We start from the raw sequence: 449,786 nt of genomic DNA, 5'->3' as shown, positions 1-449,786 counted from the left end.
CTATATATTACCTGGATTTCAAATGCACTTTTGGCTCAGACTGATTTAACTAAGTTGTTCTTTTACATATCCCATGGTGGGGAGGTAGGAATGGTCTGGGGGAGAGCAAAGGAGAGCTGTTTCAGGTCACAGTCGTCTCTAATTAATAACTCCCTATAAAAGTCAAAATAACCATGTAGTACTGGAGCTTCACCATATTTCTTTTATTTTGTAAGGTTAAGGCATAACTACCAGCATGGGGCACGCAGAACTGGCTGACTTCACCTCAGGCAGAGAAGGAATTTCTAGTAAGGTGAACGATGTTTCAGAGAATCTGGCATTCACAAGAGAGCAGGTCATGTGCTCACACACCCAAATGTGTTTTCTTTCTAAGGAAAAATCTCCAAAAGAGAGGGCAGATTCTGATAATATCTGGGGGACTTTTTGCCTTTTCTTGGTCTTCTTTTATTTTTTTCTCCCATAGAAATCTTCTGGTCTTGGTGCTTAAAACTATCTGGCAGTAATGTTTATGAGTTTCCTCACCCATGTCATTTTTACTGACTACAGAAAAAGAGTCCTTTCCAAGGTGCATGCCTATACACATGTAGCAGACACCTCTCATCCCCACTCTTCTCTGCTGTGCTGCCCAGGAATGCAGGCAGATTGGGTAGTAGCACTCAGACGTGAACAGCGAGCACTGCAAAAAGCATGTCAGCCTATATGGGCTGTCTGTTCTGATTTGAAAAAATCTGTTGAAGGATGCAGCGGAGGAGACAGGCTGTGGAGAGCAGCTTGGGAGACCAACATCTGAAAAGGGAAGCCTCTCGAAAAAGCCAGGAGTTGTGTTTAAGGAAGGCAGATTGATCTCCTTGATGTCAGGCAATGAGACCTGACAGATGAGCAAAGTTTAAAAAAAAAAGTTTATATCTACCCCAGAGATAATGTTAAGGCTACTGAGAGTAGAGAACAAACAGAAAATACATACTTCATGTCTTGCCGCTGTGTGTTGCAGGGTATGAGTACCTTGGATTTCGATTTCTGGGAGGAAACTACAAAATTGAAGGACACTGCCTGCCCTGGGGACTGAGCAGCAGTCAGCATGTATCACCCCAGCCAGATATTTGCACTGAACCTTCTGGCTGTGCTGAGGGTTAACATCCATTTCATGTGAATGGGCTCACAAGACCTGCAAGCTACAGGGAGGCTTTTTGTGGTTGCCCCTCAGCGTGCTGCCTGAGCCTGGGATAAATAAAAGCAAAACTAGCGGGGACTCTGAGGGGCTTAGTGACTTTTAGCTGCTGCTGGCAGAGAAATTTTATTTTGCTCGCAAAGTGTAACTAAGGAGTGACTTGAGAGATGCTGGGGGAGGTACTGTGAGGGCTTGGAGAAACATAGTGAGTGAGATGTTCCCAGTGCTCCCAGCTGCCATGCTCTGACCACCCTTGGACCAGAACTGTGCCTCAGTGGCTAGTGCTCTCCTGTGGGGCCTCTCTCTAGCTCTGCTCCCAACCCTGCCTTTGACTTTGGCTAACTTTCTAGATCTCGTTGTGTGCATGTGTTTCCTTCTCTGTGAAATATCTCCTTGTCCTTGAGATATTGGAAAGAGGGATCACAGACAATGGTGAGGGCTTTATGACTGTCTTCCCGCATCTCTATAGGTCACATATGTTACCATTATGTCAAAATATTGCAAGGACTTGCCCGCAAGACACATCAGGGTTCCCTGGATGAACAGAGTCTACAGTTCTCTCTGCCTACTCCACTGCTTGCTTCCGGACATTTCTCTTCTGAGCTAAATTGAAATCCCTGGGTCATAGTCTGATCAAGCTTATCTGGAAAACATTTTTTTTGTATAGTTACAAAATGAGAAAACTTGTTCATCCAAAACCTCTTATTAGAAATGGCTTTAAACCAAAGATAACACATTCTTCAAATGATTTTTAACAAGGCACAGGTATCAAAATCCACATCACACTGCGAAGTAACAGCCTTGTATGGATGTACAGGCACATGGCATTAAATTGCTGTACCTACTGATGAAACAAATAAATTTTGAAACTTGGTGTTTTCTTTGTTATTTCTTCCCTCCTTACTAGACAGATTTTTATTATAGCTATAATTTTTTTATGTTAGACACTTTAGTGAAAGTAATATCTCACCAAGGTCTTTTTATTGGAGAAATCTACCACTTAAAATTCTCAATTAGCAAGTTTTAAAGTGTAAAATTGCAAATTAAAGTGGTTTTTGTTTTTGTCACTCTCTGAAGTCCTGAGTCTTGTTCTCACTGAGTAGCAGATAATATTTGAAAGACCGAGCACATTTAAATGAATGGGGACATTTTTACCAAGAGCTCTTGGAAGGGAGAGGTACTGAGTGGGTTATTTGTGTGGGTGATGAATCGATTAGATAAAGCTTTAGGTTTTGTTTATGGAGTTGCCTAAAAGCATAGCCAAAGAATACAGCAGTTGATTTCTCTCTTTCTTATTCCTTATCCTTTAGTCATATGCTTGCCAGATCACATACAATTGGTATCCATGGAAATTATATCATAGCAGGAGCAGCTGATGAACTCCCGGGAAATAAAGATCCCATTTTCATGCAAATATTCTAAATAGCAGAGGTGAGGAAGAAAAATGATTGATAAATAGAATTATTTCTGTCTTAGAATATATTTCAGTATTTTCCTTGAGGCAGCAGTAGCTTTTTGAAATTGTGTTCTTACTGAACACAAACTTCCCTAGATCCGTGTTTGTATATGGAAGTTACAATGAAGAAAGCAAAGTGTAAAATAATGCACATTGATTTTGTGATGAAATATGCTGGATACTTCTTGTGTAATTTAACTTTATTATCAGAATACAATCTTATAACCTCAGAAAGAGCAGGCACCTTTCTTTTAAATCTAGATTGAAAGAGAGATTAATTGCTTGCTAGGAGCTGGACACTGGTGATTGGTGTAGTCACATGCAAGCTGTCTCTCTGTGCCCCCTCAATAATGTACTAAAATCCTATCTTTCTCTCTGCTCTTAAATGAGAGCAGCATAGTATTCAAAACACTGCTCTTTCTGTGGTATTTGCATTCCCAGTTTTAGAATTTACTTGCACTGATATGAACACTTGCTTTCTGCCCTGCTGCCAGCACATTTTAATGGAAGTTCCTGAAGTGGGGTGGTGCTTCAGTCTGTGTTTCTGTACAGGCAAATGTGTAGATTAATTTCCTAAATTGGGCTTCCTGGCTCCTATTGCTCTTGAAAACTATGGACGGAAGCTTCAGTGAAGTAGAGAAGTAGAGGTTATTATAACACCTCAGATAGATGGCAATAGCGGGAAACTTGCCACAAAGAAATGCAGTCTTTTGAAAAAAATTCCCTCCAATACTCTTTTGACATACACATAGAGCACCCTTCCTTCTTTGTTGTTGTTGTTGTTTTGGTCATCAAGACCCTCAAATCCCTTCCTGTGCCACTTTCTGAGAATGCTTATAGGACAGAAACACAGGTACCTGTTGTGTGAGCTGGCTCTCCTCCTAGGTCTCTTAAGCAAGACCTTAATAAATGTGTTGCGATACTCACATACATTAACCATCTCTAAATTAAAAAAAAATATTTCTATGTTGCTGTACGCTTCTACGGGAGAACTTATCTTGGGCCGCATACCTCCGGGACACAGGGCTCTACCCACCCTGGGGACAGCGATGCACAGACATCAATATGATGGATATAAAATGTCCGTTTATTTAACTGCGTCACACGCTTATATAGCTCTTGCGCTTCCTGTTCCTGCCACTCCTATGGGAGGAGTCTATCTTTCCGTCACATCCCGTGATCTTCCGGTCGCCGATCCCTGTCTATTCCCCTACATTTCTAGAACAAAATTGTTGCCTCATACATAAATCTGTGATTACCTCTGTACTGTGGTCATTAGATCCTCAGTTACTAATATGGAAAGCACCATGACACTGCTGCTAAAAACAAAGGTAGTGCAGGAACACAGAGGGATTGATGCCAGTCACTAGAGTTGATGGGGTTTTGATCCTTTTGGTAGGCAAGACCTTCATTAGGAGAGTTGTCTGGAACACTGGAACTGTCTACAATTTAATCAAATACACGTATCGTCCATTTAGCTGTGTACTCTACTAGGGATCAGCATTGTATTCTTCAAATCAGTGCTAAAAATCCTGATTTGATTAACAAATACATAACAGCATATTATGAGGACTGTCTTCCTGTAAACTCATGCAGTTCCTGTTTGGTTTATATTCTGCATCACAGTTGGTTGTCTCTAGATTATGGTTTGGTGTCATCTATTTAGGCTGTACCCTAGTCGCCTGAAGGTAAAGATATTCACAGCTGATCCTTAGCAGAATGCCTTAGACTGTGGGCAAATCAAGGTCAAATATTTACTAACCAAGGTGGTACATGAAACTGATGTGGCTGAAGCGTGATAGTTGCCCTCATCAGTTGTGCCTGAGGAATGTATCACATTCAACAGAATTATACTTCCCAGGATGAATGAGGAGTTTGCTGTGCTGATTGGGTCTTGCTCCAGGCTCTCAAGACTGGGGCCATTGGAAGACTCCTTAACCACTTTTCTGCCATTCTCCACCTGGACACAAGAGAAAAGAAAGTTACTGCATCTGGAGAAAAATAATCTGAAACACAGAACGTCCCTGAGAGGGAGAAAAACTTATTAAGTTGTGTAAGAGTGAGTCAGTAGTACACAACAGATGAGTTTGCAATGGGATACAGTAGCTCAAAAAACAAGTGTGACTTTTGGACTATGTCATGGAGAAGAGAGAAGTTATCCTTCCTCACAGGAAGAAATGCTTCCTAATGTCCAATCTAGACCTCCCCTGGCACAGGTTTGAATCATTCCCATGCATCCTATCACTGGATACCAGGGAGAAGAAATCAGACCTCCCTCTCCGCTTCCCCTCCTCAGGAAGCTGTAGAGAGCACTTATACGCTCGTATATATCAGGGATAAGCTGACATAACAGAAAATGTTGGCATGAGTATTTGCTTAGGAGGGATTATGTTTCACACCATATTGACTTGTCCCTGCTACAGTGAACATGCTATCAAGGTTTCCACTGCAATCCACATCTTCAAGAGTCTGTAATTTGTTGCAATAAAAACTTCCAGTCTGAAATTTCCCTCCTGTCGTGTGAGCCCCGTGCAGAGCAGTTGTACATTTAAAATACTTATTTTAAATGCTTTCTAAACTAGACTACCAGGACAACTGCTGATGTTTGCACCTGCAAGTATTTTTCCTGGAGAAGAGTTTGACAGCGTGGTGCTTGTGACTCATGGTGGGAAGAGGCAGCATCATGACACAGGGATGCCAAATGTCACCTGTGTGATACGGGTCAGAACTATTGAGTATTTAATAAAACAGCTAAATTGCCCCAATTGCTTTGATAATAAAGTGACTGCTGAGCCTGCCAAGTAAATAATTAATTTCCAGTACATGCTCAGCTCATGTGGCTGGCAGCCACCTTTGTTTCACGGACCATAACTGGTTGGCACTATTAGGCTAAGGCAGAAGCCTTTAAATAGAGATTAACAGGCACATTAACTTTTAGCACGTAAATAATCTGCATTCTTTAAAAGGTTGCGTGTGTGTTTACAGAACAAAATGCCATAGTATGCCCTTCTAGCCCTGCCTCGCTAGTCTTTTGTGTTCCAAGATCACCCAGACCTCTCTGTGAGAGTGTCTGTAGTTGTGACAAATCTCCCTATCATGTTTAAGAGTTGGTATGACAGCTTTCTGTTGCTTCCAGAGAACAACCTCACTCAGTTGTTGGGCAATACTCAGTGCACCCCAACAGGGATATTTTTCTTTTTTTAAAGAAGAGAGGTAGGAGTGAAAGGGTGGCATTGAGGTGCTTTGGGGCTGTCACCTCTACAGCTTCAACCATGAAGAGGGAAGGGCCAGCACAGCCGACATAGGCAAGGAAGGAAATGTGTGCATGTGTGGCGTTTGGGTTTTAGTCCCTTACCTGTGAATTGAAATAGTACCAATTCTACTCACTTGTGTAAAGAGCTATTTTGTTCAGACCTACCCTCCTTTTAATTTCAGAATGCCTACAAACAGGTGCTTTTGTGTCTAGGGTCCCTGCCACCATTGCCAAATATGTCACTAATCAAAAAAAAAAAAAAATCCAAAAGCAAAACCACCTCTGCTTCCTGAACTCTGGGATCTGATGCTCTGTCTTTTCTTTACTCTACTCCACCTGTCATGTGCCTGCAGATTCACAGTGCAAAGTCAAAGGGGAAGAAACAAAATGATACCGAAGACTCAATAATATCTACCTTGCCTTTTACTCTCTTCATGCTCTGTCACAATCCTAATGTAATTTAAGACACCTAAAAGATATTCATGGATGCGCTGGCTAGTGTTCAGAATCTTAGCAAGCCCTTTTAAAAAATTTATGACTTTGTAATATAAAACAGGTAGTTGTGTGAGCCAGCTAAAGCCATGCTTACTTTATAATGGAGAAGTGGCAGCGAATGCAGTATTGCTTGCAATATCCAAGAGGGATATGCACTCACCTGTGATTAACCTTCCTTGGCCATTAAATGTCACAGTTGGTGCGTACACATGGAGCAGAAAGAATATATATTTGCCAGTAAAAAGGTGACTGAATGAAAGAAGTCATGAAATGACATTTTTCAGTAGGTTTGTCATAGCTGGAGTGTGGAGGAAAATTGCTTTCTGTAAATCTTGGCCCAACAGAACAAAACGCACATTTCTTTCCAGTTGGGAAGCCATACTCATAGACATAATGAAAGCATTGTGAGCTCTGACTTTTGCAAACTCTGATAGAAACCAATCTGCAATCTCGACAGACATGATCTTTTGCAGGATGCACTGTTCATTTACAGCAGCTACAGACCTCAATTAATTTATGAACAAGGACAGCAGGCTGTGAACTCCCCAGCTCAGCCTAGGTGGAGATGTCCCTGTCTGAATTTATGTTCTGGTAATTTAAAAAGATTTATACAAAGCTTTTCTTTCATTTTGAGAGTAGATTAAGATTGTAATGGAAACCATTTGTATGCATTTGTTGAATTGAATAATATTTATTGCTGTATGAAAAGAGGAGAGAAAAAAAAGAGAAAGAAATGCTGAAAAACTTTGTCAGCAATAAAGTTAGTGAGGCAGGAATAAATAGGTACAGAGGCAGAAAGTGCCCAAACCAGAAAGTAATACTTAATAGAGCCTGTAGAAAACCCACTGTTTTACAAAAGCATAATGAAAGCAATTTACACCTGTTTCTGAACAAATAGAAAATAGGCTGCTACCCACTGTGCATGGTCTCTCAGTTCTTTAACTCATCTGGTGAGATACTTCTTAATGCTTGATAAAAACAGCTTCATTGTGGACGTTGTTTGCAGCTTAGAACAGGTACTCTCACTCTGGTAGGGCTGTGATTTTTCAGAGGGGCTGTGACGGTCACGAAACCTATTCTTTTACATCTGGAAAGGCTTTTTGAAAGCTTGTGGATGACTTTAGAGGAGATATCCTGTTGAAGAGGAAGATGTTATTAGGACTTACACTTCTGGACCTAGTTAACTCATAACCTTTGCTCCAATATGACTGTTTTGTTTGGGGTCAAGCTTTTGGATTTTCTTTTGATGAAATAGTTGCAAGGCCCACACATTACACAGGGGCTTGTGCCAATATGATGACTAGATACAGGAGGAAGGATAAACTAGAGGAATACTTACCTAAGAATTACTATAATTTTACTTCACAGTTGTCTTGTCTGAGCTGTGATCAACAGAGTTAACTTGTGAGCTTTTTGTATGAAAAGGAGTATGTAAATATTTGCACTTTTCCTGAAAGACACCTCTGTGAGAGAAATTTACTTTTATTAGCTGACTTGGTAAAGAGAATGCATGCACTCCTAAAGCTATTGACAGTGCACACAGATGCAAAAGTATTCTCCCTGAATACCTCAGAGCTGGGATCCTGTTTCCATGACTGAATGTAGAAGTCCAGGCAAACTGTTGGCATTGCACAGATACAACTATGTAGATAAGCTAAAGTAAGCGTTGGTAAGGACTGCAACAAGTTCAGCTAATGTGCTGTACAGCCATGTGCACCAGAATAAAGGAAGGGGTGTCAGAAGGGATGGTAATACTGAGGAAAGGGCCAGCTCTCAGCAGGTTGGGCTGTGGTGGGCAAGAACACACCGATAAACTAGTAAGATTTGAAAACATTAATTCTGTATGGTCTTAAGCTAGTCTTTTTGATGCATATTCTCCTGAAATGCTCAAACATATCTGGGGAAACCAATATAAACTAATAAATTATTGCACTTCTCTGGGCATTCCTCATGCCAAAACGGTGAATTTAATTCCATCAGTCTCAAGATAAAGTGACCCTTGATGATAAATATCTAGAAGATAAATGAAGAACTAATGCAGGTTATAGACATCTTAAAATGATCAGGGTTAGTTGTGATAATATTAATGTGTTTTGGAGGCTGGCCAAATTAAACTCAGGACCATTTTCTGAAATTTTTATTCACATTAAATAGTATCTTGTTTTATTCATAATTCCACTGATGATCTGTTAATTTCTAGTAAGAATTTCACCCGTGAAAAACAGGGGTCACAGAGCATAAAAGAATAGGAATCTCATTAAAATCATTAATCTTTTCATTAATTTCTAAAGACATCAGATAAAGCACTACCCTTTAAAGTGTATCCATATTTTGATAGACTTCAAAAAAGGTAAAAACTTGGCTTATTTTTGCAAGTAGGTTAGCATCTAGGCCAGGTTTTTCAGAGGAGCAAAGTGGCTCGGGCACAGACTCAGTTTGATTCCTGTGCCCTAACTCAGTACATCTTAATGGCATTACTTGAGCAGCTGCTAATTTTGAACAGGATAGAAGAACTGAGTCCTTGATAAATTACCAGACAGCCAAGCTATCTAAAAGCATTTCTTTTCTGGGCTATCCTGTGGCAAAAGCACACATAAATCACTATCCCTTTATTGTACGGCCCCCCAGAATGTAAATAATTTTCTTCTGCCTTTTATCTTAAGTTACATTTCATTGAACTATACAGTGAAAATTTTGGGCGTGGTGGTAGATTAATACACTGCATTTTCCTGCCACACACATTCTTCATTGCCTTTAGGGATTTCATTTGACAAAGGCCTCACTAATGGAAATGCAAATTTTCTACCTGCCACAGAGTACTTTTGACTCTGCTGTTTGTCAGAGCAACACATTCCTCAAAAGTGTCATTCCTTTGACTTCTCAGAAGCCAGGGGAATTGTGTCTCTACCTACCAGGGCTCTGTTTGACCTAGCAGAGAGTAAAGAACATATTTATGTAAATTTGAATGAGAAATATTAGCCTATTCAGTTCTTTGCTATAAATAAGGCCCCACAAAGATTGAAAGCCTTATTAGGCTTTGATTTATTGTAGCCAGTCATCCATTTCCTGTTTAGTAGTTTTGTGGCACTTTAATAGACAGCAACTTCGTTCATTTTCTAGTGATATATTAGTGATTCTAGTACTGATAATATTCCATCTAATCTAATCTTATCTTTTGAGGGCTGTAGAAAACCTTGTGCATAACAGTGGAGAGATCCTTGGGCTACATGGTTTAGCAGATTAGAAAATGTCCGTTGTCTTTCCCATTCCACTCTAAATAGAGCAGACAGCCGCAACAAACTTTTAATAGCAGAATTCTCCAACATAAATATACAAACTTTTAAGGCAGGGATTAGCGAAATGAGCCTCCATGTTGTCATATTCATACAAGAACTGAAAAGAATAAAAAGCTTCATATCCTCAGCAAGAGAAAACCTTTTCATTCACTTTTCGAGAATTTGCACTTTTGTTACTATCTCAATCTCAGTGGCCAACAAATAAGTTGTGTTTAGGGCAAAACAGTAAGTGAAATCCTCATGCCTTTAAAGTAGTCTGTAAAACTCCCAGTTGCTAGGGGAGATCCAGGAATTTGTGTGCCATGTTAGTCCAGCCGAACAACACTAACAGTATATTTTTACATGGCTGATATCCATGTTTGACAGCACCTTCTAGCCTAAGCAATATATTTTCTACCTCTTCTTCCTCTGAAACCAATGGGCTCTATTCATTCCTGTGAAATTGTAGCATTTTTTCACCTCCACTGTCTTTCAGTCTTCTCTTCTTGATCCACTCATCCTTCACTACTGCCCTTTACAAAGCCACACTTACCATCTGTGCTTCATCTCAATGAGGTCCTTTCCTTCTCTTCCACAGTTAGGCTTTTGGATTAAAGTAAAACTAGGGAAACTCACGGCTAGTGCTAGTACCTCACACCAGCAACTTCTGCAGTCCATATTTTCTGTGTTCAAAGCAGGTTCCTTCATTTAGAAAATGAAATGCCACGGTGTCACTCCTGCCTGAACAGGCAGGTGTTTCTTGTTGTCATTGACTAAGTTCCAGTTCCAAATTTTAATGACTGAGGAAATAAGGAAAGAAGCTGAATGCCTGACACATATGAGCACAGGTCTTATGGTACAACAGACAGCAAAAGATCACTGAAGTATGGTTTTTGCATCATGATGGTGTTCACAAACATAGATTCTTCCCTCTGCACAGACCAGAGGAGACCAGCAGCAGCCAGGGCTGCTCTTTGTGAAGGCAGGCAGTGGTTTCAAAATGCTCCTTTCTGCAAAGAGACAATTCTATTGAAATGGAGGATCTTTTCCAAAGCTGGAGTTGCAACAAAGTATTTACTTAGCCATAGAGATCATAATGTTCCATGGTTTATTTGAATTATTAAACTGCAATACTGCACAATAATCATCACTGCAGAGCTTCAAAACACTTACTGACAATGCAGTCTTGGCAAAGTAAGTATTAGTCTTTTTAATGGATAGTTCTTGCAACAGGGAAGAAGAAACCTGTGTTTCAGACTAAGCTGTGCTTTCTAAAGGGGCAGAAGGTATTGACTGAAATATTGATTCTATACAGATTTTTGTTGTTGCTTATATTTTAAAAATACCCCCCAACCTCTCTCAACAGATCAGATGTCACTTCACTTTGCTTTCCTTGAAATAACACTGGAAGCAGATTGTTGACAGCTTCAGGCTTCTGCACAGTCAGCATTATAAGAGAACAGTATAGACATGAGCAAAAGTCAAATGGTCTCCTAGGAGCTCCAACCCATTAAAACAATTGCTAAGGGCGCAAGAGCACAATAAACATCTGCGGTTTGTCTCCCCAGCATACCACATGCCTTTCAGTTTGCCTCTGCTTGGAAATGGGCTTGAGCTGTCTGATTAGACCCAGATGTGAACTTGCAGAGTTCAAGGCTTTTCAGAGCTTGGATTTTGGTTCCAGGCTGAGGCTGGGAGTCACCATAAGGTTAGGTTCCAGATCAGCACTCCCTCAGATTTGACAATGCTTCAAGAGTACTTTTTATTTTTGGCTCTGCTCTGTTAGGAATTGCCTCTCTGCAAGCATCCTGATCTACTGGACAGTCCTCATTTGAACTAAATATTGCAATAAAGAAAGCAAGCACCTTCATAAGGCTCCCTGTGCTGGCTGTCTTCCTCATTAGTCACTACCAGACACTGTTTTTAGCTAAATCAATACTAAAAACATATGCCTTGCCACATGAGCATCAAGTTGCTGCTGCAGAACATTGTATTACCTTGATTTTGTGACAAAATACAGATTCAGATTTTATTTTAAAGCCAGATTTTAGCAATCTAAATTATACCAACTTTGACATACTAATTAGAAAACAACAATTTTATATGGAAAAGTTTATTACAGCCCTATGCTTAAATGAGAACCACCTTTCACTTACAGAACTATAATGTCTCCAATATGGCCAGCCAGCTATCATAAATAGGTTCAACAACAACAACAACAACAACAACAAAGTGAACCAAAACTCTGGAAAACTGTTTTCGTCGTAAACTGTTTTGGTAATAAATGCCACTCATTGGTAATTCAGCCTCAGGGATGAAATATTATTTAGAGGATTATGCAGAAAGGAAACAATTGATGTGTTACTTTAAGCTAACTAACACTATTTGATCAGAATAGATGAGAATTAAGACGTTGCAATAACTTAATAGTATGGTAAAGGTAAATGAGGCAGCGCTCAATTTATCTGTAACTGTGTGCTTGTGCATTGTAATGGAGAATAAACATGATCTTGTTAGCAATAATGATATTACTCTTAAGTCTTTGCTTAAATACTTAATGGAGGAGGAAATGAGAGACAAATAACACCCTACATAGGTTGGAATAGGAAGCAACAGTTGTAATTCCAAGTGCCTCACTCTGCACACACTTCCATTCAGAAAGCTCAAAGCAGAAATCACAGAAGTGATCACAACCCCTTCCAAGTTGGAGCTGCGTTTCTTTATTAATTAAAAGATTGTTTCAGTGCATCACAATCACCAGCCTTCCTTCCATTGCCGCAGTAGCATAATTTGCCAGACAGTCTCTCTGGTGTGCGATGTAATGGTGGCTGAGAATACAAAGTGCTGATCAAAGCAACAGTGCAGATGGCAGATTATTTGCATTTAACAAAAGAAGGCACAATTCCTGTAGTTGAGGAAAGCTCATCTAAATGCACCTATGCATATCTGTATGCCTGGGAGAATGGTGGAGGGAAGGGATGGCACCACGCAGGATTTCTTATACGCAGAGTAGGTAAGGCAAAGATATTAGGGACAGAACCAAGCTCTGTCCTGGAGATGTTACAAGACAGTGTGGGTGGAAGCTGGATGGCTGTGCTGGATGAACAATGTCACAAGAGGTATCACCCACTGGTGGCTTAAATAAATTGAATGAAGATTGGTGTTGGCCTGTTTTGAAGTTGCATGCTCAGTGCTGCAGTTCTGCCAGGCAGAGCCAGTATATCTTTCTGGCTAGTGACTGGAGACGGTGCTGGCCGGTACTGGAAATGAAATATCAAATAAACCCAGAAGCAGGCAGAGTATGGCTAGAGGGAGTAAAGCCAATGAACATTATCTTTTATTCTGCAAAGTTCTCAGTATAGGTATTCACAGAATCACAGAGCTGATGCCTGATAAACTGTCATCAGAAGAGGACTAGAAATAAAGAAAAGAGATCTTAGGGTTGCTTCAAGAAGCCCAGTGCAGAAAGGAGATGGGGCCTGTTCCTAACTCTGCAATGAGAGGGAAGGGGGGTTGGTGTCTTGTCAGCACTGCTGGGACAAGTTTAAGAGGATGTGAGCAGGGAGGATAATCACAGCACTCTGGCAGGTGGGAAGGCATTGCAATAGAAAGGATGACCTGCACAGAGTGAGTTACTGCCAGATGGCTCCCAGCTGGGGGACTTAAGGAGACTGTGATCTGGCCTAATCAATGCCTGGCACCTTCTCTCCCTGCAGTGTCCAGAAAGACAACCCTCACTGCCAGCGACACAGAGGACTGGGAGTGATGAGACTGCCTTTTACAAATACAGTCTGGGCAGCGCATGTAATTCTTTTTGTTTTCTTTCTCTCAGTGGCATTACCTTGAATATGAGGAAATTAAGGAGAAAAATTGTTACGAGGTTTGTAGGCCCTTTATCGCTTTAATCTCCTCTCCTCTCTGCTTTCTATTTTCCTGTCTCTTGACATCTATCTTTGCAGAGACAGTGACCAAATTAAGCTAAAAAACAATTTAGACTTGTTTGTGACTGAATTGATTTCTGCTTTCAGCAACTGTTTGAAAGGTGTTATTTTAACTAGGCCTAAATTTTCAATGCAAATTCTGGGATCGCCAGAGCAAGAATTCAACACAGGTCTACTGGACTTAGGGAAGGGAAAAAATATTTGGCATGTGGAAAAGTAGACTATACGATTTCTGGGATTCCCTTTAGAAAGACGCAAGGGTAGGGCAAGAAAGACTTCATTCTGGGTATGTGCCCTTACAGAAACCTGGCATGGCAGTTGTTAAGGTTTGGTGTTGCATGGGGCTCTAAAGTTAGTGGTTGAGCCTTCTGTATGGTTAATACAAAGCCTGCAAGGGCTGCTTGTGTTAAGTTGTATTGATTGCCTTGTATATAATTTAATAAAGCTGAAGCCTGCTTTCTTTCCTCGCAGCTATACACTGCATCTGTCTTTGTTGGAGTGTTCCCATGGCAATCGTGGGCTGGATTTTTATTAGTTTGATTTACTCGATAAATAAATAGAAAAATAAAACAGGATAATTACCCAACAATGAATAGCTACCATATGACCACAGTGAAAACTACACCAAAGGCCACTGGCAACAGGCAACACTTCCAGTTCAGAAGTAGTGCAGAGATTCTCAATGTAATCTTTTTTGACCTTCATTGGCCCTTCCTCCATTAGATGTCAGGCTCTGTTGCTTATATGAGTTTCACTGCATACAAAATGTCTCTCCTGGCTTCTCATGTTCATACTATTGTTATTCTTGTTTAAGCAGTGGCAGCAGCTTTTATGCACTCTTACTACTTAGTCTGAATAGTTACATTTGCTGGGAAGAAAATTCTCTCTTTTCTACCCAGAGAAGTGGTAGAAAAACCTGTGCTAATAAAACAAACATCTGTGCTTCAGCTGAGGCTTGCTCTCCTAACAGACTATTACATGAACCTGTAGGCAGGCTGCTAACAGGCCCCCAAATTACTCAGAAAGCCAGCATTGCCGGGAGATGTGGGAATCTGGCTCAACTCCTGATAACCTTGGGGCAGATGGAGGCACGACACAGGCACCTTTTGCAAGGGGTATTGCAGTGTAGCTTCTTTTATGGCAGAACAAGAGAGGACTAGTCTGCAGGTTACTTAGAGGACAGGAAGACTTTGGTAGTAAGCTCATAAGGCAATCACATCTGATGCTTAAAATATAAAAGCATATGTCACTTCTTTTACAGTGTGGTTCGAGTCAATTTTCAACTCACTGTTCATAAATATTAGGAGCTAGGCTCCTGCTATAGCAGCACAGCATTTGGTGCAGCACAGAATAGGAGACTTGTAAATGCGGTGGTGCATTCAATACTGACAATAAAATTTGACGTGGGCTTTCCCAAGTTCTTGCTGTAAACTCTGGGAGATGCTGATAGCTAACCATTGCCTGGCCATGCCAACAACCAGTGCCAGTGGAAAACTAGAGGATCTTTGCCGTTACTCCTTCTACCCTTGGGACAGGAGGCATAGTGACTGTTTCTGAATAGAGTCAGTCCAGCGGTGTCTCTGCTAACTGCAGGGTACTTGTGTTTCAGTCAAAAACCATTTAAAATCCTAAACTTCATATAAACTAACAGCAAACAAAAATATTTCTTCTGAATGTTCATCGCACTGCTGATCAGAATGTGCTATGCAGGATGCACCCGGTGGTGTTCAAGCAGCATATTAAGCTAGGCTTTTAATCAGAAGTAGATATTGTTAGCCCTTTGAAGATCTCCTTTTTCTCTAGAGGATCTCACACAAGTGCAAAACTTCCTAAAAGCATCTGCCGAATGGCTTAAGACATGCCTGAGTATGAAAAGCTTCTAAACTTATGTTTGGAAACTGGCTTGAATGCTCATTGAAAGGCAGCTGTAATACAAGCTAACATTTAAGGCTCTTACAGGGAACTGTAGATCCTGTTTCAAATCTCATTTCCATGAGAATTATGTCAGCACTTAAGTCTTCCGCCGCTGCTGGTGGAAATGTTTTTAAAATTAGTGCTAAAATGTCAGTGCCTTTGTGGAGAAACTGTCATTACAAGAGGATTCCCATGATGGAAGCCTGTTCCCACCATTAGACCTGTAGAAACTGGGAGACCTGGGGTCTGTTTCATAAAATCATAGAATGGTTTAGGTTGGAAGGGACCTTTAGATGTCATCTAGTCCAACGCCTGTGCACCGAGCAGGGACATCTTCAACTAGATCAGGTTGCTCAGAGCCCTGTTCAACCTGACCTTGAATGTTTCCAGGGATGGGGCCTCCACTACCTCTCTGGGCAACATTCCAGTGTTTCACCACCCTCATTGTAATTTTTTTTTTCCTTATATCCAGCCTAAATCTACTTTCCTTTAGTTTAAACCCAGTTTCTTGACTCTGCTCCTGGCCTGCTGTTGCCTGCAACTCTTATAATCTCTCTCTAAAATGGGAATAAAGCTTAGCTTCTTTTGAACAATGTTATGAGCACTTCAACGTGTGATGTTTCAAAAGAACTAAGTTTTATTAAGAACCTCCATTGTTCTCACCTCCTCCTCTCCCCTGCGGTATGAAATATTGTAAGACCTGTGGCCTTCGAAGGTGTGTAGGCTCTCTCACTGCTGTTACTGAGGCCAGCTTGCCTAGTGGGAGCGCTGAGCAGTGGGCCAGTAATTGTATAATTTCACCCTTGGAAACTTTGCACTTCTGCCTAGGGTAATACCATAGACACATACTGCTTCAGAGTTATTACAGCCTGGATCAGAACTTTGGGAGGGGGGAGCATGAACAGTTTCACCTTGGCTTTCCCCAGCAGAGCAGTGAGAGAATATGTCCTAAAATAAATGGGAAGAAAGCTCTTAAATGATGTTTCTCAGTCCGAGGAATTAATATGTGCTCTCTCCCGACACATATATTATCAAGAGAGCATTAACAAGGTTTATTTGCTGGTCTTGTGAGCATGTGGTGGTGGGTCTTCTCAGGCATTTGCAAAGCACTTGGAAAAGTGCAGTGGCTTGGAGATGGGAGAAAGGTCACAGAATCACAGAATGGCAGGAGTTGGAAGGGACTTCTGGAAACCATCTTGTCCAACCCCCCCTGCTTGAGCAGGCACACCTAGAGCAGGGGGCACAGGAACGCGTCCAGGAGGGTTTTGAATGTCTCCAGGGAAGGAAACTCCACAACCTCTCTCGGCAGCCTGTTCCACTGCTAGGTCACCCTCACAGTAAAAAGTTTTTTCTCATATTGAGGTGGAACTTTGTGTGTTCCAACTTGTGCCCATCGCCCCTTGTCCTGTCATTGGATATTGCTGAAAAGAGTCTGGCCCCATCCTCTTGACACCCACCCTTTAGATATTTATAGGTATTGATGAAATCCCCCCATAGTCTTCTCTTCTCCAGGATAAACAAACCCAGGTCTCTCAGCCTTTCCTCATAAGGCAGATGCTCCGGTCCCCTGATCATCTTCGTAGCTCTCTGCTGGACTTGCTCAAGCTGTTCCGCATCCTTCTTAAACTGGGGGGGCCCAAAACTGGACACAGTACTCCAAATGTGGCCTCACTAGGGCAGAGTAGAGGGGGAGGATAACCTCTCTCGCCCTGCTTGCCACGCTCCTTTTAATGCAGCCCAGAATATTGTTGGCCTTCTTGGCCACAAGGGCACATTGTTGGCTCATGGTCAGCTTGCTGTCCACCAGCACTCCCAGGTCTTTCTCAGCAGAGCCGCTTTCCAAGTAGTTCAGCCCCCAGCCTGTACTGGTGCGTGGGGTTGTTCTTCCCCAGGTGCAGGACCTTGCACTTGCTCCTGTTGAATTTCATGGGGTTCCCCTCGGCCCAGCTCTCCAGCCTGTCCAGGTCTCCTCCCTGCCCCTCTGCCACTCTGACCGAGGCTTGGAGTGGCTTGGAAATGACAAGCAGAAGTTTGTAACCCTGGTTAGCTGGTGGGACAGCTCCTCCCACTTGAGAGATCCCTGACCTTCAGCCCATGCCTATTCTGACTTGTGGAGACATATTGGGGAGCGAAGACAGTGTCTGAGGAGCAGGTGTAGAGGAGGTCCTGTACAGTACATGCCTGCATGTTCAATCTGGGCCTCGAGCCTTCTCCTCAGCTCCAGCCCTTGCGATGTTGCCGCCTCTTGTGCTACACGGAGGTACAGAGGCTTTCTTCCTGCTCCTTTACTTGCTACTGGTGTTTTATTTAATCAGTGTTCTCTTCTTTAGCTAGTATTTCCTTTTCTTTTTTATCTGTTTTCCACTTTGCTTCCCCTCTCCTATTCAGGACCTGATCTTGCTTCACCCTGTAAAGGCTGTGAGTGTCACTGGTGCTGGGACACTGGCTGTTTTTGCACCATACCTGTGCTCTGACATAGGCTTGGTATGTATGCCACAGCATGAGCTTGAGCAATGATATTTGTTCTTGCCAAACAAGTCCCTGAGGCAAATTCACAGGGCAAGGTCTTTTGAGGTCCCAAGCCTGCAATGTGGTGTAGAGAAACTTCTGCCCCAGGCAGCGATGTTAAGAGTCATTCTGGGCAGGGAGCAAACTGGGTGGCTTTCTGCCTCCTCCAGCTTTCTTTATGAGCAAGGGGCTTCTGGTCTGGAAGACAGTATGAAGCCAAGGTTATGCTGTTTGGGCCATCCTTTCTACAGCCTCCACCTTTCCTTCCTGTTAAAAAGTTGCTCACACTACATATTGCCCAAGCACTTTTGTGGTGGGGGTACTGAGTTGGGATATGCCTGACCATTAACCACTGTACTGTTCATGTTAACTGGCAAGTAATGGGAGTGTTTTACTATAATGTGCAGTTGTTTTGTTTTTCTTTTTTAAACTCCTGACCCTGCAACACGATCCAGGAATTTCAGTGGAAGGCTTGTCATATCCTAATTGGTCTTACAAATTTTGTACAGTACAAATGTTTTGGCAATGGAACTGTTTTGATTAAAGGTTGTATAAATTCCATTTCTCACAGCAGCTAAACCTGTGTGAACCCTCTGAAGGGGCTCGTATCACCTGAATTCCTATGGTACTGGTACAGCTTGCACCTTCTATGTATAGCTACGCTTTTATTTGAGCTCCTCTGGCTGCATGTTTTGGTGGGCTAAGGCATGGTGTGCTCTGATGCAATGTGTGGGCTGCAAGATCCGGGCTCACCAGCCTTTCTTAGCTATGGGTTGTCAGCTCCACATCTCCCTTTGTCAGCTAGCGTCACATCCATAGCATTTTGGTTGAATGTTTCTTGTCTGCTCTGACTGAGAGAAGAAATAGGACTCTGGAAAAAAAACAGTACTTCTTTACTGAGTCGCAATGATTTATGCACACGCCAACTGGAATGACAAAATGAAATCCCTCTACTTCCAGATATTTCAGGTTTCTGTTTAACAACACCCCAGGCCAGTCACTTTGAGGGCTCTATTCTATTTCTTGGGTTGTTGAACTCATTTGGCCTTGTGCCTCACAGCACCACATGGGGTATGTCTTAACAGACCTGAAAGGTATGGCATGCTGTGACTTGATTTTATTTACATTTTTGTAAATATCAGCATGTTTATTTTAAAATTACTGAACTTCTGTAGTCACAGCTCTGGGGTGGTAAAGGTCACAGAGAGGGCAGGTTCCTATCATCTAAAGCTGGAAGACCTCACTTAAAATCATGCTCACTGTTTGCCATTTTGTACTTTGCTGAGCTTATCCAGTGAAACTGTACTTGTCTGTTGTCTGGTCTCTACTGGTCTGCCTTTTCTTTTTTACTAGCCCAGTGACTCTAGTTGGATTTCCAATGACAAAAGTGATAGCTATAATTTCTCTATAGTATGAAAAAAAATAATTCCAACAAAAAAAATTAAAAAAATATTTAAAAATTAAAATTTAATTAATTAAAATTTTTTTTAAAATTAAAAATTCAAAAAAGAAGTATATTTTCTTTCATTTAATTGAAACTCCTCAAGCTCATAACTGACTGTCCCGGATCCCTGTGTCTCTAACATCAGAGCTCAATCTCAAAAGGACAACTTGACTAGCCAGAAAAGGGAGCTCTAAGTCACTACAGGTGTAATAAGGTAAGTCAGTTTCTGGCTTATTGTGTGGTGCTGGTCAGGAATCTTCTGTCAAAATGTTTTTATTTTCTCTAGTCAGGAGCCACTGATTTGACAGCTGTTAGTGGAAATGTACCTATCAGTTTTGGCAGGCAAGTCTTCTCACGCAGGAGAAGGAATCACTGGAGCAGGGCAGATGCCTGTCTGCAGAGCATCCCACTCGCCCTGGTGTGGCCAGCAGCCCTCCCTGGGTCCTTGGAGACTGACTCCTTCCAGTGCTCTGCTGGCCTGGAGACTTAAAATCTGGAGACTTAAATTTCCATCTCTAATAGCCCAGATGGGCAGAGCTCCAGGCTGCTACTGCTGATATGAGGTATGGCTTTCTCAATCTCAAGTTAGTTCTATTTTGTGTTTAACTAAGTAATTAAATATTTATTGGACCAGAGATGGATCAGGTGACTGAAACTGTTATGGGACAGATGCTGAAACAGATGCTGGTCAGTGAGGTCCTGCCCCTGTCTTCCCTTCACACCGAGCCTGGCTGCATGTTCCTATCCTCTCACTTGGGTCCACAGTCACACTCATCTCATGCTGCCTGCAGGCACGCCATGGAGCTAAGATTTCTGGAGAATGAATCTCAAGGGAAGAGGGCATTTAGATCCTCAGAGTGGCTCACAACAGGATCAGATGTACATAAGTGCTGGCACAAGTGGTGGGAAGTTTTGGCTGGGAAGAGGTGAGAGAAAGGCATATAACTGTCCCTTTGGACAGCAGCAGGCCATTAGAATGGTTTAGCTATAGTCTCACTTGGTACACTGATTTCTGAGCCTTACGTGGGATGTACACAGCCCTATACCAATGTTTTCATTCAGTCTTGGGGGAATGAATACATATACCAGTGCTGCCAGTAACCAGCTGGATAGCATGTGAGCTGAAAACACTCAGGCTCAGATTCCTGGTTGTGAACTCATATGTACCAGCAACATACTACTTTGGGATATCTTGCCTTCTTCCAGGGATTTTGCCCAGTGGAAGAACATAGAGATCTCTAGGTTTCATCCAGGTGTAGAATCAGGAGGTCCATCTTCAACACGGCCCATGGCTACCTCGCTGCTTTCTGCAGCCCTCTTCCTCTCTCTCTTATTGCTGTCCTGCTGCTCTCTCAAACTAAGCTAAAAAGCTTTTCAGGGCCAGGATACTTGCAGACCCTGCAAATGGCTTTGCACACCCAGAGGTTTCAGTCCCAGGAGTGGGGTGCAGCTGGCCTTGCCTGGAGCCAGCAGACCCCATTCAGGAGCACTGTGCCTAACACCTTATTTGCAGCAACGTCTTGACCCCCACCAGCTGAAAACTACTGTATTAGGGACATCTGGTATGAACTGAAGTCTGTGCCTCCCAGCTCACAATGAGTTCCGTGGGATTACTTGCATTCATAAGGCTGGTGACGCTGCCATTTTAAATGTATCCTTTTTTAAAGTTAGTTAAGTGAGATTTTTATGAAGTATAGTCTACATGTGAAGCTGAGAGCCTGTCTGCTTCCAGGCACAGGGTGCAAGTGACCGCTGAGCTGCTGTGGAAGGTAGCAGGTATTTTGACTGGTTCATTGCTAATTATTGCTTCAGTAAACAACAGCTGTTCAGCTTCTTGCTTTGAAAAGATTACAGTACCCGAACTGTAGTCTGCTATTATTGAAAAAAGAAAAAAAATGTTATAATCATTTCACTCCCCTACTGCTACAGATTTTATGGGCCTTGTAGTGTGCTGTTATGTCAGGCATATTAATTGCTAGTGAGTCGATGTTAAGCAAATGAAACAGCTTTGTGCAGTGTTTGGACACTTGGTTATAGACAGTTTAACAGCAGTCTTCTGGAGAGACTGTGCATTAGTCTTAGATTATTTTTCAGTACTAGAGGAATGGCTCTTTCAAAGTAACTATAAAATGAACCATTGCTGCCATGCAATAGCAGTAATAAGCTGTTAAGGTACACTGCAAAGCATGAGGTCAGAGGCAGTATGTTCTTCCAGCCACCCAAGAAGCGTAATAGCAACTAATTAGTGCAGCTCCTTCAGAGGCTATTGCTATTGCAACAGGAGGAAAGAAAGGCAAAAAAGTGCAAGGGGGCCCCAACTGTTACTATCTGCCCTTTAGATGAAGGAGTTGTTGGTATTAACTTAGCAGAAGGTGAAGGCCTGACCCAGCACAGCACTGAGTGTCACTGATGTGCTCTTGGCACTGAAAAGAAAAATAGCCCTGTTCTCTACTCCATGCAGTTCCTGGCCTTCTGGTTTCTTCCTGAGGAGCGGGATTTATAGGGGCATCTGCCTTGATTTACTAAGGATCAAAAATTACAAATTAACTTTCAAGGCACATGCACACACATGCCTTGCTGCACACTACCAGATCCACCTCCCAGGCGAGGTGGCTGTTGCCCTGTAGTAGCTGGCTGAGCTATCGGCCCAGTGTTGTTGGTATTAGGCTGTGACAGTGCCCATGGCCACGGCCAGCCACCAGCTACCGTGGGGCTGCCACCAGCCGGAGCATGTCTCCTCCAGCTAAGCTGAGAAACAGGCTGCTCTTTGTTTGAAGCAGTTGATCTCTACACTGTTGCATTCACTGGCTGCAGATGAAAGCCATCTGTAAATGTCTTCTGTGCAGTTAAAACCAAAAAACCCCCATGTATTTAACTAAATGAATACACCAGCAGTCAAGCTGGCACCCTTTGATTGCATTTAAAAAGGAACGAGGTGGTATTAGTGCAGCTACCAATCATTGGGTGCCACGAGTTGGGCTGAATCGCCAACGACAGGACCCCGCTTTAGGATGGCAGACAGGGCCTTGCCATTGCAGCTGGGCAAAGCAGCGGGGGCCGAGGCAAGCACGGGGCAGCGCTGCTGGCCCACAGGCAGCCGCGCAGGGTCCCACACTCAGAGCTGCCCTTCTGGAGCACCTACCACCTTCTCTGCAGGGCTGCGGGTGTGGTGCGATAGAGGGAGATGGAGAGGAAGATGTGCCAGGCTGCCCACCCAGCTTGGGTCAGCCAGGCGCCATGCATGGGGGTCAGCCAGGCGCCATGCCGCAGGCCGACATGAGGTGCTGTTCTAGGGGACACGGCATCTTAAGGATGTGAATTTTATTCGTCTTATTTATTTAATCATTTATTGTTGCTAGAACGCGGCCTCAGCGAGCCGCACCGCGGAGCAGCAGTAACACCCGACGCCCCAGCGCCCCAGCGACCCGTTAAAATGGCGGCCAAGCCCCCACACACGCTAGGGCCGGTCGCTGCCGCCCCTCCCCTGCCCGCCAGGGGGCGCGCGAGCCAAGGCCGAGAGGCGCTGAGGGGGCCGCCCGCTGCTGCTGCCGCCGCCGGCCCGGGGTCGGAGTAGGGGACAGCAGGTGCCGCAGGGGCGAGGTGATCGGCCCCGGGCCCCTGCCTGAGGCCGTGCTGCCGCGTCTGAGGCCTGGCGCGTGTGTGTGTGCGCGCGCGCGGCCTCGCTGCGGCACCGCTGGCTGATGGCGCGGGGTGAAGCGGTGACGGGGGCCGGCGTTCGTCCCAGGCCGGGCAGCGCGTCGGGCTGCCGTGCCCAGGCGGGTGGCGGCACGCCTGCGGCTGGGAGCGCCATCTAACCTCTTCCCTTCAGTCTGAGCTTAGCTGCGAGGTGGGGCAGGACCGGGAGGGAGCAGCTTCCCGCCGCCGCCCGGGGCGAGGCGGGGCGGCCCCTTGGCCCCCCCCGCGCCCCCGGGCGCCAGCGCAGCGAGCCCGGCCCGGCGGCGCTGCAGGCAGCGCTCCCCGCTCTGCACCGAGTGATGACTAGACGCTGTCCCGCCTTCACCGGAGCTGGCAGGGCGTGAAACACCTGGCAAGGAGCGGGGAGAGTCGGTAATTGAGGGCAATGTACGCTCAGGGCAAAGTGCAGTCACTGTTAGCGCGGACAAGGTTTTATTTTTCATTATTATTTTTTTTTAACCTAAATACTTGCCTGTGGATACCTTGGAGACATAAACACAGAGGCAGATTGGCTCCTACTATGCTCGTGAAAAGATTTTAATAGAGAGGGATGAGGTTTATTTTAGTTAGCTTTAATAATCAGCCATATGAAAAGTAATAGAACAGCGCATCTTTGCTGTGGAAACCAAGGGATGTTTTTAAAATGCCTCAACCTTGCACTGCCCATTTAAAAACTCGGGGCTTTTAGATTAATCTTTGTTAGCTTCAGTGTGTATCAAATTAATTTGGGTACTACAGGGGTGGATAAGGGGGGGGATAAGGGGAAGACAAACCCAAACCCTCAGCCTGGCATGTGCAAGAGGTACAAAGGTTTCACTTTGACGTCTTCTGTGAGGCTAAATGGAGGGTGCAAGCATCTGGGCTAAACTCCCAACTCTAGCAGCCGTTATATGTAATGCCAATAGCCACCTATTTTGCCGAAAGCTTCTGGAAGCTGCTTCTCGTGTGGTTTGTTCTAGCGATCATGAAGCAGAGCTTCTGTGGCCCCCCCCCTTTTTAGTACGTGATTCCTAACGTGAATTTTGTCAGAATTGCATTCCTACCCACTGCCTCTTCCCTCCTCCCCCATTTAGGAGTGCTTTACTACAATGTGGGTTATTTTTCTGCAGAGGCACTTAGAGCCTATTGTTAAGGCACCCTTTGGCACCTTTTTTTTTTTTTTTTGTGAGCTGTTTAACGCTCTCCCTGCAAGATGGTTTTTTTTTTTTTTTTTCCGAGCTTCAGATTGATGCATGATGTCCCCTTATGCACTCTCTCTCCAGGGTTTTAACAATGTCTTCATGATGCATTCACCAGGACTGTATGCAAGAACAGTGTTGCTGGTGCCATGTGCAGAGATAACATTGCCTTCCTATTCCCCTTGGTTAACAAGGCCAGTAATCTCATTAAGCGTCTCCACCCCATGCACTCTTCACTGCCACTACAATTGTACTGGAATCTTGCAATGAGTTATTTATCGCTTATGTGCTCCTCATTCTTTCCAGTCATTGCTTTCTTGTAGGTGGCTACATACCTTTCATAGCAAGATTTGCATTTCTTATTCTGAGATATTTTACTTCTGGAGTTGCCTGTATTAAAATGCATTTTGTTTGAATGGGCTCACTTCAGCGAGTGATCCATGTTGTTCTGTATGACTGCTCTGTCCTAGCCATTGTTTGCCACTCCATCAATTTTTGTCATCTGCAGATGTTGGCGTCGCTAATTTTTTTTTATACGCGCTTCCCCATCATTGTGGAAAATGGTGATAAGCGCCTGGTCCTAGTGTTATGGTCTTATACCCCTCCCAGCACCCCCACACTGTTTTTTTCCCTATTAGTTCTTGTCAGCAAACACTGGATGTACTTCTCTACACTGTTGCAAGCCTATAGTTACTCTCAGCTTTGCATTCTTAACTGATGCCTCCATTAGCTTTCCCTATACTGTCGGGTTTTTTTGATTGATGTAAGGTTAATTGGTTCATTAGATAGCCATTCCTGTAATTTCAGTTTTGAAATGATTCCTGGACTTGGAATGTAGAAATACTTCATTGCATTGGGATAACAATTTCCCGTGTGCCTCTGTAATGCATGGCACTCTCCCTGCTGTCTCAGACAGCTTAAGTGTGATTGAGTAACTAGAGCCAGTTGAAACATGTTGTCACCTTCCAGCCCTGTTCTTAGTTTCTGTATTTCCTCCTTTTCCTCCTGAATCCCAAAAGGCTTTATTAAGACAGGTTTGTGAGAACCATTAACTCGAAGCTGCATAATTACGTTACTGTGAGCTTTGACTTAGTTTATAGTAGGGGAAAAAAATGCACGTCTCTAGAAATTTATATTCCTCAATGACAGAATTTTAACTTAGTAAATTAAAAGGATTACTCAATTTACCTAGGACGTTATAGTAATTAACAGTAAGAGAGTCTACCTGCAGAATTACTAAACACAATAGACTAGGTTCTGTGAAATCATGACACTCTGAGCTGCCATGTTATTTTGCTTGTTCTTCGCCTTCCAAATTGCACCTAAGACTCTTATGTACTTATGTCCTTAAAGAAAGATGGTGTTACTGTTTAGCTTGCCTTGTTTAGAAGCAGCAACAATGCTTAGCATATTTATTTAGGGATGCATTTTATGTCATCCTTGCATAGCTCAGAACTGCATGCATTTGTGATGTTAGAAATCAGGCCAGGGTATTTTTTTTCTAATTCTTTTTTTTTTTTTTTTAAGGCCTGTGTATAACGAACAGTGCAGTAATCCTCATGCTAGTATTTGTGCAATATGGTATGGCTTCACTCTCATTATTGTATTTTAGACCACCTAATGACAGCCCACCTCCCTTCCTTCTCCCTCCCCTGCCATCCCTAGCACATCCCCTTACCAAAGTGGGGCAGGCTGTGCCCCGGTGTCAGACAGCATGTTCTTGTTCCTGTCACCCTCACCGTCCCAGCTGCAATAGTCTGTATGATGTCTTGTGATTTGGAGGTGGCATGAGAAACAAACCTTTCCACCATCTTTTCACCCTAAAAGGCCTAAGACATTTTTAGTGATCTGCAACAAATACTCATGTTTCTGGGAGGGCTGAACAGACAAGCTGTATTCTTTTTCAGATTTTGGTGGTGCACTTAATTAAGCCTGGCATCCTTATTTATGTTACTCCTGTTGAAAAATGGGCTGAGGGGAAGGAGTGGGGCTTTATCTAGTATTAGCGTGCTTTGACGTTTTTATAGGTCTAGCCTAGGCACTCACACAGTTAAATTTGCTCATACAGTTACTCTGCCACAAAAGCTAAAAACTTCAGAGGAAAAATTGAAGTCTTAAGCTCTGTCCATCAGCATAACAGCTAGAGACCATGTGTTCCTTTCTTCCCAGGGGGAAAAATTGGCACTTACCCATCAATTAACTGGTTTTCATTTTGGCTTTTTTTTTTTTTTTTTAAGCTCACTGAGCCCCAGCAACTTGTGAGTGCAGTCAGAGATCAATTTGATTTTATAAGCTTTGCATATTTGGTCCTTACCACTAATTGGCTGTAGACAAGAAGCTGATCGGTCTGGTCGATTTGGATGTGGCTTTGCAGTTAGGGCTATGATTTCACTGTGCCTGTGCTGTTCAGTTTATGCTGTGTGATGCTCTCTGCTTTGGCTTATTTTTAACCCTAGCAGCTTCTAATAAGTGTCAAATAAGCAGCTTCTAATAAGCTGCTTAGAAGCTGTGTCTAATGAGAGTCTTTGCTTTGCATTTCCCATCCCCAAAGAATTACACACTAGTCTCTTCCTCTTTTCTCAAGCTGGCCATATCTATAGCTGTGGCTTGCCATTCTCGAGTTAGCAGTAAACCAAGGTATTAACACTTTTAGAAGATTTGGGTTGTTTGTTTTTTTTTTCTGAAAACAAAGTTCAAACCTTTTATCGTCTCAGATTCTCTGTGAATGCAGCCTATTCTCTCATAGACAATAATTTTAAACTGTTATTTTATGCAGCGTTTTTTCTTTTAGTCTTTCAGCCATCACTTTAAAAGTGCCTCTGAAGAGTGGCAGTGGTAATGGGCATTTTTCTTCGTCAAATGCAAATCTCTCACCTACCAAGTGTGAACATACAAAGATCTCTTACTGGCACGACTTTATTTTTTTTTTTAATAACAAAATTAGGCTACAGTTAGCTAAGCAGTGTGACCTGATTCGTGCTGGATCAACATGTTATCAGCTCAAGGTTGTCACTACAAAGTAAGTGTGGTGAAGCCTGCCTGTTCCAACTAAAATCAAAGCAGCCTCTTGACATATAGCAGTGCTGAAGTCAGCAGTTTCTGCAAAGTGGGTCTAAACGGAGACTGAAGGATCTTTTCTGTGTATATATGTAACTACCAGTGCCAACCTAATCATTTATAATCAAATACTTCTTTGTCATATTCTTACTCAGGAGGACATGGGAGGAAATGGTTCTAAGAGATGTTTTTGTTCTTTGGCTTTTCCTTATCTATGAAAGATTTGGCTTTGTGACATATATTTAATGTTGTCTCTAAAGTAGGCCACCTGAGAGATCCCATGGAGTAATTCACTTTGCTGAGTTAGCAGACAAGGCCATTGGACAGAGTCAAGAAAGACACTGCCAACTGTGACGCAAATGAATCAATACCAGTGCAAGTAGATCAGTTTGCTTCTTCCGATACAATGAGAAAAGCAGTAGCACAGATGCAATATCTGACAGATTTAAAAAACCCGATATAAACACACACACACACACACACATTGGGTTGGCTTTTATTGGAAAGCCTAGATGCAATCTATAGTTATCAATTTGTGGAAAATTCAGGACACATATAAAGTTAAGAAGGCAAATTAAAAGAACAATACAAATCAGACGAAATATACATCTCAAAATATCAGGATAGCATTTTGACTGGCATTGCCTAAAATATTTAGAATCTCCTTTTTTTTTTTTTGTAATATGCTGCTTTTATTTATACAGATTTTTTTTCTTTAAAAAGATCTTTTGTTTATATATTCCCCAAGGTCACTATTTCCTGCAGGAGCATGTCCAGATCACAAGTCTTTTTTAGCAAGAAATAGGCTCATTATACCTACTAACAAGACCACTAATTGGCTTGATTTGACTTCATCTAAAATGATCACCAACAGATACTATAATTTGTTGTTTATTGGTGCCAGAACAAAGGAGAAGGAACTGGTATGCGTCAAGTAGAAGATATATTTCATTGTTGACATGTTATACAAGCTTTTCATATTCAAACAGAACAGAAACATTTGACATAATTTAGAATATGAGCCTATTTCAACAGAGAGCACTTACAGCATGCTAAATACAGTGCTGTGGAAGAGCCACCCAACAGAACTGCAAACACCTAGCATTTTACATCTTTAAAAAGAATACGTAGATCAATGACACGCCTCTGGGGTCTGACATATCCTCTCTAAATTTAGGGCCCTCAAGACTTCAAGGGTAAAAATACTAACAACTAATCTGTGCTTTCATTCTAATAGATGATTAGCATTCATTATATGTGTAATTAGTTCTGTATGCTCTACCAAATACATACATACAGTAATAGCACTGATACTGTAGATTCGGTAGCGACTTGGCTGGGAGAAAGTCAAATCTGTTTATCAAACAATCCTAATGTGCAATTTAGAGTATGTAATACCATAGACTCTCAGAATACAAAGCAGTTAGAAAACTATTTTTATTACATCCACTTGAACCATTCATAGTTAAGACACGTTCACTTACTATGTTTCGTCATTATAATACATGGATAGAAATACTGTGTATATTTCAATGAACATCAAAAAACCCCAATTTTTTCTCATCTTAAAAATATTTATTTTTGTGGCTGAATTTAGTGCTCATGAGAGTAAAGCTCTAAGAATGGTTTCAGCCAAGATGCAGAACAGATGCCATAGATGCCACCACAGGCTTCCTGTAAGGAACCAGCTGCACACTTCGGTTCTGTCCTGCAGCAAATATACTGGGCCTTGGAGCAGAGCATGCCAAATCTATGCAGTAGTGTGGAGATGCAGACTAGGCACTACATCTGGACCTTCATCACCATCCCCAGGTTCAGCGTTCACAGTAATGGGATTTGATCTGCCAGCTGAAGGCCAGGAGATGAACCTACTGAAGAGCCTGCCTGCCTAAAGAGCAATTCTGTAGCATCAGGTCAGAGGTACGCTTCTTCTATCCGGAGTTACAACATCTAAAAGAGCTGTACTATACAGAAGACAAAGTTGACATAACTGGATGAAACTACATCATTTCTTCTTCTTCTTCTACATACAATTGCCAAGCACCTGAGACACTATTCTCTCCATTGTGAAACAAAGCTTCTAAAAAAACAACAGAAACCCCACCTGGTATGAATAAATGTCCATTTATTACGTTAGGGCTGGAAAAAGACAAGGAAAACCCAACCTATTAAAGTCTTCCATCATAATAAACGAGACTGATTTGGTTACTGTGCCTTCTAAGAATGACTGATGAAGTGGCACTGGCCTGGGTGACAGGAGAGGTACGGGAGGGGAAGGAGCTGCGGTCTGATTCAGGCAGCCACTTCGGAGTGTCCCATCCTATCAGCAGAGTGATAGATGCACAGCTTTAGACCTAATACAAAAATATTAACACTTTTGGACATTAGTCATCACTGTTATATCTCTACAATATAATCCTTTATACTGTACAGCTATAACATAAAAGGTGCAATTCCTTTTTCTTTAAAAAAATCACACACAGCACATGTTTTTATCATTTTATTTTTTAAGTATAAACTTTTTTAAACACTTTACATAAATTAACTCCTCTGAGACTAATATTTGATGTACAGTAAATTGTAATTCATATAAAAATCCATAAACAACTTGTCTCACATAATTTACAAAAAAATCAGGGTTTCCTTTGCTTATCTGCAACAAGGATTTTACTTGCCATTTCCCCCCCAAGGCAAACCATGTCAGCATTGTAAAATCCATTATTAAATTCCCATGGTAGCATAAGTCACTTGTGCCAATGTCCTTTTAGAAAGCAGCACAGTTTAAAGCAGTTGGGTTGTCTATAAACAGTAATTTTTGCCCCACGTTTTAAAATTAACAGATACATACCACATCCTATGCAGTGAGAAAGAGAGAGAGAGAAAGACAGAGAGAGAGAGAGACAGAGAAAGAGAGAGACTACTTCTTGTAAGCAAAGGTCAACAATTCAGTAATATTTGGAAACACTGTATGGGTCTGTATCGTAATTAAATACAGTGCCTCAAAGGAACAGCCAGCCTGTTGCAAAATTTGTAGGCCTTTTTCTTTTCGTTTTTCTTCTTTTAATACTTTTCAGTCCAACTTGAGTGCAGCGATATGCATATGTAAACATATTCTTTAAAGCAGATCACCTTTAAGGTCATTGAGAAAAAAAAAGTTTTGTCATTAGCAGTATCATTCTTCTGGAAGGCGCTCTTCGTTACAGAGTCTGTTCTGATTGTGCTACAGAAAAAATCTGAGCAAAGATGTAAGCTTAGGCTCAAGTAGTAATGCAGCAAAACAGTTTGGTCTCCTTTTTAGAAGACACTGGTACACAGTCTCTTTGGCAGCCTGAGCTAAGCCAGTGTGTTACCTCTTTCCTATCTCACTTTGTCTGAGGAACTGTATGTTGTTAGCGCTGTCTGCTAATTCTGGATATTGCTCCACAGAGAGTACATAGTACCCATCGTATCCTTGTACCTTTCCAGCACTTAGCAACTGCCTCTTTTCTCCTTCTGTCCACAACCTGGCGCCTTCCTCTCCATCTCTTACTCTCTGTTGTTCTCTGGCCCAGGCACTGGAAAGAGCTCTTTGCCTGGCTTGCTCCAGTATTCGGGCCTTTTCCTCATCAAGTGTCATGCCGTAGCGGACATGAAGTGCTAAAGCACCATATTGCATTTCCACATCAGCAAACCTGCGAGTCCTGCCATTTACCACAGTGGTGGACTGGGAAACAGTGACGTTGATGCCGTTCTCCAGGGCCTTCCGCCCACTTGTCAGCCTAAGCGTCCCAAGGTCACTCTCGGGGGAGGTGGTCTTGATAAAATAGTGTGTGTCCTTTCCCTCAACGGTGAAATGCAAGTTTTCTAGGTAGTAGGCATTGTTCAGAACCGCTGCCACTTTTATGCAGTCCTCATTCGCAATGTTGAGCACGTTTGTTTGCACTTTGCCTTGATTGACAGCAAGCATCACTCCTTTCCCAATCAGAGACTTCACAGTAGCAAACCACAGCCATGACTTCTCTCCACTGGATTTCCGTCTGCTGACCTGCACCTCTGCCATCTTTCCCAGGGAAAGGAAAGCCTTTGCTTGTCTCGCCACTTGTTGTTGCACTCCAGAAATTGGCTGTAAACAAGAACAGACAGAAGTTTTACCAGCCATCTGTAGCCTTCTAGATGCCAAACAGCCAGGCTTTCTTGGTGTGCTGCCCATGGACGACAACAGGATATGCCACAACTGACAGTGCCAAGGAGTTAATTAAATCTACATACTGCTTGTTCTGCTGAGTTACAAGACTATTTTGTTTGATAATGTTCAGTTCTTTTTTCTCTTTGTCTCCCTGAGAACCTGCACAAAAGTAAGATTTAACTTCAGAGGCTACTTACTGGGCTGCACAGGACAGACCTTTGCAACGCTAATACTTAATATGGGGTAAGCGCTATCTTACTGCACTGTCATCTCATCCTCTGAGCTTGTTTAACTATGATTCCTCTCTACCATGGCTCCATCCAAATTGAGGACATTTTTACAGGTCACGAAGCTGTGCACTTTAGAACAGGAACAAGCCTTCCTTTATGCTGAGTCAGGAGGCTGCAGTCTGAGACCAAACTGCAGGGAGGCTCTGGTAACCCCTCAAGCTGCTAAGGAAGGGGGGGAGGAAATCAAACTGTAATGACAGTCTTGACATTGAAAGAGAAGGAAGCAAATGGTACAGAGCAAAGGGGTGGAATCTTGGGGACTGAGGCCTTGCAAATAATTGCAGAAACTGATAAAAAGGGGTGTGTGAAAAAGCTGCAGCCAATTCAGTTGTGTGAGCTTCCATTTCCCTCCAAGTATCAGCATGCTGCCCAAAAGAGACAAACAGCTTCTCTCCCCAGAATCTCAGAGGGGGGCAGTCCTGAATACAGCAGAGTGCTTTGTTGACAGCTAGCAAAGAGAAGGGGCAAGGAATGAAAAGAACAAATGGGCAGGTCTAAAATATGCCTACTTGGTTGTTCATGTTTTACCGTACCTGGGGCGCTCTCAGTGAAAAGGTAGACGTGCTATAAAGGGGAGAAAATAAGAGGGGCAATTGTGAGGCGCAAAAGCACAAGATGGAAAAGCTACGATAGGAGAACCTGTTTAAAAAGTTGGCTTAACTGTGAAGAGCTATGTGTGGCCCAGTATGCCTGATGGACTCTTGGTGAAGAAAGAGCATAGCTGGGGAACGGGACCTGACAGCATAACTGCCGTGGTTAGCCAGAACAGCTAGAAGGGCGGGAGCAGCTAGCAGGAATGGTTAGCTAGCGCAGGTAGGAAGTGGGGCAGCTAACATGGGGTCAACTGTGGATGGGGTAAGACCTGACAACTGCGCAGAATAGGCACATCTTATCTGTCTAACCCTGGGTCTTAGCAGCTACAAGCTGTGAATGAGCTAGTATTGATGGGGGTGGGGAACAGACAGCTGCCCTAGCAGTTGTATCAGCAGGAAACAGAGAGAAAGACTTAAATAGCTTTGGCTGCACTTTTGAAAAGGAGCACTTAGCTTCTGTAGATGATCCAGTTTATCTTCCAATTGACCCCTTCTCCCTTCAGTAAAATACTGTTTAACCCACTTGATTCATTGCTGACAAACGAGGCAAACGCCTGTTTAGTTTTCCCGAATTTCTGGATGGGAGACCAAGCAAGAGTCATTAACAGAATTCTCCAACCTTAATTCAGCCTTGCTGCTAATCAAAGCCTGGCAAAAGGTTTGCAAAGGCTTCTCTGCTCTGCCATGAGGACGGCTTTCTGGAGGGGACAGTTCCCAAGGGAATTACGAATTGACTGGGACTCTCAACTCCTCTTGAATGTGGCAGATTCCTGTCTGCACTTGCTAACAAGTATGGATTTCAGCTGTTGTAAATCCTACATGAAAGCTATTGAGCACAAAATATATTCTAGACAGCATGCCCATCAGAGAGAGCAGCAAAATGCTACAGCAACTTCATAATGACAAAGTTTGTTTATTTTTAACATGTATCCTCAGAGCACTGAAGCAAAACCTCAGAGCTCAGTAAAGCTCACTCACTCCAGAATGTTTCAAAATACTAAGTGGTTTGTGTGTTTACTTCCGGCTACTTGTTCACCAGTGAATATCATAGTCACAGCCTCTTCCTGCCTGAGAATTTTGAATCTTTGTGTTCCTCCCACTTCTCTCTGTCATGTCACATGCCCCTGGCACTCCTCACGTTGCTGAGCTCTTTCGTGAAGATTTATGACAACTAGCTGTCTGCTCTCATCTCTTTGACCACCTTTGACCAAAAGACTGGTTCTTTTCCTGGTGCACCTTTGCTGGTGTTAGTGGATAATTGCATTCTTGAGCCTCTGAGATCTAAATTAACAACCTCTGATAGTTCTTCACAGCCATGCCGTATGACAGGTCTCTTAGCTCCTGATACAACAACCTTGCCTGGAGTACTTGCAATGCTCCTCCTTCACTGCTTCTGCTGTTCATGGGAAACACTAATCTCATGCTGTGCTCTAAGGTCTTCCCCCATTACGCAATCCCTGGCTATTAAAAAATATATATATACAGTGGGTCTCTCTTCATGCATGCAAAATTAGCTTGCATATGCTCCCCTCTCCTGGGCCACCCTTCTAATGATTTTTTGTCTAAATTAAGTTATACGGTTCTTCAAGATCACATCCTCTTTTAATCTCGTAAAGTTCTCTATCACAATTCTTGTAAAAAGAGATCTGGTTTTGACTGCTCACTAAGGGATTACCTATTTTACTGTCTCTTAACACTTCCTTCTTAACTGAGAATTGTAGGATTTTTCAAGGGCATAGGTCTTCAATTGTTGACTAAGTTTGATTTGTAAATATAATTTTCTTAAATAGCAGATTTAGATTTTAACTTCACATTTATTTCTTCCACAATTTAAAACTGTAGCAGGTTTTCAGGACTGAAGTTCATTTTTTTCCTCCCAAAGAACTTCATAAGCACATGGAATTTTGGTTTTATGTAATGTAATGGGTTTTACCTCAGGTAATTTCATTTTCAATATTTTATCTTTACATATAAAACATGGTTAATATTAAAGAGAAGTAAAATTGTAGTGGTGCCTGGTATGCATAATTTATATCACCTGTTCTTCTGTTTATTTCACAGTCTAATTTTTACTACAGTGTTCAGTTTCTGCCTTCAGGCAGAGTGTTAAGTACAAATCTAATCTCTGTAGTTTCTACTATGAAACTTAGACATCTTTAAAGGGTCTCAAACTCCTTCTCATTGATTGTTGTCTTTCTGCGTTATTATTGCTGAAAGCAAACAAAAGCTTATTTAAAATGGTACCTAAATTAGCAAATCTGTCAGAAAACCCACCATCTATGATTTCTCAAATTCTTTTGAAGCTAGATAAAAATTAGAGGTTTGAAAAGCACTGTTCAGATTTAACTTAGCAAGTAACCCTGTCAGGATTATCCATGCCTAAATAAGACCTGAATAGAAGGGAGCATTCTGTCTTGTCCCATTTATATGTTTGGTTTTGTTTCTTACTGGTATGTCCTCCCATTGCTGGCTCTTGACGAGTTCATAAGAAGGTTCTGTTAAATCAAATTTCGGAACAGGGAAACCAGGAATGGCGTTGTGCAGATGGAAGCCGAATGTCACCAGCCAGCTGTTAACATCTGAAAGAGAATGATTAAAAAAAAAGTATTAGAATTGTTCTATGTTTTGCAATCATACATTTTTACATGGAATAGTTTTTGGCATAGTTGATTTCCTTCTGTAACATGAAAATTACTCAACAGTCTTCGTTTTGATATGGATGAATTTTGTACTACACCTGGAACAGCAAGCCTGTGCCATAAACTTGAAGTTATAAACTTACAAGAAGACTTCTGTTCTGTGTAAGAATTGCACTATGCTAATTTGAAAGGCATGGCAGGTTTCAGCAATTCTGAAGGCCTTGGTGACTTCCAGAACAACTGTAGGAGCACAACTACAGTGAGATTTCCTTCTAATATAACCTAAACTAATTGGGATTTCGTGGTCAGGCTGCACAGCGTCTATGTCGCACCTTCATCATCAATAGTTTAAAACAAAGCAAGAAAGAAAAAGTACTGCAGAGAACATCCTGCCCTTTTATTACGTATGTGTTATTGTACTGTCTCCCAACTACTCCTGAAATAACACCTATGCAGTCAATTACCTTTTACATGATTTGGCAGATATTTTATATTGATTCAAGAGAAATCTCACCATCTTCGAGATGAAGTCGGACTGATGAAATTAAAAGCTAATGAAATATATTACAGTTGCATCAGTAAGCAGACAGAATACTAAGTTAGCATTAGATAACATTATTTATGATACATTTTATGTTCTGTTAAAAATAAATAAATTAGGGATGCCAACAATTAATTAGTTCACAACTCCTGGGCAAGAATGGGCGCTCTACCTTGCTTCTGTCTTTCTACCCTATCTTTCACAAATACTAAGCTCAGCAGAAGTTGGCAGAGTGCTCCTTACCAAGTCTAGTAGTCTTCATTTAAGAAAACCCCAAATAAATGGAACACGGAATCAGATTTTTCCAAATGTGAAAAGAATAAAATAATATTTACCTTAAAATAATATCTAACCTTTCCAGATAAATGATGTGCCTCATGAGGCTCTGCATCTAAAACTACCAGTCAGCCAAATTACTCATTGTAATAACCTTACATGAGCAGCGTGTCTATGTATTCCATACATCAAAGATGTTAAGAAAATAACTAAAACTGTATTTTGAGGGCCATTTTTGAACAAAGTGCATCATCTTCACTGCCACATAGAATCTGATTGCAACTGCATCCCCTACAGCACATGCTGCTAAAAGAGGATGGATTTAAAGGTCTGTTATTATCCTTGCTCCCAGGCAGCCTGTTAGCGACCCTGTTAATAGCTGCTGTTTGTTAAATTAATGCAAACCCACTTGATTCCCAGGATGTTTTTCTGAGTGGTAGTTTCACAACTCGTAAGTAAGTGGGGCTGAGCCCCTCCTGTAGTCTGGCACTGTGTAAAATATTTCAATTATTTACATCTATTCAAATATAAAAATTCAAATGTATCTGAGCAATGCATTTTTCAGAAACTTGTGGTGATGTGCAATCAGATTTTTTTGTATGTAGAATAATGGAAAACACTACACATCACCAACTCTAGACCCCCCCAAAAGCATGTAGGTTCCCTAAGAATTCAGTTATACAAGAAGTGGCATGTTAGCAGCTCTTTGTTGCCGGAAGAAAAATTCATGCTCCTTTTTCTATATCCTACTCCTGCCGTGCCCCTGGCTGTGTACTCATTACTTTGTGCTGGCCCTGGAGCTTATTGGACTTGTCTTTCTTAGCCAAATTACATTAGTAGCCTTGCAAAAACCTACCCTGGAAAATATCAGCCAACTTCCAGTTAATATTTGCTGCCATGTTAATGACTTAAATTGTTCACAGAAAGACCCCTTGCTACCTTACAGTCTCACTCCCTCTTGTCTTTGGTCTTTCTGGTCCATCAATATGCGCTTTTTACTGCTCAGTAGCCCAGGGCCATGAAGAAGCCTGACTCTAATGCACATGTAAGGAGATTCTCATGAACGGTCTTGAGGCATTCTTAATCTTGTACTGGCTCAAGGACTCTATTTTTTCATTATAAGAGCACTGGATAATGTGTAACAGTATTGGAAGGAGAACCTAGGTCTCCTCTTTCCTTTCCACTGAGATCTCTACCTGAGGTATCTTCAGTCAGTGGGAGAGGAAGAGTCAGTTTCCACTGGTACTCCAAAATGTACTTTGCAAAACCCAACCCCTCTGTATACTGAGATGCTCTGAATTATCTTTTTGGGTCAACAGTCCAATAATACAGTTCCATAAGGACACTGTAGGGCACGAGGTTTAGGTTTAGCTACCTAAACCCAAAAGCTAATAATGGCCTCTGGATCTTAATGTCTTACGCAGGTACCTAAATCAATGTCTTAAGCTAGATGAGATATTTTCAAGACCTCCCATTTGCTATCTCCCTATTCCTGATAAGTGTGTTTGTTATAATTATTGTCATTGCTAAGTGCTTAATGCTTCCTCATAAAGAACTTTTCCAAATAGGACATACTTCACCAAAATTGTGAATTCCAGTGTAAATTGGATGTCCGTAGGTCCAGCACCCCCGAGTTAAAATCACTTGTTGATCTGGTTCTGAATGCCAAGTACTTTCCTGAACAATTATCTTCCCTGAGAGTTTCTTTACTAACCTTCCCCAGACAATATCCTCAGCATATAACACAGATAATCAGGTTCCAGGTCATGAGACCACAGAAATGTAAATTTTTGAGGAAGTGGGAGACAGTCTTGCAATTAAGTACCCTTCTTTTACCTGTGATATAATCCTTCACATCGTGTATTTTACTGGCTGGGTTGTTATTTCTAAACATGTACAAATTAAAAGGAGCTGGATCCTTCCCAATTCTCTTCCAGATTTCGATATCAGGTGTTGTCCAGCGGCCTGCCAGGATGTCATAATCTCTTTCTCCGAAGTGGACTAGCTTGGTCAGTGGGTCGTATAAGCCTCCGTGGAATCCTATTACCAGCTGGAAGTCAAGGTTAGAGTCGAAATAGATCTCTCCGTAAGCAGTGTATTGAATTTGTTTAAGCATGAGACCATTGCTACTGAAAACAGCCAGTGGTGTCCCCGTATTGTCTGATGCAATGTAAAACTCATCTCCACTGCTAATTTCCATGGCAAAAAGGTGTCCTTGTAGATCATAGTAAAGAGATGTGATCTCAGAACTTGAATGGTTGTATACATGAGTTATCCTGGTTGGGTAAGTAAGGTCTGCGTAAAAAAACTGGAGATGCTGTCCAAGGCTAGTTTTACTGGAAACTCGTCGTCCAAGTCCATCATAACGGTAAATCACTGTCCACCCGCTGCCTTTGCTATAAACTCGAGTAAGAAGGCCCTTTGAACTGTATTCAAAGATTTCAGTACCCCTCTGGCGCAGAAATCCATCTTCATCTAATCGGTACTGAACATCACCTAGTCGAGTTATTCTGTCCCTCAGGTCATAGCGAAGTGGTGTCAAACGGGCACTGCTACTGGGGTTGAGCAAGTGGAGGTTGCCATTCAGGTCATAGTTGTATCGCCACATTATTTTTTCATTCAGATAAACTGTCTGGAGCTGGCCATCTACATCATATTCGTAAGCATATTTCGTGGTGTTGGCAAACGGCCCGATCTTAATTTCTCTTTTTGTCACTCGTCCCATGTTATCATACTGAATTGTAATCCAATACATTAATGACCGAAATATTTCATATTGAATTTCCTTGATGCGGCCGTGTGCATCAAAGTGTTTTGTGTAGGTCATTACAGCTGTCGAAATGATCTGGTTAATATCATAATATATAACTCCAAATTTTCCAAATTGTTCAACTTTGCCAGAGATATCATCAAACTGGTAGAGATCAATAGGCAATGGGGTTTCATTGATGACACCCTGCATGCTAGTCACTCGGAAGCTATTGTCGTAGCTGTAGTCAAATCGGGCATTTACCATTCCGTCTTCGCTAAAGCGGAAAATCTGTCTGTCAATCAATGGGCCAATTTGCCTGTATCTAATGGTGCAGATAAAACCATCACTTTGGAGGTTTACTGTTTTCAGCACTCCTGCTGTCTCATCATAAGTAAAACTAACTCTTGTACTATCATATAAAATTTCTGAGAGCTTGGTCTGCCGTCTGTACTTGAATAATACTCTTCGGCTTGTCCCCAGGAAAGCAGTTTGAAGGAGCTGCCCTTCTTCATTGTAGTCCATTATAACAGAAGCATTACTTTCCGGGGGGTTGTATATATTCCGGAAATAGCCAATGGAGCGGATAGTCTGCATGGTATGACGAGCAACACTGGGCATGGTGACAGCAGAAAGCCGATCCAACAAATCATATTCAAAGATATACTGCCGTTGGCTATGAAGCAGAAGAACCATTGACTGAAAATTAAGAACAGATTTTTACCATGTGACAAATGGTGGAGTACCCCCCCCGTATACTGATGCTATTTCTTCACAAAAATGTGACATTCCCACTTGCGAAAATTATCTCCTCTTTAATTGAGTTATCCTTGACCTTACATGTTGTTAACATCTCCCTGCCTAATTTACTTGGATGCTTAATTGTAAGGGGTTCTGTAATTAGTAGTTCCACATTCATAATTTGCTACTTGTTATGACTGTATCACTCTTTTATCAAGCACTCACAGCTAAACAGCAGATTGTCAATGGATTCAGATAAGTCATGTTTAATATGGGAAGAAGTAAAACTGTCTTAGAGCCATTAACTCACGAGGAGAACAACATATGGGAGATACAATTTCTTCCCTACAATTAGAGATGATTTTGGAGAATTTGAAGAGCTTGAGATCCCTTAATACTGTGTTCTTGTTCTGTAAGGTTTTAAGACATAGGCAAGACAATTGTTTGATTATTCATATCAAAAGGAGCTACCTGGAATTATTCTGACATTTTTCTGGTGTGTGGCTATTATGTATCATAGGTCTTAATTAAATTACATCTGCAGTGACTAGTAAGCAGTACTTGCTGAGCCACAGCTTCAACAGAAATGTATTTAAACCCAAGAGAGAAATGGATTCTCGTTTTGCATAGCAGGTGTGAGATCTCACAAGCAGGATTTTCACAGGTATTTCTAGAGGGAGAGCTATCATTCACCAATTGTTGTATATAATGAAGATTCCTAATCTTTTGCCTATCATTTATTTTGATGCTGCAACATATAGCAAATACAAGTTGACAACTGTAACTATTTAGAAACAAGAGCTTTTCTTGGTAGTGAAAAAAACAACAGTGATGAAGTTAGAAACAAATTATTTTCAACTGAATCACACTGCAGAGATCTAGTCCCAGTACCTTATTTTAAGTGTTAAGATAAAAGGTAAATACTGATGCTTCTCGTTAGTCAGTGGCCTAAATAAAAGACATCAATTCCTAGCAATTAGCTACAGCGTGATTACATATCTATTGTATAAAATATTCCCCTAGGAATCACATGTTGATACTTAGAATAATTGGAATGCGCTTCTACTACCTGTTTCTGCTTTGTATGCAGCAGTGGGATGCTGCAGAACTTCAGCATATTCAAAGCATTTTTTAAAACCTGAGTGTTCTTTACCTTTTCCAAATACGTGTAACTCCAAGTCTTCCCATCAGCAAACACTCTAGACACTATCCTTCCCTGTCCATCATACTCTATTTTTTCACTAGTCGTCCCTCGCTGTATGCTGCCTATTTGACCTGTGGATGAATAGGTAACATTGACAGCCATCAGCTTGCTGCTCGGTAGCCACAGGGTGGGGTGCCCTGACGTATCGTAGGCAATCCTCAGCAGAAATTTACGGTGGTCATCGTAGATCTTTTCTGTCTTTGTGGTTCGATCAAAGTCAACTGAAAGGAGGTTTCTGCCATTAACCTTTTTAAAGCAAACAAAACGACACAATAAATCATGCTGTTCAAACCCTAGCCTCTTATTATTTCCACAAAGCTAGCTGTTCTTTAAATACCATTCACAGTGATTGATTTGCTGTGTGCGTATATTATTTTAGCAAATTCTTGATACAATGTAAGGCACTACATTAGCATCTACTTTAGAAGGTCTCATTATATGAAGAGATGGCCCAGAATTTGTTGCAATGTGTTTTTTCTTGATGCTTAGTCAACTGTTAAGAAAATACTGAAAGATGTGCACTCAAAACTTCTGTAATAAATAGGGCCATTTCAGCTAACAAACTACTTCTTTTGTAGGCAGACCAGTGTGTATCTGCATATTATTGTCAAAACATATTCCTAGCAACCGCTTGTCCAGTTCATAACAATCACGCTAAGAAAGAACTGAATCCTAATCCTCTGCAGCAAGTATTTTTCAAAATGCTCAATACAAAATTAAGGTCTTCAAAAGCATGTTAAATCTTCAAATTAAGATTAAACAGTTTTTAGAACATAGGCCTTCCCCTTCTGGATCAAATGGAACTTCAACTCAGTATCCCATCCACAGCTGCAATATGTTTATGAGGCTGAAATCCTTAGTAAAGGATTATGTCTTTTGCCTAGTTAACTGACCACTTAAAGCCATAAATGCCTGGAAGACTACTGAAGCACTGAAAACCAGTTATAAATGCTTTGAAGTTTGTAACTGTTTTAATTTGAAATTAAAGCCTTAGCCTAGATACATTTATGTTGAAAACTCTATTATTTATATATGTAAACTAAGGTGGTGAATAGTGATTTCTATACTTTTACATTGAAGTTGTCATCCCCGTCCCCATCCCTCTTCAGCGTTCTAAATCCCCTAACTTTCAGTTTCATTGAATCAGCTCTCATTTTTGTATTTATGAAAGGAAAATGCCAGGTTTTCTTTTCCCACATTGGTATTTTCGCACTTCTCTGTTCCCCCTCTGCACTGAACTGTTTTTTAGTGTTCTCAAACAGGCCTCTAGGATTTCTTTGTTCATCTGTAAACCATTTCTGTATCTGCTGTGCCCTTTTAGAGTTATTCCAGGTGAGGGTAAAACACTGATAACTAAGATTTTTCATCACTGTATTTTGCTTACAAATGGGAAGTAGGGGACAAATGGACGTATATTTTGTGTATTAACATTTCTTCTTAAAGTTCCTTTTCAAGTTCTTGATGCATGTATTACAGAGGGGAAGAAAGATGGCTAAATAACAGTCAGAAGAGAACAAGAAAATAGATATCCTGACCAAAGAAATGACTGGAGGATCTTTGCATTTTTCAGGGCTGCATGTTCAAAAATCCATATGTCATGGATGTTGGTACTTATACCCTGGGGCTGATAAGCTTCTAAAAGATCAATATAACTTAGATCCTTTATTATTGGCATAAAAAGTATTAAAGTCCTGGTGATGGGTCATAGGCAAATATAAAAAAAAATTTCCCACAAATGCTCAGTTTTGCTTATATCAGTCTGTCTGTCTGCCTATCCATCTACATTACCTTTTTTTTTTCAATATGAAATCACTGGCATGAGAACAATCTGCGCTACCAATTTCAGAACAAAAATAATGTTTTCATGTAAATTCTCTAAATAAGGAACACAAAGTCTAGCAGATGCAGAATAGGTACTTTATATATTTAATGAGCCATCAAATGTTATTTAAATATACTTTGAAAATTAACGCTACAAGACTGATTCTGGAAGTAGGTTTAACTTAACTATGAAGCATTCCCATTCACTTCCATTTTGTCTTTTTTTTTCACTTTTTCGTTTTCAGGTAGCTTTTGTTTAAATTGTCCAACATTTAATATTCAATCATTTGCCTAAATTAACTCTTAAATCTTGTTTATCTCTGGCTTTTACTTCCCATCCTCTCCCACACATGCCTGCACTCACCTCTGCATCCCCCTGCCTGTTTGGCTTCTCCGATTTTTTCCCCCTCCCTTTCTCTCCATCTTCCCTTCCTTATTTTACATTTAATTACGATTTTTATTAATTTTCATGTCTACCTCTTGGGCTTAGACACTGAACTGAGAATGGGCACTTCTGATTTCTGAATTGGCAAGGAGGGAAGGGTAGTTTTATGGTTAAGGCAGATGTCCAAGTAATTGTGGTTAATTTCTTGGCTAAGCACATCCTTCCGGTGTAAATTGCAACAAAGTACTTAATCTGGCTGTCTCACTGCCTTATCTGCTAAATAGGATAATAACATTCCTTGCCTTCTCACTTTCCATCTGTCTGGGCTGTGTAAGGGTAGGATGCAGGGGGAAAGAAAGGAAATGCCTCTTTCTCCCACCAGATTCTGCTGACATAGCTCTTGCTTTCAGACGTGAGCTTTTGGTGAAATTTTGGCTGTGATTGCATAATCTCACAATACAGACGGCAATTATAATAACAAGTTTTGGTGATGTAGCTTCTTTCACTGGAGAGTGTAGGGCTGGAATAACATATGTCAGCTAAATTACTGTCTTTGACTGAAGTGTTTCTTAACTACTCTGCTACCAAAATGCTTTTACAGCAAAACTTGATCGTTTTTATTGTGCCTAAGACAGTCACACTCCAAGTTTATTTGAAACCTCTGGGTTTCATTATGACAAAAATATGTGGTGGGTTGACCCTGGCTGGACGCCAGGTGCCCACCAAGGCTGCTCTATCACTCCCCCTACTCAGCTGGGCAGGGGAGAGAAAATATAACGAAAGGCTCATGGGTCAAGATAAGGACAGGGAGAGGGTACTTGCCAATTACTGTCATGGGCAAAACAGACTCGACTTGGGGAAATTAGTTTAATTTATTACCAATCAAATCAGAGCAGGGTAATGAGAAACAAACTCAAACCTTAAAAACACCTTCTGCCCATGCCTCCCTTCTTCCTGGGCTTGACTTCACTCCTGATTTTCTCTACCTCTTCCCCACCAGCGGCGCAGGGGGATGGGGACTGGGGGTTGTGGTCAGTTCATCACACATTGTCTCTGTTGCTCCTTCCCCCTCAGGGGGAGGACTCCTCACACTCTTCCCCTGCTCCAGTGTGGGGCCTCCCATGGGAGACAGTCCTCCACAAACTTCTCCAACATGGGTTCTTCCCACGGGCTGCAGCTCTTCACAAACTGCTCCAGCGTGGGTCCCTTCCACGGGGTGCAGTCCTTCAGGAACAGGCTGCTCCAGCATGGGTCCCCCATGGGGTCACAAATCTTGCCAGCAAACCTGCTCCAGCGTGGGCTCCTCTCTCCATGGGGCCACAGGTCCTGCCAGGAGCCTGCTCCAGCGTGGGCTTCCCATGCAATCACAGCCTCCTTTGGACATCCACCTGCTCCGGCGCAGGGTCCTCCATGGGCTGCAGGGGGACAGCCTGCCTCACCATAGTCTTCACCACGGGCTGCAGAGGATTCTCTGCTCTGGTGTTTGGAGCACCTCCTACCCCCTTTTCTTCACTGACCTTCATGTCTGCATGTTTCTCTCACATATTCCCACTCCTCTCTTTGGCTGCTGTTGCGCAGGCCTTTTTTTCCCCTTCTTAACTATGCTACCACCATTGTTGATAGGCTCAGCCTTGGCCAGTGGCAGGTCCATCTTGGAGCCAGCTGGCACTTCTCACCCCTGCAGTCCCCTCTCTACCAAAACCTTGCCATGCAAACCCTATTGGGTTCAGGAAATTTTCAGTGAAGAAACACTTAATGACCAAAACTGAGTCTCCTGACAGTCCCTACCTACTGTCCTGCTACGTTTCAGTAATTTAGGTGTCCATCTATCCTGCTCTGCTTTAACTCTTGTTTTTCTTTCCAGTCAGAAACATGAAATCTGACTGTGATTACCCCATTAGGAGTAGAAGTATATTGCTGTGCTTTACAGAGAGATTCAAGAGGTAATGAGAAAACTGGGGACCTCTGCAGAGCTTGGAGCACGTTAGGTCTCAGGAGGAGGCAGAGCAAACTTTTCCTGTGAGCTCCCTTGTCTGTGTTACCCGTCTACTCTGGGTGCACCCCTTGAGATGGAGGCCATACCAGTTCCTTGTGAGTGAGAGTCTCTCTGGCCTCAATACAAATGCCCTAAAAAGGCTCTTTCATGTAGAAGACTGTCAGGACCTCTGCCCAAGGCCACCCTACAGACCAAACGTACAGATCCAGGGACAAAACCAGCTTACTGAACAAATACTAAACAAGTCTGAACCAAAGTAACATTGACAGAGGATTGTTTGTTTAAGGGATGGTGACATAATTCCTAATTAATTTCTTTATAAAGACTCCTAGTGGTGGGTAGAACGAATACAAGATAGAAAACCAAGACAGTAGCTGAGAGTGCACTTTGTAATGTTAAAGACTGCATATACATAACTCAGTGAAAGTGTCATATATATGAGTACATTTACTGGCAATACGTTTTGTCACTGCTTTTTTATCTACGTTTGTCTTCTTTGCAGCAGAAGTTTACTGACATATCTGTAGATGGAAATGATGAGCTCCCTAAGTCATTCCTGTTGTTTTCTTTCTCTACTTTCCTACATCCCCCCCCGAGCGATGTTTCTGTAACATCTTCCCATGTAAATAAATTTCAAAAAACCTTCCTTTTCTTTTGTTGCTGACAAGTTTCTTTACTTTATTTTGAGGCATTTTTCTCTTATTAGCCCATACTCCCCATCTGCCCTTACTTCTCCCATTTGTATATACACTTTTAATTACTACTCTTTTATCTTAATCTATGATGTCTCACTTTCCCCTCCACCTTGTTAGATCTTTCCCTCTTCTCTGCTGTTCCTTTTTCCTGTTAACTCTTCCAAGTTAAAGTTGCCCATGGTATTTCTTTTACCTTCTCTACACTTGAATGCCAACATTTTGTGTCACTTTTGAGAACTGGACTCATGGTGATTTGTTTCACTGCCAAAACCAAATGCCATTGGTAAGCTTATTTTATTTTCTTTATTTTCTTTATTTCTTTTATTTTTATTTTCTTTATTTTATTTTCTTTTGGGCTTCTTTCACAAATGAACTGGCAGGTGTATTATCCCACTGTGCTGTGTAATGACATGTCTGTGAACCAGAACTACAAGGATGAGCTCCAGAAGCATGGCTTCCTTTCCCTCTTCCTTATGCATTAAGACAGCTGCTGTAGCTAGGTACAAGTATGTTGCTCTTAAGCAGCAGTTATTGTGAATAATCATTCCCTTCCCCCTTTTTGGAAAAAATCCATTCTTCTTGCAGAGCAAGTGGTAGAGAGGAATATAAGGTGCATGACAGCTTTCCCTCCTTTCTCGTCCCGAAGGAAGATATAAAATATTTTAAGATTTAAAATGACATTTACCTCTTAGAAGTCAAGTGGTCTGAAATTATTTACCTTAATTTGATATACTGCCTAGGCCTTATTTTGAAGAACTGATTTCAGTTCTAATAGTAAGTCAGACCTCTGATGTGGTCTTGAAATGGTCTCCTGGCAACCCATTTTTAAATGCTTAATATATGTTGTCTTTAGCAAATGGCTGTCATAAATCATAGTTTGCTTCCTACTTATATTTCACTCACTATATAGGAAGAAGAAATGCCAACAAAATGGTAAAGACATATGTTAGAGGAATATGCCATATACAAGCACACACAGTAAAACCCTTTCTACCAGAAATAAGTATTAGTACAATTTTTATTTAAAATAAAAAAGAAAGAAAATCCTAGGACTGTACTAACTTATGGTAGAATAATTTAAAACAAGATTCAAAACCAGGTGTGTGAATTCAGTACCAGAAACAAAAAAAAGGGAAGGAAAGCAGAAAATTATTCATTCATCCCAATTCATTCCAATGCATTCCAGGTTAAAAACAACAGTTTAAAGTCCACAGAAAAGAGCAATTAGTAAGGAAAAGCAGCCAATAAATGAAGTAATACAAGCAAGTACTTCCAGCTCTACAGTAAGCTTGTCTACAGTAAATATTCTGTGGTTGTTGGATGGCAATACCTACAGGCATGTATTTACATTTCCTCTCACTATATGAGAACATAGTAGATACCACGCATGCTTGCATGCTTACCCGAAGCTTTCGGCCAAACACGTTGACTTTTCCCTGGGCTTGCTCTTTCCGGAATCGCCACTCCACCAGGTTCTGCCCGTTCTCCCCTGGGAGGGTCATGTTTCGCTTTGCCACTGTTGGATTGGCAGTGCCAGCCAACACGTGCGGCTCTGTCTGATAGTGTGAGTCCAGGCCGCTGGCATACAGGATTCTCAGTGAGCCATCATAACCAATCTGGTAGCTATTTCTTAACTGATCTGAAAAGGCAAAAAAGAGAAGCACAGGTTACCTACATGGGTTAAGAGTCTGCATTGTCCTGCACACTTTATGCAATATGTACAAGTAGCATCTTCACTTCACGTTAACTGACCCAATCGTAATAAACACCCACAGTGAGATTGGTAAGAATATCTGTATCACATGAGAGCACAAATGCTGTCGGGACCCATCTTCAAAGTCTCTTAAACACTTAAGAAAATCACACCCTCAGAGTATAGTCTTTGGACTGGCACAAAACAAATTTCCTGCTGTTTCATTAGGCATTTTTGGCCTAATCTGAAGCATACTGTGACTACTAACATTTGCAAGGATGTGGCTGCTAGGACGTCACATGCTATTTTAAAGCTAAAAATCTTACTTCATGCTATTTCTGCAGCTATTTTCCTTTCAATCCATTTCTCTCTCCTTCCCAAGATTCCCTCTTAATGCAAAGCAGGTATTTTGACTACTTCCCATAGCTGTTTACAAAAGCTATCTGGTTAGAAAACATAGTTAATTCTTTCATTTCAACTCCTTCTTTCCGAATAGTTCTCTCTATATATGTATAAAACCATGTATGTATCACCCCTTCTTCCAAACACTATGCCTCTAAAGTTTCCTCCTAATGCATCTGATTGGAGCTGCTTGTACCATAAGAAAACAGTTTTCAGGTCAGTATCTGCTGAGAAATCTTTTGTTTACAGTACCTTGAACCATGGTATAGAAAGAATCAATTGACGATAAGTTGGAAGTGATGCTGACATCTTCCTCTCTGCTGGATGACTCAATGTCCACTGTAATGGCCCTTTCCATTTCCCCGTGAAGGTTGGTGACAACTCCAGTTGGGAACGTAACATTTGTTAGACGGCCCTCGCTATCATAGCTAAAAAAAAAAGCCAAGAAAAAGAGTCCAGAAATGATAAACAGCAGGAACAAATTGTTTTCATTTACAAGTAAAATGAATAAAAATACCAGCTACTCATTTTGTTAAGGCACGTTTGCTTTTTGTGCATGGGGTTGGCACAGCAAAGACTTCAAACGTGCTTTGAAGTAGTCAAAAGACTGCTTAACATACAGGAGCCTCAATGGTGATAGCAAGAGCAAACAGATGGATCTTCAGCTCTGCATATTATTCTTTGAAGTGTGACCAGATCCTGCTGCACATCTAATTCACCATTTCAAAGGGAGCATATTTATCGGTGCTAAATTCTGTAGCACTCTGTACTCACTCCCTATTATTGGAATAGATTTTGCTGTTATTGTAGGAATCCTCAAAATTTTTCATAAAAGGATATCTCAATAACAGTGTCTCTTGGGCCCTTCCTATTCAATGGTTATGCAGACCACCTGCCCTCCTGTTCCTGAGTGCTTAACATCCCTTGTATTATTAAGAGAAAGAATCTGGGGTAACATTTAATCTACTTAAGCTGTTTGTAGCTGGAGACCAGAACAGCTAGCATATATAACTCGTTAACTGTCTGTGGAACATAGTTTGAGAACTGTGGCATAAGCCATGCAGGAGATGCCTTTTTTTTTCCCTCCCTGGCTCCACTGACATTTCATTAAGCCAAGGGCTATATATCCATTTAATATCAATAGGTAGATATAATTTCTGTAATCGAAGTAGACCTATGACTTTTAAACCATGTATTTTCCTATGCTGTGTGTTAGGTATACTCCAGCTATTAATGCCATTGGTACAAGACCTGAGACCCATGCGTGTATCCAAACACATTGTGGCCACAGGATAGAGAGCTAAAGCATTATGTGAGCTTCAGGTCATAAAACTGCCTTTAAGGTAGCTCTTCCAGTACTAGAGCCTGGATTCACCAGCCTAGCTGTTCAGCTGAGGCTCCTCGGTTAGAAGCGTAGTCTGCCTGTACCTGCAATGGAGAGAAACACGCATCCAAAGGATGATTCAGCCCACCTATTGACATGTTTGCTCTCAGGGGTTTTCCATCCCTCTCCCGTGACCGTGTAGCGGGAAGCTGAAGGAAGCTTTAGTCTCTTAAAGTAACTAGAACTTGACCCTGCAGGTCCACACAGTGAGCTAGACACTTCATCACTTCATGCTTACAATTATCATCAAAATTTCTCCTTCTGGGAAAGAAACGCAAAAAACAAACAAACAAAAAACCACAAAAAAGCCCCAAGCATATCACTGAGGCTACAGAAAATTGAGAGAATTAATACCAAACAGTTTTAACCCACAACACACTGACTTCCTCTGAACAGCGCGAGTACTGCACAGCATTGCTGTAACAGAAAGGATTAGGTTAAGAAATGTTTTTTTTCCAGTTTGCTTACTCTGTAGATTTGACAGCTTTTTGCATACAGTCATTTCCATCCTTTTAACACAGTTGATTTCCTTTGTTTATATGAGAATTTCACTTAGCAACAGGAAAAAGAAAAGAATGATTAAAAATCAGATACCATACTGCAAGCCAGGGAAATCAAGTGGGGAAACTTATTTCTTAAAGTTAAGTATATTTCAAGATAATGGGGTTTCTTCCAGTGTGTTTCTAGCCATAATTTTGGCTCTTTTCCACATACTGGACTTGGCAAGCCAAGATACTGCATTTACACGGGAAACCAAAACAAACGTTGCTTGTGCATGAATGTGTCTGCTAGCCTATTCATGATCCTCCTCATTCCTCTGTTCCATAAACTTATTTTCTTTTCATGCACAACCTCCCTTTTCAACTCCAGGGGAACGTGTACGGTCCAATTAGTGTCCTTCTCTATTTTCTGCTGTATGTTTGAAAATGGTATCAAATTATTTTGTTGGGAATTACTTGTGTCCTTTGATTCCAGTAGTCAAGTACTGGTGTTTATTTCAAACAATCTTTACTAAAGCCAGAGAAGGTAAGATTTCCCCATAAGAACTTTTCACCCTTTGAATCACAATATTTGTGAAAAACTAATTATCATATTTCTGAGTATACCACTTGAGTTGGAAAACACTATGCATCGGTAGTGCTCAGTACACTGTGTGGCTTCACTGCAGTATGAAGAGCTGAACGTTTGCTATTCTTGTTTTATGCATCCTTGCTTCCACATTATTATTTTTTGACTCCGTGCCTATAGTTCCTGAACTGGTCTCTTCTTTCACAAATACATGAAAGCACACCATGAGCCTGAGATAAGCAGCTAATATTATTACAGTGGAGGAGAGTTCAAAGATCAGCAAAAAATCATGCTACACATTCATGTTCTTAAAAACATGGCTTTAAAGCTGAAATAACATTAAAAGCCCTGATTGCTTGGTTCAGTCATCCTAGTGCAAGAAGAAAATGTGACTGAGATGTGAAAGGTAAGAATACCATTTCTTGTACTTTTATAGCCAGGAACAAAAAGAAAGAAGGGAAATCGGTCTTTCTACAATTTACTACATATTCCATTTTATGATGGATTGTAATGTGTGTCCTTTGCTTTGTTCACGGCACATCGAATACTAAGCTTGCTTTATACTTGATATCTCTTTGTCCACAGTGAAAGCCTTATCAATGCTCAGCATAGCAACATCACTCATACCTCTGGGCATTCCTCTGCCATTTTTCTTATTATATCCAAATATCCTTGCATTCTGCTGCCAAGGTGACTTTATTCACCCAAGATTGTCAGTTTTAGACTGAGAGATTTCTTTTATCTGCCTAGTGTTCTAATATTGAAATTGCCCTAAAAGGAGTGAAATCTGAAGTCTAGAGGCAAGCACCTATATTTGGCACTTCACAGCCTCTTTGATCTTTTCAAACAAACACAAGCTCAGGCACACGTGTTACCACGGAGCCCTCTGATCTTTCTCCTATGTCAGGCTCCACAGCAAAGCCATTCAACCAACCTATTCAATTCCTCGGAAGTGGGCTGCACATAAACTTTTCAAGAATCTAAAACGGAAATTTGCTCACTGGGTGTGACCTCGTGCATTAATCCCATCAACTCATTTCCATTCGCATTCATGTAGCGATCTTCGTATTTGGTCAATAGCAGGAAGTCTTGGTCAAGACAGCAGCAGGGGAAGCTGCCACCACTGCTGGCTGAAGTTCCCCTTAGACCAAATTCTTTTTCTTCTTTAGGATGATCTGCCACTGCCAGGTAGCCTTCCCCTTCTGCAGTGAGAATTTCTCAGCGATAATGGTTATCGGCTGCCCAGATTCTTGACCTTTTGCTCTTCACCTGCTGGAAGTCTCTCTTCCATTGTTCATCTCCTTTAGTTTTAATTACATTCCTTCCCAGACCATTTTCTGTTCTAGTCTATGTAGGACACCCCACTTTGTAGTGGTAACTTCCTGGTAAGCCTTGTCGCAGATGGAAATGCCCTACTTTATTTCTGACTTGTTTCTCACGTACATTGTATCTTTGGAGTACACTTAGCTCGGCACCAACTTGCAAAGAGTTATTAATGTTTTATATTGGAACTTATTTCAACATAAACTAGGGAGCTGTAGAAGTGAAGTGTATAGTAAAGTTTGCTGCTAAAGCCAATTGCTAAGTTATGACTGATACTGTTTTTCCACAGACCTCTATACAGCACATTCCCTTAATAAAATAAATTCTGTAATTTTTTTTTTTTTTTTTTGCTATTGTAAACACGTCAGGTTGAAGAGCAAGGCACGCCGGTTCCTGCACATTTCAGATAACAAGACATACAGTGCAAATGTGTGTTATTTATTTCTTTAAAGACTGGTTACAGATGATACTATTAGTTGGGATACTGTAATAGAGAAATGAGGCATGAATGCATTTTCCAATATGTATGTATAATTTTGACAGTAAAACGAAAAGTACTGTTACATTCTCACTCAACACACACCAGGCATTTCCTCTATGCATCTCGAATTATCAAGAGTGGATAAAAAATGTATGGAACATTACCCTATTTGTTTCTAACTATTCAGGGAAAGCCTTACATACCAAGGTGCTGCTTCTTGGCAGGTTCAAAGTTGACTTTGAGAAGTGCAGCACGCTATTGTGTTAGGTGTGTTCTCACTATGCTGACACATAATGAAAAATCTGTCCTAACCTGGCAATGAAATGTCTCCTTCAGCTTGGTAGGACCATTAAGTTCACATTTACATAGAGGACCCTTGTCTTTAACATTAAAGAGTGTCAGTTTGCAAGTACAGTCTTTCACTGGTATTCAGCCTCCCATAGCATACTGCAAGTTTAGTCCCTCCCAAATAGTGAATTCACAGTTGGAAAACTACAGTAAAGAGAAGCCACCTTAAGTCACCGTGAGAGGGAATCACTGCATTGCTGAACCAGTACCAGAATAGTTACCTTGCTGATCAAAAGCAAACAAAACCACAGTTTATGTACCATCACTTTTATTATCATTTCATCACCTGCATGGTGCTCTCCTGTCCTCCACTGGTTTAAAGTAGGGCACAGCAACTGACTGGGAGATCTCGTTCTGACCATCTTTAACCACCATGTGGGTTGTTGAAAGAGAGGAAAAGACTCTTAACTTCAGCACAATGAAACTTCTTCCCCCCCCTTTAATCCATTTCTGAGTTGCCTTCCCCATTCTGATATGCATTTTTGCGTTTTATTTGTCTGAAGAATGACTGAATGTCCCTGTTAAGAATGAACTCTCCTTTTCTCCCTCTCCTTTTCTCTTTCCCTTTTCCCTTTCCTTTTTGCTGTGCCTAGCTCTGAGAAAACTGTGGATGAACAGGAATTACAGAAAATAGGTCCAGGAGCAATTCTAGGAAGGAGCTAAAGTAAAATGCAGCCCAAAGACCAGTTCTGGACAGGAATTTATCTCCGTACTTGGTTTTTGAATGGAATTTGGGCAGAAAATGCAAACTCACAAACCCATAGAGGCTAGAAGGGCATTGAAAGTATTAGTATCAGCTTAATTTCTCTGTCCTGCTCAACCAAGTGTCAGACAACTCAAGCTTAAATTCAAGCAGCTGGTCTGCTATTCCTGTCCCTTTATCTGATGGCTGCCTTCCATGGAGAAAGGGTCTTTATCCCATTCTCATCTGGGAAGGTCTTATGCAACTGTTTGCACAGCTGGTTAAATAATTCAGGTAATGGTCTTTTATCTTAGCAACGTGGTCAGGACGAATTTTCCAGCCCGGGTTTAATGAAGAAATTTCCTCAGCTGGAAAGTGATTGACAATTTATCTTTTCACCTTCTCCTGTTGTAACTGCAGCTTTTTAGGCTTTTTTTTGTGTGTGTGTCTATTTTGTGGTAATGTTAAAAAGATAGTTTTTGGTCTTTTTTTGTAAACTGACATTCAGCACACCAGACGTGAACAATTCACCTAAATAGGCCATTCTTGACAGCCATAACTCATCTGCAAAACAACAGGCACACTCTAACCGAAAATCACTGTGGGAAATGTGTCTTTTGGAAAGGGAGCTCAAAGAAATGAATTGACCAACAACACCTTCACTCACGATAGCTCACTTACTTCCATACGGAGGGGTTTTTGATGCTCATTTCCCACTTCATTGCACAACCAGGCAAACAAGCACGAGTTCAGAGTTCTTACCACGCTGCAGTAAGACTGACCACCTTCACGGCCTAATCCATAATGACTCCCTGAGACAGGTATCTGGGGGGAGCGGTGCTTTGCAGTGAAAGAAGCAATACAAGAATTTATCATGCTGGGGCTGCTGCTTTATGTTTTGCTAGAAGACTGCCAAACTTTTCACTCATTGCTGTACGGTGTTGCAATCCTCCCACACTGTGCTGTTTGCTGCAATAAGCACCTGCTGTGTATATTCTCGTAAGGATTCACAAAACCAAGAATTCTTTCATAACTTGTATGTCTGACACACACCTTACATGCACAAGAACCTGCACAAATAAATAGCGTTAATGATGATGGTGCTTTCTGAAAAGCTGGAGGAACAACTCTGGTGTTTGTGCAAGGGGAAAGGGGTGCATGGGGAGCAGTGGAATGGAAGTGGTGTGGCTGAAATGGCAGCCATTAACTGGGGATGGAGCAGCTTCCTAGGGCTGGGGGTGCTCCTCAGCAGCGCATACCCTTTTGAACTGAGTGCAGCCAATTCCAGCCCAATTGAAGGGGGCTTGTCCTTACGAAGATGAGACTAAATTACAGTAGCCAGGCTTTTATCTACAAGACCTCAGCACTCATCCCCCGCTTTTCAACTTCCCTCTAATGGGAGTTCACTGCCCCTGAGCCCCGTGGGGTCCGCAGGGGCCACGCTCTGGGTTTTGTCAGGGTGTGCAGAGCCAGCTCCTGCCCTGTGGCAGCTTCCCGCGCAGTGTCTTTAATCTCAGGGCTCCCTGAGGCTGCTGGCTTGTTTCTGTGTCACCCCCCCCACCCCTCCTTAGCTCATCTATTACTGTACAAATAAACTGTGTGCCTTGTCAATATAAATACCAGAGTATGGCCTTTCAAATAACAGAAACGTTGGTGTATATATACTTTGTATGACAGATTGTCCCTTGCTGTAAGGTCTGCTTACACTGTCAGAGCTGAACGCGTATGCCTTTAGTGAAAAAAGGATGTAAGGCTGGTCTGGTTGGCCAGACTTTTTTTTCACAGAATAAGCTGTAATGTTGCTTTCCCCCCCTTAATTCTTCTTTGGTTTTTTTTTTTTTTCATTTCGAAAGGTAAAAACTCTATGAGGGTGCTTTTACGGGGTCACAAAAAGTGGACATAATGAACTGAATAAATTGCATTATGTTTGAAAAGCTAATTTAGCAAAAGGAAAGCAAAATTACATGCGTGTATTTTTTTTTTCTTTTAGGACAGCCAAATACCAATATGGTAAACAAATATTGCTAGATTCAGGTTCTATGGTTAATTTAGAATGACATCATTATTCCTTCAGAGCACAAGTCACACCCAACCAATGCAGGCTTCAGAAGTGACAGACTCTCCCCTCTTTGGAGGGAATTAGGGAGGACTTTCAACTGCACATGCCTTGTAGGCTCCCTAAAGAGCTGATCACTCTGGCCTCAGTGGGGACATCAAGGAAGATGCATCGAAAGCTCTTGATGAGGCTTGAAAGTAAGGACTGCGTGTTTGAATATAGCATGACTGAAACCAGGGAGCTGCCTTTTTGCGTGCAGTCCAGAGCTGCCCTTCCACCCTCACCACAACCAGTCCCCCTTGAAGTGAGTGTAAAGGAGTGCAAGCTAGCTTGGCTATAGCCTCCCTGACTTCTGTTTGACAAAGAAGATTAACATGGGACAAGAATATTAACATGTCAATAACTCAACAAATGGTATTATTAAGACCTTGATAAAGCCAGAAGTGAAACTGATACTTCTGGGAACCTGATCAGAGCTGACTGGATTGACAATGCAGGACAATTATGTCATTAATAGGAATAATACTATTTTTTTGTGGAACTCTTCTTACTTCTAAGTGCTTTCCAAAATCACAGAGACATGATACGCTGATTTTCTTGACAGAAATCAAAGCACTTCTTCCTTTCCCATACATGTAAGATGTAATAATGTTGGTACCTGCCTCCAGTGTTGCTGTTTTCATATTATTACCTATCCAATAGTTTCTCAGTTCTGCTTTTATTACTTAGCCTAGTTCTAAGGACAAGGAACAGTTAACATTCAAGTATGAAGAAATGGGTAAATGTCTATTAGATGAGATATACTACTGATCTCAGAGCAATTAGGGGACACACCACAGTTCTCTAAAAAATTTCACACTGATATCTAATGGTATCTATTAATGGATTATTTTTAACATGGCTGCTTTGTTATTAAGCAGGATGAGGCTGAAACTCCTTACAAGACTAAAGTATATAACAGCATGTTGTATTATAGTGATAAAAATTACTGTAAAGTCGAGTTACAGTTCCAGTGTACAAAAATTGTGGGATCACAACCTCTGTTCTTAGCAAAAGGAAGTTAAAGTTAGAAATTTGAAAAATGTATTTAACAATTTATCTGAAGAAGAAACATGGTAAGTATGGTCAGCAAGCACAACTGTCACTAAGCTCCTCTCAGAAATTGCATATTGCATGAAGCATGGCTACACATTTGTGTAGTATTGCTGCATCTCAGGGAAGGTTTAAAAAACCCTGCCATTCTTCAGCTTGTGGCCATGCACAAATTGAACATGTCAGCTTGATATTTTCCTCTACTAGTTCTCTTTGGGTAGGGGGAATAGTTATCTTGTTTGAATAGAGGGAGGTGTTTTAATTGCCTTTTGGCCAGACTTGCCTCCACAGGTCTACAGGAAATGGTGAGAGAGGATTATGCTTCCTAGAGTTTCAACTTGTGCAATGTTGAGAGGAGGAGAAGCACCAAATCTTGACTAAGAGAGAACGAGCTAGTCCCTGAAATGTGCTTTAAGAGAGAAATATACGTATTGTATGCTGGATTTAGACAGGCAGCGTGGATAAAGAGGCACTTATGAAAGGACTGGATATCTCAAAAATATTCCCCAAAAGACAGTTCAGAGACAGTTAAGAATGAAGAGAACGTGTCTTTGCTGCTTGAATAAATATAATATGGGAAGATTAAAGACACTGCACTTTTAAGTCATGGTTTGCAATCAAGGGCTCATGTGATGCCACAAAAGTCAATGCAAGAATATGAAAATTGGCTGAACAAAGCTGTTTTAATGAGTATGGTTAACTACTTTATAGCCATTATGGTTTAGACTGATGAAGCAAGAAGCAGCAGCAGTAAAAGCAGAAGGTATAGAAGGTTGTTGATGGTAAAAGGATAAAAATATCCAAAAAGCCCTATGATACCAAGGACATTCAGAGAATGCAGCTTAGAGGTGATAAAAAAAATCCAGATTACGATTTTGTACAAAGTTCTGTTATTTGTAAGGAAACAGAATCAAATTAGAATGAAAGCCCCAAAATGGCAAGAAAAATGAAGACAAGCTGTTTTGAGATATTCATATTACTGAAACATAAATGTGATAGAAAAATGAACACAAATAGAAACACAAATGTTATAGGAAAAGCAAACCCCACAAACGTTACAAGAAACGGTACAGAAATATTAATTATGACATCTGAATTGTGAACGTCTTCCTACACAGTTAAAAGTGCAAGTGAATTGACACTACTGTTGGGGGCTAATTTTTATCTGATCAAAATTCAATACTTGCTTTTATCAAAATGAAATCTTTCAGTAGAAGTTCCAGAGACTTTTTACAAGCCAAATCTCAGTATTTCCAAGTCAGACTCCATAAGCAATGCATTAAGATGAAGCAAGAGGAAAACTGCAAAATGTCATCTGTTCCCTGTTGCCAAATGCCGACAGTTACAAATGATGTGCCCGGTACGTGGGCAAACTAAACAAGTCCAAGCCAGGGGCAGTATCTTACTCTGTATCACAGAGTTTTAAGGAAACCACAGCACTGAATTTAATGTTAATAAAGGCGTAATATGCAAAGGGTGATACTCTGCAGCATGCAATGAAAATAGCTTTTTACCTGTGATTCTCTCTAGTCTATAAAATTATCGTAAGGATTTCACATTCTGAGTGATTTCACCCCCTTTCCAGAATGGCCGGAAAGCTCGTTAATTTAACTGTGGGAGTAAAGTAAACTTGTAAGGGCTCTGCTTGCTAATGTCACTCTCTGATTTCTCTTGCATTCCCTTGGAGACGAGAATTGAGTGGGAGAGGGAGGAGGGGAAAGAGAAGACAAATGAGCTCAGGGCATGAAGTGCCCGGGAAAACACTGAATGAACTGTCAAGAGATACAACAGGGGATTAAGAAATGCACCGCTGGGAGAGGAAAAGGCAGGGAAGCCAAACACGCCTTAGAGAAATGACGGGTGACATGGGAAGGAGCAAGATCCAAGGTAAGAAAGTTAAACATAGTAGCATGGCAAGGTCTGGAGAGCAAAAAAGAGACATGGAAGAAAGGCCGTGAATTTGCAGGGAGGAGGAGGAGGAGGCATCTTAGTCTGGATCAGATCTCTGCCTGCTGATGTTGCTCTTAAAAGGAGAGGAAGGCAAGAGGAGATTAGGCAGGAAGGAGGTAAGAAACAGTGGCTATTGGAATTAATTCATGCCTAAGGGAGGCAAGTTACCCAGGTTTAACCAAAGGGGTTAGAGGAAGCCAAAGGAGAGTCCATGCAGCCTGCACCTTGCGGGGCATGTGAGATAAAGGAACAGCTGTCTTTTTACAGCGGAGCCTGCAGGCGCACCTGGGGTGGGACCACAGAGGGATGGTCCCAGATGCCTGACACTGGGCTGGCCACGATTTGTTCTAAACCACGTCTAAGGACTATGTAGCTGCCAGAGATCACCTGAGTGCCAAGCACACCATCATGCACATAGACTGCAGCCTTAGCAGTACAGCCCAGCCTCAGCACGTGGTGCCCAGACAGCTAAGGCTGTCTTCTTGCCCTGGAGGGATCCTCTGTCGCAGAGCGGCCTCTACCAGTTCCTCCAGCAATCCGAGGAGCACAAAGCAGCTGGAGACTGGCAGGGCAGCAGGCCAACGATTCAACCAAAGGACTTCCCTGTAACGTTGAGGCTGAAGTTACACAAAGTAGTTGTGGAGCATGCGGAATGAAAGCAGTGGGGTCATGACAGCTGCTCAAGCATGTGCTGAGCTCCCGGTGGCTCCCAGGGAATGACTTGGGATAGTGAGATGATTCAGAAGAAGCAGGGCTGAACAAGACACTTGGGACCTTCTCAGAGGGCTGCCGTATGCTTCTGGTCAGATTAAGTATCATGAGCAATAGCAGCTTTTTCTCTGGAATAATTTGCCCTCTTGAGCATTGTCATACATTCAATTAATAGTGAGGTTTTTACCCATTTTCAGCTGATCTTAAAGGCTGGCTGGCAAGTGCTGGCATGCCAGGGCTTTGACGGAGACCTGACGTTGCAGGCTGGGGAGGCAGGCCTCTGGCCTCCTGCATGACTGAGTGATTGCACAGGGGCACTTCAAGGTTTTTTAGGAGTTTACTTCTGATACTTCAAAAACTTAGGTCCAGAGAAAATGCTCCTTCTGTGCACCTGGCTTAGCTCTGTGTGTGTGTGAAGGTGGAATAGAAACTGCTGCAAAAAAATAATGGAATACAGGCTAGCTACGAAGTCACTTCCAAAATGCAAATATGCATATAATTAGTTCAACTTTTAAGATTTATCTGTTCCAATGTTCATAATATGTATGCATAATATGCAGTTATAGTTAATGGTTTCCAGCTCAGATATTTCACAATTTTAGAACAACAGAATTTGATTAGGCTGATTACAGTTATACCTTGTTTAATATTATAATTTCATTATAAAACCTAATGTGGAGGACTTTTAGCTTCATATGGCTCCATTGGTTTTTTAGCGTGTGTATATCTTCAATCCTTTTTGTTAATATCTTTTTTATTCAGCAAGTTTTTAGAGCTTCAATAGCAGATAACACTACCAGTTTTTGTAACAGTACTTTAGAAAGGTATGCATTCTTGAAATATGAAGGGTCAATTCTGATCAGCAGACTAAACCCTTAAAAAAAAAGGAATTCAGAAATCCATTTTGCCACAGATATAAAAAAATCAAAGTCTGTAAACATACAGAAAAGAGATTATATGATATCCTAAATAATTCACATTAGTACTTAAAATTTGCACGGTAAAAAACACAAGGAGTATAAAAAAATATTTCCTGTATGTCATTCCTTCCTTTCTTCAGGCAAAGTGGAGACTAAATAAAATAAACTCTAGATTAATTAGCATCAAGACTAAGTGAAATAAAGAAAAGTAGATTTCTTCTGGATCTGATATTAGCATGCCATGAAAAGAAACAAGTCCAAATGCTTTAATAAGTGCCAGAGCAGTGATTGCCAGTGTTTGGGATGCAATGTTTTTTCAAAGATTTCCTCTTTTCACTATAAAGTTGTTCTAAAAAAGGAAATAAAATATTAAATAGTTTTCTGAAATCTGCTCTCAAATTACTGAGAACTCAACTGAAATGATCTAAGTTCTTTGGATTCACACTCCGATTATACAAACAGATTTGCACAAGAGAATAGTTAACAAAGCTATTACTGAATTGGCTCCAAAGACTGATCTTTTTATTACTAAACACACAGTACCTTTTACTCCAATGTAACTTCTGCCATTTAAACAGATGTGTGACAACCAAAGGGTGAAACAACCCAGTCATGCTCAGAGTTAGTTGAAAAATGACATTTCTAGTCCACTGGAAATTCTAACAGTTGAAAAGTTTTAACTCTGAGTGTGAAGGAAGTCTAAATTCAGTGTGGAATATAAATTCTATCCCCTTCCCAAAATATTTTGAGAATTGGAATAACGCAGTAGAGTAAATAAAATAAATAAATAAATGCGGAGATTAAAAAAGAACGTATCCAGCAATGAAATGGAAATATTTTGCTATTTCTAAAATAGAACAAGGAAGTCAGAACAATTTATTCTCCTAATTTCTTATTCCTCGCCTGACAGTCGAGGGAAACCTTTCCATTTTAATGACTTCATTTTTTGCAAAAGAAAACTCTTCAGCTGAAAATTTTTTAGCCCACGCTACCTACAAACTTGAATATGCAAAAGCTGGGAGAGAGAGACACACAGGTATACCACGTCACTCCCACACAAGACCTTATACAGCACACATGGTTTCCATCTCTTTTGGCAATACTAGCAGAAGCCTCTGGAAACCCAGCCCAGTCAGATTTAATGTTACAAATCATCAGCACTGAAAAGCAAAGTCACAAAAATCTCTGCTGGTCCTAGAACAAAAAATGGCAAAATAGTTGTGTTGTTATCTACATTTTCTTCAAAAGGGAAACATACTTACACAAATTTGGTGCATGGGGATTTTATGTTAAAAAGTAAGCAGCTATGATGCCCGATGGATGTTTCTAAGAATGCTGTTTTGGCAAGAAAAGTAACACAGTGCTTTTTTTCCTCCACTTATTCCCTGTAGCTTTACATAATCAGTGCAATTTTTTATTTTTGGTATTAACTTGTACAGAGCATCATAGAAAACATGGCTGGAAGGGTCCTTGAGAGGTCATGTGGTCCAACCCCTACCCCGAGGCAGGATCTGCTCTTCCTCTGTTAGTCCTGAAAGATGTCTAATCTGTTCTTAAAGACAGCCTGTGAAGGGCAAGGGGTCACTGTCATTGTCCGTTTGCTCCAGGGCTCCAAAATCTTCATAGTGAAGTTTTTCCAAATGTCTAATCCGAATCTTCCTTGTTGCGATTAAACAGATTACTTCGTCACCATGGCTACAGGAAGGCGATTAATATCTTTGCTTCACCAAAAGCCTCATACACTTGCAAATTTGGGGTGAGTGAAATTGCCTAGCTTTCTCTGTCATTATTTCAGCTTGGGAATTCTAACGAGACATTGGTTGGAGGTAATTGTTTAAGAAGTGCATAAACAGCAGCTTGGAAATACTACTACTACTACTGAGGGGAATAGGGCTCTCCCTAAGCCAGCTGAACATAACCTAACTCAGACCAGAAAGTCTGCATGAAAGCAGATCTGGTGTGAAAGATGGCTATTTACAGACTCAGTAAATAACAGTGTACTTCATGACACACAGTACCCTAAATTCTCCCTATGATGAAAAATACAGACCCATCAACCACTTAATAGTGAATATAATAAGTGCTTTTCTGCGATCATACAGATGCCATTAAGATGCATTCAGGAGCCATCAGCTACTTCTACAGTGTACCACAGTAGGCTACAAAAAACTACAGGCAACATGGTGAGAAATTACTGCCCTGATTAAAACTCTAGGCCTTCAATTAGCCAGTATGAATGCCGGCATGACTAAAAGTGCCTGCTGTACCCAGCAGATGCCTTAATTTCAGTAAGGGACTTCACTATCCACCAAATTGACTGCCTTGCCCAGCTTGCCTGCTGGAAACAAGTGGTTGTGTGTGTCACAGTTAAACATCGAATTTACTCTTTGTGGAAATGGATGACTATTCCCAGCCCATCCGAAGCTGTGCTTTGGTCTCTCAGCATATAGGACAGGACTAACTCATGGGAAGGAGAACACGTTCCCTCCCAAACGAACAGCTTCTCACTCCTCTGTGTATCCGCGCTGTGCTTCTCTGTCCTCTTGGCAGGACCTAAAAAGATATGCAGCGGATGCACCAATGCACAATTAAATATTACAGACGTTCGCTAATGCTTTGGGAATGTGCCCGCTACCGAAGCCTTGCCAATTTACGGATTACTGTAAGAATACCTTAAAACTGGCAGCAGTGCTGTTCCACCTGCTGTCTTTGTTAGGGATCAGCATTTCTAGCCCTGTCTCCATTTCAGGACACAATATGCAGTGAAGCAGCACCTGCTGCTCTCATGTCTCTGAAGGGCAAATGTAAAAGCTGGAGAGTAGATACAGGTGCTCAGAGTCCTCTTGCACACTGCCTCAGCCAAATGTACGCTGACAGAAATGTGAAGTTATCTCAGAACACAGATGTTTGGCTTTGCTGCCACTGCCTGACACCCGCACTTTATTTTCTTTATCTTGTGTTGAATTGAAAGCTTTTTTTTCGGCCCTGACCTTGGCAGCAGTTGCTACTGCATTTCATCATAAAGATAGGAGAAAAGAAGATGAAAAAAAAAAAAGAAAAAGAAGAGGGACTTACTGGATTTTCATGATGCCCTTTGTAATCCTGAATACTTCAGCGGCGGGCCCTCTAACACTTCTACTTATCATACTAACTCTACGTCTTCCGATCCTTCATGGACACATTTTCACCCAACAGATTTTCACCTTACCATGTCTTTCATGTGATTTAAAAATACACCTATTTTTCCAGTTGACCGAGATGACTGAAAAATATGTGTTAATTCTACGATGACCTTTTTTGAAATAAATTGTTTGTGTTTTAAGTCGCATTTTTGTTATGTTTTGTTTGGCATATCAGTTTGTAGTTCAGCTCATTGGGGGATGAAGTTGCCTATAAAACCCGAACATGAACTCTCAGGTTCTACTTTATCTACTTTATCTATAAATTGCCATGACCTTTCTTAGTCAATATAACTGAGGATTCTGTAAAACGTTTTGCTAATGGTGGTTATGAACAGGTATTGATGACTTAATGACTGTAACGCAGGGTAAAGCAATTCACTGAAAAGATTTGTTCTGAGGCTGGTAAAATTACAAGTCCTACTGTTCCACTCATACCCCTCACTGTTGCGCTCACACCTGCGCACCACATGTTGCTGGTGGTCTCTGTGTTTTCAGTTTATTCCTCCAGGAATGACATTGCCCCCCACCGCCCACATTTCTTTTCTCAGCTTCCTCTGCCCAGGCCAGCCTGTGTGAAAGCTGGCTGTGCCATCCAGGAGATCCTCCCTGCGTATTTCCCGCTCAGTGAAACACCACCTTTTACAACTTCAAAAAAGTACCTATCCAGCCTTTTCTGGGGTAAAAGACTATGCAGACATGTTTTCACTTAGAAGAAAGAAAGAAAAAATATTGAGCAGTGAAGACAAATTTCTTGTCAGTATTTGCTGCAGAACAATGTCAATCTAATGTGTAAATGGGATGAAAATCTAGTTATTGATGCAAATCTACAAAACCATAGTTATCTGAGTTACAGCTTTCTTGACAAGAGTGAGATGTCTCACTATTATTTCAATATATACGAAATAGAAATTCAAAATACTGAACTGAAAATTATTCAGACCCAATGTTCAGAAGTCAGACAGGAAGACAGCATGGGAAACAAAAAGCATCTTTATGTGCTTTTTGTTATCAAGGGCCATCTTTACAGTTACTTCATCAGTTTCCAGAAATATTTCAGATGGTACTGCATAACTCAATAAAACAATAAGGCATCTGACTTTATTTTATTACTTACTCAAAAAACGTGGTCCATCCAGTCTCATCACTTTTAGTTGCCAGAAGTCCACTGTTGCCATGGTAGGTAAATAAGACAAGCTCCTGCCCTTGTGCAGTCATGCTTTTCAAACATCCATTAGTGCCTATCGTCAACCAGATGACTTGGTTATCAGGAGAGACCACTCTTACTGGCATCCGGTTGGGATCCCGTCTGATACGAAGAGTGTTCCCATTGCTATCCGTTACCGCAGTAATATCATTATCATTACTGTAGCTAAAATTGTACAGATAGTCTCCGGTGACTAGACTCACAGTGTACTGGTGAGTACCGTTAACATCAAAAATATAAAGCTCTTGGTCAGTTGGAGAAGCAACTTCATAAAAGTTCATGGAATTCAATAAGGGTTTGTTCTTTGACACAGCCCGTATCCTAATATTTCCCAGATCAGCAATATAGAGTGTGCCATCGGGAGACACAGCTAAGGAAGAAGGGGCATTAAGTTTAGCATCTTTAGCATAGCCATCTCCATTTTGGTAACAGTCACAGTTGACATCATTTTTGCAGTCGCACTCTGACGGTATTCCAGCAACTAATGAGATCTCTCCATCAGTTGTGACCTGTCTTATCCTATTAATCTTTTTTTCATCAGTTTCTGTAATGTAGAGTACCCCACTGTAGGACACGGCAATGGCAGTTGCTGACTCTAGCGTGGTCTGTACAGCGTGCTTTCCCACCGTGTACTCCACTCCAGGCACCTGGCAATGCATTGGCCTCCCCGCAGCAATGCGAACTTGACGGTTTTCAGTGATCTGCAGAACTACGTTGTTATCCAAAACGTAAATGGAGTTATCCATTGGGTTGATAGCTAAATCCGTAGGCCATTCTAGACGAACCTTAACAAAGAGAAGCATTTTATTAAACAGTTAATCAGTGCAGATTAAATTAATTAATTCGCCTTTGGTTATAGACACTGCTGTAGGATATTTTTCATTTGCTGTAACCAATCATGACAAAAAGACTGGTAGGAAAATCCATGCAGCAAACTAAAGCTTTTCAAGGAGGCAAGGGGAACAATGCTTAGACATCTACCTTATTGTAAAGAAGCCAGCTGCAATGGAACTAAAATACAGGTTTAATTTCCTCTGCAATAAATGCTACTCTCTTCTGTATCACAAATGCATAAATAAAAATAGAGAGAGATATCAAAGTCTACATACGTCCTTTAAGGACAGTACTCACCTTTTGTTTTTTTAACAGGAAAAACAGCTTACTACCTTCCAGATTATGAAACACCGTACTGTACTCCACCTTTAAACATACCACTAGTGACGTCCCTTCTTACCTACACAAGCTTCTTGAGACAAATAGAAAAATATGTTCTTTTCTATATATCCTCTCATTCACTCTAGTAGGCTAAGGATGTAGTGATTCGGCAGACATCAACATGCCAGGACAGTTATAACAGATCCGCCATTCTCCCAGTATTTGCTATCAGACTTAATGTTTCCTGCTGATAGTTTCGCTGTTCTAAACTAAACTGAACTTTATGGGCAGAAAAATTGAATACAGCAGCATTTATATCTAAGAGAATACACTACGATTCATGCTCTTGGAATACGGTTCTTTCTCTCCAAATTCTGCTGTTAAATATCCATTACACACTCCACCCAGTTTTATTTTAAGTGGCAAAAAAGCTGCATTTGCATTTCTGGCCCCAGCTCAGCTCTCCAAATTAGCAAGAGATAAATTGTACCTGGCTGATGTGCATGCTGGTATCACAGGTTAGAGGTCGTGCTGAGGTGAGGTCATTGGAGCCAAGCAAAGTGGATATTATTCCGTTCTGATCCACTTTTCTGATCATGGTTCCATCAACAAAGTAGATTAACCCGTTCTTGTCAATTGCTATTCCTTTAGTGAAGAGAATGAAAATTAGTTTCTTGTACTAACAATGAATATATTATCCATAACTAAGGGCGTCAGTGGTACGTTTCTAGTGGAAATTACAGGCAGAAAATACGGTCTTAGGCAGTAGATAGTAAACCAGCTTGTAAACATATCTTGCATAATAAACCAATGTTCCGTATAAAATCTACTACTGTCAATCACATTCTTTTGCTGTTGTGTGTTGAGAAGGGCCTAGATTTTAAGTTAACCTGAAAAATGGGATAAGTGGGACCAAAAGCAACACTGATTTTAAATCTTCACCGTTGCCTGCCAAACACATAATCTAAATTAGCATTTAAAAATGCTCAATAATCATGAAAGCCAAATATTTCCTAAAAAATCAACCTAGGTCCCCTGTAGCTCTCTTCCTCCATGGTCTTTCCACTTCAAAAAAATTACTCAAAACCACATTTTGGAGCCAACTACTGGGCTCAGTAATTAAACAAGATCATGTCCTCAGCTCTGAACTTTCGAATTATTTTGAAAATTATGGAGGGTTAATTCTTTTTACCTTTAGGGCTCATGAGAGTTGCCTCCACCGCCTTGCCTCCATCACCACACCTTGCCTCATCAAATGGTAGGCACTGCTCTCCTGTTCCTCCTATTACCTCAGCATTTTTGGTCAGGTCTTTCGCACCCGTGAGTGACTTGGGCCGATAAATCCTGCGTGTGTTTGTGTCAGAAACATACAAATCTCCCGTCACAGGATCAGTTGCGAGGTAGTATCTGTGAGCTGGGTTGTTGCTGTAAAACGGAATGATACATCGCATATGCTGTAATTAATTGCACCTAACATTGGATCAAGAAGAAAAGGCTTCAGTTCACACAGAGTGCGATTAAAAGTAAGGCATGAATAGTTAAAACCAGGGTGATGCTCTAGGCATATGCAGCACAGGTCATGTGGCCCCAAAACCTTCACTGGTTCTCATTTCTTGCCTGCGTCACAGGCAGTCCAGTCTAGGCTACTCATCCTTTTGGGACAGAAGATCCATTTTGTCTGTGGTGCTCACAGGCCTGGTCTATGCTCTGTAAATAGAGACAGCTCCTGTCTCTACAATAGGCCAAATCAAATACTGGAGTCTGAAAACTCCCAGGCTTTCTGGGAACCTTGATCCAGTTCCAAACTTTGCAGCAAGACCCCAGCCCTCGCTTACACTTTGTTGCTGTTACCATCCTATTGGTTTTGATTTCTATAAGGCTCCTGAGGTGCATGGTTTATATAATTCATGAACAGATAAGGCAGAGTTCGTATTATTAGTTCACAGGCAAGAGATAAGACATCCTTCGTAAGTATTTGTTTAATCCACTGCTTTCAAAGACGTGATACGCATGATTTAACACATTAGGAAATGTCATCTTTTCCACCAGAGCATGGAGCGGAGCTTTTCTGTTCTTCTTAACTCAGAATCATATTTCAAATAACTGTACACATTGGCACAAAACCGCTAACTATGCCAACACAGTCTTTATTACAGTGAAAATATATATTGCTAACCATTTTCCCAGAAACGTACATTTTGCCTCTCCACTGGTGCCACATAATTGAGAATTACTGTCTTTTCTCCCCTGCTGGTGAAAAAAACAGCCCTGGAGAGTACCTTTTGGACTGATATATTATGATGTAGAAACTTAACCCACTGCAGTTGGGATTCCTGACCTAATTTATGGCACAAAGAGCTGAAATAAGGTCATGTAAATACAGGAGGTAATTTCAGATGCTCTCCTAATGGATTGAAGCAGAGTGTCAGAACAGTCAGTCCCACTTCTGATGTTTGCAAAAGCACTGCTTAAACAGATCTACCAGTCTTGGTGATAGCCAAACATCTGTTCACACAATGCTACACTTCACGTTTTGTAAATACATAACTGTGCTAATGTAACACGTTTTTATGTACTGCCACTTGGAAAACGCAACAAGAGACCAACAGGAACAACTTGTGAACAAATTATGTCTTTTAGCAGGGACAGATTTTTATAGCTATCCAATTACAAAAAACACAGAAAAAATGTGTTGCATAAATAGGATTTTCTTTGGTTTTAAGACTTTTAACATGTTGGTTCAGAATGAAGAAACCAAGTGAGGCAGACTAATGAAATCAAATACACAGTGATTAGCACCTCTTAAAAAGCTCTGCTATAGAGCTGAGTGTTGTACAGCATGTCTGAAAACAATTACATGTAGGCTTACTTGAAATTTCTGTGTTAGAAATCTATAACTGCCAATGTGCTAGAGAGTTGAAAGGCATTTCTGAAACCTTAATTTATGCAGAGATCATTTAATATGATCACTATGTAGTGTACGAATTATTTATACCTCTATAGACTGCAAATTAAATTATACCCATTTACATGATTACTTTGGTCTTTAAGAAGCTTTGCAGACACTTCAAATATAAACACATTGCAAAATGTGGAATGTGCAATTAAATTTTATTTCATCGTAATTTAAAATAAAGTCCTTCCTTATACTACTAAAATCTAAATTAAAGTACTTCAACTCATCTAACATTGCCTCAATCATAATTTTGAATTGTTGGAATAATGAGTTGTCAAATCAATAACTAAGTAATTTATGCCTAACAGAATTACCTCTTTCTAAAAAGAATTTTTAAAGTTGCTTTCTTCATAAATATGAAAACATTTCTATGTTTTAATTAATTCCAACAAAAAATGACAGAGCTCTTCTTATTTGGGATGAGTTCTCATAGTGAGCAGTGTATCCTTATCAAAACAAAAAAATTCAGCTGATAATTTATGGATATTTTCTCGTTTAAATAAAAAAACCCCAAGGTTTGGGAGTGCAGAGGACATCACTGTTGAATCAACATAAACCCTCCACTCTGTCATACATAGACATATGACGGCTCCTTTCTAAGATAATACAACAGGCTTAACTTCAGCGTTTCCTTTCAAGTGAAGGTTAAAAGGCTCAGGTAGCTTTAGCTGATAGAAAAACCTCATTAATTCACAGCAGCAAGGCACAATTTGAGGGACTGAGTAATGGTCCCGTGAAAACCACATTTGTTTTCTAGCCAGAAAACATCTATGCGCACTACGCATATCTCAGAAATAGTACAGGGGTAAGCAGCCAGCAGCTGGAAAGCTGCACAGAGTTTATTCTATTTCATTGTAGCTTGAAATAATATTAAGCTTCTGCCTTCTACCAGTAACGAAAAACGCAAGGAAGTAAACTCCGCACTCAGTGACTTCTTGACTCATTCAGTCTCGCCTAACCGCTGTCAGTAGCTCTGAAAAATATGCAGTTACATACCAACATGGGCTCCTATAAAGACAGATGACAACAAATTCTTGCTCTGGCTATGCCACATAATAGTAACAGTACTTCAAATCTGAAGTGCACACACACGTGTGCAAATACACACACAGGCACAGAGCTGTAATGATCTATTTCCCCTTGCATAATTTTATCTTGTTTACACCGATCTTTTAATTCTTCAACTGTCAGATCACCTGCAATACTCTCCATGTATGAATTTTTAAAACATACTCTTCCTGCTTCAGTCCCCCCATCTCTCCCATTCACTCTGTGCCTTCTAAACCGTATACCCTCAAAGCTGTTCTCAGGTTTTGCTAAACTTTTCTCTGGCTCTCTACAGACTTGGGATACCGCCATAGCCTACAGATGACCTCTCTGTCTTCAAAGTCCTTCTAAAAATTACTTCTTCCATGAATGCCTATCAGCATTCATCACCCACAGGCAGCAGTGTGTATAAAGACATCAGTTCAGCTTTGAGATTGAAAAAATGTTAGGTCACTGGAACATTAAAGGATAAATTTGATCTGCATTGTCTCTCTAATTTAGAGTATAGGCTCCTTGAGGTGCGAGGCACATCATTCTCTGTGCTGAAGCACTGTGTTTATAGGCGAGGAAAGTTCAATGCTTGAATAGATAACAGATCTGAACTAGTAGTTAGCCTTGTTCATTAGTTTTACTTGGGGAATGCATATTTTTGTGCATTTTCTTAGTTTTGATACCTAGTAATTATATATTGCAAAGTGGTCTATTGAGGGCTGTTTTCCAAACTGCAATTTAAATAGAAATCTCCTCAGTGTTTCACAGGGCTCTGCACGACTTCACACAGGCAAAAGAAGCTATGTGGTCTCATGGTGTGTCCGTAAGCTGGGGAACCCATGGCCACAGGATTTGGTGGATCCTAAAAGTTTACATGTGTTAAATAAAAATCAGCTAAATTAACAGAATAAAAAAGCTATCAGGGGATATTAAGCATAAAGGTGCCACTCTTGGTGTAGGAAGCTTCTGAGCAGCAAACCCCTTAGGCTAAGACTGGACAGTGGGAAAATGTTGTATGAGGGGAGATAAAACGCAAACTCATAGTAGACTGTGCCAGGCTGCTCACTGGGCTCCACACCTCCTGCCCAGTGGCTCCGCAGCTGCTCCTGCAGCGCCACTTCTCCACGGTCCTCTACGCCTCCTTCTGCCTCAGGAGGACCCGCTACTTCATAGCCAAAATATGAGGCCATGAAAATGACGTTACACTAATTTGTGCAATATGATTGCAATTTCTCTACCTGGAGCTTCCACTTGTGTGGGCATGAATAAGGGAGAAAAGCTTCAATGTTATCCCTCACCAACTTTTCTTACATGCCGGGATCTAGTTTCTGAAACGCTGTGGTTGAGCCTGTGACCACAGTTCTGCCAGAGGTAGAAGAGGGTGTCGCTACTAAATCACAGCAAAAGAAGCCTCACTACGCATCCGTTCCTTAATCCCTTTTGTCCATTTCAAATTCCCATTTTGAGTATTACTCCATATTCCATACATGTGCCAAGACAATGTCTTATGCAGCTGCAATCACAACTTCACGACACCACAAGGGATATTATTATTTTAAAAGTAGTGGAACAAATGCAAATTGAATGTAATAGTGAAAACCTAAACCCACCAAATAGAAGAGATTGCCTCGGAGTCACACCTGGAAAATAACATAAAGCCAGCAAGACCGTGCGTCAACTCCCAATTCTGATCATTAGTGCCAATGCAAACACTTCAATTTAGTAATGGATTTTTCTGCCTAACATGTTTGAAACATACTTTTTTAAACATAAAACCCTTCCTCATAAAGAAGCATGTCCAAAGTAAAGTGAATTAAAAAAAAAGAGAACTGAGATATGACTCTCTGGGATTTTTTTTTCTTAAAAAAAAAAAAAAAAAGGAAGGAAAAGGATTAGCAGCAAGAAACAGAGAGAACGACACTGGCGGGGCTGCTAAGCCCCGTACTTAGCAGTTCCACCACAAAGTCTTGCAGGGTTTCATGTATCCAACAAGATTTTAGAGTAACTCTCTTTTTGTCTCCTTATCAGCACCAGCTGCTGTAGCACAGCAATTCTAAGCATCCACCTTCTTCTCTGTTCTTGCCACTACTGTAGCGATGCCAGGACAAACGAATGCTGTACTCCAGTCCTTCTGATTACTACTGATTTTATGACCCATCTTACAAATCTCAGTGTACTTTAAAACCTTAACTCCTGGAGTTGTGTTATTATGGGACAATTTAAACTTCCCTTTAAAGAAACGAATGTCTTAAAGGTGAGCCTGAAAGCACTCAACATCAAAAGGGTAATGAAAGGAACTTGGTTGACACTTTCATATTTTTATTACTTATATGCCATTCTCATCGTATTTGGGGTATCTGATAAATGAGTGAGTTTTGACAGGATCAGCACAAGTGCTGCCAGCAAGGAATAGGAGAGAGCAGAGATGAGGGGACAGCAGAGGAGGGCATACACAAGCATAAAAAGAAGCCTGACTGTGGACAGAGAGTGATGAGAAAAGAGGAACTCGTATCCAAAAGGATGATACAGCCTGACAGCTGACATAACTAAAACATATGAACTCATTATCTTTGAAAAATACTCCTCTTTTCTAATAATACATCTCAGAAATGACTTCTCCATTGTAAGTATTCATTTGTTAAAAAAGAAAAAAGAACAGTTAGAAAAATATAAATCTTCTTTAAGGAATGCTTACCTATGTCTAAAATCTTTATTTCTTGGTGGGAGCAAGTAAAAAAGAACAGAAGAACATTATTAGAAAAACATTCAGAAAGGATGTTAAAAGATGAAAAGAAGGCAACATTTATACCTATCATTAGTGAAGTGGTGAATGATGGTCTTTTGTCCACTCACGTCGACTATGTAGCTTAACTCTTAAAATCCACAGAATAATTACTTTGGGTAGATTAAATTCTCACAGTTTACATAAGCATAGTTAAAATATTTTACCAGGGTAGAATTTTTTCAATTTAAATACTTTTTCAAATGCATTAAAATCTTTTGACTCAAACTTTTTTTTGTTCCCAAAAGCATCTGGCAACTCTAACTTACAAAATGTCAGAAATCTACTCCATACTTCAGTTTGCAACAGTAATTCACAAGTCCAAAAGTCTGAGATGAGAAAAAACCATACCTTAGCTCCAGAACGCTAGTTACATTTCCAGATGGGAATATCCGCCGAACATAGTTGAAATCCCCCACGTAAAGACTGCCATCTATCCCACAAGCTAAGGCAACCGGAGCCAATAATTTATTACCATCAGCTTGACCATTACAACTTGGACAGGAGATGCTCCGTCGTCTTCCATTGCCCATAATGCTACTAACAACTGGGGGTTGCTGAGATATAAATTGATTTTCACCATTTCCTTTGTAGAGGATTCCTGGCAGGTAATATAAAACCCACAAAATAACGAATAGTTTATAAAAACTTTGAATGATGCATAAGTTTTCTAAATGTTCTTTTAGTTGATTAATATAATTTAATGGACTTTCACCACCATATTTTTCCCACTACAAGTAACAGAACTTTATTAAAACATTTATAGTTATATTTAAGTCACAGACACACCAAAATACACACAAAGCATTGAATTATCTTGTCCACACAATGTACTAGAAGCACTAACTATCCTAGCGTTTAAAACCCAAACAAGTTTTCAGTCATTCTTATTTTTAAATGTTAATAATTTCAACTGTTGTAATTCAGAGTAGAAACTGACATGCTGAAGGAACTACAAGGTGTACTGAATGAAATCAAGGTCTGTGCTCCTAAATCCTTGCAGTTTTGAAATTCCCCAGAAATGACTGAAATTCTAAATGGGCATATATTGTAAAAAAAGAAAAAAATTATATTTGCAAAATTTATTCCTAAAGTCCTACTATAACTAACATGAATATGATGTCAAATGTAATCGAAAGTGGATTACTGCTGCAAATTGTAAATATTAATTAAAGAGCTACTTCAAAAAGTTGGAGATTGCCTCAATTTTACATTATAAAAGACTCTACTCAGCTCACAATAAAAATGTACCTCTGGCAACAAAGTCTGCCTCAATACCATGTCTGCAGTTATAGGCAGTTATTAAAAATGTCAAAACAACAAAAAAAATGTGGTGCCAGGCCAACCTGCCTCTTAAACTTAATTCTGCTTTGAGGCATGAAAGGACCAATAATTTTGTGAAGACAAAGCAATGTGCCAGCAGTATTTTTCTTACTTATAGCCTCCATAGGAAATCTGAGAAGAAAAATGCATGCTTTATGTTAAATCTTCAATCTCAGGAAAAAAAGTGTGAATTTACAGTGTGTTAAAATGTTGCCAGGGCCCTCATTATTATACCTCTCAATGAATCCATTGAGATGTACTCTACAAATGGCCAGCTATTATGGTTTTACCTGTAAGTTACAATATGTCTTTCCACGGTGTAATCCATGTAAACCACATGTCACTTTGTACTTCAAGAGCGATACGTGCTTTATTGATTGTGTGCCGAGTTTCAGAAGCAGTTTGGGGCTGAGGGATACATTTCTCTTTTCAGATGCTTAGAAGATATTTCAGATGTATTCCTCTTTCTCTCCCCACCCCCAAAATGCACTATTTATACTGAAAAGTATGAAAAAAATACTTTGTTTTCCACTTTAAATGTTTTAGGTGTCTTCACTAATTTTTAATGTTATAAAATTTAGGAGATTATAAACGTAAAATCAATATACATGATAAAATCGGGAAGAGTGAAATCCGTTTATGGAAACCTAATGGCAAGTAATCTAAATAAGTAATCTAAGTCAAAAGAGGGAAAATGTATTTTTCATGAATAGTTAAAGCCAGAATGCATTAACAGTACATGAAATCCCCTCTCCTATGATTACATCATTTATGACAATCATAGCACCATAATTTTGGCTGAAATAGCCGAGTTCTATAATTTTCATCAGAGGAATTCTACAAGTCAGCACAGTGCACTATTGCACCTGATTTATTCTGTCATTACCTTGAAAAATTGGTCCTTCACATTTCTCCTCTATTATCACAGACTAAAAGATGTACATTAGACTATTTACTGCAGCAGTTCAGGATGTCCGTACAAACACTGCCTGCACTCTCCTCTGAATAAATTTCTCCAGCTCATCCACCTTGTCATTACAACTCTCCACTTCGTTTATTCAATTAGACACACGTCGCTTTGAAAAGTCATTACTTGTCAAATGTACTCTTGAACTTAATTTAAAGCCACCATCAATTTTCCTTGTGAACAGAATCAATCTTATATATACATTTATAATTATAGCTCTTTACATTTTTAGATGGATTACCTTACAATAATTTGCACGGGATTTTTTTGACATTTTAAATTAGGTACAATGACACCTTTTCCCTTGATTTGGTTACCTTGTTTTTCTAGCAGTCAGAAGCAATGCTTTAGGTGGTGATTAGCATAGCACACAAAACAAGCTCATGTACTAGTGGGAGACCTCCAAAGGACACCAGAAGTCACATTCTTCCCGCTGAATTACTCCTGGGCTCCTCCTTTGCATAAAAATCCAGTGCAACCAACTCCCATCTTGAGCCTTATGACTCTGCTTATTTTACCTTTCTTACATGCTTCCAGTCAAATTTTTCCAAATTTCCCACTGTTCACTGTTGAGCTGGGGTTGCCTTAGCATGGCACCCTCCAGACAGTTGGCAAGCAGCTCACTGGACAAATTTACCTTGGTGGCAAGGCACAATTCTTATAAATGTATATTGCTCCTCACCTTTCCACTGAAACTAAGACTCGCTCACTAGCAACTGGACTCTGTCCTGAAACAAGGGGCACAAGTGCCCTCACTGACTCAAGGCAGCATCATTCGTCACCTGCTGTGTGCTGAGCTGACCACAGCATTCTGGGGAGGATTCACCTCAGCGAAGGATTTAAACAGGAGGAGAGTGTAAACGAAGAGATGGTACTCATGTGCTAAGTGCTCCCGCGAGCAGCCATGCTGGGGCTGGGGGTATCATGACATGAGGAGGAACGCCTCCTGTGTAAATGAGGGGTTTAATACTGGGAGTGACAAGCTCTCAGTTTGGCAGGAATGTCTTGTATTGCTGTTTAATTTTCACTCATTTTGAAAATTGGAAGTGAAAACATTGTTCAAGATACTGTTAACATACAAACAGTTAAACCCAATAACAATGTTGATGCATACAATTGCTTCAGAAATAGTGTTTCCTTAGCATCACTTAATTTTTAAAAACAATTTCAATGTTTTTGGTTGGGTTTTTTTTTGGTAAGAATATCTAACACTGGCTAATACTGTTAGATGAAATTATTAACGCATATGTATTTATAGGATGAAGAAACATCACATACACTGTAAAGCTCAATGCATTTATGGTATGCAAAACATTCCATAAGTTCCTTTTTCAAAATAACAAAGCAAACATCTGAAAAGTTAGAAAAGCACCTGAAGCGCAGGACAGTTGAATATTAATATTAGCAAGAAGAAAATTAACTCCTTACCATTCTGAACATCCAATACATGATGTTTATCCAATGTCCAGCCACCCATGTTGGAGGCATCCAGTTCATAACCCTGCAAGATGGCAGTCCGCTTTTCCCATAGAGTTAGATCCAAGCAAGACTCATATTCATAACCTACAGACACTGAAATAACAGTGGATTTCCTCATTAAGTATAGGATCTTGTTCAGAAGAAGAGTTTAGACTGTAATTTCCTTAAACCACATATACTCTTCTGCCCTCCCAGGCTACCTGAAAATCCCTATGGCTTCCTTAGATGTACCAAAAAACCTAAACAGAATTCCAAGATCCTTTAAAAAGCCATCTTGGGTTATTAAAATAATTTTAGTTATTAAAAGTAAATGAATTAGGACAGGTACAGAGGAAAGCCATTTTGTGAAGTACGTCAGAATGCTATTGTGCTCCGAAGTCCAAGGAATGTACAGACTAAATACCATACTGTATTATTAGGCTGAGGGCTACTTCCTGGGGGAGAACTAGAAGTGAAAAATGACAGTGGTCTCTTTTTCCTTTTGAAGGTAATTTTTTCTTATAATTCAAAGTTTAGTATTTTCCAATATATTTTAATATCCATTGTTATTTCTCATCTTATTCTGCTAAGCATTTTCTACTTAATGGATACAGGTATTTGAGATGTGCTTCCCTATTTTCAAGACAACAGTAAAAATGCAAAAAACCCCATAACGCACATACCAACAGCTTCAGATAATCCATAGACTCTCTGGTTGTATGCATCGGTTTTATCCCATATGAAAGTGTAAGCTAGATTTGGGGATGCAGGGAACCATTTTTGGAAAAGTCTTCCCACCACTGCCACCATAAGATGAACCTTCATTAAATTAAATGGTATAACAGATTGGGTCATAGTAATCTTCAGAACAGATTTATATCCTGCAGCCCTGGAGCTTAAGTATGATAACTTCAAATCGGTTCCTGGTATTGTTGTTTCTTCGTGAAGTACCTATGCATTGGTAAGAAAAAAATACAGTATTTGAATGATTTGGAAATTAAACAGAACAACGCAGCTATCCTAAAAGGAGGCCTGACGTGATGCTACATGACAGTCTATTAGCAAGTATCACCTAAATCTGGCCTTCATTTAATAATGTAAAAAAATACATAAATAAATAAAAACATTTCACCTTTATTTCTGAAAAGCGAAGTCTAAATTCTTCGTTACACTGAAGCTGCTTAGCTGATAATTTCTGCTGAAGGATTTTAAAGACCTCACCTTTATTTTTATGGGGGGAAAGGAAGCATGCAGGAGAGGGAAAACATTCCCAACCGCTTTTTCCAAAAAAGCATCTATGTGAGAACAGCCCCTTCTTATGCTGCCACCCATGTCCCAACTATGGATATGTAATAAAGGCAGTAGAGCCTCTAAGCACAACACAGTTTCAGATTTGGGTTGGGATGTCTAATTGCTCTTGAGGAGCAGGAAGGACTTTTAGGTGGTTTATTATTTGCATTATGTGTGGACTGTAAATACTTTGAACTAGAGTATTTTTCCATTTATTTCGAAGACAGATAAGTAGAATGCCTCAGGGAAAGCTTTTCCATATTTCCTGATCAATATTCACTACTCAGACATCAGCTCACCACTTTCTCATCTCAGAGAGGTGCAATGATTCAATTTCATTTTTAAAAGGTTCCTCCCCCCTCTACCTTGTCTTTTCCTCTGAGCTGAGGAGCTTTTGTGGGTGATGGATGGATGCATGTGAAAGGTTTCTGTGCAACGTGGATGAAGACAGCCTATACTGTCCTATACCTCAGTCAGGACCGAGAACACTGAGAGCCAGCACTTCAGGTGAACAGCTACCAAGGATTGCAGCTTATTGGGAAAAAAAAAAAAAAAAACAAAACCAAGAAAAAAGAAAAAAGTATCCAGACACATTTATAAAGGTAATGTTTCTCTGGCCGGAAGAGAGGGCAAAGGACACTGAAGCACAAGCCCAGAGCCTTGGTGGTGTCAAAGGAGCACTCCTGGGGAAGTAAATTTGGAAAGCTTTATTTTACTTCCCCACCTGCTAGTCCTAAAGTCTGAAGACCAAACACTAATTAATATTAGTGGGAAGCAGACTTCAGGGAGAGCTGAAGTCACAAATATTAGGCTTGAGACTTCAGTGAGATCAAAAACTGGCTACTCCGTAAATGCTAAGCTAGCTGTCTATGCTGGAGAAATCCCTGGACCCTGCTTTTAAACAACTAACTGGCTGTGTTGAATAGGGTAAAATAATGTGCTTTAGGCTTTTGAGGAGGGTAACAGGTGCTACACCATCCTCTATGTTAGCACTTTTGCTGGGATACAAAGAATTATTTATATGGCATTAATTGTATCTATCTCCTTCCCAATAACAGTAACAAAAAAATCAGAAATAGTCTTTTGACTCGTTATCTGGCACAAACGGTTATTTACATCTCATATATGTAGGCATGCAATTCATCTTCTCCAGTAATACTATAATAAAGCTGTAGGAAGTAAAGGAGGACTCGGAAGATACTAGACAAAATTTATTCAGATTTTAAAATTCTTAATTCTTAATCTTCGAATGTTTCTTTTTTCCCCACCAGGAACCTGCCATCGCTGAGAAGAAATGACAAGCAATACCATCACTTGGAAGGAGGTGAGAGTGGCATAATTTCTATTTATAAATCTAGTCTGCTCTCCCTCAGTCCAATATACGCACAGTATCTAAGCCAGAGAACAAGCAAATCTTTTCTACACAAACAAAACCCCCTCTCTCTAGAGAGATAAGTGATTGTGAACATATTCCTTTTCCAAGACTCTGAAAGAAAAACACAAACCACCTAGGAACAAAAGACAAATTCCTCCTCAAGGCATCAGCAGGACTCTCATATCCTGCACATTAAAACTAGTGTAACAGATGGAGGTCTCTGTAAGCAAGAGGAGAAAAAGAAATAATATGCTTGTAATAGGACACAATTTAATGGACTTCACTGGTCTCCTGTTACAACCATTGCTTCTTTTACAACTGCAACTGTGGAAGAGCAGCGTTAAACACTTAGCTGATCTTCCAGTACTCTTGGCTGAGATAACAGGCAATAAAGAGGACACCTTGAAGTTTCAATTTCCAAGAAGTTCCACTGTGTATTTGGATTACTATCAAATTAGAAACTAGGACACTCACGCAGTTCTCAGTGAGGTTTAAAACAAAACCCGAACCCCTATTATTAGTTTCTGCAGAAGCCTCAAATATCTGCTGGAAATCTGACTTACAGCTTCCTTCTTCCCACAAAGTATCCCCTGTAGTAACTTATTTTCTTGAGAACTTTAGAAATGTAGAGGTAAGGTTATGCAACTCAATCCCTCTCCCAGAATCAAGCATTACAAAGAGAATTAAACAGTTTAATGTTAATCCGAAAAGTTAAATCATCATGTGTCCTATGGAAACCATGACAACACATCAATTGTAAAGTAATCAGGAGTGTCACTGGGTATAAAAGTCACATCAGGAATCGCCAACACAACCAAGCTGCCTGTACTTTACCTTTTCCACATAGAGGATCAAACTACCTTCAGAAAGGCTGATACCCTAAGGAGACTGAGTTATAGCCCAACCACCAAATTCTAATGGTTGACATTTTATTTATGGATGATCAAGCTTCTTGGAAGGACAGCTATGAAATATCTAACCTACAGGACTGAGATAAGGGTCATCTCAATTTTCACAAAGACAGAGTTTACTGTCCTGAGAGTTCAAGCTGGCGACTGAGTCACATAAATTGTGCAGGGCTCCTTGTCTCTCCTGGACAGCAGGACTACAGTTGTCCAGGCCCTGGAATGCTTTCCTGCTCCAAAATATAATATGATCCAGGTGACATGCTCTGATGGTATTAAGAACCCTGAATAGGAATTTGATTCAATTAGGGGGAAAAATATGCCTGCTGTATTGCTGTGATTTTTTTTGGCAAAATGAGCAATTTCAATAGGGGATTTGAGAACAAATTTCACAAATGAGTGCAAACATCAGTCCTAACGTCAGAAAAAGGTTCTTTGCTGAGAAGTAACAGCCCAACTTCTGCATTAAAATGTACCACCATCTTGGCTCGAGAGGGATAAAGATGGCATTTTTAGAAATAGGTAGATATTGGCAACTACTGTTATTACACGAAGACTGAGACCAAGGAGTACTAAAATTATACTGTAGTAGAAGCTGAAGCTGCCACATTTCAAGATGGAAAAATCTTTTCCTTTTAATAGAATATTCCCCTAGAACTGAGGCTCTTAAATGAACTTATAAAGAAATAACCTTGAGCTAACAATATAAAGTAAGGAGAAATGGAAAGGGGAAAAATACTTGGTTTTTTCTAGTCTTAAAACACTGCTGAGATACCACCGAGAAGAGGGAGAGAAAAAAGCCATACACATGTAGAAACCCAAAGATGTGTCCATAGAAGAATAAATCAAGAGGTGTATATAAAGTTCAAACAGAAAGCAAAGAGAAGAAAAGCAGAAAACAGAAAACGTGTTGGCAAACAAGGACACAAAAAAGGAGATATTTGGCTCTAAGAGTCATCTCCATTTTTTTTCTCAGTCTAAACTTGAAGTTCTGGAGATTTTAGCTAAATGAAACTAGGATGCAGCATCCATCTAATACTGGACTATCTAGAGATCCTATTATACTGCCCTTTCAAATGATAACATAGGTTAATTTCTTTGCTGAAAATCTGGCCACCCTGAAGTTAATAAACAATCATTTTTATTAGATCACTGAGGCCCGTATTTTACCCTGAATTCTTCTTGGTAAATAAATTTTGCCAACTTCTGCTGTATAGTATTGCCAGTAGTGAGACAGTCAGGGGAGAGGGAAAAAAAAGCGGGCAACCTTGAATATATAATTTGAAGGAAAACTTTTCAGCCTTCATTCTCCCACACACTTGAGGTGATGGAAACAAGCTGCTCGGGACCTGCAGAAGGCATCTTGCAAGCGTATGTAACAGCAGATAATAGAAGTTTAGGAGAAGGAAAGCCTCAAAAACTCAATTTCATAACTGCTCATTGTGACTCACATGTGGGTTTCTGCCAGACCACAACGCAATATGTGGCAAACAGACATATATTAGGAAAAAGACAGCAACAATATTGCCTAACACATATAAGCAACTCCAGCTTAACCTGATCTCCCTCATCTCCATGCAGTTTACTGTCTTGTTCCACACTGATTAATCTCAGCTAGTCAAGTCTAGGCAAAGCATGCTAACTTGCAATTAGAAGTAGATAAAGACATGCCTAAGTAGTCCAAATTTAGTTAACATGTTATTTACTATCATCCCTCCTGAGTAATGATCTGCTGATTCTATGACCACTCCTTTATCCACTGCATTTGTTCTTTCCCCATGCTCACCTTCTTTTTTCACTTTTCTTTTGTGCTGCTTCTTTGGTACAGACTTTAATTCCCCCTCTGATCAATTTGGGATTCATAGGCCACTAAGTACACTCTTTTGGAAACATTATCTCCAAGGGACGATGAAGCACTTCAAGGGATGGTGATTACAGCAGCACATCATTTTCTCCTATAGTACGTGACAGTGAGTGCTGCTACACCACATGAACAGGATGACTAACACTGACTGAAGGAACATGGGAAGCAGTTTCTTTCTTTGTGCCTTCCTCCAGTCTTCCAGACTTCAAACTGGCATTGTCCCTTTTTTATGAAAAGATCTACAGCAGTTCCTCCAGAGCTGAACAGTTTTGAATGAAATCTGATTCTGCCCATCTTTTATCAGAGTAGTGAATTTTTTGGGAGACAGACTGTCGAGCATTATGCATTTCTGAGGGGAAGCTGACCCTAAAGAGGTATGTCCCAGGCATGGCTGTGCAGCTCCCACCTGCTGAAGCACAGGATTGCATGTGTGATGAGCAAAGAATATAGAAGACTCCTTGATATTTTTTTTTACACAGTCCCAGAACCAGATTTTTGCATATATAACAACAGTACTATTTTTACCTTGTCATGAATGACCCAACGCCAACTGCCTAGGATCTACTCAGAATACCATCTTTCCTTCCAGCTGATTTTATAAGGACAGTCCTGCCTGTCAGACCTCCCATCTCACTGCTTTTGAACCTGACAGCCAATTTCAAGCACATTTGAAATAACAGTAGGAATCTCTAAAGATAATTCAGTTCCTTTAGGGTTTATTAAAAAAAGGGTTCAGGTAGGGAAGAAGTATCCAAGTTGGTACTCCCATGAGAAAAATGCTGAATGCAGTCCATGGGGGAAGGACTGGATGTGGCAGATAGCGGGAATTATAGCAGTGGGTGGCAATTAGTAGGAATCCAGACTTCATTAGTCCCATTGCTCATGAAATGACTTGTTTACCTAGGCATTACAAGTGTGTTTTGAAAATAAGTATTTTCTGACATTCTTCTATTATTACTTTTTTCTTGATTTATACCCCATCTATCTAAGCCATTTTCCATCACTTCAGGAATGGAATCTATCATCTGTTGCCAAAACAAGTAAATCAGAGCTGTTTTTCAGTGGACTGTGTTTTGCAAATACTTTCTTTTAATTGACTTGCAACTATCAAAGGCATGGAAATGATAGTGAGGATAAAAGCAACAATTTTCTAGCACAGTCTACATTTGTACAAGCATTTAGCTGTAATTTCCTTGCATCTTTATTTTAAACCTGCTCCTACCATGAATTGCTTAATGATTTTGCTCTTTCCTTAAGAGCTCTGCATGAAAACATTTGAATACATTTTCTATGTTTCCCTTGAAGAGACAAGGACATTTCTTGGTGAATGGGAAAAAGAGTACCCTATGTAATTATGACATTGTGAAGGTGGGGGAGAGAAAAAGAGAGAGGAGGGAGAGACAAAAAGGAGAGGGAGAGGAGGGAGAGAGGGAGAGAAAGAGGGAGGCAGAAAGAGTGCTGTTTCACTAGGGGAAGTTTTAACAGAAATCAATAATGAGATAAATATTATTTCTTGAAATGCAACTCTGCTTTAAGAGTTGAGGAAGATTATATTATGATCAGTTATTTGAGATGGAGGAATTTGATACAAATATGTTAGAGAAAAAACTATTCCAGCCACAGCTTTTTCCATTTAAAGCAAGGTTTAGATGTTAGGTCTTACTTTTGGTATTACAAGTTCTGAAGAAGTACATTAGCACACGTACTCATTGGCTTTTAAGCCTGTCCTCACTGTTACAGAGAGACCTAGTTCATAAAAATCTGAGTGAGTGTCATGCTATTTATTAGGACTGAACAGATAAATTGAACTGTATGGGTCTTTCACACATAGTGGAAAAACACCTTTCATTTTCAGTTTCTGAGGTGCATTTCTAACAAGAGGGCAGTCAAAAAAGTCATATGTACTGTAGTGTGTCCATTTTGATGGGCCAGTGCCTGATTGCTGAAGACATTCTGTAAATTAAATGATGTAAAGAAATATAAAACCAGACACTGGTGTACACCAAGCTTGCTTACCTTACACCAAGCTTTCTTACCTTTTTTTTTCCCCCAGATGAAATTTTAAAAATCATCCTATAGAACAAACAAATTGTTCTGAAAATAATCACATGTTGCAAATTCTTAGCACTTAGTCAGAATTATTTATTTTTCAACAGTAGTTTGCACTCTTTTCATTATGGTTGCTTAATACTAGCCTGTGACAAAATGCTATTTATTTGAAGCCCACTTTACCTGTGTTTCTGGGATGATAGGACTATCTTCAGGAGAAATTCTAAAAAAGGTGGATAAAGGTGATGACACGATAATGGGGTTTGGCCTTACAAATCCACTCAAATCACAACTAGGAATGTCATTCTCTTCCTTCTTCATGACAAGGGTATCCATGACATAGAACACATTCCAGGGAATCCATACTGTGTGATACTGTGTCAGGAATGGTGATCGCTCAAACACCAGTGTCAGAGAGGCACCACCATTCGCTACCAAGTCAAACCTAGGTAAAAAAAAAAAACAACAGGGCTAGCTAGTCAGCAAATCCTCAAAGCCATCCACACCCTCCATTTTACACATTGATTCTTCATTCCATTGTACTGCTTTGAAGGCAGAATGGCCCTACTGGGAACAACGCAGAAATCAATTAAATTATATTACATAATACTTCACTGAGAGAATGGAGAGTTTGGGAATCTGTGTTTAAATTAAGCAAGCCCTTCTACTTCTAAAGTATATAATCAGCATGTTTTGCATTTGAAGAATGTACAAAGTACAACTTTGGTCAATCACTTTTTTCATGTCTTCGGTTTCCATTATTTCATTATTATCTTATTTTTACAAGCAGCTCTTTAGTAATGCCTTTGCCGTCTTTAGGAGTCAGAAGTGCTTCAAAGGGAACTTACATTCCATCTTGGCGAGTGATTGTATATCCATAGTCTGGATAGTGTAGAAAGGAGACATTAACTCCAATGAGTGGCGTTCCATCAGCAGTTAATACTTGGCCCCTTATGACAGATGCAAGACTGTGAAAAAGATGCAGGATCAAATTAGAAATCTGTTTTTTTCATTCTCTTTTGAATGAATAAAAGCTAGCAGAGCAAACACCCCCACCCCCCCTGCATCTCTACATGGTATCAACTACTATTAAAGAAACATTCCTGAGACTCTAACCCTTTTACAAGTTCACATAACTTATACCGTATAAACAAACGCCTCGAAATCTACAGATAATAATTTTGTTTCAATATTGTTGATTTTACTTTGGTTCATTTTGTCCGTACTGAGTTACTAAGACCAGAAATTCACTGAAGAATTTTAAGAACTTATAAACTCTGAATGTTCCCACTGTAAGTCATACCTCTGGCAGGCTCTTAAAGAACAACATACTTTTCAATTAGTATCAAAGCAATCTGTAAAACTGCAGGGACTATGAAGTACAAAATTTAAAAGAGCAATAAGGAACATTTGTGCAACAACTTTTAATCAACTGCTGTGCCCAAACACATTAATGCTGTTAAATTACTGCAAACACAGTAGTTCTAGTGTAAATCATCTTCCTTCACTCAGTGAGATCCCAGACACCTGCTTCCTGTTACTGGTTTATTTTCAGGTCATTACTGCTTCGTAGAGCACCAGTCAAATAGTTTATGCAATTATACTGTCGTGCACTTAACAGTTCTATTACATTAATTCATAATTTATATTATTTAGTGAGCTCAGTTTAAAAAGTGCAGCTTTGCTTTTCCTTCTGAAGTGTTTTCATTGCTTTGATGTATTTCCAACTGTGCTAGCCCAAATCAACTGGTTAAATAAAGATTTATTTAATCATTAATGAAGTGCCCTGTTAGAATACAGGTACTATGCATGGCAAGTACCTCCTGTAACCAACTGGCACTGGCAATTTGAATTTTGCAGGAAATTAGACAAAATAAGCAATTTGATACATTAAGAGAAAAGGTCTCTGCTCAAAGTCCATGCCATGAAATTTGCAGTCACAGTGGATCTTCCCCTAAAAGTGGATCTCACACAATCTTCAATTTCTTTTGTACTCATAAGTAAATGATGAGTCATGCTCACCTCTTATTAAAAGGACTTTCCCCAGGTATGACATGAGTGCTGTCTGCTCCAATAAGAAAACTGATCCGATCATAAAATGCTTTGGCAGCTTGCTGAGATGGTGACTGTTGGCTTTGGCTGATAATATCTTGGGGATCAGGTAGTCCACGACAATAAGGCTGGTTTTGGCAAGAACTCTGCAAACAGCAGTCAGGATCCATACAGTCAACTAGCCCATCTGTTGGCAGAAAGTCACACAAATGAACAAACTCTTCCTCCTGCCCCTTTGCATGCGAATGAGCCAGCCAGCAGAGATTAAAAAATATTATGTAGTATGAAAGAATACTAATAATTAAGATTTTAATGAATTCACTTTCAATTAAGGAAAGAAAGTGTGTTATAACTGAGTTCTTGAACTCCCATGGAAATCCATGCAAGCTGAACACACTCAGTATCGTGTATAAATTAAACCTATTTATTCAACACTTTTCTAAAAACGCGTTGAACAAACCGGATAATGAAGGCACTCAGGCTCTGCATACACTGTTAACTTATAAATATTAAACATTTTAGGTGGGTCTAAATAGCTTTTATCTGAGGGTATTTGGCTTGCTAGAGACAAGAAATAAGTAACTCCCACTCTGCTGTTTTTCTGAAGTTTTTTAGAATCTATGCTGCAAGTAGCTTTAAATATTTCAAAACATTTATCAAGGTGGATTCCTTTATACCTTCGCAGAAAGATTTTGTTGCTAGTGGCAAAGGCAATTTCCACAACTGTTTTGCATGAAAGTGTATGACAGAACAAAAGCTGTATTTAACATTTAGAATTTTTCTCCCAAGTTACAAGCGATAGGACAAGAGGAAATGGCCTCAAGCTGCGCCAGGGAAGGCTTAGATTGGATATTGGGAAAAATTTCTTCACTGAAAGGGGTTGTAAAGCATTGGAACAGGCTGCCCAGTGAAGTGGCTGAGTCACCAGCCCTGGAGGTATTTAGAAGATGTGTAGATGTGGCATTAGGGACACAGTTTAGTGGTGGACTTGGCAGTGCTAGGTTAGTGGTTGGACTCAGTGATCTTAAAGGTCTTTTCCAACTGAAACGTTTCTATGATTCTATTTTATTCTGAATAAACTGATGAGGAATGCTGGCCAGTATAGACAAGATTTAAACACATGGGTGCTTTTATGCTTATGTGCTGAAATATTCACATATAATGAGCATTAGATCTGTCACATCACTGGAAATCTAATTTGGTGAAAGATTAAAATCAAGATCAAATTGATAACTACTAATTTGCTGTAAGTAAAGTCATAAGGAAAATGAGCCTGGAAATGTCAGCTACAGAAGATTTCTAGATGAATGTAATATGGTATCACATAGCTGATAATTGTTTCCCCAAAAGAACAGCAAGACTGAAATAGCTCAAACATTTTATTATTCCATTTAGATTAGAGAGGGAGCTTGCTTGCTGCACTAAACTGAAAAATATACCAATGCAGCACATGGAGGAAGTCCACGACTGCTTCTCTCACAAAATAATCTAGCTTTAGAGTAAAACTGCTTTCTGAAGGGAAAAATATAATCTATTTTTGTTCAATCATATTTTGAAAGACTGTAAGTAAACAGAGATCTTCTAAAGGTATTCCTCTAAGGATTGCTGTGCTATGTGGATCAGTTAGAGGATTGGCAAAATAGTAAAGGGCTGGGATTTTTATTCTTTTGCACATCTAAAATTCTTATTTAACTCAGCTGACATTGAAGTTAGTTCAGGGAAAATAAAGGGATGAAAAAGTCATCGTTAAGTATATCAAAGTTTAAACTTTTTTAAGAGAAAAGAACATTGATTTTTCCTGGTAGGAGGATACGCCAGAGGGTCGTGTTGCCATTCAAGCAGACCTTGACAGACTGGAGAAATGAGCTGACAGGAACCTCATATAGCTCAGCAAAGTGAAGTGCAAAGTCTGCACCTCGGGAAGAACAACCCCATTCACCAGTACATGCTGGGGGACATTTGGCTGCAAGGCAGCTTTGTGGAGCAGACCTTGGGAGTCCTGGAGGACACCAAATTGAACATGGGCCAGCAACATGCCCTTGCGGCAAAGACTGTGCCAATGACATCCTGGGCTGCATTAGGAGGAGTTTTGCCAGCAGGTCAACAGAGGTGACCCTTCCCCTCCTCTCAGCACTGGTGAGGCCCCACCTGGAGTCCTGTGTGCGCGTTGGGCTTTTCAGTACAAGAGAGACATGGGCATACTAGAGAAAGCTCAGTGAAGGGCTGTGAAGATGGTTAAGGGCTTCTTCACACACCTCTCTTTCACATACCTCTCCTATGAGGAAAGGCTGCGAGAGCTGAGACTGCTTAACCTGGAGAAGAGAAGGCTGAGGGGGGGTAATCTCATCAATGTGTACAGATGCCTAATGGCAGGGTGTAAAAAAAAAAGACTACCTTTCATTGGCACCCAGAGAAAGCACAAGAGACAATGGGCACAGACTGAAACACAGGAAATTCTGTCTAAACATCAGAAGAACTTTTCCTAGTGTGAAAATGGCCAGACGCTGCAACAGGTTGCCCGGGGAAGCTGTAGAATCTCCATCCTTGGAGAAATCCAAAACCCAACTGCACACAGCCCTGAGCAACCTGCTCTAGTTGACCCTGCTTTGAGCAGGGGGTGGGACTAGATGATTTCCAGAGGCCCTTCCAGCCTCAAATAGTCTGTGACTCTTGTGATTTTCTGGTTTCATTCTTGTACAATATGACACCCTTTCCTAGCTGAAGTACTGACCTCCCTTGCCGGTTTTAATTCTAGAAGCCTGGATCAGTGTCAAAGCTGGGGGTACTGATGGTTAAAAGCACAGTTTTGGGGTTTTATATCTCTGTATGGTCTCCCAGGCAATATCTGGTGCAGTTGCCAAAGAAATGCTCACATTTCGTCATTCATCTTCGTTAGTTTATAAAAAGCAAATGTACATCTGGAGTATAGTCTGCAGGTCATAAAACTGCATGAGATTGACACCTTCTGAACTAATCAGCTGGAAATGCATTTTTACAAGCCTCTCCGCTAACATCAATCAGAGAAAGAATCTCATTTTCACCAGCCATGATACAGGGATATGCTGTTTGTTATTTTTCTGTGGAGTTTATCAGCAACTTGCCCAGGCGAGTGACGGATGGTTATGAATCTGGCTCCTTATAACTTGAGAAAACATTTTTCATTCTTTCTCTGTACTTATGTGGCTAGAGCTATCTAGTACCACTATGCTGAGTGCTCTATTGCACTGTGTGAAGCAGAGTAAAATTTCCTTTCTGAAATGGCTCTGCAAAATTATTGATGAATTTTGTTTAGCCTGAAAAATATGAGCCTTAGCTCAACACTGGCTTATCAGTTATATCACTCAACTATGATAGTGCAATTATAAAGAAAATAGAAACTCCTACAGCCAGCTGGACAGTCATTATCAGTCTCAGAACGCTATTTTGTATTTTTTTTTTTGTTCTAGATGTAAGTGGTTCTTCTATATACAGAAGAAGTGATGACTACATTATTGTTTTCTTCCTCAAAAGCTGAAGTCTAGCTGTAAAAATCTTGACTAATGCTACTTTTCCCTCTGCTGCAAAATGCACAGAATTGCAGTGGAGCATGGTCTGTTGATAAGATTGCTTATTTGGAGAGACTAATAAAAGCACCAAAACATTAAATGAGAGGAGTCAAGACAGAGGATTTCCACACTTACGGATGGTGGGCATGTTTGCTTTTGAATGGAATTTAAAGGGTATGTATAAAACTGCTGGAAGGTACAAAATTAGGGGGACAAAATAAGTCCCAGGCACAAGTTCCGCCAGTATCAAGGGTAGATCATGGCCAAGAACCTACATAAATCACATTTTTGGTAAATAAGTTGATTATCTATTTAGGCAGCAAATAATCTCCATGAAGTGAAATGCAGTGTCTACATAGGAAGAATACAGTTTTGAAGCTATGATCCTGGCCACCCCACCAGGATGGTTTTGCTGACTGTGGCACACTAGGGCAAGAGGCTGGAAAGGACAGAAAACTGTATTAACAAACCTCAGTTATTGTCACATAGCTCAATTTTACAACAGGCTATAATGAATGGCCTCAATTATAGACACCAAAAATGTCTGCCTGTAGGAGCAGCTGGTCGGAAAAGCCACAAAAGCAGAAATAGCCCTTGATTTATTCCTAAGCAGTGCACAAGGACCTTGTTCAATGTACTATTGCAGTATCTCTATAAGCATACCTATAGTGTACTTAAATTCAACATTCCTTTTAGAGTGAAGAAGCCTAAAATATAAAGTGTTTGGCTCCAAATGAGCTGTCACTCCAGAAAGAAATCTTGGAGTCACCACGGAAAAGTGTTATGGATATATCAACCCAGGACTCCTCAGCAACCACTAATGCAAACAAAAAGCTGAAGAATAATGGGAACTGTTGGAGTACAAACCAGAGAGCATGAACATGCCACTGCATCAGTCCCAATTCAAGTACAAACTTCCCGAAATTTCCTAAGCTTGGGTTATCTTTGTACTTAGTAACCCTTTCAATATTCAAAACATTCTGTGGCAGTAATTTCCTACTTTAATTAGCAGCCTGTTGGTATACCGAAGAAAATATAAGTTCACATTTGTCCTATTAAATTATTTTGCTAAGCATTTCCTATTTGGCACTATCAGAGAAGAGGCCTTGGTTTAGGTAATCTTTAGACTGAATTTGTACTACCCTGTGACAATGCTTATCAGGAGCAGGCTATCCTAGCCTATGCAATTACAAAGATACAGTAGCGCTAAGTAAGCTTTACTTCATTATAGTATTTATTTTCATTTTAGTAATAAAAGAATATTAATAATCCCTTAAATCCTGCTGGTGTAAACTTGCAACTACTCTTAATGATTGGATAGGAGCTAATAAAAAGCAAACTTAACAAAGGAATATGTTCAATAAAGACCTACCTAAACTAAAAAGTAAACAGCTCATTCTTCCTACAGCGATGACAAAACATGGCCTACTTTGTTAAAGTATAATAATGACACATTTTTTCCCCAGTAAAGAAGTTAGGCTTATTCCACCCACGGACAACTCTGACTTCTCTCCCCACAAAGTCATTAGGAGTTTAATTCAGCCTAAGGTCTGCTTGTTTCACACGCATTCCTTGTGGGCTGCTAAAATCTAAAATCTATTATCCAAATCAAACACATGGAAACATAAATAGTGATTCTTAAAGAGAAAGGAAATGATCTGCAAGACTTTCAGAAATATCTATTAAAAGGAAGATGAGTAATAATCATCCCATCATATGTCAATAGTATCTAGATGGGAAAATGATCAAGTATGCCTTGATGTCATTAGCATTTCCTATGGAGAATATTCCCACTGAGGTCCTTGGGATGCTCATGTTCACAGAATTTGAATGATTAGTCCCAGAAAGAGCTAAGAATCAAAGGAACAGCAGACACTGTTATTAATGAATTATCCTCATATTAATATATGAAGTATATTTTATCCAGTGTAGGATGAAACATAAACATTAACCACAGCATATCATTTAGCTAACAACCAAGATAACTTTCATTATGTAATCGTTGTGCTTAGTGCAATGTAAATCACACTACCTGCAGTCATTGGTATAAATTCAGCGTAAGTGCTCAGATAACCTGATCTCCCACAATAAACAAGTACAGCAGAGGCATCCATGTGCCATTCCCTGTAGCTGCGTGGAATCTGAACGGCTTGCTCGAGAGATTAGTGGGCTGACTGCAGGTGCTCTTGGAAAGGGAAGAAACGCTGCTTCTCTTTCCAGGTGGGTTTCTGGCAAACACCACTTTCTTTTCCCAGTTTTGTTTGGTATGTTTCCCATTTTTAATTTAATTTAATGGCTGTATTTTAACCCTTTGCCTCAGCCACTAGTCAAAGACTGAAGTGAATATGCTCTGTACTGAAGCATATAAATGAAAATAAGGTACACTTGAAGAGAAACGCCAGTGACTAATTGCATTATATAGGTCAATCATGGCAAAACAACTGTTTGGCCAATCTCTTCCTCATACATAGCTGCATAATGTCTGTAAAGGAAATAATGAAAAAAATTGAGAGACAAAAAGCAACAAAATACCAGCATTAGACTTTTTTTTTCCAATATGCTTCTTTCTTCTTGAACTTGAAGTCATTCTGTTAGATCCTTCTGCTCCAATTCCTTGTTCCTTTTCCCCTTTTCCTCACAAACAGCTATTATTGTTTTTAGTCTGAAGAAGCATCTTCTTTTCTCTTGTTCTGTTTACTTGCATTCCTGTTCACCTTGCTCCTCTTCCTCCCACTGCTCAGTTACCTGCTCTTGACTCTTCCTCTGATATGTCATGTCCTTTTATTATCTTTAACGTTTACTGAATCTGTTTTAGTCTATCACTGGCCTTTCAACTTTTTTTTCCCTTTTTTCCCCTACATGATCTATTTTTCTCCTCTAAGCTGTTTATGCTCTAACCTAGTTTCTCCTCCTCCTTGTGTTGTCTCCTTTCATGCTTGCAGGTTTCTCTTTCTTCCTTCTGTTCATAATCCTCCGGTCCACCTGAACGTAATTCCCAAACAGCACATCTCTGCGTGGATATGCTATGGCTAATTGTACTTGCTCCCTTCCTGCAAACAGAAATTCAGCTTCATACTAGCTCAGATTGTGTATACCAGATTGTGTCAGATTCTTTAGGCCCCTAAATGTGCAAAACTGACTCAAAATATACAATATGTAACGGAGAAGGATGACAAATCAAATGACATGTAAAGCAATAAACAGCAGTACTGTTTTAACTGCATTATTTATTTTTTCTCAGGAAGTAAATGCTGCTGGTATTTATAGTTTGTGATGTCTAAGATCCCAGCTGCAGTTGGGGTATGAGAGCAAACAGCCAACCAGCAATGGCAAATGCATACGCAGTCTAAAGCTGAAAAATAAAGTCACAGCCCTAATGGAGTTTTTTATCTCTGCTCTGAATCTGAAGGTGTTAAACAAAAAAAGTGTTGATGAAAAAAGGGGAAGACAGACAGACAATAAAAGCATTATGTTGATCTAATATTTGACTGCATTCACATTTAATCCTGTTTTTGTGTGGGTTTTTGTGAGATTCTGGAGTCATGCCAAAGTCACGGCCCCTCTACCTTCCCCACCCTACAATGACGACTGCAGATTGATTCCTTAAGTCAACAGTCCTGCCTGCATCTCGCTGAAGATTTACCTGTCACCTGAATGACAGACTGTGGAAAAGCAAGCCAAAAAACCCAAAGACTTCTGGGAGCATCCTGTCAGTCATCTGAGCATTCACAGACTATGAGGGATAAGACCTCTGTAGACTGGGCAACAGTTGTTTTTAGCACTAGTATCATAGGTCAAAATGTAAAGTCCCTGTTTGGCCTTTTCTCTTGGGATAATTTCCTTGTGAGGTCACTGAAAATTTGAATTCCTTCCCCCGCCCCACTACAGTTCACTTTGTTGAGACTGTTTTATTCCCATATAAGAGAACATTGCAGGGAAACTAAGGTGACACCCATCATTTTCTGAGTACACGTCTCACCTGTCATAAGCACCCTGTAAGGCTTTGCTGATACATCATATAAAAGCACTGAATATCGCAGCTTATTCTTACAGGCATAAGAGCTGGTAAAATGTGTGCATGGTTCTCATGGCAGCATTGCGTCACCTGACTCTAAAATCTCTGTTCCTCAACAGGTTCTCCCCACTGCTAAAGATCCAATTGCCACATCTTACCTCCTTCGTTGTCCTTACTGTCAGTGCAGAGAGTTTCCATGGCTACGTCACAGCCCGCTCCCCTCCATCCTGGCTGGCAGACGCAGTGCCAGCCATTTTGGTCCAGCGTGCACCTGCCATTACTGTTGCACAAGCCGGGGCAGCCCTCTGTTGAAACAGAGAAAGAAGAAAAATCACAGGTGATTTAAATATTGCAATTATATAAAAAGAAAAAAAAATACAAACAAGGGACACTTACTGGGAACAGGCCTTAGGAACAGCACAAATACTGTAATTGCACATGGAGTGGAACAGCAACATTACCTGCGGAACGTAATTCTTAACAAAGTGGCATCTTTGATTGGCCTGACACTTGAGACACCACTTACCTGTACAGGCAGGAAATAAATGCACCAATCCTCTAAATACCTGCAGGCCAGACAAAATTAAGTTTGTTTTTAAAAATTTTTTTTTTCTTTTTGGCAAAGTAACAAGAGATGAGTGCATAGTGCAAACACAGCTGTGTAAAATGATATAGTTTTCTGTGCTCATAGAATAGATCATTATTTGCTCTATGCAGTATTGGTTACTTACTGGCACAAATGTTTAAGCTCCCTGTTACTATGAACAAATCCCTCCAAATTCTTAAGTAGGAAAATGGATATGATTTTAGGCACGTAGTAAAAGAGACTGTTAACTTTATCTGGTCTCAGAGTTGCCGTATATTCATGTGAAATTACAGTGCGTTAAATAATTGCACAAAGTATAGGCCAGTTTTAATGACTATACTTTATGCCAAAAATACATTCCTTTTCACAGAATAAGCAAAGCCCAGGAAATAGTGAAGCAGCTTAGCATCTATTCTAACAAACATTAGGATTCAGGCTGCATACGGATGGGACAGGACCAACAGGATTTCCAACTAAATGTAATAGCTGTGCGTATTTGATTACTTAGGACGGACAAAATGAAATACCATAAGGACCACAATAAAACATTGATAGACTGAACAAAAACACGGTAGTGACGTGCTTCAAGACAGATAGCAGAGAGTGATTTTTTGTGACAATCTCCCTAAGGCTTTTGTGCTGTTACCTTTATATCCTATCTTGTCTGCTTTTATGGCCAAGGAGGGAAAATTTGGGAAACAATTAAAATAATTTAATATATCCAAAATCGATAATTGTTTTCAGTCTAACATTGCATTAATAAAAAAACCAGTATCTGTCACTTCCTAGTGATGAAATCTGGCATGCAGCCAACATGATCTGTATGAGGATGACAACGTTATAAATAATGTAGATTTTGGTGTTCCTGATCTATGACTATGATAAGACACTGACAGAAGCAAGTACAGATATGGCACTAAGTATCTTATGAGAAGGTGGGTACAAATCAGATACTTTTGGACACAACAATTTTCTGCAAACTTTTATCCAAAAAACCTAAGGAATTGGCTAAACACTTCTTCACTTTGTAGAACTACTATCTTTGTGAAGTAATCTACTGACCCAATTTGGCTAAGCTTCGCTGAGTTTAGAACAGCCTTTCAGAATTAATAGTTTATTTTTTTCTTCTAAAGACTTTTGAATTTACTGACTCCTTTCAACCACGTATCTCCAAATTACAAACATACCCAGAAAAAATTTATAAAGGGTGCTTAACTCCTGTCAAATTACTCTTAGAAGGCAGAGAATCGGGAAAAGCTCTTGTGAGGAAGTATGGTGATGCTACACTTATGGATATTGTGCCATCATGGCAGGCTGAGATTAGTCTTGCTACTCTTATTCTTTCAGACTGTAGCTGCTAATAGTATTTGTCGACGTACTGAGAGCTATTTTCTTCTTAATCTTTCTTCTGTTTAATTTACGGAGGACTTACATATTTAATTGCAATACTGACAGAGCATATTAGGAGTCAGCTGGGTACACTCAAGACTTATTGTGTGAAAGCCTGGATATTGCCATGAATATTGCCATATTCTAATGAAAAAAAAAACACAAATAAGGAATAGAGAAAAATACTCAGGGAAAGAGGGGTAGGAATATTTTAAACATTTTTCTAAATCAATTTTTCACCATAACTGAAGATACAAGAATCTTTGCTGTTTCATGTTAGACTTTTGCATCCTTGAACCTTTTAACTGAAAATGTTACATAGAGTATACAAGGTTTTTCTAGTTTTGTACAAAATATGACTCATAATTTCCTATAGATTTCCTATATTCAGATAAACAAAAGCTTAAAAGCCTGGGGTATTTTATTGATCTGGATATATAAAACCACACATATATCTATAATTAATCTGTTCTTTAGAACTAATGACACTTGTTCTGTGACAAGAGTATCCCTTTGCTTTGTTTCCTAAATATTTTCAGTTTTGTAGGTAGAAGTCCAATGACAAAACTAACAAAGAAAATGCACCAAACAGCAAATGAATACTATCTTCAGTTTTTGGTTCAAACAAAATCTAATCATGTATACAGTTTGCGTATAAATGTGTAATTACTGACAAAATGGTATTATATAACATAAGCAAGATTTCATTTTTAATTTGAGATGAGTTGAAAGTCAAATGAGTTAAATCTATAATCCATGGAATGTATGTAAGAGAAGGTTCTTTTGCCCAGACTAGTACGTTTGTTACTATATATTCATATTAAAAAGTACATGTAGGTATAGGCATGTCATCAAAGAGCAAATGTACAGTACCTTTCACTATCTTATCCAAATAGTGAGCTTGAGAATTAAAAAGAAAAAAAAAACAGACAGACATTTCAGAAGTGTCACATAAAACAAGAATTGTTCAGAATTCACATGCAAATCAAGCAGATGCACCTGACACGAGAGCTCTTACATTACAAAATGAAAATGTATTTCAAAGCTTTTAAAAATCCAAGAAATTCTCTTTTCAGCAAACATCATAATGATTCAATGAAACTATTTCAGAAAGGACTGTGGAAGAAAGAGATGCTACTTTTCTGAGACTACGTACTTCTTCTGACTTCTCTTCACAGGCTTTGATTTTTACAAAATATATTAAAATAAAAATATAATCAAAGCTAGCTAAAAATTCAGTTGTCAACACAACATAAGAGTAATTACTTAGCTTATGAGCTTTAAAACACTGACCATACTGGAAGGTCTTTGATTTGCAGGTCACATATGACTCTGACACCATAACCAGCACACTATCTTAACTCCGACTGGATTAACAGGATTTTTAGGAGGAATAGTTTTCTTCTGGTTCAGTTCAGCCACAGTTATTCTTCTGAGCAAACACACCAATTACGTAACATAAATTAGACTGTATATATGGGGTGGAAGAGGGCGTAGTGGGGTTAGTAGCGTGGTGATCTGTTTCACTTGGGAAAACAGGTGAAAATTAAACTTAGGCTTTAGATTTATAAAAATAAATAACATGGTATACCCAGGAATAGCAAGACTTTTTTTTTTGTAAGTTATAGCACTTCAGTTTCACAAAAGATTTTAGGAGGCAGATGGATGTGTGGCAGACAGCACACAAGACATTCAAAGCAGCAGACCTCACTTTTAATACACAAAACAGCAGAGATGGGTTGTATGTTCCCTCCTTACTTTCAGGAAACAGACATCAACCGCAGTTGTGTTAAATGGGTTAATGTCATAGAGCAAAGCTACATCAGACAGGTCCATCACAGGCTGCCAAACCCAACCACCTGCACATAAGGTGATGGGATATTATAGACTATTGCAGTGGGAACACGCCAAGCTGAGTCAACAATGTTGGATTCAATCCCCTGGTCTTGCTGTGGACAAGGTCTCTCAACAGAGCTCTCACAGGCTCTTTACTTTCAGAATTTGATATTTTTTTAAATCCCTGTTGGATGATGGCCCCTGTCTGGCAAGTATTCTGCCACTTGCTACTAACCCTCAACTTTGTGTGTTGGATGGGTAAGAAAGGCATTTCCAACCATTGCATCTCCTCCAGTTTGGACAAACGGGAAAAAGCTCTTCCCAAGCCCAAGGAGGAAGATGATGAGATACATAATCTCACAGAAGCCACAGTCACTGCTACAACTAAGAAGTGGAAACTTTCTAGTCCCTTTCTCTTGAAAAAAGTGTCAGGTGTCCCCTGCACAGTTTTTTTTTCTTCTTTTTTTTTTTTTTTCTATAAAGGTAAGGTTAAAGGGAGACAAAGTAAGAAGATGAAAACAGCAACTACAGAACATGTAGAACAGCAGCAACAAACTAAGTAGCTTTTCACATTGACCACAAACAAAAAGAAAAATGATACAGCTGCATTTCAGGGTGGATCGAATTCTTCTCTTATTCATCCAGTATAATTCCCCTTGCTCCTACACAGCTGCTCTTAGAAGACGGTGTAGTATGCATGGAGGACAAATCAAGCTTTATTCCATAAAATAGAGGCAGTTAGGTGTGTCTGGGGAATGGATCTGTCCACCAGTGAAACATTAAATGCCTCTACAGATGTAGGGATAGGTAACAAAACAGAACATTACAAAAACCTCCTAGGCAACTAAAACCAGTCCCTGCAATCCCAGGCCCCCACATGCTATTTGCTTTCAGAAATCCAATTGGCATTTAAAAAAAAAAACCAAAAGAATTAAAAAAATGCTTTTTAAGGTTTTTTGTATCCAGTAGTTTTATAAGAAGTCAGTTCCAGACCATAAACCTATAAAGCTCAGAAAACAAGTTCTACCTTCCAGCATCCTTTTATTGATGGTCAGCTGACATCAAGGACAACATTAGAAACTCTTTTTGTTAACATACAGCATCTTAGAAGAATCAAAAAGCACAAAATGAGTGACCAAAAATAGTGTAACTTTGCAGTGAAGTTTAACTAGCCAAGCTGTCTTCCTTATCTTCATGGCACTGCAACTGAAACAGGAATGAATCCAGCTCTGTGTGGAAGTAAAAAATACAAGACTTTTTCCCTCTGCACAGCAAATTCTAGGTGGGATTTGAAGCACTTCAGTAGGATGGAGCATCTCAGCAGGTGCTCCTTGGCAAGATATTTACACATCTGGCACATGTGGGTTATGTTACGCCCTTAAAAAGTCTAATTATAGACCAGACAATATACCTAGAAGGGTTTTCTTGCAGGGTTTAGGACTGTGAAATCTAATATCCTGCTATTATTTCCAGGAGTAGAGGGACTTCATATCGCTCTAAATGGAATGAAGAAAAAGCAAATATGAAGATAAAAAATGTGTACATTTTCTAGGATGGTCAAAATCCAAGAAGATGTAAGTGGCATTCAAAATTCATACAATGTAAAATATAAATGGTGTTATCAATGTACGTAGATATTTATATAAATATGCAGCAGGCAAATGTATTATATGAAGAACAGATAACAGTCAGGCAAATTCACATTTAACATGGCATATTTCATAACCAGTCAGAACCCAGACTTTTTTTTAATTGAATGTCTCCCATTAGTGTCTTATCAGAGATGTAAGTCAGTGTCTTCCTCCGGTTATTCATATGCTACTTCCTCCAGGTATGACAAAATAGCCACAAAATAAAAGTACGTGTTAAATCCATTTATCTCAATCAGCTCCTTTTTAAATCAGCATGAGTCACATACCCATTGATTTGATGTTCCTTAATTGGTACTTAGAACACTGCTTTATTCTGATTATTCTGTCATAAAGGATTATAACAGTGACATGCTTCTAAATACTGTATAGCAAATTTACATTTCTATTAGTTTACATCATTATCCTCCACCAGACATCGTCACCCATCACAATCTTTGTAACCTGTACACTAGACTAAAACATGCCATATTTTTGTAGCGTATATATAGTCCCATTACAGTGTCAACTCACAACAGCTCCACTGGAGTCATGAGTTACTTTGCTGTAAGAGCAGAATTTGATCTCATAGCACCACCAGACATAAAGCAAAAATTCAAATGAATGTGACCAAAGCCATGTCGACCATGGTCTGTCTAATTTAAAAACTACTTTTAAGGTTTTTCTGCTCCCTCTACCTTCAAAGTATGAGCTGAACCCCTGCCTCCTCTCCACTAATACTATCTGTTTTCTCCCCTCCTTACTGTGTTACAGCCTCTCCCTCTAAAACAGGAGAAATTAGGAGGAAAAGAGTGCCAAAGGGGGGAAGGAAAAAAAAATGATGATGAAGAAATAATTTTAGTATGCAGCAACAATGAAGAACGCTGTCCCACTCCCGTCCTAGCACCCTCAGCTTTGCACACTCTCCTCATCTCCCACAGCTCTGTACAGCAATCCCCATTCACTGGGGAATGACTGCATACATCTCTATGCTGCTAATACAAACTTCATGCTCCCAGACACAGACCTACAGGAAAACGTGAATAACGTATCTTGCATCAGTCATGTTCACACTTCGGCATAACTTTGCACTGCGTCATATAAAGAGATAAAAGGTCAAAATGCAATCTTAATTTCTTGGTAGAAAAACTGACTGCAAGCAAACTATGGTATGTTGATATTATACTGTTTACCTTGAGCTTTCTATATATTTGTCTATTTCTTTGCAGTTAGAAAGTCTTAATATCTTCATTTAATGTTTTCATTTATTTTTAATATTTGTATGAAACTTTGTTTACGATCCATAGGACAAACACCCCACCCCATCCCCCCTTACAAGACTATCACGAGAGTGGCCAAGCCAAACGCCCAGAATTTAGGCTATGCTGGGTTTATGGCTACTTGTGCAATTTTTATACCCTTCTTCGTCAATGTACAGAGCTGACAGTCCTCATTCAGCACTCATTCTCTCATGAACAACAAATGACTGATGCCCTAGTAGCAGGCACACCATGATAACCATAAACAAAGAAGTAACTTTTCTTATAGACTTTTCTATTATCTTCCTCCTGAAATGAAAATTATTTAGTATAGCATCTTCACACTATTGGTGTGAGCAGAGACTGTATTCTTATCTCATTTTCCAGGTGGGTAACTAAGGTATAGAAAGACTAAAGTAAAAAGTCTCCAGGCATTTGGCTGCAAACACTTATGATGTGATCTTCCAGTATATTTATAATTATATAGGATTTCATACACAAATCAGCATTTTACAAATTCACACGCAAGGAAGTTAGGTCCCCAGAAAATGAAGAATGGTCAGAGAACACTCTTTTAAACTTTGCCTTTGTGAACAACTAACAGAAAATACGTGGTAGTAGCAAGGGTGGAATCCAGTTCTTCAGAATTGTTCTTAACAAGGAGATTATGTTGCGCACCAGTCACTGGCACAGATTTAGTGGAGTTTCTGCATGAGACAGCCCTTCACAGCCTTGAAACGTTCTTAAATTAGGTCTATTAGGTGCAGAGGGAAAAGTAACTAAAGATAGCATTATATTTTTATTTACAATTGATTTATTTATGACACATAAAATTGTCTGCATGTGCTATACTATGTACCTTCTGTTATACGATATAATGATAATGACACACAACAGCGTTGTCTTGTGGCTTCCTAACTTTATGTTCTTGATTTTCCAACTTCACTAATGTTCTTTTAACACATTTTTTTGTGCACTTGAAAGTTCCCAAGTCCTACGCACATAAAGTAAAGTGAAAAAAAAGGAAGGGGAAAAAAGAGATTCCATTCTGTGACATCATGTTTTTTTCTTGGTGAGCAACAGGGAAGCTTATATGAACCACCTACGTTTCTGCCATTTGTGCTAACAAAGTGTTATGAACATTATTTCTTAATCCCTGCACAGCCAAGTAGTAGCAGGGGATGAGGCACACACTTTATCAGTGGTTTCACAGACACTTGCCAACAGAAGAGAAACTCTGAGAGTTTCATCGCAAGCTTTAGGGAAAATGGAGTTTTTGTAAACAGGTTTTTGTGCTTGTTCTGCAGGAACTGGTACAAAACCCAGAGTTGATGGCTCTGGCCTGACCCCTCTAACCTGTTCAAGACTCAGCCCGTGGTAGTTTACTTATCCTGACCTGGCTAGCAGATCACCCTTAAATTCCTCTCATTTCCACCCACCCAAAGTTTAAGTATCCTGACAATTAAAGCACGTTTTGAACATAAAAACCCAAATATCCCTTGTCCCAGTATTTCTTATCTTACCCGCAACAGACTTAGAGAATAGTGTATTGATTCCTTTAGCAACTGCTTTTACTCCCAGGGTGACAAAAAAAGCGCCATGAATCCATATGCAATTTCTGAGGAGCTCCATACCTCTACCAGAAAACTTACAGGAGTCCAGAATTAATACAGTTTTAAAGCCACTGTTCTAGCCTGTCTTCAGAACGGTTCACTCATGTCAAATTAATCATCCACTACAGACTTTTCTGAGACTCTTCTGCCTGGCAAGCTGCTTCCTAACTTGAATTTGTGCAGTTGATTATTCTTAAGCACAAAACCCAGCATTTGTTAAGCTGCACCTATTTTTCTGCAGAGTCTGTGTTATTTGTTAAAGTAATTTTAAATTCTTGTCCTGTCTTCCAAAGTGCTTGGGGGCAGTGGGCTTTGGTATCATTTGCAAATGTAATTCTCTCTGTTCGTCACTGAACAGCACTGAAAGCACATGTTCCTCCACTGTAAGCAGCTCATGGTCGTCATCCTTTCTCTGAGTTTATAAGAACCTTGTCTTAGACACACCATATGTTCAGAGCATTGCTGCCAATAGAAGAGGATTACAAACACTCTTTCCTTTTGATACTTTTTTTACTCCTAAATTCCCATCTTGCATGGATGGAATAATAGTTTCAGGTGATTTTCTTTGCATTCTTCCGTACATAGGCCAAAACATAATCCTCACCCTGAAATCATACCTTCTTCATCATTTCTGCGCTCTTCTCCAACGTCTACATAGAGTTGCAGCAGATACCTCTGCTGCATACATTTCTGCAGAGGCCTGAATTCACTGCAATTTATCCCTTCGCAAAACTGTAGCCGTTCTTTGCAGCAACCATTTATGGGTTTTTATGTACAAGGGCACATAAGCCCACTACCCTTTATAGTTTTTGTTCTAGAGTCCACCCCAATTTTACTATAAAGTAAGATTTCTCATCATTATTACTGGAAAGCCACATGTATCTAAGAATAAAAGGTTCAGTTGCTTTTAAAGATATAATAGACATCGGAAGTTTGGGAATGCTGGTAAGTTCATGAGCAGTGTTGTTTCCTATTTAACATCTATTTAGCTGGGAAAGGATTTAGAAGAAAGGATATACACCATTAACAATTTAAAACTGTCCCACATGTACAGGCTGAAAAAGTTCAAATACCTGTTTGAGATCTCTGACAAACTCACAAAGACCTGTCTCAGACAGATGCAGGTAAAACCTGATGCTTACATTAAGAACTGCATTAAAGATAAATTTGGCTTGAAAATGTATTACAGGATGGAATCGGATGGGAAGCATTATCGTTTCCATCTTTCCTCCTGACTGGAAGTGCTTTCAGAATGTGTCTAAGCAGCATGCAACTACATAATATACAAAAGCACTCACTTCCTGGCCACTTCAGCTCAAGTAAGCTTTGCAAAATGCTTTAAAATTCTTAAAATCTCAGAGAATTTTGCTGTTTTCTGAAAATGTGCCTAACTTCAACTTCACATGTCCTCATGTAAATGCAAATAAACCAATTAGCCATTTAAAGTATGGCAACAAATAATTTATATTTGAGATACTTGGTCCTGAAATGTGTTAAGGCCTGACCAATAATTCACTTTTTTTTTCACGGCTTCAGCTAGGCATGCACTATCTTAAATTTACCTGGTAATTGAATATCTTTATAGTTACCAAACATACAAGTATTTTTCATATTCAAGGCTTGGCCTGGCAAATTAATAACGTGCTTTTCAGGCACAGGAAAGATCAAAACCATAATTGTACTAAATTTCATGAAATCTTGTTAAACTCTGGTTATCAGTCCTCTGGGTGCCAAGAAGGTAATCTTCTGTTTTCAATGAAGATTTTGCATTGAGGGTACAGGTATAAATATTATGGTGAAATCCTGACTCCAACTAGTCAGGTGTTTTGAAAGTAGGATTATACTCACAATATTGTGGTAAACTAACTGATATTTAATGTAATTAATTTTCAAACTTTGGTTAATTTTATCTGAGAATAAACTGTTGGGATGTCAAAGGTCATACCTTCATTCAGATACAATCTTACTTTTAAGATGAAATTTGTACTCATGTATAATCCCATGAACTCAAAACTAAGGAAAAACAGAAATTTAGGAATTTTGATAATTACAGAATATATTAATGCAGTAGTAATTATTCTAATTTGAAGGACAAAAATTTCCTTCTGATCAAAATTCTAAAATCTCCAAAGAATCTTATGAGTAATTCTTGGCATGTATGCATTAAGGTACGTTAAATACCAGGCACATAAAGCCACTATGAAATGTGAATATTCACAGTAATTTGAACTTTGGAGAAAAGTAAACTATGCTTGGTAACTTAGCACCAGTACTAAAATAATGGTGGTTGTCATACCAGTTACCCATGCTGCTCTCCTTGTTACCTGCAAATGCACAGAAGATCAATCAAGCACTCAAATTGGTCCTTGACTTACTTTGTCAAGCCTATACTTCAAAAATATATAGTGTAACGACAGACAGCCGTACCAAGTTTTCTGTAAGCACTTCCTTTAATTAACAGGAGGAACATATTTGTCTTGACTTGCTCTCTGATGTTATGAAAAGCTAAAGTGTCATTTCCCTGTAGTCATATTTGAAATCTGTAATATAAGGAGCCCTAAGCTAAACACATGTTGAAGAGAGTAGGCACAGACCATATAACTTAGTGGAGGAGATTACTTCTTAGCAGTCCTCAACACTAGCTGTGATTCTGACCTTACACTGCTCATGGTCACGTAGAAAACCAGCCCACAAATGTCTTCATGTTTGTCCCTAGTCAGAAAACCATTTTAACCAGCAACCAGGACAGAGTCTGTCCTCACTTATGGGAGTGTGGTTTAGATGTTATTTATTTTTTTCATAATTCTGAAAATCTAAACCAGATGACTTTCCTGTTCTTCTAGCTAGAATAGCTGAAACTAGTAATCTCTTGCTGAAGATAATTTATTTTTGGTTTGATTGGTTTTAATGTCATGTTAATGTCATTTCATGAAGAGAAAAATAAATACTTTGCTGTCCCTTGTTATTTTTTTCTCAACTAAATTCCAGGGGAAATTCTTAGAAGGTAAACCATTTCTCACTGGAATAAAAACATATAACAAGCTGCACACTTCTACAGTGGACCACCACTGATTTCAATTTCAGTTCTGTGTACCAGGTAAAGTAGCCTCACATAGCACTCGAAAGTAGCATGAACACCGTAATGCTAACTTCAGTCCTCCTGAGGGATTAATATGAATGCTTAATGGCATTAATCCACATTTAGATCATTTATGTTTCATGACATGCTTTCCATGCATACTTATATAAATATTAATTTTGGACTGAAAGATAATCGTTCAACACTATAACAATTAAACAGCTGTAACCTGTCTTGTGTGTTAAGTAATAGAGCTGCAGGCAAGCTCCATAAACAGATGGTCTTACCCACCCATGCTTAATGTTAAAGACTTTTTTAAAAAGAGGTGTTGACAAATCTGAACAAGAAGGCGTAGTTTTAATGCAAATTGGCCAATTTGCAATTTAGATTACTTTAAAACTAATTTGGTCTATAGAAAAAATTAAGCTGCATTGTAAAACTGAGATGTTACATAGCACATCGATATAGCAGATTCCCCACCAACATAATTATTTACTAATTTCATTCAGCTAACAGAGTTTAGTGGAAAAGCAGCTGGAAAAGTATTCGTATTTATGGGCCTCCTATGACAGTTACTTAATTTACTCATGGTACATGCCAGTTATATGACAAAAAATAATAGATTTTCTGAAATAATATCTGTTCCAATCTCACAAAACAACTACTCAGGCAGGAGAGGGTCACTGAACTCATTGTAAGCCAGGACAGAAAAAAACCAAAAACATATTTTAGCACAACTGTGTTATGAAAACTTAATTACAGAGCAAATTTTCATCCAGGCTATCACCTGGGCACCAGCTGTGCGTGTGCGGTCTTGTATGACAATGAGATGCAGGTTGAGCTTCACAAAGTAACATACGGATGTTCACCTCAGACTCGTTGAGTGTTACTCCCAGACCAAATAAACAATTGAGAGATGACTTTCCATAGCTTTGCAGTAAACTGTTGATTTAACCTGTTCTCACATGGCTACAGTGGTATCACACGGATTACCATGGAAATGGGAAATACGTCAGTTCCAGGAGGGAAAAGACAGTAAGCAATTTAGATGTCTTAAATTGCTAAGTATTTGGAATATATATTGCCAGTGTTTAGTTCAATCCTGTAAGATGCTGAACAATAGCAATAAATCTTGAATTTTGTTAATTGTCATTAGATTCATTTCACCAAAATACCGAGCATATAGTTATCTGCTGAACAGCTTTGATATAAATCTTTGGAAGTATGTGTTCAGAGCAAAGGCAATGACTCACAAGCGTGGCCCCTATCAGGTGTGGTACTGAAGTCAGAGCTACCCTGTGCCAGAGATGCACAATGGAACAGTGGATATCAGCAACACACATCAGATTTACCACATTAGCCAAAACAATCTTGCCCACCTTACTACAGACATTGCTTCAACAAAGAAAAAAATTCTGCTTTATTTAGTCTACTCTGTTCTCTCTCACAAATCAAATGTATATAAAATATATATGTATTATTCCCCAATTTGCCTTGTGATCTGCAGTCTCAGGGCTTTGTTAAGCTGATGATTAACAAAGGTATGCAAAGAAGCAGATGTCTAAATTTTGTCTGAACAAAAAAGCAAATATTTGCAATTGTCCATGATCTTGCTTCCCAATGTCCTGAAGAATAAACAAATGGTCTCTGCGAGTTTAGAGCAATTAGGATTTCCTTCTGTCAAATTTCCACTTGAAAATCTTGAAGCATATATAAAAATCAGCGTAACTCAAGAAGCAAGCCAGGGTTTAAAAGATACTGGAGAGGAATAAAACTAAGGATTACCATGTTTTAATTAAGGAGATAGGTTTGGTTTTTCCTTCTTTCTACCCTTTTAACACGTCAACTAACAATACAGACAGTGGGCTAACTGAAAATGAGACTGGACAGATAGCCAGCATTTAGAAATACATAAAAATCATTAGTTGAGGTGCAAAAACATTTTTACTATTTTCAACAGCATTCATGCTTCACAAAGAAGCCAAAATCTCTTTGATCAAATGAGTTATGGATTTAGATGATTCAGTACACCTTCCAGTTTGTGCCTCTGTCATTAATGCATATATACATATCTACTCCATTTGATGCATCCAGGAGGAGATCTGGTGGGATATTCCTTTCCCAAAAAATGATTAAATACATTGCCCTTAAAATCTACAACTTCTCTGCAATATTCCTTTCCCAAAGAAGTTGTAAATTTAGGCTGTTGCACTTCATGTGACTTTCAGCTAATAGCTGCACCAAACAAATGTATCAGCATTTCTACAATGCTTCAACACTATTGCAGCTCAATGGTTAATGACTTTTAGAAATAAAAATGATGCAATTGTTTCTTTTTAGACACATAGAGGGAGAGTGGGAGTCTTTCATACACACAACACAAGTTATGTAAATATTCTGCTACCAATTTGAAAGTTGTGTGTAGGATAAAAATGTCTGGGTTACAAATAGAGGGTGACAAAACCCAAAGGTTTTCATGGAGAGACATTCTGATGTCCCCCGTGTTTTGATACTTATTACTCAGAAAGAGCTACTATCTACTCTAGGGCACGTGAGAGAAAGGCAAGTTGACTCTTCATTTATCAAGCGGAGGAAGCTGCAATTTTTACTCTGCTAAGTGGAAATACTCTTGGAAATGAGCAATAAAATGACCTGGTTTCTCCATAACGACAGCCTCTTGAAGAAAATAGGTCTAAGAAAAATAAATGTAACAGCAGGCTAGAGCCTGTGCCTCATTACTTGTTTTGGAGGCTATAAGGGCAATATAAACAAATCAAACTATCTTTACAGCAGCAGCTGCAAAGTAAACACCCATTTAAAGAATAAACAGGTGGGAAGACAGACCTGTTTGCCCAGTGCTGAGGAAAAACTTGTTTGTGCTTAATATGTTGGAAAAATTGTTCAGGAACAGTTCATCCGTGTATAACTACAACCCTTGAAATGCTGCCAAGGTCAGTGAGACCAAGAGCAGAGTGATCTTGACAAGTTAATGCAGTCAAGGGAAAGGCTTTATCCTACTTCTAAAGATTTACTTTATTTTATTGTTCAGAAAGCAGTTCTCTCCCCACTTCTCTTTGTCAGCATGTTTCCTGGAAGATCCTCAAAAATGTTAGCCCTACCGATTCTGCAGATGCACCTTGGTTCCCTCTCCCTCATATGTCTGCGCGATCTCATTAGTAAACAAGAAAAAAAAATCAATTGTGATTTCTGTAAAAAACAATTCACAAATCAATCTTACTACTTCACACCTGACTCCCTTCTACAAAATAAAACCTTGCCTCATCTTCCCGGTGCAGTGATGTGGGTACCAGTTAATACAGCTGTATCAGGCCCTCATTTTCCCTGCCCTCAGAGCTTGCACCATTGTTTCCCATGACCACCCAGCGCAGCATCACCACCCACCTCTCAGTCAGGGCTGTAAGCTACCTGGGAACGCAGCTTGGGTTTTACTGTTTTCTAGATACTCATGCCCCAGTGATGGCTTAGCTATGCTAACACATTCGGAGTTACAGCCCTTCCAAAACATCCATGAAAGTTAAAATTCTCCAGCCACTTTTTAGCTTGTGGCAAAAGCAAATCATGCTATAGTCACATCTGTCAGCTTTACCACTATTAGACTTACTGTCCTACTCTATTGCTTTGGCTACACCACTTCTTTTAACTGACTCTCCTCCATCTATCCACACATAAAACTATGGGGTTTTTTTACTTATTGGAATTTTTCTGGACTATTTGGATTATCTGTGTTTTCCCCATCACTCAATCCTCTCTTGCCTTTGTCTGACCTGTGGCTACCTCTTCCACCGCCTGTTCAATCCACCCCTAAGTGCTTAGCCATGATGCTTCTCACACCTGGGAGATGTGCCCCGTAAATACCTGCAGAGCCACGTTGCTACTCTTCTCACAGCCTTTACTGAGCTTTGTGCAATGCTTCCCACACACCTAAGTACAACCTAGTCATCTCTTACAGTTAGAACACTGCCAGTTCCTTTGTGCTTCCTACCTGTTGTAACACTAGTTTCTCTGTGTGGTTATGCTGAGACAGAAATTGTTTGGATAGGACCCTCCTCCTCTGTTATAGACCTGCAGTGTCTTGCACAAAGGGGCATTACTTTGGAAGGGAATTTCTGAGCACTACATCTATTCAAAATCAATATAAAAATGATAAACCTTACGGCAACTCCCCCTCCACTTTTTCTTAGTCCCCTTATTTCCTTGCATAATTTCTCATGCTAGCTCACTGTCAAACCCTGTGCAGTGTACAGTGTGTCCCACTGTATATGGGACATATGGACTGTAAATAAATGAGTAAGAAAAGCTCCATTGATAAGGGCACAGTAATTCCCAAAGGTTTCCAGGAGCTAGAACTAACTTGATTACAGAAACAATGAAGCTGTAAAGATAATGGCTTCTTCTCAATCAGCAGTATTAAACTGCTGTTACATTATTTACATGTAAGAAATTTGATGTAGTTCTAAAACAGAGCGTTATGTTGACAAGAAGATAATTTTGGACAGCTAGATCACATTTATTACAAGGTGGAAGTGACATTTTTGTGTAGGCAAGTCACTTTTTAGAGCTTCTACTCCATAAAAGAAAAAAAAAAAGGAAAAACAATAGGAAACTTCATTTCTGAAAGACATAAAGCTATCACATAAAAATAGAAAAGCACAAATCAAATAGTATATTTACAGTTTAAAATAAAAGTAACATCCCCCTCAGCAAAAGGCAGTTAAAGGGAAAAGATTGAAAAGGAAATTCTTCCACCTCCTTTTCATGGCAAACTAGGTATGAAGAACTGATAAGCCATTATAAAACCATTTCCTTTCTTAAAATATCAACTCCTTTTCACAGACTGACACGTGCAAATATTCTGTTTGAAGAAACAAGCTTCAAAATAATACATTTCTTATTCAGATGCAGCCAGCAGCACCGGCTGTTTGAATTTTGCAGCAAAGACAGGGTAAAGCATAGCCAGCCTACCAATGGTACAGTGCTCTCCATTCCATCCCTGGCTACATTCACACTTCCCATCTTTACAGGTGCCATGCTCCGCGCAGCGGGGATGGCAGGCTCTCTGGTTGCAGGCTGCACCCGTCCAGCCTTCCTCGCAGCGACACGTGCCACCCATGCACACACCATGTGTGCCGCAGTCCACTGAACAGATTTCTGGATTTGAGAGGAGAGAGGGGGAGAAAAGAAGGCAGAGTGCACACAAAAGAGAGAGAGGGTATGCATTAATTAGCAGCGCTACATTTTAATTCAACATGTGAATAAGAAAGGCAAAATCAAAGGAATTTACTGTGAAAGGCATTTTCAGGTAGGACCCAACAGAATACGGAGTACAGAGTTTTATCTCTATGCTAAGGCTCACTTAGTCACCCAGATGACATAGCAGTGTTTAAGTGTCCACAGCTCTTCCGTTAGCTCTGAGTAACCTTCAATCATATTTTTTGTGATCACGTATGTCTTAAGAGTAACCTTTTGTAATTTACATTGTATGGCACTTAGACCTACTAGAACTTACAGTGTATGCCTGGTGACTGTATGTACCATATACCTGGGTCACTGTGTGAAAATGTAGTATTAACGAAAGTTCATTTTAACAAGGTTTCCCCTCCCTACCCTGCTCCCTGTTTTCTTTCAAAGTAAAAATGTGCCATTTCTGACACATTTTTTCATTATAAAGAATCAGCCTTAGTGAGACAAATTAGTACTATGCTGACGTACTGACATATCTGTTAAATATAAAAGATGATTCTCTTTTACTTTCAGTAAATTTGTATCAGTGACAGCTATGAACAGTCTGGTTTAAATAATAGATTGCTAAAAAAAATAAATCAACATACAGCAATTTAACTTGTCATTTACATATAGTAACAGGATCTTGTAACTGATAGAATAATTGAAAAATATGTTAACAGCCAAAGGTAGTCAGAGGCCAAACAAGGCATGTTAAGTCTCAGCTAATACAAGATGATAATTCAGACTGCCAGATTTCACATTTACAGTTATGGTTCATTTAGTCAGACTCCAGCAAACTTTACCTCTGCTAAGCAGACAACAGAGAAACAAGAGCAGATACAATACAGCCTGAGGGACTTCTTTAGTTCCTTGGCATACAGCTGGCTGTCACCACATACTGGTTCATAGAAGTACTGTATTTAGTTTTTGTTTTCTTGCTAAAGACAACAAACAGTTTAGTAATAAAAGACTGAAATTATTTTCAACAGAAAAGAAAGAAGCACTCAGTGCAAGAAAGGTTTCCAGTTTCCCACTCAACGGTGTTTTTCTTCCCCCATAGTGTATAACCCTCTGTCTCAAAATGCTGTGGAACATTAAACATGGTATCAAGGAGCTGTGGTATTTCCCAGAAGAAACAGCCCAAAACCTTTACGGAGAAAGACAGCTGTAATTTTGCCCTCCTTTTTTTTTCCCCTATATAGCATTTTGTATCTACTTTGAATTAAATTTTTGGTTAAGAGATGCAAGGTGGTCTGATTAACTTTAGAGTCACAAAACGTCAACGCAGCTCCAAGAAAGAAAGGTTTATTTCTCTTCAATCTAATCAATTTTTCATTAGGGTGAAGGTGTTTATCAGCTTTTAGCACACTAGCTTTGAGCAAGGTGCGTCAATCTTTGTAATGAACTTATTAATTAGAGTTAATTTAATTGAAGAGGAATTGAAGGGCTAATTAACGGACAAACTGCTGATGAAGATAGAGGAAAGCTCTTTGATTTCAAATCTATAAACCCCTCTGACAGAAATAACTCATTCTTTTTTTTCTTCTAGCAGCTTAACAAAATGTTTATGGATAAGATTTACCTTTTTTGTGTACCACTCTGAAGGTCATTTTGCACGATTTCAGCAAATAGTCCGTGTGTATTTTTACAAAGCTCTTTTCTGAGTTTGACAACTTGAAATATTTGAGATCAGAAATATTTTGTTATTTTAATGACCAATCATTCCTTAAAATGTAAGTAAAAGATGGAGCATAACTGAATCATCAAAAATAGCGTAGAGGACACTGTCAAGAAATAGAGGATGTGTGTTTTGCCTGAGAACTAGAAAGGGTGTCTCACAAACAGACATTTTTAGTGCTAGAAATGTTCAAAGAGTAATTTTTTTCTTCTAAACAAATTTAACAGAAGACAACGTTTTCTTCTCTGTCACTTTTTCTTGAATGTTTGGAAGTCTGTCCTATCACTGTCGTATGCAGAAACCATTATAGAGTATCACAGATCCTGGTCAGGAAGTACATTTGTTTTAAAAAGATGGTTCCTCATGAAAAAGCTATATTTATTCATAAGCTGGCATAAACCCAGCTAGCCCATGTGTTCAGTTTTCATTAACAAAATTATCTGAGTTGTTAGATGAACTGTTTTAGACAACTATATGTCTCACAGCTTGACATGGTTTCTCTTTTGATAAGTGGCTACCAAACAATATTCTAAAAAATCGTATTTGTCAAAAGGCTACTGTCATACTTATAAATACTTAGATTCTGCTTTCTGTGATAGCACCTCCATTTATTTTCTCCTTTTGTTTCTGAGCTCAGACTAGGGTTTTAATAAGCTTAGTTTCAGACTTCAAGAAATACTGCTTCTTCTTCATTCCTACCAACTCCTTCCACCCTGGCAGCCTGTGCCCTTTCTTGAAAGATGTTTAGGATTCATTCTTGCATTCCCTTTGTCTTCAAACTGGAATGCTCTCTGTTTTTCAAGAAAAATACCTCCAATTAGCTGGAGGGATATTTAAAATGTGACTGCCTCTAGTTTCACTAGTGTAGTTTCTAAATAGACGTATTAGGTAAGATGATACTTAGATCCATATATCGTACAAAGAACATTCTGTACTTGCATGTGAAGTATCTGAAGTTACCAGGTGAAGGCAACTAAAAGATACCAACAAATACATTGATTTTCAAATACTTCAAATTTATCAATTATTTTGAACCTTTGAATCGATTCACGTTTCATGCTGAAGTCAACTCAAAGACTTCCATCAGCTCAGCAGGTCAGGTCGTCACATAATGTCATTAAAATGCTGCTATTCAAGACATCATCATTTTACAAAATGTGAGTGCTTATAACCCTTACCATTGGAGCAATCTGGACCTGTCCAGTTGGGGTCACAGGTGCAGGTACCAGTCTCTTGAAGGTAGGTGCCGTGGCCAGAGCACTGGTCAGGGCACATCGTCTTCAAGATTTCACAGTTGTTGCCACCCCAGCCCGGGTTGCAGTGGCACTCGCCATGGATGCACACACCGTGGCTGGAGCAGGCTGGGTCCAAGCAATCCGCTGTGGGGAGATGAGAAAGATCAGTTTAAACTTGTCATTCCTAACAACAGCAATTAAACCCTAGATGCTCATGGCACTTTTGGCCTTAATCCATATTTTAAGATCTCCTGAAATAGGCAGCATTGTACTTATCTTAAAAGTAAACACTAGTAGACTGAAGCTGAGAAGTTCACTTTTGATTCATTGCAATGAGTGAGAAAAAGGGAGTGGACCAAGGTATTCCTTGCAAGCCTCCCTTCTCTGGCTACAAGGTAAATCATTCTTTGTCATCACTAAGTGCATAGCAGCAATTTACTTTGTAAAAACACCTCACTTCCACATCACTTTCTGGTGTTGTGAAATTCATGTGTGCATATAACCAGCATCAAGCATTTGCAGTCTACCACTGAGTTAATGGAGACCCTTTCAAGGTTTGCTAATTTTTCTGAATTACATGAAGACTGGCTTTGCGTCTTGGGCAACTGATCTCTGTTCTGCCTATTCACAGTGTAACAAGCGTTAGATTCTCTGCAGCACTTGGTATCAACTGACCTGATCCACCGCTATAGAGTTTTCACAGCTGTATAGGACCTACAACTTTCAGAAATAAATGAGTTGCATGCTGTCTATCTGTCTTAATTCACTTTAATGTGCTTTAGATGACGAGATTTAATTTAGCAATTTGACTCAATAAAATGTTACACTTGTAGGGTCAATGGTCTGAGAATTTAATTCCAGAGACTTAATTGCATTACTTTGTACGTGAAGATCAATAAAATCAATTTGATTGAGGAAGAAAACGGTGCTTTTTACTCCCTAAAAAAACAGAATGGAAAATGAACTGCATTTCGCAGCACACCAGAACGAATATTATTATGCACATCTCTAGAACACAAAAATGACGTATCATTTTTCACTCTGATGCATTTGAATCAGCACTTCCCACAATGAGGCTGGTGGAAAATATCACTAACAAATGCAATATATTAATGATTTATTCTAGACTCTGAAAATTCAGTAAGTCTTCCTGTATTCCAACATCTATTTTTGTGTGCTTTCTTCTTAGCTGACCTCAGCCAGAAAAAATAAATAAAAATATCCTGGCAAGCAAAAAGATATCACACATTATTAAGAATTTTCCCACCAATTATTTGAGAATACATAAAGTATAATCATTCTGTAGAATTCAGTGATACTAGTGATTCCCAAACTCTATTTTTAGTATTCTAAAATGGCTTTTGAAGAAACACCATTAGTGCTTATGATCCAGATCTAGCAAAATCGATAGGGCTCAATGTACCAGCTGGAAACCTGACCAACAACAGCAGGTGCTGGGGCAAATATTTACTCATTTACCTTCTTCACAGTTTTCTCCTTTGTATCCAGAGTTGCAGGCACAAGAGCCCATGATGCAAATGCCCCGGCCCCCGCACTGGGGATCGATGCACTGAGTTGTAGGCACATCGCACTCGGTGCCCTTCCAGCCACTGTAACACAGGCAGCGTCCTTTAGAGTACTGCCCGTTGCCACTACACAGCACTGGGCAGGCTGCTGTGAAATAAAACACAGCAGAAAAATTAAACTAAGTCCTTCACCAAAGCCTTATAAAGAAGAACATCTAGGAAGCAAGTCACATGTCAGTTGCTTTCCTGATGTATTTGTCTTTGTGCTCGCCTAAACTGACTCGAGAAAAGCATTGGGTTGATTTACCTCTTGAACAATCGGGGCCCAGAAACCCAGGAAAACAATGGCAGGATCCAGAAACACATTCACCGTTACCATGGCAATTTCGGGGGCATTCCACCACAGACTCTAAAGGGGAAAAAAAAGGAGATAATTCACAGACACCCACCACATGAAGTACCTATCATCTGAACCACTACTAACTGACAGCATGCTCTCGCTCCAAGAGAAGTGTTTACGTTTGGTTTGTTTGAAGAGCACAAATAGCTGTGATTTTCTATTGCTGATGCCTCTAGTATCTCAGGACATTACATTCCAACAAAAAGGCTCAAATTATAATGGTAAAGCCATATGAGCTCCGTACTTAAAATCCAGCCCTGTGCCATTTAACAAATACTTTGAAATGGTGTCCTCCTTTCAAGCACTTTTTTACAAGAAGGTACACTCCTTATGCCTTAGACCAAGTAATTAAAATACATATTCTGCATTTTATTCTGAGCAGCAAAAGAAACACTATGAATGAAAAACCTGTGAAAAGAAGTCAGATCATTTAACTATGAAAACCTATCTCTGTATTCCTAAAAAACCTAACCGGAGCCTTGTGTTTGGTAAAAGCTTTGAAGACTATGCTTACCTATAATTATGGTATTAAAAGACACCTGCTCCGCATTTTTCCCATCATTATAAAAGGCCAGGTGCCAGATGCCAGAATCCAAATACTGGATAAAACCTGCCTCGTGGAGACTGACAGACCTCGCCTGCCGTCCTGCTCGCTCTGACTCCAGCAGGTTGTGTTGCTCCCTTGCAATCAGCCGGCTGCCATCCAGGAGCTCCACAAAGTCATACTGCAGGGAGGAACAAACAGAAGTTTGACAAGTCACACCATGACCCACAGCACCACCAGCTTCCCCACAACATCCTGACAAAATCCTTATATTCTGACCATGAGTTCCAGTTTGGAACAGGGAAGCAGGAGTTGAAACCAACCCTTGCTTATTTCTTTGCTCCTTGCTAAGACTTCAAACAAAAATACCAACTAGGTCTCATGCTTATTAGAGTGGCTTTTTTGGCGACAAGTGGCCAATGAGCCTGTTACATATATTGGGAGGAAGAAAACCTCAGTTGAAATGAGTCTGCAGTCATGACTGGCACCTGAATTACAGATGAGAGCTAACTTTCAAAGCGTGTTGTATGCATATGGGTTAATGGTAATACCCAACACCAATAATCTACTTTGCTTTTCATTTAGTTTCAGATGAAGGACTAAATTGCTCGATCCTACTGTCTGGAGTTCTGAAGGAAGGAGAGCAAGAGCTTTACTTTCTATCACAGAAGTCCAAAAGAGGAAAAGGAAAGCATAAAATATTGGAACTGTTGAAAATTATAAACTGACAAAAAATATGGTACCTCATGCCAATGGGCAGCATATATTGTTAACAACCACCAGCGGGACTTGGAAATACGTAGCAGCATCTCAGTTGATACAACAAGCAAACTCACAACCCAAGATGTTATGCATGTTAATCTTAACTGGTGCTAACAGCACCTGCAGCGCTAAATCTGCTCTGGGCCCTGCACTGATTTACACTGTCTAGCAGTCTACTCTCATGGCTTGAAAGATGTCTTCTGCACGTTTATCATGTAAAGATCAGTGTTCATATAGCAAAATTAAACAGGTAGGAAAATTAAAGGGCATTCTTGCTTGTGGTAGAGAGTCTCTGCTTTTCCTGCCGTGTCTGTTCAGAGATTCACTCTGACACATTTATTGTGAACTGTAACACATAAACCTTCAATCTTCCCACATGTTTGAGACTTCTCTCAAACGGAATTAAATCCAGGGCCTGTTAAAGTAAACGCCAGTACGTGAAACGGCTGATTTAACCGAGCTAGGATAACATCGGTTACCAGGACCTGAGAATCAGTAGTTTTACACCCTGGCTTATGACCTTCAGAAACTGCTCCTGGGACAGAAGAAAACATGATAGCCTTTGTCTTGGAACAAGGGCTTAAGTACATATGTACTCTTCTTGAAATTGCAGGCCAAAATTCACTGCTATTGTAAGAATGTTCCTCTCCAGTAATTAGAATTATCTTCCTACCATTCAGGATGTGAAGGAAATGCATGGTTAATATGCCTCTATCAACACCTGACACACTTTTCCAGCTATGTCTGAACCAGCGGAATAGAACATAATGTGATTAGGATGTGCAGAAGCCAGTACCTCGGTATGCTGTCACTTTGAATGTATGTGCTGCACCACATGAAAACAAATGCAACCGTTTTGGGATAGCACCAATTACTCAAAACCATTCAACATTCTCATTTGTCAGAGAATTAAATATTTATCTTATTTTATGTGAGAGAGAAAAACGATTTTAGTTGCAGCTTTTTTTCCTCCTGCCTGACTCAAGAACACTTCTTTCTGGTTGTGTTTTTCACTAATATTTTAAAAACAAGAAAGCTCAGGGAGTTTTAACAAGTAACTTATGGACATTAGGAGCAAACCTGTAATTTGTATACTGCAGAGGATCATTTTTTGTATGAGGACAATTTCAGATTGAACCTGTATTTTTGATACAGGAACAAGTGGTTACACTGCTTGATTGATCACAAAGAGTATACTAATGGCTGACAAGCATGGTACAATTAATGATTTTGTATTTGTAATGTAATAAGGACATATGCCGTTACCAGAACACCATTTCAGACTACATTTTAAAAGCCACACAGAGAGGGATTTACTATTCATTCTGTCCCCCAGCAAAACCCAATAATTGATCTTAACCCTTTTAAAAGCTGTTTTTTTATATTTAGGACATGATAACAGAAAGAGACTGGAAAAACAAATCTCTTCACAAGCAAAAAACATACCAATTTTATTTTCCTCTTATGAGGATAAATTAATTACCTTTATATTGAGTCTAAATGCACTGATTTGCCTTACCATTCCATTCAGTTTTGATTCAAACCAAAGCCCTTTTTTTATTCTTAAAGTCTCTTTAAATAAACATATTGATTCTCCGGCTGCAATGGAACTGACATTTTTAGAAAGTGTCACAAAGACTTTCAGGCTCACATTGATTGGGTTTTCAATGGACAGCCACCGTCAATTATTTCTGGTTGATTTATTTATGATTTCCCTGAAAGAGAGAACTATGCATCTCTCATCGGTCTGTGACACACACATAGTGGCTGTGCTTGAGACTGATTTTAGTACCTAAAGAGAATACAGAAACACAACCAAAAATTCTGTCCCAATTACCATCAATGCATTTCCTACTTGTCGTATCCCTATTATTTTGGATTACAGGACAGAAGGAGAATTAAATTTGCTGCATTCTGTTATTATTTTATTATGAAATGCTAAGCAACTGATAGGAATGGTTTACATACAGTCAATCATGTTCCAAGATGAGGGTGTAATCTGAAAGACTTCTTGAGACATCTCCCAAGCTCATTTCTATTGTACTTTCATTATGTCCCTTTCAGTGTTAGGATAATTGACATCAGAGGTTGTTCAGCTATGGAAAGATGGACTCCAGTTTCCTCTTACTCACTGTCTGGCTTTAACTGGATACAAAAAAGAGGTGGATAAAAAGGCAAAGGGTCTGGGAGAGAAGTGGAGAACAAGGCAGCAAATGTAATATGCAAGTTCTGCGTTACAGTCAAAGGTGACATGGAGAGAAGGCAGATATTCATAGAAACACTGAAGCTGTAAGGAAGGAGCTAAAGAAGATGGTGCTATGTGGTGACACATGTAGAGGGTATCACAGGCATATGAGCAAAGATATTGGAGGGGGACAGCTGGTAAGGAAACTTTACAAATGCTGGCAGAGTGCAGGTAGTAATCAGCTCTCTATTATTTAACATAAGATCTGAAAATTCAAATACTGACGTTTGAGGAACAGGCAGCAGTTGCTCATTTGCATAAGTTTTGTTAATAGCACTTGTCACTCTGTGACTAGGAGATAAGGGCAGATAGCATTCAAGCGACGCAGACAGGAATATATATGGGTGAGATCCTACTTTTCAAAGTCCTCGTGAAACAACCCTAGCTTTACACATCCAGAAATGTGCTCTGAGCCAACTTTTATAATTCTGGGATGAGATTGTGGAGCTATGGAGAGATCTACAGAAATATCAGTTCTATGATTCAAAAAAAAAAGCAGACATCATTAAAGCATTGTATGAAACCATCATAGTTAAAGGTCTGCTACATCTATGCTGTTCTGTTCTCCCCATCTCGAAAAGGCTGCAGTAAAACTTGAGAACATTCAGAAAAGGGCAAGGGTGATCAAAGGATTGAATCAACTTTCATCCAAAGAACGACAAAACAGACCGGAAAAAAAAAAACCAACTCATTGAGGACACTAGAAATCTATAAATCAAGGGTGGCATGGATAAGAAATTGGTGAGAAACTCTCCATTGCCTCTTCCAAAACACTACCAACAGAGTGTCAAACTAAAACTACCAGAATGCTGCCTTAAAACCCACTGAGGAATATAGTGTGAGATGGGTATTTAAGCCGTGAAACTCCTTGCTGCAAATGTCATGGATGCTAAAAGCTTCCATAGGTTCAAAGGTGACTATGCAAATTCACAGGAAAAATGAATCTATCAAAGGTTGTAAAAGTCAAGGACAGCACCTTCGACTCAGGAAGTCCTTCAGCCTTAAAACGCTGGAAGCCAAGAATGTATTGTAAGAAGAATCACTACAAATCTGTCATGATGCTATATTAATATCTATGTATCTGTTAATAGTCACCATCACAGACAGAATGTTGGGCTAGATGGGCCTTTGATGAGACCCAATGTGGACATTCACATGTTTTTCTAATATGTTCCTGTGACACTTGGAGCTATACAAGTAAGATGCCTCGTCCGATGCAAGGGTATGCAGTGAAGCCCAGAATTAGCTGTTAGCCTGTCCCCGCCAGCTACGCCTGGCTTGCAGTTAAGAACTTTTGTCAGTACGAGCCATAAGGGTTAGGGGAAATAAGAAAACAATAAATAGATTTACGCTTGAAACCCCCTCAGTTTTCTATTTCATTAGACGTCCTTTTGCCTAAGTACCTTATTTTGTTTATATAAGCTACTTTGGTAAAACACATATTTTACCAACACAAGTTGTGTCTTCATCAAAGTCCTGTGTTAGGACTTTGTGGCAGAAAGGCCTGAACTATTGAAAACTATTTTACTCCACTTTTTTCCCCCATGTGCAGGAGCAGTCACAAAAAAAGCCCAACCGCTCATTGTAACTGCATTTTAAGGAGATTACATACATGCTTTATCTCAGGCACCTAAACCCAGATATTACTGGGTTCAAGGCCGTATAAACATCCTGATAACCCCACACCCTCGGGAATCTTCAGCAGCATTGATAAGTAAGCATGCCTAATTTTTCAAGGTATCAAGTGTCAGTCAAATGGTTTGTAAAAACTAGTCTAATTATATACCAGGCAAAAATAGGACAAGAGAGCTTGACCTATATCCTGGGAACAATCTATCCAAAATGTCACAGAAACTACAGAAGATATAGTAGCAGGATTCACGTATGATTCTTTCTGTTTTATCATACTTAACTATGAATATGCATTTGGGCAGTAGAAATCCAAAGGGAAAGGAGCCTGTGTAACACAGATGATGGGAAACAGATTTAGCTATCTTCTTTTCCCCAGTTCTTGGATAAAGGGCACCCCTATTTCTGTCTTTTGCCAGAATAAGGATTCAAGGAAGGATCACTTTTGATAGACTATCTACTTGCGTAACTTCTCATATAAATGCACAGTCCAGATCAGCTTCTTCAGTTTTATTCATTCTTGCCACACATGTATTCCCCTAGCTCCTGTTATTATTGTTATCATTGAGATTGCATTTGTATTCCAAACCCCTATTTCCAACGGCTGATAACTTTCTGAATCAATTTTCTTTGAGCCAGAATTTCTCATGCTTGTTGTCAGCCTGAGGGTGGGTGTTCACATGTGAAGGTCTGAACAAAATCCATTTAATCATTTTTATGAGGATAAAATTTTTAAATAAACATAAGTGCATTTTCTGTGTTCACTAGACTGTTTGTAGTTTAATGGAAACTCAACTAACAAATAAAGCTCATGTAACATTCTGTGATTTTAGCTGCATGAAGCTTCTTTGCTGACTCCAATTCTTCTTCTGTGGTTTGCGACTGCTAAATAGGTGATATAATTAGCAATATTTCTATGTTCTAGGTCTTTTAAAAGTTATGCCCGAAGAAAAAACTAAATAAATTTAAATAGTGCAGTAGCATGCAAATCAAAAGAAAAAAAATGCGGGATTAAAAAAAAGATTTGAATTTTGCAGTTACGGATTTAATGTTGAGACTGTATATCAGGCATAATCAGTCAAGCTTCATTCCAATTATACCATTAGGCTGATATACTTAGGGTTGTGGACAAATATTGAGCTGCAAGGAATATAAACTAGGAGGGTCTTAAATTTTAAAAATAAAATCTGAATAAAACTGATTCTAAAAGACCGCCTCAGACAATGATTCTCTTTGTCCTGCCAATCCAGAAGATTATTCAATTCTTTTAGTCTTCAACTTTTCAGTAACTATGGGTAAAAAGTGTTTCTTTGTTACTAGGCAAATGCATGACCATATGCAACAGAAAGTCTTACTAGAAACCTTCTGAGGGGTGGAGCAGAATAAATCCTCTGGGTTACTTATGAACAAAGTTTCAAGACACTATATGTTTAATGAAGACCGACACTTTTACCACTCCAGTTCATTGTATCTTTGTAGACACATATAACTTTTTTTTTTTTGTTTTATGTATTTATTTAGTCAAACACCAGGCTGTAAATACCGTAGCATTTGCTTACAGAACAAACTGAAAAATCCTTAAAAAACTATTCTCTTCTTGCTTGGAAATTTGGCAAATGCAGTCTTTGCCAGGCACTCTCAACCACATGTGTGGCCATAAGGCACTGTATTACGTTGCTTAGGTTTTTAAAGGTATGTCTATAAACCATAGAAGCAAAAAAGTACCTGCATGAAAAAGATTCTGCATGAAACAACTCCATATCTAACGCAACAACATTGCTTGTGGCATTCAGAACAGCTCATAAATAAGAATTTCTCCCCGCATTTAAAATCCCATCACTTACAGTATTATAAACGTTTTGGACATCACATGAGATCAATAAAGTATAAAAAGTAAAAATGAAAATCAGCAAAATGGAAAAGGATGTAATCCTGAGATAGAAAAAAGATGCAAAAGATACAAGCTCACAGTTTTCAATAACGTGTCCTACTTTTAACGCAAGCAGTTCTCACCTGAGTATGTGAAGGTGGTAAGCCTTTTCGGCCATATACTCCAATCAGTGCATCTTTCTGAAGGGATATATTGAATTTTAGAAATTGTGGCTGATCAATGAAGAGTTGTGATCTCCAAAAAATCCCAGGAGGAACTTCTTGTATCGCTCTTCGGCCTATATCAAGTTCTCCAGAATCTATAGTGTTGTTTTCTTGTGCAAATCCCCCTAGTTTTCCTGACAGGTTAGAATAATAAGAGATCAAAAATTAGTATTCCTTTCTTGCTTTCAATCATCCTTCATATAAACTGTCAAATATTTAGAATCACCTCAGATAAAATGTTACCTGACAATCTTTCTGAATATAAGATCCCAGGGAATTCACTGATTTGGAAAGGCAAAGATACCACAAATACCTAGCAAGTAAAAATATGGTAACTTCCCTAAGAGCTAGCATTACAGAAACTGTTTTAGGGGCTACATTAAACTATTAAGTTTCCCCTAAGTATTTTAACAGGGTTTTCCAGCATAAAGTCTCACACTAAAAAAATTTAAGGTGAAGGGAAATGCACCATGCAGATTCTAAGAATAAGAGATACATAAACATAAGCAGTCAAGAGAACTAATATACAGTCGTTTCTGCATTAAATATTAGAGCATTTATACAATACTAACAACGTCTAGAGCTCTGGTTTCCTATTCTTTGTTTTTGCATTCCCCAAAAAGAAAGGCAATGTTTCTTGCTCCATTGTGCCTATGTCCTTATGCCTTTGCTCCCCATAATGCTTACATCCGCTGCGCTCCCTAGCCTAAGCCCCAAGCTTGTTATCACCTTGTCCACACTGTCTCCTGCATAAAACACATAATAGCAGGTCAAAGTCTGGTACTTTCACTGTTTTCTGTATCATGAATATTTATTTATCCTGCAGGCCAATTACTAGGAATAAGAACATAGCACTGAAGGGCATTAATGATTTTTCTCTATGGAGCGTTTGTGCAACTATCAGTTAGCCTTAGGAGGCCAGTGATGATGGCTTGGAAACGCCCAGAAGAAGCACAGAAGATGTTAACAGGCAAAAGACACATGATGTCAAATGCTAATACCAAAAAACTGGACTACAGGTTGTAGCATTAAGAAAGAAGAAAATAAGTCATAAACTTTAGATGCTCCCAACAAACTTTTTCTTCAAGTGGGTAAGTCCAGGCAACAGAAACTGAATCTACACTGCAGCTAGAGTACAAAAGAGTATCATCCTATCTGCCAGGCTCTGTGTCACCCCAGTGAAGCACTGTCGAATAAATGAAAGGGGTAAAATTGTTCCAGCCCAAGCTCATGACCCTGCAAGGCACTGCGCTGGATGCTATGGACAGCACAGGTCTGTGATAGCTTTGAGGTCTCCACATTGCCCCTGGCTGTACTGCACAGGCAAAGATTACAGACCTTTCTCAAAGCTCATCAGCAAACAAATTGTGGCTTAGCTGTGGTAGTGTCTTCTACCTGCCAGATTGGTAGGAAACAGACCTACTAAGACTCATGCACTAAAGAAATGGTTTGCACAAACCGTCACCACCCAGCTTTAAAATCTGGGATGGGTTAGATCAGTTTGCATCAAGTCTGTTTGAGGCCAAACACTCAGGTCTGATGTTCAGGCACTAACTCCATGCTGCGTGGCTGGACATGGGCACTCTTGGAAGTTGGTGCCAGGGTGAAAGCCTTCTTCGATCTGATGGAATCGGCACTGTCAAATCTAGACTAAGATGTAAAGACATGTGTAACAACTTGCTTACCAACAGATGTCAACTCTGGAGTAAGCAAGTAATGTAGCAGCATTTAAGCAGCTGGCACATCAAGGTGAGCCCTGAGTGAAGCAATGTAAGAAAAAATGGAACTAAAGTTACAATTTTATAGTCTGCTATGTTTTTCCCAATTTATACTCTTTTTTTTTCAGCAGCTAGTCTGTCATACAGATTGAACTAAACCCATCTGAATGTGGTAAGCATGTTCAAGTGATGCTAACTTGTTTGTGTACAAGTGTTCTGAAGAACTGACAATGCTCTGTTGCTAACCTGTCTTTTACGTTCAAATTCTACATTATTCATCATTTGATGGAACAAACTGACACAACCTTTTTGCAAACATTTAGACTTTAAAAAACTAGATTAAAATCTGAAATGCCAGGTGAGGTCACAGATTGATCCTCACCACTTTTTGTGCATCCAAGATGAAGAGAGACTGCTGCTCTGCTGAATTAAACAGGTACAGAAGCACTACTGAGAGGCCTTGAGTGGGGGCTTGCACCATCATGAGAGCTGTGCCACAACAGCGTTGCAGCCACTGAAAATGTCTCACATACTGAATCATCATATTGATCAGTCTTCTGCTGAGCAGGAACAGTGAAATATCTCATCTTGGAGAAACCATTTTTTTACACTTCTCAGGATGAGACTGGTGCTTTTCTAACTTTGGACTCAACCTTTCACAACAGTCATATGTTATTCTAGAAGATGGATCTCTTTTCACAGTTTCGGTTCATTTAGGCATTTGTTTCTTACCACTTCCTTCAAATTTAAACATGTTGTGTTGTATAGCTTCACACACTGATGACTGGTAATCACTAAACAATAAACACTTGTTTGCAGTATTGATCTGCAGCTTCCCTTATTTCTACATTTGAAATGAAAAACAACTACCTCTTACTACTGAAAAGATGAAGCAGACAGCTTGAGCAGGTGCACTTTATCAACATTTTGACCAGCTTGCCAGGAATGCCTATTACTGGGCTTCAACACGTATCCTTAGCAGATAGTGATCCTACGGACTCCCATTTTCTTCACCAAAAAAAAAGGTATTTTTACCCTGTAGCTACATATCCCTTTAACGCCACACCACCTCTCTCAAAATCATCACTAGTTGTTTGCCCTCCTAAGAATAGGGCATTAATTGTTCTTTGTTTCCTGTTGTATCTAAATGGTATAAAATCTTAGTAGTGTCATTTCCTTTTCACTTTCTAAACAATAACAGTTCTTATACATAGCTTTAAATCAAAATACGAAATGTCACGTTCATTCACACAATTCCATAATGACATAACAGTCCAAATAAGAAACCAAATTTTAAAATACCTAGCCTCCTGAATATATTTCTCTCAGCATGCTTCTCTACCACCAAAATTTCTTCTTTCAGAAGCCCTCCCCAAAAGACAATACAAATATACATCAATATTTATAGAAAAATATTTATATCATGATTTGTACTTACATTGCTAAATAGACTATTATTTAATTTACAAAATATATTAATTTGCTGTATCACATACTATCTAATATATACAATTGTTATATGATGCATTTGTGATACTGGTAATCCAATGCATTATGGCTAATCAATAGGTAAAATACTTGTTGTATTTGTAAATTGTATTTTGACTGTCTGAGGTTAGGATGGACAAAATCCTGAGCTAAGCAAGTATTTAAAGCAATAAATAATATGTAACTATTATACAAGAAAAATAGTTCACAAATATCACTAAAATGACATGAAGCCAAACTCCCTCTCCTTATTTGCAAACCTTCTATAGATTAAAACACAAGATACACTGTGAATAACTGAGTATACATAACACGTAATAAAAATGAAAGCACCACCAAAACACAAAAATGCTCAACAATAATTGCTGTATAGTGTCATACATAATATAATTTTCCACCCTTCAAAGGCAGTACTAATTAGAATATCAGGTTGCAAGGCTAGATTTACAGTCAATAGCATGTTCTCCCATTCCATTCAATACCCTTGTATTCAGATCTTTGTCTGAGACATCTGCTATATATGCTTCTGCAACAACCATTTCAAGAAATGAAACCAAAATCCTCCTTAAAAACGTACCTTTTTAGAAAAAAACCCCAACATAACATCTAATTAAGAAGTTATTATACCTTTAACATGAGATACAGTAAATAAAAAAGATCAATACATATCAGTTAAAGCAAGTATAATGTATTTTAATGAGTATAATCTCAAAAAGTGCATTTAAGTAAGCCAAAAGAAATGCCCGTTTCCCATACACTTTTTCCTCTTTTGCATTTTTTAAAAATCTGCAGCTGAGCATATATTATTATAAGGAATTTCTGAATTGCACATAGATTTTATATTACATAAAATAATGCCAGCAACATGTGAGATGTGACCAACTGCTAGAACACAACGGTTAAACAAGCTGGTTTTTAACCTTTCTTTTCCATTGCCTAGTTAAAAACAGATAAAGCACTGATGCGCCTCAAGTAATGTTTGTATTTGATTAAGCATGGCTTGCAAATTACTTTGGAGAACCTAAACTGAAATGGCCTATAAAATTCATCATATCCATAGAAAACACACATGCTTATGCCACCTGATGCAGCCAGCCCTGAATCATGCCTATCTGCATAAGCAGGTGATACGTTGCCAGCAGTTTACTGTTCATATAGAGAGAAGCACTGGGAGAGGAAAAAAAAAAGTCCACAATAGAAACGAACAAAAAACCTTTGAAAAAGGCTTGTTCAGAGATTCAAGCTTCACTTAAGAAATGTTTTGCATTTAAGGATGATTTAACGTGCTTTTACTGCCAATTTATGACTAGGTATTTCTAGGTAAATCACAGCTGAATTTTCTTCAGAGGTCATAAGGATGCATTCTGAAGTTTAAATTTTGCTAATTCATCACACAAAGTACCTGTACTTCTGAATGGCAAATGAATACCTGGGATCTACGACACAGTGGGCTATGATTTTCTGACCGAAGCAGGCTCAGGATTATCCAAAGTTTAGACGAGGGAGAGTCAAGGAAAATGCCTGGACCATAAAACCCTGAATTTCTCCAATCCAAATCAGAGTATCAGGACATTACCAGGGGGCTAAATAGAGGCAGTACTGAAAGTTGTACAGTTGTCCAAGTATCTAAACCAAGGCTTTACTGATTCTTCCTTACAGTTTTCAGTAACTAGTATGATAGTGCAGGAGCCCCCTCCTTAAATTTCACATCTAGTCATCACACTTTCTCTTCTGCCTAACTTTCCTTTTGTGGTTTAGAATGTGTGTTCTCTGGTCTGTCTGTTGTTTAGTGTTGATGTATGCTGATAAATGACCACTCCCCATATTCTGCAGAGGACAGCATTTTAACAGTGGGTGGAATTAACCCTGTTCTCTTGTACAGTATTTAGCGATATAAAGAAGGAAAAATGGGATTTGATGTATTTGTTATTTCCTTTTATTCTTGAGGCAATGTATAACAGACTTTAATTTGTAAAGCATTTAAAAATTATCAAGGGAAAAATAACAATTTATAAAATATTTACAAAAATACGGATATACTTTATACAAGAAAGTATATTGGCTACTCAGGGCAGAAGGCAGTGGGATGATGAGCTGTCACTGCAGCATCAATATTCATTAACCATACAGCAGCTTTTTGCTATTCATTCAAAACAAGTAAGAACACAGAAAGAGATAATGAACATCTAAGTGCATGAAAAAGGCAGTAGGGTAAAGGAAATGAAAAAGTAAAAAGTCCTATTGGAGAAGTTTCATATGCTTACAAAGATGACAAAAAAGAATGAACTGAGCTGTATCTTTTTTATAACGTGGAGCTGTGATAACTTGAAAAATTTTCAGGATGTCAACTGCTGGCAAAGGCTTCCTCCTCCTCAGTTCTAAGGAGGTCAGCCCTACCTTGTGAAAGGAAAAATGGATTTTTGTGTAATGAAGCAAACACCGCATTCATCAACCATTTAAATCAAGTCTTCCATTCAAAAACTATTGATTTTAAAGCCTCTGTTAGCCAAAAGTGCACAGACTCCTGAATGTTTTGAGAATCTTAAAGGGCAACATGGGAAAAGGTCGATAAAAAATAATCCCTTTATGTGGTTTGTATTTTAAAAGTTCCTACAACAAAATTAATAAAGTTTTGTTGTTTTTATTTTTTATTTAATATGTTGGTTGGATGATTCAGTCTCAATATTACATGCTAGAGACTTTGTGAAAACAAATGAACACATTATACATGACCTATTAAATTTCAGAGAGAAATTAAAAGAAGTCGAAAACAACATCATCTGTAGAAGAAAACACAAGCCATTCCACAGCGAGGTCATCACGCCATAGGAAGCTCCTTGATGATAAGTTGCCTTCTAAACACAGCAAAGAGAAAAGCTTCAAAAATACGCAAAACCTCCCTGAAGTGCCTTTTCTGGTGCCAGCTCTTCAGAAAAAGTGATTATGTCCCCCTTGTCACAGACAAAGCTTTTGTCTGAGAACTATCCAGAGCTTGTTGGGACACCCAAAGATTGAATCATGGTATCAGGTCCCCCTTATGAAAAAACTTTTCCTGTCACCTTGAGCTCCCTGGCTTTGTTGTGGCGCTCTCTGCAGCACAAGACTCCACAGCCACCCCAGCCCCTCAGGCATGATGGTCCGAGCTAGCCCCAGCACCATCCTGCTACCTCTGAGGACCTCCATAACAACCATTATGTTATCAAAGATTTTAGAGAAAACAGAGTTTCTACTCCTCTTGATGTCATGAGAGCTTTTCTACCCTCATCAAATATTACATGTAAATTGCCATGAGGAATTTTGTTTGACAGTCAGCTTTCCTAGTAAGACCAACATTATTGCCCAGGATTCATCACTCCCTTCACATGCTAAGTAGGAGGAACAGCATGCTTTTTTCACTCGAAACAGAACTCCTGTTTAATATCTACATGTCTGTTTAGAATCACTATTACTTACAAATGATCTGTACTTCCGTTAAATATACAGGAAAAGTGTTGAACTCTGGCAACATAAGTAAGACACAAAGAAAGGAAACGCTCTGAAAGGAGGAGAGAAATTGGTGCCTGTCTCACTTACCATTTTCTCCAGCAGGTACTGTTACAGGATGTGTTGGCACAGTATCAGAATTCACTTTTCCATTCTCAAATGTATCATTTTCAGTTTGCTGCAACTGCCAGTTGAGGCCAAACAGATGCATTGCTGGTGGTAAAGGATACAGGTTATTTGATGCTCTTAGCCACAATGACAAATTGCACAAATAATGGCTTTCCACGCTTCGCAGCAGAATAGCAACTCATACATTAAAAAATTAAATTACAGGAACAAGCGTTCACAGACTAATAGTTCAACTTAGCAATGACACTAAGGAATTACTACCACTGTCCTTTAATGATACAGTGCTTTTGGTGAACGCAGTTGACAGAAAGCTCACCAGTCTCATTTTGAGTCTTTTACCGGTCCCAAATCAATGTTCAAAAGGATAGGCAGTAATTACGTCCTTTTCTCTTTTTCCATTTTTGATCCTTTTTAAGAGATGAATCATTTAAGTGAGCTCCTAAATGACCTACTAAAACAAATGATTTCAGCCGCAGAAGGATCTGTTCTGGTTAGCCAGAAAGGGAAAAGAAACAACACGAGGAGAAGAAGGAGGGTGCTGTGGGTGTTGCCAGGCTAACCTAAGACATGAACACTCCTCTACATGCAGTCACCAACATCCTGTGCAACCTCCAGTTATGTGCCCATTCCCCATGCTAATCTACAGAATGAGGCCAAGACCATTAGCAGAGCTGGAGACATTGGGGCACTTTGCTCTGATGATGGCGCATAAGTTAGGTTTGTGAGCTACTTAACTCCCCACAACCACGTTTATTAGAAAGGTGATACCATGTTAAAAAGTTTAGCTGAACTAATTATGAAAGGCAGAGTCAACCTTCCATGGTGTTAGGGAGAACTACTTAAGGAACCTTGATATCACCAGGGATTAATGAATGGACCCCCCATCTATACTTATACCGCAAAAACATGGGGAAAAACCCACCTTAACGCTATACTGTGATACACATAACATATGCAATTTCTTGCTCTCTGTGGTATATTCCCTTCTCTTCCAATGACTCTATGATACCACCAAAATTAATTCTATTGTAATTACTAATTTGCATTTGGTATAACATAGCTTCCTCATTCTATGACAGCAGTCACCTCCCAGGCTAAAATAGTCTTTCAGCGCTACTGGGGAATAAAAATACATTGGAAAAAATTTCTGTAATAACATTTTAACTATTAGTGCAAAATGTAAGGAAGATAATTCACTGTATCTTGTTGCTTCTGGTCCTTCTGTCTCTGAAGCAGACCACTGCTATAGTTGATATTATTAATTTATTCATTCCTTCTATTCAAATAACAAACAATTCTTCAACCCCTTTGGTTTCATCTCTGATCTTTCAATCTCTCTCTATTGGCCATGGCAACCCTACTTAAGATGAACAGGCATCAATGGCACTTTAGTCAGGGAGACAGTGAACACTACAGAATTAAGACCCTCCCTGCCAGGTCTTTGCCTTAAAACCTCCCCCTTACCCTCAACAACACAAAAAACCAGGATGCAACCAAAGATCTGCTACTGAATGTTTCAAAGACTGAAATCCTCATTATAGATGACATATTCTCTTTGTTCCAAGTCTCTGACTCTACTATTACTTTTCTTTCTCAGACCTTAAATTGCCTGTCGAAGCCTGATAATATAGAATGTTCCTTGACCCTAAAACCCTTTTTTCCCCTCTCATCTCTTGTTAAACCATAAATCCAACCACCACCATTTTTGGCACATCACAAGAATTAGCCATTATTATTTTGGCCCTACCTCAGCTGAAATTCTTATTTTTGTATTAATCATCTGATGATTGTATCTGTTTTAATATATTTCATCAAAATCCCTAGGGTCAAACTCTACTATCTGTTATACTAGTTCACTTCACTGGCAGCAATGAAAGACTGCAAATAGCTAAATATTTCATGATTCAAACCCGGTACATTTCTTGTCTTCAGTCTGGAGGTCTAAATTACTGCTCCTAACTTTGCTGGCTTCTTATCACTTTTAATAGTTTTCATGAATTAAAAAAAGAAAGAGATATTCATCTGGTAACTCCAGAAATGCATCCCTTCCAAACACATGAGCTTAAAACATTATTAACAGCTCTGTCTGGTGGTACTATGTAGACGCCCTGTACCTCTTCATGCTCCACTGGGAGATCAGAGGAGGAAGCTCCGACATGACCTTTTAGCTATTCCCTCATAATTCAAACCAGCTGGAATTTGAAGTCTTCAAAGGCAAGGACTGTGGGATCTATATTGATTACATCTCAAAGAACCATAGTTACTACAAGATTAAGTGACAATTACCTTTTCTTTGTGTTTTTACTGATTTGAGTCCTACTGTAGTTCGCTGTCAAAGACGGTGAGTAATAATTGTATCCCATCAAAAATGCTATTGCTCTCTCAACTTTGACACTGAACTAGCACCAATTTCAATAAGCAATGTTTAATAAAATTGAACAGATGAATACATGCAGCTGTTTCTCGTATTGTGAATACCAGAATATTTTTGAAGCAGACCAAAAATGTTGATTGACAACTCCAATGACAACCCAAAACTTAAAGTGTGTACTGATGCACTAAATAATTCAACTACATAATCTCTTTGAGACAGCACTGTGGAATTTAAGGAATTCTCCTTTCACTACAAACATATGAGAACAACATGAAAGAATTAGGCTTGTTGATACAGGATCAAAATACAAGGCACAATTTCTTTAGAGATGGGGAACTTCAAGAACACGGATAGATGGACTGATTAAGACAAATTCAGGAGCTATAAAGATTGGTCTCATTTCAGCCAGCCACCTATATAAAAGCAAACTTTAAGCCCTTATCAGTGTTATAAGGACAGCAAGCCACCTGTTAAAAATTCTCAATGCCCCCATGAGTCTGACAAGCAGCACCTGGTACTGGTAAAGGCACAGTGACAGCACACCTCATCCAGGGTCTAAGACCTTCAAGTCAAATGCTATGAACTAGTTCTGAATATCCAGAGGGGGAATGATGCAGGCAGACTGCAGTGGTGTACGTATTTGTTTGAATTCCTCAGTTCTAGAAAAGGATGATGACTTTCTTCCACATTTGGGATGGGGATCATGGAAGAGTTCAATCCCCTCTGTGTTTCTGTTATGTTCAGAGAAATGGCAGGTTTACTTCTTTCTATTTTGATAATTTGATATATGAAGCAAAATTAAAGCAAAAACATATAAAGCAAAACATTCTCGGCTGCTATTTTAGTCCCAAATAAAGTAAAGCTGTTTCTTGATTTTTGGGTTGGATATTGCCTATCAGATCTGTTTTATTCCCATTCAACTTGGCATTTACTTGGTGTTAGACAATGACAATGAAGACAAGAGACCCTCCTAGAGTAACTAGTTCTGAGTCTGCCAAATCTATGAGGGTACTAACACTGGAACAGCTTTCCGTACTGGCATATCGTTGATGGCAGCAAGGACTCATCTGTGAATGCCTGATGCCTCTAACCAGAAGGCATGCAGCTTCTGATGGTTGTGGTCAAGGACCACAAGAACTCAATCCAAATAACCCACAGCTGCAAGCATGGATGAACCCTCAGGGGATGGGAGAAAAGGTGGGTTGTCACAATTCCAAGTGTGCCCACAAACCCTAAAAGCCTCCTTTTACTCGTATCAAGACTGGGGTGATTGCTTCCATTGTGGAACAGGATGACTTTTTAAGCAGAGAAACAGATGATGATATCTTCTGCCTATTCTGCTGTTTCAGTCCCTATCTCTATTATGCAAATTAATCTCTAGCTACCAACAGATCTTCTTCACTTGCTGGAGTTATGACAGCATTTTACCTTGGGACTGACAGAATTGTTTAAGGTGGTATTTGTATTGCTACTGGCCAAATGATTTGCATTAGGGCCAGCCTTTAGGGTGTGGTGATAATTTGAATGATGAGGACTCCATTCCCTCTAACAGAGTGGGAAAGAGAGGCATCAGAGAGGAAAAAGCACTCTAGGATCCATGCTGCTCTTGGCATGAACACAGCACCAGTATCTGGGTGGTGCTGTGGATATGACTCAATTATCCAGAGCAAATGTCAAACATACAAGCAGCAACCAAACTCACAGTTGGGTTTTTGCCCCCTCCCTTTATATTTCTGCAAAGCAGAATATGCCAAATGGACTGGGATATTAAAAAGATTCAGAGTTCAGATGAAAGGAGTGCATTTATACCTACAGTAGCATTGATGTTAACACAAAAATGCTATCATTTGTTGCAGGCTATCAGGTAATCTTACCATCTGTCACCACACAGTTCACTTCCTAAACTGCTTAAACTGCTTCTTCAAGCTTGGTTGATCTTACATTTCACTCTGTAATTGAGGACTAGTTATTTTGGTTTGTAATCAGTCTACAAGGCCTTCATTTCCACTGAGGAGTTAAAAGAGCAACTAAGTACATTTCACAGCAAATACTTGAAAAAATATTGTCACTAGGTTACACTGTTTAAAACATTTTACAACAATCTGCTTCAGGAAGAGGTTGCTATCAGACCCTTTCATTCTTTTAACGTTGCCAGCCCATTTGCCTTGCATGCTCCTTTCTCGAGCTAGTAGTACTGCTGTGCTTTATGCTTTCTCCTCTGCATTTCCTCTGCTTCCTTTACAAGGAACTTGTTCTTGAGCAAACACACTGTATTATCACTTCAAAACCCTCTTCGAGACTTTCTTCAGCAAATCAAAAAGAAATCAGTTCCTTTATTAGTGGGTGGTAAGAGAGAGACAGATAATTTATGTAACTACGTGGCAGAACCAGAACCGTGAGACCTGACAACTACCTGCTGCATTTGACTGGGGAGTGCTTTCCCTTCATTGACTTGCTCACTGGTTCAAAGCTCTCTTCTGCCAAAGTTATGAGCACATAAAAAAGATTTGTAACAGAAAACCAATTTGCGTAGCTGTTTCTCCAGTTATCAAAAACTGGTCTTGTCTGGATTTTTTTTTCCTCCTCATACACTTGAATGGTAAGAAGATAGGGACAGCTAGTTGATAAAAAAATTAGATAGGTGTTAGTATCCTCCAGTATCCAGGATGTAGCTCTGACAGAAAGCAAAGTTTGGATACAGATGTGAGTATACGTACAATGCTGGGGTTTATGATTGCTATCAGAAAGAAAGAACATTCTTTTTTCCTTTGTAGGAAAGAGTAGCAATATGCAGTAAAAAACAGAGACATTTCTTATTCTGGTCAAAATTCAAAGGCGTCTATATTGTAACTCACCAGGATCAACCACACCTTTTTTAAAAGTACTGTAAGCGACAAATAGGCTCATATGAAAAACAAAGGGCATAGCAAACACCCTATGAACTGTGCAAGTGAGATTACAGATACAGGTGATAAGAATGAACCAGCAAAACTATATGCATATAAGCAGAGGCTTTATTCACAGAAGTAGCCCTACAGTAGCTACAGATGTAACTGAAGTTTGAGTCTGAAGTCTCTGAAGTACTGGTCAGAAGTGCCAACAATTCCAACAGCTTCAATTCTGAATTTGGTAAAGTTGTTTTCTGCAGTGAAAGAATTCTAAAGTTTACACTGCATTTCAGGGGAACACGAATTCACAGATAGGAGGGTTCTTTTAAGTAGAAAGAAGCAGAAACAGAGTTGCCTGAATTGGGAAATGGACTTCCGATGTTCTTCCAGCTCTTCTTAGAATAACGACAGATGAAAAATTTACACTAGACAGCAGAAAGAAAAAATACCAGCTACCTCTAAGTAGCAAGCATCTCCCCAAGACCTCTAGAGATAAAGCCTATGGCATACGTTCCATAAGCATAAAGAACTTGACACTGTGGGGAAAGTTGGCAAGAACTGAATGATGTTGGCGACCCTCCTTCCCTTCTCCCACGTGTTTTACAAGGTATGGTAATCAAGTCTTATTATTCATGAAGCTGTGCTTGAAGATGAACTTCTTGCTAAGATATTGAACTCATCTTCCAGGACTGCCACTGCTACATATTTCTGGATGCTGGTGCTTTCAAACCATGATTTACAAAATTGCTTCCCTAGAATTAACAGAATAATATATATGCATACTTGCACATAAGGAAAAGTGAATATCATTTATATTTAAAGCAATGCAAAAAGATTATAATTTAAACTAAGCAAATTGCAATTATTGCTCAATCTTGTTGAAGGATTATCTTCTAGTTCATCTCCCTGTTGGCAATACATTTTCAAATGAAATATTTGAACATTGAAGTGGTTTTTAAAATTATCTCCCATATATTTTTCTTGCAGCTATAATTAGAATCTAAACCTATTTTATTCTGAAGGACCTGGGGTGGACCAGAAGATGTGCAAATCAACTGTCAGTGATTTGCATTCGTTTTTTTCTAAGATAATAGAATGCCTTGGATGTTGCTGCAGATCAAATAGTGAATTAAAAATAGTTAATTAAAATTTTAAATAAAGCGAATTAAAAGTTACAAAGACAAGTTCTTTATTTATTACTGTTTTTCTCAAATCAACAAAAAGCCTGTTATTTCTAAATGCAAAATAACTTAAAAGAACATGCTTTTGAGCATCTTCAAAAGGTAAGACACCAGGAACATCATATAAAAGTTTCTGAACATACAATCTGAATGCAAAACATTTCAGTATAGCATTATATGAAAAACTTAGCGAGACCTATCAGGATCAATATAGTAACTAAAAATTTGTGGTCTCTTTCCTTTTAGCCTGAACTGTTGAATGGGTTCATTGCTTTTACTGTTTTACCTGCAAAAAAATCCAACCTTAATATTCTATTCCTCATTTTCTCTTAGAACCTTTTCACATAAAAATTTGCAAAACATTTCACAGAAGATTGCCTAAAAAACCCATAGCAACAAAGATGTATCAGCTACCTGCTATCGATAAACTTGCTTTCTTTGATCACTAACCAAAGATGATTCAATGCCATTTTAAAGCATTGCTGCATTTGAACTGTTAAGAAAGATGTGTGGTAGTCTCTGTGTACGTGTTTTTACTACATTCACCCAAAAATGGAACACTTATCTCTCTGAAAACTTGTATGGCTCCATGTCTCATTTTAGTTGTCAAGCCAGGAACTTTTGTATAACAATGGTCTAATTCTGTCAACAGAATGTGAAGCACATACAAAGCTTAAGGGAGAATCCAGATTTCTTAAAACAGAAACAAAGATCATTATTCAGTAGCCTCTTGTTTAAATAAGATGTATCTGTTATCTTGTTTCAGATTTAGTATTATCCTGGGCTTTCTCCTGAACATAGCGGTTTTTTTCAGATAATGTTGTTCACAGTTAACAAGATCGTGAAAAATCGTTACAGGTACAGAAATGATGGGGAAGTGCATATTAGACTGCTGACTCCTTTGAGACGAGGGTTGTTTTGTCTCTTTTAGTTCATACAAAGGCATGAAAAACATCCAATAAATTTTGGGTTTCTATCTAATAAAGTCATAATCAATGATTTTGTTGTCAAGTATTGTGAGGGAGAAAAAAAAATTTCCCGATTTACGCTTTTCAAGACTGGGTTAAAACTGCAGGATAATTACTTCTCTATATTCCTTCAGGCATTTCTTTACTCTCTTCCTTCTCCATCTTTAACTCCTTCCCTCTCCTGCCTTAAACTTGCTTTCCGGAAAACAGCTGAGGCTCAGGTTTATGCTTATCTATTTTAGTTTTTTTCTACAGCTCCAACAGAAGTCTTGCTCTGGGCAACATCCTTTAGATCACAGCCCTCATAAAACAGAAGTGTTAAGAAAAGGGACGCTGATGTAATGTCTCAAAATTCACTGGAAATATCTTTCTGAGGCAAGAGCATCAATGAATGGGTCCAACCATTTTGATAGTTCAAAAGCCTTATTTATTAAAAGAAAAACCCCCAAACCCAAACTCAACCACAAATCTCTTGAGGGATGTAATAATAATGAAATGGCACTATGTGATCATGCATAACCTATTTGCATGTTGATGGCATAAAGAAGTGCAGCCTGATGAAAAGATTTAAGAACCAAAGGAAAAAGAAACCGGGGCCAATTAATGTGATGTTCAAAGGACACACCGAGCCGGGATTTTATAGTATATAGTGAAATACTTGTGTTGCATATTTCTGTCTCATGACTGGCTAAAAAAGATCAAAGCTTTTTTATTCCATATTAAGAATGACAGAATATTACAGCAAACATGCAATAAGGAGAAATGTAATAACCTTTAATAAAAGATGATAATAAGGTTTGATAAGAACTTTTGGAATGTCACCAAATCTGGGATGTAAGATGAAAGCATCTGCATGTAGAGATTATAGTGTGTTATTTGGAACCCCATGGAGCTAAACTGTGATTAGAACTACATGCTTTTCCATAAATTAGCTTTTGTTTTGAATTTCCTGCTGAGATCACATGCAAGTTGATTGAATGCGTAAGACAATATATAGGTTTTCTAATCCTTTGCTGTTTGTTAGGCTTCATGATATCATGGTTACAGTGGTCCACTTTTACATCAAAGGTAGGTGATTGAGGCCAAAACAAAATAACCTGTAACTGCTTTACAAAATTTCTTCATGGTGATTTAGATCTATCCATTATAATTACCACTCACCTACGTGAACCTCACCTATTATGTAGATGCATAAACTAACCACTACATGCAGATCATCTTGCAAACCCACAGAATTTCCACTTAAAACCATATTTAAACACAGAATGGACATGCTGAGTTCACCATCAAAGAGGCTTTCTTACATTACTCTATCTTTCTTCAACACCTCCAATATAAACTTGTAAGCCATGAGCTATCTGCATAAGCAATCTTGTGCAAATCCTTAGTTCAAAAACCAAGGTTTAAGCCAGCTCAGTGACTGCGGTCAACCCTCTAATGAAACCTCTCCGCCACCCCGTTTTATCCCGGTTCCTCACAGGGACATAGTTCTTCACCACATGACCGGGACTCTGACTGCCTAAGCAGCTGTGCATCTGCACCAGAGACACACAGGAGGAATTGGCTACTAGATGGAGCATCTTTTATTATATAGTCTTTAATGCATTTTATGTGCATTGGAATAACACACCATGTTCCTCCAGAGGCCTCACTAAAGTGAAATGTGGCTTTTATGAAACTGTTCCTGTGAGCAAAGACATGCTGTAGGTATGTGAAAAATACTAATAAAAAGCGAACAGAAAAAAATACTTTATCATACATGATTTATGAAAGGAATCTGTGACATAAAAACCACCTTACTGTCAATTGTTTTCAAGGCCAGTGATTGTTGCTTGCAAGCCAGTTTGTAAGCCACTTTGTATTTTTTGTGTTATGTAAGCCTTGGGAAAAACAAGTTAGGATAACAGTTTCACATTGATTTTTTTCCCCCCCTTAAAATAAAATCAGCCACGACACTGAATTATAAAATCTTACAAGTGATATTAAGAATAGTCAGTCTTAGATCTAAAGTAGCAGTCACTTATAAAATTGATGGGAAAATCAACCACTCCTTTTACTGTGTGAAAAAATATTTTATCAGTAATAAGGATTTGTTTTAAAATTATCATCTAGTTTTGGCTCCAGCTGAACTGAAATAACAAGAAGGTTGTATCTTTCCTTTTCAAACGTGGATACCCGTATATCATTACCTCTGCTTGAGATTACTAACAGGAAAGAGACAGAAAAGAAGCTGCTGGAGACCAAAAACCTGGCAAATAAGTTGAAAACATAAAGAACCATTCCTTGGCAGTGTGTAAGATTTGGAGTGAGTCAAACGAGGATCCAGCAAAAATGCCTCAATGAAAACTGGTGTGAAACTTGGCATTTGAAAGATGAAAGAGAATATCAAACAACAAATGAGTTTGGAGCTTTCACAAGTGAAGATGAATTTATTGTACCCAGTTATTTTGTTAAACCTTGTGAAACTCATGTAAATCAGTGGTTAGCAAAAGGTGGTAACTCTATGCAGCTGGCTGTTCTTCTAGAGATTTTAATGAGTATTACTGAAATAAAAATACTACTCTTCCTGTACCATAGTAATGGTGACTTAGAAGTATTTTTCAATAAAATCACAGGAAACATATCTGGTTTCTTCACTTAAAGGTTTGTGGAGCTAGCTAATTTTCCAAAGGGATAATATTAATTTACAATACCTAACCCTTCCCCCTATATTACTCATTCTGAAGAGTTATTAAAAGAGATGCTTTTGTGTGATCCTATTTCACTCTGGTTTTGTTTGGTTGATTTTATTGTTGAGGAAAATTCAACATTTCAAATGCAAACATCCACATCATCTAAACAGTTGTAGCACATTTGTTTTGCCTGGATTATAAAACTACAAATGCTGTTGTAGGTAAAGATTCCCAAGAGGCAGCATTTTTTTTGTTGTTTTTGTGAATGAAGTTGTCTGAAACAGCATCCAAGTGAAAATGAAGCATCTCATATTTAAAGATTCCTGTCTACTTCAGAGGACACCTAACTTTCATCCATAATTAATCACTACAGTGGGGTAATTACACCTATATAAAACCCATGTGTTCTTGCGATCTCAGTCATAAATGTAACATCAAATGATATTGCTCACAGCGAGTTTGGACATGTGTACTTGACCTTTTTATCCTAAAGTGTTCGTATATGGAGAGGTTTACAAAAATCTCATCTAAATCAGACATCTTTAACAGCATGAATTTTTTAAGGCATTCAAAAAGAGACCAAGCAGTTCTTTTCATAGAAAAGAGTCGAGAAGATATTGCAATTTACAGAAAAGATGCAATTTATAGAAGATGCCATTTATACACAAAACTACCAGTTTTAATATAGGTATTATAATTCACATAGCACAGCAGACAGCACATCTCAAAGGGCTGGCTTCTTTCTTTACAGACATGAGTTAGAAATGAAACTACCAGCAATAAAGAGAAGACTGTAATCCTACGTCCACAGTAACTTGAGTAATCACCCGAGTAACTTCATCTCTGCTTTGCAAAATCCTTCAACATAAGCATACATATGAAGTGTTAACATATGCTTATATACTACTAAAATATACTACACATTTACCTCCATTGATAAAATAGGAATGGCATCTCTAAATTACTCTAAGCTTGCTATTTATCCCCAAAAAGTAGCTGGTGTAATTTAACTTCATTTCTAATTAGACTAAAAAATCGCTACTATTTGGGGGTCTGCCGTAAGCTTATAGGAGGAGCGCAGAAGGGCCCACATCTCTACAGAACATGCTTGCAAGAGATTTCAGTATTCCTGGAACACTATCCAGATTTTGAAAAACCATCATATTGCATCAAAGTATGATGGCAGAATGACACAGTGTGAGACCTACGGACAATGACATCATGTCAGCTTGCAGTTTATTATTACACCTGTTACATTGCCAGGATTACTGAGTTTCAATTTGCTCCACTGGGCAAAAGTGGAAGGGTGACAGGACTACTACCAAAAACCTTGTGATAAATCTTAATTAGAATACAAGCCTTTTTCGGAGCAGAGGTGGGTATGCTCCTTGACGGATTAACTTTTTTAATCCCTTGAAATCCTGTCAAGTCTCTTTTAACCTCCTGACTGCCAATTACATGTTCCTACATCCTTCTGTGTGAGGATTATCTTTCTCAATGAATGTTTTACTCTCAGTGCCACTAACAATAATAGCATGTGACATCCACAACACCAATCAAATATTAATACTGTGCACTCCTGAAATAGTAAATATTATATTACACTTTGCACTTAGTCTGAAACACAGCAACAAGTTCTTTGCTTAAAAAACATCAGCTAAAGGCATTATCCATAATGGTATTCCTGCAAGGGACAAGAAAGTATATGTAATGTTCATGCTTAAAGACATAGATATTAAACATGTTTAGACTTTGTACCGCTTCAATGAAAGACATTAAATACATTTTCAGTACAATTCAGCCCAATACGGTGGTGAAGCATAACTACTTCATTTCCTGACTAGTCATTCTCTCTCTGTCTCCCAGTGTTGAAACAAAGAATGTGGTAAAAATAAGAAATTACATTACTGTTTACAAAATATTTCCACACTAAGGAGGCACAATGCGTTTATCAGCAATGCTGTAAACATTGTATGAAACTCATAGAGATACCTGAAAGTCATGGCTATGGGATAAGGAAAACAAATTTATCTCGTGTTAGATGTAGCTGAAAATCTCTGCAATGAAGAAAGTCATGGAATTGCTAGCTGTAATGTTAAGCTTCATGTTAAAGCAGAAAAATAGTGTGGACAGACACATGTGTATCTGAATACTGCCATTTACAAAGAACACGTCAGAAATGACTGAAAGGAGCTGCCTGAACCGATGTTAGTAAGGCACGGCCTACAAATATCAATTATCTGGCCTTTATAGTTCTGGTTTTAAAGATTATGAAGTACTGCAATGGAGCTAGGAGACTGGTACTTCAGACTTCAAGGACTTTCCTAAGGTCCATTCGGGATGCTAAAATCCTTTAGAAATTTCAGGAGGTGGTTTCTACCTGCTAATTAATTGTGCTGTACTGCATTCACCAGGTATATGACCACATACTGAAGGCCCAGCTGAACAGACTACACACCCTTTGGTTCTGCCTTGTAGTCAGAGCATATACATGTGGCACTGACATCTAAAACAATGGGCAAGTAGATTTTGACAGGCGCAGAGCAGAGCCATGCGTGCAGAACGCTACATATGGTGTTGTCGTCAGAGGCATCCAGCTTCTGGCTGCCCATGACATTTGGAGCTGAGCAAAACCTGCAAATGTCCATTCTGGACAGAAGCAAGACATCACAATGTACCTAAGTCACAGCTGCTTACTTTGAGAGGCTGCTGCCTCCAAATGCACTAGAGACACGTGGAGCCTTCCCTAAAAGCCCCATGGATTGTTAAAATGAGAAGCTACCTATGACTTTGGAAGGAGTGATGTACTCTCTACAGTGCTGGAGAGACTGGCTGCCTTCACAGCTCCAGATATAAGAGCACATTGAGCAAGAACACGAGACATTGATGTGGTTCTCTTAAGTGCTAAGACAACACTTAGAAACCATGCTTAGAGAGCTGATATGCTTTCTCAGGTTCATAGAGGAGAAATTTCTCTGCTGTAGATTTTTGGATGATATGTGAATTTGGTGAACTGTAAAATCTCAGAGTGCTTCTTCAAAAGATGACAACACACCGAGAGGAAAGGCAAGATATTTCTGATTTTTTTTAGAATCAGGTATTTAAATGTATTAGTCTACCTCGATGCCTCTAATTTGATGGAAAGAGAAATGGGGCGAGAGCATAAACCTGGAAAACTGTATAAATCTGCCACGTATCTGCAGACAGGGAATGTATTTCCAACCGTCACACCTCAGTGAAGCTCCGCTCCAGTCATAGGTAAGGTCCCAGCACAACCTGGGGAAGCAGACAGGAGCGGGGAGAGAACGCGGAAAACTAAAATTTCTTGATGAAGCTCAGTGACAACAGCGTTACAATACTCAAAATTAAATGCAGGTCAAAGAGAAGAAGAGTTTCTATAAACACATAATGGAAGTAAAGGTGATTAATGGAACTGAACTATATTCTCCCTCATGCCTGTTAATTACAATACCTATGCTGGGTATTGTAATAAAAAATTCGTTTAAATGGCATTATTAATTAAGTTGTTTTCCTCCTTCATGGCAGTAATTGAGTTTTACAAACAGCAGAATAATATTAACTTGGCATTGCAATCAAAAAGAAATATTATATTGTTCTTTACTGATAGAATAGATTCCTTTTGATTACAGGTATGTTCAGTCATTGCTTTAGTCACAAAAATTCAGTTTTGTAATTGTCAAAGCTTTAAGTCCATTAGTTTTGGGTAGGGTGGTTCTGCCTTACTATGACTTCTGCCACTGAGCCCAACAGGAAAGGCATCTGGTCCTCCAGAATCTGGGAATAGATGTGAATGCCAGCAGCTGTCACACTAAATCCTGAGTAATATGGGAGAACCACAGACAACAAACTCTGAAACAGCACTGGACACATGGAAAGTTAACCTCAGCCTGCAGAAACAGTTTTCTAAATTTAAGGATTACTTAAAACTCACCTGCAGAATAGTTAATTGCCCCTCAGCTGTAATTTTCACACCCTGCATCCTTCTATGTCAGTCTCCTCTAACGATGAAACTTGTTTGCTGTTTTTCCTGGCCACCTCCTTCTTCTCTTTCTACCTTAAAACCTCTTAAGTTGCTCTGCTATTATTCTCAATAAGTTTTCGAGACAACTCTGTGGATAGTTGTCCATTATTAGATATCTATTAGCATATAAATTTTCAGCCTAAAGTATCTTGAGATGATGATAAAACTGTAACATTTTCTGATGGACAAAAAGCATGAATGCACAATATAATAACCTCAGAATAAGCACAATGTATCTTTTTATACAGATGTGGAAAATATGATTTATCTGTAATTATCAAACACAGCTTTCAAGTCTGGTATCTCTTTTCCATTCACATTTCATTTGCAGGTTGCATTCTAACTGTATGGTCATCTCTGTGTCATAGCAGAACAGCAGTTTTTCTACTGTTTCTCACAGAGTGAAATATAAACTACATATGTTTTCACAGAAGATGTTTCAGTTTTTAAGTCTAAGTGTCAGCTTTCTTTTCTGTCCCAAATGGATTTGCTTAACTGTTCACAGCAAGCAGTAGTGATAAAAATAGTGCTGTGGCCTTTTTAATGAAATGAAATTCTTCTTTTCCTTTTTTTTTTCTTTTTCCCTACAGAAGAGATGTCCTTCTGTTATCACTGATATTTAAATATTTGCTTTATCAGAAAGAATAGCTGGCTGGTATATATTTCTGTCCTGACCATTGGCTGCAGAGCTATGGCTAAAAAAATCATCAATCCCAAGGTACACAGAGGGTAAAACACTCAACAGATTTAGAAGTACGACAGATTGTTGTGAAGTCAGGACAGCAGAGGCCTGACTAAACAGGTCAGATCTCCCTGTGTATTCAAAGAATATTTTATGCTAATAGAAGCCTATTTAGCAGACATAAGACAACGTTCATTATAGATGCATGTAATCTTTCAGTGGACAACTCTTGAAGCTTAGTTGACTGAACTGTGTAATTCCAGCCCTGACTGAGGAAAACTGCTTACCTCTTTGGTTCTGCTCACAGTGAAAATGGCACTAACTTCTTACATTGACTTAGACAATGTCAAGATAGTGCCATTGGCAATGGAGAATCAATTGCCAAAGCAATTCCTGGGGAAGAAAGAGGGGCCCTGATGTCCCCAGATTCCCATTAATTTCATCCAGTTGTTGAATCCACACTAAAGAAGAAACAATTAGTACAGTACCAATCAGTCTGTTAATATGGCTGGTCAGAGTCTGTGCTATGCAACAACATATCGGAAACAATTCCCCAACTGATGTAGTTCTCTACAACTGAGCAGTGGATTTTTCTGTTAGTAAAAAAAACCACACCCAAGAATAACAAACTCCTGCCTGTAATAAAAACACGAGTGGGACAGAGATGATCGCAAAAGGTAGAACTGAAGGATGGAGGTTGCACACGAAACGTTGATTTGATACCCATGTTTGACCTAGGAGTTTATATTCTTTATTCCTCATCTTTTTAACCCATTATTTCAGGAACCTTTTCTGTGAATCCCCTACTCTAAACTAGACCTATTTTTGAATTCCACTCTTCTATATGCTGCTGCACTATCTTTTGGTTCAGCACTTGCATGTTTCTGTTGCTTAATTCCTTGTTTCTCAACCATTTAACAGTATATGAAGCCTCTAAACAACTGATGAACATTTTCCACAATTCACTTCTATTTTCTCTAAAGATTAGCAGGTCTCATTGACAAGAATGGTGAACTTAAACATTCTGTACATTGCAAAATGGCTGAGAGAGACAACGAGGGCTAGAAAAGCAGGAATACGCAGGGACGTTAGAAGCAAGGCTTTCTTTCCTTTAGACTGAAATAACATTTTAAATTCCTGTGACCCCCAAGACTGCATTAAGTGGACTTACAATGCAGTGTTTGCTCTGGTCTCTCCCCGTGCTGACATCCTCTGCTCTCACCTCCTCTTTGTAGACTTTGTAAATGTAGGAGTCTTTCCTGTCAGAGTGATGGAAGAAGTGCAAGACAGACCAGACTCTTGATGCAGCTCCTTCCTCTGGCTGGGCTAATTGACAGAGCAGCAATTGACTCTGCAATTCTGCAAAGGCAGACATGAAGTCTAGCAAACTGTCTCTTCTGCCTTATGTTGCCTGAGCAGAAGCAGTGGGATCTGAACTCAGTTTCTCTACCCCATATCCACTGCAACTAAAATAAGCCTGGGCATGACACGTTCATCTCTCTGCCTTTCTGAGAAAGGCCTGGTTACACCACCATTCACCAGGTGAGCACAGTCTATTAGTTCTTCAGTCTGCAGCTGCCACAGTCACACAGTGGCCGCAGTCACACGGTGGCCACGGTCACAGTATGTTCCTTATCAATGTGTACTGGCATATTTTGCAGCAAGGGCTGTAGCATTTTCACACTTGTGGCGATGTCTCTCTATGAAGTTCAAAACATGTCTCAAACTGGCTTTACAAATGTGACATGCCACCTCAGCTACTGTAAACCTCAGCAGACAAGCCAGACCACTCTGTTAGAGGCATGTCATGGGATGCTAGAGGTCACACAATACTGCAGCCCTTCCCATCTTTTTATGTTATGACCAATTTCCTACTCAGTCATTTTCCTTTCACACCTATGCTATGAAACGGTTAACCAAATGAAGGACCGTTTCCATCTTACATTAATGATTTCTACGATTTATACTTGGATGGCCTACTAAATGGAGAGTATTTCTGATATTACATCTGTAGAGATGAGAAAACCACATGTATGAATGAGTGTAATCCATTCATGGTTTTATGGACCCAAAGTTCTCTAGAGAGCATCCCCGAGTGCTGGATTTTACATTTAGATTGCTGAGTTAGCTGAAATATGTGTAATATCACCACTAGGCAAAGAGCTCCCTATTGACTATGGGCAGAGGAAAGCCCTTGTGCATTGTTTATTTCAGCGAGGACGTGAGCTGGCATGTGCCCATGAAATGTTGTACAACTATATTTGATTTTTTTTTTTTACAGGGTATGTGAATAAATGATGTGTGGAGCTGAAAGCTCTCACTCACTGGAAAGCTCGGCTCTTTTTCCCCGAATACAGGAATAGAGGCACATTAGACATGCTTATATTTCTTAATGTGCCTGTGGGAGAAATAATCCAGTCCAGCTATCTTCTTGTGTCCCTCAGATTCATAAGTAATCTGGCTCTTTGGGGCTAGCAAAGTGTAGAGCTCAGCTCAGAATCAGGGCTTCAATATTTTACTATCTGTAAGGCTTTTTTTCCCAGTTCTTGACAGTGATACTTCATACTGATTTCCTTCTTTTGTATTTACATATTTATTTAGTAGCGGAAGTTTGCTTCTGATGACTTATGAGGCAATATTATGGAGACTGAGCAAAATTAATGTGTTTTATAAATGGGATTATTTCAATTCCACTTTAAAAAGATGTACTGTCAAAGCATAACTCTAAACCACACCTTTACACTCCTGTGTACAATCACACAAAATAACTACAAATCCAGTGACTGAAAGGGGCTGGACAGCAGTGGCAAGCCCTACATTTGCATTTGCCATTTTGTCTTTCAGGCTGGCAGCTCAGGTGGAAACAGTGCTCAGGGAGCTCTGCTTTGCCAGGGCAGAGAGGAATTTCTCCAGCTACCCAGTTTCTTGCATTGCTCACAGGAGTTTCATCCCAGTAAGAACTACTTGAAAAGCTTTACAGAACTTACGCTGTGCCTTGGATTGAAATGTAGCAAGCCTGTTTCAACAAAGGCAATGAAGATTTAAGGATCGTAAGGCCTTCTAGGCTTTATTATCAATTTACACTGATTTTAAGAAAGGGAGGGAAGGAGAGACTGACTCTCCTTTTTGGATTTTCTTTCCTTGACTTCTGAAGACTCTGTATCTGAGTATAATCAATACCAAAACCCAGACCCTTACACTTACATTTCCGTAACTGTGGTGACTTAAACTTCTAATTAACAAATCAGTTAAAAGGAAGTCTTTGAAAAGCATTTATGGACTCAGGGGTAAAAAAATCTGTGATCTAGACAAAGCTGCAGAAGAAGTTACAGGTACAAAAAGAGCCTGTTCTGTTCCATTATTAAACTCAATGACACTTTTCTCACAGACAAGCACTGCCTCCATTAACTGTCTAAAATTCAAATTATATAATATTTATAGCAAACATTTAAGAAATTAAATAATTAAAGAGATGAAGAAGTAAAGGAAACCCTCTGAAATAAAAATTGGGAAATGGAATTTAACAAACAGACAAAAGAGAGAATAATTAAAAATAAACAACCCACAAGAGAGGAAGAAGTCTCCATCTTCTCTGTGTGTTGTCATTTTGGACAATTATTTTCCCTACCTTGCAATCAAAAGTCTGTATTAGACTTTTGCTCTAGCTCTATACACAAACATACGCATATGTAATGATGAAATAAGTGATAGTTAGCGTTCCTAAATGCTGTATTAGTTATATTTCATGCAGAATGAGAGGAAAAAAGTTCCACACATATGCTGCAAGTTATATTCATATTACAGAATTTTTACAACCTATATTTTACACATACTTTTATAAGAACTAGACACCACATAGCTTAATTGCAGTTCAAATTACTTCTTTGAAGTTAATTCACCCACTATCATGCTGCACAATGCTTCCAAGATATTCAAATTTTCTATTTCCTTTAAACAATCGGCAGTTTTCATTCAATCATTGCTGTGGTTTTTAATGTTACCAAAAACTTCGCTAGTTAACGGTTAGTATGTCACAGTCCATTTACAGTCCATCAGACATCTCTATTTATGGTGACAATTATAAAAAATGGGACTCACCTATAAAGTAGGACAGCAGTATTGCCAGCAGCACTGAGACCCCTACAGCACAGAGTGCAGTACATTTCCAGCTACAGTACTTCGAAGACTTCTTGAATTTAAAAGCACTTCTGGATAGAGTGTTCCTAGGTAGTGGCCGAGTAGGAGGGGAATAAACAGAGCCGGATGCCATTGTGTACCCTGGCGTTGCAGTACTGAACAGTGGTGTGGTCCCTGTTCCTGTTTTGAATAGGAAATGCCTGTGGAAGAAAGAGTATATGGTAAAGTACAAAAGTAAATAAAGCTGGAGCACAGGCAGTCATACCTCTTTTGTTTAATGTTGCCTATGTTTCAAATAGCTAACAATATCCAATCTACAAAGGGTCACAGGAGCAATACTTGTCATGACACTCACACATAAAAAAGGCACTCTCCCTTTAAGAAAGGACCGAACCCCTCCAAACATTAGTGATGCCCTGGTATCCAGACAGGAAACAGAACTACCCAAAATACTGTATGGTAGGGAGGAGGTCTCTCAGAGTTTATCTGACAAGTAGGGACAGGCATTCTGCTGCTGTTTATTTTTGTTGGCTTCTGCTACAGACTACAGGGAACTCCATTAAAAAGTCAATAATGAGCAATCTGACTATAGCCCACACTACTTATGACAGCTTTCCTGGGTTAAGTACAAAGAAAACAGCAATCTCTCAGTCACAAATTTTTGGCAACTTTGCCAAAATTAGTCAGTTAGAAGGTTTTTTTGCATCCTAAGTACTCAGTTCACTAATTCATACCTCCTCACACATAATCTTACCATAACAAGATCTGATTATGGATACAGCAACTAGTTACAGCCCGGGATGTACTCTAAAGAAATATATTTAGTAAGTGCTCAAAAAAAACCACAGCCAGCAACGGAAATGAAAAACAAAATCAAAGTTAAGACACACTCTGTGAGTTACCAGTCAACCTAATTTTGCTCAGTTAAGATTTCCGAAAGAAGTACTACTCCCTGAGCCTATCTACAGCAGAATCCTTTAATTTTAGTTTATGCAAGCATATTTATTTTAGAAGAGCCTCTAAGCATGGCATATACTACCCGGAGTTTTTCTCCTGACGCACATATACAAACAACTCTACAAACAACAAAACCTCAGCTAAACAAAGGTTGCGCCAGGGTTTTTTCCACCACTTTGTTATGTTAGCAACTCTGTAGTGTAAGGGTTGGCCTTACCTAATGAGGCTTTGCAAAATGAATACATTATAACTAAAAATGGTAAGAAAGAACACCGTGGAGAATTTTGAACTTACCAAGCGCACGAACAGCTAAACAGAACTAGGGAGGTGTTTGCATTTTTTAAAAGGTAAGAGACAACTCATGAATTGCTGATACTCAGGTCCTCCTGAAGCCAAGTGCGTGCCTACACTGTGTTTGCCTACTGCATGCCACCCATACAGTATGGGGCACAGGATCTAGCACCAAATGAGCTAGCTGCGGAGGGGAAAGCCCTCTAGTTACACCACGTGGCAATGCGGACTGTTTCTCAGCTGATGAGACTTCCATCCTCCAGGACTCAGGCTTGGATCCTTGCATAGTAATGGACCAACCTATACAGGTATAGCGGCTTCGTCAGAAATGCGCTGTAGAGACACTAGGAATTAATTTGCCCCACTGCAGCCTGAGAAAAATACCAGCAGTTGATAAACAAGGTTTGTTATTTGCAGGTGATTTTGCTACAGGAGGTTAACAGATGAACTAGAGCATCTTGGCATAAGCCCTCTCCTTGAAAATATTTGCATTACAAACATGATCCCATGAAATATGCCACATAGGTTACTTCATTTTGAGCAACATTGAACTTGCTGGCAGTAACAACAGAAGCATACACACTAGATCTACTGATGCACAACAGCACATGCCAATTTTCCTTGGGTTTTGAGCTCAGAGGATTACCAATGATTTCGGAAAACAAAGCCTTTGTGGTTTAAATCCTTTCTAAGAAGGTACTTCATTAAAAGTTGTGACATTTTCTACGCAGCAAACACCAAAATAATAACTAGCCCTACGCAAAAAATGTTTTACACCTTACAACACCATTACTTTGGCTTTACAGACACACAGAGGCATGTAGATTCATTAAGTCCTGATAAAATTTCCTACCCACTTGACCTTTACTGCCCTTTCATTTCTGGCTACATATGGTAAACGTTATGTCCAGGTATACTGCACAAACAATATCTACATAGATCTCAAGAAAATGCCAAACAAAAAGGTGGCTGTTGACCTCTCTATGTGCAATGTATACTGTTTTGGGGGACTGATGGAAAGCCACACAGTAGATATAATAATACTCCTCCTGAACATCAGCTTCCATGTTAAAAATAAGCAGCTCCTGACCAATCTGCAATTTTCATATCCTCCTGCTCTCGCTGTTATGCTCAACAGACTAAAAATGGAAACTGGCATTATACAAGCACTTGAATGGAACTCGATATACTCTAAGCTTGACCAAAATAATCATAGAATGGTTTGGGTTGGAAGGGACCTTTAAAGGCCTTCTAGTCCAAGCCCCAACGCAACAAAACAGTCAGCCTCTGATCTTTTCCTGTTTTCTCTCTTTGAAAGTGAGAGCTGAGACATTGGCTTTGGTACAGCACAGCCTAGTAGAGACTGTAATCCATATTCTCAAAGGCTTTGAGGAGTTAATCCCATAGATAAACTGGGGAGATGGCCGAGTATCTGTGACGGTGCGAGCTGTCATAGCTCTGACAGTCCACCTCAGGCATCAAGGCAATAAAAGAAAATTGTAACTTTTATATGTGAATTCATCAATTCACATGTAGTCCTAGGCAGCCACAGCACGACTCCTAACTTTAAGCTATTCCTCCTTTGCTTCAAATCCTATGAATACAATGCCAAAGTGGTCACGCTGGCTGGCTGGAGAGTGCTGAGGGAAAAATAATGACACAAAACCCAGCCTGGCACCTTCCTCTGGGTTAAGAAAATTTGTTTGGATCTCTCTATTCCTAATGAGTGGAGTTACTACCAAAGTTGTCAGAGACTCTCCTGCTACATTAACTCCGAGTGGTAAGTATTTAAAGTGTAATGCTATCAGACTTGCACATCTTGTCTGCCTCACTGAGCCATGCCAAACAGTGTTCCTATGAGACGCTCGGAAGGATATGGTATCTGACAACAAATCCAGGCTGCCTCCAGATAATGCCGAAATTCTTATGCTCTTGAAATATAATCTATCCACAAATGATTTTAATTATCTATATATCCATCTACCTTGTCTTTTCAAACCATGGAACTCGAACAGCTAATTTCTAAAGCCTAAACTGTTTGCACTACTTGACCAGGAACTGACTTACCAGCAATTACACTGTTTCATCTCATAGGGAGCTTACAGCATCTGCAATAGTCTATCTTCCATTCAAAATTGATCATCTAACCAGCACTTGCCTGATCTTCATGTAAGCAGCACTTTAAATATTTTATTAAGCTTTAGAGTACAGAAATCCAGCAAATCATGCTGATATTTTATGAGACAAGCTAACTCTGTTTTTATTAAATAACTCAATTCACTTTTTAAAGCAAATAATCTTCTATTTTTACTTTATTCAATATATCTTTCTGTCTGCTTATTCAATATATGTTTCTATTAAAAAGTGCTGCTAATCCTAACATTTTAGGGGGGAAGAATTCAGCACCTAACAAACCTAAACTACAGGCCAGTAGCAAAATACAAAGTCATGTCATAAACTAGTCCTTGGATGCAAAAACAGCTGGGAAGTCCCCTCATTTCACAAATGGTGGCCATTTTACTTAAGCTTCCACACTTAAAAGATAAGACAAATACAGCATCAAAAACCTCAAAGATGTCAGCTCAGAAAACAGAAGCATATGAATACAAGTAAAATAATAATACTTTTAATTTAACTCTGTACTCTCTGAGCACCAAGTGCTGTTGTACACCTCCTGACATGCAAACAATTTTCCTCATCATCAAGCTGGGAGGGGGAGGATTCATACCAAATAAGATTTTCTCTGTGCTGCCACTTCCTCTGTGGAAAGTAAAATTGAAGCACCCTGTACTAAATTCAGTAAATGGGAAAGCAGGAGGGGAGAAAAAAAGTGCTAAAGAACCCCCATGAGTTGGGCAGAAAGATTAAGTTAAGTGAAAACTGTGTTTTTAGAGAAAATGCAAAATATTCAAGGACAGTAAGGCTCAGACCATAAGCCCAAATACTTATGATATAAGATAGCCAGGTGTCCAGCAACAGAAATGTAATCTGAATATCTTACTTTATGAAAGGATCTGTGACAAAAACTTTTGACCCCAGTTCAGAAGAAAATGGATACTATGCATCAATGAATGCAGTATTACATAAACATGTCTGGAAGGCCCTAAATTCCAGAAGCAAAGATATTATACAAATAAACTATCACCAAGCCAAAAGGAGTATTCCACAATACTTTTAAACAGACTGGCCTCAAATTTTTATAGAATTATTGCAGAATTTTAGCATTCCTTACATAATTTTTACATTACATACACAACTTCTTTTTTTTTTAGCTTATGCTGAAATTGCTTCACCTTGCAGAAGATCCACTGCGATCTGTAGCTATAATTTCTCTGGTTTTGGTCATCATATAAAGGAATTTTTGCATATACTTGGCAGACATGTGAAAGAACCTACCTTATAATTTCCAACAACTTTCTTGGCAGCATTTTAGTTCTGTATTAAAGTATTTCATACAGCACAACCACACCAGTAGAGTGCTGGCAAATATGTTGCCATGCATTAAAAGTCACACAGGACTTTTACAAAATTCCTACTAAATAAGGGATTGTAAGGCCCAGCAAAATTCTGTTGAACTTCTCTAAGCATGTCAGAATATACATCATAGTTTATCACCTTGTCAGTGAGATTTAAAGGCAGATATTGTTATTTTGTGCAACATTATTATTTAGATGATGACTGCTGTTGCAGAATAAAAGTCAATATTGCTAGGCCTTATGCATGTACAACAAGAAAACACTCCTCACCTTAAGAGCTACGCCACCATTGACCCAGAATAAAATTGTATTTAGAATATACGTGCTTAAAAAACCTAAATCCCTCCCTCCAAAATATCTGAATCTTATGTATCGCTGTATACTACCAGCACCTCAAGAATTTGGAACAGAATAAATCTATTAGTTTGGTAATGTTTCTAAATAGTGAGATTCCACCATGACCCGAAACAAATGTCATAGTGCCATAGCAGTATAGGTTTTCTTGCAGTACTGCCTCCTATACTGTCCTACACCCTGTCTGTTTGGTCAGTTCCATGATGGTGTTAATGCTGTGTGGCTCTTCAGATCATAACAGACCAGTACCAGAAGACCAGTGAGGAAGAACAGCCATGACATCCAGAAGACTGTACTACAAAAGGTATTCAATGTTAGAAATTCTCTCTGACCTGGGCTTTTGAAGGAGGTCTCTGTTTAAAAAACAGCGTAAGGGGTAGGATTCCCGCAAGCATAAGTGGTACAATGAGCAAGTTAGCTCATTCCAAAAACTGTGGAAAAGGAGAATAATCTTATTTGATAGAGAACATTACATGTGCAAAAGCTGTGTGTAGCTGTAACCAAATAAGCAGAAACAGGAATTACCGCAGTAGGGCAGATCACCAGGAACAAAAAATAGCCTGTCTGAAAGTTGCCAGTACAAAGGGAGGGGATGAACGCCTTCCAGACTACTTATTCACTAACAGCTCACTCTTTCTCTAAAGAGTCAAAAAACTCTGGCTCTCACTGATGTCTTGTGGCGTTTTGTTCTGTAGGCTAAACACACATCGAGTCAAAATGTATTTTTTTCTATCAATTTCAATTTAAATTCAACTGATTGTTCCCTTGTTCTTGTATAATGAGTATGTGCTGTTTGCCCCGCGGTACATAAAGACAAAATTTTTATAATATTACTGTTTGATTCACTTTATTTTTAGGGTAAAACATACAAAAGCATTAAAAAGTAATTGCCTACAGCAAAAAAGCAAAATTTAGGCTCGTTATGGGTGAGGCAAAGGCAACTGTGGAGTTGAGGAAAGCTATTTTCAGATACCTGTTGTTTCAGTGTAGAATATAACAAAACTGACATCTGGAAGATGACAGAATAGAAAGTAACTTGAGGAGAGGTGGAAGAGGAAAGAAAAACTATCCCTAACATTTTCTGCATTTGTTTCTTTTAGTCTTCAGTACCCAAAGACCCCCCATTGCCATTACTGCTATCAAAGTGTTCCCAGGCACAGCACAGTCAGATGATCAGCAGTAAAGCAAGAAGCGAGAGCAAAAAGTGGCCGCTAACGAGCACTAGACTCTATTATACATTAAGGCAAGCAAGCCCCATGGAAGCACAGGAGCTTGTCAATTAATAGCTAAACATCAATAAAAGCTATATATTCGATCCAGCACATTCCAATCAAATCTGTCATTATCTCGAACCCTTCAAGCCCCACGTTGGGCACCAAAAAGGACTGTTTTGGTTTAACCCCAGGCAGTAACCAAGCCCCACACAGCCACTCGCTCACTCCCTCCTGGTGGGATGGGGGAGAGAATCACAAGAGTAAAAGAGAGAAAACTCTCATGGGTTGAGATAAAGACAGTTTAATCGGGAAAGCAAAAGCCATACACACAAGCAAAGCAAACCAAGGAATTAATTCACTACTTCCCACCAACAGGCAGGTGTTCAACCATCTCCTGGAAAGCAGGGCTCCATCATGCGTAATGCTTACTTGGGAAGACAAAATGCCATCACTCCAAATGTGTCCCCCCCCTTCTTTTTTCTTCCCCCAGCTTTATATGCTGAGCATGATGTCATACGGTCAGTTGGGGTCAGCTGTCCCAAATGTGTCCCCTCCCAGCTTCTTGTGCACCCCCAGCTCACTCACTGGTGGGGTGGGGTGAGGAGCAGAAAAGGCCCTGACTCTGTGTGAGCGTTGCTCAGCAGTAACGAAAACACCTCTGTGTTATCAACACTGTTTCCAGCCCAGATCCAAAACACAGCCCCATAGCAGCTACTGTGAGGAAAATTAACTCTATCTCAGCCAAAACCAGAACACTGACTCATCTGTTCTCCTTGCAATTTGAGAAAAACCCTGGACATACTAGAAATTACCAGTACAGGGGACCACTGTTGGCTCAAAAGATCATTGTACTTGATTTTTTCAGCCAAGGTAATACCATTCTGCCTTCTGTAATCACAGGTTAAGTGCTTTATGAAATGAACGCACAAATTTTTACATTGTGGAACATAGGTTAATCTTCCCCTCAAAACCAATGTAAACCTGTCAGTATCTAACTCTATTAAAAATTATCTATTTGCTTCTAAGGAGCGTTGGATCTGTGGACATTAGTATATGAATTAAGACATTTGTAAGCAAGCCCAAGTAAATGTTCTTATCCATTCTGCTAAGGTCCTCAAACCGCTACCCTGGATTCACTCCAAGGAACGAAGAAGTAATATCTACACCTTAGACATCGAGAATTAGGAACACATCAATCACGCTCTCCTAAGCGTCAAGACGCAGAAAAAACTTCAATTGAATCCACTTTGAGTGAATGCAGGTTGAAAGAAATGCAAATTTTAGTGAATTTATGTTTTGGTGACATATTTACCTCTCAGGACCAATACTTCAGGAGACTTCTGTGCTCAGAATTCAGTAATACTCCTAATGACTTGGTTTTGATGTTTAATATAATGGTATTACTGAATTTCTGGGAATAAAAAGTGTAATTATTATGTTTTTTTGATTAATACAGCTCTGATGATTGCTCATCTGAACTAAAAATGAAGTACCAGATTTTTTCCAAAAATGCACCTATTTCGAGACAACAGCAATTAGTAATTCTGTGTTTCAAAGTGTAATGGCACCTTCTACAAGAGTTGGGCAGCACCATGAGGCCTATGTAAAGCAAGCAAGACATCAGGGTAGCTGCAGCTTTATCTTCTTATTTCTCTGATGGTCCAAAGAGGCATAGGAAATTCAGACAGAAAAGACGTCCGAGGTTTGGGAGCTCTCATTCTCTACCTCAAACATGTCGTTACTGACACATGCAGAGATAGTGTGTGAAGACATAGCATTTTATTTGCAATTTCCATACAAAGAAATCAGTTAATCTTAAGAAAGTAACTTCAAGTTAGGATGGATATATCCAGCTGCAGCTATTTTAGTTTGCTCCCACTTCTCTCATGTACGTTTTTGTATTTATTTCTCCCTGACTTTCCTTAATGCAAACTGGCTGAATTTTGACCTCCTGGGAATGGGTTATCAGGCTTTTTGTTTGTTTACAAAAACCCTACCAGATACATTAACTGTCAGAACCAGAACAAAACTATTAACTGTGGAAAAAAATGTTGGTCCAAGATCACAACCAATCACTGCATTGTATCTACCGACTGATGTGTTCTCTCTCTGCTGACAGACCCTATTCATGCTGGATTGAACTGGGTTCTCTGAGTGAGACCATGACCCTCACCTGCCACTTGACATTAGAGAGCTCTGCCTGGTTCACTAATGGATAGATCACATCAATAATTGTGATTCCTTGCATTGAGTTGAGGAAACAGAGGGAAAGAGAAGATTAATCTCTGCCAACTGACGTTATAGGGAAGATGTAAAAGAGAACAGAAATTACTGGCTAGGTCTTATATGAACTCTGGTTCACTGATGCATGAGATCAGCTTTCCCAGTAGGCTCCAGAAGGAATTGCATTTTTGTTTCTCCGTGAACGCTTTATGCCTGTCTTCATCTTCTGTTAACATTCTTCTGAGATGAAACCTTGTAGCTGGTGGTGTTTGCCCTTAGTACAGGCTTATGACTGACTTCCACAGAACCATATGGCTGCATTTAACATAAATCCAAGCCAGCACAGAAACTACATTATGCTGTGAATTTGCCTCAGTTTATTTTCTGTGCAGAACGCAATCAAAAAATTGCTTAGGAAGAGATAAAAGTGAATTTCTGCTTTTTTGGAGCTAATATTAATACTACCATAATCCTGGAAAAAGCTCCAAGATCACATCAGATCAAATGATGATCAAAGTTTGGGGGAAAGAAAGAGAGCTATTATCCATATGCAAAAACAGAGGAAACATCTGTGGGAACTGGAGATAAGCTTCTCCTAACAGCTTATTCAAATGTTTCAGAAAAACACTTTACATATGGTAACACTTGCTTGAATTTGGGTGGGTTTACACTGAGGACCCACTTTAACTGCAAACTGAAGATTGAAAGCCAAGAATGAAAAGAAATAGTACTAGGGCTGCAAGTGCCTTCCTTATTGCTTGTTTGTTCTTTCACATCTGGCCCTTGGCAGGTTACCACTCCACTGCTGGCTGCTGCTGGAGAAAGACTGGAGAAGTCAGGCATGGCAACCTGCAGCTGAAGCTTCAAGCAGCAATTCAGACATGACAGTATCCCAGTCTGCTGTGAAAGCCACCAGGACAGGGTGACTTGAAGGACTGGATACTGCAAAAGCCCCAAACTTCCTCTCCTTGGGTGTGCAAAATGAATCTCTTCCTCTGCAATGCACCTACCTTCTTGGTGGTGTAAGAAAGAATATAGTGCGACAGCATGCAGAGAGCACCTGTAAATATCCTATTATATGTTCCTCCAAATTCAGATTCGGGCTACTAGCTCTCTGCCCCAGAGAAGAAGTATTTCACCTCTGTGATATGTCTACACATGTCTAGGATCAAAAGAACTAGTATAATCAGCTGGCTCTGCCGAGCCTGCTCTTTCGTGCCCCTCTCTGCTATGCTGCACTCTGTGAAGACGAGCAAGGGAAACAAACAACGGTAAGCCACACTTTGCAGAAGTGAGCAGGAGAGCCAGATGCAAAGAATGACTCATGGTGCTGCGTGGGCAAGCAAAGAAACCTGCCGCAATTTTAGTTACTCCTACTCTTTGTTGCAGGATTGTTCCATTACCTACCTTCTAGCGGAAAGTGGAACTAGACTTATGTATTGCTCAAAAAATATCAAGTGGCTCTGTTCTCCCTAGAGGTTTCTTCTGGATCTCTCAGAGGACTAGTAATTATACAGACTTCCATCTAGATTACAGTAAGTGACTTGGCTCTGGATATTGTTGGTGATATTAACTTCTGAAGGAGGCAGCAGCTGGAGTGAACCTGACAGTGCCTTGGTGCACTTTCTGATACTGACAGTGTTCATGCTATTCCAGTTCTCCTCTCTCCAAAGGATGAGAGTGTGGAGGAAAGCGTCTGAATTTTGCAGTGAGGACTGGAAATGCTCATGCGAGCAATAAGAATTTATATTACAATTACTTACCTTGTTCTCTGCTCTTCCGGAATCATATCCCTTTCAAGACAGAGAGAGAAAGAGAGAAAATTGTCTCTGAGATTATGTATTCTAATCTTGGCCAGTTCTTGTCCTGAATATTGAGTAAGTTAAGCTTTCCAGGGAGAAAATCAAATTAGAAAGGTAGGGCACAAGTACTCCTCCAATTTCTTTTACTACCCTTGCTGTCTCCATAAAGCTGAAAGAGAACAATTGCTCTAAATGTCTCAAAAGGCACATAGAGACAATTTCAAAAAGCAAATGTGGTTTGAGAGAGACTCAGAGCTGCATTATTTACCCAAAGATTAGTTCAGAAGTTGGAACAAAGTTTGAAATTTTGTCTGTAGCTGAAAGACCTGACTGAGCCACTGCACATTTTAAAAGGAGATAAAACCAGAGGGAAGTTAAGAAAGTGAAGTATTATTCTGCCAGTGACTGATAGGATCTGATTCTGCCTCAAGCTGCAAGCAGGCTGAAGTTTCCATCATAATGGATCTGTGAACCTTAACTCACTTATTGATGTCCATAGCTGTGGTTTGCTTGCAATTGTGAGTCCGTGATAACCCATGATGAACTCTGTGCTGCCACTACTACACTACCAGCAGTTGCTCCAACAGCCAGATTCATGTCACTGCTGTGACAGCACTGTCATAACCTCTGAGTTACAGCCACTACCACCAACTTGGCGACTCTGCACGTACATGTGATGCAAGTGGCACTCTTGTTTTCCAGTCCTTATTGCTCCTTGGTGGAAACTTGTATACTATGCTTGCATATTCTCTAATATGCAACATGCCAAGATACATAGACGTGAGCAACCACCAATTGGGGATTCAACAAGGCAGAAGGTGACACCTTGTGCCCAGAAGAGGGTGACACTTTATCTTTAATGGTACTAATTTCCACAGATGCGTTTTGGAGCTGGACTTCTCTTTGTGCAACCAACATTATCAGAGATGCTGGATGCTGGCACTATACAGTCATCCAGGTCTTTGCTTTGCCATGAGTTGTGGTATTGTTTTCTCACCTGTTGGAATGTGACAGAAAGAGCCTCCAGAATCTGTTAAAATTCCTCTCTGGTTCAATTTGAGCTGCACTTACTTGGATGGCTGGCTTGACTGCAGCCATGAAATTGTAGAAAGAGTTTAGCTTTTAACTTCATAAATTTTGTGTGCTTAACTTTATGGTGTTGATGACATTTTGTTTCAAGTGGTGTTTTTTTATGTTTGTTTAATTTGTGATTTTCTTAAGCAAGTTTGAAGAAACTTCAGAGATTGTACTGAAAGGCTTATCAGCATAGCCCATATCACAGATACAAAAACTTTGGTTTGAGTATTTCTACCTTCTGTCACTAGTAGAGCATATGCCAGCAGCCAAGGTTCCTCATCATCTTGAGTCAGTCCTATAGGTGATGTGGTGCATGTTATTCAAAGGGTCTTCACAAGTAATCATAAGCAGTAAAGGACAAGGAATAACCTTGGTTTTCATCCTAGATATTCAGTTTCTCTAACCCACTAGCATTTTATCTAAGTCCTACCTCTCAGCTTCTCCTTCTGGACTACTACATCCACCCATTTGCACACCCGCTCCCACCTCTTTTGTGCCCAGGCATTTCCAGTTTTCTCCTCTCCGCTCTGCACTCCTGACAACCTGGCCTCTTTTAAACTCAGCTCTCCTGAACTTTTTCCCCAACAGATGACAAAAATCCCCAGCCAACCTCCCTGCAAAGAATTCTTAAATACAACATGAAGTTTTCAAACCCCAACCCTGCCAAAATATGACATTTTCAGAAAATGAGGATATTCTGTAAAAATAGAAAATGCTAGGAAGCTTTATCTATAAGAAATATAAAGACAGTTATTTGCTAACAGTGAATCTTACTTCTTTTTCAGATTTTGACATCTAAGTAACTTGGGCAGCGGACTATCAGGTTAGGTAAAAGAAAAACAGACTTTTTACTTCAAACTAAGCTGATCTGTCAAAATGTATACCAACATACATTTACATATTAGAGAAAAGAATAGTGGTACCAAGTAAAGCCAACAATGCATATCATTAAAATACTTTGAGATTTCCAGCTGTCTTATGATAATTAATGCACTATGCACCAATCTCTCAAAGCTATAAACAATGATTCTTTAGTTCTTTTCAACCTATTCTTTAGGTTTACGCCTATGAATCATTAGAATTTCTATGCATAATGTCTATTTCTATTATTATTATTACCACTAAAATGTCAAATTCATTAGATTAATATTCTCTCCATAAGCCATACAAACTAAGAAATAGTATATCATAATGTAACACATGCATGACATGAAAACAAAGAAACAAATATATAATGATTCTAGCTGTGACACAGTATGTTAGTGAGGTTGGTAAACTGAATCTTCATGCTGATAGCATGTTGTAGTCTCAAATCTATTATGCTTTGGAAGCTATGTGTTATTATCTCTGGACAACTTTCACACCAGGAGATGATGCCTGCTAGCATAATTTTAAAAATGAAGGGATTGCAATCAATATAAATGTCATTGTATAGTTACCTGAATTAGTACCAACTAACAGGAATTTCATATAACATAGTCCATTCGCCAAAATACTTGCATTTGGTGGTCCCGTTACAAACATATAAAGCATAAGTCAGGCATGGTTCTATTAACTTTACTTCAGCAATTATGTGTCTGAATCAGTATTGTATGGTAATTGGTCTACAGGGAACAATAATATTTGGTTTTGTTCTTTTTTCATACAGTGTGCTTATATTTTTACTTTAAAGAAAATATATTAGGGTATTCTGGTAAATATCTGCAGTGTCTTTGAGTTTGTTGATAATGATTAACTAATTGAATTTAACATAACATTCTCTTCCTGCTGTTGATTTTAATTTGTGGCTAAGTTTAAGAGTTTTTGGAACACGAAGCAGATCAATGTACATTGTCAATATATTTTACAGATTAATTAATAACGGGAAGATGCAGATCTCATTTAATCAAATAGCACCTTATCTCTTTTATAATGTGAAGAGGTACAATTAGCAAACAGATTTTGGGCATAAAGCTCTGGTTTTTACCAGAATATAAAAAAAAAAAAAGAAAAGATAAATTTATGATTAATAATTCTTTACTAAAATTTCGCATACTGTGCTGATTAACAGGCTGGAACTCATTAGAAAGGGTATTGCTTTGTCAGGTTTTTTTTTTGTGTGTGTGGATCAGAAACCAAGTATACTGATTTGGCATAAGAATACCAAAACACAGTTCAAATATAATACTGATATTAATGACAGAGTTAAGTAAATATGGAACAGTAGTATAATAGAAATTTTATTTAAATGAATTGAAATATTCACTTATATAGAATTCTTTATTTACAGTTATATATTTATCAGCAGTTCCTATTTCAAACTAGCTGGTAAAAAGTATTACAGATTAGATATATAATTCTTCTTAACTTCTTTGATTGGTCATTCCTTATGCTACATTAATATGTCATAATATTTCTAAAACAAACATTTGCTAAGCAGTAAATGTATTACAAACTAAGGATCAGATCTGGCAAACATGTAAGCATGCAAATAGTTTGCAACAGCTTGCAGAATTAGGCCATAGAGAATTAATACAACCTCAGTTGCACTCTTATTTTCTTAAGTGAAAGCAAACAAGATTTGGCAGTCAAAGTTCACCATTTTGCATTTACCATGAGTCAGTACGAATTATTTAAAGTATAATTTAAAAAAAATCAGACATAAAGATAAGAAAGTCTGTCCCAGATGTTTTTGACTATTGTAACCAACAGGTTTTTTAAATCACATTTTGTCTTCTGTGTCAACACTTAGCATCATGCAAACACTTAAGAGTCACATACCCATAACTGCTATCCTGATATGTTGGAGAAAACACATCCATCTCTATAAGGTTGTCATGACCATTTGCAAGGACTGCTTGATTTCCTAATTCTCTACACGCAAAGATACAAAAGGTGAAATTAGAGTGGCAATTTCAAATTAAAGAATGGGATGATCCCACCAAAAGAATATTCTAATTCTGTTGCATAACTTTCTTTTTTTCACAGATGTGCAAAACTGCAACTGCATTTTGAATGCGGGATTTATCTGCCTTCCATGATGTTCTCTGAACTACATGCTGCATTGTAACTCGAAAACACAGTCTTACAAGGCTACCATTAGGTGGTCACTACCCTTTGATGACCCCTTATTTATGTGCAAGTCCTTGAATAAAATTCCTGGCTGCTGCCCATGGCAAGACAGGCTTGAGTACTAAACAGCACGTAGTGGGGGACCTTGTTTACTTAATGAGGCTGGACCAGAGATGAAATAAAAGTTGATTGAGACTATTAAAAGACAGTCTCTTGCTGGCTATCTGGCACAGCCAGTCAGCCAGTAAATATACAGAGGGCTGGCTACCAGAGTGAGTGAAGATCTCATGTTCTGCAAAGGACACTGCACAGCAGCAGGGGAGGGAAAGGAAGGACCACAGACTATGGCTTCCTCAGGGAATGACAAGAAAATGAAGAGGTGAAACAAAGCAAGGCACTATTATTTTATTTAGATCTGCATATTTCTTTAGTCCTATCTAAGACAGGGGAAGATTAGTTCTGGAAAAAAAATGTGGGTCCATGCTTGCTTCAATGACTGCATATCTTTGAAGAGAGGCATGATAAACCCGAGGAATAATGTGCAAGTAGTACTGACTTCTAGACTATCTGCGCTTGCCTAAGAAACACAGCATGGTCAAATTCCAAATATTCATGGTGTCAGCAAGTGATTTTTTGAGCAGGAAGGATGCCAGAAAGATCAAGAAAAAATCTAAAGTAAGACACTATTTACACCAAAGGAAGCTTCTAAGCATATGGGCCCAGTGTGCTAGGATTATAGCACAGATGCTTGGTAAGCACCTGACTGCATGAGAATGTCAAAATAAACAGAACTTTTTCATTCAGCTTTATTAGTCTTTGAAAACAATCCTACTCATTTGACTTAATGAACATGTCTAACGTGTGTATATACTGACCCCATAATTATGGCATTTCAATCTTTAAAAATACATTCATGCTCTCAGCAGTCTAAGTAGAGTTCTGTTTCCTCCACCTGCAGACCAGCAATGTGGCATGCCCACAATGATACATAGGGTCTTCAGATGAGCAGGACAAACTCCATCCCCAGTTTCTACCTTTATTTTGTATCATGCTGTCTCAATATAAGTAACATGTCTAACCAAGTCCATGTGTGAAAACCTGGAAGACTTACAGAATGGAACAATTTTGAATTTGATTAAACCAGGCACTGCTTTAGTGGGTGGAATGCGTAAAATAGCTGCTTTGAGCAGACTCTAACCTCCAGCAACACTGTGCTTTTGCAGACAATCAATCAGCTTCTACACAAATTGATTTAAGACCTCCCTGGAAACTATCAACACCCTTTCCACACCTTAATCAATACTGAAGGCGCTAGCTTCATGGGCAATCCACCCCAATAAAGACATATGGGTATGTTCATCACACTTCAGGAGTTTCTAAAGTCTTTGCATTCTAAAATGAAGTTTGGAACAAGCTTGCAGAATGGTTTTGAAGTAACACATTCTAGAAATTGTTTTGTCTGTACCACTCCTGAGGTATTCTAGTACTTCAATTAAATCCTTCAAAATGCTGAAACATTTTCCAGCCATCAAGTTCCCAGTTCCCCCTTTCTTCTGGATAAAATTAGTAGATAAGTAACTGAAGATAGTAATGTTTCTACCCACCGTATTGTTAAGTATGTTAGGAGTAAGAGAAGACTAAACAATATCAGTATAAACTATGAAAAACATGTTAGTTTCTTGGTTAGTTTCTATAAAAAATTCACAGTCCATCATACAAAATACAGCCCTATTTAAAAAAAAATGATGTATTACAAATATACACTATATATTGTATATATACAGCAAATCAAGTAAGAAAAAGCAAAGCTGTTCCTTTGATTCACAGACACGTTAGCACAGATTCTGAATAAAGTTATACAATATTCTCAGAGATTTATTCCTTGACTGGAGTATGTAAATTTCCCCTTGCTGATAAATATATCTTAGACATTCAGTGCCTAAAATTAATGAAATACTGCATGAGAAATGCATGAAGAGATGCTACCAGCTTATTTTATCAACAAATTTACGAATTCTACCATACTTTTCCTCTGCACATCTCCAACATACGTAATTGACTGTGCATCAGAAAAACTCTGCACATTCAAATATTTAACAGAGAAAGCATTTAAAGAAGTGATTTACTAAGTATTTTTAAATATCAGTGATTTAGATCCTACTAGAACACAAAGCTATCAGAATGTAACTAATGATCCTGGTGCTCAAGAACTCATTATTAAAACCAGTAGATGAATAAAAACCTGAAGACCAATGATAATAAAAAACCTACTAATATTTAGTACTTAATCATCATTTATAATATTCAGACACCTGACATGTAGTCATGTATTTGCATGATTTTTGGCTGTCCAACCAGCACTTCAAAGAACAAAATGGAAAGTTATTCAATACAGTCCTGCTTTTTTATTTCTTCAAAAGTTAATATTGTTCTATGGTGCTGGCTTCTACAGCTGAACCTAACTAGCAGCAGGTTGGGGAAGAGTCCAATAGCAGAGATCATTAGATGGCCAACGAAAAGGTCCTGTAGTCTGCAGGAAATCAGAAGAAATCTGCAGGAAATATTTTCTTACTGTCTTGTGTGGTTTTTTTTCTTTCTTTTTTTTTTTTTTTTTAATGTAATTTTACTGAGCCCAAATAGAGTGAAGGCAATTTCTGCCACTGCTCAGTAACCTCATTGTCATTTCAAGATGGCATCAAAGATGAAATAAGCACTTATTCCAAGTTAGAGTTTTAGGCCCTCATAAAATTTTAAGCAAAGGGTCTTTTTGTATTTAAAAAAACATACATTGGAATTTCTGTTGGATGTTATTGATCTGTCACGTCACAGTTCATCCATTTAACCACTAACAGCAACGCTTTACACAAAAGTGTTAACTCTACACAGAGCCAAATTGCAGAATATTCCATCAAATATGCAACTGAATTCAGTATTATGAAATACATATTTCAAAGTCACTTCCATTACTACTGCAAAATGATAGGGACTAAAACCTCCCTCAGGCTGTGCAAATACATTCCTCTCACCTACATGCATATACACAAAACCAGCCTATTCACTATCCAGCTACACATGACAGCAAGTTGTATGTTATTTTTATGCCACCCATAACCAATATGAGCCTACAGAGATAGAAAGATTGTTATGTGTATCTGCTGACATTCACATTCTGTACCTCTAAATGGTGACCATCTAAGTCAGATCAAAAAAACAGAGGTTAAAAAAACACCCTAGCTGACTATGGGCATAAGCTAAAGTATTGCCAAAGATTAACTAAACCTTCTTTTAGGCTGAGAAAAGGATGAAGGAAAAGACCTACCACAAAGTTTTTAATAAGGTTGAAACTAAGAATCACACTCAGTAGGGAACCTTAACCAAAAAGGGAAAAATCAATGACAAATAAGATGGGTTCTTCACCTCTGGATTTCCAACCAAGTGAGACTATTAGAGAAACTACAGTAGGGCTCTGTCACTTTTCACGTGAAATTTTCACATTTCAGCCCATTCACAAGTGTTGAAAACTCGAACACCCCAATGCCCTTAGCTTTTCAACAAAAACATTTAAAAGATGAAAAGACTACTTGGCAAAAACCATTTACTCCAGATTGGAAGTGGTATTCTCATTCAAGTCCTTATGTCTTCTTCTTTATAAACATAATGAAAACATATATGGCAATAGAAGCAAACATCAAAGACCCTACCTGTCTACTGAAGCTTAACCAGCGTCTGGAAAACGTCTAACATCTTATTCCCACTACAAACTTATTTGTTCTATAAGAAAACTCTTTCTTAATCTACTAAATTGTCTAAGTATGATGATGAAATCCCTTCAGTGGAATCCTATTCTACAGTGTCTGTGTCTCACAAGCAATACAGGAGGTTCCAAGAAAACTAAGAAAAGGAATAGCCACTCCCAATAGCCTGACAGAAGAGTTGCCTGAAGCATCTATGGGGAAGAAACTACCTAACAGAGAATCTTAAGGTTATGTATGTTTTAAATTAGTCATAATCAGCTGGACTATGTTTACTTCACTACAAAACAGAATTTAAAGAGATTCAAAGAATGAACTGTAGGCATTTCATGAACATTTTCAAAAATTACTGTCAGCTTCAATGCAGTTATAAATGCTCAGTTTGATGGCTAAACTGGAATATTATGGCTTTCATTAACCAAAAATTAGTGCTGATTGAGTGTTACATGAGTATGAATTAATCACTGTAGGTAAGTTCAGCTCTGGGCCAGTAATTCCTACAAAATTTTTTTATAGATCATTCTACATCATATGTCATCCTGCATCTAAAGAAGCTGGTGTCACCCTTTATATTAGCTGCTTCTCTCCTAAAGCCAGTTATCAATTCTAAAAGACAAAAAAGAATGAGGACAAATTTATCATTATACCAGAACTAAGTAAGTTCTCACCAAATCCTAGACAAGTTTAATAAACACCTAGCCTCACATGGGTATTTCTTTAAAGGGAGCAAGTAGAAGAGTTAAAAAGTACTGCTGAAAGTCCCTTTACATTCAATCTGTATGGCAGTATATATTGGACACATAACATATCTGGCAAGCAAGGCAAGAAATTTCTTCAGTCAAAAGTCACAGATTATGATAAGGAAGGAAAAGGTTTGTCTGGAAAAATGAATATACTCTCTGAGTCCAATTACTCTGCAATAGGCATTATAAGGGAAAAGAGTTTTGGGGATTTTAAGAGAAAGGACAGATTTTTTAGTACTCAGAAGTTTCAGTTTTGTTTGCTGAATGAGGGGAAGTATTAGCTGTTGGTCAACTTTCATCAAGTTAAATGTTTTCTTTAGAAGTGCCACATTCTGTAGTAGTACCTAGGTAATTACCTGCTTTCCAGTGGCGCATTACTGCCAAGGACCCAGCTGTCCTGCAGCTGGACTGACTCAGGTGTGGTTTGCAGCTCGGCGGGCAAAGCAGCCGGCGGGGCCGGACTCTGATTCCTCCTATTTGTCAGTGAGTTTCTGTTTAGTGAGGTGATGGATGGGTGATGCTGTGCTGAATGTTGCTTGTGAGAAGGTGGCAAAGGCTGCAGGGTCGGCTGGCCTTGGTTATTTGGAGGTTGTTCTAAGAAGAAAGAAAATTAAAGTTTGTTATACATCATCTTAGCATTTGCTGCAACCAAAGCAGAATGAGAAATTCAACATAATCCTATCATCTAATATATTTGCATATTATTCTATTAGCAGACATTCAGTGACATTCTCTAAGAGCAAGTTTACCCTTGATACACCAAGTTCTAATTAATATACAACAGATGGCAAAATTGCTTTTGGTTTTAATTTGTTTCTTTTTTTTTTATTCTGGTTTTATTAACACCTACAGAAAATAGCATCTGACAGATCCCCTAACGTGCCTTTAGATTTCAGCTTTTTTTAACAAACCAACCCTGAAATTAAATGGGTAATTTCAGCAGAACACAAAGGTTTTCGAAATGCATATAATCCCTATAATTATTTAATGGACTTTTTAAAGCTTTATTTAACTGCAATAAATTATTACAAGCTAGTTGCTAAACAGCAGTAGACTACTCTAGTTTAGTGCATTTCAAATAAGGCAGGTCTGCACTATGATCTGCTAATAGATGCTAAGTATTCTTTAGCAGAAGGTCACTCTGTGAAACAGATGTTGCTTCATGGATATTTAACAGACTGAATCACATCTGATTACAACGTCAGAAGACTCATATACTTAATGACCGTCACATCCATTAGAACACACACAGAACAGATTTTCCAATTTCACACCATGCAATATAACTACAGTTTGGAGTAAGTCACAGGTGATCAGAGAGTCAGGCCATCAAAACAGAAGGAAATATTTTTTGACTTAACCAAAGCACATAATACCCATAAAGCTTAAAACCTCAAAACAGCACAACCCACAATTGAATACCCCCATCAATGTTAGGTTTTAACAATCTGTTCTGTAAAATTCCCTGTTTGGAACTCGTTAGAACTGCAAATTGTTACAAACACAATAATAATACCTTGGTACAGAGAACGCAGGAAAAGTATTTCTGTTGAAACAGATGTTTCCAGTAACTTACAGGTGACTACTATAAAAATAACTTATCGGTGAGTAATTTCTCATGTCATGAACCTAAGAAAATTTGAGAATGTTAAGGAATAGACGGTAAGCTTAAACAGAAAATCTAGCCTTTGGAACAATTTCCTTTCCAAGAACCCCATTCTCCTTTTGTTTCCTGTGCGGTCAATACAACTTTTGTCACAAACAGCAATAATGCTGAATCTGTCATTAAAATAATGACAGCATTTACATTGCCAATAAGGCTTTCAATACCAAATCCCTAATACATTAATGAAAAATTACCTTTCAGGAAGGATACAACTGATCAGCTTTGTCTTTACCAACACTGGCACAAAGGATGTCACTGCATGTTATTACAATCCCTATCAAGGGCTTCAAGCCACATTTGAACAAGCCAGCTAAAGGAAAGCTAATAGCTTAACACTAGCAAAGACTTTTTTCCCACGTCTACTTAAAATGTTATCTGATTTAGATTACAAGCTATTTATTAGCTAGTGCAGAACTGACTATGGCCCTATATTTTATAATATATAGGTGTATGTGTATATATAAATATATATATCTGCACATGTGTCTGTGTAAATATTTACACATACGCGTGTGTAAATATATGTATATATAAATGATTAATTACATGACAGAAAAAATTACAAGTGAAATTAAATAATTTTCATTAACTTATTTTTCATCAGATAAACTGCTTAATCAAAATTCTCCTAAGGACCTGACTTTTTGTCTTTGTTATTCCCTTTTTTGACTCTCCTACCTGCCTATCCTTGTTGAACAGTACTGCCATGATCAGTGCAACACTGTCCTCCTCTGCAGCTCCTCCTAGATGAAACATTATTCTGACATCCCTCTTTATTAATTTATCTTCTCATTTAAAACCTCAGCTGAAAATAATTTTTTTAATTTATTGGTTTTAGTACTAAAGATCTTGCATCAGCCTCTGCTAAAGACAAAGCACAGGATAAAATAATGTTGTTCTCTTGCACAAAGGACGGTGTGAGTAAGGGAACCATGCCAGGCCTGCAGGCTTGCCTCAGGTACATGTCAGACCTTCTCACACACTCTACCAGCGAGGAAGAGGGATAGTAAAGGTTCTGCAGAGGATATTTATGTGCTCCCCAAATAAATGCATATATATAATAAATATACCGATAACGTGCTAGAGGAGTGAAACTGTATTCTTTGGCCCATAGGCCAGCTACTCAGGCCACTGTTTGGAATTTACATTATTCCTCCAGAAATTTACTGTGAACCTACAAAACCCTTCTGCTCTATAACATATAAACACTACTGACACTGAAACTACAGAGTAACATATAAAATAAATTAAGAGTTGCAGGATGAGCTTGTAAGCAGGATGAGCATAAGGTGCAGGCTAGAAAGGACCTAGAAGAGCACAGCAAGTTCAACTTTGCAAAGATCACAGGCCCTAGAAGCCCACTGTCTCTCCATAGCATGCTGCCAGGTGACATTTTCTAGTGTCTGAGAGCAACTTCAATTAGCAGGGAATCTACAGCCTCCACAGAATCAGAAATGCTTGAAAAATCTGGAATGATTTATTTATCTTCTAATTGTGCAAGAGCTACAGGTAGAATTGAGCCTAACAAGATTAGATTTTCCATAAATCAACAAAGCTAAAATCTATATTTCTCTAAATTTTCTCAGTCCTATATTGTCATTCTGAATGAGAGATCACCGAGGACTGCTCTTTCGATCTTCTCTTCAACCTGCTGGATTTCCTGAATCCACAGTTCTGACTGCCATGCAATTTGTAACAGAAACTTCAACCTTGCACCACTGATTTGTGAGGAAAATATAATAATCAGAACTGTCATCTTTTGAATGCTGTTCTTAAGCTGGAGCCAGATTCCCGTTTTCTACTCCTCTTTTAAGGAGTTAATAGCTGAAGGACAGCTTTCAGTATTACTGTGACTTTCACACAAAGCTATCAGTTTTACATAGTAAAAAAGCCTCTCAACATCCCCGTGACACTATGAAAATATTCTCATTGCACATGCAGGGAAACTGAGGCATATATGTTAAGTGATTCACACCGGTCTCCTGAGAAATCAGCATCACAGCCAGAAAAGTACTGGCTTTTGCTTTTCATAATTAAGGAATTGATAAAGACAGTGGGAGCTTCTTATAGACTATCAGGAAGAAGAAAGAGCATTCAAATCTTATAAAGCACAATTGTATTGAAATACTTAAACACTGTTGCAGAAAGCTACAGTTGCTTTAAATGGGATTTAAAATACTATCCTAATTGATTTAATCTAAATGACAATGTTGCGTTTACACTAAAAATAAGCAGGTATGGGTACAGGTGGGCTTATGTCCAAAAATGGTGAGTTTTAATTAAAACTTTCTTGTTTGGTCTAGACCTTAATGACTGCAGACCAATCCCATTCATCCTAAAGAGACGATTTCTGCAGCAAGAAGCAAAAGTAAATCGGCCCAGCAATCAGTCTGTGCATTCAAGTTGTTCAGGTGCAACAAAAAGCTGCATATTTTTAAGGCTTTGCTGTGTTAGTCAGCATCAGATAATTATGCATGCGAACATATGTACAGAACTCAGAAAAGTCACAAGGAATTGGGTAGAAAGCTGTGTAACTACAGTTATATGAATTTTTCAAAACATATTTAAATTGTTACTTACCCTAGGGAACCACAGTGAAGCAAAGCAGCCATTTCAATTTTAGAGCTAAAATACACGTACTCTGTAGCCTTTCACAAAACCTTTTTCTCTTTTTCGAAAGTAATTTACATTTAATTAATTTTATCATTTAATTGTTACAGAATTTGAACAGCATATGAAAGAATACAGAAAAACGCATATGTGAAAGTAAAAAGTAAGGAAAGAGAAAGACATTTATGATAACTACTGCCATATAGGGGTAAAGGGTTAATTTAGAAGGACAAAAGAGGATCAAGTACCCCTGAAAAAAAGTAATTGGTTGCACATTTTGTGTGATAGCCTTTCTATAACAGACAGATCACTGAGACCTGTCAGCTAGCTACTCATCTAGGAAAAAGAGATGATTTCCATTTGATAAGGATTAGGCTTTATAATAGCATACAATTAATGTTAACTTTGAGTTACCATGACAAACAGAAGTGAAGACTTCCATTATGATATAAACATTTCAAATGGGAACACAATGTAATTCAATATCTCCATCTATGAGAGTCTTAACTCTTTCTAGTCAGGTTACTCCTTTTTCCAGACAGAGTTTAGAAGAGTCTCTGCCATGGTAAAGCAAATATCCACAATATATACCAGAACTAAGCAGCTGGACTGGACTAAATGTTTTAGAAAACTGGTAACAGAAAAGACAACCTTTCATTTCCAGGTCACTTGGTCTGCCAGCCCGATTGTTAGCACTCAGAAGTAATTTCCATAAGAACTGGTCTGATTTCATCAATAAAACACTTCAATGGACTTTTACATAATTGACAAACAGAAATATCTCCAAAAGTACTGTAAGCAGAAGTGGGATTTACCTTGGAAATCCCTGCAAGTTGAAGAGAGTGGGTATTATGGCCTAATTATTCATAGAGCTCCCAAAGGAACAATTTTTTTAAAAGTAAGTCCCTGCTTACAGAAGGGTAAAACAGGCTACCAGCACCGCTATGGCCAGGGCTTTAGTGATTCTGCAGGCAAGTAAAACCATTCATTCCAGAAGTCTCTGGTCTGGGAGTACCTTTCATGAGAAGCTGTATTTAATTAATGAAAACCAAAAGAAGGTTATAGCTTTAGAGAAAAATTGCCTATTTAAGTGTTAATCTGTAATTAGGTAGATCTGCCTTTTGAATGACCCACTGCTTCAGTGTACTTCTTCTGCCAAGGCGTGCAAGACTCAAAGTTTCCTCTCTGATTGTTTACTACAAGCTATAGTGGCAATCCAAAATAACCTACTGTATCTGCTCATTTTGTGGTTAATCCAAAGTATTTGTTTAATCTTACCCATGTCCAAAATGGCTCTGCCCTGCCAACTGCTTTAAGGTTCCAAACCAGGCACTAAGCCCAAGGAACGAGGTGACACAGTGCCTACCACCAGAGGAGAGCCCTTTCACTTTGATTTGTTGTCAGCCTGCACTATCCCTTTCTGCTTGCTTTACAAATAAGGGACATACAGATGGAAACAGCATTAGCCCACAGCTGCTGCTGCTGACTTCCTCTTGTGCTTCTGTGCTAGCTGTGTGGTGACAAGAACGTGGAGAAGTGACAAGGACACTTTGATCAAGATATGCACTTTGTGTGTGTGTATATACTATTATAATATAAAATGGGAAAAAGTCATACAAGTAGCTTGATCAAAGTGGGCCAATGTTTCTCTCCTCATCAGTATACTGCCTGTAGGGTCTGACAACCTGTCAAATGACCTGGGAGTGAGAAACTACTAGAGAACTTAACTGCAGGATATGTTCTGAAAGATTCCATTGCCTTGCTTACGCATCCTAAGTTTGGAAGAAATGATGTCTTGGTTTCAGCTGTGATAGAGCTAATATTCTTCACAGCAGCTGATATTGTGCTGTCCTTTGGATTTAGGATGAGAATAACGTTGGTAACACACTCATGTTTTAATTGTTGCTGAGCAATGCTTACACAGAGTCAAGGCCTTTTCTGCTCCTCACCCCACCCCACCAGTGAGTGAGCTGGGGGTGCACAAGAAGCTGGGAGGGGACACATTTGGGACAGCTGACCCCAACTGACCGTATGACGTCATGCTCAGCATATAAAGCTGGGGGAAGAAAAAAGAAGGGGGGGGACACATTTGGAGTGATGGCATTTTGTCTTCCCAAGTAAGCATTACGCATGATGGAGCCCTGCTTTCCAGGAGATGGTTGAACACCTGCCTGTTGGTGGGAAGTAGTGAATTAATTCCTTGGTTTGCTTTGCTTGTGTGTATGGCTTTTGCTTTCCCGATTAAACTGTCTTTATCTCAACCCATGAGAGTTTTCTCTCTTTTACTCTTGTGATTCTCTCCCCCATCCCACCAGGAGGGAGTGAGCGAGTGGCTGTGTGGGGCTTGGTTACTGCCTGGGGTTAAACCATGACAAATGATGAAGAAAACACAAATGTTGTTATTTACATTACACATTTTTCTTTAAATCTCAACATTATTTTACTTCTTAAAGAAAAATAAAGACTTCTGCTGTGAAAGGGAAGAAAGACTCGTTTGACTGTGGAGAAACTCAAAACAAGTCTCATGGTATACACATGGTAAATGTCTAAGTTCTACTAGATGGCATGAGGAGAGAAGTAGCAGGAGCTCCCCAGAGGGCAGTAGGATAGTCCCTAACACGTAACACTGGCATTTTAAACTACAAAGTATATGTTGATTATTTCATATATCCTACTATATAAGGATACTGTTCTTTACCAGTTAATTATACCCAGGAAGACAAAGATATGAGTAATGCACAAAAAATGCAGTCTTTAGGAACTGAAGAAAAACTATTTTTACCAATATCTTTCAGCTGTGTCTTTCAGATGTACTATCTGCAGGAGTGTTACTTCATGTTAAAGGTACACCCATAACTTTGTCTTTCCATTTCGCATTCGTTTAGCAAAGTATTTCCCATCAACAACTTCATACTGATAATATCTGTGCATGCCCAGCTATGTTTTAGAATTCAGTTCTCCATAATGTTCTAGAAATCTTACTGCAGCAAACAGAAACCATCAGTTACTAACAATCTTTTCACAAAAACTTTCTGAAGTATATGAACTGAACTGTAAACTTACTTGAAAGGCAGAATTTTTTGTCCCTGGTATTTTTAGCATAAACAAGCTAAAACGCTATACACCCTATATGATATGTGACCCCGTGAAGATAGATAAAATAACTTTCTATTTTATGGCATTTACTTTGAAAATCTGATTAAGATAAATGTCTCTAGTTCGTAATTCTTCAGTGTCATGTTGTCATAGTTCCCATCAGCAAGATGCTTTAAAGGCTTTCGATTAATATTGCATGCCAGAACTGAAATTACATCCTTTGTCGTTTAGTTCTTAATGGTGCAAGTGATATCTATCAAGTAGTGTTTTATGAAGCATGTGTGATTTTTATTACAGGCTGTTTTCACAAATCTTCTTCAGGTTTCATAAAGACTGTTCATGGTTCACAACAAATATGCCCTGCATTTAAAATCATGCCAATTCTCAAATGCGAAGTAAAACCTGAATTTTTCAGTGAGGTTTATAGACAGAACAAAACCTCTTCCTTAATTTAAATCTGTATAAAATCATCTTAATTAGCAATGCAAAAATATTACTGTAAGCCTCTCAACTCTGCATGAGAACTATATAGTAAAAAAAACCAACCCAAACAACAACAACAACAAATGTAATCACATATTATTTCCACAAGTAACAGGTCAAGTTTGCCAAATCTTTTAAGTGTCTTAATTTTTAAAATGGAAGTGACACACAGATAAATCAGGAGATGCAACATTCCCCTGTAATCCAAGTACAACAGAGATTTTCATTTGCAGCACCCATCTGCGTAAAACAAGATGCATACAGTTGAAACTTCTACAATTTACTGGAAACCAGATAGTTGGGGCATTTGAGAAGGAACATTTGGGTTCGTTATTTTTGGTCAACCTGTCCTTTAAACAAAAGTTTTATTGATTTTTCACATTTAAGTCTTAGAGGATGTATGAACAGAACATATTTTTCAAATATTTTTTTGTCCAAAGACATAAAGAGCTTTCTCTTGATACCTAACAGAGTAAGGCAAATACACTGCAGGAAGAAATACTGCCCATTGAGAAGAAAGCAGGCATTTCTTCCACAGATGGTGGTGAAAGGAAAAATCGGAGGATTTACTTCTGAAAGGTTTATTAAATGTTGTTTCCACTCTGTTGTTCACTGTGGGAACTGAACCAGCTCACTTTTAAAGCATTTTTTCCATTAGCTGGAATCGATTCTCAAGGCATTCCAACATATACACCTCCAGCATGCAACTGCTCCATTAACCCCTTCAATACATGTGCAACACATGGTCAATATTACGGCAGGCAAAATCTGTTTAATTTAAATGCCACATAGTGATACATGCCTTCTTGTCCATGGTACCACATGAGAGACTGGCTAATGGAAGGTAGCTCCAAAAGCATATGGGGTGAAAGAGCTCAGACTGGGGGAAAAAATTCACCTGGATCAAGGAAAACCGATGATGATGATGCTGTCATTCACAAGGCAGACATTTTAAGTAACAAAGTAAACTGAAACTTTGCAGGTTTTTGACTGAGTTGAGTATGGCTTAATCATCTTACAAAAGCTGAAATAGAGATAAATATTTCAGCTTCAGTGGAAAAAGCTATAGTAGAACTAGTTCAGCAAACAACCTTTCTAATAGTGGCCTCTTCTTCCTCTGAGGGATTTAAGAAGAATGATGAAAAAAGTACAGAAACACTGTTAAAGTAAATTGAAATTTAACCTGCTGAGGTAACATACTTATGATCTTGCTTTACAAGAAAGAAATAAAAAAGATTACATAAAACACATGATGGCAACTATGCACACAGAATGAACTAGAAGCAACAGTGTACTTACAATCCTGCTGTCATATTATGCAAACACCATCTCCTTCCACCCCAGGCTAACCCACACAGTAGTTAGCAGGGATACTAACAGACATTATATCTATTCTCCTTTTAGGTCCTAAGGTGTATGAAACCAAACAGAACCTTCCAATGGTAAAATGTCATTGACTTCTTTTCAACAATTTACCTGTAGATCAAATTGGGGAAAAATGCTATCACATGGTGAGAAACTACAAAAGCTTGCTCAGTTGAGACACAAAAATGACATTCAGCTTACATTATGCAGAGATTCAAAATATAAGAATGCAACCCTATTGGTATGCTCCTGGCCTGGCTTCCCAGCAGTGGGATTCAGATGTTTTGTAGGACTGTAGGCTCAGGTTTTTTTCACTAGGGGACAGCAGTCTCCCAGAGCAATACTCCCTGGGGCTGGGGACCACCAAGCCCATAGGCTTTAAGTTAAAGTTGCACTTGTTTCTATTCAGAATAGACTTTTCTGCATCTTCACAAATTAGATTATCCTTCTTCCTTGTTTAGAGTCAGAAGTGAGAAAGTTATGCAATTATTGCTAGCTTCAGATAATCTTCTCTGCTGATAACTCATGGAAATCAGTGAAGAAGTAAGTTTTGAGTTCACAAATTGAAGGCTAGCTTTTTAACCAGAGAATTCAGATTTTCAGCTGAAGAAAACAAAACATGAAACAACAATGGAGAAGTCCGGCTGAAAGACTTTGTAGGGGGAGGAAAAATTCAGCTTTCCAAAATGCTTACAGGGGACTAGAACGAATCTCAAAAATCTTTACGAATGTAGCCAAAACCTGCCTGTAAAACACAGGTAAAATGATGTGGAGTATCCCATTTCCTGCTTTGCTCATCTGGCACCTTATGTTTATAGCAAATACAGACAACCACTTAAACTTGACTGCAAAAATTGTGATTTATAAGTAAATGATATAAAAAAAGAACCATGCTTCAGCTGGAAGCTGAGTAAGTCCTATAATCCTGATTCAGGCAAAATGACAAGTGTGTTAATATAGGTACTCGTTTCATAGCACATGTTTAACTGGAGCGCGGTATGCATTGTGAAGTTTGATGTACGACTTCTTAATAGATTTCCCAGCATTTTCAAGTGTTAGATAATTTTGGTTCCTATCCAAAATCATTAATCCAAAGTGAGCTACAACTGTATGTTTTTCTTTGTCTTCTGAGTTTTTTTTCTTAACACTTCCAAGAAAAACAATTTGCCAAAGCTATTTACTTCAAAAGCACAGTTCCTACTGTACAGGTTAAAAACTTCAAACTTTCAAAACCTTTAGCCTGAAAAATACACTCGCAAGTTGCGATTATGTAATGCTTACAGCTGACACAACCAGTGCTGCAAAAAACTGCCTTTCTTCCCCATAAAGAAATTGCATCTAAAGGCTCTTTTACTACTTACTAAACCTGACTTTTACTGACATATGGCTGACATTCATGAAGGGAGCAAACTACTAGATTTCCTCAGTTCCAAGAGCCAGGGGGAAAATTCTTCACTAATTAAGTCAACTGAATTTTTGTCATGGACTTAAGGTTAATGGTGCCTTTTGAACACTTTGTAAATGTGTAGATCTAAAAGCAGTTTGAAAGGCCCCCAAATTTGTATATTATAAGCTATGAAATTCTTGACCAATTTCTGCATGCTCAGCCTTGTCTGGGAACACAAGGCCACACTAATAAAATCTGAGAAAGATAAGCTAGGAATGGGAAAACACAATATAAAACTCCTAAGCACAAACAGGTGAGTTTGTTTCATCAGATTTGAAAGAACTCAGATAAGAGAGATTCATGTTTTGCTTTGGAGGAAATGAAAAAGGAACAGGGGCAGTATGATGAAAAGAAAACCATGGGGGAAAAAATGGTAGAATTGCCCAGAAAAGAGGTTGAATGAATAATACACGGAGGAGACACAAAAGTGAACAGCTAAGAGAAAAACTTTAAGAAAAATGAGAAAGCATATACAATTTTATTAGAAAATCATAATAAACAAACATTTATGTAAAACACAGAAGTGAGAAACTTACTCTACAGCCTTGAATTTTACAAAAAGAGTTTAATCCTGGCCTCTAGAGTTAAAGGTGAAAATTCTTATAAATGGCGGCTTGGGCCTTAGAGCAAAAGAGAAATAAAGCAGTAGGTCACCAGATGACTTTTTGTCTCCAGATCAACTAACTAATCTATCTGTCATCAGGTATAAGGAATATGCAGATCATGAAAGACAGCAAAAGAATAGGGAACCAAGCTTCCAAAATAGCTTTTAAATACTTTTCTCTGCTAACTGTGCAAGGGAAGAGAAACGCCTAAGAGAGTGAGGCCTGCACAAGAGCAAACTGAGGAACTATTGTTCTCTAATGACTTAAATAAGCTCTTTAGGCTTACATGTGAATTAGGATTTTGCTCTTCCTCATGGTTAAAAAAACCCCAAACAAACAACCAAAAAACCCCCCCAAACTCCCTCGATGTTAGTAAGATATTATTCTATTCTAATGACAACCAATTCTAGTTATGTATCAGTCAAAAGATGCTCTGGGTTTCCAGTACAGCTGCTTCCCTTTTCGGAAAGAAGACAGAGTCATTAACCCTCATTTCAAACATAAACTTTGAATTGCTAAGAATTGAAACAAAAACTACCTTTCAGTCTGACTCTCTCAGCTCATGTAACTTACCAAGTTTTAAAGTAAATCTATGATAATTTCAGAGGTAACAGTGGACACAGAGAGTGATTTAGTTACACATTTGTATGTGTTCACTTTTTATTCTGCAAATGCTGTAAAGGACAGCATTATGCTGAGCAGCTTAGACTGCACTACAATTAACGACAATAAACAATTATGTCCAATAATAAACAAAAAAAAGTTGTGGGCGAAATTCCAGAAATATTTTAAATGTATAAAACACAGCAAGTTGTAAAAATCAGTCCTTCTTACATTTAAATTCCATATATATTTTAATAAATGACTGTAGGCTTTGCCTTTTCCTATACATATTTTCATTATGTCCTAGTTGTGCTGCTCCTCCAAAGCTGTTTCCAGCAAGTGATCTTTTGTATCAGTTTCTAGCTAAACTTTACAGCTTCTTGCCTGAACCAAGCTCCTTAAAAAAACATGGCTGATTCATGTCCTAGTAAGCTCTTCCTTTTAATAACACTGCTGTAGTTCTAAGACGGACACTGACAGGACAGAGAAAAGGTAGAGAAATCACAGTTCACAACTACTCCCTTTGATTTAAGTAGCCAACTAGATAGTATACATATAACGACCCCAAAAGAGCAGAGCAAAAATACATGGTTTTGAAACAGTGGCAAAAATACACAGATAAGCAAGAAGTAAATCACCACCACGGTGCAGGGAAAAGTGTTGAAATCTCCCGTACAGTGTTAGGAAATGCAAGTTGAATTCCATGATGCTTCTGCCTTCCAGGCCGTTGCAGCAGCAAGAGACGGTGCTGCTTGTTCTGGGGTAAGCAAATGCTAAATAAAACGATTCATTACAATTCTATGCCCTTCTGGCAGAATTACAAATTCTGCTTATTATTTAGTTCTTAAAAAAGGATTCATTGGAAACCTCCTAATAGTAATCTAATTTCTACATAAACAGAATTTGAGTTTCAAATGATTTAATGTGCAGAAAGTGTGTAAACTCCCTTTAAACCTAACAGCTGTCATTTCACCAGTAACAAATTTGGCAAAAGAATTTCTTTGTATGCTGGGAGAGCACTTTACAAAGACAGCCTACTCACCACATAACGCTGCCGATTTATAAAGCAAGCTATGCCACAGTCAAGGGGAACAAGATCTTACACACAGAGCCAGAGGAGATCTGAATCACTGCAGTCCCTGGAAGCCTGCTGCCTTCTACTCATGGGGAAACACCCCTTTATTTCTAGCATAATCACGCCCCCTCCGCCCAAACACATTTTCCTGCTCCATCTTCTGGTTAGACTATCATATGGGAAAATGCCTTTCTTTTCATCTTCTGCTGTAACCCCAATGCTGGTAAAGCAACCCGTGTGTGTGGGTGGTATGTGATTGCGAGGGAAACAGATGGTCTCAGGCTGAGAAGTCTGATATTTAACAGGCTTTTATAACTACTACCGGGGGCTAAAAACAAACATTTCAGGAGGGAGAATTGCCTTGTGGTAAGGCCACAGCCGAGTTAAGTCAGGAAATCTCTTTTTTTGTTCCTGGCACAGCCAGTGGCTTATGGCATGATCACAAGCAAGCAAGAACATTTGTACATCCAACAGCCTCACCGCTGAAGGTGGTTAATGATATCTGCCAGGGCACAGGAGGCTGCAGAAATCAATCAGGTGCCCAACAGCTCTGTGCTGCTCTTGAAATGAAAGATGTTCTATGGGTGAAACTTGAACAGATACGGCAGAGGTGAGTAAAGGTCCTCTGCCCTCAGACTGAATTCACAATGAAAAGCACACCGACCAATGAATGTGTTTGCCGAAAGGAGGAGGAAGGGTACGCTTTGCCTTCTGCCAAGGGGCGACCCCACACCACTGCCAAAGCGGGGAATGGGAGGGGATATTCAGAATATATATTTTTTTCTGATATGGGTCAAGTTTCCGTCACTTTTCCACAGAGAGAGCCTGTAGGTGGGGAAGTGCATGCAATCCATCCCACCTGCTCCCTGCAGAACTCCCAGCAGCCCAATTTCCCTGGCTCTGTGCAGGTCTAAGTGCAAAAATCTCACGTGTGCACCCTTCCCCAAGGTGCGAAGTTTCACAGGTTACGTGTGGCATTACAGGAGACTGTTCTGTCTTCCACAAAGGAAAACCAATGTCACAAACAAGGTAACATTTTCAGCGAAAGCTACTTGGTCACTTTATAGTCTCAGGTGAATTAAATCTATTACAGAGATTCACACTTTGGAAATACACATCTAAGAAAAACAAATACAAACAAACGTGAAGACTTTGAGGTACATTAGCTGAAAAAATTACTTCAGAAGCAAATGTTTTTAGAAGCTGCAAACATGGACACCTAGTAGCATTTCTGAAAGCTTGAAGTCCAAATAGCTGTCAGTAACTCCACCAGCAAGTTATTTACAACAGCAAGTGGACAGATTATCAAGATAACAGAAGCACTGATTAACTGCGTAGCCTAAAGTGGCACTAAAACCAGCGTAAAGCCCTGCATGTGTCAATACTTACTTTAAATAGGTATGTTTTGGTTCCAGGTTTTCCTCTTTTAGTTGTTACCATTTAATAATAATTTAATCAAATTGCTCTCTTAGTTTTTTAGAACCTTTAAAAGTATAAACCTGACTTTGTAGATAGCCTCAAAAAGACTTCAAATTTCTAAATTCCAATGAGATAATTAACAGAGACTAAGAGCTGTTTTAGAGTTTGCTGCAACAGTTACAAAAGAAGATGCTTGCATCGCAATATTCTTCCATAACAGCACAAACTTCCAGCCTAGATTCCCAAATATTTTATAGATCACAGTAAAGTTTGGGTGAAGACTTTCTAATGAATTTTGGTAAGTACAGACTTTTTCATGGCATGTTACTTGTATTATAGGCTCTTCTTTAGAGACAATTGGAAAATCTAAAAAATTTTCACATTCAGCAATTTATATTCAGCACCTTTTCCAACTGTACAGGACTTCTTGAAAAGGCAAGGAATAATTTGTCTTCAAAATACCTACCCAGCACCAGCCAGACCTCAATATGCTGGAAGAAGAAGAAACTTAAGCCCGCATCCCATGAAAGACAACGGATACACTTCTTCTGGAACTCAGCTGGCTGTGGTTGCTGGCATGCAAAAGGTCTACCCTTGGCCAACAGTCAGCTACATGGAGGAGCATGTCCTGGTTTTGACTAGCTCTGACAATAACCAGGGGGATCAGTCAGACTGGTAGGAAAGTATACAAAAGGCAGGCACTTGCAATGTTTCTGAGCTCCATGCTTCATTCTTCTTCATTGTTTCTTTCCAGTAGGACCCTTGTAGCTCCTTTAAGTAAATGTTGGTTGATTGTTGTTGATCATGTCTCCAAAACATGAAGTTGCTGAAAAACATCACATCTGCCAGAGGCATGATTCCTGCTTTACGGCTGTTTATATTCAATCCTCACCTGATTGTAGGTTGTAGGGACACTACTGAATATTCCTCGTGTTGTGAGAATACAGATGAAAACTGTTTGCTTGGGCCATCAAAATATGCGACTCATACTGAAGGGAGAGATGATGGTAGCTCTTCTCTACCAAATTCCCAGAAAGAAATTTGATGACTGGTGTGCTGTTGCTCATGCCGGTGTGGTTTTCTGTTATGTGTACAACTAATCTCATGTCGGTTTTTGTAGTCCCAGCTGGTCAACTCATCAGGTTTGTGTACAATGGGATGTATGAACCCCTGCTACGTAATAAACTCCCCAGATATTCCAAGTTGCAATTGTACTTGGTACAGATCTTTGCTGAACATAGGCAAAGATGATAGATTTACTCCCCCCCTTGAGTCAGTGCTCAAGTGTTTAATGGCCAGGTCTTTCACTAATACCAGTAGTCTCAATGAACTTTTTAATAGCTTCCTCTTCATGAGAAAACCAGAGGAATTCTGGTTACTGGTGTACATGCCATAAAAGCCAACCCCAGTTGATATGGGTCTCTTCTAGATCAGGAACAACTTTCACTGAACAGAGATATGAATTTTGAGTCCTCTTTTGATTTCTGCACACAGAACAAATGGCAGACTAGTTTCTATGCAGATGGGTTTCTCCCACTTACAAAAAGTATCCTCAGTGTCTATCAATTAGTTGCTTAAGGCCATTTCATTAAGGACTGAGCTTAACCACATCCACCATTCTTCTACTGTATCTCTTTTGGCAGGAACAGGGGAACACACACGCATAAAAATCATTACCAAGCAAACAAAAACTTATGTGAAAAGCAAACCTCAAGAATGCATATTCCTGAAAGCTGCTAGGTTCAGTCTCACTGCTGTGACGGTAAGAAGGTCCCTCTTGACCCACAATTTCTTTTGCCCTCACATAGGAACACACTGAGGAGCATGTTGCTCTAGGAAAAGCACCTACTCTTACAGAATAAGAGTAGTTCATGTTGCCTTTGATATTTGCAGCACTGTTACAGCTCTTCGAATATTAATACTTTGCACTATACTCTAGGTATTTGTGCATATGCATACAAAATTACTGTTAAAAAAATATAAGTATGTGTCAGAAGTATATTTTAATATTACTTTATGAATATCTATTATAGTTGTGACATGTCCTTGCTGTTTACTAGAACTCAAATGAGAAGTTGCCTGTAATAATTTACATCTCCCTAGGGATAAGGGTGCTAAGCTTTCTTCAAACCACTTGTTCTTGGCACCAAAACTGAGCCATTACAGCTATGTCTCACACTTTGTCTTTTAAGGATGTGGCATGTTTATTACTTGCAATAGGAAAATGACTCCTGCAATGATGTTTTAAAATCACTGGGTTCAGACAAAAATCAAAGCGCTGGCTATAAATGACAAACTTAAATTTGTATACAGCTCCTATCTCCATGGCATGTAAGCACAAAAGCCCCAGGCAGAAAAGTATTCTATTCTTGCTCTTTCTTTTAGCAGGACAGAGGCACTACAGAATTTTCAATCAACAGTTTGGAAAAGTTTCCACAAACATTTTCCTTCTATAAAACAACTACTGGGTATTGACCTAGAAGTTACTATTTAAAATTCAATTGCAGATATAAGGTGCAACGATAAGTTGCAATCTTCAGAGCTACAGGAGTAGCTAACAGAGCTTGTTTCAGACTTGCATCTTGTAAAATCATAGACTTAGTTCTGCGTTGCACATGCCCAACATGTAACTGCAAAATTCACAGCAGCTTAGAAAAAGACCTCAAAACACTAAGAACAAGACCAAAACTTTAATAACCGACTATGTGTATAAATGTAATTAGGAAATTGTTCTTCAGCTGCAAAATGAAAATGTAACACTGAAAGCATAAAGCTGTCCAGTAAAATATATTCATTGCATTAAATGAAGGATATGATAATTACAAGTACTTTCCATAAATCTGAAAAGTAATGTAATAGAAAATAAACAGTCAATAAAATATGAACAATTTGGAAAAAATAATTCAAGCTATTACTTCTGAAATACAAAATTATATTGGTCTCATTAATCAGTTCAGAGTGTTGTATTAATGAATGGAAATTGCTTCCTTGTAAGGTGTTTCTTTTACAAGGCAGTTCCTTCTACATAGTCAATGTGTCTCCTTTCTATGTACTGAGTAAGAAAACAACAATAGAAAATAGCTGTAATTAAAAAAAAAAGGGGTAAACAGATTTGTGGGATTATAATACTAAACGTGAAACCCACTCTTTTTTTACTTTTATTTTTTTTAAACTTCTTTATGTCATTGACTGTAAATCTTGATATACCTTCGGTAATTCGCATTGTTCTGTTACACAGTATCTTATTGCACACCATATGTGTAATAATGACATACAGAACATATGGTTGAGAAATGATTTAGAAATTCCTAGACTGATAAACTGCAAAATTCTCATGAGTTTCTAAAATGACAGGAGATGAAAAAAAAATTACAAGTTATTTTCGTTGTGCTTTAAGAAAAGCAACTTAAATATTCCCCCCTTTTTTTTTAAATTGAGAAGTAATCGGCTTTAGGCAATGAAAACCTTCAAAAATGCAAACATCTGGGAAAGGAAAATACAAAGCACAATGGCAAATGTGTAGAGACAATCACTCAGATACGTCAAAGATGTTTCTACTACCATACAATAGAATTAAAAACATTGAAGAATGAATGGTGAAGGATGTTAAAAAAAAAAAAAAAAAAAAAAGATAAAGACTGACAAGGGAAGGATGAAGGCACCCAAGAAGAACTTCTGCCCTAGGACATAAATGCTGCAGCTATCCTGGCCTGGTTTTGCAATCTGCTTCAAAGAGCGATTCCGGTTTTTTTTCTGACCATGTCCCAGGGTGCCTCAGAACTATACTACCCATATTTTCTGTCCTTTAATGTAGACTGGTCCCAACCACACTACTAGAGCTTTGGAAGAGATCCTGGGCTCAGTTATGTACGCCACAGACATTCATCTGTTCTGCGTTACAATGCCAGCTAATTCCCTCTGACCGCTCAAGCCCTTTGGAAACCACCAGCGCAACCAGAGCGCTGCTTTGCAGGGCTGCCATACTCTTGCTTGGAGGGTATGCGGCTAAGGGCACTGTGGGCCTTGGAGCAGATGGGAAGGCACGTCAGGCCCACTCAAATGCTGCTGGATGACTACTCAGGGTGCTGGGAGCACAACTGTTGAGTTAAGGTGCTACGCAAAATTAACTGCTGAGCTTTCTGTGAGGGGATACATAGCTCTCTCACTCCGCAAAGACTCTCAGGTGTCATTTTGCATGCAACGTGGGAGTCACCATGGCAGCGGTGTGCAGCTACACGCGGTAATTTTTTGTAAAAGCTTCCATGCACTAGGTAAATGCTGACTGTTTTTCCCAGCACATCTACACTCTTCTCATCCACGGTCCATCTATTAATCATTCATCTCACGTCTAGGCACAAACGTGTCACCACCATTGCAATCATATCCTGATGCCACTCCAATGTTATGATCCTTCCACTTATGCAAAAAGCAGTCTTTCATATACAGCGATGCTGCTGAAGTCCTACTTGCTGACTGCCTGTCACCTCTTGAACAAGAATACTTTATCTAATGGGACTACCTGAGCATGAAACACTACAGAGAACACAGTTCCTGAAACAGCTTTCAATAATTCCTTTATGTCATCAATCTCTTCAGAGAAATCTGCAATTCCAAACCTGACTTCTGTCTGTTAAAAATCTAACTTTTACAATGTCATTTAATAACATGAACAAAATTCTGGGGGGAAAAAAGTAAGATCCTTGTTTATAAATATTGATTTCTATACCAATTGTTAGCTTCAGCCACTTAAAATCTAGCTGTTTGCACAATACTATGCATTACGAGCAGCGACACAAAACTAAAAGGTATAGTATAAAGTTTAGAATATAAAGTGGAAATGAAAGAGGTGGAGAAAATGGGTGGGGAAAAGCATAAATCCAGATGTTAACTTTTGCCCAGTGAGCATAAAGAGCCACTTGATAACAAATTCACATGTTAAAGACTCTGGCATTCCAGGTTATGTGGGAGCATCTCACTGAGAAGTCTGAAATCGGCTACTTTCTATAGCAAAAGTAGTCACATTTCTGGAAATTAGCACCACTACCACTACCAACATCTCCTTCATTTCTGCTTTTAATCCTCTTATATGGATATTAAGGTATTCAGGAATATCAGAGTTCCCTGGAGCAGGACAAGCAGCCCAGAATCCAAAAGATTAAGATTATCCTGCACTGTTAAAACCAACTGAGACTGATACTTTTCTGTATCTTTGTCTCCCACTGTCCTCTCTGCTACTGCAAATTCCCCCAATAACTACACCATCAAGAGAAAAGTCTGCTGGGGTTTTTTGATCAATTTTCATCCCTTCTAACAGCTTTACTACTACAAGAGTGTAAGAGGGATCAGAAGCAGGCAGGATGTTAATTTTCATCCCCATTATAAAGCAACTAGACTTCTTGTAAGTGTTCTTGTTTGTGTTTTTTTCTGACCCTTCTACAGATGGCTGGAATATTCTCAGAACAGAACAGAAAAGAAGGGTTAAAGAAAATTCTGGATAATAAGGATGTAATATGGATTAGAAACATACTTATTTTTTGTTTTGAAAAACACACAGAGCATAGCATTCTATTCCTTTAATGTGAAGACACTAGTATTAAAAAAGAAATATGACATGGTTATTTTAATTATGTAAAACTGTAATTGGCATTTATTGCACAGGGCTTCAGAGGGATAGCAGCATGGGATGGAAAGCTGATTTTTTCATTAAATAGCTGCCCCAAGGCAGATGCGTTGTGAACAAAGCACCTTTTCATGAGATATACCTGTCCCATGGAGAGAACAACAAAGGGAATGAGGAAGGGGAGGTAGGAAGCCTGAACAAGGACAGAATGATATGAAAAGAGTCCATTAGAAAGGAAATAAAAGGATAAAGGAGAAAGTAGGAAGTGGGATGGAGCGGCATGGTATGGTCTAATAAAGGTTAAATGACTTAATCAATAAGAAAAAGAAGGCTTCAAAGGAGAAAGGGCAAAAAGACAGAAAGGAGGAAATTAAAAGAGTGCACTTAAAGGATGAGAAGGATTAAAACTAAGACGGAACAACGGGGGGGGGGGGAACCCCACCTCTCCAAAGAATGGGAAGGAAAAGACAAAAAAAAAAAATCACATACATACATACAGATCACTTCAGGGAGCAAAAGGCCCATGCCTCTTTGCATCTGTTGTATCATACATTTGACTAGATGGCATTCCTCAGCAGTTCTGACTGTTTAAGGAGCATTAAAAAGATGAGTCATCAGGGGTGGAAGTAAGGCCAGATGAGCCCAGGACAATCTCTACTTTCCCATCTACTCTTACCTCTTCCCTGCTTTGCCTCAAGGTGACTACCAGCAGTTAGAAAGCTCATAAAGAGCCTGGAAAGAACAGCTCCAGGCCTATTTTTCCAGGATGAGGAGGGGTGATATCAGAAAAAAAAACTGTCCCCTAATCAGTTGCATATGCTCCTAAGGGAACAGGGGATTCATGCCTGCCTCTCCGTAAGAGATCTGAACATTTGACAACACTAGAAATTGAATGGGGTGGTGAATGAGCAGTCTCCGTTATTCATTCATTTACTTTTCTGCACAGGGGAACTGCGCTTATGATGCCTGCTGACACTCTACAGCAGTAATGTAGCAATGGAAACCATCATTCATACTATGGTAAACAATGAATACACCAAGAAAAAGGGATCTAATTTACTAGTGCCCTCTGTGTATTCAAAATTAGAGGCTTTCATGCATCATCACTTGGCTTTGCTCATATCTCATAGTCACTATTAACAGACAGATATGGCAAGAGGCAACTTCTTTCCCTCCAGAGGTTCAGATAGTGTAGTGGAAACACCACACCATTTTAGGATTATTAAGCTACAAAGCAGCAGCAGAGCTTTGCTCTTGGAGGCAGAAATCACAGCAAAGAAGCTGCCTGATACTTACGTCAGCAGAGCATGTTTTTGAGTGGTGGAAATACTGGACGTGGAACTACTTTTTCCCCTTGCTACTCAACATCTCCCAAGGAACCAAACAGAACTAGAGCAGCACTGATGAGGCAGAGAGAGCACAGAATCCTGAGGTTCGCATACTTCATAACTCTTAAAGAGTTTTTCCCAAAGGCCTTCTGCAGATGCCATTGAATTGTTCAACTCTTTGTAACCACGGGAGTATACTTTTCACATTTCTTTAAGCATATTTTAAGTTCTGTTGTAATTATGGGAGTACAGTAATTGGAACCAGAAACATAAGCATACAGTAACTACCACTTAATTTTGCCAATATTTAAGCCTTTATTTGCACTAGTGTAAATTAAGAGTCCCTAACCATCATCGCTAAGATGAAAGTTTAGTGCATTGATTATAGACCAATAGTCACATTTTATTATTTCTGGATCAATGTCAGAGAAAAATTCTATATTTCTAACCATACACAAAAATGCTAAACATCATCTAATCATTCTCTTGATTTTCTTTCTGCCTTTAAATTTCTTGAACCTTCAGTGCAAGCAGCTTCCTACCCATCACTCCAAAATATATACATAGATACCTTCTAGTAGAAAATTCCAGGTGCAAAATTCATAGTCACTGTCTGCTCCTTTAAGGTGTCACAGAACAGATTAAAACTGGGGCAGAACACTATACAAGAACATCAACATTCTAAAGCATGCATGGAGGATATGGAAGCTTCCCCAACTTCCCTAGCACAGAACTAATACTACAGGGTGGGTATTTCTAGAGATGTGTGGTTAAACTGCTTAAGCTTAAGCATTTTATTCTTTACTAGCTCTTGAATTTTAACTCTCTTAAGGACTTTTCCACACACAAAAAGGCGAAAAAGATCTGATCTGTTGTGGCCATGATCATAAAAAATTATTATAAAGTAATGACGCAAAGCTGCATCCAAAGGTCAAGATTGAATCAAAAGAACTTCCAGATAAATTTGTTTAACAGAAATTCTGATCTGAGTATTACTAATGATAAAGCAACTGGATAAACCTGAGCAGGCTGTACTGTTTTACTCGGCTATTATTCTGCTGGTCTTTTTCTACAACACTAACCATTTTAATGTCTAGCTAACAGTATAAATAACTGTAATGGGGGGGGGAAGAATCTCCCTTTTAGGCTCAAAACAATGCAAGTACACTGGCTGATTCCTCCGCCCTGCCCAGGAATGTCCCTCAGGGGCTCCTGTCCCAGAAGGCTTGCAAAGCAGTTTATTCTAGAGGCCTTTTTGGAAGCTAGAAAGGAGTTTCAAAAATATCTAAGCCATCCTCCCTCTCTGCCTTCGGCTTTACTGGCTTAGGCACGCAGTAGCCAGAATTCACTACAATTAGGGGAGACAACAAAGACTTTTAAATGGAAGACTAGTTTAAAATAAGAAATAATCCAATTTGAGTGAGGAAGAGATCCATACGTGATGCTGTGGTGCATTCTGATGCCAATTATTTTGAGTTATTCATACAAAACTGTAAACAAACAGAAAAGTATTCCATATTACAAGCCACTGATTAAAGGCCTTGAGGAAACAGATCAGGAAGGGCATCTGAAGAAAAATACTGCAGTGAATTTTCAGAACCATACATTACAGGGCCTAAGTAACAACTTCATATTGTATCTCTCGAAAAATACATCATAAAGTCTGAAGAAAGAAGTATTATCTTTGAATTAGCCAGGTAAATATGCCAAAAAAGATGCATACCTGGAGATGTCTAAGATCTAAAGGACTTGGAAATTGAGTTTACAAGGGACCAATTATTGTTTCTGTCAGTGGATACTTTTTATTTGAGCATTATTTTATATTCTGATGTCAAGAAGATTCAAATGACGAAGTGCTTCTTTCTAATTTTTCAGTACTAGTAAAAATTACTTTTAAGTTAATTAATAAAAAACTAGATCTTTGGATACTTATCATGTGTTCGCAAGCAACTTCTTTATTAATACACCGCTGCTTTCAGAAACTGCATCTTTCAGCTTTTCCATTTTTATCACCCCCATCTAGAGTGCCTGCTGGCAAATCAGCAGCATGTCGGAAATGGTGAAGAACATGAAGATATAAAAGTGTGAATTTCATGAAGCCTGTTTCTCCCACTATGCTACATACTTTTGGCCAGTAAAACAATGTAAGTACTTAGCTCCAAAACCCCATGTTGCGCATCTCCTCCCAGCAGCAATTACAGCTAGAGTCCAGCTGTAAAAACCTTATGGAGTTGCTGTGCAGATTCAAAGAATCAAAAGAGCAATTCATTAGAAGTGCTTCAGTTGCTTTTTGAATCATTTTCGATGCTGGTGTACACAGAGAGAAGGATGCAAGGTCACCCCATCCTTGCCTTTTCACCGCTCAACAGAGGACAAGCTACCAGAAAGTAACCCAGAGACTTAAGAAATGCCAGAGACAGCGTTTTAAACCCTTCCTGAACACACTGCAGGCCACCACTGAGGAGAAAGAAGGGAACATATGACAAAAAAGCCTTGCGATCTTTGGATTTAAGAATGAAAAGAACATATCAACCCCTTACACCAACTACTAGCAACAAAATCAAGGGAAAGCCTTTCCCTTCTTTGAAGCTTTCTGAATGAAGCAAAAGATACAAACAGCAGCAGCTAGTATTTTGTACTCAGTGATAGCCAAGTCAGCCTTCTGTATATTCAGCTATCATAACTTACGTTTTTGTACAAATAAATTCCATTATACGTTGTTTGAAAGGTACTGCAGTATTAAAGCTTTAAGAAATGCACATAAAATAATATTTAAAAGAATATTGCATGTGGAGTCTCCAGGTTATGGCAATGATGGGATAAGTTTACTGCTGATTGCTGCAAAACAAAGTGTTTATCAGCACAAAGCTGAGTGGGACTGATGGCAGAATTTACAGTAACTGACTCCCTTTCAACTTGGAAGTACCCTGCACTTCCAGTATTTCCAAACTGAGGTTATTTTTTTTTATTGACAACAAAGTATCCCATTACATACACAGAATTGTTCTTTTACACTGTAACTTGCTGCTAACTGTTATGGGATTTATCTTCAAGAGAAGAACAGCAATAAAGAGGCAAATTAATTCAGTTTTCTGTAACTGTGGCAGGGATACTAGTATAAACATACAGAATTCCCATGGAGAGAATATTTTTAGTCCTTTGTAATAGATGATCAGTAACTTAGCAGACAAACATCCTTACATTTTTTTTTCCTCCTGGCCCAGAGAACATCTCTCATACCTATGAAACCCAACGATTAAAATAATTTTACCAATTACTTTGCTACATTCCAGTATGCATAGTCAAGTATGTAATGCAATAAACTATGCCTGAATGGTCTGCTTACCCCATAGCAAGTTACAAGGAAAACTCTTTCCCCTTAAAGGACTTGTCTCTTTGGAGCATGCAGGCTGGCAAAAAGCCAAGGGAAGCTGGTGCTTAAGCAACCAAGACTGAGCAGTGCCTGTGTGCATTGCAATCTCAGCCAACCGCAGTAAATGTTATTGGAGTTTTTGTGCTGTAAAATTGCTGCTTTCATGCCCACTGCATCTGACAATAGCAATCCTTGGCCTTGAATGAGAGAGGAAGGCTGATGTGCCTTCTAGTCAGATCTCTGCGTCCTTAAAAAGTAGGGTTACTACTCCTGTGTACTCCTAATGGGTTAGTGACAAAAGAAATTCATGTCAATGTTACATCCAGACACAGAAAGATGCTAAATAGAGAAGCCTTTTGTGTATAAGGTATAAGAGCAGAGAAATTACACTTTAAGTGTAGTGCTTAAGTTTTTAAAATAATTTATATTTGAAAAGATAAGGCATGTGAAATTAAAGGTGGCAAGTGTTTAGCCTTTTACTTTTCAAAGCAACTTTGAGATAAGTTCTGCTTTCACAACCATCCAATGCACATCTATATTTTTTTTGCTTAGTGACTCAAGCACAAAATCCTCAGTGTTTTTCCTATGAAGACTGCAAGAAGCATCTGCCAGCAGAATTTGCGTGAGTCCTGTTTATTTCCAGTGAGCTGCATGTTTGAAGCACTAAAACATCATCTTCCAACTTACGGCTAGCCAGAAGTGGAAGCCAAAAGCCAACAAGGACACAAATTAGATTTGTTATTTTTGTCAAAGGCTCTTTTTTTTTTTTATAGTGACTTTTTCAACATTATAGAATAAAGCGTGTTTGCAGTTCCATTACAATGACTTAACTCCTGTATCAACCTCCCACTGGCAGCTTCCACTTAATGCAACAGCAACCTGGCTTTTCTCAGAAGTGCAGAATCAGGCCCTAGCAATCATCGGCATTCTAACTAAGGAATAAACTAGGTATTTTATGTATTTGCACATCTTTTTTTCTTCAACAGTAACTAAAGACCCAGTCCCAGCTGAAGGAAGAAACTTTTCCACAATCAATAGGACAGGACAGTGTATGTTATCCTTATTAAATTTATACATTTAGTACCAAGCTGGTAGACATTTGGTGGTCTCCAAGCACCAGCTCCTTACAATGAGCATGACTACATAGCTAATTCAGCTAAAACAAATGAAAAATGAAATGATGGGCCAAGCTTTCACAGCTGGGAAAAAAACATGGCTTTTTTTTAGAAAAACAACCCCCAGTGAGAAAAGCCTAAAGACTAAGAAACCAGAGGATAAAAAAAAAAGAAATATTAAAAAAAAATAAAGATTTTATCAAAACCTCACAACCTTCAACTCATTCTATGTTTCTGGAAGAACTTTTGTGTTCTCAAAGCTATCAAGGCTCGGTGAGCCTTAGAGCTGATAAGTAGGGCTTGTAAAACTGTAAGTACAGGCTGCTGCCACTGAGCAACGAACAAAAGGGAGCATATGCAAGATCTTCAGTGCTCTATTCCTAAATAACTTTTTTAAAAGAAGCTTTTGTATTACGGTACAGAGTTAAAAATATTAGACCTTTCCCTGAAATAAAATAATGAAAAATCATAAGTAACAGAGTTTAATGTGATGATGTAAGACACTTGTGTCTGATCCTGACCCCACACAAGTTATTTGCCGTGCGTTTGCACACCATTTGTATTTCTGGAAGTGAGCCTAAGCAGTAGCTGGCTAAAGTCTTCAGCTGTGTAATTTATAATGAAAATAAACTCTTTATGTGACTGCCTCCTTCTCCTTTTACCTTCTGTATTATAAATTAACTTCTCCCATAAATTTGTTAGAGCCTACTTTTCCCCACAAGAGCAGTACATCCTCATTCCTATCGTGACTTCAGGGATCTTCTGTTAACAAACTGCAACAGAATTTAAATTCGAGCTCCTTATCTTGCAATTAGGAATGTCTGTTCTGTAATCAAGCTAGTCAAAGGCAACGATGTGTGTGCAAGCACTGGCAAGCAAGGAAGCGATGCATTTTTGACTCTCATGTTCATCCATACTGCCAGGTACATGTTTGTTCAGTTGAAGTGATCTGACATTTGGATGGAGCTTTCTTCCTTCGATAAAGCCAGATCTTGCTTTCATATTTCACTGTATTTCAGAATCAATTTATCTTCACAGATTTTTCTTAACTTGCATGTTTTTTGTAATATGATTTTTGATGGAGAAGGGAGGAGGGGAGGAAATGTCTCTACATCAGATCATATCCGCAGTATGATACACAGTTGGCAGGTTGTCCCATCTGGCATGCAGTTGAGTATAAGACGGATAATTTGTCACTCTGAATCCTTTGATTTGTGAAGAGGCCGAAATCATCTTTGTAAAGATATTTTGCTAATGATACAGGAGGTGTGGGGGAGACTGTTCTTTGAAGGCTACAAAGGCCACAATCTGAGTAGAAATAATTGGTCTTGGCTCTTCTATTAAGTAACAGAGATCGAAAACTACAAAAATCTTTAAGTGAAAAACATGACTTACAACAATCAGATATGAGAACTAATTGCCCACCACTTTGCAAAATTTGATTTTGGAGGGGTGAGGGTGACATTGGGGAACTGTAATTTGCTCTTGGCAAACAGACTGAATGCTTAATTAAACTTAACAAATGTACATTTTTGTACATTAAGGGAACAATGTTGACAGAAGTTTGGCTTCAGAACCGAAGAAAGAGGATAAAAAGATGGATTCATGAAACTGAAATCAAATATCAAAAAGGGATCAAAAATAAATTGGCTAGCATTCAAGAGACAATTTTTAAGTTTCTAAAGGAACTATATTTGCCCCAAGCACATGGAACAGATAAATTTGTCGATCTGTACCTAAAGGATATTGGCCTTCCTGTATTGTCTGATTTTTGACTGTAAAAGATTAAGTGCTTCTGTAGCTACCGAGAAAGCCTGCAAGCGCTGCTACACGGTGGCTGAAATGTAAGTCTCTGGCCTCAGAAAAAAGTCAGCATGTATTTTTATAGCACAAACTTACTCTGTATTTACAGAAAGCTTGTCAAATACCTCTATTCAGCATCATGGGCATTTTGAATGTATGGGTATCAAACATTTTCGCTTACAAAATATTTCCATGGGTATGCACATGCCCAGAAGACACTGGCAGTAAATGTGCCTAATCTTTCCTTATTTTCATCCTATTGCTTTTAGTTGTATCTCTACACGGTATACCACATGCTCTCTTCCGTCTTGGGTTATTAGTTTCCTTTTGTCAGCACTTAATTAGTGTTCAGGCTATGTACTGAGTCAAAGGTTTATTCTCATGTATTAATACCTCTAACCTCCTAATTGTTTTCATCCAAATACACCTGACAGAAGAATAAATAGTAGTAATTCTAGAAGTAATAAGGGAACTTGACAGGAACCTTAGAAAAGCAAGAGGCCCAAATTAAAAACTTATATTCCATTGATGCTATGTCTGTGATTCCCTCTTTGCTGATGTATTTGTATACCCAGCTCAAACTGTACTTGTAAGTTGGACCATGTTGCACATTTATGTCCGAATAAAATTCTCCCTCACCGTTTCTCCTCAGATTTTTCCTCAATCTTCTGCATCTCACACCAGCTTACATTTTCAGTTCTAATTTCACTTTATCAGGTTCTGGCCATACAATTAATGATCTTTCCTTGTTCTTTTCTATTAACATTTTGTCCCCAGTTGGCACTCAGAACTCTCACTATTTAGTATCATTAAGAAATTTTATTAGTGCCATTTTTACTCCTTCAACCATGTAACTAATGACAATGTTAAATAAAACCAAGATTATAGCATATCCCTATGATGTTCTTCAACATAACTTGTCCTAGCTTGATCTATTATTCTTGATTTATTATTACAGACTATTTCAAACCAAACAGGTCTGAATTCATTTTTCAAGCAACACATCTTAGGGCCACTGTCAGACCTGAAGACAAATTGTATATACTGATAAAACAATGACAAACTGAATTTATCATGAATTATGAGATAAGAGATAAAAAAAATCTCGTTAGATAATGTGTAAGACGACAATGAAAATAAGGCGTGTGGATACCCAGTTTCCAGGGAATTCACATAGATGCCAGTTCTCAGAATGATGGAGAGAAAAAAAAAGCAAATTTACACTTCACCAAAAAGGCCCAAACAGCTTTTAAGCATTCAATCTTACACCATCATGTGTGCATTTCCTTCTCCCCTAGCACCTTTCTCCCCCTCCGTTAGTTCCCCAATAATCACAACTAAATGGCTGTTGACTACATGGCAGATGACAGCCTGGCTGCTAAGTTCTCGTTCAGCAGCACATGTATTTTCCCTTGTGGAATACCTATGGCGAAGCAGGGGTGGAATAAGGGCTGGGAAATGTTTTGTAGGCACTACAGCAGGACTGCCAGGAAGTTACATGGGGTACTTCCAAGATGTTGGCTAGGGCTGACAATTTGCCATGGGGCTTTTCAATATGCACAGAGTATTTCCAACCTTTTCACAAGCCAGTGGGGTATGAATGGGGAAAACACATTGTCTACCTCCTACTCCCACCGGAGCAAGTGCAAGAGCTGCAAAGGAGGAAAAGATACCTTAAAGTCACTTGCCTCTTCCACTAACTTTTAACACAAATCCCCATGTACACTTCCATTCACACTTCAATTTCATGCTTCTGGTGAGAAGGAAAAGGCAGAAATGGGGAGAAAAGGAAATGGCAGACTGCTTAGTTATGGTGGTTATACATTAATTCAGATATGTGGGCAGAATAAAACATGATAGTTGGAGGGAAAGCCTGAGTTTTAACAAAAAACTCTAATAAAATTCACACCTATGCTTTGCATGTGTGTGGCATCTGGTCATTACTGCTGCTACTCTTGAGCACTTGGCCTGTATTCTCTCAGGTGCTTGTACAAAAGCAGAAGGTTCTGTGTTTGGCTTCTTGACACTGTGGTATGATAAAATACTAATAATTTCCGTATGATAGATACTTCTGTATAACCTCTCCCATCAAATTCTAGTAAGTCATCATGAACTGAAGTCCTCAAATTATGTTTATAAGACAATTATGCCACAGAACATTTGGTGTCTGTAGTGTGAGATGCCCTACAATGAACCTCTGAATATGAAGCATTGTTGTTTGTTATCATTCAACCAGCCTTATTATTTTTACTCCTTCACAGATTAAAATTCAGAGTTGTGCTCTGGACTTCCAAAGTTTTTTCTCTTTGCAGGAAAGCTTAGCCATCTTCTTGAACTGAAAAGCCCATCAATCTGCAACTCACATGTGGCTGGAAGAAAATCTTGTTTATTGTGCATCACCTGGCAGATCCTTCATTGAGGACAACTAAAAACCATTTTATATTATATTGATTTTTTTTTTTTCAGATCTTCCCATCAGATGAACTATCATCATAAACTGTTATTAAGAAACACGAGAACCTTGCACAACTTAAATGTTCAAAAACAGTGTACAAATGCTGCTGTGAAATACATCTTTCTCTGTTATGCATTTGATGGTTCTGCCGTAATGTTTCCCGTTTAGGGGGTAAAAATCCTCAAATCTGAATTTCTAATTCAGACTCTTCATCTCCATTGTCAGTAGTAATCATTAACAATTAACTATATATTTTCTTCATATTCTGTGCTTAACCTAAGAATTGAGCTCTGTATTACTCATTATAATACATGTCTGTGCTGAAAGATAAGCTACTACTAATTTCAATAAATTCCCTTCCAAATTCTGACTAATCTATAATTTTTGGTGGAAAAAGATAAAGTCTGCTTATAAATAATAAATTCATGTATTTAAACATCTTGATGAGCTTAATTACATAAAGAAACCCTTTCCACCTCAGCCATATTCAAGAACCCTCTCCTCCCAGCTCCTGGTGCACTCTCCCTCTTGTTTAAACAACTGTTCCTCTTCCCTGCAGACATATTCAGATACCCCTGTTCCTTATAAATCAGTTTGGTCTTCTTTCTAAAAACAGTAACACTAGTAAATTTTTCTGAAATCAGCAGATAGGCTGACTGCCGGAACAGAGTCAGTACACTGAGCTGCACCGTGGAAAAGAGGAATAAGAAGCAGAATAAATTGGGGGTACTATGTAAAGGAACACGTTACGACTGATGGTCTGAAAATTTATCTCCTCCTGAATTTTACAACCTATTAACACACTGCTTTTAGAGAAAGGAAATTATTCCTAGCAAACTGTCCACAACAGTCCTCACTTGGTCTGAATTTTTAAAGCTACTAGCAACACCTCCATGAAGACTTTTTCTTCTCGTGTGGTCAGCATTTGATAATTGACTTCAGTAATTCTCATTTCTCTTTCAGCTAATTCCTCAAATGAAAGCTAACTCCCATTGGTCAACAAAGCAAAGTAACCAAACCCAAAGGCTTAGATTAATATAAATCTAAACACATGATCAGATCCTTTAAATTTTGAGGGAGTTGACCAAATAAACTACATTGATCAAATGAACTCAGACTAAAGGAAAACAAACGGATGTTTGCATAGACTGAAGAGAGGGTAATTTAAATTGCTATTCACATAAAGTCAATATAAATGAAAACAGTTCAATAATATAATTATTTTTGGTCAGTACCTTTTTTATGCTAAATGCTTCAAAAGTGATTCCCCCACCCCTTACTAATACAAACATCAAAGTCATCCAGAAAATGGCACTGGAGTTATTTTGTACCCATTAACATTACATAGCATGGAAAGCTTTTTTGTATCTGGATGAATTAAAAGACAACTGGTAAAAAAAACCCTTCCTCCTGTGGAAGTGCTACACAAGGTGTATTACTTACCATTTTAGCTAAAGGAAATGCAATACTCAAATAAGACTGTACCAAAGGCCATGATTAAATGGTATTTACTTTCCAGGGTAGATTTGGAGAGAACCACATACTAGTACACTTGGACACTTTTAAGGTTTGGCTGGACAGGGTGCTGGGCCATCTTGTCTAGACTGTGCTCTTCCTAGAAAGGTTGGACTAGATGATCCCTGAGGTCCCTTCCAACCTGGGATTGTTGGCTGTAAAAAGGCTACACAACAATGCAAATCATTGAAGAGAAGAAAGTTGTAGCTAACTTAGAAATTATTAGCTTAATTAGTAAATTCCACTCTTGCCTGTTTTACAAAGAACATGTTTTTTCCCCCATTAGTAGGCCAACAGTATAAGATCTGAGAAACCAACCATAAACAAGTCAAGTAGATAATTCTAAGCAATATGCATATGTACTGGATGAAAGCATCCTTTCTCCGAGCAATGCAAACCCTGATCCTGCAGCGGACTGCAGGGACGGAAGCCTGCTACCACACCTATGGTGGTCTTCTTGTCCAGCAGAAAAGCAAACAAAACCCACTTAAATTATGAATATCACAGATACTAATATCTGTGGTTCGCAAGTTGAGGCACTTCTAAAAACAAGTCTAATCTTGTGGAGAGAGAGAAAGATCATTAGTTGTATTATATGACCACCAGCCCTACTAGATTATGAGTGTACAAGTATCATTGATTTAATCCTTTGACAGTGGGAAGCAGAAACTGCAAGCACTTCTATTGCACATATACACTGAAGGGGCGAATCACAGATGTTTGCAGATAGAGGAGACAGGGGAGCGTAGTGAGAAGAGAGAGGGGAGGCGAAAATGAACACGGACTTACAGGGTGTGCTGTGTTTCCCTTCTGCTTAGCAAAAGTCTTACCAAGAACAACTCTCTCAACATACACCATGGTGTTAACTTCTGTCCTGCTTGTTATCAAAACCGCCCTTATTTTGTCCTGCTGAAAGGCCAAGACTTGACTTGCCACGGGACCAGCTGAAATTATTTCAGCTCATCTGGGGTGAAAGGAGTTAAGGAACATTCAAAAAGGTTGGCAAACTCATCCTGGCAAGCAACTGCTGAAAATTTCAGAAGCAGCAAAATGCTAAAACCTAAAGGAACGATGAACACTTATTAGCTTCCTACAAGGCTAGGTGGTGTAAGGAGTTCATCCCAACTATTCAAAAGTTTTAGTGGCTTTCTCTTGCTTTTACGTTTTTCATTTGTAGAGGAAGGGCTGATGGATACAGTAATCTAAATGTATTGACTTACTGACCTAAACCAGGCTAACTTTTGATAACGCATACATTTTCTACACAGATCTTTATTCCTAGACATAAAGGAGACATCTTCATAACATACCCTGAATATGATAATGTACTACCATTTTTTTGGTGTTCGTCACAGATTAAGTATTGAGCAATTTGAACATCCAAAAGTAAAGTTATCATTGCTAATTTTAAAGATATTAATCCAAGCCCCTAACATGGAAAAAAAATTGTCAAATTCACGTACATAAGTGCTCTTAGCGGGTTGGCCCTTCAGACACAACACCGAAATTACACTCAAAGCTAGGAAAAGAAGCCCAAAGACTTTTTGTTCTGCAAAATAACTCTGTCCAACCAACTGATAAGCAATCTGTAGGAAAATACTTCTCCCAACCCCCTCTAGTGGTTCATTTGTAGGAGAGTTCTTTACAATCAAAAGACGGAAATGGGTCTTAGAAAATGAAGAGGCTTGTTCCAAGCTTTGCTGATCTACTGGGGAAGGGCTGTGAATTAACAATTATTCTTCAAGTGTGCCTACTGCAAGAAAAGCTGTTCAATCATACAACAAGAATGGAACCCTGTAGCTATTATTTTTTATGTTTAAAAAAAAAAAGTAAAAATGGGGTTTCTTACAGCATGATGTATAAGTGGGCACTGGTGTTTCAAGTATTGGTCACTCCTGTTGATTACTTATACTGTTTGGGAGGATGAGAAACATGGAAACATACATCTCAGGAGCCACCGTTGCCTGCTTTCACCACACAGCTCTCTTCTTCTAGATCTGCTTCTTCAACCTAGAGTGCCCTATCCAGTAACATATAAATCCCATTCTCCTGCCCCAGGGAAACTAAAAGAACAGCTGGAACCTGCTGAACTTGAGGTAGTAGAAGATAACTTTTACATTATTCTGAAGCTAAACATCATTACAGTTTAACCGACTTCAGTTTACCCTTTAAAAAGTACAACTAAAGGCTAGTCACTTGCTACAGATTACATTATGTAATAAATCATTAATGGCTATTGCTTCATATAAGTATTGCATTTAAAAAAAAAAACTTAAATGAACTTTTATATACTAGAAGTTACTTTCTACTCTTGCTTATCCTACAATAAACTATAAACATCATGGTCAACATTTAAAGGAAAATAAATTTAAAATACAAAGTCATTTTGATATCTTTAATCTTTATAAGGCAGTTTTAAAGGGATGGAAAATAAAAGGGTATTCAAACTATGGACAAAGTGTCCTCTTCTTACCATGACCTGGGACAGACACTGAAACAGTACCGGTCTGTACTAGATATGAGCTGGCAGTATAGTCCTCATCTGTATCAGAGTCCTGAACTGGCTGGCTGGCATTATTACTTAATAACCACCTCTGGTTGTCATGGAGATTGGGTGATGGAGGAGGGGAGTGTAAATGTTCAGTAACTGATGGACTAGATGAGGAGGATGGCATGGGAGGACCTATGGAAAAAAATAAAAAAAAATTTAAAATATGGGTCAAGGTTATCACATGAACAACACATCGTTTATTTTTTGCATCACTGAAAGGATAATAGTCTACTTCAAACAACAAAAAGAGATGGACAAAGAAAATATGACAATAGCATATAATAAACTGCTTTAAGTGCTTTAGAAAACATAACACAATGTATTTCAATGGATGGTGCCTATCACTACCTGGGATTCCAATGTCTCTGCAACACAGAATGACAGAGGAACGGGTGCCAACTGAAACGAAATATTTGTTGTACAGCCATTTGAAAAATACAGTATTTTATATTTTTCAAGTCTTTAAGCAGAACAAAAGTACTGAAATATATGGCCAAATCAAGGGCTGCTTCTTTCAGTGGGACACTCCTGTCTAAAATCTACCTATGGAAGAAAGTAATACAGATAAGCGGAAAAACAGGAACAATTTTCCAAGCTCACACATGTAGGGAAACACAGAGACTTAAATTTCTACCATTTGAGTTATTCTGACAGGAATCTAAGTTTTAGCAGCATTTCTCAGATACATATACTATTTAATACCTATTAAAATGTTTCATCTGTCAAACTGCATTTGTTTCACCTGTCCATCTGCACAAGATGTTTTAAAAAATGCATACACAATGACTACATCCCATTTCTACATCTTGAAAGTATCATAAAGGCATCATGGAGGAAGACAGCTTTAAATAAAGCTTTAGAATATCGTAACAATGCATTTAGTCCTTCAATGAAACAATAAACCCAGTAAGCAGAAGAGAGTTACCTAATTTACCCCGTGAATATATTGGTTCTTTCTCACTCTGAGAGACTAAGACTGCAGGACTACTTTTGAATAAAGTATTACGTTGCCTGTAGGTGGGGAATTGTACCAGAAAATGAAGCAGCTTTATTACACACTTTATGTTAAAAAAATGAGATTAACCTGCATGGATACCATTCATAACTGTGACTCTAAATCTAAATTAAAGGAAAAGAAAGGGTTTTTTCATCATATAATGACTTGTTTTTATGGTACTCAGTAGTACAGTTATGCTGCAGAGGTACAGCACCTCTCAATGTTACATTTAAGTTTAATACAATAGATCATATTGACACCAATAGCTTGAATAACCTTCCCTCCATCTCCCTTGTACACTGCTAGAATCACACTGATGTTTGAATTTTTTTCTTCTTTCATATTCAGTTTATCCCATCACATAGTATCTTATAGATCTCTAAAACAGGTTACTAAGTCCTAACCAATTGGTTTCCTTGGAAAGGAACTCGTGACAGTCTTATCACAAACTGTTCACCTAATTTTTTCACGTCTTTTCTCAAATTTGTAGTGAACAGCACAATATATATTATTACCAACTTTAAGACTCAGGTTTGGTTCTGGAAGGAAAGTGAACAGTTGCTATGACTCAGGTAACTCCTATGTGAAACCCAAGGTTTATAGGCAGGGAAATAATAAGGATGGAGGAATGGCATTTTACATGGCTCAAGTTGGAAACTTGGAAGTACAGAGTGGGCACATTTTCAAGTTCAAGATAAAGCGCCACCAGATTTTCTAGCTACACCTTGATTCTTTACATTGCTTACTTCAGTAACCTGGTTTTGTGGTTATTTCTTGATAGAGTATTTAATGCATTATTTATGATGTATCCAATCCGATTTAAATAGTCATTCTGTTTAATTTTTTGAATAATTCCAATAATAGTTAACAGTGTTTGCATTTTGTATTTTTTCTAATACAAATTAGCTCCATGATATTTTTTTTTTTAAACTTGGAACAATCTCCTTCACTTGCTTTGGACTTCCCTGACTAGAGAGTAGAGTTACAGTAATACGTTCCAGATGTATACTGTCTGAAGCAAATCAGCATCTCAGTAATACCTATGGAGCTCATGCACAACACTCTTCTCAATATGCTTCCTCTCTCCTTCTCAATTTATGCTCATGAACTTTTATACACAACAGAGGCTGGATTACACAAACCGTACTCATACAAAATATCCTGTTGCCTGAGAATGTCATAACCAAGGTCCCTTAATTAGTTTGTAAATTCCCTCATTTATCCAAATTTATTAATTGTCTCAGTGCTATGTGGCTAGCTGACACTGTACTGATGAGTAGCCACCTGGAAAGAGCATTGCTTGGGTGCTCCAGCTTACCGAGTTTCTCAGTTCAGGAAACACTGTGTCAGGTGCGGGCTGGAAGCGTGGGGCTATTAGCAAAGCTCCCACTACTACGTTCAGTGGGGTCAGATCTCTACTACTGCAAAAATCAGTCGGTTTTTTAGGGCTGTACCACCAACAGGAAATTGTGCAACTTTGGTGATTTGATTTTTATAAATAAACCTAATTCTGGCAGGCAGGTCTTTCTTGTCACAAAGTTACACGGTCTGCAGAGGAAAGGGAGATGGTTGTAATAGGAGCCAGTTCTTCACAAGAAGCTTAGGCCAACCAGCTGGGATGTATATTTCTGTACAACTCCATCCTGCACTAGCGGATTTCTGCAGTGAGTTCCTCTTTGATTCCAAGTGAAAAGACAGATAGCTAGCTATACTGCCATTTACAGGATAAGCTACATGCTAAGGAAAAAAAAAACCCCAAACAAAAACTTAACACACTAGAAAGAGCCATTGTAAATGATCTGCATATTCCACTCCAATTTTTTTTTTACATAGAATGAAAGGCATTTAAAAATATTTAGTAATATCTCTTATTGAACTCTTCACACACACACACACTTATAAATCACAAAAATCATTAAGTATGTGAAAAACCAATTATATTGATTATAACACTTTTACCATATAGCTTGGAGGCATACGAGGATGCAAAGAATATTTCATTCGAAGGAAAACCACAAAAATACAAATATTGATTCTTTTCCCCCCGTTCTGCTTCTTTCGGTATACATCTAGCAATAATTTCTGTTGCTCTTCTTTGACTTTCTTGCCCATGCTTTAAAATAGCAGATGTTCTTGTTTTTACTATGTGACTTTGATATAAGATCATAAGGTATTTTCCATAAGAAAGTATACTGGGCTTAAGAGTACTTAAATCTCATCTTTTAGGTTAATTGTGTGTTTACCCTCGTTTTAATTTGTTGGCATTTTCATAATCGAAAATACAGGACTTTCAATTATCTTTATGTACTTCCAAAAGAGTTATCTCACAGGAAAATGCAAAAAACAGATTTCCTGCAAATACAGGCAAACTCCAGCAGGAACAGGCTCAATATGGCAATATGTAAGATGTGAATAAATTTGCTAAGGAAATGAGTCTCCAAAGAAAGTAAAACCCGAAGAAAATGGATTGTGAGAAGAACATCAACGAAGAAATACACCTGAGCTAATAATAATGGATACATTACATACATATGTACAAGGTAATTCTTTGAAAAAATTGTACTGTTCTGTGCAAAGATCAGTGCTGATCTAAAAGACAGCATAAAATAGAAGTTGGAAGCAGAACTGATGTCACATATGGAAAAGCTGAAAGGGACAAGTATGATAAGTGCAACCCATAAAAAGATAGCAAATAAACAATGGGGAAGACTGCCATCAATGGACTGGTAGTAACGTGAGGCATAGGGATGCGTGGGACTTTCGATATTAAGTATATTAAGGCTTAAGTAAGCCTAAGGCTGAGCCTCTGGCAATTGCTGCTGCCTAACACCATGGCTATGAGAGCAGAGAAGCAAGGGGGGCTACTGCAGTGTGTGGGAAGGGCCGGGGGGAACAGGGGGCAGAGCTGTCTGTGCCTTCAACCCCAGAGCCTTGGGGACACTTCCACCTGGCCACAACCCACAGCTTACAGTCGTGTTCAGGTCACCTGTTTAGGCTTATTTGTATCATATTATGAAAAATGAATTCAACAACTGCTCAGCTTTCATCTTCTATTTGTCATCACATGCTAAAAAAGCACTTTGCTTCAACACCAGTGGATGCATAGATGAGTTACACACTGCATCTTCACTAGATGTATTTTAGAGAAAATAGTATTGGACACTTTTGGAACATGGCATTTAAGAGAAAAGTAGGATGGAAGAGAAGCAGTAGTAATGATCTCCTGCTGTTGCAGGGTGAGTGGGCTGGAATAGATGACCCAGAAAGTCTCTGCAGAGCCCTAAAATACATGCACTTATGAAAATCTCCCAAAAGATTCAAACTCTTAAAACAGAGACATTTTGCTGGCAATATGATACCAACAGGAAACAAAAAAAACCTTGTTTATTTTGTTTTGTAGTTGTAAATCTACACATTCTTAAGATCATGTTTTAGTTTGGGAAAGCGTTATTTCATGAATTTCTTTAACGCTGAACTTTTGTTCATATATCTAGATTAGTTCTTAAAACCTGGCATCATCAATTCACTTTGTGTAAGATGCATTGCAAGTTACACACTTTGCAAAAGTAATTTCACTGCAAAAATTTGAAGGGCCATTATTTTAATCTCAATCAGGACGCATAAATTCTACACCTAACTCTTCCATACAGCTTCTGATGGCTGCTTAAGGCAATACAAGAGTAGACAGTTCTGTTTAGGCTGTTTAGCTATGGCAGGCAGTGCATTTTTCCTTTCACAGTCTTGGCAGCCCCTGTCACTGAAACTGAAGAAAAAAATTCCTCTATCTGCATCTCAAAGACAGAGGGGGAGAGTCTTATTTTGAAGTTATTGGTGAAGAGTACTTACTGACTTCATTGTCAGTAAGAAAATTCTGTTAAATTACAAATTGCAAGGAAGATATCTCCTTTAGTTACTTAAATTAATGGGATTTTTGCTGGCAACTGCATGGAAATGAAGACTTCATGTTATTATAAATGGCACTATTATGTCATATAAACCCCAAAACATACCACATACTGTGGAAAAATATGTTATACATATAATGGCTCAGTAACAGTAGCTATATATATCCATTTTGTACTTTGGTCCTCACAACATGAAAAGACAGGTTGCTGCTTTTTTTTTTTTTCCTCTTTTTTTATTTTTAATAAAACAGTGGGATCTTTTAAAACTGGGATCTGACAGGCAGTGGTTTGTGAAGGTCAGAAATAACATGTCTTCTGGCTAAATTAATTAGAAACCAAAAGAACTTTCAAACAGGCAGAAGGACACTTATAGACCTTCTGAATCAAGCTGAGATGAATCTTTGCAATCTGCTCTAGGACTTCCCAGCATGCTGAAAGCTGTAATACACTCTTGTTAAATAGTGCACCTATACCCTCCTAACAAGTTTACTGATCGTACCCCAAAGTTTCAGTTTTCAATGTATCAAATGTAGACTGGCCAAAAAAAGTCCCCGTAAAGACCCCAAAACCCCCACACCTGGTACCTACAACCCTAAGCAACCAGATTTTGGACGTCTTCATCTTTGCATATAACAGTAAGTTACAGGTAAGTGAGTTTTAATTGTAAACCCATTTTTTATTATAGACTCCCTGTATGTTCTCCAACCTGTATGACTTGGCATTGGCATTCATCTCTCTGCTGGATACTGCAGCCTTCTGCAGTCAACCTGCAGTGACAGTTATCTCTTAATTAAAACTCTACATGCAAACAGAACTGCTGAAAAGTGTTGTGACATAGCACACAATGACGATTATTTATGACCAAAACAGGTTTTTTTTATCTACTTATACCAGAGTCGACCATTGTAGCTACTGTGAAGATCTCCCCAAGGAAATGCAGACGTTCTTTCAGATATATATGCATGCACATATACACATATATAAATAAGACTCTGTAAATCCATCTATAGTGAAAAACACTGCAGTGAGAAGAACTACGTGCCAAGGATTCTTTTAAAAATAAATGCTTTCAAATGCATAAAAACAATGCTTGCAATCTACCCTGGGTCTTCCATTTAATTGTTTTTATTTTGCTTTGTTTGCACACATAACAGATAATGACCCTTTTACCCCTGAATTGGGAAGTGCATTTTCCAGGTTTCAAATCCCTCTGAGAGCTGATGAACTGTGACTAAATCTCAGCTGCAAATCTTAAATAGAAATGACACCTACCTTTCCTAGATTTCCTTGAAAAGTTATTACTTCTAAACAAAACAGGTGCATTATCTTGACACGTATTTCAACTCTCAGTTGCAACTGCTTCTATAGACTGTGAAAGCTGAAACTTTACAAGACTATAATCAGAGGGCATTGATTTGAAAACAGAAGTAATCCATTAGAAAGCAAGAGAAATGCTGGCCTGAAATATATTTTTCCTTCTTGAAAGTGTAGTATAATAATCACAGTCTGTAATATAAAGCTTGTAATTGTCTTCCGAAAAAGGAAGATTTCTTAAGAAAAATGGCTACCCATTAGAACTGACACTCATTTCGGAGGCAAACACTTTGTGTTTCGAGGCATTTTGGTGGTGTCGGAAATTTAACAGCTGCTGCTCAGCAGATTGCTAAATGAAAAGGAGTGCCCTGTTCCTACAGGGGTCAGACTGCACAGTCACAATGGCTCCTTCTTCAATGCTGAGTTCAGACAGCGCTTATCTTTGCTTTAAATGGGAGTTTTGTCTGTAAAGAAATTGCAGAATCTGAGCCTTAACTGACAGATCATCCTAACCAAAGTGCATTGGTCTCACTACCTTTTTTAATTTTATTATTATTTCCAAAAGAAATTACCTTATAATATAAAAGCTAGATGCAGAGCAAAAGTCCACTCAGCTAGGCAGAAAGTTCATGAGCTTAACTAAAAACTCAAGCATCTTTAGCATGCAGGTTTTATTTTTAGGCGCTATTCTTCTCAACTCAACTGAACTTTCCACTTTATTCCCCGCAATATTAATCAAAAGTGGGCACACAAAATGTTGGAAGAGGAACAGAGCTATTTCCAGAAGAGTAAAATGCCTCATTCCACTCAGAAAATAATTTTAAGTGATAGGTCTCTGTATTTTTAGAAAGATCCCTAATAATTCTTTTCTTTTCTTTTTTTTTTTTTTTGGGGGGGGGGCGGGGCTGGGAGGGGGGGTTTTGGACAGAAGCAGGCTGCTGAAATCAACACCAGATTGCAGTGTTTTGATTAACTCGTATCTCCACTTGAGATGCAGAAGCTCTCACACAAAAATGTCACCTCTCCATTTAGAGCATCTGCTGGGATTCAAGATCCTCCGCCTTGTGATGAGTGCCTCATCCTGCACAGCCAGACACCAGCTCAGCCACCGTCTCAGCTGTACAAGTTGCGTACTCACAGTTGTGGCCAAGCCACTACCGCTTGCAACCAACTCGTAAGCCCCAGCAGCATGCACATATGGCAGCTAGAACATCATGGCCAGGAGGTCTCCAAGGGCACACAGCGCTCAGACTATGCAGGCAAGGGGAGCTCCTGGGGTCCCCATCTGGACCCTGCGTGGCTTTGCCACAGACCTGGCCCCTTCCTACCACAGCCACTGAGCCGGCATCTGCTCAAATCCAGGTGCGTGCAGAGGCATACGATCTCTCTACACACAGGCATGTATATACAGCTGCATACTGATGCAATACAAAAGGCAGCCGTTTGTGGCTAACTTCTGCCTCAGTCACAGCCCTGCACTGCTGCGCTCATCTTCCTGGCCTTACTGCTTCACCCACCACTACATAGGGGTGGGAGAGGGCAGGAGAGGTCTCATGAGTGGAGGCGATGTGCAGCCGCCCATTCTCTCTACTCCCTATTCACCAATTCGTGTGCAAAACGACTAAGTCAGCATCACACAGTGCTGTAGGCAGAGCACAGCCCTTCTCAAAAACCTGCCAGGATTTTCAGATTTAAAAAAAAATCCAAACTACAAACCCACCACAGCAAAAGCCAGAAAAAAACCCACCGATGGTGTGGTTTTGGGTTTGTTTTTCTTTTTTAACATTTCCAGAAATGGAACCAAGCATCAAAAATGGATCTGGTGGCATATACTATAATTGGTGCATGGAGGATAGCCACTCTCAGCCTCTGTGTCTTACTCACTCACTCAGCAATGAGGCTGAAGAGTTTACTAAGTTTCCTCTCTCAGTCCTGACCTTTGTAAAAGACTAATTTATTCAGATTCTGATATTCTTTTAGATGGCAATTCATAAAGACTAATTGCCTAAAAAAGTAACCTTTGAAGAAATGCTTCTTTGTTCTTCCTATCTGTGACTTTTTATTATTATTAAGAGTGAAATAGATTGACCCATGCCACATTTGGTTTACCATTCTTGCAGCATGGCTATGTGGTAGCCTATGTACTTTGTATTCTCCATATTGATTTGGGTTAAATTAGGGGGGGCGGAAAAAGTCTTTTTGGAGTAGGACAGGAAATGCATCTTGATAAGCAAAAGAGGACTAGGGGATTTTTATTTTTTTTTTTTTGGAAGGGAGTGGGGGAAGAGGCTTGTTAAAGAGAAAATAAATCTTCTGAGAATGACTCACAAATCACCCAGTTTTCAGAATCAGGTAGTTTCCCACCCTCATTCCTCCCACCCCAGTACGAAGTAATCGAAAGAGGAATCAAAAATAAATAAATACTAATTAACTGAATTTGGTTTTCTTAATTCTACTGGGCCCTACATGAGAAAAGCAGTCAAAGCAATGGTAGGGATACCAGTTTTGCCTGCTTTTGCTACCAGTGTGGCTACTGCCCTGCAGTCCATTATAAAGGGAACTGTATCTTTGAAGCAAAGCATCCAGAGAAGCTCTTGATGACATTGGATTGATTATGCTTGCAGACCACAGAATGTGGTCTTGTTTTTTATATCCTTGTTAGCTGTATTTTGTGGGCCATTAGCTATTTCAAAAGATCAGGGCTTTGGCATAGCAGAGGAGGAGGATGGATGACTGTTGCCTTCTTTACCAGGTCCTGATGGAAAGCTGCCCCAGGGATTGGCACATGCCCTGCTGTGAGCTCCACATGTCTCCTGGCACAGGCCCACGAGGACCAGCACGCCGTTGGGCAGCCATGAGCAATGCTGCTGCCAGAGCCTTCCATATGAATGAAAACGTCATGCTGCTACACCCTGTGTTTTCCCAATAAAATAAACCAATAAAACTGCCCATAAAACTAAGGAACCACACGACGCTTACAAAAGCCTAAGTTTAGCGACGAGAAAGGAGACCACAGCCCTGCTAACAAAACATCAAACCTGCCTAACCAGCAACGATGTCTTGAAATTCATAGGGATTGTATGCCCGAAGGTAACACAAATGAGTAGGTATTTTTGTTAGCTCTTCATCACTCCATTTTCAAAAGCCCTTCCCTTCTTGCTGCACTTTCAAGTTTCATTCCTTTTTGGGGCTTTTTCCTCCGCTATATTAAACATATCTCCTTAACAAAGGAATTTTGCGGTGGGGAGGAATTAGAGAATTACCAGAAAATTACTGACTGTTGTCTCACGCAGTACCACTCTCACAAGCAACAGGACATTTACTGGACATTGATGTCTCATTACATCTAGTATGTAATTTATTTCTCTGCTGGAACAGAACTTATCAGCTTTGCCCATGTGGAGAAAATGTTTCTACCTTAGAAACAAATAGACCACCACAGGCAGGAAGCTGGAAAGCTTAAATGAAAACCCGCTGCACGGTCACCAAAGTTAGCTCGCTACCAAAGCCGCTAAGATAGTGGTGCTGAAATGGGCCAGAGGTGGCATTTTAGGGCCAGATTTTTGACAAAGCCTAGTCTCATTGAGGGATGATTTAAAAAACTGAGAACAATAAAAACTGTTGGATACTGAGAACTCAGAGGAAGCTGGACTCTTTATTTAGGTGTCTCTGGAAATTCAGCATTAAACAAAAATCCCACATCGAAGTCCCTTATTTTTGCCTGAGTGTATAAACAACCATGTTTTAACTGGTGAGAAAATTTATACAGTATTTGTAAAGCACTATAGTGTTGCACATTTTTAGTCACTCTCTTCCACTGTAAGAAATTACTGCAGTCTAAAATATAGTATATTTTGACTAGTTAGATAAACCCCCTATTTGAAAGCTTTTAATTTTGTAACATTTTATCTGTGTTTATACTTGGCAGGACTGCATTGTGCTCTAGCTATATGTAGAATTTAAAACCATAAATTTCAAATATGGGTTAGTTATCCATTCAAGTTCAGAAGAACACAGACTTAACATTTCTTAAAAAAATATATACAAACCCCTCACATTAGCTTAGGTAGGTCAGAAGAAAACGCTGAATGGAGGTAAAAAGAATCCATTTGGCCTTAGACTAAACAGGGAAAATTTCAGTCCAAAAGTGCTTTAAATAAAGGTACAAGTAATGAACAAAAGGGGGTTCTAATAAAGCTTCTTGAAATGTTAGCTATAAAATCCAGCAGTAATAATGTAATCTTTATTGCTTTGCCAATTTGACCACTTCAGAATAGTAAAAAACAAAGTAAAGTAAACCACGCCAGTTATTTCTAAGAGGTTTTATCTCAATGAAAATAGAAAATGCCCAAAAGGCTGGGCCAAAATACATATAAGGAAAATTCCAAAATAGAGAAAATACTTGTTTACGCCTGACTGGAGCCAAGGGTAACAAGCCCTCTTTACCAAGTTTCTTCCAGAATCCTTGGGCCTTTGTCCAAGGACAAGGGAAATGCCAGCTGGGTCATCCAAATCTGCAGACAGACAGAGGTTATCCATCTCTCTGAAAAGAGATGAAAGGAAATTCTCATCTGAGTGCTTTTGCAAACTCTGAAACAACTGCTCTTCATCTAAACAGTAGGATTGCCAGCAGAAGCTGTATAAGCCTCTGAGTTCCTTAAAAATTATTCATGTTGAAGCATTATACTTTCAAGGTGCACCTCTTAGTACCTGTAAAACCTGCTAGATAAAAGCCAAGTACTACACAGAAAGCATTTAGAGGCATCGGCCTGGAAGCCCTGCCCTGTAAAACTAAAATTCCCCATATACTTTATTGCACATGCTTTCCAAGATTATCTACTCCCTCACATCAACCTTTCACAAATCTCTACTGCCAAAACATCTACCAAAGCACTTACTGATAAGAAAAGACATGAACAAATTTCTTATTCTACTGCTTTTTTCCCCTCTGAAAAAGACACTTTTTAACAGGTTCTTGGCCAAGATTACATTTGTATTCACACAATGCTCCTTTTATAGAACGAAGTAATGCAACCAATTATGAGAGCAGCCCCTGAAAAAGCCAACTAATGGCTTGACTTTGTCCACGTTCATATCAGCACAAAGTAACTAATTTTACATGATGCTTGATAATGCAGCACTCTGTAACAAAAAGATTACGTGTGAACGCTTACAAGCTAAACATATTCATTCTGAAAGGATCGGACCACATGCGATTTATAAGCACAGATAAAAAGAGAAACACAGAACTGAAACCAGGTTTACCCACATTTCATACCTTTTGTACTCTGGCATGTTTATACCTAACATACATACAGTTTTCTGATGCAGTTGCTGCTACTGCGTGCGCTGCTACTACGTGGTACTTGATTTAGTCTCCTACACTCTAAATGCCATGGTAAACTACATGAAGAGATAAAGACAAAGGAATAGTCTTAGCTCTCTTGCTCAGTTATCTGAAGCTTTCTTTTTTGTGGTGTTTGCATTTGTTATTTATCTTTGAGGTACCCTAATAGCCCAAATAATAATTCATTACATGTTTTCAGAAGCAGTTACCATTCATTATGTGTTTTCTGAAGCAGCCACAGCCTGCAAAGTCAATTCTTGGTCAGAATTTTTACATCCGCAAGTAGAAAACAAATCACAGGATACTTCAAAGTCAGATCCTGTCAAATAGAGGAGGATGTTAATGCAATTTAATACAAACCCCTCTGTCACACTGCTGTTAAGATTATCTGTGCTGAGGTGAGCAGGCAGCAATATTAAGAACCATGCACAAACTTCTTTTGAATAAAAATGATACGTCAGCCCGTAACATTCATCAGCCCATGCAAACTCTCAGGAATCCAACTTTCACCGGAAGTGTCTTTCTGGATCTGTTTATTTCAGAATTTGTGGTATGAATGAGAGTATAATAAGTTTTACAATGTTTTAGGCATAAATGACTCATACATCATTCCGTCTGAAAGAAAAAAATCCTAACATGCAAGTACAATATGTTACTGCAGCTGCTCCATGGGAACAACAACATATCCATTTGGAAGGAAAATACATTTGTGAAAATGCCTGATTAGCAGAAAAAGCAGAAAACTATTCATTATAAACAATAATATACAACACAACTGCTTTATTTGACATTTTTATGGTTACAGTCTGTTTTCAGGGAGTCTATTGGATTCAAATGCATCCAGCTTTTCCCCTCCCACCCCCAGCTCAGATTAGTCTTCACTGATAAAAAAAGCCCCCCAACCCCTTTCTAGTTTTCTATAAACCAGGAGGGGTTCCCATGCTAGTTGGATGTAAAGTTGCTGGACAGTGCACCAAATTATCTTCTTGCTTCGGGCATCTTCTACCATCTGCTTGGGGGCAGAAATGCATGTTCCCTCTCCTTTTTGCTTTGCAAAATACTATATTTTTATCTTGCATGCCTCCTATCCCCTGCAAAGGTTATGTATTGAACATTGCAAAGCCAGCAGGCAACATGCCCCTGAAAACTGTACTATGTATATAAAGTCAAGGCAGTGCCACCTACATCAGGGCATCTATGACCTCCTAGAGACCAGGCTTCCAGATGTCCCTGACTTCCCTTTTACAACCAAGGAAACCTCTACCTCTCTACCTTCTTCCACCTTACTTCTCCTTGCCCTTTTATTTCCATATACCCTTCTTACTAATGAACACGTTTTTTATTTTCCTTCACACTGCAATTAAAAAGTTTCATGTGCTTCTTCCATTACAAATTAATTAATTTATTGTAGAAAAGGAATGGAACTTCCACTAAAAAATAATCAAGACAAGAACATTTGGGAGTGCCGTATGTAGCACTAGTTAAATATCTATGCCATTTAATGTAAACCACTGGCATACCAAAATATACTTAGAAATTATTTACAGTATTTTGTGACATGTACATGGACTAACATAAATACACAGGTAATATTGGTAATGCCATTGTTTCTTTGGATGAAAGCAAACTCAGACATGTTTAAAAAAAAATATGCTAAGTGGATACAGTTGGGCACTTCTTTATGGAGTATCCCCCAACCGTTTACCAAAAGGAACTGCAAACTCCAACATGAGAAGAGACTCGTAACTGCCTTTATAACCACCTGCTACCAGAGAGGCACCTCAGATGGTTAACCCAATTTTTGGTCAGCCTAAGAGAAACAAACAGGCAGAGACAGCGGCTAACCAGAGAAAAAAAACACACTTGAATGTTTTGCTTGATTCAGGCCAGAGGATTAAGTCCTGTCTCCCACCTTCCAGGTGAGTGCCCCAGCTAATGAGCCCTCAGCTAACAGCAGAGCAACTTGTTTGCCCTCTCTTTTTTTCATTAAATCTCTAAAGAACTGTGTTTAGTTCCTCATCAAGATGAATGCCAAGCCTGCTACATTTTTCATGACACTGAATTCTTGTTCTCCTGCCAGCCCTAGTTATGTGTGAACATTTTAGGCTCCCTCAGGCATTTATTTTACTACAGAGTCCTGAAATACTTAAGTCTATTAAGACCTAAAATAAACATGAAAAAAGGAGGAATCTGCTAGTTGTTCTCCCAGTCTACGTTTTAAGGAGGCAGTGCCTACACCAGTGAAGTCTAGAAATTATTCTCAGTGCTGCCAGTGAAGTGATGGTACATTCGGCAACAAACCCATCAAGCCGCGTCAGCTACCGCAGCAGGGTTCAGCTCTGCACCACGACTGGAGCAGCACCGTCTGCAGGATGGGAAAAACCAGCCAAATGGGGCTGAGCCTGGGAGAATAAGCTGGACTGCAAGTGCACAGCCGGAGCGGACGGTGTAACGCTTTCCAGAAAAGGTGGATTTACTAAACTCACCCACAATGACTACTCTGCACGCACGTTACCCCTAGGTTTGTGCCCAACTGAGTCCCTGCCTGCTCCCTTGCTGCCAGGAAAGAGGGCAGCTGGGAGCAGACTGTGACTGAAGAATAACTCACACAGCTTGGCCTTGGTTACCCCTCTTGCCAAACCCCTTTCTGGAGCAGCAAGCGTGCTGGCTGCAAGCTAGGTTGGCCTGCTGTGTGTCAAAGAAGTGGGAGCTTGAGAAAAGGCAGCCAAACACCAAAAGATTTCAGCCAAGCCTTGAAAGGCAGCAGACAACTGACTGAATTAACCACTGGGCTGCAAATCTAGCATGTAGGCTATGAGCTGGGCATCCCTGACCTACAGAAAGGAGCTGAAAGAACGCTCATAACGAATTCCCTACATAAAATACCTGGACCACAAAGCCCATTTCCTTAAGATAAAACCACAAGAACAGACAATCCTTTGCTCTGCCTCCACTCTGAGTGGGAGCGAGCTTTCTTCAGCTGAGCTTTGCAGTAAAATTGTGGCTACACTTCTGGAGACACCTGAGCAGCCTTATTACTTTTTGCTTTCAAGCAGCAAAAGGACCTGCTGTCAAGCATTTCACCCACAATGTTCTGCCTTGTGGGGTGGGAACCCCACTTCGGGGAGTTAAAAGAGCTTAAAAACCTGATGGATTCAAAATTTAAGCCCAGTGTGACTAAAAACCAGTTCTGAATTCATAAAATTGGAATACGTAATACATTGACACAGGTTTGTCTAAAGAAACGGTAGATTGTGGCCCCAAACTTCTCCTTCATTTTGTTTTTGTTTTTTTTTTAAAACAACTTGTAACTTTGCTCAGCTTTGAATGAGAGCTGTGTAATGAGGAATGCCAAAGCAACATTCCACAAAATTGAAACATCGCAAAATCGTCACTCAGAAACCAGGTATGGCACTGGTGCACATTTATTATCCACAAGCTAAAATTTGACTAATGTAATTTAAGATTGATAATTGCTGACAGAGCCCATATGCGTTTTTATTAAAAGGAAACCGTCAAATTAAAAATACTGCTTCCATCTGACTTTTTCTAGAGTACCATGGTTTCAAATAACATCTCAGATTTATAACTGAAATAGCCACTCAGGATTTTTGAAGTCTCATTCTCTGTAAATGCAACCTTGCCCTTTCTTCAGCCGTTTGCATTACTCAGACACCAGGTAAAAGAGACGAAAACATACAAAAATCAGACAAAACAGAACAGTGTATTACTAAAACTTGTAAATAACAGTAGAAGCAAGAGTTGCATTTTTTAACCCAGTTTTTAACAACTGATCTGATTTTAAGTTATCATTATTATTTTGTTGGTGGGTATAAGGAACTCTGTTGTGCTGGGTGTTACAGAAGTGTGTAACAAAAAATCCCCAGTCTTTTCTCTGTATGAAGTAACAAATGGCTGGCACCAGACAATATTCATCTGAGAGTGAAAATTCAAAGGTAGAATAGTTGAATTACTAATGACAATGTGTCATCCCTCTCCCCAGTGCCTTACTACTCGAGGTCTCCAATGTGGCTAATGTGCTGCCAACTTCTAATAAAGGTTCCAGAAAAGCTCCAGGGAGCAGCAATCTGCAAGCCCGATGTCTTTATGCTAGTTAAGTTAACAGAAACTATATTAACAAACAGACTAAGTGGGCACATGTCTGAGAAGAGTCAAATTTCAGTTTTCATAAAGTGAAGTCCTGTCTTACAAAATTAACCCAATTCTTTGAGTAGCTCAAACAAATGTGCAACCAGTGGTCCAGCCAACACAGCCTATGTGATTTCCAAAAGGCTTTTAACAAGTACTTCACCAGTGGCTTTTAAACAAACTAGGTACCCATGACCGAACAGAGGTCCCTGCATGGCAACATAACTGATTAAAAGACATAACCAGAAATTAGTGCTAAATGGTCAAGCCTGCCCAGTAGACGAAATAGAACTAGTAGAAGTAGTAGAAGAAGTAGAGACATGCTCCTCTTTCCATACCTGTCACTGACCTGGAAAAGTAGCTGAGCACTGAAGCAACCAAGTTTGCAGATGATAGAAACTTATCTAGGGCAGTAAGGATGAGTGCAAGTGGTGAAGAATCACAGGACCTTATGAAATTGAGTGACTAGACAATGAAATGGTAAATTAAATTCAGTGTGGAATAAGTGTAGAGTGATACACATGGGAAAATATAACCTTAACTTCAACATGTACAGTGATGGGCTCTGACCTGAACATTACCGCTCAGGAACGTGACCTTGGGGTTACAATAAATAGTGCCATCAAAATGTCAGCTCAGTGCTCAGCTGCCAAAAGAAAGCAGCCCAAATATTAGGCATTGTTAGGAACTGAACAGGAAGCAAAACAGAGGACACAATTATGCCACTTTGTAATGCCACTCAGTCCAGGCACTGTCCCTGCCTCCAGCAGAGGGGAGTTTAGCGGACATGCTTCATCACTGAGTATTTTGTGTTTATGTTTACAAAGGTAGCAGCAGCAAAACAGAAAGAAGCTTAATGCAGAAGACTGACCTATAATTAGGGGGACAAAGACAATTTTAACACCCTCTGTACCTCAGTTTCATGAGAGCTTTTTCTGAGACCGTATCCAAAATTCAAGGAGACTGCACCTTCTAGATACTTGCTGACAAACCATTCAGAAGAGGTTGACAAATTACACACATACAATCGGTGAGCTCTATTAAAAAGCAGGACCGTGTATCAAAATTTTAGCTATTGCTAAATGCATAGGCTTTACTAATATTTGAAATAGCTGGAAAAAGACAAGTTTGAAGATTTGGCTTCACTCTAGCTGCACACAGCCAGCTAAAAATCACTTTGCTGTGCCATTTTGAAGCTACTATAAAAATTTTAAGCCTTAAGGGTAAGCACAAGTGCCTGCAAAAGGGTTAGTAGAAACAAATGCATCTAAAAATCTTTAAAGTCTTGCTTTTCTCACTGCTCTCTCTTCCTCATTGTCTTTCCTATCAGCTAGCCTGTTCAAGGTGCCGCTGGTATCAGACTCTTCAGTGCCTGAACAACACACTAATGTTTTTACCCACTGAGGTTCTGTGACAGGGAACAACTAAATTAAGTCGAAGCCTTCAGATTTCTAGCTAACCTCTACACATCTCTATTAAAACATGTACTACTTGCTTTTATGAGAAAGGATTTGCCTGTCTGCTAATAGACTGATACTACTCGTATCTTTGTCTAATTGCATGAGCCGTGAGACTGTTCTGGTTTTCATTTGGATTGTTAAATATCAGACAGAGAATTTGTCAATACTGGCTATGCATAGTGTACTCTCTACTTATTTACTTGCATAAAATACTGTCTATTTGCTTCACATATGCACACACGTGTATAAGAAACACACTACCACCACAACCTATAAACAATCTATACAGTAGCTTTGCCTATGATGTAACAGAACAAATATAGAAAGGTAAAAAATATGTTGGAAGAAAAACAGAATTATGATGAAGATTTATTCTTTAATTTTAAACTCATAACCATCAAATATGAACACAAATATTTTTCAACAAGAAATAAAACTATGCAAGGTATTTAATTCGTTTAAACTGTTAGCTAAGAGCTGCTACAGGAGAGTGCAGATGGACTAGTAACACATGTTCTAAAATAGACCAAGTTAGTTCAACTCAAATGGTATAGTATTCCATTACGCAATACGGATTTTTTTTCCTATTCTTTTCCTATAGTTGTAATTCTCTACCATTGAACTGTAATTGAAGTTTCTTTCTTTTTCGAAGGCACACTTTTCAATTTGTCCCGTGCAAGCATATTTTTATGACAGGTCATGAAGGACACTCACAGCAGGAAGCACTCTGGGAAAAGAAGTAGTCCAGACTAACAAAAAAGCTTCTACAGGGAATAAACGGCATGATTTTAATTAAAGTAGAATGAAGAAAGCAAAGTAAATATTAGCTGGTATCAGTGCACTAACATTTTCAGTCACCACAAGTGGAAGTCAACCAAACTTCTCAGAGAAATGCCTTCAGTGTTCTTTAAAGCAATGCACAGAACTGGTGAAGCTGTGACAGGGAGCAGACTGAACCTAAGGCAAGCACATCAACTCACTAACTAAAGCTCTGCCTCCTTCTGTCAGATGAGATGACTTGTGTTTCAGCGTGACTACAGTAACTTGTGTTAACTGGAGAAAACCAACAAAAATCAGATGACCACTTCTCCCCTCTCTCTATTCTGCTGTTCTCTACAAATTAAGTCATTATCTGTCTCCTGAAGTGAGAGAAGAAACCTTAATTAATCACAGAAACCCTTGAACCGCTAGATAAATCATTCCCTTGACCCCGTGCTGTTTTCAAAGGGCAGGGCTAAGTCGCTGCAGCTACAGCAGCTGCCTTCAAGCACTGGCAGTAGCACTGGGCAGCTACAAATCACCGGTGCAGAGCATGTGAAGTGCGAAATGGCAGCCAGCCCCTTTAAAAGTCCTGACGCACCCTGAAACTTTAATTCTGTCACGCAGTTAGAAAACACTGAATAAATTAAGTTTTTCAGAAAGCCATTCTGAGCTCCTCATTACAGATCTAATTACAAGCTATCTTTACAATGTACACCTGACGACATTGTGTAAAGCACTTTGCTTTAAAGGTCAGCAGAACTAAAAGAACAATTTTGCTATTTATAGTAAAGGGTGAACTTTTCTTATTTGGCTGTTTAAGCAGCCAACCCTTGAGTTTAATGTAATTAGGGAGGGGATATTCAATTTACTGTATCCACAAGTAATGATAATTACACTGGTTCAAAAAAGCTGTTGGTAAGCATAAGAAACCTTTGTAATTACATCCTGTTTCCAAAACTACTTGAGCACCATGAACTCAAAGCATTTCAGCAAATGAAGGCCAAGGCACATAAAAGGAGAGCTATGGCACTTTAAAAGCTGCACTGTTTAACATAATGAGCCGCCCGACCAGAGGGAGATCGCAAAACGCGCTCCATAACTCACCCCGACAGCCCATGCCATCTCCTTCCCGCTCACAAACATCCATTAAGAAAAACATAAGCCAGCTCCCTCATTGCCTCCTTCCCATCCTTCGCCAGCATCGCTCAGTTCCCCTCGCAGAGCTGGGACCTGAGAGTCAGCCCACGTAACTCTGCCGGGCTTTGAGAGCCTGTCTCAGGCTCCAGCTGATGATCCTGTCATGTTTGGGAGAGTGCCGGTGCTGTGAGCAGGGAAACGCCGTCGTGTCCCTCCCGCCGCCAGCCCCATGCATGCAGCAGATTAGCTCCGTCAGCAATCCACCAGGACCAAGGTGAAAAATAAACAAATAAACACGTTCACAGCAGCTGCGGCGATCGCTCTCCGGAAAATTATTCAGGCATTATGAGGGAGACGGTATTAAACGCTGCCACTTGCAGCTTCACGGCTCTCTGCATATTTGCATCAGCCTGGGATGCGCACTTAAGGAGTATCATCGGAGAGCCTGCCCAGCTGAGCATCTTCCATTAAGTTTTTGTCTTAAAAGGAGATAGCAGGAACCTCTCTGCCTGACAGGCAAAAGGCTTGTCATAATTCATTAATAACACAGCTTTGCTCAGGTTTCCTTCAATGAGATCAGGCAGGCGGCCTATGAAGAAAACGCTGAGCGAACAACAGCTTCTCTAGAGACAACGCAATAAACTTGCCACTACTTGGCATCGTTTGGTGTCTAAGACAAGGATGACCAACGCTATTTGACAAGACCTGTCAGAGACCCTTAAGGGTCCTAGCCAAGAAACCCACGAAACAAACAGTAATTCCTCAGCAGGATGCAATTCACTGCTTGGAAGTGAAAACTTCATGTTTTAGCTGCAGAGATAAATGTACTGGTCTGCTTTTGCTACGCCCAGGGCAAAGCTGGCAATCTGCTCTAATAAACTGTTTGCGTCCAAAAGGAAAAAGGCTAGAAGAGGTGAGGTAAACTACAATATCAGATTACTGCGAAAATTAACAGGACTATCACAACTCTTCCATCAGATTTTAAACTCATCTAAAGCCTCATTTCCTTCTAAGTAGGAAAAATAGAAAATACAATTGAAGTTATCTGTTAGGTAAGGAAACAAGCTCAGGCTAACTCTCAAGATAAAGTTATTAGGACGGCATCAAAGTAGGGAGGGCAGAACATGACTTCCCCCCTCCCCCCCTTTTTTTTATTTGGTGGCCATCCATTCATACAGAGCTAAAATGCACCCATTATGTTTAATTGAGTCTTACATACTTCCTCCTACAAGATCTGTTCATCATGAAGAAGAAATGTACTCTTACTGGCATTTGATCCACCGGCATTTCATATTCACAACATTGCTTCAAATGACAGAATAATCTAGCAATATAGTAAGTACCAGTTAGTTCAACATACAGCATTTATTATGATCGAACGTTTAAACAGCCTTCAGCATAAAAAAAGGTATTATGAATTTTTTTGTTTACTATGAGAGGGTTTCCAGGTTTGCATTTGGTTTTTAAAAGATGCTTTATCATCATATAACAGAAGCAGTCCAAGTATATAAATTAATTTTGTACATTTAGAAAAAGCAATGAACGTACTGAAGACGGCTAATTATTGATTTCAGAACATCTGTGTCACAAAATCATCTTTTGCAATAAAGTAGGTTCAGGTAATTTGCAAGCAGCATAACATTATTGCTTCCCTAAGCTCCTTTGTGTTTTGCTTAGGCATGATAATTTATTTTGACCATAATATGTCTTTAAAACTATCGTCTATAAACGTTATTAGAAACAGCATTATTAGCATGTCTAGAGATCACTGTATGCCAGCAGAATGCAACTGATTGAACAGAAATCAATAAAGGTATTTAATGACTTCATGAGAAAAATTAGTGACCCTCACACCCTTAATGGATTAACGTCACTTATGTGCAACACATTGCATAATGCTGACACAGAGCCACTCAAAGCAGTGCCACTTTTCATATGAGTGCCTTAAAACCTTATCAAAGGGAAATTGTGTTTTAATGCTATTTCAGATGTCATTTTTGAGAGGATTTTTACAATCCCATTTCATAAAGCAGAAAGCATGATCTGAATTGTTACAAGTAGCTTTTGTCATTGGCACATGTACTAGGTCATCCTCTGAAGTTAGCTGGTGAAATGAAACCCTGAACACAGGAGGAGGTTAACACTTTGAAATATTACTCAAACAATTTGTTTACTGTCAGATTTCATCTCTGAATACAGCTTTATCTATATATCTGAATATTTATTAATTAATTACTGACAGCATACTTTGCTAGGGAAGGGAAACTGCTCCTCACAGTCAGTCCTACAGCATGAGATAGACAGGATGCGCAGCTCCCAGAGAATCAAAATGAGAGGAGGGAGGTAATACAAAAGAAAGAGTACTACACCATTAAATGAATGCTTGCCTCTCAGCCACTGAGACTATGACCAGATCTGTTAAGAATATGGGTATCTGTCTGTCTGTCTTCAATACGCTGTTTCGTATCCCATTTTACATCCATTCACCAAAAGGCAACCGTGAGTCACAGTAAACCACTCCATGCTCTCATTCCTTTAATTTTACTTTAATAGACTAAATTTGGAAATATGCAGTATCTACTAAGTATCTCTTTAATGACATGGGAAGAAGCAAGTCAAATTAAAGATGTCAATATGCATTGTCTAAGTGGGCTTTGCCTTCACTAGGCTGCATTTACAATTCCTTTGGAGTTAACCCAAACATAACTGAGGAGAGCTGATGTTCAAGTTTCTTGTTCTGTGCGCCATATTATTTACCATAATTTTATGCCTAGCATGAAGAAAAATGAAACAACTAAAAAAAAATTCTTCCTAAAGATAATTTAGTCACAGCTTTCATATGCAGTTTTCACCTGAAGAAATAGGAAAAAAATGCATACAGATAAAACAAGGAAACAAATGCAAAAGCTTTTTCTGACTGACTTGAATGTTTCCTTATTCCTCCCCAAAGGATATGAAAACTCCTCCAGTAAATGTAGCATCATAATTGGCTATAATTGACTCCATCCTTCAATTTTTAAGGCAATCTATAAAATATGGATCGTTTTGTCAACTGGGAAACAATTTTGTGACACCACACTGTTTATCTCGTTACAGTGATCTCGGCTGCACTGAGTATCATTTGTTACCCCTCAGACTACCTTATTTGTGCTGTAATCCTGGACCTTCCTACATTTAACGCACTGCACGCTAGTTAGCTGTAATACCAAACACTTTGAGTGCTACCAAAAGGAATTACTTGCTGAAAATCAATGTAATAGGGGATATCAGTAGCAGGTGAAGTACCGCCATCATATTTGGGCAAGCAAGCTCTGTTCCAATACATCAGCATACTTCATGCTATCCTATCATTGGTCCATCTCACAACTTACTGCACATGAATCAGAGGGGATGAGGGGAAAAAAAAAATTAAAGGTGTAATCACTTTGGTGCGGTTTTTCTATTACACCTGCTCTTCCACTGCATTTGCAACATTTTAATGCAAACTGGTAACACTCTGGCTGTATGAACTATTTCTACATCATGGTAGTTTTGCAGCAACTCTTAGGTTGCAACAATATGATGACTTCTGAATCGGGCTGACTGTATCTGGCCATTTCTATTAGCTGAATAAATGCAAACACCTCACAAAGATATTGTCTTCGGAGTCAGAATCATGGAACTTGCTTCTCTCTTTTTCTTATGTCTTCCAAAAATTATTTTTATTTATGTGCTGCAACGCTTCAATTGAAAACTAAGTAGAAGGAAGAATAAACCCTAAAATCTAAAAAAATCCAAGTACTGATAGCCACAAAACTGCACCAAATGATTGACAGAAACATTGATGTAATCCTGACCATAGCAACAGTTTAATTATGAGCATCTTGGCAGTCAGCCTGCTCTATGTGTTGATTTCCCCCAGCAGAGAATGTCATACAATCCATCTTTGTGTTATGCGCTACATGACTACATGGAGAGGCCAATCAAAGGGGAACAAGGAACAGAGAAGTTGTACTAAATTACTGGGGTGAGAGAGGAGCGAGTACATTGGCCTTGAATAATTTCACTCCCGAGGGTAAGCAAGATTGAGAAAAAAGAGGGGTAGAAAAAAACACCAAGAGGGTTCTACCCACAACAGAATAGTCCTATGGTCCTTAATTACAGTGATTACGGCATACAACATGAATACTCCTCTGTGATGAATGGCATGAATCCTTGGTACATATTTTAAAGCGCCCCCTCTCAAATTCTTGTTCCCAGGATCACAACTGTGTTGCCACCAGCACTGATGGGATCAGAGAAAGACCCTGCTAACCCAGGCAAGCAGGTCTCCCACCAGGGACACAGGGTTCACCGGCCGCGGCTACACTTGACATTGTAAAGCAAAGCATGCCAACAGGAGTGGATCTGCTGCGTGGAGCAGCTGCTGCCAAGAACCCAAGATCCACGTGATTAATATTTTAAGGGTTTTGCTTCAAGCTAGTTCCAGCGTGGTCCTGCAGGCAGGAGCACCTGCGCAGCTGAGCACTTCTGGAGCACGTTTTCCAGCTTAGTGCCACCCAGCAGGAATCGGCACGTGTGCTCCGTGAAACAAATCAAAGTATGGTAAGCCAGGAGATTTGCTGAAAGGCCATGCTCCCGACCCACACTAAAACACAAATATAGTAGGCACATCGTAGGGGAGGTTTAACATCATTGGTGAGATGCAGAGTTCACTCCAGTAAACTAGGGGGCAATGAAGTAATAGTGGTAACTTTGAAATAAGGGTGTAAGGGGCGGGGACCTTAAGGGGAAAAAGCAGCAGCACAGGCTTAGGAGGTTTTTAATAAACAGTGAAATCTGACTGTGACTGTTTCTCAAGGTAGTTGCATGGAATTTCCAGACAGAAACAAAAAAACCAGAATAATATTTTATAATTAACCTTACTTCCAATCTCTGTTGGAAAGTGTTTAAAAAAAAAAAACAAAACAACACCAAAACACACCCAACAAGGGAGTTATGACGCAATGAATTCAACAAAACAAACACAACAGATTTTAGTCTATATGCAACTGTAATCTACAGCGTTTACACAAAAAATTTCCCTTAAATTCCAGACCTATTTTTTGAAGCAACATTTAGGAAAATCTCTCTGAAATACTGAACCAGCAGTTTAAGATTATACTCTCTGCTCTTTACTTTAAGGAAATGTTTTGGTAATTTTTAAGTGTGTGAACAAAGGTTTTGTGAAATCCTGTTAGGCTATTACATGTCATAAGAAAATCATCCATCATTTCTGCAGCATGGTGTCCACATTCACAACTTAACTCAATAAAGACTGTTTTTAGTTTCTATTAAGATATGAATATTTTATACATGTAACCACATAAATCAATGAGAAAAACCATATATGTGTATATATATGGATCATAACATGTATAGGCTTCTTTGAAGAATGTACCAAAAAAATTAAGAAACTTGAAATAATGGCACTCTAAAAATGAGTTTCCTAAAGATTATAAAAATTACAAGAGCCATATTCAAATTAAACACATAATTTTGAGGAGTTAAACTTATACCACACAACTGTTGTTCCACTCTACATTTTTTATTTGCAGATATGTGACTATCTGCATCTCCAAGACACTGTGGCTGTATCACAACAGGAAAATGAAAACAACTTTTCTTTTTTTTTTTTTTTTTTAAATACCAAGTGTATGGGCATGCTCTACTTCTTGTGCATTACCTGTCTGAGAAATTGCTTTTAAACACAAAGTGTTAGAATCTAGGAGACTGTGCTTTACCTTCGCTACCTCCTTCTCATCAAAATTCACTTAAAACACTGAAGAAAGGAGTTTTTTTGCATGTGGGTACAAGCTAATGCTCAGTTCATTACATTATAAAAATCTATTAAATCACAGAACTAAAATGGGTTTAGTTATTTAAGCTTCAAAAGCCTAAGATTGCCTTCTTCCAGATATGGTCAGCTTTAGCTGTGAACTCAGGTCTCGTATTTCAGCTCAGACCACTCAAGAGGTATTCTGTTTTTCTAAACAACAATGTAGTAAGAAAAGGCTGTACTTGATAAAAAGTCCTTGTGTGTATCATCTCTTTTTTTTCAGCACCAAACATCCTAGTTTGCCAACAACAAATTTACTGTTTTATCATCTCTCTACTGTAGAGGTTCTCTCGTAATAAACACATCTTATAAAATACCTATGTCACTGTACTAATGGAATGATTACCTGAATAAAACACCCAGCCGATGACACTGAATATTCAGTTAACTTATTTACCCTTCAACGGCTAGAGAATACAACAAAAAAAAAAGAAACCCACAGGAACTCCTGGTGAAGATACTTTGTCGAGGCATTAATCAGAGTTAGAGTAATATGAACAGTTACATCACCCCTCAGTAAGTTCACCTTGATATTTCCACAAAAAGGTCATTTGCAAAATCTTCAGAAAAAAGGCAAAATGACACATCGCTGTCAGGGTTTGTGCGAGTGAGGGAAGATGGCAGTCTGCTCTCAGGCACACGGAAATGCATAGTGTACATGTAGTGCTCTTGATGCAGGCACTTTTTTTTTGTGAAAGAGAACTTTAAATACAGGAGTTAATCTGCTTTGTAAAAACCATTGTATTTAGAAATGCTTAATGGCACCTAGCACACAGAGGACAAAAGTTTCGCAATTACCAAAAAAATTCTGAAGTCCCAATACAATCACAAATTAAAGAAATATATATTTTTAATGAACCAAGAACTGCATTAACAATTACAGAATACCTGAAAGATCTTAATCTGATATTAATCTGTTATTAAAGTTTGTGGCCATTTAATCTTTTATTACTTTCAGCGCATTACTTCAGATCAAAGCACATAAATCTGGCTGAAAGTATTTTTGCCCCAAAATCTGTATCACAACTCTTTTTCTGTAATTGAAACCCCCCCCCCCCAAAAAAAAAAAAACAAACCCTGAGATAACTACCTATCAAATCTCAAAGAGGATGATTTGCCATTTACGCATTCTTAGCTCTTGGAAAAGGTAGCAAAACACCTCCAGTTCAGAATAGTTGTTTTGGCGAATCTCTCAGTGGGCAGAGCTGGGAAGTTGATGAGATACAAGCCTTGTGGCGGACATTCAGCAATATTCAGCCTGGAGACATGCTCCTGACAACCACTGCTAAAGTCAGACACACAACTGTCCAGTTATTAAGTGTCTATCTGTGTAGAAACAGTGGCTCAAAGTACAAGGGCAGTTCAGTGAGAAACAAGGTGCTACTCCACATAAAGAATTGTACTGAAATTTGGTGGCATTTTCTAAAAAACCAAAACAAACCAAAAACCAAACCCCACCTACACCACAAACCAAAAACAAATCAAAAAAGCCCCACATCACCAAAAAAAACACCCCAAACACAAAAAAAAACCACAAAAATGAAAAGCCCTGTGCTAGTAACTCCTAGTGTTTAGGTTTAGTTCATTGCTGTATTTAGAGTCCGATTGCTTCTTTCTGCAAAGTCTCAGAGACCAAAGGGAGTGTGTAGAAGATGTTTCACTTTTTACTGAAGCAGTGGAGAAGACTTAAAGCTTGGAAGGGTTTCCTGAGCGACTGTCACCCACCACACACTTCTGATTACTCTGCCTGGGTTGGTTTTGATTAAAAGGGTGAGAGGTATCATAACTCAAGTAAGCAGGAGACAACTGTAGTAGCTGACAGATGAACACTGATTCAGAACTAACCTGCAAGACACCTCTCAAACCCCGTTAATTACATCTGACAGTGAATATGGAGCTTCTCATTAGGAACACACAATGAACATGCCCAGCTATGGGGTTCACTTATGTCACCCTGCTACCACTGGTGACACTCTCCTAAGCAACTTTTGCTTTACAGGATTAATCCTTTAGAAAACAAGTACTCTGTAAGCGGTTGAAGGGACAGATTTATATTTCCAGGTGATTGTTTCACAATTAAACATTGCTATATGACAAAGCTGTTGCCTAATTTTAAAACTTGAAATACTAATACAGCATGTCCATTTATCATATTAAATATGTTAAGTGCATTTTGGCACAGAGCACAGCTGAGATTCTCAATGTAAAAACAGATATTTTGGACCACAACTGTAAAGAAAGCTTTTCACAGTTATTTATATGTACTTGAATTAAATATTAAAAGGGGGGGGGATTTTCTCAATAGGCTATAGTTGTCTGAACTTTCTCTGATCATTTCTACAGTACACAGGGCTGCATCACAAACAGAAGAAAAGCTATTTGAGGGAGCCAGACTATTTCTACAATTCGTCACAATGCCAAATGTGCAAAACAGTAGCTTGCATCTTGGGATCAGTTTAACTACCTCACTGCAGTACTCAGCATAGGCTATTAAGCCTTGCTACTGATTACCTTTGGCACTGTAGTGAGCTTGCACAGATGCATTACTTTTGATTTGGGCAGTAGCTTGGGTGCCCCTACATCAAATTCTTTGTGGACTAATTAAACACACATTTGGATCTAGTCAGAGTAGCAGTATCTGGAGAAGAATCATCAGAACATACATGTTCCAAGATTTATAAGTGAAACTAGCTAAATTAGAGTAACAATCCTACAATAAAACAGACAATAAAATTAATTTTAAAAAATCAAACCAGAATAACTGAATTGTTTCATTTACTGCAATTATTACATCAAATAAGCAGTAATTTCTTATAAGGGCTGATAATATTACAGACTTGGAATTTGTTTAGGCACTAGCCCCTAAATGACAGGGTATCAAAAAGCTCTGTGTGAACTGAAACTGTGTTCTAGCTAACCAGCGAACATAAAAGGATCAGCTCATCTCCATTCTAAAACAAGTACTTAGATTGAGGGTCTCATGCCAATTATGGAAGCCTGCTAAAAATATGTCTGATTAGATAATAAGCTTTTCTTCCTCCCTTCACAATCAGATATGGATAAAATACACTATGTCTGCTCTCTTCAAGACATTCCATCTTACTACATTTAAATTAAAATAATACAAATTTGAAAGGCAAACCTCCTGTTTCAAAAATACGTGTCTAGGATGTGCTGGGCAGAAAAGACATTTTATAGGCTACAAACTATTATACTGGGACTGTTCTCCAAAAAAAAAAAAAAAAGCCACCAAAAAAACCTAAAAAGGTAAGAATCTGGGTCTGTCTCTGGACATTCCCACACGACTTGACCACACTGTCAGATGGGGAAAATGCTAAAGGAGATATTAAAATACTAAAAGAAAACGAACTTAAACAGTACTGTACTTAGGCAGTACACTTCTTGTCAACTATACCAACTTCCAGAAGCATAATTAAAATTCAGAAATAATAAGATTAACCACTGATTTTTTTTGGCTCCAGTAATATCAATGGAGCATCGGGTTTTTTAAAACCACACATTTATTTGCCAGAAAGCAAAGGACGCACAAGTCTCTTAGCAAGCCTGGTTTACCATATGACCAGACAAGAAGGGAAAGCTTGAAAAAACTGAATTACTTTCTTTTTCTTCATCAGACTAGCAAAGCCTGCCTGCTTCTGCTCATACATCTCCCTTAGTCCAGCAAGCGAGGACATGACAGTTTAGTTTCGAGGCCTCGTTGGGTTGGATTGACCATCTTTAGAGTGTAGTCTGAAAATACTTTGTGTTTTAGATATTTACAGTCCATTCAACAGAAGCCAACATAAGCTCTTTAAAGGTTTAACAAATTATTCTTTAAAAAAGTCCAACTGAAAGAAAAAAAAAATCTTTCGAAACTATACAAGTCAGGCATAAAGCCAGGAAAAAGACTGGAAAGAAAAAGCCTCAAAAGCAGTACTGCCTCAGTCACTAGCTAAACAATTTATTCTCTGTTCTGCAGACAGACTTGAGATTCCATTTTATATATAAGCACATCCCATACTCCAGTCAGCATTACAACTTTTAATAAAATTTCTTAAGACAATAATCAGGATAAAAAATATTGTATAATCAGACTACAACTATTGTATAATCAAACTATATTGCTCTCAGAAATCATGAATTTTATTTCTGTTTTTATATATAAGCCTAACTTATATATAACTTATATATAAGTCACACAGATTATCTTCTTCTAACCAGTCAATTATAGCTTTGTTTATAAGACCAGATAGCAGTTTTCTCCTTTTTTTCCAGTGAAAAAAAAAAAAAAGGCAAAAGGAGTCCTGGGGGATGTGGGTGTGAAGCACAAAGGAAAAAAAAATACAGTGAACAAAAATGTAAAAAGCAAAAAAAAATAATTTTAACAGCATAATTTTAACTTGGTTTGTTTCTGTTTTGGATTTTCATTAATATAACTAATATTATACGTCTTCTAACTGTGGCTCAATTCCACATTTTCCTCCATGTGGGCAGCTGTGTGTGCCTGCAGGGAACTCCATTAAATTCAGTGGGTTACACAAGGCTGTAGCCATTTGCAGATGTGCTGCCTATTTTTTTTCTTTCTCTTTGTCAATGCATTTTAAAAAACAATAATAAAAATTAAAACAAATGCAAAACCCTCCCGTCCCCCCCTTCCACAAGTCCACCACCCCTGCCTGCTTTAAACCTGAGCACTATGAACTTTCCACTTACTTCCTCAATTCAGAGATCTGGATTCAGGAGGACTAGCAAACCATCTCCAGCATGAGGGAAAGTTCTCAATCACTACTCTTGTGAAAAGGTATAGCAAATTTTAAGGATTTTTTATTTTGAAAGCAGTAGGAATTATTCCAAATTTAAATCAGTACTCTTGGTCTGAAACTCTTCATTCTGATAGGAGTGGCTTTGCTGTGAAGCTCACTGCTTTCTTTACTTTCTCTGGTTAATAAGTACAGCCTATAGTCTGAAAAATATTCTTTTTTTAATTCAGAAAACTTACATGCACAAGAAAAATACTGTTAGACAGAACCACTTCACTGTCATTAAAATCCCAGAAGCAATAAGCTATAACCACATGAACAGGGGCCCTGTACAATTACAGAGGCACAGACGTGGTCCAGATAGACCTGCTTCCTTTTTTTTCCCCTTTATAATGCAACATAGTTAACACAGTAGCTTCTACCAGCACAAATTTGAAGATCTGCATGGCAAAGTTATCAAAAGTGAAAACAAAGGTTCAAGTTACCCGGACTCGATCAGCTCTGCCTACAGTCTTGTTAAACTGAAAAACAACTGCCTTTTTAACACAGTTGACAAAAAAGCCAGGTATTAAAACAAAACATGCAGCCTATAATTTTAGAGAAATAACAACATACTTCACATTTATATACTGGTAAATCATTGTTTTCAATATTGAACAACATCGTGCAAGTGGGGAAAAAACCAAAAGTCAGTCAGTCTGGGCCAGTTTCAGCCCTGACTCAGTTTGACACTGGTTCCAGCAGCTCCGTGCAGCGGCTCAGGTGCACGGCAATTCAGGCTGATGCCGCTACACTAGGACCGTTCCCTGAAGCCATAACAAGCCAGCGGCCTACAGCCATACCATAGTCTTGTCAGACAATGCCAATATTGGATAAAGTGAGTGACTGTTAGTGCAGCCTCAGTAGATTGTAACAAACACTGATGGGCACTGCTAAAAGCTTGAATATGAAATTGCAATAGTACCCTCTCTTCAGAGAGGAGAGCAGCTTTGGTAGATAGAAATACCTTTTCCTCTTTTCTCTGCTCTTTTATTCTTCCTTCAGCAAAACAGAATTTAAACAAGTAGTCTGATGCATTATATCTGAAAATATGGAAAATGCTTTTGTTTGAAAACATGCATGTTTTGGTACACAAAAGGAAATTATGCAATGTTATCATCCCATTTATAACTCCCAAAAAACCCATCAAAATTATTCCCTACAGGGACACAAACACATGCTAACAGAAATTTTGCTTCAACCTTCAAAACTCAGTCTAATGTTACCTCTCTAAGCACAAATTTAAGTATTACAAAGGGAGACGCTCTAACTGTCAAGCGTATTAAATGAATGGATCAAAATCCTTTTCTCTACTTCAGCATTTAGTTGCGGTTTCTGAAGGAAACATGTAAGTGTACACCTCTCGCATAACACAGTCTTTTTAAAGGCAATGTGCAACAGCCAGGCAAAAAAGGGATTCCTTTGGCTTTGATAGAGTCCAAAGGAAAGATTAGAGAAGTGATACTAAAACTATGTCGCCTGCTTTAAGAACAGATATTTTACTTTAGCTCCATTTACTACAATTCTATGCCACTGCATTTAGAGCACTTAGATATCAGAGTAAAAAAAAAAAAAGGTGGGGAGCAAGTTCAGTACCCCTCTTTTCAAAAGGGATTTAAAAGTCCTGAATGCTATACTTAAAGGCTTCTTTATTTTAGAGGAGACACTTCTCTTGTAAATCTTTCTGGAGATGCTACAAAGATGTGCGCTCCAAAGCATTTCCTCTGTGATCAGTTTGAAATAACTCAGAAATATTCTTATTTGCCCATTTACAGTATATGGATTCCAAATGTAATCTAACAAACATTAAAAGGTATTTCATATAGTTTAAATCCAAACAAAGCATTTCAGAACTATCTTTGGAAAATGTTTCTAATGAATTACAGTTAAATTTTTTTTTTTTTGGTACTACCACTCATGACAAATTTGAGGACTTCTATTTTGTCCTGATTTGGAATGGGAATGTTCCTCCTGAAACATTAAAGCTGTTTTCTCTTCAGTTCTATTCAGAATATTTATGCAGATTATTTCTGTTGCCCGATGAGCATGCAACACACTTCAAGTTGTAATGAAGGGGAAAATGAGCCATGGCATAGTCTGCTTACAAGTATATCTCATGTACACAGTTAAATCACAGTTAAGTCATTTGCCTATACACCTGGTAGGACTGGGTCTCAGGCAAGACCTATAAAAACTTTTATATACTTACAGTAGGAATTTCTGTGCCTCAGTGCAGGAATGGTATCCAAAACTCCCCTACCTTACATGCCTGAGAACTCGCAGGGGTCCAAGTTTTCACCAGCAAAGCTTCAAGAGTGTCTTGAATTCTGGTACCGAATATCTTAGCATTGTCTTATCTAACCCTTACTGAACACACTGCATCTCCAGGCCATTCACTATCCACAAATGAGACTGGCCATAATCCCTTGAGGTTCTTGAATCATAAGAAAGCTCTGACTGCCTAAGGCCATCATCAGATGTGCTGCCCCGGATGCATCTGAGTGGGGTTAAGAGGTTATTGCTCCCAGCTGCTTGTCACCAGGGGACCATCACCCCTCAGCATCACAACCACACACTTGTTTCCTAACCCCCTGATGTCAAAACGACAGGCTAAAAAGGTTTTGTTATCAGAAACATGTGAGGGAATGGGGACTGTCTTGACAGGCCAGGTTAGGGAGCAGCTACCCGGGCAGTTAGCTGGCACATGCAGCAGGAAGGCTGGGACAAGCAGCTGGCAGCAGAAACCCCTTACGTGGCTCAACCACTGCCAGCGGGGCTTGTCTGACCACAATCCTCACTCGCTAACGACACAGGGCTCAGCACAATTCCCTGTTCATTCAAACCAGCACCAGGTGAAGAAACATGACCCTTTTTAATTATTAAAAAAAATCCTTTTCCTCCTAATAGAAGCCGTAGCACTTAGTGCTAAATGCAATATCTGTAGACCTTGAAGTGACAACAAGGCAGAGCATGTCCCTGCCACCAACTACAGAGAGCACTGCCAGTGACAGGAGAGAAACTACGGTTTGCGGCGGCTTATCTAAGCCTTTGGGAGGACGGGAGGCTAAGCTGTATACCTAAACTCAGAAGTCACCTGTCAAAAGAACGGAAAGTAATATGGATCTGAATCCTGGCCCACTCCCCAAATCAGAATTAGTCTCTCTTTTATTTTTCCATTTTTGCTAGAATGTAAAAATTATTAGTTAATTCTCACCAGAATTAGAAAAATATTTATAAACTGGTAAGCAAAGTCAATGTTAACAGGTATTAACAGTGCTAAAACATATAAGACAATTTTACATGCACTATTATGTGATAATTCTGTATTTTATTTCTTAAATATGAGTTACAAAATCTTTACAAACAAGCTACAATTATGACCGAGTATCTGTCAAGATCAGAGGTATGTGACAATGTTACTATTTGATGTCTGCCATAATTTCTAATGCAACACTTCCCTAAAAATACCATATGACTTTTTGTTACTATGTTTATAGTATTATGCACAGCATGGTCTAGAGATACTGCAAAATGCCATAAATTCTGCTTCTATAATGATGGTATATCTATAACAGAATAGAAAGAGGAAAGAAAAGGGACAGGAAGGGGAAGGGAATAAAATATATAACTGTGAAAACTCAGTTATATATTCCAAAAGCATAAAAGCTCCCAAACTTTATCACAAAGTGATCAGAGGTAAAATAACATCTCAAAGACCATTACATAATTTATATAACCATTATATAAGAGCAACAGATACCCATATTATATGAGGCACTGCCTAAACTTACTTGTACTTGAAAATTAGGGCACATTCAGTCACCATTTCCCATACAGTAAGATAATTTTTCTCCAGTAATTACCTGAAAATATGGCAGCTGGGATTTGAGCAACTGAAATCGTACTTTTGTTGCTGAGAATTATCAGACCAGAAATTCAATGTATTGCTAGAAAACTCCCACACTCTTTGGGCTGTGATACTGCAGTGGCTAGGGAGTTTTGACAAAACAGGTCCATTATTATTTAATTCCCAGAAAATGCAATTTGGAAGATGAAAAGAGGACAAAGAGAGAGGGGGGAAAAGCCTCAAAGGTTTGGTAAATATCTTGAGATTACTTTATAGCTGTTTTCCACCCAAGAAGCAGATAGAGCTTCAAATATTTTGTGAAGCTAATACGGAAATGGTTGCTAAAATGTGCTTTCAAATAAAAACAACTTTACAAAACAAAGAGTTATCCCCTCTAGGCAGCAGCCCCTCTCGACACCTCTGATAATCCTACAGCTCTTCTTCTATAGCCCTTCTCTCACCTTTGAGCAAGAAGCAAATTGTGAAGTTGAGCGGCACCCTTATGGGACACTACCTGCTGTGATATCAGCAGACTTTAACAAATAATTAGAGTTGCCTGCAGCCATCCAGGACCATAAAGGCTGCCAACCCACTGAGTCATGTCAACGACGTTTCCCACTAGCGTTCGCATTGCTGAGAAGGGGGCAGCTACATGAGGTTTCCAGACTACTGTCCTCTCACCTTGTTCAGAGCATGTTTCAGTTGCACTAGTTAAAATAACAACTGTCTCTAAGGCCTTGCTGACCCTGGTAATGCCACTCTTGCATGCCAGTGCAGCATAGCAGTAGCAACATTGGGAGTGAAAATATGTAGAAGGAGACAAGTTTTTCTTTCATTACTGCATATGAATTGCACCAGCAACTAAAATAACTGCATTTATTTGCTGCGTCTAAAGCACAGTCAAATGCATACAGAATCTATTGCCAAAGGTCAGGTTATGATTCTTACTTTTAATGAGCATGAAGTTGCTCAGCCCTCTAGGGTAGGTTTCCTTCAAAGGAGCCATTCAAGTCTGCTGTGCCCAGAACACAGGGTCTAATTCACTCCTAGCCCTAAATTTAAGTGTATTTTAAAGTCTTGTTAATTTAATTTCACCCACGTACCACCAGATTAGAGAATTTAATGACTCAAGCATTACAATGGATCTGGATGACAAACTCTGGAAATAAATTTTCAGCATCGGTAAGTGTTCTGGTAAAACTCCTGTAAAACTTCTGTATTAGGGCCACTGTCTATATTCACAACCCATAGTAGGGGAGAAAAAAGTAGAATCACACACAAGTATTTCTGGTAATAACTGCTGATGCCTGTTTTCTTTATTTTCTGGCCTCGACTTTCTTCTTCTTCAAAATAGCTGACAACTGAAACTGTCTTTCACAATTTCAGATATACAACTTTCTCTGCAGGTTTCTCTGACAAGGATTTTCCTCCATGCAACATATTTTGGCTTAGTCAGAGAAATCGTCTCATCTACTTGCATTTTAGTGTGAGTTTCTCATTCAAGCTACTCACTGAATTTTCCACAGAAAGCAGAGTATCGGTCATCAGAACAAAATAAATTCATTCAAATAGAAAGTGTAAAAAAAAAAAGTCATATACAAGAAAATGTCTTTTTTGAGTACAGCAGTAGTCAGATTTTGGCCAAACTTGAGAAAACACAATAAAAAGTAAATTCTAGTAGCAATGTTACAGAAGTTAGAAGCACGGGAAATTACTTAATAGTTGCACTGCATCGTGATAGTATTTTGAAATACACGAATGGTAGATAAAAATATGATCAAAACTTTGTGCTTGTAGCTTAGCAGAAAGGTTCAATAGCAATATTGAGCAGAACATCAGAAAGTGAAATAGAGTATTTCTAACATACAGGATATGAAGTCAGAATGCCAGAAAAGACCTGTAGGAAGGAATGAATTCCAGTCCTGGGACAGAGTGTTACTGAAATACAAACGTTCACATCAACATACAGGAGTGAGCAGCCAGCAAACCTCCTAGCAAAATCAAAGATACAGAAGCATGAGAAAACTTCACTGATTTTGAGCCAGCATCAGAAGAGGCTGTGGTTTGTATACTGAGCCCTGCCTACATGTCCTGTAACACGTTTTTTAAGCTCTCTAAAACAAGGCTAGAAAACACCACAAATATATGTAAGAATAGCTTTGGAAATGGAAAAGCCAGAAGATCCAATACACAGTAACTCAGGAAAAACAGAGCACAGCTTTGCACTAACCCTCAAAAGCTAAGGAATACAGAAAACATAATATTTTTATTTTAATATTTTATTTAATATTTTAAAATTTTTAACCTGTGGGGACAGGTTAAAAAAAACTTCAGTATGTATAGATGTTGCCAGAAGATAAATTTAGCTCCTTTTTGCAGCAAAGTTCCAAGATCTGTACTTTCACTTCTCCATTTGGGTCAGAAAGTACTCTTTCGGATATAATGAAGTTTAGTACTTTTTCAATACACAGTGACCCAGATCGCAGAAGAGCAACACATTCACTGCCAACACAATGACACTCAACACCAACAACAATGTGAAGAGTACAGGAACCTGCAAGTAGTAGATGCACAAAACTCTACAAAACCAGATATCAATCTCTCAGAATTGAAATTCTTTATTCAGAAAAGAAATAGACCACAAAGAGGAAATGCCTCACTATGTTAAGGTTTAAACAACATTAATAATACAGGCTAGAAAGCTAACAACAAAACCCTAACAAAACCCACAAACCCAACCAACCAAAAAGTCAAACAAAAAAAACCCCAAATCAAAACACCAGAAACAAAACCCCTTGAATTCAGATACTGCAAAGAATAATGAATTATGAAAGCCAGCTCACACTTAGGCAAACAGAACCTAAACAGCTCACACCCAGAATATTTTCCTGCAAGACTGCAAAATGCTTAAACTAAAAGCAGATCCACTATGTCTGACTCGCTAAAAAAAGATTGAGCTTCCAATGCAGCTTCTCAAAGAGACATAAAGGCAAGTGGATGTGGTGATAAGCACTGTGTCCCCTCTGAGAAATATGACAGCTGCAGGGAGGGGAAAAAGAAAAAAGAGAGCATACATAAATACTTAATGAGATGACCAAGTCTCATATGCCAGAAGAAGTTTAGTGATTTGTGCTGATCCTTTGCTGCCTTTCAGTGGTTGTAGGTCTCGAGACAAAATAGTCTTTATGTGTCTGATGAACTCTGAAAGGGGAAACAAAAGCTCCAAGAAGATATCCCTTAGGGCACTAGTGACTGAGTGAATGTCAAGAGCACAAAGTTCACTTGAATTGTTTTATAGCTCCCTGTTCCAGCTATTTAACAAATACATGAACACAAAGTTCACGTATTGCCAGGAGTGCAGAAGCGGGTGCAGGAAGACTCCGCCACAGAGAAAGCACAAGGTGCGGCAACACAAGATGTAAATAATGTTTTGGGGAATAAACACCTTGTGTCCCAACAGCTACAAAACAGTGATGGGCTTCCAGTGAGCTCTGCTGTACTTTGCAGAGTTCAGGAGCTTGTGCAGAGATGAGAAGAACAAGCTGGAAACACTTGAAGAACACCACAGAATTGTGTAACATTGTAGTAATAGGAGTAATAAAAAGAGTGAGAGAAGTTGGACTGTGCAAATTCTTAAATTATTATAAAATGATGATGATCAGTCATGGAAACTGAAGTAAAGAAGCACAGAAGAAGAGTGACACCATGATGAGCTAGCGTGGCTAGCACACTGCTTTGCTGGACAGAGTGGCCATGACCATTTTGCTTTGAGAAGACAACAATTTGAAAACATCACAGCCCTATTTGTCATCACACAGATTTAAACCTTATTCCCATTGATTTATTTCAAGGACTGTGGCAGTGAAAAAGAAACCACAAAACTACAAGCTTTGCAATAACATACGTATGTAAGTCAATGCAAGACATCATAAAAACACCATGGCCTCATGTAATCAATCATAAGCAAACAGATTAGAAAATGTGTAATGCTTAGAAGCCCCAAATAAACAAAACACTTAATTCATGAAAACACTAGTTAGTTTTTAAGAGACTTTATTAATGAATACAAAATATGAAACGCTGACATATATTTCATGTAAAAAGAGATGTCGCTATGTAGTTGCTATATATAGGACAAGATTACTGTTTTAATCTTAAAAAAAGGTTAGATCATTAGAAAAACCTCAAACAGTTCAAAAGCAGAGACAACATTTGAAATACTAGTATGTGGAAAGTATATCGTCAGTAGTTAGAGTAAGACACAACATTTAAAATATCAGTTTTTCACGTTTAGGCTTCACAGAGAGCAGAAGCACTTCAAGAAATTATGAACACTTACAGCACTGATATAACAGGTTAAGGCTAGTGGGAGAAAACAAATTCAAAATCACCACAGAACACTAAACAGATCATGCAGAAAAGCCAGAAGTATGGATGGACTGGGTGCCATTCTGACCAAAAGCAAGGAGGCTGGAGTGCCATAGAAAACAGACATGCCTGCCAGCAGGCCAGGGAGACTGGTCAGGAACTTTTGATACTGTTTTAACACCACAAAAGGAAACAAACTGTATTATTGTTACTTTTATGGAGCAGTTTGGTTCACTTTGTAATGGCGGGTGGGGGAAGAGGTTCTGTGAGCAAGGAATCCCAAGCAAGGAGACACAGAAGGACCAAACCTTCAATGCCATATGCACACAGTAGACACAAGCATACCTGGGCTAGATAACAAAGTCAAATCAAGAAGGTTAAAATGCAGAAGTGAATCATCTACCTGCCTCTAAGCAGCAGCTGTGCCAGATGCCCACGCAGGAGGCTCCCCCCATCTCTGCACATTCAGGTACACCATCAGTAGTAGGATAAATCCTAATGAAAGCTGAAGTCTCTGCAGCCCTTTCAAGGCCCACGTCCTACAGTCTATGATATTTCTTACTGGGATTGGTTTGTATATTTTGTATGAACGCACTGTGCAGTTCTTCTGTGAGGGAGATCCTTGGTCAAAGTGTATTGCTGGGCCTTGTGCATTAGGGACTGTAACAATCCTCTGAAGTCGTTACAAATTAAAGAATTGGTCTTCCCAGAGCCACTTGTGCTTAGCCAATACTATAAAGAAATTGGAAAAAACTGGCTAGCCTCATGTAATCTTACCTAAACAGCAAATTTTCTTCCTGATCACTGCAACTACAAACAACCACAGCCCAACTTCCGTCCATCTGCCCTGATGGATGGAGCATCCTCCTGGATGGGGCTCTCCAAAGACCCAAAGCAAGCCACTTTGCAGACCATCCTGTCACCATGTCATCCCACGTCTGTCTTTTCCCCCCAACCTTCTGGTGCACTGCGGCCACAGACAGCGCAGTAGAAGCTCCCCTTGGAACAGTTTAGTCCACACCCTTAAGTAATCCAAATTACCACTTGACCACCAGACAATAGCATTTTATTTCTAGTTGTTAAATGCAGTAATATGAATCAGAATCTGTTTTCAAACAATTACAATAAATCCGGATCCCAGATCTGGAATCAATCTGTGCTGTCGTCAATTTACCTGAAGACAGTAAAATTTAGTTATAAAAGGTGATTTTCTAGCATTGGGATATTCTCTAGACAGTAATATATAAGACAGGAGCAGCCAGGAGTATAACCTATAAATTTAATTATCTTTAATCTTATAAAATATTGCAACTGAAATTATTTTTTTAAAAATTGAGAAAAGAAACCACAAGCTTTTATGAATTACAGAAATGTGCAAAAGTATGAAGGAGGGGCTAGCAAACCCAAACCCACATATATTTGCAGTTTCTCCTTCCAAATCAGCCAACCGACAGCTAGGTTGAAGAGAAAATAGGAACATTTGGTGTTTTACTCATAAATTAAAACCAAAATACAGACACATGACTGAGTCATCCCCATTTTTTATACATCCTTTGTTTTATATTACAAGCTCTTCAGGACAGGGGCTGTGCCTCTATTTTGTTGAGAAGTGCTTAGTACAAAGAGGCTCTAATGATATGTGGAGACTTATGTGACTACGCAAATATTAATATTTTATACTTAATTTTAATATTTAATATTAACAATATCAAGAGCAGCAACAAATACCTCTCTGGGGCTGTCATAGGTATAATCTTGGTAAGGGAGGGAAAGCTCAGAAAGATAAAGAGACTGGATTTTCAGACACTCGTGCCTGCAGATCCATCCAAGCTGCACAGCGAGGGCCCTCTTGGCATCCTACCCACTACATGGTAGCTGCCATTGACTATAGCTCCCAGGCTTGACTAGGTCTGTTTTGGCACTATGCAACTTTAAAAGAAGTTTTAAAGAAAATAATGCTTATACTCAACTGTGATCCACCATATGCTCTAGTGCAAGGGTTCTCATACGTTTCATGCTGCAATGTCTTCTTCAGCATCAGGTTAATTCCTCCCTAATCCTCCCTAAATTTTTATATGAAATTAATTCAAGGAAGTTATTGAATATCCTAGTCTGACCTACCCAGTGCCATTGCCTCTCTTCATTTACACAATGAGTATGTTTCCATCTTTTGTGCAGCCTTCCACTGTTGTCCTTTTGTTTAATCACATATTTCTAATACCAGACCTCGCAGAAGCATACTTTTATATCCTGAGAAGCTTGCACTTTCTATGGAGGATGAAGGTTTTGGTTGGTCAACTTAAATTTACAAAAGCCAACATACTTGTATGATTTTATATACCTTTTTTTTGTGGCCAATTTTAACTTTATTCTGCAGTTCCTTGCCTGAGAAAACATCACTCACTGATTTTCTTTATGTCTTGACAATAGAATGGAGAGCTTTCAGTGCATCAATATCCTGTAATCAATACATTGGCCTTTCCATCACAAAGCAATAATGGCACATTTACAGAGCAGTATATTCAATCCTGGTCTTGCTCTTACACAGAAACCCTCATGAAAATGAAAATAATAAAAAAACCAAGTAGACATGGAAAATATGCATATTTCTTTTAGACACAGATTCCTATGTTTGTTTATAAAGAATGTAACTATGCCAAAAATAATATTTTTAACATCACAAATGAGGAATATTGCTTCCATTTCAGAAGAAATGCCTCCCCCAATGCTTTCTCCAAACATTCAAATCCCAGCTTAATAAAAACAAATGGCATCCCTCATTTCTTCAGAATTGCGTATTTGATATCCAAAGGTTTGCTGTTCTAACAAGATACAAGCACTTTGAAATCCCACAATTATGCATTCATGTGCCAGAAGTCAGATACATCTTTTTGCACAGATGTGGATGAATACAAATAAATATATTTATAACTCTAAAATTTCAAGACCTTGCTTCTGAAGCATGAAAAAAGCATAATGGCAGATATTAAAGGCCACTGGAAACATCACAAAACCACTGTAAAGGCGAAATCTTATTCCCTTGGCATGTAATCTCCACAGTCATTTGCAACCACTTTTAGTAGCAACAAGACACTAACTCATTTTTCACTTATGTTTGCAATCCTATTTACACAGCAAAGCTACAGGTGATTTCTTACAAAGGAAAGCATTTAAAGAACAGCTCCAATAGCAAGTAACTGAAGTTTCAATTGAAATTACAAATATTGTACACTTGAAACAACTTAAACACATGAAATTCAATATAAGTCAGAGGAAAAGTTCACATGTCCTGCTTCCAAGGAGTAGTAAACTGAACACCACAACTTAAGCTGCACATGGTAGTCATTCACATTCAATTAACCAGCCAACTAATTTAAGGACTAGAAGAACCTATGTCTTAAAGTGACTTTTCATTTCCAAAATGACTCAGTAAAAAGAAAATGAGGAGCTATTTATCACTAATAATTGAAACTGTATTGAATTTACCAGACTACAAGGGCCATCTTATTTTTTTTATATATTATAAAGTTTTACGATGAATGTCCCTGAGGCATTTTTTTGTTTTCTTCATTTGACTGCTTGGTTTTAGGTGGTCATCACAGGCATCTAGATTTCACAGAGCAACATTTAAAAGGAAATGACATTAGCTTTCATTTCATCAGTGAAGATATATTTGGATTTTCTTACTTAGCAGCATTTAGTGTCACAATTATTCAGAAGCATTATCTTCCCTATCACAGACTATTTAAAATAATACAATAGTATGAGGCCTACTGAAAAAAAAAGTATCTCTTTTTTTTTGTATACCACTTAGGAAAATAGTTAAGTGTGTATTTGATGGCAGCTATTTAGCATAAGATGACTTCTAATATGCATATATAAAGGGTCTGGCAATAACATTTACATCAGACATTCTCAACAGCGTGTATATATTTAGCAATATGATGTGAGATGATCACCATCAGCAATTTTAATTTGACATTTGAGAAGACATTAATAGCAACACTAGAAACATGACAAACCTTGGGCAACAATAACAGAAAAGTAAAATGATGCTGTTATAATTAGGTTTCCAAAAATAAGCCCATCTTTCAGTCATATCCTTCTGCCACTGCACCTATAAGCCCTCCATGAAGCAGTACAAAATTTTTTTACTATTAAATGTGCCACAAGCAGGGCCATTAAAAGCAACAAGACTGGAGTTCCCCAAATTACTCAGTTTACTTTGCCTGGGTGCTAATAGATCACTTTCCTCCTGCACAACAACGACAAAAAGGCCTTCACTGAACACTGCAGGATGACACCCGCTGACATGTGTTTCTCCCTCTATGGATTTATGTCATGACACAGCATTTTCAAGATTTAACTTCATACACTACTGAATTCAACCACATGAATGCTGTCACAGTAAGACACCAAATAATTTCAGAATACATGAAATAATGAAGGTTACTTATCAAAATAAGCTTCACAGACCTGCACCACTGAGCATCTGTGGGACCCGACTTCTGCACTCTTCACCACCATTTGGGGCCACAGCAGCAGTAATCGCATGGTAGTATTTGGCATACAACATAAAAAATAGGCCCATCAAGGTATTACAAGGCTGTACATTGCCTCTGCAAAAATGTCCTACCCACAACAGGCCAAACACAGAGAATATTCAAAGCCTTTTGAGCCTTTAAGAGGCTACGGACACTGCTTGTGGGATTCTGACCTGTGCAGGAAAATGGAAGGAGATTTTGCTGATGGGTTAAGGCTCAAAGAAATGGTTGTCCAGACAAGGTCTTCCACCTTCTGTACAATATGGTCTGTGCAACTTTGAGCCTGTGAAAGCTTCTGATCCAGTTTTTAAAGAAAAAACAATCTGGACACAACATCCAGCGATTCTTTCCACGGCTGCCATTTTAAGGCAATAGTGCATTCCCCTCAAAATGGAGGACAACCTCTGTTTCTGTGAAGCTGCTGGGAACCTGCAGTGAAACGACCTGCAGCACGGTAAGATGCCATCATGGTGAATTTGGAAGATTCCCCCTCAAGCTGTGTCAGTTTTGGTCAGAAAAAAGCACAATAAAATTCTCATGTAGAAATCTGAAGGGGCATTGGCACTTATGAAATGCTTCCAGTGGGGGGTTTGGCAGCATTTCTGAAATACTGACTGACAAAAAACTTCCTCTATGCCAGTGAAAGGGCCTGGTAAGAACTCATGTATCCAGCAACCTGCACCCCATGAAATGGGAGCCAGCATTTTTATGCTTGGTGTTAGCCTGGACCAAAGACCCAGAAATGAAAGCACACTTGTTCAATTTAACTTTGTTTCCTACCCTGCTCTCAGCAAATATTAAATACAGGCAGCAGCTACTCCGAACCTGCAATTTGTTTGGATTACCTACTCTACAAATATTTCCCGCTTTACTAAGACTTAACTTTTACATGTGGAGTTGGTTTGTTTATCCTGCGCTCAGTTAAGAGCGAGAGTTAATATCTCCCAACTGCAGCTCTGTCATTTAGTGAGAAACAGAGTGGATGTTTCATGACAAACCAATAGTCAAGTACGAACAAGCTAAACAAAAAATAAAATGTTACAAAGAAATTTAAAAATCTCTTCACTTTTTTGTTGTCTCTTAATGTTTCTTCCCCTCAGCTGAATCAAATTACATTAGAAGTTCAATTTTTGAAAGCATTTTATATTAAAATTGGGAAAATGAAGAGTGTTGTGAATAATATAAAATTTTATCTGCTGATAGCAATCTGAGCTTTGTCAATAAACAGGTACCTCTTGATGCACTAAAGCTGGTGTTTATTTCCCATCTAATTCTGCAAAACAGTTCAGCATATTCTTAACTTTACACTTTATCTGAATCTGAGCAAAGGTGATGAAATACAAATATTGCACCAAAGGTACAGGATATCTTGGTGATTTGCAGAAGAGGGATCTACATCAGACATTTCAATGCTTTGCTCAATATTATTATGTTCTCTGAAGAAAAACTAGTTGGTTTGTGGCCATATCACACTCTCTCTCCTCTACTATCAGTAAAATTAATTTAATAGTTGAAGCTAAACAATATCTGAAGAAATAGCCTTCTTAGGGGATTGTCTGTTTTGACACAAACTTAACTTCAAGATGGAGACATTCACGCACTCATTCAAAATTAAAGCAAGCTTCAGAACAACCACCAGCACAGGCTCAGCGATGCCAAGAGGCAGCGTGCTGTCTCTACCCACTGGTCTACAGGCGCACAGCATATTCCTGTAACACTTGTAACAGGTCTTTTAGCAGTGATTCACTGCCTAAAAAGGCTGTACAGCCTCAGGTCACATCTAACAGCTCTCACTCTTAACAAAACCAAGGAGCAAACCTGACCTCTCAAGTTTTAAATCAACTATTTGTTTTACTGCAGGTTCTTGCTAAAATGCAGAATGACCTTTCAGAGATACTGTTTATCAGATAAGCCTGATTTCAAACAACCATGCTAGGTTTGAGCTGATGTTCTCCACTATTCATCTTCTCTTTTAAATAGCCATTTAGTTAGTAAATAGTGAAGTTGCATTAACCATAAACAAACATGTCGGGAGCGCACACATTCCTTCTGCCCAGCCTTTCCTCCCTGGCAGCCTACAGGATTAAATGATATCGCTTCCCTGATTTTTGCCCCCTCTGCATCTTCTTTGAAGACTTGCATGAAATGAAGTGCTAGGAGAGAGCAGGGATGACTCAGCATTAAACCTTTATTTAAAAAAAAAAAAAGGCAAAATCAATGAATTCTTTGTTGGTTCACTGTCCAGTTTTGCTCGTCATTGCCCAGTTTTGTTCAAGAGATTTTAAAATCACTGTGGCAGTAAGGTTGAGGGGCCAATGGCAAAGAGGCTCATTCACTGAGAACAAAGCTTTTTTTTTTTTTTTAAATAAAGGTTTAGGCCTTTCATTTTTCATTCTTCAAAATACTTCCTCATCATCTCTCATCGAAATAGGAAACTACCTGTTATTACAAACATGCACAATTATGAGTAGCAAATAATGGAAGTACACAAGCAGTACCTGAAAGCCAAGCAATATAATTATTCTTTTCAAGGAACAATAAGCAAGTAGCAGCACAGTTGTAACAAAAAGCAGCCTCCTCATAACCTGTGAGTAACCAACTGTGGATACTGTATGACACTTACACAGCATCTAGCTATGCCAAAGCAATTGCAGACTGTCATTTTTCCTTTGGGGTGTACACTACAGAGGAACTGGGCAAACATTCAGCTCTGAAAAATCAAGAAGCTTAGCTCACCTGACTGCTCTAAAGACTAGCTATTAAAGGAGCCATGTTATTTAAAAGTGCTTGCCTGCATGCTCTTTGTGCAGCTCTTTGAGAGGTGTTTTTAAAGAAGGAATAGTCCCTGAAAGCCAGAGGTGGACAAGATTGAGTGGCAGGGTTTTGGGGAAAGGACCAACTGCAGTCCAGATTGTACTGCAGCATGTTTTTCAGGCAGGACCATGCTCCTGTGCTGCCACGGCATAGTAGCAGCAAGCCACAGAGGGCAAACTCACAGGGCGACTGGGGTAGACTCCTTTTATTTTTCTGTGGAGAAAGCCCCTACAGCTGCTCAGGTTTATAAGTCTATCGTAGTGATTTTTTTCTTCACAGTTATTGCACAAATGTGCACAGTAAGCATACTGAGGCCTAAATAAGAACAGGACAAGCTCACTCTCATATCCCACTGGGTAGCCCAAAAAAGTAAATAAATAGCAAATACACTGCAAGTCAGCACTGAAACCTTCACTTTCACAGATACTGCAACCATCAATGTAGGTGTTTAACTAATATGACCATGCCCTACAGACATTCCAACTGCAAGGAAAAAACCTTAAAGAACAAGAGATTGAGGTGGGGCACAAAATGAAATATCATACCACAGCAACTCAAGCCATTCTGTCACCACGAATGCCTTCAGTTGAAGGCTAAAAAAGATGCAAAATAGGATGCAGGTTTTTAAAAGATCACAGGTAATAGACTTCAGTGTTGCAATCAAAGGCTGAAGTTATAGTTTAAGGCTGAGCTATTCTCATGGTCTGCCACTGAAAAGGGGACACCCCACTCCACCTTCCCCATGCTCCAGCCATCCATCCCTGACCTGCTCCCAGCCCTTACTACCCATGTGTCTGCATGGGGAGCTGATCTGACTTGCTAGCCCAACAGAAAACTATGCCCTTTCCCCCCCAGCTCCTGTTTTCTTCTGGGTTATGTTTTTTTGGCAGCAGTGAACTCTTCGCTCAAGATTGGCTCAAGCCTTAGAGCATGACTCTACCCCAAGATTTAGGGTAGTAATGAGGGGGAACAACCTTCCTTTCTTACCCTCTCCTATCCCTGAGCACAGACTTCTTTGAAAAATCTTGTCTATTACATTCATATGGGGAGCTCCTATATAATAGAAAGGATTTGAAGACTTGTTCAAAATCTTGTTCCACTTGCAAAAACTGAGCCCCTGCCAATTCAGATTAGTGAACATCTATTCTGTTCTAGTACCAGACCCTATGGTTTGCATTTCTTACACTGTCAGTGTAGGTGGGGCTTTTGCCAAAATTTTATTGACATAAGCAGGAACCGTACTTCATACCTAATATTATCTACTAGCAGGGCAGTGTAATAGGGCAATGCTTGATAAATGTAAGCCTTCGGTAGCCTACCATGTCTGCTGAGCAGCTAGAAGCAGCAGTGTGAGCTGCTCTGAAACTGTGGGTGACAAGCTTGGGAAGTAGTTATGAGTAAATGGCAAGCTACAAACTAAAAGAAAGACACCTTGAAACAGTATCCTCAAAGATACTGGAGGTATGAGGCTTTTGTTCATACCTATGCAGCACTGCAGTCATTTGGGAAGCAAGCAAAGTTCAGTTAGATATCTTCATTTTCTAGCATACAACCCACCTTTATCTGCAAACAAACCCCCGTATTTTATTTTATGCCAGTTATTCTATGCTTCTGGTCAGGTTTTGAAGCAAAAAGGGAAATAATAGTAAAGTAGTTCTAGAATTGGGATACTGAAATTGCAACTTCTCAGATAGATGCCAATCATTTACGATTTGCTCTTAATAAACACCTTCCTTTTAGGATTCATCGTATCTACTTCACAGAAACAGACATTGTGCAAGAAGTTTCATTGGGTTTTTTTGTTTGATTGGTTTTTTTGTGCGTGTTGTTTTTTTTTTTAAATTGTTTGAGGAAAGCAAAGCTAGCTAATTACAGTGTTAATATGCAGTTCTCATAATTAGTTGCAACCTCCACGGTACCTCTTTAGAGGTACTCACTGGTATTCTGAGAGCATTTTGAAGCCAAAAAAATATTACTGAAACATTTCAAGGCTCATAGCTTTCCTTTAAGAATGCAAACTTAATCTTAAAATAAGTTACTTAACTATCTGAAATTTGAAGAGGATTTGATCCTTCCTCCCACATCAACTTGAAAGTTCAAAGCATAAACACATAGGTTCCAGTGCAAAGTGCTAAGGTCCTGGTTCCTCAAGATAGCAAGTAAGCTACCTTTCATTTGCTAAATCAGTATTTTCCAACTTTTCTGGCTACACCAATACTAACTTTGGATTAGGAGAGGCCAGGACTGAGCAGAACAGCAGTAATGGTAAAAGGAGATGCACCAAACACCAGATCAGCAGCTGCTGTGGATTAAGTAGTGAGGAACTTCTTTGAAGTTAATCCTGCAACCAGTCCTGCTGTTGCTGAAGCCAGTATGTACAACTCTCACAGGATTGCCCAATCACAGCTTTTTCTCTCTGTCTGATGACACTTACTTCACCCAAGACAGGATCTATATGGAAATCTGCGGTCCCATAAGTAAGTACATTTTCTAGCAGGGCATTGAACTGAAAGGCAGTTTGAGGTTTTTGTTTTCTGAAAAGGAATGGAGCCTGTCCCATGATCTTAAGTTTTCACTGAGACTAAACCAAACTAACAAAAAAGTGATTATAAGCTGGGGAAGAAAGGAGGAATGGAGAGGAAAGGTGGAGGAGGGAAGACATTGATGCTCACATCTCCCTGAAGCTCCAGAGGTGCCCCAAGCCTTTCTCCTGCTCTCCCCTTTAAACCAGCATATATTGCTTCTAACATACATCTAGCTGTCAAGCCACTGGTCTGAACCAGAACTACGCGGTCTGGTCCAGTCACAGATGAGCCCAAACCAAAAGCACTGCTGGCTCCAGTGAGATGGTGAAGAGGCGCCAAAAGGAACCGAAGTCTGGGGTGAGGAACAAACAACACAACTCACCGACAAACCAAGCAACCAAATAAGTCCATGGGGGAAAAAAAGGAAGTAAAAAAATCAGAGCAGATATGAAGGAGAAGGGATAGGAAAATCAGGACTATTTCAGAACAAGACACATGGAAAAAAAAGCACACAGCCTTCAGGCCATTTCAAGTGAGCTTCCAGCATGAAGTATGTTGGGCCACATCTCTCCTCCTGGGGGTTGTTCCCCCATGCCAGTTAGAATGGATAGCACAGTTAACAAAATGCAATCATGGAGTTAGGCACAGCTCAAAAATACACAGCCAGCTGCCCTTTAGTGAAAAATCACCCTGCCCAGTACCACAGCGGTAAAGGGAAAGTATAAGAGAAAACTGCACCCCAGATGCCAGAGGCAGGGGAAAGACAGCGAAGGCGTTTGCTCTTCCTGCTGTATGCTATCTGGCAGCTACTTTGTTCAATATGAGGAAAAAAAAAAACAGCAGTTATTTCATTTGATCTTTTTTATACAGATGGTGTTTTTGTATTAAATTAATGAATGCACAGCACATTAAGACATTAAATGTAAACTGCATGCATTGAAGACGTTTTAACGTGAGGACTTATTGCTATTTTCGTCTTATTTTAAACATATTTTAAGCATATTTCTGAAATAAATACAAGCCAGCTCACTGTGCTACAAATAATTATACAAATTCTAGTATTGCACCTTGTTCCAGCTACTTGGATTTGTCCTGGGTTTTTTTTTTACAGCCATGATTTAAAGAAATCAAACACAGACAAATCCTGCCAGAAAATGCTTTCATAACAAAGACAAATAATATCTACATCAAGTACATCTGAAACAAGAGCTTGCCATTAATGCCTCTCTCAGCTATGCTAGCCACTCTGAGAAACAGCATGTACTACACAAAATAGTAGCACAGTGTCCATGGATAACCATTAGATAAACTTGTAAACCCAGATACTTCACCCTCACTAGAGCACAGCAATATGAATTTCAACTTTCATCCTCCTCCTCCACGTGATACAGCCCTCTACCCTATCCCAGGCAGCCAGCTGAATCAGAGTTAGACTAGGATTTAGCTCAGAAGAGGTTTTTTGCACTGAAAAGCTTCAGGGACAAAACTTTGTTTGAACTGCCAGTATAGTGGAGAAAAGACTTTCAGGCCTGGATATAACTGTGATAGCGCATATGGGAGAAACGTAACACGCAACAGCTCAGCTTCTCTCTGCTAGCACCTGTTTTAAGTCACTGAAGTACACCTATAGTAAACTCACTACCTTTGAGGAGGACAGGGTAATACTGCTTTGGTTTAATTGACAACATTTGTGTATGTGTGTCTACCCTCAGTTATTTTCTTTGCATAGCTGATTAGGTTTTCTCTTGGTTTAAAATAACCCCACAAAATTCCCAGGGAAAATAATAATGTGAAATAGTTGACACAATATTTCCCACTTAGAGATTATGATTTGTTTTAAAAACTGCAAGAAACAGATGAGCACACATGTGATGGTAGACCAGTTTTCCTAACAGAAATGGGGAAAAAGTAATGACACCTCTAAATAAACACAACTATACCAGTAAGCATTCTACCATAGATACAATTATATCAATCGCAACAGACTCAGAACTCAGAACTATAGGAGTAAAAATTCTTTCACTGAAATAATAGATACCTCTACCACTGTGAACAGGCAGCAGGGCTTGCTGATACACCTCTGCTGACAAAGATTTTGGGAAGAGTAAGCCTGCAATGTGTGCTCCTGTAAGAGCTATGGTCTACCAGAAGTACAAGCAAACAGCTTATGTTTTTTTTTCATTATATCCTTAACAAGTTTTATGAGTAATTCTAAACTTAAAACCTCTCACAAGAAGTGATCCACTTTTTCATTCTGGAAATCTATCTGCAGGAGCCAGTTAAGATCTTTTACAGTTAAAGAAAGGTGCCACGGTTTTAAAATATTCTTGGTATTTGCAAAGTTTAAGTTTGTAATCAAAATGCTGTTACTCCACATAATAATAAAAAAGCATCATTTTACAGTATTGATGTAATTTATACCAGCTACTAAGCCACAGATTCTGCAACAATTTTTAACATTGCTTTATCCTATATTCAAGAATTCAGTGTCTGCAATTCCTCTCACAGCTCTACAGCACGAGAAAAAATATTATCTACTCAAAATATTTCAGCTGACTAGTCTGACTTTCGGACTAGTTGATTTTTTTATACCTATTCTTGCAGGAATTTTGGCATTACACAAAACGCCTTTTAGAAATTATGAAAGGAAAACATTTTTCTCGTCCTCGGAGACCTACACATTTAAATTCTGTTCATTACTAATGAATGCAATTTTATTACCCATTTTCCACTTATATTATTAAAGATTATTTATTTTATTGGCTACAGAGATGACTTTTAATATCTTAACATGAAAGATGCAAGTTTTACCATCAGACAAGTATGAAAACAACTACTCAGATGATGTTTAAATTTTACTAGGAAGTATAGGAGGAATGTGCCTTACCAGGATCAGGCATATCCCATTATATTTGGACTTCTGAATCTCTAGGGGTTAAACTGTTTAATATTTTCTAAGGGATGGCAAGACTACTGCTTTTACCGCATTTATTGTCATAAATATCATACCTATTCGTGATTCGAAACATAGCCGTACTTGTAACCTCTTACTATCCAATAAAATTAGCTTGTAGTCAGCTGCCTAATAGTGTTGGTACTATTTTATTATTCACTTGCAACAAATAACAACTTGAAACATCCTCTTCCTTTATGTGAGTGAAGTTTAAAATATTCCCGTTACCTCGCTCCCTGCAAAACTGCTTTCTAAATCCTTCTTTCAAGAGTGTTTTGTGACAAAACCCCAAAGTATCGAGTGCTTACAATCAATTATGAAGCATGAAAGACAGAACAAGATGCCTCAGAACAGTAACAACTCTCTCAGTAAATGGCTTTCCCCCCTTTCTCAAGGCTTTCATAAAATGAAAAGAATAAGTCCTCAAATGCTGACCATCTGAATGATACCTGCAATGAAAATCACCATAACTCGTAAAATAAAGAAACATTTTGTTACCTTATGATTTTAAGAGTTCCCGACCTGAGAAGGACCACGCAAGGCATAAGACACATTAAACACAAACAAGACATCTGTTTCAGGGAACTCTTCTCCAGTAGACAGCACTTCAAAGTTTACAGATGTTTGTAATAAAGACACTAAAACCCCCCAAAATTCTGACTGCTAGTTTCAAATACACTGCCTCTTTAAAAACTGATTTACTCTTGCAGGCATGTGAAGACCTGCTAGTGTTGTAGCCGTAAAAATCGCAGGGAATTTGTCTACAGAAGCAATGCGTCTCAGTCATAATCTCCTTCTGAAACATGAAAATCTAAAGGTGCTCATTTCTGATTTTATTGCATTTTAAATATTAAGTTATTTCAGCAGCTCCTGGCAGTCCTGTGCTGGAGCTGTCATTTCCACTATGCACTCCGTTTCTCAAGCATTCGTAACTTAGCAGTTTTAATTCACATCTGGGTGAAATTTGGTAAACTAGTCAGCCTGCATACAAATCTCCTCTGAAAAGGTGCGTGGGGGGAAAAGCTTCAGATTTCTTCCAGCTTGTTAACTTTAAGAGTCTAAACTGTTTTCATAAATGCTATGAAATAATATTTTACTTTAATATTTAATGTCTCAGTCTAACAGTCTGGATTAGTGGTTTCCAAGCTAAACTGCACCCTGGCCCTGTGCCGTCTTAGATAGCTATGTGCCACAGCGCGGAGCTGGGGACACTGGCGTGTCTTTGCAGAGGCATCTGAGTGCAGTAGGGATGAATGCTCTCTACTAACTAGCTTGTGCTATCTTGGAATACTTCTGCGGGCATTGATCCCAATTTTGCAACAGGAGCTAGACACTCCACACATTCAGACTTCAGATCTCATCTGTGACCTCCGACAGGTTTCTTAATTTTCTTAAGTACAGGTTGCACAGGGAACTTGAGCTGTCCCCTAGTACACAAGCACTATGACAAAGTCTAATTACACATTCCTCAGATGACTCTAACACACCCCTAAACATGTCTATAATATGTTCTAATAAAGTCCACCACTTTTTGTCTTCGAAAGTGAGTGCATTAAACTCACTGGAATGCTAGGTGTAGTCTGAATGGCATAAGGACTCGTCTCTTATGAAGCTGCATCTAAATTACTTTCAGGTTTTCTGTTAATAGACACACTACAGCTCACAGTAGTGGAGATTTTCAGTATAAGTATCTGAAGTTACAGAATGCTAGCTGTAGTATCTTTTATGGCCTTCTCTTGGGCACAACTCAGGAAATTACAAGAATAAAATATCAGAAAAAGCAAGTATATGCATTTAAAACATACATAAAATTTACACGCATTAATTTGATACCAGTTTGCTTATACCACAGATACGTAATTACACTAATTCTATAAACATTGTATATACCATCAATATTTAATTCTAAAATTTTCTATGCATTTTATTATAGGTGAAGCTCTTTGACAGGGTTATCACGTTCCCCTGCATCAGCACATCAACTTACACTACATACAAAGGAATGAAGCAAGTTCACCACGTGGAAGAGCACAGCAACTTCATAAAATTTGCTTCTTGTGTCATTTTTCCTTCTTGTTTTTTTTTAAAAGCAATAAAAAAATTCCTATTATCCTAAATTAAGAGCTATATGACAAAGAAACCTGGAAGCAGAAGCATAATTTGGATGTCCCTAGAACTGGAAGTGAACCTGTGGAATCGAGAGTTAGTGAAGTGGAGATAACTGCTCTTTTAAAAGGGGGACATCTGCTCCAGGTCTGTCAGGACCACACTCAAAAGGGTTCCCTGCTGACAGCCCCATAAAAAAAAACACCAGGGAGGGAAAAAGAACACAGAAATCCAGATCTAACTGGGGTGTTGGCGTGGAAAATATTCTGAGACAGACATACTGTAGTTAAGTTTGCACTGTTATGCTGGAAAGTGTTAATGGCTTCTGTCAAACACAAATTAGTGTAGAGAAGACAGTATGTCCCTGCAAGGGCCTTTGTTTTACTCTTTGCCTCTTATCCCTACCATGAGCCTGAGGCTCAATGCTTACATCTGTACTAACTCAACAGGAGCAGTTTAGTGCAAGCTTGAGCGCAAGCACTGGCATACAATCATCAATAACTTGTAATTGATAGCATTCTTCCTGCCTTAATTAGGGGCTCTTACAAGCAGTACTCTCCCAGATAACACCCAGGGTATGGACCAGGCACTGCTCCAACAGGTCATATGAATGAGGTCCCCAGGCCACTGGTGAAGGAAGAGCATGTGTGCATCAGCGATGCTTGTGCCTTGACAGTCAGAAAACTGACCTTGGCTTGTTCCTTTCGTTAGTGTAGACAAAGACAGAGCGTCTGTCTCTCTTCCATTACAACCAATAATTTTACTCTCTACAATGACAAAGAAAGCCACCCGGCTGGTCTCTCCTCTCCCTCTTCGTTGCCCTCTTTCACCACACTGCAGGATTTGGGAAACATGAGAAAGGAGGGGACACTTCATGGCTATAGCTGCTAGGCAGCAGCACACCACCCTAGAGCTGCAAGCAGTTCTCAGCAGGCAAACAGAACCGATACTTTCCAATACTTCTCAAGTATTACTGCTTTTCCAGGCTTCTGGATTTATCAACATCCATGGACTTTTACCTGCTGAATTCTAGGACACTTTTTAACAGTTTCTGGCAGCAATCAGGTATATGTTAAAGCACCACTGTGTTATAGCTGTAAACACAAGGGGAACACCAGCCAGCTGAGTGTAGGGGAGTCTTTCCCTTGGCTAAAATGCAAATCTACATGCATGCATATGCTGTTTCAGTCTAACAGATTAGTCTAGAAATTACATTAATAAAGGTTATAATTTCTATACAGACTATACCCAATAAACCTGCTTCCGTGGAACTAAGGTAACTGAGAGTCTGCTAAAATAGGACCCGCAGCACATTTTCATACTTCTTAGTAAAGATCCCCATGTAATTTATCACATACAAGTTTAATATTGACCACATTTGGCACAAGAACACACATGAAAACTCCACTCACATATAAGACTGCATGCAAAAAGACGGGGGGGTGGGGGGGAAATCAAAGAACAGATTCTAGCACAAGCTCTGCTCTATGCTACAGAGAAACCAAACACTCAGAAAACCCGATTTGTTACCTGTTATTTTACAGGTACAGTCACAATAGAGGAAACAAAGGCAGACAATATATAAGCGAGATGAAGGATGCTCAGCTCTGCCCAGTTTCACTGAGATCACTGCAGGCAAAACCAATTACCTCAAAGGCAAAAACATAACTTCGTCTGATGTAGGTTTTTATTTTTATTCTTTTTTTCACCTCATGTAACTGGTTCTGCTGCCATGGCTCTGATCAGCAGTAAATTAGGATTAGGTAGAAAGGACTAGGATGAGGGGGTAATGTAAAAGCTGGAGGGCAGGAATGAGAAAAGAGAATTGATAAATAATACACAAGTCTCTTCTGTGAAAAGCTGGCAAAGCTGCTGAGGAATAACTGGAAATACTACCCGAATTCCACTGACAGAAAAAATCGTCTGGGGAGAAGGGGTTACATCCAGAGAGGAACCCACTGTCTGAAAAGTCTATTTGAGATTCCTTGACCTCAGGGGAAAAAGAGAGTGATAAATACTGGGATCTCACACAAATGAGGAGTTGCAGGGCTTGCAGAATAAAACTACTTGAAATGCTCTAAAGATGCCCGTTTAATGTCATGAACCTTACTGTATGTTCTGGAGAAAGGACAGCTGTTAAAATGAAACTCTCTTGGCAACAAAATACATGCCAGGCTCCAAAAACCAAAATGGTCGATGGAGGAGCAAAAGAACAGGAAGACAGGGGAGGAAAAGCAAAATTCTGAGGTAATTCTAGGCTATGAAAAAGACTCTGATATTGACAGTGCTTTCAGTACACTTGTCAAGGAACAGTGAGATCCTCTTCAGCTCACTGCTTGTCTCCTGGCTGATGGGAGAGATCTTAAGATTCAGTATCATTACAATACAACGGACAGGCGTATCTGTGCGGTGACCTTCCTGGAGTTATCTGATGAAAAGCCGAGTTTGACAGAGGGAGAAGGCAGAATTACGTTTTCCAACTCTGACTCTATGTGTCTGCCTTCAAAAGGCTTGTCTTCCGGATGGGCACATGGAGGCACGCATACGTACAGATAATCCTCCCGCTTTATGGCAGAACATGATTGATAAGTACCAGGAGAGTGCTGAGGAGGAAGCAAAAATAACTAAACAAAGAAAATATAAGAAAACTCTTCATACTACAAAGGTGAAAAGCACTTCCATCATAGAGGTGAGCAGATCAACAGGGCGAGTCTGCGAGGAACAAGAGGCACTTGGCATGAGTGAAGAGAGAGATTCTCCGTCTGGATGATGCTCCATGCTGAATACACACTCTGACTCTAGAACCCAGGGCTAAAGACCACACCAAAACACTGCTGGCAGCTGGCAACTTGACAATCCTAACTGACTGCAGTGAAAGGTCTCAAAAAAGTACTGCGTGCCCAGGGGTAATGTGCTTTCTAACTGATATAAAAGGTGAGGAAACACAACTATGAGATGCTTTCCAGCTCCCAAGGCAGAGGTGGTGTCGGGAAAAAGAACCCTACTCTCTTCCTGGGAGATCACCTACGCGTTGAAGAATATGAGATCATTGGTCCCAAAGCAGACGGTAAATACATTTACCTTCAAAATGGCAGCATTTAACCAAAACTTAGGAACCAAATGTACAAAAGCCACACTCCACACTCTGCCATAAAACAAGTAATATTTGTTCTTTCAAAAAAATGTGACTTCTGTCAATTGTGCTGAGATATTTTCCATAACCTCCAGGACGTTACCATTACAGAATGTGTCTTGATATGCAGTATTTTTCTGGTCCTTAATTTCATTTTATTGCATCTAGATATACCACCTCAGCCCACATGGTTTTTAAAAATCTTGCAGATGGTGGTTCTATCGGAGCAGATCTGTCATGTGACTGCTATATATTTTTTCTTTTCATCTTTTCTCATAAATCATTCCCTCTAGCCTCTAATAATCTTCAATGCTCTGCTGTGAGTTTCAGCCAATTAACCTATATCTTCAGGTGCTCAAATTTGGATCCAGTTTTCTTGATATCGTCTTCCCTTGTATTTCGTACATTTGTTTTAAAATTCCCCTAATAATTATGGCAGTGCCTGTACAGAGAGCACTATAAAAAGTACAACTAGCACTGAGGTCTTTTTCAAAGCCAGTTAATTTAAAATCACGCTGTTTGTTCCAAATCAGTGTAGTTTTACATCACAGAAACAAACCATTTTTGAACGAGAAAAGACAGTTAAAAAGGAGGGAGGGGAAGATGGGACAGCTGAGAGAGTACTTTGATTAAATACTTAAATTAACATGCAATAGCTGAAATTTTACTTTTGTAAGCTTTTACCGCATCAGTATTGACTGCCATTACAAAGCATAAGTGCCACAGGAATTTAAGCTTTAGTTATACACTTTCTAAACTATTTGTTTTCATCTTAGCCACAGGCCTCCTGCGATTTGAGTATCTTTATAAAAACATAAATACACACATGTTAAAACAAATAGTGTCCCTGCTGTTAAGGCTGAAAGTTGGCTCGCCTGTCCCCATTGTAACTTAAAAACAGTTTAAAAAGTGTTAGAATAAAAGCTTGTATGAATAGAAAACAATGATTATCATTACAAGATCCTTAAAGGCAGGTATATAATAGTCAACATTAAGGTCCCCTTAATATTCAATTTCAAGATATTTCTGTGTCTCCAAAGCCAAAAGATAAACTCTCAAGTACTAAAATTTGCCATTATTAAAAAAGTTCATTTCAATGTTCACCCTCTAACTCGTTATCTGTAATTAAGAAAAATCAGATTTCAAAGCAACAAGAGGAGACTGATAAAGCTATTTAAGTACTCTCTGGCAGGGATAAAGCCAGCAGAGAGGTGGCTGTCATAAAATAGCCAAATGGCTTTTTCCACCTCCATCAAGGTCACTTTACTGATGATGTGCTCAATAAGATGATAATGCATTTAACCACTTTCCTTGCATCTGCCTTCGACCTTACTGCAAATCCAAATGGCCTTGTTTAACTAGCCTGGCCTTTCAACATTTCCCTGAACAAAGATAATTAAGGAGATATACTGCCCCCTACTATCACAGGAATTGAAAGACAAATAAACTTTTAAGAGCACAGCCAGGTGTCTATTGCATTAACGTGCAATGTTTAAGCAGGGGGTAAAATGAAATAATGGTTAAATAATTATGAAAGGTTAACAAAGTTAACTTTGTTATATAAGGCAATTCTGTTTTATTTAAAACAAAGAACATAAAAAGCTTTCCAGGCTACTTTTTACAACTCCCTGGACAACAGTCTTTTCTTTAACGTAGTTTCTGACTAAAGAGGAAAAATGTTCTGTAAAAATTAACAACTCTGAAATTTCTACAGATTTGGAACTGGCTATATTTCATACATGGGTACAATAGTGTTTTATGGAAAAGCAGGAAAGCAGGTCTATATGATTAAACCAAGAGCTGCTCTAACAAAAGAATTTCCATTCATTTTTTTGCCTTTGTGTGTGGTCGGCAACTATACTAGAGATGCAAACTAAAGTAGTTTAAAAATTAGTTTGGCAGTTATGACAATTTGGAAGTTAAGGTAATGTTTTCTCATTATTTATACAATGATGAAGAATGACCAAATAATGCCATTCTCTAATAGCAGTTACTCTCTTTAATTTTTACTCATACATACTCTTGCATCCCAAAGCATTCTCCAGGACACTAATTCTTCTTCATGCCAAGAAAAAAAACCAAACCCACATCAATAGCACTTGGACTAATAATAACTGAAACAGAATGAAGAGAAAAACAGGCGATGCAGTTGGATGTTCTTTTTGTAGTTGCATGCAAGAGATCTTATTTTAGATTAATATTTTTTCATCTGTTTTTCTTTTAAGCATTTTAGAAATATTTTTGTGTAGGTCTGAATCATCTGCAAGAGCCAGAAAGAGGCAGAAGAGCAAGTTGTATCAGAGAGATAAAGGCACATAACTTACTGTTGACGTGATACTAGATATGAGAGCTTACTGCTACTGCAAAAACTGCTGTTCCTTAGCCACAGAAAATACAGTATGCAGAAAACCTGTTACATGTGTTTAATCAGAGTTTTACCATAATGCAGATCTTCAGAAATGACAACAGTATCTGCATTTGCCATTTTGTCAGACCACTATTACTGTGAGTTGTAGACACAGTTTGTCCAGATTTCAAAGTGTTCAGGTATTGCGCTAAATCTTTTGCTGGAACACCTCTTAATCCAGACTCAACTCCTGCATTTTGACTACACCAGAATTTAAACCTCCTGCTACCCAATACAAAAATCAGTGCTTCTGCTGTCACTGATTACCACATAAAATACCTGAAGTTTGCAGTGATTCATAACACTATTGCTATGCAAAATCCTTTCTTCTGTATATAACAAGTCACAAACAAACCTTTTACTCTGAGCTAGGTCTCAAAATCATAACCCTGTGTTTTGTTTCCCATGTAGATCCCACTAGAATAATATACTGCCTCCAGATATGAGAACTCTACCACTTTCTCACATTTAAATGACTTGCTTTATAAACCATCTACTTTATAGCAGTTTACACAAAACAATTATTTCCCTTTCAAGTTTGGATAAATGGCTGCCCATGCGAGTTCCAGAAGACGAGTACGCACCTTGTCGTTACCCCCAGTGAATTCTGAAGTTTTCCTGTATAATTGCACTTTCAATTCTCTCAATCTTAGGCAAAGAAGGTGAATGATGATTCTTCATTCATTCAGAACATTTCAGCCACCTACCTACTCTGTTCAGAGTTTAACATGGGTGAAGCTTTCTGAAGTAACACAAGTGCCATTTTTTCCATTTGTCCCTATCATTCACGAAGCCTAACTATGTTAAGTTGGAAAACTACAGAAACATTTAATTAGTACAGTTACTTTATTTCAACCCGATTCCTTACTTTGTATAAAAATCTTCCAGTATTCAAACCTAAAAGATGTATACATCTTCAAATTATTCGTGAGTTCACTAACTTATAGCATCATCTCTCCATACATGACTGAGAATACAGAAGCCCTCTTGCTCTTCTGAAATGCGTAGATCGGTACTTCTTGAGAAAGCCTTTCAAACCCACACAGAGCGAAGCCTATAGCCGCATTTAGAATGAAATAACCAGCAATAAGATCTCTGTAGACATGAAGAAAAGACAGGAAAGCTAATTTCTTTTCTAATTTGGAAAACAGTACAGTGGAGTATTATTTTCTGATATCACCACTCAAATGGTGGAGTACACTGTACAAAGCATACATATTGTGATGTTTTATTTTTCCTTGTTTAGCTCAACAAGTGAATTGGGATGCAAAACCACTTACAGAAAAAAAAAGTTGTCAAGACTGATCTTATAACTCCTTATCAGATCATTTCAGTAATTTGATAAGTCATGCTAAATCTTCATAGGTGTAGGTGCACATTACAAATGCAAGAATACAGCTCAAGACAAATTCTTTTAGTTGGGTCAGTTTGCATCACACACTGGTAAGTGCTTAGCAACACTCTTGTCGTGGACCTTTAAAATGAACACATGCCTGACATGACGCTTAACATTTTTTATAGCATCAATTATCAATTTTTAGACATCTACCACGTCATCTGCTTTTCTTCAAAAGGAACAATAAAAAAAAAAAAGGCTCCCATACTGCATGGAATGTATTAGTTCACGTGTTCTCAATTCTACTGCAAAAAGGTTAGAAAGTAAAAGTGACAAGTAAGCCAAAACTATCTAAACATTACATGTTTTTGTAAAGGCTCTGTTGTTGTAGGGTTCTTGCTAAACTGTAACATAGCCTTTTTATAACTTCTTGAAAAAAAAACAACTTATATTGTGACATATATAAGGCCATTCTCCACAGAGAGTTGCATAGTGATTAATCAAAAAATTTTGTAACATCTCATTTTAGTTACTGAGCTGCTTGACAGTTTTGAGCCCCAGTCTGATGGATGAAAAAAATGGTAAGCTAGATTTTCTGTTCTGGTTTTAACATTCTCCCCTTCCCAGGGTTTACTCAAATACTTCCACCTGAACTTACGAGGATATGTTAAAAGATTTACCTTTTAAAAAACAAACAAAAAATAAAAAAGAGGAAAGTGAATGACATTGGCTATGTTCACACCACGAAGTTCAGGGAAATAAACCTGCCGTATCTAGTACCATTATGCAAATGAACAAATTCTTATCTTAATGATAGCCTGTATTTACCATCATGCAATCAGATCCTTGTGTCTATTAAGCAATTAATACACTTGCTAAGGGATAGGGGACTCTTGCTTGCCATCGTCAGTAACTTTTCCACACATTTTTAGTCAATTTATTCTGCGGATTAGAGAGCTCAGGAGAGAAGGTGCTTCCCTTCCTCTCCCTCCATTGTTCTCTACCTTCAAAGCTGGTAACAAACAGATTGAGAGCAGCCCAGCCTTTGTCTGAGGGTCTGCTAGTTCACATCCTAAGTTTCTCTCCCCATCGCTGAAATACTGGAAGGCAAGGTTTCTGAACGCTTTCCACAGTAACGGCCAGAAAACAGGCACAAAGTTAACAAAGGGGAGCTATCACCGCAAAGTGTCAGGTTTGATTACTGGAGCAGATCAGTATTCCCCCAGATCTTCAAAGTTCAGGTTTTTTATTTAATAAACTGTGGAAAAAATGGCAAATGGGCTAAGTAAGGCAAACATAAGCTGAAATGGATAAAAATAAACAAAACACTCACAGACAGATTGATATTTCAGATTCAGATTCACGTGAATTAACAGGAAAACTAAAACATAGTGGGCACAAAAGCTGCAACGGTATGTTCATGCATTGGAATACAGACATTATAATTTTAAGTAAATTTAATTGCTGACATACCTTTCTCAGTTTTTTTCCCCCCCAATCTTTCCTTAAAGTCTACTCTAGCAATTAACAGAGGTCTCCGGATGGCTCACTGAAACATTTGAAGCTGGGGAACAAAAGGTTTATTTTAAAAATGAAAACCTTGGCTTGTACAACTCCAGACGTGAATCTGCTTTCAATTACTGAAAGTATTTCCACTTCAGTGAAAAAGGATCAAATCTTCAACTACACCATCTTTAGGCAATAAATTTGATTATATTAAGCTTTAAGAATACGGAATGACTTTGTGACACAGCTGTATATTCTATACGTATCATTTATTAGGTATACAAAAGAGGAGCTAGCACTTTAAATGAGAAGCAGACAGAAATGCGGCTGCTCACCGCAGCACTGTACTTCCATACCACAGCTCTGCTTTAGGGTTTTGGGGTTTTGGTTTTTTTTTTCCCCCAGGTGCCCACATAAATGACAAAAATTACACTGAGCTTTAAGTGAAGGATTTTACGATCCTTTAGAAACGACCCTAGGCTAATTTTTTCCCATACTTTTATTGGCATTATTTGCGCTGTTGTAAAGTTACATTTTTCTTTCTAGACTTCTGAACTAGCACAATCTCTTCCACACACCCCCCAGTACAGCAGGTATCGCAGCCTCTAGGAAGCATCATAATTAGAAGTACTTTATACTTTTCCCATTACACGAGCACAACAGAGTTAGGCGAGGGAGCTCGAAGGCTTACACTCCACGGCCAGAGGCGACACCTCGAATGCAAATTAAGCCAAAACTTCTCATTTCTTAGATCTCCGATTCCGCAAATCGATTCTACCGCGTCCCAGCCAAACGCCGGCTCGGGCTCTCTGCGCAGCAAGGCAAGGAAGAGGAGAAAAGCGGTTACCTCTCGGCTTAGCAACACTACCAGCCCGGCAGTCCCCGCCGGCTCCTCGCAGGGCTGCCCGAGCTGCCGAATGAGCCAGCGCCGCCCCCGACCCCCAGCCCGACCCGCGCCGCGCCGCTGGGCTGCAGCGCCGCCTCCCCGCCCCGCCCCGCGCCCCACCTCGGCGTGGCGTGGCGTGGCCTGGCGTGGCGTTCCGCTCCTTTGCCTTGCTTTGCCTTCCCTGCCGCGCCGCTCCGCTGCGCGCCGCCGCCCGGCCCCGTCTGCGGCGGCCCTCCCGCCCGGCGGAGCCCCGCTCGCCCCCCGCCCCCATAGGCTGAGGCGGCGGTGTTTACTCCCCGGCGAGGAGCGGGGGCCGGGCCTGGCACCGCCTAACCCTTTCGGGGCCGCGGCGGTCGCTTCGCCGCCAAACGGCCCCAGGCACTGGGAGGCGGAGGTCGGCACCTCTGGGGAAAGGCCGGGTGTCCTTTCCGGGGGGGCCGCGGCCGTTCCGGGGATTTATCGCAAAGCGGGGGTTCTCTGTGACACAAAATGAACTTTTGCCTGCAAACGCTCCTTCCCGCACAAATCGTCACCTCAGTCTGTACGGCATTTACCGTAATGAGATGAGTCCGGTGTTTTCCGAAGGTGTATCCGCACGCCTAACTTCGACCGCTGAGCTCGAGAGTCGCGTCTCCCGCGGGGGGGCTGAGGAGACCCTCGTTAATCCACGGCCTGGCCCAAGGCACGGGTGTTAGCCCACAGGTCTCACAACCGACCACCTGTGCTTTAACTGAAACAGAAACACACCCCTCTCCATTTACCTCCTTAGGAGACAGTTTTCCTTCACATCCGTATGGGCTTGAATATAATAAACTCAGCTTACTTCAAAATACTCTGCTTGACAATTTGTAATCAAGTCCGCTCCTAATGAGGCCTTTGGAGTTGCAGCCTCATCTGACCAGACACAGAATCAGGCCCACTGCATTAATATTCATAGCTGTCAGACAAAGCTGTCAAATAATAGATAGAAAACACACCATTCACCTGGCTCACCGTTAATTTCTGAAATACTGTAGGGAGCCAGAATACCTAAATGCCTACAAAATATGTAGATACAAATGTACTCGATCAAAATAGAAAATTCTGTTTTCAGTTGGTAATCAAACTTGAGTGCCTCTGTCTTTAATAAAAGAACCAGATTTTTAAAAATTATTAATTTTTTAATTGCCCCCTTTGTGGAATATGGGACTCCTTTAAAACGTTTGTGGGAATGAGATCTCCAACTTCATTCTTAACACCACTACACAAAGAACCTTCTTCTGAGTTGGCTTAGAAAGCAGAGTGATACATAGTAATTCCTACAAAACTTCTCACACCATGCTTTTTTGCACCTCAGACCTTTATTAATACCAACTAACCTTAACTTTCCTCACACTGTTAGATCTGTTGCCAACACAGGCCAAGTTATTCCAGCAGCACTCCAGAAGCCACGTTTTGCCGAAAGTCAGATCAAGATATTGTTAATGACTACACAATACTTCCAGGGAAGATAATACCATTCCAGAATATACTTCAACACTGTTATGTAGAAGGCTGCAATAAAAGCACACATTTTAGATGTATTATTCATGAGAAATTTAATAATATTCAAAAAGCTTACACTATTAGTGCTCATTTGCAACTTCCAAGAGAAACAAAGACTACACAGACTGAAGTAGTAGAATTCTGTGAAATGTGGGGAAAATAATGAACTAAGTAGCCAGGTCCTGATGAGGGCAGTCTTGGCTGACAATGGGGGAAAATGCTGGAAAAATGCAGAAGTAATAGCACTAATCACAGAACCCTGAAGTGAAGCTCTTTGAGTTACACATGCAACAGACTACACGTGCTTTGACTTAGCACATAGGAGAAACTGTAATACAGTCACCACTGACTGATCCCTTGCTCAGACTTCGGGGGTTTGTGCTGAAAATCAGAAGCTTTTTGCAGTTCAAATTCTGGACAGACCCTCACATCTGCAATAGCTGCAAGGCTGGCCAAGAAGAGAGGTATGAGATGAAATCATGAACTAATATAGGCAGTTAAGGAAGCAAGTCTCTAGCAATGCCACAGTAACACTCATTCTTTGTGTCTCGTCCAAGAAGTTTAGTTGTAATAAATGGGGTATTAGATCATGCAAATACTATTTTCCAAACTGTTTGAATGGAGTACTGATGGGTAAGCACTTTCTGCCATTGAAAAATCTACTAAGTAGGTAATTAATTCAGGCATGTATCCTTACAGGTCTTTAAAGAAGGAGGAGTGGGAACTGGATGCTTGGAGTCAGCTCATGCAGAGCTCTAGAGCTCTTTTGAGGATTACTGCCCTCAGAGGGCACCTGTAATTGCACCCCCTCTACAGAAACTGCCATGGACCTGTGCAGGAAGCAGGGCTTTGGGTCCTCCAAGAGCCACACACTATGGAAGACAAGAAGTATTTAGACAATCCCTCCTTCCAAAAGAAAACCACCTTGTCGCCGCCCACATATATGTTCTGTGCCATTTTTCTACAAACACATACTACTGTACATCCACTATCTGAGGATTGCAGCCCATCAAAAAAGTAGGATTCTGCCTCTGTTAATGACACCACTGCTGACCTTCTTCCTTTACGTGGCTCTCCCTGATTTCTCCACCCAGGAACAGACCTGGATGTCACTGCAGTGTATCCTCCTTTCATTTTCAGCCAGCTGCAGTGGAATTTTCCTTTGCTTTGATGCCCCCTTTGCTGTGATTCCACTGTCCCATTAATGCCAGCACAAATGATTTATGAAATCTATTAGGTGCAACACTAAAGACATCTGAAACATAGATGTTTGCTTAGGAAAATGTTTATATGAAGCAGACAAATGTGGTTGAAGCAAACTCCAGCATAGATACCACACTTGATGCCAACATTGCTCACATCCAAACAGTAGAAAGATCTAACAAAACCTTGGGATTAGGTGGGGATGGGGGATAGCATATATGTTTCACTCACAGGAAAAGAGAGAAGCTTTTTTTTTTTTTTTTTAAATTATTTGGTCAGAAGGATTATTCCAATAAATTATGCAGAGCATTAACCATTGAATTTGAACTCATTTTTAGTCTTTCTAGTCTTTATTAATAACTCATTATAGTCCTTTTTTTAAAATGGAATAAATTAGAGCTGTGTTAATCCATGCAGCTATCTGCAGGTACATTTATCACTACGGTAGCCACTTCTACTCTCCTTAATGGAAGCTGCATTTCACACGCAACAGAGACTCATCTCCTACTGAACTGAAGTCACAGTGGCCTTTTCAGGTCACTGGCAGGGTCACCTGAAAACTTACCTTTTTTTTTTAGAGGACTGAAAGGTACTGCACAGCTGGCCTTGGCATACGTAAAAGGGTTTCTCTTTCTGTCTCACTCTTTCTGTCATATTGCCACAATTTAGATCAGTGAAAACAAGTGAGCTGGGGCCTTGCTGGTATAAAAGGGTGAGGAACTGCTGACAGGATGTTCTTTGTGGGAACTCAAAACTGTTGGAACCGATTCCTCTCCCCCGATCCAGAAAAGCTCAAATTTAATGGCCTTCATAGCATCTTGCATAGTTCATATTTTTCCAGAGTGTATGAAAACAGGAGAATTGTGCATGTGGTTAGTTTCTGGAGGCAGGGCTTTGTGTTGGCTTTCAAAACTGGCTGGTTTGCATTTGGTTGAGGAGGGAGGCTTACTGCAGCTTAGTCACGACGACTCATTTTTCCATTTGCATTTGAATTTGTGTGAGGTTTTCAGGAATTTAAAGGTAGTAACAAATAGCCACGCTCACTTTCTGTAAAAGATAAGTATTATCACGGAGAACCAACACGTCAGGAATTCCATCAGTTCAAGCTGACGCCTGGAAAGGACTTAAGAGGTTACACTAGGGGTGACCCTGGATAGTCAACAGACTAGAGAGTCCCAGCTACAAGTAGCTGTGCTCCTTGCAGCACATAACGATTCAGTCCTTACTATTATCTTCTCTGAGCACTGTCATGCCAAAGTAGAAAACTTCATTATCCCCATTTTTAACATGGCAAATGGAGGCACAAAGCTGACTTGTCAATACCGCAGAAGTAGTATCATAGGAGAGGGAAAACGTGATGCCTCAGAGAGTCTTGTGAGGCCTATCCTAATCACTGAACCTTTCTTCCTCTCATCACTTAGGTAACAATTTCAGCTATTTGTCAACATTAATGATGACCAGTGACTTTTATTAAAAGGGAATAAACACCTTTTTAGCCCAATACTAATTCACTTATTTGAATAGTAGTAGCCTAAGTGCCCTGTTAAGACATCCTATCATAAATAGTTAATTAGCGTTACAGCTACTTGTACTGAAATGCTAGGTGTTCTTTAAAGAAATACCATTATCTGCACGTGCATAACAAACAAGCATGAGTGGAGAATTTACATGGAAGCCAAAATCACACAGCATCAGTACATCGATTTGGAACCTGTTTTTCTTACAACCCTAAAAAAAGCAGAGTATTAAGCTATAAAATTGAAACACTGCCTAAGAGAAGGGTTTTTGTCAGATAAGGTATCATTTATAACAGCAACATACATTCCCCTGTCTGTTTTACAAAACAGACTTAATCAAGTAAAATATTTATAACTTAGCTTTCCAGTTCCTGCTGGAAGTTTATTAAAAAAGGCAAATTCTTGTCTAGAAATCAAAGTCTAAGAATAATATCTGATACCAAGAGGATTAGTAGTATATGTTCCCATGAGAAAGCACATGTGCACAAACACATTTACATGTAGAACATCTTGTAGTTCTTAAGCACTTAAATAGTACACTACATTGACTAGATTTTTCTCACAAGTATAGATTAAGATGAGCCATTTTTCATACAGTAATGATGCTGATTTAAATGAGAACAGACTAAAACCATGATGAGATCACAGATTCAGTGTTCAAATCTGAAAACAATAAGCTTTTTTTCCCTTTTCATTCACATACATAAAGTCTCTGTTATAAATAACAAATAACTCTACACGTTATAAACCCTTCCAAGAGCGTACTAAGAATTTTGCAGTTTCAGATCAGCATTTCACTGAAAACACAAGTGGAAAGTGTAAGCAAGTAGATGAATCTGGGGTAGGGCAAAAGTTACAGCAAGAATATAGTCCTTTAAAACGTGATTCAATTATGACACTTTTCTTGAATGTAAGCGGATTGATTATACGTGGAGGGTTTTCTCCTAAGAAGCAACACAAAACCACCCAGTGTATATTTATACCACGATTTTTGAGTGCTGTGGATTAATATATTCAAGTAAATAACATTTTTCTGCCCTTTGACAAATGCAGTATCAGAACACTTAAAAAAAGCAAAATATTTTTGTGTAGCAGTACCTAGAATTTTGCTGTTTAACAGTACAATAACCTGCTTACAGTCATCCTAATCTACACTAATTTCTGGCATAAATAAAGGTTTAGGAAAATACAAATTTACAGTTGTTATTATACAAAGCAAATAACCTGATGTCCAAAATGTGACTTATTGAAGAGATAAGTATTGACAATGATGCTTTTCATAGTACTTATATAATTTTAGTTACTTTTCCACCAATACATTCCTGTGTTCGAATGCAGACAGTACCAGTCAGCCAGCAGACTACACAGAAAAAGGACACATATGCTTTGAATGATTAACACAGTTCTTGGAACACAAAGCATACGTGCTTTCCGTATCTTATCATACAGCTAAATAATGAGGAGAACGACATTTTCATTAAATTTCTGGGGACTGGATGATGCATCAATGAGCCCTTTGAGCCCAATGAGCCCCCCCCCCCCCCCCCAAAGGGTTAATTCTATGTGTTTCAGGAAAACTACTATATGAGTAACAGTAGTAAGATGAAGCAACAAAAATAATACTCTGACGCTTTCAGGTCATTTTACCTAATTTTAGAGGAAAGGGCAAGAGTATTTTAGGAAAAAGTTTAAACCCTTCACTGAAGAAAGAAAAATCCAACTATAATCTCAGCCTTAAATCTCTCTTTAAACTGAACTCGCTATGAATTTGAGTCCTGTTTGTATCTTGCGAGACTCACTTCAGGGCATCATCACACTCCAGGACCCTAAAGAGAAAACTATTAAAGATCTTGAAACATGCACAGTTGTGGCACCTTCGCCCCTTAATTTTTCATATTGCTTTCTCATTTTTTCAGTGACCTCTATGAGCAGCTGCTACTCACTGGCTTTCATCTGAAAATAAGGCAAAGAAGCAGTTGCTTGCACAGCTAAAGTTCCAAACTGGAGACTGAGTGTCTAATCTTCATAATAAGCAGCTTCCAACTAAATTTTGATTTACATTTAATACTTGGGTCCACAGCTCTAAATCTCTCTGTATTACTGTATTTTTTAATTAGAAATTTACACTTTTGTCAGAAAGAACGAGCAGAAGATACTTACTGCAAATAAAAGTGACAAAAAAGTAACTGGAGAGAAAAAGGGGTCAATTTAGTATGTAAACTCATGACATACAGGACATCTCATAACAAACAAGGTATCTGTAGGCTATTTGAAACAATCTATTGAGAGTAAAATAGTTTTCTGTTGAGATCTGACAAAGAGAATTGGCTTTCATGAAAAAACTACCCTATTGTGAATCTCTCAGAATTGGCAAAGACCACCAGCAGAGCAATCCTATAAGAGAACAAGCTCTAAGAAAAACCACTCTATTCTTCTTAATGATGAAACTGGAATTGCATACCTTTGGAAAAGTTTAACTTGCATTTTGATAATCTTTAAAAAAAACCCGCAAAAGTTCAAGGTACTTCTCTGAAATGACATCTTTAGAAAGATATTTTAAAAACAGAAGCACACAAAAAAAATCAGTATCTGTGTGATTTCCACAAAAAATATTTCACATATTTCTTGGAATAAGCATTGTACTGATCATGACAGAAACTATGTGGCTGGGACTGTGGATTCAGCTGCTGCTGTCCTTCATCTTCTATTTTGCCTTTTTATTGTAGGGTAGATGACTAAAAACTTGCTGTATCATTTTGGTCAGAAATGTCTTTTTTTTTTTTTTTTTTTTTTCAGTAGAAAGAAGCCATTTCTTTTCTCCTAATTACAGCTTCTCCTTCCTCCCTTTACATCATAGTTCCTTGGGGAAAAAAATCCCAACCACCAGAGCAAATTTTCTTTTTACACAGTTGCTGCTTTGGCAAGATCAGAAAAAAGTGTCATCCTTTGGGTAAGTCTGTCAAACAGATTTCTAACATACAGTTTGAGAATGTTCATCTAAAAGTACTATATCTGCACTTGTGTATGCTTATATGACATTTATTGCCTTGGAAAGGCGGCATAAAAATTATTTCACACTACTCTGACACCTGGTGTGAGCCATATCTCTGCAAGTGGTCTATATACAAAATGGTTATAAAAATTATATGTTTAAAGTAAAATAAATGCTTTCCAAAATATTAACTTGGGTTTACATAGAAAAATGTATTGCAGGCTGCTGTTAGGTAGACACCTTATCACCTCTTCCAGGAAAAAAAAAGAAGAAGAGATTTTCATAAACCATAAGAATAGGGTTTATATACACTTTATGTACACTCGGAACTGCGTACATCAACAAACCATCCCGTGGTATGTGTTCAAGCAGATGATGAATGCCTGGTGATAGGTGGGTTGTTAGGCACAAGACTAAGTACTGTAGCGCATCTAGAATTGCATTTATGGCACATCTTGAAGTGATATATTGTATATTAATTCTCCTAGAGAGCAGGTGATCATTTTCCACATTCAACCCAACACACAATATTTGCCAACATGCCGAACTGCTAGTGAAATAATTTTACTTGATAGCAGCAGACGTGGCATATTCAGAAACAGGGCGCAGACACTAGCAAGAATTTAAAGTAACCATTTACATATGAGGGGAGGAAGAATAAAATATTTCTTCCTTCACTTTATCCATACTTAACGAATTTTTAATGTGCTTACTACATTTTAGTGAGCTTGTTCACCTTGTGCTCACACACAGAGCCATGAGCTTGTACTGCAGGTCTTAGCCACCACTTGGGCTCAACTTACTTCAAGCAAAGCTAACCATTGCACAAGGTTCCAGAATGCAGTATATTATGTAGAAGTTATCACATGTAATAGTCCCTAAAGTCTTTCTTCTCACTACAGCTTCCCCATACTCCATTTATCTGCTCAGCACGCCACTGCATAGATGTCAGACGGCCATGGATCCACACTAAAGACCTTCTCACAAGCACTGCCAGGTTTGCAAGCTCTGGTGTTATTTGCCAAGAGAAGGAACTCAAAGGCCAGCTGAATTCTCTCACACGAGAGCCCTTAAAATGTGAACAAGTGGTAGAACGTTCACCACAAAAGGTATTTCTCAAGGAAAATAAAGAAACTAAATACAGTATGTATATACTGAGGGTACAAAAAAGCCAATGGCATGACACAGGAGCTTTTACACTGTGGATGAATGAATGCAAGTCACAGGAAAGGGTTTCCCCCCCACCCCTTCTTCCTTCTCACCATATGCCTACACTTTAAGAGCAAAGCATGCAAAGTGAAAGCCTAAACGAAAACCTGCATGGAAGAGTGGAGCCACATTTAGGATTGAAAATGCCAATGTGACTGGATCAGTACTGAGGCCAAAAATCTGTGATGGTCAGAGCCCAGCCTGCTGGAGAAGGATTCAAAGATAAGAAAAGCATTCCATAGAAATGCAGCTTTTACTGCAAATGTCCTGAAGATAATCAAATTTATAGAAGCTGTCAATAATATCTGTACAAAGGCAGAAATAGCATTACCGGTGTCTCAAAGCATGCACTCTGCTTTCTACATCTGTGTTTCCTAAAGTATTTCCAGGCACGCACACATCTTGCCTTGGCTCTCCCTGCCATCTATTATACTGCAAGAAGCATTGTCAGCCCTTTCTCAAGAATCTGGAAGTCCCCATACTTTGGGATTACTCTTCCCTCCTTCCCATTTGCTGGGGACACTTGTGCTTCATTAGACTTGAAATACTCCTCTTGCTGCATTTGCTCAGTACTTGGTTGAAGTGGGCTCAAAATAGTACAAAAGTATGGAAAACAACTTGTTCTTAAACTTGTAAGGCAAATGTATGGAAAAAATATTAATTTTATTACAAGAAAGATCTCTATTCCACATTTAATGGCTCAATCCACTTTTGGTAAACAAGTTATTCTCACATCTCTGTATCCACCACCCAGAGACCCAAGTGCTTTTTTCTACAATGAGGATGATCTATGCATACACAACTCAGTCACCTATCCAGGGAAAGACAGTTGAAAGATGAACTTCAGGAATTGCTGCCGTCAGTTCGTCCCTCCCTCTCCCCTTCTCTCCTCCCCACCTTGAATTGTCCTTTCTCATTTTGTCCACCTACTTTGTGATAACTTTGCAGGGGGAGGAGACAGAAAGTCTTCAGCAGAGCTCTGTCCTGAAGAGCAGAGCAGACTACTGATACTGGCATTCATTCTGAGACAAACCCTCAAATGCGGTATACTGGAATCCTAGATTAGTAGGTGTCTGAAATCTTTTTTTGTACGCATATGGCCGCCCAGAATTTCTTCTGAAGTTTCCCAGGAGCCACTGCTTCCTGCAGCTGGACACAGACACCGAGAAAAGCACTCCAAGGGCTATGCAAGGGCACAGTGGCTCCTACCGTGATTGTTGAGCAAACATGTGATGGACTCATTCCACAGAGAATTCATCTGGTTGTAGGTCTCAGCTCTCTGTATAAAGAAAAGGGATCTGACACTATCCACGTTACACAAGAGCTTAGCTAGATGGAGAGTGCTTAGGCATGTAACTACATGATTTCAATATCTCATCTAAAACTGTTGTACTCTAAAGCCTGGCACAAGAATTTATCAGCTGAAGTCCATCAGTATTCTTCGCCTTTTTGATAAGCCTCATACTAAGATCCAGCACAAGGGTCACATTGCTATTTAAAACTCCCCTGCACCAAAGTAAACAAACCAGACACTGATAGATTTCCTGAACTACCCTGAGGCAGAAGCAGTTTCACAGATGGGGAAAAAAAAAATGGGCAAAGGAAAAACTGCTTAAAAATAGAGAATTTTGCTCCAGGTTTTTGAAATCTTGTGATCTATATTTCATTCTGGAAAATCCTCCAATTAATAAAGATATTTTTACTGTTATAATAGGGTTTTTTCCTGTAGTATCCAGAAATTGATAAAGCTGGACCTTCTTTGTTGCTGCAAATTTTTGCATTCTGATTAAACAAGTTAAAAACGTGTCCCACTACAGAGGAACAAGGCGGTACTGATAGTAACAGAGTATTTTAAAGGGAAACAAAAACATCCCAGAGAAAATGTGAAGCACTTAGTGATGAATGTGTAACTCCCCCTAATGGAGGCATATTTGAATTTATCTTAAAAGAAAATGTCGATAACTTAAAATCCTAATGCTCAAAATAATAACAATACTGTCATATCACTTTCCCCTTTCTAGCTTTTTAAGGAATGTTTTAAGGTACGCATCTGTGATTTACAGTAAAGATTAAACTATTATCAACACAATCTTTTATTTTCGTAATGAGTTTTATTACATAAACTAAAATGTTAAATATATGTGCACTTCAGCATAGTTCTACGGTACACACTTAGTGGCCATTAAAATTCCTGTAAATTATCTTTGTCAGTCATTTCAACTTCTGTTTTAGCTAAATGTTTTCCTGTTTCTTAAAAAGTCAGCAAATTGCTACAAAAATGACAGTGACAGGCCACAGTGGTTTTGGTTGTGTGGTATAAAGAAACACTTCTTATATGCACAGCTGCTGGTAATGAATGCAGCATGTTTGAGGCCTAATCTTGGACAGTTTCCTACATTTCTGACTGCAGTTTCCTTGGCAAGTTTTCTGGGACCATATTATCTATATGTCCCAGTATTTCAGCCAAAACTTTTCAATACAGGAGTTTGGCACTGTGCACTGGTGGAATGGCTTTCAAAAGTCTGTTCTCCCAGAGTTAACAACTTTTTAGGAGTCGTTGCCCTAATTCTCTTCTAACAACAATTTTGTTTTCTAAATGCATCATTTTCTACATAACCATCCTGTAAGATATGGCAGACAGATTAAATTTTTATATAATAAAATCACTACTTGTGAAAGATGCCAGATTGACAGCATCAGAGACTAAAATTACATTTGTCCCCAGTCCAGCTACAATAACAGCAGCAGCAATGCAGTTGTTTTCAGAGCTCTCAAATTTGAACTACTGTAACTTCTAGGGTAAGTGAAAGGCTCTGGACTTTGTTCTGCCCAGACTTCTGATAAGCCTGGATGTTGTTATAATTGGTCTGGTGATACTGTAACTAAGTGGTATAAGTAGGACTGCGATTAAATGCTGGATTTACACAGGTCATACTCCCTGAAGGGGGCATTTAACTTACCTCATCATAGTGCTGAAAGACTCTACATCCTACTCTGCTAGCAAAACTAGTCTTTAAACACGTGGGTACAGAGATTTTCTTCTAATACAGAGAAAATGCAAAAAAGAGCAGCAATCTGGAATGAAGCTATGGGTGTAATCCCAGATGACTTTTCCTAGGTTTTGATTATGTGTTGGAAAGGGAGTTTAGGAAATTTGGTGCTGAAGAGCTGGTCTCTTTCAGTTTTTTGCTTTAAATGGGACCATATATATTTCCTGTTTTTCTTTACAGGAGGTAGTTCCTAGCAAAATATGCTATTAAATAGGACTTACCCAGTTGTCAAATTCTACTCTGTAATGCCAACAGAGTGAGATTCGAAACTATGGATGAACATATGTTTAAAATAATTACATTGTAAGGCAAAGATAGGCAAATTCTTGTGTAGCAAAAAGGACAAAAACAAGCTCATAAGCAAGAAGGACATAGATAAAATACATCTACCCGCACTATTAGTCATCACACACAGTATTTCTAACATCCTATAAATACATGGGAAGTTGAAAATGAGCTATTCAGACGCAAAGATCTGTGTTACAAGCCAGGAAACTTGGAGAAGATATAGGGGAGATCCAGAACTGTAAATGAAGTAGGATAAGCTATAATTCAAGAAGTGAAGCCTGGCACAGTAACAAGAAAGAAATAAAAGCAACAATTTTTCCCAAATATTTTGCTGCCTGGGATTTCTGCTGATTTTATTTTTAAAAGAGAGCTAAAACTAAACACCACTAGCTGTATAGACAAAGATATAATATTTTGCATGCTTAATCTTAGCCTTATTTAATATAATTTTTAAAAGTCTCCATCAATAATCTTGTGACAGAATAATACCCCCCACCCCAAAAAGAACCCCAAACCCCACAACAAAACCATAACAGACTCTCTGAGCTAATATATTTGACCAATAATCAGTCTAAACATGTTTATAGGAGTTGAAACAAGGATTTTCACACCTGTCTGATCTGGACAGTCAAACTGCACGGCCAGCCATGATAGAGATTTCCTTTCCAAGTTCCTTTTGTCCCCTAACAGAAAGTATTACTGAGATTTGTTTTATATGTTTGACAGAGAGTAAATTACATAGATATAGGAGATCCTCTGAAGATTTGTGATCCTTGTGAAAGAGGTTAATGTGAGTCAGGGAACATCGGAGTTTAGGATATATAAGTAATACAAATGCCATCAGTCATTGTCTTAGGATGATAGCACAATTTTGTTTGTTGGATTTCCTTGGAAAAAATCTTTTATATTACTTCTGGGATTGCAGTTCAACTCCAGTACACAACCCTACTGATGCTGTGTTCGTGCTTCAAAATACGTTCAATTATGTAGTTGATTATTTAAAACCACTGCTCACTCTTCAGCACTACTTGGTACAGTAGCAGTTTTGCATTGTGGGAAACATAGGAGAGCAAATGAATAGTTCTTCCTTTTTCCTTTGTTTTTTAAAAAAAGGAACATCTATCTCTCCCACCCCTCCAAACCCCAGTACCCACACCATATAAAGTACAAAAGAAAAAGCATGGACATACATAATTAAAATGCTTTAACTCTGCTAAACATTGCACCAAAACATAGATGTCCTTAGATAAATACAATCTCATAGCTATTTATGACATATACAAAGCCTACATAAAACACAGGTTTAAACAATGTGTATGGTGACACACAGTGTAGCACTAAGCTATTGGGTTTCACAAAGTCATATACACTGCCCACTTAAAATACTTTCAAGGCAGTGATTGTGGAAAACCATCAAGAATCTGGTCCCCCCAGCTCAATCTGGAGTGAGTCTGGTGGACAGCCATCAGCATGATTTAAATATTGGAGAACTTGCCGCATGAAGAAAGGTTGGAAGCAAGGATTCATGCAGTCTAAGGAAGAGAAGTCTCAGTCTCCCTGTGCCTAAAAAGCAGTTATAGAGAAGATGGAAGTAGTCTCTTCACAAGGGTGCACAGTGACAGGACAAGAGGCAACAGGTCCAAGCTGCTTCAGGGGATATTCCGTCTGGATTTTAAAAAAACTTCAGTATAAGAACAACTAAAAATTGGAATAAGTTGCCCAGATAAGGGGTGGGATATCCCTTGGTGGAAATTATTTCAATCTCTGCTTGAGACATAGCCCTGGATCATCTAAGTCTAAGGCCCTGCTCTCAACAGAAGGTTGGACCTGATGAGCTCCAGGGATCCCTTCTAACCCCAGCTTTATGCAATTCTGCGTTCTCAGTTCACTGTGTTTTGTAACTACAGGAGGAGAAGCCTCCTAGTTAAATCACTGTTTCTCATCCCCAAATTACCACTTGTTCTTGAAGTGCCTTGCCAAACAAAATACCATCCCACATATGCAAAAGAAAGGGGGAAAAAAATTAGTTCAGTCATATTCTTTATTTATTTATCTACATACTTTCTTTTACACAAATTCTTGTGCTGCTCAAGTGATCCTAGAAGTAAAAACTGATTTGGAAGTTTTGTTTTTTTAAAAGATACAGTGCATTAACAATTCTGTAGTATTTGTGCCTAAAGCTGCAAAATAAAGGAAAATAAATCTAGTTGTGAGCCAGAGCCTACATGCAGATACACTTACAGAACATCCTAGATCCACCTATACCTCTTTCCTTGTGCTTTGCTAAGTTACCATTGAAAGTGGTAATTTCAATGAAGCATATTGACTGTAATAATCTGAACGTTCATTTTATTTCTCTCTCCATAAATAATTGTATATATAAGAGTAACAGTGCACTTGTTGATGGGTAAACCTACATCTCCTGTAAAAATACTGGGGGGGGGGGGAAGAGCATATAGAGTGACAGATGTAGAGAACTAATGACAAAGTATGATTAACTGATATAAACAGCCAAGTGAAAGGCAGCAGAAATTAACTCAGCTCTACTGGTGCACAAGCACATAAGTTACGTAGCATTTGAGAATAATTCGTACCTCATGGTACTGAGAAAGTTCATAGCCAAATGTGTAAAACTGCAAACACTACTACTGTCTTTAAGTCTCCTTTAGCTACAAATAGACACCTAAATATATATGTACAGAAGTATTCATATTTATTTCCAGAGTCCAGGAGTACCCGTACATAACCAAGTATAAAGGGAACTCTGCTTACTTTGAGAGACTGCTGCAATTCCTTTCCTCACTGAATTACATCATCTTTTTTCTTTTCTCTTCTACTATGGGAAATCTACTTTGAAGCAATTCAGTACTAGCAGAAAAGTCCTCCCACATGAAAAGATGTGCGTTGTAAGGCTGTATAACCTCATGGCAAGGGCAGAAACACTTCTGTAGGTAGAGTGGCTCAGGCCTCAGGCGGAGGTAGGCGAATATAGGAGCCAGAGAAAACAGCAAGGCGGTACAGTTAGGCTGGAAACGCTAAAGCAGTTGGCTGCCAAGCTCAGAGGGTGAGCTTGGATTTCTCTATTCCCTCCTAAACACTCCATGACAAGATAAAGAAGATTCAAGCTCACCCTAAGCCTTCGTATGGTATCTGGACTAACTGGCAGGGTCTTACCAGTGTGAACGCCTTACACCAATATATTAACAGTTTTATAAGTAATGATTCTACACTTAGTACTTTTGCAGAAAATGAAATGTATAAAGCAATAATATTTAATCTTGAAATCGTAAGAAGAAAGGTTATATTTGTAGCAGTGTCTTTATTCATGGATTTAGTACTTATTATAGACTGGAGAGAAAATTCATCACTAGCTGAATCATATTTTATATTACTAATTTTGAAGTTACTGATTTTGTATTTATTAATTTTGAATTTCAGACTCAAGATAAATGGAAGCATTTAATTCTCAAGGACACATAGCTAGAACATTCAATTTTCCAGCTACAAAACCTGTCATGGTGTCAAAACTTAGGGAAAAGGCACGGATGTGTTCAGGTGAAATATAGCTAATTACTGTGGCTTGACAAAACTAGCACAGAAGAAATAATTTTTAACATTATTTCTTTAGTAGGACTCTGGACAGTAAGTGGCTATTATCTTTTAAGTACAGGACTTGGTATACATCCCAGCAAACTCCACAAACCCACCAGTAAAATTGTTTGAACAGAGCTTACAGAAGGACAAGTTTATTTTTAATTTTATACATTATTTTTTCTCAGTTATAAAGTAACATTCTTATTTTAACTTAATATTGACCATTAACTTCTAAATCTGGGCCTGCAATTCGAGATACCTGAAAGTACAATTACCAACACATACTGCCTCCTTACTCAAACTTGTGACGAACAATGAACCTTTGCCAGTCTCACAAATCCCGTGGCTGCTTTCAGATGATGCAGCATTGACTCAGTTCATCAATATACATGGGATGACTAACTGTCCTGGTTTTGGCTGGCATAGAGTTACTTTTCTCCTCAGTAGCTGGTATAGTGCTGTGTTTGGCATTTAGTATGACAATAATGTTGATAACACACTGATGCTTGGTAGTTGTTGCTAAGTAGTGCTTACACTAGTGAAGGACTTTTTCGGCTCCCCATGCTCTGCCGGGTGCACAAGAAGCTGGGAGGGGGCACAGCCAGGACAGCTGACCCCAGCTGACCAAAGGGATATTCCATACCACATGATGTCATGCTCAGTATATAAACTGGGGGAAAGCTGGTTGGGGCACCACTGCTCAGGGACTGGCTGGGCATGCGTCAGCAGGTACTGAGCTATTGCATCGTGCGTCACTTGCTTTATATATTCTTTTATTATTATTACTACTACTGCTATTTATTTTATTGTATTTAAATTATTAAACTGTTCTTGACTCAACCCACAAGTTTTATTGTGGTTAAATCTGTATCACAGCAGGTGTACTTCTGAAAGGATTGTGGCCCAAAGATAAGTCCACGCTGGAGAAGGTACACCTTGAAGCATCAGTGGCTGTGCATGAGGTCATGCTGGAGCACCTCAAAGCATGTGGCCATGGATAAGCCCATGACAGAGCAGGTACCCCCCTGGGGAACTGCAGCCATGGGTAAGGCCATGTTGGGGCAGGTTTACTTCTAAAAGGACTGTCATGGTTTAACCCCAGTGGTGACTAAGCACCACAGAGCCACTCGCTCACTCCCCCCATGTTGGGATGAGGGAGAGAATTGGAAGAGTAAAAGTGAGAAAACTTTTGGGTTGGGATAAGAACAGTTTAATAATTTAAATAAAATAAAAATAATAGATTAAGACTAATGAAAGATTCTTTTCTGGATAACCTGTTCAGAACGCTATGTTATACTAGATGAGGCTAGTGAGCTAGACTAGGCTGAATTCAGTTGCTCTTCCTATGGCTTGAAAATTATGACCACACCCAGAATAAACAAGCAAACAGAATGAGCTGCTTTTCCTTGTATCTGTCCTGACACCATCAGATTTACCCAAAGCAGGTCAATTCCTGCGCATTTCAATGAACAAAACTTGTGAAGTCCCATGCACTGCTCACACATATGGGGACATCTGGATAGTTTGACAGCAAGCCCACTCAGCTGGGAGCCTACATGGACATCAGCAATGCTAAGAAAGCTTGTGGAAATAAAGGTTTCATTCTGCAATATGTGAACGATGTTTAAACAGACACGAAAGAGATAAGTGACACTCTGGAGCAGGAATAACTTATGTGAAACATAACTGCCTTGCTCCCTCCTGTTTAATGGCCCTTACCTGCCTGATCCAAGCACCCGATCTACCTCTTCTCTCTAACTTGAGACCCAGTTCCTGAAGCCTAGAAAAATACAGGTGGAACAAATAAGTGAACAGATAGTGAACCGATGTTATGCCTTATGCCTTCTTCAGAAAGGGAGGTCAAATACGAAGGTACAACAGTACAACAAGCTATGTCTACTACAGGAGGGAGTACAGGGGTCTTGGGGACACTATCAGGATCCAAAATAAATTTACATTTAATTTTGAAGTAGATATTTTTACACATTAATTATTTCTGGAAAGTCCTCTTTGCACTTTTAAATTTTGGGTTTAAACTATTTTTTTCCTTTCTCTGCCTCACAAATAATTTTGTAATGTAAATATAAATTGCAATGAGTGATGAGAAAGTACATCGGAGCACAAATTAGATGATGTAAAACTGAATCAGACACTTCCAGATCCTTCAGTAAACCTTAAGCTGTTTCATATTACAGCTATGCCAGTCTAAGCCTGCCAAAAGGGGAGGTCCCACTTCCCACCCCTTGAAGCCATGGATTCCTGCCTGTCTCCCTCCTCCCCCTTTTGTTAGATCAGCCTGTGCAGCTGCAGGGTCAGTTGGTTCAGCTGGCTGGTGATGTAAGGTAATTTTTTTCATAGTTAGGATACAGTTCCATTAAAGTTGACATTAAAATATTTAGTGCTGCTGCAGTTCCGTCCGTCTTCTCCAAACCCTGCCTCCTGTCTTGTGTCAACTGTGCTGTTCATCTGCCTCTGCAGGGAGCAAGTTAAAAGTACTAAATCTTCAGGAAACAATCCAAAGAAACTGGGGGTAGAGGGGGTGGGGAGAGGGGCAGGAAATAATACTCTGCCAGCTCAATGTCCTCAACTAGATCATTATGAAATTGGATGAAAGCCTGCCCAATACAAAGAAATAACAGCCACCGCATAGCAAGACTCAGGATCAAGCTGGAGTCAAGTGGGATGGGATCATCCCATTCTGATGCATACGGATATTAGACTGCTTACCTATTGTGAGAAGTCTCATCCTTAAAAATAAACTGTATTTTCCATTATAACAACATAAGGGAAAAATTGTTACATTAATACATCAAGAAAACATCAACATGCTTCTATTCAGCTTTCTTTTTTTCTGTTGAAGCAATGATTTGTTATGTTTCTATTTATTGGGAGAAGGGGTATGGAAAAGTAACACCAAACAGCCATCAATTGAAAAAAAAAAACAAACCAAAAAACACAAAAACCAAAAACCAAACAACCCCCCCCCAAAAAACCCAGCAGCCTTAGGAGTTTTTTCTAATGAGGTCATATTCATTTATTCAACTGGAATAATTTTATAATTACTCAAATAATGATTTATTAACCCCTGTCTGGCACAGGAGTTAAATCCCATAAATAGTGTAAAAAAACCCAAACAAACCAAACACCAACAAAAACCCAGCAGTGAATCAAAAGAAATATTAAACTGAACTAAAACAATCCTGAGACAGCTGGATCATGAAAAATTGTTCAAGTCAGAGAATGTTTAAAGGTTAGAGCTCTATTACAGGTAAAAGAAAAAAGATCATAGACAGAGAAAAAAAGATTAATACAGTGAGTATCTAGACCTTCTTTTATTCATTTCATTTTTACTGTCAGGCCACCATTTTGCAGATGGTCTGAAGTATCACATTCCTTACCATTTCAAAAGGCTTTATATCAATTATTCTAACTATGCCTCTAAAACAACAGCCTACAGACAGCTGCTGGAAATAAAATAGACATTATAGAAGAAGTTTCCTAGTATCTTCCTTCATGAAGATTTTTAAAATAAAGAATGGAGCTGTAACATGGCATAAACCTGCCAAAGTTTATGGTCTTGCATATCTTGCATACTACAGATGGAAGTCAGACTCGAAGGTACCACTGCAAGCATGCACCACACTGGCCACAGAACTACCATTAATTACATTTCTGGTTTAACTTGATTTTTGGAGAAAAGATCGTGATTACAACTTCTGGCCATTGAAAATCTTCCATAAAACCATAGAGGAGGCTTCAGTGGTTAGTCTTGATGCTAAAATGCCACTGAATGTTAAATGTTAATGTTAAAATTCACACAGAAGGTTCCTGCATCCATCAGTCAGTTATTTTGCTAGGAAAACAGTCAGCCTTGTAAAACTGTACGTGGTCAGTACAGGGAACAGCACTATTGTACTTCCTTTTCTTTAAAAGTTTTCCAGTGTTAGACAACTTCACACAACTCAGTATTAACAACTGGAAGAGCTCTTCAGCCAGCTCTTTTAATATTATAAATGGAACTTTACTATAAATGGCATCAGTGTTTGCAGTCTTAACTCAAATGCTTTATGTCTATCTGTTGTTCCACTACGAATTTCTACACTTGTGAATGAAGTTATCTGGCCATAGCACTTGAAAACATCCATTTTCTAATAGCTACAATTTAATATTTCCATAGAAAAAGTAAATATTTTATCATATGAGCTAACTGCCCCCTTTGCCTACCCTTCCTCCAGTCGAGTACATACGTAAGTATTTATTGAATACTTCTGCATTTTCTGCCTTATTCTGGGGAATTCTTCTATTTTTGCCTAGATTTGGTTAACATTGTTAGGATTCGTTTCATTCCTTTTCATTGTAATGGCTACAACAAGAAGCCCAACATCTGCCCCATTAAAGGAAAGGAAAAAAAAAGAAAAACCCACAAAACTTACTGGCCATGGATTTCTCCCTAATTTGTTCTCCCGGCCCTTCAGTTTTCTGAATTTCTTAGCTGAATCATACTCATTCTCATCAAATTATGCTCTCCTCCAGTTGTTTTTCAGTACACATCCTCTTGAACTGATTTATTTAACAGGGCTTTTTGTTTCCTCTCTCAGGCAGTTTTCAGCACAAACTTGAAAGAATCAATTCAGGTTTTGGATTTGAATGTTTTTTTTTGAGTTTGTAAAATGGGTTTTTGATTTCCTCAGAGAGATTTTACATTACAGTTTTTCACACAGAAAATATTTCCTGGGTTTCATTTTCCTCTATTTAACAAAGTCATAAATTAATCTGTTCACTCACCTAAGCCAACATTAACTGTAATTTTTTTCATCTTTTTTAGCCATCATATGATGTTTAATAAAGAATTTATTGCACCAATATTTTCGTTATCCATGATTTTTAAAATGTCAGTCATTTTAGTACTGACAGCATAAGACATACAGAATATAATCTCTACATTGAAATCCCCATAATAATGATTTTTTTCCCCACTTAGATATTATAGGTAGGTTTTTAATGAGTCACATTGTCCCCAGTGTGATTCTATGTCATAGATGCTTGATCAAGTTCAACACGGAGCAGGTTTTCAGAACCAACCTCCAAATATTTTAACTAATGATAATGTGTTCTGTTAGGTAGCGACAAAAAGGGGGAAGAACCCACCTTGACCATACAATGCACTCTTTCAATGGAAGCATATTATTTGTTATTTAAATTGTGTAAACTGAAATTAAAAATGACAACAAAAAATTAATCTGGTTCAGTGAAGCAGTAAGTTTAACCAGTGTAATGAATAAATTGCCTTGTATCTTGCTACAAATATTTGTACTGTGCACCATCCCTTACTTGACACCTTATGATGAGATTTTAGTTCTCTGTAAGACACACTCAAACTCAAAAGTATAGATGTTGCTGTAATTATGCTGTTACTAAAATGGTATTTGTAGTCTTAACATCTTCATCTTTCTTCTTAATGCTTTATTATATTTTTCTTCTGCTTTTATTTGATGTTACTAAAATGTTTTTATTTATAGACATTCCCATTTGCAAATTTTGGAAATGTTTGTCATTTGTCTTTTATGTATAACGTAGGTGAATTACATTTGTGATTTCTGTTGGAAGTACATTAGCTTCTATACCCTATACTGAAAAAGTAATGTGTTTAAAATAAATTTTCCCTACATCTTCAGACATACCTGAATATCATTGACTACCAGCATATAGGGGCTTAGTCCTTGCCCTCAGAGGTCTAATTAATTGCCTTAAACTGTTAGCAGCCCATGCTGAAGACATGGCTTTCTTACATAGTCTTTCTGCAACTATTGTGACAAAATATCTTTATTTGTATTTACCTATTAGTGAAATAAAGAGATTTCTAACAGAATAAATCAAACATAAAATGCAGGACTGTACTGCCATTCAGAGAGTTGGCAAGTGAATGGAGAGATGAGCACTTCGCCCCCCCAAATTATTAGCAAAAGTTGTTTCACATCAATAATTTACTGGTGTTGAGAAAAAATGAATTTAAAGACATTTTCTCTTCCATTACTCACTTCCTGCTGTTAAAAAAAAAAATCTAGATGTTAACACATTTCAGCCAGAGTCTTCGCATTCCTCACTGGCATCAAGCAGATCACTGCCAAAAAGATGAGACAAACATGCAGTCAAATGTGCCATCAGGCTTGAAAATCTCTGTGGTCAGCGAACTTTGTTGTACAGAAAGGCTGACCTTTATTATTTTTTTTTTTTTTTTAAAAGAAAGTTTAATTTGGAGATCTGTTACCTCACACAAAAATAGATTTAATGAGGTCTTTCATGCTTCTGGACGAGACGTTGATTTATGGGTTGCCACCAGTAGGTGCTGAACCTACTGGCTGGGTAGCAACTTGGTAACTTGGACAATGTCAAACAGGTTTAAATTGAATGAAATGACATGAAAGAAGTGAGTTGAAAGGCTACAGCTTGTTTTACAATGCTTTTTCACAACGCATTATTCACTAGTAATGATTTTAATGACTGGCAAAAAAATATAAGCTAGCTACATGGGTGCTAATATCAAAATGTTATATCACTTGATAAAAAGGGTAAGGGTGTTTTTAATTCTCTCTTAGTATTTATATGCTAACTTTTATTAAATTTTTGTATGGAAAATAAATCTCATTTCTTGGTAAAATTAGTGGCACATTAACAATAATTATCATATGCCCAATATGCAAGTAACTATGGTAATGAAAAGATAATAAGAATCTGCAAATTGCATCTTGATTCTTGAATTTCTTGATTACTCTTTGTTTTCAGAAACCGGAGCAGGTTTCAAAACAAACATGCTTAACAAAAAAACCAACTTACTTTCAAGTATTTGCCACTGATTCTGTAAAACAGGGACCTGTCTTCCTTCGACTTAGTACAAAAACATTTTTCAAATCACACATCTAAGGATGGATGTCTAGATACAGAGGCTAAAATACCTGACCTGGCAAGTATGCAAGTACCTCTGAGCTGCAAAACATCAAAGCGTATTAGCACTATGCCGTACCTCTTGACAAGGTCTATTAGTCTGGGTGAAGCTCCTGGCTAATGCAGACAGACTTCTGCACCCAAAGTGACAAGACTGCAGAGTGCTGCTTTTTAACATGTAGATCCATCAGCTGGGGCCAGTACAAACTGGGACGTTTCTGTTCTTCGTTGCTCAGTGTGAATAAGCCCCGTCTGTTCACCAGTTTCCCTGAAACACTGCTACCTTTATTTACCTATTACAAATATTATAATGACAAAGACACAAATCAGACTTAAGAAGTGTTAAGAATCTTAGATGAACACCTAACAAAATAACCTGTGCTGGAATAGGTATGCTTCAGGTATGCTGAAACAGGGAAAACTGGACCAAAATAAGCCAGGAATATGCAGGCTAACCTCACCCTCGCTGCACAGATCATAGAAAAAGCTGTTGCTGTTCTCTCTCCTTTGTCTCTTCCCTGCTTCTCTTTGTCTTTTCACATTAAGTCTGGCTTATGCAGTTTCATTTCAGCAAGTCACCTTTAACCTTCTGATTAGTAACCTGCTTGCTCTGTCTATGACATATTAACAGAGCAAACCCATGACCAAAGACAGATATAATGGGCTTAGTGGGGAGGAAGCTACATAAATGCTTCCACATTGCCTTGCTGCCTGAAAAATATCATGAGCGTATTTTCCTTTCCTTTCTTGTAAAGGAAAATGGGGTTTGCAATTAAACACAGGTTTTCTGCAATTTGCTCAGTGTATGACTGGAATTAACATCATGATAATACTTGGAGAGGAATAATGCTTTTAAATTGTGAAACAGCAATCCTTCCCAGTTTCAGAAGTAGGTTTGGCTGATTAAATCACTAAATTAATTTGAAATAAAAACATTCATACATTTTTCCTAACTTCTTGTTCACATCCTTCAAACACACAAACAAAATAAAACAAACACCACTTAAGATTTTTTTTTTCTGCTGTTCCTGGGGGTCAGAAAGTTGCATTAGGAAAGGAAAAAGGAATACCGTGCTGGCTCAAGTCTAAGGTACCCTCGTTTTTGAAAAGTTCTTAAGATTGTAAAGGAAAACAAACCAAACCACTTTTGCTACTCCTCTGTACATATTGTTCTCACTCCATGCATGATCCCCATATCCTTCTCCCATGTCACAGCAGCCTGACCTCTTGCTTCCCCAGCCCATGACACCCACAAAGCTTCCTGCAAGTCCCTGCAGTGCCATCCACCCACACCCAAACACAGTGCAGGTATCCTGCAGCATGTCCCTTGTTGACACAACGTGCCCTTCGTGCCCACAACTGCCCTTAGAGCACCACGGAAAACCATTCCACACTAAACATCATTTTGTGGCCCAGCCCCCTATACATCCCCACTCCCTCCTTGAATCAGGGTCACACGTAGCTCTTGGTGCTGCCAGTAGGAAGACGCTTCTCTGAGCAAGGATCACAGATGTCACAGTGCTGATATCCATCCAAGATAACCTTCGGTGTCGTGGTGCTAATGAGGGAATTGTACCACCTTAATACTTGGTGATGCTCAGACTTGTACCCATCTCAGGTCCCTAACTTTTCTGGCAGACTGGGCTCACTGTGGAGTAGATACAGGGTTTCTTATCCAGCAGTACCAAGACTCCAAGACTCCTAAGGCTCATTAAGCGGCTATATCACAGTTGACAAATACACGAAAACTGTATTTTGGAGACCCTAATTTCTAGAAAAGCAACAAAAAAAAAATCTTCACCATATGCCCTAGTTCACACATTTTCAGCCCTAACGGACTAGAGGACTACACCACATAAAAACGAAATCACCAGAATCATGAACCATAATGAGAATATAGATCGCCAGTAGAAATCTGTGCCTTTAAGGAACTGCAAGTACTTCAGACATAGGCAATTTGGTTGGGTTCGCAAGGGAAAAAGATTAACTAGGTGCAGATAGGTCTATAAAATTACATGATAAAAGTGTGTAGCAGGGTCTGGCCCTCTACTAATCGATTAGCATGTTAAGCAGTTTAAATATTAAAATTCAAGTACAATAAGATGAATGTACAAAAAGCCAATTAGTTAGAAAAAATAGCTGAAAATTAACTGGAGGAGGGAAATAAAGATATTACTTTTATATAATGTATAAGCATCTACTGTTCCTGACAGTGAACAGAAGATCTTAAAAAATGACTTAAGAGTTCTTTTATATCAAATCAGATTTCACTTAACTTAATAAAAATTTTGTTCACACAGCTTGAGAAAAACATTTTTAATGTGATTTTGTACTATATTTAAACTGCTGTGAAGGGGTCTGGCATTTGGATCATGCTTCAGAACTTCTCAGATGTCTCTCTTAGTGCTTTACATAGTCTCACTATGACCATTTCTGTTCAGATATTTCAGGAGTTATAAGCAGGTATGTCTGAGGGTATGCAAGTTTGGTGTGTAATTCCCTCAGTTAAATTCAGCCATAAATGCAAGAAGTATCAGCAGCAGCACAGTGGGCCAGAATCTTTGGTGGCTAATGCTGGTGGGACCCAGAGAGTAAGCAGGTACAAACACCGGGTGTTACCCAACGAGGAGGCTTTCTGAGCAAGGCAGATCAGGCCTGGGTGACAAAGGAAGGGACGAGACCGTAATGATTCAGGCCCGCAGGCTGCCAGCTGTGGGAAGAAACAACTGCAGAGCTTTCTGGAGGTGGGAGAATTGCATGCTGGCTGCACTTACTGATTCCCAGAAATACAATTTTCTAGACTATTAGGACAAAATAGTAAAATTCTGTTCACTAAGAGCTGCAAGCTGTGCTTCCTGCAGCCTTGCCTTCAAAAATACATATTTGCAATTTCTAAGAGGGGAATGGCTGGAAGAGACAAACTGGGACAACTACTAATGGAAATTAATTCCAAGTATCCCCTCTCCTGATACAGGTCAGTACCATCTCAGTAGATTGGGTGCGTGTTGCCATTGCCATACAGAGTTGAACCTTACCTGCTGCCACTATATATCACAAATGTTAAATTAATGCAAACTGTATGCCACTCTTAATATTTTGTTCAGTTGGTAACTGGAGTCCTTCCTCCCTCGTGCTAAAGGGGAAAGCAGCAGTTCCTTATGACCCAAATCTGTTTTCTGGCCCTTCCCTGTATAGGAAATGCAGATCAGCAATCAGCAAATATATATTAATAAAAAAGTAGTGTACAATATCACTCCAGTAAGAATTATTTTTCAATATGCTTACAAATATGAGTAAATCTACTGGTATAAGCGTACGTATCGGCCCTTACAGAGATATGAAATCCATTCTGATTAATACCACTATATAAACACTTTTGCATAGCGTCTTTCTCAGTGAAGATTAGAAACACTTCTACTACCCAAGTGCCACTACTTTCACTTCTAGTTTTCTGTATCTATAAAATCTGTTAATGGCACTCATTTAGAAGCATCCAAATCATATACTCCATAAACATGGTACTACATACACAAGAGCTGTATAAATATTTTGAGATAAAACAGCAGTTCTTATATTCATCATTTTGAGAATAAGAAATCCATAACTGGGTACAGGCAAGGGAGACAACACATGTTTCAGATACACAATGTCTCATCTTAAGCCATCAGTCGCACAAACATGTGCTACTCATTTTAGAACAAACTAATGTCTAGTGAATATCAATACGGCCTGACATAAGTTCATGTAGGATGAAGAAACCTATAAACTATGTAACTATTTTATAAATTAACTCTAAAAACCTACCAAAGATTCTCTTCTCCCAGTTGTGAAAGGTTAGTGTATTCTGGTGGCTAGAGGCCAGATTATTTTTTTTTTAACTATCATGATATAAAAGTCACTTTCAGAGGAGATATGTGTAGTTTTCAGCCTTTTTTATTAATTTTTTTTTCTTCACAGAGCCTTAAGAATTTTCCTCTGAAGATGAAGATCCCTTTACAGCAAATTTAATCTTGCCAAGCTCAATTTTCTTGGTTACCTTTGCCCGGTCCCTTAAAAGTCATCCGTGGCCCGTAATTGAAAACCACAGACTGTTGAGTGGACTCAGCAGTCCTGAGGGGTACATTCTAGGAGCAGCTGAACTACGGAAGAAAGCCTCGGCTGGTTTTATTACAACGTGACTTTCAGAAAAGAGTATTGTAAAAACAGAGCTAAAATAGACCTTACCTAGCATGAGTGTTAAGGAGGAACCATGCCTAACATTATCTTAATACAGCACACCGATGAACATACAGAAGGTGGCAAACCAGCACTGGACAAAGATTGCCTGGTCACTACATGCCTGAAGCTTCATTAACAACATCCAGTCTGGTTCATATGTAAAGTTACACCACGGAAAACTTCACTTCCCCAGCAAACTCCCCAGACAAGACATTTAAATCTCACTAGTATGAAGGAAGGGCAAAAGAGAGGAATGGAGGAGAAGGGATCTAACGGTAAGAAATGTGCGAACTAAGCTATGACACATGATGTCATTTCCCATTTGCTCCCATATTCAGCTCTATGTACCACACATGAAAAAATACTACAGAGAGCACAAACATATGTATTTGTGACATAATAACCCACTGTGTACTTGCCCATATTGACAATTGAGGGTTTTAACAAGACAGCAGACAGGAACTGCAAGCTAGAGCAATCAGAGATATCTTAAAACAGGCACACAATACATGCATGTATGCATGTATACATGTATTTTATTATGCACCTACTCGTGAATGTCAGCTGTCCTTATTTAGGAGGCACATCCTGTTATTTTCAGGGCAATATAGACAGTTATTCTCTGGACTCCCCAAGAAGGCTGTTCTATATCCTGTCTATTCAACTAGGAAAAAACAGTAGGGGCATGTGTCTGTGTGTGCAAGGTGGCGTTCAGGTATTTGAAGGGAAAGATGAACTGTTTCTAGCCTATTGCTAGATGGCAACAAACTATTGAAAATGCACAGGAGGAAAGAAAACAGTTACTTTTGTCCCTATCAAATATTGTCACTTTTGACACTTTCTTGAATAAGACTACTTTCTTTGCCAGCTGACAGTTGCCTCTTGATCTCATTATATTCTCATTGCCAACACTCCCCACAAGCAATGCCTCAAAATCATTTAGTTTCAGAATGTCTCATCAAAATAATATTTCATGAGTAGGTGCAAAAACTTAGTCTACCCCCTGGTATTTACAGAACTTCAAAATAAAAATTTGAGGCACCTCTCAGAGAAAAGAGCTACTAGATTTCATACACAAAAAGCTGACGCTTCTGAAGCTATTAAATATACTATGGGCCCATAATCCTCTCCCTTCAAGCAATAAATCAGCTTGTCTTAGAACACTAACAAATTAACAAGGAACCACTGTACTAACAGATCCCACTGTGAAGCAGCAGACTCACTTGTCTTTGGCCAGACTGTGTTAAACAGCAGCTGAAAACGTGGTGTTTTGCAGGCTAAAACTACTGGTATGGTGCAATTTATAAACAAACAAAATACCAATTAGATGTTAGAATCTTACCTATGCACCACTTATGTACTAATATGATAGAGCTAACATCTGCGTCCGGCACTACACACTCAGCTGAATCCACAAATCTAAAGGCTCATGGGCCTTTAGTTAAGTACCAGTGAAGCTGGTACTTGACACAGCCATGCACCACTGACAAACACATCTTTTAGTTTAAGAGAAACCATCTTTCCTAAACCTCTCAAGAGGAAATCATCTGAGTTTGAACTGCCAGGTATCCCCAAATCGATGTGTGCGAGTGAGACACCTCACATTCCCCTTCCTACTCTTAGTTTAATATTGCCTTGAAGTGGGAGTATGGTCCTGCACCTTGGACTTCATAAGCAATCTAGCCATTCTCTTTTATGTAAGAAATTTAAAACATGCCACTAAGTCATGGATACACTTGCATGCTGGAGAACATGTTCCACACAAACCTTTTAGAAGCTCTCTCAGGTATAGTTGGGGTTCTCACTGATTGCATGCTTTGGAATATGGAAAGATTATTTCCTTTCCCATATGCAAAATACTCCATGATGAGGAACCCTTCCTTCCTCCATGCTTTTCCCAAGATCTTGGGAAACTGCTTCTAAGCTTTGGTGATATTCCTTTAAATGCTGATAGCTTTGCAGTTGGAGACGGTGCCTGTTCTCTTGGTGGGAAACTGAGCGTGGGGGTTCTGGATGTAGTGATAATGCAAATACAGGGAAGTACTTTGCTACCAACCCTTACTAATAAAATCCAAGTTGCCTTTAGAGCTTTAAGCCAGGGAAGAAATGCTTGAAGAATTTCAGTGCCTGATATTGAATCTCTCTATCAGATCACAGACCTCTTCTTATTGCTTTAACTCTCGAATTTACTAATTGAAATTTTATGTTGCAATAATGGATGCAACTTAAGGCTGTACACATGCAAGTCCTGGACTTTCCCTGGGTAAAGATCTTTCTAGTTAGTATTAATGCTTTTAAATAGATGATAACAAACTAGATGTTATAGTGACTGAAAGATATGTTATGCTCAATGGAATAAGATTCAGGAACTCAGACCAGCAAATAAAAATATGAAGTACAATTGAGTGACCAAACAAAGTATCAGTATGACCCCATGGTTCAAACAGAGCTCCACAAATAACGGACTTCAAAGCCACTCCGACAAAGAGGTATCACACATGTCAGAGAAAACTGTTTTGAAGTTTTCAGCATTATAGAAAACTGCATGCTAGGCAAACATTGGCCCTGCATCAATAACTTAGAATTGAAGACTTCTGGCCTTGGTAAAGTCTGTGTTCTGGTTGGACGATTGTAACGTATGAATAAAGAGAGACCTACATGAGCTGAAATCAAATGTATTTTTCACTAGAGTCTTCAGTTAACTAAACCCAAGTAGTATGTACAACATTAAATCTGTGTGGTTGTAAAATCTGACTGTAGTCTCTTATGGAAAACACAGCAATCTTGTCCTATGGGAAAAATAATAAAATACAATCATGTTGAACATTTATAAATGACCTGTCCATTCATAAAAAGCTAGGAGCCTCAGTGGAATCTTGCAATAAACTTACATATAAGCTTATCTATAATCCATCACGAGGGAAAAAAAACCCAAACTCCAATCCTTCGAGCTCAGAAAGTACTTTACTAATCTATTCCAAATCCAGTGGAGCAGAAGCCTGCATGCTCTAGCTGTAATATTTCGCTCCACCAGAACAGCAAACTGCCCGTCATGGGTCACATACATTGCTTATTAACAGAGGGGCGTTGGTTCACATTTATATATATTAGAAGTCAAATCTCCAGGCCAGTGATGCTTTTCACTTCCAAAGTTGCACTTCTATGCCAATCTAATGGACAAAAATGCAGAACAATGAAAAATAAGGCTAGTGAGTATGCGATAATGGGGTTATTTATTTTATTTTGCTAAAAAAAAAAAAACAAAACTAGACAAAAGAAACAAGCAAATTAAATCACTTTGTAACCAGAAAAATCAAAATTTAAGTGAAGGTTGGTTTTTTTTTTTACATACGGAAAATTATTCCAGCCAACTTTTCATGTAATTGGTGATTTCGTCACCCTGCAGATTTAAGAATGTAACATGCTGTTTTTCTCATCAGTGCTGTTTCATCTTCAAGCCCAGGATAAACATTTTCACAAAACAAACAAACAAATTTCTTAATATTTTGTGGTATCTTCACCATGACACTTGTGCAGCAATTTATCTGCAACCTGTGTTACAGGGAAGTATGTACCTAGAAAGCACGTGTAGCTATCTAAGAATGTCTTCATGCTGGGTCTGACTGTGTCAGAAGATATTCCAAAAAAATTATTTCAAATACCAAGGAGAAATATTCTACAGTTGATTCTTATGTGCAATGCCCCATGAGAAGTAAAGGAATCTTGCATGATGAGAGGTGGATAATATAAATAATAAATCTACAGCAGAGATACTGAACAGACTTGATCCCCAGAAAGGATCTTTGGCTCCTATTTTATGCTGACTTCGATTGTATTATCATATCAACAACAGTCAAATGAATTAAAATATTCCTTTGATACAAGCAAGGATTTTGGCTAAAGAAAAAATAAGTCCTAATAATATATATTTATTCTTTTAATTCTAGACTCAAGACTATTTGGGATTTGAATATAATCACTTCACTTGTGACCAAATTCAGAGGAAACAGGATACCAGTTTTTCATGAGACAACCACTCACATCCACATAAAAGTTATTTTGTCAAACACACATATGACCAGCCATAGAGCATTTCATACACACTATTTTCTAGTAAAAACCATTGCCAGGTAAGCTGTCATTATACTGGCACTAGAAATAAACAAACACACTAGCAATTTAAAGCAAATTGTAAAAGGTGCTCTATACAACAAAAACCCTTTTACTGGCACCAGGAAAAAATGTTGAATATCAGTAAGCTTCAACTCTTAATTCAACTCATTCACTTCAACAAATATTTGAAGTTAAAATGTATTAAGATGGTCAGTTTAAAGAATCACTTACATGAAGAAACTGCAAAGAAAGCAACAGTCTTGTTAGCTAGCCTGAATATTTACAGACATTAGCACACAAACAGTAGCTGTATATACATAGTAACCATATCCAGACAAGGTTTTGGCAGGCAGGCAACCATTAATATTTAAATAAGAGCAACACGGTAAAAAGCGCTAATTTAAGAACCCAGCCTAGCATGTATTTTTCATACTCAAGCTGACAACCCAAATTAATGGTTGAGAATAGACCTTAAAAACAATTTTATCCTAATATCTCTAGTCAGCTAGTTTCACTAAGCTCATCTCTTTAACAAGTCAATAGCTTCTGTTTTGAAAAGCACACCACAGGTATACTTCTCTTATGGACACACACAGACTACATCACAGACATACTAATCAGAGGATTCTTCTACCTTTTATATGGCACATGAGCGATTCAGAATCAAATCCTCCCAAAGAAAGTGCTTGAAAACAGATCTCTGACTTAAATTCCTGAAAGCACATTTCCATGTGCTCTGACAGACCGCTCAACTTTACTAAACTTCCTTGGGGGCAGGTCTCCCTCAGCCTTCTTTCTCTATTAAAACTGTACTTTCTTGCATAGGCAAATTTTAGTTGGATGTGAGACTTTTACCAGACTCCTCCATATCCTGGATGACTGCCAGAACTACTGAGACTCCATCAGTCTCAAGTGTTCCCCATGAGATAACATACTTGGGTTCAAATCATTTTGGAAAGAGAGGAGTTTAATACATACATGTATCAGATATATGTATAGGTAACCTAATCATCTCTGGTCAGTTTTGGGGAATCACAAAAGGCCACATCACAGAGGACATTTCCCTTTCCAATTTTGCAAGAAAGCGTAGACATGCTTGGAGCACTGAAATACAAAGGAGAATTTCCTTTATTAGGAATTTGAATGTTCAGGTGTCACCTTACAGCCCAGGACGCAAGTTCCTTCCTGGGTATTACTTCTGCAACACCTTCTCTGGCACTTGCTTGGCTACATGAGTGACGCCACAAGATTGCTCAGCCTTTTGTGGATATCGGTATGAGACACCTGGTACAGGCAGTGTAATTAATACACCACTAGGAAGTGTAGGCACCTAATCTGAGGCTTTTAATTCCACCCAATGACAGAGTATCCACAAGCCAGATGCGGGACTGAGACTGGATCTCGTTTTTGCCCCAACTCATATGTAACATATTTAGTCATTAGATACAATTTTAAAAAGCAAACTTACATTTTTACCTCTGGAGCTCCTTCTTACTTGCTGATGTTGATCATGTGCTTTTGAAATCCAGAGGCTCTCTATTAACTTGCAGATGGATTTAACAAAAACCTCCATAACATACAAAACACAATGCCAATTTAGAAACCTTTATATAAAACAGCACTAAAGCTAAGAATCAATAGCAAGTCACTTCTTTCCTTTACCTGGTTTGTACTACAATCATAATGCTAGTTACAAAACCTGCAAATGCACGTAGCTACTTCAACAGCTGTGCTGCTTTGCACATTCTGTATATAATATTCTTTGAAGACACAGAAGGTGTTTATACAGTTTGTACAGGTGACAATCATTAGAGGCAAAAATGCTCTTGCTCCTTTCACCAGTGCAGAAAACCAAAAGCTTTGCAAAGCCGACATCTGCTTGCTAACCTTAAGAGGAGAGTGGTAATGCAAAGGTCTGCAAGGGACCTTGCACCTTCCTGGGAGCTTTGGAGCCGAGCCCTGCAGCGGTGCAGAGAGAAGCCTTTCTGCAGGAAGCCAGATGCACTGAAATACGAAGCATTTCTCTAGCTGAAAAGTGTAATGGCACAACCATTGCTGTAAACAAGGATGTGATGAATCTGCAGGCTCTGATCTGGTCTCTGGGGAATAATCCTCCCTTTTACCCCGTTCTTGTTTCTTATGGTCCAGTTTTGCATGAGGGGCCATGAATTTCAGTCTAAAAGTTTAAAATTTTCCTCAGTAAGCTTTTAATGGGTTAATTTTAAATATGGATCTTTTCTGTGGAGGGTTCAATTCCACATTCTCCCTCCTAGGATGCTGAGTATATGCCAAGCGTTTATCCATTTGTTTCAGAAGTGTCATATCAGGAATAAATCGATGTGTTAAGAATTGCCTGATAAAGTTGTTGTGGGATTAATCTTACAGAATAGATCATCGGCACGACTACCTTTGGCATTCTGTGTGTGCATCGTTCCATTTTAAGCATGAAAAGCCTCCTAATGCCAAAGTAGAAGAGCCAAATATTGAATGATCTGCCACCATTCAATATTTAATCCTGCAATTGAAGCCACTAAAGGGATATAGGAAAAGTAACAAGATGAATGAATTGTGACCTTAAACTTGCAAAAAGACAACCCAAACAATTTATCTTTCTGGCCCGTAGTACATCCTGTGGCCAATACTCCTATCACTTCTCCACAGTTCGGGGTCTGTAGATTGATCAATGCCACATTAGCAAACTACCTGAGAAGGCATCTTAGGAATTCAGACAATCCGCTGCATATGTTTTAAGAATATTCTGGGTCAATTTGGCTTATCTGTAGCTGAAAATAAAGGCTCCTTAATGAAAAATCAATTTCATTTTCACAAATGCATTTCTAAACAACAGTGGCAAGGTGACTAGAAATAAAGCTTTTACTAATCAACAAAATACAAATAAATACTCTGAAAATCAGATCAGCCCAAATAAACCTTCAGATTGATGCAACTTTAAGACTTGCTAAGAGATTATCTTGAAATTTCATTTTCAAAATAAATGTATTGCTGCTTCCTTGCAATAGAAAAAATATCAATATAAGCAGCACATGGTGATACCAAGACTGATGGGGCTGAAGGCCATTAAAACCTCGGAGGCCACCAACTAGGCAGACCTGAATCTTCTGCTCATGCCCTCTGTCACAACCAAATAATTTTTCAAGGTACGTTCGAGGGTTGATGTGGTAGCCCTAGCTAAACTCCTATACTAGCAAATATTTCATGATGTACTGTGGTGGGAGACACACAGAAAATAACCAACAATGAATATCACCTATGTACCTCCTAAGAGCAAAACTAAATCAGAGAGAAAACATACAGCCATGCTTGATTTCAAGTATAATTTTCTGTCCATTTATGTCACGGTACCCAACTGTCCTTTGGAAATTAGCATCCCTACTTCAGAATAACACTTTTCCTGATTGAGACTATTGCTATTTATTAATAAGATGTCAGTAGTATTTATTAGCCAGTATAAGACATAAATTCCAACCAGTCTCATCAAAGAGACATTCTGAGATCTCTTAACATAAAAATTTGTCACAAAAGTCCTGGTATTTGGGCATTACTGCAGGTACTCCATCCGCTCGCTCTTGGTAGATTAATTGAAATAAATAAAAAAAAAAACCAAACCAGCAAAGAGGTCTTAAACAGGGCCTTTGATTTTACAACTGTATTTTTCCTCTTATAATAATTCTTGTGCATTGAACTAATTAAATTTTTTATCTAAAACTGATGTGGTAGTAGAGTAGGTAAGCTGAGCGGCCCAGAGGTAGCTGCACTTGACTGATTAAGATGAAAATTTTATTTCTTTCTCATGAGTGAATTTCATTTCTGCCAGGTTACAGATCAATGGATCAGAAATGAACAGAATTAAGCATGCCTAAATCAAAACAGAATGTTATTAAAAATGACAAAACAAGAACAACTCCTTTGTTTTATAGTATTGTGATGCTGCAACATAAATAAGAAGGGACCAAATTATGTTGTTCAGCGTATATTGATCACTCGCACAAGAGACAATGAGAATAGTATATGTGGGCATATCCAGGCATAACATATTAGTTAATGCTTAGAGCAGTGGATTTTTTTTTTTTCAATGAATACAGAAGTGCTTCATTATTGATACTGTAGGTGATATAAATAACTGGGGGAAAAGTTCGTTTCTTAAAGAAATGAATCACCTCTTTCTATAAAATTTTCTCCATAATATCACATCTCTAAGAAGCTCAGCTAAGCAACATCAAGGTAGGACCACGATCTGAAGTCTACTAAATTAATGAAAACCATCTACTGAATAAGGTGAGATTGATTTACAACCCTTAACAAAGCCAAGTGAGGAAGTCAGTTCTTCCAACTAAGATTTTGGGCTCTTCTAAGCTAACCTTTTCATGCATAGGTAAATACGTAACAAACATACCTTTTGTTTAATAAGACAGTACTTTTAAAGAAGCAAAGCTACTGAAGCAAACAGTACCTTCAGCAAAAAAAGTACTTCCCTCTTTTTTGTTTTTTAAACGTGTCTACATTTAAGAGTCATCATTCACTATTTCCATCCTTTTTTTGTCTGTCCAACAATTACGCTGGGAAGCTAATCCCTGATCAGCCAGCAGTTCCTCTTATAGTTCAGTCTCTACCATACATTCACATTTTTCCATTTCAATATGGCCCATTGAAATTAGAGAAAAATTGAGTAACTGCTGCTTTCTTTATAAGGCCTGAAACAAAAACTTGCCTCAAGTTAAAAATTCCTTTAAGTTCACAAAGGAATGTGCTCTTCAGCTGTGTTACCAAGTTTGTATTTGGCTTCGTGGATGTACAGTACTGAGACACATACTTGTAGGTGGAGTCTTGTCTGAAGAATTGTTAGTTCCAAAAGTGCTAGAAGTCTACTAAGAAAAAACAAAAGCTGGCTTGTAAACTTCATTCACAAATAAAAAGGAGGTGGTTAAGTTTTGAGCACAAAGAACAAATATATTAATGAGTAATGATCTCTTTTACAGTTTTGTATTTTCATGTGGGTGTTTGTAAAGCCAGCAGTCATTTTGTGGAAACCCACAGAGACACAATCTGATTTAAAAAAAAAAATAAAAAATTTATTTCATTTTGAAGATGCATTGCAGATCTCTCTACTAATTGTGCTTCAACAATTTCTATACTGGATTTGTTGCCTTTACAAAGAATAAAACCTCTTTATAGCTGCCAATGCTATAAACTCCTCCTTGGTATAAACCAGATCTGTTCTCTCTGGTGAGTTCCGTCTCAGCTGCATCAGTGAAACACCACTGCTAACACCTTTGGGAAAGCAATGGAGAAGTTTGGAGATATATTTAAAATTACCTAATTCTGTTAATTTACAAGCAAGACCAGGACAGACCAGGACACAATTCACTATTCCAAAGCGATGTTAACTTTGCAAGACCAAAAGATGCATAAATAAGCATTTTCATTACTAAACAGAACTGTAATCACGTATAAGGCTCCAAGCAGGTCAGTCAGAAATGGTCACTTCCATGGAGACTCTTCATATTAGACCCACCCTTCAAACCTCTGCTGGAAAACCTAAGCCTATTCAGGGAAATCTCAAATGCCTCTCAACTGCAAGACTTGTTCGCTTGCTTTATCTAAAGAAAATGTCGTATCATTCTTTACATTAGGAACCCGTTCTGTTCGACGTTGATACCCATCAGGTTTGGTCTACTCTCTTACTGATATGAAAAGCTTTTGCAATGCTCTCAGCCTCCACGGAGTCTAAATGCTGCTGAACAGATGAAAAATAATTCATGTTATTGTATCCTGATGCTCAAATCAGCATAAAGTCTGCAAGTGCCATATAATCATTATCTCAGCTTTTTAGTAACGAAGCATTGGTGATTTCACAGAAATAAAAGCAGTAACACTGCATGTGAAAATCTGCACAGCATCATCCCCAAACTTATGGGGTGCAGACAGAGAGTGAAATCCCTAACTGGACTTGGAAAACTCAGTCATATCAGGATTAACTTCTATCAGTCTGTTCTACCACACAATTTACCACATATTTGCAGGTATTCAGATATTCTTTGATTTCCGTAAAGCTAAAAAGCCCATTTCTTCTGTTTCTTCTACAGGAGGATTGCCCCCGTGCTTCTCAATACCTATTGGTCCCTTCACGGAGTTTAAGTGGAGTCCTGACAGAATAAAAGAGAGGAGGCACTGAACATTATTAAAGTTTCCATCTGGCAAGCTTGCTTTTTTTTTTTTTTTTTTTAAAACAATGGATAAAGAATGAAATGAAACTGTATTTAAAGGCAGTCTCTGATGTCTCTGTCCATATAACTATTTTACTAATAAATTGAAGGAATATCCAAATAGCAAAATTTTTATTTGAAATAAATAGAAGTTTTTTTCACTTAAAACCTCTATTCTTAATAGCTTACTATTCAAATTGATAATAATTTTTAATATTAGAAACAATATTTTAAACATACAGTAACTTTTGCGAGCTCATATATCTTAAATAAAACAAAAAAATAGGGGAAGTCTGTCTTCTCTCCATTGTATTATTCTCCCAAGAAAACCCCTCATGACCTCTATTTTTGTGGGTATTTATGTTAACTATCTAAACAAAATTATCAGTTTTTAAAAATACAGCACTGTACAGGCTTTGTATCTGAGCAATAAATATTGCAAAGGTCCTAATTCACTACTGTACTACTCCAGTTTATGAGAGCAATACTATTGAAAATAGTGGTATCGAAGTTGTGTAATTCTGTGTCACAATTTTTACTCATAAATATATAACAGAAAATACGGGCTGATATTTAAATGGATATCATAAATCTGTATGCATGGACAAAACTGCATTATGCTTTGCTTTTCCAGGAGTGGACAGTAGAGATTAAAGAAACAAGTGTGAAAATGATCCTTTTAAAGCCATTTTTCTTTGTATTTATTCAGGGAAACAGAGCACAGAATTTTATTTCTCTTAACCAGGAAATGCTGAAAAAGTACTACTGTTTCTTCATCATGTCCTTCTAGAGTTGTAGAGCAGGTGGCCTTAGGGAGATTTAACAGCTTGGCAGAAGCCTACACTAACTACAGTAGGCACAGGTGACGGACAAGAATATGTTTCCTGAATTTTAAGGGAAAGAGCTGATTCATGTACACACTGCATGCTGAGATAGAGATTAGAAAAGGTTGATATCAGTAATAGGTTGAAAAAATATCAGGAGCTAAAAAGGCATACAAGCAGGAAAATACATTGTCATTATACTGTTAATTATCTTTATTTTGAGGAGGGCATGATGTTAACAAACTCAAAACACATTTCAGCTCTGATTTAAGTAGCAGAACTTTTCTTCTTTCATAACTAGGTAAACCAGCAACAAATTCTCAGAGGAGTCCTTGGCCAAGAAAAAAAAAGAAGGGCGGGGGCATGGAAGAAAAAGAAAAAGCTTCAGTTTTCTTAAAGACCGTGCTTCTATTAACTTCTATGTGTTTACACTTCTCAGTGACTCAACAGCATCACACAGATAAAGCCCAAAGGAGACGCAGCAGTTAATAAATTATTAAACTGTTCTCCTTTAAAACATCAGCACTGGGCAATACAAAGGCTTGGCATACCATGTCAGATGCAAAAGGATCTGCAAATCTGAAAGAGTTACCGGAGCTGCAGAACAGCTGGCTCTGCAGATCCCAAGGCCCACCTGGGATCCACTTACTACAGCCTGTCATTCTCGCCAAGTTTAATGCTTATACAGTCAATGAAACATTAGATGAAGCTAAAGGATACATCTGCAAAGAATCTGACTTATGCTTTGGGAAATGACCTTTAAGCAGTCATCTTCCGATAGAAAATTAAACTACAGCTCCCTGCATCTGCAAAAATGCCCTGATGTTTGTGCTTGTTCCTAATGGCATACACGCGTTACGCCTGCACTCTTTCTACTAAACTGCCACATATGTGTATATATTTCTTTGGGTTTTCTTTGCATTTTACATTTTCATACTTCAGCACACCAGTATTAGTTGCTAAAGTTACTAATTTAAAATTATTGCAGTCAGGGGTTTTTCAGTGACAACTGGAAGCCCAGAAATTAATTTGGCTTGTTTTAAAAATCAGACTTCCATTTTCTTAACTCTTTGTTTCATCAGTACAACCACCAAACACATTATTAAAAGCGCAATAGCCAGGTTTTGATGGCTACTATCATGAGGAACGTGGTAAACAGGAATCTTTTTATGATCTTAAAAACAAAAAATTCTTTATTAGAAATAGGCCAGAGTAAAGACTATGTGTATGATATGGCAAGAAGTATATGTTTTTGAAGTGAGATGGGAAATAGTGACAAAAAGATGCGAACAAGCTAGAAACATACTTTAAAGCAAAGCAAGTGAAAATCAAACCTTAACATCATGTTTCCAACAAACCTGACTCTTCCCTATTGCATGTCTAATGGTTTTTGCTGACAAAAAAAGGCAAAAAATTGGTTTATAATATTGGCATTTCAGAGAGGACTTTTTATCAAAGTTAAAGAGCTGAGAAGTCATCAGCCATACCACAGCCACACAAAGCCCCCAAAACCAAATTAAGTTTAGCATTCCCTCCCGACTCTGCTCTTTCTCAGCTCGGACACAACGCACAGGCTTCCAAATTTTGACTGCTTAGCAATTACTACTAGAGGAGGAGGAAGTGTGTCACATCCTTACTATGCCAGCAGCAGCACCAGCACACATGCTTATGCAGGAGAAGAGCTATGTCAAGCCCCAAATCCTCCTGTTATAAGGAAATGACTGCAATAACATTTTTAACAATGTTTAGCATTTTACATTTAGTAAGTGGTAGAAACCAAATCTGTTGGAAGTATTGCTCTAATAACTTTGTATGCAGATGTTAAAGCTCTAGTATGTTTATTGGCCTTCCATTTTTTACTGAACACTACTACAATTCCATTCCATCACTTGTAAAATGGCATTAAATTTTATTTGAAAGAGGGCCATCAACATTACAAATAGTATAGTGGAAGACAGTGGACCACAACTTCAAACCACTACAAGATTTTAGACTTCATACTAATGACCTTCTTTGAAGTAATCCCTGCCCGAATTACAGTACATGTGAACAAAACACGAACCTGAGGCCATTTGATACAAAATAGTAATTTAAATTTTCTATGCATTTTTTGAGGTAAGAAAGTTTTACGGAATTACAATGTCTGTCTGCAAAGCTAACCTTTGCAGGAAAAGTAAAAGAATAATTTCTTGAGGTGGGTTTGGAATAAGTTTATGCATCTGAAATAGTTCAAATGATACCAGTTAATATTTCCAGTTTTAAGGCTAGATGCTATTAATTTTATAAGGAATACAAAAAATACTATCAGTACACTAAATCCATTGCAAAGCCACATAAATGCTTTTTAAGTCTACATCCCTGAATGCTAAAAAATTCAGCAAACTAATTCCTGAGCTTTAAAATGGTATGTGATACCATCATCTAGACTATTTTGAGGGGTGAAAAAAAGCATACATTGGACTACAGCACACAGTGTCTGTGTTATTCCCATATTCTCTGCTATGCACAACATCTGTGGCCCCTATAATTTGTAGGCGGAGCTAGAGGGAAAAAAAAATACAAATGCACACACTCCTTCCCAAAAACCCAAGGAGCATTTAGGAAGTAACCAATTATAAGAGGAGTTGTATTGGATCCATGACTTTCCTTCTTCATTCTCTGCTATTTCCAGTCTTTGGAACAATTACACTTTAATGATATTTTTGCCCCAGTATATCTGTGTTCTCTGCAGTATCAGTACCACCTGAACCCTTTCTTTCCTCCACAGCTTTCTCAGTTTTGTTGTCAATGGTTGCTGTGGGGAGGATGACTGTTGTCCGTTTGTTAACACAATGCAGCAAACACAAACAACGGGTTTATTCAATTCCTCTAGTACAATTTCTGAAAATCACATTTTCCAAAGGAAACTGTGGAGGAACTTACTGTCCATATAAGAAGAGGACAGTTTGCACTAGGGAAAAAAAAAAAAGGCCTATTTCTTTTAAACCAACTTAAGATTTTGGTACTCCAGATGTGCACTAACTCAGGTATAACGCTTTTTAACGCTTCCTTTACAAAAACACACACACTTATGAGCAAATCACCTGACATAACCTGGGCATCCGCTTATGCCCTGAAATATTTGAACCACATTCTAGAGTTCCTCTCCTTCAATTACAAAGGGGATACAGCCAAAGACTCCATTCAGACAAATCCTTGCTGTGCTAACTTCGACAAATAAGGTCAACACTGATGCACACAGAACTGATGCTTGTAAAAAATACTCCTTGATGCGAAATCTTAAAAATCACGTATTTCTTTGAAGTAACACAAAACACAAAACAATGTAGCAATAACCATAAGAAAAACAGCTGATATAAATCTAATTACCAAAAAATCAGTAGTCTGTTCTTTGGTAAGGACAGAGCATATGAAGATCCTGGTTCACTGAATACTCATATTTTTTTTTTTTTTTAAAAAAAAAGGGGGGGGGGAGGGAGAGAGAGCGCCGCGTGATGGGGAAGTGGTTGTCTCCAAACAAGATCTGCTGAAGAACACAAAAATGACAGAAACCTGTGGGGAGATGAATCCCACCTATACCGATGCTTTAAGTCAAACAGAATTCACCCATCTGTTTCAATGCATTTGGAAAGCATTAATTAAGTAGATTAAATAGAAGCACCTATCAGAGGGACTGTGCTAATATAGACAAGATCTCCAGGAGCTAGAAAAACAGCCATAATGCAGAGATGCTGTGAGAGAATGAGACACAATATCCAGAAAGACTGAGGAAAAAGCAATGTAAAAAACCGCAAGTGATACCAAACACACGTCACCTTTCCTGACAGCACCTTAAAGCTTAAAAACAAAGAAAACACAGACTACTCTTCCATTGACATATTCCTCAAGAGAAAGAATAAAGGGGGAGGAGAAAACAATCAGTGCTGTTTTTATTTTCAAGGCAGTTTCGCTAGCACCTTAATAACATTATTTCTTTAGGGAATCAGGAAATGCACAAGATCCATCTGTATGTTTGTTTATAACAATATATGAAAACATACATCAAGAAGACGCAATACCTGCGTTTTCTCAATGTACCTTTTCCAGCCTCAGAATGCCAGGTAAAGAGCAGTTTATCCTTTCAATAGGCAAGATTATTTGTTATAGAAGTGATTTTTATGCATTTTTATGACAATTTTTGAGACAGACTTTCTGTTTCAGAGGCTGGATACCAAATGCATATTGTATGCTAAATCTCTGGCAGCTTTAAGTGACATTAAAAAAAAAGTATTCACTTAACTGCCAAACTTTACATTTTGAGGTCTTAACTGGGGTTATGCCATGTCCCTTATGCACACTAGAGGTAAATTACATAGCACGAGCCCTGAGAAGCCCAGCTAATTTCCTTACCTGTACCTCACTCCTAGTTTGATCTTGCCTTCTCTGTGTTATATATCTTACTATTCTTACCCTATGGGCCAAAAGAGACTCATTATCCACCTGAAAAGCAAAAACCACAGCACACATCTAAATCTCAAATTGATATTTGCATGTCCTTGTTATTTCAACAGGAGCTATGCAAATTGATTTCAAGGATACAGTTATAGTTTGAGAATTTCCAGGAGCTCCCAGCAGATCTGACATTACATCTCCCCCGTTCCACAGAAGCGAACCAGGTTGGCAAAACAAGAGCCGCTTTAAGCCTCTGACCACTTGCAAACTCTTCTTCTAATGTACATCTGCTGCAAAAAAAAACCATACTGTATGCTCACAACCAAAGCAATAATTCCCACTCTATGTGTTGTCATTGTAAATGACCTCACTGTCCAATTTTTAGTCCAATTACTGTCCACCTACTGGCTACCAAAACCATCCTGCTGCTGAGCAGTTGTAGGAATATACCTCAATACCTTGCAGTGATTTTCACTGATTTTCTTTTTTATTTTATTGGTGATAAGTGGATAGAACTCAGCTGAAATAAATTGTTTCCCATTCCTCATAAAGCCAACACATTTCATCTGAGAAACGGATACTAAAATCTTCACATTTATCTTCACATGTGTCTTCCACCTGTCCATGTACTACTTGACAAGCAATTCTTAACTCCTTAGCTGAAAAATACAATACTCCTAACTACTTATACACTTGCTTTCCCTCTAACAAATTCCTTGACTGACATCCTCAAGAAAGAAATCTGGGTTAAGCCCCAATTAGTAAACCAGTCTCTACATTTCTGCTGTGCATCTGAAGAAGGGCCATACCATCCCGCTTCGTAGAGGCGTTGTTGAATTGTGACACCTTAAAAAAAATTATGAAGCACTTCAAAACTCACAGATAAAAGGTATGAAACAGAAAAGCTACATTTGTCAGAATGCAAATTTGGGAAGAGTATTTATAAAGTTAAACAATCTAAAAGCTGTAACTCATGAAACACATGCCAGGACTCATATAAACCAGATTACAGGAACATACAAAGGGAGAGAAACAGCAATGCAAGGCCAAAGTAGGGGAACACACCATTTCAAGGGGTTTTCACTTGCTATAAGATCCTACACACCAAATGTATCAGCCAAAGGATTACAGTGCCCTAAGATGTTCCAGCACTATTTTCCTGTACAGGGGATACATAAGTAGTGGCAGAGAAACCTTCATGAGGGAATTGGTCTCCCACTGAGATCATGAGACCTGACAGGTCTGATAAAAGCAGAGTCCTAGTGCTCGTGCCAAAAGAGACCAGGGGGAAATGAAGGCATTTCCTCACTTTGAACTACTTGTAAGGTTTCCAGGAGGCATGTGAATGCTACAGAGTTATTATAATGCCTTTTCAGGGCAAATACCCTTTGCATAGTAACATGAAAGAATTAAAGGCACACAGATTCTTTATGCTGGAGGAAATGCTCAGGTACAATTAGCATGTAGTACATAAAATTTCAGGCACATGTCTTCCAGAGAATTATATTGACTATACTGAGTAGCAAAGTGCAAGTAATTCTTAATGGATGACAAGGAGATAGATTGTGGCCTCCGTACCTTAATTCTGACCTTCAAAATTACATTGAACACATTTTAAAGGGTATTATAGCTACCATCCAGCTACTGAGTCTGAGTTCATGTCTTATGTAAGTTAACTTTTTATACACAGCTAACAACTATGGCATCATATAATATTGCCAATAAATAGAATGCAAAGTTATTATTCCAATTTCTGATTAAAAAAGAATTTTCAGCTTCCTCATCTTAAAAGCATGTCTGAGTTGCTTCATCTGTTGAAAGACCATACAAACTTAAGAACTTCCTTTGCCTCAGTCCTGAACCCACCTCGTCCCTGCTGAGCTCTTCCACATCTATGAGCACAAGCATCAGCCTCCAATTTGCCAATGCTCCAAACCACCCAGCAGCATTTCCAATTAGTTCTCTCCTCCTGCCTCGTTTGCACCTTGGCTTCCCAGTGCTAATCTCACTGCCCCTGCCCCAGTATGGGATTTTCTGAATGGTGGCCGGGGTGAGAAAGCACTGGAAAGAAGGTGTGCCAGGGTGAAGAGAGCATGATTGCAGTACAGGTAGCAGTTCCTGCTCTAGCACATTCTGCGCCTTCAGGTTTCTTTGTGTTTCTCCCTCCAAGGAAGGGGCAGGAGGAAAGTTACGCGTTTAGATAACTGTAGACTGATGCTCATTTGTTAGCTTGTAAATACACTTAATGGTACTTTCATATGTGCCAACAGAATTCAGGAAAACATCTACCGGTCTGGGGTTACTTTTTCTTATGCCAATACAAAAGTTTAGGCTGGAATTTAAAGTACAACACTTGGATGTTAGGAAACCTGGCAAATTCTCAAACTGGCAGGTGTTAAATAAATTCTGAAAACAATTCTCAACAGTCCAGCTTGCAAAAGTGTTAAAAACAACAGAAAGGCCTTGTTATTAAATACTGTAAGTCCAGCTAATCAACTGAGGTAGGTGGATGATGCTAAACATTTTGTCAGCTTTCAAAACGCAACTTTTCTTACACAGTTTACAGCAATCTACAGGGACCACCGATTCTCAGGAACGAACAAGACAGTGAGAAGGATTATCCATTCTTAATAGAACACTAACTTGTTCTTAAAACCTCTGGGAGACCCATTTCACAGCCTTCCCAAGACACCTCAACCAGTACTTAGCTACCCTAATGCCTAAACAAAATCTCTCTCTCAACAATTAGCACACTATTTTTTTAACTGCTGACAGAATGGCCCACAAAGTTGTTCCCTGCTCCTTACCATCAGCCTTGTATGCACCTGAAAATGTGCACTTCCAGCAAATCGTCTGCAGCTCCTCTGAGCCTTGTACAGCTAGCAAAAGTTAATAAAAATACTCCAAACATTCAAAACCTTGATGAAAACATTGAGCAGGGGTGGAAACAAGATGCTCACAAAACCTTGGCCTTTGGTTGTTCAGCTGGTAGATCAAGCAGCCCTCCTCTGCACATACACCAGTCTATAATTCTGTTCTTTTTATATTTGCAGCGTAACACTACATGTAATGGACGTGAAAGGCAATGGATACTCCCAAATTTATGACTCAATTTGCTAAGAAACAAAATATTCAGTCACTTGTGGCTTACATAAAGTGCTCTTCTCACTAGCATGTCTGAAAATCCTAACACTCTGGATGTTTGTTTTTACTATGGGGAATACTCAGATTGATTGAAACCTTACACCAAGCCAAATTTATGAGGAGTTTGGTTTGTCTCCAAGGCTGTATTTTCAAAAAAACTCACGCTGTTAATAAAGGTGCAAGTGACAGTGGTGCACAACTCAAAACCAGCAAATAGACAAGGGTTGGAATTACACATCCTTACATGTAATGGAAGCAGGTAGCTTCTGTTTTCACTGTTTGGTGACATTAATGCAGTAATACTGAGTAACTGCTGACAATTAGCCAGAAGATGGAGCAGAGGTCTTGTAAGAAAATTACTCCCTGATGGCAAAATATTGAAAATTCAATTACACTCTGTTTATTACAGGCCTACATTAGGAACTGCATTCATAATAAAGACCCTAATAATATACAAATTAATCGCAGCACAGGGGAGTGCTTTAGTAACTTTTTTACTCCTTGATGTATTCTTCGATATTAAGTTTTTAATACATCCATAGACATACTGAAATGCTTTCTATAGAGCTTTTCAACTGAAATTCCTTAAATACAACAGCATGATACGTGATTATTGTTCTGAAAGGCAACAAGATCATTTCTATTTTAGTTCATTAGAATAAAACAAGGTGTAGATACCAATTTTTAAATACCCTTTAGGTATTCTCCATACGTTAAGATTCATATTTGCGCTTCTGTGAAGTACGCTATCATGCAAACACTGTTAAAGTCATGTAGACTACAGCCTTGCATAGTTTTCTGCACATACTCATGTTTACATATGTGAATACTTTCTTTCAATTTAAGAAAAGCCAGAGACTTGTAGGTATGCATATCCAATTTCTGCAGATATTGCAGATCAGTTTGAAATAAGATTGAAAAATTTAGTTCTTAATATTCAGCTTATAGCAACTGCACAAAATGTTCCCAAAAAGAGTAGCTAGATATAAATTCATGCTGTGACAATGTGTACTGGATACTGTTGAATAATTTAGTTTCTGAATGAATTTAGTCAGCAGTTTGTTTAGCCTTTTAATAGTCTATTGCCTGCTTTAAAGACTTCTAGTTGCAAGTTCTTCAGCACAAAGGCTTTAAACTGATACATTTCAGATCTAGCTATATACTTATTGATTTTAATTTTATTTTGCCAGTGAAAGCAGTCAGACCTGTGATACGTCACTGATTCTGAGGTGGTATAAAAATGTTAATTTTCTTAATGTTTAACTTAAATGTTATTTGAAAAATGCAAAACTCGAGAAAAAGTACTGAACACATGCACAGTATTCTACAGGTTAGCTGTCTCTAGTTTTGTTGGAGAGAGATTCCTAAGGAATTCTGGTACTGGAGTTTCATTACCAAATACTGCAAACAAAGGCTTGAAACTTGGTCCTGCCTGACTAGGCTCTGAGATACTGAAACTGTCCTTGGATCCAAATAGTCTGAATCTCATCATAAAATCTTTCCACTTTAGGAAAGAAATCCTCATGCTTTCTTCTTTGTAAAGGGGTTTCCTGAATCTGTAAAGTTCAGTAACTCTTAGTGGTGTTCAAGATGCTGACATTCGAGACCAGCCCCAATGACTGGATCAGAGGGGACCTTGGTTCCGCAAGAATATGTCCTAAGTCACAAGACTGCACAGGAGGAAACTGATGATAGCTCTGGTATTTGAAATTGGCTGGAACAATAACCCTGCAGCCCAGCTAAATTTGGACTCTCTGGCAATCAGGAAAAAACCAACCAACAACAAAACAAAACCAACACACAAAAACCCCACACACATAGAAGAGGGTTTAGGATGATTAAAAAAATAACAGTATGTGGCAATAAACTCAATTTTCAATGAAGCAAAAATTATTAATTTGGTATTCTCTTCTATGGCAAATGAATCTTTCATAGGTAGGTCCCTCATCACACTGTCCATACAAACCCCTTCTGCAGCCACTCATAATTAATCATTTGACTACTTTGAAAATGCCAGATCACTGCAGAACCCATGGAAATAGCGAGTTTATACGATAAGCTCTCCTTGTGAGACCGACTGCGTCCTGGCAGAAATGAGACGAATGACTGTCACATCCTTCTAGCTTTCAAAGTGTGTTGTTTTTCAGGACTTGTCTCTGAAGGCAGGCACAAAAATGAGATGCAGAACTCTGTGTTGCACAGTGTGAAAAATTTCAGCTCCAGGAAGACTAGGTAATCTGAGTTCATCCCCACATCACATCCCTTGTATCTGCAAATTACTCAGACTGCCCAGTGCATTTAATGCGAATAGTCACAACAAGGAGAAGAACAAAGAATCTCCATGGGTTCATGTGATGCAGACACCAAGCCAGCTCTTGCTCCATAAAATCAGTCTGATCCATAAAATCTGTCTGTTCAGGTGGTACCTAGAAGGGCAGTACACAAGCTCCAGCCAAACCTGTAGATGTTACGAGTGAAGTCTTGAAAGCAGCATTACATACAGCACATGATTTAAGATCTCCTGCTATCCACATACTGCCTTCATAGGACTAGATTTTTTTTTAAAAAAAAAAAATCACCTGATGGGTGATGGCTCCAACCAACTCTATAATCTAGAATAGTGTGAGCTCATATATTACAGTTGTCATGATATCCTAGTTGATGCTGGAGGCTTTAAGTGACTTCTGATGATGTCAGTCAATCTGTATATGGTTTGGTCTCTCCTCAAGTGCGCTTCCACAACTGATAGATATATTGCAATGCTTGGCTCTCTGGAAAATCCTTTTATTGATATGTTACAGCCGTGCCGTGAAATCACCAATGTAATACTTCTTGTAGGCTCAGAAGGTGGCCAAATGACTTGCAAGTTAAAAAGCTGTGCACCAAAAGAGTTTGAAGGACGGGAGCACCAAAATGAGAAGCGCTAACAAGAAACCTATGGATTTCTTGAATCTCCTCAAATGTAGACAACCTGACAGGCTAAAGCCATCCTATATTTCTGAATGAGGAGATCCTACGAACACAAGAATTTTCTCTTGAATTCTGTGTCATCATCTATGGCTCCTAAACAAAGATAGCAAGACCACTTCTGGTTACAGCAGACTCAGAGGAGGGAGACTGGGAAGGTACTGCATAGAAAATACAGCATGGCAGACATCACGCTTACCATGGTGTCAGAACGCTTGGAGAGCAGAGCAGAAAAAGGCAATGCTCTGACCAGATAGGGCTGCTGGCTGTGTTGTCAGCCCTGGCTTTGCTCTCCACAGTATCAACTACCAAATTTAGGACAGCAATTTCCTTATAATCACATAGAAAAACTAATTTGGGAGGGAGAGCAAACTTGAATGAGCAGCAGTGATAGGCACATGACTGGTATGCGTAAAATGGCAGGTGCTCCAGTACCAGCTGCTGCTTCAGCTATCCCAGTCCCACGTGGCTGGTAAGATGCAAGCCATGTTAGACTTTATGCCACCACCAGAATTTGCAGGCATCTTCCTTTCCTTCAAACACTGCAGGAAAGGAATAAAGCTCCATCCAATGCCTCTGCGTGGTTGAACATGCTCCTTCCTCATACCCACCTATGATGCCAGAAGTGCAAGCATCTGCCTCTGTTTCCAAGAATCAGCAGTTGCCTATACTGTGGCATGTTCATTTTGTGCAAGAATGGAGTCTGGCTTGTTTACCTGATGACAAACTGTTACCATGGTTTTGGTGCCTCATTTAGATCTGATGAGATCAGTACAGATAGTTCCAGAAAGTTGATTTCACCTCCTCTCTCTCACACTTTGTTTATCCTATGGGAAAACATCAAGCACGCAGAGCATGGCAGTATGTGCAGCTCTCCAAAACAGGAGACAGAGACACTTGTGCCCATCTTCTAAAAAAAGAAAATTAATCTGTTACTGAATGGATAGAATTTGAACCCTCAGTTTGAAGAGCCCTGAACAGGGGATACAGGAAAACATAAAAACGATGTGAAAAACGTCAGTACTTGATCTAAGAGTACTGATATAATAATAATAAAAAAAATAAATCAAAAGAATCAATTCGGGAAGTTCACAGCAATTCACCCAAAGCCTGGACAAGAACACTAGCTCAGCTGCACTCTGCTATAATGGGAGGTGGCATGTAACCAAAGGGCAGTAACATCTCTGCTTTTTTACTCTTGTACAAGTATATAAAGAACACATTTCCAATAACTGCAATTTGACACATACTTTAAGAACGTACAAAACTACTTGCATTTCTTCAGAATATTCACAAGTAAGTATCTTAAAGCTGCTTATAATTTGTGCAGTAGTTTCACAGCAATCTCATCTGAAATTACCAGAGATTATCTAGGCTTTTGCATCCACCTTAATTTTTTAATTGGATAAAAGTCAGTGAGATTAGTTGCAGGATTCAGAAGCCTTCCTGAATTTATAGAAGTTAAGCCTTTAAAAAAAATACATTTGCAGTATCTTTTAAAATGTGTATATACACACACCCCCATACAAAAAAAAGATATCCAACCTTTTCAAATTATTTAGTTCAGGATGGTAAAAAGGCAGAGTTAGGAAGTTTGATAGACAATAACCATTACGAAGACCATTTATAAGTAGGGAAACAAAATCAGAAAGATGAAGTAACGTGCAAATGCAGAGACAGCAAATTAGTGACCAAATCAGGATTTCAGTACAGAATCTCTGACTTCAAAGCATATACTTTGAAGGCTTCCCACATGTAAAGCTCAGAAGAAACTGATAAGCAGAATGAAAGTCACTGGGATCGGAGTTTAGCAGAGCTAACAGTTGTGCTTTAGTAATTACAAGCGATCTGGACACTGACTCTAACCTGAACTCACAGCAGAATACTCAGCACTGATTCAGTATCAAATTTAATGGACATAATGAACCATTATCATCACATCCAGGAGTACCGTCCATTTTCTTTGATTATTTCCACAGACTATCCAAAACTCAAGTCCACTTAGCTTGTGAAGTCTGATGAGAGCACAGCCTGAGGTAATACAGACACAAAAACAACTCATAAAAGATTATGCCAGGCTTTATTTAACAAGGAAAAATAAAGCAGAACCACAATGGAAGAAATGGTTGTAGGTTTTTTTGTTGTTTGGGGTTTATTTATTTATTTATTTACTATTGTTTGTTTCACATATTTTGCATAAGAATATATTACACTGGCTTTTTTTAATACATTCTGGGGGGGAGAACCATTGCTCCATAAAAGCAGAACCACAAAGTATGATAAAAAACATTGAGAAAGTGTTTCTTTTTTGGATATGACTATAAAATATTTTTTCTGTATCTTTTAGTGTACTGTATTCAAAATCTATTTTAAAATGTTTTAAATCACAAATAAAAATGGATTTTTAGATATCTGTAGTACTATGTCACCTAAATGGTTACTTCACATTCATATTATGAATTCTGGGGTAACCAGAATCAGCAGTTCCCCAAGTAATCCAGTTCCCCAAGAGACACTGTCTCTTTTATTTACCAAGCACAGATATCTTTCTCATTGAAAAGAAAACAGAAACCTTTGAGTTCAATTAACTGTCCAGCCTCAACAAAAGTGCATTGCAGTAGATTCTTTTTTAACGGAATAATTTATCAGAACTCTCTTTAATGCTTTTTTCATAACATTGAAATACCTCAGAAAAGAGGATGAAAAATTCAATTGTGTAGAGCTGATCAGAGGAACAAAAATCCACTCTGAACAAAGGTAAGCCGATTAACTTCTTCATAAAAATCAATATATTTGATACTGCAAAGAACAAAGAATGTATAAGAAAACAAGAAAGAAATGAATTTGTGGATTTTTTTAAAGCAAATTGCTAACTAAAAGTACATGGACTCTGTTACCATATTTTCAATATTGTTATAGTCATTTAAATGTGTTCCCTTAGTCCCAGAAGTGCAAAGATGACTCTCTGGATAAGGAGAATGTTATTAATGTATGCAAAGTGGACAATTCAGCGTTTTCTGAGTAAGTTCACTTAATAGTTTTATATGATATGTTACATTTGAAATAAAAGGTAAGAACTCTAACTTATCTTTTCAAAAATGTAGCTGGGCATTTGTAGCAACTAATACTGAATTTTGAAATGTATATGTGTGTCACAGAGCCATCTAAGCCACGCTTGACAAATAATACCTAGTATCATGGGGACTCCAACATTATTCTAGTTTGGGTAATGTTGAAAAACAGGTATCTTTGAAGGTTTTAAATTTATGAGCTCCTAATTGCAGGCAGAAGACAAAAGAAATATTTTTACTTAGCCGTTTATGAACCCAATTAAAAAGCTGTTACGTGGCTATACCTAAATTCTGGTGAAGCCCACTTTTTAAAAACAACAGGTTCTTGCCTGTTTGAGACTTGGCCTTGCTAGAAACAAGAACTGTAACTGCTAGAATAGCAAGAGGAGTGGTTTTCCCCTCAGAGATGAAAAAGTATTTCAGCCTTTTTCAGCCAGTAGTTACAGGGCTCAGCTGGCAGGTACAGCCATCTTCTGGCAACCTAAAAAACAACAGAGGAGTGACACAACTACATAAAACTGCCTTGGCAGCATCAAGATGGCAGAAGGAAATGGCACTGCAGTCAGCCTTGAAGGTATAAACCTCTGCAGCACTGGGAGTGAGTTGGCATCCACACTGCCCTGTGAATAAGAAATTTATGAGTTGGACAGAGAATTAGGTGAACTTAAGGAAAATATTGAGAAAGAGTAATGAAAAACTGAATTCCTGAGTTTAACCTCTGGCTGACAGGTTGCAAACAAACAACACTTAGGTGGAGCAGTCACGAGTCATTCCTTCCATGCTGAGAAGGAAGTTGTTTTGACTCTGCTCCCTGTATGAAGTCAAGGACTGCTGCATTTTTTGTATTGGGGATTGTTAGATAGAAATAAAAACAGGCATATGAACTCTCTCCTCGCTTATTTCTACTCATAGCCTAATGGCCAGCACATCCCAAAACATTTAATAAAAATGCATTTTAGGGTGAGACAGCAATACTCTTAGACACCAAAGAGACTTTTGTCTCAAAAACAATACTCTTGCAAACTGTCTTCCAGAAAATTACTAGCCCTGTATAAATTAAACCAAAGTCAGCTGAGGAACTATCCAATCCTGAAACCTTTAAAATACATTTTCACGTGTATGAGGAACTGATGTTAAATTTAAACAATGAGCGTAGTTATTTGGCATCTTAGAGCTTTTCTTTTTGGCACTAAAAAGCTTGTGGCTACAGGTTCTCCCCACTCCACAGTATTCCCTGCTGTATTTTGACAGAGCAAACCTCAATTTTCAGTTAAATACAGAAAGGAAATGAGAAAGGCGGGGGGGGAAGTTACAACTGCAAAAATGTGAACCAATTTGTCCATCCGTCTATTTATTCTCTGCAACATCTACACACCGCAGGACAGATAGAAGTTCAAACACAAGGACTGGCGGAACAATTCTAGGGCAAAGATTTCTGTAAGATCCCCCATCATTTTGCAGCTGCAGATGGAATCAATGAAAGACAGCTGAGCCAAAACACAGCTAATCGAACGAGCACATGTGAGTCTGGGAACAACGGACTTCTACACTGAACCCACTTCTACATCAAGTCTTTCTGTGAATTTAGTCAACGTTCTCTATATTAATTTGATTTTTCTGGGAAAGTTTTTCAATAGCACTTATATGATTTAGGAGCAAAAGACCTATTACAACTCATGAGGATGTAAGCTCTAAATCTACAGGGTGCTTTTCAAAAATGTAAAATGGAAAAAACAATCATTACTTTCTGCCTTCTAACTACACAGATGCAAGGACTAAAAGGAATATCCAGTACTGTCCCTGCGTGAACTCCTCACTTTTCCAAGACTCAAGAGGCTAATATAACCTTATCATGACTTCAGGTCAAAAGATTGAGTCTAATGGAGGAATGGAAGGAATTAATTTCGGCGCTCAGGACCTTTAATTGAGAGCAGATGGTGCCGAGTCCCTATAAATTTAAAGTCTGGGGCCTGTTAACAAAAGCATCTAATCTCATCTCAATTGCCATAAGCAGCCAGGACCAAACAATATTGAGTTTATAAAACAATATAACAATCTCCTAGAACTCCACTGAAAGCAAATAAGCAGCAAAGACAGTTAATGAAAAAGACGTCATATGTTCCCTGCAGCTAAAGTAGTTAAGGGAATGAACAGCAGAATTCCCCACTGAGTGCAGCTTTTAAGCAATTTTAAGTAAATCTACTTATAAAACATACAGCAATCATGCAACAAAAAACTTAGCAGCTTGAACAATCCTGGTTAACTCTACATGGAAGGAGACTGGACACCAACCATTTAACCCAATAGTGATGATAGAGACCACTCCTTTCAAAGTCATTTTGACCTAGATATCTTGAAAACTTTGAATATTCAAAAGAACACCAAAGATTATAAACTGTCTTGATAAATTCAATATCCATCTTCAACAGCAGGCAGAAAAGACAACTCTGAAACCTTCTCTGAGAACTAACTTCTGCCAAAAAGGATCTTAGACTTCTCACCTCTGCAGTTTTTCTACAAATTCCACAAGCAACCAATACAGTTTGGTTCAGTGAAACACATTACAGAAAGAAATTGAAGTTTTGCGTAGAGACAAAGCAACCCAGATTCTTTAGACTGTCTGCCACAGGTGCAGTCTGAGACTCCACAGCATTAGTCATCAGCAATTATACAAGACATTTTATTTGTAACTATAAAGCAGTTTATAGAAGCTTTATATTTATAAAACCCCAGCTATTGGCGGGTGGTGGGCGGGGGGGCAGGAGGCAAATCAATCTCTTTCTCCAGCATATAGTAGGTTAGTGGCAGAGTGTGTAACACCAGAATAACTTTGCTTTGACTATGCTTATGACTGCACATGGATTCGCTACGGAAATGCTTTAAAGTTTCCAGGTCATTTGAAGAAGAAACAAGTCTCCAACCCTGTATATTTAATCTGTAAGAAAACCACGTTTACAAGCTGTGAAAATAAAACTGTTTAAGAAAAGGTCTTGCAAGGATAGCCATATATATGCATACAGCCATATACACACATTTCACCACAAAGGACAAAAAGCAATCATAATGTAGTCAACCAGAGAAATCAGCCTGTTGCCGGTCTTTAACTCTGTCGTGGCCTGACAATCTGGAACAAAGGTTTCCCAGGTCAGTTACTTCTTTTTCTGCTGTGAATACAGCACCAGAGGTGGAAACACTCACATTTTGTCTCAGACAGACCTAGTCAGCAGCCACAGTACCCCAGGGAGGGATTCATCAGGAGGAACACAGACCTGGCACAGCAGCTGCACAGAACCTTCAAACTCCAAGAAAAATGTTGTCTATTATGGACATTCTTGTAGAAAATATAAGAGATATGCCTATTAATAATTTGCATATTCATAATTTAATCAATAACTAATTTACATTGTTCCCCCTCATCTTTCCTAACTTGATGCTGTATGTTCAGAATTATGAAATTAAAAAAAAAAAGATATTGAAACCTGGACTAACCCACAATGATTGCAGTAGGTGTTAAAGGCCTTTCCACTAAAAGGTTTCTTACGTAGAGTAAAAAAAAAAAAAATTATTCTCCTTGGCTTCAGTGGGCCAGAACGACATTTCTTCCCTACAACATGAAAGTGAAAGCAACAGATAACTAAACACAAAACCTATAAAATTTAGGAAGAAAATGGTACACTGAATGAGAAGGGGTTGAATAAAAATCAAACCCACAGCTTAACATGCATTTCTATTCCTGAGATTTGAGACCCCATCTTCTTTCCACTTTCAATCAAGGGAAAAAAGCTTACGTTTTGCCAACAGATCAGGCAGCACATCATATAAACAAAAAAAAAAAGCTCTGATCAGTTCAATCCACATACTGTTTTAATAATTGTAAAAGGAATTAATTTTCAAATTTGACTTGAAAAAATATCAATCTGAATTCTCATCTGAATCAAAGAAATAGAACTTTTTATCCAGAAAATATCAAAATAAGTCTTTACATGGGTTTAATAAGAGTTAGTTTTAAAGAACTGTCTATTCCAAAAGTCTTAGCAGGTTTTTGTTTAAAAAAAAATCTTGACAAATTTTTTCCAGCTGTTATTTGATCAGCATACAAAGGCTGTCACCTATAATTATTACTAATATTCTGACAATAGCACAGCCTATATTTACTTTAAAGCTATATTTAATTATACAAGTAAATACAATTAAAATCTCATTTCAAATCAAGATTAGATTAATCTTTAAAAAAACACTTTTAACACAACTGAATATGACTAATCCTACTCTTTATATAGAACTGGTAATATTTAGACTTTACCATTAATTTGTTTTTGTCTAATAAATACATAAATGTACGTGTACACGTACGCCCCTATACCCACATAACTATGGAGGAAATGAAGGAAGTGGTAGCTGAGAAACTTGCTTTCAAATAACAATAAACCAAATAATTTCACAGCTCTGACAGATTTTTTTTTTCTCCTTTTTATTCCAGTGATAATTACGTCAATAAACCTGATTCAGCAAATCTGTTGCTCTCTAATTCATTAATTAAAACAATTTACTGCTACCACTGTGATTTTTCAAGGACATCAAAACCACATTCCAAATCAAAACAGCAGAGATCATCAGTTTATAGATGTGCAAAGCATGCTTTCCTTTCATGGCAATCTCACAATTAAAACACAACTTAAATGAAAGAGAGCTGTTTTCTCTTAAGATTTCCTTGTGCAAGCATGACCGGAAGAACACATTTATTTAGGGGGACTGAATAGCAATATTTTTATATCAAACTTAAAATGAGGAGGAAAAAAAGGTGTATGAAAAGTTAACCATTTCCAATTAGAAGAAAAAACAATATAAATATTATAGCAAATTGCAGAACAACATTTTTATAGCCTTCATTTTCTCAACACATTTCCTACTCGTTAATTTTTGGGTTAAATAACACAGTTGACTTACAAAATACAAAACCAGAAAGGAAGTGAAGAATTTCTTTTGTCCATCCTCTTCCACAAATGAGGACTGACAGGAACTAGACCAACATTTTAGAATTGTATTGGAAAATATGTTAGATGATTAAATATTCGCATGGTCCCCAACAATCTTTCACCAAGTTATCCTTGGAATGCCACTGCCTGAGCTAACTTCTGCTTTGTGCTATTTGCATCATTTGCTTCTGATCCTCTTTGCCATACGTGGCAGCAATGTCTAGACAGAACATGCTAGGCGCAACAGTCCAAATTCTCCCAATCTCTTCTAGTGTTGTGCATTTAAAACATCTGATCATTCTTGTTAACCTTTCTCTAGGCCTCCAGCAGGCTGGCATTTTCCTCAAAATGTAGTCCCAAAAACAGTCACAGAAACACAGTATCTCTGCCTTACCATTGCTGAGTGCGGTAGTTGCATTATTTCACCGACACTGTACACAAAGACATTTTATAAGGTTGTGAAAGAAACCCTCACATACCACAGAAAACACCATTGACAAAAAACCACAATAACCTTCAGCTGACGGGTACCCAGGAGGAATACAGAAACCTTTCCTGGACATGCAGGACAGGGGATAGGGAAGCGAACGCTCAACCACAGTTGAGAAGCCCTACCTCTGCAGAGGAAGAATAAGCTGTTAGGCATCACTTACACAAGCTGGGCATACGTAAGTCCAGGGAACTAGACAGGAGGCATCCACAGGTGCTGGCAGAGCTGACCAATGTCACTGAAAGGCCATTCTGTGATTCCTGGAAAGGTCATTGCAATGGAAGAAGGTTCCTGATGACTTTTTAGAAGATAAAGGTCATATCTTCAAGAAGGGCAAGGAGTATGTGGGGAAGTAGAGGCAGTCAGCCTCACCCCAGTCTCCCAGGGAAGATTATGGAACAAATACTGCTTGAGTTATCCTTCATATGCCTAGACAGGGCTCCAGAAAAAGAAAGTGATTGATAACAGCTAAAATGTATTTACCAAAGGCAAATCACACCCGAACAACGTGATTTCTTTCTGTGAACAGATAATAATCTCAGCAGACAAAGGGAGAGCAGGAGATGTTGTTTTCCTTGACTTTAGCAAGGCTTTCAACATGGTCTCCCATACTATCCTGGTAGCCAAGCCAGAGGGAGATGGACTGGATGGGTGAGCTACAAAGTGCAGTTTGTGGGAAGATGGTTGTACGAAGAGGCTGAAAGAATAGCATTTTGTAGTGCAAAGTCCAACTGTTGGCCAATATAAATCACATTCCTCAGGGGCTAATGCTGTTTTATGTCTGTACTATATTTAACATATTGAGAATGAACTGGATGGAATGTGTCCTCAGCAAGTTTGTGGATGACACCAAGCTGGAGAGAGACATCAACACACGGCAGGACAGGATTGCCTTTCAGAGGAATCTCAACAGGCTGTAATGATTGGCTGGAAAAACCTCATGAATTCCAAAGGCAGAATAACTTCATCGAACAGTACTAGCCGGGAGCCCACTGGAAAGCAGCTTTGTAGTGAAGGAGCTGGGGAGTCAATGTAGACAAGAAGTTCAGCAGTGTGCCCTTTCAACAGTAAGGCCTAACCACATACTGGGCTGCATTCAGAAGATCGGAGCCAGCACACCCTGGGAAGTGATTAGTCCCTTTTATTCAGCTTTTGAAGACCACATCTAGAGTACAATATTCAGTTTGGGGCTTCTCAGTACTCACACAACATGGACAAACTGGAATGAATTCAGTGGAAATTGACCGTGATGACTGGAGTGCTGAAGCATACAACTCAAGGACAAGCTGAGCGAGCCTAGAAAAGGCAAAAGGTGGATATCTAACTTCAGTTTTCCACTACCCAAGGCAGTGGTCACAACTTCAGCAAGGGAAACTCTGATTAGATATAAAGGGGGAAGAAAATTCACACTGAAGTTGGTTAAGCACCAGAACAGTTGCCAAGAGATGATGTGGAATGTCTCTTGTAAATTTTCAAAACTCAACTGAATAAAGCTTTGAGCAACCTCATCTAAATTAATGTTAGTCAAGCTCTAAGCAGATGCTTGAACCAAATGACCTCCAAGGTTCCTTCTAAGCTGAATTATTCTATGATTTTCTAAAGGACTGTGATTCAGCCGCTTCTCTTTCTCACATTTGGGAAATTTCATTATTCTCACTTAAATGTAGGTCTTCGCACTTCTATTTACTGAACTGCTTTTTTTTTTCCATGTGGAATTATTTCCCCAGCTTTCATCCTGTCATACAAAGCACATGTCATTCCTTCCAGGTTACAACCTTCTGTTTGTATTATCCAAGTCACTCAGAAAATCTTGACACACTATGTGGAGTATTATTTAATTCAACTTGCCAGTTCATGAAATACTGATAATAATTCTTTATGGATTTTCCCAATAAGCTGTACATTTATCTTGTAATAATTAACCTGAAGTCTGTGTCTCTATGAGTATGTCAGGAGTGAGGCAGTGTCGGAAGCCTTACTAATATCAACATACCTATTACTGTTAGCACCTGCTCCTTTTTTCTTAAGGTGTGTCTTACACTATCACAGAAGGAAATGAGGATAGTTTGACAAGACTCATTTAGTACAAACACATGCTTATTGTCATAAAGCATGAACTTTTAAAATTTCTTTTTTTCCAGGATGTTTCCTGTCTAACTGTTAGGCAGGTTCCTCCTCCTTCTCTTTGCCCCTTCTGAAGTTGCTCTGTTCATTTGGTTTTGCCTTCCAGAACCATATCCATCCTCAATGATTTCTCAGACATGAGTCATAAAAAGCTCAGAGGCTGTAGACACACCATACACGCAGGACAAATTTTATTTACCTAAGTAACCTCTAATTCTTTATTTAATAGTATAAACATTAGCTCTGTGATCAGTTACTCAAGGTAGCAAATGCTAAAACAAAAACAACCAGAAGAAAACATATCAGCAATATATTACCAGTCCTCCTTCACTGTTAAGTAATAAATCAATTCCCTCTTTTTCCCTTTTCTTAGCATTCATGTTTCTGTACAACTTTTCACTTTTTTGCCGATTATGTCTCAATTTTATTTGTGCACCTGGACCTCCTCAATTGCATCCTTGTAAGCTCCTCCTCAGAAATTTGACCTTCCTTCCATTTTCTGCATGGTTCTTGTAATTCAGATCTCTGGAGAAATCCTGAGCCTGGTCTTTGAACACATCTTTTGCCACTCCTTAACATCAGAAGGATTTATAAGCATAGAGAGCCAAGAGTGAATTCTCTGAAAGTTTCTTCTTAGATTTGCTTTTCCTTGCAGACCCCAATTCTAATTTTATTGCCGTCACCTGTTGTTAAGCTTAAACTTAGCTCTTAAGCCAGATTTGGTTAAGTGTTTCCAAAGAGTCACATCCTCTGGCCTGATATTCTGTACCCAGCTCCCATCATGAAAGCATCATTAAGATGGCCCTTTGGAATCTCATGCCCTTCCTCAACAGCAAGTTCAGTGACACTCAAATCTCCAAAATCCAGGAGATCCCCGAAAGTTACTGGAAAAAGGTCAGCCCAGCTGGTACCTCTGGCTACCACTAGCCAAAGGAATTATCAACATGATTTTCAATTGCATGAACAATGAACACTAGGAAGATTTACTGAAATACATCCACAGAACTACAATCATAATAGAACAGAATCTGAAAACTGGCATAATGACAGAAAACTTGTGATAATATTGCAGAAAACCAGGAATGACTACTTGTGTGTATGGACTTCGGTTCCATGTGTCTGTAACCAAAGCAAAATTTGTATGCCTTTTTAAATATCAAGTATTATTTCAGAGCTGACTTCTGTCAACAATAAACCAGACTATTACCTGGTCATGAAATTTCTTAGCAGCAAAGCAGTATTTAAGAGATATTGGCATGCTTAATGAGGAGTAGATAATTGCTAGATGGAATACTTGTAGGAAAGAGTGAAGAAGCTGTAAATAGTGGTGTGGCAGTAGGATGAACATTAACTCATCAGCTATGTGGCTTGTTTTCATCAGCAGGCTCAGCATTGGGCTAGCAGATACCAAGCAGTACCTATTCCATAGAGTTCATGTAAGTCAAGTTTTGCCTTAGCATAAAGAAGGATGTTAAACAGGTGAAAATGAGTAACACTACTGCCTGAATGATGTACGTTATTTAAGAATGTAGAGTTCAGGTATATGTTATAGACGTACTGGGTTAGAGAGAACAGACTTAAAATGTCTTGACAAGTATCTTACCAATGTATTTCTTGGTTTTCAGAGATCTGAATGCCAGTAAATTCACCATTCTGGAAGGACAAGAGAGCATTAGGTTCACAAGAATGCTAACTTTAGAAACTGGCTAAGTTGGAGAGGAAGCAAGCAGGTGCCCACGCAGCTGATAAACTGGTATTTTCTCTGTAGAGAAATACTCAGCAATGAACACTCTACCAGAAGTAACTAGTTTTCTCTATCCATGAAAAGTGGGTCCAAGTTTCAAATCACTTATCTAACCAATTCAGAACAACTGCGTGAGGCCATGATTTCATACTCCTCTCTCCCTTTCTTTTTATTATGCTACATCCTGATCTCCTCTTCTAACAAACCCCCATATCAGGGCAAAACTTCCACCAAATAAGAAATTAAAACCCCATGTTCTAGTGCCTTCAGAACTATTTTCTCTATGCCTAGCTAGTCGTTGTGGCTGTGGGTCAACTATGCGGCACACATCTATCTGGAGTGCCCAACTCTTTTTCAGAAGCACTGTCAACAGTGTTTCCAAAGGGAGAGAAGGTGACATGGACTTCCTTAAGTCTTAAATGGGTGTCTTTCCAGTCACAATCATTGCCACAGCCTGGGTTTCAGTCCAGCACAAAAAGTGCATAAAAAGCTGGTCATATAACTTTACAATAAATAAATAAGTCCATAAGGAACTGGACTTTAGCAATAACTCACTCAAACTCTCATATTTTACTTATTAGCTTTCTGATGTCTCATGAAGTCAGCAAAGGCAGTTTAATGGATTTAAAAATAATTTTAATACATAAGTGAATTCTAAGATACCTTAAAAATATATTGACCTTTTAAGCAAAAGGGCCATTTGAAGCCTAACTACAACTTCTTGCTCATACTCTGCTGGAATATTTATCAAGTTTAAAAGACAAGCTTTAGTAATCTTGGAACAGCTTAACAACATAAAGTTACTGGCAAGCTCCTACAACAATTACTAACATAAATTTCTTGATGCAGCATTTATGAAATAACTTGCAATGGGAATGGAGAAGTAAGCCTGAAGAAGCACATTCATGCTCAGTGTGTTCTCCAATTGAGACACCATACTGTACGTGACACTGGTAGGTTGCCCAAATTAACAGATGCAGGTCCTCCTTCAGGGAGGCTGACATGACGCATCTTTCAGAATATGATGCCAAGAGTCATATATGGAACCTGAATGAGCTCAAAGAAAAATATTTATTTTCAGAATGATTTACTGAGTACTAACCTAAAACTTTGATGTGAGAATGTATCTATAAACCCTGTGTTTGGAAAACAGTTCTGATGTTTTCTAAAAAATAATTAAAATCTTCTGGCATTCATGGTATATCTCAAATTTTGCAACTTATTCATACGCAATATTATTTTTTTAAAGACACTCCCAATCCTGCCAATATTATTCACAAATTTAGGTTGCTTTTGCAGGATCTTAGAAACATAATGTTGAGACCTCGACAAATATCTTTAACAAACCATTTCCACTTACTTATTCTTTGTGATTATGCAACAGAACCTCAAGTTCTGCCTTCCTGAGGGCTATGCATTCCACAACTATTTCAGAAGAGCAAATACACACAACGGTTACAAGGAAAGCAAGGAAATTGTGTTTTGATGCCAAGCTTCTTTTCTTGCCTAACTAGCGAGAAACATTCAACAAGTACATTCAAGAAATGGTTAATCCTGAGTTCATAAACCTGTAGAGTAAGTCACTGTTCTTATCGTTGTGAATAGTCCCATTAACTCCAATAACGTCTGCTTATGGTAATGGACTATTTAAACAGTGAATAGTTTTACTGGGTGAACAGTGGGATTGCTCAAGAACTGAGGCCTTTAGGTGAGGAAAGCATCTGGTGGTGTGTTTTGCTCATCATAACCTGTTGCTCTTTATCTACCTTAGAGGTAAATATGCTGCATAGAAATGCATTTACCTGTAAAACAGTTCCATTAAAACTCAGTCAGGAATCTTTCACACACAGCAAAGGGGGATACAGTACAGAGGACTCATCATAATTCTAACTTTGGTTTCAAAGCCTTATCAGGTTTGCAGATTTTAACAGTATACTGACACAGCTATTAACTTCAGGCCATAAATTAACAAAACTCACACCTGCAGTTTGGTCCTTTGATTAGAGCACATGTACCTGCCACGACGATATGGCTTCCCTGGCTTTAAATTACATTTTCTAATTGTACTGTGAGCATTTAACATACTGAGTTCCAACTACATGTATAAAATCATTTCCCAGCCAAACCTTCCATGTTCAGTGGCAACAAAAAACCAGAGAAAAAGAGAAGATTAAGCTTTTCACCACGTCTGTAACATCTCCACTGAAATGGTGACTCATGACATGGTCCCAGTAATATATGTTTCATAACCCTATGGGACTCTCAAGCATCAAAATTTCATTAGCCTCACAGCAGTCCCAGTCCCTTCTTAAATTGGACTGCTGGCCTCCTTATCAATAAATAAGTCAACTGTGATCCTTTTTAGTGACTAAAGTCTTTGAAATTGTATCAAACATCAGACACTCATTGCATAATTTTAACCAGTGCAGAATAACGTCTTTTCTAACATATTCACAGTCTCCTTACACATGAAAATATAAAATAAAACTCTAATTCTGAACTCAGGATGGAAGTTTTGGCATATTGTAATCAAGTATTTTGCTTTTTTTCAAAACTGTAAATATGCAGTTTATAAAAAAAGTATACCAAAGCTATTATCATTCTGAAGCAGCCACCTCTTCAGCAATGTAATGTAAAGATATGACTAAGGAAATTGTGTGTGCATGCGCATGTATATATAAATATATATTTTCACGATCATTAACCTAGGGTTTTACAAAAGACTCAAGATAGTCTGTTTCAGCATAGACCTTTCAAAAGGAAAATCAAACGACTGCTCAACAATGTATTCTAGATTGCTTTGCAGCTGAAATATCAAGTCATCCAACAGAAACTCCATTTGCAAAGGGAAGCAGGAAAGTACTCCTGTCCTCCTCTTTCAAAACTTGCCTCCAACTCTAAAACAAATTTTCCAAGCGTGAGACAAGACACCTGCAAACACCAAGAGGTGTCTCGCAGGTACCATGCAGCGTTAAGTCCAACACAAAAAGGAGGATCCCATCTCAAACAGCTGTCTTGCACAGGCATATTCAGTTAGAACCAGTCACCAGAAGAAAGGCAACAAGTATGAATAATATCAAAATACAGCTTTGATTTTGTCTTCTCAAACTGAAGTTAAAATAATAAATAGGCTGGACTAAACATTACTGCTTTTAGTTTAAAATAAAACTGCCTTTTTAAAAAAAAAAGTATTACCATACATATACACCTATATTGCTGTTTCCCACAATGTGTTACAGCTATTCCCAGAGGATGGAAATATAATTGCTATGACTTTTGTATGGCTGAGCAGACAGGTTTAATAAATTAATAAAATTACATGTAAACATGCAGGCAATAGCCATCACTAATATTAATTTTTACTCATTTTTCTTTATTCTTTAGATTTTGTCATATGGAAAGTCATTAAGTTAATAGAACAAACATTTTAATTCTAGTAAAGCTGAAAATCTTCTGCAAATAAAAAGAAGTTAAAGATAAAATACTTTCTAAGATATGTACATTTCACATTTAATACCACATTACGTTCTGTTCATAACTTCAAGTGGAGGTAAAAACACTTTATAAAGCTTTAAAACTGAATCAGTCAATTGTGTTAACCTCTTTTCATTTAAACACTAAGCCTTAATATACAATGGTTATACCCCACATCCTACAAAGCTGCTGTTTAGGGGTTTCTTTGCAGAGTTTAATTGCACAGTAATCCAGTCCCCCAGGCACAAAGACCGCATGTCCCTCTTCACCACAATTCCAATTGCTCTCAACTAGGACGTTTAAAGCACAATCACATTTGTTTTCCAATCACATGAGCCCTGTTAATAAGCTATTCTCTGTGTTCATTCATGCATTCTAAGATTCTGCAACTTCTCCAATGTGTCTCGAAGAAGAGTTTACAATGAAACCTTTGATTGCAAGCAGGCCTTGGGGATCAACTTTATCACCACTTACTTAACTGCTCTCCAAAGGGTAACAGGTGACATGGCCTGAGGTAAAGCAGAGCTAATCTTTTTTGTGATTAAACTCTTTCAAAATTACAGCTAAAATATCACGCCCAAAGCTTGCATCAGTTAGGACTGATACTGAATACTGACTTTTCTGGGAGGAGGAGGAAAAAAATAGGTAAATAATCCAAGGCCATTCCTTTAATGATTTCAAATTACTGAGTGCCAACCAAAACAGAAAATAAAACATTGATTTATATATGGGCATATGCATAAGAACTTACCATTTTCACTGTCGGACTTGTTTTCATGTTCGGTATCAGTCAGAGTGAGGGCTGAGTTGGAACGGCTCGACAGACAGGAACTGCGCCCTGATTTGACCCCCCTGCCCCAAAGTCTCATGGCATGCTCTGGAGACATCACTCCTTCATTTTCAGTATCAGCATCTGACCCTGCACTGATAGAGTAACCTCTGTGGGGGAGCCCCATTTCCGCACAAAATGCCAGTCCTCGACGAGTTGCTGGTTCACAAACTCCTAACTGCCTTAGGGTAAAATTCTGTCCTGATTAGGGGAAAAAAAAAAAAAAAGATAACAAAAGGTGAGAATTGTTTGGTTGTTTTTTTTTTAAAAGAACGCAAAAGTAAAAACTCTAATTGTCTCAGGTATCACACAAGGTGTTTTGTCAAAATTCCGCATATATTACAATCAAGTGGATTCTTTTGTCTCCAGCTCTCTGCGGTGCCCCTGTTCAGTCATACTGCACCTTAGCACTGTTTTGTCAACTGCTTAAACACATCAAAAGTGCTTCTGGGTAGGAAGAAATGTAACAGAACCTGCAAACTAGAGAAAAGCCAATTCAGCACATGAAAGGATTAAAAATAAGAGACAAACATTTTCTTTTTCCTTTTTCAAAGCATGAAAGCAGTAGTGAGGTACTTGTCAGGATTTTTGCGTGCATGTCTGCACGCATGTGCACGTGTGTCCTGCTTGGAGGCCAAAGCAACAGACTATTTCCCCCATACAGACGTCACCTGACATGGCAATGGAAAAACTAAATGGGAACCAAACTCAATTGGTCTTTATTGGATCACTCTGCCCTACTTTAATACACAAATATAAACAAACAGAAACATGGGTACCTGCAAGGACTACAGTGAAGTTATTTTTTGTGTCTCTGTATTTTGAGAAACATTTTAGGCTTTTATTGCCGAAACACAGTCTGTGCATTTCTAACACACTTGTAGCCTCTGTTTTGGGGCAGAGCAAGAGACATAAGTGAATCCCAAATGACTGTATTAATAAATTAGGTGCAATAAACTCGTGACACTTCAATAACTTAGTGTCTAAATTATGCGACACTCAAAAATGACTGTGTTTTTAATGGCTGTGTCTTCATCCTACTTTTATGTCCATAGATTTAAGACTTTTTATGGTATATAGACACTTGGCAAGCTCATTTGCATGCCTGTACCCATAATGCTTTTCCACCCTAGCCCACAGTTATTTCATAGCTCTAGGAACAAATTAGAACACACATTCCATTTTTGAATCTGACAGGCATCCTAAATTCACCACAATTAGTCATTTAAAATAAAAATATGTTAGTAAGAAAATTAAAGCTTATAACACAACAACAGAATCCTATCAATCAGAAAGTAACAGAATTACAGAAGTGTGAATACAGAAGTGTAAAAAAATTCCTGAAATATTAAGAGTTTATGCCCTAGCCACTGACTTGTTTTAAGTGAGCCAGATAATTATTTTATTGCTGTGGTCACATGAAGTTGTCACTGTAAGTTTCTTTGCAGTCAGAATCATAAATGAATTCTGACAATGACTTCCATAAATAATGAAAATCAGTTACTACAGTTAGGTACAAATCAAACCATATTTATTATGCAGCTGTGAATAAATATTTTAACAAAAATACAGCTGGGGAGGTAAATATAAAAGCAATAAACATAGCTATGACTATGTTTGAACAGTGTGAAGGGTATAAGAACAGGGGATTACTATGCACACTGATAGTATTTTGTTATTTTTTTTTAAAGCTATCATGCCATGTGAGTTTTCAGGTTTTGTGAGAGTTGAAACTAATAAGAGAAGCAAACAGGTGAAACAAACCACCCAGTGGTAACAGGGTCAGAGCTGAAAGCAGTAGAGAGTCTAAAATATTTTATTATTTTGCATTTTGGTAAATATATGCTAAGGGTGACAGTCTAGAACACTGGTTTTATGTGTTTGGTACATTATTACATGAATCTACATTTTCAAACAGTTGCCTGAAGTCAGAACCAAATACAGGAGAAGCTCATATGCACGTGTGTATGTATAAATACAGGTGTACCTACACAGACATGAAGCAGCTAAGGTGTATACACAGTTGCACATGCAGCACCTTACTGGTTCTTTGGGAAGCCAAATGGAAAGGAAGGAGGTATTTTTTACCAAAGACAAGGTTATTTGAATCAGTAACAAAACTGATGCTGACTTCAACACTACAAGGTGTTATGCCTATGGTCCCCGTAACATCTCAGTGCTGAGATCTGGAAGGGAGGAAGGATGCGGACAGACACAGATGCTGCCTCTTGAGCCAGAACTAGACCAGCTGCAGGAGGCAAGCACTGCAACCTGCAGCTCCTCAGCCAGCCTGCACCACACAGCCCTGTACTCCCCCCACTGCGAAAAGGGCCTCTTTGCGCTCAGAGAATCACTCAGGGAGACATCTGTGCAGGCACATCAATTTGAAGAGACTATTCTCCCACACACACTTTTTTTTTTTTCCTCTTAAACAAACTATTATTTTTAAGATAAACTACTTCAGGCATTATATAACAACATCCTCCATGATCACTTTCTAGGAGACTTGGTTTCAAGGCACAACATACCACCTACCATCTATTAACAGGTTCTATTTTTCACTTCAGGTTGACAACAGCCTACCTCCATGTAAAATATTTTCATCTTTTTTCCCCTCTTATGAATGGTAAGAAAACCAAAATGGCACATCACAAGGCCAGAACGGAAAAGGAGGGCAGGTTTGTATATTGCTCTCATCACATTCACTATACTAGAGCTCTTCACTACACTGAGAAGTTTTACAGCGTAGCCCAGAAATGTTGTAACAGCTTCAGACACATCAGGCTAAATCGTCTTCTGAATTAATGCTTTCCTAAGAGCTTTACTAAGAGGATTGTACTCCATGTAAGTTGCCTATACAAATGAGGAAAAAAAAGATAAACGAAATCCAAAAAGCCCCACAACCCAAAACAAACCACAAAACCCAAAACAAAAAGTTGACATGGAAAAACATGTATTTGTGTAATAATTTATATCCCAAAGGAAATCATACATATGTGACACAAATATTTTACATCATTTTAAGACTCCTGAACAATGAAAACAGGAAGTCTTCCAGGATCCAGGGGAAGCTGAACCCTGATGGGACACAGACCTAGTAGGCAGCGGAACAGCTGGGAGCTTTTACCTGATAATGAACAATACAATGAAATAAAAATAAAAATTGAAAAAAAGGGTTGCAGGAGCTCAGTGGAAAAAAGGGCATGAAGAGAGGATGTTCCCCTTCTTGTGTTCTCAGAGTTTCTAATTAACCTTTCCAGAATGACTTCAATGTGAGGGATTTAATCATCAGTTTCTTACACTATGCACACATTTGCAATTTCTCCCACTCACAATAAGTGCCTCAACAGTTCATAGAGACTTAAAAATAACTTGGCAATTGTAAAGAACTAATTCCTGAGAAGAAAACGTCGATACAGGATATACAGATAGGCATAATGCTTTGTGGCGGTTTTTTCCTTCCCTTTAAAATAGTATTAAGTGTAAAAAAAAAAAAAAAAATATTAGACACGATGTTTTAAGGAGACTTGTTCTGGAGACACCTTTGGGGGTTTTGGACTATTTGGGATGATGTATCATGAAGTTACGTTTCAAAAACTGACAATAATGCTGTTTATAGCCACTGTACCATTAGATACTGCATTTCTCTTGGCTAGGAATATCAATTTATGGGTAGTGTAAGGAATGCTGACACCCTCCATTTGTGCAGACAAGAACAAGATTAATGTAATAACTCTAAAGTAACTTTCAGGAGCTTGTGCAGCAATCACTGTTAAAAATACAGCATTTGCCAACAATAACCATACACATCTACCTGTTACGTTGCAACCACTTTCTGTGTGAACAATGATCCATGTACGATTGGTGTACCTCCTTAACTACTTTAATACATTCAAAAAAGTATACCAACATAGTGGGTTGTTTGGTTTTTTTTTTTTTTTTTAGAGAGAGGGGGTGTGTGTATATTTCTCTGCCACAATCACCCAGGTTACATTGTCTAGAAATGTAAATTTTTTTTTAATCAAATTTTAATTTAAATTTAATCAAATACTGCATATAAGCAAGTTTGATATATGCAGAAATTATGTATTATTTTAGAAAGTCAGAAGTTAACAGCTGGAATTAAATTAAACATGGCACAAGTGCAGCAGGCTTCATTTCCCTAGCCTAAATTGGGGAAGTTACTCAAAGATATCTATAATAACTTAAGCTTCAAATTGGAATGTTATCTGTGGAAACAGGTTTTTGAAAAGGACCACTAAACAAAAGTTCTTCAGTTGTCAGTCCTTGTTGTAAAGTTGGATCTATACTAAATATATAGACAGAGATATTACCCTAAAACCCATGAAAAGGGGAAAGAAACAAACAGAAGTAAGCAACAAAAAATACCCAACAGAGAATTTGTCAGCATCTCCAGACATGAGCACTGTCCTTATTAACTCATTAACCGCTGTTCAGTCAACAAGTCAGGTTTTAGCAACAACAGGCTATTTCAGAAAAGAGGGAAAGGAAACAAAATTCTGAAAAGCCTCCAAACCATCTGCCTAGTTAGCATAAAAATACACCCACACCCCTACCTTTTAAACCAGGGTAATTATACTTTGAGTGCCTTTGCTGACTTTGGTTTTGTCATAACAGGATAGACATGGTACCAAAAAGGCAGAGGTCCCAAACCCATCCAAGTCTGTACTCAAAACTGGGTTTAGTTCAGCTCTTGTTCATGTTTTTGATGAAGTTCCATCCTGTGTCTGTTGTCTCTACATCCTTTGTTTCTTGTCAGTCCCCCTTCTAATCTTTTCTTCCTTTGTATTTTGTCTCCTTCTGTCTGCCTATATCACCTTCATGCCATTCAAAAAACCAAGCACATTTTCCCTGTAATCACGCTGTGGTAACACATGACAAAAATCCTTATACTAAATTTAAAAAAAGCTGTGAAACAACATATACAGATGCAAAATTATGGTCCTTAGGAGAACCAATCTTCTCCCTTACATTTCCCTGATTCCCTACTTAATCCTGATTTTTTTAATTAAGTCTTATTTAGAAAGCAAATGAGGAAAAATATTTTTCTCAGGTTTTATTTTCTGTCTTCAGACTACTGCATACAAACATGTCCTCATCATACAATGCTTATCATATAAGCTTATTGTATAAGCAACACTGATGTCAGTGTCACTGCAAGAATCATGCTGTTTTCTGCTATTTTGATAATGGGAGAAGTATTTGTTTCCTTTTGTATCCATGTTTAAACACTATATAGTAGGCATATTTTTCCTATTTGAAGCTCCTTACCTGGAGATCATTCTCAACACCTCTTAACACTTTCTGTAGAGTGGAAGCCAGTACACAGCTGCACCACATCTTTGAAATGCTTCATCAATTCTGTACAACCAAGAGCTCAGAACTACTGACCTGATTCATCAGTTTCTTGCCTTCCTAACTCATACATGACAAGTATGAAGGAATAGCTCTGTTAACTGCAAATTGGCTGGCCTCTTCACTTAACTAATTCCTGAAAAAACAGAGTTCAATTAATGTGCTAGTCAAATATGGGAAAGGGAGCTTCTTTGTATATAGCAATAGACTTCAAAACTGTCTTTTCTGTTCTCAGGGTACTAGTTAGTCACTCCAGGACCACTGAGAACATGGGGTAGATGTCATCTTCCTAGATGATCAAAGCAGAGGTGGACTGGTTTAGCAAGAAGTCCACACAATCCTATGGGATCTTAAGTATCACCTACTTTCAAGTATCAATTCTAGCTGGTTCCTTAAGGAAAAATATGTTAACTTCTTTGTGAATACTTTTTCCATTTGCTGGGGTAAATACAGTGCAGCACACTAACAAAGGCGGTCCTTTGTACGGAAAGGTCTTGAGAGGAAACACATAGAATTGGAAGCAAATGTACAGTAGGATAAAAAATTTGCTGGAAACGAAAGGACAAAGATATTAAAAAAGAAAACAGCAAAACAGAGGCCTTGGATGTTCTATAAAACTCTGACAATAAGTGTACAAATGCTGTCTCCAGAAGTCAATGTTAGGTGGGTAGAATACAATTACACAAAAGAAAGAATAAGAAATAGATGTGATACCATTCATTCTGTCACACCAGCTTCACGACATATTTACTAAAAAGGAGTTTTCAAAGCTGTACTTGCAGAGTTCTGTTTGTCAGGATGCAAGAAATCACAGTGAAGACTGACAAGTAATGAGCTTTGCGTATGTTAACATTTTTTCTTTCTGATTTGGCACGTTATTTTGTTATTACTGCAGCCTGATTTTCTCTTTCATTTTTGTGAAAATTATCTGTGAAATTTAAACCATCCTAACCCACTGTATCACATTTTCCTCCTGTTTTTAATTCCTATGTTTTTCTCTTCACACATCACAACCCTTGTCACCTCTTAATCTCTTTCTTGACCTCTCCGCTCTACTCACTTTTCATCTTAACCTCCTTTTCTTGTCACTGTCTGATTTCGAGTGGGCTGTAAGATAGATATGAAAGACAGTTGCTTCTCAAATATATCCATTAAACTACATAAGAAGCATTAAATTAGCAACTGTGCATATAATTTTCAAGTGCTCATTATCTGAGCAAACATTAACCGCACAGTTCTCCAGCTCCTTATGGGCTTTCAAAAGCATACGAGGAGCTTAGTAATATTCTCAGTGACTTCTGAAAGAGTTAACACCAGATACTGTGAGTTCTGAGCTGCACTTACTGTGCCACTCTTGGTAGAAGAGCTTCATGCAATACTCAAAACCTGAGTCAATTCTACAAAAAACCCCCACACTTACTGTTTTGTGGGAAATACAGAATTTCAAACCTAATATTTAAACCAGCCATATACTTTTACTAGCATTAAACCATAGAATCACAAGGAGACACTGACTGAAATGCTAGCCTGGGAAAGTTTTTAAGAAATAGAGCAGAATCAATACAAATGAAACACAGTATCTTCCTGCCACGGGTTTTCCCAATTACAGTTCAAACATGCAGACTCTTCTATGCAGTATGGGAGACGTGTAATCTTACTCCCTGTTAGTCTCAAAGGTGGCAGGGGATCCTCAGTACTAATCCATGGACTAGAACATAAGCAGCACTTTTAATCCAGTATAAGGATAAAGGACTGTTCATCAAGCCCTTCTGAAGTTACTGCAGAGTATGATTAAAGTCTGATGAAGAAAATTTCACAATTGCACAATTCAGAGCTGTAGGCTGCAGCGTCACCAATCATCTTCCAGTAAATGAATTAATAATTTATACATTATGTTTCCAAATTTGGGGATTTTATGTAAAAATCTGGGTTTACGACTATGTTTACATAACATACAAACTAAATTAAGAGAAGCTATCACAGCTGTCCAGATCATGGGTTGCAAGGGAAAAAAAGGATTCTGTGGATTTAAAAAAGAAATACAACTCCATGAGTAGCAAGGAACACAAAGTCTGGATCGTGACCAGAATGCCAGTATAGACATTTTAGGCCTCTATCTTAATCTTTGGATCCCAGGACCAAATCATCAACATCTCACCATCCGTTTATTACAAAATACAAATAAAGCCTAAATTTGATAGATGTGAAGAAAATATGACCCAAGGGTAAGCAATGTAGAGATGATGGATATCCAGTCTGCAGAGAGCCTACAACCCCAGATCTGACAGGTATGAACTGCCACATTAAGGTCAGTACGTTGCTAATGACATGACATACGGCTTGAAACAGGGAAACAAGGTGAGGAAGAAGGAGGCCGCATGAAGACAAGCACACAAAATAGAGCTCAAGCTCACTGCTGTTCCTCCAGATGTTGAGAAAACTACCCTTATTTCTGCCTTTTCACGAGGGAAAGGCACATCCGCCACCACAAGTGAGCAGACAGATCCACAGAGGGATCTATCTCACAGCATGGTAGGAAACTTGATTTATTTAACAGGCTCTGAACTGGTATAAAGAAAAAACCCAACACACCTTATTCAGAATAGCCCCATACATTTTGTTTGTAGGATTTCATAAACAAGTATCCCACATGCATGGGAATTAGCTCTGCAATGCATGGACAGAATGAGGTGCTCAGACCATCACTGTAGGTAACTGCAAGAAGCAACAGAGAGTACAGACCCAAGGATTTCTGCAGAAGTGAAAACCTCTTACTCCCTCACTCCCTCACACTCCTGTCACACACCCCTAAAAGGGTTTCCATTCTGTAAATCCCATAATAAATGTAGTCTAGCATTGTCTTAACTTAGATTTTCTAGCAAAATGTCCATTATGCTGAAGACAAGACAGGATTTATGACTCAGACATATTTACGGCACTGCAAAGCAAAAACGCAGAAACACAGAAGTTGAGGCAAACATATTCCCACGGCTCTGCCATTTCCTCTTTTGGCTTTAGTAAGCTCAGTAATGCTGAGCACTGGCTCTTAAGCCAGTAAGTTGGGACATTCTACAAACTAATTTCAAGAAAGTATCAAGGAACCTTCTGAGGAATGATTCCTATTTTCTTATTTCCTATTCCGCATTTATTTGCCAGTGATGGAATAAGCAATCACTCACAGCTTGGCCTACAGCCCTGACTCTCAGCCCTAAGCACTAAATCAATGGATGGGACAGACGGGACTCTTCAGCCTCTTTCATTCCTCCTCCCCCACTCCATCTCTGTTGGCACACTTTTCTGGCTTTATTCTCTCCATAGATGTTAACATGTTGAAGTCATCCTTCGTAGCCATCCATGTGATCCATTTACCTCCCTGGTCCTCAGTTTAGTTTTTGTTACGAACAGGAGCAGCACATACATCTCAGTATATGAGCTACGGAAAGATGTAAAAGAGCAATTACAGACCCTCTACAGCATCTTCCTTTCCATGAGGCTGAAAGTCCTTGTGAAGACCCCTTGCTCATCTTATAAATCCTTAATCATCATGATCAAGAGCTTAATTCCTTTATTTTGCAACTGGACTAGTCAAAGACAAAGTTTTTACTCTGTGGACCAAGGCTGAGTAGAAATGCCTGATCAAGCAGTATACTGCCAATAACCAAGGTTGATTTATCCCTGGAGAATCACAATTACCCTTTGTCTCCAGACCCATAGCTCATCTACAGACCATGACCCACAAGGGGCCAATTCCAACTAGATGAATACCTTAGAGCAAGCGTGCATATCACTGAGTGTGAGCTAAATATAATCCTAATCAAATAAAAGTGAAATGTTTTTCTTAGTACCACTCTGTAGCTAATAGAATAACTTCAAAAGTCAACAGATCCTTATCATCTGGAACCTGAAAACCAATTAACTTCTTATTGTTGCTTTAAGAAGTAACTAGTATAGCAATGAAAGATGATAATGTTACTTAGCACTTACAGCACTTTTCATCTTCAAAGTGTTTTGCAAACATAAACTAATTAATCTTCCCAATATGCCTGTGAGGTGGCTAAGTATTATTATTCCTGTATTACAGAGGGTAAAAAAAAACCCACCTCTGGCAGAAGGTTACGTGGTTAGCTCAAGGCCAAAAAATTATCCAGAGCATACATACTGGCACTGTATGCTGCTTACAGAAGTTGCCCACTCAAATCAGGCTGATACTGCAGGTGGCCATGTTTTAGCATAACAAAAAAAGTGTCTGTGATGACGACAATCAGGACACATCTGGCACTACAGTCACGAACATAAAACACTAATTCTAATAGCTGCCTTAGATTTTGAGAGAGAGCACTTGCAGTGTCACTGAATGGTGATTAATTTGCTCATCGGGAGATCACAAAGTCCCTTCTATGCCATTTCATACCTTCTTGTGAAAGTCTGCAAAACGGGCTGATTCAGTTCTATTGAGAGTCACTTGCCTCCTCAATAGTCAAAATCAGCTCATCAATAAGGCATAGGTAGTGGAAGGTCAAAAATGGTTTTAACTATCTATTCTTCCATTGCTTCAGACAGGTAAGTTTAATGTACTCAAGCTTTAGGTTTAAAATCATGACCATTTAAATCCTTTAATCCTACATTTGACATTTATGGTGACTGAAAACATTAATCATTTTGCTATCCAAATAACTCATTTTGAGCAGCTAGTATTTAAAAGCAATAGACTTTGGAGTCATATTACATTACGATAGAAGTTGCAATTAACGTTTCAGGTTTCTGAAGTCTTACAAATGTATCCCGACAGTGTTTAATAACTTAAATACTAAAGTAAAATTGTCGAAGCATATATATCACTGTTTCAGGTCCCTCTTTCACTGAATGGTGAGATTTTTCTAGCACCTAAATATAATTGTCACGGGAGTGTCAGCTGAATGACAGCTACGATACATCCACACAGTGCAATGTACTGTACATGGCTTTGCTTTTCAGCAACCTTGTGCCAGTGATCCAGCACATTGTGAAGGAAAGAAATTATTTTTCTTTGCTTGTTGGTAAACTCAGCCCGTTTTTGCAGCTCCAAGGAGTTATTAGGGCATTTATCCTAATTTAGGCACTTAAGCATTCTGGAAGAATAAAGGTACAAAGCCATGCATATAAGCACTTTCCCCTGCAAAACTAAAACGGGTAGCATGAAAATAAATCGGTGTTCAGGCTTGCTTGGATGACAATGAATTGTTCTGATTGATAAACACAGTGAACTCATTCTCACTGCCAGCTGAAGAGACCAAATAACTTTACCTGCAGGCTAAACTATAGCTGACTCAAGCTTTCAAAGAGGAAAAATTTAACAAAACCTGCACTACCTCATCGGGTCTTCTACTAGCAAAAGGTGTCCTGCTGCTCAGCTTTTCATCTCACACAGTTTTCAAACAGTGCTGTGATTATTTTGTATGAAAATTTGAACACGCACAAATCTGCAGTGCATCCTGCCACACGTGTTTGTGGGTCAGCCTCCCACTCCTGGGCAAAAACTCACTGACATGAAACATGAACCACTCTGTAGGGCCACCACACTGTCCTGCCACAACAAAATTCTTTGAAATGGAACAACTACTCCTTAAGAGGTATTGCATGTTCCTCTCTTCCCTTTAACATGTATCTGCTGGTAAATACATATTTTGCATGCCTGTATTCGTCTTACTAACTTAATGCACTTGTATAAAAAGTTTTCCAGTTCTTGTGAGTCCAGGTTGGATTCACGATCTCATTCAAATTATTTTCACAGTTATATTATTACTTCCAATTATTTTTTCCAAATGCTATTTAAAAAATACTACTTAGTTTCTGTATTTCTACCATCTTTCCCTCCCACTCCATAGTCATGTCACACTTTCAGATATTTTTGCACAGCAGTCTCCTATGTACATTATGTCACTTCACACAGCAGTTTAATTTTGTAAACACAGGAATTTCTCTCTGTACAGAGAAATTCAACTTTATACTGTCAGTTTTAATCCTGAATTCAGCAAGATACTTGGGTATATTCCAAAATACAAGCATTTAGGCTGCTGAATTCACTTCAAGAAGTTAAACATTTAAACCAGGCTGCTCATTATAGTTGGATACTTTGAAGCATAAGAAAATAGGTGCCTTCTTCCTCCCTAACACATAACAGCAAACAATCACGTCATCACACCTTGGGAAGTCAACAGTCGTTCATGGTGCTTCATCCATTGTCAAGGATAAGATTAGGTATCTTCTCAAACATGCAATATAAAATTTAGTATCTAGTTTAAAAATACTTTTAACAAAAAATAAAGCTCACGGTCTTCATTTGCATGGCTAGGTGCAGAGTTTAATTATTTACAGACTTACAATTTTTTCAAACCTTATGTGAGGATTAACAACAAAGTGAAAATAAATAACTAAATTAGAAGTTCTAAAAATAGTAGGCTAAATAATCCTTGTCTAAAGAGTTTAAAAACAAAACCAGTCTTGCAACAGATGAAGGGGCTTGAGGACAAGGGAAGGAGACCACTGTAGGGCTTATCTCTCTTCAACATTAACTGAAAGCGTGTTGCCTAGATGAAGTTACAGTTTCCTAAACAAGCATACCTGCTCTTCCAGTCTTATCAACTGGGTTTCAAAATTAACAAGATAATCCCAGTTATATAGTAAAATATTTGAATTTATTATATGTTTTAAATTATGTTTTAAATGCTGTTTTTAGAATTACAATGACAAACACGCATTTTTAGGCTCCTATTTCTATTTATGCAATTAATCTCAAGCAACAGAAATTCAACACACAAGGAAAAAAGATTCTGTGACCAGAACTGACAATTGGAGAACTTCCTCTCCACAAGTGAAGATCTCCTGGGATGAAGCTACCACTGAACAGGGCACATCTATCTCAGCCATAAAAACACACTGACGTTTTTAAGTTGTGCCACATTTGAGAGACTTGGGAAACTCACGTAACTGCTCCAGCAGACACTGGAAATTTGATATTGTTATTTTGCATAGTCTGGGAGAAAAAAAAATTAAACACTGGTCACAATTTATTTTAAAAATTAATTTTGAATTAAAGGTCTTAATTAAAACTTGCTTTTTTTACTTATAGATCTATTTCCTGATGATTCAGCAGGCTAGAATGTAATTAGACTGTCAACAAAGTCACTATTTCTAGACAGAAGGGGGGGGGAATAAATACAGGGAAGCGTGTTTTATATATTATTTAAAAACCTTTGGAATGACCTTGAACACCTTTTCTGCACAATGCTTCCAGTGCCAGAAGCAGTAAATTCTTTCAGTCAAAAATGAATCAAAGGAACACACTATCTAAGACTGCAAAACAAGCCCTTTATAACCTGACCCTATCAAAACTGTAGGTAGTCCCCAAAGGTGCTAAACCAGCACGCATTAGAGGAAGCCAATAAGCCATACAAAGAGAATTGAAAGAACAATGAGGAAAATCAAATGGGCACAGATGACAGTGCTGAGAGCACTGAAAGGTGAAGATGACACTACACATCCCAGACTGCCATTTTAGACCTATAGACATGTAATTTATTGCATAATGGGCAATAAGTATTAGCTAAACATGTGCTTTTCCAAAGAAAATGAAGGGCTAAAAAAACCCTAACCGGTGCACCATTGTATGAGACATGCCAGGCTACATAACTTCTTTCATTTCATTATTGCTATTTAAAAAGAACAGTACTGTATTCAGGCAATAGTTTATGACTTCGTTAAAGAAATGCTGCCTATTTGGATATAATGTTGTCACTAGTACTAAGAAAGTGTCTAGAGTACAGGTCTTAGAAAACTTCTTGATTTTACCTCATTAAAGTAATGAGATCAAGGTGACTAATGACTTAAAAATTTGAAAGTAGTCATGACCTGAAGTTTCAACACATCACAAAAACTAAAAATACACAGCAGAAAGCAGACAGACTACACTAGCAGCAAGCCTCAGTTACATGAGCCTAAGAGAAATATTTTTATTCCCCTTGCAAACATTTGTAGGCAAAAAAGTCAACACCATCTGCCCAGCTCTAATTCTAATGTAAAGTTATTCTACTTGGAACAAAGAAAAACCACCAGTGGGGAAAATATTTTTAAACATTTCTAAAATTAAAACTAAGGACTTCCTCACAGGGAAGAAGCCTTCTTTTTCTATCCGTAAATCTATTCTTGTTACCTCATAAAAGAGATGATAGCTTTATAAAGAAGACCGAGTCGCAGGTTCATACAGCTCTTGGCTTAGCTTTATCCTTTTTTAGATAGCTGGGCTGCAGTACTCCCCACGTTTAATAGCATTTTTCCTCCTCTCCTTATATAAAGTAGTTTAGTTGTGGAAATGCCAATTCCAGAGACTGCAGTTTTGAATCCAAAAGTGATGCACAAGTGCTGAACCCTAACTGGAGCCAAGTGCAATCTACCAGAATCACTGAGGTCCAAAGTGACCTCTTGAGATCATCTAGTCCAAACCTTCTGCTCAAGTACGGTCAGCTACAGCAAGTTGCCCAGGACCATATCCAGTCAGGTTTTGAGCATCTCTATGGATATTTAGATCTTCCATGTGCCTCCAGTCCTGGACTCAGAAACTCAACAGTGTGGTTTAGCAGCTTGTTCACATCTGTTTAAGTATCATCTGGGTAGGTATCCACTAAAAAAATGCCCCAACTAACCCAAACGCATTAATCATGAACTAATCTACCTTACTCACTGTACAGTGCTCTGTTACTGCCCTTGTAGGCTAAAAGATAAAGGCACTGAGCTAATGCATTATTTGTATGCTCATCTATACATACTGAGTTTCCCCAAACCTGTTCATAGGGTTTGGCCTTCTTGGAGCAGCTGCATTTGTTTATTTTGATTCATTTTGAAGCTATTTACATTTTAGTTATATTGGATTGACGAACTTTTTGGCAATCTGTTAATGAGTTGAATTTATGCTGGTGCTCCAGCTTTTAAACTTTAAGGCCTGAATACTTCACACTTGAGTCTGCTATGTTGTCACTGACCCATTGCCCAACATGGGCTGTTTACTTAACCTTTCCATGCATCATATATTATTTCTTTCAAAGATGCTTTCCCACCTTTGTAAAACATTTAGGGAGATACAAGTGAAGCATACTATGTGTGTAGAGTATTATTAAAACTGATGAAACTGGTATAACAACAGCTCTTCCTGCAGCAAGATTGCCTTGTTACTTGGTACTAATGAATTATACACTCTGAATTAAAATATCTTGCTTACCTTGTCTGGTGTACTCATCTGCTTCTCTGTGGACCAAGTCTTTTACCCGGTTTCCATACAGCAACCTAGAGGAATCATGATCGAAAGCTTTCAAGGTTTCACTGGAGCTGTAAGACTTCTGCGTAGGCACTCTGCACTCCTCATTTTCTGTGGAAGAATTTGTATAGCGCCGTTCCTTGTCCCGTCTGCTCTTTGTCAGGGAGCAATAAGGCCTACGTTCCTTCACATCCATACTTCATTCCTTCTCTGTGCACATCAGTCCAGCTTATTTGAAAGTCTTCTCTACATTCAGCTTACATTCACCTACAACAAAATTAGAAAGACAACCGGTGATGTGTTGCAATGTTCTCCAATTGCTGTCATTGCTTCCTAACTGCCCGGAAGAAAAAAACTGCTGATCAACAATGGGCAAGACCCACTTCCCAGAGTTCCATGCATGAGCTACCTTGATCAAAAAAAAAAAAAAGCAAAGAAATTCTACTGAACACTGCCACAGTACTTCTCATTTTTATACAACAGATTAGAATATCAAAAGCAGACTGAGAACTGGGTGGAAAAAACGTAGATTTTCAGCTTTAAGAATGTGTTATTTGCCTAAAGTCTATCTGTAGGGAAGTTGTTTTCTTTTGAGAAGGATGCATGCTTTAATGGCAAGTCTGACTTCTTTCTGCTGGTCAGAAGTTTCTCATTTTAATGTCTGTTTTTTATATACAGACTTCTATAACTCCTTACTGTCATTTCTATTCTAAGAGAATTGTTCTCATCAAGAACATATACACATAATTTCACAGCAAGATACAAAAACATTATAGGTGATATGCAGGAAGACTCCTCCAAGGCTGTATATTCTATATAACTTGTGATAGAAAGCAAGTATCTATTTGATTTTTAAATGGCAGTCAGAAATAGTTTTTCCTTCCCTCAAGTTTTTAAAGGAATAATACAGTAAGAATCTTATTTCTATTACTATTTATTGTTATTTACTGTTTCATTCCACTTAGTTTTCAAAACAAGGCTTCTCAGTTTCATCTGTTGGGTCCTGCACACTTAACCAAAATATCTACATTTCTGACAGAGTAAGAAATAGTTTGGAAATTTTGCCTTTTTTTTTTTAAAAAAAAAAAACAAAAAGTGCTAAAATAAAGAATATAATTTTTATCTTTCAACAGCTGACAAAACATCTAAATGAAGAACAGTTTGGATTATTTTAATTCTTCGCAACTGCACCTGTTAACCAAGGCCTTGGAATTTCTTGTTTAACTCCTTATACATTATATTAGGGTTCTCTCCTTTATCTCAAGGAGACCTTTCTCCTGGGTGCTCCCCTCAATTTAAAGTACTTAAATACCACAACTGATTATTTTACAAACTCCTATCAGTCAAGTCCTTTGTGATGTAGAATTAAAATGACAGTTTACAGCACACATCACCAAGCAACAGCCAACTACATTTGCACTCTGTTCAGCAAAATCAAGGTTGCTTTAGAACTCTTCACCTATTTCACTTAAAATATTTAATATCAAACAAACTCATTCGTTGTCACTCCTGAAAAGATTTTGAGAGATAATTTAATTTACTACAGAACCTTAATTCACGTTTGAAATGGCAGCTGGTCTTCTATCATTCTGTTTTGAAATTCTCCAAAAAGCCCTTGCATTTCTTGACCTGAGTGAATCTTGATTTAGCTAACGCACAAAGCTACAAAGCCTTCCATTTAAGCAAACTCTCAACTTTTGGAAATGTAATAAATATAGAAAAGTGGTTAAATAAAACTAAAATATTTGTACATGATCAGAAAAAAACCCTGTTTTATGACAGAATAGTTTATTAAATTCATTACTATTTAGATGTTTGCATGCCCATGTAGCACATTTTTTAGTTTGAGATGCTTAGATTTTAAAATATTTTATTGACTAATGAATGCAAGTTCCTTCCATCTAAAATCAATTTTCTAAACATTTTATAATTTTATAATTATATAGTATTTATTAACACTAAACTGAATCTTGATTTTAAAAACCACTATTAACAGAAATACACAGGTATTCTTTTGCAGTGTAAAGACTTCATGTGGAAGTACACCTCCCCCTTCATCTAAGCATTTCAAGACTTTAAAGGGCCACTAATTCCTAATGTCTCTAAATTGTGCCATGGGAAAACTGACATACGCTATTCATCAAAGATTAAATAATTTCGGGTTTTTTTCCAAGTTCCCAAGCTCCTTTGTAATAAAAAAAAAAAAAAAAGAACCCAAACCCTTCTTTGCACAATTACTTTGTTACTATACCAAGCTAAAATCCTCAAAGATTTAATCTATGCTGTAGCATGAGGAAGTACTGATCTGCTTCCCACAGAAGTCAGTGAATTCACTAGAACTTCAAAAGGCAGTTTTCTGGGTTATCTGTTGCCTCCTCAGGCAAAGAATGAAAAGGTTAAAAAAATACAAGCTGTTTAATAGCACCGCATTATGGAGACACTTTAACAGTGATTACACTGCAACAATAATGAAGACTAGAGGATTTTTTGGTGGGCATTTTTGGAAAAAAAAAAAACAACCACCAAACCCTAAACAAAACAAAAAACCCAATGACCAAAAAAACCCCCAATCCTTTAAGATTTAAGAACCTCTCCTTTTTGATTCTAGCTTTAGACCACACACCTGTTTACCTTCAGTAACCTTGAACTTTAGAAATTAATCGTATCTCTCAGCAAGTTTTAGGAAACACTTAACATCCTCAGGCTTACGCCTTTGGAGTTATTTCATCAGTGAAATAATACACACGTCTGAAAGAAGGAAACAGAATAAAAGCTATCTTAAAGATCTGTCTACAAATAACTGTTCTCTACCATGACCAGAACACACAGAGAGAACACTAACATATTTGCAGAATACAGAAATACGTATCACTGTTAACATTTAAGTAGTAAGCCAGCAATGACAAGTCAAACAAAGGCAGACTCGCAGATAGCTTTACAAGATCTGAACCGTAAATCTTATTTCTGTGGTGGGATGTTTTACAGTCTCAGGACTGCACAGGACTGACTTGTCCCATCATGAATTCCCGCCCCCACCCCCCTTAAAACAAACAAAAAATAAACCACCACAAAAACCAACAAAACCTCACCCCAAACTTTAGAGAAATTTTCAAATACTGAGAAGAAGAAAAAAACCCAAACTGTCAGTTATTGCATCTGCTCAGCTCCTTTCTTAGGAAGATCACTGTCGTTAAAATATTAAGAAGTTTTCCCACTCAAATCTTCAGATTTAAATGAACCACTGTTGAACAAATCTGAACATATTTCATTTTTTTCTTCACCTCTCTTTCCTGTAACATAAAAGCTGCATCCCAGGGGGAGTTACCCAAATGCACTGACTAGCTTTCTTTACTATGCCTTAGAAGAAGCTCAGATGAAATATTGGTAATGAGTACAATACAAACTCAAGGGAACACAGCAACTAATTTGACGCATGAGCAGTTTTTTTGACAAATCAGATTAAAATTTTAAACCAAATAAAATTAAATTTATTTTGTGACATGTTACAAAAACACTTGCCTTCATCTGCAAGTAATCTTTGCCCATATGTCAATATTTATGGTCCATCTAATAGCTTCGCTCCAATTAAATGAAAGAATTTTCATAGAGCAATATTTACAAAGCTATTGAACTACTAACTCACCCACTCACAGAAGGATGTCAAAACAGCTGTGCTAAATGCTGTTATACATTGTATTACAAGCTAATGTGAAATAGCCTGCATATACGGAAGAAAATCGAAAAAGATTTTGCTAGTGCATGCCACTACTTCAAATTTCTGTCTAATGCTTTTCTAAGTATAAAACCTGAGGATGCTCATCTGTGTCACTGAGCACTGGGATGTCCCATGACCTTTTCAGTGATCTGTCCAGTGTTACAGGCTCCTAGCTGGATTAAACTGGAGAGTATACGCTAATCACCAGACTGACATGTCAGCTCTTATACAGTCATGCCCATCCCATTCGTGTACATAGCTTAGCTGATTGCAGCCTCAGACAGACTGCACTTCCCCGTGTCACTCCAGATTTTAAAAACAGTTCAAAACCATAAAGAGGAGATGCTTGCTTTTAAACTAATACTCATATATTTCTTTTAACTTAATTTAGAAGGGAAGCAGGAGAACCAGAGAAGCATTTCTTGTACGTGACCAAGTCATTGGGACCATAGCTCACTCCCTTATATGCCAAGCTACTTTGAAGACCTCTGACATCATTAGCACATTTAGTACAATATTTAATTAGCAAGTCAGACAATGTACATACAAATAATAATTAAAACAAGTAAATGATCAAAATTCTTTCTTTCTCTCTAAGCGTTGTAGAGACCCCATGTGTAAACACCAAAATGGAGCACAAGGCGTACTCATACACAAGTGCTGAAGCTACCGTGGGAGCTTTGATGACTAAGTCTCAGATACACACAAACCTGAATGATGCAGTGGTAGAACTTTTACACTATATTTAAAATTCCCCAGGACAGCCTTTTAGCAGCTCCTCTTAACCACCTATTGCAATGTGAAATAAAGTCACTGTAGTGAAAAAGGAAAACAGTTACTTACCTTTTTTTACAAAAAAGAGCCTCAACACTGAAGCCCTACACTGCAATATAGGAAAAGTACAACAGACATAAAATGTAGTATATATTTTAATTGCCAAGAGGTAAACGAGGCTTTAGGGTCATGCTACAGTGTGTTACCTAAAACACCCAGCTACAACTTTAGCATGACTGCAGGCCTTTTAAACTGTTATGGAAAATTATTGCATTTAATTCAGCAGCTTCAACTCCACGTTCCCCAAAGGGTTATTACCATTTGGCAAGAGGATGGCAATCCTGCCTAACATACACAGTGTTGCCTCCCCATCTCTCATTCGGAGAACCTTCTTCCAGCATTAAACCTGGTTCAGTGAACACCAAGGTAACTGATTAGGAAGTCTAAATATACCTCAATATTTTATGCCCTTTGATATCTAAAAAGCTACATAGGCATGAAGTAGTAAAAAGGTAAAAAAAAGTTTGTTACCAAAATGAAGAGATAATTGTATAGAAAAGATTATGTCACTGCTTGGGTCAATTTATGGAACTACTATAGTGTGTATTATGTTCCCTTTCAAGGCGTATATCCATTTCAGACATCTCAAAACATACAAAGCAGAAACAACTAGTTTTGAGAATAGCAAGTCATTAATATATACAGTGCTGGGATGGAAAAGGTTTTGAAAATGAGAGGATAAAGCTAGTAGATTTCTTTATTACAGAAGAACAGTTACAGAGTACGAAATACTGTTATACGGAAGGCCTAACAAGACCTCTCCTAATCAGCCTCGCAAGAAGGGACCACAAGGTAAGCAGCATGCTTCTCAGAGCAGAGCCCTTCTTCCCTCCCCGAGGACAGCAAAACAGAGTCAGGGAACGAACTTATGTGTTACATACCACAGCCTTCCCTCTCAACACCTAAATCTAACAATTTCAGCATTCCTAACAATGATAGTATTCCCAGCTGCATTCAAAAGCCTGCATTATTATTTTTATTGAATTACTATTATTTTTATTACTAATTACCATTATTACAAACTAAGATCATTGATCCCTCCACATTGATCCCTTAATACAAGCACAGTCTGAACACTTGCTTAGATTAGTAGCAAACTTCTTTTCATGATACACTACTACATAAACACACGCAGTAAAAGAATCATAAGACTTTTGGGAAAAGAAGCAGGTTTGAACTTCTGCCTGAAATAAGAGCAGAGGATTTTATGGGCTGTGAGTCAAGACCATACCTATTCTCAGCATTGAAAACAGTTGCTGAAAACAATGTCTAAGTAGTGCTGCTGAACAGAGGTATTACTGCAAGTGTCATTATTTTAATTTAATCATATTTTCCTTTTAATCTGTATTTGTTTACTAATGTAAATATTACATTAGTTACAATTTGCACTAGATATAGTACTTGCATGCCTCAACAGCAAAAGAACAAAGCAAATTCAGCTGATATATATAACAAGTAGATTAAAAAGCTGAAGTGCAATATGCCGAAATTAAGAATATCTCCTCCCACAAAAAATACAATTCATACAACTAATCACCCATAAAACCTATTACAAACAAATACTAAGAAAAATTCAAAAGGCATAGAAGAGTGATGAAATTTCCACTTCAATGGCTGATAAAGTGAGGTATGTCAGAAATCAACTGAGCTGGAAAAATGACACTTTGAAGAGGTACTTAGGATGATCTGTAGCCATAGTATGCCATTAGTCAAACTGATGACTCTTAATACATGGACATTTCAGGTCATCATATCTAGAAACTCATTCTTAATACTAAAAGTCTGTCTTCCAGCACAGAAACTAGAGAGGATGCACCCGAAGTCAGCATTCTTAAGAGGGAGTGGGAAACAGATGGCCTGTCAGACAGGCAGTTCACAAACCAAAATTTTAAAAAAAGCCTTCTTAAGTCACTAACCCTACGTTTTAGAATTAAATTACAAATGAAAAAGAAGGGGCGGGGGGGAAGAAGAAGAAAAAGGAAGACTAGTGAAAAATACTGTGTTTTCTTCAAGCATTTTTCTGAGTCAGTCAGGGGAACAGGACGCTCTTATCTACCATCACTACAGGAGGTAATGTGAATAAAATGTTACTTTACATAGTCTACCTGAAAATCTCAACTTCATTAGAGACAAAAGAAACAACCAATAAACGTACTCTATGTTCATTATAGATGTTTCTTTCAATAAGAGTCAGGAAAATTAGCAAGATAAAAGAGTTCTACAGGGTCCTGGATAGTCAGAAGTTGATGTTTGCATAACAATTTTGCTGCTGCTACTTAAAACTAAAACCCTTGTAGGGGACAACACCACCTCATGCCTTCCCTCATATCGGTGGAAAGAGATGATGCACTCTCTATAATGATGGGAGTAGTGGGAGTACTTCTCCGGATGGCATTTTCCTGTGAAGGTATGAAGACCATAGAGCAGCATTTGAGATGGAGCTACAGCTATTTCTGCTTGCTGGAAGCCCTCCACACAGTAAGGCCGCAAACCTTCAGAAGAGAAAACCAAAAATAGCCATAAGCTGGCTATGCATGCATACAGCCTGGGGCTGTGCTGGCTATTAAACTACCAAGCAGGCTCTGCAGAAAAATATAACTTTCAAGGATAAACTGCTCCGTGAACAAGAACAGACTCTTCGGAGGAACTCAGTACAGGGTTATTTCTGTTCCTCCTTGGGAGGAATGGTTTGCAGGAACTGTCATGAACTCTGATCTCGAGAGGAAGTGTCTGCCTCTAATTTGGGGGATTTGAATGTGTTTTATCTTGAAGGGCTGAGAGAGCTAAGTGAGAAAGAGAACACGAAGACCAAAAGAGTGAAATTATGTGGTGTGCTCCTGTAGAAAGAACGAGGGTGAGGATATGTGATGGAAAGTTGGAGAGGCAAAGGAAGTTAAGTGAGCAGAAATGCTGCAGTATAAAGAAAAAGATTAGCACCAAAAAGAGCTCCGGACAGAAAGTGGATGGAGACAATCATTAGCACTCAGCATGGCAACACTGGGGAGAAGTGACACAGCAAGCCTAGAAAGACAGAGGTGTTTAAGAGGAAAAAACAAGCAGAGGAATAGAACAGAAAACTTCAGAAGGGAGTAACTTTGTGCCTCACTTACTTCAGAGCAAAGTAATAAACTATGAGAGAGTCAGCACTGGGTAATTCATTATTCAGCAGCAACTAAAAAAGCCTAAATACTTTCCTCCACTCCTTTAAACTTGAAGTTCATCCTTAATGCCATTATCTCCTTCCCTCCCCACCTCTCACACATGATTTCCAACCCCACCCCTCCCATGTTCTTACTCAACCTATCTCAATGGTCCCCTGATTTATGTTAATATAAATCCTTCTTGAATGATACCTCCCAAGTTTACTTCTGCACCTGGTCAGAGCTCTTCCACACAGTCCACTTTTGTTCTCGAACAAAGCCGCAGCAATCTAGGGATTTTTAAAACTAAAACTAGCGGGATGGAGAACCCGACAGGAAGAACATGCAACAAGCCATGAGCACCAGCAAAGGTGCAACAGTTCCCGAGTCCCCAAGCAGAGAGCACAGCACAATGGTTTCTGCATTTCTGTTTGGAGAACAAAGCTATCGGTGTGTCAGCTTCACCATCTGAACAGGCTGTCGATCATTCAACTCCCCCTTCGACAACTCAGAGTTAATTTCAAACAGTTTGACAGTAGTAAGGTTTCAAAAATAATACATCTCGAGTCACTACAAGGGAAATGAAGTATATTACATGTGACATGCAAGAGTTGGGCATATAGTCACAAGGCTAAGCTGCAAATAGCATTGTGAAGGTGTCTGGAAGTGAAAGGGGGACCTGAGGAAACTGCAGTGAGGATGTCACTGAGGACACACAGGAGAGGGAAGAAAGAATAGCATGTGGTAGGTGCTGAAGCTATTGCTGTGGTCACATGACATGGGATACACATGCACCATGAGCCTTGGTTTCCATGTACAGCTTCTCATAGCGAAAGTCCACACAAACAAGGAGACATTCACACGAAGATTCTTCTCTTCACAGTGATCTGACGGGTAACCAGATTTTTCAGTCCTAGTCACATTATAATTAGGATACTGTTGCAGCCTGGAAACCTGAAGAATTATTTAGTGACTCACCTCAACAGACAGTGACAAGTAAGATGTATAAGGCATACTGCCAATTTTTTTTTATGGTCAAGAACTCTGTTTTGTTCAAACTTATCTCTTTGCCCCCCTCCCCCCGACTTTCTCAAAACAGCAACAAATCAAAAATGCACAGACACAAACAAGAAGAGTCCCAAACATCATGAAAATTCCCCACAGAAACATGAGGAATACTGTAACACTATATACTCATACCGTCACAACATTCATTTAACACTCCTAAAACAGCAGTGTGAAAATTTATTAGCTAACGTCTACATAAACGTGTGGTAAAGCACTGTTTAACTTAAATTTACATTAGCAATCCCTACTACTGTATTTAACTATCCCATCTATTCAGACTCTATCAGCTGTCATGTCTTCCTCTATACTCCCTAGGTTCCTGCTTCCCTCTCTGCACAAGCCGTGTCCTCTTGTCACAACCCCTAATTGTCTCTTCTTCAGCACTATCCAACACCAGCAGACAGGAAATGCTGGAGGTTGTTTGCCCTGCTGGTTCACTTCCTTTCTGTAATCCTTGTTCTAAATCTCTTCCAAACCATCCCTTTCAGGGCATCAGATTTTAAGCCTTACCTTAAAGGTCATACAAAAGCTTTTTGTCCTGTAATCACCCCATTCCACTCTCACCTCCCAGGTTTTGTCTCCAATTTCAACAGAACTAAGACTTTGATTAGGGGAAACAAAAGAATAATGCATTTTAAAATATGTTCTTTGGCTATGTGAGACAAGATTTCCCACAGTACCTAGCAATTTTGTTCAAAGGACCATGTTTCTCTGAAAAGTGTTCACGCAGCCTACCCTGGCATGGCCCTAGCTGACTACCAACCAAGATCCTCTCTGGTAACAGTACTTAAAGAACAAACAATTAACCTTTAATAACGCAAAGCCTCCTTCGGGAAGGGAAGCAGGACAAAGAACCACCTCCTGCTGACCTCCTCTTCCACGGGTGTGTGTTACCTGTAGGTGTGGCACCCAGCTGTGCCACCTCCGTGTGCCGCCAAATTTCTACTGTGGGGTCGCAGCAGAGCTGCTGCTGGCAGAGCCCAATGACAGCACCCGGTCCACTGCATTCACATCTCAGAAAATACAGTCTCGACTTGTAAAAAATGTTTCATAGCCAGAAGACCCCAATTTTGCAAAAGAAGCACAAGCTTCTATAGTAAGTGTTGAGCAGCTTCACATAATGCTTTTGGAGGGCAGGGAAGTCACTTCTTTAAATCCTTTAAATTTCCACTTAAGATAACACTCAGAATTTCTTAGTACAATCATTGATTAAAAATCCTTCTAACTAAAGTAACAAATCACTTCAGCAATAGATCTGAAGGTGACCTTTAAAGGATGGGCAATTTCTATCCTTTAAAGAAGTTCTTAAAAAATAAATGGAAAGTTGTACTCCAAACACATGGACAATTAACTATAACTGAATAATGAAAATATTTAACAATTATCAATGAAATCCCTTTTTACCTAATATGAGTTTCTGGAGAAGCTCCACAGTTCAGTTACAACAGAACTAAAGTATACATAATTGTGTTTCTTACCAAGTAAGTTTAGCAAGCACAGGTTCAAGACTGAAAGCCAGGAACACTGCAGGCCTCGGCTCATTTACAGGACAAGGAAAGCACAAGCAGGACACGGAACAGAATCTTTCCCACAGTGACACTCAAGGTGCCTCAGACAAGTCCATATGGCCTGCCTAGGTGAATAAGCAAGGAGTTTAATTCCCATCCTGTTTCAAATATTTCCAATTCTGTTTTAATACAAAACAGAGTGGAAGTATCACTAATTCATTATTTCCATGGCCTTATACCCAATATAAAACTATTTGTGAATTTCTTTCTGTATAGTTAAGGACACAAACGTCATTCCAGTACAGCCTCTTCCAAGCATTAACTTTTTCCTGAATTGTCTGGATACTTGAGATATTTTTTGTGGGAACAGAAAGAGGGCATGAGGTGCACAAGAAGGCAGGATCTGGAAGATTTCTTGATCTACACAATAGAGTAGAGGGGCTCATATCCATCCTAAAGTGCTACCCTATAGCATAGTAGGAGGTCCAGGAAGTTCCTTCAATTGCACTAGCTACATTCAGAAACATTTAAACTTTTAGGAAAATTCTGATCTTTCCCTCCTACTCCCAAGGAGTGGACCAGGACTGAAGACATGGAGGCATCAGAAAGAAGAGAGAAAACACCTGGCACCTATACCTGAGCTTGGTGGCATCAAAATCTTGTCTCTGTATTAGCACAGCCGAGAAACACGCTTAAAAACTGACAGTACTGAGAGATCCAGTCAGTACTGAAAAGTTTTGCCAACACAGTTGAATTTACTAGAAGCCATAGCTTAAGCTAGCAAAATTTATTGTGCAGATGCAGCGATGCTGACAGAAGAGTGCACTTTTAAAACTACTGATGTAGATAAGCCCTGAGACTGGAGCCGGTCTGATGAATATCAGAGGCTGTTAACAGATCCAGGTGAAAGGATGAGCACACCCAGCATGGTGAATGAAGGGGTTCACACTGCTCAGCTATTATCTCCGGAGGTACTCCTCTTCGAGGGGTGGGGGGTGGGGTGTGGTCTCATTCAGCTGGGAATAATGAACAGTGTACTCCACATCTCCCAATTCATGCCAGACTGCCTGGTTCTGCTGCACAGGGAGCTGTTGGGCAGGATTAGTGATAAAATTCATGTGTGTGTAAGTTAATTGGGGTTTCCAAGAAGCAGGTGTCAGAAAGAAAAAATATTTAACCTAAGGTATATAACCTAAGGTATATTTGGGAGTTTATCTTTCATAAGGGGTAACAGGTAACAGAAGGGATAAAGGAAATCTTGATGTTCCTTTACATCAGTTAGGATCTGCATGTAACTGAATTTAAGTGTATGTAATCAAAGAACTCACACACAGAGAGCAAGTAGTGCAAACAAACAAACAAAAATAAACAACCCACAAACACAGCTGTAATACAGAAAGACAGACTTGCACAGAGAGTTTGAAACATAGTGACAGAGACTAGAGCAAAGCAGGTAAGAGATTGGAAAGGTGAGGAGACGTTTTATAGCTCTGTGGCCTGACTAGGCACATAACCATCAGATCTTAATTGATACGCAGATCTTGCTTCCCTAATGCTTAAAAAGCTTAAGTGAACATTACAAAAATAGTGAAATGTGTATGTGTGCATATAAATATATACACATATAAAAAGTAATGTTATATATACACACACACGTGTATATATAAATTAAAAACACCTATGAAGTACATGCTGTGGGGAAAGTATTATTAGAAGTCATCTTCTTGACTCTAAAATAACAAAAAACACTACGTAGCTAACCTAAGGCAAGCCAGCTTTGGAAATTTATGTCACTAATTTGACTCCCTTACCCCTTCAGCAATTGTATTTTCCAAAACACTTTAATGCTGATAATAATGAGTTCTTTATGGTAAAAGTGACCAAACCAAGATAACAGGGAGTACTGGAGGAAGGAACAAGGCAGGAATGTTCTTATAACTATTTAAGCTCCGTTTTTAAATACTGCCTCTTCCTCTTTCTCTGAAAAAAAACAGGGGCATCTCCCCCATGCAAATAAACATGGGAGGAAGTTTTTAAATTTAGGTGACAAAGCAATCAGTCAAAGGTGCAAAATGCCATCGTAGAGAAATTCTACACTGGTTTTGAAGCTAGAAAAACGTAAAACTAATTGCCTCCAAATGCCTTTTATCTATTTATTCAGTTAAAATAAAATTTATTATGGAAACAAAACAAGCATCACCAGTAACAGCAAAATATTGCTAGCTATGTATTACTCTGGTTGTCTTACCTGTTGTACCCACAGGGCTATGTTCTTGTGTACCTGAAGGAAAAATTACTAGCTTTTCTCAGAGGTGCCAGATTTATCAGGAGCTGCTGCCTCGGAGAGGAAAAGTACTCTCTATCAGCAAGTCAAAAACATTGCTGTGAGGCTGCATCTTCCACCTCCCATTTAAGCATTTAGTTACCTTTCACAACAACATGGCAACAGCAACAAAAACACTACTGGCTGGCACACAACTCTGGTTTAAAGGGCACTGACTGTCCTGCAGAATTGTTAAATTAGAGATTGTGTCATAGTGATTCAGTAACAGCTACCATATAAGGAACTAATGAAGTAGTATCTTACCTCACTAGGATGTCAGTCCTGAAAGCTTGAGCATACCGGTTCGGTGTTGCCACACTTGTGATAGGACACAATACAGTCTTCTTTGAAAACGATCTGTCAGTCTCAATTTCTAAATGCCTTACCCATAAAATCATGAAGCAGGTTGGCTTCATCAAACAAGGCATAATTCAGAGTCACAAAGCACCATTTGCCAGAAACCCAGTGATAAAATTCTAGAGTCTGGGTTTTCATGCAAGGACAGAAGAAAAGACTTGGGAGTGTTTTGAGGGAGTCCATGTTCTCCCTACTGACTGAAGAGCAAGCCAAAAGGATTTGGCAGATGCTTACAAGAAATTAAGCTGAAAACTTATTAAAAACCCAAAACAAACAGAACCTATTTTCTTGTGTTTTAAAAAAGGACGAAAGGGCAATAGCAACTGTAATAGCATTCCCTTCCCTCCTCTCCCCTTTGCAGATGCCCTCGTTCGAACGCTCATCCAAGAGGCACAAACCTGTGCTCCAGCGCTCCACAACCAAACAGGCCTGAATGCACACGGGATCATCCCACACTTCTCCTGCTGAAGCTCAGCCTTGGTGTGGCATGTAGGAGAGTCATGAAGCCAGGAGAGCAACAAGAAAGAGTTTGATAGGGTTTGGAGAAAATGAGAAGACTACCTTTTTCCCTTAGGCAGCACAGCATTAGTTTATTCCTTGTATCTGCTTTATCATTTTTAAAAAAAGATCTTTTTAGCCAGGTTTAAATAAGAAGATTCTGACCTGCAGCTATACTTCAGTCTGTTTCGAGTGCATTTGGTCATGTTGCCCAACACAATTCCTCAGACAGGAAATATGAGCCAGATGCTCATGATTTCAGGAAGCTTTAATCTAATTATATTTCTATATACAAAGTAGCCCAATATATATGATTCTTGCCAATGCTAGCGAAAGGCCAGTGCCTTTACACTGACCTGGCAGCACAGGGTCTCAGGAGCTGTCTGGGGTTGTCTTGACCTGAGCTGATTTTAACAGCTGCCAGGTGGTTGAGCAATTATTGCCTAGCCTGTCCCTGAAAATGCCATGGGGAAAGTCTGATGCCCCTCAGTAGTCACTGGGTAACAAAGAGAAGACCTCTATATCAGCTGAGGCTGGGGGAGGCTTTGGGGCAACTTTGAAAACCTCAGCTGGGAATTGATGAGAATAAAGCAGGCTACAATAAAATATATAAAACCAACCCCAAGTAGACCAAGATCAAGGAGGAAACCAGCCCCACCATGAATACCATGCTCCTTGTGGCCGAGGGCAGGGAATGCTGATGATTTCTTGGAAACACGTTCCCACATGCACCATTTTGTTTCCATCCTCACAACAAAGAGGAACACTGGAAGGGGTGAGTGTAACACCAAAAAGGCACTTGGAAGTTTTGTTTAACTATCTTAAATGTATTATTAAAGAGACTTTTCTACATTACTATGGGCTATTAGACTGTTAAAACATTAAAGAACTAAGACTTTCATAGTAGTCCAGTTATCTATGGCATTTGCCCTTTTATCTTAAGAAGATTCAGAGTGTATCAATAAAGTGCATCTTCCCATCCACAAGGAACAGCTTTTAAAAGCAAATAGAGAACTGTAAACGCTTTGGAAGATTTTAGAAACCTGGGATCCTGAGAGCACTAGATCATCAGGTCTCCTGCCACTTTCCACTGCTGTTTCCTTATTCACTCCACATGCAAAACCTTTCTCTTTAGTAACATCTAGTAGAGAGTAATGATAATGGCTGCTGCCACATAAGCTCTCATTTGGGCAACAGTGTCTGACTGACAAGTGTTTTTCACAGGACACTAGTGACATGGATGTTAAATCATGGCATAATTATTACATACTGCATCCAAGTGCTCACTTTCCAAATTCGTAATAAGCATCAATAGCTATCAGAAGTAAAAAAAAAAAAAAAAAAGGAACTTTAGAGAATACAATATTAAATTTGACCTACTGAAATGAAAGAATTTTAAACAACTACTTCAAAGGAACTACTACAAACAGTCCTTATTAGGAGGCAAAACTCTACATGACATCTACTCTGTATGACCTTCCACCACCTATCAGTTATAACAAAAAAAAAATTTTACTGCCTATCATTGTTTGAAGTACATTTTACTACTATGGGACTTGGTTTATTTATTTAGATAGGTAATTTATAGATCTAGTAATTATATTATGGGTTAAAAGATCTGCTTTATTACTAACACTAATTGGCTGAAGGAGATCACTTGCTGAAACAGCAAACCCTTTTCACAGAGCTTCTTTGTTCCATTACTGCATAAGACCTGTGATTAATATTAACCTTTATTTCACAGATCCTTACAAAAGTAAGAAGAAAATATTCTCTTTCTTGATCCTTTGGAGGAAACTGCCCTCACTCCCACAGACCTTAAATACCCAAATTCCCTGAGACAGTTTTGTGAAATGAATCCTTTGATGAGCTTCAGAATCAGGCGTTCTAACAAAAAAACCCAACCTGTGTCTCTATACTCTGCTGCTGCCACCATTGCTAACAATTATAAGCTTTCAGTACTGTGAATAATTCAGAAACTCATCTGCTCCTTTCAGTGGAAACACAATGTTGAGAGAAAAAGGTCACTTCCCCCCCCCCGTTCCAACCACTGACTTTTCCATCCCAGCGCTGGTCTGATCGTATGATGCACCTAATGTTTGATATGCATTGCCTGACATCTTCTTAGCAGCAGTTAGTCTGTTTAGCTTAGAGTACAAAAATAATAGGAGCACAAAGGACTGACAACTTTCATTGGTTATACAGACAGTACCCGCACTCACATTTGCTGTAGCTATTTCAGACACCTGATCTACAGTAGGCCTATGTTTAATTATAAAATAGACAGATGTCAGCATACGTATTGTAACCAGGCAATCTGGTACTAATGCACAGAAACAGTGGTACTTGAAAAACATTGATTAAAAGTAAGTATGAGCTGTATAATCACCTGTTTTCCAAAGACTAACACTTGAGAATACTCCCCTTCAGGCCTTTTGAAAAGACTGTAAATTCACTGCCACTTCCTCTTTAATCTTGTAATTAAAAAGTACAGTGGAAGGCTGTCAGTATATACACACGCAATATGCAGTTTTATTTGAAAATGGTATCTGTCAGAGCAAGACAGATTTATGCAATATAGTGTTTAAGGGATTAATTACTGTTTACTTCAATCTCTGCCTCCCTTCACTTAAATAAGAACCTTTTTTTAGGCCAAGAAAGCTTATTTTAAATACATATGCAAAGGATCTGTATTATCGTGAATGCTTAATTTTCCAAATAAAGATGATTGGTTAAAATTTTAACATGAAATTTTACTGAACTCTAACACACAACCAGTTGAAGGCTGCTGCACTGAACCACAAGTTTGTGTCTAACCATGAAGAAAGCTAGAGTATTCTTTTATACTAAAAAAAAAATCTGCCAGTTAATACCGCAGAGCGCAGCACCCAAGTATTTTTACTCCTCTATTTCTTTCTTTTCTTCCTCTGGCTGAAGTCAAGCTGATGGTCAAGGAAGATGACCATCTAAGGGAGAATGAAAGATTACGATGCTTCCCCTCTCAAATAAAAACCAGAAAAACCCAGAAAAAAACCCAACCCTCAAACCCTCTCCGCAAGGAACAAACCACACCTTCCCCCCTGCCCCAATCACTGGTGTTCAAATAAGGTCCAGCAGGTTGTGGTTTGTTACCTGACATCTTTTCCCCAATTCCTTCCTTCTTGCCAAGTAACTTTAGATATATCACAAGATGTCAAATTTGGTCTCCCTGGTTTTGCTGAAGGACTTCTCAATGCCTTCATTATCGAGATCCATGAACTCCTCAGACTTCAGCAGAAAGAACAAGAGCACTCTATAATGAGGAGGGTAACCTCTCTCCCAAGCACCCTTCACTCAGAACTACCTCCCCACACACCTCCCCAAACATGGCTAAAAATGAGCAATTTCACAAAAATTTAAAAAATAAAATATTTTAAAACCCCCAACAAAAACCAAACCAAGCAAAACCCAAACAACCAAGCAAAACAGTGTGCACTTGCTCATCTGCTAAAAATTTTGTTTTAATCCTTCCTTGAGAGAAAATACCAGAAATAGATATTTATCATTCTGAGAAGAGAATAAAGTCTCTGTTTCTAATTTAAAAGCTCCCTAAGCATCTCAATTCTATACAGGCTGTCAAAAAAGCATGCTGCGTGAAGAGTCAAAAGTGGTTATAAACTTCCCGCCTCTCAAATGCTGCACATCTGCAATGTCCCACTGCAAACATCCTGTGTGAAACTGAGTATCCCAGACAGTCAGAGCGCATTCTGAGGCCTTGATCATTTTGTACTACCACCTCTGCATCTCTAAAAAAATGACATTACTATCAGGTGTAGGTCTAGACTATGTCCGGTACTAAAATGATTCTCATAAACACGTAGGCTCCTTTGCACAGCTGTAGGGTAATAAGATATTCTTACATGCCTGGTAAAGGGAGCAATTGAAGTATCTACTTTTATAGTAAAATTCACATATACTATATATATTCTAAATGCTACAGCAATTTTAACAAGCCTAAGAATTTTTTTAAATTTTTATTTTAACTTCAGGCAGGTATGCTGCCTGTATATTTGACAAAGAGGGAGAACACTGGGAACATTTCAGATGAGCGACTGTTAGGCTACTCTCCTGCCAATTAACAGAGCAGCTACTGCACTTCCAGACAGGAATAATATGAGCTGCAGCCCATGAAAGGCAGCTGCAGGCTCTCCTTCGCCACAAAACCTATAGAATCATTTAGGTCAGAAAAGACCCTTAAGACCACTGAGGCCAACCGTAAACCTAGCACTGCTAAGTCTACCACTAAGCCACGTCCCTAAGCACCACATCAAATACTTCCAGGGATGGTGAATCAACCACTTCCCTGGGAAGCCTGTTCTGATGCTTCACAACCCTTTCAGTGAATAAATTTTTCCTAATATCCTGTTTAAACCTCCCCTGGTACAACCTGAGGCCATCTCCTCTTGTCCTAAATGAACACTGAGGTCTTAGAAGCCAGCCTGCCTCTTCAGGACAAAACACCTCCCCCAAAGGCTGTGATAGAGTAAAATGACCAGCATACAGGAGGCATGTCTACAAGTTCATACTGTAAGTTCTGCAATTTGCTATAGATATCTAGCTTTTATAAACAAGAGACAAAAAAGAATAAGGTAAGCTCAATACAGACTGTGTTCAACAGATCAATAGGCAGAGTAGCTCCCATTTAGACCAAGACTTTTAACTAAGAAATCGAAGTAATTAACTCCTTTATCCTAGTGTTTTGTCTCAAGCCAGTAACAACCAGTAACACCACACTCTGTACAATTTTTGGTGATTGTCCTTCGTGGAAAGAGAGTCAAACTTTGATTTTGTCCCACTACTACAGGTGAAGTGTAGAAGGAAGCTGGGCAGCAGAGTAGAAGAGGCATTTCATAACATCCAATGACTTAAAATAAATTTCTACCAGCAGGTTTTACAGTCCAGCTCAGAGTCGTGTCCTTCTGGGCTGCTGTGACGAACACTGATAACCAGTGCTCATGAACATGAATTTTTTTGCTGGACTTGCTTACCACCAGTAATCTTCATGACATACCACACTGAAAAAGCAAGGCAAACAAAAATGACGAGCTAAATTTATCTTCCACTGTAAACAAGAAATACCATTGGTATAATGACTGCTGTGGACAATTCATTTATTGTGTTATATCCTCGTACCAGCAAGCACCAATACACATTATAAAAGGGGGGGGGGGGGGGAATCAATTAAATATTTTTAATTTGTTGTTAAAAACACAGCCAGCACATATAACAGAAATACTACTGTAAGACACTACCAATTTTGATGGAGTTTGAGTTTTTAGTTTTTTACATTTCAATTGTTGCATTTTTGAAAGAAACATCTAAGAAGTATGCACAACTGTCAGTAATAAATCAAACCAAGTAATCCATCTCAGTTTAAGGTTCATGCCTAAGTTTCAAAATAATTTGAAAACACGGATGAATGGTGGAAAACACCTACATGAAAGATTTGCATCATTAATTATTTTAAAGTTTGTAAGTTCATGAATGCATTGACAACATGAAATTTTTAAAATCGTTTGCATTTAAGTTATCAGATTCCCATTGTCTCTCCCTAGTATGTTCACACTTCGAACTGTATGCTGAAAAACTGAAGAATTTCAACAAATTAATTGCTTGTCTCTTTTTACTAAGAACATTAAAGCTTACTGATAGCAGTAAAAAAATCATTCATTAATTTTTATTGCAGCAGAGAGGAGGGAGGAAGAGGGCACTATTGTCCAGGCTCAGAGGAAAACAGGCATTGAATTCAAAAAAGGTAACAAATGGATTTTTGGAATGTGTACACAGCCATATGCTGCTAAACCTGCTAATACTTATATATATGCTTAATCTTACTACAGCAAGGAGTGTAACGTCTGGAACAAAATTACACAAACAATTTTCAAGGTCACACACTTATGTATACGAGTTAGCATATCACTGTGAAAAAATTGTCTTGCTTGCTGAATGATTTACATTCCAGTATTCCAATTTTAAATAAGCTTTGACAACTCACCTTAGAGTGATTAGTCGGAATCTCAGAATTTGCAATGAGTATGAAAAAAACCCCATTGTTTGTAACATACTGTATGGAAACTATCTATAATTACCATAGCTGTTTCTTTCATGGCTATTTAATTGCCTCCCAGAATCATTTACAATCCACATGCAGCTGTGCATTCTGTACAAAACAATTCTTGAACAGAAATGTATGAAAACGACCAATACACCTAATTCAAAGCCCCTAATATTTTTATATCTAGCTGTTCAGGTTCATATGGTGCCCCTCAAGAGTTTTCCAAAAACACTTTTTCACGACAACAAAGCAAACCTAATAGACAACACAGATGAAGACTTATGACAAATTTCCCCTTTCTTAGAAGTCATATTACGAACGACTACATAAAGAACACATATTAGCAAGCTTATTTAGTGTAAAAAATACTTGTCAGTGAAGCTCCACTGTGTGTAGTGCTTTGAAACCCATGAAACAGAAAACAATCACAACCTTCAGTAAAAGATACAACATGTAAACTATGGCTTAGAAGCACTCTTTTGGGAAATGTAAGCTATTTAAATATATTTAAAATTTACCTTTATGTGCCAAAATAAGCCTGTCTTTCTCAGTCTTGGAATCTTTCTCAGTTTCTACACCTTCTTCACTGATTTTTCTCCCAGCAGGAGCCAGCAGCAGTTGCTGGAAGAAGCAGAGGGTTTCATTCCCATCCTTCATAGCAGGGCAGGGTTTGCTACAACCCAAAACCCCCAAAGCCAAGTTTACAGCAAAGGGGCTGCTAGCATCCTCTCTTCCTACAGCTTTTCTCATTCCACGTACTCTTCAGGTTTCACTGCTAACCATCACATTTACCTCAGCCAAGAGGAGAAGGATTTCAGGCACGTTACAGACACAGAACCCAATGGACTCATTAAGGTGTCTTTTGTATATGCGTTGTACCAAGCTGCTGAATTCAGTATCCCTCACTACTTCCCATATAAAGCTTGCTCAGTTTACAAGAACGTGTGCCTTCTTATTAGTGACCTCCATGCTTTCCCTGCAAGGCAAGTGATCTGAACGATCCCATTTTCATCATAATCTGAAAACAGTAACACCATGGCTAGCTACTGTGTGTCATACTGGGGGTAAAATGTGACTGTTAAGGTTTTTTTTTACCAGCTTGTTGAGAAAGGAGTTGAAGACAAGCCCAGCTACATGGCCCCGAGTATTCTAGGTCATTGAAAGGATCTAAAACTTTTTTCCTTCATTCAAAATGTTGTCATCAGCAAAACAGCAAATACTTTATAATGTTTATGTTAGAAGCTCTTCTAAGATTATAATATTACCCTAGAAAAATCTAATTTCTCCCTTCACGCAGCAAGACCAGTACTCCTTGGGCGTGGGAAGATCACAAACAGGAACTGTAAGAGTTGCAAAAGAGGACACAGGAATTTTTTTGTCCCTAGTTTAAGTGTTGTCTTCTAACCCCTCCAAACTGAAAACTATTTCAGAATATTAGGAAGTCATCAAAATGTAAATACAATAAAAGCACAAGCTTAAAGATTAACTAATGGGAATGACTCAATTCACCCTGTGGAAGGATTATTTTGTTGGTTCGGTTTGGGTTTTTTTCCCCACTGACCCAACAATTTGATGACATTTGAGAACAATGTCCTGGAGACATCTGCCAAACAACTGTATCAGGGACAAGAGGTACAAGTCTTAGACTCCAAAGAGCTCAGTAGCTCATTGAATTGCAATGATCAATTAAGATTTTTAAAGAATAATAGTAGTTGTCAAGAAATGTTAAAGGCATGGTTTATCTATCTATACACACACACGAGATATATATAATACTCCATTGATATAATGGAGAATGCTCAAATACCTGTAAAAGTTCTTTTAGATCTTCCAAATTTCTAGAAAAAATGTTTTTACCAAAGTAAAATGAACATGGTAAGGAAGACATTTGATTATGGTAACATTCTGTAACAACTTAGATTTTTTGGAGCCTATCTTGCAAGGAACATACAGTACCCTGTTATCGTAACAGGGAAAATACTCCCAGAGACAAACCAACAGATAATAGGAAAATAGGGTACTAATACGTGTTTTCTCTGTGGAGAAAGGTCCCAAAGAGTTGCACTAAAAAACTCAGGAGAGATTAATAGCAAAGCAACAAAATTAACTGAGCCTGAAGATATGACTATTCATTACCTCTTATAACTCAAGTAATAGGAATTTCTTCATAGCTTTTCACATATGGGCACAGAAGGAAACAGGATATTAAACTAGCTGAATGCTTGGCCTGACCAGTACAGTTGTTCTTAGTCCTTTATTTCACAATATCCCAGCAGTACAATGCTGTGGCATTTCTTAACTCATACTACCAAGAGACCACAGCCAAAAGTGGCTGTCTACTCCTCTTCTACCCAACCCATACACTTGCAGCGCTTTATCTAGTAGTCATACATCAGGATGAGCTAGAAAATCTGCCAATTGATTTTACTGGGTTTGTTTTTCATGAGTTCACAGCAATAGTATGTGAGGAAAAAACTCTGCTGGTTTCCAGAAGAGGAATTACAGAAGTTCACACATTGACTTAGAATAAGGTTCTCTCCTATGGAGAGTTGTAAGATACGCAAGTAGCAAGAAGGTGGTTGGAAAAGTTGGAAAATGGGCAATTTAATAATTTTAACGTTACTGTAAGTAGATTACAAACACCTCATTTTCTCTCCTGCATGGCTTCATTTATTTTTTTTTTAATTGTTTTATTTCTCAGGGAAACCTACAGAAAACTTTCCTTCTTCCCCCCCATACGGAAGCTCCTCGACTTGAAGAAATAGGTTTGAACTGGGTCAGTGAGCTGAAGCATCTCACGATGTTAAATACCAGAGGTGGTGTGAGGAGCAAAAGACATGGCACAGCTCAGAGAAGGGACTCTCTTGGTGCTGGTGAGCTAGTTTGGCTCCACTTTTACATTCCCAGTGCACCTACATGCTAGGTTATGAAAGACATTGAGCGTCATAAAGCAACTGATAGGCGATAAAAAGGGTATGAAGCACCTAAGACACCATAGAGCACGCTTGGACCTGGTGGTCCAGGGGGAGTAGTCTTGCAGACTTCAAGTGCTGGTCATAATATGGCATTTTCTGTAAGAGCTCAAAGCACACTGCAGGGAATTTAAATCTTGCGCTCCCACCATTAAGTAGAAAAAAAGGGGGGAAAAGTCTCACCAGTTGAGACCACTCCCTTCTGGTAGAAAATGGTGTTTTGACAAGGGGAAAAAATATTTTGTGTTTTTAAACAAGGCATAATATGAAAATCTTATTTTTCTGAATTATTTGTTGATGTAAGAACTCAGAGAAAACAAAAAAAATATTACAGCTAAAGTAGTTACAACTACTCTTTCATTAAGATTCAGTATTTATGCAGCTACTCCTGCATAACTCATCATGGCAATCCACCAACACTTGTCGGTGCTGGTATCCTGAGGTCATGAGGAAAAGATATGGACAAATAGTAGGTTATTTGTGATTTTCTTTATTTTTAAAATGCCATAATGTATACTTGGAAAAGACAGAAACAGTGAAACAGTGTATGTAAAAGAAAGAACATGTTTAAATATTAAAAATATTAATAGCAATTACACTCATTTTTCTGGATAAAGTCAGAAAACGCAATCCAGATTCAGGAAATAATGGAAAAAATTGAAAACTCATAGGTAACTGAAGGTTTTCACATGCAGAAAGTATTTCATTTAGCTGGAGAAGCATATTTAACACAATGATGTTGGCTTACAGTTGTGTACTGCTCATTATTTGAGACATACAGAATAAAAATAGCTAGCTATCATATCCACTGAAAAAATACCTCCATCTCCAGTCTTCCAACATAAAATCTACCGCTTCTAACTTCTTCATAACATCTGACCCTTCAAATCTAATTATGTTTTGTTTCAAATATTGTATATTTATCAAATATTACATTCACAACAATTGTCCTGAAGAAATCACTTCCATACTATATATTTTTATTTACAGCAACTTCCAGGAAGTTGAGAATTCTGCAAAGGAATATATTGATTTCAAGATAATAATAGATGGCAGCTGTGTGATCTAAGTAGCTTTTCTTCAGAAAAAGGATCAAGTGATAAAGTAGTGTTGTTATTTGTAAAAGTCACGAGCTGGCAGATCGTATTAATCTAAATTTTACAAATGGTGTAAGAATAAAAAAAGAATTTAGTTTCTACGGCTGAATCTTATCAATACCTAGCTTTAAAGAGACAATCGTAACCACAGCTCCAATTAAGATATTTTGATGAATTCACTGTATTAATTCTACTTCTAAGACAGAAAACACTGTGTTGAGAACTGTTTGCAGTAAGATTAACTTTCTGCTCAGATGCCTTCTATCTCCCCCATCTACCCTAGCTGTAAATATTTTTTCCAATATTATATTATTTTTACTACTAACAGAGAAATTGCACATTTTAAAAAAATCAAACACAATTCAAGAAAATCTATTTGCATTTCGATTTAATCTATTTAACAATACTCTGCAAATTACATCTCGAACTTTGGAGAGAGCCTTTAAAACTAAAATCTACAAATTTAAAGGAGAAATTTAGAACAAGATAAGTAAAGGGCAGAGTCCTGGTCTGAGTATTCTTGCACAAGTATGTTCCAAGCTGAAATGCAATGGAAGCGGACAAAAAGATGATTGATTTAAGAGAACACACATGTGTTCTGTACCTTTGAAAAGCAAAATTCGTAGGTTTGGGGAGCCAAGTAGAATTTTAGCAGTGTGAAAAGTGTCAGTTCTAGTTTCTTCATTTCATGAATATTCAGAAGAACACACATCTGAAGCAGCATTTCTTCAGAGATGTCTATTTTGTCTAAGCAATCTAGCAATACACATTTTAGTGGCCTTATAGGCAAAGAATGCATAGACAGGCTAGGTGAAAGACACTGCATATAAGATTTCCAGAGTTTATAGATTCCTCCATTAGTTTAATAAAAATTTATTAATAAAGAACAATAAAATATAAGTTTACAACAACAGAAATATTTGCTATATTTATATTCTGTACGAAGCTTGCTGAAGAGCCTGTGAGTCCCTTGCATGAAGACTTACACCAAATATGGTGGCAAGGGAGTGCAAAGAAAAACAAAAACTGCTTACTGATGACTAACAGCATAACTATGAACAAAAATTATCATCCAAGTTCCTGTCCCTTTATTTAAGTTTTATGCTTTCCAGGAAAACACTAGAATAGAAAAAAAAAAATCTTCTCCATAACAACACAAAGTGTTCAATAGTCATTGATCTTGGTCACAAGAAGGTATCATTAGCACCAGGATCACTGGCATCCTCTTGTAGTACTGTCCTGTTCAGGTGGAGAACGCTTATCCCTCTTGCTTACCTGCCGATCCCAGATGCCCAGATGTAAACACCAGCCCTTCAGCCTCCACCAGTATGTCCCAGCACTTTTACCTTTGTGAATGTGAAAACCATTGAAGTGTCTTTAGCTAAGAGCTCTCCAAGTAACACCTGCCAAACCCTGAGCATTGTTCAGAGCACAGCTGCTGGACACTTCTAAAGTGATACTGTTCAGGGCAGCGTCTTCCAGCAAATAGAAACACATGCAACATATACAGCTGTTAGCTGTAGGAAAATTCCTCGCTCATATAGTAGAAAGTGAAGGACAACAGCAGCTACTCTAGAGCCAAAAAGACTGCTTACACTTTTCATGGCATGTACCAAAGCCTGGTACTTGCAGCCCTGCCTCCTACAAGCCAGGAGGAGGGAGAATGTGCTCCCAGGGATGGACGAGGCACTGGTTAAGAGCAACACAAGCAGCTGGGGAGCTGAGCACCCAGCACTGCTTTTAAGTCCCACAGTTACCTTGACGTGTACAGTTACCCCCAAGAGGGGGTGCCCTGATGTGTACTATGTGCTACCTTGACTCTCAGAGCAACTGTCTTACGGAAGGAACAAGAATGAAGAACAAGGAGAGAAGAGAACTGTCTTGGGTTTGCTTTTTCATGTCTGCAAGTTATAGCTAGGCAGTACCTGTGTCAGCCTGCCCCTGCCCTGCATGTAGGCTTTGCAGTTTGTTTCCTGAAATACTGGCAGACAAGGCTCTTGTCGTATCTCATCAAGAAATGATGATCAACTGCCCACGCTGGACATACTTCAAAGACACAGTTACTAGAATAAAAGTACATAACAGCAATACCCTTGTCACAAGTCTACATAACCTGCTTTGAAATAGTGAGTATCAAATCAGAACTAAATTTTTCCTAAATTCCTTAGTGTAACCCAGAACTTCCAATAAACAAAAAACACACCTTCAAAAAAGAATTACACAATCACTTATAGAAGAGAATTCCTGAGATGTTCAAATAAGCCACACTGCTTAGAACACACTAAAGAGTGTTATACCCTACTAATCATATTTTAAAGCCATGAAAGAATCACTCAGAATGACCCTCTGAATGCATTTTAGAACCTCAGTGCATATTATTACCCAGTTTATAAAATTAAACAAGTAACTTTCACAGTAGTTTCACAGAATTTTAGTGAATATTGTTGATAAATGTCAATGAGAAAAATAAGTTCTAGAAGCAATATACTGTGTTTCCACAGAGACAAACCAGAAACTCAGCAGTAGGGGAAAAAAACTAGTTCAGAGAAGAGAAAAAAAAAAAAAAGGCTGTCACTGAGCAACAGAAGTCAATTTCCACAAAAGAATAAGGGAGTGTTCAGCTAATCACTGTCTACTTCCTCTAGACTAGTATTGACATGTACAACGTCCCATTCAAGACTAATATAAAGAACAAAGTGAATAGTTTATTTTCCCCCCTTATCCCAAAATGTAAAGTCAATATATATGAACCAATATTACAGATTACAAGGAGCAGCTAATCTAATATTAGTTATAAATTAAACCTAAAATTAGTTCTATTAGAAGTCACTATAAGTTAGTTTAATGAAAAATAATAACTATATGCCTACAGTGACAGAGGTATCACAATTTCATACTCATATTATGCCATAAATTTTTGATCCCCAACTTCTATTCCAAAACAACTCTTAAAGATGTCTTATTACTCTTGGCTAAAGCCAAGGCTAAATGTTAAAGACATTCTTGTGGGAGCCTTGCTGAATCTGTTAAAGACAAACTAGATTTCTGTTTAAAAGAACATTCATTCTGCAAGTTAGAAGACTAATTCCAACTATAACTTCTCCTAAGTACCTGCCTGCACTGTGTCTACTAAGGAGACACTAAATTACATATTTAAAAGAAGCAGCTTACAGACCTCTGCATACTCCTAAAATATTAAAATACCATATATGGTAGACAAAACATTAAAGTAGAAAAAGGTTTCAACAAAAAAGTAAATTCTAAACTTTCAAACAAATTAGGAGACCTAAAGGTCTGTCAAAGGCTTCTGGGAAAAATTTGTCTCTTATATTTGAAAATTTGCTAACATTTTGTAAAGGTTTGAATTGAATTAATTTCAAATCATACTACCTTTCAGGGTTACTCTCTGGTCAGTCAATGAAGCCTACGTGAATTTGTCACGACGTGCAAACACCAGTTTTGTAGAAGATTTCCTTAGTTCGCATTTGAAGTTATAACATTTTGACTGAAACAAACACAAGCCTCCAAATACGCTGTGACCTTTGCAAAACTGACCACCTCTTTCCAAGTTCTGCAGCTGTAGCCAGCAACCACACACTAATGAACAATTTGCCCACGTTCAGAAAAATCTCCAATGTGCTTTAACACCTGACATTTTGGGGGGACGGGGGACGGACCCAAACAAAAAATCCCAACCCCTACACTTTCCTTTGGCTGTAATCTGATGGTGGGAACTACCACATGTCTGTAGCATTAGACCAGCTCTACAGATGTGAGAGCTGATACTCAGACGATAAAAGTAAGACTCAAGTTCAGAGCTAGGGCTCTGTTGCCGTTCAACTCTCTGGGTACTACACAGCACCACAGCTCAGGAGTTGTTCTCTTGTCTCTTGCACATTGCTTGTAAAACTGGCTGGTGCTTGTGGTGAAAGCTTCCAGCCTCCACCACACTGCACAGAGGCAAGGTCTTGTTTTCACAAAAAGCACCATCTTCTAGCTCCCACCAGTCCCATGTGAATACGTAAAGCATGGAGAACCTCTTGGTCAGGCAGACTGACTCTTTGAATGCAAATGCAAGCTGAGAATGAATTTTAAATTAGAGAAGACACTGAAAGGGACACAAATCAGTACACAAAGCAGTCACGAGGAGTTTGTAGACTGTGCCTCAAATAGTTTGATACTGGAACAAATCAAAGCACATTACGAAATGTTTGCTTTTTGTCTAGGGTCTGGACGATATCTAACAGTAATTCAGTAATCATTCTGAGAAAAAAATTCAGGGGTGAAAACAGGTGTAGTAAACATTGATTTAAAGTCAAAACAAAATCAGCTGCAGTCTTAATGTGAGTAGTCACCACACTAGCCATCAGAGCAGTCTTCCCAGGCTGTTCAGCGAGCAGCACATGAGCAAGTCTAACAAGGCTGTTCCAGCACAACCCTTACAGCTTCAGAAGTGCTTATATGGAACAGGATGATAAAGGAACATTTGCATCCTGCCCAAAGATCCAAGCATCTTGAAGCTTTACACAGAGGAATGTAGAAGCAGTAATATGTGCTTTAATCACTAAAACTCTAGAACTGCCAGTCTTCTACATAAAAGACTGCCTAAACCAGTCAAATAGCCAAGGACCTCAGCATTGGACTTGGTAATGCAGGAATATCGTAAGCATCCATCACAGTAGAGGGAGTTTGTTTTTTGTTATTCTCCAAAAACTGAAGGACCATATGCAATATCATGTATGAATCACATTAAGTGTACTTACACTTTGAATCCTAACAAATGAGAACAACCCCAAACAACTTTAAAATTAAGTTTTAAGAAAGTTATGCACCCAAGTAACATGATACAGTAACTGGAAGAAAAGAGACTAAAAATTATCTTGAAGGAAAAAAAAAAAGATACAAGAGCTCCTATTAAAATACGCTCAACTCATGTCACTAAGATCTGTGCTAAAATGAAAGAAAAATACTGAAAGCAAAATATATGAGATGGCATATTTAGATTTTGAGCAGGAGAGAAGGGTTTCATATTGATCCCTGAGATTAACAGGAAGCCAGCCAAGTTCAGGACACTCAGAAAAAGAATGAATGCTTCTTTCACACACAGCAAATATGGAGACAAGAAGGAATAAAGAGAAATTAAACTGTCAAGAGAGGAAGTTCAGACCACAAGGTACTAAAAAATGCCAATGTTTATACATATACATATATATATAAACAACAAATGAGATTTGCAGGTAGAGAAAAGGTATAATTTGCGAAGTTCAGAATCAAACACGATACCGAGGTTATTCACAGAAAGTCTAAATAGCAACTATACAAGCAGAACAGTTGATTTGTCCCCAGGAGAAACACATCCATGCTAAGTATTTAGAGGGAAAGTCAACACAAGCAGACAAAGAGAACAGAGAAGAGTCATTAAAGGTGTCAAAAAATATGTACAGCTGAGAATCACGAGCACATAACTGTCAGTTAGCAGTATAGTTTAGATATGGCATATAGGAAAGAGCAGATGGCCAAGAAGTGACCCTTGTGAGAGACTCAAGAGAGCAAGGATCTTGTCACGTAAGTAGTGAACAAATACACACCTTCTTTTATTTTTTAAGAGATGTGTAGAAAAATGTCCACAATAAAAGGATGGGGCAGGCAGTTGGATAGAGATTTGTAGAAATGTGGTTGTTATATAAGGAGGCGAAAATGAAGGAAAAAATACCTGCACACAGACGTTGCACAGAGTTCCTCAGGGCTATCATTACCCAGAGTAGGTCAATCTCAAATGTAACTGCTTAACAAGGAAAAGACTATGAGTAAGGTCTAACACTGAGTATCTTCTCCTTTCACTACCAAACAATTCGTGATAAAAATGTTCCTTAGCTGGAGGATTTTATATCAGGCCTTTTATAGGTATGACATTTAAATCTTTTATTAACTGAACAATCTAAGCCAACTCTTGCAAAGCAAAGCAGCAGGTAGGCAAGCTCACTCCCAGTACTGGGTACATTTACCCATTTATTTAAATTATCTAACTAGATAGAACTGTAAAGTGAAAATATCACTTGTCAGAACATATCAGCTATAATCAGTGCTGTACATTTCACAAATAAACCAAAATTGAAGACTCTAAGTGTCTGACTAGCAACTCGCTCTATGCCAAACTTTCTTCTCTCAGAGCCTGAACAGTTTCTAAATTATCCCCTTGCTTCTGTCAAACTAAGAATTTAAAAGAATGCTTATTACTTGAAGAAACCAAATTTTCATCATAGGAAACATCATATAAATAGTAAATACGTATTGGTATAATCATATATGGTATAATTGGTATAATGATATATAAAATGGCTAATAAGAAAATAAAATGGTATCAACTTGCTCAAACTGCCTTAAAACAGTAAGACAATACTATGTATTTTGTTAAGAAGTCTTAACTAACAACAAATTTTTGTAACATTTCTTTACTTTTTTGCTATCTATCTTAGATATTGGCTTAACGTTGAGGGATCCTTCACTCCGCAGCCTGGAGAACAGACCTAGGTTCTAGGCTTCATATAACTAATGAGACGTCTATTTATGGCATATGTATGTTTGATACGCCCTTCATGTGGGCTGGAGAGTCCTCCCTGGTCTGGCAGTTTTTGCATGGATTAAGCAGAGGCCATATTAACAAGCAGGCCTCTCAAACAGACAACTCCGCCACCCTTTTTCCAAAACTTTGCCTTCCAAACCAATAAAAAATGGAATATCAGAAGCTGCCTTTTTATTACTGAGATCAGGAAAATGGGAATAAGGAAGAAAACCAGGAAGATAAAAGAATAAATGAAGATTAAGATGTTTTAAATCACAATGATGTATCGTATGCATCGTTACAGAGCACATAAAAACAGAACAGCCTAATATGATTACATTTAAGTGTTCTATGAGGATATGCATATGATAGATTGTTGTGATGTAAAACATTTCATTTCTATTGAAGCAGCTCTACAGCTTTAAAACCTGCTGCAATTTTCCATGTCTGCTGCCTTTTACATTCTTCAACTTCAAACGACAGATTCTGCTGAATATTTACTCACAAAGAACCTTGGCAGAACTTGCAGACCTTGATTTTCTTGTAGGATTGTAACTCTGTGTATGAGTTACCAGACCTTCTGCTTAGCATCACAGCATCAAGAACTAGAGTAATCTCAAGCAAAATTTTCATTCAACTGATTTTTCTCGCTGACAAAAACTCCTCTACCTAAAAATCCTGATGATTTGAAGCACCCAAAAATTGTTAGTGCTCAGTGCACAAAAGGCATCTCTGCTGCACTGTCAGACCAAGACTCAGTAGATAAATTGGAAATTCAGATACTTAAAAAAATACAGATATTTATATTTTACAGGACAGATTCCTAATCCTGTTTCAAATTGTAAAGACAAACAGATGCTAAGTACTTATGGAAAAAGCCACCATTCAATATATGAATAAATGTCCAAGTACATACACTATATACATACCTACAAGTTACACACATAGCTACTCAGACACAATACTCTAAGAAACCTTGCAATGTAAGTAGGTAAATGAATGTATAAATGAGTATTGTTTATTTTCAAGTTATAAACACTGCAGGTTTCCAAGCCAAACATGAAAGCTGGGAATATAACATATTGCTCTAAAAATCTGAATAAACCAGCAAAGAGGAAAGTGTGTTAAAAATATAGTGTGACATGCCACAAGTGGGACAAGTAGTTTTGCAAGGATTTGAAAACCAGCAGCACAACAGGTAAAAAAAAAGCTCCACACAAACCACCCCTCAAAAAACCCCACAACCCTGCAATAAAACAAAAGGTTTCTTTGTCAAATAGTATTTCAAGTCATCTGATCTTGAGAAATCAAGAGAATAGCTCAGTCACCTTCACTTTCATTCTCAAATCATGATGGAGATGGAGCACAACTTGTAAAAGATTTAGTAAATACATGGATCAGTTTATGTATTGCTAGCAATAACTTGGCAAACCTTCTCTATCCATTATAAGTGCATAGTGTTAACGACCCTTTCATATTCAAATTGAAAAGGTTACTGTAAAACAGAACAAAGAATATATCTAGCACCTTTTCACGGGTTTTATTTACAGTGGTTCTTCATGATGAAAATGTCCACATAATGTGTGCAGCTGCACCCGTTTAGTACCACGGTCTCAACAGGTTCCATAGCCTCAAGGACACTGAAGAGTCCACTCTTCCATGAAAAGGTCTTGAGGAAAACTAGGGACAGACGACACACCTCTCTTCCATCTTCCCTTAATCTTTGCCAGTGATTTACTAATTAAATGACCTGTCCAGATGGGCCTAGACTGTTTTCTGGGCAACTGACCTGAATAACAGCACTTTGTAAAACAAGCCGGTGCTAAACCCTTCCCTGTTTCTCCCACATCAGGTCCTGTGGTTGCAGTATGGCACCCATGCTGTGGGACCAGAAGCGAGTATGCACATGTTCAACCCAGCTCTCCTGAACATGATGGCTTGACTCCACTCACAACGGAACAGCAGTGTGAGCCGAGAACTGGTAACGACCAGCTACAAATATGTGGATTTCAACTGCTGATGTGAACAGGTCAGATTTAGGTAAAACCGAGGAGACTGAAGCCCATTAGCTTCCATTCACCCCAGTAAAAGCACACGCATCAATACAGGAAGGATGACTAAACTAAGTCATCTGAACACAATTCATCTTTCACTTTCCATTGCTTCCTGCAGAAAAGCAAGTTATACTGCAGTCCTGAGAGCCTGCCTTGCAGGTTTTCACATATATTTATATTCTCTTGGTTTGTTTAGCGTTTGTTTTTAATCAAAAACTTTTCATCAAACCAAACTGGTAGGTTGATAGCAACATGGTTCTGTTACAGTATGACAACGTTACTTTCACTAGTAGCTGGCAGCCTTCACAAATTTCAGTTACCTAAAGAGAGGCTAACTAGTCTGAAAAATAAATACATTGGTAAGACATAAACAATCACAGTGAAATAAAACAGACTTAAGAGGAGGATGGCATTTTCAAGGGAGGCAAGCAATCCACAGAAAGAAATCTCCTTTAATAACTACATTTGCCAGAAAGCATGGAATTAATTATTGTTCCAATACACATCATGTATTCAGAGACCTCAAATAACAGACATTACTACCTGGCATTTCAAGCACAGTGGTTGAAGTATACTGATTGTACGCATAAACGTTCATATTACAAAACAGGCAGATGGTTTGCTTCACCAGAAACATTACAGTCTGACATTTGTTATCAATTGTACTGATTTAATACTAATCAGAGTAAATGGAGACAGACTTGCAAAAATCTGTCTCTCAGGAAGATGTATGTGTGCCTTTAAAAATCTTTTACTTCAGATATATCATGCTATGGTACCAAGAGGAATAATGAGTATTTTAATATACAGCACTGCTCTGACATTTGTGCAGAGCTTTCAGGCCAGTAACCAAAACCCACAATTACAGAAGAATAAATTTATACAAGAGAAGAAGCAGAGGTAGTGCTCCAGGATCTCTGCCATAGCAGCAATCAAATAAATTAAGATTAAATTTACTTTTTATGATATTATAAAATAATATTATACCCATTACTAAGACCTTTATTCACGAGTGAATATAAGATAAGCACAGTAAGGCTAAGTTAAACTTGTTCACCAAAAGCTGAAGTGCTGTGCTCCCAGTCCACGTGTCCCTGCTGACACCATGCTCGCTGTGGGCAGAGGGAAGGAAGAAGAGCCACCAGGCTCCCCCAGGCACAATGAACTACCAGAAACCCAAAAGAGGTTATGCAGAGCAGCCTGCCCCATCACACTCACTGGCTCTGTTAGGGACTGCGGTATAAATCAGAAATCCAAAATTATGAACATCAAACAACCAGCTTAAAATACAACCAGCTTAAAATACCAGCACTTTCTCAAGCGTAACAATTACTTTGGATCTTAAGTGAATACTGTGGCATGTGCTTTGTCTGACACTGTTTCTCCAGAATCAGTAAGGCTACCTTTCTTGCAAGGATGAAGTGGTGACAGTGTTGCTTGTAAGCTAGTGTCTAGCTGCCAATGTTTCTGTGAAGTGACCACATTAGTATCTCTTGAGATTTCTGCTGTTACGAAAAGCACCGAGTCTTGAAAGCATTTTTTTCAAATATACGTTAACAGCAAACACCGTGCTCTTGCAAAAACTTGCTGAAAGATGGTCATGACAATTTTAAAATTCATTCTTAAATCTAAATACGGTGATGCCTAACAGCAGAGCAGTAAGGCAGGCCATTTAGTGAACTGCTGGCCCTCAAAACGCTGACAAGGTACATAACACTTCCCCAGAGGGCTAGCATTCCTCATCCAGCAGGACACAGAGCCCCTGCAAAGGCCTACAAACAACAAACACCACAGAAGCTCCTTCCTTGTTTTGCTCCCTTCAGATTCTCTCCTTTCTGTTCTGTTTCTTCTGCAACACCAAAATAAGCGTCATGAAATAAAAGCGACTTCTTACCTTCTCATTAATTACGCAGCATAAATTCCATGGAGATTCTGAGTTTATTCAAACCACTCTGAGCACAAGCACAGTATAAGACTGAGATGTAACAACACAGCATTATGTTACAATTTAATTATTTCACTTCAATTTATGTCAAACAGTAGCACCTGAGGACTGATTCAGACAGATTGGATTTCCTCTTTTATAGTCAGAACTTTAAGTATTATTATTTACTCATTTACTATTTCATTTAAAGCTAATGTCTGTTTAGTATCTGAGGATAGATTACTGTGTTCTTTATTATGAAGTAAAAATATATTTGCTTCTAATAATCCATACGCTGTATCAAATTAATACAACACAAAGAGGTGTTGAAAGTAAGTCTTTTAACCAAATCTGTGTATAAACAGAAAACACATTTTGTTGTCTTTTTCATTACCTGGGAACAGTGATTTCAGCTAAGATTTTCTGACCCTATATACTATAGGTCAGGCATCAAATATTACATTTCCCCAACTTTATAACATTTTATAGCAAAGACATGGTCATTGTCAGCAACTTCTAAATAAGACTAAAACCAAGATTCTATTCCTTGCACAGACTGCTGTATTAGCATACTGCAAAAATATGTAGAGTACAGTACTTCTATCTATTCTATCTACTTCTGACTGAGATAAAAATGCCTCTGATACAAAGTCAAGAAAATTTAAAGTCAGCTGTACTCACTGTAACACACTTTCTCTGAAGCTTCTCCATTGGAACACAAAACACAAATTAACTGTCATGTTTAAGCAATTATCTCCTATCAAAACAATCAAAAACCTAATTTACACCAGAGATTCAGTGGATGCATTTCCAATTCCCCCTCTAGCTTCCCCAAGACAGTTTAACTGTTCCAAACTAACACAGGCTCTCACTTTAGGGGTGGGGGGAGGGGGAGTGTGTTTTAAAAAGCTATTATTTTTCAGTAAATGGAAGAAGCATGATCTTGCCAGTAAGGAACAGACCAGAAGTACAAAAGATAGTTCAGTGGATGTTTTACATATTGGCATAGTTGTCCAGATCAGTATCTTATTTTTTAATATAATTATATTTTTGTCACAGAGAACTGATAGCACAAATAGATACTATTTCATTTTTCAAACCACCTTTTCACAGGGCAAGGAAGAGACTAAGTGGACAGAATGAATTTTGAGTCAGACTCCTGGAACAGGATTTGCCTTTCGTGACCTTGAGCAAGATGTGTGCTCCTGTCTCACAAACACTAGCATCTACAACAAGGGCAACATCAAGCCTACCTTCCTAACCAAAACAGATGAACAAATCAGTGTCATTTAGCAAGGAGGGCGGACAGGAACAGGACACCACCACAACACAGACAGAGGGAAAGAACAATCATTCTTTTTTCCACCCTTCATTCCTTCTAGACACCCTTGTGGATCTACAGCAGTGAAACTTCTACTCACTTTTTTTTTTTTAAGTACAGGGCTGGGTCTTATTTGTACAATTCTAATACTTTACTTTTAAATGCTTTGTTGAAATACATTAATGTACATAAGCAAACACATACTTTGTATACTCTCTCTTCTGCACGGAATATGCAATTTCCGCTAAAAAACACTGCAAATACCAGAGCCTGGTTTTGAAAAGTGTCTAAAAAGGCACGATATGCAAAAGACCGAAATCTTTTTGTAACTAAAAATATACCTCCTGGAGATATGAACCACTTTTCCTCTTGTATTTTTTTGTTTTCCCCCACCCCTTCGTACATACACTCTCACAGCACTGCTACTGAACTCGGGGCTTTTTTAACTAAGGAACAGAACACAATGGACAACTTCTATTCCAAAAGCCAGAAAACAGAACTATTAGTGAATGAATTTTTAAAAATTGAATTGGGTAGTCAGACATTGTCATATGCAAAACAATAATAGGAGTGTTTTTTTCATTACTGAAGAGAGTCAACAGGGTTTTTGCTTAAAAAAAAACCCAAAACAAAACAAAAAACAACCTAAAAAAACCAAACAAACCAACCCCTGCCCCAACATTAATTCTTACCCCCTTACCCACTCCCCCTTCCTTTGCTGTGGCTGTCCTCATGAAGCAGTGATTTATAAGTCTGAAGAGCAATCATCTGGATCAGCTAGAAGAGTCTGATGCAGTGTTGTACAATAATAGTGATAGACCAGTACCACATTTTATACACCTTCAGCTCAGATTTTAGTGAGAAGCTAAAGCATGGTCATTGATACAAAGACAGTAATAAAATAGGTTGTGTTCTCTAGAAACCAAAGTAAAAGCAAAAATCCCCAAATACCGTAACAAATTTTACTTATACTAGTTAGTAAACAAGTTGAGACAAAAATCATTACTATAAAACCCATTTTGTTTCCCATACCATGGTGAAATCTACTACTAAAATCTGAATGGTAGCCAGTGCTTGTCAGAAAACCTGACTCCATTCTTTCTAATGCCGAGATAACACTTGAACCACCTTCCTTGGAGACGTACACGTTAGGAGCATACAAATTAGCAGCAGGAAGGTATTTAATCAAATGCTTGCAAAACTAGGAGTAGGCATGCATGGTAGCTTTTGCTTTGAACAGGCAACAGCACTTCCTTCCACAGTCCCTAAGAACTTGCCTCGGCCCATAAAGCTGTTTGAAGAAAGATATACCTGGAAGGAGATGGTTCTGGGAAAAGAACAGTTGAAAGTTCTGAAACATGGAGTAAAAAGTTTCCATAGACTTCACAAATTCCTTCACACCTCACTGACACAGCAAATTAGTTATGGCAGTCTGTGGTTAGCTTTCACTATATTCTCAAAATACAGAAGTTCAATTTCAGTTTCGGTCAATATTCATAGCATCTTACATACAAAGTTAACCGGTAAAAATACTGCAATATATTCTTTGAGACTGTTCTCAGGAAGACTTCAAGTATTGTTATCCAACATGAATAAACCTCTTGTTTGCAAACATTGATGACAGTTACTGGAAGTATTACATTGTTAGAGGGGTTTCAAAGTGTCTTGTATGAGGCACGTAAACAGGATAAAAATAGAACTAAACATACTGCAATGAAACCATGAAGGCATAATTTAGATACACGCACAAAAAACGAAGTCCTTTTTCCTCTCAACAAGAAAACTATTAAAACCACAAAAGAGTCACATACAAAAAAGCAGCTTTTACAAAGGACTGACTTCAAAGTTGTAAAAATCAGGACTATGTAGCTTTGCAGCAGTAAGATACTGATTACAAGCACATACTCTAAAAAGGCCTCTATTTAGAATTTTGCTACATAATTTTACTAAGGAGAGCCAGCAGTCCTCAGACTACTTGCATAATTAAGAATGAATGTTGCAAACCAGAAGCTAATAAAAATCCAGGCAAAGACAAGGGAAGTCAATTGTACATATCATATATTCTTTAACAAAGACCAATTACCTAGTTTTATCATCTATAATCCTGAAAAAACTCTGGGATTTGCATACAAACAGCACATGCACATCAACTGCTGTCATCTTCTAATCCACAAATCTCCATATGTATTTCTATAACAGGATTAAGATTAGTTTTATCAAAGTTTACACAAATATAAAGCCACAGTAGTCCTGAAAGCAGTATCCCTGTGTTCTACCACTTCTACCCAAGTCTCTGCATCCCTACCCCTTATCCCATCCCAAAGTTTGTGGTTTCCCTGTTACTAGAGCTCACCAGAGTTAAATACTCACTTTCTTCAAGTCAGTTTTAATTTTGGTCCATTCCCCAACCCATAGCTTCATCCAGTCACTGTGACACCTGTGCAGGCAAGCGAAGGCTGCAATACAGCAGGCACATCTACAGTGTTCATCACCTCATAACCTGGCTTCATAATCTGAATCCAGCAAGGATTACGCAGTGAATTACAAATCTATCCAAACCCAGAAACTATTTCTGATGCAACAGTCACTTTTTGCTGAAGCACTCATCTTCTCCTGGCAAGCACACCATGAAAATTTAAGGAGGCCAGAGGAGCATTGCTCTTTCTCTTCTTGTCTACTTCTGCTCTTCTCCTGCGCTGTCAACCTCAAGCATTTACCACTGACAATTCAGGTACAGAACTCAGGTTTCCATATAAAAATCATGGGGTTTTGGAGAATCCTGGCTGTTGGTAGCTAGATTTCTACTGCTTATTTCTCATTCCCTTCTTTACGACCAAAGCTAGGCATCACTACCAAAGCAGTTTCATCTTCACACATACAAGCTGGAAAATGCCATATTATCATACTGGTCTGAAGCATGGGTCCAATAGAGAATGCTAAATGAAGATTTAGTCGAAGGTAGGGAAGCTGAACAAGACAATAATTGTTGGCAAATATATAAATATATACTTGCTACCCAAATCTGAATGCAGTGGTGAGAAGTAGAAGATGGAGGAAATAAAAAAAAGTAACTAAATTACTGACCAGGAGAAAAAGCGTACCTTGGGAATAGGGACTATGGAAAACAAGCTCACTAAAGCTGCTAACAACTGTCTGAGTGTATTGGCGTCATTTCACATTCCAAAAGGTGAGACAATATCATAGGCTTTCTCCCTGCTGAAAGGCCACTGGCAGTTTGCAGTGATGAAAACCCTTTGAGAGAAGGGAGCTGTAAGCAGGTAGAATTACAGGGTCTCAGTGGATCCTTCTCTGATATAAAACAACTTCCTAATATTAACGTCCATTCAGGTCTTACCATGTATGTAAATTAATAAAGGGAATTTAAGGAACAGATTTAAACAGACTCCATATTTCTATCAGAAAGCAAGTATATTATCCGATGATCATATAGAAGATATATGATCCTCTGCCTGAAAGGTAAAAGTCATCTTATCTAGAGAAAATATCTTATGTTTTATGCTGTCCAGTCACCGTAATTATTGCAATTATTCCCCTTCCCCTTTTACTAGGGGTGGAAAAAAAAAAACCCAAACCATGATCTCATTGGGTTCTTTAAGGAGAAAAGACACCCTGGTGCCATCTGATTGTTTTAGCCTGATTTTTCCAGGAAACTAATGTTATTATGATAAGACTAAACACAAAATTATAACATTTGAACCATGTTGTCCAAGTTCTATCAAATTTGCCAAAATGCTAGATGCCTCAGATATGAATTTCACAGAAATTAGAGACCTTACAGAAAAGTAAGACCCAGCGCAGTGACTCTTGAGGGGAAAAGCAGCTTTGTCCCTTTTCCCCTGGAGAGGCAGCAATCTATTAGGTAACGAGAACTTAGGTACTACCTGTCAAAACCACAAGCATGCCATTCCTAACCCAGCCAAAAACGGAGAGGGGCTGAAAGGAATGGCAGACTTCAGGGACATGGCAGGGAGCTGGGCATCTGACACTGGACACTAAAATACATAGGGAATGAACCTAGACGAAGTTCAGGTTTGGGGTCTACTACTCTTGGAACAGCCTGATTCATGTTCATGAAGTATTCTCAAGCCATAGTACTTAAAAAAAAAGAAAAAACAAACAACAACACTTGACTAGCAAATACATAAAAAACATACACAGATAATCTGAGTAAGTCAATCCCAATTAAATAAAAGGGATGAAAAACACTGCAATTATTCTTGTGACTGGATAGCTTTAACTATCTTGGTAGCATGCAATATAACAATGTAGATTTGTGTTGAGGTGCCTAAACAAAAGACAGAGCATATCCGTTTTTGTCAAAAGGCCTGAGTAATATGATAAACATTGAAATAGAACAGTGAGAAAACCTCCCACCATTTATTCTTCATACAAATAGATGTTATCTGTATATGCAGGCTGTCAGGCACACAGGCACCCTTTAAAGGCCTAGTTTTCCAAGTAGATTCTGTGTCCGCTTCCCCCCCTGCCCCACCCCCAGAGAATATCACTGAAAGAAGAAAAAACTCCAATAGAATAAGAAACAGAATAACTGATGCCCCCAAAAACCTAGAACAGATACAAATTATTGTTGACTCATATTGTAAATTGCCTGTCCAGTACAAGCTTTCAGAGTAATGTAACAAGGAAAAAAATGTTTTTCAATCACTGCCATCCATCATCTCGGTAAACAAGTAAAATGTATACTCTACCATCTGCTAGCTATTAGTCTGCGTAATCATAAAATATCATGTAATGTAATCATAAAAAACACTATTATTACCTACTCTTTCAATTTATAAGCAAATATTTCTCTCTGTCAAATGATTTCATGCTAGCATGGGGCTTGAACCTTCTGCACTGCTTACCATCAATCTAGTCGTCAATCTAAGATAAGTCTGTCTCCTTTTCAGTCCTTCTATGTTTGGAAAACGCTCAGCATGGCAGTGCTCTATTTGATCCCAGAAGAAATCATATGAAGAGAAGGGTCAGTAAATGATCCAGCTGTCAAGGACCTGAACAGTGTAACAGCAAGTGCTATGAGACAGTCACTGCTTTTGTTCAGACAGACTTAGATGCCACCAGGAAATGAGATAATTCTCATTTATGAGGTCTTGTTTTTCCTGCACCATATTCTGTTCAGTTTTGATATTTACCATTAAACATATTTGTATGGGAAAGAGCCCTAGAAAAGTTACAAACTTCTCAATTTACATCTGTAAAGGTACAACAGAAACAGCTTTATTTTAAAATGCCTAAGTTGAAGAATAACTTTTTTCTCCAACAGATTTACAACCAAAACTATCTATTAGATAGCAAACACGTTAATGACCAACTCTGTGCAGGGAAACTGGCAACATTTTTCTAGTTATATGGATTACTAAAATATTTTTAAACAACAGTACTGAACAGAACAAATCCACTGTATGCAGATGGACTTTGAAACTCTGAATGAACATGCCTCTCAAACTATAGAAGTACCTTTTCTTTCTTCAGCTCAGCTGTTTCAGCACCAACTTGGTTATAACCTGCCAGAACCCTTTTTTTTTTTTGTGCCTTGGTCAGTAACATTCTGAATTATTCCAAGAACGTTATCAGTATACCTTAAAGGCATGGTCCAGGGGCCCAAAGCAATTTATAATATGAAAACACAGCCAAAGGGACAGAAGAGAGATTCTGCTCTAAGAACATAAGTATGGGGTCCATGCTACTGAAAACAGCAACCCCCATGCCATGGCATTGCTTTTCTCGATGAACACCTGCATCCCTGCAGCAATCAGGATTTTATCTGAGGCAATAGCCACTCAGTCTGGCATGTGGTGCTGCCAGTCCAGTTTGGGAGCCCTTTAAGGAACAGAAATCATTCAAACTCCTCAAACGAGGAACAAACTCATCCATCTCCTAAATCTAATGTAATGGTCTTCAGCTGTTTGTTAAATAGTTCTGCAGTTCATAAGACAGACACTGTAGCAATGATGAAGAATTAAGAGTTCAAAAACTGCACTTGAAAACTACACTACCCACACTGCAAAATTGATCATTTAGAAATTACGGGATGGAGCACATGTGACAGTAAGATTTCCCATAAAAAAACCTAAAAACTAATACATAAAATGCAAAGTTTTCTCCTAGTTTTATGCTTTATGATAGAATATTTAATTATATAATCACATATTTGCTATAGAGTTCATGACTGTTTTCCTATGGCATCAGAAGTAAAATTGTACCTGCAAGCATAAATCCCTCATTTTCTTAACTTCCTGAACTTTGTGTGTTTATTGTATTTGATTTCAAATCCAAATTAAATTTCTTTTATATATATATATTTATATATATATTGCACTTAAGAAATGTAGGCTTTGTTTCCTAGGATGCATCCTATAAGTCTATCCAACTTGACCATAAATGCCACTATCCTTACATCACTGTTAGTGAAAAATTAAAGGAAGTCTCCAAAAGCAAAAGGCACTTCCTTTTTTCTGGATAAATTCTGTAATTATGCCATATAGTATATGACATGAAGAAAGGAATTCAGTGCTCCACAGAAACTTAAGAGAACTTCAGTGTACAATGGTGCAGTATTTTTTCAGTTGGGCACAGGCACAAGGAGAAAAATCAGTCAGGAAAAAAAAAAATCTTCTGGACTACTACCTCCATTTCCCTCTGGGGAATTTTAAAACAGAGACCCTTCTCCTAAACAGTACAGCAACATGCATCCTGCATCCTTGTAATAATACATGAGGAGGAGGGAATGCTCCACGAGAGCGACATACAATGGATGCTTTATGTTAAGTCAAAGTAACGTCAGAAAATTGGTCCAAGAATTAAAGACACTTTCATTTAGGTTTCAGGTTTCTTTACAATAAGAAATAGAGTTGAAAATTCCATTCAACTACAGGAAAGCATTACTTTCTTAAATTAACTATGTGGTTAACTTGCAGCAAAATCATAAAACACTTCGCTACCACCAATTCTACACTTTTGCAGAAAAAGACTTCATGTAGTTCTTCACAATATCTCTCTTTCAGTCTATCTAGGTATTTGTTTTCAGAATTCATAACATCTGGTCACTTCAGAATTTCTAACACCAGCTCCACAGAACCTAACCCAAAAGTTTAACTCAGTTTGTAGCCTTTCCTAATGGTTGTGAAGAGAATGGAGAAAAACATTTGCTTGACAGTTTTTCCTCTGTACTAATAGCCAACTCTGTCAATAGTTTCATGATAAAACTGTGAGCACTCTAAAAATGTTTACTAGGCTAACAAGGTAGTGATTCCACAACAATGGCAGCAGAGATGAGCATTTCTCCATCACCTAACGGTACTAATTTGACCTGGAGGGCTGGGCCTTGACATACGACTGCTACATCTGCCAAACTACCCAAAAAGTGTTACATATGCAAGTTTAAACAAGATGACACCCAGTTCTGCACTGAGTCGGGATGGTATGGATAGATGACATGTGATTCAACATAAAATCTGCTTACAGAAAGTGAATCAAGCAAAAGAAATCAGAACAAAACAAAACAGAAGAGCAAATTAATACTGAGTCAGAACTGGCCATGTACTGGCATTTTGATCTGGTACTGGAGTACTGGATACCCCAGGGGCTGATTTCCCACTGCCAAAGCAGAGCATATTTGAAGAGGAGGAAAGAGGGGTATCTGACTGAAAAGAAGGAAATCAGGGCATAGCGTGCAGAGCCCAGCCGCTGCACGGTGCTGAGTCTGAGAAGAAGCCACAGCAGCAAACAGGAGGGCAAATCACCAACACCACAGCAGAAAAGCAGGCACCAAGGAGGTGAGGTTGAAATGGACTAAAGATAGCTAAAACTCCACTTTCTCCCTCCCACACTGCCCGGTAAATCCCCAATAAGTTTATTACTTTTTATGCACAAGAAGAAAAACATAACTTGATAGCCACTTGGCAACATGTATCTGCAATAAGTATCAAAGTGCTATTTTCTAACAAAGAAAATGCAGCATAACCAGAAAGTAAATTATAGCTATTAATTCCCCACCCAAATTTCTGATGTTATCCATTATATATCTTTGTAATTCTATTATGGCTATGAGTTCATGACAGACAGATACTGTTAGAGCAGTCCACTACTTTTAAATGACAGCTCTCTCACTTGAGATATCAGTTAGAGGGGGAAAAAGTTAATAATCCAAGTAGAGCTCAATTTCTTGCTATTGCAGTCAACTTTTTAACTCTCCATAACAAATGGCCCTACAAGGTTTTAACTCTATAACAAATGACTATGCAGCATTTTAACAACCCGTAACAAATGGCTATGCAACACAATAATAAAGTATCTTCCTTAGTTTTAGATGAGTAAATAAAGATTAATATGAAAAAAATACTTAGATGCAAGATCAGCACACCTATTCATGTTTTCAAGAAACATCTGATTGTGAGACCAAAACTGTGCATAAACTCAGGATTTGCTTGCAGTTCTAATGTATACCTGTTAAGATACAAGTAATATTATATTATCAGGAAAAAATGTTGTTACTCAGCATTTCAAATTCAATGATGTATTCAGTAATAGTTTAGGTAATAGTGTACTTACTATGACTAAATAAAGGACAACTTCACACAGCTTGATGTTAAAATCATCAACTGTTTTTGTTAATACATACTCCACCTTTCTCAGCCTGTACTCACACATCTGGTTGGAGTCGTTCATGAGCTAGATTTCTCTTAACACTATGTATTCCTAAGGCAAGGACTACCATCTTCAACTCTGTGCAATATGCAGTGAAGCAGAGCTCCTTTCCACAAGGGTCTATTGACAAATAAACATGCTAAGTAGAAATGCTGAAGCATTAAGGTCAAGTATGTCAGCCGAAGTCACTGGGGAACCTAACAGTAGAATTAGATAATAGATCCACCAGGACACTAAGTCAGTGCAACAAGTTCTCTAGCACTCCTTAAAATGTATTTTATCAACATTTTTATTATTTCTTGTACAATATTCAGTCTCAGAGAACAGATATGTATTTCCATGACAAAAAAGAAAAATCAATAGGAGACTAGCAGCTGATTAGTAAAAAGTCTTAGGGCCTTTCAGGTAAGGTGAAGTCCAAATGCTTAATTCCTACCTAATTCCATACATACAAAGAGGGTCTTAACCCTTATCTCTTGACAAGAGATTCTTACTGAAACTAAGAATAGGGGCTGTACTCCCATTTTCCAAGGCTGGGCCCATGCTTGGCAAGTCACATCAAGTGCTTTGATTTCAAGTGGCTTTTAACAAGATCAGAGACTGACATAAAAATATAAGTGTATCAGGGCCAAGCTGTTATTGGCTTTGTCCCTTGCAATGACAATCCAGTGACCTACCAAGTTAACCTTAGGTGAACAGAAGTGCTGTAATATTCTACTAAATGAGAACGCGTTTCAACTTCTAGGTTTGTATTGCAGAGAAATACCACCATTCCAAGCAGACTTGAAGAACTTCTAATTCTACTATGAGCAGGTATTAAGGGATCTTAAAAAAAACCCCAAAAGTCTTAGAAACACAGGCCACAAACTATTTTCTCTCAAAATCTATAAAATTAGTCATAGTAAAGAAGGCAGCTTAATTTTATTTGCAGTATGAAATTTCTATAACTGCATGTTAGAATATTTCTTAAAATATTTTTTATACCAGTTTCTCAGTCAAGTGGTCAAAACTTCCAGAACATTGTACACTGATGGGTTTTTCTGGCACGCGTTTGGAATGACCAGCATAACTCACCACTAGCAAGTTCCCTTAACTCAGGGAACACAAGTGCCACATCTGTACCAAACACACTGGTTTAGCTTTAAAACAAAATATGTTGCTAAAATACATACCTAACTATATATTTTTGGAAAATATGTACAATACAGACTACATACACCTCTCAATATTTTTTATCTAATTCACAAAGACAGCACTTCAGACTTTAAAAGACACTTGCTATGAGGTATCAGGTAAACTAACTTATTCACAACAGTGACAGTTTCAGTTCCTTGCACTTCATCAACACTGCAGTTGGGTCGCTTTTGTCAAGAGATAGTAGTGTTCACACACTACAGAAAAAAAATAACTTCCATAGACATGAAAAGTGATAAAACCTTATGGATATCTTTATCTTCAACCACCTATTTAATTTTTACAAACCCTTGATTAGCTAGAGGGTTACATGAGCAAAACCCTACCCTTTCCCCCTTTTATTTGCCCCCCAAGAACACCTAACAGCAATTACATGTTTTAACTAGGTTATCTAGTACTTCCAGATCCTTTATTCTCTTGGGAATATTACCATTATCAAGCTATGCAACTTGATGCACACACCACAACACTATTTTTTCTGAAGCCAGCTGAAAATAATGATACTCTCTACAGAGATAGGTGAAAGCTCCCCATCTCAGCATTAGCACAGAATGAGGATTCATATTACACATTTGAGAAACAGAAAATAAATGTATATAAGTAATGCTATACAGTAACAGAACTAAACATTTCAGGAGTTATGGAACAGTCCGTAATGGCTTAAAAATATGAAAACAGACAGCAAAAAGCAAAATCCTAATACTGATTTAAAAGTAATGAAGGTCTATTACCTGAGAATTCTTAGAGGGCACCGGTTAAAAGCTCTAGATCAAAACAAACGGGCTTGGTATGTACGCAGAAGTAAAAAATGGGACACCCAAATCAGAATCAGGATCCAAAAATCTGTAAAATACACTACAAATTCCTTCCTGCACCTTCATAACAAGAACAGTTAAGCACTGGACCTGCCTGCTGAGAGAGGCTGTGAAATCTCCATCCCTGGGGATTTTCTGAGCTTGACTTAATGAGACCCTGAACCACCTCACTCCACTTTGAAGGTAGCCCTGGTTTGAGCAGGAAGCTGGACTAGATGACCTGAGGAATACCCTTACAACTGAAATTATTCCCCGATTTACCTTACCATACACTGGAGAACCCCTTAACGAGACATTGGTGAGAGCTGTTAGACCTGCAAAATACACATTCAGGATCTGAAAAATTAGTTTCCCCAAGCAAAAATATTTATATTGGTATACTACCCTGAAAAGTTGATTTCTGGTCAAAAAATCAGTAGGGATGTCTTCAAGTAAACCAATAGCACAGAGTTAGTAAAAACAAGACTGCAGGTCCCAGGAGCTTATGGCTCTGAAGTGGCTTTCATAGAATCATAGAGTCATTAAGGTTGGAAAAGGCCTCTAGGATCATCCTACCGTCAATCCAACATTATCACATCTCCTAAACCATGCCCTGAAGTGCCAGATCTACGTCTTTTAAATACCTCCAGGGATGGTGACTCTACCGCCTCTCTGGGCCGCCTGTTCCAATGTCTGACCACTCTTTCAGTAAATAAATTTTTCCTAATATTGGCATGGCTCCTTCTCCTTGACCTCACTGGCAAACATCCTTATCCTTCCCATTAATTAGGCTTCGCAGTAGAGATGCGATGATGATTAAGCCTCATAATAAGAGTCTGTCCTCAATGAAATCCTGTTCACTGTGTGTGCAACCTTTCATAGGGCTCTAAAACTTGAAGGCATTCTAGATTAACAGGTCAAAGCTCCAGGAAAATGAGCTAAAATGATGGAACCAAAACCACACAGTTATTCCAAAACTGGTTTTTACTTCAGCTGATGTTAAAACAAACACATGTACATGCAACCAAACCAGTGTCAAGGTGCACTCATTTCCCTGTCTCAGTTTCCTCACCAGTGAGAGCAAAAACTGCTCAAGCCAGAAGTATTCTGCACATCCAAACTCCTCTTAATGTAGCTTTTTCCTTCTGTTGGGGAATTTCTCAGCTCCCTTAAACCAGATTGCACAGATGCCTCCTTTCCCCAGGGTGTTGCCCGAATGCTTGTGGATATACTGTTCCCATTACAACTTTCCGTTCTCTTTGTATGATGACCTGTAGATGTCTTCAAATGTCTTCAAAACCACCTAAGACATTATTAACTACTTCTGAGTTCAGATGTGAACAACCAGTTTATCTACTCAGTAGTTACTCCTCTGCCAAGGATACTCCCTTTAAAAATAAATTCAAATATTAACACTGTAATTACATCTAGGCCAGGTGAAACCTTTGCACACCACCACCTGTGGGTTTTATTTCCCATGGTGTTTTCAGCCCAACATTTGCACATCTTCCACAGCCCAATATCAAGCAGAACCAATACCCAGAAGACGCCAGATTACCTGACGCATCACAGCATCCTTTCAGCCACACTGATGAGGATTCCAAGCACACCAGAATCTAATGAAGTTAATGAAATTTTATAACAATTTAAATGAATCCAAGTCACTACTTCTGTTGTCCTCCCCTGTTGTCCCATCCACCAAGTCCCTCCTTTGCTCTGACATTTTAATGATTGCAAGGTGCACTGTTTCAGAAAAGTCAAAACACTGAAGGAAATGAGAGGAACTCAAGGTTAATTACTTCTCTGAGCAGCTTTCTGAACCAGCTTTGCATGGTTTTATATAAGCACCAGCAATGATATGAAGGAACAGTGCACCCCCTGCCTTACTTTTGCTTAAAGAACAACAAAACCCTAGACTCTTGAATGTGAGTTATAGTTAAAAAAAAAACACCAAATATTTCTTGCTATTTTTGATAGTCCTAGAAGTACTCCACACAACTATATTGGCATCCTCTTCCTGAAACACAAAATCATTGGATATTCTGTGTCTTTCCTGATTGTCAGTTTTCCGGTAAGTATTTATTTGCTGCCATAATGCCAAATTTTTGGGCTGAATTTCAAGGAGGCTGCTCTTTCCAAGTTGGAATGGAAGTTTAACCCATTAGTTTATGGGTTACCTCCAGTAATTGGAGGTCAGGAAAAAATAAAATGTAAATGTATTTTATGTATTACAAAAGGCCAAACTGAATGATTACCTATACTCCAAGACATGAGAGTAAAATTTTTCCTGAAACCTCTAATAGGTCTACAGAGGCTATTTTAAAAATATTTTCAAATAAATTTTTTAAAAGGAAACTTCAGGTTAATGCCAATCCCATTATTTCAAATAGTCTTGACACAACTTAAGAACACAGAACATTCAGTGTTGCTCAAATTTAATTAGCCTCCAAATCAGGGTATCCAAATTACAGAAGCACCACAAAACCTACTGTGCTGTAACAGCATACTAGATGATCAAGTTTGTTTTGCATGTTAGGAAAAGTTAATTCTCATTTAGTTTATATTGTACTATAGTCTGATTGCCCCTCCCTCACCCACATCATCACTTGCACAGAAATTCTTCTTTACAATGGTACAACTGTGAAATCCCAATTAGACTGAGTAAATCTGCACATGGTATTTTAGCACATTCAAGAGATTGAAATAATTCTTTAAAATTTTCTGCATCATCCTATGGTATTTCACCTGAAGTTTCATCATTGGTACAAAATAGGTTGCAGTGATTTGTTACATGATATTCTGAACTACTCTGCAGCTGTAGTCTGCAGGACTAAAAGGTCTCTTTTTTTTTTTTTGATTACTTATTAGGATCTCAGGAATTCTTTAAAAAGCTTCATAGAAGGTTCACTTACAAGGCTGTCAAGTTCCTGCCAAATCAGCTCCTATCAAAGAGGGAAATGGTGAGGCAACAAAATGTTAAAGATGACTACATACAAAATTAATTTTATTGTTTCTCTTTAGGTAGCTGTAGCTCTCGGAATACATTAAGGAGATGGGTGTCACCTAGACAGATTAATGTGCTAGGGATTATGTGAAAACTTAATTTCATTATGAGGAATGTCTGTTATACTTCCCATCACTACTACCACCTTCTTCAATAAGAAGTGTAGCCAATGACTTTTTGTCTTAGCCTTCAATGCACATTCAGTGCATGTATCCAATTGCCTTTATTTTTTAAAAAAGATTAGCCTAACAGAAGCTTAATGTGAAATACGAACAACAATGGATTCAGTAACAATTTTCATTAGAAAAGTACTTTTTATATCTTCCTACACAAAGGCAGTTGTTTCTGCTCCACCCCATTCACTTACCCTTTCTATTGCTGCCTTTGCAAACAGAAGCCGGAAATTCCTCCCAAGATTCACTGGGAGCAGAAAAAGTGTTCTGTGTTGCTATTACCAGGCATCCCTGCATGTTGCTGCATGCCACCTCCAAAATGCTACACACCTCTTTCCTTGAAAAGAAACTGAAAGTGCTTGGCACCGTGGAAAAAACCTGACACCTCCTAAACCCAGCTTTTTTTAAAATTTTGGTTCTTTTTTCCTCCTGTCTGTACTGTCAAGCTGTAGTCAATGTGATTTGCAACCCGTAAGGACGTTGTGGTTTGTACAGCAGACAAACCTGCTCAGGTTAGTGACTGCAGTTTAAAGCAGTACTACTGCCTGATCTCTGCACCTCTTCCCTGTGCTTGAAGATAATAGCCCATAGTAGTAACAGAGGAGAACATACCACAGTAAAGCTACCACAGTTCACAGGCCAAGACATTAATTCAGAATTTTAGAAATTTTCAAAAATACCACTGAATGAAAATCATTCCTTGATCACAGTGCAGTCAGTAAGACTCTATACCACAGGCTGCAATGTCATACAATATACCAAATTGGAAACAATACTCTCCATCATCTTGTGAGACTGTATCAGTAGCAAATTGACTTAACAAGAACGATATGAACTAGTATTAATTTCTTCAAAGTAATATTGGTATCAGCTTCTACACGAATAAATCATCCTGTAACCATATATAAAACTAATTTTGGATACTTTCATTAACGCTACAAACAAGATACAGAGATGAAAATGAGAAGAAAAGTGAATACTAATGAATATATCTGGTTAGAATGTAATTTACAAAGAAGCCATCTAAACACCGGCTATGGATGTTGCAGATACAGAGCCTTACAAATAAACTGGTAAGGATGATGGAAAAATTCTATTTAAAGACAACATAGTGTCCTAGAATATTATATGTAAATACAGATAGTAAGTAAAAAAGCCAAGTTTATAAACCTTACTAAAGGCATCTGAGGTAAAACAGGGAGGGAACAGAATGTCGTTTCAGGTATTTTTTCAGATTTTATTCAAACTTTCCAGCATTCCATAAATTAAAACAAAACACACATTCCCTCTTTATTTTAGTATACTGAACTTGCATTGCCACGTGCTGCTTCTGAAACCAACCTAACTGCCCACATGACAATGTATGTTAGTGTGGTTACACTTTCCAGTGGCATGAATCCTTTGTAGTTATCAAGCAACCAATGCATTTTATCACTATAGTGATAAAGCTCATACAGGAGTCTTACAAGAGATGGATAACCCCTTTTTCCTCAAAGGGGAGCTCCACTGTTATAATAATGATGACTGGCAAAATAATCATGCCATCAAAAGCCTTAACTGATTCAGCTGGAACTCAAGATCTGTCATTAAAGCTACTTGCAAAGATTACTGAAAATGCTTACAATACTGGCAAACATGGCATCAGAAGGTGGTGATAGTTTTTCAGAAAGCTAGTATACTTTCAGAGAAAGTTAAGCGAAGCTCGAAAAAATAGTGAGAAAAATTATTCACCTGTTGCATACATATTGAAATTTGAACTTTATGTGAAAGTATACATTTGTATACTAGCATTAAAAAATCAATATATCTTTAGACATACATCTGGAGAAGTATCTAGCAAGCAGTATAAACAACAGCAATACTTGTTTTTAAATGGACTGCACATTTAAGTCTTGAAACATAACAGTTAAAACAAGGAAAAAAAACCACCATGCATTGGTTCTTCTAGATAGAGTTTATTATAATGGCAAATTCTACCATGCACAGTGTTTTTGTGTACTTGGAATAGTATTTCCAAGGAACAGTTGTGTGCGTACAGATTAAAGTTCCACCCACTGCATCTGAACACTCAGAGTAAGAAAATGGTTGCAATAGTGTTACAAGCAAGTAAGAATTCTGCTCAGCAGTTGCTTACAATGAAACATAAAATACTCCCCCAATTTACAAGTGTAAAAAGACTCAGTTATAAGTGAAATTACCACTTACAACTAGACAGAAAGCTAAAAAGCTACTTTGTATGTATTATTAACAGCAATATTCCGCTATTTAGCATTAAAGAATAATAGCACTAAACCCTCCCCTGGAGATTATTATTTTCATTGTTGATAGGTCAGTAACTGAGATTTCAGAAGTTAACCTCTGACTAAAAAACATCAAATCTTTTTAGGTCATGAGGTCCTACATCAGGTCTCTCAGAAAACAAGCATAAAAGTCCTAAAATAACAAGCACACACACAGGTTTCTCTTAATTTGCCCTGTTGGATTCCCTTAATAAGTGCTTAACAACTCCATCCCCAGAGCAACTCCGCAGTCATCAACAAGACCATTTACCACATGATTTAGCAAACATATTTTCCAAGATTTTCACTTACATGTGCTACACAGAATTGGAATAGGAATTAATAAAAGGCAATTTATGGGCAATATCATTCTTGCCTTCAGAGTTCTTTTCATATCAGATCCAAGAGAAAGCAGCTGAATTTCCATTGGACACGCATAAGTTGTAATGCTATGAGACCAGTCTCTTCCTCTCCCATTTACTGTGTTATGGGCAGCCAATCAAGGATTGTGCCCTTTCTCTCTCCCAGCCCAGGATTTGGGTTTGAAGAAAGGTGATAAAAATAACTGTTCAAAATGTAGTAGCATTCACATAAACCAGTGGTGAAAGTCACACCGTTTGTAACACTCACAATGAAGTATGCAGCCATCTTTCACACTGAGCCACTTCGTTTTCTTTACCCCACATTAAACTCCCTAACTGGGAGTTTGAGAGCCATGCAGACTTTTGAGTAACAGCTCAGCTAATTGTTAGCTTGCCTTCTGCTGTAACACCACCAGCTGAGCACTCCAAACAGCATGAAGTACAAATATAAGGTGGCATCCTAGTTGAAAACACAAGATACCCAGAAGATCGCAGAGACCATATTTAAACCAATGGATTCAGATCTACCAGCAATTCAGATCTACTTTGGCATTGGCTCAACACATCCACTACTGACCTTCTTCCATGTCTGATGTTCTCACCAGGAAAGATGGCATTATCTTTAACAGAGCTGATGTAAGTCTGAAGCAGAAGTGACACTAAATGAAGTAAATAAACCTGATCTCCAGCACCTGAAACATTTTGCAGTGACCTTACTACCATTTGATTACTCTTTTAATGGCCTATTAAGTCTATCCTGATAACTCATGGGATCATACTATTTATTGAAGAACTATGCCCAAAGGACACACAACTCTAGCTGAAGTCTTAGCAGTACCAGTTTACAGATCTTGCTACATAAACTTCAGTTCAGCCTTGAAGTAGCTTGTATTTTTTTAATACACACACACAACACACAACCCCCCACCCACCCGCTGTAAGTCAATGGGACCTACTCTAACTTTACAGATTTTTCTCTACTGAAATGGTAGCAGTGGTCAGTATCTGCCCACAGTCCTGTATTTTAGTTTATTCCTCTTGCCCATCAGCAGTAATTTAAATATATCTAGCTAAATATGCCCACACAGAATGGTCCACTACTCCAAATAAAGTGTTTTCTGAACAGCAAAATCTTCTTTTACCAGATTGAATGTCAATTAATTTTAAGATTATTTGATTCCAACCTTATTCTAAAGCACTGATGGCAAAGTTCAAAAAAGTTTACAGTCTCTTCCACCAACAGCAACCAAACAAAAACTCAGTAGCATTGGAGGTCACCATACAGAATCTAACTGGATATAACCTTCTGTGTAGGTATTGAACTGCTGATAGTTACTTTGTAAGTAGAGTTATCCAAGCAGTGCTGAATCCACCTGGAATAGTTTTTGCTGCAGGGTAAGGTTGGTATTTATTATTAAGTCATCAAAAGTCTAAAAAAAATCCACACTGATCAAAAGGATCCAACATGGGGGGAAGTTAGGTTGGACTGGTGTTGTCTTCCTTCCCTGGAAAAACCCACCCAAACCTTCAATCCTAATTTGTATTTTAGGCATAATGTTATCATCTTTACATGTGTGTTCCTAGAAGCAGAATAATCAGACCTGTCTATGTTAATTTTTAGTCTTTTGGTACATCATCCTCCACCAGTTCTCAAAGACTACTCATTACAGCTCTGAAATACTCATGACTAGAAGGAAAAAAGAAACCTCCACAAAAAACTAAACACAGTTTATATTTTGTCCTATTATTAAAAAAATAAGTAAAAAGGAAAAGAAGAAAAAGAAGAGAGCAGGAGGTAGCAATTTACAGCTTAACATCAATTAACTTCAGTTTCCAGAGAAATATATAAGTAAATAGTGCAGGATGGGTAAATGACTGAGCTGCCATCTGCTTCTATTCTCAGCAGCTCTTTGGTAACAGAGCTACCTCAGTGAAGTGTATGCAAATACTGGAGCAAAGAGGGCAGTATGTAACCTGAGGGGAAACAAGGCACCAAAATAAAGCTTTGATATCCACTCGGCTGTAGGAGTTACCTACATTCATCACCTTTCTAATCCCAAACCAGAGAATCTCTTCAGATAACATAAGTGCCATGTGCATTCTGTATCTGCAACTTCCCGTTTGATGCTCCTACACCTGCTGGTATGCAGAGCTATTCAAACAGAATATTTATTTGCGCAGAAGTGTTCCTACTACCTCAGTAAAATAACTTCAACCTGTATGGAGAAACTTTTACACCTTTGGTCTGTTTCAGTCTCCTTAAAATGCAACTAATCAGATTAAAAAGAGACTTTATAACAGATTAATCATAGACCAGAGAAGTGTAAATGCTAACTTCCGTTTTTGCAAAAGTATTTTTCACCTACTTCTGTGATATACATTACTAGCTAATTTACTACACACGCTATCCAGAGGTGTCATTGCAAAATTTTATTAATCCAGGTAAAAATTCCACTCAACTGGCCACTGCCTTAATGATTGATAGATAAGAACACTAACAATATTTTATTCACCTATCAGTTTCTTGCAAATGACTGTTTCCCAAAGAGCAACCTGAATCACTGCTGTAACTTTAAGCATTTCAGTTATGCGTATTGGCTAGTATTTCTTACCGTTTTCTGCTTCCGCCCGCCCCAAGGTTTGACACCAAGAAATCCTAACATTTCAGAAGTTATGAATCACTGCTGAATCACCATCATCATAGTGCAAACATGCACACAAAGAAAACATAAAATACACACTTGAAATTTTTTCCAAGGTCCTATTAAAAAAAAAAAGTAAATTAATCCAGAGGCATATGAAGTTAAAAAAAAGTAAAATGCAGACAAGAACTAGGAAAAAATGTTAGCACATACAAGTACAGCCAGCAGAAATATGGCAGAACAAGACTGATTTCTTTTGCCTGTTTTTAAATAGTCATATACATCAGAGCCTCCACATCTCTTGCTCAAAGCTCCTTTTCCTTTTGTACCAGTTCTCAGATTCCATTTCATGTTGGTTTTGCTGTAAAATATACAAATACTATACTTTAAGCTGAACATGTAGATGACTTTAGTAATTTACATCAATTTAATGATGCAGTTTATCTCAAATTTCGATGACCGTAAGAAGTACAGTTTCTGAACACTGCTTATTCACTATTTGTGAGTGAATAGTACTGAACACTCCCTCTATTTTTTCTTATGTAAACTATACAGAAGAATACTATCAAAATGTCTAGTTGGGAAACAATTTCTAGAATTTCTATACAAGAAAGAGTTTTGTTTTGGGTTTTTTGGTCAAAAATTTCAAATATAAGAATTACTTCTCAGTGCCAATTTTTCTCTCCTGAAAATAATTAAAAATAAAAGTCTCTGTTGGATATTTTAGTCATTGATTATTTAGTAACATGTTTACAATGTATACAATATCCTAACACAAAATACACAGAGAAAATAAATCCATCCAAATAATCCAGTGACATAATATTAACTTGGTATTCAAAATATCCACCAAATGAGTTGCCATCTGAAAGCCTTTCAGTTTAGTCGCAGTTAACACTACAGGAATATAGTTGCCTTGGACTGTGCCCACCAAAGCTTCCAAAAATATATTTGAAAGGATCCTCTTAGCCACAGTTTTGAAGATAAAACTTCTTAGCACAAAGCAAGTACACAGTTTTTCTTCAGCTATTCCTAATTTTTAGAACAGAGGTAAAGATATTGTGCAGTAATGGAACGTGAGATGAAATGGGTAGCTACAGTGAAATCTGCAGAGGGGAATGAGGCAAATGGGAAGAATGACTGTCAAGTCACCACCTGTACGCAACTGTCCAGGAGCAGAGACAGATCCCAGGAAAATCCCTGCCACAATCATGAGGAAACCTCAGCTGATCAGCACCTATCATTCTTTTCCTACCTTCAACTATTGCAACTTAGTCTAGAAGATCAAGATTTCAGGCTTGGTTTGTAAAACTGGCACATTGTGATATCCCGGATGATATCCAAAAAACAAGACTTTTTAAGCTCTGAGAGTACCCACCTTGAGTGTCTTCCCCAATATGATTTCAAATACACTGAAATAAACATTTCAGTATAGAAGTTGGCCCCAGATAAAAGCTTGATGACCTCAGAAGGTAGATGTCCTTCTTTCTGAACACAGAGAACACAATGTGCAAAGTTTCACATGTGAGACAGCTGCATGGAACAGCCTCTGTAGAATAGTCGATGTCATTGTTAAGTGTTAGTAAGGACAATTATTATCCACCTATTTGCACATCTCATCTTTTACCTTCTACAGTAACTAAAAGTCATTAAGGAATTTTGGTTCAAGGACTGAAACAAGAAAGCGTTAGTCCTTAAAAACGTACTTCTGAGGGCACATCAACCCTGGAAAAGCTAAATGCTGAGACGTCATCTTCAGGTCAAGACAGGCACCTTCTCTACATTGCAGCACAGCAGAAACAAAGCTCCTGGGTTGTTCTTCAATGAGAAGCAGCTAGGGCTACCAGAGAAACATCTGCAGAGCTCTTAAAGAAACTGATCTAAATCAAACACTCCTGGATGCAGATGTTAACTGTTAAGTCAGATAACTTATGGAAAAGTTCTAAATTTATCATGGGTAGATAGCAGCAGCTTAATTAAGGCTGTTATCAGCTTCCTCTATGAATATTTGCTTTCAGCTCTCCAGTTCTCGCCTCAGACATCTGACTTGATTTAGCAACTAATACACATTAAAGTCAGAAGTTGATACTTGTAGGAAAGTTATGTATAAATACACATTTGTTAGGTTCCAATTTTCATCTCTTTTACCGTGAATTACTTGTTTCTTCAAGTAGATTTGCACGAAAAAACTATTTTAAAGCACACTGCTTTTGATAGTTTGAGTAATTGGTGCTTCTACTGACCTCAGAAGGAACATTTAGGTCACAAAGGCATTCACTGATTGCTATACAAGTTTGTTTTATTATTTTACCTCCAAAGATTTCAACACCAGGCATTGCATTCATTAATATCTTGCCTTCTGTGAGGTTACTAGTAGTCAGGAAGATTATTACTATGGTCTTTCTGTACTGACCGTTACTGAAGATCTTTCTTCGTTTTGCAGATAACCAAGGCTTGTGTGTGAATACTCTAGCCTGAACACTGGCAATGTACAGAAAATTGTTAACCTGCTTCCTTTGGTTGAGGTTATTTTTATTCTTCTTGAAGTTGGCCTTTTTTCCACTTTTTCTGCTCCATCTTTCTTGCCAGGAAGTTCAGATGTTTTCAAAAACAGACTACAGTTTAATACAAATTTACACAATTCTTGAAAGTGTTAAAGATATCTGACTACAAAAAAGGCAGCTTGAAAATGACTGATAAATTTTCTTCTACATCTATAGCATTTTTGCATCTACTCTGTGAAACACATGAATTTCACCTCTGAAGAACCGTCAGGCTGCACAAAACAATAAAAAAAAAGACAAGTACTAAAAACCGTTAAGAAATTACTTAGAAACTAGACACGATGTCCCAAGGTGACAGTGAAAGTAAAAAGTCAGTGGAGGATGTGGCCTGTTCTATCATAGCCCTGCTATCAGTATATTCTCTCTACAACCAAACATACAAAGGTGATGTATTGTTGCAAATAGGGAGCTGTAGCTGACAAACACTTTTCGTGCTCCTTACAAAAAACAAGCCCCAATCCTTCAAATTGATCTATGAAAGCCAGCAATGCTTTAGGCAAGTATACAGGTTGTTCTTGCACTAAAAAATTAACATGCACAAGGTCACATTGTAGTCACGCGTTTCTTGCCTTTTCTTTGCCAATATTCTTTTAACAATTTTAAAGCTTCCAAAAGAATACGGGTACTCACCTGCAAGCGTCATTAGCTTTATCAACTGCCATCGCTGATTTTACAATGTAGTGGTCAAAAATAGACAAAATGAGCATGGCAGAAGCCATGGGGCAGAAAGGAAAATAAAAGCTTTTAGACCAAACCAAAGTACTTTTTAAGAAGCAGCTAGAGCTACCAAGTGAAGATTGAATACTTACTCATCACATCATTTACAGATCCCTAAAGGAAACAATTTGCCACTGTCCAACAACACTGCGCAGTCGATGATAACATCTATATTTAGGCTAATGCTTTCAACTATAAATGATGGTGTGTTTGGGTTCCCCCCCCCCCCCATGAAACATTCATTTTCCGGAGAAAGTTATTACTACTCAATAGAGAGAATGTAGTAACATGCCTTTGCCAAGTGAAACTATCACCATATATGTCAAAGTTAGAAACCTCCCAAAACATTCCTCTTCTGTCATCTGCCACACCAGAAAAATAAGTGAGCCAATGAAGACACTACTCTAATGTGATCTTGCCAACAAAAGGCAGGACCCACGCTGATTTCAAGGGAAACAACAGTGGCATACAGAAAGTCCTGACAGAGATGACAACCCCCTGAAAGGCAAGAAGAAGACAGCTGTCCTTGCTATTCTGGCTAACTTCCACAACATCTACCTCATGATACCTATAAATCATCTTTATGTAGAAAGCCTCACAAAACAGCCTACACCTCCAACCTGGAAGATCCTAGACCATGGTTCCTAGTTAGATGGGCTATCCTCCTGTTAGTGCCTGATATGCCCAGACCTGCATTGAAGATATCCTTTAAAGCTTCACTGTGATGCCTCATTGTAATTACAGCTGTACAAACCAGTACCTATCCATACCCCCTGCTCCCTGCCTCATCCCATATCAGAAACAAAGCAAAAACCTAGGGCTTAACATAACATATGCAAAACTACACAGTAAGACAAATGCTATAGGTTGTAGCCACACAGATTGGTTAGAAAGGCCAAAGATTCCTAAGCAGTCCAGTCGCCTTGAGCCTAAGTACTATCATGCATCTGTATTTACATGTACACAATGTTCTGTGTGGGGGGTTTTTTGTTTTGCCTTTTTTTTTTTTTTAAAGTAACAGAGAAATTATCAGGAACAAAACTTTTACCATAGCTCCTCACCCAGCTTGGGAAAACTACATGTGATGTTTTACGCTGCCCTGCTTTTTGCAGCCAAAATGAGGATGGATTCAAACCACTTCGATCTGTTCTGATCTCACTCTGTTTTGAGGGTTGGAGTGGAGATCTTGCAAACCAGCACCTGGTAGTTACAGAATTACACAGAATTTTAACATCTCTGCCTGAAGACATTTTTTTTTCTGCTTTATGTTAAGCCAGAATATAGGTGAAAACTGACAATATATTATTGGAGTATTTAAGAACTTTTATAAGAACACAAATAAAAACCACCCTGAAAAGCCTGAACACCTGGAAAAAATGTCTTCAATGCTTAATAATCTCTCCAAAGTCTTTGGCTTTTCCATTTTAACAAGGGGGAAAAAAAGGAATTAGATCATACATTCTATGGAACATTTCATTAAAGGCCAAAAATACGTATTTCTTAATTTTTGTGCTCTGGCATCTTTTTTTCATTCATGGCAAATACGGCCTGATTAACTATCTTGCTGAGACCTGCTAAGAGACACCCTGATTGAAGTTTTGAGAACAAAAGCAAGCTGAAAACATGTTCCATTTTGTATTAAAAATATTTACTTCCATCATTGTCTTATGCAATTCACGACCATTTAATAAAAAACCTCTAAAGTTTTTAAATTTTCCGTATTTTTCATTATGCATTTCAAAGATATTTTTTTAAATAAAAATATCTGATTTAATTTTCAGTCTCTTTAACGAATCCCATCAGTTATTCATACAGTCTTCATCACTCATTTCAGCTACCAATCAAAGCTCTGCTCAAGAACAACAAGGACAGAAAGCAAGCAGGACCAGGAGCATGGTTTGATTTCCTTACACTAACAACTATCATAAATTATTTACTGAACTTCAAAGCTTTGAAACTGATGATGAATATGGTAAAAAAGAAAAAAAAAGATGTGTTTGTTTACTATCAATTATTTATTGCATATGTTTTACAGTATAATATATGCACAAAATAAAAATGTATATATTCATTTCATTACAATTTACTGTTCTTTCTATCCATGCAGAGATTATGAATGGACTATTGGTAAATTTTCAGTAATACGAGATGCAAAAAACCTGACATCTTAAGGAAAAAAGAGGATTACACCCATACTTTGCAGTAAGAATCTGTATATGCAAAACATTACTCAAGACTAGACAAAATGAAGTCTTGAATCAAAATAAACTACTTATATAAGCCAACTCAGGTAATAAAACATTTAGAGCCCAGAATACGAGTGATAGCTGAATTGAATTCATATCCTAACCAGTCAGATCAAAGAATTAACACGTCAGTCCTTCCAACCAAAGTGGGATATCAAACCAGTTGATCAGTTACAGATCCAAATTTCTTCTGATTACAAGTAAGTCTGGGAAGCACCATTGTACACCAGGTAGCTATTGTTTTTAATGTGCCTTAGGTCAAACGCGGTAAACTTCACACTTCTAACCAGTGCTGTTTGTAATAGATTGGATAAAGCACGTTTACAAAAGAATCAATAAATGTAAAGACTGGAAAGAATTAGACAGGCTTGCAGGCTTGTACCCATTGTCTGGCGGAATTAGATGTCAGTTTGAGTATTATAACTCCAACAAAGGTTTCCTAGCTTTAATTTACTAGAACACATAATGGGTGATGTAGAAGCTGGGAAACACTAGTCAGTCTGAATATATGACTTAAAGAAACAGTTTAATGAACGTTACAAACATTATTATAGTCCTGGCATACTTTCTCTGCTCATACATTTTTATTTTGCAGTCTTATCATGAAAGGATATTTGTGAGGCTGTTCCACTTAAACTTGAAGTCTCAGAAGCAAAAAATGCTGCAACATGTTCAAACCATGTATCTAAAGAAATTGCTATAAACAGCAATGCTAGAAGCTATATAAATAACCAGTGATACACAGTTTCCAGTTTGTCTCACACAGGCAGCATATATGTATTTGCATAGCTTATGCACTTTTACAGGTTAGCTACATCCTAAATATGTATCTTAAGAAAATCTTCCATTTGTAAACTAATGCATAAAAAGAAACATATAAAAGAACATGAGTAAATAAATGTAGGCCACAGTGGAAAGAAAAAAAAAGCCACCAGCACATTCTTTAAAACCAAAAAGACTGGCTGATATCAGAAAATAAAGCCCATGTCCAGTTCACAAATAAAAGAAGTAACAACTTCTTTCCCGAGGATGCTTAATTCTTCAAGTAGTTCTGGTGAAACAGAACATCCATACCCTTTCCTAATTAAATATTTCAGTCATCTGATTTTGAAGTCAGATTGAACTCGGGACTAAATTAAAACATACAACCTAAATCAAAAAAGCACAACTGCTGTATTCCAATAAAATAATTAAGACATATGGCATAGTTTTACATCATGCTGAACTTTAAGGTTTACCTGTGATTATCACAATATATTTCCTCACATTATCTGATTCATAAAGTAGAAAATGAAGACACAGTGATGAACAACCTATGCATAAGCTTTTCCAGATAAACCATATGGTCTAGTGTTCCAACAGACAAAATGAAATTTCAAACACAATAGGGTTTTTTAATGCCATATTCCAGTGGGTAAAATTGGATACAGAAGGTTGGATTTCTCCATCCCAGGGTCCCTCTTCAAACCACAAGTTGTTCATGTGCAGCTGATAAGTACAGTATCTCTGAAACTCCCTTTATAACCCAGTGCATACATTGAAACAATCACTGGAGTGCATTTTTTCCCAGGGAAATGTGTAAAGAACCCAATTTCTGAAGACAGAAATGTATTCTATCATAGGGTTTTGAATAACAAGTTATTGAGTTCTTGTTTTACTGTGATGGGAAAGCCTCACTTGGGAATTTTTGCTTCATGTGACAAGAAGTTGCTGTGACCATAAAGAGAAAGGTATACCTATATCTGCATCACAAAAAACGTCCTTGTTACTGAGAGAGAAAGACTTCCGATATTACTGCCCACAGACAAAAGTAAACATAACCTAGGTTCATTTTTACGTATTAAATGCTTGCATGTTCAGATACAAGTATGGTGGTATAGTTTGTTCCACTGTACTAACACATGGTATTAGCTTTGTTTTCTATCCCGTCAGCAACAAGCTATGTTGTTAATACACTCGGGTGTGCTTTAACTAGTATGAAGTATTGCTAGTCGCTATGCTACATCTACAGCAAAAAATACGCATACTTGATGTTCTGCTTTCCTCTCATTTAAATCTACTTTAACAACTTGAGGACCTTGTCACTTGGACAGCCAAGGTCATGATTGTTGAAGAAGGTTCACTGCAGGCAAATCCCAAAGGGCGATATGAGTTTCTCTTTGGTCACATCTAAAGGAAGTTTTAAAAAGGGTTAATTATCACTTTAAAGTAAAAAGGAAACGCACTCCACAACAGAAACTGCTGTTTATACTCCTTTGGGCTGTTCATTGTGGAAATCTGGTTGACAGAAATTGGGATGAAAAGCTTAGAAACAGCTATTCCCAGAAATAGCTGCCTCAGAAAAACAGGACACTTGATTAACCTTTAGGTATATCATTAGCCTAGTAAATTGTAGCATTGCACAGTGCAGAAACATACTATGTAGTTCTTTCTCTGAAAAGAAATCTTATTCAAATTTATATTCCAGCATATTCCTTATATGTTTAAAAAAAATAATCAATAGTTCATTCTACTGGTAGCCCACACACACACACGCGAACTGAGAGCTACTACCACCCTTACGCAACTGACAAGTTCCCAGCTTTTAAACCTGGGGCACAGGGGCTGGGCACTGAAGTATTTTGGAAGCTGGCAAAATGCATCTTCAGTCAATAAAGTTTCTTCGCTATGAGAAACCTAGTGGAAGTACTTCCCTGGCAAAAAGTACGATTCACCTTGCCTCAGCAAAAAACTATACCCCCAGCTATACACTCATTTAAAATCCATTCTCCTCATGGTTAAATAACTGAACAAACAGCTAAAATATTTTTTTACTGGCAGTGAGGCAGGGAAGAAGCATACCTATTTACAACTTATGTTTGCCAGCTAGAGGTGGGGGAAGTGGGAAGTTATGCATTTCAATAGATTAAGGGTAAGTTGTATATAGCATCAGTAAAGGACGAGCACAAATATTATTTGTTTATAGGCATCCACAGAGAAGGGCAAACTATTTTTATACATGGAAATGTCATCTTTCTTAAACACCATTCTTAGTTTTCCAGTTTCCTCTCAATACCCTCTCAATTTCCCCTCCAATACGATACCAAACACGACACTTATGACAGCTTACCTCTAAAGTTAAAGAAATAGTTGCCTGATTGTTGTCAATGTCTCAAACTTCCTTTCACCTTGCAACACTGGAAAATGGAAAGCCAATTATTGAAGCAAAATCAACTATGAGGAAAAAAAAGCGTCCTCATAAGGCTTGTTCTCCAGACTCTTTGCCAGCTTTGTTGCCCTTATCTGGACACACTCCAGCAACTCAATGTCCTTCTTGTAGTGAGGGGCCCAAAACTGAACACAGTATTCCAGGTACAGCCTTGCCAGTGCCAAGTACAAGGGCACCACCACTTCCCTACTCCTGCTGGCCACACTATTCTTCATATGAGCCAGGATGCTGTTGGCCTTCTGGGCCACCTGGGCACACTGCTGGCTCATGTTCAGCCGGCTGTCGATCAACACCCCCAGTTCCTTCTCTGCTGGGCAGCTTTCCAGCCACTCTTCCCCAAGCCTGTAGCGTTGCATGGGGTTGTTGTGACCCCAGTGCTGGACCTGCCACTTGGCCTTGTTCAGCCCCATACAGTCGGCCTCAGCCCATTGATCCAGCCTGTTCAGTTCCCCATGCAGAGCCTTCCTACCCTCGAGCAGGTCAACACTCCTGCCCAACTTAGTGTCACCTGCAAACTTATTGAGGGTGCACTTGATCCCCTCATCCAGATCATTGATACATTAAACAGGACTGGCCCCAACACTGAGCCCTGGCGAACCCTTCTTGTGACCACCCACCAACTGGATTTAGCTCTATTCACCACAATTCTCTGGACTCGGCCATCCAGCCAGTTTTTTTACCCAGCAAAGAGTACACCTGTCCAAGACATGAGCAGCCAGTTTCTCCAGCAGAATGCTGGGGGAAACTGTGTCAAAGGCTTTACTGAAGTCCAGGTAGACAACATCCACAGCTTTTCCCTCATCCATTGAGTGGGTCACCTTGTCATAGAAGGAGATCAGGTTAGTTAACCAGGACCTGTTTTTCCTAAACCCATGCTGACTGGGCCCGATCACTTGGTTAACCTGTACATGCTGTGTGATGGCACTCCAGATGATCTGCTCCATAACCTTCCCCAGTACTGAGGTCAGGCTGACAGGCCTGTAGTTTGCCAGTTCCTCCTTCCAGATCTTCTTATAGATGGGCATCACATTTGCTCATCTCCAGTCAGCTGGGACCTCCCCAGTTAGCCAGGACTGCTGATAGATGACGGAAAGCAGCTTGGTGAGCACTTTCGCCAGTACCTTCAGTACTTTCGGGGGGATCTCATCTCACCCCATAGGCTTGCGTGTGTCTAGGCGGTGTAGCAGATTGTTAACCATTTCTCCCTGGATTATGGGGGCTTTACTCTGTCCCCTGTCCCTGTCTTCCAGCTCAGGGGACTGGGTACCCAGAGAACAACTGGTCTTTCTGTTAAAGACTGAGGCAAAGAAGCCATGAAGTAACTCAGCCTTTTCCTCATCTTCTGTCACTGTGTTTCCTCCCACATCCAATAAAGGCTGAAGATTCTCCTTAGCCTTTCTTTTGTTGCTAATGTATTCATAGAAGCATTTTGAATTGTCTTTTATGGCAGTAAACAGGTTAAGCTCTAGCTGGGCTTTGGCCCTTCTAATTTCCTCCCTGCACAACCTCACATCCTTGTAGTCCTCCTGACTTCCCTGCCCCTTCTTCTGAAGGTCATAAACTCTCTTTTTCCACTGAGTTCCAGCGAAAGCTGTCTGTTCAGCCAGGCCAATCATCTTCCCCGCCTGCTTGTCTTTTAGCACATGGGGACAGCCTGCTCCTGTACCTTTAGGACTTCCTCCTTGAACAATGTCCAGCCTTCCTGCACTCCTTTGCCTTTCAGGGCTGCCTCCCAGGGGACTCTTGTCAATCAGTCTCCTGAACCGGTCATAGGATTTTTAATTCCTTACTGGATACAGCCTTACATACTACAAAAGGAACAACATAACATGAATTTTGTTCTGTTGTGTTTTAGAGGAAAGTTCCAAGCTAGTACAAAAACAGCTTGATTGCTCTATTTAATTATAAATTTTAGGACATCACTAAATACCACCCCAGAGAATATTTAAGTATTTTAGGTACCCCCATGTAAATTCCCTTTCCCCCGCCTTATGAATTTGTATGTAGCGCTTAGTTTTGCTGCAAATTTTTATTCCAAAGTAGATTTTCCATGGCCATATCTCCACTGTTAATCTAGACTACAAAGGCAGAGCAGAAGGATCATGCATCTAACAGACAATACCTCAAATTTAGCACTAACATGCCAAATTTTTCTTTCAACAAAATTAAACCTGTCAATCCAGATCTGTTCATGAAGAACTCGGTATTCTAGCAACTTCTATCTACCTTTCAAAACAAAAGACTAGGCTTACTACACCCATCTCCAGTACACGAATCATTAACGTAAACTATCTCTTGATTTATGAACATCACAGCAGGCAAGACATTACATTCTCCCATTACAAATTTGCAGCTGATATTTTCCATGTTTATGCCGTTCAGATAGGCAACAAGTACTCTATATTTACCTGCGGACACCTTCAGAAGCATATCTGACAGTCCTTTAAATTAAATATTTACTGCAAGTATCTGTAGGATACTTTATCTGCTACACAGAGATCTGTAAGAACGTACTGCTATTAAGACATTAATATAGTTTGGCCTATTTGAGATCTCTTCAAACGCTGGTGCCTAAGCCATTTATCATACTACACATGGTACTGGTACAGGTAATCAATAGTATCTGCAACTTAGCAAGAGTGAAAAAGCAAGCCTACAATTCAAGACAAACACATAGCTTGCGTAGGCACTCTCAGTTATGAGGACTGAAGAGAAAGAAATTTTTTGCTAATGATGCATTAACAAAGCTATTCTGTTTGTTAAATGCCATGCAGCCCACATAACATTAATTAGCATAATCCTCATCCGAATTGTTGACATCTTTTACATAAGAGAAGTACCATGCTTCATAAAGGCGTAACTAAAATTTTAATGCATTTTCTTGAGCAAAATGGCAGTAGTATTTTTCTCAATTACACTTACTAAAAAGGAGGAAGCAAATTAAACTGAACTAGCAGAAAAAAAAAAAAGAAATCATCTCATCATTGCCTTTAGAACATTCAGGTAGCTTGTGTGCTGTAGACATCACAAATACAAATGCCAGATTTTCTTTAATTCTTTTTCTTCTGTAGAGATAAAATAGCTAACAGACAACACATTGGTAGCTGCTCTAAGGAATCAATTTCAACCTCTTGACACAAAACACTACACACTAGCTGAAATGTCTTCTTATATAATTATATTTTTGCTAAACAGTCTAGCAAAGGTGTTAGCTTTTCCTGTCTATGTTCCCATTTTTTACAGCTTTAGCAGCATTTTAAGAAGTCAACAGGATTATCCTTATTTTACCTTTTTTTTTTTTTTTTTATCAATACAATTTCTCAATGAGCCAAAAATCTTGCTTGTAACAGTTCCCAGGATGACCCCCACGTCCCAAGAACCCTTCACCTACAGTAGTTCTGACAGGAGCCTGAAAATGAAATTTTTTTTAGCGATTATCATCTTTTCTGATTTGCAAGTTATCAGCATTTACTCTTCCTCTACCAACAAGCACCCAAATCTGGGGTCTTATCCATGAGTTCTATTCTCTAAGTTACTGTGACAAAGACTGAAAGATAAAACCATGTAGTTATCTACTCACACCTTTAGCTGTCTTACAACTGTAGTTCCTTATCACACAGCTCTTTACAGCTGGAAGATTCTACATATACAAGAGCCCAAATCAGTTATTAACTGGGATATCAAGTACCTAGATTTTTGGGTTTTAGGTTTTTTGTGGGGTTGGAGATTGTGGGTTTGGGGGGTTTTGTTTGTTTGTTTGTTTGTTTTTTTGGGGGGGGGGGGGTGTTGGATCTGTTTTGGGTTTTTTTTTTGTGTTTGTTTTTGTTTTTAAATTAAAAAAGTCGAAACCTTTTCCTTTACAGGGAAAAATAATTGTTTAAGCATGGTTATAGTTTTTACTTCCCATATTAATGTCTTTTAATTTCTTCCACTATTATTTGAGATTCTCTTGGTCATATGCAAAGAAAAAAACTTCAAGAGGATTTGCATATTTTTCTCAAGTTTTTCATTTTTCCCTACAAATGCTTATCTTTTGTCTTAGGCATGTCAGTGAATATTTCTTTCCCCACCAACATACCTGTTCTCACCATGCATGAAAAGGATAAAACTCGAAGTACTTATCTAATGCACACACACCTACTGGAAAGCTGTTTTAAGCTTAGTGTATTCTTTTAGCAGGTTAATACTGACAGGGGTCAAATTGCAAAGTCATTTGTATTTCCACTTGCTAAAATAAAGCACCAATAAGAAGCAACTGAAAGATAACAAGTTTCTGAATGCAAGGACTGAGGTGTTAAAAATACTTAATATTTGTTCAAAATAGCAAACTGCTGATTACCTTTCTGATTTATGGAATTACGCTATATAATTCACACAATTATTCAGCAGAGGACATTCTGCTGATCAGATATTATGCTGGGACATGAGCCCCATTTTAGCCTTAAATTTGTATGTAAAGAAGCAGAATAAAGAGCGTGTCACCAAAAATGAAAAAAAAATAAAACCATGTACTTACAAATATATTCTCCTGAATGAATTCCCGATATTGTAGTGATAATGCTACTTATAACACAGAAGACACACAGAGCAGATTTATCTTCTACAAGGATTAAAGTACTTGACCAGGACTGGGACTATTCCTATTTCATAAATGGGAAAACCATGGTGAAAGGTTGTTTTTATAAATTCAGTGGCAGGCATGAAAAGACTCGAAGTCCATAATTACCACACCTTTACTGTATTCTGTAGATGAAATTTAATATATTTAAATAAAAGTTAACTGTCTGATTTGTAATATCAATACTGATTTCAGGGTAAACATGCTTAACTTTACCCAAACAATTAGTAAACAGTGCTTGCAAGCTGAAATTTAATATTCCTTTCTGTGTACCTCAAACCCAAGAATGTACAAATGTACTACACAAAAGAAATACTGTATCTTGATATTGTGCACTCTACTTTTTGAAATATGGAAGACATATAATTGATATTATATAATATCACCAATATCTATCTGAAAGGGCTAACATCTGTTACTAGCTTAATGAAAAGTACAGAATAAACAAGCTGCCCAGTACATCTTAGGGTATGTTTACATCATCACAAAAATTTAAAATTGGAAATAATATTTACATCATCATCATCCTATATTTTTTGCCAGCTTTTCTTTTAAAGCACCTTAGAATACTTTCAAACAGGTGTTTCACTCCCCCTCACCTCCTTTGATACTTGTACATTTGGAATTTCATCTCCATAATTTTTCTAGTATCCCTATTTAATTAAACAGCACATTTTATATCATCTGCTCAGCAAAGAAAGATGAACTTTTGTTTCCTGCCTCACATTACTAACTACATAGTAGCAACATTTTAAGCTAGAGAGTGATTATTCTAGGGTTACCGCTCAGACCTCCTGTTTTCTTGCAGCTGCACATAGTGAAAGCATTGCCATTTTTAAAAAAAAGGCAAATATTACTTTCTTCTGAACAATTGGATCTTACACTTTAAATAGTACACACAGTTATAAAGGTATATGTTTCACTCACAGATCAATCCAGTAAACAGAAGCAAGAAATTTCCTGAAAGGGAAGGATTTTGCTTTAAGATCTTCCACATCATTTTTTTCCACTTACTTGGTCTGGAAAGATGACTGGATATATACAGCATGTGGTATAATTTGGGACTCTCCTCCTTTTGAAGGGGTACAGGCTTGTCACACCACATAGAAGAGCAATAATGGAATTGCAGTCGACAAGCACTTTGTCTTTGGGAGACCACTCAGAAAATATTAACCATCCAGCAATGGCTAAGAGGCCTTTGTTGTCTCAGTAAAAATGAAAGTATTTTTGGTATCTGAGGACTTCACTCAAACTCTGACCTTATGTTCTGAATGTCAGAAGAACCTGTGTGACTCAGTACCTTTGATCAGGTTCATGATAAGGTCTCCACAATGGATCATTGTAAGGATGTAGAACACTTTCTGGTCAAACACTCAAGTGTTTGTAAAGATTGTGCTGTCTGTTCTGCTGTACTATCAAGTTAAACCTTATTAACCTCCAATTAACAGCTGAAAATTAAAAAAAATAGTGAACAGGCTACATCATTCATGCAATCAGCTAAACAGAAATCAATGAATAAAAGAAGTCACTGTAGCATGCACACTTGTTACATTTTTAAACCTTTTAGTATTAGTTTTCATTTTAAAAAAAAGGAAAAGGCTTTTACAGAACACATACCAAGGACTGTATCTCAACAACAAAAAAGTCCACACAGCAGTCTGCTTTATTCCACACGACTGACTCATCTTAGGTACAAGCATGCAATCAAGATGCCAGCCAACTCACATATAAACATTCCAATAAAATAAAAAAGAGTGAACAATAGGGTTTAAGAAATGGAAACTGATAAAAAGCAACTGAAGCCAGATATTCCATACCCTCAGCTGCAAGCCCAGTTTAGTTACATGTAACCATCAGCTCTGCAAAACTCGGTGTACACAAAACCCGGTAGCAATAATGTCTAATGCATAGCAGTGCTAAATCCAGCCAAATCAGTGTTTTCAACAGAAAATCCTAAGATCATGCCAGGAACTTTTTGTAGAAGAAAAATACTATTAATTATGCAAAACATATTTCGCTTTAAGTAAGAAATTATATAGATAATGAGAATAAGGCAGTTTGTTCCAAAACAACCTTGAAGGAGTAACATAAAGGTGCTTGTTTGGTCCAGAAAATAAACCAGCACAGAGACACACAAAACACACTGCCACCACACCGACAAAAAACAACAACAAGTCCCAAACACTAAGCACTTATTACAAAGGATTTTAGTTTCTTTAAAAAGTTCTTTTAAAAATTGCCTAGCAAAGGTAAACAGCTAATCATTATACCTGTACCGCTCAGTACTCCCTGTTCTAAACCAAGAAACACACATTATTTTTCATTCATTTAATACTTTATCTGGTCACTTCTTGCTTCCTTCCACCTGCTCATGCGCAACCCTTAATACGCGAGCTCTGTCATCACAGCACAAGTGAGGTTCTAAAGGACCAAAGGCTAAAGCAGGGGATATTCAAGTATATTCCCACTACAAGTTTTTAAAATATTTTTAATTCTAAGTAGTTGATATCTAACGTGATGACAATTTGTAGCTTTTAGAAATAAGAACTGTTCTTGGAAAACTATTTATTTAACCCACAGCACGTTAGATACGGCTTGCTACAATACAGAGCTTCAAATTCAAAGGGAAGATGGACCAAGTGTGTTGAAGAATATGTAATAGATTATTTCCCTTCCCTGCCTGCCCCCCCCCCCCTCCAGCCCCAAGATACAGGTCACACACCCTTAAGGATAGTTATTATTTGTCTTACAGACTAACTTAATCCTATGTAAGGTGTCCTGAATACACCATGCATCATTTGCAGAATACAAGCCATCCTCAATGCAACAGAATCAGACCCAACTGAGCATGCAAAGCTGCATAAATATTCAAACTATTGTTTAATTTCACTACTATGGCAATAGCTTCTTGTCTTTCTTTACTATGTATACTCCTACTTACATACTTACGGAACCAGTAATCCAATCAAGTGTAGGCCATACAAACTAAATCCACACTCCTCTCTACTTCCACTACAACTGAAAACAGATTTTAACTTACTGTAAAACAAATATCCAGACTTCTGCAGTAGAGATAAAAACACACCCATTTTTTGATGATGTGAGTCGTACTAAATTCAGTTTTTAATCCTAAGAGAGATCATAACTACTCTTAACCTTAGCCCATGCACAGCAAGTGACAAAAAATAACCCAATTGTTTCCACAGAAAGTTGGGCAACTTGCGCTTGCACAAAAGCTACACAATTTTGACTTTTAAAAGTCCACCGCTTGAAGGCAGTTTTCTACTCTCCTGCAATGTCATATCAGTATTTCATTACTCATATTCTTAAAAATTTACATGTTTTTGTCAGTGCGATTTTTTTTCCAGGTCAGCTTCACACATCATGCCTCTAAGTATCAGATATCATGTATCTAGTGGTAGCCTTTTTATAGTTCTCCTTGAAGAACTGGATTGAACTCAAGTTTCTACTTGGAAGCCATGACTTTCAGCTTCACCCTTTCCTCAGTAATTGCTACACAGCATCAACACCAGCCAAGAAAAACAGTAACAACCCAAGCCGCCTTGAGCTTGGCTACTTCCAGCATTTCTCTGTTAGCAAGTTCCATATGTTTTCTTAATCTCAAAATACCTATCGTCAGGATAATCCAAGCTCAATTTTCTTCCACTGTCACATTGTTCAGTCTGCTCCTGATACTTAGGAACTGAAAAGGTGCCAGTCTGTATCTCCAGGACAGACCATTAAACCTTCCTGTCTTATCCAAAACACATCACAAGTCTCCTCCATACGCAAGCTTAAGAAAATGTCAAAACTGACAGTATGACTCAAAGATCAAAAAAAGAAGGGGCGGGAGGGATGAAGTTTACATGCCTTATTAATACATATTTTAAAAACCCTCTTGTTGTTGCTGGGGTTTGTGTAGCACAAAGGAAGAATCAAGTATTGTTACACAGTCTGCTAAGCAATTTTTATACCACCAAAACTGCAACATGCTATCATTATTTTAATTTAAAAGACAATTTTTGACACGTAAGTAGTCAATACAGATGCCTTTTGCACATTGTTAATTTAAAACCAATACTCTTATCACAAAACCTACCTTTTAACAAGAAAATCTACTATGGAAATGTTATTTGTTTCGCATGCTAAAACACACACCTACTTAAAATGTTTAAAGTTGCACACTTCATTTGTGTGCATTTCAGCCTTTTAAAATAGATAATTTTTATACTGTGGTCACAATTGGCTGGTGTCAGCTTTGTATATAAGCTTTCTGCTTATAATCTATTAATGTCCTTTGAAGTGGTTAAATCAAGGATCATGCCTTGCCATACTCAAAATTGTTTCATAATTCCCAATAATAATGCTCTGTAACCTCTAAAACAAAACCCACATAATACAGCATACTCTTATACCTCATTCTGTTATTTGTTTTGCATTATTTATAAAAAACAGAACTCAAACTATGTGGTTGTCTTTCAAATTTTAAATGTTAATCAAGCAACAATAAATGAAAGTAATTAGTGTCTGAACCTTAATATATTTGTCAAATCCCAAGTATTTAGAAAGCAAATCTGATTTCTGTTAAATACGATTCTTTCAGCTAATCTCAAGCCACAAAATGCGTACTCAAACACATTTATTTTTTTGAAGTCATGACTGTCTTTTGTTGAGGTTCTGACTGAAGAGATGTAATTGAGTGATTTAATAGCACTTCTCTCACCAAAATCAGGCTAAGGTTATCTAGGAATCTATGCCAGTTTAGCAACAAAATCCTCCCCCTCTCCCCAAACAGCTATGACCCATTTATTACTAGCTATTTCTCTCCTTTTCTATCCCCTCCCCTTTTTAGTCACAATGGTTTATCTTTTTCTCTCTGGTCAATACAGTTATAATGACCAAACCTTTGTCTGAGCTTGTTCCCTCCGGCTATCTGCACAAACTCAACCTTTCCTCGCTGATTCTGTAGCAATTATTTCCAACTAGTTAAGCTCAAAAATTCTTACTTTTCATTAAAATATGTTAGTGAAATACACTAAAAAAAAACAAGCATACCACTTCAATTTTCATTTTGAAACCAGGATTATGATGTGTACCATCAACAACCAAATATGGTCACACAACCAAATTTCCAAGAATACTAAAACTTTTTACTTTTTTAATGAGTTATTCTCTGAGCTTTCTGAAATAGCACTGACCATGTTCTCTGTACTTACCGTTTGCTGACACGCTGTCAGCTACTTGAATTTGTTTTTTGCAGAGAAGGTTTGCATACTAAGATGTGTCAAACCTTCAACCAGTTTAGACAGAGAAGAAAAGGTAGCAGAAATTAAAGGAGGAATAAAGTGCCTCCATCTATGTAAAGCACTGCAGGTCATATATCATTTCTCATGACAGATGGTGACCTCGTGATTGGCAGGTGGTAGCGAAAAGGGGACCTCAGTGTTTACAGAAGTTTATGGGAAATTCCGTGGACCATTTGTGCTGGACACACTGGCCAAAGCTGGTGTAAAGCCATCATCATTATGAACTGGAAATCTTCCATCACAGCCCATGCCAACTGCTCTAGACAACTCTCAGGGAATCACTGGCAAAGGGGAGTTATTTGGACACGTGGGGCCTGAGTACTCAAAAGTATTGCACTGACAACAGATACTGCAGTGTGGGCCAAGAGGTATGCTTTGAAAGGAAAAGCAGCCCTCCTGCCTTGGACACAAGAAGTACATCACCATCAAATCTTGGCCTCCATGATAAGTTCAGTACTTGCTCCTAAATGGACCGCTGCTTCCTCCCAGTTTGCTAGCTATAATGAAAAAATTAAGATCCCAAAGGTTTATTTTGTCATGCAGATGTTTTTGGTTTTGACAGGACAACATTTTAGACAGGAGGTATTTCCTACTTGAGAGGCTCTCTCTTTCAGTGACATTAAAATCAAGCAAAGATCACAGTAATTTCTTTAGTGTTTATCATTCAGATAAACCATGATATGGTAAAACAAAGAAAAAGAAATCCAGAGAATATGGTCAGGGATCCCAGTACCCTCTATGTTTTCTTCTCTGCACCGTGGTAAACCAGGTAAGTCAGTGCGCAACCTGACACCCTGCCATAACAACTCCTCCAACGACAGATTATGAAACTTCCAACTAATAAATATTTCTGTTTCACAATATACGCTGAATTTATTCCAATACATAATTTATTATTTTGATTTCTGGTACTTCCTTGTCTCTGTTATCCAACCTTTTAAGTATAGCTTTTAATATTTACGACCTTCACTACTGTGTATTTATAAACACTTAGTCCCTATTTATATTTCTTTTCATAATCTATGTTAAGATTTGTAGGTTTTCTTTTCTTCTCAGCCCAACCATTCACTGTAATAGAGGCACAAAACCCATCTGGCACCAGTTTCATACAATTATCTTCCCCATATTAGATCTAATCAGCTGTTAAATCTAATAATTTATATGCTTTCTTTAAAAAAATTCTGGTAAAATGTCACTGTTTATATATTTCAGAATTTTACAATAAAGTATAGATAACTGGTTTGTAGAGTAAACAGTGCATTCTTATGCTATTACTAATGAGTCTTGGCTTTATTCTTATGTGCAGGGCACAAAGAAAATCTTAGAATTCTTAAGAAAACATAGCAAGAGTTTCTGACTTTTAGGAAAAAAAGAACTTTAAAGATGATAAAGATATTCAGAGTTGAAAAACAGGAACAGAAAATTGAGATTTTTTACATGTATATTACTGAAGTATCTATAAAATCAAAAATTTCAAGTCAGATAATATTCATCAACAAGATAATTTAGAAACAGTAGTAAAATGCAATCACTATTGTTTTGCAGTCATTGAAGGACTACAAACAACAGCATCATACAGTAAGAGCAAGTCTAAAGCACTCCATTCTAAAGACACATATCCATAAAGATGTGAATTACATACAGAACAAAGTACAGGAAAAAAACCTATTTGCTCGTTAGGGAAATCAAGCAGTGCCATCTTATGTAAGTACCAACAACATAACTAAGTCCTGGAATCATTTCATTATTCAAACCTGTGTTTTCATGTACAAAAAAAAAGCAGCAGAGACAGAAATATTGTAAAAGTAATAATGCCCTTTCTTACATCCATACTAAGTTGGATAAAAGCAACTTGTAACAAGAAAGCCTATCACTAATTAACAGGTATTCTAAAATCTGGCTCTTCTACCTTATTGGTTTTATCTTCATAAAAGTTCATGAATCATTTACTCACTGCTCAAGTGCTAACCAGGCAGGAGAACTTGGATATCACCTCTAATCAAAGCGATCACTAATAATACCATCTGTTTGCAAATTCAGCAGCATAAACACTTTGAACATTCAAAGCAGGGCTTAGTATTTTCTGTGGTTGGTCCTTGCACTCCTATCTGAACCGGGTCCCTGTGACCCACTTTCAACAATATTGAGGAGGACTCTAATAAAAAGCAATGCCGAGGTATAAAAGATGACAATCAGGATTATCAGAAGAGGCCAAAACAAGAAAGAAAATAACAAAACAAAAGGAAAAAAAAACAACCTGTAGTTCAATATGTTTGCAACAAAGGATAGCAAGAAATTTGGGGGGTTTTGAGTATCTGTAACTCAGATCTACATTTAGAAAATAAGACGCTTTAATAAAAGTGTTTCATTTAGTGCTTTCAGAGTGAGAAGTTGGTATAACAGAAAGACATTGATGCAGTCTAGGTAGATCTGGGCTTTGTATTTTGGAAAGTATTTTTGATACTGGCAATGTATTGTCATGCCATGTATATACAATGAAATTTTCACCCTCATACACCCTGATACTAGATCTATATTTGCATCCTTTAAGTAGTAGCACATTTTTACATACTGCTCTTTCTTCAGCTCTTTTACACAAACATGAGCAAAGATCTCTCAAAAAATCCCTCTATGAATTAGAAATCCAAAACATCTTTGCAATATTTTCCAGCTGTTATTGCTAAGAGGTGCAACTTTTTAAGTTAATTCAGTAAAAAACAGGACCACATGCTACTGACCTGCTAAGGTTTTGGTTCAGCTTGGCTGTACATTGCAAGTGGGTCTGACTGAGCAGGCATTATGTAAATGGATGGACTTAAATAAAAGGCAGCTCTCCCGTATTAATCCAAGGCCTGGGGTGCTTTCAGAGTAGGCTGGAGACAATCCCAGACACCTGGTCTTTGAAAGACCACCGAGGGAATATGCAAGGGGAGAGGGGGAGGGAAGGTCAGTAAAAGCGCCCTGAAATGAAATTTAACTAAATTCAAGCCTGTCTTAAAGTGTCTGGGTCAGCAGCCTCGAAAAAGTTTCTTTCTAGTTGTCAAACACTGAAACATATTTCTCTATCTTGAACACTCAAAATGCTTTCCGAAGCAACACTTATTACATACTTCAGGATTCAGCAAGAAGTACTACCTGGAAACAAGAGATGTTTTTAACTGTAGATTCAGAATGCATTTTACCTTGGCAGCTTCAATATTTACAGTCTCTACCTTGGTGTGATTAAGCTCCTCTGGAAAAGCAACTGTGCCATTTGAATTGTGGAGATGCAAATCTGAAGAGCACAAAATTGACTATCAATTGGAAGAGCTACTGCTACATAATCACGAACAACCAGGGGTTTAAGCTAGACTGGACAGACGATAGAACATCAGTGTAACCAGGTATCCAATACTCTGTTTCAACTGCCCCTTCTGTCTTCCCACACCAGAGCCTAAAGAAGGTTCTCCATAAACTGCCTTAAAAATGAGATTAAATTGATCTTCTCTTGGATTCTTTCTCCTCTTATGGCTATTTGTTCTCTCTGTAATGCTTTTTTTTTTCCCAGGTATTTTTCCTGAAACTTCTGAAGTAAGTAGGAGCAGATAGAATATTTGCTGTTTCTTCTTTCCACTATTTTCTTTTACTCAAACTTATTATATAGCCTCCTTACCTGTACGCTTCTCACATTACTTCACTCCCATAGAATTATTTTCAGTTATCGCTTTGTAGTCAATTCCCAAGTTGTCCTCCCTCCCAGTCATTTTGCTGTCGTCTTCTCACTTAGCTCCCTACACCTCCTACATATTCCTCATCTGATGCAGACATTTGGTTGCCTGTTTGGTTTTCCCCTCTAGCAGCTCTGGAGAAGCGGTCAGCAGACATACGCATTAGCCCCTGACCAACAAGCCAACCAGCACCCTGGCAGCTCTGCAACAGTCACAGCATCCGCTGCCTCCCAAACAGCTGACCCAAAGCCAACAGCGCCAAACCCAAAGCAAGGACAAGTGAGAAGCTACTGTGGGGAGAGGATGTTGATGTCAACAAAACCAAACTTTTGGAAGCCTATCAGAACTACTTGATGCATTTGCCATCCATCAACTATTAGCTTGTTATGGGAAAAGGGTGCCACCTGGTGCCCAATCCATCTTCCTTTAGCTTGTCACCTAGCCTGCTCTTGCTGTTTTTCTGTCCTTTGTTCTCCAGAAGTTCATCTACTTCTCTACCATGAGTCCCCAAAACTTAACATACTCCTATAATCTCTTAATCCCGTGCAAGTTTTCAGATCTTGAAGTGTTTTCCAATTTACTATCCCCCAAAAGGAACAACAAAAATGCAAGTAATGTCATAAAACAAACCCATACACCTGAACAAATTACCAAGTAGAAAATTTCTAGTTTGTTTATCCAACAGGGACCCTGTATAAATCAACCTGAAGACTTCTTGATCGGTAACTACTTAGACAGTAGGGCCAGGATCATGTGCTGCCTTAAAGGATGCAGCAAGAAAAAACAGAATAACTAGAGCTTTGCTCTAGAAAACGTTTTTTTAAAAAAATATGAACCATTTTTCCTCTGTTATTTTGTTCTTGAGCTCTACTACAGTACATCCAACAAAACACTGCCTTTATTTCCTATGGTTCTGCTCACAACTACCCCAACACAAATAAAAACAAAGGTACTTATGTTCTGATTCCTTCAGATGGATATTTAATAATTTCTTGTCTGTGTATGACATTTTACCTTTTTAACTACATAAAATATAAGGATCATACTGAGTCCAAAGTGGAGTTTCTGCTCATGTTTATCACAGGAGAAAAATCCCAGAGATTTTTTTGTGGAGATCTGCAACAATTAAAATCTGTAGGAAATGCCCTAATTGGCTGTAAGACCCTCTGAGACTGTTTCTGAGTTGGGGTGCAGATACTCCCCCTCATATTTGCCCTTTACCAATCACAAACATCCAGCTGAAATTCAGGTTTATGAGATGCGAATGCTTTCTATTATTCTAGATTTTCGCATCTCTGCTTCTCTCAGTCAGCTCAGTGGCTGTGGCCTAGAAAATGCACACAGGCTCCAATGATTGGCAACTTTGATCTTCTGAAACTGTTTAGTACTAAATACAATATTCATATGTTTGGGTAAAACACGGTTAAAGGAACAAAAATAAAATACTTCCTTCTATTTATTTCAAACTGGAATTCATACTTGATTTGTCACACTGAATTTAATCACTAGTTTAAGACTCCTTTCAATTTAGAGACAAAACATTTCCAAGTATTTATCTATACTTAGCAACTAGTCTTTGTTGTAAAGCAGCTGGATGCTTTGTGCCATTTCTACATCCATTTTCTAACTACAGCATCTTGAGCAATAAGAGGAATATATTTGACTTTTGGTTTTATTATTACATTTGGATTGCAAATGAACTTCAACCCAATGATGCCAAAAGACTGCCTTTTTAAACCAAGATTTAAAGTAACCTAGATGCAAACAATAAAGCAAAATTATCCTACTCTATTATAAGGAAAATTATTTTCCCTTTTGTTTTCATAATTAAAATATTTTTGGTTAGTTTCATTGTAGAGGGGGAAGCCAAACCACCAAGGAAAGTTTTACTTTCCCTACTGCTATTCCAGAGCTTAACACAAAGTTAACAGTAATTTTGTTAGAGCTTTCAGTAGTCTGTCACTGAGGTCTTTGTATAACAGTATTTAACAAGTGGGCATGTGCAAATACAACATTTTTTAGTTTCTACATAACTGTGTTCTATATTTTAAGCTTTTAATTCTGTTTTATGCATGTATTTACATACTTATATGTTTAGTATTAGTAATATAATTACATAATACCTGCATATACAAGTATATACACACACACAATTATACATGTAATAATACACACTAAATAGTGTTCTTATAAGAGACTAAAAATATGCCAGGTTATATCAATATGATTATTCTGAAAAAAAAAGTGCAACAGAATTAAGAACTTTACCGTACTCATTATTCTAAAACAGCAAGTCTAGAAAGGTGAATGACAAGTTAACTCACATGATGTGCCTGCTAAATTTAACAGAAATATATAAATTTTTTGAGTGTTGTAGGGCAGGTAATTGCAAAAGTAGAGAAGGAACTGAAAATCCCATTCCCTAAAAATGAGGCAATTCCTGTCTAGTCTGAAGTGTATGTTCCTTTGTAAATGTCAATATCTGAATATCTCTTTCCTAGTTGTGAAGCTATTTATCCATCCCAATCAGACCACAGAGCTTCCACAAGACAAATATCCATCAAGTATGAGGCTGTTTACTGTTCATTTATTCAACACCTTAAAAAGTGCCATTCACTGTGCTCTGATTAGTTGTAATTACCTGACCTATAGACTGATGAAATGATCAGAAAACAAGATGAACCCTTTTAGGGAGCGAAACTTGTAAAAATCGTAATAATATAGATGAAATTTAAAATAGAACAACATTACTAGCAACTAATATTTCAAACCACTGCTAGGTGCAATATCTACAAAAAAATAAGCTGGGTTGGACTGGAAGTGAGAACAGAAGCTCTGCTCCCCATTATCCACTGCAGCTAATAACATGCCAGACTCTCTGCATTTATCTCTTGCTCTAATGCTGTTCCCACAAGGAAATCCATAGGCAGAGCTGACAGAAGATTCCTTGGCAGAGTAACTTCTTTAAAAATGCCAGCCAGCCACAATCGAAAGACAGAAAACACAAGGCATTCAGGTGGATGTTTAAAAAATACCTATGAACCATTATAAAACCTTTTAACAGGCCATAATATTTGTTTGTAAATTATGAGATTGACTATATATCTACTCATCATAATTGAAGTATTACTATTTCTACACACACAGCTCCCAGTTATATTTATTGAAAGCCAGAACTTTAAAATTAATTTTGAAATAGAAATTTTTAAAAGGTAAGAATCAAACAGAAAATATTATGTTTACCCAGAAAACCCAAAGCACTGATTTTTTTCCTAGTCATCTAAAAAAAATTCAATATAAAAATATTTTTCTAGATCTTCTTAATGCAACACATAACAAGCATCAGTGAAAGCACTGCTTCAGTCACTTGAAGATTTACACAGTCTATAATATGGTTGACTAATAAGATTCTATTATAGCTACTGACTGAATACATCTAAGAGGTTTGGGTTTTTTTAACTTGGAATAAGATCAAAATGCTTGCAGATTTCAGATTGCTATTAGACACAATAATTATATGCTAAACTAATTACAACTAAAGCAAAACCTGACTTACAACTAATTAAATTTTATTGCGTGAAAATAAAGCATAGTCCTTATTTAACACAGGGCACAGCTATAAATGTTTACGAACTCACCAGTCTGTGTATTTATTTCAAGCAAAATGTCTGGGTCACACTGAGAAAGTTGGAACATGGCATGATTTGGACAGCTAGCCAGCTTTATAAAGTCATTCATATGCAAGACGATAAAAATCAGATCAACGTTCCTAAAATTGTTGCTTATACTGCTAAGAAGCAAACCTAAATGAGAAATTCCCCATTAACATCCTATTTCATTTTCATATAGATCTTCATTGCAGTTTTACACCATGGATCAGGTTTAAATTTCAGAAGTAGATAAGCAACTTAGGAGCTTAAGTTCAATTATGAAGGCTTAGAGCTAGATTTTTTTAAAAGCTTATTCAGACCTATAAAGATGCTGACAGGGAACTTCGACTGAATATGAAGTTAGATATTTTAGTTTAAAATCCCACTGCTTGTCCAGCTCTTATATGGCAACGGTATGTTTAATTTTAGCAGAACACTAGCATGCTTGTACAAGCCTATGTAAATAAATCAATGCTTCTAGCAGAAGAGAGCAAAGCAAAAGGATTTAGACATCAAGAAGGAAGGGTGAATATGATCTCAAACAGCAGAGAAAATGGAGGTTGAAAGAACCAGCTGCAATCACCAGACACTGAAGTTAAGCAGCAACAGCCTATAGCTTGCTCGTGGTTTTACAGACACTTTACAGAATACTGAAAAATGGTGTTCTCACTTTACTATTACCAAGACATCTCTGCTGAATTTTTTCCTGCCCTCCCTCTTTTAGGAACCAAGGGCACCGCTACCATACCAACATTTGTTTGTGTGCTTGTTGGTCCTGTCACATTATCCTAGATTTCTTAACACACGCTGCATAATTTAGACATATTCTTAATGTAACAATTTATCTGAGAATTTAAGATTTCATTAGAAAATAAAAACCACAGTCAATACCCTTCACAAAGCAAAAGATGATCTCAAAGGCCCAAAACCTACACACAAATTCAACTTTCACGTGCTCCACTTCAATTCTGTCCCATCCACTCCTACCCATCATACAGCCTCCATGTGTAAAACATCTTGACACTGTCCATCCCTTCACATCTTTAGCTCTCAAATCAGCTTCCTACCAGAAATGTCTTATAAGTATATAAATGTTTTAGGACATGACAATTATGAGAAGTATCTTGCCTCCCCCTCATGTAAAACTTCTCATCAGATGGCACAAACAAAAAGATGACAGAATGGAATAGCAAGGGGAAGGGGCTAGCATTTAAGCAATTTTATAAGCAGCACAGTTGATTATCCCTAGTTTGCTACAGCTATCTCTAGTCTTTTCTTCTCTCTCCATATGGCTTATGTTATAGGGAACTGTTAAGGTGTCTCCCCTCTACCAAGCCACCTGGACTCATAAACATTATGGGAACTCAGTGCCTTTGGAAATCTTTTTCTGACTCTCATGTTTGTTTGAAATTGGCTAAGAGGTTCAAATTATTACAGCAGGACTGATGCACACATGGTAGGATCATGTAATTGTGTTTCTTAAGAAAACCCTACTAAAAATACAGAAGAAAGTAACAGCTCAGGGAACAATACAGTAGATGAATAAAGGAAAAAAGAGTAGATATCTGAGAAGCAAAACATCATACAGAATGAAAAAAATAAGGACGAATAGGAAGAGAGAACACAAAAATATGAGAAGAACAGCAATCACTTAACTGCTTCAGTTACACCTATGCATTCTGTGTGCATATGCTTCCTATGTTTTATCACATTTCACTGAAAAACATTCTGGTTTGTCTGAGCAGAAGACAGACATCTAACTATTGAATAAGCAGGGAAGTTAATAAAGCAGATATTCTGAAACAATTTTATGCATCAATGCACTTGTATAACAATCTTTTAAATACTATCACGATCCCCTTCCTATTCAAGATTTTCATCAACTTGGTTCACCTTAAGTTATTTGCAGCCAGAAACCACAAGGGGCATGCTACCTTAACTTTAATTTTCTAAAAAATGTTTACTTTCTTCCAGATGGCAAGATTAAATTACATAAACACTGTCAGCAAGTTGAATCCTCAAATGTATTCATTTCCACCACAGAAGCTTCAAAACCATCTATAATTTTGTTACTGATGTTCGGAAACAGCTGTAGCTGACATGGCTGTGTGGTGTATATGTCAGCATTAAAGGATTAAACATTCTTAACCCCCAATGGAACAAACCTGCTCTATTAGCAAGACATAGTGTAAGGTACGTCAGAGACTATTACTACAATAGAGATGTCATACTAGTTCATTGATAAACAAAAAGGTTAAAGATGCTGTATTTGGCTTCCCTCTGGAGAAATGCTGGGGGAGGGCTAGAATTTAAGACATACTGGTATTTTTAAATATCACATAGTTTGAGGAACATATTAAGGCTACTTCCGTGGCTGTAGAAAAATTTTTACATAATTTTATGCAATCTTAAAATAATGACATCGTGCCGTTTACAATACAAACTTCAAAAACTAAAAATACCTTTTATGTTCCATTTTCTGTGTGTGCTGATATAAAAACAGATTTTGTACAAGTGATGTATCGTATGAATAAATCGAAGTGCACACTTATGAATACTCTTCCTTGGGAAGGGTCCTTGATATGACTGACTGCCCCAGGTACATTACTGAAACAAAGAACTGTGCTGATAGGAGTTGTAGCTCCTGATATCTTCACCTAAGTCAGAAAGGTCAAAGGCCAGGAAGCAGTTGCAAAGCTGTCTACTTCAGCCTTGTGGTTAGAGGACTGATGAATGGAGCAACTTCTCATCCTTAGGAGAAAAAAAAAAAAAAAAAGCAGTCTCATACAGTTAGGAAGGAAGGTTTGCTATTTTTCTACTTTGCTATTCTGTATCTACTTTCCAGCTTCAATTATGAATGGAATGAAAGACGGCATCTTTATAAAATTATCTTACGTGGATTAAAGAAGTCAATAAGGCTGTGAGACTTTTTATAGACACGCTACATGTATACACTTTCTGTACCCTGAGCACATATACAAATCTCAAAGCCCTGTTCTACACATGTTCCTGGCCCTACTATTTCCTGGCATTTTCACATTAGGGTGAGTAGAAGAAGATATTTATAAGTAATGTTGCAGCTCCCCTGTCCACATTTGTTTAAAAGAGTCTCCTTTAGAAAACGTGCCTGATCCTAAATTGTCCGCATCAACAGGTGCCTTCACTCCAGCTTGAATGGGAGCAGAGGTAGCTCTCATTCCTGTGGAAAAATGGGAAGTGGAAGAAAAACTGCATATGAGCAACATGATTCTTGGTACCTTATTGGACCGTGGTGGGTTGACCCTGACTGGACACTAGGTGCCCACCAAAGCCACTCTATCACTCCCCCTATTCAGCTGGGCAGGGGAGAGAAAATATAACAAGAGACTCATGGGTTAAGATAAGGACAGGGAAAGACCATTTACCAATTACCGTCATGGGCAAAACAGACTGAACTTGGGGAAATTAGTTTAATTTCTTGCCAATCAAATCAGAATAAAGACAATCAAAACCAAATCTTAAAAACACCTTCTGCCCACCCTTTCCTTCTTTGCAGGCTTGACTTTAATCCCGATTTTCTCTACCTCCTCCCCACCAGCAGCACAGAGAGACAGGGAATGGGTGTTGTGGTCAGTTTATCACACATTGTCTCTGCCACCCCTTCCTCCTCAGGGGGAGGACTCCTCACACTCTTCCCCTGCTCCAGTGTGGGGCCTCCCATGGGAGACAGTCCTCCACAAACTTCTCCAACATGGGTTCTTCCCACGGGCTGCAGCTCTTCACAAACTGCTCCAGCGTGGGTCCCTTCCACGGGGTGCAGTCCTTCAGGAACAGGCTGCTCCAGCATGAGTCCCCCCATGGGGTCACAAATCTTGCCAGCAAACCTGCTCCAGCGTGGGCTCCTCTCTCCATGGGGCCACAGGTCCTGCCAGGAGCCTGCTCCAGCGTGGACTTCCCACGGAGTCACAGCCTCCTTTGGGCATCCACCTGCTCCAGCGTGGGGTCCTCCACGTGCTGCAGGTGGATGGATACCTGCTCCACCATGGACCTCCGTGGGCTGCAAGGGGACAGCCTGCTTCACCATGGTCTTCATCACAGCTGCAGGTGAATCTCTGCTCCAGTGCCTGGAGCACCTCCTCCCCCTCCTTCTTCACCGACCTTGGTGTCTGCAGAGCTGTTTCTCTCATATTCTCACTCCTCTCTCCAGCTGCAATTGTGCAGGGTCTTCCACCCCCACTTCTTAACTATGTTATCCCCGAGACACTACCACCATTGCTGATGGGCTCAGTCTTGGCCAGCTGCGGATCCATCTCTGAGCCGGCTGGCATTGACTCTATCAGTCACTGGGAAAACTTCCAACAGCTTCTCACAGAAGCCACCCCGGAGCATCCCCGCTACCAATACCTTGCCGTGCAAACCCAATACATGGCAATTCTGTGAACTCTTGCAAAAATTAGATGATGAATTAGGGCTGCCCTAGAGAGTTCAACATTTCAGCAGACGACATGGAAAGCTCATTGGTCCTAGTGATATCAGAGATATTTTCTCCTTGCAGATGGCACAGCATTTCTTCCTCTTAAATATTTCCTGAGGTACATTTTAAATTCAACATGGTTTTTCGTTAGACTTTCACGTCTTCCCTTTTTCCGTTACTTTTCAATTCAGTTTTGGCTATTGCAAGAAACACTCTCCTGTTTGTCTGCTTCCACTCTCCACTGAACATTTCCAACCCCTTTCACAGGGCTGCATGATAGGGAAGAATAAGAGACTGACCTTTCCTCCCTTTCGAGCCCCACAGGCATTGCCATCCCACTTAATTCCACATCTAAATGAGATTTAAGATTTCATTTCCTCACTTCAACACATGAAGATCCAGGCTGTTCCTTTTGTCCCATCAATTTAGGGTATGCTCTGGCAGCAGACACTAAAAGCCGTATTCTGGGGCACTGAAATGAACATCGGCAGGAACAGACTGTTCCATCAATTTCGCCACCACTCTCCCACAGATGCAAGCTGTTCAGTGCCCTGCCATTGGGAGAAAGTTGTCCTGTGGCAAAATGCTATATAAAGTATAATCACTATGATAAAAAATTAATCTGCTGTATTTGAAATTCGGGGTGTTTTTTTCTTTGCACGTCTGACATATCACATCCAACTGCAACGCACAGTAACAATATGGAGGAAGAAACAGGATAGCAGAGTAGTGGAACAGGTATCTATAAAATTACTAGTTTTCTCTGTAAATGTTTATATGCTTATGTAATTGCTTGCATGCTATATGAGTAAGTAGAAATATTTTCTTAGTGACATAATACTCTAAAAAGCTGGCGATTTACAAACACTAGCATTGTTTCTTTTCAAATCCGATATAACCCTATATCTGATATATTTCTGCAATCTAAGGTAAAAAATGATGTTTACACTAAGTGTTTTGAAACAGAAAAATGTAGACTCTGCAGAAGGCACAGGCAACGTGATTTACAAAGAAAACAGCATATAAAATGACCCCTGTATCAAAGTTAGAGCAGATGCACACTTGCAAGGTCACTCTACCATCGCTGTTCAGACTGGGTCAGCTTTTGAAGACATATTACTTCAAGCATGCTTCTTACCCTGACACAGACCTCGCAGGCATGTGTCTACCTTCATACTAGACAGCTTAACTAAAGCGTCCCTATTGCTTAAGAAGGACACAGTATCCCTACACTGACAGTGCAATACCTACATGCGCAATAGCTATTTCAGTTGGCAGATACTCTCATGTTCAGACTTCTGCTGTTACTAGAACAATCAACTAGCCAGACACCTCAATTCCTCACCTCAGGAGGAAACCCTGCCATTTCACTAAAATCATGGGGACCTGGCTGCATCACTATGATTCACATGGATGTCAGCAGATAAAATCATCTGGTCCTCAAATCTGGCAAAGTCTGAAAAACCACCCAATATAATTGCTTCGCATCAGTACCAGAACTGTACTACTTGTCCCGTGGCCCACTGCATTTATTAACCCCATGCCAACTGAGCAAGCTTTTACCTCTGTCCTGAACACACCCACTCCTTGCGCAACAGCAGTAAGAAACTCCAGCTCCAGTTCATCCTGTGGAGCGCAAAGCCCCTCTGGACACTTCAAAGTCTAAAACGAGAAATAACAACTACAATAGCGAGACAGGATCACTAGGTATCATGTGTTTTCCAGAAACATCTATTAAACATTTCAGCAACACTAAATGCTAAAAACCTCTACAGTCAGACAAATGTTCTATACATTACTTCAAAATAAGTAGTTCACATGGAAATGAGAAAGCAGTAAAAAAATTACACTAAAAAAATGGAGAAAATAATAAAGATTTAAATCAAACTGGCATTGAGCCAGAGTAGCTTACAAAAGTTAAGCTGAAAGAGCCACAAAATAATCTAGCCATCCTGATGGACAAATCAAAACCAACCATCTCATACGTACTGTAAATCATTAGTGATCATTAGAAGAAAGAGAAAGGACATTTCTTAGAACTGAAATTTGATTTTTCTGACTCTTTTCTGGAGGAAAATGCATTCATTCCATTGCCTTCTGAACAATTACCCACAGACCAAAGCGATACACAAAGCTGTGGTTCATGATTCACAGTTCATCGTGGGTAAATGATTCTCCTCTTAAAGGAAGCTTAAGAATCTGACTTCTCAAATATTACTTTTCCAAGTTGCTCGAAGGACATTGCATAACTGAAATTATAGGAAAGGTGATGGATGAAACATGCTGCCTGTTAAAGTAAGCTGTACTTAATCTCACAAAGCACAGGAGACTTTGGAGACTAAATGTTTTAAGCACTAAATGAGTATGCCTTTTTCATCTCTGTTGTATGTTTAGAAAGTTCTCAGACAACAACGAATGCACCACCCGATGGGGAATTCTCAAAAGAGGTTTTTCTCCCGTGGAACAATAATCCCTCCTGGTGAGCTGCATCCTCCATCCCTAGCCTTTTCACACGGATGGGGTGGGGGAGGAATAACAGATGCAGATTATGGACCTGAAGATGCCGAGTGCAGCACACGATCCTCCCCAGCTCCAGGGGAGTACAACTCAATCAGGAGCTCAAATGCCTCCATCCAGCCGCTTTCACCCCAGCACAGCTCAGCCACTGTTTGAAACCAGGTTAACATTAACTACTCCAGTGAATAAACTGGTAAGAGAGGGTAGAGACCAGTTAGGACTCAACAATACGCGTGCAGACTAGAACAACACCTGCTCCATCTGGGTTCACAAGACAGAAAGGAGGAAAATTCCAGATACATCCTTGTTTTACTAGACAAGACTGTTCTAGTCTTCATTTGAATAGGTAACTCAGACTGGCTTATGGGTGGAACACACTGCTCTGCATCATTATCTTTTCTTTCGATGCTCCCTTACAGAGAAGCATGCTCAGGATTCAAATATTTTTGGTACCTTTACCTTTCTAATGTTTTCTTTCCTTAATAACTACCTCATCTATGAGACAAGATCAAAATTCTCTTAAGTTGTAACTATAAATAGAAAAGTAAGCCTGTGATCCATAAACGGAACCTAAGAAAATCTTCAAAAAATTAATAAAAGTTAATTATTTCTTACTACTACTAGATTCTAAGTCATATAGAAATACATTCATATTGTTGTTAATGAACATTTTTATACTTTTGAGGGAATGGGGGGAGATAAAGTTTAATTTTATACCCATTTTAACTGTGATCTATACAAATCCGTGAAGTCAACTACCTAATAACAGTTCTGTAACACCAAAACAACAGACTTTTAATACCCAAATAAAAGGATGTTCTCAGTCAGTGACTAGATACAAAACATTCACCTCAATGACTTTTTCATCTTTGGTTAATAGCTTTATAGATAGGATGCAACTAAGAAAAAAAGGCAATAAATCCACATTCAGAAGACGCACTGTGCACCTTCATGGTAACAATTTTGAGGCTACTTAAATTAAGGCCATGTCTGTGCTACCACGTGCACTTCAAAATATTCACTTTTTTCACTGATAGCAGCAGCAAGAAACTCACAGTATTAATATGTGTGAGCTGCCGAGACTGTCACCTAAAAATGTTAACAACATGGTTAGTCAGCACCTTCAAATATAGCCAGCAAAGCTTTGCAAGGAAATTTAATCACACTGGAATTAGGAAGCAGCAGTGGTGGGGGATTTTCAAACCAAAGGAATTGAATGAAAATGTCTTCTGCCTTGAAGCATGGCCATATTTGAAGACAAGCAACTCAAAACCACAGCTTAACACATTATCTTTATTCTATACAGAAGTATGTGTGACTGCTTCCAGAAAACTGTAAGATAAATTAATGCACCAAGTCAAAATTATGGGCAAGCCAAAAATAAGCCTATAAAGAATATGAACTATCTTCCATACAGCCTAATTAGGAGTCAGATTATATGAGGGCTCTACTCTAAGTTCTTACAGTCCTATGAGCAAATCATCTTTCACTGCTTCAGTGTTCAGGTCTGTAAAATAAGGGTAAACTTCACAGGTTTTATCACACCTAATAAACTCAGCTGGTGACTTTTATTCATGAACTACTGAAAAGGGTTTGTAGTGACAGTGGTGTTTCAACCTGTAATGACAGCAGTCGTTCTGCTCTTGCTGGGGAGGGACAAGCACACACACATTTAGAGGGCGAGCCTAGGATACCCATGCATACAAGAAGAATCTGCTGAATTACATCAGAAACACTGTGCTGCTGCCAACATAACAAAAAAGAATTTTTTTTTTTTGTAATCTATATTTCATTTTTGAGCTGTTTACTTCACATTATTTTCATTTTATATTTATATATATATCTTCCCTTTGCATGTACAAAACCATATGATCCAGGACCACAATCTGACCCAAAGCTTAAACAGGCAACCGTTCCTCCAGAGAGAAAGACAACAAAGATCCAAAAAGGGACGAGCACACTTAAACTTGGATTTGGGCTAGGAAGTGGGTAACATCCCTTACAAGCAGAAAGTGCCCACATTTTGCCTGTCCTAGCTTTTTAATATATATGCATTCATGTTGTAGTTACATGCTCACTTTAATCCCACATAATCCCTTTAAAAAAATGCATTCCCAGCCTTCTTAGCAATTTCTTATTCCCAGCTTCATCTACCGATTCCTTCCTCTTGCGTGCCAGCACTAGCAATTGTACTGTGGCACCAAGAGACAGTTCACAAACGGAGCTAGCAAAGACCAACCCAAAAAAAGGAAAAGGAAAATTAATTTGGGGGCAGGGGGATATAATCTTTCAGACAGATAAATTCTGGCTCTGCCCAAAGGCATACGAATACTCATGTCAGCACCAGAGCAGTGGCAGGAATGAAGGAAAAGGACATCTCTGGCAGATTAAAGGAAGCTCTAAGATTTCCCCTTCTCAGATGCATGCCCTAAGCATCAGGCTGCAATGACTCATCCCCCCTTCTTTGCTCTCTTCTGATCCAATGAATCTTTAAGTTCTTCATGGGAAGCAGAACAACTTCAACAGGAAAAATAAAAGCATCAGCATCCTAACCTATAGCTAAGCGATGATGACCTTCTCCAGGAAAAAACTGTAACTGAACTGTGCTGCCTCAAACCAGCAAGGCTGCACAAGGCATAACCGTAAGTCCATCAGAGGATGCAGAATTACCTGCTGTCACATCAGCTGGTACTAAAGTGTAGGGTTAAAGTGTAAAAAGCCCTGTGATCCCCTTCTATATCCTTGTCTGGAAGGAGAAATAGGTGGGCGGAGGGAAAAGCTACATAAATAGCAGCATCTCCTCTCTTTGCAACCCTGAAGCCCAGCTCTAAACGATCAGCAAAGACTTCCAGGAAAGCTGCATTATGAAATATGGTTCTCCTTCGGGTTTGTTTCTCAAACAGAACAAACAATTCTAGGTTACTCTTTCCTTGAAAACTTCTGAGAGGCACAAACCACCAACTCAAGCATTGAGACTATACTGACATCTGGTTTTCTGGTTTTGGGGTTTTTTTTGTTTGTTTGGGTTTTTTTGTTTATTTAAAAAAAAAAAACTTGAACACAGAAAAGCATGGTCTAGAGAAATCAGCCCTCTTATGTTATCTGTAAACAAGCACTGATTGCTGTGACATCCCTTCTGCTGATGGTTGAACTCCTGGAGAATGACTGCAATTCAATTACAGAGCAAGGAAATCTTAGTACCAATGCTTTTCCTTCTATAAACCAGTACACATTAAAAAAAAACCTAACTCATGTGACCCTACTGTATGCATGTACACAGTTATTGGAGGGAAAAAAAAAAGAAAAAAGGCAGTCTTGTATTTCAATTTCCTCTCTTTTATTTATAGTTTCTCTTGGTTAGCCTAGTCCCAAAAGTTTTCTGCTGTGATGTTGAATATTAAACAAAGCAATTCACGGAGAGGAAAAATATAAGTTGTAAACCCATTTCTAGGAACTCCCTTGCTCCTGTAGGTGTTTCTAATTTAATAAGCCAGGAAAAGTGTAGGTGGTGTGCTACTCCCTTTCTTAAAAGAATAAACTGAAAAGGCAGTCCTATCCTCCTTATGTTCCTGCCCTGCACTCAGCACTATGCTGTGGTTGCCCACTGAACTGGGTCAGTGAGCTGACTACCAACCTGGCGAAAAAAATAAATAAAAATAACTAACTAAATTAAAAGACTCTCAGTGGTTATTTTTCAACTGTACCACTGCTCTGAATTCAGTATATGGCCAAGCAAACAGCTCAGCTTATACAAGGGGGAAGGCAACAGAGCGGAAGACAGGCTGTAAAGGGTGCAGGATGACAATTTCTTATTTTTAAAGGCAGTACTGGCAGATTATGAAAGCTTAAAATGTTAATCAAACCAAAGCCTTACTGTTTTTTAAGGCAGTTATGAACCACCATAGAGGAGACGAAAGAACAAGCAGTTCCTGCGCTTGTCACACAAAAATCATATAACCCATCTTCTGGAAGTAGAAATTTATATCTAACAGTCGTTTTCTGCCATCATGGAGAAATACAGCAGGGCTGAGTGAAACAGTCATGAGAATGGCACCATAAAGGAGGAAGAAAAAATACTAAGACCAAGCTTTCAGAATCCCTAGTCCTTTTGATTTGTAGGATATGAAATTCAACGAAATATGTTGGTAATGTGATGAGGAAAAAAGTCTACAGACATTGTCTACTTACACTTTTGAAAATATCGATGAGCAAGAAGAGTTTTAGTAGTTAAATGCACTTAACCTGATTTTTGTACATTTTGCTAATTTTAAATTCTTTTAATTGCATGTAGCAAAAATATTTAAAATAGCACCAGATACAGTGCTTATCAGTTAATCTGTTTATAATGAAATCATATATAAACATTTTTTCCCCTGAAACAATACCAATCTAAGCCAGAGCTTAAAAGCATATATATATGAAAACTTCTACATATTTGCAGCAATATTTATTTCTAGTGTGTAGTTCATGTATGTTAATGTAGAAGTCAAGGTCTTATTTAGACCTGCTGACAATATCCAACCTACAAACTGATGATGAAACAACAGTTTGGGAATATCTATAATGCGATTTTGGTTATAATGTTAAAAAAAATAAAGCAAAACTGAAAATAATTGGTTTAGTTCCAATTAAAGAAACCCTTAACATCCACAGTATTTTTACAATGCCCACATAGCTGTTGATGCAGTTTTGGTTGAGGCACTATATATGAAATCCAGTCTGTTTAGCTTAGATCACTAAACTGAGCCTACGCTTTAGGCACCTCACAAAGCAGCACTACTGCAGTATGTGTCCAACTTTCAAAGCAATGGAGAGAAGGTCATGACATACCTTAAAGACCTTCACAAAGATAGCCCATTTGGGTGCCTAACCTCAGGCAGACAAGGTCCCTTGTAGGCCGTTTCATTTATTTTCCTCCATTGAGTGGGTATGAAACTGAAGCACTGCAGAGAAAGTGCTTCATAAGGCACCTGCCTTTAGGTTTCAGTTAACTGCTTGCGCTCAGAGGACTACAGCTCACACCACTTCCAGTTGAGGTACCTAACTGCAGTTCAGTTCCGTGTTAAGCAAATGCTTTAAAGTCTATCTATAGATTGTGTTTTTATATCAATGTGATATCTGGTGATGTAGCTTTTGTTTAGGCACTACGTGCTATGTGTGAGCTGAGTCTCTTCACATCCAAAAAGTTGGTGGTTAGCGAATATTTTTTTTAATTATTTATTTTATTAATGTTAAAAAACAGCATTGTAGCTTGTTACTTTTGTCCATCTGTAACAAACCACATAAAAAAAACAACTGTAGAAAAAGACTACAGATTTGAGATTCTCATATCAAGTCAGTTAATATCTTTAATGCAGTCTCATAATAAAAACCTCAACAAAATGCTGTTAATCTGGGTTCCATACATGATGTTGCCCATAAACAGTAACGCTAACTATTGAGCACTTAATATAAACCAGTAAACTTAAATTCTGTCAGGTTAACATTGTGTAATAAGTAGCAGGCGTGTGTACTAAAATCAAGTTTTTTCTTTCTTACCATTTGAATTTTATCAAGTTTCTAGTGCAGGGCAACTTACTACACCTAATAATGATTCTAGAGTTTGAAACAAGTGCTGAAAAGAGACTTTTTAATACAGTTTTTTGGTGATTAACATATTAAAAAAAGAGCTAACTTCCAAAGGTTAAATAGCTCTTTTCAAGAAATACCTTAAAGTTTCTAACATAGAGGGTCCTCATTGTGCTTGTCCACTCCCACAAATCCTCTTGATGAGTTTACAGGAACTATCATTTTAATTCTGAGCCCATTAAACCAAGCTATTCTTGCAAATGTGGTAAACGGAATTAGCATTGGCACCACTAAACTCAGATGTGATGCCCAACTAGTAAACTTGAACACCCCTGAGAAGGATTGCAAGAGTGCAATCAGGAGGCATGGAATAGCAGAATAATTTAGGCTGGAAAGGACCTCTGGAGGTCATCTTGTCCAAAACCCTGCTTAAAGCAGGTCTACTTAAATCAGGTCTGTGCTAGTAAAAAGTCTTAACCTCTAAATCAGGAAGCTCGAAGCAAAGCACTTACTGGGAACAGGCCCAAGAACATATCCCTAGTCTTAACTGCAGAACTATGCTCAAGAATTGTTTGGGGAACATGAGTCAGTACAGATCAAAACACTATAAGGATGTTCTTTAAGAGTTAAGCCATACAGATGATTTTGTCCCAGCACGTGGGAAAGTTACAACACGGTGTTTAATGCAGTAGTATAGGCACAACCTCATCGTGCACCCACTTGGACAAGTGTGCTCTTTTGTGTGGTCCAACAAACAAACAGTCACTGGACATGCTTATTGGAAATGCTGGCGGTGGGGTATGGAAATTACCTTAAATACATTTAATAAGGTTTGACTGAGCAGCAGAGTGCAGTCAGACTGCTCAGTGCTTTATGGTCTCTCCGTAAAAACTGAATGGTCCATCAAATCATTTCTAGTCAAGTATTTACTAGAAAAATGCAATGCAAAGGTAGACTTATATCAAAGGTCATGGGCAGAGTGTGTAATCCCACATCAAGAAAAAAAGAAGAAAAAACATGCTGATTATTCTCAAACTCTCCTCATCTTAGACTATCCTCTGAAAGCAATGAGCCTAAGCCTGTATTCCACTGATCACAGGCACAATGCTTATTCACTACACAATCTCATTGAAGTCCCTGGAACTACCAACTGAACAGATTATTTAGAGATTTGCAGAATTAGACTCAAGCACATCAAAACAACCCAGTTTCCTACTTCTGTCGTAAACTCACACTTAAGAATTCAGAAGCTGAGGTCAAGAAAATCTGAATGCCCTCTAATTCACATGATAAAAACACAGTACTTGTAATTTAAGAAGAAAAACCGAGGTACTCAGAGGTTAAAAAAAAAGGTAAATATAATGTAGTCTTGTGTTTTCTGCTTTCTTTGAAAAATAAGGCTTTCAAATGAAAAATCAAGATGATTCTACTGGCATTTTAACTCTCCCTGGATAAATAAAATCTGATGCAATAACGATAACAGCAAAGCAACCAACACAAAAGTTTGCATCAAATAAGTAAATACAAAATATTCTGCCCTAGATTGTTGAATGAATGTCACGTCGCCATTTTGACCGAAAGATTTGTTACTTCACACCTCAGGAATTCTACCTCCTGATGACAAAGTATTATGGGAAGAACAGGTGGGGAACATCACCATTCACATCCCTTTTTAATGACAATGCTTAAAATCTGTAACAGTGTTAAAACATCTTGTTTAAAAAAAAAAACAAAAACAAAAAAACAACTTATGTAAAACAGTAGAATATATTAAATTTCTGTTACTAATTCTGCACTGAATAAGTGAGAGTTGACTTATGCAGCTAAGATTAAATTTAGAAGTTAAATACATGTCCATATTGTATGCAGCCTAGCTGGAATTCACTAGATTAAACATACTAATTAATTTGGTCATGGTGTGTTTTGTATTAAAATTCAGCATTTATTTATGAGGCCCACATATTCAGTTTACTGAATTTAATGACTGCACTGTTCTTAAACATATCATTAGAAGTGCTAACATTTTGTATCATTAACCCTGTATCATTCCACAATTAACATGAGATGATAGAATAATACAAGCAGCTATGCATTTTTATGCCACTTAAAACATTTCTAAAGGTAATTATAACTATTACATGCTAAGTAAGAGTTGACATTCCATTTTCACTCTAAGATAGTCTTCACTCAAGAGAGAAAATAAAACCCCAGCTTTCCTGATCACTTCTTACTTTTAAGTTTCCTGTAGAGCAGTCATTCATTGATGTATTTCTGGGTTATCATACATTTAGATAGACTGCTACCTCTTACTGACTGCAAGAAATACGTGAAAGATGAAAACAGGCCACAAACATGAATATTTCATTACAACGTGGGTCTTGTTTTGTGGCCAAATAATACACAAATGACTGAAAAAACTTCCTGAAAAGTGACGAGCATTTCTACTCCCAGCATTCACTGAGATGTCACTATGAGCCTCAGACCTCAAGTATTTCAGGGATTTGTCGGCACCTCCCAGCATATTGGCCTCTGCTGAAATCACACACTTCCACAATTGTCAGACAAACTGCAGGGAAGGGGGGAAATCCTCCTACAATTTTGTACTGTAGTGCTTACTAAGTCAAACTGTATTGAAGGGTCAACACACGCACACACATCTGGGTTTTTTTTTCAGCTGCCAGGAAAGCTTTTCATTCATCTTCCAGCAATTTATGTCAAAATCAAAATATTACTTTTGAAGATTACACAGTTAAAAATGGGTGGGTGGGCGGGTGTGTGCATATTACCATTGCAAGCAGCAAAGCAAGGTATTGAAAGGAATCCTTCCTACCGTCTATACAGTCTCACTCACACACAATGTCATCTCTTAAATAAGGCCCAAAACAAAAATAAGGAACTATAATGCTAAAGAGTTCTCTGTTGCCCGAAGTCTGAATTTTCTAACTATTTATGAATGAAAGGAAATCAAATTTAAAGACTTAACATCTATCTGACTTACCAAAAGAAAGCTAGAAGTCCCCAGCATTCCCAGCATTTTTGTTTGATCTAAGCTCAGACAATCATTTGTGGAGACCCAGCTTTTCTCGAGTTACACCATTACTTTAAAAACATGTTTCTGCCTTCTGAAATGGGAACAACAGTGAGCAAATGGCAGCTTAGGAACTGCTACCTGTATGTTAAGACTTCCAGCAATTTTGCCTTTGCTGCTAAAGCAACACGCAAACACTCACAACTTGTAATCAAAATTTCAACCAGTTCATTTGTTGGAATGAATATCAAGTCGTTCCTCAGTTCCAGCTGCATAGGTTCGGACAATGCCACTCAACCTTTTGACACTGAAATCAAGAATACCTCTTAAGGGGAGTAGGGAGACATAAAAAATTTTATCTATTCAGTAGTGTGAATAAAGGTCTTTTCAAGAAAAAATATTTTATAACAACACAGATTATTTTCTGCTGTGCCAAGTTCACTAACGATGTTGGTTTTTTTTCTTTTAAAGGAAAATAATGTCTGAGCGCTGTCACAGTGCTTTTCAGGCGCACCAAAGCCTATTCAAATTAGCAATGTTTTTTATAACAGGGAAGACAAACAGTTGACAAAAAAAGAAGAGTTAAAGTGAAATCTAAACTGAAAGTGTTTCATGAGCATAAGCCCTACACATCAACTGCAAGGTAAATGACAATGTCTTCCCTGAGGTGAGCAGAGCTGTGCTGGTTTGCTTTAGCTGGGCCTGGGCCTTCATGCTCTCATTCATAAAAACAAAGCTACTCCACCTGCCCAAGCTTTCTGAACATATAGAGGGAAAATATTACCAATACAATCTGGCTTTAGATTTTTTGTTAGACAACTGTGATACTATTTACTTTTGTAAAGCTGCTCAGCACTCATTAGTCTCATAATCATTACATCATTAGGAAAATATTTTTAAATAAATGAACAATTTACTGTAATAAGTAACATTTGATATTTTTGTGTTAAAAGAGGTATTATTCCTCCTGTCATTAGATTACAAACTTCTTGAGGCAGGTGTCGGTCAGTTTATTTATGTGGCACTCTAAGCATAAAGTTTCAGTACTGTTTCTTTTAAAAGGTCAGACAAACGTTCAAAGAATTATAATGAGAATGGATGAGGCCTTTGAAGGACGATGCAGTCTTTCATTTGCTAATCTAAAGTACCACTTATTAGCAATGATGATTTCTTCAACCACTACACAGTCACCCACTCCATGACCCAGACAAAGTGTATCAAGGGCTTCTATGATTTAGGAAACTATTGTTGTATTATGGTAAGTCATGTGCTGATTACATTTTTTTCCCCTTTCAAAATTCTAACATGCAGCTTTCTATTACAATTCCTGCCAAGAAAAATTATTTGAAATATGTATTTCACCAGTTTTACCATTGACAGTTTTCTTAAGAGACTAAAAATTGTCAAGACTCATATAAGGAAATAAGACACATTAGTTCCTCTATATGTTTGTTTAACTGCTGTCAAAAAAACTCTTAGAAATTCAACACAATGTTGGAAAATAACACCAACAGCACTACTGACTTCACTGTGACATGTTCCAAATTCCACAGCAAAAGCGCTTGCTTTTACGATATTTGTTGTTTTTCTGAACATTTTTTCTATGTTGCTACAGGAAAAATTAACGTTGTAATATCTTAAGATTTTTGTAAGCTGCTATTTTACACTTCTGCAATTCAGATGCAAAAATACAGATGTATAGGTTAAATCTTTATTTTAAAAGGTTTATAGAATATAGATTTCAGACTGTCATTATAGAAAGATATTCTTCTCCTTTTTAAAATAAACTACTTCAAAGAGTAAACGAAGTTGGCAAACCTGGTTTGCACTAAAAATTTCGGCAATCATTCCAGTGTTTTGCGGGGGAAGGGGGATTAAACAACAGAGAAACAGAGACTCTATTACTACATAATGATAATCCATAGCCAACACATTAGGATTCTCATTTTAAACATTTACAAGAAGCATGTTAAAAAATAAAAAACAGGAAAGTCAACAAAAACAATCTAACATGTCTTTTCTCATATTGAAAACTGTTTTGTTTTCTTTTGTATGTGAATATTGCATTTGCATTCATGAAAGCCTACCGTAAAACTAAGCCAAAGTTGCTGCTATAGCCTATACAGCACATTTAATATATAAAAAACAACTTTTAACACAAAGAGATACTACAGACCCACAGTGCTGTAGTACATAGCAATCCAGGTAATTTGCTGATTTCAGTGGATTTACAGGGTATGATTATCAGTGCTGAATTTAGTATAACACTTTCCAATTTCTAGTTTGCTCCTTTGCTTTCTGTATTTCTATGCACTAATGTTTACAATTAAGTTTGTGTCTGCAAAAAATTACACATCAAATATCAACAACCTCGATCTGTTACACAGGAGCAAGTGGCAAAATTTAAAATAATAAGTTCAAGCCTAGCTGACCTAGTATGTCAGATATCAGTCTAAATTAGAAAAGCATACCCACTCCTTTGCAAGACCCGTGGTGTATATCAGCATGAAACAGTTCCAGGATTAAACTACTTTTCTATCTTGTGTCATCCAAGAACCACTTTTGCGCAAAAGGTATTTTACAAAAGAAGTAAATATACTGTAGGATGAAAGTACATATCATGCGGACAGACCTCCATCTAAGAAGTTGTTCAGCGATACAGTGGGTGTTGTGTTCTCTATTTCATTATACATTTAAGAGCTTATTCCCTTTTTATTAGTTTGGTAGTAGCTTTCCTGGTTATGGTATTAAAATGAACCTGTACTGACAACGCTTCTTACACAGCAAAAGACTGAGCTATGTGGTGTGGAGCCCTTCAGCCTGGTATTCATAAACATTTTGTCTTTTTATTAGCTTCTGATCCACATAAGACCAGAAATATTTTTATACAATGCTTCAGCTGTAACATTATGTGTATCATTTACACACACACTTAAACTAGAAGACTCATGTAATTAGTTCAATACGCAAACTTAAAGAAACCTACTGAATGCAATTAGCATGTCTTGCAAGAAATACATAAATAACTACAATTTAGATTGAAATCACTATCCTGACAACAGGTGCACATACATAAATCTCCTCTGAATTGCGGTTACTGTTTTCAGGTTTTTAATTTTTTTTTTTTTTAATTTTGGCTTTTACTTATTTTTATCTCATAATCAAAAAATCAGTTTTTCCTGAACTTTAAATATTTATGTATCACACAGAGCATGAAACGGTGGTGAAGCTGAGACCAGAAGGTGCACAGAGGGAACGTGCAAATATTTCAGTAGGTGTCGAAACAAGCACTATCCTTGCTACTTATGAAAAAGACAAAAAGAATTAGCATGTCTTTCATTATCTATGCAGGCAATATGCAGTAGATGTACGCCTTGTCACGGGAAACTAGCCGCCTGAGTTTTGATTTCAAACAGTAAAGCTATTCTTCAAAATAATCTAGAAGATATGCATTGTTACAGTACGTAGTGATGCACAAAGACACTATCTGTGCATCATACCTGTCACCCTAGACTACGTGAACACCAATGCCATAGTTAAAGGAACACCATTCAATATAGGTGTAGTGGGGTTTATTGGTTTGGGGGGTTTTCTCTTCGAAAAAGCACACCATTTTTTTCTAACTACTCTGTCAAGCTCCAGTCAGGCCACAGAAAGGGCACCTGAGTCGCCTGACCCTGTACTCAAAACTCTTGGAAGCCATAACACTTGTTTTGAAACAAATCGCCTCTGGAGATAGAGCAGGCTTGCTATCAATCACTAACAAGTTAATTCCACATAATAAGGCAGGTTTGGATGCAGACTGATACATTGTGAAATGCTGTATCTAAAATTGATTAGAACAGCACTCAAAATGAATGCAGCCCTCCAAACCACTTCTTTGCTCAGAAACATTAATCTCAATTATAAGGAGAGCTTCATAATGGTAATGCTTGGTATGAAAAAGTATGAAATAAATCAGGTTTTATAAGACACAGCAATTAATCAGTTTTAGAACTAAGAGAAGGAAAGGTTGTTAAAGCGGCACATTTTTACAATGGTACTCTTTAAAGCCTCGGTAATCTCTGAAAAATTAAATGTTTAGGGTTTTGTTTTGATTGCTCAGCTGACAGCGTGGATACCTACCCTAACTTTGGGTTTTGCTTATTAAAAGCAGCTATTGTGGGCTGATTTGTAACTTTAAATCTAGTTTCTATTACTAAATCCTTTCTTCCCTTTTCCATTTGAACAGAGAATAATTACTCCTGGCTCAAAGAGATTTGACTGAAGTACCAGTCTTAACTTGCTAACTGGATTATGTGTGTTATTCTGGATTTTGTTCCTGCAATAAATATTAATCAAGAGAATCTTCTTAGCGTGGTCAAGTATTTCTTCTGCTGAACAATATCTTGCATCTGAGTGTTCACTCATATAAACTCATTTCACTTTTTAATCTCTCGTACCCATCTAATACTTCAGTACTATTGGCTTTTTTCCCTCCCCTAATTTACCAGATCATTGCAAATAACCCAGCAAGTTCATAGCGGCAAAGCTATGAATTGTAAAATAATATTGTTTTTCTCAATCTATTGTATTTTCCCCAAATTTAAATGATATATTTTTCATATGTATTCACACCCATATAGGGCCCATTCTTCCCAACTATTCTCACATTACATCGAAGTACACTTTATGAAAACCTTTCCTTACATACAATATTAAGCCCATCTCCTAAATACGAATGCATTAATAATTCTGAATAGCACTTGGATTATTTTGGAAGGGAAGAGCAGCTGTATTTTTCAATCAGAGAGTGTCTTTAAGTGTTCTACAATTAACTCATCTGCAAGGTAACCGACCATGGTCGAGCAATGTTTATATTTCAATATGCTCTTTACCAGACTGAATTTTAGGATGTAATATCCACAGAGTATTACTGTAGCTCTTCATGCAAAGTATTTTGCATCATTCCGTTGAAGAAGTGCATGTAAAACGCAGCAGGTAACAGCCAAATACAACAAAACGAGCATCCAGCTAAGAAGGATTAACATAAAGGACGAATGATATTTACGAAGTACAAAAATAAAACCGCTAAAAGTCTTCTTACACAAAATTATTTTAAGGCTAAAGATTTAGGTGACCCTAGAACTACGTAATATCTCACAGAAATAGCTCCTGTTAAAACTTTTAACTGTGCGAGCACATAAAGATGCCTTTTTGCGTGTTTTTATCTTGTTACATCACTTTGCTTTAAAGCAACTTCACAGCATAAAAACTTTTAAGCCCACGGACGGAACAGCGGACCTGCTTCCTACAGCCGCGTGAAGGAAAAAAACCCACCAGACGCCAGAGACGCCCCTCGCTTCACGAGGGAGACCGCCCCTCTCCCCCGAACCGCCGCGACACACAGCTTCCTCGGGCCGCCACGTGTTTTCGCGGCACGTAACGCGATTTTCACTGGAGTTCGCCGAACGGATCGCTGAAGGTGCGGCCCGCGACGGCTCTCCTCACGCCCGCTCCCTCGCGAGCGGCGCCGGTGAAGCCCCCGCAGCGCTCCCGGAGCCCATCGCCGCCCGCAGCCGTTGGACCAGCGCGTGGCCGGCGGGCTGCGCGCGCGGAGGGACCGCGAGCCCCGCGTAACGCCAAACAAGTTCCAAACCCGCCATAAACTTACTGGGGCGAGCCGCCGCACCCGCGCCTTGCCCGCCGGACACCGACCGGTACGGACGCTTCCATGCGCCCTCTGAGAGCCACGAAGCCGACTCGGGAAAGCACCGAAATCGCGGCGGTGGCGAGTCCCGCCGCCGCCCCGCGCTGCCGGGAGCGCGCACACGCCCGCCGGGGGCGTGCACACGCCCCGCTTTGCGGGGGGGCAGCGCTGCACCTCAGGGCGAGCGACCCCGCTCTCCTCCCCAACCACCACCCCCCAGCAGCTGAGTTGCCGCCGAGGCCGCGCAGCGCTGCTGAAAGACTCAGGCCTTCCCCCCCACCCCCCAGCTCAATTCTCCGCGCCGCACCGCGGAGTTCCCAGCTCAAGTTGCGCCCCCGGCCCCTCCCTCCAGCGCCCCCGCAGCCCGACCTGGGGCCGCGCTCCGGCCGCAGACCCGCGGCTCCCACCTACCGCCCGGCGAAAGTCCGGCCGCCAGCGGTGTCACCGCAGGGGCTGGGGAGATAAGAGCGGGCCGCGGGAACCCTCCGCCGTCCTCCGCGCTCCGGCCCCCGGCCCGCTCGCTCACCCGGCCCCTCCGCCGCCGGGAGGGCAGCGGCCCCGGCTCCCCAGCCGCCCCCGCGGGAGCGCCCCACTTACCGCGGGCGGGCGGGCGCGCTGAGAGCCTCGCCGCCTCGGCGCCCCGGCAGCAGCGCGGGGGAGAGCGGCGCACGCCGGCACTTTGTCAGGCCGGGCGGGCGGGAGCGGAGGGCGGGCGGGAGCGGGGGGAGGGCCGGGGGCCGGCCGGGGGGGGGGGGAAGGAAGGGGGGAGGGAGTTGCTGCCCGGGCCCCCCCGCCACCAGGGCTAACGCGCCCCGCGGAGTTCACTCTGCCCGCCTCCTCCCCCGGCGGGGCGGGCAAGGAGTTCAGTCCCTCTGGCCCGCGGGGCGGGGGGGGGAGGAGAGCGAAGGTACGCGCACAGCGGCGCGCCGGGCGGGGGAGGGGCGCAGGGAGGAGCCGCCGCCGGCACCTAGTTGCGCTGTAGCGCGGGGGGACCCGGCCGAGAGCCCTGCTGCTCCCCCCGGGACGGGACGGGCCCCGCCGGTTGCGTCGCCTCCGCCCCCCGCCACCCCACCCCGCCCCCCTCGCCGCCGTTGCTGCTGCTGCCGCCGCCGTTTCGCGTGGAGTGCCGTGGCGCGGCTCCCACGCTGAGCCCAATCAGTGCATCCACGACGGCGGCGGCGGTGATTTAGGGGTCATCCGCGAGCGGCACTTCAGGCTGATGAATGGCTCTTCGCAGCTTTCTGCCCTGATGAAGGTGCCTGCGTGCTCCTGATTGCAAACACTAATGAACTTACACGGCTTCATTACGCATCCCCTCCTCCCGGCGGAGGCAGAAAGCTTCCGTCCGCCGTAGTTTGTTTTCCGCAGGGACCTGTTTGTTTTTATGAAGGGAAGGGGGAGGATTTGGGGCAATACTCGGCGCCCCGCCGGGGCACCCCGCCCGCTACCGGCAGCCGGGGCCGGCCGGCAGCCCCGCACCTAGGCAGGCCGGGGGTGCCGGGGGGTGCGGGGGGTGCTCCCCGCCCCGGCAGCCAGCCAGCCCCTCGCACGGGCAGCCGCAGCCCCCCGGCCTCGCCCCCGCTCCCCGGCAGTTTTCGGAGTTAGGCGGGAGCCGGAGCCGAGCGACCTGATTTACAGCTTAAACATCTGCTTCTGAAGCCGCTTCTCCCTCGCGTACAAAGGCGCTTCTGCTTATTTTTCTCCCTGACTCCTCAGCATCCTCTCGACTCAAAGTAGTAGCTGTAACTTCTCACACGCTGAGATGTTACCTATCCACCTCTCTAGGACCGCACTATCTCTCTCTCTTTTTTTTTTCTCGTTCCCCCCCCCCCCCCTCCCATTCCTTTATCCTTCACTTTCCAACTCAAAGGCGTTTCGCAGACGAGATGCGAAACGCGCGGGGAAGTTGGACGGCCGGGCAGCTTTGAACGTGGAGCTGGCGACCCGCCGAAGCACTGTTGATTTTCCAAACTTAAATTTATATGCCGCATCCCCGACTCTGTAATGAAAGATGCGTGACTATGTCACCTTAAACGCTCCCGAGGAAAACCCTTGTATTTCTCTGACCCGAAACGACTGGAAATACCCCCCAATTAAAGGAACGTTACCGCGGGTGTTACCGCCGAGCGCTGCTGGGGGTTATCTGTGCTCCCTCCAGCACTTCTGTCTCATACGCCAGTGTTTTACCCCTGTGCTTTCCACTGCGTTTGCACTTTGCTGGGCTCGACCTGAGGGGCGAGGTACCTGGGCATTTAAGCTGATCCGACAGTGCTGAGATCAGCGTTTGGGAATTCCAGCGGAGAGTGAGTGCACACGCACAGACACGCACACGCACACACACCCCGCCAGCATCACAAAGCACCGTTGTGCAGCAACTGTAACAGAAAACCGCAAATACTGGAAGCATATTTAAATGGACAGCCAATGTGTAATCCATAATATTGAGCATACAGAAAAGGAAACGGGTATTTTATAACGGAAATAACTTGCTTTCATCCCTAGGAAAGATGTAATATGATTAAGTAACTACATTTAACTACAGGTTTGGAAAAGTTCTCTTGAAGATAGTGAAACTAAACCAATGGGATGGAAACGAATAATGTGCACTGACTTTGGGGGTAACTCTGAAGTGATGGGATTTCATTTTAAAAGGTAGGAGTCACAGAAACCTCTCCAGAGAGTTCTGTGCAGGTAAGCGCCCGGACGACGTGAGCAGAGCTGCAATCGTCATGACCTTGTCTTTCAAATAAAACATCCTACAATGGTTTTAGTCCTTATAAGAAAACACTCGAAGTGTGAAAATGTGAATCGCACAAAATTCATTGTTACAAAACATATACACAGCTAGACAAACATGAGTAATCTTAACCCTGAACTTACGCTGGATGCTGTAATTATTGTTGCACAGTACACAAGTTAGCATTTCTGCCGAAGTAAAAGCAAATCTTGAGAGGCAGGGCTTTACATGTGGTTTCCTTCCTTTTGGCTTACAGTCCTCTAAGACAAAATTTAAAATTATACTTTGCAAATGCAAACACATAAAGTGGTATGATTTTGCACTACTACCACTAATACTGAGCCATTTGCACTACCTTACCTAATGCCATCTACCTAGTACTAACCCGAACTTTTTACCGCCTCCAAATACAGTGAATGAAGATGCTCCTCTATTATAAATTGAAAGATTATATAATTTCTTCCTTGTGCAAAGCCCACCGGATAAACAACAAACGTCAACTACATATTAGTACACATTTGAAGTTCAGACTAAGTTATTTTGGTGCTCTTAACTTGAAGGTAACTGTAGCAGAATTACGAGGCTTACCCAATTTTAATTAAATTTCAGCCTTCAGAGTTTAAACTGATTTGAAAAGGGTACAGTCACATTTGTGGTAGAGCTTTGTGGGCAAGTGTCTTCCTAATGCCAACTATTAAACGTGACTGAACTCTCTAAAATCACCATCCAGACCTTCCTTACTCTCTTGGATTGCCAATAAGTTTCCTATTTTGGGAGAGAAAGAACAAAAGGATATGCGGGATATGCGTTCCTTATTGACTTACGGAGACCCTTTTTTTTTTTTTCATGTGACTATCAGTAAACTTTTGTGGACGGTAGGTGTTAGTGAAAGCAGAGAGCAGGACGTCCGCTGGTGCGAGGCATGCCGGCCTCTGCACTGATCTACCAGTAGGACCAAAAGATGAGACAGATTCAAGACGCCGTCATGTCCTTTCCAAACTTCCTAAACTGCTCGTAACGTGTCCTTCCGTACTTAAACGGTAACTCGGGCTTTGCCAGGCTTATCAGACTTTCTGCTCCCAGGGCTCTACACTCCTTAGGATACTTGCTTGTCTGAAAATAACAGATCTCAAAAGCTCTGCGTTGCCAAAGGTCCTGGAGCTACAGCTCACGGAGGAAGGAATTGTTCCGAACCACCCGTTTTCCTTCGGGGTTAGCGGCAAGGTGCGGCTTGGTGCAGCTAGGCAGGGATTGCCTCTGCGTGATGGAAACAACTAGCGCCACGGCCCTGCACCAGGATACCTCATGCTCGCAATCCTAATCCAAAAAAAAAAACCAAACCAAAACCAAACAAGCGCTCCTTTCGACTCCCCCATCAATCTTGCTGGCTGATGCTAACATGGCAGCAGCTACGCCCGTTCGCTCTCCGCACGGTGAGCTCCGCGGCTCCCCCTCCTCCGCCGGCCCCGGGAGGGGACCGAGCCCGCAGCTGCTCCAGCGGTCGCTTTGGGAAAGGCGGCGGAGTTGCCCCGCTTCCCTCCCCGCGCAGCCCCCGCGCAGCGCAGCGCCGGGAGCGAACCGCGGCGGGAGGGAAAAGGTGCCTGGACCGGGTCAGGAGGTGACAAGCCGGCCCTGACCCCGCTCGGCCGTAATCCCTGGCGAAACCCGCATCCCGCTTTGGGGACGGGGAAACTCTGGGGAGAAGGCGCCGGGCTGCGCGGCCCGGCCGTCGGGGGGGAGCCCAGCGCGCCGGGGCGCGCCGAATGGGCAACCTGAAGAGGTCTGGGGGGCACGCGGAGCTAAAACGTGAAAACTCCGCGGGAGCAGGCGCGCTCTCTCTCCGGTCTTTACAGCAGCCTGCTCCGCTGCCAGAAGCAGATCGAGGAAGGCACTTTCCCCGAGTATTGAATTGTGGTACAATTGTAAAACAAATATTCTAATCTGATCACTGACAAAGCCATAAAATTAAATAGCTGTCTGCAGAGGGAAATATGTCTTAATTACCTTAATTAAAGCAAGATAGGCCCTTACACACATTCATTTTGAAGCCACTAAATGTACTGATTATCATACAAATCAACCTTTAAATGGGGGTCATGCTTTTCCACTACATTAGTTTGTGTTCCACTGCATAAAACAAAGCTATATGGGAAGCTGACCTCTGGTGAGGATGATGCACTTCAGCTGCACACAACTGCTGACCCTCTTCATTGGGTTCTTAGGAAAGAACCTGAAGGAGTTTGCATGTGATTTGGAGTACAAAAATGCCTTTCATGTGGTGTTAATACTGCATTAGGAACTACTGGCTGAGCTAAACTTATGGCCTTAAAATCAAGCACGTAATCATTTTAACCACCTTGTATTCATAAATAGGAGCCATCACAAAACACCGTTATTGCCATCAGTGTGAATTAGTACACGAGGCCATGAAAAATTGAAGATTTGTGTTTGCTGGTATAACGCTTTCCCAGCAAACTAGAGCTGGGGGTGACTATCCGACCTTTCCATTAACAGGAGGAATGCAGAATATTTATAGCGATTCAGAAGCCAATATACAGGCCTTATATGTGCATCCAGAGGTTTATGTAATAGTCACATTTATTCAGAATTTATTATTTTTGCAAGAAGAAAGAGGCCTTGTTTTAAATAAGCTTCATACCCATAATTAACTTTTTTTTTTTCCTTCATAGATTTCTGGCTGAAAGATGTATGAAAAAGAAAAAATCGTTGTAAGAAATTCCACCAATTAACTGTTCAAATAAAGGAAATCTACAGAAAAGATTATCTGAAGAAAAGATAAGCACATAGAATGAGGAAAAAGGTAACCAAATGTGAGTTTCTGTTTGTTTCTTTCCTTTTTCCTTCTCCCTTGACATGTACTCCTCCTAGTAGAAGGCATCACTAATAAATGCAGCCTAGGAAACATACCTCTCTAACTAAAAGCTCTAATGAGAGACAATGATCTGATATTTTATATTTTGATAATTTGGATGTTAATTGCTTTATCTGATATGCCTAAGCAGAGAATTTATTAAAATATTACTGGTTTAAAATATTTCTTAGACTGATGGTAGTAAAAGACGTA

The 449,786-nt window shown here is 38.7% G+C and overlaps 1 protein-coding gene across 13 annotated transcripts; it reads right to left on the bottom strand.

Moving 5' to 3' along the window:
* Positions 1-27,865: 27,865 nt before the first annotated feature.
* Positions 27,866-444,671, bottom strand: TENM3 (teneurin transmembrane protein 3). Of its 13 annotated transcripts, none has more exons than XM_075091186.1 (32): positions 444,562-444,671; positions 342,055-342,357; positions 327,351-327,629; positions 200,251-200,460; positions 166,556-166,793; positions 161,414-161,506; positions 147,221-147,459; positions 128,277-128,399; positions 121,417-121,631; positions 114,738-114,948; positions 114,131-114,232; positions 113,777-113,971; positions 112,241-112,441; positions 109,124-109,309; positions 95,599-95,625; positions 92,909-93,055; positions 85,161-85,377; positions 83,987-84,106; positions 83,322-83,583; positions 76,339-76,606; positions 75,626-75,769; positions 72,259-72,508; positions 71,821-71,841; positions 66,324-66,556; positions 65,622-65,776; positions 63,887-64,761; positions 47,828-48,003; positions 46,884-47,119; positions 40,533-40,829; positions 37,726-39,337; positions 34,882-35,012; positions 27,866-31,487 (listed from the first exon to the last, which is right to left on the bottom strand). In XM_075091186.1, the coding sequence occupies exons 2-32, from the start codon at positions 342,284-342,286 to the stop codon at positions 30,732-30,734; spliced, it is 8,451 nt and encodes a 2,816-aa protein (XP_074947287.1). In that variant the 5' UTR covers positions 342,287-342,357; positions 444,562-444,671; the 3' UTR covers positions 27,866-30,731. The 13 variants fall into 13 exon arrangements, with proteins under 13 accessions (XP_074947287.1, XP_074947288.1, XP_074947290.1 ...); XM_075091187.1 differs by lacking the exon at positions 444,562-444,671 and adding an exon at positions 354,604-354,622; XM_075091189.1 differs by lacking the exon at positions 71,821-71,841.
* Positions 444,672-449,786: the final 5,115 nt, after the last annotated feature.

Source organism: Phalacrocorax aristotelis, chromosome 4 (genome assembly GCF_949628215.1).
Source record: "Phalacrocorax aristotelis chromosome 4, bGulAri2.1, whole genome shotgun sequence".
NCBI lineage: Eukaryota > Metazoa > Chordata > Aves > Suliformes > Phalacrocoracidae > Phalacrocorax > Phalacrocorax aristotelis.
This window is presented reverse-complemented; position numbering and strand designations above follow the sequence as displayed.

Coding starts and splice junctions, on each gene's coding strand:
- TENM3 (XM_075091186.1), bottom strand. CDS start 342,286: ATGGATGTGAAGGAACGTAGGCCTTATTGCTCCCTGACAAAGAGCAGA. Junction 64,762..65,621: donor CCAGCATGCACATCAGCCAG/GTACAATTTATC, acceptor CTCTTTGTTAAG/GTTCGTCTAGAATGGCCTAC. Junction 31,488..34,881: donor AGCAATGGGAGGACATACCA/GTAAGAAACAAA, acceptor TCTTGTTTACAG/CCAATTTCTGGAGTGCAACA.